Raw genomic sequence first — 576,716 nt, forward strand, 5'->3', positions numbered from 1 at the left:
TGCTCAAATTACCCCAGCCATCTGAGGAGAGCATAATCAGAAGGTTCTGTTCATTTTTCCTGCTGGATCGTTCTGCAACCAACTCAAGCCATTAAGAACAAGTGACAGGCTAAACTTTGGGAAAATCTATTTATGCCCCCAAAGAGCTAGGATTCTATACCATCATTCTTCAGGAGGGCCCACCTAACCTTCTGAGCAAGAGGTGGGGGAAATGAGGATGCGGAGATGGGGGCAGGAGAACAGGAAGGGGGCCAAGCACCTGCCAGGGAAAGAGGATAGAATACAGAAGCCGTTGACTTTGTGATCTTTGGAAACGAAAGGTTCATGGCTGGTGATAATGACACTGACCCTCAGAATACCAATGTAGTGGGATCGGGTGGGGAGTGGAGCTGCAAACAGTAAAAGACTCTCAAAGACAAATAGAAGACCAAAACCTCCAACATGATTTCTGGCATCATCTCCTCCAGGAAGGCAGCCCTAACACAATACAACATCTTGTACAGACCAGGAGTCACCTCCTCAGAGTGCCCATACTTCCCTGGGCGTATCTGTAACGTTTTCCGTGGGTCTATGTGTGTGCATATGCATTGCTATCCCCTCAAAGCTGTGAGTCCATCGAGGGTAGGAATCAGGCCAGCTCACATCTAAATCCCAGCTGCAAATAAATCCCAGTACCTAACAGACTCTCAAGGAAGCCTACTGACTGAGTGAATGAGTAATTTTTATGAATGAATGAATTTATGAATGAGTGAGTGAATGAATAAAAATGTAGCACCCAACCAAACACAGAATACCAGGGTGCTAATATCCCCAAGGATAACAACCTGAAGGAAAGGGGCATCCTTTATCCCTTTCTCAGAAATTGGCAAAGAATTGGCTAGGCACAAAAAAACTTTTACTTCCAGGGATGGGTCCGTATCTTGGCTCCACTAGCAATATGAGTGTAGGTGAACTATTTAGCCTCACTGTCCCTCAGTGTTACCATCTAAGAAATGCAAACAATATAAGGCCTGGCTTACAGAGCTGTACTGAGAATGAGAGATTGTGTCCACTCTGTGCCTGGCACATGGTTGGCACTCAAGAAGTTGTAGTTACTGTGGACATTAACCAAGTCCGGCAAGAGAATGACATGGGCAAAGCTGGGGTATCTGTTACCAAGCCAGGAAAGGTTAACCTCACGAAGAATGCCAAGGTCATTCTCAAATACCAGATGGCGGAGCTGAGTGCCAAAAATATTAAGAACACAACTTCTTTCTTCCCAGTCTTGAAAATGATAACAGATTCTAGCCATCCAATAGGCCATCAAAGAAAACCTCCTCAAGGAATGGGAATGCATCAACCAGGAAAGGCAAAGGCACTGCACCTGTGGAAGTGAATTGATGGCAAATATTAAGTTGCCAAAAATGCAAACACTATGCATCAGTCAGGATATGCTGGGTTGTGCTGTAGTAACAAGCAATACCAAAATCTCAGTGGGTTCAATATCATGTCACATGTCCTTTGCATACTTGCAAAGACTGGCTTGGAGATCCAGGCATAGTGAACAATTACCGTCTCAAACGGTGCTGATCACCAGTGCGGGGGCAAGGGTTTGGCGGGGGGTGGAGGGGAGCTCTAGAGGGTCACATATTGGCAATCAAATGCCCCGTCTGTGGGTGACACAGTCCATGCACAATCATTGGCCTGGACCGATCCCCAGGCACTACCCAACCACAGAGGGGCCAGGATGGGCAACCCGACATGTTCCTAGAGTGTAAGGAAAGACACATGTTTGGTGAACAGTCTAATGAGCACCACATACCACAAGAGAAGGAACGCCTAGTAAGTTCCATCCAAACTGGCCCTGGACAGTGGTGCCATGAGGATGACTGGAAGGCAAAGGCATCAAACCGCTCCCAAGATCCAGCGGCTCAGAGAAAGGGGTCACTGCAGAAGACGGCTTTACTTTGCCTTCAGCAAAGGGTGGGGGACCTCGAATTCCCTCGCTGATCTCTTTAAAAGTCCGCTGTGTTCATCCTACCCGAGCACGCACATCATACCACAATGCTGCCTGTGTTGGGCAAGAACAAGACAGAATGCCTCAGAGGATTCAGGTTCTTGCACGGGGGTGAGAAAGTGCTTCTTTCCCCAATTTAGAAGCGAGTTTTAAAACGTGCAAAAAAGCAGAAATTCCTCTGGGGATGTTACTCTGCCAGGTATGGCTGTGAGTTATTAGCAACAGCAGCACCCCCGGCCCTGCCAAGACTTACAGGGGACTCAGGAAAGGACCTCATTTTCCAGGTCAAGATCATTAGGGAGTTTAATTAGCACCTTGGCTTCAGAATCTACATGTAACCCCGTCCTCTGAGGCCTGTATAAAATCAACCGGGGCTCCCCATTCCTTGCCAGATGGAAAGTTCAGTGCTCCCCAAGATTATCTTTGGACTCTTGGGCCTTACATTCACAGGGCTCCTATGGTGCTGCTTCCTTTCTCCCCTGTCCTTCATCCCACCTGCCAAAGGAAAACATGAGCAAGACGCGATGGTGGGGAACTGACTCGTGTGACTATACCAGCAAGGGCTCTGGTACTGTGAGAACAAGATGGGGACATGAGAGCAGGCTGACAGACAGGGCACAGAGGGTCTTGGGTATCACAGGCAGAAGCCGGACTTGAGCCAGCCCTCGGCGAAAAGGCAGGGAAGGATTTTAGGCAAGGAGTGAACACAGTCAGTCATGACCTTTAGATGAATCACGGGGCAACTGCAACTCTAGATATCGGTGAGGAAGCCAATGGAAATGGAGAGGATCCAGAGGGGAGACTCCTGTAGGAGAGCTGGTGAGAAGCCAGGCCTCTGACCTGAAGGTGGGAAGGGGGGAGAATGAGGTGGGGACCAGTTTTTGAAATGAATTGAGAAAGTAAATCGGCAGGGCTTGGTGACTAGAAACAGGGATAAAGGAGAAACAGGGGTTCGGAGGGAGTTGGGAATCAGTGGAGGCAGAGGATGGGAAGACACGACATGTCCAGAAAAGAGAAAGTCATCCAGCCCAGCTGTCAGATGGAATGTTCTTAGGGATAAGCGATGGTCGGGGGCCTTGAAGGCTGGCGCCAGGGTCGGCGGGTGGGAGGGGACAACTTTGCGCTGAATCCTATCGGAAAGAAGTCGGTCCTGGGGAGGTTACTAAACAAAGATCTAGCAGGTCTGGGTAACTTTGCTGACAGCTTGTCTGTCTCAGCTGGGATAAACCAACATGGGAGAGCCTTAGAGACTAACTTCCTTGGAAAAACAGAAAGCAACATTTATATAAGGGATATAATGACTTTAAAATACGTCCTCAAATTTTTCAAAACGGCACCCTTCCACAGGCAGAACCTAATCCCCCTCGCCTAAACTAAAGCTCGGGCTGGCTTCTGACAAATAGCATGTGGGGGGAGAAACGATATCTGACTCCAACACCAGGCGTTAAAAGACTTCGCGTCTTCCCCATTGCTCTCTTCCGTGGACCCATCTGCTCTGGGGGAAGCCAGGTGCCATATCCTGAGGACACCCGAGCAGCAGTATGGAGAGGCCCGCGTGGTGAGAAATTGAGGCCTCCCACCAACAGCCATAGTAGTGTGCCATCTTGGAAGTGGGTCCTCTGGCCCCAGTCAGGCCTTCAGACGACTGTGACTTCAGCATCTTGGCTACTACCTCACAAGAGACCCTGCACCAGAACTGCCTGGCTAAGATGCTCTCAAACTCCTACTCTCTAAAGTGTGTGAGATAATAAACGTTTGTCGGTTTTAACAAATATATTTTATTGGTTATTGGTTATATATTTTATATATTGGTTAATATATATATATATTAACCAATATATTTTAACCAATATACCCCCCTCCCCCAAATATATTGGGGGGGTATACTACACAGCAATAGATAGCTGTAGTGGGATGCTCGGGAAATTGCTGGAAACTGAGTGATAAAGGGGGAAAGGGGGCCAGTTAGACAGCCCTTGTCAAAGTTTCAGAAAGACATGTGAGGGGCTGATGGTGGGTGATGGGAACAGAAAGGATCGGACCACCCATAACTGATGAAAGATGGAAACGCTACGGATCTCAGTAACTGGCTGACCACGAGAGTACAGGACAGAAAGATCACAAAGATTCCGGCAAGGTTTAGAGCCTGAGAGATTGAGAGGGACCTTCCAGCCTTTTAGAAATGGAAATTGCATGGATCTGTCCTTGTCATCACAAAGATCACCCTCACCATTGTTAGCTTTGGTGTTTAGAACAGTCTTCCTTTTAAAGAATATGTCCCCAAAAATGGCTTCTTAGGAACCTACTTCACTTAGAGGGGTTTCCAAACATGCCATTGCAGTTATTAAAGTGGCCAGAGCATGTCTTGTTGCACAAAAAAATCTCCACTTTGATGTCTCCTTTTCTGAAATGCTTGTAATTATCCTGGAGTATGCGAGCAACTTGCAGCGGGCGAGGCCTCTTTCAACGGTCAAATGAACAAGATAAAATCCTTTCCAGCAGCATCTTGTAGCACTTTAAACGCGTGTGTGTTGACCAAGGAGCGAGCTCACATGCATGCATGCACACAGGCCCACGGCCGCCCCATCAGGGTTCCCAGTGGAGAGAAAATTGCAGGCACCACATTGATTGACCCATCAACACTTCGGAGCCGAGCAGAGAGAAGGGAACTCAGCTGGACATGGGGAGGGACAAGCAGGGGGTGTTGACAGCGTCTTCTGGAAAGGATTCTTGAATCGGACAGCACTCTCCTGTCAGACGTCACGGGCGGCAGATGTGCATACGCCCTTGCCAAGCGCCAGATAACAGCCACACATTTGGCAAAAGCTGAGCCTGCCCCACCCCCACCCCCGGATCCGGCGCGGAGAAATCCATTTGCACACTCTTCGCCGCCGCCGCCGCTCCTTCAGGGGGCCACAGAAACACCGAGGGGAGTCAAGGTTGAACGGGAACGCGGAAGTGCACACTGCGGGCCCCAGAAGCACGCATGCTCCTGCGCTCAAGTTATTTCAGGGTCAAGGAAAGGTCGAAAGACAATAACAGGGAGGATCACAGATACCTCCACCTACTTTATTTTGGTGCCGTAATGATCCTCCCACCATATGAAGACGGGTCTTCCCTTGACTGGAGTTTTAGGGGGCCTGGTGTCAATTACCTGCTCAACAGGCAGGTGAGAACTGACTTCACGCTCCGCTGCCCAGCTTCTAGAACAGCCCTGAATAGAGCCCCACTGAGGCCCTTCCCATGCCATGTAAGCTTTGCTGCAGAGATGGACACATCGGATCACTGGTTCCCAACCAATGTGGTCTGTGTCACCCAGGCGGCGTTGAGTAATATCTGGGGACATTTTTTGATTGTCAAAGCTGCAGAGAGAAGGGCGACACTACGGGCATCCAGCATGTTGGAGGGATGTGCTAAGCTCCTGATGGCGCACAGCTCACTCCCCCTCCCCCACAGTGAAGAGTCATCCAGCCCGAAGGTTAATGCTGCTGAGAGTGAGAAACCCCGGTCTGGGTTACAAACTCCATCCAGGCAGGCAGTAGGTCTTTTCTTGTTCACTGCGTGGCCCCCAGTGACTGACTCACAGTAGGTATGGAAGGGAGGGTGGGGTGGAAGGAACGTTCTCTGGAGAAACTTAAAGGCTGGATGAAGGAGCATTACTAATTTTGGCTTGACCAACGTGCTACTGTCTCTCTGGCAGAGTTTCAACTACCCAAGCGCAGCTGTTGATGTCCAGCCAGACACTCCCCCTGGCACATCGGTCAGTCGCCCTTTTGTTTTTTATTTATTTATTTTGAGAGAGAGAGACAGTGTGAGCAAGATAGAGAGTGTGAGTGGAGGAGGGACAGAGAGAGAGAGAGAGAGAGAGAGACAGGAATCTGAAGCAGGCTCCAGGCTCTGAGCTGTTAGCACAGAGCCTGATGACGGGCTCGAACCCACAAACCATGAGATCGTGACCTGAGCCAAAGTCCAACTGAGTCCATTCAGCCAACTGAGCCACCCAGGTGCCCCCAGACAGTATCACTCTTAATGACACTCTCCTGTCTCCACCCCAAACGTGCACACTTCGGGGCCCACCCGTGGCCTTGGACGTTGACTTCACCCTCACCCCTAGAACACACAGAGCTCTGACCATGTGCACACACACACACATGCATACACATGTATGTACACACAGGAAATAACATGCAAGGCCACTTGAGTACTGCCCAGGGCTGGAGCTGGTGACCTAGGATGTTCTCACGCCCAGTTACAAACAAAACCCTGAGCTCTAAACTCTTACATTCCGGAGTTGTCTGTACAATGTTTCCCTTCCCTTTCCAAGCTGCCATCTGAAAAAATATAAAGGAGACACAACACAGATGCAGAGTCTCCTCCAGAAGGGTCACTCTTCTCCTGGGCATCTCCAGCCCACCTCAGGCCAGAATCCCTGGTGATCGCCCTGGCAGACTGAGCGAGAAACAGACTAAAGAGAGGCTGTTGACAAGGTGTCCACACTCGCCCTGCCCCGCTGAGTTTTATGTAATGCGGGAAGTTCCTCCATTTGAATGAAAAGTCCAGCCTTTCTGCAGTCACCCAGGAAGTCTTTATCTGTGGCAGTGAGCCATGCAGTCTAGAATACCATAAACGCAAGCCGTAGCCTTGTACAGCCTTGATGGGTGGGATCCCCAAAGTTCGACCTTCCTCCTTACTGGGGATGGAAACTGCCTGTACTGATCACGTCTTTTACTATCTGTATTGCAATGCCTTGACATCTGGGGCCTGGCTGACCTTGCAGGGACTGCCCCTTCAAGGGTTAGCCAGTTCCTGAACAATTCCATGACATCAAGGACAGTCTTCATATACAAACCGGCCAATCCAGTGCCCACACCCCCAAATTCCTCCTCTATCAGGCTAGCACACTCAGAGCAGCTATGCCCCTGCCCTGATCAACCAGGACCACAGGTCCCAGATAACTAGGGACAGACCCTATGCCCCAGAGCCCAGAAACTATTCAAACCAGCCAATCCTAAGCCTGCCTAACCTGCCTCATGCATTCCTCCCATGGAAACCACAATGAATGCTCTTACCCACTTTCCCTTGTCTCTCTGCCTCCTGATCGACCGTGGTGCTGCCCTATGTGGCCCTGGGTGGAGTCCTGTGTCCCTGGCCCTAGAGAACCGTGAATATGATAAACTTCTTCAGGACAATCATATTTCTGCTTCTGCGTGTCTTACTACGCCTGCCCAAAACAAATCCTGGGGGCCCTCAGAACAATGCCAAACCAGCAGTAGTCAAAAATGCCAACGTCACCAGCATTTACAGATGCCTATGCCCACTCAGGCCTGGGTCACGGCCACACGTCCAGCACCTCCTCCCGTCTCCATGCTGGGGGCGTAAAGGGAAAAGGCAGCCAGGAGGTGGGAGGGGGGAAAGGTCTCCCCATGTGGAAGCACCAACTGTGTGCAAATATTCATTCCTCTCTCGTGGCTACAAACTTTGAACCCGGGAGAGACCGAGAGGCAGTCAAGGCCCCACACTAATCAGGTCTAGAACCAAGATTTGAACGTGAGACTCAGACTCGGGCACTCCTTCCAACTCCCCGGGCTGCCTTCCCAAAGGGCGCTTTAAGGCAAAAAAGATGTGTCTTCTTTCTTTGCTGGGACTGGCAAGAACCGTGTAGAAAGGGGCCACCTAGAGGGCATCACTGCTGTAGTCCCAGGGCCCCACGCCTCCACAGTCCCCTCTCCGGTGACACTCCATTGTTGGGTCACCTCCGGTAGCCCATGGCCAGTAACAGCTCCCAGTGTGCCCTCTTCTTGGGACATTAGCATTTTAAAACTCCAAGTGTGAGGAAGGAAGCCTTCCAAGCGTTTTCTCTAAACCCCTGCCGTTCACGGCACAACACACGTTGGACTGTTTTAAAAACTATGCAACAACACTGCCAAGGAGGTAAAAGGTAGATTGTTCCCAGCCCGGATCTGCCCCTTGGGGAGGGCTTTACAGTGTAGCCCTGTCAGTAAGCACAGAAGAGGTGATGTCTGGGAGGCGTGGGAACCTCCAGCATCACTCATGCCTGAAGTCAGAACTTCCTGCCAGAAGCCAGGAGGCTCATTCAGGTCTTGCAACCACAGCTGAGAAGAAAGACTTTTTTTTTTTTCTTTTTGCAGAGCCCACATTGAAAATGAGCCACCTCTTGGCAATAACAGCGTTTGCACAGATCCCGTGGCAGCAAAGAGAAGTAGAACCAGCTCAAGCTAGGAGAAGGTGCTTGAGGAAGGTCCTGACTTAAGTCTCTCCCTTCAGATGGTACACCCTAGAAGGAAGAACAGCACCTCTGCCGTGCCCCGGCACGAGCACACGGCAACACTGGACAAGCACAGAACAAAGCACATCCTACTTAAAAAAAAAAAAAGCAGAGGAACCATATATTTTAAAAATGCCAACGTCATGGGGGCCCCTGGGTGGCTCACTGGGTGAAGCGTCTGACTCTTGGTTTCGGCTCAGGTCACGATCTCACGGTTTCGTGAGTTCAAGCCCCACGTTGGGCTCTGTCCTGGCAGGCACAAAACCTGCTTGGGATTCTCTCTCTCCTTCTCTGCCTCTCTGCCCCTCCCCCACTCACACTGTCTCTCTCTCAAAATAAATAAAGAAATTTTAAAAAATGTTTAATGCCAATGTCATGAAAGAAAGAAATGTTGTGGAAACATTCCAGATTAAGGGGTCTAATAAATGCAGTATCTGTTCCTCAACTGCATCTGGTATTACTGGGGGGGTGGGAGGGGGATCATGTTACAGAGGACATTATTAGCTCAAGTGACAGATTAGAATACAGATAGATTAGACGAAAGCACTGTACCAATAAAATCGATATTGATAACTGTGCTGTGATCACACGAGCAATCACTTCCATTCTTAGGAGATATACACATGAAATCTTCCGGTTTAAAAGGCCATGATATATGTAAAGACTTTGAATGGGTCAGCAAAAAACATTACGCACAGAGCAAATCTGGGTAAGCGATACAAGGATGCCCCTCTGTGCTATCTGTAGTTTTGCCAACTCCTTTCCATTTAAAATTAATTCCAAATAAAAACTTGGTTTTTCGGGGAGCCTGGGTGGCTCAGTCGGTTGAGCGTCCAACTTCAGCTCAGGTCATGATCTCACGGTTTGTGGGTTCGAGCCCCACGTCAGGCTCTGTGCTAACAGCTCAGAGCCTGGAGCTACTTTGGATTCTGTGTCTCCCTCTCTCTGTCCCTCCCCTGTTCGTGCTCTCGCTCTCTCTCAAAAATAAACATTTAGAAAAAAAAAATTTTTTTTTAAATCTTGGCTTTCAAATCTGATCTCAAGCGACTACAGGCAGGGGTAGAGAATGTCCCAGCAACATGGGATCAGGCAGGGGCAGCACCACATGGGCCCAGGAGAGGAGCCCTTCTGATCTTCTCCAGCACCCACTGCATTCCAGAAGCTTCCCTAGGCCCCAGCATAGTGGGGATCGAAACTGACTATCTCACGGAGTTTAGAGACTGGAGGAGGAGGCAGCAGATGATGCACTGGAAATCACACAAGGAAATTCATCACCACAAGCTGCTGGAAGCTCCAAGGGAGAAGCTCAAAAGATGTAAGAAGACGTAAAGTGGGAGACTGAAAATAGAATGTGTTTCAGGGAAACGGAAGCATTGCTGCGGGAGCGTGAGGAGTGAGGCATTTTGGGGGCGGTCCTGACAGGTGTGGATGTTACGGAGGAGTTAGCCCTGAGCAGGAAGCAGAGGAGGGGCCAGGGCCCCAGCAGTTGGGTGAAGGGGGTGCCACTCACGCAGATGAGACCATTCACACCACTGTTCTTGCACTTGGACTTCTTGCTCCCTCCGGTTCCTCTCCCTGGGGTTCCCTGGGGTTCCCCGGGACACACCTGGCTCTGGCTGGCTTCTCGCCCTCACCTGGTCTTGCCCCCTGCACCTGTGGCCAGGTTTCTCTTCTTGAAAGGAAGCCAGAATCTCAACACTGCAGTCTCACCCAGGCCTACGGGCGGTCTTAGCTGCCTGAGCGCTTTCTTTTAAACCTCCCTGACGGAATCAAAGCTGTGCCCTTCGGGGACTGATCTGGTCTCCTCAGGCAGCCTCAGGACTTGTGCAGCTGACTGGGGCGGGGGGGGGGGGGGGGGTGGGAGCGGGGAGGTGGGCATTCCAGCGGAGCAATATGACCCCAGAGCACTGGGGCCCTCTGGCTCGTCTAAAGCCGAAGAGAAGGGACGAACGTCAAGACGTCTCAAGCCGCCCCTTGTCTGGACACAGCGTCCAGGGACCGCTCCAAGAGGCCTTGGGGCCACCAGCTTTGTGGCCAGGATTTGTAGAAACAGAAAGCCCGGGGTGGACCCTCTCTCTGCCCTTGGTCGGGTGTGGCCTGACTCACACTGTCTGTACCTGTATTCCCTCACCTGTAAACTGGTCCACAACAGTCCCTCCCTTGTGGGCTGTGCTGGGGCATCACACGAGTTACTTCTTTTAGAGCAATGCCCGGCACACAAACAGCATCTTACTGTCAGGGCTGGTGCTGTGCTTATTACTAGTACAGCCTCACCTTCCAAGAAGACTGCCAAGTCCCAGGCAGGGGTCACTAGATGTGGCCCTCCGCCACCCAGAACTCCACGGAGCCTCCCATGCGATACCCACTGCCAGGCACTGACACTGACCTTTGCCTCCAACCTGCAGCTGGTCCTGAACCTTGCGACCGCCTGGGGCTTGCCTTCTCTCCTACTCACCCCCCAACGCCCGCCGGCCCACTCATTCACGAGCCCTGGCCCGGTGCCCTCAAACCCAGCACACGGTTCTTCCCCTGTGGAGACCTTCCCAGGTCCTTGTCCACTCCGTGGTGTGTTTCCTTTTACTCCCTGTCGCCGCTCAATTGACACACAGATCCACGAAAGAACAAGAAAGAGGCTTTCCCAGAGAAGAAACCAGCCTGTTGCCACTTGTATGGGCCCGCCTCCACCGATGGATATTAGGGCCTGTGGCCTGAACTATGCCACCCCAAGGGGCTAGGGCTGGGAATGTGGGGGGAGGGGGGCACGCGGCATGCAGTGCGTGGGGAGGGAGACTTGTAAAGTCCTAAAGAGCTTTCCAGCTACAATCCCACAGTCGGAGTTCCCTCTGGCCTAAGCCTGCTGGCTGCATATCATTTCCTGAACATCTTAGTGAAAGAGGCCCCGGCTCACAATGGCACGTTGTTATTTCTCTTCGGGGACTCTGCTGGAACCAGGGGAAGAGGAGAGGCGGTGCCCGCGCGCCACGCGGGGCCCGCAGGAAAGTGCAACAGCGCCATCTAGTGGCCGTGTCAGGCAATTGCGGAGATCCCCATGCCGCGCCAGATCTTTTGCGCGGGGACGTGGTCCCTCCCCATCCGTGGTCACAGCGCCTATGACACGGCCTCCCGAGCTTCTTAGGTAACAAGAATGGCTACCGCTGCCACATCACTAACAGAAGTAAAAGCCAAAACGTGTACAGGGGGTTGACCTATTTGGCTTGGATGTTGGTGAGGGACCCACCAGGGACACTGGACAGGATTCCTGGGACACCCCCCTCCCCCATCCCCCGGCTGTCTGGAACTCACTGCGGGGGGTCTCTCAGGTCTCAGGTCCTCCTGCCAGGGCTAGCGCCAGCCTGCCTGGACTGTGCCTGTCTGCTCGGCTGTTACTAAAGGCCTCTTCCAGAGAGGGAAAGACTGTGTTCTTTTGATTAGAGACCTCAAAAAGGCACAGGTTCACAGACCTGAGCATGCAGCAAGGTCACCTGGAGGCTTTGCTAAAACCAAGATTCCTGGGCCACAGCGGGAGGCTCTGATCTGTTCGTCTGGGGTGGGGCCTGAGAATCTGCATTTCTACCACAGTCTTGGTGATGCTGATGTTGCTCGTCTAGGGCCCCACTCAGACCCACTGCTTAAACCTCACAGTTATTTTAAAACAAAAACAAAAGCCAATTATTTAGGCTGGACTGCTTCTTCCTAAACATTTGGAAAGCCCCCGTAGTCTGCACTTATCTGACTGCAGTTACACTAGCAGAGGTCCAGGACCTCGGGCTGGCCACTCTCTTAGGAAAAGCGGTAGAGGGACTTGGAGGACAAGGGAGAAATCTAAGAGCTGAACGCTGGGGCTTTCCCACCACCACGCTGTCACTGGTTGGAATCCAGCAGGAGACAAAGTCATACCCAGCCCCAGGCCTGCTGACGCCGCAAAGACCCTTAGTTCCAACCACAGCATCGAGCGAGGCATTCAGGGCAGGATACCTACTGCCCACGTTCACGGAGGGCCAGCTGGAAATCATCTCTGCAAAATTAATGTTCATGTGTGTTCTACAACCTTCGCAGAAAGACTCGTGCTGAGGGCATTTCATGCTGGAGATTTAGGAACACAAACGGGAAGCTTCTGCACTGCTACGACCAGCATGACTTCAAGACAGGCCTGTTGTCTCAGCCTGCAGTTTTGAGCATGCAGCCTCTGTCCCGACACCTAGGCCAATAAGCCAGCACATGTGTTCAGCCAATCAGAAGTGAGCAGTGGTCTTAGTAATAGCCTATCACATTCAGTCCAATCAGACAACAGGGGTATTCAGCCAATCAGAAGTGAGCAGTGCTCTTAGTACTAGCCTATCACATTCAGTCCAATCAGACAACAGGGGTATTCAGCCAATCAGAAGTGAGCAGTGCTCTTAGTACTAGCCTATCACATTCAGTCCAGACAACAGGGGTATTCAGCCAATCAGAAGTGAGCACTGCTCTGTGCTTCTCCACATCACAGCCAATCAAACCATAAATAAGTTCTCCCATTCAGAAGTGATTAATCGTTGAACCCCACCCACCAAAAATCTACAAAATTGTTTATACCTGCCCTGTTAAGAACTGGGTCCCAGTTGATATGGCTCTTAACTGCATTATACATCAATTGAAAAAGGCGATTTCCTTGTAACTAGGAACTAAGTATTCATTACAAATGTTTTCCCATGATAAAAATGTATACAAGCAGGAGAAAAGCTAGCACTCTCAGAGTTGACTTATCTATTAACACAACAGGCACTCTGCCCAAGGAAATGTTTTATTTTAAAATAAGAAAACAGGGGTCCCTGGGTGGCTCAGTCAGTTAAGTGTCCGACTTTGGCTCAGGTCATGATCTTGTGGTTCATGGGTTCGAGCCCCAAGTTGGGTTCTGTGCTGACAGCTGGAGCCTGCAGCCTACTTCAGATTCTCTCTCTCCCTCTCTCTCTCTCTCTCTCTCTCTCCCTCTCTCTGCCCCTTCCCGACTTGTGTTTTCTCTCTCTCTCTCAAAAATAAAACATTAAAAATAAAATAAGGAACAAAAAAAAAGATACACTCTGTTCTGGGTTATGTTCATCTTTATGATAACAAAGTAGCAAAATGTAATTTTTTTTTAATGGAGAAAGGGGTCCACTGAGGCAAAAGTGCCAAGGCCCATGGAGGTCCCAGGTCAAGAAAAAGAACAGAATTATATTGCCCTGAAGGCCAGTACAGCTCTAACCGTAAATAGTTGTGTGTAACCTCTTTTCCTTACATTTTTACAAAAGAGTAAACTGGAGACAAAAAGAACCTCAGTCCGGACTCTTGGTTTCAAGTAACAACAACAACAACAAAAAAAAAACACCTCAAACTGGCTTAGGCAAAAGAGAAATGTTTATCTCTTGGAAAACTCCTAGCTTCAGGTGCAGCTGGATTCAGGGGCTCATTCAAAGCCATTAGGCTCTGCTGTCTGTCCATCTCTCAACTCCAGTTCCATTTTCCAGGCCCTCCCCTGTAGCCACAAGATGACAGCAGCCTTGCCACCCTCACCTCCCACCAGCCTCTCTTCAGGCAGCTGAGCCTCCCTCTGTCTTGACCAACTCATGCTCTGACTGGCCTAGGTCCGGGTCACCTGCCCATCCCAAGCAGAACAGCCAACCTGACCATCCGGCGGCACGTGCCTTACAGGTGAGTGGTCTTTGCACACGTCAGCACGTGGGATCACCCAACCAACCCTGGGGGCCAGGATCTCATGATCCCCATCTCACAGATGAGGAGACTGAGGCCCTGCCAGGTTAAACTGCTTGTCCAGGATCCCCTGCCCGGAAAGCAGCAGAGCCGGAACACCGAACCTCATCTCCAGACTCCACGTGTGCGTTTGCCCACCTTCCTACTGTCCTTGCAGTGTAAGAATCTCGGAGAGAAAATTATCACAGGCCCAAGAGAGGTGTAGGGGGGGAGGAGACCGGAAGATGCAGAAATCCCCACCGCAGGCCCTTGCTCGTCCGTTCGCTGGCTGCAGACACCCTTCCGAGTAAGTCTTTTGGATGCCAACCTCTGTCTCACCCACATCGCTCTTGAAGTTTGGACACTTGCACTATCACCTACATACTTTTCTTAAGTTAACTTGCCTATGATGCTTCCAAAAACGGTTGGGGGGTTTTTGTTTGTTTGTTTGTTTTTTAGAGAGGGAAAGGGAGAGAGAGGATCTTAAGCAGGCTCCATGCCCAGCATGGAGCCCTACACGGAGCTCAATCCTACGACCCTGGGGTCGTAACCTGAGCTGAGATCAAGAGTTGGATGCTTAACCGGCTGAGCCACTCAGGCGCCTCCCCAAAATGAGTTTTAAACATCATCTTCATATCACACCTTTAAATCGAAACAGTCTCACCCTTCCTCAAACGAAGACTCATGTCCAAATCAACTCAGAACTATTCGAAGTGGCCACTGCACCCACCCAACATCCCCTCACACCCCAGGCGGGGCCCACCGGCTCTCTCTGGGGAATCAGCGCCGATGGCTGCACCAGGACGCAATCACCGTGCTGTCCCGCGACGGTCCTCTCCAGCACGCCCACCATCCCCCACGCACTCCGGGCTCCGGGCGAGGGAAGTCAGAGCCCTCTGGAGCAGGAGGCATGGAGAGCAGGCCCCACATGTGGCCAAGGCACTGCCGGCTTACAGCTTGGTCCCCTTCCCTCCATCACAAGGCTGCTGGTTCTGCCGCAGCATCGGGGTAGTTCATTTTGTGTGTCACCTTGGGGTGAGGGTGTTTCCGGACGCGACTGGCACTCGAATCGGGAGACCGAGTGATGAAAGTGGCCCTCCCCACCTGTTGGGCACCGTCCAATCCACTGAGGGCCTGAAGAGAACGAAAAGGTAGAGAAAGAGGGAATTCTCATTCATTCATTCTCTCTCTCTATACCTGACTCCATACCACTATACCTGGCTGCATGACCTAATACTTCAGTCTCCTGAGACATCAGTCTCCCCCGCTTAGATGAGAACTGACACACGCCTCACTCCCGATTCTCAGCCCTTCAGACCCACACTGGATTTACACCAACTTTCCCTGGCCTCCGGCTTGAAAATGGCAGAACCTAGAACTTCTCGGCCTCCAGAATTAGATGAGCCAATTCCTTATAGTCAATCTCTTTTTTTTTTTTAATTTTTTTTAATGTTTATTTATTTTTGAGACAGGGAGAGACAGAGCATGAACGGGGGAGGGTCAGAGAGAGAGGGAGACACAGAATCTGAAACAGGCTCCAGGCTCCCAGCTGTCAGCACAGAGCCTGACGCGGGGCTCGAACTCACGGACCGCGAGATCATGACCTGAGCCGAAGTCGGCCGCTTAACCGACTGAGCCACCCAGGCGCCCCATAGTCGATCTCTTTTTAGAGCTAGAAAGGTAGGTAGGTAGTAGGCAGGTAGGTGAGTAGGTGGAGAGGGAGGTAAATACTTCATTAATTCTCCTTCTCTGGAGAGCCCTAGCACAGCTCCCTCAGCTGCTACCCTCACTGAGGTAAGATGCTATTCAGAAGCCACAAGACCCTCAGTGGTTTCCAGCATGCTCTTGCCTGGCCGTTTATTCATCCCAGGTCCCTAACTTCCTTCTTGCGTGATTATTTCCATGATGCTCCGGGTGGAGGAGACCAAGGCAGCCCCGGGGGAGCCACGGCCACACACGCATCATTACCCACAGTCACTCTGACCAGCTAAACAGATGTATAGTAGTGTGAGCCTCCGTGGAGAGATGGGAAGAGACTTCACGACACCCAAAGGGAGCGCCTCCCTGTACAGAGATGGAAGCCAGCCCGAGAAGGATCCATGGCTTCCCACCTCACCCACCTGGTGGGGCAGAGATGGGCTAGGTCACAGTCCCCTGACTCCTGATACAACGTCTCTCTTACTTGACCAAGAATATTCCCACCTCAAAGTAAACTGGGTCAATTCAGGTTCCTAGCTCTAAGGACAGAGGGTACAAACCCCTCAAAGGAACAATCTAGAAAATGGGGCCAAAGTGATGAAAGATGAGAAGGGGAGAAGGGAGTCCAAATCACAGCTGGATGGTGACCTGTCCCTAGGTACCTGGTCCCCAGGGTTTCTTGAACCCGTCTCCCAGGGGAGGCTGCTGAAGGGTTAGGAGAGCTGAGAGGGAGCGTGGGGGCAGGGGCCCCGGCAGAGGAGCACACCGGGGTCAGGACCTGCATTCCTCCCCTGCGAGTTCACCCACAAGTCAGTCAATGCACTCTTCCCCAGGGAAGCTGGGTTTGGGCCTCCTGGGAGCCCCCCACACACACATAGTGGAAACAGAAGGAAGGGAATGTGCTGAGTAAGAAAAATTAAATGCCATCAAATGTCAAAAATGAGTCTGGCTGGGGGCGCTGGGTGGCTCAGTCAGCTAAGCGTCCGACTTTGGCTCAGGTCATGATCTCACGGTTCATGGGTTAGAGCCCCGTGTTGGGCTCTGGGCAGTTCGAAGCCTGAAGCCTGCTTCAGATTCTGTGACTCCCTCTCTCTCTCTGCCCCTCCCCTGCTCACACACTCTCTCTCTCTCAAAAATAAATAAACATTGGGGCGCCTGGGTGGCTCAGTCGGTTAAGCGTCCGGCTTCAGCCAGGTCACGATCTCGCGGTCCGTGAGTTCGAGCCCCGCGTCAGGCTCTGGGCTGATGGCTCAGAGCCTGGAGCCTGTTTCGGATTCTGTGTCTCCCTCTCTCTCTGCCCCTCCCCCGTTCATGCTCTGTCTCTCTCTGTCCTAAAAAATAAACGTTGAAAAAAAAATTTTTTTTAATAAAATAATAAAATAAATAAATAAATAAATAAACATTAAAAAAAATTTTTTTAATGAGTCTGGCTGGAAGAGTGCTGCTCTGGGAGGCACCTTTATAGAGAAAGAATTGAAATCGGGATCTGGAAGAGGTATCTGCACCCCCTTGTTCATTGCGGCCAAGACATGGAAACCAAGTGCCCATCAATAAATGAACAGATAAAGGAAGTGTGGTGCAAACATGCAATGGAATGTTATTCAGCCTTAAAGAAGCAAATCCTGACCTCTGTGGCAACATGCATGACAGTGGAGAACATTCTGCTGAATGAAATAAGGCGGACACCGAAGGATAAATACTGCAGGATTCCGTGTATATGAGGCATGAATTCTGGTTACCAGGGGCTGGGGGGGGGGGGGGGGGGAAGGGAGATACTGTTCAATGGGTATAAAATTCCAGTCATGTAACAAGAATGAGTTCTACAGAGCTAACATACTGCAGAGCACCTCCAGTCAGCAATACTGTATTAGACACTTCAAACTGGTGAAGGGGTTAGATCTCGTGTGAAGTGTTTTTACACCAATCAAAAGGGACAAAGGAAACTTCTGGAGGTGACAGATAAGTCCATTACCCTGATGCTGTGGTGATGGCTTCACGGGTGTGGGCATGTGCACAAACTCATCAAATTGTACACGTTAAATATGTGCAGTCTGCTGTGTGTCAATTATGCCTCAATAGAGCGGGTTTTTTAAGAGAGAGCGAGAACCAAAGGGAATGATCTTCCCAGTTCCCTGCATCCCAATGCTGATGGGCCACACAAATGGGTACAAGGGAACCAAGATGGCGCCATTCCCTCCGCCAGTAGGACACTCACTGCAGGTGGGTGTGTGTTTTCCTCACAGTTTTCCATTTGTTCCCTTTCAAGACAGCATCGCGAAAGCACTCGGCCTGTGAAGGGTCTGGGGAGCAGGCGAGGCCTCCCAGTTTCCCCAGCAGCGAAAGGAGGCAGGCTGCATTTGAGAGCATTGGGGGCTCCTTGTCTTTATTTCTGTGTGGGCAAGCCTGTGGGGTTAATGAAGAAATGGGGAAACTTGGAACATGTCTGCACCCCTGGACTCACAATGAAAGCTAAGCATTTTCTCCTTTAAAATGAGAGATTTGCGGGGCGCCTGGGTGGCGCAGTCGGTTAAGCGTCTGACTTCAGCCAGGTCACAATCTCGCGGTCTGTGAGTTCGAGCCCTGCGTCGGGCTGTGTGCTGACAGCTCAGAGCCTGGAGCCTGTTTCAGATTCTGTGTCTCTCTCTCTCTGCCCCTCCCCCGTTCATGCTCTGTCTCTCTCTGTCCCAAAAATAAATAAACGTTAAAAAAAAAAATTTTTTAAATGAGAGATTTGAGCCCTTCTTAAGAATAAGTAAGTCCCAGCTGGGGTGCCTGGGTGGCTCAGTCGGTTAAGCATCTGACTTTTGATTTCAGCTAAGGTCATGATACCAGGGCTGTGGGATCAAGCCCCGCATCAGGCTCCCTGCTGAGTGTGGCACCTACTTAAGATTCTCTCTCTCTCCCTCTGTCCCTCCCCACTCCCACTTTCTCTCTCTCACTCTAAAAAAAAAAAAAAAAAAAAAGAAAAGAAAAGGAAAAGGGGGCACCTGGATGGCTCAGTTGGTTGAGTGTCCGACCGGCTCAGGTCATGATCTCACAGTCTGTGAGTTCGAACCCTGCACCGGGTTCTGTGATGATAGCTCAGAGCCTGGAGTCCGCTTCGGATTCTGATTCTCTTCAGATTCAGATTCTCAGAGCCTGTCTCCCTCTCTCTCTCCTGACACCTGCTCGCACTCTGTCTCTCTGTCTCTCCTGACACCTGCTCGCACTCTGTCTCTCTGTCTCTCAAAAATAAACACTAAAAAAACAATAAATAAAAAAAGAGGAAGGAAAAAGAAGTCTGTCTTGCCACATCACTGAAATTCAGGGGCTGGGGTGGCAAATTAGTACCATAACAAAACCAGTTAACAGAGGCAGGTATGTGCAGCCCGCGCCACTATTTCTTTATAAAGCTTGGTGTTTCCAACCACAACTAAAGAGGCCCACCCTGGCCAGGCTGGGCATCTTCCGTTTCTGCAGGAAGGCAGGTGAGTGTCCACGGCCCCAGGACCCCCACTTGGGGCTGCGGTCCTGGGCGGAGCAGGCTTTGGTTTGTGCTCAAGGCTGCCATCATGTGGCCGCCGTGGGTATGCTCCGGAAACTGCCCGGCGTGAGAGAGGTTCCTGCTCTCTGCAAGTCTGTATCAAGGTCCCGTGTCTCCCGCTCATCTGCCACCAGCCAGAATGGGGGCTTCAAGATACAGATCAAGAGGAAAATCAAGTTCTAATGTTGCCATGCAGGTCTGAATCTTCCGGGGCGCTTTCCCAGCCTTACCGTGGACTTCAACTATACCCACGCTGTGATTTCTCTTCTAAACGGGGAAGAACTTGCTCACCAGTCAGCACAGTAGGAAGGCCCGAGATGTGAAGCATCCCCAAGCACTGGCCTGGTCTCTGCCGGGTCAGCTTGCAAGCCCCGTCCTCATCTCGGAGTTTCCAACAGTCCCGGGGGTTCCTTAAATCCTCTCTGTGCAGAAACTAAGCCAGCACAAGTGCTCCATAAGTAGCAGTTTAAAGTGGTCCATCCGTGTCTCAAGACCCGAGCTCTCAGCTTGCTCTGAAGCCATGATGGAGCAAGTCTGCAGACACCCGGGACTTGAGAGCTAAAGGCATCTATCTGTTAGTGTGGGGCAGGGTTTCTCGGCCTTGGTGCGACATTTCAGGCCGGGGAATTCTTGAGGTTGCAAGGGCCACCCCGGCCTTTTAGGATGCCGGGTGGCCTCCCTGGCTTCTACCCACCAGTTCACTCCTCATCCAACTGTGACAACCAAAAATGGCGCCAGACATGGCCAAATGCCCCCCGGGGGGCCAATCGACACCCATAGAGAACCACTGTCTAGGGGTATACTCGTTCCTATTGCCTCTGTTAATAAACAACCACGCATTTAATGGCCTAAAACTGCACGGTTTATTATCATACGGTTCTGGAAAGTGGTCTCCCGGAGCTAAAACGAAGGTGTCCACAGCACTGTGTTCCTCCTTCAGGCTCCAAGGGGAGAATCTGCTTCCTGGCTTCTTCCGGGTTCTAGAAGCTGCCTGTATCCCCTGGCACATGGCCCTTTCTTCCACACTGGAAACCTCTGATGGTGGGTGGAGTCTCTCTCACAGCACATCCCCCTAATGATGTCTTTTGTAGCCAACCTCCCGCTGCCCCCCCTCATTTAAGGGCCCATGTGATTACATGGGGCCCATCCGGGTAATCCAGGATAATGTTCCCATTCTGAGATCTCTGGGAAGTCCCCTTTACCACCTGAGGGAATATAGTTACAGCTTCCGGGAAGTCTGACACGGACATCGGTGGGGGGGTCATCATTTAGCCAGTCACAAGGGAGTACAAACGTGACTGGCTCCAGCTGGCGAGTGGCACAGCCAGCGAATGGTGAGAAGGACAGCTGTGTCTGCGTCCTAAACCCCTGCGTCGCCAGACAAATCTCACCTGTATACTGGTGTGGGCCCTCCAGCTGCCAGTTCATAGACCTAGACTCACTTTGACTCACGCCTTCATTTCACTGATGAGGACCCCAGGTTCCCCAGAAAGGAAGCTGCCATCCCAGACCCCAGTGAGGGGCCAGGCTGGAACCGGGCCCCATGCTCTTTTCAGTCTCGGGACACAAACCCCTGGGTTACCAGGCACCCCCAAAGGCAAACATTTCTGACGGTGGGATTTCAAGCTGTGCATCGTCAGCAGCCCACATCCCCCTGGAGACTCGAAGACTGTGCGAATCGGCCAAGGAGCCTGCCCTGAGGGATGGGATGTGCAACAGCGTGGGGACCGGGACTCTGCCAGGCACTGACAACGCATGCTCAGAGTCTGGCTCTGTGCTACATGTGAGGACACAGGGCATCCCTGAAAGACGCGGAAAAGAAATGACCGGTTCGTTGGCTTTGAGGTCTCATTGGGGCAGGGGTGGGATGGGAGGGGGTGGCAGGAACTCTCAGGCAGATTTGGGGGCTCCAGAGTGGAAAGGAGGTATGCCCCATCCAGGCCTGGAGTTCCCAGGGAAGGCCCCAAAGAGCAGCCTGAGCCCCAGACTATGGGGGTTACACAGGGGGTGCCAGGGCCCGCCCCACAGCAAAGCCACAAGGGTCCCAGGGGAAAGCAAGGGGTTTCCCACGTGGCCAGAAACAGCAAGGCACAGATCACAAGGAAATCTGCAGGCTGCAGCATCTCGTCCCGGGCAGGGGGGACCCGAGGCAGCACCCACAGATGCCTGCGGGGCCGCAGGGCAGGAGTCGGGTGTGGAAGGCTGCCAGTGCGGCCCGTGGTGCCCACGCAGCTGGGCGTCTGAGACCAGGCACTCTGACAGGACAACTGTACACGTGAGCTGCTGCCAGTGTGGGCAGGACAGACCCAAGCCAAGAGGTGACGTCCCGTCCTCACCAAGGCCCTGCCCTGGGAAGCCCCAGAAACGAATGCCCATGGAGGGAGCACGGAAAAGGCCCGCGTTCTACCTACAGCGGTACCTTTAAGTATGTTCCTTATGGGGTGCCTGGGTGTTTGAGTCAGTTAGGCATGTGACTCTTGATTTCGACTCAGGTCATGATCCCGGGGTCCTGGGATGCAGCTCCACATCGGGCTCTGCACGGAGCATGGAGCCTGCTTGATATTCTCCCTCTCTCTCTCTCTGCCCCTCTCCCCTGCTCGTGCTCTCTCTCTGAAAAATGAAAAGCATATTCCTTATAGTTCCTTATGTAGCTTATGTAGATTTAATTTATACAAATGTTCTAAATTACTTTACAAACATAATACACACGTTTGGAGATATATATATGTATATCTCCTATATATATATATATATAAATATATATGTATATTTTGAACATATATATTTTTTGAAACATATATATGAAATATATATATGAAATATATATGAAATATATGAAATATATATGAAATATATGAAATATATATATGAAATATATGAAATATATGAAATATATATGAAATATATATATGAAATATATGAAATATATATGAAATATATGAAATATATATATGAAATATATATGAAATATATATGAAATATATGAAATATATGAAATATATATGAAATATGAAATATATGAAATATATGTATATGAAATATATATGAAATATATATATGAAATATATATATGAAATATATATGAAATATATGAAATATATATGAAATATATATGAAATATATATGAAATATATGAAATATATGAAATATATATGAAATATGAAATATATGAAATATATGTATATGAAATATATATGAAATATATATATGAAATATATATATATGAAACGATGTGGTTTTTACCTGCTTCTGTTGGTAAGCTAAGAATCCAGCAAACATCTGCCAAATCAGGCAAGTGTAGAGCCAAGTAGGAACAACAACCAAGCCTATTCCTGCAATTCACACGGAGCCAGGAAGACTGAACCACCATCCACCCAAGGGCACGTCCTCCAATTCCATGGAATTCAAACAGAGGTCGAGCACCCAGAGACCAAAGGAGCCATCTGCTCAGTATCCACCTTGTACAACAGCCATGAGCTGCCCACTGGGGCGTGGGTGCCTTGAGTCGGGGGCAATGAAGGCTATGAAAGGTCACAAGCTCTGCAGCTCATCTGCCCACTGTCCAGCATCACTGTTGGGAGAGGTTACCTTCTAGAAAGCCTGCAGAATACATTCAGGGAAGCATTTCTGTTGCTGCACCGTTTGTAGGATCTTTCTTACAGGAAATTACTCTTTCTGATAAGGTCTCAGTAGATACTGAAAATGACAGAATCCCAGACCCCTGAATGTCCGGTTGGGTGCTGGGCTCGCAGACCCGTGACTGTGTCACTGTGGTTTCCAGCTCATCTTTCTTTTGCCTGGCCACTGGGACATTCTGCACCCTGTGTAAAATGGCGGGAGGTGGAAGATAAAAGTGGCCAAGGAATTTCACAGCTTCTCAACATGGAAACCCACACACCTAACTTCCAAACCTCCAGTTGCTGACCATCTCTCCCTAGAAAGAGAACTCAATCAAAATCAAAACTTTTATAATGCTTCTCACAGAAAATGGGGGTTTTAGAAACTGTCTCGTGATCTGTGGGGCCCCTAGGGTTTCTGCAAGTAGCCACCCAGTTGGATTTATGTTTCTTCCTCGCCCCAAAGGGCATGTTCCCGAAGCCTTCCTGGAACAAAGTATCTGATGCTAATACAGCCTGAAACCCCACTTCCCGAAAGAAAACTTGTTCAAGGAGCCAGTACACAGCAGTGAACGTCCGCCACCAGGACTAGACCCTGCATTCGTAAGGCAAGCTTCTATAGGACCACGGATTCCCGACATTCTCTGCCCACCCTGCATCTGTTTTGTTGTTGTTGCTGCTGTTCTGCTTAGCATAATGTGTTTTTTAAGTTTATTACTTATTTTTTAGAGAGAGAGAGAGAGACAGAGAGAGAGATAGAACAAGCTGGGGAGGGAAAGAGAAAAGGGGAGACAGAGAATCCCAAGCAGGCTCTGCACTGTCAGCAACACAGCCTGATGCGAGGCTCAAACCCATGAACTATGAACCAAAACCAAGAGTTGGACGCTCAACTGATTGAGCCACCCAGGCGCCCCAGCATAAGGTGTTTAAGGTTTATCCAGTGTAGCATGCATCAGTACTTTACTCCTTTTTATAGCTAAATATTCCATTGTATGGATTTACCACATTTTGTTGATCTGTCTACCAATCTATGGGCTTTGGGAATGATTTCAGTTTGGGGCTATCATCGATAAGGTGCTTTGAACATGTGTGTACAAGCTTTTATGTGGCCCTATCTCTTCAGTTCTCCTGGTTACATACCCAGAAGCGGAATTTCTGGATCATATGGTCAGCTTGGGTTGGAGCAACCTGCAGGGCAATGCCCCTCTCACAGGGCATGAGCCTGGGATCCAGGGATGGCTTTCTTCTAATGATTGCTTTGTGGATTTTGCTGTATTCATTGTAGAATCAAATAACTTTCTCCCCAATAACTCCCTTTAGATGGAGTGCACTTTAAGACCCAATCATTACTACTCCACCAAATACACAAGGAACCAAAGAAAAGTGGACAAACTGCGCATCATCAAAAACCCAAAATGCTGTGCCTCCAGTGACACTATCAAGGAAGCGGACAACCCACAGAATAGGAGAAAATATCTGCAAATGATATATGTGAAAAGAGACTTGTATCCAGAATATATAAAGAACGGTTACAACTTAATAAAACAAAGACAGCCCAGTAAAGAAATGGGTAAGGGATCTGAGTAGACATTTCTCCACAGAAGACACACAAAGAGCCAACAAGCCCGTGGAAAGGCGTTCCACATCGTTAGTCATCAGGGAAATGCACACGAAAACCACAATGAGACACCTGCTAGTTCTCAAGCACTAGGAAGGATGCTGCAGTCAACAAGATGAGTAGCAACCAGTGCTGGCTGGTATGGGGATAGACTGGAACCTTCATACACTGCTGGAGGGCATGCCAAAAGGGGTCATCCCTTCGAAAAAACAATTTGGCAATGGCTCAAAAATAGGTTACCTTCTGGGGCGCCTGGGTGGCGCAGTCAGTTAAGTGTCCGACTTCAGCCAGGTCACAATCTCGCGGTCCGTGAGTTCGAGCCCCGCGTCAGGCTCTGGGCTGATGGCTCGGAGCCTGGAGCCTGTTTCCGATTCTGTGTCTCCCTCTCTCTCTGCCCCTCCCCCATTCATGCTCTGTCTCTCTCTGTCCCAAAAATAAATAAAAACGTTGAAAAAAATTAAAAAAAAATAAAATAAACACGCTAATTCATCCGAATGAAAAACAAAGCAGATGAAACCCATTTATTAAAAAAAAAAAAAAAAATAGGTTACCTTCTGACCCAGAAACTCCACTCTGGGGTATATACCCAAGGGAACTGAATAACATGTCCACATAAAAATTGTGCCATGAATGAGGTCATAGCAGCATTACTGACAATAGCCAAGAAATCGATCTAAAAATGCATTCATTGTTATATGAATAAATAAAATGTGGTGTATCCATACAACGGAATGTTATTCAGCTATAAAAAGGAATAAAGTAGTGATGCGTGCTACACTGTGGATGAATTTTAAAAATGTTACATCAAGTGAAAGAAGCCAGATGGAAATGACCACACATAATTCCACCTGTAGGACATGTCCCGAACAGGCAAATCTAAAGAGAGAGAAAGTAGATTTGTGGTTGCCTAAGGCTGGGGGGGGATGGGGTGGAAAGGGAGAGACTGCTAATAGGTGCGGGGTTTCTTTTTGGGGTACTGACTGAGCGCTGATTGCACAACTCTGCAAATATACTTAAAAAAAAGGAATTATATACTTCGAATGAAATTAATTTTATGGTTTGTAACAAAAACAACACAGCACACACACACACACACACACACACTTTACGGACATTCCTCATACAAGCTATGTGGAAGGAAACCCTGCACACAGCCCGACCTAACCCAACTGTGTCACTGGCCAGAGAGGGGGTTGCTCAGAGCCCCAGTGTGTTTCCTTCTAACTCTGCAGGGTTGCTTTTTTGTGTTTTTTTTTTAACATCTTTAAATGAACTACACCAACACATCAGTTCTTCTCCCTTGGGAGGATGTTTTTATTGAACAGTAACTTCAACAAACCCCTGAGACATTTTCATCAGTTCATTTCCAGGTAAACACAAAGCACCAGCCATTCATGCCAAACGGTGTCAAGTTCACAGCACCCATTGTGTCACATGTTAAAAAGGCCATGCCTGCCACCACACACAGAGCACCCCCTTGGCCGCAGATTCCACTGCAAGTCCACTTTTATGGTCCGTGCCTCCTTCACACAGAGTCCACATGCACTGGGGACTTCATGCAGTCTCCATATGGAGCTCTACACTCTATTTCTTTCCACTGGACTCTTCCCTCTTTCTAATGGGTGTAAGACAAACAACTCCAGGGAACACTCTAGAAGACACCCTTCCAGAGAGACCAGTTTCCTTGAGTCCAGTAATCACATTTCACTTATCTATATACCTACCCCCATTGCCCAGCACAGAGCTTGGCCCTGAGCAAACATGTTAAATATCCAGGGTTTTTAAAATTTATTTATTTTCAGATAGAGTACGCACACATGCATGCACACGCATGGGGGAGGGGGAGGGAGGGAGAGAGAGAGAGAGAGAGAGAAAGAGAGAGAGAGAGAAAGAGAGAGAATCCCAAGCAGGCTCTGCACTGTCAGCAACACAGCCTGATGCGGGGCTCAATCTCACAAATGGAAAGTTCTTGACCTGAGCTGAAATCAAGAGTTGAACGCTTAACTGACTCAACTACACACATACCCCCTGGATATCGGTTGTACAACAGGATGGATGGATGAGTAGAGGGATACACAAATGGACAGATGTGGGCAGACAGGTGCGTGGATAGACAGTTGGATGGACGGACAAACAGGATGGACAGATGGATGGATGGGTATCAGGACAGATGAACAGACAGGTGGGTGGATGGATAAATGAATGGAAGGACAAACATGGCCAGACGAGTGGGTGGACAAATGTGGACAGATGGACAGCTGAGTGGATGGACAGATGGATGGACAAATGTGGACTGATGGATGGAGACAAGTGGGTAGGTAAATAGACAGATGGGCCAACAGGTAGAGGAAAAGACGGACAGATGGGTAGATGAACACACAGATGGATGAATAAATAATTAACAGAGGTCCCATCATATGTGCCCTCTGTCCACTTAGGGAAACAGCAGTGAGTATCTGGTGCTGGTCTCCTCCCTAAACCCAGTCTCCAGGATAGGAATTTACTACACCCCTAAAAAGCTAAACCTGTTCTTCCATCCATCTCCAGAGTCTAGCAACAGATGAACAGAAGGAAGCTGTCACCCCTCACCCTTGAGGTGATCTATTACCGTTCATTCCCCATGCAGTTGAGGACTGCCTCTACACTGGCGCTGGGGACACAAGCAGCAACTGAGCAGACCCAGGGCTGACCCTGGTGGCGACTCATGGGGCTCACAGCTGAGTGCCCGGTGTTGTGAGAACATGTAGGAAGGGAAGAAGGAGGTGGTCAGGAAGGGACATCTGAGACTAGATGTACGAGTAGGAATCAGACTGATTGACAAGCTGTGTGTGTGTGTGTGTGTGTGTGTGTGTGCACGCACGCATAAGAGGGGTAGGGAAGGGAGAGTGACAGAGAGGGAGGAGGGGAGGAGGGAGAGTGAAAGAGAAAAAGGAGGGCAGAGAGAAAGACAGAAGGACAGAGGGAGGGAGGAAAAGGCACACGCCCATGGCAGAACAAGTGCATGAGCGCTGACCTTGAAGCAAGGGCACAGGTGCGTCTGATGGGAAAGCCCAGGCAGCTGGGATACAGAACGCAAGGTAGGCGTGCCCAGAGATGGGAGCAGAGTCATCAGGACCCTCTGTGACAGGCCTGGATGCTCCAAAGATAGTGACAGAGCCCCAGAGGGGTGTCCCCAGGGATAAGATCAGGTCTGCATTCACACGGAAGCAGGAGCCAGGACCGCATTGCCTGCCCCAAGACGACTCAGCCAGCTTCCTCTGGTTAGAATCCTACTGAACATCAGTGAGGCTACGCCAGCTGCAGAGAAACCCCCGCCGCAGCTTTCAGGGAGCAGGCTCTGGGGCCTCATGAAGCAGCCTGGACCACGCCTTACCCCGTGGAAGGCCTGCTTCTCCTGTCCTCACTGGGCTCTTATGGGCAGGGGGTCCCTTGGTTCAGCTCAGAAGCCCTAACAGCGGTCGAGCACACGCCCCAAGCAGGGCTGTGTAGGTAGCCGAGGCGGCCACTGTCACACTGGGGGTTGGCTGGTACCTTTAGACTCACCTTTACCAGTGTGGGCCTTTTCCCTCCAGGCACCAATACACTGGAAGAGCCATCAGCCCAGAGCCCCCTCCAGTGGCTTCCCCTCTGAATCAGGCCATGGCTGAGATCCTGACACCCGCCTGGAGCCTGCTCTAAGTGCCTCCTGTATGCGAGGCCAGATGTGAGCGAGGGACCCATGGATGGTTTGCACCAGCCAATCCCGGCCACTGCCCTCGGGGAGCTTCTGATGTGGCTGAAGTTTCTCTGGAAAAGAAATGTGCCTCCCTAGAAACCCTTCTAGTGTCTGTGGTCTCACGGTGACATCTGGGCTGGCATGGGCAAACCTGAAACAGATCTCTGCAGTGCAGGCTGGAACGGGCATGGCTCTTCTCTGAGCTTCAAGAAAGAGGCACATGTGTGTGGTTCCAGTGAGATCTTTACAACCTCCCCCCCCCCCCCCCCGCCCGAGTAACAGAAACTACACTAGGTTAAACAAACGAGCTTCTGAAATTCGAGCTTGGGAAAATAACTACCTGTACCTCTTTAGATCTTTGTGCTTGAGGAACGCAGCACTTTCTCAGGCTTTCTATCACCTGGGCCCACAATACAAGCCTGAGGTAGTCAAGGTCTGTGCGGTCACCCTCTCCTCGAAGGAGAACACAGCAGGGACAGAAGCCAGCTCCCGGCCACAGGAGCATGGAGTGACAGGGGCAGCTCTCACACCCGTGGCCCCTGGGGCCCAGACAGGCCCCTCAACAAGAGTCAGGATGGCGTCTGGGAGTTAGGAGCTGGGCCGCACGTGCTTCTTCTGGGACTCCCAGGCCAGTCCTGCATCCAGCACGGTCCTCTTGGCTTCCTTCCTGGCCGGCTCGGCCCCACAGGCTCGCCCAAGCCGCCCTGCTTCTTCTCCCACTCCGCAGTCTTCATCACTCTTTGTCTGTTCCCGTTCTCTGCTGGTCCTCTCCTGAATCAGGAAAAAAAGAAAGAAAGAATCAACAAAGCTCTCCAATGCTGGCTGGAACAAGCCCGCAGTGTCCTGGCCGGGCCCCTGCACTCACTGCGTGCTCAGATTCAGAACGGCTGAGCCGGGTTCCAACACCCCAGCCAGCCACAGGGACACTGTATTTTGTTCTTAAGATGCTCTGGACACGTATTTACTGATGGGAACATACTTCCTGAAGGGAACTGAAGAGCCCAGCCCATGGAGATCTGAGAAAGGGCAAAGCGAGAAGCACTACTTTAAAAGGTGGCACCCTTATGCTTGAGCACGTGGACCTCCCAAGATGCCTGCCCACGGGCGGGACGTCACACTGAACACCTCCTGCTTCCTCCAAAGGCCTTCGAGGTTTAAATGCAAAGTCAGGGATCCGCAAAGAGGCAAAGCACAATACTGTCAGTTCGGTGGCCTGGTAGAATCGTCAGTGAGCCAAATTTTCCATTGCAAACCAAGGAAAATGAAAGCCCCCTCCTCCGCCCGCTTTTCTGAAACAATCCAGCACTTACTGGGATAGATCATGCCTTTGGTGTCGCGTCTTCTATCCCCGTATCATCTACTTTCCAAAATAATCAGTACTGCCCACAAGTTGCAACTGTTCAGTTTGGGAGCTTAAAATCATTAATAATTCTTCAGGAATTCAAGAGCAAACACCCTTCTGTGGCCGAGAAGGGGCGTTATCAGAACTATCTTATACCGCCCGATGTCTGTCTTGGCTTCGGGAAGATGCCTCATGGAATCACATCGCTTCAAAGCAGACCACTAAGGTGGACCACTAAGAAATACTTAGCAGCCATCCTTGTCGGTGGGTCTATTCTCTCATCACTCTGGGCTCCACAATGACCTAATGCCATATTCCATTTTGCAGCATCTGGGCTTGGAGGCGTGGAGGGGGAAAGAAAGAAATTTGTCCCCACATTTGCTCCGCTTGAAAGACACTGGTCCATGGCAGAATGTGAAATTCAGATTTTCCAATACTTCCTTCACAGAGCAGGGTGATGCTGATTGCCACGTGTTCTCTGTTTAGTTCTGGCTTCGTTAGAGCTTGTGCAGCTCAGAGAAGAGCACCGTGAAGAGTCTAATTACGAAGGCCTCGCCTCATGCCGCAGCACAGAGACTCCGAGTGTGAATCAACAGCCCGCTGCCATGGAGAAGCCCACAGCCAAGGTGGTGAGGGAGAGGCCTCGTGGGTTCAGAGCTTCGCTAAACAAGCACAACGTGATTGCTAAGAAAACAAGACACATTCCCAGAATGACACATTCACCACCGTACCTTCTTGCCTCCTTCACGACCAGACATTCTGGGTCCATCATCTGGAGAAGTCCGCCCACAACTGCTCACGTCCTCCTGGGAACTTCCTGGATGTGCTGCCCTCCCCAAGCAAGAGAGTGGCATAAGCAAATGGAGGTGGCCCCGAGGGAGCAGACAATCAAAAGATTAACAGTACAGCAGAGACCCTTCCAAAAGTACTGATCACCACGACCCAATTCTATCCTCATGACCTTCACTGTGACACCTGCTACAGTGCCTTCTGGAGAAAAGGGAAACTTGCCAGGTTTGGGGAGACATGAAGCAATGGTTCTACTCAAGCATGTCTCCCATCCAGGTACTAAGCAGGCCCTTCCCTGCTTAGCTTCCAAGATCAGAGATTGGGAGTACAGCCGTAGGCACTACTCAAGCATTTCTTTTTTTTTTTTTTTAATTTTTTTTTTTAACGTTTATTTATTTTTGGGACAGAGAGAGACAGAGCATGAACGGGGGAGGGACAGAGAGAGAGGGAGACACAGAATCGGAAGCAGGCTCCAGGCTCTGAGCCATCAGCCCAGAGCCCGACGCGGGGCTCGAACTCACGGACCGTGAGATCGTGACCTGAAGTCGGATGCTTAACCGACTGAGCCACCCAGGCGCCCAAGCATTTCTGAGCTGGAATTCTTTCTTCCAATTATCTGGACATTAAACGGAGTTAGGCTTGCAGAGCTATTCCTAGGCCCTTCTCTTTGCTCGCTGGAATTGTTACTCACAAGAGAACCCATAATCACCCTTGTTAATTCAGCCCTCCTCCCCCTTTCCAAATCAGACCAAACTTGGAAAGGATAACTTTGCTGTCCCACTGTGTACTTCCTACATCCCAAAATCCATACGTAGAGGTATGTGATGGGGAGGGGGGGGCACTCAGATGCTTTAGGAAGAAAATAGTTTTCCAGTTGAGCTGAAAATGCAAACGAAACACATTTTTTCAAATAAAAATAAATACATTATTGAAACGTTACCTATACAGGTAAATTTTAAAGTTTATTTACAGACTTTATAAATTAGCCAACTTTGGTTTGGCAAAATTGAATCCTAAGCAGTGAAAAACACCAGAGTACTTCAGGGCTCCCTTGGGAGTTTCTATATAATGCAGTAATGATTCCTCATGTACTTCTCTTTGCAAAAGTAAGCTCATAAATGAGTTCAGAGACTCAGCCTTATTCACTACTATATCCTTATCACCTCAACCAGTGGCCTGGCACTGGGAGATCCTCCATTAGAGTAATCTACTGAATGAATGAATGAGTGAATGAATGAATGAGAATGCATGAATGAATGGATCAGAGAATGAAGCAGACAACTCAGTATATTCTACACTTCCTGATGTGTGAAACTATCTTTTTATGCGTTACAGACTAAAGCGTGCTTGGTAACTATCAAATGTTTACTTGTATTTTACTCCTAACCAACAACAGTTCAATAATTTTTAAAAATGAATGCTCTAGGGGCGCCTGGGTGGCTCAGTCAGTTGAGCGCCCAGCTTCAGCTTGGGTCATGATCTCGCGGTCCGTGAGTTCGAGCCCTGCGTCGGGCTCTGTGCTGAGCGCTCAGAGCCTGGAGCCTGTTTCAGATTCTGTGTCTCCCTCTCTCTGACCCTCTCCGTTCATGCTCCGACTCTCCCTGTCTCAAAAATAAATAAATGTTAAAAAAAAAAAATGAATGCTCTAATTTGGAAGCACGAGGATAAGAATCCGAGAAGCAACCACACAGGTAGGTCACAGTAAGTTACCATCCAGGAGTTACTACCATATGGGACGCAGTAGGTGACAATGGCCGCTAGAGGGAGCCACACAACCTTTCAAAGAGCAGCATTAGGAAAAACCCATCCAGGATGATGGTACTGCTATGCACTTCCCACCAGAGCTCACGCCGCCAAATTGCTGTAACTACCACACTATGTCATGTCCAACTCACCAAAAAAAGCTGAGGCAAGCTCAAAGCTGCAAGCATCAGATTTTTAGAAAAAGGACCCTGCCCGCCCGCCCCCGGCCCCAGCTCAGAGTTCATTCACATCTTTTTATATACATACACCATAGCTTTAAAAATTAAATGTAGCGGTTCAATCCGTTGAGCATCTGACTTCAGTTCAGGTCATGATCTCACAGTCTGTGAGTTCGATCCCTGCGTCGGGCTCTGTGCCGACAGCTCAGAGCCTGGAGCCTGCTTCGGATTCTGTGTCTCCCTCTCTCTCTGCCCCTCCCCCACTCACACTGTCTCTTTCTCAAAAATAAAATAAAAACATAAAAAAAATTAAAAAATTAAATGTGAATAAAATTCTTTTCCCTGTGGATAACAATTGAATCTATTAAAAACTCACCTGGGAAGAAAGCAACACTATAACCTAAACAATGAAAACAATGATTTTTAAAGCTGTGTGCAATTATTTCCTGCCTCCAGCCACATTTTTGTAAAAGAACACTCAACTGCTGGAGGATTCAATTTCATCTCCTCCAGTAAAGAAACTTAAGGCATGTGCAAGCTAACCGAGAAGTCACACCAGACAGAATTATGATCCTATTGGTCAAGTTTCAAAGGCTTCATATGTAACTGAGTGTAGGAAGGAAAAAAAAAAAATTCCCACAAACTCCTTTCTCTCAAAAGTTCTGAAAACGCTGTAAATATTTTCAGGGCCATTATAAGCCACAGATGTTATCAACAGGCAAGATCGTGCAAACTTTAAAAGACCTCGTCCATAAATGACGCGGCTTCAAAAAATAGATTTTGAAACCCTGGAAAGGAGCACAAGTTAATTTCCCTTTGGAACATTGTAAAACGTCCATGCCTTACTTAGAATGTAAAAAACAATTGGCTCCCCCGGGCTTCTTGCTTACAGTTCTACCGCTACAGCTACAGCGCATGAAACTGCAGGAGCCCTCCAAAATAACAGCCAGAAATAAAGAAACAAAAGATAGAACTTGAAAAGCAGAACAATTCAAGAAAGCAACTCTAAGAATAGCGGGCTGGTTAAAAACTAAAATTAAATTAAATGGCTGTGTGACATTTCCAGGCAAAAGAAGATTCCAGAACCTGCACTGTGGGGTGACCTGTGGGAAAACCTAATGGGCTAACACAGATTTCCATGAAGGCAGACAGACTGTAAACTGAGAAAATGCAGAGCATCTGGGCTAATCTGTGATTGCATTTGCAGCCCCCCACTCACCAACCTGGAAAAAACCTGAAATGTCAATGCTGACAAAATTGTTACAAGATGAAGCTGGCTGGCTGAAAAACCTTCCTGACTGAATTAAAATCCTGACTGCTGGCCCTGGGGGGACACAGAAGTTGTGGGTGAAACTGGGAACTAGCCATGATTTATACAGGGAGTGAAAAGATCATAATTTAGCATTTTTTTAATTATATAGTTTTAATTATCTAATTATATCCTGATCATAACGATGACCCTTCTTCCTTCAAAGGACTCCAAGCATGCTTCTGGAACATTCCCCATGCAAGTTCCCTCATTTGCTGTTTTAAAGAGAGAGTTGGCAAATCTCACAGTGAGTTAAAGTGACAGGTCTGGCATCTGACTTCCAGCTCAGTTTCCTGTGACCAGACCACACCAACTCTCAGCTCTTGAAATAACCCCAGCGGAATTCTCCTCCGAGGGAAGCAGTCTCCCCAATTATGCGAACACGTTCTCCCACTGCTTACCCCCCTCCAGCCTGTGCAATTTCCACATTATTTCCACATTCTGATATGCAACACTTTTTTTTTTTCCTTCATTCCCAGCCAAGGAGCTGCAACATCCAAGACACAAAGGCCAAGTCCACGTGGGAGCTGCAGGCTCATTTGTGACGTTTCTTGATAAACCCACGCAGCTGGTCAGCTTAGTGCATGGGGATCGGGACAAGCTCCCCTTTCATTTCTAACTGTGGATGCCACAGGGCAAGTCACTTAACCGCCTCATTAGGATCACAGTCACAGCCCTACCATGGCCTGCTTCCCAGGTGCCTGGTCACCCCATTAATATCTGCAGAGATCCATTAAGCCTTCTAGCTGAAAGGCACCATAAAAGCAAAACCTATCATTGTTATCATCAATAAACTCCAAGACGCTCTTCCCTGTCACGACCTAACGTAAATCAGTTACCCACGTGGAAAGCCCACGGAGGCCTAATGAGCTACCTACAGCCTGGGAAATGGCATTTGATGTTGACAGGAGCTTTCTTCCCCAGGGGCGGGGAAGGAAAGCCAGTGCTTTCACTTTGGCGGGTGAAACTTAAAACTGTTAGACCCTCCTGAGCCTCCCACCCACACACAGCACCTGCAGCCTGAAAGGGTTTGCCGGGATTCAGCCCTGCCCTCCAAGGCCCTCTCCCTGAGCACTGAGCTGAGAACCAACAGCAATGTGCAATCCATCCCGGGGGGAGTGCAATCCATCCCCGACGTGGGAGAGGAGGAAGGCACACTGTCAAAAAGCAACTTGGGGAACCAGACACAAGTGAATCTGGTCTTCCCACCCCATCTCCCCTTGGGACCCTCTGCCCGTTCTCATTGCTTGAAAACACCCTCCATCAAAACCCTGCCGGCAAACACACCGTGGTGCTATAACAACCTCAAACTGAAGACAATGCCTGTCTATAACAGGGACTGCCCAAATAAACACCTCCATACAGCAGCTTACTATGCTGCCAATAAAAAGGGCGGGACAAAGTACTCATTTGCAGAACGCTGTCTCTGCAATGCTACCACTTACGTATGCCTGCCATCTCCCCCAAGGGAAGGAGGGGGTGCATGGAAGCCTTGCTCTTCAAGGTAAACCCTTGTGTGGCCTTCCAATTTTTAACCAGGTGCACACCTGGTGCAGACCTCTTCTGGGTTTCAGTGATCCCTTCGAGTTATAAACAGGGAGCCGCTCTGTCCCAGGGAGCTTCTGATTTAGTTAGATTGGGGGAGATCTTCATCAAAGTCCAGAAGATGTGGCTCGTTCGGGAAAGGAAGGTAGACCAAGGACAAGAAGCCACGACCCCGGAGGCGCCTGGGTGGCTCAGTCGGTTGAGCGTCTGACTCGGTATCAGCTCAGGTCCTGATCCCACCATTTGTGAGATCAAGTCCCACACTGGGCTCTGAGCTGATAGTGCGCAGCCTGCTTGGGATTCTCTTCCTCCCTCTCTCTCTCAAAATAAATAAACATTTTAAAAAAGAAATAAACAAGAAGGCACCACCCTGGTCTCACTCCCTCCTCTGTTGTTGCAACAATAAACATAACACCTGCCCGGGCCTGACTCCATCCGTATGCATTAACCTGTGCTTCAAAGGGCACTTTGTTCACTGTGACTCACGGTCTGGAAGTCTTGACTGTTGCAGTTGAACCTTCAGCCAGATGCTGCCTCGCTGGCCCCAGGCTCCTGGGGGCTCCACCTCCCACAGGCGACCCCGCTCCTCCGGATGGGCCAACAGGAACTTCCTGCACACTGAGGATGTGCAAGAGTGAGCCAGGAAGGCCCGCCCCCTCTGCGTCTCAGGGGCGAGCACTTCCGGTTCCAACCAAGGCCCCGCCCCACCCTGGCTCTGCTCTGTTTCTGCTCCAGGGGCATCAGTGTTTGGCCTCCTCAGCTGTCACCCCTCGTGCTCCCGCTTTCACCCAACCCATCTAAGCTGGGGCCACCATAACAAAGCACCACACACTGGGGGGCTCCAACAACAGGCTTCCACTGTCTCACGTGGTGGGGGCGGGAAGTCCCACGGCCAGGCATGGGCAGAGGCTTGCAGATGGCTGCCTTCCCACAGTGGCATCGCATGACCTTCCCTCTGCACCCATCCGTGTCCCAGGCTCCTCTTTTATAAATAAGAACCACTTCTTAAGAATCTATTGGATCAGGGCCCCACTCCTATGACCTCATTAAATTCTAATTGCCTCTTTAAAGGCCCCACCTCCACCTATAGTCACATGGAGGGTAAGCTTTCAACATAAGACTTCGGGGGACCCAATCAGCCCTTAACATCCCCCCAACACTGTCCTCTCCTCGGGCACTGTCCCTCCTTATCCTGAGCCTCCCCAGCCCTCCTCTCCCACAGAACTTCCAGCTCATCCTCTGCAGATGCCTTGATTCCAGTCACCTCAAGGCTTAAAGACTTCTATGTCTGCATTCACAGGGTGAGAATTTTCTCCGGGCAGTGCCCCAAGCCCAGCCAAATGGGCAGCTGCTCCTGGTCCCGCAGGTGCCCATGGGGACCCCGTCAGGCCCTCCCCTAATACGTCCCAGCCGGGGGCAACAGCACAGATGGAAACCTCCAGAGGGTGAAACTAAGTATTCGGAAAGTGTAAGCCAAACTAGCAGAGTGCTAGATAGAATGTTCTGCTCTCCTATCTTGACAAATATAACTTCATAACAACAGGGAAAGCCAGTTTCAAATTTAGAATTCTTGGACTCCTTGGAGTTTTGCACCAGAATGTGGCAATACTGAGGGAGCTGCCCCCCCCACCCCCCGACAGACGGCCCACCCGCTTCTCTTTCTACCCCAGCCCCACACACGTACACAGCAAGGGGCCTGTGAATGCAAATGTGAACACCACGCCCACACTCCACCCACATCCCACCAACGCCTGTCCCTAGGGTCTAAAGATATGCAAACTGGTGGCATGGTCCACCCTTATGTGCAGACCCAAGGATGGAGTCCACTGGGGCCCTCACGCCACTGGCAGGAATCCAGGGGTCCTGGTACCCTGAGTCACCTTAGAAGGAGTGGTCTGGACCCAGGAAGGACGATACTCTTGGGCCCACAGACTCCTCACACCACGGAGAGAAACGCAGCTGCAAGAGGGCTTTAAAGCATAGGGCTCTGGCCTGCCCTTTGAACGCAAGAAGGAATACTACTGGTCATGGGGCGCCTGGGTGGCTCAGTCGATTAAGTGTCTGACTTCAGCTCAGGTCATGATCTCACCGTTCGTGAGTTTGAGCCCCACGTCGGGCTCTGTGCTGACAGCTCGGAGCCTGGAGCCTGCTTCAGATTCTGTGTCTCTGTCTCTCTCTGCCCCTCCCCCACTCATTCACTGTCTCTCTGTCTCCCAAAAATAAAAACATTAAAAAAAAAAAAAGCCAGTCAGTAAAGTGTGCAGGTGGCACACACCTGAACCCAGTCCCGAACCTCCAGCTGCTTCTTTCTCCATGTTCTACCTGTCCACATACATGCCCAGGTACAGTCAGGGGTGACATAAAAGCCTGAGGCCCCAACATCCTCAGCTGGGCAGCTCAAACCCCCAAGACACGACACGTGCTTCAGATCAGCACCTTCTTATTTTCTTTCTCTATGGGGCAGAGATAGAAAAGGGAAAAGCAGGGGGGGTGCCCGGGTGACTCAGCCAGTTAGGCATCCAACTTCGGCTCAGGTCATGATCTCAGAGTTTGTGGGCTCGAGCCCCGCGTCAGGATCTGTGCTGACAACTCAGCCTGGAGCCTGCTTCGGACTCTGTGTCTCCCTCTCTCTCTCTGCCCCTCCCCCACTCGCATTCTGCATCTCTCAAAAATAAATAAACATTAAAAAAAAGAAAGAAAAAAAAAAGGAGAGCAGCGACCCACAAGACCCTGCAAGGGTACCTGCAGTGCTGGCTCTGGGGTGCCCTCCCCCCTCCGTGGAGACTGATACTTCCCCAGGGAAACCTGAGGTGGCCACATTGAGAGGCCAATGCACTCAAACAAAGGTCTCGGAGCTGATGCAAAAATTAGGAGAGAGAGAGGACAGGCATGTGGTTCTGGAACTTTGCAACACCTCAAAGTGAGCAACACAGTACAGGAATCCTGGAATGCTCTTTGCAGAAATTCAAGGCTCTTCAGAGTTTAATTATAGACCATGAGTTTGGAAATATAAAGAAATGACTAAACCTACTTGAAAATATGTTTTCACCTGCTTTTCTTAGGACTTTAGAGCAACAGAAGTTTCCTTACCTTCCCTACGTTTTCTCTCTTATCTCTTGATCTCCCCATACCATAATGGTACTGGAAACTCAGTACTAAGGGCCCCGAAACATCTGTATGACAAGAAGTGAAACAGTACCCAAGGTGGAAGGGGTGTACTTCACAGCAGGGGTGTGGGGAACCTAGAGAGATGCTCACCAGACTCTGCCCCCCTTACTGACTTGGAACGTAATGTTTAACACCAGGGCTTGTTTCATTTCCTCTGAAAAAAATATACATATAAGGATTTCTCTTCCAGAACGTGAAAAGGGAGTGTGATAGCTCATTTTAAGGGTCAACTTGACTGAGCCAGGGGGTGCCCAGATATTTGGTCAGACATTATTCGGGGTGTGTCCGTGAAGGTGTTTGGGATGAGATGAACATTTGAATCAACAGACTGAGTAAAGCAGATTGCCTTCCCTCATGTGGGTGGGCCTCATCCAATCAGTTGAAGGCCTGAATATAGAGGGAAAAGGCTGACCCTCCCACAAGTAAGAGGGAACTCCTGCCTGTCTGGTGAGCTGGGACATGGGTCTTTTGCTGCCTTTGGATTTGACCCAAAAACTTTTTGTTGGCTTTTCTTGGGTCTGGAGCCTGGCAGAATTTGCACCGTTATGACACCATCGGCTCTCCTGAGTCTCCAGCTTGCTAACTGCAGATCTTGGGAGTCTCAGTCTCCACACCATGTGAGCCAATTCCTTATAATAAATCTCTCGTGTGTGTGTGTGTGTGTGTGTGTGTGTGTGTATACCCTATTGGTTCTGTTTCTCTGGAGAACCTTGACCAGTACGGGGACTCAGTAGGGTAAGAATGGAAGAAGGGGACTGCCTTCTGCAGCAAGAGCTACGAGGTACTTGGGGGCTCAGTGCGGTCAGAGCTTGCCTTTGCACTCCAGCTGCCCTCCCAGACAAAGCTCCTGGGCTCCCTTTCAGCGTCTAGCTGAAAGGACTAAGTCATGGGCTCTAAGCATCAAGTGAAACCGCAAAGGCCCCCTGAGTGCCCAGCAGGTGCATTTCTCTGGATTCTGCTTCTCTCTGACGCCGTGTTTTTTATTGTTTCTAAATCCAGTTATTTCTAGGGCTGGGAAAGGCTCACCCCCCAGTGCCACAGCATAGTCTCATCTGTGCTGAAGCAACGGGAGATTTCTCAGGAGGAAGAGAAAACCCACACGCAGAGAGTGTCAAGGAACCTGCCTCCCCGGAACCACCTAGAACGCATGTGTTATCCATCACCGTTGCCCATACGTTTCCGCCTGACACAAAGCGGGTTTACCTTTGAACATGGCGGGAGAAATCGGCCAACTGACGCCCAGAGCCTCGTCCTCACGGAACGTCTCACAGAAGTCCTGCAGCATGGCCGTGCCCAGGCCCTGGCGGCGGTAAGTCCTCCTGACAAACACGGTGTCGAAGACAGGGAGCAGGTAGCATGCACCCGGGCCATCACCACACAGGCTGCCTGCAGGGAAAGGAAGAGACAGGCACCGTCCCAGGCTTGCACCAAGCTGCCAGGGCCCTGCGGGACTCCCACACAGCCGGGTCACTGGTACCACCTAGAAGGGCTCACATCACTAAGACAAAAGAGCAGATCATCCCAAACCACCAGTTCTCCAACCGACTGACCAGCCCACATGTTATTGATCACGAGGAGTGCAGCCCCCAGACTGCTGTACCGAAATGAAAAGCAAATGCAGGTGCATGTGCCATTCACGCACCCAAGACCCTCAGATGCCGCCCACGCTGTGCAGAGTTCACAGAGACACTGGAAGCCAATGAGGGGCATCTGGACATCAAGGTTTTCCGTGAACCCAAGGGATATGGGCTGGGAGACCCACCCAACACATCTCTAGGGCATGGACTTGTTTCAGTAACTCTAATAAGCAGTCATCGTATCCAATTAAGACAGAGTGCATTTAGGGGCACCTGGGTGGCTCAGTTGTTATGCATCCGACTTCAGCTCAGGTCATGATCTCACGGTCTGTGAGTTGGAGCCCCACGTCGGGCTCTGTGCTAACAGCTCCGAGCCTGGAGCCTGCTTCAGATTCTGTGTCTCCCTCTCTCTCTATTCCTCCCCTGCTTGCTCTCTCTCTCTTAAAAATGAAGATTAAAAAAAAAAAAAAGACAATGTGCATTTACCCCAAGCAGACTAAGTCCTGCCTCCCCTACAACATCAGTGACCTTGCTATAGCAGAGCAAGCGGGGCCACAGTTGGCACCCTTCCCACCTTTCCACCCTGAACTGAACTTCACTGCAACCAGCACCAATACCAGCACAGTTGCTGTTTCTGCAAAAGGCACTTGGCCTTGGCCTTGCAAGTTCACCTGCGTTGTCACCCTAACCAGAAAATCAATGCTACACAGAGCCTACTACATCACCTGTCTTACTTCCAAACGTACAAATGCCTGCACCCTAGATGCACGAAAACCCAGGAAAAGAAGTATGGAGCATATTCAGCTCCTATTGGAAGAAGTTTTTGTCCCTGTCAAGAATCAGATGGTGGGTAATTTCCCAAGCGAAAAAACTGACTCCGATTCTGATCAGCCAGACTGAGTTGCAGGGATACATGCTACTGTAGTGAACTGCTTGCAAAAAATGAGCACAATTATTCCCCTTCCTATATCCACATCACATTACATGTGATTCTGAAGCACCTCCCATCAAAAATGGGGCCTGGCTTCATGGGGTCCAGTGCCCCTCTACTATTCTTTCTCAGATCCCTGCTACTCACTCTAAGAACACAACTGGACTAGCCTGCCACCATAACAGAAACATGGCCTGGGCACCCTTGTAGTCCCAGCAAACATCTAGCCAGTCCCATGGAGCAGAGCCACCTACCACCCACCCCACCCAGCTGAGCCTCAGCAAAACTGTCATCCAAAAGAATGGTGAGCTGAACAGTTGATTTTGTGCCAAAAATGAATGAAGAAGTAATCTGAGGCCAGTGATCAACACCACCCAATTCACTTGGGATGGTTAAGTGTAAAGTATTTGAATTTCACCCTCAATGTTCCTGAAATGACAGTACAAACTTAGGTTGGAATTCTGCAGTTGCAAACTTTTATATTGAGGAGAACAACATTCCCCAAATGGTAGTCTTCCAAAGCTGAGAAACATTAAAATTACATAAAGATACAATTCCTTTTAAAAAAAAAAAAAAGAGTCAATATTGGGGCGCCTGGGTGGCTCAGTCAGTTGAGCCTCCGACTTCGGCTCAGGTCACGATCTCACGGTCTGTGAGTTCGAGCCCTGCATCAGGCTCTGTGCTGACAGCTCAGGGCCTGGAGCCTGCTTCGGATTCTGTGTCTCCCTCTCTCTCTTCCCCTCCCCTGCTCATGCTCTGTCTCTCTCTGTCTCAAAAATAAAAACATTAAAAAAAAAAAAAGAGTCAATATTTAGGGATATATTTAATGAAAGGAACATAAGCCTTGAATACTGAAAAACTACAAAACATGGTTAAGGGAAATTAAAGAAAAGGTAATAAGTGGGGAAATACCATGTTCATGGATTGGATGACTCAATACTGTTAAGATGGCAGTTCTTCCCAAACTGATCTGTAAGTTCGACACCAGTCCTATCAAAATCCCAGCAGGCATTTTTGTCGACATTGGCAAGCTGATACTAAAACTGACATGAAATGCAAAGTCTCTACAATAAGCAATCCAGTTTTGAAAAAGAGCAAAGTTGGAGATTTTACACTACCCAATTTCAAGGTTTCTTATAAAATTAAGGCAACCAAGTCAGTGGTATACAGGTGTAAGGACAGGCATGTGTATCAATGGAACAGAAATGAGTCAAGAAATAAATTCTTATACTTTTAATTTCAACGATGTTGCCCTTTTCCAATGAGAAGACAGTCTTTTCAACAAATTGTGGTGGTATGACTGGATGTCAATAAGCCAAGAACAAAAAAAAAAAAAAAAAACAGGAAGAAGAAGCTGGAACACAACAGCCAGTCCAGAATTAGACCCACACAAATATAGTCAACTGATCTTTGACAAAGGAGCAAAGTAAAGTCACTGAAGAAAGGACAGTCTCAATAAGTGACACCGGACAACTTGATATCCACATGGAAAAAAAAACAATCTAGACACACACCTTAAATACTTCAAAATTTTTAACTTAAAATGAATCACAGCATAAATATAAAATGCAAAACTACAAACCTCCTAGAAAATACACAAGAGAATATCCAGATGACCTTGGGTTTTGTAACATATTTTTTACATACAACACGAAAGGCATGATACAGGAGAGAAAAAATTGGCAAGCTGAATTTCATTAAAATTAAAATTTGCTGGGGCACCGGGGTGGCTCAGTTGGTTAAGCATCCGACTCTTGATTTCAGCCCAGGTCATGATCTCATGGTTTGTGAGTTCGAGCCCCGCATCAGGCTCTCTAGTGTCAGTGCTGAGTCTGCTTCAGATCCTCTGTCTCACTCTCTCTCTGCCCCTCTCCCACTCTCACTCTCCCCCTCTCAAAAATAAATAGTGCACTTATTTAAAAAAAATTAAAATTTGTTGCCCAAATTTTTGACATGTGAAAGACGATGTCAAAAGAATGAAAAGACAAGGCACAAACTGGGAAAAAATATTTGCAAAAGGCACATTTGTCTGATAAAGGACTGTTATCCAAAATATATGAAGAGCTTTTAAAACTCAACAATAAGAAAACAAACAACGTGATTTAAAAGTGAGCCAAAAATCTTAATAGATACCTCATCAACAAAGCTATTAAATATGGCAGGTAAGGATATCAAAAGATGCTCCACATCATATGTCATCAGGGAAATGCAAATTAAAACAATGATATATCACTGCACACCTACCAGAATGGCCAAAACCCAAAACACTCTCAACACCAAATGCTGCTAAGGATGTGAAGCAATGGGAACTCTCATTCATTGCTGGTGAGAATGCAAAATGGTACAGCAACCCTGGATGAGTTTGGTGGTTTTACAAAAGCAAACAGAACTTGTTCCATATGATCCTTCAATTGTGCCCCTTGATATTTATCTGAAGGAGTTGAGAACCTGCACATGAACGTTCACGGCACCTATATTCATAATGGCCAAAAACTGGAAGCAACCAAGATATCCTTCAATATGTGAATGGATAAATAAACTATGGCACATCCAGATAATGGAATATGATTCCATGCCGAAAAGAAATAAGCTATCAAGAAAAAAAAAAAAAGACATGGGGAAACCTTAAGGCATATTACTTAAGGAAAAGTCCCAATCTGAAAAAGTCTACATACTGTACAATTAAACCAGTTATATGACATTCTGGAAAAGGCAACACTATGAAGGCAGCAAAAAGATCAGTGGTTGTTAAGAGGCTGTGGGGAGGGAGCAATGAATAGAGGGAGCATGGGGGTTTTGAGGGCAATGACGCTTGTATGACGCTACAAGGATAGAGAAACATCCTTCTGCATTTGTCAAAACCCATAGAATATACAACATAAGTAATGAACACTAATGTAAACTATGGGCTTTAGTTAATAATAATGTATTCTTATGGACTGAACGGCGTCTCTTACATTGAAGCCCAACCCCGAGTACCTCAGAATGTGACTGTATCTGGAGACACAGACTTTACGAGGTAATGAAGTTGGGGCACCTGGGTGCCTCGGTCAGTTAAGCGTCCAACTTCGGCTCAGGTCATGATCTCACAGTTCATGAGTTCGAGCCCCGCATTGGGCTCTATGCTGACAGCTCAGAGCCTGGAGCCTGCTTTGAATTCTGTGTCTCCCTCTCTCTCTGCTCTTCCCCACTCATGCTCTGTCTCTCTCTCCAAAAACAAATAAGAACATTAAAAAAAATTTTTTAAAGAGGTAATGAAGTTAAAGCAAGGTCTTTTGAGTGAGCTCTCATCCAATTTGACCGGCGTCTTTATAAGAAGAGGAAATTTGGACACGCAGAGAGATGTGCACACATAGAGGAATGACCGTGTGAGGACACAGCAAGGAAATGGCCACCTACAAGCTAAGGAGGGAGACTTCAGAAGAAACCAAACCTGCCAACACCTTGATCTTGGACTTCCAGCCTCAAGAACTGTGAGAAAATTACTTTCTATTGTTTGAGCCACCCAGTCTGTGGTATTTGGTTATGGCAGTCTAGCCAACTAATACGTGCACCAACATTAGTTTATGAATTGTAACCAATGCATCACAATATGTTAATAATAGAGGAAGTGTGTGTGTGTGTGTGTGTGTGTGTGTGTGTGTGTGTGTGTGTGTGTGGAGGAGGGTGGGGGATATGGGAGAACTCTGTACTTTCTCAATTTTCCTGTAAACCTAAAACTGCTCTTAAAAAAAGCCTATTAATGTTTTTAATGTACTAGATATTTTTAAAAATTAAGTTGGACGCTTACCTCATATCACAAAAATTAATTCAAGATGGATCTAGGCATAAATATAAGTTAAAACTATACAGCTTTCAGGGGTGCCTGCGTGGCTCAGTTGGTTAAGCATCCAACTCTTGGTTTCAGCTCAGGTCATGATCTCACATTTTGTGGGATCGAGCCCCATGTCAGCACGGAGCTTGCTTGGGATTTTCGCCCTGTCTCTCTGTCCCTCCCCTGCTCACTCATTCTCTCTCTCTCTCTCTCTCTCTCTCTCTCTCTCTCAAAATAAATAAATAAACTTAAAAAAAAACTATAAAGCTTTCAGAAGAAAATAAAAAAGAAAACCATCACAGAGTTCTGAGGGAGTCAGAGAGTTCTTAAATTCAATACCAGAAGCACAATCAATTGACAAATCTGACTTCATCGAAATTCACTTTTGTACTTCAAAGGAAACTGTAAGGAAGTGTTTACGAATCACATTTCTGATAAAAAAAAAAAAAGACATATCCAGACTATATAAAGAACAGTTATAATTCAACAAAAAGAAAACAAACAACCAATTAAAAATGGACACATGAAACACTACAGTTTCAGGGATCATTTAGGTCTCTTGGAACATGCAGAGTAGCCTTGATCAGTGACAACCAAGGAAATTATTTGCTGAGAACACTTGCATTTGGTTTAGGACTTCAGATCGGTGGCCATTTGCTGGAAGAGTACAAGGAAAACATTGAATTCCTAAAGCTACTTAGAATCGGATGACTTTATGTTCAGGGATAGGTAACTCTTACCTAACCGAGTTGAATGTTTGTTTCAGCGCCATATGGAATAACAACTCTCAGTGGCTTTCCCCCTCTCCCCCATTTTTTTTTTCTGGAAACATGTGAGACACATGTCGGCTGTTCCCAGCTATCTTTCTTGGCTCCTTTTGGTCATTCTCTCAATGTGCATTAAGTTCTTCTATCAACCACCATTAAGATCTGGTACATCAACACTAAAAACTGATCACTGCAGAAAGGAAAAACCCGTTGCAAGTTTAACCTTAACATGTTTGAAAGTCTGAAAGCAGAACTTGCCTTGTAAGTTAAGTAAGTGAGTAAATAAATAAATAAATAAATAAATAAATAAGAACAGACTGATGATCTGAATAGACACTTCTTCAAAGAAGACAAATGGTTAATCATCAGGGGAAAGATACTCAACATCATTAGCCATTAGGAAAATGAAAATGAAAACCACAATGAAATGCTACTTTTGACCTACCATAAAAATGGCTATAATCAAAAAGACAAGCAATAATAAGGGGTGACAAGATGTGGAGAAATTGAAACTGTCACATAATGCGGATGGGAATGTATAATGGTAAGGCCACTTGGTCAAATAATTTGACAGTTTCTTAAAGTTAAACATACGCTTATCAAATGAACCACCAATTCTATTCCTGGGAACCTAATACATGCTACAATTTGGATGAACCTCAAAAACATTAAGTAAAAGAAGCCAGACACAAAAGACCACATATTGTATCATTCCATCTAGATGAAATGTCCAGGAAACACAAATTGATGGAGACAGAGAGCAGATAGGGGATTGCCTAAAGCTGGGATGGAAACACAGATTGACAGTAAACAGGCTACTTTCTGGGGTAATGGAAATATCCAAAATCTGGACGGTGGTGATGGTTACACAACTCTCTAAATTTTTTAGAAATCACTTACCATTGGCGAATTTTACGGGGTGTAAAATTATCCATCTATGAAACTGATGTTTAAAAGATACAATGATGGGCACCTGGGTGGTTCAGTCGGTTAAGCGTCCAACTTCAGCTCAGGTCATGATCTCATGGTTCATAGGCTCGAGCCCCACATCAGGCTCTGTGCTGACAGCTCAGAGCCTGGAGCCTGCTTCTGATTCTGTCTCCCTCTCTCTCTTCCCCTCCCCTGCTCGCGGTCTGTCTCACTCTCTCAAAAATAAATTAACATTAAAAACATTAAAAAAATAAAAATAGGGGCGCCTGGGTGGCGCAGTCGGTTAAGCGTCCGACTTCAGCCAGGTCACGATCTCGCGGTCCGGGAGTTCGAGCCCCGCGTCGGGCTCTGGGCTGATGGCTCAGAGCCTGGAGCCTGTTTCCGATTCTGTGTCTCCCTCTCTCTCTGCCCCTCCCCCGTTCATGCTCTGTCTCTCTCTGTTCCAAAAATAAATAAACGTTGAAAAAAAAATTAAAAAAAAAATAAAAATAAAAATAAAAAATAAAAGATACAATGAATTGTATTTAAAATGATATGGAGTTACATGAAAAGGATACAATCAAGTGTAGAAAGAGAAAAATAGTAACCTTACAGTGGAGAAACCCATCAGATACCCCCTTCAGTGATCAAGGTGAACATCGCCAACAGTAATGTAGGTATCATGTGCCTTCATGTTTGATGTGAGCATGTGAGGACAAGGACACTTCACTTTCCCCCAAACTCATATCCTAGGATAATCATGCGAAAATATCAGACAGACCTAAGTTAAGGAACATTCCACAAATCCCCTGACCAGTACTCCTCAAATGTGTGCAGGTCATGAAAGACAAGGAGACCCAAGAAATGGTTACAGATTAAATGAGGAAACTAAGGAGGTATGGAAAATATAGGCAAGGTGGTATCCTGGATCAGACCCCATAAGAGAAAAACGACATTGCTGAAAAATTAACCAACGTAAAAAAAAAAAAAAATTAACCAACGTTAATTTCTTAGTATTCATCCCTATACTGTGGTTACTGTGGTTACATAAGATGTTACCAGCAAGGGGAGGTAGGTAAAGGGTATTTAATAGGAACTCTCTGAACTATCTTTACAACTCTTCCATAAATCTAAAATTATTTCAAAATGAAAAGCTGGGGGAGTCTAGGGGGCAGAAGAAACAAAAGCACTCCACCAGCTCTTTCTAAAGGCCAATCACACCTTCAGGCCAGTCAAATAAAATCTTTCTTCTAACATCAATTCCCAAAGCCAAAGAATTGGCTTGGCTTGGCTTGGCTTGGTTTGGCTTGGCATGGGGCACAGGCAATGAGCTTGCTGTAGGCCAACGAACTCTCCACTCATAATCAGAATATAAAGTCCAAGGAAATCATGCTACGTAGCATGGAACGGTTGGTAAGAACCCCAGCAGTGATTTCATTCATTCTACCCATTTTACAGACATGACAGCTAACAGGGTCAAGAAAGGTGAAAACACACACACACACACACACACACACACACAAAGGGCTTGGCTCCTTTCTGTCAGTAACAATTGCCCAACTACCTCTCCTCAGCTCACAAAGAGTCTATTGATCCCACAGCAAATTCAGACCAACCCACACCACCATAGTAACTGATGGCAGAACAGAGTCAAGAACCAAGACCTCTGGTGTCCCCTTCCTTCCTTCTGGCTGCTCCATGTCCAAAATTGCCTTCAATGGCTACACAGGTTGTCTATACCTAACAACACTTAGAAGAGTAAAGCATATTCCAGATGGGCACTGTTCAAAATTGGAATAAAGATGCTATCTCTCAGGCAAGTTTAAATATCCAGAAAGGTCTTTTACCTGAGGATAACTGGTCCTGAAAAAAAAGGTCATGGGAACAGATCCATTGAGTCCACAATTCATAGTAAATGGTGGGAGTAACAAAACAAGACAAACAAAAAAACTATGGTAAAGCACAAACCAGTCAGAATGACCAGCCCAAGGACGACCAGGTGCCTTAGTGGGCTGGGCGTCAGACTCTCGATCTTGCTTCAGGTCATGATCTCATGTTTCATGGGTTCAAGCCCCATGGTGGGCTCTACACTGACAGCATGAAGCCTGCTTGGAATTCTCTCTCCCTCTCTGTCCCTACCCCATTCATGCTCTCTCTCTCTCAAAATAAATAAGTAAACTTAAAAAAAAAAAAGAATGGCCAACCCCATTGGCTAAAATGGCAGTAGGATGAGATTATTTTAACCATAAATGCTGACAGGAAAAAAAAACAAGAAAAGATGAAAATTAACAAGCCAAGCATCAGAATTTAAAAGGTGAGAAGAGAAGAGAAGAGAAGAGAAGAGAAGAGAAGAGAAGAGAAGAGAAGAGAAGAGGAGACCCAAAGAAAATAAAGGGAAGGAGACAAGGAGGATAGAAATTTATAAAATAGAACACAAAAATATAACACGAACTATTTAAAAAAAAAAAGAGTTGCTAAAGTAAGAAAAAATGAATACCCCATACATAAAGCACATTAGGAATTAAAATAAAGATATCACTATGGATGTGGCAGATATTTCGAAGGTAAGAGAATACAATAAATAACTATGCCAATAAACTTGAAAAGAGAGGAAAAGGACAAATTCCTAGGATAAAACAACCCACCAAAACTGACTAAAAATAAAAAAAAAAAAAAAAGAAACCAGATAAACTAACCCGTCCTATGAGCATTGAAAACATGGAATCAGAAGTTTCAACCTCTCCCACACTAAACACACCAGGCCAGGTGGCTTTAACTTCTATCGTAGGTTGGTAGAACTTCTTACCAACCTTCCAGAGGAAAGCCTTCCAGAGAACAAAGAGAGAATATTCTCCAGCCTCATCTATGAGTATAGTACAACTTTTTAAGGAAAAAGAAAGAATGGCCAAGGATAGGAAAAATAACAGTAATTCTTGAACATAAAATAAAAAAGCTTAACCCAGTATTAACAAACTGAATTCAACAGGGTACACAAAGTTAACTTAGATCGCTGTAAGGGGCTGGATTCTCTGCTCACCACCCTGGCTGTTCCTGAAGCTATGCATGACCGGTAAGGTATCTACGATGAAACAATGACCAAGGGGCATGAACTAACACTGCACATAATGATGACTTTACCTTCAACAGCCTGGGAGGACCTGAAGAAGATACCTCTGAGAGAAGGAGACAAAACCTAACAGACTGAATGATGTGATGCCAACAGACTGTCCACTAAAAATACACACCCAACAAAACACAGAAAAAAAGACCAGGAGGGTTACTTCACAAAGACAGGAGTGAATTCTTGGAATACCTAAGACAGAATTCACAGATGGTGCACCATGGGCAAATGATAGCAACAGGCAGCCAGAAAGTAATGGAAGAAACTGTATCTGCTTCGAACAGAGAGATTTGTCAGAAGGAAGATATAACAGGCAGGTGGCAAGACAACAGTCACAGCGTATTCCCACTGCCGGCTGTTTTTGAGAGCTGAGATCTGGGCACCAGGAAAGTAATGATGTGGGGCCGCAAGGCACAAAATAACCAAGTGCCTGGCCAAAAGCAATGCTGCTCTTGGTGCATTTCCTTTTGCAAAGTAGCATTTGTGGGGGCTATGAAGCATCTGCCCAGGTCTGTCCTGTTAAACATAAGAAAATCTGTATCTGGGGCGCCTGGGTAGCTCAGCTGGTTAAGCATCCAACTTTGGCTCAGGTCATGATCTCACAGTTCATGAGTTCGAGCCCTATGTCTGGCTTTTCACTGACAGTGCAGAGCCTGCTTGGGATTCTTGCTCCTTCTCTCTCTCTCTCTGCCCCTCCCCCATTCTCTGTCTCCCTCTCTCTCAAAATAAATAAAATAAATTTTTAAATAAAAAAATAGATAAAGAAAATCTGTATCAGTAATTCGCCTCCTTTACAGATTACAGGAGAAAGAACCACTCCAGTTCAACATTACGCTGGACCCTGCACATTATCCACTCCATATGGTATAAAATACGGAAAAATCATAAAAGCAAAAGAAACTACCGAGAAATTATAAAACTAAGAGGGAAAGTTTCGCAAGGTCAGCGGACGTAAGACCAACACATAAGAAGGAGGTGGCATTTCTATCTACGAACAACAATCAGAAAATAGGCTTTAAAATAAGATGATATTTTGTAGCCACAGGATCAGCAACCACAACAAACCTGGACAATACCAATGCTGATAAAGACGTGAAGAAACAAAAACTTTTTGCAGGTGATGGCATACATGCATATGGCCATTTTGGAAGACAGCTATGCACCCCGGGGGGGAAGCGGAGGGTATGACTCACCTACAGCTAGCAGTTCCCCTCGTAGGTATACACCCTCGAGCAGCGTTGATCGAATATTTTCTCATTATCACCAACCTAACGAGCCTTCAGAGGCATTTCCTCCTAATCGCCAACCCCCCCCCCCAAACCACCAAATTAAATACCAAGGAATAAGGCTTTGTTGGGTTGAGGTTTGGAGAGCCACAGACCATTGTATTATCTATGATTCTTTTGCTCCCCAAGAAAGAACGGTTTAGCTTGTTGGGGGCGATACCAACCCACTGAGAATGCATGCCTTGGATGAGTGGTTCTAAAACCTCAGAGGGTCGATGGGATCACTTGGAGGGCTTGTTAAGACAGATTGCTAGGCCCCACTCCACCACCAGGGTTTCTGATGCAGCAGGTCTTGGACGGAGCCTGAGGGTTCCTGGAGCCCATAACAGGTGAGCAGCACAAACTGGGTGCTGGAGCACGCCATCTGTTACGCATGATCCTCTGCGCAGTAATGAAGGGCTGCCCGGTGGTCTTGACCGGAAGTATCCAGGCCAGACTAAGCCTTCATAAACAGGATGGATTACGATGGGGTGTCTACCCAGCCCACAGTCCTTTAAAACGGCCCCTGCCCCAGCCTCAGTTAAGGAATGAAGGCTAGGTGGCCATATCTAGACCACAAAAGCCAGTCCACCCATCCACAGTCAGTTGAGCGGAGAGGTGGACCCATGGTCCACAAGAAACCAATCCACAGGCCAGCTGGACCAATCTGATTCTTTTGAGGGAACTTAAAATAAAGTAAAACTAGGACTACAATAGATCTTGGCCCTTTAAGGCAGTACAGGTAGAGGCCCAGGGGGCATCACGGCAAACTCAAGTCAAGGTTACCAGGAAGAAGGAGGGGCGCCGAGGTGACTCGGTTAAGCGTCCAACTCTTGATTTTGGTAAAGGTCATGATCTCACGGTTCATGAGTTTGAGCCCCACCACGGGCTCTGCACTGACAGTGTGGAGCTTGCTTGGGATTCTCTCTCTCTCTCTCTCTCTCTCTCTCTCTCTCTCTGCCCCTCCTCTCTCTCTCTCTAAACAAATAAATTTTAAAAAGTTAAGAAGAGGAAGCAGGAGACGTAAGTGTGTGAAGGAAGCTGTTTGCAAGGATAAACGTGCAGCAGCCGCTGACACACATCCCAGCATGGGAAGGCAGGCTGTGTCCCGTGCTCTTCCCTGCAGACTCCAACACCCCATCTTCAGGCGCATGACGGGACCCCCATTCCTCACAACAGCAGCCGTGTCTCGTCGGGCAGCAGCGTCAGTACCTGGACCAACACCACGCTCTCGCCACGCACACCACGTTGGCTACTTATGATTCCACCGAAGTCCAGAAGATGGCACGAGGGGGTCCTGTCTGACGACACAACCCCACAGGAGATGCCTGGGGCACTGGGCGTCTGGGGGAGGGGGAACAGAAGAAGCCCCACCCCCCTGCCCCCCTTCGAAGAGCAGGGCAGCTGAGGCCACTTCATGGCATCGCTGCCGTCACCCATGCCTGTCTGGATTGCAAATCACCCAATTTAATGCTTTTAAGTGCCGCTCCTGGTTTTATGATTTGCATTAGCGTCGGGCTTTCAGGAATCTGAAATATAAAGCTGTTCTTTTCAGATTTTTATACAAAAGCAAAATACTTCCCAGCTCGGCCTTAAATTGGCCAGCTCTCCACTTACAGTCTGGTATTTTCTTCCCTTGAATGCTAACAGTCTTGTGGACTAGTGGTTTGAGAACAGAAGTTAAAGTAAAACCTCATTAGTTTTGATTATCTGGGGCTGGGGGAGAATTTCAACATAAAATAGTGAAATGGCTGAAGTGTCAATATTTCTTAAGAAAGGCAATCACTGAACGGCCAAATGAAGGGAGAAATTCAAACCAGCCTGTAAAGAAAATGGTCCCAAAGAGAGGTCTACCTGAAAAGATCTCATTCGGTCTGTACAAAGGCACTTGTTTCAAACTGAATGTGCTCCTCAGCAATACAGAGGCACAAACTACTGATCTACACGTGGACTTGGATGAATCTCAAAGCCATTATGCTGAGTGAAAACAGTCTCAAAATTTTACAAACTATATGATTCCATTATGTGACATTCTAGAAAAGACAATACTATAGTGATGGAGAACAAAGCAGTGGTTGCTGGGATTTCCTGTGGTGGCAGGGAGGGGAGCGGATGACTAGGGATAACATGAAAGAGGTTTTGAGGGATGGTGGATTTTATTCTGTATTTTTTTTTCTTTTTGAGAGAGAGAGAGAGAGAGAGAGAGAGAGAGAGAGAGAGAGAGTACAAGCAGGGGAGGGGCAGAGGGAGAGGGAGGGAGAGAATCGTAAGCAGGCTTCATACTCAGCATGGAGTGTAACGCAGGGCTCAATGTCACAACTGTGAGATCACGACCTGAGCCAAAATCAAGAGTCATATGCTTAACCGACTGGGCCACCCAGCCGTCCCATTCTGTATTTGAATTATGGTTGTAGTTACATGAATCTATACATAAGTCAAAATTCATAGAACTGTAAAGCCAAAAAAAGGGTCAATTTTATTGTCTGATAAATTTTTTAAATACTTAAAAGTATGTGCCAAGAATGTGCCTAGAAACAATGCATACTTTTTTTTAATGTTCATTTATTTTGGAGAGAAACAGAGACAGAGACAGAGAGACAGAGAGTAGGGGAGGGGCAGAGAGAGAGGGAGATACAGAATCTGAAGCAGGCTCCAGGCTCTGAGCTGTCAGCACAGAGCCCAACGCGGGGCTGGAACCCACAAACCTCAAGATGGTGACCTGAGCCGAAGTCAGATGCTTAACCAAAGTCAGATGCTTAAATAGGTGAACCCTGGCCCCGTGATCCAACTGATGCAATGAATCTGCACATTTTCTCTCCTCTCAGAATGAAATTATACACTGAAGCCCAGTTTGAGCTAAGTTAACAGATATTCTGAATCCAAAGGACCTAATCTCATGAAGAGAAATTGTAGCGGTACAAAGTTGAGAAGGATGCCATGTGCTATGCCCATACCCTAAGCACCAACACGAAAACCATACATAATGCCACACGACAAGCACCAAAGACAAAGCCGAGACTGACGAAACAACCGTTCTGAACTTGTGACTACAAACTCCTCCTGTAGTCCACTACTCCACATGTATCTGCCAGTGATTTTTCATAAATCATGTGCGCAAATAATAAAGCATAATAAAATAGATCTATTCCCTTTCTAAATTATGGGGTTTTTTGGCCTACTTGGATGCTGCTGGTATCAATCATTTCTTAATTTATCAAAATAAATCCCTCTCTCAGATTATAGAAAGACATGGGAAAGATAGGAAAAAAATTCTATGATCCATACCTGAACAGAGTCCCCAGCAGATAACGGTGGTGGAATGAAATGCTCATGCAAATCCCCACATGTAGTAACTGTTTAAGAAATGTATTTAAGAAATCATTGAAAGATACCACAGGGCACCCAAAAGCACATAGGGGCCAGAGGAAAATTTAATTTCAGGATATTGTGACTGGAATAGGGAAGACCTATGAGTTTGCAGCTTACTGGCCATGAGTAACTCAACCCCCAATGCTACAGAAAACATTGGTGGGAAAAGCTGAAATGCTACCAGCTAAAGTGTCAGAGATCAGATTCGGAATTAGGAAAGCAGTTGGGAATTTATTTTATTTTTTTTTAATGTTTATTTTTTGAGAGAGACAGAGTAGGAGCGGGGGAGGAAGAGAGAGAGAAGGGGACAGAGGATCTGAAGCAGGCTGTGTGCTGACAGCAGAGAGCCTGATGCAGGGCTCAAACCCACGAACAGTGAGATCATGACCTGAGCCATAGGCAGACGCTTAACCGACTGAGCCACCCAGGTGCCCCTGAAAGCAGTTGGGAATTTAAAGGGAAAGACCTAGCAGCAGGAGAACGACAGAATGAGCTAGACTCAAATTCTGAGCAACTGCCCAAATCCTTGGCTTATAGCTGACCTACACATAAGCAAAGGAGCCCCCAGGGAACCCAACAAGAAAAAAGTCCAAGACCAGAAAGATATCCACTTTCAAAAAAATGGAACTACACAGGATTAAATCATCTGTGAGTTTGATGCTTTTCTCAACCATAAACATTCCTCAACTGAGGCAGCTCAAGTGGCAGAGAGCTGGAGCCAAATGGGCTTGAACAGTGAAAGTACAGAGCCCCAAACCAGCAGGAGCAGGAAAAAAAAAAAAAAAAAAAAAACCAACAACGAAATACCAACAACAACAACAAAAAAACAAAAAACAACAACAAAAACAAACCCTCAGGAGAGGTAAGCTAAATCCAAATCTTTGACCACCGAATCTGCAGCCATAGGGAAGATCCCTACAGGGCTAGGCTAAAGAAACAGCCACAGGAAGTCACACAAACAGATGTTAGCAGCTGCACATCACAAAAGAGACAAAGTCTATTGTTTGAATCCAGGCAAGTTGAATGACTACTAAGTCAAAAATCTAAAAATCCTGAGAAAACACACACACACAATAGCTATAGTGTTGGTATACTATAGCTGCAACATCTAATTTTCAACTAAAAATTATTCAACATGAAGAAAACAGGAAAGTGTGACCCGTATTCAGGACAAAAAAAAAAAAAAAAAAAAAAAGGCAGTCAATATAACTCACTTTAAATAGACCTAGATGTTGGATTTTGCAAAGGCCTCAAAACAGCTTTACAAATATATTCAAAGAATTAAAATAATTCAAAAAATTAAAGGGAAATATATAGAAAATCGCAACAGAGAAATAGCAACTACAAAATAATAAATAAATTCTAGAGTTAAAAGTATAACTAAAAATTTTCAATAGCTCAACAACAAATTGGAGAGAGCAGATGAACTTGAACATATACCAGTAGAAATTACCCAAAAAAGAGAGAAAAATGTTTGAAGAAAAATGAACAAAACCTCTAAGACACAACTTAAGACATTATTGGGGCGCCTGGGTGGCGCAGTCGGTTGAGCGTCCGACTTCAGCCAGGTCACGATCTCGCGATCCGTGAGTTCGAGCCCCGCGTCAGGCTCTGGGCTGATGGCTCAGAGCCTGGAGCCTGTTTCCGATTCTGTGTCTCCCTCTCTCTCTGTCCCTCCCCCGTTCATGCTCTGTCTCTCTCTGCCCCAAAAATAAATAAACATTGAAAAAAAAATTAAAAAAAAAAAAAAAAAGACATTATGAAGTACCTCACATACATACAACTAGAACCCCAGGAAAGGAAGAATGAAAGCAGCATAAAAAACAAATTGAAGAAATAATGGCCAAAAACTTTCAAAAGATGGTAGAAAAATTAAAGATTCAAGGAACTCAACAAACCCCCAAAAAGATAAACAAAAATAAAATCATTCCTAGATATACCACAGTCAAACTACAAAAAAAGCAGTCAGAGAAAAACTATGTGTTATGTATGAGGGAATAACAATAAATAACTGGATGACTTCTCACCAGAAACTATGAAAGCCAGAAGAGACTGGAAAAACATATTAAAAGCACTGAAGGAAAAAAAAAAAAGCTTTCATTAATAATTCTGTATCCAGCTAAACTATCCTTCAAATATGCCCATGAAATAAAATATATTTTCAGGGGCGCCTGGGTGGCGCAGTCGGTTAAGCGTCCGACTTCAGCCAGGTCACGATCTCGCGGTCTGTGAGTTCGAGCCCCACGTCAGGCTCTGGGCTGACAGCTCAGAGCCTGGAGCCTGTTTCCGATTCTGTGTCTCCCTCTCCCTCTGCCCCTCCCCCGTTCATGCTCTGTCTCTCTCTGTCCCAAAAATAAATAAACGTTGAAAAAATATATATTTTCAGTAAACAAAGACTGTTTTTTTGTTGCCAACAGAACTGCACTACAACAAATTCTAAAAGAAGTATTTTAGCCTGTAGGAAAAATGACACTGGATGGCAACTGGGACCTATATTAAAGACATTTTTCTAAATGGGGCACCTGGGTGGCTCCGTCAGCTGGGCGTCCGACTTCAGCTCAGGTCATGATCTTGCGGTTCGTGGGTCGAGCCCCGCATCGGGCTCTGTGCTGACAGCTCAGAGCCTGGAGCCTGCTTTAGATTCTGTATCTCCCTCCCTCTCTCTCTGTCCCTCCCCCACTCACATTCTGTCTCTGTCTCTCTCAAAAATAAATAAATGTTAAAAAATTTTTTCCAAAAAATTTTTTTCTAAAGGTAAGTATGTGAATAACTATTTTAACTATATTTTTCTTTTATTTTTTAATCTCTAAAAGATATAACTACTTTATTAAAAACTATTAATCAACATTGATAGCTTTATAAAATAAACAGATCTAATATATAACAATACTCTATGTAAATAAAATGAGGGGTAAACAAAAATACACTGTTGCAAGATTTCTATATTTTACCTGAAGTAATTCAATATTAACTCTAAGTAAATTGGGAAAAGTTTAAGACGTATATGTAATCCTGGAGCAACATCTAAAAAATTTTAAATGCAAAAATATAGAACTAGAAAGCCAACAGAGAAATTAACATGAAATACTAAAAAACATCTGATTAAAATAAAAGAAGATATAAAGGAGGGACAGAGGAACAACAAAAAAAAAAAAAAACACAAAACACAAAATAAACTGCAAAAGGAAAGGCCTCAGTACAACCAAATCAATAAATAAATGTAAACGGACTAACATCCCAATCAAAACATAGACATTATTTTTCTTAGATGAAAGAGAGAAAGCGCGTTCGCGCATTAGCAGGCAGGGGCAATGGGAGAGGGAGAGAGAACCTCAAGCAGGTTCCATGCTCAGCATAGAGCCAGATGTGGGCCTCCATCCCACGACCCAGGATCATGACCTGAGCCGAAATCAAGAGTGGGATCCTTAACTGACTGAGCTACCCAGGTGTCCCAAAAGCACTGGGGCACTTTTAAGACTAGATTTAAAACCAAAGAGTCAATTGTATGCTGTCAATAAAATATATGCTTCAAATAATAAAGACATAAACAGAATAAACATAAAAAGCTACAAAGAATGTATTCCATGCAAACAGTAACTATAATAAAAATGAAGTGGCTATATATTAATATCAAACAAAATTGCCTTTATAATAGATATTAGTGAAGACAATGGGAACTTCAAAACAATAAGATGGTCAATACATCAGATGGGTAGAACAATTATAAATATAGATTTGACTCATAACAAAGCTTCAAAACACATAAAGTAAAAACTGATAGAACTAAAATGAGGAAAAGATTAATTCATAATCATAAAGTCTTCAACAAACTCTGAAATTGATAGAACTAGACAAAAAATATCAGTAACAGTGCAGAAAATCTGAATGATATTATCAATCACCTTAACCCAACTGACATTTCCAGAACACTAAACCAATACCTGCAGAATACACACATTCCTTCAAGTCCACAGGGAACGTCTACCAATATAGACCATATACTGGGCCATTACACAACTCTCAATAGTTTTTAGAATATTAAAATGCAACGGACTACATTCTCATACTGCAACAATTCAATTAGAAACCAATAAATAAATAAATAAATAAATAAATAAATAAATAAATAAAACATCTGGAATAGCCCCCAAATATCTGGAAATTAAAAACCACTTTAAAACAACTCATAAAAATGATAACGTAAACTAGAAAATATTTGAACTGAATAATAATGAAAAGTGGTAAACTGATAAGACAGACTTCATCAAACTATAAAAACGTTTGCTCTTTGAAAAATACTGTTGTGCCAAATGAAAATGTTTTCGAATACATTATCTGATAAAGAACTTACATCTATAACATGTGGAGAAACCACGAAGCTCAATAATAAGCAAATGGCCCAGTTAAAGAAATGGACTAAAATATTTAATGACTCTCATACATTGCTGCGGGCAGTATCTATATAATTATTCTAACAGAAATGGTTTTATTCTCTCTCTAAAACTAAGCTAATCAAGCAACAGCAGTTATTAAAAAAAAAAAAAGATCTAAGGTGTACTTCATGAAGCAGACTATCAGGAACCCCTGTGGTACCATCAGACTTATATACATTCAGTGGCCAATAACCAAGGCAAACTGCAGTTTGAGAAGGGTCAGTCCTGAAACAGTTTCTTTCTGAAACAGAGAAGCTGTCCCCTGAAGACAGAACCAAATGCTTTGAGCAGAATGAGGCCATTGAGGCAGTCCATGATGCCATGGCACAGGAAGGCCAATGTCGGGGAGATTACAAAGTGAATTTTCATGGTGGATGGCCATCTCTATGAACTTGATGGACGAATGTCTTTTCCGGTAAACCAGCTGCGAAGGTCTGCAGAGAATTCACTGAGCAAGGGGAGGTCCGCTTTTCTGCTGTGGCACTCTGCAAGACAGCCTGATGCCCTAGGGGAGGGACATAGCTTTTATCACCCCTCTTCCGTTCAGCATGGAACCTGTCCCCACAATGCAGTCTAAAATGTTTCAATACTTGTGGAACACAGCTGTTCTCCTTTGGTTTTGCAGATACCCTCTTACCCTCATCCACATCCAAACACCAGCAGAGTTCAGCTGTCCATCAAGCAAAGTTTGATATAAGCTTCAGATGGCGAAGCATTCTCCCCCAGTGTAGGTATTGTACCTCAATAATTAATGTTTTAAATGGCTACTTTGGTTTGTACCTGTAAGTTAAGGCCTTGGATGTGGTTTAATTGTTTGTCCTTAAAAGAAATGAAACTTTTCTGCTGATTAATATAAAAAATTAAAAAAGAAAAAGTTTTAATTGGCAATGTATACCAGAAGTCTGTATTTTCTTTATTTGATTTTATACTGGTTTGGTACTTCCCAAATGCAATAAATTGTTGAGTAACTAAGAGTCAATTGCCACTTAAAAGATCAGCTCATGGATGAAAACAACATGACCCAGGAAGCAGCTTCAGAGAACTTTCCACCAAATTCGTGGAATTCATCAAAAATGAAGAGGAAGCAGAAATCCAAGCACCTTAGTCTGATCATCGGACTCAGCTTGACATCTTAAGGTCCTCCCCTTCACTCTGAGGTCTGGGTCTGCTTTGGGAAGAACGAGGCAGCCACAACCAACCTGTACTTCATCCTCACAAAACGACGCCCTGGTTTATCGCTGCTACAAGGTGCAACAGAAGGTGCTGGAGAGATAAGGTCACACACTCCTTTCACCCCATTGCTGTGGTTCTCACACATCAAGGTGGGATCTGTTAACCATTTTCACTATGAGTAGGATGTCTATGGCACAAATGACACTGTGACAGATTTAAGACCAGCCATATATTAGAAAATGAAAGAGGGGGCACCTGGGTGGCTCAGTTGGTTAAGCGTCCGACTTCAACTCAGGTCATGATCTCACAGTCCATGGGTTCGAGCCCCGCATCAGGCTCTGTGCTGACAGCTCAGAGCCTGGAGCCTACATCAGATTCTGTGTCCCCTCGCTTCTCTCTTTGCCCCTCTCCTGCTCATGCTCTGTCTCGCCCTGTCTCTCAAAAATAAATAAGTGTTTAAAAAAATGTTTAGAAAGTGAAAGAGGAATTAATTACAAAAAGTTTCCCTTCCATTTTAATTATTCTCTGGATCCCTTGGTCTACCAAAAATAAATGACTAAAGAATGGAGCCACTTGAAAAAGCAAAATGGTGCACTGAAATCCAAGAGTAAATGGCTATGGTGATCAAAGGAGCGGAAAGACACAGGTACTTAAGTGTGTATGACTGACCTTGACAAATAATTAACTAAAGGAGTTGTTTGCATGGGAAACTGGTCATCTCACACTGAGCTGGGGGGAAAAAAGGAAGAAATGCAGATTTACTCCATTCTGGACAGGTGGATCAAACACACAATATGAATGTAGCTCAATACCACAATCAGCCTTTCGATCCCCTGAGAAAAACACTTAACTCAAGAGAACAGCATCTCTGTGGTGGTTCCCTGGGAAACTTCACTCTTGCTAAAATTTAGAACTCAATAAGAACTAAAGGAGAGAGCTGGGACCATTTGGATTAGAGATGTTGACAGCCTTTAAATATTCAAGAAACTATTAAAGAAAGCAACTTTAAAGACGAGAGCAATCCCTGAGGCAAAATGGTCCTAGTATCACACTCACTTCTTGTCACAGCCCCTAAAAAACAAGTCCCAGTATTTTACCCTAACCTTATTATCATGGCCGACCTCCCCCTCTTCTGAGGTAATGTCTATAAATCTTGGCATCCAGTGTGTTTTTTTCGCCACATGTCAGCTGTTAGCAATGGTATTTTTCCTGACAGCTAATTGGTAACATTAAAGAAAATAAATGAAGAGCACTGTGATTGCAAAGTCATGTTACACCATTAACAGCAGTAAGCATTTTATGAGGGACATGGCAATGCCTGCGAATCAAAAGGACACGCTTTTCACCCTATTTGCCAGTAGACTGAGAATTGAGAAAATGAAATCCATACCTTGGGTTTATTTACAGGACAGCTGAATTAGCAACACTTCCTGTGCCAGAATATTCTCTCCAAGGAACCCTTGTGCTAAGGGGGGGTCCTCCGCAGCAGGCAGACATCGAGAGCCTCCCTCACCCCGAGGCCCACGTGTCCCTTACCTTTCCTTTTGGTTGTGTAAAACCCAACAGCTGCTCCATCCCGCCACAGAATTTTCGCTTGCTCCTTCACAGGGTGAGGTAAAAAAAACATGTCCCCATCATCCAAATTTCTCTCCAATCTTCCAAAAATAACGACGTTGAGAATGAAAAGCACAATCCTTTCCCCAAATGACTGAACCTTTGAGGTGGGGGGGGGGGGGGCGGGGGGAGGGAGAAAAAGAAAGAAAGAACAAGCAAGTGAGAGAGGAAAATCACACGCGATAAATTTTGCACTTGGAATCAACCCACGCTTCGGGGCCAGGTGTGTGCGCCATCATTACAGGATTCCTTCCGTGCTCAGGAGCCAAACTGTGAATCATAATTTCTCACAGAGGTTTTTCACAACCCTGACCTTTCGCACCCATCAGCCTCCAGGAGTGAGGGGCAGTGCCAGAGGGGCCTCCTGGGTCCCCAGGGCCACGGATGTGGAATGTAAATAGAAAGAGAGAACAATCCTTTGCTGGTCCACAAAACAGGAAGTTACCTCTGGAAGGGGCCAGGCAAGCCAATTCAGCAGATTGACTAGACATGTCTGGAAATCATCCCACCCTCCATTTTTAACAACCGCCCCAGAATTCTGACCCTCAGAAGGAGGATAAAGAATTGGGGAAGATCAATGGCTACACCAAAAGCGGACGATTTTCAATGGCTTGTGATGTGATAGATTTGGAGCACACACTAGAGTCCCAATCTCAGAGACTTACTGGGGGTCAAGGCTCATCTTGTGGCTCATCTTGTTCTAAGGCAGTAACATGAAACCACTTCTTGCCCATCGCAATGTCACAAGTGAGGCATTTGTACGTGGTCAAGGTCAGGCCCACACAGAGTTTTAGCATTAACAAGTCAAAATGACTTTACACTCCTCTGCCTGTTAAAATTTTCTGCATTTGTATAGCCCACAGGTGGCAAATATGTGGCATAAACAGAGGCGTCCCACTCCTACACCCACGGCAGACACAGCTAATCGATCCCAGTCTGTGCGACTGAGCCCGGATACGGTCAGAGTCCTAACTGCAGTCCTCCGGGCAACCACCAGCAAACACTTGGGATGAACCCAATCGACTATCGATGAACAGAAAGCACTGCACTCTGACAAGACCGCTATGTGACAGCCTACGTGTGTGGGTATTGGTGACCCCGTCCTATGCGTCACCACGAGATCAGCAATGCCATTAACTGGGCCGTGACTTCCACCCACAAGCTCCCATTCCATGGTCACCACACGCCAGGGAGGTCCTGATTCATAGGTAAGGAAATTGAAACTCAAAGCGGGTAAGTGACTACATGTATTGATTTCCCTGCCTCATTCCAAAGAGGACTTATGACAGCTGAATGAGGGCTCTGCCAGAGACAGGCAGGCTCAAAATAGGCCAGAGCTTCTGAGTCCCAGGCCAGTGCACCTGCTATAGCCCAGCTCATGGTTCCTTTCTGCATCTTCATGCATTGGAGCTAAGACTTGGCAGGGGCACCTAGGCAGCTCAGTTAAGCGCCCAAGTCTTGATTTCGGCTCAGGTCATGATCTCACGGTTTCATGAGTTCGAGCCCCGAGTCCAGCTCTGTGCTGACAGTTGCAGAGGGATTCCCTGTTTCCCTCTCTCTCTCTCTCTCTACCCCTCCCCCACTTGTGCGCACTCTCTCTCTCTCAAAATAAATAAACATTTAAAAAAAGAAAAAGAACTAAGACTTTGGGAAAGTTTCACATAAGTATCTATGCTTAGTTTTATATTGAATACTTTACCCCTTAAAGTTTTATCATCATCACCATCATCACCATCATCGTCGTCATCTATGATACTGACTTTACAGCCTAGATTTGTGGGGAGCTCTTTAGCAACACCCAACCTCTTTGAGCCTCCGTTTCCTCCAGTGGTCAAGGGAGAAGATTGCCTAAGTGGTCCTTAAAACACTTGTTTTGGGGGGAGGGGAGGGGAAAAAAACACTTGTTTGCAAGTGTTCTGATAATAAAAACAAGGCAGCTTGCAGCACCCTAGCAAATGGCACAAAGTGTTCAGTGCCAATAAACTTATTAATTGGTCCAGAATGCAAAATAGTTCACCCTCATCTGGAGCCAAATCTTAAATGAGAAAAAGCTTTGTGAAAACCACACCAGCTTAACTCTGAGAAGCCACCCCAACTCTGTATCTCAGACAGTAGCAGGCCAAATCAAGTTCAGACTTTAAGAATAACTAGCTGGTCACGCAAAACCTGAGTGGGGTGATGTGGGAGGTTATATTTTTCAACTTACAAAGCCAAAAAGTTCAGAGGAAAGCCAGAAGACAAAAGCAGGTTGCATCTGGCAGAAGGGAAATATCCAATCAAAAACTGGCAGGAGAAAAAGGAGAAAAAGAAAAGGCACGTAATCCGTCCAATTTCATTACAGGGGGAAAAAAAATGGGTGACATGTGATTCTGACTTAGAAACGTTTCTGAAAATACAAAACTGAGATCCAATTCTAATCCCTCAATTAGGACCACTAATTATGTTAACAGAAAGAACATTAACCTTTTTTTTTTTTTTTTGGTAATTTACAAAGAAGAGCTGGCTAAGAAACAAAATGTGATTAAAAGAAAAAAATAAATAAATGTCAAGACCTGAAGTTCTACAAATGGAAAGGGAAACTATCCACAGACCGTTGGGGACAGCTAGATCTTTACAACATGGTTCATTAAGTGCAAGTAACACCCAAGCTTCTTTCTGTTCACAACATAGGCCACATTTTCAGAAAATTTGGGGTTTTCTTCATCTAAACACAGAAGAATTGACACATGGAAGAAGTGACCACTCTTGTTCTCGAAAAAAAAAAAAAATGATTTAAAGAGCAAATCAGACTCCTCCTGGCATTCAGAACACCCAGCCACTAAACACCATTGGCCCACCTGTGGAAAGGGACCAGCATAGAAACACAAACGGGTACACCAGGCCACCCCACTGGGTCCCCACACACATTTGCTGAATCTCAAGCCATTTGCCAGTTTTGGGGGGGGGGACAGTGGGACTCTTTTCAAAACACTATCTTTTCAGTCAGTTAAAACCAGACCTGAAAAATCCTGCTGTGTACAATTTGGGTGTAACCAGAGGGCATTATGCTAAGTGATATAAGTCTGACAAAGACAAATATTGCATGATCTCACGTGCGTGTGGAATCCGAAAAAGCCGAACTCCTAGGAACAGAGAATACAATGGCGGTGACCAGGGGCTAGAGGTGGGAGAAAAGAGAAGATGTTGGTCAAAAGGTACAAACTTCCAGTTGTACGATGAATAAGTTCTGGGAATCTAGTATACAGCATGATAACATATATAGCTAATAATACTGTATTATATTAAAGTTGCTAAGAGAATAGATCGTAAATGTTCTCATCACCAAAAAATGGCAGTTATGTAATGGAATGCAGGTGTTAGCTAACGCCATGGTGAGAATCATGTTGCAATATGTAAGCGTATCAGATCAACACGTTGTACACCTCAAACTTACACAACGTTTATGTCAGATGTACCTCAATAAAGCTGGGGAGGGGGGCAGGCATGAAAAAGGCAACTCACAGGCTGGGAAACAGTATTTGCAAATCGTATCTGCAATGTATGCAATAAGGACTTGTGCCCAGAATATATGAAAAAGTGTTTACAACTCAACAGTAAAAAGCCAACCAACCAATTAAAAAGGGGGACAAGGAGGGGCACCTGGGTGGCTCAGTCGGCTGAGTGTCCGACTTCGGCTCAGGTCATGATCTCACAGCTCGTGGGTTCGAGCCCCGCGTCGGGCTCTGTGCTGACAGCTCGGAGCCCGGAGCCTGCTTCAGATTCTGTGTCTCCCTCTCTCTCTCTGCCCCTCCCCCACTCGTGCCATGTCTCTGTCTCTCAAAAACAAATAAACATTAAAAAAAAATTTTTTTTTAAATAAAAAGGGGGCCAAGGATTTCAATAGACATTTTCCCAGAGAGGATATACGAATGGCCAACAAGTACATGAAAAAATGTTTAACATCGTTAGCCAGAGACATACAGACCGAGACTACAATGAGATACCACTTCACACTGGGTAGGATAGATAACATTAAAAAAAAAAAAACAGACAGTAACAAGTATCAGGGACACATGGGAAGATGGACACCCTCAGACGTTGCCAGTGGGAACGTAAGGTGGTCCCGCTTACCAGCAGTTCCACTCCTAGGTCCATACCCAAGATGACTGAAAATATATGTCCTCGCAAAAACTTGCACCCAGATGTTCATAGTGGCATTATTCAAAATGGCCAAAAAAACTGAAACAACTCAAACGTCTACCAACAGATAAATGGATGACCAAACGTGGTCTATCCATGCAGTGGGATAATACTGAGCGACAAAAAGGAATGAGGTCTGACACATGCTACCGTGTGGAATAACCTTGAAGACTTCATGCTCCGTGAGAGCAGCCGGACACAAAAGACTGACTACCTAGTGTATGATTCCATGGATGTGCAATGTCCAGAATGGACAAATGCGTAGAGACAAAAAGCAGATTCGTTGCCAGGGGCTGGGTAAAGAGAGAAATGAGGGGTGACTGCTGATGGGTAAGGGGTTTCCTTTTGGGATGATGAAAACATTCTGGAATCAAGTAATGGTGACTGATGTCCAACTCTGTGCAAATACTGAAAATCACTCAATTATATACTTTGAAAGGGTGCAATTTAGAGTACACATTTATCCGCTCACTTTCTAAACCAAACCTGAAAGAATACTGATAATTCATTTAGTATTTACAGGACCCAATGAGGGAGATCACGTGGACTGTGGACACATCCACCACTTCAAGACTGCCAAGAAGCACCTACAGAATGAAGACAAGTGTGTCAATCAAATGAAAACAGGCAGACGTGACATAAACAGTCTAAATTCTTCACTAGTTACTACCTTTTTCCTCAGCTTCTGCCCGAGCCAAACTTCAGTGGAGAGATTGCCACAGAGACTCCGAGGAGCTGCTGGGGCACCTGCCCTTACTCCTGCCATTCTAGGTTTTGGCTTTACAGCTGCTCTAAAAAAACCACAGCCCGTCAAAGACCTCCACGCCCGATCTCAAAGAGACTAGAGTTTATGTCCGGTTAAATCACTTACTAGCTGTGTGGCTCAGCCTCAATGTGTTCATCTGCAAAACCAAAACCTTTAAGATTCTAAAAGTAGATAATCCCCACAGAGTCTGAGGTAACACACAGGTGAGTACCTAACACAATGTCTGACTCATGGTAAGCACCAATAGACAGCACTTGGATGCAATACGCAGAACTCTCCTACACACTAGAGAGATCGTTTAGATTAAAGTTTTAAAACTAAGACACGAGGGGCCACTCAGGAAGGAAAGAGAGATTTGCCAATAGCCAGATGTCTGTTGCATACGACCATTTATTACTTTTTTCCTACCGGCAGGGTATTCCAGATTGAAAAGATGTTGCAGTCCTAACTTGCAAATGTGACTTATTTGGAAATAGGGTCTCCAGATGATCAAGTTAAGACGATGAGGTCATGGGGTGGGGGGAGGGCGCCTGGGAGGAACAGTCAGTTAAGCATCCGACTTCGGCTGTCATGATCTCGTGGTTCGTGGGTTCAAGCCCCACATCGGGCTTTGTGCTGACAGCTCAGAGCCTGGAGCCTGCTTTGGATTCTGTGTCTCCTCTCTGCCCCTTCCCTGCTCACTCTCTGTCTCTCCCTCTCAAAAAAAAAATGAATAAACATTAAAAAAAAAATGTTAAGAAAAAAAAAAAGACAAGGTCATTAGGGTGGGCCCCGATCCAATATGGCTGGTGTCCATATAGAAAGGGGGGACCTGGACAGACACAGACCCACACCAAGGGAAGATGACCGTAAGTCCAGGAACACTACTTGAGGCCACCAACAGCTAGGACAGAGGCGTGGAACAGATTCTCTCCCGTGGCCCTCAGGCTTGTAGCCTCAGGGGACTGTGAGACCATACATTCCAGTTGTTTCCACCCTAGGAGACTAATCCACAAAGGGAGACTGCTTTCGATTATTAACACGATAATAAGCACAGTGACTTGAAACCTGTTTTGCAATATCCATGGAAATTTACATGCCCTCACCTTCATCAGACCTTCTCGGGCAGGATCAGAGGTTCGCAGCACATCTTCGGTGGCCCACCAGGCCTCCTGTATGTAAACAGCCACAACTAAAGAGAAAGCCAAGAGAAAATGATGATGTGCACACGGCCACGAGGCCACCGGAGAGGCGGTTTCAACATCACGCGACCTCCAGAGAGGCGCAAAGGAGGAGGATGTGTGGGTAACGCGGGCGATAGCTCTAGAACGTGTTCTCTGACAGCACTGAGCAGGACAGAGTGACCCCTCTCACCTGAAGGGGACTCCACAGAGATCTTCACAGATGGCCCGTTGCCGGCTCCAAAACGAGATATATGTGTCCCCATGCTACTGGGCAAAACACGCTACACACCACACTGCTCACAAATTCGATGGCCAAGAATTACATTTTTTTTTTTCCTTCAAGGTCTAATTATGGGCTGCAACTCAGAACTCCCCACTTAGTCAAATCCAACATTATGGCAGGGCATCAAACACACCATCTTCTCGTTGCCCTCAGCACCGGGCTTGGCCCCGGCTTTTTTTCCATGATTTTTTTTCCCCCTTCTCACAGTGAAACTGTCACTTGCGTTTTTCTGAGGACACCAGTGCTCTGAGAGGTAAAGTAACCTGAAGGCAGCAAGCGGGGGGGGGGGGGGGGGGGGGGAGGGGCGGGGGGGGGCTGAGGTGGGTCCACCCTTGGGCCACTACACTCCAAGTACAGTGCTCTCTCGCAGAGGCCAGAAATGAGTCAGCTGTTAGAATATGGGGTGGTGGGGGTGCCTGTGAATAAGGAGGCTCTGGGGCTGGATCTGCAGAAGGAAGAGACATCTCTCCTCCAACCACTCCTGCCCCACCCCACCCCAGGCTACACAGCCCCTGAAGCTTGTGGATTCTGCCCACTCCATGTTCGGACATGGGCCCTGCTACTTACTCTAAGGGTGACCTTGGAACACCTCAACCTCACTGAGCCCCAAAATCATCAGAGTTGCCCAAACTGATCACCTGAGGTGGCTGACAAGTTCTGATGAGGATCGGACGGAAACACCCAGCACAGGGCCAAGTGACAGCTAATAGACGTCTCCCTCCTCCCCCGATCCATGCTGCTGCCACCTCGTGATGGGCCCCATGCCCTCCTACCCAGCCCCAGATGCCAGCAGGGTCCAGGCCACCATGCACAGAAGACCATGACAGTACCTCGCCTGACCCCCTGCCTCAGTGTCCCCCGCTGATCCATCCCTACTGAGTGGTCACTCCAAAGGCAAATCCAGTCATGGCCTCTGCCTCTTGCCCCCCTGCTGGGCAACCCTCCTTTCCTTGCTTAAGGATTCCATTTAAACACCAAAGTTACTTTGATTGTTTTCTGGTTGTTGTTGTTTTATTTTTTATTTATTATTTTTTTAATTTTTTAAATTTATTTTGAGAGAGAGCATGCAAGAGAGACAGCACAGAGGGGGAGGGAGGGAGAGAGAGAGAGAGAGAGAGAGAGAGAGAGAGAGAGAGAGAGAGAGAATCCCAAGCAAGCTCTGTGCTTTCAGCACAGAGCCTGACTCGGGGCTCAATACCATGAACCATGAGATCATGACGTGAGCTGAGATCAAGAGTCCATCACTTAACCGACTGAGCCATCCACGTGCCCCTGTGGTTTTTTATTTTTTAATTAAGAGCATTCTTTACAGCAGTTTTATTGGGTTCATAGCAAAATTGAGAGGAAGGTGCACAGACTTCCCAGGCACCCCATGCCCGCACATCCGCACAGTGTCCCCCACCGCCACTATCTGTACCATTGCGGGAACATTTGTCACAACTGATGGAACTATACTGGCACATCATAGTCCCCCAACATCTATAGTTTACATTAGGGTTCACTCTTGTTATACAGTCTGTGTGTTGGACAAATGTGTAATGACATGCATCTCTCATTATGGTATCCTACAGAGTATTTTCACTGCCCTAAAAATTCTCTGGTCTTCATCGATTGACCCCTTCCTCCTACCCCTGCTCCACCCCTGGCACTGATTTTTTTTTTTTTTTTTTTTTTTTACTGTCTCTATACTTTTGCCTTTTCCAGAATATAATATAGTTAGAATCCTACAGTATGCAACCCTTTTCAGACTGGCTCCTTTCACATAGTAATATGCCTTTAAGGTTCCTTTCTTGTCTTCTCATGGCTAGAGATCTCAAAAATCTTTTTAGCACTACATGATATTCCACTGTCTGGATGTACCACACAATTTCCCCTCTGATATCTTTTTTATACCCCCTTTCATTAAATTGCCATTTTTTAAAACCTTTTTTTCATGTTTATTTATTTAAGAGAGAGGGAGAGGGAGAGCATGAGCAGGGAAGGGGCAGAGAGAGAGAGAGAGAGAGAGAGAGAGAGAGAGAGAAGAGAGAATCCCAAGCAGGCACCATGCCATCAGCACAGAGGCTGACATGGGGTTTGATCTCACAAACTCAAGTTCATGACCTGAGCTGAAATCAAGAGCCAGACACTTAACTTTCTGAGCCACCCAGGCACCCCAAATTGCCACTTTTATACCAGTTTCTCAACCCTGAGGGGTCCAGAAGCCACACAGTAAAACGATGCACCTTCCCAGTCAGATCTTTTTAGCTGAAGATGTGGAGGAAAATGACATGGAATAGAAAAGAAAAGTCACTCGAACATTCATATAAGGTCCATGACTTTGAAACCAATTTTGTGGGCCAATCAGGTTAAGCTGCTGCCACCTTCTTCCCGATCGCTCTCTGCTCTTTGAAGAACTTAAGCAGAAAACTCTATGAAGACCAAGTTACAGTGACGTTAGTCAGTTATTAAGCATGAACGCTGCCCAACCAGCCCCTCCTCCCCAAAGACCAAGAGCATCTAATCCACTATGTCAGGGTCATATCATTGTTGAGTTACATCATCAACAATCGTTCCAAAACTGATTGAGCCAGCTGCGAGAGAAGGGCCAATTAAATGCCTGTCACCCGCCTTCATTTATTCAATTAAAGTCATGTTCAAAATGGCACCTACTAGAACTTACAGGAGGTTTATAAAGCCATAAGGATTATTTTCCTGCTTAACAAGGTGAATCAATAAAGGATGTTCCATTTACTAATGCGATGTATTACTGTAATACAGATGTTCAATTTGCTAAGACAGTTTCAAACAGGGAATGTGTGATGATTTGGCGTTTGTGTGGTGCCTTGCAAATTTCACAGTGTGCCGCAGAGCATTAATTAGTCACACAGGTTGTCACAAAATAGATTGAACTGGTTGTTGTTCGGGGGTTTTTGTTTTGTTTTGTTTTGTTTTTTCCCAAAACTAATCTTAAGCTGCTAAGGATACATAACAATGAAGGTGAAGTCCAATCAAATTCAACAGACCTAAAATAAATTGTCCTCCAAGTCAACTCTTTTTAAAAACAGAATCGGCCTTCTGGAAACCAGCAGCTTTTGATCAGAAAAGTATATCTAGTCAAGAGGAACCACGAGGACAGAGTGGTGTCAGGGCACAGGGAGAGAGACTACAGCCAGCTCAGCAAGGACAAAGGACGGATCCTGGGGACTGACAGGCACTGCAGAGCCAGCCTCAGGGCATCACTTCTGAGACCCTGAAGCCAGCAAGTTCCAAGAGTTAGAAAGTGGAAGCCACACACCTGTGGTTTTAAAAGAAAATGTGATCAGCATCCCTCGGGCTCTCTCCCATCGAGGGCCTGAGCAGAGACTGGACATCGCAGAAGGCTGTGCAGTGGTGACAACAGTCAAGAGGACGTTACTAGTTAAAGGCCAGCCTCACTGCATGGATTTAATTTCCCTGCCCCCCTGAGCGACAGGCGATGTGCACCACAAAGAAATGTCAGTAATGGATTCTATTCTGTGAACACTCCACGGTTTCCCAAACAAGTTAAGACAGTGAGGTCCCTAAGGCTACTACCTCCCAGTGGCCCGGCTTCATGGCAACTCAGCATGGTCAAACTGCATTCGACTACCCGTGGCCGAGTTCCTGAATGCATGAACAGTGCTGTCTGTCCTAGGCCCTCAGAGGCCGATGCGTAAATCCCCATTCTTGCCCTTGGGAAGTGGCAGCCTGCGGAGGAAGGAGTGCTAAACAAGCTGCTCCAATACAGGCCGGGGCACGAAAGGTGTCAGAGTCCAGACAGGAGCCAACGCATCACCAGGACCCAGAGTAGAAAGGCAATTCTGCAGAGGGGTGTTGGGAAAGCATCCCCAGGGAATTCAGACAGCTTGGGTTCTGGATCCGTGGGTAAGGTTTCAACAGGCAGAGACAACAGGCAAGGGCACTACAGGCAGCATAACCTGTGAGCAGAGGCACAGAGCCCTACAAGTCCAAGGCCATACTCAGGGCACCTCAAGTAGTAGGGATAGCTGCAACGAGGCCTAGCCGATAGAAAGACAAGGCTGTAAACGTTGGTCACAACAAGGTTTCAGGATAGAAAGCTAATATACAAAAGCCAATTGCTTTCCTATATACCAGCAATGAACAAGTGGAATTTGAAATTAAAAACACAATGCCATTGACATCAGCACCCCCCAAAATGAAATACTTAGGTATAAAGCTAACAAAATATGCACAAGATCTATGAGGAAAATTATAAAACTCTGACAAACAGAATCAAAGAACTAATAATGAGACATTCTACGTTCATGGATAAGACAACTCAATATTGTTCGGTGCCTGGGTGGTTCAGTCGGTTAAGTGCCAACTTCGGCTCAGGTCATGATCTCGCGGTTCATGAGTTCGAGCCCTGCATGGGTCTCTCTACTATCAGCTCAGAGCCTACTTCAGATGTTAATAAACATTAAAAAGGTGGGGGGGGGGGGTGCGCCTAGGTGGCTCAGTTGGTTAAGCATCCGACTTCTGCCTAAGTCATGATCTGGCCATTCCCAAGTTTGAGCCCCGAATCGGGCTCTGTACTGGCAGCTCAGAGCCTGGAGCCTGTTTCCAAGTCTGTGTCTCCCTCTCTTTCTCTGCTCCTCCCCCACTCATGCTCTGTCTCTCTCTCTCAAAAATAAACATTAAAAAAATTTCTTCAATAAAAAAAAAAAAAGACAACGACTCAATATTGTACAGATGTCAGTTCTTCCCAATACGATCTTTTGGTTCAATGCAATCCCAATCAAAATCCCAACAAGTTATTTCGTGAATAGCGACACTGATTCCCAAGTTTAGAGGGAGAGGTAAAAGACCCAGAATAGGCAAAACGAGATTAAAGGAGAACAAATTTGGAGGAATGACACTAACTTCAAGACTTACTACAAAGCTCCTTAAAGCTTTTTAGTATCCATATATATAAATATATAAAGCTTACTATAAAGCTGTAATCAAGACAGTGTGATTTTGGTGAAAGAAGAGACAATGAAAGAAAGATGAATGAAAGGTGAAAGAAAGATCAGTGGAACACAATGGAGAACCCAGAAATAGTCCCCCATAAATATAGTCACTGATCTTTGACAAAGGAGCAAAGGCAATACAGTGGAACAAAGACAGTCTTTTCAACAAATGGTGCTGGTACAATTAGGCATCCACACACACAAAAATGAAGCTAGATACAGACTCCTCACTCTTAATAAACACCATCTCAACAAAACATAGACTATTCACTCACCAGTCTCTAACAGACTTCCGTGCCAGTGGAGAACAAGATGACATAAACATTTAGATATGGCCCTGTGCACCTGTGTAGGGAAAAAACTACAGACATCAGAACCAGATGGGGTTCAAATTCTGGTTCCTCCAATTCCTAGTTATATGACCTTCACCCAGCCTTGAGCCCCCACCTGTCAAATGGAGACCACAACATCCTCTCACCCGGTCATTCGCAGGTTAGGTGAATGAGTCCACCTCACCAAACTGCTTTTCCTCAGGTGTTTGAAGCTTGTCAGTGCTTTCCAGAAACTTCCTCCACTTGCTTCAAGTGGTTCTCTGGGATATCAAATAAGCATGAAAAGCCCTTTTGTCACTTGTTGGCTTTTGTCCATGAGACAATGGAAACTGCTTCATGACACTCCCGTGTATTCCTGGAAACTCCCATTCCAAACTTCCTGCTCTGGTTTGCAAGGAAATGTCTATCTTTCTTTCTCCAGCTTGACCTCTACTATCCTGTCTGCTCCCTCAAGTGGATACAGGTTTGTACCCACCACATTTTCTCGTGGCCGTTCCTTTCTCTGTCAGGGAGTGTTAAGCTGACCACCGTCTTCCTCACTTTCTCCTCCCAAGGCTGTTGAAGGAGCACCTCAGGCTCGATGAAGACACACATTTGAACCCACTCAGTGCCTCCTGACAAAATTTTTAAATTTTTTTAAGTGTTTATGTATTCGTGAGAGAGAGACACACACAGAGCATGAGCAGGCTAGGGTCAGAGAGAGGGAGAAGACACAGAATCTGAAGCAGGCTCCAGGCTCAGAGCTGTCAGCACAGAGCCCGACGTGGGGCTCGAACTCACTAACCGTGAGATCATGACCTGAGCCGAAGTCAGACGCTTAACTGACTGAGCCACCCAGGCATTCCCTGACAAAATTTTTAAACCTTTCATCTTGCCTCCCAAGATCTCTTAAAGGAGCTAGGTCCTTTTTTGTTTAAACATGCTTTTTATAATGAATAAATAAGCAAAGCAATCATTGCTAAGAAGTTGACAAGATTTTTCCATAGTACGGGTCAGGGAGCACTGGTTGTCACCTGTCCTTGAAAGGATGGATGGGCTGTGACAGAGGCGAGCATTCCTCACAAGGATTTTTTTTAATGTTTTTATTTATTTATTTATTTTTGAGAGAGAGAGGGGGAGAGCGCGAGCGCACACATAAGTGAGGGAGGGGCAGAGAGAGAGGGAGACACAGAATCCGAAGCAGGCTCCAGGCTCCGAGCTGTCAGCACAGAGCCCGATGCCGGGTTTGACCCCACGAACCGTGAGATCATGACCTGAGCCGAACTCAGAGGCTCAGCTGACTGAGTCCCCCAGGCGCCCCTTTCCTGAGAAGGATTTTGAGGCCACTTTCTAACTCAGCAAGGAGGAGCACTGTGAAAGGAGCACTGTGATGGATGAGCAATATCCAGGGAGGAGGCAGGAGCACCTGTGGTTGTGCTCACCGTCCCTCCTCATCTGCCCCAACACACAGGCAGGCAGCAGGATGCACCCACATCATACACAGACCCTCCGAAGGTCACGATTCTGAAGCACATGTTGCTCATGTAACCCACACGTTGAGTCACTATTATGTGCAAAGCACATAATAAATCCACTCAAGGGATTAAATTTAGACTCTGGCTGAAGACACTGACAACTCCGAGGAGGAGACAATTGCCTGGGAAGTGAAACGGAATACAGTGAAGTCAGATGGAGGCTGCGTGCTACAGGGCAGCAGAGAGGAAGAGGCAAGCATTCCCACTGAGGGGCCGGGAGAGTCTGCAGTGGAAGGCGCCCCCAGCAGGCCTGAAGGAGGCGTCAGCCCAGGTAGGAAAGGGGGCTCCAGGTACGGTAGGTGACAGGCCTCAGAGATGTGAGAGGGCACAGCATGACGGGCAAGGACAGGAACTGCAGGGTGCCAGAGCTGACAGTGTGGGGAGAAGGGAGGCGGCCGATCAGGGAGGACTCAAGGGCCTACGTACTCTGCAGACCACTGCCAGCCACCATGCTTTGGAGAAAAAAAGGGGCACGACCCAGTTACAGTTTTAAAACAAGAACAGGTACCACAACCACAGGTGCAAGCACTCACCAAGCATCTGGCACAGCGCCAAGGGCAGTATCTCAGTTAACGCCTGCATGGCTGATTCTTTTTTTTTTTTTTTTCAGGTGAGGCTCAGAGGCGTTAAGAAACCTGGTCAAGGCCAGGTGCCCATAAACAGCAGCGTTGGGACTGGGTGTGAACCGAGTCCTGTTGGTTCCAGATCCCCCAATCTCCACGTGAAGGAGACACAAAAGGACAGAGCCAAGGGCCAGGCCCCGACGAAAGCTGACAGAGTCAGAAAGAGAGGGATGATGGGGCGCCTGGGTGGCTCAGTCGGTTAAGCGTCCGACTTCAGCTCAGGTCACGATCTCGCAGTCCGTGAGTTCGAGCCCCGTGTCGGGCTCTGGGCTGATGGCTCAGAGCCTGGAGCCTGCTTCCGATTCTGTGTCTCCCTCTCTCTCTGCCCCTCCCCTGCTCATGCTGTCTCTCTCTGTCTCAAAAATAAATAAACGTTTAAAAACAAAATTTAAAAACAAAAAGAAAGACAGGGATGAAAGATGAGGAACAGACAAGAAAAAGACACTGTAACAAGAAAGGAGAGATCAGCATGGAAAGACCTTACTAGGGCGGATGCTTTAGGATTTCACTTTGCGCTTCGGGTGGGGGAAGGGGCCTGCCACTTATTCAGCAAACAAGGACAAGGGCCAGGCACTGCACTTGGCATCAGCAGGGGCAGGACAGGTGACCAGGCCGTGACCACACACACCATGACCAGCACTCTCGGGCATGAGCGGCCATCACGCACCCACCCAGGGGCTGTGCGCTCATCCATTTGGGCTGACATGACAAAACACCACGGACTTGTACAGGCTTGTAAACAACAGAAACGTGTTTCTCATAGTTCTGGGAGGCTGAGAGCGGGCTGCCAGCATGAGCAGGCTCTGGTGAGAGCCCCCTTCCACATTCCAAACTGCTAACTTCTCGCGGTGTCCTCACAGGGCAGAAGGGACAAGGCAGCCCTCTGGGGTCTCTTTAGTAGGGGCACTGATTCCCATTCATGAGGGTGGAGCACCTCCCCCAAACCCTACTTCCTAATGCCATCCCACTGGGTTTGGATTTCAACATATGAATTTACGGGGCACACGAATATTCAGACCAGCAGTCTTTCGGCAGGGGGGAAGGGTTGGGGGGCTGGGGCAGAATGCCAATGAAAGTCCTGAGCCAGACTGGGCTTCAGAGCTGGAGGCTGTGGGGACCAAGCTGAGATATTAGCTTCAGAAGTTTCTAAAATAGTCTGACCAATGAGAGACATAATCAGAGTAGTGTTTTAGAAAGAGAACAGTTGGGGTGGGGGGGAGGGGGTGTCTGGGTAGCTCAGTTGGCTGAGCATCTAACTCTTCGTTTCGGCTCAGGTCACGATCTCACGATTCGTGAAGTCGAGCCCCACACTGGGCTCTGCGCTGTCAGTGTGGAGCCTGCTTGGGATCCTCTCTCCCCCTTTCTTTCTGCCTCTCCCCCAGGTTGGAGTGATCTCTCTCTCAAAATAAATAAACTTAAAAAAATGGGTGGGGGGCGCCTGGGTGGCTCAGTCAGTTAAGCATCCAACTTCAGCTCAGGACATGATCTCACAGCTTGAGGGTTCAAGCCCTGAGTCAGGCTCTGTGTTGACAGCTCAGAGCCTGGAGCCTGCTTCATATTCTGTGTCTCCCACTCTCTATGCCCCTCCCCTGCTTGTACTCTGTTTCTCTCTCTCTCTCAAAAATAAAATAATTTTTTTTTTAATTTTTGTAATGAAAAACAAAAAAGAGAACAGTTGGATTATGCCCAGGTAGGAGGAATTAGCCATTTTGAAGTTAAAAAAAAGAAAAGTTTGGGGCGCCTGGGTGGCTCAGTCGGTTAAGCGTCTGACTTTGTTTGGCTCAGGTCATGATCTCATGGTTCATGAGTTCAAGCCCTGTGTTGGGCTCTGAGCTGACAGCTCAGAGCCTGGAGCCTGCTTTGGACTCTGTGTCTCCCTCTCTCTCTGCTCCTCCCCCGCTCATACTGTCTGTCTGTCTGTCTCTCTTTCTCTCTCAAATAAATACACATTTTTAAAAAAGTGTTGTTGTTGTTGTTGTTTAAAAAAAAAAGGTTGTTGGAGAAGGATCTCCCTGATGGAGTGTAGAGAATGGTTTTAGGTGAAGCTGGATGCAGGGAGAACAAGTGTTGATCCAGACAAGAAGTGAACAGGGGCTGACCATAGCAGTCAGGCTAGTGGGGAGGGAGATTCCCAGAGGACAGAAAACACCACCTGAGGAATCAAACTGGGCTAAGGCCGAAGAGACAGGGTGGGGCAGAGGTTGGCAGCCAGCTCTCAAGCCTGAGTGGAAGATGCAGGTGCCTTCCCCAGGAAGAAGTGAGGACAAGAGGAAACGGAAAGCCTTTAGTTTTGAAATGCTTGTTAAAGCTAACAAGGTCAATGCAGCCAGCAGGCAGCTAGATACACAGCAGAGACACAGAGAAGGTTCCTGCCCCCGTAACATCATAGGAACCAAAGAGGAAAGGGTTTACACATGCACACACACACAACACACACACGCACAACACACACACACACCCCTTACCTCCCCCACCCCCTCCACTAACTGCAATCTGTTCATGTCCTGGCCCATGGTCTATACTTCTTCGATCACAACTGAAGGGGCTTCAAGTCCCCCTACTGCCCACCCTCTGCCTTAACTTGATCGCTCCCCTGGAGTCTAAGCTGCCATTGATTGCCCCGTTACAAATCTAAGAAATATGTAATTCCACAAAAAAAGAGTACAGTTAAACCAAAGTGACAGGCCATCTTCCCAAAAGCAAAATACACATAGGAAAAAAAAAAAAAAAACGTTGAAAAGTTCTGGCAGAGGACAGCACATAAACACATTCCAAGGCATTACATGACTTTTATGCAACATTGACCAAGCCGGTCAATAATTTAAGGGGAGGGGAAAAATACGCAAGTTGACATAGCAACTGTCACATTACATTACTTGGGCTACCATTTCCATACAGATGTCTTCCTTAAAGGAAAACACTTCCCCAGATGCCCCATGAACTCGGGCGCCTCTCTGCCATAGAGAAAGAAACATCTGGTTTGCAGTATATTTGCAACAGCCTCCCTGTAGTTCTCAGGCCTCTCTTGCCTTAAGCAATTTTGTTTTCATAAGTCTAAGAGTTTAATTCAAGGAAGAGGGACAAGATGGGGTGCCTGGTTCCTGAGGTGCCGCTGGAATGCAAGGTGTTGGGGCAGAAAGAAACTCACATTGGGCTCCTGGGTGGCTCAGTAAGTTAAACGTCGAGCTGTTGATTTCAGCTCAGGTCATGATCTCACAGTTCATGAGTTTGAGTCCCACATCGGGCTCTGTACTGACAGTGTGGAGCCTGCTTGGGATTCTCTTTCTCTCTCTCTCTCTCTCTCCCCCCCTCTGTGTCTCTCTCTGTCTCTCTCTCTCTCTCTACAATAAGTAAACTTAATTATTTTTAATGCTTACTTATTTTTGAAAAAAGAGAGCATGAGCAGGGGAGGGGCAGAGAGAGAGGGAGACACAGAACCTGAAGCAGGCTCCGGGCTCTGAACTGTCAGCACAGAGCCCAACGCGGGGGCTCAAACTCAGGAATGGTGAGATCATGACCTGAGCCAAAGTCTGACACTCAACTGACTGAGCCACCCAGGCTCCTCTCAAAATAAATAAATAAGGAAGGAAGGAAGGAAGGAAGGAAGGAAGGAAGGAAGGAAGGAAGGAAGGAAGGAAAGAAAGAAAAGAGAAAAGTAAAGAAAAGCAAAGAAAAGCAAAGAAAAGAAAAGAAAAAAGCAAAGAAAAGCAAAGAAAAGAAAAAGAAACCCACACCAAAGCTAGTCCATCTAGGAAAGGAATCTTAAAATCACCAGTCTGGACCAAGGCAAACACGGTGAGTTTCTCAGGGCTCAGGGAAGCAGAGAAAGGTGCAGACAGCCCTAGATGCAGTGGTAAAACCCTCAGATGCCTCAAAGACGCACCCCCACCCCCAGACAATGGCTCCATCTTTGGCACTAGAAATATTTTCCTTGGACCTTCCCTGTTTTGCAAATACCATTAGTCCCTTGGTAAGAATGACATGTCTTTGTTTGTGGGATGTTGTTTTCCCCTACGTTTAAATCCAACTCACAGTAAGTGCCATAAATTAACACGGAATAATGAAGAAAATCCCAAACAATAGCCAACATGTGTTCCCAAAACACGATGCTGTCACTGTGAGTGGCTCTTCGGTCTGCATCGGTCACTGCCCAAGGAAAACAGAACCCTCGGCTTCCAGCATGGAGCTCCTCTAGCTTAAGGGAACTCGGGTCCTACTTAACCTGGGGGCCACCTGGTCCCGGCTTCACGTCCATGGTCACACGGGCACCTTAGCTGCCAAGGGGGAACAGGTATTTAAACTGAAGCTGCATTTCTGGCCAGCGCTCTTTTCCCCCAAACTGTCAAACCCACTTCAGTGAGACTCCACTAATGTGGAAAGTGGGGGGAGGGACCCATCTTGGGCCCTCTGCATCACCAAAAAGCCAGCACAGACTCAAACATAAGGATCCCAAGTCCGCACAGTCCTGGGAGGCTGCACCAACGGGGTGCCTGGTAACCAGGTGGTTACCAGGTGGGGTCCCTGGTTACACTTGGCTTCGAGAGTCTGTGGGGCCATCCCACTTCAGAGCCAGAAAAACTGCAATGACTTCCCCACGTGCTGAAATTCAGACTTTACCAGGCCAACAAGCCTCTCCCCCACCCACTCCCCTCCCGCCATATAAGCTTGCTTTTTACTGAATAGACAGAAACCACCGTTTCATCGAGTCACATCGGCAGGTTCATCCCACTAAACGGAGCTGTGTTTAAGCCCCATCCACCCTACCCGCCAGGAGGCCAGGCCTCTCCCTTTAAGGCCCACTCAGGATTAGAGCTCCCTTTCTGGGAGTCACAAATTCGCAGCACCCTTCCACCCTCACCTTCTGGCCTTCCCCCCTTGACCCCTCTCCAAAATCCAGACAGCACACTCAGGGGTGAGAAGCATCCCAGATAGGGTTCCCCAATTCTGAAGCTCCCTGGGCACCTCAGGGGCACACCTTCCACCCCCTACCCCCGACCCACCACCCACCTGCCCCAAACGCAGCCCCCAGAAGGCCTGGACGGGGGCCTGGCATGTCGCAATCCCGCCCGGCCCCGCGACAGCCACTGGGAAGGCGGGCTCCACACAGGTTCCAGTTTCATCTGAATGTTTGCCTTGGCTCGTTGCTGTCGCTGCAGGCCTAGAATGGGCATGCTTTTCCAGGAAAAAATCATCATTTTTTGATTCCCTGCTTGTTTTTCTCAGGGTGCACATGACATGCAATCACCAAAAACTGTAAATAAATTAGCAGCAATTTGAAGCATGAGTGTTATGCTTGGTCACAAAACGTCCTGGAAGCGAGCTAGGGGGATAGATGTTCTAATCAGAGAAGTCAACATGCGGTGAAAAGACCACAAACAATCTCTCCTCCGGCTGCCTGTGCCGGAAGTATCCCGTTGTTTGTCAGCCTTGCCGCCCCCACCCCCACCCCCACCCCACCCCTGCACAGGGAGCTGACAAGAACTGGACCAACACCCACCCGGAAGAGCCCTCCCGTCCAAGAGCCGACGGTCCGCCCACGGAGATGAGCCACCGGAAATGACTCTAGAATGAACGGCCACCAGGGATGTGCCCCACTTTGAAGGTGCACCCAGGACCCCACCCAGACCCCACCTTCCAATCTGAGCTCCCACAGACCCCTTCAGACGCGAGCGCTGCTTCCCCTCACCCACAAGGTGATTTTCCCTCCCGGTTGCCCAGCACTGTAGGCACCAGCGCCAAGCCCAGCTGAGAGCTGAGCCATTCCCAGCCCCTCCTCCCCGTACCTGCCATCCACCCCCCCCCCCCCCGCTCCGTCCCGTCCTTCCCACTGTTTCCCCAACCCGTGCCCTCCCCGCCAGGCATCCCTCCCCTGGGCTCTAACCGTCCTCCCAAGGATCTGTTGGCTTGTGCTCCCACTCATCCTCCCTTCTGGGCACGCATAAGGCACTCTGCAAAGAGCTGAAGAACCAAAGAGGACCCCTGTCTCCAGCCCCAGAGCCCACCATCCTCCAGAGCATCACGAGGCATCTAACTGCCCTCAGCATGGCCTCCCAGCAGCCAAGGGCCCGGAGCATAATGAGAAGGTTCTGTGAAAGGAAACTTTAAAATATTCAAAGAAGGGACCAGGTGAATCATGGCCAGACTGCAAGATGGGAAGCTGCTGGGGGACAGTGGCAGGGCAGCGGGATGAGCTTCTGGGTCCCCTGTGCCTCTGCAGGTGCTCCTTTGGGTCCAGAGTCCCCAGCCCTGCAGGGCAGAGGGGCAGCCCCTGTGACCACTGTGTGACCACCAGTGAGCCCAAATGCCAGGAAAGAGAACCAGCGATCCCAGAAAATAGACAGTGGAGAACTCCCGCCCCCTGTTTTGACCAGACTGCCACCTCCCTGCCAAGAACCAGGGCTGGCCCCTCCCTCCACCCAGCAATACCCAAAAGACCCCTTATTCCAGAAACTTCTATAATGCTGTAGCATTAACTCTCTTCCATTTGACTCAATTATAAATTACCATTTTTAATCAGCCTCTGGTATTCTTCACTGTCTCCTCTGATCATCTGACCACTGGGTTTTATATGAAAAATATATATATATCAAAAAGACAATTGTCAGAAAAAGTGCTGAAAAAAAAATCTGGCAGGTTTCCTAACATGGAAAACAGGTAGACATCATCTAGGAAAACTATACATGGGGCCCAGGAGCTTGCCGAGACACCTTCCAACAGAGAGGGTCAGATGTTAAAAGACCAAGTGTAGAGGGTAAGAGGCACCCCCATAACCAAGGACAGGTCCCCAGGCCCAGCACAATCCTTTAAGGTCATATGGGAAAGACTGCAGCAGTGAGTAAGTTTGGGCAGGCTAGGAAAATATTCAAGAAAATAGAGTGAGCTGTGCCTAAACTCAAGGGGAGAACCTGGAGATAGAAAGATTCCTTAGCCAGATGCTCTAATGGTCACAGAGGACCATCTTCACTTGCTCCAAATTAGGAGCAAGGTTGGCAACTGGAAACAGTGCAAAGGCAAGAGGGGTGCGTTAGCTACTTTCAGAAAAGCTCAAGTCTCTAGACACAGGGAATTTATGTCCCAGGGGCCAGAAAGTCCTGCGAATGTAATCCTGAAGTTGTAACCCTTAATCTCTGAGAGTATGGGAGGCCAGGGTTGGGCCAAAAAAAAAAAAACAAAAACAAAAAACAAATGAGCCAGAACTATCCTAATGTGTTAGGAGAAGATGTAGATCTGGGAACCAATGTCTGGTTCCCTGAACATCCCCTCCTCATGACAGTCTAGAACGAATTATAAAAGATGGTCCATAATGACCCTAGAAAAGAAAGACTGGATTTAAAATCAGCATGAATCGGGGCACCTGGGTGGCTCAGTCAGTTGAGCGTCCAACTTCTGCTTAGGTCATCTTCACTGTTCCCGAGTTCAAGTCCCACAATGGGCTCTGTGCTGACCGTGCAGAGCCTGGAGCCTGTTACGGATTCTGTGTCTCCCTCTCTGTCTCTGCCCCTCCCTTACTCGTGCTCTGTGTCTCTCTCTTAAAAATAAATAAACATTAAAAAAAATTAAAAAATAAAATAAAATCAGCATGAATTCACCAAGACCAAAAAAGACAAACTGGCCTCACTTACCTTTTCTAACAAGTGTGCCAGGCTAGTGTTCGGAAAATACCTAAACACAGTAATCCTAATTTCACAAGCCAGATTTCCTCCATTCTTAATTTCAGGCATGCATTTCAGAAAACATCTTTAAATCTCCTTATGGATGAACCAGAAATATATGCTAAATAACAGGTTGGGTGTATATTTAGTGGTATCATAACTGCATGAATTAAAAAAAACAGCATTTTTTGAATGATTTGGATTAAAAAATAAAGTACACACCTTCAGGGGCACCTGGCTGGCTCAGTCAGGAGAGCATGCAGCTCCTTACCTCAGGGTCATGAGTTTAAGCCCCACATTGGGTGGAGAGATTACTTGAAGATAAAATAAATAAACTTAAAAAAAAGAATGCACACTGTCGAAGGCTAAATGACATTAACTAAACAGCCAGAAGGAAGGGTTAATCTAACTGGATGGAAGGACCTGCTCTTCAAACAAGCAAAGAGTTCTTAGATATGACACAAAAGCACAAGCAACAAAACATAGATAAACTGACCATAACAAAAAATTTTAGGTGTGCCCGGGTGGCTCAGTTGGTTAAGCGTCCAACTCTTGATTTCAGCTCAGGTCACGATCTCACAGTTTGTGAGTTCAAGTCCCACATCAGGCTCTATGCTGACAGTGCAGGGCCTGCTTGGGATTCTCTCTCTCCCCTCTCTCTCTGACACTCTCCACTTGCTCTCTCTCTCTCTCTCTCTCTCTCTAAAAATAAATACATTTAGGGCGCCTGGGTGGCGCAGTCGGTTAAGCGTCCGACTTCAGCCAGGTCACGATCTCGCGGTCCGTGGGTTCGAGCCCCGCGTCAGGCTCTGGGCTGATGGCTCAGAGCCTGGAGCCTGTTTCCGATTCTGTGTCTCCCTCTCTCTCTGCCCCTCCCCCGTTCATGCTCTGTCTCTCTCTGTCCCAAAAAGAAATAAACGTTGAAAAAAAAAATTTTTTTTAAATAAATACATTTAAATTTTCTTTTCAATTTGAAACTTTTGTGCTTCTAAGGACACTAAAAGGAAAGTAAAAAGACAACCCATAGAAGAGGAAAAAATTTTTTGCAAATCATATACCTAATAAGGGACTTGTGTCCAGAATACATAAAGAATTCTTACAACTCAAAAATAAGAACACAAATAATCCAATGTAAAAATGGACAAAGAGTCCGAAATAGCTAATTCTTCCTAAGAAGACATAAAAATGGCCAGTAAACACTTGAAAAGATGTTCAACATCATTAGTCATGAGGGAAATGCAAATCAAAACCACAATGGTTCTAAAAAATAAAAATAAACATAAAATAAATAAGATTCTTTAAAAACCACAATGACTCCTTGACATTGGTCTTGGCAACGATTTTTGGATCTGACACCAAAAGCAAAGGCAACAAAAGCAAAATAAACAAGTGGGGCTACATCAAACTAAAAAGCCTCTGCACAGCAAAGGAAACCGTCGACAAAATGAAAAAGCAACCTACCAAATAGGAGAAAGTATTTGCAAATCATATATTTGGTAAAGGTTTAGTATACAAAATATATAAAGAACTCCTACAACTCCATAGAAAAAAAAACAAATAATCTGATTACAAAATGGGCAGAGGATCTGTGTTATACTGTGATTTATAACAAGGAAGGGGGGGGGCGGGGATGATCTTCATCCCTGTTTCTGGCAGAGCTCCTTTAGGAGCTCATTACAATTTCTTAAGTGACAAAGGTGTCTCTTGTTAGGTTAACAAGATGATTTTTGCAGCTTCTAAAGATAGAGACTGGTTTTAGGAGAGCAAGCCATGTGATTAGCCATGGAAACTTTCAATCCCATCACCTTGACCTCTGAGAACAGGAGAGAGGCTAAGGGGTGAATCAATTACCATTGGCTAATGATTTAAACTATCATGTCCATGTCATAAAGGAGGGGGTTTGAAGAGTTTCCAGGCTGGTGAGTATGTGGAGTTAACAGAAGAATGGCATCCCTGGAGTGGACACGAAACCTCCTTGCCTATTCCTCATACCTCACCCTATACAACTCTTCCATCTGGCTGTTCTGAGTTATATCCTATTATATAAACCAGTAATCTAGTAAATGAAATGTTTCTCTGAATTCTGTGAGCCACTCTGGCAAACAAATCAAACTAAAGAAGTAGAAAACTCTGATTTTATAGCAGTCTGAAAACAGGTAACAACCTAGATGTGAAACTGGCATAGAAAGTTCAAAGACAAGGTCATGGGAACCTCCAATACGTAGCCAGTTGGTCAGAAGTAAAAGCAACAGCCTGGGCTTGTAACTGGCATCTGAAGGGACTCGGGAGTCTTATAGGATTGAATTCCTTATCCTCTGGGATCGATGCTACCTCTGGACAGATGGTGTCAGACCTGAGTTGAATGGTGTAACACCCAGCTGGTATATGGAGAATTACTTGGTGTTGTATGGGAAAACACCCCCTCCACGCACTGGAAACTGAGTCTCAAAACACACTTAGGATGAGTAGACATTTTTCCAAAGAGGTCATACACATGGCCAACAGGTACATGACAAAGTGTCCAATATTACTCACCATCAGGGAAATGGAAGCCAAAATAATAATGAGACATCACCTCATACCTGTTAGAAAGGCTAGTATCAAAAAGACTTTGGTGAGGATGTGGAGAAAAAGAAACCTTTGCGCACTATTGGTGGAAAAGTACTTTGGTGCAGCCCCTATGGAAAGCAGTATGGAGGTTCCTCACAAAATTTAAAATAAAACTACCACGTGATCCAGCAACTGCACTTCTGAGTATCTATCTGAAGGAAACAAAAACGCTGACTTAAAGAGACGTATGCGTATCTATCCACACAAAACCATGTACGTGAATTTCCACAGCCGCATTATTCATAATAGCCCAATGGTGGCAATAACCCAAATGTCCAACAACTGATAAATGGATACATAAAATGTAGTATATCCATACAATGGAATAGTGTGGAACCATAAAAATAAGTGTACTAAAGCATCTACAACATGGATGATCCCTGAAAACATCATGCTAAGTGAAAGAAATTAGACTCAAAAGGCCGTGACTCCATTCATATGAAACATCCAGAACAGACAAATTCATAGAAACAGAGTAGATTGCCTAAGGCTGAGGAAGATAGGTGGGCAGAAGACAGTGACACACAAGGGGAGACAGGTTGGCTTCCTTTAGGGATAACGAAAAGCAAGCGTGGTGGTAAATGCAAAACTCTATGAATATACTAACAACCATCGAACTATAGGTTTTAAATGGGTGGTTGTATGGGGCGCCTGAGTGGTCAGTCGGTTAAGTGTCTGACTTCAGCTCAGGTCATGATCTCGAGGTTCATGAGTTGGAGCCCCGCGTGGGGCTGTCTGCTATGAGCACTGAGCCATCTTCAGATCCCATCTTCCTCTCTCTCTCTCTCTCTCTCTCTCTCTCTCTCTCTCGGTTCCTCCCCTGCTCACATGCATCCTCTCTCTCTCTCTCAAAAATAAATAAACATTTAAGAAAAGTTTTAATGGGTAATTGTATGACATGTGAATTATGTCTCAATAAATCTGTTTATACATATAATGGGAATAAAAGTAGTCTTTCCTGTGGGTTCAAAACATCAACTCCACAAATTTTGGAGGACGGGGCCACGTCTTTAATAATGAGTTTGTGCTGAAAAAGCCCAGAAGCCAGGCATGCATGGTAATGAGCTGTCAGCTGGAGGTGAGTCAACCTTTGGTTGGTTCCACTGAAATACCGAGGCACGATGAGTAATTGTAATTGCATTTCCTTTTTTTTTTTTTGTAAGTTATTTATTTATCTTGAGAGAGAGAGAGTATGCGTGAGTATGAGCAAGTGGCAGAGGAGCAGAGAGAGAGCGGGAGAGAGAGAGAATCCCAAGGAGGCTCCACACCACCAGTGCAGAGTCCGAAGCGGGGTTTGAACTCACATCGTGACATTATGACCTGAACTAAGGTCTGTTGCCTAACCGACTGAGCCACCCAGCTGCTCCACCTCCAGCCGTTTATTTCTAACAAACTTCCTGGTGCTATCTCACAGCTGGGCCACGGGCCACACCACCGAGTAAAAAGACAGGAAACTGAAGCTCAGAGATGCTAAATAGCTTAACCCAGGCCACCCCACTCACCAAGGACCAAGGATTTGAAATCAGGTCTAAGTGACTCCAAAACCCAGGTCCTTCCCTCGACAGCGTCCGTGATACGGGCCCTGGACGCCATGTTCCAGGAGAAGCCTAGATCTGACTCAGAAAAGAATCCAGGATGTCATGACCCTGGAGCCCATGTCACAGGGGGAGCAGCTGAAGAATGAGAAATGTGTGTCAGACATGGCAGCTGACCCACGCCTGGGAAGATCTATCCTGTGGAGGAGCCCTGCCTACAACTGCAAGCCTGGATGGCCCCAGTGGGGGCACCAGGCCAGGAAGGAGACATACGGGCATATCAGTTTGGATTCCTTACGAAGAAATGTTCTAATACTCAGAGCTGTCCCAGAATAGAACAGTCTATCCCAGGATGCAGAGGCCCCAGACTAGAGCCCAGTGCTCCCCAGACACCACCCTCAAGACTCTGACAGATTTACATGCCAACTTTATTAGCCCTGCCACAAAAGAGGCATTATTTGCTGTCTTAAAAAATAAACCTTAGGGGTATCTGGATGGCTCAGTCGGCTAAGTGTCTGACTTTGGCTCAGGTCATGATCTCAAGGTCCGTGGGTTCAAGCCCCGCATTGGGCTCTGTGCTGATGGCTCAGAATCTGGAGCCTGCTTCAAATTTTGTACCTCCCCCTCTCTCTGCCCCTCCCCTGCTCATACTCTGACTCTGTCTCTCTCTCAAAGATAAAAAGATTTTTTTTAATTTTTTTTAAGTTTATTTTTGACAGAGAGAGAGAGACAGAGCATGAGTGGAGGAGGGGCAGAGAGAGGGAGACACAGAATCTGAAGCAGGCTCCAGGCTCTGAGCTGTCAGCACAGAGCCTGATGCGGGGCTCAAACTCATGGACCGCGAGATCATGACCTGAGCCGAAGTCAGATGCCCAACCAACTGAGCCACCCAGGCGCCCCTAAAAAAAATTTTTTTTAAATAAACCTTAGACAAATCTTTCAATTCTAGCTATGGACTCTCAGCTGGGAGACATATTTTCCTTTCTTCTTCTTTTTTTTTTTTTTTAGATTAACAAGTGTTAGATAAGTATCAAAGGCGTATTAGTAGGAATTGCAGACTTTTTCCTTGATATATTTAGGATTGAAATAAAATTCAAAAGATCATCCATCCTTTTCTCTCCTGAAATTCAACCACACTCCCCCCCCAAATCTCCTTGGAAAATACCGGACCTAATGATCTACACAGCCCTGCAATCATGAGCTTCTGGATCCCTGCATCCCTCCTCCAAAGCTGAATAGCCCTAGTCTCTTCAAGCCTTGTTCAAATGGTTTCAAGCCCTCTCATCACCCCGGTTATTCTCCATGGACAAGTGCCAGTTTGCTTCATATGCGGTCTCAGCAGCACCAAAGAGAACAAATCTGTGATTGCACCGGGATATTACCCTTCCATTACCGCAGTCCCAGGTCACGTCTGCTGTCCAGCAGCCCCACTGCAATGCCGGGGCTCACTGTGCTTTCTCAGGATGAAAACCGCCATCTGTGTCTTTTTCCCCGGGTGGTGCAGAGACACGTCCTCCCGGGCACATCCTTGATCATTGGTTGCTTTTGGACGGACTAGATGACACTTATCCCACGAGGCGGTCTGGGATCAGTAGACGGAAAACAACTCTCTTACAATTAGGTTTGTTCAAACACAGGCTAAACTGGCATAGTGTGGTACTGCCTGCCTATCCATGAGGTTTGCAGGCAGAATTCATCCGGAGGTCACGCAGCTGCCAAAGCGTGGCCAGCACTTGGTGAGAATGCCTCCCGCTCTAAAATCCCCTGCTTCTATCACACAACACTCGAAGACGGAGGAAGAGTAAGCTCCACGTGGGCTCACGTGCAAGAGCCAAGGGCGCCGTGACGGAAAAACACAACGGGCATCACGCCTACTCTTGGCCCTGGATGGTCCAGAGCGTCATCAGCTTTTCTGCCACAAATCACTTCATGCTCACCACCACCCTGTGAAGTGAGGCATCCCAGTTTGCAAATGACAAATGAGCTCGGGTCAAATCACTTCTCTGGGTCACCCAGGAGGTTGGCAGAGCCAGGATGCCAAATTAGTCGTCTCTGACACCATCGTCCGGGTTCATCCTATGCTTCCCTGCAAATCACAGGAGGAAATGGGAAAGGCCAAGGGCCATCAGTTGGTGGGAATCTGGAATGCTAGGGTAAGCAGTTTTGATTGAATGCAGGAGAGAAGAAAAAGACCACAGCTTTTTTTGATAAGGAGTTATTTTTTCATCTCTGTAAACGCTTGACATCAGTTAAGAATTTAAAAATAGAAGGAATAATAAAACAAGGGGAAAGAAATGAAAGATAAGGCCCTTGAGAGGCAACTAAGGAATGGGGGTCCTCAGCAGCGTTGGTGACCGGCCGGCCTCTGATCAGAGAAACAGTGAAGAGTGAACCCCACAGGGACGAAGGCACGTGCTTCTCAAACCACCTTTCTGGAAAGTGCATCTCCAGCATCTTTGAGGAAGAAGCTGGAGAGCTTCATGACTTACATCCCAACACCAGCCTGTCATGCACGTTAACTGCTTGTCCCTGGGAATTCAGAACTCCAGGATGTTTGCCATTTGCTCACAGGGTTATCGAGAATTGCTGTGATGGACTCAACCAGCTTCTCAACGATTAACTCCTACATGGGGCTTATCAAACAGCTTCAGATCCCTTTAGTGTCCACCCAAACACACACATGGCCTTCACTGATGTAACTGTCCATACAGAATTACAAAGGAACCAGGGACACAACGGTCACAACCAGGCACGGGGGTGATGTGACAAGCGGGTCAGAGCTGGGAAGAGGGTCTACGACAGCATCCGCTGCTTCCGAGTTCAAACCACCTACAGGAGGTGCGTTCATGCACTCGTGTCGGCTTCAAAAAAAATACTAGATTAAAGAGCGTGAGGTACGCATAACACCTGCGCACTTTCTGGAACTCGTGCAAAATTTCAGCAAGCACCACAGAGCCCCAGCCAGTAGGAAAACATTTGAAAACTTTATTTAAAGAGCTATTATATATAAGGAAAGGTCCAGAGTGAGATTTCTCATAGCTTATGAATATTTATTATAATACATTCTTGAAAACAACCAAAAAATTAAGTACAGTATAAATAGGAAACAGATTTATGAGTCAGTCACATGTTTACATTATGCAAATTATAGTTAAAGACCTATAACCAGGATATTGTTAAATGCCGAAGAAAGGTGGGGGGAGGGGGGAGAGCGCTGCTGATATTTGGACGTTTGCTTAAAATCGGCAAGTGATATTTTGAGTTTTGTTGACAATCTGTTCACCGAAGAGTGCCTGTGGGCACATCTTGTTACTTTCGCTAACCTGGTGGTGGAGTCCCAAATCCAAGGCAATGCCGAAGGCCTGGGGTTCTCATAGCCCCTTTGTTCATGGCAACCAAGGCTTTGTTGGACAGAAATGAAAAGAGTCCTGAACCTGAACCAGAAAGCTCTCACACACAGCAGCCACTCTCAGCCTTGGACCAATGAAGAGGCTTTGCCAACATGCTAAAAACTCCCACAGAGAGCTAGCTAAGAACACTTGTGTCTCCAGATGAACAAGAAAAGAAGCGGAAACAACAGTCTCTGGGCTGAATAACTTTCTCCAGTCCAGGATACCACCTTGGGCTTTGTGACACCAATCAAGCAGAGTGTCCTCTGAGTACAAATGCTGGGTACACAGGGTGAAAAGCAAAGGTCTTTCTCCAGGGGGGCTGGAGAGCTGAAGAAAGCCCCCTCTGCAAACTGTAGTTAAAGATCTGTAACCCCAAACTTTCACCAGATAACACATCGTTTACAGAGGGCTGACTGATAAAGGGTTGGTTTGGTCTTTTTAAATTTCTTATTAGGAAAATAATACACGGTCACCGAAAAAACATCCATAAAACACAAAAAAGTATAATCAAGGAGAAAATTTCCAAAATAGAAAGGAAACTGGGGCATCTGGGTGGCTCACTCGGGTAAGCTTCTGACTTCGGCTCAGGTCAGGATCTCACGGTTTGTGGGTTAGAGCTCCACGCAGGGCTCTGCCCTGACAGTTCAGAGCCTGGAGCCTGCTTCAGATTCTGTGTCTCCCTCTCCCTCTCTGCCCCTGTCCTGCTCATGCTCTGTGTATCTCAGCAATAAAATAAACATTTAAAAAAAAGTTTTTATAGAATGGAACTTAAATTGGGGCCCCCTTGAAGTCAGAGACTTCAAAGGTGTTTTGCTTACAGCTCACCGGTGCCCTGGGCCCCAGGTGGAATGATGGGCTGGGAACCTTCTCCCCTAGCCACCTCCTGCCGCCCGCTACCAACAGCCCCAGATCCCTACCCCATATGCAACTCAGCACTCACTCCAAGGAGCTGAAATCAGTCACAAATGGTCTCTTCATAATGCAGCAGAGAATAAATGAGTTACAGATTAAATAAACTTCCTCACCAGAAACAAAACCCCACCCAATCATCACCTTGCAAAACTCCCCTGCAATGCACTAGCTGTGTGGCCCGAGGCAAATTACTTGACCATCAGAGGCCTGATTTGTACATGGGGGATAAGAATAGTCCCTGTGCTTCATAGGACTGTGGGGACACTCCAACAAAAGGGCTCCACCCTCTGCACACAACCTGTACATGTTATTAACAACAACAGCACGTACTACCCTCAAAGGCAGCTCGGAATACAGTCATCGTGGGTATGAGGGTGTCTAGTGTCTTTTTTTTTTTCACGTTTATTTATTTTTGAGAGAGAGAGAGTGACAGCCAGGGAGGGGCAGAGAGAGAGAAAGGGAGACACAGAATCCGAAACAGGCTCTAGGCTCTGAGCTGTCAACACAGAGCCCGATGCGGGGCTCGAACCCACAAACCGTGAGATTTGACCTGACCCGAAGTCAGGCGCTTAACCGACTGAGCCACCCAGGCTCTCCGAAGGTGTCTAGTGTCTTAATACAAAAGCCAATATGTGTGTCAATAAACAAAAATAATGCACTATCAGATCTCTAAAGGCTGAAAATAAATCACTTCTGCCTTGATATTCTTCTAGGTCCGGCCTAAGAGTACAACCACCATTCCATGTATCTAATTCCATTAGCTGCAAAAGCAATTCAGTCAGAATTCTTGCTTAATCCATTAATAACCACCAACCTGTCTTTGTGTCCTGGGGATTAACTAAGGCTAATATTTTATGTTGAGGTTCGTCACGGTACATGGTGCAAAAGCAAACAGACGAAGCTTCCAGTTTAATCTGAAAAAAAAAAAAATGAAATCACCATTTTGTTCTGTCATCCTGGTAAGGGCACGGGAAATGACTTAACAATTAACTAGCACAATATTCACCAAAAGAACTGTTACACGGAGGTTAATTTGACAGGATGGAGGCAATTTAGAAATGGAAACCTTTACCCACTCTGAGCTAAACACAAGTGGCAAGTGACAAAGGCCCTTCCTTTGTCTCCCACCCAGCAAAACCCTCTCCATCCATTGTTTACTTGTCCATCTATCCAAGGACTGATTAAATACCTACTCAACTGATACCCTTCCAGTCCCTCCCTTCCATATGCTTTGGGCTTCATCAGCCTCCCCCACCCAAATCCCCCTTGGGCCTCAGCCTACAAAAGCCAATGGCCACACGCTCACCTCGGGCTTGCACCTGCCAGGCTGGCCTCCACTGTATTCCTGTGGCCACTCCATAGAAACAGCCTCAACAAGCCTGTGTCCACCCACGATGCCACTCAGGCTGCCTGCCGCCCTGCCACTGGTCTCCGCAAGCCGTCTCAATAAACCCATACCCTCTCTGGGCCCTGCAAGCTCAGCTCTGGGTCTGGGGCGGCCCAGGGGCAGAGAACCTCAGTGCCGGTGCCTGTGTGCTTATGAACCAGAGGAACACCAAGCAGCATGTGTGGAGCCTGTAATGCGGGGACTGTCCGAGAGCCTTCTCGAAAGTGCTGCCATCCCAGCCCTCTTTGGGGCCATCGAGCCCACTGTTCCTGGTTCCCAAAGCAAAAGGCCAACATGTTCCACTGCAAAGCCTGTTTTGAAAACCGAGGAGAGTATAAGAAAATGAGAAAAGAATGTGACAGCTGAGCGAGGCAGGCAGGATGCCTGTAAAAGTTTACAGCAGGCCTCCGTGGTTTTGGAGAACTGTTTCTTAACAAATTCAAGTCACTGTTAGGGACAGTCTCCGAGCTGGCCCTCCCACGGTGGTTCTGTGAAGCACAGTTTACCCACTAGAGGGCTGTTACAGGCCATTAAAAACAATACATACAGGAGCCCCTGACTGTCTCAGTGGGTGAAGCATGCGATTCTCGATCTTGGGGTTGGAGGTTTGAGTCCCACTTTGGGTGTAGCGATTACTTAAAAATAAAATCTTCTTTTTTTTACATTTTTTAATGTTTATTTATTTTTGAGAGCAAAAGAGACACAGCGTGAGTGGGGAAGGGCCAGAGAGAGAGAGGGAGACACAGAATCCACAGCAGGCTCCTGGCTCTGAGCTCCGAGCTGTCAGTGCAGAGCCTGATGCAGGGCTCGAACTCATGAACCACGAGATCACGACCTGAGCCAAAGTTGGATGCTCAACCAACTGAGCCAGCCAGGCGCCCCCAAAAATAAAATCTTTTCAAAAATATACACACAGACCATTGTATTGACATAAAAAGATGTTTCTTACAGACAATATTGTATTCTGAGAGGACCTGAATGTTTAAAATGTATATGCAGGGGCGCCTGGGTGGCGCAGTCAGTTGGGCGTCCGACTTCAGCCAGGTCACGATCTCGCGGTCCGGGAGTTCGAGCCCCGCGTTGGGCTCTGGGCTGATGGCTCAGAGCCTGGAGCCTGTTTCCGATTCTGTGTCTCCCTCTCTCTCTGCCCCTCCCCCGTTCATGCTCTGTCTCTCTCTGTCCCAAAAATAAATTTAAAAAAGTTGAAAAAAAAAAATTTAAATAAATAAATAAATAAATAAATAAATAAAATGTATATGCAGAAATAAAAATCAAATGAAACATGTCAAAATGTTCACAGCAGTTAGCTTTGGTTTTTTTTTTAATTCTATCTGTCCCTGGCTACAGTTTCCCAAATATTATACAAAATATTATTAATTATGCAATTAATAATACAATTAATTATCCCAGCATATGGTGGTTTATTACCAGAAAAAAAAAATCATAAGTATTACTGTTTAAACGTGATAGGACAATTTCAAGACTGGAAACAGTTCATTAGGACTTCTTAAAGAACCAGATCGATGGGGTACGACATATCCTCAAACCGCTTTCTCATCTTCCTTTTTGTTTGGAAAAATTTCTCTGGATTCAAAAAGAAAAGTTAAATTTGCTAAAAGCGAGGAGGAGGTCCGATGCCACCCCAAGTTAGACTATTTCAACCACCAAGTGGTACAAAACGGCTACCATTGCTTAAGTAATTGCTAAAATGGTAGGAAAACAAATGGATAATGTTCTCGGGGAAACTTATTTCCCTTTAAGGGGGAGAAGCAGATAGATATAAAGTCATTTCAGCATTTCTATCACATAAAAACAACTTAATTTTAAAAACTGTCTTATTTTGTTATGTTTTTGCTAAGAACACTAAAATTACTGGCTCACTGAGCACACTTGCATATTCGGGTTTTTTAAGGAAGGAAATCTCATCAATAAGCGTGAAATGAAAGCAGGGGATTGAAACTGCATCCTAAGGTACTCCAGGGCTAACTCTTGTATTTCACCAGCTTCTCAGGTTATCCAGGCTTCCCCACACTCGGTCCCACCCGGCTCCCCAAGAGTTAGCAACCCTCCCTAACCCTAATGGACAGCTTGCGTCCTCTTCCGGCTTAACCGCCACTAGGGGGCGCTGAAAGCGTGTGCGTGCAGGGACCTCCCTCTGCAGATCAACAATGTGGAATCACCCCAGAGATTCATCCAGGAGTTGATTATTGAATTAGCATCTCCAAAATCTCAAGGAAGCCACACTATATAAGCTGCACAAGCCACTTTTCTAATTAACTCTGGAACAACCCTACTATGCCGGGTAGACAGCAATGATATCTGATACAAGTAAAATCTTACAGATGTGTAAAACAAGAAAATCTTGTCTCTTCGAACATCAGACTCAAATCTGAAAGAAACGTGACTGACTTAGGTACAGCCCAAGATTCACATATTCTTTTTACTTACTGCATGGGGAAAAAACATTCTTAAAGGTAACACGATTTTAAAATTTTACCCACAGTCCCACCGTCCTAACAAATAAATGTTTTTCATTTCTCTCTGTTCCCTTCCAGTCCTTATTCAAAAGGCAACCTTGGAGCGCCTGGGTGGTTCAGTCGGTTAAGCGTCTGATTTAGGCTCCGGTCATGATCTCATGGTTCATGGGTTCGAGCCCCACATCGGGCTCTGTACTGACAGTATGGAATCTGCTTTGGATTATCTCTACCCTTTTCTCTCTCTCCCCTTCTCTCTGCTCCTCCCCTACTCGCTCTCTATCAAAATAAATAAACTTTTTTTTAAAAAATGCAATCTTATCGGTACTAAAAATCATTTTGTATATAATTACATTCCAGCTGACAAAACTTCATTCCAAATCACAAAATTTTAAAACTGAGCCAAACCCTAGAGACCAAAGAGCAACCAATCCCCTCATTTTACACATGGGGAAACTGAGGCCCAACCAGGCATCACACAGTGTCTCCTTCAGTCCCCATAACAACAGTACAAGATAAGCTCTGTTATTGTCCCAGTTTTTTTTTTTAATTCTTTTTTTTTTCTCAACGTTTTTATTTATTTTTGGGACAGAGAGAGACAGAGCATGAACGGGGGAGGGGCAGAGAGAGAGAGGGAGACACAGAATTGGAAACAGGCTCCAGGCTCCGAGCCATCAGCCCAGAGCCTGACGCGGGGCTCGAACTCACGGACCACGAGATTGTGACCTGGCTGAAGTCGGACGCTTAACCGACTGCACCACCCAGGCGCCCCTTATTGTCCCAGTTTTAAATATAAGAACACCAAAACCAGAGAGGTTAAGACACTTGCTCAAGATCACACAGCTAGTAAGCGATAAATGTGGGATTCACAACAGGCTGTCTCACTCACTGCCTCGCATAACTGGACTTTATACTCAGGACTCCCAAAACCTATTCTAGGATTCCTTCTGCTTCTCAAAGTGGAATTATTCTAGCATTCACTCTGGAAGTTATTATTTTCTTAATCTATAATATTCATTCTAGTACTAACATTCTACTTTCTAGTGAGCTAGATTTTTCCAGAGCTTTCTACCAACAAGGAACATCACACATACCTGCTCCCCAGTGGGAAGAGAGAAAACCTCTACTGAGGACCGTATCCCTTCCCTGAGTGTCGCATAATAACCCAGAGTTGCTTCCAGATGCCTTTCAGGGTCATCTTCCAAAATATCCACTGGGTAAATGCCTGCAAGGAGGAAAGACAGCAAGAAATGACATTAGATTTACTCTTTTGTTAAAGGGAAAGTCCTTTATTTCTTTAAGTTTGGTGTATGTGTATGTGTGTGTTTGAGAGAGAAGGCATGAGGTGGGGGGGGGGGGGGGGAAGAGTGAGGCAGAGAGAGAATCTCAAGCAGGCTCCACGCTGTCAGGGCAAAGCCCAATGTGAGGATCGATCTCAGGAACCATGAAATCATGATCTGAGCTGAAATCACGAGTCAGACGTTTAACCAACTGAGCCATCCAGGCGCCCTGCTGGGTTTTGTTTTTTGTTTTTTGTTTTAAGCACACAATTAACACTTGCTGTAAAAATTATGTTCACCTATTTTTTTTCAATGAAAAAGTGCTGCAACAGATGCCAAAAGAAACCAGAAGACATTCTCAATGGCAGGGGTGGCAGCAACCCTGGAGGGATAGGACATTCCACCCACACCCTCTTGCAATGCTACAGAAACTTCCTTCCATAAACCCAAACCATCAAATGGGTTCCCAAGTATCTATCTTCCCAGAGAGTCAGCCACAGCAGCCATGTGCACAGGCAGATATCTTGAGAGCCCACGCTAGCTGGTTTGAACTTTTTTTTTTTTTCTGAGACAGAGAGAGAGAGGGCGCGCAAGCAAAGGGAAGAGACAGAGAGAGAGGGAGAGAGAGAGAAATCCGGGGCTCATCGGAAGCGGGGCTCGAGCTCACCCGATGCGGGGCTCAAACTCATGAACCGTGAGATCATGACCTGAGTGGAAGTCAGATGCTTAACGACTAAGCTACCTGGGCACCCTGGTTAGAACCTTGATAACACTGACAAAGCCAGCTTGAGTTTTGCCAGCTTCCATATTCGCTGCACAGGCTGATAAGATTTGCCAATTCTTCTCCCTGAGTTGGGCTACTGTTGTGTAAGAGAGTTGAAATGTACTAGTTAGTAGGAACTGTAAACCCACATGTCCATACACAGGGAGACTAGTGTATATATTAATTTGCAAGTTTTCCCCTGGCTCCTCCTCAGCATCTCTTTCTTATCATCACACTTGTAAAGGAAAATTACATCCTTGAATAATCATACAAATTGATAGCATCCAATTCAGCTTGGAAGCAGCAGTCGGCTTTCCCCTGAGATGCTGGCTGGCCTCTGGCTGGCGTGTGCCCAAGTGGGAGGGGACTCTGTCGCCCCCTTCTCTTCTGTGGATCCTGCCTGATTCAGCTCTGGGCCTCCTACGGGGGGGTGAGGCTGCCAAAATGGCTGCCTGATCACCCCCTTCCTCCTCCTCCCCTCCTCTACCTCCTCGAGAAAGATAAGCCTTCACATAAACACTCACAGAGATAGCGGCTTCCCACCTTTCTCTCAGAACCTCCATTCCTCCTGCCAGCTACTTTTCAGGAAACGGGCTGCTGTTAGCAGCAAAGGGTTTCAAGTCCCCAGTCTTTGCCTGTGAGGAATGTTACTGCCATGGATTCGTTACTGGGGGAAACGCTCACAGAAAAGGAGGGATGTCAGGAACGCCTGTGGACCAGGGCCCCGCCTCTGCATATGCCCTAACCCTGCCCCGGGCTTTACATGCTGACAGTGTCATGGGCACACACAGACTGACAGAGAGATGAGCAAATACATTCTCCCGCTATTCAATGTTCTAAAAAAGGATGTGAGGGGCGCCTGGGTGGCTCAGTCAGTTAAGCGTCTGACTCTTGATTTCGGCTCAGGTCGTGATCTCACGGTTCGTGGGATCGAGCCCCGCATCGGGGGGCTGACAGCTCTCCTTTTCTCTCTCCCTCTCTCCCTGCCACTCCCCCACATTCTCTCTCTCTCTCTCTCTCTCTCTCTCTCTCTCTCTCTCTCTCAAAATAAATACGCTTTAAAAAAATATTTGAGTATAAAATGTGTACCCAAAAATTACAACTAAAAATGCACTGATACAAATGTTTCAAATAAAGACAGAAGAATTAACAGTCCTCTTGGTGACTATGAAAAAGTCCATGGTGAACTCTGGGATCTCTCCCTCTTAAAAAGGGCTGTATCTCTGTATAGCCAACATATTCTGTTGCAAAAGACACACACTTGTGAGGGGCGCCTGGGTGGCGCAGTCGGTTAAGCGTCCGACTTCAGCCAGGTCATGATCTCAAGGTCCGTGAGTTCAAGCCCCGCGTCAGGCTCTGGGCTGATGGCTCAGAGCCTCGAGCCTGTTTCCAATTCTGTGTCTCCCTCTCTCTCTGCCCCTCCCCCGTTCATGCTCTGTCTCTCTCTGTCCCAAAAATAAATAAACGTTAAAAAAAATTAAAAAAAAAAAAAAAGAAAAAAAAAGACACACACTTGTGGACGGACACACACACACACACACACACACACACACACACACAGAGTCAAGGAGGTCCAGACTCCTCCCTTTGAGCCCAGAAGCCCCAGAAACCAACCAGACATTGCAGGCTGAACCTGTAGACCTCCCCTACACCCTACTGGGACTTCCAAGCCCAGAGGGATCCAAGCTGGAACCCTGGCTCCTACCTCAGGGTCCACTTCAAACCTGTCACCAAGACCTGCCTGCGTCACCTGTCTCCATGCTCATCCTTAGTCCTGAACCTCAGCATCTCAGCCACCTGCCACCCGCCATCGACCAAAATAACCCAGCTAGGTTGCCTGGGGCCCAGGTACAGCAGGATGCTGAGTGCTCTCTAGCCCTTATTTCACTCAGTTGGCTTAACCCCTGTTTCCAGAGGAAACTGAGGCCAAGAGGAGAATGCGTGGCTAGTCAGTGGCACCAGCAGGTCATGAAGCTCCGGCTGATTCCAAAATCGGTGTAATACTCAGATTATGTCAGCGATCCCATCAAAAACGATCTCCTCCACCCAGCTCCAAAGGCCTTTCATAATTCCATGCCCCCTTCGCCCAACACACTTCTACACCTGCACCCCCCACTCCTTCTATCGTGACCTCCCCAAGGCCCATCTCAAAAACCGGCACTCCCTGAAGCCTTCACGGAGCCCCCAAAGGCAAGGGCCCTGGGGGCCTCTGAGTCCTGTGTCCGAATCCCAACTCGGCTTAGGATGGGACTGAATCTGTCTCTGCGGCCTCCCCTGCCCATCAGGGCCTCACATGCATGAACTCACTGGGCCAGAGAGGCAGCCTCACCCCACTGGCTCCCAAGCCAGGAACACGGAGTGCTCCTCAGAGCACCTGGTGCACATGCTTCTCTCCTCTCCCACCCTGCCGCCGAGACCCCTCCCTAGGCCTTTCCCACCCCGAGCACTTAGGAAATCTGGGCGGGTGTGTAGCCGGGCTCTCTGTTCAAACCGCTCTTCACTTCCTCTAGACAGTCGAGTGGCTTCCCGCAGCTATGAAAAAAGACCGTGCCGTTCAAATGAATTAAGAAAAACAAACTGGAGAGAGGGTGGCTTCAACCCTGAAGCACCCAACTCAAGCTGCGTGTTCGCCCCATGAAAACAGCTTCAAGAACACGCTCTCCTAACTGCCCCCAGGAGCTCTGTCTCAGGAGCGAGTAAAGACCCCCCCCCCCGCTTATACTCTCTGTTGCTGGGATCTTCTCAGGAGCGATGCCTGTCAGACCCAGGCATCTAGTGCGCTCCAGTGAGGTCGACGGCTGCCAGGAGAGGGTCACCAACCAGCTCCACCGAGAAGCTGAACTTGGCCCCTTGGGGGTCAGGGAGGACACTGTGGTCTTCAGGGCTTTGAGAGAAAGGACACCCCACCAGGGCCACAGGGCCCAGAAAGCCTGGGAGCTCCTGGGGGGCCCAGAGAGGTTCCTGCTTGGCTCCCCTACAGGCTGCCAAGGGTTACCTGGCATCAGTTCTGGTCGCCTGTGGTCAGGAGAAATGCAATGAATGTGTTTTGCTCCTCACACACCATGAAATCATTTCCCCTGCTGCTTCCGCTGCTGAGGCTGGGAGACCCCCTCAGAGAACTTGGGGGGAGGGGCAGTAACCTCAGGACACCCTTGGCCTTCCTGCCTCCACTGTCAGCTGGGCCCAGGGGCAGAGCCCTGGGGTGGGGGTGGGGTGGGGGTCTTCTCCGCAGGAAGGCCACCAGAAAAATCGGGCCTGCCTCTGGGGGTCAGGACCCGGGAGGGCACAGACTAACCCTCTGGGAAGCGGAGAGCACCTTTGAGCATCTCGGGCCCCACACAAATCGCAGTACCCGTGCCGCACCCAGGCGCGCTTCCCCTTTAAAGCCTCCAAGCCAGGCGTAGACCCCACACTCCCCAGAAGTGTCCTGGGACAGGCAAACCAGTCTGGGGGAGGCGGCTCAATTCTTCAGCCCTTTGGGTTTTAATTAGTTCTCCTCCGCCTGGGCGGTAAGGGGGGGGGGGCAGGAGCTCCCCCATAAGAAAAGCTCCAGCAGCTTCACTCTTACAAAATGTGTGGGTTCAGTTTCTAGAAATCTGCGTGGGAATGAAAAAAGGAAATGCTTCAGGCAGGGGGGGGGACATCCAGCACCCGCTGGGAAAGGGGACCCCTGCTCTCCCAGGGGAATAAAGACCCCTCCCCAACTTGGCAGGAAGAGAGACCCCCCCCCCAGCCCAGGATGAGCATACACACACACACACACACACACACACACACACACACACACACACAGGAGACCCCGAGAGAGGAAGGAAGCCTCCCACCCACTCACCCCCCAGACTGCAAGGGCACACTTGGGCAGTGCCCAGGGGCCTCCAGGAAGTAAACAAGTCTGGGACGTCTGACGCAGGCGCTCTGGAGGCTGAGCTGGGACCGCTGCACTGGCTTCGCTGGTGATGGAAGGCAGACTCCGGGCAGGGGCTTCCAGATGTGAAATGCTAACAGGCTTTAATGGCTTCAACTGAACAGGAAATGTTTTTCCAAAGCCAAAAGAATGTAATCTTTTCAGTACAACGTAAAATGCTTTTATGAAAAAGACACCCAGTTGAAATAATTCACTGCAGCCTGTAAAAAAAAAATGAGATTCCCAAACGAGCCCCCAATTTAAGAATTCACATTAAGCGTATGTTTGCTATAGTCACCGGAACAACAACAACGTGGTACCTCTTAAAGCATACTTCTAGGGAAAATACTTAAATCATTCAGGATCTTTGTACTGAAGTCCCAGTTCCCAGGGCTGCACGGATGGTACCCAACACTCCCCCGAGCCACTGCCTGTTACCCACTGCTGATCAGCCACGGCCACTCCAGGGCCACCCACTGCTGCTCAGTCTGGCAAAGCCTAATGCTCTAGAACCTTCTCAGCACTCTTTGGTCCTCCCAATATAAAGAGCAATGCTGGGGCACCCGGGTGGCTCAGTCGGTTGAGCATCCAAATTCAGCTCAGTCCATGAGCTCACACTGCATGAGTTCCAGCCCCGCATCGGGCTCACTGTTGTTAGCTCAGAGCCTGCTTCGGATCCTCTGTCCCCCACCCCCCCACCTCTCTCTCTCTCTCTCTCTCTGCCCTTCCTCCACTTGTGCTCTCTCTCTCAAAAAAAAAAAAAAAAAAAAAACAATGCCAATTAATGAAGACATCGAAAGATGTCTCGAAAGATCTGCACTTACCCATTTATTCAGTATCGCTTGCAAAATATTCTCTCTGAATACCACCTCAAACAAATATGAAGAAAGTTCTTTCATTTTGGGAAAGTGGGATTTTTCTCATATGGGACTATGATCATGAGAAACATGAATAAAGATATTTGAAATTTTCCTAGCCCTGCTCTTGAGAATGTTGACCCCAATGAAAGCCTCTATCTACCCATCAGTAACTACATGGCCTTATATCATCAGAAAAGCTGACTGTAATCACTTGATTTTTTTGTAGTAATGTACGTTGTCATTCTTGAAGTATAGTTAATGAATCTTGCTCGTGATATGTGAAAAAATTTCTAAGAATACAAAATTAGAAGGTAGTATTCCACTTTTATTTTTCAACAATGGTTAAGAGTTGGTATTCCTAACATACTTTTTTTTGTGGTTTTTTTTTTTTTGCTTTCCTTTATTTTTCATACAAGTGGTCTGCTGTTTCTTCAAAAATCAATTTTCTTCTCAAAGGAACTTATAAGAGGGGCTCCTGGGTGGCTCAGTCAGTTAAGCGTCTGACTTCGGCTCAGGTCACGATCTCGCGGTTTGCGAGTTCAAGCCCTGTGTCGGGCTCTGTGCTGACAGCTCAGAGCCTCGAGCCTGCTTCGGATTCTGTGTCTCCCCCGTCTCCCCCCACTCACGCTCTATCTCTCTCTCTCTCTCAAAAAATGAATAAACACTAAAAAAAAAATTAAAGAAACTTGTAAGAAAGAATCCATATTACAGAAGAAACTGCCAGCGAGGATTAAGTGACTAATTCTGGACTTAGCAGGAAACACGGAGACTGGTTTGTAACCAGAGAGAGAAGGGCACCAGGAGAGACCAGAAGCACGGAGCAAGAGGTGTCCGTGCAGATCTGAACCCAGGCGTTCCGCACACCCACGGCAGGGAGGGCAGCACCTAATGGGAGAAGATTCCCAAATGCCACCTCCATTGCTCAGGATTCAGGACCAGGAACTCATCAGGCTCCCCAATTTCTAGCGAGGCATGTGTTTTGCTGCACGACGCGCTCCCAGAGCTGCATGTCTTCAAGCTGTATGCTTTAAAACTCCGTATTCGCCATGCAAACTGCATCTTAAGCCTCCGAAGCATCCACCACAGGATGCCTTAAAACGGAGAACTACTCATCACCTAAGGGATGAGTATGTTTAACTAAAAAACAAAAGAGGGTTATTGCGTATACAGGTATCCCCTGCTCTTCCCAAGTTTACATTATGCCCCTTTGCTTTCATGAAAGAGCTACGTTAGTACCCGTTTTTGCTCACTGAAAAAATCCAAACAGGTCTTTCCCTTTTATGATGAAAGGTGAGAAGCAAAAACAGTGTTCGGCATCGGTTGTGCAGTGAGCCCTTACAGACAAGGCACAAGGCACACACAGTGAGCACACAGTGGTCGGGAGAAATTCCTTTCCCGGAAAGGATCTCAGCATCTCAGCATCAAGCTGCCAGAACTTCTAACGGTGTCTGTGAGCACCTGCGCTTTATCTCGATTTATTTTATGTATCCCTTAGCAAGTTGTGTCCTAAGGTATCAGAAAAGCCTGCGACAGGTTATTTTCGGGACTAGGCATGCTCAAACACCATGTAAGTCCATGGTAACTGATTCTTCTCTTTATGCCATTTCAGCCTCATAGGAAGGCTCTCCTTGCAGAGAGTGGGGGAAACCTGTAGTGAGAAATACCCACAGTTGAACAAAACATTGCCTGGCATTTACTTACTATCCTAAAACCCAAGTCTGCACAGCCATCACGAGGACTCTCCTCCTGCCACTCCAGCATTTTCCCAAGCACATCCCGTGAACACTTAGCTCCATAAGATATGCTGTGAACGGGGCTTCCAAGGCAGGCACGTTTCAAAATGGGGGCCTGCTGTCCTCAGAGCTCAGTGCCGGGAGCTCCGCGTGCCTATCAGCAAGCAGAAGGTGGAGAAATCCTGAAGCAGTGGAATTTGCTTAATCCAGCATGTATTTCCCATACTTATTTAACCAGGGACCCCTGTGTCCAAAACACCAACTGACAGATGAAAAAAAGCACAACTTAGAGAAGAGTGGGGGGTTGGAGGAGGGAGGGTATTTTAATTTTTTTTTATTTTAGAGAGAAAGGGGAGCAAGCAGGGGAGAGGAGCAGAGAGAGAGAGAGAGAGAGAGAGAGAGAGAGACTCTCAAGCAGGCTCCATACTCCACAGGGAGCCCAACTCAGGGCTCAATCCCACGACCCTGGGATCATAACCTGAGCCGAAATCAAGAGTCGGACACTCAACCCAACTGACTGAGCCACCCAGGTGCCCCGGGAAGAGTGTTTTGAAGTAATATCAGGGCAGAAGGCAGCATCGCTCTCAGACAGAGAGCAAATATGCAAATGCTCGGAGCCCAAAGGCCCACCAGCCAAGGGAGCCACGGTGACACAAGAGCGATCATCCACAGAAAAGAGTAGAAAACAGAAGGTGAAGCAAACATCCACTCAGATATTTTTGTTGCTTTTGAAGAACATCTGATTGCCAAAATATTCTTTGCTAAGAAGTGAGAAAAAAAAAACAGAAAGTTGGAAGACAGACTGTAGAATATGTTAGAATTTTTTGAGCAGATGAGCAAAACTGTCAACGCACGGAAGCACGCTGGGAAAGGTCTGCAGGTGGTGGCAGGAAAGTTTCCTTCCCTGGTAATTGACAGGGAGCCTGTCGCTCTGTTATCACATATTTAGTATTGGCCCACTTGCAACTTGTCACTGCCTTGGCTGAGAATAAATCCCTCGTCCCGAGTCTAAGACGGTAAAATATGCCGATGACTTTATGTGCCCACCCACACAAAGGTTTATGGAACCCTAATTGCTTTTAATATGAAGGTCTTGTATAATCTGACCACTGGTGCATCTTACTTGCAGGCAAGTGATACAGAGACAAAACTATTTCTTCCCCTGAATCATTCAAAAGGACATGAGGTGGGAATGAAACACGCTGTTGTTTTTGCATCCAAAGAGGTGTCACATCAGAGGACAAATGTGAAGCCCTGCTTGGGGCAGCCGGGACGACACGGCATCTCCAATGTAGACTTCCTTCTGAATGGTAACCTGTAATTGTCTGACCCTGACAATTGTAGGAAGCTCGGGCTTTCCTCACCCCTGAACCTGAGCCGCTCCGTGCCATGTGATCATCACCACGGTGCCATATTTGTCTAACCTTTACTGAGAAGGAAGAAGGCTCGGGAGAATGCAGAAAGCTTGACTCTTTGTATCATGAATGTAATTGACCAAGAACTTGTGAAAATACCGAGCCCCGGTGTCAGTAACACCACCACAACACGCGATGGCCCTGAAGCTGATGGGAAAATGCTGTGGGGAGCAACTGTCCAGAGCGGAACCAGAGCCCTAAACCACACAGGACGCAACGAGAGGAAGAAAAATAACTCCTCATCAACGTAATGCTTTTACCCATTACTCACAGAGTAACATTTCTCAGAACTCACCCCAAAACTGTGGCTCTTAATGGACTTCATAAACTTTCATCCAGAAAACCATCTCTATGTATGCTCATCTATTACACTGCAAACAATAATACCTCTGAAGAGGAGGGAAAGATCGGCTTCTATCTGGCATGCCCAGCCCTGTGCAAAGCATCAGAGGGAGTTGAAAATAGACCAGTCCTCAGTGTCCACATCCCAGTTCTAGATTAAGTTGTGCACGCTGCAAAGTACTTAGACTCATCACCCAGACTACCACCCATGGAGAATGAATGGAAAAGAATAGGTTTAGGGGTGCCTGGGTGGCTCAGTGGGTTAAGCGTCTGATTTTGACTCAGGTCATGATCTCACAGTTCGTGACTTCGAGCCCCCCCCCCCCCCCCGTTTGGGCTCTGTGCTATCAGCTGGAGCCTGGAACCGCCTTCAGATTTCAGGTCTCCCTCTCTCTCTGCCCCCCTCCCCCACTTGTGCTCTGCCTCTCTCTCTCTCTCCCTCCCTCTCTCTCTCTCTCAAAAATAAACATTAAAAAAAAAAAACGAATGGATTTACCTGAATCCTAAAAAATTATTTACTTAGAAGACAATTGTTCCCCAATACCTGGAAACGTGTCAAGGTAGCTACATTTTTATAAGGGCACTGGATCTTTTGTATAAAACTAAAACATAGGTGAAGAAGCACACACGAAATACAAATAGTTGCATCAAAGTTAGTAGCCACTAAATTGCACCTAGCTGGCTCAGTGGGAAGTGCACAGGACTCTTAATCTCAGGGTCCTGAGTTTCCGCCTCACCTTGGGCATAGAGATTACTTTAAAAAAACAAATAAAATAAATTTTTAGAAAAGTACTAGCTGGGAGAAAACAGAATACTAATGAGAAGTTCTCACATAAAATGTACCCTTTGGGGTGCCTAGGTGGCTCAGTTGGTTAAGCATCTAAATCTTGATTTCTGCTAAGGTCATGATCTCAAGGTTTGTGAGACTGAGCCCGGAGTCAGGCTCTGCGCTGACAGCGTGGAGGCTGCTTGAGATATCTCCTTCTCCTTTTCCCTCTCTCTCTCTCTCTTTCTCTCTCCCTCTCCCTCTGCCCCTCGCCTGCTCACTTATGCATGTTCTCTCTCTCTCTCTCTCTCTCTCTCTCTCTCTCTCTCTCTCTCTCTCAAGATAACTAAATATTTTTTAAAAATAAATAAAATGTACATCTTCCATTCACATAGGTTTTTTTTCCAGTTTTACAAAAAGCTTTCACACAAGTACTTGCTTGTTTGAAATGTACGTCAACCCTTTGAAGTCAAGAAAGCACACAGAGCCTCACCCCATTTCTCAGATGTGGAAACGGAAGTTCAAAAACAGAAAGTCAGTAGTAGGGCTGGACTCAAACTCAGATCTTAAGATTTCCAGGGGAGCCTTTGCCAGCGCCCCCCCCCCCCCCGGTTACTAATGTATATCATGTCAAGAGCCATGTGCTATAAGCCAGCACCAAATCGGAGCTAGCACTCAGCACAGCACTGCTTAAAATAATCCTTTTTAAGGCTGAATAATATTACGTTATGTAACGTGTGTGTGTGTGTGTGTGTGTGTGTGTGTAAAACTGCCATTTTGTTTATCCATTCACCTGTTATTGAATACTTGGACCACTTTCGTCTTTTGGCTATTGTAAATAATGGTACAATGAACACGGATTTAGAAATATTTCTTTCAGCCCGTTTTCCCTTCTTTTGGGTGTATACACCCAGAACTTTCTATGTTTAATTTTTTTTTAACTTTTTAAAAAAAGTTTATTTATTTGGGGCTCCTGGGTGGCTCAGTCGGTTAAGCATCTGTCTTTGGCTCTGGTCATGATCTCGTGGTCTGTGAGTTCAAGCCCCGCATCAGGCTTTGTGCTGACAGCTCAGAGCCTGGAGCCTGCTTTGCATTCTGTGTCTCCTTCTCTCTCTCTCTCTCTCTGAGATCCCTCCCCCACTCGCTCGCACTCTCTCTCTCTCTCTCTCTCAAAAATAAATAAACATTAAAAGATTTTTTTAATAAAGTTTATTTCTGAAAGAGAGAGAGAGAGAAAGGGAGCGCGAGTGCACATGCACGTGTCGGGGAGGGGCAGAGAGAGAGAGGGAGAGAAAATCCCAAGCAGGTTGCCAACTGTCAGCACACAGCCTGACGCAGGGCTCAATCTGACAAATCGTGCGATCATGACCTGAGCCAAAGTCAAGAGCCGGACGCTCAACAGACTGAGCCACGCAGGTGCCCCATCTATGTTTAATTTTTTTAAGGAACCACCATACTGCTGTCCACAGTGGCTGCACAATTTTACGTCCCCATCAACAGCGCACAGGGGTTCCAATTTCCCCACATTCTTGTTATTTTCAACACTTGTTATTTTCTGGTTTTGCGGGGGAGGGGTTGATAACAGCCATTCTAAAGGGTGTGTACAGTGATATCATTATGCTTTTAATTTGCGTTCCCCAAATGATTAGTGATGTTGAGCGTCTTTTCATGTGCTTGCTGGCCATCTGTATATCTTCTCTGGAGAAAGGTCTATTCAAGTATTTTGCCCAAACAGTCATAATTTGTAACCTGTATTTTGGGGGCGCCTGAGTGGCTCGGTCAGTTAAGCGGCCAACCTCATGATCTCGCCATTCACGAGTTCAAGCCCTGCGTCAGGCTCTGTGCTGTCAGCCTGGAGCCTGCTTCGGGTTCTATGTCTCCCTCTCTCTCTGCCCCTCCCCCTCTCACACCCTATCTTTCTCTCTCAAAAACAAAATAAACATTAAAAAAAAATTTAAGGGGCGCCTGGATGGCTCAGTCGGTTGGGTGTCTGACATCAGCTCAGGTCATGATCTCAGGGTCCGTGAGTTCGAGCCCCGCGTCAGGCTCTGTGTTGACAGCTTGGAGCCTGCTTCGGATTCTGTGTCTCCCTCTCTCTCTGCCCCTCCCTTCTCATGCTCTGTCTCTCTCTGCCTCTCTCTGTCTCTCTCAAAAATAAAGATTAAAAAAAAAAGTTTTTTTAATTAAAGAAAGAGCGTTCTGTACTTTGAAAGCCTTGTAAGAAGTAAAAAGACATGCATTCACAAAGGGTTAAATGGGAAGGCTGGAGTGGCCTAAGTGGACCACTACCTGCAGAGGATTCATTCACACTACCCTCATCACAGGGCAATGATGCCCACCTCTGCCCACCGTCCAGCTGTGCAAGGCTCCAAACAAAGACAGCAGTGGCTGGGAGACGCCTGAAGTCAAGAGGACAGACTGAGTGTGCACTGTCATTTGGTAAGCTACTTTAAAGCTTGGAGGGGAAAAAAAAGAAAACTTCTCCCAGCTTTTTTAAAATAATAACACAGTAAAAAAATTAAAAAATGAATAATAAATAAAATAATAATACAGTAACACCCTGAGGCCTCTGTGATACCTGTCCCCAGGGTACCTGCCCAAGGGTGACATCAGCTTAGACCAAGGTCTCCCTGATACCCCAGGGTCCTAGCAACAGATCTAATCAGACCCAGGTCACATCCAATATCAAGCCCACAGCAAAGGTTTGCAAAATTTTCTGCCATAAAGCTATGTGAAAATGTGTAACCTAAGACATCAAGGCCATCATGTAGGGGTGCCGGGCAATACCCTGGAGAAAAACAAAAACAGTCTCTGTCTGCACTTCTAGAACTTACAGCCTGGTCAGGGAGACACAAAATCTTTAAAAAAAAAAAATGTTGAATACCCCCATGGTATGGCAGGAGAAGGGAAGGGGAGACAGGAGACAAGAGGACTAGGGAAGTTCGATCTAAGAAAGTAATCTTTAGGCAGAGGACTGAAGAATAAAATGTCAGCCCCGTGCAGAGCAGGGCAAGGGCCCAGAACACTGAAGGAACAGCCCATGTAGGAGGAAGAAAGGAGCCAAAGGATTCCAAGAGCTGAAGGCCGGCCAGTGAGCCTGCATTAGTTTCAGGACCCTGGCCTTGCTCCCAGCTTCAGGTTTCAAGGAAAATGCAAAAGGAGGCCTCTGAAAGGTCCCCAACACGCCATGATAGCTGGAGCGTGTCTTTACTCCTTCTTCCAGAACTCGGCAGTCAGCACCAAACCAGAGGCAATGCAGGTTGAAGTGGCCAATGACAGTAGCTTGGACCAAAGACGGCAGTGGAGATAACGAGAAAGAGATGGCAGGCTTCAGCCAGATGGGCAGTGAACATAGCAGAACTGGATGGTGGTTGGATGCATGGGGTGAGGGGCCAAGGTGGCCTACTTTACCCCCTCCCCTCTATATAAGTCAATGAAATTCTACTAGGAGCTTTCAGCCTGTGACAGATTTATAAACTAGCACTGGAAGCAATCTAAGTCTGCTAAGATCCTAGCTCTTTCCAAAGGGGGAAATTGATGAACCTGCCAACAGAAAGAATAAGATGTACGTTATTTTAAAACACTAAGTATTTTCCTTAAGGTATTACGAATGGAGCCCATCAGAAAAGACAGATGAAGCTATGCACAAAAGGATACCACCATGCCAAATCTCCCCAGTATGGAGCCACACGGGTTGTGAAGTTTGGGCATGAGGGAAGGGCACCAGCTTTGGGGTCATTCACACCTGATTTCAAAAATCTCTAAACATATGATGAAAGAAATGGCCACAAAGGGTCAGCACAAACTGAATCAGACCCACAAGGACTGTAGATATTGAAACCGTCCAGTAGAGAAGATAAGGATCTTAAATATGTCTAAAGAAATTTAAATACGAAATTTAAAAAGCCAACATTTTTTTGTTTGGCCAATAAGACCCTAGGGGGAAAGGAAGCAGAACCTCTAGAAATGAATGTCTTAAAGAGCTGATGAACTAGAAAATATATCTGCAGAAATTACCCAGAATGCAGCATAGAAAGACACAGGCAGAAAATACGGTAGGCAGGTTAAGAAAGAGGAAAGGAGAACTTCAAGGTCCAGTAACAATCTTAACTGAAGTTCTAGAAGGAGAGAATAGGATGGAGAAGAGTTGAGATTTAAAGAAATCATGATTGAAATTTTTCCAGAATTGATGAAAGATACCTATCCTCACATATTAGAATCCCAACCAATCCCCAAGGTAGGAAAAAAAGAAAAAGAAAAATCCCCACCCAGACACACTGTGACCAAACTGCAAAACAACAAACACAAAATGAAGCAGCCAGAAGACACAAGACATCTTCCAAGGGAATGCTGAGTAGACTGACAGCGGCCTTCTCCACAGCAACTATGGCATCCAGAAGACAATGGAAGAACATTTTTAAAGGGCAGAAGGAAAAGAACTTTGATCCTCCACCCGGCAAAAGTAACTTCAAGAACATGGGCAAATAAAGAACTGTTTAGAAAAACCAAACCTGAGGGAGTCTGCTACCAGAAAATCCTCACTGAAGTTATTTCTAAAGGATACCTACCAGGAGATAAGGGAAGAACCTCAAGGTAAGTTAGTTAAGAAGGAATAGAAGCAAAGAAAATAATAACCACGTGGCTAAAACTCAAGCCAGTGCTGACCAGATGAAACAAAAACATCTAACTGGAGGAAATTAAAACTCAGAACATCAGAAGTTAGAAATCAGGAAATTAAAAATTACAACAAAGGTGCTGCATAACAACAACACGTAAACTGGAAAGGGGATAATTGAAATGGGAACACTATAAGGTCTTGACGTGATTCCAAGAAAGTTTAAAATTGATTAGTTTCAGAATGAAAGTTAACGTGCATTTTAAATTTTCTAAGTGAGGGGCGCCTGGGTGGCTCAGTCGGTTAAGCGTCCCACTCTTGACTTGGGCTCAGGTCATGATCGCACGGTTCTTGAGTTTGAGCCCCACATCGGGCTCTGTGCTGACAGCACGGAGCCTGCTTGAGATTCTGTCTCCCTCTCTCTCTGCTCCTCCCTCACTTGCTCTCTATCTCTCTCTCAAAATAAATTTTAAAAACTTTAAAAAATAAATAAATAGAATTTCTAAGTTAGCCCCCAAAAGAATAGAAATATAGGTATCACATTTCAAAATAGGAAAGAGAAAAAACAGAATTAGGACAAGGGTTGGGGAAGGGTATCTCAATATAAAAAAAAAAAAAAAGAAAACATGATGATTTGTTGATACTCATATTTAATTGTTACAGTTAAAAAACAATATTTATTGGAGTGCCTGGGTGGCTCAGTCGATTAAGCATCCAACTTCGGCTCAGGTCATGATCTTGCAGTTCATGGGTTCGATTCCCACATCGGGGCTGACGGCTCGGAGCCTGGAGCCTGCTTTAGATTCTGTGTCTCCCTCTCTCTCTGCCCCTCCCTGCTCATGCTCTCTCTCTCTCTCTCTCTCTCTCTCTCTCTCTCTCTCAAAAATGAATAAACATTAAAATTTGTTTTAAAAAAACAATATTCATCAACAAATAACTAGATTATGCTTTAGCAGGGCAGATTTTGTTCATTAGTGTCTTTACCCAAATATTTCTTAATATTTTAATAATATTTTTATTCAGTGTTCATGTAGTATGAAAAAAACATAAAGCAATACCTTTCTGTCTACATAGCTTATTTTTTTCCCCCAAGATGTTCTAAGAGCCCAAATGTAAGCAATACATATGCATTACAGAAATCACTTGTTGGTAGGTATAAAGGCCAAAACCAACAACCAACTATAATTCGCTTTGGGCATTATACCCCTCTACCCACATACATACACTCGGCAAAAATAGTCCACAAAGTAGCAGAAGAATATTGGGCAAGGACAGTGTTGCCAGAGGAAGGTCTACACAATGGGGAAGTCTGCACAACATCTTCTCCAGCTCCTACCATTGAATGAAATATTCAGGGCTCTGATTAGGGTTTATTTCAGCAAAATGCAATGAAGAAATGAACACAGCTTGTTCCCTATCTTAATGCAATTCAAGAGCAGTGGTTAGAAACTCGGTTTCCAAGAAACACACATTTATCCACTTCTGCAAGTCCAGAAAAACGAGCAGTCTCGAAAGTCTGGTTGGGCCTTGGGAGCCCCCAGCACATACGTGGGCAGGAGCTCCCTTACAGCCCTCCATTGGGGTCCCCAGACCTCTACCTTGCCTGAGTCCCAGTGGCCCTGTGGCTGCCCTCCTTTGGAAGAGCAAAGAAGCACAGTGGAAGGTTTCTACACCTGGACAGACAACAGGTATTGGTTTAAGCGGGAAATGAGGCCACTGCCTGGGCATCGACAAGGCAAAGAGCTCGATGTGAGAGGGCTCCCCGGGGGCCAGCGTGGGGTGAGGATGATCTGCCAGGATGTCAACAGACAGTGGCCTTTGGATTCAGACACCCTGTGTATCCTACCCCCAACCCCAGCTTGCTGATCAAGGGCCTTGGAAAAGAAAACCCACAACAGAGGACGGACGCACTAAAAAGCATGGAATCTCTCAAGCACAGCTGTTACATCCTAATGAGTGTTTTTCAAAGGTCCCAACCTTCAGTTGCTACTGACAGTCAGTCTTAACTGCCACGGCCCCCACAACCTGGCAACCCAGACTTGGAAAGTCACATGACACCAGGGGTATCTGACCCCAAAATGTGCTTGAATTTTGCCCCGCGTTTTCTGTCTGTACCACTCGGACACAGCAGAAAACAGAGCCATTTTCTACAATCCTCTGTTTGGGATTTCCCAAGGCTAAGCTACAAATAAGAATGTCATCAGAGGAGGCGGGAGCCAACTGCTGTCAGGAACTGAGCTAAGGCCAGTCAGCTGGTCAGCAGACTAGGGTTTCAAAGGTCAGAAAGACAATACCTCAATGCCCACTGCCCTCCCACCATCCAGCCGGAGTCCTGGCCGCTCGATCATTCACACCATTCTGCCAACACATGGCAGGAGGAGGTCAGAACACGAGTCATTTCTGGCCTGGCTTCATGCATTGGAGATCCCCATTTAACACAGATATTTCACAGCCCTCATTTAGAAATGGAGTAAGGACCATCTATAGCACAGACAGCAGTATACGGCAAGGAATCACAACCAACGGTGGGGCTTGGGGGGGTAACACGAAATGCCCAAGCCATTAGGAGGACCTGCTCAGGACCCAGGCTTCCCAGAACAAGCAGGACCCGGGAAAGATACCCCAAGGAATGGACTGACCAGAGCCCTGTCCAGGGACACCCTGCACCAGCAAGGGCAGGTCAGCCTGGGTCATCCCATATCCTGATACGCCTAATATGCGGTAATCCTACGACCAACACAACCAACAAAAGCTTTCACCAGCTCCTAAAAGGAAATGATTTCTCCATTCAAAGGTCATGGAGCTCCTGCTGTGGGCCAGGTCAGAGCAGGGCGCTACAGAACAAAGATTAATTAAGGTCCTGCCCTCAGAGAGATCACAGTCTGGCTGGGTAGGAAGTAACTGACCGACTTCAGGGCCAAGTGGATTTTCAGAGACCATCCCATCTTCTCCCTTCCTTCCTGATGAAGGGATGGAGACCTGAAAGCACTTAGCAACAGTGACATGAGTCCAAGTGGCCAGCCCAGCCCCCTACCCCCTGCCCCCAATGAGGCCCCGCTGCCAGAGACTCAACTCATGTGCCCAGACTCACCAGGTCCACATGCCTCTATGGGGATCCTTCTGGACCTTGTACTAGATAAGATCCACATTTGATAAATATTTGATTTTTTTTTTTTTTTTAAGTTTTATGTTCGCATGAGGTCGTCCCTAAGGAAGGAGGCCCTTTAAGGACTGGCTCGTGGATTACTTCCTTCTCAGGAAGGAAGTGGGAGGGGCTCCACATCAAACATCACCCTTATGACAAGTTCCTTTCTCTGGAGAGTCAGAACACTCCCATGTGAATCCCAACCTGCCACTTACTAGCAGGTAACTTTAGGCAAGTTACTTCGCCCTTGCCCTGACACCCTTCTGGGCAGACCCGGGTCCTGCCTGCCTCAGCCTCTCTCAGCACCAGGCCCTGCCCCGGGCTTTTCTTTCTGGTCTCTCCTCCTTTGGGTCCATGCCTCATAAACTCAGCACTTCCCCCTCTCTGAGGCTTCAGGCTGTGCCTTCAGCTCCTCTCCTCTTCCCATTTCCCAGGAGACACCCTCGCCAGACCTCCAGGGGTCCCCAACAGAGCTCAGGGCAGGCACTGGCCTTTCTAGATTCTCCCACACTCCAGAGTCAGTGTTTCTGACTAACTCTTCAGTATCTTCAGTATCACCCATGGGTGGCATGTTCTGGAACATTCGGAAATCCCTGTGTCTAGATTGCTTCAGGTTTTCCCCCTCTGAAAGTCAGTTCCTTTACTGAACTCATCACTGTCCCTGTTCCCCCAACCCAAGCTTCAGAGTCAACCCAACCTTTGGAGTCTTCCTTGTGTGCTAGCTTTCCCATCTGTAAAGCTTTGCTTTGTTACCAGTGCAAATTGTCCAACACCTAACTTCTCTGACCTGGAACACTAAACTGACTTTTTTTTAATAGCTTATTTTTTTTAATGTATTTATTTTTCAGAGAGAGAGAAAAAAAGAGAGTGAGCAGGGGAGGGGAAGAGAGAGAGGGAGACAGAATCCCAAGCAGGCTCCATGTTGTCAGTGCAGAGCCCGACGCGGGACTTGAACCCACCACCTGTGAGATCATGACCTGAGCTGAAACCAAGGGTCAGATGCTTAACCAACTGAGCCACCTAGGCACCCCTAAACTGACTTTCTAAGTGGAGATCATAAGATAGGAAACTCTCACAAACCTTTCAATTTGAGGTATAAACAGAAGGGATGAAGGGCAAAACAATGGCCTTCTCAGAGGGGACCCTACATTTTACCATGGACCCAGCAGTCGGCAGTGATGAGCTCAGGGTCGCATGGAACCCTTACGAGGTAGGTCACATCCTTATTTTATGGATGAGGGAGATTCAAGGTGAAGGATGAGAGGATACAGAACTGGACCGTGTCGGACTTGCCTTTTCTTTTCCAGGATGCTCCAAGCTAAAATGACAGCAGCAGATGGTCTGCTAGGACCTAAGAACTTTTTCAGCATCAGAGAAATTAAAAACCCTCAGAGAGAGACAGAGAGAGGGAGAGAGAGAGAGGGAGAGTATGTGAGTGTGAGTGTGTGTGTGTGTGTGTGTGTGGCCCTGGGGCATGTCTTGAATTACTTCGGGGTAGCTCCAGAGCCCCACTGTATCATATCCCCCAACCAGACACCCTAATACTGAGGAGGCTCTTCTAGATCCAGAACACAACGCCATGGGAGTGTCACAGACCCTTTCCCTACACTTTAGGGCTAGAACAAGCGAGGACCAGGTCACAACCTTATCTGAAAGCATAATTCTTAGTTTAATGCTTCCTTGCTAAAGAAAAAAGGATTCCTATGTAGGCACGATTCGTTCAAGCCCTTTTTGGAAATGGGCTATCAAAGCTTGGGCATCGGTTCAGCTATGTAAGACTCCAATCCATTAGGCTCTAGCACATGTGGAAATGATTAATGTGTAACTGCCGTGTGTCCTCTGGTCCATCAGCAACCACGAAAGCCACAGCAAACGCTGAAAGAAATACAGGAAAATCCTTAAACTGTTCAGGCCAACTACACTTTTCCAGAAGTGAAATTACCCCTACTTTTCCCATTAAACGTAGAAAGGCTGGGTAGAATTGCACAGCGCTAAGGCAGTGGTTGGGAAGAACTCTCTGATTCACGGTACACTCCGAGGAGGAGGGGAAGGAAGAAGCTAGGGATTGCACAACTCTGTGCCCATTCCTTAAGTGTTGAAAATACAGGAGGTATTCCTGTACAGTAATTCCCTAGGGAGCAAAACCTTCTCCCTCTTGCAGATGTGGAAGAGAGATCAGAAGAGCAAGTCACTTTTGTTTCTTGACCCAGTTCTCAAACTGGCCCAGCGCTCACTATCCACAACCGTGGCGACCAACGTTCCAGAAAGGACCGCAGGGGCGGGGGGGGGGGGGGGAATCAAAACCCCAACAGAATCACCCCCCACCCCCACCTCTAAAAACAGCGACCAAACCATTTCTCAATCTCCAGACCAATGAAAACGTTCACCAGGAATGTAAAACTCACACAGCTGGCTAGTGGCCACCTTCTCTCCTTAACTCGCTCTAAAAATCGGGGAAAACAACTCAGAGTCACAGTTTTTAAGTGCAGGTCGTAAAAAACGAGTCATTTGCCGCTGTTGACTTCCAATAAAAGGCAAAGGAGCCTCTGTAATATTGGGGTTTTTTTTCCTTACAGAAATGGGGGGGAAAGAAAGCGGCCAGTCTGGGGTTTGACTGCACGCGGGGGCAGGGCTGGCCACCTGTGGCCTCGCGCCTCGTGGCCGGACTGGACGGAGGGGACGAGAGGTCCCCGGCCACTGGGCCCTTCCAGCCGCCGGTCCCCGCCAGAGGAAGCGGATGCAGGAGGGAAGAGGCATTTTCTCAGCATCCAACGCCCCTACGCCACCTCCCACCCAAACACTCCTTTGTGGGACTGGCTGAAAGCCCTTTGGGGATTTGTCCCACGTGCTTTCAGACTCAGAATGGCAACGCTGGCCTGGTTCTCCGGAGAGGGAGCCGGGCAGGGCCCCTCCTGGGCCTCTCAGGAGGAGGCAGACTTAGTTTCGGAAGGCAGGGGGGTGGAGGCGCCCCCAAATCCCGACTCCCCAGCTGGCCTGCTGGATTGGGGGCCGCACGCCCGCCGCCGCGCAAGGTGCCGGGGATAAAACAGGCCGTCCTGGAAGCTGGGAAGGGGGCGGCGGGGGAGCAGAGGCGCCCGCTGTAACCCGAGCTGCTCTACTGATTTCTCTCCGGCCTTGCGGTTCCCATTTCACAGACAAGGCCACCACGGCTGGGAAGTCAGTGAGCTCGCCAAGCCCGGGTCAGCGGTGCGGACGCCCGGTGGCCCCGGAGACGGGCGGGGGAGCGTGACCGTGACCGTGACCCCTCCAGGGCTACCCCTCCCAGGAGTGAGAGCTTCAGCCTGTCGGCCCCGCACCCGACGTCCCGGGCCGTCGGCCCATCTAGTTCCCTGGAGGCGACAGGTGCGCGGCTAGTGGCGCCCTGGCGCCGACTCCGGGAGAAAGTTTCCTGGCCGCTGCGCGCTGTTTACGGTCTCGTTTTGCAGCTCTGGGGCCCCGAGCTCTCAGGCCAGCCCAGCCATTGAAACCCGACACGCGGGGAGGGGCCATCGCGCCGGCCAGCGAGGGAGGCGAGCTGGCTCCGGGCCCCGCCGGCCGCGGCTCCGCTTACCTGCGGCTCCGCGAGCTGCCTCTGCCTCCATGCTGGGCTCCCACGGCGCTGCGTCCGGTCCCCTCCGCGCTCCCTCCTCTCCCCGCCCGGGGCCGCCCCCGCCCCCGCCCCCGCCCCCACTCCGAGGCTGACCCGCCCCTCCCCCCGGACTGCGCCGGATCGCAGCTCGCTCCCCAGAGCTGGCCCTGCCCCGCCTCCAGCCGCGTGCCCTGGGGGGCCCCCGCTGCGCCGCCCAGCGACCCCGACTCCCCAGTTTGCAAAGCTACACCCTGAGGAGCTTTTATTATTTCCTTTCATTCTTTAGAAGAGAAAACTATTTGCACCCCATCCCATGGCCAGTGTCTCTGGGCCTAAACCCAGTACCCCCTCTCTGAGCCCCTTCTCACTTCCTTCTTCTGTTTCTGAGGACAAGAATCATTTGCATTATTCCTTTTCGAAAATTTACACGGTTTAAAACTAACTCAAAGACCATGAATGTCACACATAAGACAGGGCGCCTAATAACCTTTTCTGCCCATTTCAGATTTCTTCTGATGCCTGTCATGTGCCCAGTTTTGCCGATAACGAATATTTTCATTTATTAGATGTTCAGGCTTGTCCTCACTTGAAATAGTGTGATTTAATGACAGCCACTGGTTTCTCCAGCAGTTCTTGCCGTGTTTCCAGGTGTTTGTGTTTTTTTTTTTTTACAGGGGAGGTATGGAGCCGGGGTGGTTTTAAAATGCGAACGGCCTTGGAACCCAAGATCTGTGGTCAGTCAGCTCGTGCCTGCTCTCTGGTTGGCAGCTCTGAAATTCGCCCTTGTGGATGATGGCCCAAGCTGTATCCTCGGTCCTTCTGGGGCTCTGCCGCAGGACAGAAGGTCTAGAACTCATCTGCCGGCCTGTCCCTCCACCCCCAGCAACAGCTGCTCAGGGGAGCCTCCCAACTGCCGGTCAGAGTGTATCCCCACCTACGGAGCAAGACTTGTCACGGACACGGACATCCTCAATCATGGGATGAAAAACGACCCCCCACCCCCGCCCCTGCTGGTGCTTCCATTATTTTTCGTAGCAGTGTGCAAGTTCATGGCGACCAGAGCTGGTGGCCCACCTTAGATCCACCCTTGAGTCATTTTCTTGAAAGTTTGAGGTTTCATTTTCTACAGCAATGAAAACGCAGAGCTCCCTGGGCAATAGCATTCAGAACACTTAACTTCTCCAAACACCTGTCCTGTTCAATAAACACAGATTTATTAGGCCACTACCATGTGCCCTATCCTGTTCTCGATTGTAGCGATTCAGCAGTGAACAAAATTAATAAAACCTTGCCTTTGGAGGCTACTTTCTAGTGGGTGAAAGTGAGCAGGAGATAGGACACAATAGTATGGTAAATATGGGCTAGAGGAGAAAAATGTTTAAAACAGAGAAAGGGAAGTAAAAGCATGAAGAAAATGAGGGAGGTAAACATGTGAAAAAGGGAAATGGCAGAAGTTACAGCAAGTGCAAAGGCCCTGAGGTGGGAACAAGTCTCTTTTTGGGAGCCTTGCATCTTTGTTGCACTCCTAATAATCGTGGGTGTTACTCAAGGCATTGGCACACAGAGCTAAAGGCTTATTAATCTCTGTTCTAAAGCACACTGCTTCAAGGGCACCTGGGTGGCTCAGTTGGTTAAGCCTTGGACTTCGTCTCAGGTAATGATCTCACGGTTCCTGAGTTCAAGCCCTGCATCTGGCTCTGTGCTGATAGCTCAAAGCCTGGAGCCCGCTTCGGATTCTGTGTCTCAGTCCCCCTATGCCCCTCCCCCACTTGCGTGTGCGCGCGTGCTCTCTCTCAAAAATTAACATTTAATTTTTTTTTTAAATAAAGCATACTTCTTCAAGTCTTTATTAATTTTTTTTAAGTTTTGTATTTTTTTTAGTTACTCACATAATACCTGAATATGTGTTCCTTCAGGGGAAAAAAAAAAAAAATTTTAGACTAAAAAGGTCCCTGTGTCCCATTAAACTCCCGTTTCCAAAGTTGGTATTTAGTCAAACACTCCCTCTTTTCCTTAATAATTTCTGGGTTTTTCTGTCTCTCTTTAGGCTGAAACTACCCCAAAATTAGAAAATAAGTTCTTCTACATTTGCTTCCAATATTTTAATTGTTTTGGCCTGTAGATTGGAATTTTAAAACCAATCAAAACTCATCTATGTCTATGGCATAAGGAATAGATCTAACTAGAACCAATTTTTCCCACACCATCATATGGTCCATTCTTTTCCCCATTACTATGAATTGCTTCCTAAATCATATATGAAATTCTCGTGTACATTACAGCTCTTCTTTTATTGACAATTTTTGCTATTTCTTCTACAATACCACACTATTTTAATTACCATAGCTTCATCACATGTTTGGACATCCAGGAAGACAAGCATTTTCTAATCAAATATTCAAACCAGGGAGTTAAGGATATTGGGAGTTGACACAGATTACATCTAACCTTGAACATTAATTTGCATAGCATTAACATCTTTATTTTTTTAAGTGTATTTATTTATTTTGGCTGGGCGGGCCAGGGGTGGGGGTGCAGCACAGAGAGAGAGAAGGAGAGAGACAATCCCAAGCAAGCTCAGTGCTGTCAGCAAGGAGCCTGCCGCAGGGCTTGATCTCATGAATCATGAAACCAAGAGCCGGAGGCTTAAGCAACTGAACCACCCAGATGCCCCTGAGCATAACATCTTTAAAGTTTTGAGTCTTCCAATAAAAAAACCTAAGCACACTTAGGTTTATTCAGGTCTTTTTTTTTTCTTTTTGGCTAAAGTTCTAGTTTTTACAGATGGATCTAATACATTTCTTTATTTTTTAATTTTTTTTCTTTATTTTAGAGAGAGAGAGAGCAAGCAGGGGAGAGGAGCAGAGGGAGAGAGAGATTTTTTTTTTTTCTAAACTTTGCTTACTTATTTATTCTGAGAGAGAGAGTGCAAATAGGGAAGGGGCAGAGAGAGAGGGAGAGAGAGAATCCCAAGCAGGCTCTGCACCACCAGCGGGGAGAGCCTGATGCAGGGTTCCCATTCACAAACTTTGAGATCATGACTTGAGCCCAAGTCAGACTCTTAACCAACTGGTGCCCTGAGAAAGAGAGAAAGAGAGAGAGAGAGAGAGAGGGGGAGAGAGAGAGAGAGAGAGAGAGAGAGAGAGAGAGAGAGAGAGAGATTCTTAAGCAGGCTCCACTCTCAGTAGAGAGCCCTACACGGGGCTCAATCTCATGACCCTGGGATCATGACCTGAGTAGAAACCAAGAGTGGGTCACTCAACTGACTGAGCCACCCAGGCAACCCTTTTAAATTATTTTTTATTTTATTTTTTATTATTTATTTTTTGGATCTAAAACATTTCTTACGCTAGGTTTAGTCCTACATATTTCTGATATTTGTTGGCCATTATGAATGGGATTTTTCTTGTCTCCAGTTACTCTTGCTAATTAGCTATTATGGTACATAAGAAAACTATTGGCTTGGGTATACACCAATTTCCTATCCAGCCACTCTTCTGAGGTCTAATAGTTTTTAAAGTCAATTATCATAGATTTTCTAAGTAGAGCATCAGATTGTCTATAAATAAGTTGTTAGCTGTCTAAATCTACCTCAAACCTCAGCAACTCCACACTCACTTCTAACACTAAAATTGCTTTTAACCTAACCAAGAAGAAAAGAAAAATATTATTTAAATATGTATACTGGAAAATAGAGCTCCCACAAAGGCCTAGAGCATGTTTTCAATATGGTTCTGTCTTACATCCAAGAGGTAGTTTAGTCCTCGTCCAGCCTCATTTACCTACATGGACATTTCCTCAGTGCTCAGAACACAACTGTTCTAGCCATTCCCCAGGTATTTGTGAAATTTGAAGGGAAAATCCAGTATTTAAACTAAAGGGCTAGTAAGCTACTGGATTTTAATAAGTAAACAAATTCCTTTTGTAGCAGTTGTTACTTTTGGGTCAAGGAGCTGTAGTCCTGATAAAAGAGAGAGAGAGAGAGAGAGAGAGAAACAGATCAAGGCTTAGCAAAAACTGAAGGACAGAATATAACACAGAAGAAAAATATAGACAAAACTTTCTTCTATAAAATGTAGGGAAAACATTACCTTATAATGTATCAGAGCAGACTGCTAGAAATTTTAAAACACAAATTTTCAAGCTATTAGTTCATAATTCTTCAATGACATAAAAAATAGCAGCTTTCTGGAACCAGCATGGCTCAGTCACGTCTGACTCTTGATTACGGCTCAGGTCACTGATGTGGGAAACAAAGGCAGAAGAAAATGGAAGATAAAATTAAATTCCCTTATAACCTGCAGCCCATTGACAAATACTTGAGGCAGGCGGAGTAAAACATTTCTCCAGGAACTCCCAACTGTCTTAATGTTAATCCTTTGCTAGAGGGAAAAACAGCCTTAGCTTGACAATAGCTAGGCCTCCAGGAATCTGTGTCTTCTTTAGCATATGGAAATCCCTTTGGAAACTTCCCCTGAACTTTACCTCCCCCAGCTCTCAAGTATATAATCACTCTCTCCCCAAGGTCCCAGGGCAGCTCTTTCTGCCCACCGGTCCTGTCCCCGTGCTTTAATAAAGAAAAACTTTTAGCACCAAAGACATCACAAGAATTTTTTTCTTGACGGTGCACTCTGAACCCCCATCACTTCAAAACCCCATCAGTCATGATCCCAAGATTGTGGGATCGAGCCCTGTGTCAGGCCCCAAGCTGAGTGTGGAGCCTGCTTAAGTTTCTCCCTCTCCTTCTGTCCCTCTCCCCGACTCATGCTGTCTCTCAAATTAAAGATAAATAAATAAATAAATAAATAAATAAATAAATAAATACTAGCATCTTTCTATACCAGTTTCCTGTGGAAATATTGAACATAATCCCGATGTTATAATATAATGTGGTTTCTAACATACCAATTCTGTTCTAAAACAGTTTTAAATGGTTGTTTCAGAGTATTACAAAAGTCTCAAATTTTTAATTTTTAAATAAATAGGTGCTGTGAGCATTTGAGAGCTATTCTTTAGTAGGAAGGTTAAAAACATGAATATGTTGTGTCAAAAACCTCCCAAAAGGTGAAGTATAGCTTTAGGGTCCTTCCTTACATGAGTGTTGGAGTCAAATCTCGCCTAGAAAAGCAACTGCACATCGATGGGTGAGATTTAAAAAAATATCAATTGCTAACTGCTTCAGGGAGCTAATTCCATAGTAGTGAGAATCACAAATACTATAATTTTGAACACAAAACTGTTTGCCACATTCATTCAGAACGCTCTTCTCATTTAACACAAGGCGAGCCTAACCGAAAAGGGAAAGCAATGAATTCTTTGATGGAATATTCTGAGTCACTTAATCCTCATTTTGATTTTAACCAAATCTAGTTAGTCATTTAACTACAAATTTGTTCCTGTATCCCATAAGGTCACTTTATCATCAACCACATCCTGTTCTTTAGGGAAGAAAAACTGTACTCTAGCGAGGGGCCTACACGCTACAAATTACAGCCCACAGCCCCAACCCAGCCCTCCGCCTGTTTTGTGTACAGCCCGTGAACTAAAAATAGTTTCTACATGTGTAAATAGTTCAAACACAGCACAAGAGGAATAATACTTTGTGACACATGGGCATTACATGGATTCAAAAGTCAAAGTTATGGGAGCACAGCCACGCCCTCTCATTTGCATATTGTCCAGGCTGCTTTGAAAACTACAAGGGCAGGGCAAATAATGTTTACTCTGTCGCTCTTTTGCAGGGACTGTGTTTGGGCCCCCTTTGAACTACTAAGCTGGAAAAGTAAAGGAATAAGGGTGAGCGAGTCCCCAAAGGCTACCTTGGAAGACCGACCTTTTTCGAGAATCTGTTAGTGCTTTGACGAGGCAGTTTGGGTACGAGTTTTATATTTTATGATAGACATAAGTAGCTGAGCTGGAGGCAGAGATGTTGGACACAGAGGAGAGCTTATTATTATTGTTATTATTTAAATTGCGAATGCTTCTTGACGATTGATTTATTCTCCCCACCTCCCAAGAGGAGTTTGACCAGGTTGATTAAATTTCATTTATGTCAAGTGTACAAAACGTGTTGTAAGAGCTGTTCATGTAAGAGACAAATAAACACTTTTAAGCCTTTTTCTTGCTTAAGCAGGAAGTCACAACTTGCCAATGAGAAATTTTAAACAAATCCCACAAAGTTTTATGTTTGGTTCAAAACTTGAAATATTTAGGTCTTGGGATATTATGATCTTGGCAGCCCACATTTGTCGTCCCTGGTGAGAACATGTGTGTACTGTTACTTGCTTTTCAGTTCGCTGAGACAGGGTTGCACCTTGCCCTCTTAATCCCAGAGTCAAACATGATTACAAATATCTTCCTCTCGGGAATCTAACTCATAAGGAAGATCACGGTGCTTTTTGTTAAATAAAACATCTCTCTTTAGTTGCCTTACTCGTTCTCAGGCTTACTGCATTTCACCCGCCTAAAGATTGTGTTTGACATCAGCAATTGTTAGAGACCATTTGTTTTTACAATGGAAAAAGAAATAAAAGTGCAGATGTCAGACCTCAAAATCCATACTTCTCTGGATTGTTTTCATTTTAGAGAATGAGAATGTGTGGGGTTTTTTCTCGGGTGGGGTTGGATGCAGAGACATGTCACTGTTGCTAAGTAAAAATATTCTCTTTTTTATTAATTGCAAAATTAAGGGAAAGTTTAGGATATAAGGAAATAAGTGAGTTATGGGAAAGTGAAAATTCCAGGACCCATTTCAGTTTGAGTTAAAATAAGGATGGCTCGTGTCAAATCCTGAAAAAAAAAAAAAAAAATTGCAGGTTCGTTGGCAGAAAAGTAGCACAATCTTAAAAACAGTTGAGTCTGTTTTGAGGCATGATAAGTGAACGTTAGTAAACATAAGTTGGCTACCCAGATCTCATTAGTTAATATTGTTATCAGCGTGTGACCTTAGCAGCAACCAACTTTACAAATGTGGGCATTTCCTGTGGCCTAATTTGTTTATGACTGTGATGGCCACGCAAAACCCTCCTGACAGATGAACTAGGTGAGTGAACTGGAACCAGGGGAGCCATTCACCAAAGTGGGGGTTGACATAACATCAACAGTGCCTGAGGGAGTATGTGAAACTCAGTAATTGCTTTCCAACCTGGATTTTTGTATTGTCTACTTTAATCTCAAAATAAGGTATAATGCAATGCCCTCTGCCTCCCTTGCAAAACAAGGTGGCCCTGGCTTCCCAGAGCAGGCAGGGGAAGGCCACTGGGGGCAAATGCCACTTCCCACCTGTTCTCTGCTGTAAATAAGCCTGCAGCCCACACCAGGGGCCAATTAGAAGGAATAGCCTTTGGTTCAGCATCCCAGGGAGGCATCAGGTAGAGTCTAGTCCTTGGCAGTGATCCCAATTAAAGGGGGTGGTATAGTTTTTTTCTATCAGGGGGCCAATTTAGAAGATGGAACCACATGATCACACCCTCTAATACAGAGCACTCTGAACTTAGGGAAGCAGTGTGGCCCTGGAGGAGCTCGGCCAGCAGCCAGGGGCCCTGAATTGGAGCTTCTCATGGCCACACCCAGAGAGAGAAAGAGAATAGTTTTTTGTACTTCCTATCAGACAGCTTTCTAAAAAACGTATTTTTAGAGGTGCCTGGGTGGCTCAGTCCGTTAAGCGTCCGATGTCAGTTCAGGTCACGATCTCAGGGTTCATGAGTTCGAGCCCCTCATCGGGCTCTGTGCTGACAGGGCAGAGCCTGGAGCCTGCTTTGAATTTGTGTCTCCCTTTTCTCTCTGCCCCTCCCCCACTCACGTTCTGCCTCTCTCTAAGAAAAAATTTAAAAATATATACTTTAGCTAATATATATAATATACATATCTATTCTGAGAGGTCAAGATGTTGCATTACATGGCTTCTTCAATAGGCAGACTAACCCCAAATGTTAGCTTTAGTTACTCTGACACAATTAAGGACAATTAAGGAGGAGGAACGTCTTCATAGCCAGGTGGAATGCTACCACGGGGCAGTGGCTAACATTGAGTGGGCATGTGGTTAGTCAAGCACCGTATTAAGTGCTGTGGCAGGCAGCACGTGGGGAGGGGGCAGCCTGAGAAGCCAGCACAGGCTTTGCTGGGGGTGTGAGCCTCTGCCCCCCAGGGCTGTGGGGGCCGGGGACAGTGCCAAGGCTCAGGAAGGCTCCATCTAGGAAGGGGGTGCTGTGTGATCCTCCCCAGTTCACAGAAAGGGGAGAGGGGTCACAGGTGAACTCGTCTGAGGACCCACAGCTTCTAGGTGACAGGTGCTTTCAACCAACACTGTTACCATAAGCTTCATCTGTGGTTTTGGTTTTCTTTTCTTTTTCCTTTTTTTCTTTAACATAATTTGCATAATCACTTTCAAGAGCAACCAAATTTCACTTAGTCATAATGGCCTCACACAATGAGGGACTCCAGCAGAGGGGAAAGGAAGATTACTAAAAAGGAGAAAACAAAGTCTAAACCAACAGTTTGTAGGGTCGCCCACCCACCTGATATGCCTGGGAGTTGCACTGGTTTCAGCCCATTTTGGTCCCCCATCCCAGTCCCAGAAACCCCTCAGTCCTGGGCAAACAGGGACAGTTGACCACCAAACTCATGGCTCACCTTAGACCCATACCCAGCGACAAACTGATCCAGACCTAAGAGTCCAGAAAGTCCCTGATTATGCTCCGACTTATCTGTTGCCCAAAGCCTCAGTCCTCAGCTGGTTATTTCTGCCTTCAAGCAGACTATCCTATCCTAGTCTTGCTGCCCTACCCCCACCCTAGAGTCTTCAGCCATTCTTTCCCTTTGGTGGGGGGGAGGAGGGGCTCCCAGCCACACAAGGATGGGTGCCCTGATAGGAGCCTGAGACTACCAGCAGCCAGGCAGAAGGGGTGCCCAGTGTTCTGAGCGCCCAGTGCCCTGCGCGGAGCCACGGCCATCTGACCCTCAGAGGCACAGAAACATACACTCCCCACGTGGGTTTCATGGATTCCCAGTCCAGCTGCGTGATGGCGACCCATGCGACTATTTTTCTGCTTTCCCATTTGCTGCTGCTTTTAGCCCAACCATGGAATGTGCACTTGCCTGATCCGGTCATAAACAGTTCTCTCTCTCTCTCTCTGAAAAAGAGTGGCAACGGGTGGTGCCAATAATTACAGATGGAAGCTAACCTTTCGCTATGCCGTATTAAAAAACAGGATGCTTCTGCTTTGGTCCTATCCTTCCCTTCAAATAACCCTCGAGTGACATACACACAGGTGCCCGCATGTGGCTTAGGCTCAGACCTTGTCCTCTGCCCACCGGGGAGGAATCCCAGGGAGGCACGGGCTGCCTGAATTGGGGCCCAGTAGGCCCATGTGGCACCCACTGCGGTGCATTTTCCTTAGCAAGGACGTGGGAGCTGGGGATCCAGAAAGGACATGAGGCTGGGACAGTGGTCCATCTACAATAACCACCCCAGAGGAGCTCACAGCCCCCACACCTGGACTGAAGAACCTTCAGCTACTCAGAAAACCCTGAAGTCCTCCCCCAGCCCCCGCCCCACCTGAAAGGGCGGGCCTACGCCAGCAGACTCCATCTTGTTCTGTGTTCTTCACCTTGACCACGCCTCCTCCCCTTGAGTAACCTCCCGCTCACCTGCCTAACAGGACTCCGACCCTTCCCCAGCCAATCGGCTGAGGCCACAGCCATTACCTCACCAACTGCCCCTAGGCCCCAATAAAACCTTTGTCCTTTTGAAACTCGATCTCTCTCCCCAGCATCTCACCACTACCTCGGTGCAGGTAGGGGATTGAGCTCCAGCTAGCTCGAATAAAGGCCCTTTGCTTTTGCATCGGACTCGGCTCCGTGGCGGTCTTTGGGGATCACGAATTCTGGGCATAACAAGACCCACCAACTGGAGGTGCTGAACCCGAAAAGATCAACTTGGAAGCAATCGTAGTCACTCCTGTTTTTCGCCAGCACATGCAAAATCAACCCCAGCCACCTCTGGTCCTTGTCACAGGCCGGTCCCCGAAGGGCTTGATTTCTTCACAGAGCTCCTTCCTTTTAGACCTATTTGGCATATTTTAAGGTTTTTTTAAATTGTATTAGATGAAGGAAAAAGAGACCAGTATTCCTGTGTACACAGAAAATTGGAAAATTACCTATCTTAATATTTTCAGACTATCATCAAACTCCTGTTAACCTTCTGAGGGAAAAGAAAATTCTTTTGCAAACCCTTTATCTCCCTTGTTCTCATTTGTGTTATTTTGGGTACAGAGATTGAGCGGTTCAAAATATTCTTGAATTGCTAAGGAAACTGTATCCGCCCCCCCCCCATAAATGCAACACTTGTCACAAATGAAATATGAATATTGAAGCCCAGCCACCAAGTCTCCAACTCACACTGACCTCTGCCTCTGGCCTGTCAGCTTGTGGTTTGTTGGCAAACTCTAGATTGTTTGATGAAGTACCTGATAATCAGCCACCATTTGGGAATGCCCACTGGGCTTCCACAGTGTGGCTTTCCTTTATTAAAAATGCTCTGAGCTGCCAGGGTACTCTTTTCATCTAATTGGATTTGTGTGTAAATCTCGCCAAGCCTATTGGCACATAGGCCAATGGGGATGGGGGTGGGGGAAGGACACGGGCTCTGAAGAACTGCCTCAGGTTCAAGAACTTCTGACCCGCACCAACAGAACCATGGGAGACCCAGAAAACCTGCATCCCTCCAACGCGCCTCCCTGGATTGCAAAAGATTCCTCCAGCCTTGTGCAAATTTCACCCCGAGGGCCTGCCAAGTTTAAAGTGCAAGGTTTGACCCTGCAAAACAAAACCTTCAAACCTGTACTTGCTGAGTTGTGTTTCCTAATTAAAAACAGATAAGAGATGGTCTGAATATGTTGATCTGAATACGGTTCTAAGGCAGAGAATCAGAAGGTGATTTTTTGTGTGTCCCTCGCTGTAGTTTTATTACGTCTACAATCATCCCAGGAGGTACCTGGTTTGTCAGTGATTTTTTTCTGAATCTCAGTATTTTTGAAAACTTTTTTTTTCCTGGCTGCTCTCCGTGGCAGCTATGGTCTTTTTTATTCCATAGGATTGAGTCAGCGTCAAGAGGACACCATTTGCTTCCTGGTGTCCAGATCCTGTCCAAAATTCCTCCACTCCCTGAGAAAGATTTACCCCTTGTGAGCCACGCTCAGTGGTTCTAGATCCAGAGTTTCGGGAACTTCAAAGGCACAGTCCTCTCCAGAACCCCTCCTACTCTAAAAGCCGGAGGTCCCAGCAGCCACTGGCCTCCCTTACAAGGGCAGGGATGGGTGGGTGCCAGTGGCCCAAGAGCCCTGAGCAAGGGCCACTCTGAAGGAGAAATGAAGTAAGCGACCCCACAGGTGTGGTCACTCCTACACCATCTTTTAGGACAAATGGAATGGCTTCTTCCTTCCACTGGGAACACTTACACAGTGTACTATTTCATAATTCAACGGCAGTGAATATTTCTTTTTTTTTTTTAATCTTTTACGTTTATTTATTTATTATGAGACAGACCACGCGTGCGCACGCGCTTGGAGGAGGGGCAGAGATAGAGGGAGAGCGCGAATCCCAATCGGGCTCCGCACTGTCAGTGCAAAGCCTGATGGGGGACTTGATTCCACAAACCGTGAGATCATTGAACGGGCGGGCCTACGCCAGCCGACTCCATCTTGTTCTGTGTCCTTCACCTTGACCACACCTCCTCCCCTTGAGTAACCCCCCCCTCACCTGCCTAACAGGACTCGGACCCTTCCCCAGGACCCTTCCCCAGCCAATCAGCTGAGGCCATAGTCATTACCTCACCAACTGCCCCTAGGCCCCAATAAAACCTTTGTCCTTTTGAAACTTGCTCTCTTTCCCTGGTATCTCACCGCTGCGTCGGTGCAGGTGGGGGATTGAGCTCGAGCTAGCTCGAATAAAGGCTCTTTGCTTTTGCATCGGACTCGGCTCCCTAGTGGTCTTTGGGGATCACGAATTCGGGGCATAACAATCATGACCTGAGCTAAAATCAAGAGTCAGATGCTTAACTGACTGAGCCACCCAGGTGCCCCTGCAGTGAAGATTTCTAATAAAAGGCAATTAGGTAGAATTTTGTTTTGTTCCTAGCTTAGGAAAGGTTACCTGCCGGCCTTGGGAGAAGCCATGTCTTGGAACTCCATGGCCCTCTCTGCGTTCTGCCTGCTTGTTTTTGCTGTGCCCACATCTTGAAGTGGCCCCTCTAAAACTCAGGCCATGGTGGGAATGGAAGCCTGGAGAAGTCAGAGACCTGAGTTGGGCTTTGTCTTCACTTTTTGCATCTCAGCCCCACCACTGACCGGCTGGGAGACCTAGAACAAGTTTCTTAGCTTTAATGCCTTAGTTTACTCATCTGTAAAATGGGACCAATTATAGTAATCTAGTAGGATTGTTTCAAGGAATAAAAGGGTGAATAAAATGGAGCATTTGCAATAATGCCTGGAACATAGAAAGCAGAATGTTCACCTTTACTGCTGTTAGAGTTATGTACCTCCTGGGATGGTCTGTTGTATGGATTAAACAATGCCACATATGGAAAGTACCAGGCAGTTTCCAGAACCTGGGAGGGACTCCACGGATGCTGAATCCTTTTCCAGTCTCCCCATGTGGCCCTGATTCTCTCTGATCACCTGATGCCCCCACCCCACCCTCGGGGTACTGAACCCATCAGCCAGGGGTACCCTATCTCCACCCTTCAGAAACAAGATTTCACCTTTTCTTTAGCCCCTCTATTCCTCTCTCCAGAAAAGGAGAGGTCTGTATCAGTCAGGGTTCTACAGAGCAACAGAATACATAGTTATCTTTTCTAAATATGTATACATCTCTAGAAAGAGACTTTTTACAAAGTATTGTGTCATGTGATCATGGAGGTTAAGAAGTCCCACCACCTGCTGCCTGGGAGCTGGAGGCCCAAGAAAGCCAGGGAGTCAATTCTACTTTAAGTCTGAAGGCCTGGGAACCAGGAACACAAATGATGTAAGTCCCATCTGAGGGCAGGAGACCATACCCCAGGTCAGCAGTCAGCCAGAAAGAGAAAATTCAACCTTGTCCAAACTTTCTATTCTCTTCTGGCCTTCAATGGATTAGAAGATTGTGGGGTTTTATTTTTGTTTTTAAGGCAGCCCTTGGGACTTAACTGCTGTCTGAATGAGCCATGAATTGTGAAGATGAACTTAACTTGGGCAGAAAGGTCTCTGCTGATGTTGACATTGATACAGACCATTTACTTTACTGGGCCCACCAATTTAAATGCTCATATCTTCCCAAAACACCCACCAGCTCTCTCTCCCCTTTTAAGTATTCTGATCCTAGGTGTTCAAAGTCTCACTACTCACCATGTGGTCCAAGGGCCAACGGCATCAGCACCACCTGGGAGCTTCTTAGGAATACGGAGTCTCCAGCCTCCCCCCAAACCCACACAATACAATTCTATATTTTAGTAAGACAAATGTGCATATCAGCATCTGAGAAATGCTGAACCGAAATACACGTTTTTAAATTTATTTTTAATTTTGAAATATTTATAGATTCATGAGAAATCACAAAGAAATGTATCGAATGGTCCCCTTCAGCCGCCACCGAGCCTCCTCCAATGTTAACATCTTCAATATCAAAGCCAGGATATTGCCATTGGTCTGATTCAGGGTGTGTGTGTGTGTGTGTGTGTGTGTGTGTACAGCTCTATGCATCTTTATCACAGATGCAGCTCTGTGTAACGACCACCAACATCAAGATACATAATTGTACTGACATCACGAGGCTCTCTAGAACTACCCCTTTATAGCCACACCTACGTGCTTCCCCCTTCTCTAACTCTTGACCACTGTCTGTTCTTCATGTCTGTAGTTGTGTTAGTTTACAAATATGGTAAAAGCTCGGATTGCAAGTAACTTGTTCTGCGAGTGTTCCACAAAAAGAGCCAACATTTCTAATAAATTTTAATTTGATAAACAAATGATTCTCGCAATACGGGTAGTACCTGAAGGTGACCATCACAGGATCACAACTGAGCCAATGGTTCTTGAAATTCGCTTTGATATGCAAGTGCTTTTTTTAATGCATATTTCTGGAATGAATTATGCTCCTGAAACAAGGTTTTACTGTATTGTGTAAATGGAATTATGTGGAATGTATCCTTTTGAGATTGACGATTGACTTTGTTTTCACTCAGCAGAATGCCTCTGAGATTCATCCAAGTTGTTATTCGTATCAGTGGTTCCTTCTTTTTTTTTTTAATTTTAACAGCTCTGTTGAGATAAAATTCACATGCTATACAATTCATTCATTAAAACGTACAGTTCAATGGCATTTAGTATATTCACAGAGTTATGCATTCATCACCACAGTCAAGTTTAGAACATTTTCGTTACCCTGAAAAGAAACCCCACTCCCCTTAACTATCAATTCCTAATCCCCCAGCCCAGCCCCCACACACTCCAGCTTTACTACACATTAACCCACTTTCTGTCTCTCTAGATTGCCAATTCTGGACATTTCCTATAAATGGAACCGTAAGTATGTGGTCTTTGTGGCTAAGTTCTTTCACTTAGCATAATATTTTCAAGGCTCATCCATATTGTATCTTGTATTAGTACTCCCTTTCTTTTCGTTGACAAATAATGTTCCATTGTATGGATTATACCACCTTTTGATTATCCATTCATCAGTTGATGGGCATTTATATTGTTTCCAATTTTTTCTGTTCAGTGCTGAGTAGTTTTCTATGATATGGAATTCTTGCTTTCCCGTTCACCTACTGAAGGACACTTGGGTAGTTTCCAGCTTTGGGTTTGGGTTATTCCAAATAAAGTTGCTGTAAACAAGGGTGTAGAAGTTTCTATGCAAAAACAAGTCTTCAGTTCTCTGCGGTAAATAACCAGGAGTCTGTGTGGTGTGCAGTCCACTTTTGTTTTTCAAAGAAACTGGCCAACTATGTCCCAGAGTGGTGGTGCCATTTTGCATTCCCACCGGCAATGTGTACAAAAGCCAGTATCTCCTCATCCTTGTCAGCTTTTGGTGCTATCAGTATTTCTATTGTAGCCATTCTTCTGGAAGTGTGATGACATCTCATTGTGGTCTTCATTGAGTTTTCCTGGCAAGCAATGTTGGACATCCCCTACTGTGTTTATTCACTGTCTGTATGTAGATCTTCATCAGTGAACTGTCCCTTTGTGTATTTTGCCAACTTTCTAACTCGTTGGTTTTTTGTTTTGTTTTGTTTTTTAATGTTTACTTATTTTTTGAGAGAGACAGAGACAGAGCACAAGCAGGGAAGAAGTAGAAAGAGAGGGAGACACAGAATCTGAAGCAGGCTCCAGGCTCCGAGCTGTCAGCACAGAGCCCAATGTGGGGCTTGAACTCATGAACTGTGGTCATGACGTGAGCCAAAGTCAGATGCTCAACCAACTGAGCCACCCAGGCGCCCTTGTTTGTTTTTTTTTTTTTTTAATGTTGTGTGACTTGCAACTATAAATAATCCTGTTGATCATTCCATTTCCTGTGTGAATGTCCAAAGTGAGAATCTATTTGCCCACAAGTGAGAAGTTGTGTGATTTGCAACTATGCTCTCCCTGTCGGTGCCTGGTCTTTCCATTCATTCATAAGGGGTTTTTGTAGAGCGAAGTTCTCATTGTGATGCGGTCTGGTTTACTAACATTTGCTTTCATAGATCATTGTATGCTCTTGGTGTCAAGAACTCCTTGCCTGGTGGGTAGATCCCAAGATTTCCTCCCTTTCTCCACCACTAAAAGTTTTATAGTTTTACTTTTTCCATCAAAGCCGATGACCCATTTTGAGTTAATTTTTGTACAAGTTTGAGAGACTGAGGTTGAGGGTTTATGTTTTTGCCTCTGAGTGTCCTGTTCCATCCCCATTTGTTGAAAAGGCCATCCCTCTCCCATGGAATTGATTCCACACCTCTCCTGGCAAAGGACTGGGCATATTCACTGGGTGTACTTCTGGGCTCTTTACAAAGCATGCATTTTAGCCGGACATCTGTGCACTTTCTCAAGCATTGCTGGCTTGGGGGAGAGGGTTGGCTGCACATTCCTTTCTGGCTCCCCCATAATGCCTCCCACAGAGAACTCTGAAATGCTCCCAGATCGGTGAAGCTGCAGGTCTCCACAAGTAAGGGTGTGTATGGAGTCCCCTGGGGGCCACTACTGCCCTGAGAACAGCAGAAAGCTCCCATGGGGGTGCAGGGACCAGCCCAGATGTAGAGACATTCCCTCCCCCCCCCCCCCCCCCCCCCCCCCCCCCCACCTGCTAGGCCTGGCCTGAGCTAACCAGAGTCTCTTTGGTTTCAGGTTTTGGGCCCTTCCGGCAGCACCTGGTGAATTCCAGCTGGGAAGCAGTGAAGGTAAACGCCCACCAGACCCTGAAGCTCAGACCCAGCAGCTCAGGGCCCCACGAATTCCTTCCGTGGCTCTGAGAGACCCAGTGTGCAAGGCCCCTCAGTAGCCAGATCCACACCAGAGGGCAGAGAACAAATCCTCAGGACCTCTGGAGAAGGACTAGCCTTTGGTCCTTGGGTTGTGACTCGCCTGCCCTCAGGTGGCCCTTCTGGCTTCACGGTAAAGAAAAGAGACCACAGGGACACTCCTGAGAAGGACAGGGATTGCCCAAAGGCAGGCTCTCCTGCCCCAAGTGCTGGGTTCCCATGACCCCCACCCCTTCTGGCTGTAGGGCCCCAGGAAAGTTACTTCCCCCAGCCTCAGTTTCCTCGTGCATGAAATGGGTGGATAATGGTGCTGATGTTACAGGGTTGTTCTGAGGAGTAAAAGAAACAAGCAAAAAAGCGAGTGAGTATGTAAGTCTGTAAAAATAGCTTTTCATAGTGCCGGGCGTTAAAGTAAGTGCTTTACGATGATGATTATTATAAATGACACTCCCTTATTTTTAAGGGAGTAGCCGACCAGAGGACGTCCTGGGACAGGATGAGGAGGGATCAGGCAGGGTCTCATCCCCAGAGCAGACCACCTGTCCCCCTTGAAGCAAAGTCCTCCTACCAGTCCCCACATGGATGTCACTTAGCGGCTCAGAGCACAGCCGGCTATTTATTCGGCTGTTTATTCACACCTGAGTGTCAATTTCATGCCTCTGTTGGATCAAGTCAAAGGTGGGGTCTTGAGTCTACTCTCAGGGATTCCCAGGCAAGCTGAAAATGCAACAAAGGCACTCGAATCCTGCGTTCGGTAGCATTGCTTTAGTGCTAGCCTGTCCGCACAGATGCTCTCAGGGAAACTTGTGACTCTTGAGTTCGAACTTGCGTGTTCTTTTTTTCAGCCGCAAAAAAAGCTCAGAGAACCCCAGACTCACTGCCACGCCTGCTAAGTACATCGTACCAGAAAGGCCAGGTCAGGGTTTTTATGAGCTCCCGGGTGTCGGTAGCCTTTTCCTCCAAAAGCGGGATTTTCTGCTGAATGCTGGATGACCCTGAGCCCCTGTTTCTTTTTGCAGTCACGAAAAGAGAAAAGAGCCAGGCCGCCTGGGTTTGCCTCCCAGCTCCAGGAGCTACAACCTGGGGGATCCCAAACAAGCCACGCTGCTTCTCCATGCCTCAGTTTCCTCATCTGCGAAGTAGGATGGTTGTCATGCTATGGGAGTTAATACACGTAAAACCCTTGGAACAGGGCAGGGCGCACTGCTTGTGCTCACAAATATGATCCTTGTCACCAGGAAGCTCTTCTATCCGTCAGTCTTCTCAGTTGTGGGCAAATAGGTTCTGACTTTGGAGATTTACACAGGAGATGGAATAATCAAGAGGATTATTTGGGAGCCCCAAGCTTGACCCATAAAGCCAGAGGAGCAGGTGGCACAAAAACAGACACATAGACCAATGGAATAGAATAGAATCCCCAGAACTAGACCCACAAACGTATGGCCAACTCATCTTTGACAAAGCAGGAAAGAACATCCAATGGAAAAAAGACAGCCTCTTTAACAAATGGTGCTGGGAGAACTGGACAGCAACATGCAGAAGGTTGAAACTAGACCACTTTCTCACACCATTCACAAAAATAAACTAAAAATGGATAAAGGACCTGAATGTGAGACAGGAAACCATCAAAACCCTAGAGGAGAAAGCAGGAAAAGACCTCTCTGACCTCAGCCGTAGCAATCTCTTACTCGACACATCCCCAAAGGCACGGGAATTAAAAGCAAAAGTGAATTACTGGGACCTTATGCAGATAAAAAGCTTCTGCACAGCAAAGGAAACAACCAACAAAACTAAAAGGCAACCAACGGAATGGGAAAAGATATTTGCAAATGACCTATCGGACAAAGGGCTAGTATCCAAAATCTATGAAGAGCTCACCAAACTCCACACCCGAAAAACAAATAACCCAGTGAAGAAATGGGCAGAAAACATGAATAGACACTTCTCTAAAGAAGACATCCGGATGGCCAACAGGCACATGAAAAGATGTTCAGCGTCGCTCCTTATCAGGGAAATACAAATCAAAACCACACTCAGGTATCACCTCACGCCAGTCAGAGTGGCCAAAATGAACAAATCAGGAGACTATAGATGCTGGAGAGGATGTGGAGAAACGGGAACCCTCTTGCACTGTTGGTGGGAATGCAAATTGGTGCAGCCGCTCTGGAAAGCAGTGTGGAGGTTCCTCAGAAAATTAAAAATAGACCTACCCTATGACCCAGCAATAGCACTGCTAGGAATTTATCCAAGGGATACAGGAGTACTGATGCATAGGGTCACTTGTACCCCAATGTTCATAGCAGCACTCTCAACAATAGCCAAATTATGGAAAGAGCCTAAATGTCCATCAACTGATGAATGGATAAAGAAATTGTGGTTTATATACACAATGGAATACTACGTGGCAATGAGAAAAAATGAAATCTGGCCTTTTGTAGCAACGTGGATGGAACTGGAGAGTGTGATGCTAAGTGAAATAAGCCATACAGAGAAAGACAGATACCATATGGTTTCACTCTTATGTGGATCCTGAGAAACTTAACAGGAACCCATGGGGGAGGGGAAGGAAAAAAAAAAAAAGAGGTTAGAGTGGGAGAGAGCCAAAGCATAAGAGACTGTTAAAAACTGAGAACAAACTGAGGGTTGATGGGGGGTGGGAGGGAGGAGAGGGTGGGTGATGGGTATTGAGGAGGGCACCTTTTGGAATGAGCACTGGGTGTTGTATGGAAACCAATTTGTCAATAAATTTCATATAAAAAAAAAAAAGCCAGAGGAGCAGGGCAGAATCAGAAGCAGGTTAGGGGCTTCCAGGAAGTGGAAACAGGTGGCAAATTAGGTTCTCAGAGGGGCCCTTCCCCTGTAGATAAACGAGGAAGGACAGAATTTCCACGTGTTGCTGGGCATGCCATAGGAAAGGATAGCTCACGAACGTCACATGTATATATCACGTGTACATGTATACATCACACATACCAAGGGCTGCAGCCTGAAGGAGTGACAGGTTAGCCTCCACACAAAAAGTGGGCGGGGGAAAATCGCCACTATCAGCAGTCAGATGCAAGGTGGGGGGAGGTGGAGATGAAACCAAGACTCATCCTGGCAGCTAGACCCTTGCAAGGGGCTCCTGACCCCAGCTCCCTGCAGAAGCAGAAGCAATTTCTCTTGAAGATTTAACAACCTCAGATGTTCTACAAAGGTAAACTAAAACAGTTTCCATTCAAATGTCACCCACGACATAAAGAAATAAACTGCCCTGAATGAAAATCAGCAGAAGCAGACCTAGAACCTCAAGAGCTGAGATTCTAAATTGTTCTGCTAGATAGCATCATAAAATAGCATGACTGTATGTGAAATATTTAAAGAAGTAAAAATAGGATCAAAAAACAAGACTATCAGAAAAAAAAAGACTATCAAAAGAGAGTCTACCAAGACTAGAGTCTATCAAGACTATCAGGTAAATTGAAAAAGGGAATAGTAGAGGGGTGTCTGGGTGGCTCAATCGGTTAAGGTCATGATCAAATGCAATTCATGAGTTGAGCCCCACATCAAGCTCTGGGCTGACAGGATGGAGCTTGGATCCTGCTTCGGATTCTGTGTCTTCCTCTCTCTCTCTCTCTCTGCCCTTCCCCTACTCATACTCTCTCTCTCTGTCTCTCTCTCTCTCTGTCTCTCTCTCTCTCAAAAACAAATAAATATTTTAAAAAAGGAAGTAATAAAGCATATAGAAATTTAAAACGAAGTGAAGAATTCAACAGATGACCTCTAAGGAAGTTTAGAATTATGCTAAGTGAAAGATGCCAGTCACAAAAGACCACGTTGTAGGATTCCCTTTAGATGAAGGTCCAGAAGAAGCAAATCTATTGAGACATAAAGTAGATGAGTGGTTGCTGAAGGCAAGTGAGGGGGAATTAGAGAAAATAGCGAGTGACTGTTAATGGGTATGGGATTTCTTCCGGAGTGATGAAAAGATCCCAAAACTGATTGTGGTGATGGTTGCACAACCCTGTGAACATACTAAAAATCATTGAATTATATACTTCATTTTTTTCAAATTATAGACTTTAAATGGGTAAATTGTGAAATATGAAACACACACACATGAATATACATATATATGGCAGGTTAGAGACAGATGAAGAGAAAATTAGTGAACTGGAAGATAGTTCTGAAGATACTAGTCAAAGGACAGCATAAAGACATGGACAAAGAAGTGATGAAAGAAATTAAGAATGAATAAGGTACAAATAATAAAATGAGATATTCTAGGGGTGCCTGGGTGGCTCAGTCAGTTAAGTGTCCAACTTCAGCTCAGGTCATGATCTCATGGTTCACAGGTTTGAGCCCCCCACTGGGCTCTGTGCTGACAGCTCTGAGCCTGGAGCCTGCTTCAGATTCTGTGTCTCCCTCTCTCTCTGCTCCTCCCCTGCTCAAGCTCTGTCTCTCTCTCAAAAATAAATTAACATTAAAATGTTTTTTTAATTAAAAAATAAAATGGGATATTCTAACATATGGTTAATTGGAGTTCCACGAGTTGAGTTCCACGAGAGAAAATGGAAAAGAAACAATATTCAGAGACAATGATTGAGATGATAACAGAATTGATGAAAGACATGAATTCACAGAGATAAAAGGTGCAAAATACACCAAGCAAAGACTAACAAAGTCCACACCCCACACACAGTACAGCCACAGAAAAGCAAGGACAAAGAGATCTGAAAAGTGGCCAGAGAGAAAAGATGGGCCACCCACAGAAAGTGGCAATACAATGAGACCAAGAAGAGTGAGTTTTTCTAAAACGATAATAAAAACCAGAGAACAGTGGAATAGTCTCTTCAAAGTGCTGGTGAAAAAGAAATGTCAGCATGGAATTGTGTGCCCAGCAACTTATTTTTCTAGAACAAGAAGGAAATAAAGACATTTTCATAAAAATAAGCACCAAGAGTTTGCTCCTAGCAGGCACAGCACTAAAGGAATATGTAAAAGTTGTCTTTTGAAAGGAATGAAAATGGTTTCAGAAAGATGGCATGAGATGGAAGGAGGAAGTGGAGGTAAAATCTAAGCCAGAATTATTTTTCTAGGCCTTATTTATTTTAAATAATCTCTACACCCAATGTGGGGCTCGCACCTGAGATCAAGATTCTCATGCTTTTCTGACTGAGCCAACCAGACGCTCCTAAAGCAGCATTGTTTGTCAATAAATAATAATAATAGTAGCTGGCTAATTTGCAGGTTTACAAATAAAATATTAAACTAAAATAAAGGACAATGACAGCATAGAAGTCAAGGGACAATTGGAATATAAATCTTCTAAAACCCTTGTATTCTATAAGACAGGCATCTGATATCAAATTTAGACTTTGTTAAATTATATATGCATGGCAAAATTTCAAGAGTAACTATAAAAGAGTGGAACTTCCAAGATGGCAGAGAAACAAAATAGAATAAGGAAACTTGAACAAAACCCTAATCAAAGGGGACACAGATCACCCCGTGGGAAACAAGCTGGATCTGAGGACACTGCGACTATCTTGCTGACACTAGTTATTGTAGCTTGCCCCTGTGACACTGGCTACTGCGCACCCCCACTGCCATCTGCTGCCCTGGGAAGCTGGAAAGATGTTGCTTCTATCAGAGAGATTTGCTCCTGGCTCAAAGTCAAAGGGGAGTGTATTCAATTCACCGTGCCTAGGTGATCCTGCCTTGGCCACAGAGAGACTGACCTTTGCAGCCCTTGTGGGGAGATCCAGGCTCTTTTACCAAGGCTCCCTTATCAGGGTTGCCCCAAAGCACAGGAAGGTTCAACCCTTGTCAGCTCAGCCCACATTTACCTAGTTCCTGACGTGGAGCACAGAGTCTACTGAGTAATTTCTTCCTGTTCCGATTCTACCCCAGTAGATTCTACCCCAGTGCTGCAATTCAATTATTATAACTACCTGACCTCACAGGTCAAGGGCATAGTTCTCTCCAAGATTGCGGTCACTTCAGACTCCAGCTGCGTGTCAGGGGTCCCCAGGCTGACTATAAATTCAGGAGTTCTTATGACCCCCTCAGGTTTGATCATTTGACTCACAGAGCTCAGCAAAACACTATATTTGCAATTGTAGTTGTTTGTCTTTTTAAAGATACATATATATCTTTTTTAATGTTTATTTTTTTTTAATTTTTTTTTTCTTCAATGTTTTTATTTATTTTTGGGACAGAGAGAGACAGAGCATGAATGGGGGAGGGGCAGAGAGAGAGGGAGACACAGAATCGGAAACAGGCTCCAGGCTCTGAGCCATCAGCCCAGAGCCCGACGCGGGGCTCGAACTCACGGACCGGGAGATCGTGACCTGGCTGAAGTCGGACACTTAACCGACTGCACCACCCAGGCGCCCCTTTTTTAATGTTTATTTTTGACAGAGAGAGAAAGAGAGAGCGCAGGGGAGGGGCAGAGAGAGGGGGAGACACAGAATCGGAAGCAGGCTCCAGGCTCTGAGCTGTTAGCACAGAGCCCAACAAGGGACTCGAACTCACCAACCATGAGATCATGATCTGAGCCAAAGATGGACCCTTAACTGACTGAGCCACCCTGGCGCCCCTGTTTGTTTGTCTCTAAAGGATACAAGGAGTGAGGCCTGGAAGGGTCCCATACGTTCTCTCCCTGTGGAGTCAGGGCGCATTTCTCTTCTGGTACGTCAGTGCATTTGTCAACCAGGAAACTCTACTGAACCGCTTTGTCCAGAGCTTTCATTGGAGTTCCATTACGTGCTCAGGATTGATTAAGTCACTGGCCCCGTGATTAAACTCAGTCTGGTGCCCCTCCCCTCCCGGAAGGTTAAGCAGCTGAAAATTCCAACCCTCTAACCTTGTGGTTGGTTTTTCTGGTGACCAGATCCCAACCTGAAGCATCCAAGGCCCCTACCCTCAAGAGTCACCTCATTAGCATAACGAAGAAACTCCTGCCACTCAGGAAATTCCAGAAGTTTCGAAGCTCTGGTGCCCAGAAATAGGGACAAAAACCAGATAGGCTCTCTCTGATTCCACAGTTCCCTACAGGGGTTTCCTGTCTAGGGAGATGAGGTGGCCCCTAAGTAAAATTGTTATTACTCAAAGCAGATTCTGAGAAGCACTATGCTCTTCGACTCCCTGAAGAGGAAGAGATTCATTTTGCTCTGGAGAACAGATGGAAGAAAAAAAACCTAAAGCAAAATGAGAGGAAACTGGCCCCGTGGGAGGTCCCTGGGATGGCCATCTTGGTGCAAGCAGAATGAAGGACAGGCTCATTTTTGACAAGTGGGAATAAATTCTCAAAACCACCGTGTGCTGGGGCACCCGGGTGGCTCAGTCGGTTAAGCGTCCAACTTCAGCTCAGGTCATTATCTCACAGTTTGTGAGTTCGAGCTCTGTGCTCAGAGCTCGGAGCCTGGAACCTGCTTCGGATTCTGTGTCTTCCTCTTTCTCTGCCCCTCCCCCGCTCGCTCTCTGTCTCTCTCTCAAAATAAATAAACATTAAAAAAAAGTGTGCTGGGTACCACACCGGACACTTTATGCAGAGTAGCTCATGTAGTTCTTCCTGCAGTCCAGAGACATTGGTATTTATCCCCATTGTGCTGGTGAGGAAACAGGTGCTCAGGGCGGTTGACTCTCTGGCCTGAAGACCCATGCCATCTGGAATCCAGTCTCCTGGTGAGTGAAGTCCAGGTTTAGCTCACATGCCTTCCTCTTCCCCTGGGGGGAAAACAACATTTGGTTCAGAGGAAGAGGACCACTTCCAGCTCCGTAATGGCTTATAAACTTCCTAGAACTCAAGAAACATCCAGAAGCACTGCCCAGTGACCCCTGGGTAAGCAAAGTGAGGAGAGTCACCCAAAGGCCTCAGCCCCACAGCCGTGTCATCAAGGCTGATCCCCCACCCCCTTCCCCACAAGGTGGCAGCTTGCTCACTCTCCTAGCTCACGATGGACCGCAATGGTGATGACCAGAGCAGAAGCCGCACTAACATCTGATGAGGAAGCAAGCCGAGGCCCGGCTCCCAGCACCCACCGTCACCCCAGTTTGCCTCCTCCACTGGTCCCTGCTCTCTGTCTCTGGCTTCTGCTCTGCCCTTCTTTCCGGCTTCTTTCTCCAGGGCGGAGTCACTTGTGATGTCTTCAGAAGGCTCTTTTCACTCTCAATTGCAGGACCATTTTCATTTCCTGGGCCTCCCTCCGTCATTCTGTGTCCTTCACTAACACATCTGCAGACTCTTCTCAGGGTTAGACTTTCCGATTCTCGTTTGGGACCACAGTGGTAGCACCCACGAAAGTGCCAGCGGACTGCCAACACAACGCCCATTACAGAGCTAATCATCTAAGTGACCATCTTGAGGCAAAGGTCCAACCTAGTTCATGTACACGTTTGGCCCGTTATACAGATATGGATAATTAGATGGGCTAAATTATGCACTAAACAGCACACAGCTCCTAAGTCAGTATAAGTGCCACACAGTCTGTGGGCACCTCTATCAACATATCCCCATTCGCACAGAGGGCTGGATACATGAATGAATTCCCTTTTTTTTTTAATGTTTATTTATTTTTGAGAGAGAGAGAGAGCACAAGTGTGGGAGAGGCACAGACAGATGGGGACAGAGGATTTGAAGCAGGCTCCATGCTGACAGCAGAGAGTCCTATGTGGGGCTCAAACTCACAAACCATGAGATCATGACCTGAGCCAAAGTCGGATGCTTAAATGTCTGAGCCACGCAGGCGCCCCGAATGAATGCCATTCTTTCCTATCCTCATGCTTTCTCCTAGCAAGGTCGACCTTGTCAATATCACGGGCGATGTCTACTGAGTACTTGTTACATGCCAGGCATCGTAAATGGACATTATGGAATTACAGGGAGGAAAGAATGTTGAATTCTGCACTCGCAGCATCTCACATCTAAGAGAGGTGAGCTATTAACACATAATAACTTGACCAGGTTTTCGTCATCGTTGCTCTTAGAAGTTTTTATTTACATAATCTCTACACCCAACTCGGGGCTTGAATTCATGACCCCGAGATCAAGAGTCGCATGCTCTTCCAACTGAGCCAGCCAGGCACCCCTTGTTACAGTTGCTCTTGAGTGGGAGAAGAGTGTTTTTTAAAAGTAGGAAAATACAGAAAAGTAATATAAATGCTGAAAGTCCACAATGAAAAGTCTGCAAGCTCCCAGAAGAATGACTTCATGCTGTTTACCAACAGCATGTGCCAAAGTATTTAACATTGTGCCGACCTGTGGTGGGCACCCCTCCCACCCTGTTCGTAAATTTTATCTACTGACTTATGAGTGCAGTTGCTGTGTCATTATCTCCTGGTTTGGGGATACTTTGATTTTGGAACCGGTACTGTGTCATTCTTTCAAAAGGAATTATGTCCTTAGCTCTTCTAGAAGTGTCTGAGCCTGGAAAGGCAGCAAATAAAACAAAAGTTTTGTAAATCACACCATGGGTCGGTTGGGCCAAGATATTATGTAACTACACATAAAATAAACCCAGCCTGGGTGGCCAAGAGGTCAGAGCTCCTGCCAGATTTGATCAACTTAATATACAGAATAATTTCTCTTTACTCCAAAGATGAAGTGGCGATATGCCTTTATTACACGTTGCTTAAAAAAAAATCATAATAATAGGGGTACGTGGGTGGCTCAGTTGGTTGCACGTCCGACTCAGGTCACGGTCTCACAGCTGGTGAGTTCGAGCCCGGCATCAGGCTCTGTGCTGACAGCTCAGAGCCTGGAGCCTGCTTCAGATTCTGTCTCCCTCTCTCTCTGCCCCTCCCCAGCTCATAGTCTGTCTGTCTCTCTCTCAAAAATAAACATTAAAAATTTTTAAAATCATAATAATAAAGAATAATGGGCAGTGAATCAGATGGCAGAAAGAAGCACCAAGCTGAATATCATTTGCAAAGAAGGATGGGTCTTGAAGAGCACACTTAGGGCAAGCAGGCGATTGTTTAGCTTTCCAAGTAAAACTCAATTGTTTCTTGCATTCATCTTTATTTTCTTTTGTAGGAAGGTCTCTTTTCATCCTCCCAAATCCTAAGAGTAAAAACTTTTTCCAACCTAGGCGACCAAAGACGATATATATATATATATATATATATATATATATATATATATAAAATGACATTTTTCAGTCTAGTCCGCAGTGGGTTGATTTGGGTGTTTTTTTTTTTAAGGTTTATCTATTTTTGAGAGAGAGACAGCACAGGTGGGGTGGGGCAGAGAGAGAGAGGGACAGCAGATCCTAAGTGGGCTCCATGCTGACAGCCGAGAGCCTGATGCAGGGCTCGAAGTCAAGACCCCTGAGATCATGACCTGGGCTGAAGTCAGACACTCATCCGACTGAGCCATCTAGGTACCCCCATGGTTTTCTTTTTTCTCGATTTATACAAGAAGGCCTGAGATAAAAATAACCAGCATGGGATAAAAGGAGACCCCAGGATCTCCCTGTCATCTGCAGGGACATCACCTGTGCTAGCAACCAGCTCAGTGCCAACTGCTTCAATAGGCTGGTTGGACATTGACCTCCAACTCACTTGAACCATTTCTCATGATTTCTTATACCTCCTCTCTTCAATCTGATGACTGTGTAGTGTGAACCCATTTTATCAGTGGGAAGAGAAAGTAGCCGTGTTACCGCACATAGTTCAGGCTGGTCCCAGTGCATCAGGACACAGGAGTGTCCCCAACTTCTCATTTCACATTGGCACAAGAATTCACAAGAAGAGGGGGACTATGTGAAGCCATGGCAAAGAGCCCGGGTCCTGGACAGAAGGCTTACTCCACACACGGAGCTGGATTGCACAGAACCCCCTGGATAAAGGCAAGTCAAGAGGAAACCCACATATTAGTGAAGGAGAACCCCCCCCCCCGTCCATATTCACGAAAAGCATCTGCTGTGGTTTCACAGCCCTCCCCGTAAACACCAGGCTTTTATTAAACATCCAGGGAAATGCATTTAGTCTGCTTCTTTTAGGGGAAAGAAACTTGCATTTGCACACAAGTGAGTCAAAGGTTCAGTTCTTGCTAAACCCTAAATCCCCCGTCGACAGGATGACAAAACAGAAAAACCAGAGGAAGATCTCTCAGGACACCAGCACCTCCCAGGGCCTTACTGTGGGTCCCCCGCCCGCGAGCAAATGCAGAGTCCTCAAAGTGCCAAAGCACAGCAGACTCTCTGACTTCTTTCCTGTCTAAGTATAAATTTTATTTACAAACACATGGATATGTACAGAAAAGTTGTGAAAATAGTTCAGTTTCCATATATCCCATACCTGGTTTCCCCTATTATTAACATCTCACCTGAGGTCCTTTTTCTGTCCCAAGATTCCATCCCGAATAGGACATCACGCTCAGTCCTCAGGTCTCCTAAGGCTTTTCTTGGCTGTTACAGTTTCCTAGCCTTCCCTTGTTTTGATGGCTTTGAGGGTTTTGAGGAGTACTGCTTAGCCTGGTATTTTATACTCTGCCTTCAGTTAGGGTCTGTGTAATGTCTTTCTCGTGATTCGCCTAGGATTATGGGTTTGGGAGAGGAAGAGCACAGAAGTCAAGTGCTGTTCTCTTCCTATCCATTCAAGGGCAAGTATTGTCAATATGCCTGATTACCATTGATGTTGACCTTGATGACCTGGCTTGTCAGCTTTCTCACTGCAAAGTTGCTCTCTGCCCCATGCCTTTTCATATCATACTCTTTGGAAGGACAGCACTAAGCCCAGCCCACCCTGGGAGAGTGGGGAGTTAGGCCCCCGTGAAGGCAGAGTATCTGCATAAATTATTTGGAATGCACCTGCAGTCAAGATTTGGCCCTTTTCCCCCTTGTTTACTTATTTATTTATTTACAGTGGTATGGACTCATGGATTTTTATTTTATATTTTGGATTATGGCTTGTTTCCTTTTGAGAGTCTATCTTCTTGGGCGCCTGGGTGGTTCAGTCGGTGAGCGTCCGACTTCTCTCAGGGCATGATCTCCTGGTTCGTGAGTTTGAGCCCCACATCGGGCTCCCTGCTGTCAGCACAGAACCAACCTCTGATCCTCTGTCCCCCTCTCTTTCTGCCCCTCCCCTGCGCATGCTCTCTCTCTCAAAAAAAAAAAGTGTAACTTCTCTTGAAACCTTTCTCACCTCCTTTGCTATTTTCTGATCCCTAATGCCCCTCTCCTCCAAAAGAAACACATGATTCCACACTTCTTTTTCTGCCGTGTGCTTTGGTTGTACTGGGTTTAACTAAGGCGGGCACTTTTTTTTTTATTTTTTTTTTCAACGTTTATTTATTTTTGGGACAGAGAGAGACAGAGCATGAACGGGGGAGGGGCAGAGAGAGAGGGAGACACAGAATCGGAAGCAGGCTCCAGGCTCTGAGCCATCAGCCCAGAGCCCGACGCGGGGCTCGAACTCACAGACCGCGAGATCGTGACCTGGCTGAAGTCAGACGCTTAACCGACTGCGCCACCCAGGCGCCCCAAAGTGGGCACTTTTTAAATAACTGTACTACTTTTATGTATAAGTCTGAGCACATTCTCCTGTCCTCCCACACATTCGACCATCCTGTTTCACTGATGCAAAAACCAACTTAAAAAAATATGAAAGCATTTTGGCGTCCTAAAATTGGACGACTCTTACAGTCAATTGCATTTGCCATCGTTGAGCAGAGATTTTGCTTTCTTGGTGGTTCATACGAGAATGCTTGGCGTTCAGTCTCAGAGGCTTAGATTTGATGAGATTCACCATGTCCTTTCTGGGTTACACAGTCTATCGGCATGGGAAGCACTCTGGCCTGTTTATCTTGCTTTGTGGAGTCCAGACCAGAATGTTGAGGGGATTAAGGCTGTATTTGTGCTGCCATAAATATGATGAAAATATATCCTGCAACACACGCAGTCGAACACGAGGGAACAGTACAGAGACAAGTGTGACCCTGGAAATCACGCAGGTTACTCAGGGCAGCCTGATGTGGGCTCTGAAGCTCCTTTTCATTCTGGGAAGGGACAGAATTTGGGGAAAAATGAACCAAAAGTTCTTGGGCCTACTTTTTCTCATCTCCACCCTTACATCCACTCACATTAGAAGCCCGTTACAAATCTTGAAAAATGTCAGCATTATGTTAGGGATGTGCCCCCAGGATTCCAAACCCACGGAGGCCTCCGTGGGCCTGCAGGCTGCGAGTCAGTTTGAGACCCCCTTAGTCAGGTCCCCAGCCTCTGCATTGACGCCTACAATCATAGAGGATTATGCCGCACTCCTGACCCACCTCAGTAAGGGTTGAAACTCTCTGGGGTGCTCCTGACTCTCCCATCCCAGCCCCGGAGCTCACGCACACACTGCACCTGGTCTCAGGCAGGAAAGTGTGCCGGGGCAGTGTTTCTTCTCTTGCAGGCATTTACCAAAATATCCGGACAGAAACTAATACCCCCAAATGACCAATGGTGGTCAAATTTTAGGCACTGGGCCCCCCAGGGATGGGGAAATGTTTGGGGAGCCACAAGATGCATTTCTGGTGTCAGTCCTCAGGCTGCTGGGTCACCCTCTTTTTTGTCACCTGTAAAATTATTCCTCCCCATTACCTGTCTCGGTAACTGTGTTCTAAGAGCTCACAAATTGGAGTCAGAGAGCCTTTTAGCAATTATGTATTAAGCAGCCAGTTAATCAAGGTCGATTAATAAAGAAAACATAACAACCTTAAACATCGATGCCCCAAATGACAGCACTTCCAAAATATGACAAGCAAAGACTAATAGAAGTATAAAGAAAAATCCACAACTGTAGTCAGAGATTTTAATACCCTTCTCTCAATAAGTGAGAGAACACAGACAGAAACTCAGCACACGTACATAACTCTTGAATAAACTGTCAGCCAACTTGACCTAATTGGCATTTATAGAACATTCCATCAAGATCAGCAGAATACACGCTCTTTTTTTAATGTTTATTTTTTTATTTTTGAGAGAGAGAGAGAGTGCAAGCAGGGGAGGGACAAAGAGGGAGACAGAAAATCCAAACCAGGCTCCATGCTGTCAGCATACAGCCCAATGTGGGGCTCGAACTCATGTACCGTGAGATCATGACCTGAGCCAAAGTCAGACACTTAACCGACGGAGCCACCCAGGTGCCCCAGAACACACATTCATTTAAGTGCCTATAGAACATTGACCGAAATAGGCCATATCCTCAACCATAAAACAAGTCGGAAGAAATTCAGAAGGATCCAAGTCATGAAAAGTACGTTCCCTGGCCGCAGTGGATTTAAATGAGAAATCAACAACAGAACACTACCTGGAAAATCCCCAAATATTTGGAAACTACATGCATTTGTAAATAAGCCATGACTCAAAGAAGAAATCAAAAGGGAAATGAATGAACATTAACACAGAACATAAAATTTGTGGCATGCTGCTAATACAGAACTTAGGGGGAAATTTGTGGCACTGAACAACAATGCTAGTAAAGAAGAAAGGTCTCAAATCGGTGACCTTCATGTCTACTGTAAGAAACTGGAAAAAGGAAGAGCAAGTGAAATCTGAACTAAGGAGAAGAAAGGAAATAATCAGATCGAAGCAGAAATCAGTGGAACAGAGAACAGAGTCCTAATAACGAAAAGTAAAGAAACCAAAAATTGGTTCTTTGAGAAAATCAACAAAATTGATAAACTTCTAGCCAGAATGATCAAGGAAAAAAGAGAGTGAGAGAGAGACAGAGAGAGAGAGAGACAGAGAGACAGAGAGAGACAGAGAGAATGATTCTTATTAATTTTAAAGTTTATTTACCACTATCTGGCTTCCAGCCTTTGTTCCACACTCAAAGTCCTGCCATCAGTCACGAATTTCTCTCTCTCTCTCTCTTTTTTTTTTTTTTTTTTTTTTTTTGTCATTTTGCTTGACCTCTCTGGGGTCCTAATAATCTTTGTGGTGGATACCTTATGGTTATTGTTCCCATTGTACAGGTGGGAAGACTGAGGCCCAGGGCCACTGGGTCCCCCTGTCTTGGCTTGAAAGGCAGCTGTGAGAATTCAACCAAATTCGGTAATAACCTGTAATGTCTTGGTTCAGCCCATATAGACCAAATAAAACATCATCTATAACCATGAGCTTCCCTTAGCAAGACCCTCTTCCAAATGGTTCACCTTCCTCTCACCCCCGCCTCCGGAAAAGCCTGCAGTCGCCCCTGTCCCTGCCTCTTCCCCTGTTTCCGGGGAAACCGCCACATTTCGATGGGCCTGGGTTTGCAATACGGCCTTTATCTGGGAATAACTGCCACCCGTAACTGCTCCCCTTTAGGACCCCTCAAATTCCAAGACACCTCCAGCAAACCAGCAGCTCAGACACTGTTCCCTCTTAGACTCTTGCTGTCCTCTGAGAAGATGCCTTCTAGACTTTGCCATAGAACGCAGGAGGCTTTCAGATATGAAAAAGAGGCGGCTTTGTTGAAACCCCCCTGTAATTATGAGCCCTGTCTAAAAGACGGCGTCAGGCCGAGCTAAGTCACGGGGATGAAGCTAAGTCTTCTGATGGCACTTCTTGCCAGGTTAGACCACGTGCGTGGCCCAGCCTGATGGTGAGGTCCATCCATTTTTTAAAACTGTGGCAAACTATACACAATAATAGATTCGCCAATCATTCGAAATGTACAGGTTGATGGCATTCGGTACATTCACACCGTTGTGCAGCCATCACCATCGTCCATCTCTAGAACTTTCCATCTTCCCAAACAGAAACTCTGTACCCATTAAACCATAACTCCACATTCCCTGCTCCCCCAAGCTCCTGGTAACCACCATTCTACCTTCTCTATGCATTTGGCTAGGCTAGCTTACCGCATGTAAATGGAACCATCCAGTATCTGCCCGTTTGTGTCTGGCCTACTTCACCATATTTCTGCTCACATCTGCTACTGAACTTGGCCACTTCCCCTCCCCCGTGACACTGTTCTCAGTACCTGCCCTTCCTCTCCCTTGTCTGTCCTGGTCTGCAGTTTGTCATGAGTACTTAGCACAGGCCTAGAACACTGTAGGAGCAAAGTTAACATAGTTGGAGGAATATCATTGTTCTTAAAGAAATGCTGTATTCCCAAGGAAGCAAAAAACCTATACCTTACTTATCTTACCTTGAACAGGTGTTGTTCTTTTTTCCAATTCCGAATGAGCAATTACACAAGACTTCCAAAGACCACAAAGGAAAAGAGATTGTAATCTGCCACCTAAAAACAGAGTATAGTGTGTGCCCTCCCCAGCTTCATTGTCATGCTCTGCGTCGGGCATGTATTGCCTCTGCAAATCAAACCAGCCCAGGATTTCGTGGTGTCAAACAGCCGCCATTTTATTATCTGTCCGGGGGCTGGGGGACAACCCAGCTGTGCCGGGCAGTTCTCCTGCTGATCTCGCTTGGGTCTCTCATGTGGTTGTTTGAAGATGGAGGCTGGGGCAGGGTCCTGGAGGCTCCACTGTGCTAGGGTAGCAAGGCCCTTGTCCTCTCCCTGGGAGGTCTCCCCAGCAGGGTGAGTAGATGCCAAAGGCGTAGGCCCCTGACCTGGCTGAGTTCCGTTGGTTAAAATGAGTCACAAGCCAGTTCAGACTCAGTGTGGGAGGAGAATACACGAGGGTGTGAATATTAGAAAGTACGCCTCACTGGGATCTGTCTTAATCAGCTGGGGCTACTGTACCAGAATCCCATAGACCGGTGGCTTCAACAAACATTCATTCCTCACAGTTCTGGAGGCTGGGAAGTCCAAGGTCAGGGTGATGGCAACATTGGGTTCTTGATGAGGGCCCACTTCGGGGTGATGACCTCAAGCAGATTTTCTTTTTAATATTACTGTTATTATTATTTTAATGTTTATTTATTTCTGAGACAGAGAGAGACAGAGCATGAGTGGGGGAGGGGCAGAGAGAGAGGGGGACACAGAATCTGAAGCAGGCTCCAGGCTCAGAGCTGTCAGCACAGAGCCCGACGCGGGGCTCGAACTCACAGACCGCGAGATCACGACCTGAGCCGAAGCCGGACGCTTAACCAACTGAGCCACCCAGGCGCCCCCAGATTTTCTTTTTAAAATGTTTAAGTTTATTTGTTTATTTTGAGAGAGACAAAGAGCAAGTGGGGGAGGAGCAGAGAGAGAGGGGGAGAGAGAGAATCCCAAGCAGGCTCCGCACTGTCACCACAGAGCCCGACGTGGGGCTCAAATTCATGAAACTCGGGCTCAAACTCACACAACCGTGAGATCATGACCTGAGCCAAGACCGAGAGTCGGACGCTTAACCAACTGAGCCACCCCAGCCCCCTTCACGAAGACTTTCTTTCAGGCATGCAGACAGAGAGGTCTGGCCCTTTTATAAGGGCCACTAATCCCATCATGGGGGTTCTACCCTCATGACCTCATCAAAACCTAATTTTCTCCCAAAGGCCCCACCTCCAAATACCATCACCTTGGGGGTTAGGGCTTCAACATATGCATTTTGAGGGACACAAACGTCCAGTCCACAGCGGGGACCGTCCTGGGGCTATTCTAGCACAGGAAATAATATTACCCCTCAGAAGGGATATACCAAATCCCCCTTCCAGCAGCAGGAAATGAGAGTACACAGCACTTCACACACACCCCGACACTGGGCTGTTAGGATTTTGGTAGTCTGGTTAGTGTCACATGGTTAATATACATCCTATTAAACCAGTAAACTTAAAGCAAAGCAAAGGTGTTGAGTGGAGGAGAAGTGTCATTAACTCAATTCCTTTGAGTTTCTCGACTGGTCCCATTTTAGAAACTGAAAAGAATCCCGATAATCATAGACTGCATCTGTATGCTTGGAAATTGTTCCAAGCTTTTTACAGTTGTCAATCTCAAGTGTTACGGCTTGACTATCATCATGGCCAACAGATTACCCGGGCCAAAATATGCCCCACCTTCAACTTTGAAAAAAACTGAAAATGCAAGTAATGTTTATTTATTTTTTGGGAGAGAGATAGAGAGAGCAAGCCGGGGAAGGGCAGAGAGAGAGAGAGGGAGAGAGAACCCCGAGCAGGCTCCCAGCTGTCAGTGCAGAGCCTGACGCGGGGCTCGAACTCACAAAGCATGAGATCATGACCTGAGCTGAAACCAAGAGTCAGACGCTTAATCAACTGAGCCACGCAGGCGCCCCTTACTGAAAATAAAAGTCAATGTAAGCATCCCCCCACCCCCCGCCCTTGCTCGTTTGGATGACAAAGACTCCTGGTTTGTTCTTCAGCGTGTGCCCACAAGACACTGGTTTTTCATTCAAACCTTCAGATTTGGGTGATTGGAAACGTTGGTTGATAAAATTCTGGAAGTCTATGTAGGCAGATTTATTATTGCGTCTTGTTGGGAATAATCCTGGAATCCCAGTGAAGAACCCCAGCTTTGGGGATCTGTGGAGACACACAGTTCAGAGACAGGCTGGTCACTCCCTGCGTGTTTCCTCAACATCTGGCACACATCTGGCGTGAGGTCCTGTTTCCGGAGCCTCAGTCTCAGTCCCTATGGTGCTGGCCTCCTGCGGTGGGGAAACAGACCGGAGAGAAGTGAAAACTAAGCAAGACAATGTCAGTGAGGGCTAAGGGCCACCAAGAATTAGCCCAGGGTGACACAGTGGGTGGGGCCCGGGGAAGTCCTCTAGCAGAAGTGGACCAGGAAGGCCTCTCGGAGTAGGTGACATTTCAGCCAGGGCCTGAATGAGAAGCAGAAGCCGCTCTGAGAAGCGTTCCAGGCGGAGGGGCACCTGGCGCTCATCTGTGGGACCACAGTACCCAGAGCCCCGGGAAGAGAGGCGGAGGGGAAATTGGAGGCGGCCTGTTTGCACCTCAACTTTCCAGACCCAAGTTCCTTTGCCTACGAGCCTGCAGCTGCTTAGAAACCAGACCTGCCGGAGGAACGTTCTTCTGGGATGAGATTACGATTACTTTGGGTTAATTGTTCCCCTCTGTCTTTCGTTGGAAAAAAGTCACGTGTGCGGAGTGGAATGACAGTGCATTTCCATTCTGTTGCAGAGACCAAGTTTCAAGTGAGCGACTCAGAAAGTCTGGGAGGAAATTGATACTCAGAGCAGATTATTTTATAAAAACGGCTTCCTTGCCAGGCCTCTGTGGCTACAGAAGTATCCCCCTTCCGACTCTGGCCCTCACAGTAGCCCCACCGGCATCAGGAGCAGGAACTGTTGCCCTTTGAGCCTGAGCAGGCCTCCCAAACACCCTTGACTTCGCCGTTATGAATCACGTAGATGGTCCGGTTACGCCTCGGCTCCTGGCTGCGGAGAAGACCTGGGGCCTCCACGGACCTGGGGGTGACACCCAAAAGCTTAAATCTGCCCAGGCTGCCGGATGGGGGGACGGGGGCCTCCTTGGAGCTGGAGGGCACTGTTGACAGATCATGAGGGTGCGGCGTCATTCTCGGGACAAAACCATTGGACATGCGTTCAGCCAAGTCTGGCGGCCGTCTCTACTGGCCAGCTCGGGGCATGTGGTGGATCCCCTACTACCCTTCTTTGCCTAGACAGCAGGGATAACCGCCTCCCGTCCTTTCTCTGCCCCACTCAGTCCTCTCCGGTCATCAGGGGCCAAATGCAGCAGAGAAACTTCGAAGTGAAAATGCAATAGCCCTAATATATAAAGAGCTTCTGTGAATAGAAAAAAAAAATGGTGAATAAGGCTATAGACATGAAAAGACTCTGCAGAGAAAGAAACACAAATGGCTCTTATCCATCTGATGCTATGTTCCAACTTGTTCATAAGAGAAAAGCAAATTAAAACTACACCAAGATCGGCAAAAATCCAAAAGTCTGACAACTGGTCTGTGAGGCTGTGAGGCTGATGGGCATTGTCATACTTTGCTAGTGGGAAAGCAGCATGGTACAATCCCACGGGAGGGGAATTTGGCAACATACAACAAAGTGACATATGCTTATATCCTATATTCCAGCAAATTCCTAGGAAGCTCTCCCGAAGAGGCACTGGCAAATTATAAGAAAAGACATACGCACAAAGATGGACGGGAGGCTGAATATATGTTCCATATTTGTTTATGATGATTAAAAAAAATTGAAGGATAAATCCTAAAATTGAAACATGGATTCCACTGGAGGGAAAGGGAAGGGACTAGGTTTCTTTGAGACAGACTTGTTTTGTGGATTTAACTTCGGAACCAGTTAAAACATAGAGTATTTTACATACTAATAACACTAAATTTTTTTGAAAGAAGCAATTCATGGAAATTAAAAGCAAATTGAGTTAATATGCCTAAAAGTATATGCAGTTAGTGACGTGATCGCACGGAAAGAGTGGTTTTGAAACCCAGTAATTTAAGGACAAAAGCAAAAATCAAAAGGAAAATATCTTAAACTTTTCAGTAATTATACCATTGGAAGTGGAGTTAGTATTATTACTCCGAGACCACTGTATATAGAGTGTTGGGTCAAGTAAAATGTGCATCGAGGAATGTTTTGCATCTTGACCTCCGGGACATTGCCAGTAGCTTTCCCCAAAACACTAAAAACACCCTGCATGTGTCAAACACCCCTCCAGGAGACACTGTGAAAAGCCAATGCCAGGGTACCGGTAATGTCCCAATTTTACAGATAAGGCATCTGAGGCTCCTTAAGGGCCTCAGGTCAAGTGCCTGAGCTGGTGCCTGAGGGGCCGGATCTGGAACTGAACCTACATCCACAGGTTCCAAACCTTCCTTCTCAACCCCCACGAGGTACAAGGCCCTCCACCTTGGCCCTGGTCATACCGTCTCTCTTGCCCACCCTCTACCTGTTCTGAGTTCATTTCCTCTCCGTGGGCATTTCCCACTCACAGTACAAACAAGGCAGCACCATGGTTGGTGGAAGGAAGGGCTCAAAGAGTACTGACAAACTGCATAAACAGATGAATGAAAACAGAGAGAAAAATCTGTCCTGCTCAGACCAAAAAAGCTAGGAGGAAACAAGAAAGGAGAAACGACTCCCAAGGAAGAGCCAGAACCTAAGAGATACTGAGAAGCTCTGTGTCAGGTGGTCCCCAAGACCATCCTCAGGCTCCGTAATAACCCCTGGATCAGGACTCAGAAGAGCTGTTCGACTCAGTTACAGTTCACTACAGCGAGACGATCGAGATGAAAATCAGTGCAAGGAAAGCGGCAATGCGCAAAGACGAGCAGAGACGGGGTGCAAGCTTCTAAGGATCCTGCCCCAGGGGAGTTCCGGGGATACGTGTTACTCTTCCAGCAGTGACATCTGACATTGAGTGTAGAGTGCCGTCAATCCGCGAAGCTCATGTGAGCGTTGGTTTTTATTGGCGGTCGATCACATAGGCATGCCCACCTGGCTGACCTCAGCTACTCAGACTCCAGAGCGGAAACAAATCACCCTGTTAGCAGAAACTCCAGTCAAGCTACTAGGACGTGACCCGATGCCTCAGGCATACAAAACCACCCTTATCAGGGAGAACATCCCAAGGACTCAAAGCGCTGCTCCAGCCGCCAGCCAAGGGCCGGTCTTGAAGACAGGAGTTTCTTGGGAATATGTAGTGTTTCAGCAGCCCGGGCCTACTGAGGCAACGTTCCCTGTCCAGCCCCTTACCCAGAGGCGCAGCAACCCCACACGGTACAGGTGCAGGTAGAGAGGGTCAGGTCATGCCAAGACTTCCTACATCAGCACCAACTTGAGGCTCCAAAATCATTTCCCTGGAGGGGTTTACAAGGCGATCCACTGGGGCATAGGGGATTAAACACATTAGAGTTTCCATTTCTGTGTTAATTGTTTTAATTATGATTAAAAAAACACATAAAATTTACCATCTCAACCACGGCTAAGTATACAGTTGAATGGCGTTAAGTATATTCATATTGTGATACAATAGGGCCCAAGAATGTTTCATCTTGCAAAGCTGAAACCCAACACCCTTTGAAAACAACTTCCCATTTCCCCCTGCCCCCTAGCCCCGGTAACCGCCATTTGATATTCTGTTTCCACAAGTCCGACTACTTTAGGTCCCGCATATAAGTGGAATTATACGAGGTTTGTCTTTTTTGTGACCGGCTTGTTTCACTTAGCCTCATGTCTTCATGGTTCATCCAGGTTGTAGCATGCGTCCGAATTTCCCTCCTTCTTTTGTTTTTTTAAATTTATCTTTATTTTTCAATGTTTATTTATTTGAGAGAGAGAGAGAGAGAGAGAGCGCGCGCGCACATGAGCTGGGGAGGGGCTCAGCAACTGAGCCAACCAGGTGCCCCAGAATTCCCTTCCTTCTTAAGGCCAAATAATATTTCACTGTGAGTAGATGCCACCTTGTGTTCATTCGTCCACGGATGGGCATTAGAGTTGCCTCCACCTTCTGACTACGGCGCATAATGTTGCAATGAACATGGGTGTGCAAATACCTCTTTGGGATTCCTGCTTTCAATTATTTTGGATATATACCCAGAAATAGGGTTGCCGGATCATACGGCAATTCTATTTTTAATATATTGAGGAACCTCCAGACTGTTTTCCACGGCAGCTGTACCATTTTACATTCCCACCAACAGCACATGAGGGTTGTAGTTTTTCTACATCCTCACCCACACCTGTTATTTCCTGGGTTTGTTTTCCCCCCATAGTGGCCATCCTGAGCAGGTGTGCATTTCTGTGTTTTCGGTCTATGAAAATAATAAAGAAATTAACCTTGACCGATGCTTCATAGCTAGACTGATGCTGGCCTTGCTTCGTAGGTACGCAGGGAAATGAATCGTAACTCTGCACAACGCCGCGCACAATGTGAAAAATACAACTTTTTTTTTTTCAAAGGCCAAAAGAGAAACGTGTCAGTTTTGGGGCAAGGGAGGCCATGGGTGATAGAGGGACCCTCCCTCTCTGGCTCACTTCAATTTATTACAAGTATTTCAGCCAACTTAATGGGTTTCAGGATTATATCATCCAGTTTTCATGGAACTAGTCTTTAAATTATGATCAAGGAATCCTCACAGATAAGATCCGCAAAATCCCACAGATAAAAGATAACATGAATAATGCGAACCTGAGCAAACACGCAAAAATATCTGAGCGACACTCCTCATAGCCCTCAAATAAGCTCTTTGCCAGGCAGGGTTTATATACAAAAGTGATGACAATCTGAGGCGCCCGAGTGGCTCAGCTGGTTAAGCATCTGACTCTTGGTTTTGACTCAGGTCTTGCGGTTCAGTGGGATCGAGCCCTGCATTGGGCTCTGCACTGCCAATGCGGAGCCTGCTTGGGATTCTCTCTCTCTCCCTCTCTCTCTCTCTCTCCCTGCCCCTCCTCCACCTGCACAGGTGCTCTTTCATTCTCTCTCTCTCAAAATGTACTTTAAAAATTATCTAAAAACAATGACAATCTGGTAAGAAATTGCTCCCCCAAAAGAGGAGGAATTAAGAAAACCGTTGAAAATATAGACTTCTATCCACTTAACAATGAAGCCTGTTTGAAAGGTGCATTGTGCCCTCAGACATCAAGACATCAGCTAATGATAGTGTGTGTATGTGTGTGTGTGTGTGCGCGCGCGCGCGTGCCCCAAGGAAAAGAGAGGGACTTTTAAACAGAATCCCAGTTGGGGCGCCTGGGTGGCTCAGTCGGTTAAGCGTCCAACTTTGGCTCAGGTCATGATCTGGCGGTCCGTGAGTTCGAGCCCCATGTCGGGCTCTGTGCTGACAGCTCAGAGCCTGGACCCTGTTTCGGATTCTGTGTCTCCCTCTCTCTCTGACCCTCCCCCGTTCATGCTCTGTCTCAAAAATAAATGAACCTTAAAAAATTTTTTTTTAAATAGAACCCAATTTCCCAAATTACTCACGATTTCCCATTACCTAAATAGTTCGACCCCACCATTTTTTAAAAAAGTCTTTACGTGTCTATTTTTTTGAGAGAGAGAGAGAGACAAAGCACACGTGGGGAGGGGCAAAGAGAGAGGGAGACACAGAATCTGAGCTGTCAGCACAGAGCCCCACGTGGGGCTCAAACCCACAAACCGTGGGATCATGACCCGAGTGGAAGTCGTACGCTCAACTGACTGAGCCACCCAGACCCCCTTCGACCCTACTGTTGGTAACATTTCCTTTGTGGCCATTTCCTGGAATTCCTTCCCTCTTTTATTTATTTTGAGAGAGAGAGAGAGAGAGAGAGAGAGAGAGAGAGCAACCAGGGGAGAGGCAGAGAGAAGAAGCGACAGAATCTCAATCAGGTTCCGTGCCATCAGCACAGAGCCCTATGGGGGGCTCAAACTCACTGAACTGTGAGATCATGACCTGAGTTGAGATCAAGAGTCAGACACTTAACCCACTGAGCCACCCAGGTGCCCCTCCTCCCCTCTTTTAAACGTATCCTTTCTGAGCCTCAGTTTCCTTGTCTGTAAAATGGGGACATTGTCAGCCCTTCCTTAGGAGGGTTGTTGTGAGGTGTCAGGCATAGCGCCCTCCACAGCCACCATTCTCCAGGAGCAGTGAATCTGATTAGCAAAGGTTGTTTTTTCTCTTTTTTTTAGTGTTTATTTTTGAGAGAGAGAGACAGAGAGACAGAGACAGAGACAGAGACAGAGACAGAGTGTAAGCGGGGGAGGGACACAGAGAGAGGGAGACCCAGAATCCGAAGCAGGCTCCAGGCTCGGAGCTGCCTGCACAGAGCCCCACACGGGGCTCGAACCCACAAACTCTGGGATCATGACCTGAGCCGAAGTCGGACACTTAACCGGAACCAGACACTTAACTGACTGAGCCACGCAGGCGCCCCAGAAAAGTACTTTTTTAAGCTTATAGAACCAGAAAAATAGTATTGTCCATTGTAAAAATTTTAGAGTGTAGAAAGAGATAAGACTTGCCCCGATATATGTCAACTAAACCACAGTAACAATAAAATAAAAAGAATCACCCTATTTCTTCCCTCCAGGGATACCCATTTCCGTGTGTTCCCGTTTCCATAAATGGCTACAGGAAATAGTCCGAGATTCTGATTTTTTTTTTAAACTTCTTCCTTCTTAGGGGTTTTCCTATGTCAATAAATCGTTGTAAAGGGAAAAAGGGAGGGAGGAAGGGAGGAGGGGAGACAGAAGCGTCTGCACACACATCTCCAAGCCTCCCTCTTGCTTTCCCTGGCACTGTCCTGCTCATCCTCCAAGCCCTGGTCAGAACCCCCTCCTCCGTGCAGCCCTCTCAGACTGCAACTCCCGCGTGCACAGCCTTGCTTAACCTTTACAGCAACCCATATGAATGAGGTCCTGTTTTACTGTGTTTTACAAATAGGGAAACAGAGGCTCCGCAGGTTTTAATGCCTTGCCCAAACGCACGCAGTTAGGAGTGGAGGAAGCAGGGTTTAGGCTCCTTCTCTCTTACCCCCAGGCTTCTGCAGCCTGGGGTGGGGGGTGGGGTCCCAACCCAGCCCTTCCCGCCAGGATCCTGTCATCCCTTCCCATTTCTAGTCCCCGTCTCCTCTAAGAACGGGACCCTCCAGGACGTGCCAAGCCCCGAGCAGAGGACAGCACTGTGGGCTCTCGGGAGTTTTGCATGAATGACTGAAGAAACGCATTCTTGCTGGCTGGTACCAGCCCTGAACTCTCATCTGAGAGGGGAGCATCGGATTTTGGAAAAACAGCAACTGTTTTACAACACCAGTTGGTGCCACAGTCTCGGTGGATTTGAAAAAAATTCGGACAGCAACTGGTGTCTTTTTTCCTTCCATCAGTTCCCTTTGTTCAAATGCCTTGTGTTCCTGGTGACCAGATTTCAGGCGACAGGGAGACAGGAAGAAGTGGGAGAAGGAGGCAGAAGGCGGGCTCCCGGCTACCCCAGGACCTTTGCAGCTTGTGGCGGTCAGGCTTTTTTGAGGCATTATGGGCCCCGCATGGGCACCCAGCGCCCGGCCGAGCCTTGTCATTCCTCTGGCTGGCTCAACACCCTGGATGCCACTTTGGCAAGGGTGGTTAGACTGGGCTCCGTCCCTCCCCTCGTTGAGCACAAAACATTCTGCACTTCTAGCTGAGAAAGCGTGCCAGTCCGGGAAACACAAACCCCTGGCTCTCTCCAGGTTTGCCCAGAACCTACATTCTCTTTGCTAAAACAACCATCCCTTCTCGGCAGAAAGCCGGCCTGCCTTCTGCTTTATGCAGAATGTTCGACTCGCTGCTTCTGACAGGCCCCGGGCTCATCAGATTCTACTAAATGTCACTTTCAATAAATCTTGGCCTGACTTTCTCAATTTAATATGCATTAATTATGAGCAATGATCGAGCATATAAAGCCCTGACCGTGTGCCAGGCACAGTGCTGGGCACCTTTTGTGAATCATCTCATTTAATATTTGTGAAAACTCCTCTGACTGAGAATTCTCCCCATTTCATAGATGAGAAAACTGAGGTGCGCCGAGGCTAAATAACATGGCCGAGTTTAGCCAGTGGAAGGTGGCAGAGCCGGGCGTCAAACTAGCATCTTCCTGACCCCAAAGCCCATGCCTTTCCCTGCAACACCGTAATTGGGGGTCCGTTCGTGTATGGGCCCCATTCCGCCCTGGACCCTCCTCATTCCAGGCTGAGGCTGGCAGTGAAGACTGGCTTGGCTTATTTTTTTGTAAAATGCCTATGTCTGCCATGGGCACTGTGTAGGTGGCCCAGGACACCAAGTGCGTGTGTGTACGTGTGTGTGTGTGTGAGAGAGAGAGAGAGAGAGAGAGAGAGAGAGAGGGAGAGAATGAGAGAGTGAGCTGACTGTCCACATGAGGCAATGCCCAGAGACTCTCTCCATGATTGCCAGTTAGAAAAATTTCCTCAGTACCCCAGATCAGATCCTGCCTGCAGTCCTAGGCTGTGTGGGACACTTTACCTCACGATGAGCTGGGTCGACGAGTTGGCATGAATCTGAGACCCACCCAGGCCTTATCGCGTTGCTGACCAGAAGCCCCGTGTCAGTCTGCTCCAGCTGTCATGACAGTCTCAAAGCCCGGGGCGTCTAAACGACGTCTATTTCTCCTGGTTCCGGGTACTGGGAAGTCTGAGATCAAGGTGCTGGCAGATTCGCATTCTGGTGACAACCCTCCACCTGGCCTGCAGATGGCCACTTTCTGTCTGTGTCCTCACACGGCAGAGAAAGAAGGGCGCTGGCCTCTCTCTCTCTTCTTACGAGGGCACTAATCCCATCCTGGGGCCCCCACCCTGCTGACCTCGTCTAAACCTAAGCACCCCCAGACACCTCATCTGCAAATACCATCGCATCGGGGCTTAGGGCTTCAGCAGATGAGTTTTGCTGGGGACACATTTCAGTCCATAGCACCCTCCTACACTACTACAGCCCTCCCCCGATCCCCGCCCTGTCCTGGTGACCTCAGGATGGCTGTGGTCCTTCCAGCGCTGTCCAAGCAGCCGGGCCAGGGGCCAGGCGAGGTCTGCAGGCTCTGGAGGAAGAGTCCCTCCCCTCTCTGTCCTCTGTCCTCTGCAGGGGGTGTCTGTTGGCTTTAGTTGTCTCCCCCAGCCCCGGCTCGAAGGGCCCCAAAAGCCTCAAGACTTCCGGCCCCGGCGTGGATGGCAGTGGTCACCTCCTGGCCGGGGAGGCCGGCTGCACCTTAGAAGAGTCGCTGGTGACAGGGCAGACCTCCCGAGCGGCAGGCTCTTCTCTTGTCAGGACAACAGTGGAGAGAAAGAGGAAAAGGGTGACATTCTAGTTAGAAGGAGAAAATACAGGGGCGCCTGGGTGGCTCAGTCGGTGGAGTTCCGACTTCGGCTTAGGTCACGATCTCGCGGTTTGTGAGTTCGAGCCCCAAGTCGGGCTCTGTGCTGACAGCTCAGAGTTTGGAGCCTGCTTCGGATTCTGTGTCTCCCTCTCTCTCTCTCAAAAATAAACAAACATTTAAAAAATTATAAAAAAAGAAAGAGAAAATACCCCAGGGAGACCTGGAGAGTAATTCCAAGGCGATACGTGACCAAGTGCCAGTTTATAATGGTCCAGAATCCCTCATGTGCAATTCTGGTATCTCCACATATTCGAAGTTTCTCTTAATTTGCTTGCTGGCAAAAGTGACCTGAGCTGACGTGAGGCAGCTTGTGACACCTGTGGTTTTTCCACCTGAAGTACATGTCCGCGCTTCCTGTGCTGTGGTTTTCACAGGGCTGGTTCTGGAGTCCGGCCCTGGCCCAGGAGTTCTGCTGGAATCCAGGGATGTGTGCCAGTGCCGGCCCGTCGTCAAGTGCGTTTGGGCATCCGGCTGGGAGCTGGAAAGGAAACACCGGATGAGCAGAAGCAGGGCGCTTTAATCCCCCGGGAATCGTTTTTCAGATAAATAAAGAACATAAAGATGTCAAGTGCAACGTCGAATGCTCTCCATCCCGCACCAGCTCTGTGAATTCCAAGGAGAGCTCCAGGTTGGCCTCCCGGCGCTTTCTACTTTGGCGAGAGCCATGCCATCAGCCTTCTGGAAAGCCCGGTCTCAGACAGTGTTATGGGTTCAGCGTCCTTATAAAATGGGGGATCTGGACTCGCAGACAGACGTGCACGGAGGGAAGATGACGTGGAGACCGGAGACATAGCGCATAAGCCGAGGGCTGCCCCGGGGGCTTCTGGAAGCTGGAAGAAACAGGTGGGATCCTTCCCCTAGAGGCTCAGAGGGAGCATGGCCCTGTCGACACCTTGACTTTGGACTTCTTTCCTGTAGGCTCGGGTGATCGAGTTTGGTTCCAAGCCACCCAGGTTGTGGCGCTTAGTTAGGACAGCCACGGGAAGGTCACGTGAGGAAGCTCCCCGAAGCCGGTCCCGGGGCCCAGGCCTCAGCAGAAGACCTAGAGGCTTTCCTCTCTCCTCTCCTCTCAGCTGGCTTGGGGTGGGTGGAGAGGAAACGCTGAGGTTGGGGGGGGGGGATGAGGGGGCTCCTGCTGTGGCCCGCTTTGGTCTGGGCTTGTGTGGGCCAGCCCGGAAGCAGAGTAGCCTTCCTCTGTGAGGCCAGTGGGTGCTGGGCTTGACGGGGCCTGCATGGCTCAGGGTGGACGCCCCCATCCCTCGGGGAACCGCGTCTTCTTAGTACGCATAATTAATCGACGTTTCTGCGGACAACTGAACTACAGCAGCCTTTGCGGGGGACAGCCCTGAAGGCAGAGTCCCAGGCAACCTCATTTGGTTTGGGGGCTCCTCCGTAGCCTTTGCTCAGAGCCAGACCCCACGGGAGCCCCACCGAGTAGAAGAAACCGGTTCTTCGCAGATGACTGGGTTCTGAGAAGCAGCCCGGGAGCCAAACCACGGCCTCCTCGCCCTCGCGACAAAGGCAAAGGTGACCCCAGAGTGATGCCGTCCAGCCCCCGCTTCCTGCTCTGGGAGCATCCGGAGGGGCCAGGGCCCTGTGCGACCTCAGTGCTCACGTCTCACTCGTTCCCTACAGGACGGGGGCCCAGACGGTGACACGAGAGCTGGAACCCCTCGGTCTGTCTGGCCCCTGGAATGCCGGCCTGCTTCTTCCATGGCCCTCCGGGCACTGCCCCGCATGACCCGGCCCTCCTTCCCCGCCTCCCACCACCAGAATCAGGCAAATGAATGAATTCTCCCTTCGGGCCCCAAATGGGGATGTGATCTTGGCACTTTTGGAAGAGAGCAAGCTTGAGCCGGTCGAGGGACCTGGGCTTCTGGGTGGGTGTCCGGTGGGCAGGACAGAACCCCTTAGGAAGGATGAGCTGGTCGGGGACGGACCTGAGACACCAAAAGTTGGCCAGGAGTGCCGTCCTCAGCGAGCGCAGCGGAGGCAGCCCTCCGGCGGGGCACATCACTCCTGCCCGTCTCCTCCGCAGCCCAGGGCAGACCTTTGGGCAGGCCTGGCCGCCGGACGGCCATCTCCATCCCAGGATGCATGCTCCTGGATGTCGGGAAATGCCAGGGGAGGGAGTCAGGAGAAACACAGGCGCTAATCCGAAACCATCTTGGTGATTAGCACAGGTCCCGGAGCAGGAAAAGGACTTGGCCTTTAGGCTCCTGATTTAACGTCTACTAACAGTGAACTGCACGTGCCTGAGATTTCACTCTCCTGGTTCTCTCTTCCTTCCAGACTCCTGCCTGTGAGGACAGTGCCCCCTGACCCTGGGTCTTCCCCACGGCCCTTCTTTCCTCTCCCTGCCCCCCACCCCTCACTCTGTCTGGATCTAGCCTAAACCCATGCCTTTGCAGCCCTGACAGGCCACTGTCTTCCCAGAATCCTCTCTGTGAGCTCCAGACACACGGAACCAAGGGACCGGGTTCTCCCCCTTCGAAGTCAGCAGGTCCCAAGTCAACGTCATGATGCCCTCCGGCCCACTTCTCCCTCCGTCCTCTTAGGGGGAAGCTCTGACCCATTAGCGCTTTGTGCACGATCCTTTGATGGCTTCCTTTTGCTTCAAGTCCAGCCTCTGGCTGAGCGCTCAGTCTGGCTTCCACAGACTTTTCTAGCTTCTGTTCCCACCCTTCCCCACGGGCAGTGCTCCCTGATACACCATTGATGGTGGTGGCTTACTTGTCAAAATGCCTGGGGGGGCTGCAGGCAGTCAGCGCTCCGATCGGAGTCCAGGGGCGCTAAGTATCCTGGTGCAGGACACACGGGAGAAGGCTGTCGCTGCCCCTCGTCCACTGCCCCGCGCCAAGTCGCCCCGTGCTTCCCCAAGGCTCAGGCTCTCGTGCTCCTCTGTGCCCCCGAAGCTCCCTCTGCCCGGCACACCCTTCCCTAGCTCCTTCATCCGGCTTGTCTTCATCTGTCCCCCTACACCTTCCCTGCATCCCTTTCGTGAACGGGCTCCTAACCCACAGGCTGGGTCAGATACGCCTCTGGGGTACTCACATGTGACTGGCGAGGCCTCCTGGGGCCTTAAGGGGCAGGAACTGTGATTCCCCTGCGGGCCCCTGCCACCAGGTGAGCTCCTTGAGGGCAGGGTCCAGGCCCACAGAAGGCCCCTTGGAGGGGCGCCTGGGGGGCGCAGTCAGCTAAACGTCTGACTCTTGATTTGGGCTCAGGTCACGATCTCAGGGTTCATGAGTTCCAGCTCCACATAGGGCTCTGAGGTGACAGTGCAGAGCCTGCTTAGGACTCTCTCTCTCCCTCTCTCTGCCCCTCCCTGCTCTCTCCCTCTCTCTCAAAAGATAAACTTAAAAAAAATAAAAAGGCCCCAGGGAATAGAATCAATGACCCAAGTGTTAGCTTTTCAGGGACTCTCCCCGGCCCTGCATCAAGGAAGGGGAGTCTACCTGCTTCTTTCTGCCCGAGCTGTCCAAGCTGGGCCCGAACAGTCGCAGGGAGGTGGGGCTGCGGGTTCTTCAGCTGCCTGTAGATTACAGGGAAGTGATGCAGAGGGTCACCAGAATCTGGGAAGACCTTCAACCGCAAGGAAATGGTGGCTGGGGAGTCGGTGGGGCTGGGATGATGAGGAGATGGGGCCCCGGAGCTGTGAACCCCGGGACCCTGGTTCTAGAGTGGCTGGTGGAGGTGCACTCCGCCCCCACGCTCCCCCAGTGAGGTCCTAGCTGATTTTCTAAGGTTCTGGGTGTGTCTGCAAGAGTTTAAGCTGAAACACAGAGTAAGTCTTGGAAGAATATTCTGGAGAGAGAGAAGGAGGAAAATAAAGGGAATCTTTATTCCTTGCTGTGACTCAAAGACAGTTTCCACCTAACAGAGGGGCCCGTGGGTTGGGTCCCGGCCATGCCCAGGCAGGGCAGGTGGGCTGTGAGGTGAAGGGGGGGGGGAGGGGGGCAGGGGCGAGGACCTTTTGGGACTGGAAGAGAGGCAGAGGGAGGTCTCATCTTCATGACGCCCAGCCTTTTTTTTTTAATCCGAATAGAGTTATATGAAAAACTGTCCCCAAAATGGACAAAACTGTACAAACATCCACAAAACAGGAAGCTCCGATGATGAGATCAACACAACGTGCAGCACCAAGCCGTTAAGACTCAGGTGTGTGGATAAAATGCTCTGCAGCTATTTTTTCAAAGAGGAAAAATAATCAGCTCAAAAAACCCTGACAATATTTTAGTGCATTGTTACTAACTTCCTTTATTAGGGTTTCATAAAAGAGCTGGAAGATTCTCCAGAAATGGGAAGCTTCTCCTGTGCGAGCCTTAGCCCCCCGCCGGGGGGCAAAGAAGGGAATACGTTTTCCTGCCAGAATATTTGGACATATAAAAGCAGTTAAATGAAATGCCACATGGGTTTCTATCCGGCTGTTTTTCATTCCAGCACATTCATGAGGGGCGTTCGGCGGGGAATCCCGGAGGTTGTGCCGGCCAGATGTGGGGTTGGAGCTGCTTTGGGCCCGGGGCTGGTTCTCCCTCGGCTTGGCCCTTCAGCTACATCCGGGAAGGCAGAGCAGGCCTCGGGTTCCCTATGCTCTCGGCCCTCCCTTGTGCTTCTGCAGCTTGTCGTGCACAACGAGCTGGACGCCTCCGCCAAGGCCATGGTTCTGGAACAGCGCGCCAAGAACCGAGGTTCCTGGGATGCCGACATCCGGGGCTTCAGGCCCGCGCTCGCGGCGAGGGCCTTCCGGATGGCCCGGAAGTGATCGCGTCCGGGGTCAGCACGAGGGCACTCAGCAAGCTGGTGACGGTGGAGGGCGCGCAGGTGGTCTACTCTCGCAATGCAGGCAGGTGCGCGCGGCGGGGTCGTTCCCCGGGCGGGTGGGGAGGACGCGCGGCCTTACGACCAGCCCCCCTCCCGGGTCGTCCCCCTTCCCCACCGGGAGGCCATCCTGTGCCGTGCAGCGGCCACTTGCTCACGCGGTGCAGACCAGCGCGTGGTCATCTCGCCCCCCCCCCCTCCACCCCCCGGGGTCTCGGTTCCAACCCCCCCCCCCCTCCATCCGGGCCTTTGGTGCCTTGCTAGAGAAGAGATGGGAAGGCGTGTTTCGAGAGCCACTCAAGTCTGTGGATGCTTTGTTTTTATTTCTTGCGGCCCGAGTTGTGAGCTATTCTGATTCAGCCCCACACACAGGTTGATTTACCTTGTTCCTGCGAACTCTGACCCGCAGTGGATAGTTCCCCCCCCCCCCCCGCCCACAAGAGAATGAATGAAGAAGTGACTCAGTGCAGACACGAAAGAGAGGGGTTCCTAGGGGAAAAGGGGTTTGGGACTAGTCGCTTTGAAAATCTGGTCCCTTCCCGGGCCTGGCCACTTGATGGTCGTGGGACGGTGAGACCAAGAGTCAGTCTCTTCCTGGCTCACTCCCAGCCACGTGCGCTTTCTGAGGCAGAAGAACAAAACAGAAGTCTTCCTGGGTGGCAGCCTACCCCCCTCAGGCTTTGGGGGTGCTGCGGAGGCCCTTTTGCTTACGTTGCCCTGGGGTAAGAGGCCCGCGCCAGGAGTATGGTGGCACTTTGTGTGGTTGCAGATACGTCTGTGATTACACCTGCTACCTGTCTTTGCATCAAGGGAATGGGCGCACGGCCCTCGTCCGCGTGCCTCCATTATCCTGTTGGCTCCCAGGACGTGCTGGACGAGATGAGAAAGCCCGAGCTCAAAGCCCAGTTTGCAGAAAACTCAACCTCGGTGATTCCAGCCCCGGGGAACCGATGGGGGGGACTGCTCCTTTAGAGAAAATTAAATGTTTCAATCCCGTGTGCAGAGTTCAACTGTGCTTTGAGAGACTTTTTAAAAATGGCTTGTAAAACAGTTTACACAGAGGGAGAAAGCTCTAAATTAGCCCAACGAAATCACAAAGGGTTATTTTATTGTCAGAAGAAAGAAGAACACTCTGAAAGGCAGACATTTCACAAGGGATTAACTAGCTTCAGTTATGGTTTTCATGACAATAAAATGAAATCCTAGTAATTTTTTTTTTCCCTCTTAAAAAGACTGTGCAGCGGGCCTGTGTGATCCTGCCCGGATTGCTAAAACCGCAGACCTGTTTGGCAGAGCTGCGTGTGACGGGGTGATCTGTGACCAGCTGGCTGTGGGGAAACACAGGTGTAGCTGCCGCTGGGTACCCTGTTCCTGGCCGCCCAGCTCATGCCTCCAGGTGCTGGGTGCAGCTTCTGAGCCACTGGGTCTGTAGTGTTTGGTTTTTCTTTTTCTAATGTCTTTTTAAAAAATTGTGTTTTCATGCACAGGATAAAATTTACCCTTTAGCCATGAAATTTTTTTTTCTTTTAATGTTTATTTATTTTTGAGAGAGAGAGAGAGAGCACGAACAGAGGAGGGGCAGAGAGAGGGAGACACAGAATCTGAAGCAGGCTCTAGGCTCTGAACTGTCAGCACAGAGCCCCATGTGGGGCGCGAACTCATGGACTGCGAGATCATGACCTGAGCTGAAGTCGGATGCTTAACCTACTGAGCCACCCAGGCACCCCTTTAGTGTCTGGTCTTAAAGGAGAATAGCTAGGTTTGGCTTCTCTGCCACAATGGGTGTTATACTTACTTTTTAGAAGCAGAATCTCCCCTTCTCAGCTATCATGTTGCCTTTGGGCAAACACTTGGCACTGGGTCTTGTGCCAAGCTGCTCAAAGCAAGGTTTTATCTTGTGTTTGCTAGGGGCAGATATCCAACGAGATACATTGTTTTTTTGGAGGAAGGGGTTGAAGGTGGCTAAGGTCTGGGAAATTTCTTGTTCCTTGTGCTCCCTATCACTTTCATTTAATTACCTTAAAAAAAAAAAAAGCATTATTCACTTAGTATCCAGATTCCTTCACCATAAGAAAAAGCATTTGCAGCTTAATAACAGAGGAACTGGGCGGGCCTTGCTTGTTTGATCATTAGCTCTCTAGCACACTTGTGCCTTTGGAACAGACTTTAGAGGACCCCTTTTGCAAATGAAACTCGGTTGACATAAACCAGTTCAGAGTCACATTGTAGCAGATCAAAGGCAGCTAAGCAGGATGGTACAGCCAGCATGCACTCGCGTGGGTCCGGCCGCACTGGTTGCTCAAGTGGAGAGCCTTCCGTATTTGTAGGCAAACACCTGCTACCCAGAGCCCCGTGCCCATCCTCCACCCCCTGTAGCTTCTGTCTCAGGCCGGGGCAAGCAGGGGGCCTCGGGACCCAGCCTCAGGGTCATTTCAGACTGCTTGGCACCAGGCGATGCATGTTTCATAAACTTTTAGATGTCAGCCAGTTGGGAGGCCCAGAGCTCCCTCTTGATGACCGTCCCCATCATCTCCCCCTGTGTGACCTCTGATGTTCCTCAGGGAGAATCCCAGAGGGCCCTCTCACATCCCCCTGTCGGTACATCCTGGGGCCTGTTTACTTGGGGCTGTTACCTGGCGGTTCTGAGTCTGAGAGCTGACCCAGCTTAAACAGGTTGAACCCTGGGTTGGCCACTTAATAGCTAGGGGGGGGGGGGCGGGTCTCCGGCACGTCTGTATGTTTGCTCATCCGAAGAAGAGTAAAGTCCTTCCTTTGCAGAGTCGTGAATATCTGGTGAGAGAACGGATGTGTGAGCGCCCCCCTCCCCTCCCCCTCCTCCTGTTCCCCCCCCCCCCCTTGCAGAATCTGGGCTTGTGACTGGACCCGCCGGGGAAGTACAGAAATAGCCCCGCGGGATCTGTGCTCTTTAAGAAGTGGCGCGGTGGGGAGAGGCTCTAACGGTTTGTAAAGACGCAGCACCTTCACCCTGAGAAGACACTGCTGCCGCTTCCAGCTGAGGACGGGCGCGGAAGGCGCCGCCACAAGCTGGGAGCGTGACCCTGATCGGCCGGGGATCGTGGGAGCGCTGCGCCTGGGTCCTGTGTCCCCACGGCAGCCCACACCCCCGCCCGTGCCTCGGAAGTGCGTCTGCCTGTACTCATCCGGCTACTGACGGTCCCGAGTGCCAGGGGTGAGCAGAAACCCTGGGGCCACACCAAGAGCTTCAGACAGCCCTCTCTTTGAGAAAGGCCTTTTGTTTTTAGGTCCAAGTATTTGTGCGACTCATCGGATCTGAAATAACCGTGGCCTTTGACCTCTGCTGCCCGCACCTTGCTACCCTGCCCTTTACACAGTGTCTGACCTTGTTCCTGGAGTGTAGTTTCTTACGATCGAAGTTTCGTGAAATGCTCAGCTTGCCTGATGTGCCTATGCATTTCTGGTCTGATTCCAGAACACTTACAGCTTGTTGCCTTTGAACATATATTCACATTTCTTACTATAGCCATCCTCCCCCCCCCCCCACTGGGGTGGGGGGGAGGAAGCCCAGATTGTAGGTCATCAGCTAGAAAGTAACATTTTGAACACCGCCAGGGGGCCACACCCCCGTGTGGGCCTGCTTGGGTCTCACATGCCTCCTGACAAGGTATGCTGGCCACGAGGTACCAACAAGGACAGGGAAATGCGAAGTTGGAGTCCTTCGTCCCAGAGTCACCCGAGGGCAAACCTGGCTCGGCCTAACTTTTGTCAGTGGAAGGTACAGGAAAAGTCTACGGATCAGTCAAAAACGAAGTACAGATTTCTCTATCTTATGTATTCAAATTTTCTGCTAGCTGATTTAATGGAGGGAGGGAGAAGAGCTTCATCTTCAGCAATTTGCATGCTGCAAAGACTCAGCTGTCAGAAATAAAGCAAAGCCTTCACGCAGAACACCTCCAAGCGACATGTGTGAACACACACATGCCACACGTAGCTCAGCTCCCCTGCCTCAGAAGCGTGGGACTCTTCCAGAAAGGGAGGGGAACGAAATCAGAGACCAAAAATGCATACAGAATTCTTTTTATTTAACTTAAACCATGTAGTACTTTAACTACTAGAAAAAAGCAGAGTAAGAGAAACTAAAGTTGCCTTAGCTTCAGCCATTCAAAATAGACAAAGTTTCTTTTTTTTTTTTTCATAATGTAAAGAATCCAGAGTATATCGCAGTAACAGGAATAAATTCTTACAACAGAATATACAAAAACATTTTGAAATTTTTTTCATCTACTGATTTTTTTTTTATATAAACAGAGGATTTTTTTTTTAGGAATAATTTATACACAGAAAGTCATTTTATGTAACAAATTGGCCATGTTATTACCTTTTTTTATACTTTTTTAAAAAACTTTTTTTAAACAAGAAAACTCAGAAAATGCATTATTTGCGATGCATCCATTCCATTGCGCCTTCTGGTTTGATTCTTTTTTCTCTTTGCCCCAGAGGTAGACACGCTGGCAAACCTCTCACCTCAACCTCACTGGCTTAGAAAGCAGACAGGTGTTTTCGCCAAGCACCTGTTCCACCTGTGGGTGTGTGTATGCAACGCCAAACATCTGAATGAACAGTTGAAAACAAAAAACCAATTGTTTCTGGACCTTTCTCCCATGTAGTGCAAAACATCCAGATGTTTCTAACGATGGAGATTTTGTGGAGTAGTGTAGACATGGCCAATAATCCACTGGGAGCGAGAGGAAATGGAGTCCGACTTAAACACATTTTTGTGTGTGTGTGTGTGTGTGTGTGTACTTTTTACGCAAAAGGACTTGTTTTGGACTGGAAAAATGTATCTTCGGTGTTCTGCCTTAAAGAAAAGAAATAGGGTCTCTTCCTTGTTAGAACAAAGCGCTAATCACGATATGAGGCATGTAAGCAAACGGCCTGTGCGCACAGAGTTATCATCATTAGCGTGATAAGTCTGCATGCTGTGATCACCGCGCCATCAGGTCCTTCCCTCTCCAGGCACTGCATGCCCACGGTGACGGCCCGACCAACCAAACCAGACGCTCAGGAGTGCCAGGGCCACCGCTGGGCTGCAGCGCCTCTGCTGGGTGCTTGGCCAATGAGGCTCCTTCAGTCTTACACTCCAAAGGGAAATGACCAGTGAAAGATGATCCCCTTCCCAACCAGAGGGTTCTGGAAGACCAAGATACTGAAGATACAGAACTACTTCTTAAATCATCATTCCTTTGTTATAAACTAGGGCACAAAGCATGGGGGAAAAGAGGGTGAACCAACGGCCTGGGTCAGGGGGAAAAAAAACAAAAACAAAAACTTTTTTTTTTTTTTTTGGCATATTGTAAAGCTAGCTAGTAAACAGGTGTCCTAAAAAATGGATCACAAACACACATTTGCACACACAGAGAAAAAAAGTGTCTTTAAATTATTTTCGGCAATTATAAACTACAAACATTTTATAAAATTATTCTATGTTCTTACAAAAATGCAATGAAACATTTAATTAGTTCTTGTAAACCAGATCTTCGTCAACTGACTACCCGTAATCTACTGGACTTAAGAGCCCTATTGAAAACACTAATGAGTGACTAATTAAAACAATGTTTACCAGAAAGATGTGGACACACACAAACGTGGACGTACAGATGAGTGATCATTATGTTCTTGCATAACAAAGTAAAACAAAACCCTAAAGTCATGCCCCAGAACTGACAACCGACCGTTGTGATGCAGTTCTCATTCTTGAACGATCTCACTTAACTGCAACGACCGTTTCCAAAGTAGGATGTCAGGTTTATTTGTTGAAACCAAATGCCCTTGGATAACTGTTGCGCCTTGATGTGGTCTGATACCGTCAGAAACCATCAAGTTCAAAACGTGGCCCACACTTCTTGCTAGCCCTGTACCCTTCTGCTCGCCACTCTGCTCCATGTCACGTCATGACCCTGGTACAGTGGTTTCCCGCTGCCTGATCATCCCACCCTCAAGGGGTGTTCATCTGCTTTTTCTCTAAATGACCAACTAGCCATCTAAGCCGGACGCCCAAAATGAAACCCTCTGGCCTGTCCAAGGTCTGTATCTTCAGCATCTCTGGCAACAGAGGTTCAATCTACACAACATCCTCTCTTGAAGTTCTCATTTGTGCCACCGACTAGTCAGAGGGGAGGAAGAAAGTTTGACTTTCATCACTGGTGCTTAGAGAGTGGATCTGGTCCGTATCGCCCAATGCTGCTTAGCCCAGGAAATTAAAAAAACAAAACAAAAACAACAACAATGACAAAAACAGCCGACAAACACAGAAGTAACAGTAACAAAAGAACCCCAAACCTTAAATGCGTTTCTGGGACTGCTGGAATGGGCCAAGGCATCAGGGTGCCTATGTTTTGGAAAGGAGTTGCCTTTGACACTGGCCACCCCGGGGAGGACCCGGCAGTGACAGCTGAGGACCTTGGGCCAAGCATCCTAGCCTTCTCACCGATCTGAACTGTAGTGTGACCTTGCCACAACAGCAGCCTGCATCATGCACAGCCACCCACCAATGGGAGGTGAGCCGCTGAGAAAGAGGCTTTGGTGGGACAGACTGGCCTAGAATTTGGCATCATACTCGGCTCGGAAATCTGTTATCCCGACCAAAACACACCACACCTCACGCCAAGCATTTTGCCGTCGGGTAGTTCCACAGTCACCACTTTTTTTTTTTTTTTTTTTTTTTTTTTTTTAATTTTACCAAGCCACTTTTCCTACCATTGAAATGTCGTCCCAAGTCCTAAGAGACAGGTTGGAAGGAGAGGCCGCTGCCGGCCACGAACACGGTCTTCCATCTTCCAAGGAGGAAGCTCATTCCAACTGTGTGTCAAACGTCACGACATCCCACAAAGGAGAGCTGGAGTGGTCTGGGCGTCACACGGCTGACGTTCGACAGCGTCTCCAGAACACGCCAGCTCCTGCTGCCTCGGGGAAGGGCTGTGTGTGCTAACGTTTTAATGCTCACATCAATTCCATGATGTGCCTCAGTGGTTCACGTCACTTCAAGCAGCGTGAGCTGCTGTCAGGAGGAGGTTGCGTGGAAAAATGCCACAACGCAGCTTGATTAAATTATGTGGAGCATACGAAAGAGAAAAATCAGGAGGTGGGAAAATCAGCATAAAATGAGGCTAGAACTGTGGACAGATGATGCCTTGGTAAAGTCAAGGTGGGTGGTTTGGTCCAGTAAAATGACTGCACCGTCACGCAAGCAAAATTTTCTTTTATTTAAGTGTTTCTGAAGCTTTCGTTAGGATGGGCACTACGCTATTACTGTTTTCTTTCTACTTAAAGAGAAACCACCTACGTAAAACAAAGACAGAAGGACACCAACAACTCGAGGACAGTTGAAACAAAACCCTTAGAACCAGCTGAATGATCTGTAGAAATCCAGTTGTGGAAACCGGTAGGTTTGTGCAAAAGAGGAGAGGCTACTATTCCCAGGGGTCACCTACAGTGCGGAAGAAGAAAACCCTGATCCGACAGTATTTCTCAGTGACCTTAAGATGCCAGGGGGCTGGGGAAAGAGAGTAGTGTGCTCGCAGGACGGAACTGCGGTGCGGGATCTGAAAGGAGCCACCGCCCTTCGGGAAAACCGCCACCGCGTCTCCCAGAGAGGATCACCGGTGCCTGCGAGAGCAGCGTCTGGAAGCGGGCAGTGCGCCGTCCGCCCGGGAGCAGCAGGTGATGGGATGGAGGTGAGGCCCCGGGCAGGAGGCAGTGCCACCCGGGGAGAAGGCCGGGCGCCGACCGCCAGCCCCTTCCAGCCCGCAGGTTTGGTCTCTGTTTTCCCCCGGGGGGAGGAGGAGAGGAGGGTGAGGTGGAGGAACAGTCTGGGGGGGCGGGGCGGGGGGGGGGAGCTTTTCTCCCGCGTGCATCCTCGAGTGCAGGAAGGCCTGCTTTCTCGGGCAGGAGGCCTGGCGGGCCAGGGGCTCAAAGCGCTGATGTGGCCGCACCACCGAACTGAACGGGCGCAGGCCTGGGCCTCGGCGGCCAGAGCAGCGGCCCGAGACCCGGACACCGCACGCGTACAGGTGCGGTTACGCCCGGAGACTGACTGCCCCCCCCCCCCCCCCCCCCGCGATGCTCCCTGTCCTCAAAACCTGCAAAACGAGCGCTCTTCCGGATGACAGAATCTGTGTGTCATTCACTCTGCGCAAAGTCCGTTTCAGTGACGGCCTGGGACAGCCGGGCGGCCTCCCCCCCGCCCGCCAGGAAGGGAATCCTAAGGAGGAGCCTCTTAGGAGACCAAGCGAGGAGGAGGAGGAGAAAGAAACGAGACCTCTGGGAGAAAGGCAAGCTGTCTGAAATGAGCGCAGAGGCGGGTTAGTGTTGCTTCGACCCCCGAATACAGCCTCCTGGCCTCTCCCTGCCTCATGTGCTCGGCCTGTGGTGTGGATGAGGTTACCGATATCAACGGCATATTGTCAGGTGCTGAGAGATGGGATATGTATTCTTCTGTATATATACACATATAAAAAAGAAGAGTGAGGTAGATAAATGTTTGAAAACCAAAACCAAAACACGAAAACAAAACCAAAAAACCAAAAGAAACCCGAAAACTGTCCTGTCTTACACACACGCACACGCACACGCACACAAAACCCTTTCCTCAGTATTTAAATTCATCACTGGGGGCTTCTCTACAGTGATTGAAACTGGTATCACAAAATAAATTAAAACTCCTACATAGAATACCTTCTTAACTTTTTTTCTTTTTCTCATTTTTTTTTTCTTACGGGAGAAAAACCATGGGGCAGAGGCTAGAGAACATCGCAGGACTTAAGGTACTGACCAGAAAAAGCACGACATGCTTGCTTTCTCGTGTTTCATCTCGTCACGACTAGCAACCATCAGACTTTAGCTTTGTTCCTCCTCGTAATTGAAACATTTCCATCCCAGAAGCAACTCGGGTGCTGTCATCACTCTGGTGAGAAGTGCTAAAAACTAAACAAAACAAGACCCCCGGGCCCCGAGGACTGGGATTCCTGGCCGAGGACAAGCGAGCCAGCGCCAGGGCTCTGGTCCCTCCCCTGCCCCCCCCCCCCACCGGGGAGCGCACCAGGCTCCAGGGCCATCGGCCACCATGGTGCCCATGCGTGCCCGACCCCTCTGGCCCTGCACCCTGGAGGGGGTAGGGGTGGGGGGCTGGCTGACGCCCTGAGGAGGCCACCCCCGTGGCTCCCTCCCCGCCAGTGCCCGGGAGGCCCCCCAGGGAGTTTCTGGTTCTGGAGACAGGTAGGTGGGTCTGGAGGGTGGTGGCGGAGGCCATGGAGGGGCCCGCCGGACCCCGCTCCGCTGCACCCTTGGACTCAGCAGCTGTTTTTCATGGGATGGAAGGATTAAATATCCATAAAAAAAAAAAAAAGAAGTAATCCAAATGCCTAGCGTCTGCAGTTCAAACTGCTGTTGTACCCAGGAATTAAAAAAATAGAGATATGTGTGTCACAACCAAAACGAAGGTGAGGGAAAGTGAAGGTGAGACTGTCCAACAACGCGACTAGAAACACTGAACGAGGACGTGCGACGTATTTAACCTTTTGTTTTCTGACCTGAGTTTGCGTCATGTCTTGCACTGTAACAGACTCCAGCGCGGTGAGAGAGCAGGCCGGGTGGGGGGTGGGGGGCGCTGCCTCCCTCGCCAGCCTCGTGCCCACACAGCCTACGGGTGAGAACGTAACTAACGGGCAGGGGGAGCGGGGAGGGGAGGGCGTATTTATAAAAAGGCATCAAACAGTTCATGGCAAATTATGTTCGAGAAGTATCGATTACTGGGAAGAGAGGAAGAAAGTCACGCACTCTAGTACAAAGCATAAGAAGTTTCTTGGAGTGAGCAGAGAGGGAAGGAGGGTAGACCTGAAGGTTTTCATAGATTAAATCCACAAAGATAAAGGACAAAAAAAATAGCAGCTTTTTTTTTTTTCTGTACAGACGTATAGATGAATATCTGAACCGTAAAAAAGTTATAAAAGTGACATTAAAGACGATGTGTATGCAAATGTTTCATGGTCTAACATAGAACTGTAAGACCCATGAAGAAGTCCTAGTAACAGAGAAAATGTCAACAAAGCTTAGAATGCTTGAATCCATTTACTGCTTTGCTTCTTACTGTTGTGGTGGTGTTTGAATTTCTTTTCCTTGCAAACCTGCATAAACAGTTGGGCTGAGTCCCTGGAAACCCCTTCCCATCTGTGTCCTGGGGGCCGGGAGCGGGGGGCCAAGGGCGGGGGGGACAGGAGACTGGCACGTGGATGACCTTGACTCAAAGCCTGTCTTCCAGGCTCACGACAGGGCCTGTTTCCTCCACAATTCCGGGGAGCTAGCAGGTGGGGGTGGGGGAGAGGGGCAGGGAAGCCGGGTTCAACTTCTCCCAGTCTCCACCGAGAGAAAATCCCATCCTGTCCACTTCCCCCCAAACAATAGCCTAGTCAGAAAGCGATCAGACCTGTGTGAACGTAAGACTTGAAAAGAACGCCAGGGGCGACCAGATGGAGTGCATCATCCACGTGGCTCTTAAATGACGTGACTAGATACCATGCTCGCCCCATGCCTCTGGAAACAAGGAGATAAGTGCGGGGGTCGTGAGGGAGGAAGTTCAGGGTTTTGGCAGAATTTGGCAGCATTAAAATGGTGACAACCTTGAATGAATGATGGCCCTTTTTAAATCTCGTTATGTCCCTAAAAAGGTTAAAGATACAGTTAAAAAAATCCCGTCTCAAGGTGTTTTGTTTTGTTTTGTTTATAAAGACCTACGGTGACAGGCAGGTGTGTACAGGGGCAATGGGGGTGGGGGCCGCAGGGAGGGACAGCCATTTCCTCAATCTGATCAAAAGGGCGTCCCAGCTGGGGTTGCGGCAAATGTTTTTCTATCATGAAGCAGAAAGAAAGAGAAAGGTGAGAGAGAGAGAGAGAGAGAGAGAGAGAGAGAGAGAGAGAGAGAGAGAGAGAGAGAAGGGGCGGGGGGAGAGGGAGAGAGACAGATAATGAGAGGAGAGACCGGGAAAGAGTGAGGAGACTCGATTCTCAAGTGTTCTGTTGCTATTAAGTGTTGTCATTAAGGTTCTTAAAGGCCCATGTCAGTTAAGGGTTCGGGTAGGGAAATAAAAAGCTGCTTGCATATTGAAAAAAGGAACATCCCAAATGTGTTTACTGCAGAGAAGCCGTCTCCCGTGGGCAGCAATGGCAGTTCTGAAGATCCACTGAGGTACAGGAGGCTGTGAATAGATTGTTAAAACTCTCTCCCCCCACCCGCCGCCGAGCGTGCACACACGTTACTGTTTGCACGGGATCCGGGATCCGAGGATCAGCAGGTCGAAGACTGGGGCAGAGGCAAGGCCCTCTCGTTCTTGCGTCCCCCGTTCATGTGCGCGTAAGGCTGTCTCTCGTCGAAGCTGGCTCGGAGAACCAGCACGCCGGGGCCCGGGCCGTTCTCGGCCTTGTGTCCTGAGTGTCTGTCGGGCAGCGGCAGGGAGGACGAGGAGGCGGAGGGGTCCAGGGGGACGCTCTCCATGTCCTCCGGCTCCAGATCCAGCTCCTCCGGCTCGGGCGGCTTGTTCTCCTCGCTGTAGTAGAAGGAGACCTCCCGGAAGCCGGGTTCCATCTCGTCCTTGATGCTGCTGATGATCTCCAGGAAGGAAGGCCTCATCTTGGGGTTGTACTGCCAGCACATGCGCATCAGTTCAAACCTGAGGCAGAGACAGACAGACGGTGGGCCCGGCCGCGAATGGTGGCTCCGGGGCCACCTGCTGTGGCCTCCCCCCACGTGCGGACACTGAGAGCAGGGAGGCAGCTGGGCCATTTCTCTCTTGACGACCCGACTGGCCCCACGCCGCTTTCGCTCCGGGGACCCAGGACCCTCCCCGGGGCCAAAACCCAACCTCTCATTTCCCGAGGACAAATCTAGGTTTACACAGAGTCTGGCATGACAGGTGTTATGGGGACAGTGCTAAGAAATAAAAATACAAAAACCTACAGAGCGTCCTATCTGAAGTGTCTCTTGGAGCCACCAGTGAAACATTACTTCCAGAATTAGAGTGCAGGAAGCCTCTGGTTTCTCACTAATAAGGCTTAAGAATGGGGGCACCTGGGTGGCTCAGTTGGTCGAGCATCTGACTCTTGACTTCCACTGCTTCCCTTCTGCTACTGTTGTCACCAGAAGATTCTATTCTGTTTTGTTTTAAAAGTTCTGGCTAAAGAGGGGTGCCTAGGTGGCTCAGTCGGTTAAATGTGCGACTTCAGCTCAGGTCATAGTCTCATAGTTTGTGAGTTCCAGCCCCGCATTGGGCTCTGTGCTGACAGTGTGGAACCTGCTTGGGATTCTCTCTCTCTCTCTCTCTCTCTCTCTCTCTCTCTCTCTCTCTCCCCCCCTGCTCTCTTTCTGCCCTTCCCTGCTTGGACTCTCTCAAAATAAATAAAAATAAACTTAAAAAAAAAAAAAAGGCTTAGGAGTGATCACAGCTATCCTGACAGTGACCCTCCCTTTCGTGCCACCTATGCGATTTCTAAGCTTCCTTCTGGGGCCTGGGGCCGGGCACGGCTGGCAGTGAGGGGGGGAAGGCCACAAGACAGAAGGAGCGTGCATCTAGGGTCTGAGGTCCCGGTCTAGCGCCGCCCAGGCTGCCTGCTGCCTGCCCCACCACCCGGGCTCTGGCCTCGGGTCCAGACTGAGCCAAATGAATCAGAGTCCTATGAAGACGTGTAGCCAGATGCCGACAAGGCGGGAAGGTGCGAGGGGCCCTGCCTAGGCAAGGGGGCGGGCAAAGAACATGGCATGAAGCCTGTGCCGGGTCTCACCAGCTGGACCATGGTGGCATTTGGGCCGCAAACCTCTGTGAAGCCTTCAGAGTCCAGTGGACCACAGGAGGTGGCCGCCCCCCGCCCCCCGCCGGAGAGCAGGAGGCTGCACAAGGAAGAAGGAGGGGCAGTGTTGTGGTACAGCCAGCAGCCTGGACCCAGGGGAGGCCTGGGCTTGGACAAGGGTTCAGGATGACCAGGGGAGGGGGGCGTACTTCTTATGAACCCAGAATGCAGAGAGACCCAGCTGAGTGGACCTTGGGAGCAAAAAGGAGGGTGACTGACATCCAGGCTGGCCACAGAGCCAGAGGAGGCTATGGTTCTGAGAAGGGGTTGGCGGGCGGCCCTTTCTCACGTGAGCTTGGCACAGAAGAGCCTTCCCTTCCATTACTGTTCTCGCCAGAAGATACTATTCTCTGTTTGTTTTAAAACTTCTGGCTAAAGAGGGGCATTAAGCGGTTAAGCTCATGATCTCACAGTCTGTGGGTTCGAGCCCCACATGTGGTGCTGTGCAGACAGCCCAAAGCCTGGAGCCTGCTTCCTATTCTGTCTCCCTCTCTCTCTCTGCCCCTCCTCTGCTCACGCTCTGTCTCTCAAAAATAAACATTAAAACAACTTTTAAAACTTCTGGCTGAGTCAGAGTGGCCAAAATGAACAAATCAGGAGACTATAGATGCTGGAGAGGATGTGGAGAAACAGGAACCCTCTTGCACTGTTGGTGGGAATGCAAATTGGTGCAGCCGCTCTGGAAAACAGTGTGGAGGTTCCTCAAAAAATTAAAAATAGACCTACCCTATGACCCAGCAGTAGCACTGCTAGGAATTTACCCAAGAGAGACAGGAGTGCTGATGCATAGGGGCATTTGTACCCCCATGTTTATAGCAGCACTTTCAACAATAGCCAAATTATGGAAGGAGCCTAAATGTCCATCAACTGATGAATGGATAAAGAAATTGCGGTTTATATACACAATGGAGTACTACGTGGCAATGAGAAAGAATGAAATATGGCCCTTTGTAGCAACATGGAGAGTGTTATGGTAAGTGAAATAAGCCATACAGAGAAAGACAGTTTTCACTCTTATGTGGATCCTGAGAAACTTAACAGAAACCCATGGGGGAGGGGAAGAAAAAAAAAAAAAGAGGTTAGAGTGGGAGAGAGCCAAAGTATAAGAGACACTTAAAAACTGAGAACAAACTGAAGGTTGATGGGGGGTGGGGGTGGGTGGGTGATGGGTATTCAGGAGGGCACCTTTTGGGATGAGCACTGGGTGTTGTATGGAAACCAATTTGACAATAAATTTCATATATTGAAAAAAAAAAAAACTTCTGGCTGAAGAAGACACTTTTCAATAAAAACGGCTAAATGGAAGGCCTGACTGACCACTTGCTCGTTTGGCCTCAGGGAAGAAGCCCAGGGGGCACGGAGACCAGTCTGCAAAGACAAAGCCCTAAGCCAACCTGGCCAAGCTACCTTGGAAGTCCTGGGGGGAAAGGTGTCCGGTCTGGCCCGGGAGGGAAGAGTACGTGACCTGCAGGGAGGGTGGGAGCCTGAGAGAGGCTTTCTGCCTGTGTCGCTGCCGGGTTTTAGAAATCAGTTTTTGCAGATTATGTTGTACTGGACGAGCCACACGCATCTGTTCATGTATGTCTGTGGCTGCTTTCAAGGGACACCTGCTAGGTGAGTAGCTGGAACAGAGACTGCCTGGCCTAGAAGCCCAAGATACCGGCCGTGTGGCCCTTTATGGAAAACGTTTACCACTCGTGCTCTAGCAGAAAAAGATGTGGACAAAATACGAAGACCAGATTTTTCGCCTTGGCCACGCCGCTAACCGTGTGGCAGGGCTAACCTTTGGTTAATGCACCCAGTAACACACAGGGTGTCGGGCAGGCGGGGTTTTGTGTGTATGAACTGCTTGAATCCTCTCAAGTCCTAGAAGTAGGTGCATTGTAACATGTCCCCATTTTGTAGATGAAGCAGCAGAAACACCAAGAGGGTAAATAATTTGTCCAAGGTCCCCAAACTGGTGAGGCGGGAGCAGGATGGCATTCTCTGCGAAAGAGTATGGTTGTGCTTTGAAAACCACCTACCTCAGGAAAAGGAATTTTCTCCACCTCAACAAGGGAAACCATGGTCCCCCTTGGAGAGCCGTTCCTGTCCTCATAGTCACCGTGTGACAGCTCCTGCCTGGGGTCACGTGGCACACAAGCCTGCCTTCCCTTACCTCCCATTGCTGCCCAAGAGAAAGGACCCCCTTCCCACCCCCCACCCCCAACAAATGGGGCCATAAATACTCGAAACCCCTCTCTGTGGCTGGGCTGTGATTTCCTCTCTGGCTGACTGACTCGTCCCTGAATAGAAGCGCAGCCAAGGCCAAGAACATGTGATGTGCCCTGGCTCAGTGCCCCTGTGGCCAGGGGGAGGGGGGGAGGTGCTGAGAGGTGCCACCAGTGACTGGAGTGACATCAGCACAAACAAACCATGTGATGCCTCTCTTAAAGCCTTCCAGGGCTGCCCATAAAAGGAAGTCTTTCTTACTCTGTAGGACTCAAGACCTTGTTTACACTATCTCCACAAGAAAACTTTCCAGTAGACTCTAGAAGGATTTATGAGCTGATAAAACTCTTCTTTAAAAAGGCACATGTTTTCCCCCTCTCTCTGCCCCTCCCCTGCTTGCTCGCTCTCTCAAAAATAAATAAACATTAAAAAAATTTTTTCAAAGGCACGTTTTAGAACTAGTCCGCTCTGGAGCAGTGCTTTACCCAAGGCCCCCTCGTGGGGGGTGAGGGGATGTGCAGACCCTCCACCTGGGGCAGGAACAGGACCAAAGGGGGCTGCTGCCCTGCTGTGAAGCCACTTCACAGAGGCAAGTGTGACCCGAGGAGGTGGTGTGAGGGAAGAGGGACAACTGTCCCGACCCCTCCCATCCTGCACACAGGGGGCCTCAGGATCGCCACCTTCCTCTAGGCCCTGCTGCATGCACGCAGGTGGTGATCACAAGCCCAGGTGTGAGAGGCAGCCCAGCCTCGGCCCCGTGACAACCCAACCGATGCAACAAAGACCAGATTCTAGAAAGGCCCTGCAGGGCTTGGCACACCCCTCCTCCACCTCCTCCTGGCAGCCTAGAACAGCCAGGATTGTCTTATGAGCCGCTGCTCAGCGGCGCCTGCCAGTGGGACGGCAGGCCTGCCCCTCGCCTTGTCCCATATCACTCTGGCTTTGGACTGAGACCAGACTCAGGGCCCAGGTACCACGGGACGGCCTGTAGTTGCGAGGCCAAGCACGCACCAATGGCCCTTCCTGACTGTTTGGATTCTACTCAAGCACCCTATTCCCACACAACCAGCATAGGATCACAGCAAGGGGGAAAAGCATATTTGAAGACTACAAGAACCACCAGAGTCCCCTGAATGTGTTTCAGTCTCCTCTGTGAGTTCGTGACTCTCTGGGGTAAAAAGTTCCAATCCTTTCCTGTGTTGTGTATACTGAGCACTGCCCTGGCAAGGATCTGGACCTGTGACACCGTGGAAGTTTTACCGAAAAAGATATGGCTTCTTGGCCCAGGGCTTACAGCTCGCTGCACCTCTGCTCGAGCCCTCTCCTGCAGCATTACAACCCGGTCCTTCTGCCACCCAGCTTCTGAAAGCTGGGGCCTCGCCTCGCAGCCCTGTCTCTGGGACGTCAGCGGTCGGCACGCAGACACAGGCGCTCAAGGACACTCGCGGTGGCGGTACAGAGACGAGAGCTTAAGAGAAGGTTAAGGACAGGCTTTGTCGTCGATTTAAAGCCTAAGTGCTCTGCGCGGTTGAGGGGAGAGGGATTCTTGGCTGCTCCAGAGGAGCCCATCCCACCTGCTTGTAGTTACCACCAAGACGCCGCTGCTGAGCCGAAGCCCCCCACCCCCCACAGCCGCTGCACGCCAGCCCCCAGGTTACCCTACTGGTGCCCGCTCACACCTCTGGAGCCACACAGTGGAAGTGGTTTCTCTCCCACCCGGGCGCCCAGCAGGGCTTTTGGGCAACGCCCAGGAGCTCAGTGACGTTCCTCTCCTCTGGCAGAAACGGGAGTCCGCTCTTTTGTGCCCCGTAACAAAAGAACCCCTCTCCCAGAACACTTCTTCTTTACCTAAGCTCATCAATAAATTCAGAAGAACAACACGGACACTCCCTGCGCCATCAGCTAACCTCCTTCCATTCTGTTGTTTTCTTTGGAGGGAGAACAATTTGCCAGGGGGGTTCTGGAGGGCAAAGCAGAAATGCCTCCGGAATTAAACACGTAATATCCAAGAGTAACCTCTCCATGTGAATTTCCTTGTCACTCTATGCTGGGAACAGGAAGTCTACCGCCTTTCCCATGGCAGGTGGGCTGCTTCCCAGGCATATTAAATTAATACCAAAACTCCAGTCACCGGGAGGTGGATCAACTTTAGGGAGTCCCACAAGTTTCTCAGAGGCCGTTTCTCCGAGTCAAAGAGACAGCTCAAAAATAAAACCTCTCCTCCCGCTACCCCAAACCACACAAACAAAACCGACACCTGCTTTCTCGGACTGTGGCTAAGCTTCCTACACCACCATCAGCCCCAGCATCAGCCTCTATTCTGGCACCAGACCCTCGGATGCAAACTCAGCAGGCATCACTCCTTATACTCCATTACTGAGATTTTTTTTTTTTCTCTGAAGGAAGATTTTTCTTATAATGAGCTGATAAGAATACAGTGACCACACTGTTCATGGAGAACAGTCACCTGTGAGGCAACCTGGGAGTCAGTGGGGTGTGGTACCCAGCCCGCAGTGATCCCCACCTCCTGGGGTTCATGCCTCCTGTAATCTCCTCCCACATCACAGAGGACCACCCCTGAGGTTTGGCCATGAAGGACACTGTGGCATCTGCTCCGCTCTGGAGTCCTTTGCTCTTGGGCAAGCTACAGGCCCATGGCCCAAAACTAGTCTACTGTCCAATTTTTCTGGTGAGGCCTCTGAGCTAAGAATGGTTTTTATATTTGTAAATGGTTGAAAAAAAAATCAAAATAAGAATATTTTGTGACATGAAAATTATGTGAAATTCAAATCTCAGTATCCCCAAGTAAAGTTTTACCGGAGCACAGCCATACTCATTCACGTGGCATCTGTGACTGCGTTTGCACAGAGATCGTGTGAGACCACAGAGCTGAGAACACTTCCTATCTGTTTTTCTAGAGGTAAGTTTGCCAAGCCCTGCTTGGAGAAGCCAGCTGCATGCCACTTGCAAGTGGGTCCCGGCCCTAGTCAAGCCTTCTGATGACTGGAGCCTCGTGAGAGACCCTGAGCCAGAGCCATCCCGCTAAGCCGCTCCCAGGTTCCAGGCCTTCAGAAACTCCATGAGATGGTAAATGCTCATTGTTGGGTTTGGGATAATGACCCACTGTGTAAAAAACTAATACAGGTGCACAGAAGAAGCGTTTCCATGCTAGGGAAGAAAATGTGAGGGGCGCCTGGGTGGCTCAGTTGGTTAAGTGTCCGACTCTTGGTTTTGGCTCAGGTCATGATCTCATGGGTTTGTGAGTTCAAGTCCCCGGTCGGGATCCATGCTTGCAAAGCCTGCTTGGGATTTTCCTCCTTCTCTTTCTTTGCCCCTCTCCCCTGTTTGTGTGCTCTCTCTCTCTCTCTCTCTCCCTCCCTCTCTCCCTGCCTCTCTCTCTCTCTTTATATATATGTGTGTATACATGTAAATTAAATGTATTGTTATGTACCTATTTAATATAAATGCAAATTAATAAACGTGTACTAAGTGACTTTTTGAGTCTAACTTTGGGTTCTGAAACCTGAAGAGGCTAACTGGGAAGGTTCTTGAGGGATCTGGGAAACCCCATCCCCCCTCCCTGCCCCATATACATGGCCCTCTGAGAAATGGGGCCTCCTGTCATTGGTGGGTCTACTCTGCACCCCATGTCCAGGCCCATGCAGGCTTCCTAGTCCAGCCCCGGGCTCAAATGATCAGGGGGCTCCCCCACCCTCAACACACACACACACACACACACACACACACACACACACACACAGATGCCAGAATGCTGCTTCCCCTATGGCAGTTTTGGGTCCTCTTTCTTAATTCCATACCAGCTATCCCTGGGCTTCAGCTGAACAAACATTGAGAAGCAGCAGTTAGGAAGCATAAGGCTCAGCTAATGCACTCCAGAGCACGGGGTGCTGCACCGAGTCCCCCAGCCCAGAGGTCCTACAGCCGCATGGTCAGAGCCATGGGAACAAGGCCTACCACATCGACGTGGATTCAGTTTTGGTAGCAACAAAGTGCTTCAGAAAAAATACACAAAACCCTGGTTTGTTGATGGACAGTGGTTTCTGCTTCCCAAGCTGTGGTAGTCTGATTCTAAGATGCTCCCCCAGATTCCTGCCCCTGGGGTCAACGCCCTGTATAACCCCTCACCTGAATGTGGGTCTAAGAAAGATGATGGGGTTTCACCTAGTTATGGAGTTTTCTCATCAGCTGACTCTGAGTTAACCAGCAGGGAGATGATCTGGGCTGGATGTGGCTTAATCAGCTGAAACGAATGGTAAAAGCAGCCGAGATTCTGTTGTTGGCCCTGAAGAAGTAAGCCACTCCGGTGGGAGAAGACCCATCCTCCGGAAGGCCAGCGGTTCTGCAGCCCTAGGCATGAGTCCTGCCGGAGGCCCAGAGCCTCAGATGCTGGCACCCCCGGGCTACGTCTGGATTTCGGGCTGATGAGACTGAGCCAAGAGGCCGGCACACCCGTGTCCAGAGTCCTGACCCAAGGAAACTGTGAGAGACTCAAAGGAGCAAAGGTTTCAGGACTGTCGAGGCCAGTTTCCCTGGTCCCCAGCGGACGTGGTATCAGACTCATAGTGGCAAACCCACCACCCTGAGGCCTGGCCTGGGGCCCCTGCTCGCTGGGGGCCTGGTGCGCGTGCAGGTGGCATATCTGTGTGTGTGTGGGGGGTCTTCCACACAGACACAGAGATGGCCTGACATCTCCTCCGGGGTTGCTCCCAATGTGAAGCCACACCTGTCCTGAAGAACACTTCTGGAAAATTCCAGAACTGGTCCTGAGGCATGAGTGGTAGCCTACTTCTACCCATTGGGATCCAGAAGACTCTCTGAGCCCTGCCTTAACGTCCACGTGGAAAACAAGTCCACGCTCTCTCCCTGCTCCTGTCCTGCACCCAATGACCCAACGACAGAACACCTTCACAGCCTCGTCTGACTCGTTCCTCCTGTGAACAGTGAGGCCCTCTTGCCCTCGACAGCTCTGACCTGCGCCAACAAGGAGCACGACTAAGGACGCTGAGCAGCGAGGCCCAGGAGGGATCACGGACACCCTCCCATCATTGGACAAACCTCAGGAACAAAAAGCGGAATGTTCTTGTTGTTGTTGTTAAAAAGAAGCGGTTTGAGGTGATGAATCTGCCAGCGCCCAAAGCTGTGCACCCCCGGGGCTGTGTCAGGGCCCCCTGACGGGCCAGCCGAACCACATTCCCGGTCCCCATGGGTCACTGGGTGAAGCCCCAGAAAGCGTGTTGCTTTCACAGCTAATGACTTTGGTCAGCACTCAGCAGAGAAGAAACCTGGCGGGGGGGGGGGGGGGGGCGCCACGGTGGAGGCGGCACGTGGTGGGAAGAGGCCTGAGGTTTGCCCTACGTGGTGCCAGAGCAGTTGTGCCAAAGGCTGCAAGAGGCTCCGGGATTTGGCTTAAGAGCAACCAGTGCCATGTTGTTGCCCCCTCCCCCACTTTTTCTTAAACTCTGCGTGGATCGCTTTGGTCAAATACTTCCCAGAGATGTCTGGCCTGAGACCCCAGGTGCAAACCAGGACTAAAAGATTAAGGGAGATGCGGTGAACTTAAGGTGGCTCCGCAAAGGCCCAGGGTCCTTCCATCAGGATAACCTCCTTCCAAACTGCACCCCGCCCCCTCATCTCCACCTGCCGGGCCGCAGAGACTGGCTCTCAGAACCACCCATCTCGGGTGACCCAGGAAGGGTCATCGAGGAGGGGAATCTGAGGGAGGGCATCAGGGGCCCAGGCGTACGTACAGCATGTCGGGGCAGTTGTCCGGCTTGTCCAGAAGGCCGCCCTCCATGACGAAGCGAAGCACTTGCTCGTTGGACAAGCCCTGGTACGGCTGCTCGGCCAGCGTGGCGATCTCCCAGAGAACGACCCCGAAGGACCTAGGGTGAGAGAGGGGACGTGAGGGCTCAGAGAGGGATGGGCAGCCCTCACTGCCCCTTCCCTTCCAGCATTTCCCCACCCCGGGTGCTGAAAACGTGCCCTCGGCGTGGTGACTGAGCGAGCGTCCTCCAGTGCGCCCAGTAGCGGCGAAGCGTGGCCCTTGTCTTCCCGCAGTGTGGGCAAAGCTGTAGCAGGGGGTGGTTTGCAGTGCCCCCTGAATGACTCAGAAGCACCTGCTTTCTCATTTGAACGCCGGGCAGGTTGAGTTCAGGGCCTGGCCCCAGCCACGGGCCCAATAGGGCAGTGTCTCCCAAATGTGCTCTATCCTCTAATTAAAGGCAGGTCCCCAGGCCCTGCCGGGACAGTGGTTTAGTGACCTCGAATACAGCCTGGGACAATCAAGCCATTCAACAAACTCCCCTATTTTGGAAACTTGTACCCAAGTAGCTCTCAATGCTGGCTGTGGAGTGAGTCTCCTGGCAAGTTTAGAAACATTTTTTTAATGTTTATTTATTTTTGAGAGCGAGAGAAAGAGACAAAGTGCAAGTGGGGGAGGCGCAGGGAGAGAGGGAGGCATAGAATCTGAAACAAGCTCCAGGCTCTGTGCTGACCCCCACGCAGGGCTCGAACTCACGAACCGTGAGATCATGACCTGAGCCGAAGTTAGATGCTTAACCGACTGAGCTACCCACGTGCTCCTAATATTTTTTTAATGTTTATTTATTTTTGAGAGAGAGAGAGTGAGCGAGTGAGCACGAGAAGGGGAGGGGCAGAGAGAGAGGGAGAGACAGAATCCAAAGCAGGCTCCAGGCTCTGAGCTGTCAGCACAGAGCCCGATGTGGGGCTCGAACCCACAGACCCTGAGATCATGACCTGAGCCAGTTAACAGACTGAGCCACCCCCGCACCCCTCCTGGTGAGTTTTCAAAACATACTGACGCCTCGGTCTCTGACCGCAGTTCTGACTTCCACAGGTCTGGAGGGTTAGAAAGCTCGGAAGGGGATCTCACAGGTCCAGTGGGGCCAGTGGGGAGGGAAGCCCTGTGGGAGTGAGCTGGGGAGCTGCCGGTCTGTGACATGTGACGGGGGCTCAGTCTCACAGCGAGAGAAGCCAGGAGCACAGCACTGGCTGACGGCGGGCTGGCAGGCAAGGAGGCATCCTTAAGAAGAGTTTAGCTGAGGGGCAAAGGGGCCAAGGCGTAAATTCAGCAGCGGGGGCAGTGAGCCATTCCGCTATGCATGCAGTTTTGCCTGCTGGTTTAGAAGATCTAACTGCTGGAAAACAAATTAAAATACGTGGACACGCACACAGAAAGTTCAGACAGATAATGTTTAAAAGGAGATTCTGTAACCTGCAAAATAAAGGTGGCCTCCCAACACTGCCACCTCGCACGAATTTTCCTCGGTCTGTGTGCCTTTACACTCAGTTCATTTCGGCAGAATAAAGCAGGCTCGTCGGCAGCAAGCAGCCTGAGGGGCTTCCGACAGGACTGCGGAAGGGCCAGGGGGTGCTAGTGGCAGAGCCACACTGAAAATTCTGGGGCCTGGCGCTTCCCACCGAGAGCTCCCGGGATCCTGGCCCGGAGCCTGAGCCAATGTTTTATTCACTGCTTCAGCTATAGCTACTTTTCTGTGAGCGAAAGGTTTCTGTACAGGGGCACCTGGGTGGCTCAGTCGGTTAGGCATCCGACTCTTGATTTCAGCTCAGATCATGCTCTCACGGTTCTTGGGTTCGAGCCCCATGTCCGGCTCTGCACTGCAGCGTGGAGCCTGCTTGGGATTCTCTCTCTGCCCCTCCCCTGCTCGCAAGCATGCTCTTTCTCTCTCTAAATATAAATAAATAAACATTAAAAAAAAAAAGGTTTCTGTGCAACTTTGTACTAAGAACAGATATCAGACATAAATAGAATCTTAGCAGAGGACCGACTCACCCAAGGCCCTTTTTAATTTCCAGTGACCAAGAAATAGCCTTTATATTGCACAAGAGACCTAGAAAAGCCAAAGACCCAGAGGCCTAAGTGTGGCTGAAGGCACACTTCAGAGGCTTGGGCTGAAGGCAGCCAGCTTCTCCACAACTCTGGTGCTGGGATGTCATACTGGAGTGGGCCTGGTCACATCGGCAGCGTGCCTCGGAGCTCCCAACCTTCATGTCTGGAATGCGGTACAGTGCAAGGAATGACAAGCGTGGCTGTTTTTACTGATTGCAGGCCTGGCCTGAGGAATCCTCTGAGAACAACACAGTTCCCCCCCCAGAGCCCCTTCTCCTCCACAGACTCTGCCGGTGGGGCCAGCCCCTCTCAAGCAGCCCATTCTCACTCAACGGCTCCCGCACGGACTCTTTCGGCTCCGGGTGCTCTGTTTCAAGCTCCCGGTCACTTGGCTATCCATAAACTTCCCGTGTCTCAGCCCAAGCTCTGCCTCTCGGTCCTGTTCTTCTGGCCTCAAGTAGCTGGTGTCCTGCCTCACTCGAGCAGTCAACCCAAGGCCGTCCTTCCCTCGGCCTCCTCAGGGTCCACCACGGCACTGACGGTCCTCCTCGGCCTATAGCACTCTTCCTTTCCGGTGCTAGCACCGTTAATGATGCGGCCTGATGCTCTAGCTAACATGAACATCTTAAAACAGTCTCCCGTGTCGCTCTTCCTTCAGAAGCTTTATGCGTCTTTGCAGAACCTGAAGAATCAGGCCCAAGCCCCTGACACAACATCTGAGGCCTTACTTGCTCTCTCTCCACCCTAACTCCCTCAAGGAAGTCCCACCGTCTTTCGCAAGCATGTCCTGCCGCCATAGCCTCTCTCGGCATTCCCGCGGTCTAGAACCTGCATCCCCACTGCCTTGTAAGTGACACTCCTACTTCAGGGTGCCCCACGGCCCCGTCTCTTCTGGCCAGGCTTTTGTGACTCCAACCTGTCAGGATCACTTCCTCTTCTCCACAAGGCTTCACCCTTCCAGGACAGGGAGTCGGTCTCTAGTCGCCCTGTTCTTGCACACACTGAGCATTTCCTGGGCCCCACCAGGTCCTCACGGTCACACGCATGAAGTCACACAGCAGGTAACAGGGCTGGCCTGGAGTGACTCCTGTGTGATGTCAGTATCCCTCGTCGGGGAGGGCCACTCAATGCTGGAGTCTGGTCACCCTTCGCGGGAAGTGACCGGCCGAGTCCAATGCGTGAAGGCTGAACCATCTCTACCCCACACCAAGATGCCCCCCTGGCATCACTAGTTACCGCAGGAGCCATGTAAACATTCAGCGAGCTACTGCAGGCCTAGTAGGGAGTGCAGACACTCCAAAGCAGACCGCACCTCACAGGCTGAGCAGCCAAAGCCCAGAGATGCCCCGTGGTTTGACCAAGGCCACACGGCCAGACAGGGACACTAAGAGGCGAAGCCTGTGTACTTTTCAAAGCAGATGATTTACAACGGCATGGGCGCTGGTTTCAATGCCTTCATATAGTACCGAGTCATGAATTTTGTGGACAGGTTTCATCTGTAAACACTAGACAAATGTCTTTGCGTGATGTCTTTTCTAAAAGGCGAAAGATTTATGCAATCTGAAGAGAAACCAGAGTATGTGTGACATCTTTTCCAATCATGAGCACTGGGGGGTTTGCCCCGAAGAAGGTACAACTTGATGTGAGTCTCACACATCAGTGCCACTGCCACCTGGGGCCAGCGTTCAGGAACCACACCTCAGCACACCACGACAGGATCATGTCTGTGTCCCACCCACCAGCAAATTGAGACCTACACAGATCTCCACATTCCCCGCTGACGTGAATTAGCCAGTAAAGAAGCAAATAATTTTAAGTGGGTGCGGGCCTAGGTATTTGTGGAAGTTTGGAAACCTTCTTAGTAAGTCAAGAAATGAAGACTGTTGGAGGGTGATCCAGACGCCCAGGGAGGGGACACACTTGTGGGCTCCAACTGCCTAGTTTTTTGCTTGGTTCCCTCCATCCCTGGAGGGCACACTTGTGTCTTCTAAGCCAAAGGAATCATCCTGCAAGGACACGGTGCTACGACAGAGCTGCAGGAGTAGGAAGCACAGAGCCCGAGGGCCTGGGAATAAAATCTCAGAGGGCACTGGGAAAATGTGGAAGCGTTCAAACTAGAGAAAAGAGACCACTTCCTTGTGACTCCAAGGCCCGTCTCGTCAAAAACAGACGAGAGCGTGCGACTGTGCTACAGAGGAGGGCCAACGGGTGTCACCAAGAGGCGGACTTAAGCATCATATGAGAAAGACCTGCAAAGAACAAGGGCGTCTTGAGAGTTAGGGTGGCTTGTCCTTGTGAGGGGGAGGACAAGTAGTCCTGGAGACATTTGAGCAGAAGCCTAACCACTAGCTGTCAAAGAGGCCATGGGTGGGATGTGGGGGCTGGACACAACCTTGGGAGTGCCTCCCAAACCAAAGACGCTGAGGTCTCTTTGACACAGTCAAATACAATTCTCTGTATCTCTATCTAGAGTTTCAACTATTTGGGAACACCCTGTTTTGTGCTATTGAATACAATCTAAGGTGACTCCCATTCCTTTGACAGGGAGGGCTTGAGATCCTAGGCAGCTGAGGAGCCTTCCATATTCACCAAGTCCTGGCCTACCCTACCCATGTTACCCTCAAAGGCTGTGTTACAAAAAAAAAAAAAAAAAAAAAAGAATTTAAAGCACTGTTAATGCCTGAACACTGAACGGAATGATTATCAAATAGACACTCTTGTTTACATACACATCTTACTCATGCATAATGTCGACGCCGTCGAGTGGGAGAAAACTGGCATCGAACCCCCTGCATGTCCCTCTGTTGCTGCTGCTGGTGGCATTCGTTGCTAACCAGGGTTTGGGCAAAATTAGCCTGTGAGATATTAATAACTCTAGTTTTATCTTCTCATCCTGACTCTGCTGTCCCTGGCTCGCACGGTTTTCTCTTTTATTGTACTACAAGCTGACCTCAGAGCTTTGGGAGGTATAGAGGCTACAATAATCAGATGCATGAACAGACCTTCTCTCCCCATCATCTCTACATCTAAAAATGGTGGTGAGCACTTTGATTTGACAGCAAAGAGCTAACTATCTTGGACAGGCCGACTGCAAAAACAGATCTCGTACGTGAACTCGAGAAGCAATCACGCTTTGCCGGGTCGTATTCAAATGCTATTTCCAATTTGCACCTGTCTTCGTAGTGAGATCCAAGGCCCTTGAACTATGAAAGGTTCACGAGGTTAAAAAAAAAAAAAAAATGATGTCGGTCACTATTTAAATAGCTCCTCTATGTGGTCGTCCAGACAGTTGAGTAAACAACTCCCATTTCCGTAACACACCAGCAACGGGACCTCCCGAGAGGACAGCCAAGAAACTAGTTGACGTTCTAGGAGGTAGATGTGCCAGGGCCTCAGCCTGCCAAGGACCTCAGTTGTATTTCAGAACCTGGCCTCCTCTCCACAGTGTTGCTGAGGTATCACAGGAAACAGCACTACTGAGAGTCCTCTGTACTCCTCAGCTAAGCTTTCTACCCCAAGATACGTTATTGTGAAGGGAGACATTGTGCTTTCTACCTCATCCCTGGGTCCACAATGGTGAAGTCCTTTGAAAAAGGGCAGACAGCAGATGGGACCAATGAGAGAACACATCCAGACTCACAAGCTTTGGGTGTGAACAAAGGAATGTCTGCAATCCGGAGTTGTAATTAGGTGAGGCAGCCGCACACACACCACGTTATCTATTTATTGGGAAAGATGGAATGAGGGCAGGTGGCCAGGGGAGAGGTGAAGTTTTCGGACACGTCCCGGCCCCTGGTGGTCTGTCTCTCAAGGGCTCCTCGCCACTTACTGAGTACTTAAGGACTGCAAGAAATGTGGGTCTCACAAATTCTTTAGAGCCCACAAATGCCCGCTGTCCTCAGCTAGCCCACTGACAACAGGAGCCCTTCAACCGTGCAGGACTATGGCCCACACAGTGCTTGGCCAAAGCTGGAAACGGGGTAACGATGAATAGAGACCAGTAGAAACATAAAGCCCTCGAGACAGAGCCAGTGGGATCTGTGGAAGCTGGAGGGCTCTGGGCTCACATTACAGAAGGAGACTCTCATACCAGACGTCAGAGTGAGTGGTGAAGACCCCATCCTTGAGGGACTCGGGTGACATCCAGCGCACAGGCAGCAGCCCCTTCCCTCCTTTCCGGTAATAGTCTGTCTCGTAGATATCTCTCGTCATACCGAAATCTGTAAGGTGGAGAGAAGGCACGAGAGTGACGCACTTTGAGCAGCTCTCAGGGCGGAAGCAAAGATGTCCCATCACAGCTGTGGGGCACCCACGGGTGAGCCACACTCTCAGGAGGCTGGGTATCAGCATTTACAATTGTATAAGGCAGAATCGATAAGGGATGACTGATCGATTAATCCTGTGACAAGTAAATACCAATGAATGTCTGCTTCAAATAGGTTTACAATTTGAGTCCTTTGAAAAAAAAAAGTTGGGGCCCCTGAGGGGGCTCAGTTGGTGACGCATCCGGTCAGCTCAGGTCATGATCTCATGGTTTGTGGGTCGAAGCCCCACGTCGGGCTCTGTGCCGACAGCTCAGAGCCTGGAGCCTGCTTCGGATTCTGTGTCTCCCTCTCTCTGCCCCTCCCCCGCTCACACTCTGTCTCTGTCTCTCTTTCCCTCTCAAAAATAAACAAACATTCAAAAAATTAATAAAAATAAAAAAATTTAATTTCATTCCAAATAAAGAAACAGATAAATAAAAAAGTTAATTCCTTTATTCATTTAAAGTGAGAAGCAGTTTATAAATTACCAAGTCTCCCACTTTATCAAGAAAATATTCACGTGTAGACCAAAGGTCATTTACATGTGGTTTTAGAACCTGGTGAAATAAATAAGAGCATTCTGACTCTTACTTACTTGGTAGCACTGCCCCACTGCCAGAGGAAATAAAATAGTTTTACTGCTTAATAAGGGGGAAAATATTGAAAGTACCAATTCACGGGGAAAGAAAAGTACACAGTAAGATGCTAGGAGATGCTATTTACTAGGCCCCTGAAGCTATTACCCAATAATGTTTTTCAACATAATGCTCCTACTCGTTTTTGAAAATTTGTTCCATTTTCCATGTCTCTAGAAGATGTCACATAATTATGTTTGATGGCAGGCCTGCTTTATAATCCTAAATTATCGCTTCTTTGTCAGATTTTGATTTTCCACTCAATCACCCAACCTTTTCTTACAGGGACTCTTCCGTTTCCTTCCCCAGGAGAAAGGGCTGCTCTCCTTTCTAAAATGTTCATTCATGTCTCTAACTGTGCCACAAAGTGGTTAGGCTACAAAGCAAACACAGGGAATAAAGTTCCTTGCACGTTAACCAACACAATTTACTTGTACTGAGCTGAGGGGTCAACAGCTGCCTCTGGTGAAATTACTTGTCATGTTTGTACTCCATGAGACACCCGGCATTGGGAAAACAGATCTTTCGAACCCAAGTGAGGAATAAAAACCAAGTGTTGGAACCCTATCTCAGAATTAATCTAGTGACATGCAGAGGAGAGGACTTGTCTTTACTTGCACAAAAAGGAGAAAAAAAAAAAAAAAAAGAAATCTCAGAAAAAGAACACAAGCTATTTCTTCCACAGCACAAAAGAAAAACTCCAAATGTTAGTGAGAAAAACTGCAAGTACAAAGGTCACTGTAAATGTGCCACTGGGTTAAATGGCAAATATGGTCCTTGCTGATTTGGACTTCAAATGGCAAGTGGCCCGACAAGAGCTCTCCCACCGTGATGTGAAACCGGAAAGCAGTTAGCATGAGCTGAGCTCCTGCGTGTGCCAGGAAGCGGGTGTGGGAAGCAGGATGCTGGTGGCCCCAGAAACTGACATCTACTGGGGACCTGCCCTGTGCCAGGTGTGTGCTTGGAGCTGTCCCGTGCCCAGTCCTGCCCACCATCTCGTGGGTCTGCTCTATCAGCATCCCCATTTCCGAGGGAAAGAAACTGAGGCTCAGAACTTAAGGCACTAGTCCCAAGTCTCATCTGCTAGCGGCAGAACCAGGATTTAAGCTCAGGGCTTCCCGGTTCTGTAGCGCTGGGGAAGGAGGGCTGCCTGGCATCTCCATGGGAATAATCTGAGTCTTCATGGAAAAGGGGAAGGAACGAAAAGGGAAGGGGAAGGGAGCAGGGAGCACAAAGAAAGCCCAGACAGCGGCGAGAGAGGCTGTTTCCTAGAAACCCTGGAGCCTGTCAGCCTCCTGGGATTCAAGGGGCACCAGACGTGTGGATGCCTCAAAGGGCCAAATCCAGGGACATACTGGTAGCTCATGAATGAGTAGTTCTGATGATATGGCTCTATGATATGGCTCCATTCATCATCTCTGTTTCCTCCAAATGAAAAATAAAGACACTAACCCCTAATTGGATAACTATTCTAGAGGGGATACTCCTCATTCACAACTAAAGGATCGAAATATTTCATTCAAAATCATAGCTAAAGAAAAAATATACTGCTAAAGAAAGATGAGCATTTCCATAACAGATAGTTCAAGAGCTAGAAAAAGGTTAAATTTATTTTACTTTATTTTTTTTCAGTACTTTGAATATATCGTTCCACTCCCTTCTGGCCTATAAAGTTTCTGCTGAAAAATCAGCTTATAGTCTTATGGGGTTTCCCTTGTATGTAATTGTTTTCTTTTCTCTTGCTGCTTTTAAAACTTTATCACTACCTTTTGCCATTTTAATTATTATGTCTCTTGGTGTGGACCTCCTTGGTTGATTTTATTGGGGGCTCTCACTGCTTCCTGAGTCTATTTCCTTCTACAGATTAGGGAAGTTTCCAGCTATTATTTCCTCAAATAAATTTTCTCTCTCTTCTCCTTCTGGGATCTCTATAATGTGAATGCTGTTATGCTTGATGGTGTTGCTGAGTTCCCTTAACCTATCCTTCTTTTATAATTCTCTTATCTTTTTCCTGTTCTGTTTGGTTGCTTTCCATTACTCCCTCTTCCAGTTCAGGGATCAGTTCTTCTGCTTCCTCTTCTATTGATTCCCTCTAGTGTATCTTTAATTTTGGTTACTAAGTTCTTCATCTCTGTCTGATTGGTTCTTTGGCATATTTCCTGTCTCTTTGTTGAAGGTCTCAGTGAGATCCTCTACTCTTTTCTCAAGTCCCGTGAGTATCTTTACGACCATTACTTTGATTTCTCTATCAGGCATATTGCCTACCTCTGGTTGGTTCAGCTCTTTTGCTGTGATTTTGTGCTAGTTTTTCAATTGGGACATAGTCCTCTGTCCCCTCATTTTGTCTAACTCTCTGTGTCTGTTTCTATGTGTTAGCAAAGTCAGCTACATCAAGGAGGTTAATTTTAAATGGATTTTGGATGTAAAGTGTCCTCTGCAGTTTCTCAGAATAAATACTTGATGTTTTTCTGAGCCATCGTCATCTCATAATGGGAAGGTAAGGGTTCTGGTAAAAGTAGGTAGCTTTCCTGAGTAGCCCTGAGGTTGTAAGTGTTTTTATCAGGATTAAGAGATCAAAGCAAAACCCAAACCTAAAGGCTAAAATGAATTTCTAACCAGCACCAGAAATGCAACCCAATCCCCCCTTTTTTGGTGTTTCAGTGGGTGGTGGCAACAAGGGGTCTAACCAGCAGGTTGATCAGCTAAGCGTTATAATACACAGGTCGAGAGCTTAGAGGTTGACCAACTTGGGTGTGAACCCCAATAAGCAGTGATCTTCCCTCACCTGAGTGATTGCACCTCCCTGTCACTGTTACTGCTCTATGCAGGGGCTTCACCGTTGGGGGCCTCACATCTTAGAAACCTCCATGGACTGCTGAGAGGGCAAAACTCCTTTCAAGCCAGAAACATTGGAGGAAATGTTGGTAGTTTATATGGCAACTTTTACTCCCAAGTCAAAATCACCTGAGGACATGGCCTCAATTATTTCTGTAACCAAGGCTTAGAACTCTTCTGCCAAAAAATGCCCCAAATGCCAGGAGAGGCTACCTCAGAGACCATGGCCTCAGCTCATCCTCGTCCACTGCCTGTTCTGCTGTGCCCACATGTGCTATAGGGATTTGAGCCAGCCCAGTCAGGTTTGTGATTGACTATCACTTGGAGACAACCAAGTTATTCCCAAGTACAAGACTCTGTACTCATGGGATGCACTGGAAAACCTCTTCACAGGTGGGTGAATGCCAGCTCAGTCTCTGAAATGTGTGTGAGTTTAGCTCCTGCTCAGACCTGGGAAGCTAAGAACACACCTCCGATTTTGACCGTGAAATCTTCAGCCACCATGCAGTTCCGGGCAGCAAGGTCCCTGTGGACAAACTTGTTGGCGTTGAGGTATGCCATGCCGTCTGCAATCTCTCCAGCCATCTGGATCATCTTGCTTAGGCTTGGAGGTGCTAGGACTGGATTATTCTGTTGGAGATAAAAAAAAAAAAAATTCACGTGAGAATTTAGGAGTGTCCCCCACCCTAATTCTTCCAGGGTGTGCAAATCCATCGTTGTTCAATCTGAGCACCACAGGTCAGTCTGCTAAGAAACAGGACTTGCTCAGAAGGAACATGTTATTATGGAGACCATAGCATCTGCTTCGCGGTAAAGTCATGCGCTTGCCCGCTGACCACATCACACAGAGTTGCAGAGAGAAACGCTAATTAGCACAACTTGGGACCAGCATTTTCTATTTTGGGTAGGGCAAAAATTATTTAAAGTGAAACTAACAATTTCAGATATTAAGATTTCTTGATTACTCAAGTTTTTATTAGTTTATATGTTCCTTTTCTGTCTATAACCAAAGTGCAGGTGAAAGGAGCGAGAGAATATTACAAAGGCTGTGTGGAAATAAGTAAATGTGTTTCCCAAATGGACACTGTATGCTTTATTTCCCATGTGAGCATCGTTATCAAGCATCTGATCTTTTTCTTTCTCTTAAATTTCATCTAAAGTACAAAAGTATCAGGACTAACGTTTTCACTTCACAACGTGGCACTCCTTGGGTTGTTGTTTTCTGTGGGCACCAAGGAAAACAGGCACTCGCCAATTAATTTAAGTCCAGATGAAGCATATTCTGGAGGGGGATCAATGTAAAACAGGGACACGTAACATGATAAGCATTTCCTCTTTGTAGAGGAGGGCTTTGGAATTAAAGAGAATAATTAACCTCAGAATAATAAAAAATCCATTTAGAAAAAAGCTTATATAAAACATGTGCCAAAATCTCTCCATCCTAAAAAAAAAAAAAAATACAGAGCAAATCAGCCCGCCACAGTTTAGATACTAACCACCTCTTGCTTGTGCTGTGCGATAGAGTTTACCTCAGTTTCCCTGACTACAGAGCATCTGTTACAACACTGCAAAGCCACATTGCTCTGACAGGTCCCAAAGCGCCACCTTCCCGGCTCAAACCCTGGGTGCCAGGGGAAGAGCATGCCTGGGTGGGGTCACTGCCGGAAGCATGAGCTGGGACCACACATGGAAAGTGCCTGCCAGTGCCTGGCCAGGGTCTGTGCTCAGTGGATGTTGGCTTTGCCCAGGGATGTGCTGGTTTCTGCTGAAAGCTGCCTTCTAGAAGCAGTATAACAACCCTCCAAAGCACTTGTGGGTTAGTTCCCTACACATGACGTATGTTTACATTCTGAAGAGACTATCAAGACAGTCTCTGGTGGTTTAAAATACTTATCACGGAGTTTCCTGGGGGAAGTGACATGATGTCCCCAAGGGTAAGCCCAAACCAGCACTTTCTTTTTACATGGGAGTCTCCTTTAGACAAGCTTTTCTGTCTCAGGACCCACCGTTGCCTTTTAAGCTTTCTAGGGCTTTAGATGTGCATGGTATGCTAGGAAATCTGCAGGTGAACTGTTAAGTTGATGCTCATAATACTTAAGCTGTGGAGTATTAAGTATATGTGTTTACTGGAAGTGGTCATTTATGGGCGCCTGGGTGGTTCAGCCAGTGAAGCGTCTGACTTCAGTTCAGGTCATGATCTCACGGTTCGTGAGTTTGAGCCCCGCATCGGGCTGTGTGCTGACAGCTCAGAGCCTGGAGCCTGCTTTGGATTCTGTGTCTCCCTCTCTCTCTCTCTGCCCCTCCCCTGCTTGCACCCTGTCTCTCTCTCTCCCTCAAAAATACACATTAAAATTTTTAAGAAAAAAGAAGTGGTCATTCATAGTTAACATGAAGGACAGAATCAATAAAAGGAATCTGATTATACATATTGGAAGAGAGGGCTGACATTTGATCAGTTCGTGGTGCCACACTGCCATTCTTTCAGGCGTTTCAGAGAGCGGAAATCTTTAATCTGCTTCGAGCTACTGAAGGCATGTATACACAAACACCCACATTTAGCAAAGTAAATGAGCAAATCTTAACTTGGGGAGAAGATGCCAAATAGAGTATAATGAATCTGCAGGACAAGCATACATATTTTTATCCTTGACCTGAGTTAGAAAGAACAAGTTTAAATCTGACACATCTAAAAGTGAATTTGAGATCTGGAAAAGGGACTTTCAGAAACCTTCTTGTCCAACCATCTTATTTTACACACGAGGACACTGAGGTGCGGAGGCCCGAAGCAGCTGCCTGAGGACGGCAGACAGCTTGCAGCAAAGCCGGGACGGAGACTACGTGTTTCCAAACGTTTATTCTGTGCCTGAAATCGGGGACGCAGGGAATGAGCGTTTCATACTTTTCGGATGTCTGCATGAATCTGATAAGAAATACACTGCCGTGTCTTGGGCCACCTATCTGATGAAGCTTTTCTCCCTCATGCTGGCTTGTGTATTACAGAAGTGGGGCAGTTTACGATCCAGGGGACCTGGGGAGCCACACTGTAGAGCAGAGGGTGGGTGTGTGTTGTAAATCATCCTGCTCAGGGCCTTGGGCCACACTTGGCCTCGTAACCCTCAGAGAACCACAAGGACAATCATCTGCTGTGAATGGAGGAAGCCACGTGCAAACAGGTGCTCAGAACTAAAATTTAAGGAACAACTACTTGGGAGATAATTAAGTTGTAGATGAAAAGAAAACCAAAGATTAGGCTCAAACAGGGAAAGGCTGTAGAGATTCAAAAGGGAAGTATTCTGGGAATACAAGCAGATGCAAAGCCTGCTTACCACAGAGCAAAGTCAGGGTGAAAGTGAGGCCTTCAGACCCACCGAGGGGGCCGAATGAAAGGCAGATGTTGCTGGTATTATTTGTAAGTATTTATCTACGAGTTTATTCTTAGAGTGACTCACTTGGAGTCATGCTTCCATATGCTAAAAAGCTGCCTTGTGGGTTCATGCCACAGACGGGGAGACACCACAGTGACTAATGAAAAATTGCAGAGGACTTCAGCAGGTTTACAAGTTGAAGCTCATAACACAAATTGGTCTTTTCTACTAGACTAAGCAGACACTGTGCAGCTGAGGCGATTATCATTCTGCCTCAGGATCAAGCCTGACATGTGGATGCAGAGTTCGAGAAAACAGGGCCTCCCGGTCTCAAAGGCTCAGACTGTTGACAGCCTGGGGGAAGGGACGTGTGTGGGGAGGGGGCTTGTGAATAAGGGGGCATCTATGTGTACAGAGCCGGGTGGGAAACCACACCAGCAACAAGAATCACATCAACCTAACATTGAACTCTGACAGGCGTTTACTCAAAGACTGCCTGCCACAAACACGGACCCTGAACTGGCAGCGCTCGGAGCCTGGGAGGAAAAGCTGAACACGATGGGGTGGAAGGGGAATCCACTTGGAGGACCATAGAAGAGAGAGTTGGTGCTAGGGGAGCAGTCATGGAGGGTTCCTGCCTTCCGGGCAGGGGAGCAGGGAAGGCTTCAGGGAGGAAGCTGTGCAGAAGCAGGGAGAAGTCAGGGAGCACCTGCGGCGGAGGAGGGAACTAGAGGGGGGCGGAATGCAGAACAGGAGCACAGAGGGGTTAAGTAGAAGGGTATCTGAGAAATGGCAAGGGGCTCCCACAAAAGCTCGAGGTCTCTCTCTAGTCGGGGACATCTTTCATACAAAGGACCTGTAACCAAGCATGCAGCAAGAAACATTCAATGTTGAAAAGTAAGCAGGTTTAAAGACACAGGGGTGCCTGGTGGCTCCGTTGGTTGGGTATCTGACTTCGGCTCAGGTCATGATCTCACGGTTTGCGAGTTTGACCCCGGGTTGGGCTCTGTGCTGACAGCTTGGAGCCGGAAGCCTGCTTCCCGTTCTGTGTCTCCCCTTCTCTCTGCCCCTCCCCCGCTCACACTCAAAAAAAAATTTTTTTAAATAAAAAAAATAAACACAATATCTTCTGGGGGGGGTGTGGTGGGAAGATGCTAAAGAAAGAACAGGTAACGTATGAAGTCCGTGAAAACCAAAACTGACCTCTATTTCTGGCCTCAGAGACCTGAGATAACTTTTGAGATCGCCCCGCGTCATCAGTTCCATGATGACCAGCGTCGGCTGGCCCTGGGACACGACGCCCAGCAACCGCACCTGGGAGGAATGACAGAGAGAAGGACTCAGAGGGTGAGGGTTGCTCGTTGACAGTCCCCATCTAGGCTGCTAGAACAGTCTGTGACCTGCAGAGCCCAGACGTGCGGGCCACAGGGCCCCCACTGGCCGGGGTCTACACCACAGCCAGAGCCGCTAGTGCACAGGTGTCTAAGGGCCAACAGTGAGGTGACGGGGAACTCTGGAAGGCGGGGTGAGACACCAAACCCCCAAGTGATGCCACTGACACTCTGGGGGGCCCCACTGAGGTGTTCTCCCTGCGTCAGTTTCTGGCTTCTCAGGGCATTCTCTTACCACATGGTGACAATTGAACTCCTTCATCACTGAAGCCTCGTTGAGAAATTCAATCCTTTCACGCATGCTCGCGGCCTCGTTCACCGTTTTGATGGCCACCCTGGTTTCGGGCTCATCTTTAACCACGCCTTTGGCAACTCCTTCGTAGACCATCCCAAACGAGCCCTGCCCCAGCTCTCGGCTCATGGTGATTTTCTCCCGAGCAACCTCCCACTCATCAGGTACATACACTGGAGAAGAAGAAACCAGAACCGAAACAGGTAAGGCAGGGAGCCCCTGGGCAGAAGATGCTTTTGGGGGAAACCAGAATACAAGATGCCACTTCCTGAAGTCCACAGAGAACATCAGGAAACAGTGACACGGCTTGTCCTGAAATTTCTGCAAGACAGCTATACAGTCACACACTGGTATTTCAAGTCTTCAAGGATTCTGAGATAATTTTAGGATCCTAACAGCACACAAGAACCACAAAGGAATCCAATTTGAGATGCGCTAAGTATAGAATTCACAACAGGCTTCAAAGACTTAGTACGAAAAAAAATCACGCAAATATTTCAATAGTTTTTAGACTGACTACCTATTTAAATTGATAATACTTTGGACATACCAGGTTAAATAACATGTATCATGAACACTTTTTCACTTCTTTTTTTTAATGTTTTTTCATGTTATAGAGAGAGAGAGCATGAGTGGGGAAGGGGCAGAGAGAGAGGGGAGGACAGAGGATCTGAAGTGGGCTCTTCACTGACAGCAGTGAGCCTGATGTGGGGCTTGAACTCACGGATTGTGAGATCGTGACCTAAGTGAAGTGGGATTTCAATTGACTGAGCCACGGCAGGTGCCCCTCACCTGTTTCTTTTATACTTTTTTAAACGTGGTTATTAGAAAAACTTATGGTTACATATGGGACTGGCCTTCTATTTCTATTGGTAGCACTATTCTAGCTTAGACAAGTGTCTCCAGCCTCACCAAAGCCCCTGGCGTGTCTATACAGGAACAGAAGCTGCTGAACTCTGGCACCAAGGACCATCAGTGGTGAGCAAGGTGGAGGGACAGCTGGTGAGCACAGGGGTCTCCCCAGGGCCCTGGCCTGAGCTCCATGAACTCAGGGACCACCCACAACTGGGTTGAGGGGCTGGGAGGTGGGACATGGTAAGACAGAGCCTGAACATGACTTCTCCAGCCAAGGCTTTCAGTCAATCTGGTTTAAGAAAACAAAGAAGTAATTCCAGGCAGGCAGGAAGGAGAAACAAAGAGGAAAAGGGAGAAGGGAGAAGGGAGGTAAGAAAGAAAAGAAAACAATACAGAGGATCCATCCCACAACTCAGATGGGCAGAATGAAAAAGAAAAAGAAAAAAACAACCGCAACCTGTTCCATGAGCTCCCTAAGAAATTTCAGTTATAAGGACATCCTTCTAATGCTGTGTGTGCTTCTGTCCTTGCCGGAGAGGGGGATTCCCAGCAGGCTCCACTGTATACCAGGAAGGGGTCCCGGCTCAGAAATGCAGGACTGGGGAGCTGCGATGGCATCTGTGTTTGCTTGTATGCTTTTGGACGTTAACCTTGCGCTTACGGCTGGATGTGGGAGAAGCAGGGGCTGGCAGCTGGATTCCAACACCACTGGGTCTCCTGTACTTTCATGTCTGGAAGGAAAGACGTCTATAAATTAGGCCCAGGAGATCCCACCAACTTACGCCACTGAGGAGTGTCCAATATGGCCTGTGTTCATCAATCTAGAATTTTCTCTCATACGCACTTTTGTATTTCCCATTGCATATGTAGTTTAGGAATTTCGTAAACGGGAGTCTACCTTCTATGTGGCTTAGATGTCATACGGCCCCTAAGAAGAGGCTGAGGCTTGCTTAGGAGAGTCAGTATGCAAGACAAGCCAGTAGATAAGACTCTTCACGATACCCCTCAGAAAGTATAGAGAAACCGCCTGTATCCGTTTATCTCTGAAAATCCGGGCTTGCTTTTAATCAGAATTAACTCCGTAGCACACCATAAAACACGGAGTTAAAACCAATCCCATTCCTTCCTTGGGAGGTCCCTGAAGTCAATACTTGCAATCTCTTTCTCTAAATTCAACCCAGCAGCTCTGACTCGAGCCAGCAGGTCCTAAGCCCCGCCAGCCGGCAACGGGTTATGTGCACAATGTTATCAGCACTTCCCTAGCGGGGATTTTCGGTATATTCTGGAGAATGGTGACGTGCAGAATAGCTTCTGGAGAAAGAAGTTTTTAAAGCATTTTCGAACTGCAATGTCATTCTGTCGCCCCTCGAGGAGACTAACTATAAGGTGCTTGTCAAATGGCCGAATAAATTAAGTTCAAATGAGGTGACCGTGTTCCTACCTGTTGTTGGCCTGGGTGACAATGCGTTGGGTTTTTATTTTATTTTTAAAGGCGAATCAAGGCATATTATGAAAGTAGTTCTGGAAAGATATAAAATTTGTATTCAAATCACCATTAGAGTCTGATATTATTGTATTAATGCTCTTTCTAAGCTTCCTGGACACTTCATAGTCAAAACGACAAAATGCCAGTCTTCTGTGCTTTATTTCAAAGCAGAGCAAATTCTCTGGAATAGCCTTATTCCACCTCTACAGAGAAGGAAAGGGGCCTTGCATTTCCTAATAAATTCCATTAAGTGTGTGATGACTCCTTACCTTATCTGACTTAAAAAAAAAAAGCTGTTAATTACATAAGCAATGCATAAAAATCTTTTTGCTTTTTTTTTTTAATAAAGAAAAAGATACTTTCCACAAGTAACTACTATTTTAAATTTGGTGTGTATCCTTCCAGAATGCTCTCTATGTCTTATATACATACATACATCAAAGGAGTATAGAAATATGTGTGTGTGTACGTGTGTATGTATATGTACACACATACCTACATGCCTATTAAAAATACAGCTTTGTGGGGCACCTGGCTGGCTTAGTTGTTTAGGCGTCCCACTCTTGATTTCGGCTCAGGTCACGATCTCACAGTTCACGGGGTCAAGCCCTGCATCAGGCTCTGTGCTGACAGTGTGGAGCCTGCTTGAGATTCTCTCTCCCTCTCTCTCTCTCTGCCCCTCCCCTGCCCGTTCTTTCTCAAAATAAAAATAAAATAAAGACATTAAAAAATACAACTTGGTGAGACTTCTATAGAATCAGGAAGAATGTCCTTATTCTGCACTTGATTCCCATTCAGGGGAGGCTGCTTTTGATCGGCTTTGCTGTAAACAGAACTGGATTAGAAATTATTAGAGAAATCATAACAAAACTTTACACATTTATATAGTGCTTTTAAAGCGTCAGTGTGTTTTCTTATGTTTTCCATTTACTCAGGGTAATCGATCAGAATAATCACGACTCCATTTCACACATCCTGCACACCAACTTTCACTTCACCTGAAGCAAGAAGGAGGCACACACGGTTTCTAAACACACCTCCCTGAGTTCATGTACTCATTCGTTCATCTGGTGGACCCAAGCCAGCTCCTCCTGTGGGTCAGCTTCCCTGCGGTCGACAAGATGCCAGAGACCATGTCATCCTGACTTCTCAACCACCTAGTATGCACATGTGTCCTCTGAACCTCATCGCCTCACCTACAGACAGGCGGGCATTAGAAAAGCCACCTTACCGGGACACAGGGATCAAAGGGAACAGCGTTCGTAAAAGCCCCCGGCAAGTGCCAGTATCACTAGACCCCAGGACGAGTGCCCGGCCTGGACTTACTTACAAAGGTTTGGATTCAAGCACAATAGGGAGAAGAGACAGTAAATAAGGAAAAAACGAAATAACCATCGAATAGAACCCAACTGCCAAGTCAGACCTCAGTCACTTAACTAAATGGACCTCATGAGTTATTACCCAAGGGTATGTGAATGGGCCGTGAGGGTATAAGTCATAGGAGCCTGGTCAGGAGGGAATGAGCAGAAAAACTCTAAGACAGAAAAATGCAGAGAAGCCATGAGTGATCAAAGACTGTCATAGCGATAGAAACTCAGGCTGAAACAGGTTTAAAGGAACTATTTGGTCAGCTGCAGCGTATCCTCTGACTAGATGTCAACAATTAAACAACTTTTGTCATCCTAGCATAAAATCTCAGGCAATTAAGTAAATTGACAACTGTGCTGACCAGTTGTCTCTGAAGACTGTTTTTCTTTGGGGGCATTCCATACAGTCCCAGAATTTTCGACATATTCAGTGAACTGCTAAAAACTTTGATTTAAAAGAGAAAGGGGGCGGGGGCACCTGGGTGACTCAGTCCAGTAAGCGTCTGACTTTGGCTCAGGTCACGATCTCACGGTTTGTGAGCTCAAGCCCCGCGATGAGCTCTGCGCTGACAGCTCAGAGCCTGCTTGGGATTCTCTCTCTCTCTCTCTCTCTCTCTCTCTCTCTCTCTCTCTCCCTTCCTCCCTCCCTCCCTCTGCCCCTCCCCTACTCGCTCTTTCTCTCTCTCTCTCAAAATAAATTAACTTAAAAAAAATAATAAAAATTTAAAGAAAGTGTTAACGACGACATAGTTGAAGCCAAAGTTACGTCAAATAACGCAAACCTCTTCTCCCTAAATTAGCCGCACTCCTGAAAGCTCCCCAGTCTGGGACCTGACTGGGTCCAGGCAGTGCCCGGAGCTTAGCTGCTTACCATCTGCGGCACTGAAGTACTCTGGGTTCACCGAAGCATACAGCACTCCATTCCCCAGCCTGCTGTTATTTCTGTAAGAAGGAAAAAATTCAGGTTAAAAAAAACCCGACGTGCACACATCTCATCTTTGCTCTATCAGCTTTATTTATCCCGTTTTAAGTGTCAGGAGGAAGGGAGCAAGGGGCACCTACTGCCTGCAGACCCTCACCCACACTCCCCCATCTGGCCTGGGGCCGAAGACATCTGCTAACAGGGCTCTGGGCTTCCTCAGTGGTCTTGGATGAAAGCCTCGTAAGAAACATTTGTTTCTTGGGGCGCCCGGGTGGCTCCGTCGATTGGGCGTCCGACTTTGGCTCAGGGTCATGATCTCATGGTTCATGAGTTCAAGCCCCACCTCTGGTTCTGCGCTGTCCCCACAGAGCCCACTTCAGATCCTCTGTCTGTCCTCCCCTCTCTGCCACTCCCCTACTTTTGCTCTTCCCCAAATTAAGAAAAAAACAAAAAACCAAAACAAACAACTGTTTCTTTACTTCATTGGAAATTGAAAGGTCTACTGGATAGAAAAGGCTGGGACACCGGGTTTGGAAAATCTCTGCATAAGCAGCGGTATCTGAGGGTGCAACCAGCAAGGGGACAAACCCTACCGGCCCGAGATATATTTTCTGTTGTCACTGACTCGTTAGGAAACGTTCCCTTTTCCTGTGAAGAGCAGTGATTGGAAAATCAGGTTTCCTGACCCATGGGGTATTTCCTCAAAATCCTCAAATCGCGTACCTGAACTCAGGTTCAAATCATCAGAGCACACAGCCACAAAAAGTGTGTGAGCTTTTCCTGGAGGCTCTCACCTTTTTCTGTGGAAGACGTACAACATGATAACCAGTCCCCCCACTATCAGCAGGACGGCAACAGGCAGAGCGATGATCAGGTGGATGAAATTTTCATATGTTACTGCCGAGACAAGGGAAATGATAAAATATCACTGGGTGAACAAGCTGGTCCTCTTTTTTTTTTTTAAGCTGGAAATATGAAAAAAAAAAAATCCCCCCAAATTCCTTGACTGCCCTATCACAAACTAGGAATTCTGAAGATAAATGGTATTGGATAGGACAAGCAAAAACCCCTGAGTTATCTGGGGGGGAGGGGGGGTGGAGATAAAATAAGTGTGTACTGAGGAGTACAGTCATTTTTAAAGTACAGTGCATTCCTGGGGCACCCGGGTGTTGAGCTCAAGTGGTTAAGCATCTGACTTTGGCTCAGGTCATGATCTCATGGTTTGTGAGTTTGAGCTCCACATTGGGCTCTCTGCTGTCAGTACAGAGCCTGCTTCAGATCTTCTGCCCCCTCTCTCTGCCCTTCCCCCACTCATGTGCTATCTTTCTACTAAAAATAAGTAAATATTTTTTTTTTTAAAAAGTACAGTGTATTCTGAAATAACAGTTCAAATGGTGGGCTCGAGTGAAATAATATTTGTATGCAATTCAATGACTGTTAATGTATACATATATATATAAATAAATTTGCTAAAATAAAATGAATAGATTTTTACATAAATAGTGCTCAAGTGGTACTGATGCTTGTTTTTATTTAAGAAGAATTTTTTTTAATGTTTATTTATTTTTGTGAGAGAGAGAGATAGAGACAGAACGCAAGCCGAGGAGGGGCACAGAGAGAAAGACACAGGATCTGAAGCAGGCTCCAGGTTCTGAGCTGTCAGTACACAGCCCGATGTGGGGCTTGAACCCACGAACTATAAGATCATGACCTGAGCCGAAGTCGAATGCTTAACCAACTGAGCCACCCAGGTGCCCCCTTTTTTTCCCCTAAGGTAATTTTTTCAAATGTTTATTTATTTTGAGAGAAAGAGACAGAGAAAGTGCGTGTGTGTGAGCAGGTGGGGGGTAGAGAGAAAGGGAGAGACAGAATCCCAGGCAGGCTCCTCACTGTTAGTGCAGAGACCAACTCGGGGCTGGCTCCCATGAACTGTGAGATCATGACCTGAGCTGAAGTCAAGAGTCAGACATTTGACTGAGCCACCTGGGTGCCTTGACCTTTATCTGTTAAGACAGTTTCACAGACAATTAAAAAGAAAACAAAAACAAAACAACCCCCCCCCCAAAAAACCACAACTAACTCGATGGCACCCCTTGCCGAAATTGCTCTGAATTCTCCCCAAATGTTTGGGTCTAATTACAAGCTTGACCGAAACACCTGCTCCTCACTGTCACCAGCCCTCATATGACAGGAGCCAGGCTGGACACTGGGGATGCTGACGCATACTCTGGAAGATTCTCCTGGATGCGGGAGATGAGTGTGTCCACAGGTAGCACAAGAACCGAAAAAAGTGGGCTGCACACACTGCAGGGATGCAGAGAGGAAGGGAGAGGCGAGAAGGGAGCCAGGGGGAAGCCTTCCAAGTGCAGAGGAGCGGCTGGAAAGGATACCGGAGACTGGTTCCCAAGGGGCCTGTTCAAGCTGAGCAGTTTGAACCTCACTCTGCAGATGAAAGGCAGCCGGTGTGAGTTCTCAGGCCCCGCAGTGAACCGATCAGATTTGTGTCTGGAGAGATGGCTGTGCGTGAGGCCAGCCTGCAGCGGGCTGGCAGCATGGAGGAGGCACTGCGGGTCCTGGAGGGGCTGGGCCAGGGGGCGGGGACGTTGGTTTGTGCTGCGTTATCTAGCCCAGACCTCACAAAGAGACCACTGGTCCTTTTCTATAGAAGAAGACTCTCAGAGGTGACCTGAACTCCCCAAGGGTCACACAGGCAGCTGGTAAGCCATGGTCCTGGGATTGGGAGGGTACAGGCTTCCTGTACCCACAGCTCAGAGCTGCCCCAAAAAGCAAGCACCTGAAGTGGTGGCAACAGGGGTTGGATTTCAGTGGCACACGAGAGGCTGAATCAATGTGACAGGGGGTGGGGGGTGGGGGGTGGGGGTTGCTGAATGAGAAGTGGGTGGCTGGGAGAAAGAAAAGGTAGGGAATGGCTGTAATGGTCCAGGCTTGGGTGGGGCATGGATTATGGTGCCACTCACTGACCTTGGGAACAGAGGCCAGAGAGATACTCTGAGGGTAGCAGCTGTGATTTTGGTTTTGTGCACGAGGAGTTCGAGTCTGAGGTACGCGAGCAGGGGAGGGGCAGACAGAGAGGGAGACACAGAACCCGAAGCAGGCTCCAGGCTCTGAGCTGTCAGTACAGAGCCTGACACAGGGCTCGAACTCACAACAGTGAGACCATGACCTGAGCCAAAGTTGGATGCTTAACTGACTGAGCCACCCAGGAGCCCCAAGCTATTGTACTTTTAAAATTAAAGACATTTTCGGGGCGTCTGGGTGGCTCAGTCGGGTGAGTGTCTGACTCTTGATTTCAGCTCATGATCCCGAGGTCATGGGATTGAGCCTGGTGTTGGGCTCTGTGCTGAGCATGGAGCCTGCTTGAGATTCTCTCTCTCTCTCTCTCTCTCTCTCTCTCTCTCTCTCTCTCTCTCTCTGCCCCCCCTCCCCCTGCTCATGCTCTCTCTAAAATAAAAAAAAAAATTAAAGACATTTTTTAATCAGATAGCTCTCAGAAATGGATTCAGTCTCCTGCATTTTCCAATTCTTGAAAATACTCTCAAGTTATCACTGCCTTTGGGAGCCAGAAGAGTTTTAGTTTTTCTTCCTGAGGACTATTTCTTATATTTGTATCACTGATACTACCGGTCAGGCTGTACCGTGTTCTTTCTGAGTCCCACATTTCAACGGGGACATGGACAAACGGGAACACAGCCAGAGAAGAACAAAATGATTAGACGGGTAGAAAATTGGTCTCTGAGACTGGGGCTACAAGAAAGGGCCAAAAGACCAGAGATTATTTAGTCTGGAGAAGAAAAGTCTGGAGAGTAATTTAATAGTTTTCAAGCACATGAAGGGCTCCTTAAAGGACAGCAGTTGCCAGAAAGCCTTGTAAAGCTTCTGTCTCCTCTGAGGATTAAACAGGAGGAAGAGACACTGCACTGGGACAGGAGAGTCTTGTCTGACATGAGGACAAACCTCCCAGCAGCAAAGCGGGCATGCAGATTTAATTTTCCTGCAGTAGATGTCAACTTCTAATGGAAAGAGTCCATCAGAGGGACTCCCGGTTTCCAGTGGGAACCTAGCACTCACGGGGTTAAAGATGGGGTAGCCATGGCACAGAGGGCCTCGCCTTCTCTGAAGGTAAGTCAGAGCTGCTATTTCAAAGGTCGCAGCCTGATGCTCGACCGACCCCTAAACCGAGGCTCTTGTTCCTAAGGGATGAGGAGAGGGGAGGGGAGAAGAGGAAGCTAGATGCTACTCTAGACGAAACTATGGTGAAGGTTCTAGCACTGGACTGGGTGGCACAGGCACACTGGTAAGAGCAGGGTAAGTGGACCCCATGGGGGGTTCAGACTACTTTAGTTGATGGAATAACCTGCCTCAGCTATCTGTTTACCCCTAAAACTTGAACTCAGGCACAGGGCCAGGCTCATAAAAATGCTACCTTGAGGTTTGCAGTTCTATTCACTCCATTCTTCTTCTGATATTTGTACTATTAGGATTTTCAAATACCTGTCTTTGGCTATTAGGCACTAACCAGGTGGACTGCTGGAATGGCTGAAGTCCAGAACTTAAACTCGGGGCGCCTGAGTGGCGTCCAACTTTGGCTCAGGTCATGATCTCATGGCTTATAAATTTAAGCCCCGCATGGGGCTCTGTGCTGACAGCTCAGAGCCCAGAACCTATTTTAGATCCTGTGTCTCCCTCTCTCTCTGCCTCTCTTCCACTCGCCCTCTGTCTCTGTCTCTCTGTCAAAAATAAATAAAACATTAAAAAATTAAAAAAAAATAAAAATAAAAACCTCAGACAGCAAATCAGGGCAGCACAGAGGTGGATATCAGGAGGGACCAGGGGGGTGGGGACCATCCGCTGGACCCAAAAGCAGCACCAGTAAGCAAGGTGGGTCTGTGCTTCCATGTGGGGCAGTAAGGAGCAGTGTTATGCCAAATTTGACCCCAGTATCTGAACATGAAATAATCTTAAAAAAAACTGGGTTCCTAATTAGAAAGATAAACTCAATATGGAAATGATAAGGAATATTTATGTCACCACAGAAAATACTGCATTTTCTTGGCAACTAACCATAGGGCCCTTGGTGTACCTACACATTTTACAAAACTCAGTTTTAAAATCTGAAATCCTTGTCTAGAACGGCCTTCTAAGAATTCTGTCTTGTCAACGGTTTGAGCATAAAATCACAACATGGCCCAGTCTGGGTGCCAGCCGACAAGCACTGGGCACATTCTACACGTGTTTGTGCTTTCAAAGTGCGTCTGTAGTTTACTGGCAGGCAGGGAAGGGGACAAGGCCTGTGATGCTACCACAAGGACTCCTCTCCTGGAACAGGCTGGACTGGAGGCCCCCAGATTTCTGTCACCCTTTAGGATTCGAAGCCCTGAATCTGAGCCCTAACTAGCAGCCCTAACTGGACAAGGGGCAGAATGGTCAACTCAGCACTTTGTAAAAATGCTTTGGACATTAAACACGTTGGAAGCAAAGGCCCCCTCAAAAGGCCTCCCTGGAAAGGGGCTCTGACCCTCTCCCTGCCCCACAAGCGAGGTAGGAACCCTTAACAGCGGCGGCAGCCCAGCTGGAGCTCCCAAACGAGATGCCGGCAGAAGCACGACCCTTCTGAGATGTGCCCAACTCGGCTCCAACATGGAATCAGAAAGTCAGAGGGCCCGACAGCCCAGGCTTCCCCGGTCCCGGCCCAGCCTGCTTTCGGGGTTCCCAGCTATTCCCTCCGCAAGCCTTACTTTTGGCGGGGACGTAGAAGAACACGGGATCCGTCCACGACCCATTCCCAGAGAGAGAGGTGGCCTGGATCCGGGCCGTATAGTTCCCCGGGTTGAGCCGGTTAAGCTTGGCGCCTCCATACTTCCGGTACTCCTGTCTGGATACACATTCCCGCTGATCCTGGGGGAAAAAAACATAAGTGCCAACTCCTCATGAGCACGTGAGAAATGGGTGCCTCTTGCTACCCAGTGTCTCACGTCCCATCCAACAGTGATCCCGATGAGCGAGCACAGGAAAGGAACCCAGTGTTGAATGGCCGTCTTCCAGTGACCATACACACACCCAAGTTCTAAACGAACTTTTCTTTCTTTTTTTGTAATCAAAAATAGCTGCAGAAAGATTAAGGGTTACTGAGACCAATCTATTCTGTGCCAGAAGATGGCTTTCTGCAAGGGGGATAGTTTCTTAAGGGCGAAAACAAGCCCACCTCCTCGCGTATTCCGAGTGCTCTGGGCAGAGTGCGGGGCAGCAGAAAGACCTAAATCCTCGCTGACTTGTCTCTGTGGGTTATGTCGTTAAGTCCTCGGCTAACCGGGAGGTGACCTGTGCCATCGACTGGAATGGAAGCATAGCCAGGTACGGACCACCGCCCCACGCTTACCTCGATTTGTGATCCATATTTTATTTCATACATTAGAATCAGTCCATTGGGATTCTCAGGTTCCGGCCACTTTAAAAAGATGGAGTTTTCAGGCCTTGACTCCCAGGTCACCGGCCCAGGAATGTCATCTGCTCCTTCTGCGCAACAAGTTAAACAAGCGAGAAAGTCAGATTCGGGTACCCCTCGGTGGGGGTGGGGTGGAGGCTGACCTAAGAATCCCCTCCCCCCAGGCTGTGCCTGCAGGGCTGAGGGCGGTGGCCACACAGGTTCCTCCGAAGCTGGGTGCTCACACATCGCTCCGGGTTTGGAACCCAAGCAATCTAATGACCTGTGGGGCTCAAGATGCCACAGTCCCTTCCCTCCCCTCAGACTCCCCGCCCCTGCAAAAAGCCTGCTATCTCTGGAGAAAGGAACCTATGCGATGCTGCGGAACAGAAGCAGCATCAAAAAGGCGCCTTGCAAGCAGAGGAGGCAGCAGCAAGCCTCCAGGCCGCGATGCGGACCCTTCCGAGTCTGCGTCTGCACACGGCAAACGCATCTTTTTTACGCGGGCATGAAGGATGGCCCGCAAGCCGGGCCTGTTGAGGAAGCCGCTGGGAAGCTCGTGCGGGGACCCAGCCCTCACAGCCACCATCAACTCCTCCTCCAGCCGCCAGGGAAGGCTGGGCGTTTGCTCTCTTGCTAAAGCAGTAAGCCGAGTGGTGAGCAAGAGTCACTGCAAGTTACAGCTGGCGAAGGCTCTGAGAAATGAGCTGGTCTGGGGCTCTCCTGGAAGGGTGGGGAAACTGAGGCCAGGGAGGCTGACAGCTGCTTCGAGACGTGCTGCATGTGAGCCCCAGGACTGAGCCCCCCTGCTAGACTCCAGTACTTCTGGGCTCCTTCTACCACCTGCTGTCCTGGCAGGAAAGAGAACTGGGCAGTTCACCTCTCCTTTTTTAAGAAACTTATTTATCTATTTTGAGAGAGAAATGCAGAAAGAGAAAATCCCAAGCAGGCTCTGTGCTGTCAGTGCAGAGCCAGACACGGGGCTCAATCCCACGAACTGTGAAATTAAGACCTGAGCCGAAATCAAGAGTCAGATGCGTAACTGACTGAGCCATCCAGGCGCTCCGTCCTTAAAGATGGATGGCAGTCTGAGTAACAGGCAGCTTCTAACTTCCAAGGGGAACGCAAAGACCAAATAGGAGGACTAAAGGCTACTGCAGCAGTTGACCTTGAGAAGCGACAGTCACTCTGAGTCAAGGCAGTTAACTGATTCCACCGGACCCCAGAACTCAGGAGGGACCACGCAAATTTCCCTGTGCACAGATGGGGAAAAGGGCCGCGGGAATGCACAAGGCACCAAGGGGGAGGAAGAGAGTTGACCCTGAAGGGAGCTTCCCTGTTCCTGAGTACTTTGTATAGACAGGCTGGGATGGAGGTGATGTCATTAGGAGCAGACTCCCTTCCCTGAGCTGCTGGTCTACCATGCTGCCTACGTGACCACCGTTCTTTAATGAGCAGGATGGAGACTAAGGGTCATTGCCCGGGGTGTTCGACTCTGTGTCCACAAAACACAGGCTTCTCCACTGGGCTGTGAGTGAGTCAGGAGCGGGGCGAGTCGGATCACACTGTACCTGCAGGCATGGTTCTTGCAAAGACAAAGTTGGAGGCGCTGCAGCCCAGCTTCTCAGCCTCGTGGTTACAGCTGTGGATGTCAATGCGGTACAAAGTGAAAGGCCGGAGGTTAGAGATCACAGTTCTCTCCTTGTTATCCACTCTGCTCTCAAAGAAAGGGTATTCTGTCTCGAGCTCTTCGGGGTCTGTGATATTATAGGTGTCTGCCACCGTGATGTTCCTGCTTCGGCTGGACATGGTGGTGTTGGTGACTTGTGTGACATCTCTCCGCTTCCTTTCAGGTCTGTCAGGAAGAGAGAAACTTGGCTCGTAAGTGCTTCTGCCTCTTTGGTCCTTTCTATGACTTGGGTTAGAGTACCGGAAAGAAAAGAAAAATCTTCACTTTGGATAAAAGGAACTATTCAGCCTCTTTGGATGAGAACCAACAAGTAATACGGGGATTTCCTCCGTTATTTATTTTGCTTTCTCTACTCTGCAAACCTCAGCATCGGCACACAAACTGCCCCCCTGGCTTCCAGAGTAGTGACTCAACTGTACCTAGAGGCAAACAAAGGTCTCAGCCACTCCTGGCTCTGCAGTATCCTGGCTGTTTCATCACAATGTCCATGCTCCCTGGTCCACAGACCTTATGGTTAAACATTAACGGTGACCGACTTGCTGGCCACACTAAGGTTTATTAGGGGGTGAGGTGGGAGGGGGCAGAGGGGGTTCAAAGGCCTGTGGTGGTGGCTTCGCCGGCCCCCTTTGACTGTGGAAATAAAGATACCAGGCAGAGAGCCCTTGCTTGGACCCCCTGACCCTTCCCTCTGGGGCTCCCGCTGAACCCCCTCTTCCTCTGAGACCCCATTGTCTCTATTTCTCACACTCCTGGAGGTCTTTCCAGCCTGGTTTTGCCTCCCACTCAGCAGTGACCTCCTATGGCCTCTCCAAGGCTCTGCTTTAACAGGGGCAGAGTCACTGCCGTGGACTTGACTAGGGCTTAGAACAACAGCTACACAAAGCAACAGGACAGCAAAAGACAAATCAAAAGAAAAGAATGTCTACACCCCAAAGGGCAGACGAACGGTCCAAGCAGCTGGCGTTGCAGGGTGGGGGGTGGAATGAAAAAAAATGGTTTTGGGCTCTCCCAAGAAACCTTAGTGTTTATTTTTGAGAAAGAGAGAGAGAGAGAGAGAGAGAGAGAGAGAGAGAGAGAGAGAGGGTCAGGCAGAGAGAGAGGGGGACACAGAATCTGAGGCAGGCTCCAGGCTCTGAGCTGTCAGCCAGAGCAAAACACGGGGCTCACGAGCCACAAGATTATGCCCTGAACTGAAGTGGGACGCTTAGCTGACTGAGCCACCCAGGCACCCCTCCCCCAAAAAGCCTTAAAAAGAAGCTCCTAGCATTTACAGGAACCAACAGCAACAGGACATGAGAGTAAACACCCAGACAAGAAACAGCCACCCTCAGGTCAGCCACCGGAAACGGTGGGGAAGGGGGTGCTGTCCGTTCCATACGGAGGCTGTCAGCAGGCATCACTTATCCTGTGCACGGGCAAAGGGCGGGGAGCAAACAGAACAAATCTCATCTGGAAGAAAACTAAGAGTCCAAGGCAAGGAGAAAGAACAGAAGACAGGAATGCTCACCAGTTCTCATGTAGGGGAGAAAGCGGAAGGCCCACAGGGAGACAGGGCACCTGGGAAGCCATGCATGCTCTTACTGCCACTCAGCAGGCTTCCTGTGGGTCCTTATTTGCCATGAAGTGAAAAACTTGGAAAGGAAAAGCAGGGCGCTTGGGGAAAGGGCCTCTGGCTCCCCAGTCCGCCCGGCCCAAACGCCATCACCACTCTTGTGCAGTGACCCACTAGGCCCCACCCAAACACGAACTGTTCAACCCAGATAGACTCCTTCCGCCAGGCAGAGAACCGCGGGGTCCGGCCGTGTATTCATGGCCCCACTGCATTTACTTTCATAATACTGGGGAAGGAAAGATTAGGAAACGAGGCAGATAATCTCCTGTCCTCACAACCTGCACACCAGACAACCTTCCTGGAACAGAAGGACACAAGAAACTACGTTAATTACTAGGGAGACCTTTTTTGAACCTACCAGAACTAACATCCTACATTCTCTTCAAAACCAATGCAACACATAAAACCAACACAACATCCAATTACATCTGTAAGAAAGAAGTTGCCTGGGCTTAATCCACTGCAAATAATCCTGTGCCCAAACCCCTCCTGCAGCCCATCCCCATTTACCTGGGATTACACCATCAAGTTCAGTCAAGCTGATTTCTAAACACCACACTTTTGGAGACTGCAGAGCTCTTACTAATGGCACCAAGTTAGGGACTGGGGGAAGGGAGGCCACATGGGACATTATCAGGAAGACAAGGTATGGCACAAGCAGAATGGCATGCCCATGATTCTTTGTAAACAGCCACATTTCCAAATGGTGTGAACGACAGCCTCACCGTCCGCTTTCCAAACCACTCCCACTCCATCACGTAACCTACTCCATCGGAAAATCTTTCACTCTTCAACACCTGCCAACATTTGCTACTGAAACCCAACTATGTGATTTAAAAAATGAAGGCAGGGGAGCCTGGGTGGCTCAGTTGGTTAAGCATCTGACTCTTGATCTCAGCTCAGGTTGTGATCTCGTGGTTCGTGGGTTCAAGCCTGGAGTCAGGCTCTGCGGTGATGGCACAGAGCCTGCTTGGGATTCTGTCTCTCCTTCTCTCTATCCTTCCCCTGGTCATGTTCCCTCTCTCTCTCAAAATAAATAAATAAAATTTAAAAAAAAATGAAGGCAGTGGTCAATAAAAGGCATTCACCACCAAATACTGACTCCAGAAAGCACTTTACAAACTCTATTGTCCATTCTACTTCAAACCTTCAAACCATATGGGACACACTGGACAATATGTAACATACTAAATCTAACTTGACTGGTTTTAGCGCTCCCCCCCCCCCAATAGATTGTTCTTAGAATGAATTAAAAGAAATAAAAATCATCTTTGGATAATTTAGTTCTAAAACAGAAAACCTTCCTTGATGATTCAGTCATTCTGCCACACAGACTATTCCTTCTACCCGAATTCTATTGCAAATTGTGTGGACATCAGATTTATGCCCTCGGTAGGAGGCATTAAAAAAAAAATAAAGTTCTTATAAATTGGGGCTGCTCACCAAAAGCAAATATGGATTTATATTCCTCCTATGAGAAGACAGACTAGCAGGTCAGACTTGTCCTAGGAGAGAGAATGTCAGGGAGCAGGCATTCATCAGGGGGAATCTGGCATGGGAGAAACTTAGTTTTGAATTCAACAACACAAGCATGATGCATTAGTCGTATCTGTGTCAACCACAACTCTGCTTTCACATTGCCCGATCTTGTGTTTCACATCTAATGAGGGGAAAAAAAAAAAAAAAAAAGTACTGCCTTGAAACTACAAACTGGAAGCTCGGGGCCCTTTAGCAAAACTTTCCCAAAGCCTGGACTCACAACCTGAGCTTCTGGCAAGTCAGTGGGACAGCAACGTAGCCGGCAGCTTTGCTGGAGAGCAAACAGAGAACTCCTGCCCAGCCTGTTTGGGACACTCTCAATTCACCCTCTTCTGTGTCCACAGGAAGGGACACTAGCTGAGCCTCTGCTGGCATGGGGGAGATGGCCCATGTTGAGAGGCAATGTCACCAAGGGCAGGAACCGTGGTGTGTGGCAAGAGGGGGCCAGCTCCCAAATAGACTGTTAATTAATTAGGCTGCTGGAGAAGTCGCTAAGCCTGAATTCGAGTTTCTCATCTTTGAGCTCCTCAAATGTTCTTATTCTTGGAACTACTCGTGACATACAGACAACGTGGATTAGCACTTGAACCGCAGCCCTATAATGTACCAGGCAAATCGGAGCATCTGCAGTGGGACGGGTCAAGAGGACCCACCGTGGGCTCTCACAACTCCCTAGAGAGCACAGGAGGGGCAGACAGCCACTAAGCGACGAAGGGCTTCATTCTGAAAAGGAAAGGATGCCTGCACTCTAAAAGGTCTTTATTTCATATTTTCATGATTTTTCAAAGTAAGATGGCTATCTTTGACGATTACACAAACATTAGGAAGGTCACTTGACAGAGAAAATCACTTTAAAAGCAACTTTATTGACACAACCTAAGTAAGCCTTTAAGGGCAAGGTAATTACAGAATAAACAGAAGCCACAGGCTTCTGGTGCCTCTCAGGGTCGGTGGCAGGAAGAACAGTGATCTGAGAACATGCTTGGCAGGGGGCTGGAGGCTGGGGCACTATGGGGACTGAGGAACCTGCAGCTCACAGGAGCAGCACTGGTCTGAATCCAGTTTCACTGTCCACATTTCAGGCAGGAGGCAAACTCCACTTTATAATCTTCTTAGAAATTTCTTTTAATGTTTATTTATTTTTGAGAAAGAGAGGAGAGAGTGAGGAGAGAGAGACAGAAAGAGACAGAGAGAGAGAGACAGAGAGGGACAGAATGAGTGGGGGAGGGGCAGAGAGTGAGGGAGAGGGTCCGAAGCAGGTTCTATGCTGTCAGCACAGAGCCCGACATGGGGCTTGAACTCACAAACCATGGGATCATGGCCTGAGCTGAAGTTGAACGCTCAACCGATTAAGCCACCCAGGTACCCCCACCCTATAAACTTTCAGGAGAAAGAGGGAGACGAGGACCACTACTCTGTTTCCGTCTCTTTCACAGACATCACAGGACTACCCTGCTGGACTCCCCTCCACTTTTTTTATACTATTTTTTAGTGTGGTAAAATAAAATTGTTAAAAAAAAACCCAAATTTTTCATTTTTTAATGTTTATTTATTTTTGAAAGAGAGAGAGAGACACAGCCAGTGGGGGGAGCAGGGAGGGGAGGCAGAGGATCCCTAGCAGGCTCCACGTTGATAGCAGAGAGCCCGATGCAGGGGCTCGAACTCATGAACGACCTGAGCTGAAGTCAGATGCTTAACCGACTAAGCCACCCAGGCGCCCTCGTGAAGTTGGACCCCTTTCAAAGCTCACTCTGGTTTTCTGCCTCTTGAGTCACTCCTCCTTAGCCAGGCTCGAGAGGCAGCAGGGAGAAGTGGGATGGGGCAGAGGGGCTCTCCCCTACGCCTTGCAGAGTGCCCTTCCCTGTCCCCACAGCCAAGGGAGCCCATCTGCCCTCTGCGGGAGGCTGTGTGGCTGAGGCAGCGGCATCATCACGCGAATGGCCCCCGACAGCATGAGCCCTCGGTCCCCTCCCCTTCCCTCCAGGCCGACCCGGCTTCCCCAGGCCCTCCACTCAACCAAATGGACACCTTGCTTTGTTGTTTACCCCTTGACGGCTCTGGGGTTCTGCAAACCACCCTGCTGGAGAGAAAGCAACAGAACCCGCCTGGGGAGCGCCAGCCTGGGGACGTTTTCAAAGGACGCCGGTACCTGGGCACAAAGATGGAGTTGTGCAGGAAGTTCTCGAAGACTTTGCGGTACTCAGCCTCCTCCTTCTCCGCCTGCTTCTCGGCCTCGGTTTTGGGGCAGGCACAGCAAGGCCCCTTCTCTCCGCCACACACTTCGGTCTTGGGGTTCTCGGTCACCTCCTCGACGTCAATGGTGCCATCGGCATACTTCCTGATGGGGATTTTGTCTGCTCAGGAGAGAGAAGGCCAACAGGAGCGGAAATGAAAGCCAAGTCACAGACGTTGGTGGCTGTCAGCGCCTTTAATGGAGAATGGAGCCGGCTTCACGGGGTCGCTCAGACGACGGGGGCTGGGCTGCGGGTCCCCCCACCCTCCGCCCTCACCTTTGGAGCAGTAGTTGTGGCGGTAAAGGTAGCTGTCCTGGGGCTGCCGCTGCCACCTCACGATGTAGTAACTCAGGTTGCCGTTGGGCAGGGACGGCGGGTTCCACTTCACGATGAGCTGAGAAGAGGAGTTTGATGCCGAAAGAACATCCAGGGGAATGGAAGGAACTGGAAAGAGGGACAAAGGCCGTCAGGTACTCGCCGCAAACCAACCAGAAGCCGTGGGGGTGGCCCAGAGAAGGAGAGGGCGCGGACGCGTGACATGAAAACGGAACCCTGTTTTGAAATCGTATGAATTTAAACGCCATCGCTTCTCTGTATGGTCTCTATCCTCAGGTCACCTCTGTGGAAACAAACAGGGCCGAGCTGCAAATGGAGACAGGGTTGTGGGGGCCACCCCAGGGTTACAGTGGGTGACTTCGAATCTAATTGGAGCGCCGGGTCTTTCTCATGGGTTACAACTGCCATTCTCCAAAGTGTTGGACTCCGGCAGTTTTGGTAAGAGGTGAAACGGGACTGACTTACGTTTCATCTGAGATTCTGGAGCTCTGATAAACATGGCAAGATGCCAAAATGAGAGAGGAAGTAGGAAAGGGCTGGAGTGTGTGTGCGACGCGTGGAGATAGAGGGCCCGCACGTCTCTCAATTCTATAACCGCATTCAGTGGAATGACTGACACAGGAGTAGGAGAAGCAGTCTGCAAACTCAAATACACACAGAGCCCGGACTGCAAACATTGGACTGTTATCAGCCAAAGAACATTGATTTATAGGCAAAGCATAATAATCTGGTAAAGCTTTATTTACTATCGTCTCCCAAACCCAAACCCAAACCCAAACCCAAACCCAAACCCAAACTCAGAGGTGTCTTGTGCATGAAGGGCAAACACATCCTAGGACCACTGAAATCTTACTTTCCTTGGGTTCACAGGAAAACACTGATTTTCATGGGTTTTCCCAAGTGCAAGAGAACTCTCCACTGTATGTCACTTAAACAACATGGTCACCCAAGCCGCTTTAAAATTTCAAAGGGGCAAAGACCTTACGGCTACTTCAAAGCCTGTAACATGATACACAAGGTTCTGAACACCTGTCTGGAATGATGCTTTGGGGAAAAGTTGTGACTAGTGCCAGCCTTTTCAGGAGAAACATAACCACTGAATGCTCAGCCATTTTCAGGTTTCCAAAATCAAGTATTTCAAGAAAAAACAGCTTACCCCAGATGTTTCAATGATAAGTGTCACAAAAAAGCAGAGGCAAAGGACCAGGTTTCCCCTCTGTCCCTACCATTTGTAAGGACAGGGGCCAAAATGTAGGGAAGTGGCTCAATTTGTATGGTGCTTAGTTTTCCATCTATGGGGAAAGGGAATAGGCTTCTTAAGTATTTGTCATAATGAGGAAAGATTCTTATTTTTCCCGAGCTGTCCACGATAAAGGACTTCCAAACCTTAAGAAGAATAACTTGTTTTGTTGCCTTTGAATCTCTGCCGTACTGCCCCACACCCAGGATCAGAAGCCTGTGCCAGATTTATTTCTCTAAACACTTCAGGGTCTGTGACATGATTGCGACCCCTTACGGGATCCTAGAGATGGAGCAGGGGAAGGGAGGAGAAAGCAGGCAATGCATGAGCCAAAGGTCTTCCCCATCAATGCTTTCCCTCACCCTGTCTGCCATTTCAGCATATTTTGTGCTACCTTATGGGTGTTTTAAAAAACAGCTCCCATCCAAGAATATGTATCATTGTCTTTAGAAATGATGTGCATTTTCCTACTTCAAAGCCGGTTTTTACATGCTTGGCTAACATGCACAAACGTTTCCTTTCATTACTTCCAGATCCTGGAGTTGAGAAATGAGGTGGTTAAGGAAATGAAGACAAAGAAAGGAGGAACATTTTCACCAGTGAATACTTGGAATCTTCACAACATACTCTGTCTGACGTTTTCCAAATTTTGTCTACCTCCTTGGAACCCTTGTCCCTACAGAATGAAGACAAAAAACCAACGAGCCATGTGAAAGTCCCGGAACACCAAATCATCATGGAGGTTCAACTATGAAAATAAACAAGAGGGGGTGCCTGGGTGGTTCAGTCAGTTGAGTGTCTGAGTCCTGACTTCAGCTCGGGTCACGATCTTGTGGTTTGTGGGATCGAGCCCTGCATTGGGCTCTGCACTCACAGCGTGGAGCCTGCTTGGGATTCTCTCTCTCTCTCTCTCTCTCTGCCTCTCTGCTCTTCCCCTGCTCTCTCTCAAAATAAACTTAAAAAAAAAAAAAGGGAAAATAAACAAGAAGGGTAAGCTATAGGGGGTTGGATCCTGGCTGGGTCTTCCAAAAAAACGACGCCAGCACCCTGGAGGACCTGGGCTCACCGGCACAGGGCAGGTGAGTGATGGAAGGCACTACTGAATCCGAAAAATGGACCAGAGGAGCCTAGGGTTTTGGGACCGGGAAAAGAAAGGATACAGCATTATCTATTGATAAGAAAGGCACATAAAAGACAGACTGGTCCAAGGTAGAGAAAAACTATAGGCACGTTCGTTGCTGGTCTGCTGACCGGTTCCTGTGATGAACAAGCACAGTGAGCTCGTGAAAAATGTGGGATGGATGGTGCATGGATACCTGAAGCATTGGTGCGAATGTACAAGATTTCACTCTTGGCCCCGCGGATGTGGTCATTCTCCACCATGGTGAGGGTCACTGCCTTGACGTAAACAGCATACTGCGTCCAAGGCTTTAGTCCGTGCAGTAAAATGCCAGGCTCGACGTCCTTGTTGGGAGGGAGGTCCACGTCTACCATGTTCCAGCTGTTGGAGCCACAGGCATCCTGGCCATCATACTCCGTGACGTTTTTAAAAGGTCTGAAAGACAACGGGTGAAGCTCAGAGAAAGGTTTCGGTCCCTGCCATCGAGGCGCTCAGAAGCCTTGCCCAGGGGCCGAGTATGTCACCCTTTCTGTAACAGGAATTCTAAATAAAATAATCAATCAATCAATCGGATTTTTATAGAAGAAGAAAATGAAGCAACTGGTCCCAGGTTTCACCTTGGTTACAAACGCCCTATAGAACCGCAGCCTCTGCCTCAGGAAGGGTAAGTTCTAATTGTTACTGGGATTGCAGACACTGCTCCTTAAGAATATATGCAAATGTTGGGGCGCCTGGGGGGCTCAGTCGGTTAAGTGTCCGACTTCGGCTCGGGCCAGGATCTCACGGTTTGTGGGTTCAAGCCCCGTGTCGGGCTCTGCTGACAGCTCAGAGCCTAGAGCCTGCTTTGGATTCTGTGTCTCCCTCTCTCTTTCTGCCCTTCCCCCACTCATGCTCTGTCTCTCAAAAATAAATAAACATTGAAAAAAAAAAAAAAAGAATACAGGGGCACCTGGGTGGTTCAGTTGGTTAAGCATCCAACTTCGGCTCAGGTCATAATCTGACGTCCATGAGTTCGAGCCCTGAATCAGGCTCTGTGCTGATAGCTCAGAGCCTGGAGCTTGTTTCAGATTCGGTGCCTCCCTCTTTCCTTACCCCTCCCCTGCTCACACCCCTCTCTCTCTCTGTCTCTCAAAAATAAAAATGTTAGGGGCACCTGGGTGGTTCAGTCGGTTAAGCGTCCGACTTCGGCTCAGGTCATGATCTCACAGTTCGTGAGTTCAAGCCCCGCGTCCGGCTCTGTGCTGACAGCTCAGAGCCTGGAGCCTGCTTCAGCTTCTGTGCCTCCCTCTCTCTCTGCCCCTCCCCTGCTCATGCTCTGTCTTTCTCTGTCTCAAAAATAAATAAACATTAAAAAAAAAATTAAAAAAAAATTAAAATGTTAAAAAATTAAAAAAAAGAATATATGCAAATGCTATTTTTCTCTCTTCCAATTGTGGCACTTTTCACCATTAAAAAAACACAAGTGTAATCATTTAATGCAAACATCAGCTACTGATGAAAAATAACTTTTGGAGAAAAAGGACTTTTGCTACAGAAAAACCGCATCTAAAATAGAGCTTCGGAAATCAAATTTGTTCACAAACAGTTGGGACGGCTTAAGTACCTTACTCACATACCCCTCCGTGTGGTCACAATGGAAGGCCATGAATGACTCCCATGTGTAAATATGCTGAATGCGTAATAATCCCGAGACCTGCTTTCTCCACTGCTATGACCCTCCCCAGGACTCTGGCTCCGGCAGGGGAAAGGGGGCCAGATACTGCCATTGGTGGCTCTGGTTCCAGCCCCGGGGAAGCCAATCACTGGGGAAAGAGACCTACGGCATCACAGTGGGAGCCAGGTAAGGAGGGTGACTAAGCAGGCTGGGGAAGCACTTGGACAAGAGGCAAAGGAAGGAAGAGGGAGACCCAACAAGAGCTTCCATCTGGAGGAGGACGTCGTGGCTGCTGCGGCAGGTGTCCCCTGAAGGCACAAAGCCCCCACAGATGCTGGGAGAAATCATGAGAGGTTCAAAACATAGAGGTCAGTCTCTCTCCCTTTTCCATCCCTAGTTCGGAGGGCTCATGACCTAGAGCAGAGGACGGTGCCTTGGGAAGGGCCCGTGGGTAGAGGGACAGGAATAAGAGGACAGATCGGTCTGGGGGTCCCCTCCAGGGAAGCTGAGCATCCTGCACGGTGCAGGTGCTCCTGGGGTATGGCTTGGCGGGCACATCCTCTACCCCAGTTAATGGATGTCTGGACTAGCCTAATCCTCTAAAAAACAAACTTTGTTCTTTGGAGTTATTTTATTCCAACCCCTCTAACTACCCACTGGAGAACGAAAGGCCCCAAGCTGATACTGTAGTGTTGTGGCTGTCACCGCGGTGATGGATGTCACGTGACAGCCAGGGAGGGTGGGGAGGGTGGAGCACGGGCTTCCCCACCCACAGCCCTGCCCACGCAGAAACTCACGCCTCCTTGTAGTAGACGGTGAAGCTGATGAGGTCCCTGTAGTCAGGGGGCCGGTACCGGTGCCAGGTTATGATGATACGGTTCTTCCACGTGGTCGTAGAGGTGAAGTGCAGGACGTCACTTTCACCTGGGGCGAAAGGTACATCTGTGAGCGACAGGGACGGACGTCCTTTCCCTCTGAGTGTCTGACAAGCCACCTGCCCCGCACTGTTTCCCTCTTCTCCAAGGCTGGCTGTGCATGCTAATAAGCCCCTTTCTGGACTTCTCAGTGGCTCTCTTATTTCTACTAAGCACCCAGACGTGTTCCCACACGGAGCTGTGACCAGCTCGGTCCTTTGTTTTAGCACACTTGGCTGCGTTGGCCCTGCCCTGTGAGTCCGAGCCCGACAGGGAAGGGCTGCTTGACACAGCCAGGCACCTGCCCTTTCTGTTGAGCCCTAAGACGCGGCTGCCAAGGGGCCGGGGAAGGTGAGCCCTGTAAGCTGGCTGAATCTTCTGCGATAGGAGGGCACCTGCTCTGTAGTGTTAGGGGTCTCCGCCTGCTCCTGCTCAATCAGCAGAGACGGGCTAACAGACCAGGTGTGCCACAGTGGGGCACTTTCAGTCTAAACGTGGTATCGGCTTGGAAGGACACGGAAGCTTCCCGGAGGCTCCAGCTGGGGCTGACATACCACCGGGAATGAAGTAAGCACTGACAAGAACAGTGTCACCTGGCAAAGCCCCCTGTGCTCCGTGGGACGCTGCTGGGGAGGTATGGCAGGGACCCAACTCTGAGCCCCTGTCTTGTTCCTCTGGCCAGATTCAAAGGACCACGAGGACCGGGGAAGAGCTGCTGACCGCCTCTCCTCAGGGAGACTTGGAGCCCTCCTACAGACTGTCCTTTTCTGCCTCTATTTGCCTGAATCCTGACGTACTCAGTAGGTGAAGCGCAGGCTGAAGGCAGTTAATACTAAAAAGTCGGGGAGCAAAATGTGCTGATGTGAGATTAGAAAAACACTGTAGTTTCCGCTTGAGGGTTATTTAAAGAGAAAACATGATTTTGTTTTCAATGGGAAAGAAACGGCTACCGTAGTCACAGTCTGATAGGGCAGACCGGCTGAGTTGGAGGAGAACAGGGAGTCCGGCAGGGGCTGTGTGGGCATGTCAAGGACAAGGCGCTGGTTGCAAACACGCCATCCAGCCTTGCATCAGGCTTCTTCCCTCCAAAAACCCTTCCTGGGCAGTTTGAGTATCTACCGGGTAAATCCAGATGCCAGCAAAACTCATCAAATGCTAATAGTTTCTCGAACCTGCGTGTGCCGTGTGTGCACGTGCGTGTGCACATCTTTGATCCTATAAATCACTCTTTTTTTTCCTAACACCCTTCCCTTATTAAAGGCCGAGGACAGAGAGACAATTTACTTTTAGAACTCTATCCACCTGAACAGAACCGCATTTTCAAAAGCCGCTTTACATACAGGGTTAGCTGAGAGATGTACTGCTACAGCTCAGATACGGGACCTTAAAGGTAAAAGTCATGTAACCATTGCAAGGTTATAATTACACTCTTCTAAATTTAAGAAAGCAGTGTCAATTCAGGGAGTCTACAGACTCTCTCCACCTTTCTCGTGTTGGGGTGTGAGTGAGGAGGAGGCCAAGTGAGAGACAGAGACCCCAGGGCCATGCGCTGGGCTTAGGGCTTAGCCCCCTCTGCCCTCAGGCTTCCCCTATGCTGTGGGCAGTGGAGCTGAGCTCGCTCCCTGGAGGGAACTAGCTCCTCTGTGACAAATAATCTGACCGTATGCCTATGCATTAAAAGACATTTAAATTGGGGCACCTGGGTGGCTTAGTCGGTTGAGCGTCCAACTCTTGATTTCGGGTCAGGTCATGATAGCAGGGTCGTGGGATGGAAAGCCCCACGTTGGGCTGTGCACTGAACGTGGAGTCTGCTTAGGATTCTCCCTCTCTCTACCTCTCTCTAATATATATAATATATATATATATATATATATTATATATAATATACACATATAATATACATACATTATATATGTATAAAATACATGGACATTTAACTCTGCATTCTGTAAGCACTTCTGGAAAAATCTGTGTAGGAACCTATTTATAAATGTGTAGTGCATTCATCTAGATGCTAAGGGAGAAGCACGAACGTGAACGTGTCATGCATCTGCCCTGCTACCGACTCTGAACATACACACGTGTGAGCAAAGTGCTAGTTAAGGAGGCCTCGTGTCCCCCCACCCCCAAGTGAAGCGAGGAGGGGACCACAAACGGAGCCGCTGTTCTAGACCGGAGGAGGAGGGGCCACTCACAGGAGGCTCGCTCTCCGTTGTTCCTCGTATTGATGTCCCCTTTGCTCTGGCGCCCCTTAGTCCCGGTCACCTCCTCCATGCGGTAAATTTCGGAGACGCACAACTTGGGGTTGAAAGCAAAGTACATCTTCCCAGCTTTGATGGTCAGGTTGCGGTGGCCCCAGTCCCAGAGCTGCTGCAAGTTCTGGTTGTCAAGGACATAGAAAGAGTAGTTCCTGGAAGCACAGAAACCACCGTGAGCTCTCCGGCCCTTGCCCAGTGTCCCACCCACTGGCCGCGCCACACGGGCCCTCCTCCACACGTGGCTCCGGAACACGCTGCCTTTGCCAGTGAGAGGTTTAGTCATTAATAGTGGGGAAGCGTGGACAGTTCCTGTTCACAACAGCAACCATCTGATTGCAGGACAGCGTACTGGAATCGGGAAGACACGAATTAATTTTAGGACCTCTATTACCAACAAAATGATGCCTCGCGTACCAGAGGGTGTTGCTGGAATCATTCCACAGAAATGCCTTTGGGTATTTCTCTCAGAGCAGAGTATGTATAATGCACTTGAAGTCAGTCCACGGGAGAACAGACACGCTCGGCTACTCAACCGGAACAGCTTACATATTTGCTGTAGAAAGTCTGCCATTATCCTTGGGGGTAAATCCCACCCGTGCCATCAGTGGTGTTTGATGGGGCAGGAGGCAGAATGGAGACAGGGAGCCAGACTCAGTGGTGGACCAGCCCTGGGCCTGCTCCCTCCTCCAGATTCATCCCATCTTGAAAAGCCTCACCACCCGCCTTGGAGAAGGTGGGGAAAGAGAAACCACCCCCGCTAAGGGCAGTCCCTCTGGACCACATCATCCAGGCAACAGTGACTCAGTATCCAACACAAGGCTAGTGTGCACAAGGCTTGTTTTCCAAGTGCTGGGCTCCACTCCCAGAGTTTCTCATTAGTAGGTCTATGTGGGCCAAGAATCTGCATTGCTAACCTGCACCCTGCACCTCAGTGGTGCTGACACCTTCGGGTGCCAGGATCGCACCGGCAGAAGCACTGGTCTAACAGGTGCTGGGCACTGACAAGGGGCTGGAGGTCCAGAGCTGACCAAGTGAGTTATGGGCGGACACAGAAGCAGTGGCTCCACCTGTCGACTGAAGGGAAGATGGGAGGACGGTGGAATCAGCAACAGTTCTGGCTACCCAGAGAGAAATCCATGCTCCGGGAGGTGGGAGAGCAGACAGCTACAGCTTAGGGGTCTGGAGAAAGATCCACGCAATAACGCCCCTTTCTCCGGGTCCCTGGGGAAACCAGGCAGGCAGGACCTTGCTGCCCATCCAAGTCCTCTGGGCTGAAAGGTCAGCTCCACATGGACCTCGAACCTGTCTTCTCCCCCTCCTGGTCTCCAGCCTCAGGCTCTATCCGGGGCTCACTCGAGCACTTTATACGAAACGGAATTGGTACAGCATTTTGAGCTATTTCTAAGATCCACTTAAGGATCCAGTACACAAACTGCTGGGAAGAAAGGATCCAGCCCCCTTTCCAGGGCCAAGAGAGCCAGACAGAAGTGTAAAGCCCTCTTCTGCCCTAGAGGCTGTGTCCATGGGCCCCTTTCTGCACCTGGTGAGGTTCTTCATGTATACTCAGACCAGGACCTCCACCCGCCTCGTCAATCCCCAGCCTGAGTCTCATTCATTAAGAAAACAAAACTTATGGTTAAAATGCTGCCAAGCAGACTTGTGATGCATTCATGGGAATTCACAAGGGAGTTCGGAGACAGGGGTTCAGGACTACAAATGCCATGGATGAGCCACGTAGCCATGGGCAGTTCACTTAGAACTTTCTGTAGCCATCAGTCTGGTTCACTCATAGGACTAGGAGGGTATGAACACACAGGACAACAAGGGGTATGAACATCTGAGCTCCCTGTTGGTTTTAGGAGTCCAAGACCCTAATGTCCGGGAGAAGTCACAACGCTGAGCTGGAATCTGCCCCACCAGCCTGAGCCCAGCCCCCCGACAAGCACTGGGCACTGTCCGTCCACACGCGTGCAGGGGTGGTGGTGGTGGGAGTCCTGCCCACACAGGGTCCAGTGGGCCAAGTAAGTCCAAAGGCAGCACCTCTCAAACCAAGCCAGGCTCCTCACTAACCCACCCTGAGGTCCCCTGACACATTCATGGCCACCAAACCAGGTGGCCAAAACTTGCGAGGCAGTAATACTTTCCTTTCGGGAAGAGCTCACTTCCTAACACGTATATCCACTGAAAAAGGAACATGAGATGTTGTCCAAATGAATCGAGACTCAGGATACGCAACGCAAGGCCATGTGTACAGGTGGGGAGCGCTGGAACGTGGCAAGGTGAGATGGGCCATCCCTTGGGCCGGTGGCCACCCTCCCCCACCCCGCACTGCCAGGCTGCAGAAAGCAGGGTGATGCATGCACACAACTGACGGAGGGGTTTGCAGGTGGAAACAGATGCCTTCTATTCTCCCATTCTTGCCCACGGTTACTTCCTGCTCTGAAGGACACTCTGCAGTGCCGACACCAAACCCCAAAGGGTCTGGCTGCTCCCAGGTTCCTGTCTTGGTCCCAGGGGACAAGATCTGGTTGGTGCAGAAACCTCTAGGCCGGGAGTGCAGGCCAATTAACCAGGTCAAGCTCCTGTCTCAACTCAGGGTGAGGCTTCCTTTTAGTAAACGGATTTCACTGGCAGGGAACAGAACCACACGGAAAATACCTTCTGAACAAAACATGCTTCTCCCCATGGAGGAAGCATGAATTATAAATCAGGAACTTGACAAATGAGTGGCAGGCACACTGAAATTCTGTGTATGTGATTAATCACTTTGAAAAGCAAGATTATCTTTTTACAGTAAACACAAACATTTTTTACAACACTGAGAAGGCCTGGGGCCAGGATACCAATATCAATAAAACCCAGGCGTCATGGAGCCTGTGTGAGCGACAGAAGAGGCAAAAATAAAACCCTCGTCAAAATAATAACCAAGCCATCAGGAGCTGCCTGTCAATAGTGTTCTTGTTTCTCCAACCCCAGGTTGGGGCCTGGCTCCGCCCCAAACTTCCCTCCCATGATTAGGTGACAATTAAGAGACGGTACAAGGCAGAGAGACTTGCCTGCACATTTACACACACAGGCACACACACACTCACAGATTTTCATTGTTTCCTAAAGGAAATGGCTATATACGTCAATTAATGTGATTTCCTAATCGTTTCTAAGCTTACTGCCTTTACATTCATTGAATATATATAAACAAAAAATTAAGTTGTTTATTTTTCTGTAGCTCACACAGATGCCCGGGTTTTATAGGTATTGATATCCTGACTCCCAGCCCTCCTTGTGTGGCAAAAGACGTTTGTTTCTGTACTTGGGTGGGCCCCATCAGACAAAATGTAGACCAATTCAGGTGGGTTGCAAGCAATCCATCATTTCCTTGAGGATACCTGTATATTATCTGTATTGATTTATATTCTTTTGTAATGTTTATTTTTGAGAGAGAGAGAGAGAGAGAGAGAGAGAGAGAGAGAGAGAACGAGCAGGGGAGGGGCAGAGAGAGAGGGAGGCACGGAATCTGAAGCAGGCTCCAGGCTCCAACCTGTCAGCACAGAGCCCAACGTGGGGCTCGAACCCACGGACTGTGAGATCATGACCTGAGCCGAAGTCGGACACTCAACTGACTGAGCCACCCAGGCGCCCCTAACTGTATTGATATATTCTAAATACCTAGTATATACTAGACACTCAGGTGTTTTATTCATGGCTCCAGTCTTGGGGCTGTCTTCCTTGAGTAACCAATAACGACCACCTCCCCACCTGCTCTGATGAAGGGCAGGAAAGATGTGGAAGCAAAGGAAAGCGAAAGGGCTGGGAATCTGCATGGTGCACAGAAGACAGCTCCAGGGCCAGTGTTTAGAGCACTGCATTGGAGAATCCAAACATCAGGGTCTGAGCATCATCTCCACCGCTCACTAAAGCAACAACTCTAGGCAGTGTCTTATTTGGCTTCTCCCAGGCTGGGAAAAAGGGAATTGAGGGCTAGGAGTTCAAACTACGGGGGTGGAAGGGATATTCCTGCCTTTCAGCCCTTACTGACAAATTGAAAAAAAAAAAATCTGCAAATACACAGCTGATCATTCCCTTTCATTTCTCGGAGAAACCATAGACTCTTTCCGGCTGTCTCTAGGGGGCATCAGAATCCAGCACACAAGGACCGTCTCCAGCATCCTAGCAATCTGCAACAGATACAGGATTTGGCCTTTTCACAGATGCGGCTTTACACCACATCCAATCTCCCCCAAATCCGATATTTGCACCAACCTTGGAGGCTCAGCAAGGGCGGGCATTTATATTCAAGTGCCACTAGGCACCAGACAGAAACTCAGAACATGTTTCCCCTTTGATTGTTTTCTGAATAGCTTTACTGAGGTAGAATTTACCTACCAAAAACTGTACCCATCATAAGTGTACAGAGCCATGAGCTTCATAAATTTATACAGCTGTCCAACCATCACCACAATGCAGTTTCGGAATATTTCCACGATGTCAAAGTTCCCTCCCTGCCAACGCTGGTCAGTCTCTGCCCCTACTCCCAGCCTTCACCAATCTGCTTGCCGTCTCCACAGTTCTGCTTTTTGTAGAAACTAATGGAATCACGTAATGTGCAGCCTTTTGTGTCTGGCTTTTTTCCCACTTAGCTCAATGTTTCTGAGGGTTACCCATGTTGTTATATTATTGTTGAATAGTATTCCATTGTGCCACAGTTAGTTTATCCACTCATCTGTTGATGGACATGTGGACTGTTTCCAGTGTTTTTTTGTTTTTGTTTTTGTTTTTTTGAGGTGGGGGGTGGGCTATCATGAATAATCCTGTTAGGAACATTCACATTCAGGTCTTGTGTGGGCACGTTTTCATTTCTCTTGGGAAGATACTGGGTAGAGCCTGGAATTGCTGAGTCACATGGTTGAGTCTTTATTTTTAAAAGTCCCCACAGCCCTGTTGCAGCCTAATCTGAGAGTTGCAGGAAGGCAGGATGAAGCGCCAAGTTTTGCAAAGTCAAGTGGTAGGATAGTGAGCACAGAGATGCCTGAAGGCCCCAAGGTTTTCAATTCTTATATCCCTTGCTACCTGCATCTGCTTTTATGCTTTTTGGAGCAACAATCCTTGGGCACCAAAGAATCTGAAATTCTAACTCCTCATTTGTCTGATGCCATAAAAAAATAAGGGTGTCCAAATGAAGGGACTGTCAAGATAGCAGAAATATTCTGTTTTCTATTCCAGGGCTTAACAATTAGTCATTTTATATAAATCTTATACGTGTGTATTACAAGACCCATTTCCTTCTTAAGTAGCAGGAAAACCTTGATTTCTTAATGTCTAAGGCTATTAGTCTAGAAACACATCACAGTACGCAGCCTGAGTCACGTCCTCGAGGAAACCTGGAGGTCTGAGTGCTTGCGGACAGACTGACGACTGCCTCACGCTGTCGGGCCCTGTTCTTCCAGCCACCAAGTACCTTGCTGCCTGTTCAGATGTGATTCTGCCCACATCTTTCGCCACCCTGGAAATCAGATTACAAAATCGGCTCGCTTGGAATACAAACTCGAGCTCCACTCCAGGTAAAATGCTTGAGCTTCATGTTCTGCGCTGGACTCAGTGGTCTGGGTTGCGCAAGGGACTTGGAGGTAGATCTCAGTTCCGGTCTGGAAAGCCAAGGTCTTCAGACAGAAGGATCCCTGCGCTATGGATTTGTCTGCTCTCCATCCAAACCAAATGCTATGAAACTTCCATTGAGCCAAATGGTGGCACTTATTAGTGTTCTTGTCAGCTACAGAAGTTCAAGAAAAATGTCCTTTAAGGCAGTAGTGTGACAAGAAAATATTTAGGAAAAGAGGCAAAGTGCTTTGAGGAGGCACACGTTGAGGAGAAGAAATGACAGGACACAGCAATGGTATCCAATTGTGGCTACACAGTGAAATCACCTCAGATTCTTAAGAAAATCATTGGCACCTGGATCCCACCCCCAAACATCCTGACCACACTGGGAGTGCCACTTGGGCTACTGGGATTTTTTTTTTTTTTTTTACCTGTCCCCACCCAAGAGGATTCTAACATGTCGCAAAGTTGGGAAAGCACTGGGATAAAAATTTTCTTGGCTTAAACCAAAGGCGCACAGAAACGAAATGTCCAGGTCGCTCTGCTAACTCTCCTCGGGCTCGAAAGAATACATTCCATCGTTTACCTAAATTATAACCTCCACGCCTGGGTGCATAACACCTTACGTAATTCTAATACCACCTACCTCTCCAGCATTATTTGCCAAACAGGTCCCAGGATGCCCCAACTCGCCGCCTTTGCGGTTGCTGCCCTATCCTGAACTGCCCTCTTCACCTTCTGCTTTCTGAGTGTTTCTGGAAACACTTCGAGGCCCATGTCAAATGCCACCCTGGGATCTTTGTAATCAGATTATCTGCCTCTTTCTCATGCCCGTGGCACATTCCTTTCCCTTCCCTGGGAGCACCTTGCAAGTTCTGCTTCTGCACTGTTGTTGGTATTTATTTTTATCATATTCCTTTCTTCTCTGCCTCTCTCTGACTCTTCCCTCCTTGCAGGGGTGGGGAGAGCTGGTGAAGGGCTGGAACGAACGCTCTTCCTAAGTTTCAGGATGCAAAACAAAGAACTGAGTTGTTGCTTGTGGGCACACCTGGTGCAAAAAGCTGTTAGGAGCGTTCATCACAAGTGACGATGACCTAAACCTTTTTTGGTCATGGGAGGGGAAGGCCCATGAGAGAACGCAACTCCCACCAAGACAGGCAAGAGTCTCAAGCACCCCAGCTAAAGAGAGAACCCGCAAGGAGCGCCCGGGTGGCTACGTCAGTTAAGCACCCAACTGTTCATTTTTGGTTCAGGGTCCCGGGGTTGTGGGATCGAGCCCTGCCTCAGGCTCTGAGCTGAGCAAGGAGTCTGCTTAAGATTCTCTCTCTCTTCCTCCCTGCTCATGGTTTCTCTCTCTCTCTCTGTCTAAAGTAGTAGTCTCTCTACTTTAGAGAGAGAGAGAGAGAAAGAGGGAAAGAGACAGATAGACAGACTCCAAGAAGCAGCACATAGGAATTAAAGGCTGGAAGCCCAGCATCCTCGGAGCTTACAAGGGCCACTGATCAGCAGTGGGATGTGAAAACTCACAGCCCCATCTGCCCTCCCTTGTCATCGAAAATGTTAATAGCAGGCGGGGGTCTGAAGCATCCTGGAGCCTGGAGGAGTCCCAAACACCTGAGCAATGACAGGCATCCTTTAAAGAGCCCCCACGGGGACTTCAGGTTCTATACAAACTTCAGGCAGTCAGAAATGTGTCATCTACATCCCTACAAATAAAAATCAGTCTTAGTTCTCATCTGCCTTTAAAGGCATCGTACCTTTCAGTGGCCACACGACTGAAAGGTAATCCCCTCGTATAACCATTCCTAATAAAAATTACACTCTCCTCCCAGCTTTCATCTCTATGTATATCACTTGTTCAGCCTGGGGGAGGGGAGGAATGTGTATCTTTAAGCAGCAGGAAAAGTTGCTGATACCGACCTGCCAAAGGAAAAGTGCTTACCAACACGAGGGATCCCAGGAACACAAACCTGGAGAGAAAAAGAGCTGTGCTAAACTTCACTCTAAGATTTCATGTAACAAAAAGTAGCCAGCACCCCAAAATGGCAGAGCCCCAGCTTGATGTACAAGTGACTTGGGACACTGTGGGGCACAGTGGCAGCCTTCTTGGATTTGTGGGGAGAAAGAAAGTTTTTTTTTTTCCTCGAGAATCAGTGTTCCCAGTGGGGAGGACAGTGTGCTTTTCCAGGATGGAATGAAGGGCTGCCCTCTCTCTTTAGCTGTATCAGATGATGGAATTTTAAGAATTTAAGACTGACCAAGAGTTAGTCTGAGAAAAGCAGGGAGGCTATAAAGAAACCCTTATGGGGTAACTCTATCCAGTCGGGGCAGATAAATCAGCAAGGACAACCTTTCCCATGACCTTCCCACCTCTTTCTTTCCTAAATGATTTCCCCAAATTCTCTTTGGAAGGAATTTGCTCTTTAATGAATGTCTCCTTTTATTGCAAAGCTTAAAGCCGGGCAAGAGTTGTATTGAAAGGGAGTATGAAGAGAAAGGTATGTATGCAGAGGTACACGCAGGCTAACTTCTAGAAAGAAACCGTAGCAAGAAACATCAATTCTTGTTTACCTGGTAGCGAAAAGCCTCCAGCTAGTTTAAAAGCCCCGATCACAAAGCATACTTCTGCAGAAGGCAAAAAATTCTACCAGTAGCGTAAATCCTGTAGGCTAATTGATAAAACAATTTTGTGACTCATGATTTCTGTGTAACAAAATGAACTATCCAGACTCCTCCAGATCGCTTACGTTCCCGTATATAGTTTATCCGTGAACAACGTGGGGGTTAGGGTGCTGCACTCTGCATAGCCACCAACGCACACGTAATTTTTGACATTCCCCACACTTATCTACTAACAGTCTACTGTTGACCAGAAGTCGTCCTATCAACAATTGATTAACACATATTTCATATATTATATGTGTTATATACTGTGCCCCTACACCAGAGTCAGCTGGGGAAGATGTTAGTTAAAAAATTATAAGGAAAATAACATTTACAGTACTGCACTGTATTTATGCAAACAAAACTGTGTATAAGGGGACCCGCGTGATTCAAACCACATTGTTCAAACCAAGGGTCAACTGTATTTTAAAAGACAGAATGGTTTTCCATAGTGTGTAGCATCCTGAGGTAGATAAGAGTCATGTAAATGATGATTAAGCACCTTAGACCTATTTCTATTGCTTTTGGCACAGAGGGTCCCCACCAGCACCCCTGTCTTGTAGACACGCAGCCCGTGATCGACGGGTCACAACACACTTTTCCAAAACAGCAACGTCCCGCGGATGGAGTCATGCGTCTGTGAGACCCCACCTGAGGACATGGGCCATCTCGCAGGTAGCGTCGGACCCGCAATACCTTCGTTTCCTCCTAACAAGAAAGGGCCCTCACCTTAGTAACGCAGAGTCTTACAAGCACACTGCTTCTTTTGTAAAAGGAGGATGTCGGCTCATGACATTCGGAGCACTTACCCCTCCAGCTGCTCCTCTCCTAAGATCTGGCGAAGGTTTTTGAGGAAGGACAAGGAGACCAAGGCGTGGGAATGGCGGATCTTCACATAGCCTGTCACCACCTCGATGAGTCCCATGAAGTTCTCCAGCTCCGAGGCAATGTTATCTGCACCAAGAGGGGGGCCGCGTTAGCGAGCGTTCGCGAAGCGTGAGGATGCCACACTCGGCTTCCCACAAACGTGTTTGGAGAACGATTCCGTGGCAGGTCGTGGTGCCACTGAGAGGCTCAGGCCGCTGGTGCAGGAACTTGCCATCCCTGTCAAAAACGTACTTCCCCGGGCTTGACTTTGAACAACCTCTCCTGGGACAGGGCCCCACAGAGTCAGGGGAAGGAGACTCTCTAGAAGGCTGGGTACCATAGCTCCCGGGCTGATTAACAGAATGTAAAATCATAAATACCAGACTGCCAATTAGCGAAGGCTGACAAATCTGGGGAATGTCTTTTAATACGCTCTGTCAACAGACAGTGCTGCCTCCACAGTACAAGGGCATGACTAAATAAACAACGTTTTCTCGGTCTCATTAGGAACTGCCTTTGCTGCATTTCTAGTTCCTAAGATACAGGGATCTATATTTAAAGGGTCCATCTTACTAAGATTGGAAGAAAACACACCAAAATGTTAATGATGGTTATCTGCTGGTGATGTTTAAAAATTCGTTTCTGTGCTTCTGTTTTTATAATGCACACATATGATTTTTCTCTAAGTGTTTTTTATAATGCACATATGATTTTTTTCTGAGCGTTTTTATAATGCACACATGACTTTTCTCTAAGTGTTTTTTATAATGCACACATATGATTTTTTTCTGAGTGTGTTTATAACGCTCACATGATTTTTTTTTCTGAGGGTTTTTTATAACACACACACGATTTTTTTTCTGAGGGTTTTTATAACGCACACGTATGATTTTCATAACGAGAGAATAGTTGGAGAAAGAGCTGCTACTACTACCTATGTGAAAACAACATAATATATCAATGGTGTATTTCCTGTAATCTTGTTATAAACACAGGAAGTTGCCTGCAGTTGATATTTCAAGGAAAAGATCCTGAATTTTATTTTATTTTATTTTATTTATTTATTTATTTTTTTAAAATTTTTTTTAATGTTTATTTTTGAGAGAGACAGAGACAGAATGCGAGTGGGTTAGGGGCAGACAGAGGGAGACACAGAATCCAAAGCAGGCTTCGAGCTGTCAGCACAGAGCCCGACGCGGGGCTCGAACCCATGAGCTGTGAGATCATGACCCGAGCCGAAGTCGGATGCTCAACCGACTGAGCCACCCAGGCGCCCCAAGATCCTGAATTTTAAATGTGGGGCGGGATGCATGCCTGATATGAACATTAAAAAAAAAAAAAAGAAGAAGAAAAAGGTTTGGTACTTAAAGGGTATGTTCTAGGGATAAGGACATCTTTTCAAAAATTAAGAAATCTAGTAAGAGCCAAAGGAATAAAGCTTTAGAAGCACCTTAAGGGTAAGAAGATTCTAGCCAGAGATGCCAAGCTATCTCTGTGGTGGTTGTGTCAAAAGTGCTATGAAAAATCAGGGGTTTCAAAAACTCCAAATGGACTGAGCATAAACATGTCTCTGCCATCTAGAAACCATAAGAGCTCTGCTCACTCACTGAACACACAGTATTAAGGACAAGTAAATTCACAGAATAAATCAATCAGTCATTTTTTTTTCTCCATCTGTAAAGATTTCTCCCCAAAAGGATTTAGGGAACCTCAAGGTGTTCTTACTACTTTTATTCTAGTGTAGGCAACGATCATCAGTACCTTGACCTAGTGGTCCCAGTGACGGAGAATTTAAGGCTAGAAGCCATTGTCAGCTGAAGATCAGAAACGAAAATATCACAGAATAAGTCCATGAGTAATGCTTCTGCACACATGCAATTACCAGGAATGCCATCTACTCCAAATGATGGCAATCTTACAGGGGTGAAGATTGAAGCTTTGATGACACACACTTGTATTTTTTTTTTTCCGGCTCTCCAAAGTAAATTAGGAGATTAACCACTCTTTGGACTCAATAAAATTTCAAAGTGGTATCATTAAACTCTTCTCTTTGCTCAGTCTCCTCAATACATTCAAGAAACCAAAACTCTTTGGACTTGGAGCCATGTGATCTCGCTCCAGCTGCAGGCTGCAGAGTCATACCTTCGGTCTACCAGCCTCTTCTGGGGCTTGTGTGTGTTGGGACCTGCATCTCCTGCAGGGGCGATGGGACTAACAGAAAGACGAGTGGCGACCCACAGCGTGAATCGACACTGAGCCCACGGCTAAAAAACAGACTGCCTTTCAATCTGTTTTTTTTTATCTTGAAGGGAAACTCAAAAAACAGGTGTTGGGCACGAGGCTTATACACCATGTTGTTTTTCTAGGCCCGTACTGCAGTTGTGAGGCACGGATGGGAAGGAAAGCCATCAACAAAAGGAAACCAAGGGATCCAGCCATCTCTTCCGGGGGGATGGAATACTTACTGCCTCGGCGGATATTAATGAGCAGATTGCCCTTGAAGATGGTGCATCCTTGGAGCATTTGAGCAGAGGTAACAGAATCAATGGTCTTTGTTTTCTTCTCCTCCTCGCAGACCTTGGGGCAAGGACCTTCACAAGGGATGCAGTACATGCTGTTGAAGATAAAGAATCAACCAAGAGAACTGAGTCAGGCTCTGTGCATTAAAAAAAAAAAAAAAAAATCACGAAGGTACGCTTTTATTCTGGTTATTTTGCGGCACATGTTACAAAATGCAACGGTTCTGAAGCACGTAAGTAAGCACGCCACATCTCATCCCTAAGCCACCCAGGATAAGCCACTCAAGTTGCAACCAAAAGGAGAAAGTGCCTACAAAGGAAAAGCGTGCCTCTTGTTTCCAGACAAAGTATGTGGTGCACCCTTGAGGCATCCTATCGGCTGGGGAGCCAGCTGGTTCTATGTGGGAGAAAATAGCCTGGAAGAAAGGACACATTCGCTGGTGGCTCCTGTGGAAAATGGGGCCGCTCTCCGATGTTGTGGCCTTCCCTGGCACAGCCTGGGAGACTGCACAGGGAGAGCACAGGGCCAGCGGTGTCTCCGCCACAAAGGGGAGACTAACTCTCAAGGCCCGCCTCCCGACCAAACCCAGTGAGGGATTCCCAAAGGCATGTGGAATAGCACAGATCCATCATTTTCTTGCTAAAGCACAAATGAAATTATGTCTGGACGGTGTTTTGCAGCAACTTATAAATGGATCTGGGTGGTTTTCTCCACTGTACACGTGATGAAAGCGAGGAACTTGCACTACTTTGTAATGAACTCCTGTTTCAAATGCTATCCCAAACATCCTGCTAACCACCAAGATTCAGGGATCAGTGAGTGAGACTGGCCCTTCTCCTGATCACCTACGGTTGTTTAAGAAACAGCGGACAAAATGCTCATCAGGTTGCTGAACCACAGACCCGGGATCAAAGTGGGCTGATTTCCAAACAAAATAAAAGGTACAACCTTATGGAACATGTGTGTAATAAACAGAATGGTGAACTAATGAGCCAGGTGTATTTCCAGTGTTGTTCTTGAATGGCCTTTTCAACTTCATGAAGGTAAGTAAAAAACATTCAAGAAAGCAGTTGTAACTCTCTTCTCATGAAAGGCTTTTTTTTTTTTTTTTTTTTTTTTTTTAAATGGAACTTTCCTGCATATCTAAGGCAATGGCGCAGGAGTTTGTTTTGTTTATAAGCTCATAGGTAAACAAAATTTCCCTGTTCTTTTCCCATTTCATGTCAGGAGAATGCCAGGCAACGTTTCCCAAGGAGCTGGGCCAACCCCAGAAAGGCAGATTTCTCTTTCCTGTAACATCACACACAACATTCTTACTTCTACCGTGGGTAGTAGCTTCCCTTCAGCACTTTTTGTTGGTCTTTTATTACTTCTAACTCACCTACACACCATATAATACACCCACCCTCCCTTTCAAAAACCTTTTTTTTTTTCCTGAAACAATTGAGGATTCACAGAAAGTTATAGAGTACAGAAAGGTCTCCTGGACCCCTCACCTAGTTTCATCATCTAAAGGTTACATCTTCTATAATAATAATGCAATAGCAAAACCAGGTAATTAACACTGCTACAGTGTACCTATAATTCTGTGTGTGTCATCTTATCTCTTGTGTGATCTTCATGCAGTCAAGTTACAGACGTTCTTCATGAAGCTCTCCCATACAGCCACCCTGTCCTCATTTCCCTAACTCCTTCCTGGTGACCACCGATCTGTTCTCCATCATGGGAATTTTGTCATTTTTGAGACTGTTATATAAATGGAGTTACATAGTATGTGACCTTTTGAGACTGGCATATGAGTCTCTGGCATAGTATGAGACCTTCTGACACACAGCATAACGTCCTTGAGATCTATCCAAGTTGTTGTGTATTTCAACACTCTGCTCCCATATATTGCTGAATTATTCCTCCACGGTATGCATGTAACACAGTGTGCTTAACCATTTACCTACTGTGGAACATCTAAGTTGTTTTCAGTCTTTGGCTATTACAAATGAAACTGCTATGAACAACTGTGTACCTGTTGTTCTGTGGACGTATGTTTTCATTTCTCCGGGATGAATGTCCAGTAGTATAACTTCTAGGGTCGCGTGTTAAGTGTATGTTTAGTTTTCCCTGACGTTTTATTCAAATAGCAATTTCTGAACCAAACACCTTTGCTAAACTGTCTAGGAATCATCTAGCACTTTAAAAATGTTTTTCTAAGGAAGTGCTCTGATTACATGTTTATAGATTAAGCTTCCTTGAATCCATTCTGGTACGGAGAGGGTATAAACAGCATTAATAAATATTTTAAACTCAGTGTCAAATAGGCCTTAAAGGCTGAGAGGGGTATTTATTCTTTCTTGACGGTGTTTTATCTTAAAATAGAAGAGGTATATCTGTAGCTCTGAACAGACTATAAGGGCTGGTAGGGAAAATAACAGCTCGATTCTTTGAAAACGCACTGCAGTGGGAGAAACAACACTGTTGAAATGCTTAGCACTCCCTTCTGGCGCACTACATTGCAGGACGGGGTACCCCGAGGACAAAGATGGTACCACCCCCAGTTCTTGCACCAGCTGCCCTATCTCCATGCCCACTCCCACGGAGGAAGCAGAGCTGCGCCTCATGTGGGTTCTAGGCACTGCCCAGGGCATTGGGAAAGCCCTCCTAAGTTCTAAGTCTGCCAATAAAAGGGGAATAAAATGTGGTAGACTTAATTCTGGGTGGAATATGTACACTTTAGAGCTCATTGTGAGTCCCTGGCACACTATCTTTTAGTTAAAGCCATTGTAACAGGTGAAAAGCTGTTCTATGTCTAATATTATGAAATCATGTCAGTTCTAGCTTTGTCTTGAAATTAAGCCTAGGGTATAAGCCACATCTCCAAATATTACACTGGAATACACAATCCCCTTTCGAAAGACTTGCTTGAGGGGTGCCTGGGTGGCTCAGTGGGTTATGTGTTCAACTCTTCGTTTAGGCTCCCATCCTGAGCTCACGGTTCATGGGTTCGAGCCCCGTGTCTGGTTCTGCAGTGACAGCACAGAGCCTTCTGGGATTCTTGCTCTCTTCTCTCTCTTGGCCCGCACCCCCAACCACCCCCGCCCCCGCCAGCTTGTGCATGGGTGCTCTCTCTCTCTCTCAAAATAAATAAATAAAACTGCTTGATGCAGTTACCAGAAATAGACTGCAGCAAAAAGCAGGTGAGTTGCACATTCAAAATTAGTGTTTACTTTTCTAATAGTATTTTTTACTTGCAGAAGATTGCTACAGAACCCAGGCACATAAGGGTCTCCTGGTGCTAAGCTAATCATGGAGGAAGCATTTGGCCCACTGCAACTGAACTATTCTTCCCTAAAAGTCCTCTGCTCTAACAGGAGGGAAGAACAACCCCATATCCCTAGTCTTCTTTTGATTCCAGGGCTATAGTTCCCTATTTTACAACAATGCTATTATTGCTTTTTGAAAAACATAAGCCAACAACAAATTTACGGAAGCCCGGTGGGCATGCACGAGGGGGATGGTCTCTGCTGTGGACAACTTCTTTGCTTCCCAAGTGAAGTCCCCACGTTCAGGAAGGAAAACGAGAGAGATGGACAAAAACGAGGGAAGGTGACGGTGGAGGAAGCCAGCGAGTGAGAGGAGCAGGTGCTGACGGAAAACACAGGTTACTTGATAAGCTGCCGGTTAGTCTGGTGCCGCTAGCGTGGGCACAGGATGGAGCTTGTGTTATCGGACTTTTGGGCCTGCAGGCTGCCCCAGGGATGCTGGTCAGGGCTTGGCTTGGCTTGGCTTGGCTTTCCGCCTGTGCTCCCAAAGACTTCACTGGGCCTGTGCCGAGTGGCAGGAAGTGGGGCAGGGCCATCCTAAGTCTACAGCCCTCCCAGGTCTCCCCCACACCCCAGCACGGCCTGGATGGTAGCCTGGCAAGGGCAGGGAGGGGAGAGAGTGACCTCCAGGCCGTACCTAGGCCAGCAAGTCAGGTATTTAATTTCAAATGGCCAGGCAGTACACTTCCACAACAAATGCAAGCCATTTATTATTATTATTATTATTATTATTATTATTATTATTATAGTTATCATTATTATTACTATTATTGTCCAACTGCTCCTAGAATCTCCTACAAAATGTCAGCTACGCTTGTCCTCTCAAGGGGATCCATCGCTCTTAACCTCCCGGGGTTCCCACCGCCCAGATGGAACAAGGGCAGCGCCAACCTCCCTGCTCCCCGGGAGGGGGGGGGGGGATGGAGGTGGGGGTGGGAAAGCGGGGACTGCGGGACTGACCTCTGACTCCCGTTCCGGATGAACCCCGAGGGGCACTCCTGCATGCACTCGCCGTCGTGGATCACGAACCCCTCGGAGTCGCTGCTCTCGGCGCTGGGGATGTTGGCGCAGAAGTCGCGGTCCACGCAGCGCCAGCCCTCAAAGCGGTAGGTGTTGGGCGGGCAGGTGGGCACGCAGACGCCGGCGTAGTAGTAATGCCTGCAGGCCACGCAGGCCGTGTCGTTGTCCGGCGCGCTGCAGCTGCCCAGGCACTCGGGGTGACAGCACTCGTTGCTGTCCGTGCACGCCCGCTTCCCGCACGCGCTCGGGCACACTGTGGGGGCGGAAGGGACAGCGTGTGAGACTGGCAGGGGCTGGACAGCCTCCTCCGGGCCTGGCCTGCATGGTGGCCGGCCCCTCCCCGCCCCCCCCCCCCCCCCCACCATCCCCACCGGATCTCTCCAGTGACCGACAACCTACCACCCACCCACCTACCTGACCGCCTGGCTCTGCAGTCCCCACTGACTTGCAATGACAGTATTACAGACCCTAATCACACTTTCATCAAGGCAGGGAGAATATACTCTGTATTTGGAGTCAGGAGACCAGGTTTAAAGTCCAGCCTCTCCTATTTGCTCCCGGTTTGCTCCTGATGAGTCATTAGCTTCTCTGACCTTGACCCTCTCTCTTTTCTCATCTATAAAATGAGGGTAGTAATAGCCACATTAGAAGTTTGCCCCAGGCCAATGTGATAATGTGGTAGCCCTATGGGAACAATACGGTGTATTATTCCTTTAAAAAGCATTATGCGCTGTTCATTCTGCATTTTGAATGTATTTCTTGAATATCTTAAAAAGCCTCAGCGTGCAGAAATAGTTATTTCAAAGATTATTTTATTATTTATGATATTAAGAGTATCTTAAAATCGTTTAAAAAATCATTTACTTTAAAAATGATTAACCTAGAATATAGTAAAGACGATACTATTCAGGTTTACAAAATGGCTTTAGAGAAGTTTGTGTCTGCTTGGATATCAAAGGTCTGATTCCAAAAAATGATGGTATTAACTTACTCCCGTATCTTAACCTATTATATAACTGAGAGGCCCCTGTGTCTGACTGTTTTCCTCAAATACAAAAACAAAACAAAACAAAGCAACAAAAAAAGGGTGGGTGGGCAGTGTCTCTGAGTCCGGAGGATTCCCAGCGTATTAGAAACATTCTCCTTTGAGCCCCTCTGCTCAACTTAAGTGAAAGCAGTGTCTAAAAACCAGAGATCCACAATTCATGTCCCAAGCAGATGAGCTAGCATTTGTCTCCATAACAATGCTGTAATGATCACACTCCATGGGGCTGTTAGCCTCACTGGCAGATAAAATATAAATCAACAAAAATATGAAATCTGGTTTGTATTAGATGTCTCCTACTTTTTCTTGAGCTGGGAAAAAACACAAAATTATTTAAATATGTATATTATTGACTCTGACATATATTACTTAGTGAAGATTCTATTGTTCTTCCTTATAATCAAAGTATGTACTCAAAATAGTATCAGAGATCACAATTAAGAAATGAAAATATATAGGAGATCTAGTCCATTTGCCTCAAATGCCCTCTTTATTAATACCTTCATGTGGAACGCCCCCACACCCCTCCCAGGTCCCTTCCTATGCATGTGCATGTACATATAAATATCTACAAAAAAAGAACAAACCATTCTGAAACCATTTTTTGGCATAATATACTGTGGATTCCATAATCACTTAACACCTGCATTACATCTCACAGTATAGTGTAGGTTATAACCTGTCTCCTACTATGAGACATTGTTTACTCCCAACATTTTATTATTACAATCTGCAATCTTCATGAGAATCCTTAATTATTTCCTTAGGATCAATTTCCAGAATTGACCTCGCCAAGTCAAACTATGCTCTGGAAAGTTTGTGCCAATTTACACCCTACCAGTTGCATCCAAGAGTTCCTATCTTACTGCAAATAGGTGAATTTAAAAATGGACATCAGAACTTGGACACTCAAATAAAAACTGTCACCTCTGAAGAAAACGGACAAATTCTCAGGATACTGTTGAGCTTCTTAAAATAATTTTGCAAGCGTCTCCTTTGAAATCATCTTTTGGCAGAGACGGTAAGTTGCCTTCCGTTACTTATTCTTTTCATCTATTTTGGTAATAGAACCTTGAGTTTTTAATTGGGCATGTTGCCCCCAAAATATATCTAGATATTACCTCTCCTAGCCTCTCTTGTAGTTAGAAGTGACATATGTCCTAGCCAGTGAGATGTAAGAAAACCTTTTGGCTAGAACTTACTGGAAGATTCCTTAAAACAGAGTGAGCATGCCCTCCCTCCTTGCTGGCTGGAATGTAGGATCAATTCATCAAGCTCAAGCAGCCATCTTTTTTTTTTTTTTCAACGTTTTTATTTATTTTTGGGACAGAGAGAGACAGAGCATGAACGGGGGAGGGGCAGAGAGAGAGGGAGACACAGAATCGGAAGCAGGCTCCAGGCTCTGAGCCATCAGCCCAGAGCCTGACGCGGGGCTCGAACTCACAGACCGCGAGATCGTGACCTGGCTGAAGTCGGATGCTTAACCGACTGCGCCACCCAGGCGCCCCTCAAGCAGCCATCTTGGACCATGAGGTAGGCCATTAAGAAGGTAGAACAAGATAAAATGATCTTGGTCCCTCATGACCATGGACTGCTTACCTCTAGACTTCTCCAGATGAGAGAGAAGTAAACTTTTATCTTATTTATGTGCCTGCTATTTGTTAGATCCAACTGAAAAAATCCCAACTGAGATGCACACCTTCAGAGCTACTTACAAGCAAAAAAGAAAACCATTCTTGTTGGTTTATGTCATTTTTGTTTACCAGGATTGCCTCAATGACTTCTGGCTATTTCTAAAAACTAAGCTACCCAACAAATAACGAGAAGTAACTATCTCTAAGCACACCAACAAAGTATGTATTATAGACAGGAGTTCCTAAAATGTTGAGATACAAATATTGTCTACCAAGGAGATCATCTTGAAGAGGGTAACACTAATTTGAATTTATAAACCTTGCATATCTGTAGTAAATGCACACAGATGTGTGTGTGCATACGCGCACACACACAGGTTCTATCATCAGCTCTCACACATGAACATATCTAATAATAAAATAGATTAAGAGACTATTTAATTTCAAATATATCCATTATGGAGGTAACCTCAAAGCTCAAGATCTAAAGAACAAACTGTGTACCTTTGGTTCAGGTTTTTTAAACTAGTAACAGGAACAGAAGGCCATTTATCCTTTAGCTATCTATCTGTTTAGCAAGTGTTCATTTAGCAACATGCTGCACCTGTGTGTCAGATGTTGCCCTCAAGGAATGGACAATATGGCAGCTGAGTACAGGGGCGAATGGAGGTGCATGGCATGCCCTGGGAACCAGGGAAGGTTTTGAAGAGGTACTGAGGCTAGAGCTGCAAGATGAAAGATGATAAGGATGAGAATAAAGAATAACACAGATGAAGGGCACCCGGGTGGCTGTCGGTTGAGCATCTGACTTCAGCTCAGGTAATGATCTCCCGGGTTGTGAGTTCGAACCTCGCGTTGGGCTCACTGCTGTCAACTTGGAGCCCACTTAGGATCCTCTGTCTCCCTCCCCACCCCCCGCTCTCAAAAATAAACATAAAAAACCCCGAGTCCCAGAAACTGGGACCAGTATCTGCTCGCGAAACCCCCTTTCCTTCGCTTATGATTTAAATAAAATGCTACATAAAATCCTAAGTAGCAGACATTCACAGTAAATAGCATTAAAAACTCAAGAGCATTTAAAACAATAGAAAAAATATCCCCGTGCACCGGCTGGTAATCAGTTATACCCAAATGCAAATGTTGCGCATTTCCAGTATGAGAAAGAAAGAAAGAAAAACCCTGACAAAGTATCTGCAGCTTTATTTTGCATTCCATTCCCCATTCCAGTGGAAATAGCATCTCTGGGCAGTGGTCCACCGAGACCCTTCAAAGGAGTGCATTACATGGAGCGGCACGGTCAGTCAGTTCTTGCCACAAGCAGCACACAGGCTGGGGAATTAGGGTTTTGTTTCAGCGACGGGAGCTACTTCAGAAGGAATTTCAGAAAAGCTTAAATTAGGTAAAATCATGTTATTTATAGGCAGAACAATTCCTCTTAAAGGAATCACAAATCAAGGGGTTCCTTTGTGTTACATGATCCAAACTGCACGCCACATATTGAATACTCTAGGGGAATAAAAACGGGGTGTGATGGGGACAGAGGAGAAAGGAGAGGTCACTTGTCTTCTGGAGGACAAACTCTAAATAAGAGGCTGCTCCAGAGACGGAAGCTGGTGTTCCCCCAGCAGCACAATCAGAGGATTCTGGGAGGCAGGAGAACACTCAGGAAGTTCAGGATTAGAGAGTCCTGGAGTCAGCCCCAGAAGCCTGCTGTAAATTTTGTCTCTTCTCAATGTATATAAATATTATTAGTGTTTAGGACTATTAAGGGATTTCTTGAAAAGCCCTGGGCAGTGCGTCTCGCCAGCAGATGGATGGCTGCTCCACACAAATGCCAAAACTTAAAATTTAGTACAGTTACCAAATTTCCAATTACGGAGCTGTAGAAGAAAAAGAAGAGAGCCTCTTCCCTGGCTTTCATGAATAGGAGCACACCTAACATGATTAAAAGGCATTTCAGCTTTTCAAAATAAGAGGAAAACGGAAGCTGCTATAAACTAACAAACACACAGGGAGAAAAGCAAATTTATTTTGCCCACGAGATCCTTCTACTCATTGGGATTCTCAGAATGACCAACAATAAAAACAAAAGCCTATCTAAACTGCTGGAAAAACTAACGACATGTCCCACACCAACCACTAAAAAGATTAATTTGGGGTCACGGCCACATAAAGATGAGGTGTTGCATTTAAAAGCTCATTCCCTTCATTTTGGGGGGCAGCAAATAAGTCACATATCAGCCTTTAACTTCTTCCCTCCCTGGTGTCCTTGTACTTATTAAGTTCCTTCTAGTTTTTAGTGTTTTGTTTTTGTTTTTTACATTTGTTTTTGTTTTTGCCAGTCAGTTCCTTAACAATCTTTACCAAAGAGAAGCCATTTTAAAACCGATTATGAAGTGTTCGGTTGGAACTGAAGGTGGAGAACTCAACCTCTTCTCACGGAACAAAAAATTGAAAGGGGGCCATTTTGGAAATTATTTGGGATAAAATTGTGACAAAGAATAGAAATAGTTCATGGATGTTCGAGTGAGGTCAAACTTCTGAGTCAAAACACAGGCTAGTTTTGAGACATCTTAATTATTTCTGGGTTACCCTCTGTGACACATGCCTTTCCTGACTGACACGCATCCTTATGCATAAAGGTGAACCACGGCTAACTCCAGGAAAATGCACTTTAATTTCCAAAGTGCATAAGGGACATGCAGGGGCAAGAGAAATTTTATGGTTTTCTCGTCCTGCTAGGGGAGGAGTTGACTCCATCAGATAGAATCGTGAGCAGGGGGAGGGGAGGGATGCCAGCTGGGTGAGCTGAATGCCCAAATCCATTCAAGGCTGTTGGCATTGTCCTCCAGGGAGCACTCAGCCACAGGTGAGGGGATGAGAAAGGCTCCTTTGGACTGTTAAATATCAGCCTTAGGAGCCAGGCCCTAGGCTAGGTCCTGTAGACACACAAGCACAGGACAGCCAGCCCTCCCGGGGCTCCCCGCCCTGAGGACAGGCAGTGGGAGTACCAAGAGAGGCAAGCAAGGGACCAGTGAGGAGGGCTTTACAGGAGAAGGGACTGCCAGGAGCTTGAAAAGCCAGCAGGAGCTAGCAGGTGCATGGGGGTGCTGGCAGAACTGATGGGGAACGCGGGCCAGGAGAACCAGACTCAGGAAGAATGTGTGACTGACCAAGGCTTTGGGGACTGCAGGGGTACAGGAGACAGAGAGGAAAGATAGTGAGACCCAAGTTAGAGAGAGGTGAGAAGGGCCTTTTAACCCACAAGTAGGAGTTTGGAGTACTCTTAAAGAGGAAAAGGATGCTATTTAAGGATTCTAAGCTGGGCGTCACATGAGCAGATGTACATTTTAGAAGGATCACTCTGGCTGCTATATGGAAAACAGAAAGGACGGGTGACCCATGGAGTCACGGTTGCCATCACCGTGCGCCGTGACAGTGGTCCAGATCAAAGAGGCAGTGATGCGGATGGGGAGAGCAGGCAGCTTGAAGATACATCTGGAGAATGTGGGAAGTGTGGCGAGCTTTTGTTTTCGGAGGGACAGAGAAAGATCAGTTCAGTTTGGGATGTGTTGCTTGGTGTATGCCAGATGCTCTCACACTGTAAAATAATCTTCAATCTGTCCTCCCTTTTATCCTCATGCATACTCCTCCCCACCCGTCACCCCAAGCAAAGACCTCCATCAATGGGAGCAGAGTGTGAGGAACATCAAGGCTTCCCTGGCTCAGGGAGAGCTGCTACATTTTATCCCAGTGTATTAGTCTGGGCTCTCTAAACAAGTCAGCTAGCGTCAAAAGCAGGCTTATGGGAAAATGCTTAGAAGCCATGAAATAAAACAAAAATACAGCTGATACAACTATGTATGAGCTACACACATACCTGTGTGTGTTTATACATACATATACATATATATATACACATATATGTATGTGTGTGTATGTATATATATATGTATGTGTGTGTGTGTATGTGTGTGTGTGTGTGTGTATATATATATATATATATATATATATATATATATATATATTGCACATACTTATAGTAAAGCACAATTTCCTCAAAAGGAAGACAAGAAGAATCTACCTATCAAGTTTCTTGACATCCTGAGAACTGGCTAATGGAAAACTCTGGAGAACCACTGCCTGGAAATCCCAAGCGGAGCTTAAAACAACTGGCAGACAAGCTTCTGCCTGGAAGACTGTCGTATAAGCCAAATCAGTTACCCGTGGCAAAAGAAAGTTCACGTGGCAACCGGTATCTTAAAACGTTCCCCATAGAAAGTCACATTTGCAACAATGTTTCTCTTAAGGCCAAAAGAAACCTCCTCCTATACTAGAGAAAACATTGATTGCATTCAGGTTAGATTCCTGAAGATACTCGGTCTTCTCTGTTGGATCCAAGAGCATTCAGCGTGCCCACTGAAGGTTCTTTCTGAACCTGTCAACACAGTGAGCCTCATTTTCTCCCAAATGTGTACCAAAGAGTTCCTCTTTGCAATCTGAAGCGGTTTTCAAGACCCAGTTTGGAGTCTGCTTCTTTCCTAACAGGAAGGCCCCTGGACAAAGCATCCTTGTGTTAACATACGAACTTTCTGAGATACGGAGGTTTGTAAGGGGGGGGGAAGAAGTTACATACTTCTTCTCCTTACTACTCCCTCCCTGTTAACTGTCTTCTTGCACCTTCCACTCCATCTAAAGGGTCCACTCTGGGGCATGCAACAGCAGGCAGCCTTGTGCAAGAAGCTTCTAGGGCCATTAGATCTGTCTCCAGTTCAGAAGCGACAAGTACTGTGGTCACGTTCACCCCTTTCATCCAAGCACAGAGCCTTAGAGCTGAAAGGAAGTTTAGAGGTCATTCATCCCATGCCTGTCTCAGACACTTCTCTGCAAATGTCTAGGGGATTCTTCACTTTAGAGAAAGTGCTACTCCAACGGCCAGACAGCACCAACCTTGATTAAGTTCTTCTTTACACCCAATGAGCGTGCATTTTCCTCCTCCTTGGCACTCTCCCCAGACCCCATTGGGTGTCTGATACTCAGGGTAAGCACAGGCTTTCTTCTTTACAGGTCAGACTTTCAAATACTCAGGCTCCAAATTCCAACACGGTGATCCTGGCCTCCCTCTGAATGCTTTACTCAGTCACAGCTCACGTAACATACATGAGTACAACTGCTTCTCAACACCTGCCCCCAAACCTACTCTTAACACGGCAGTAGTAGATGGGACAGTGTGGAATGCCAGGAGACTAGAAGACCAATGGTGGTCTTCTGTGACCAAGGCAGTATGCTTGGGGTGATCACTGCAACTCCGAAATAACTATCATTATTGTGCTGAGATAGCTCATTCTGAGCTATTTGCCTAAAACTCCTGTCTTCTTTTTCACATCAAAAATACCTGTTTGAGTCTTTCTTATATGGATGCAATTTTGGTCTAAATACAGGACTCTCTGTTAACATAAAGTTGACCTTCACTGAGCATTTTCACAGGCCTGACAATACACACCTAGTACCTTGTATACATTAATTTAATCTTCCTAATAATCACATGGGGTCAGTATCATTATCCTCATGAGTAGATGACCAAATGGAGGCACAGAGATTTAATCACCATCCAGGGCTATTCATGTACAATTTAATAATTGTTAAATTATTAACCTAATTAATTATTAACCTAATTAATAATTGTTAAATTACAACCTAATAATTGTTAGGTTGTAAAGCTGGGCTTCAAACCTAGATCTGTCAGACTGTTGGTGGTAGCCTCTTCACCCACTCTGTTCCACGGCGGGACTATGTTTCAGCCAGTCTGTGTCATCTAAAAGGAAAGGGCTAGGATATGGTTCTTGTGCCACTTCTCTTTTTAAGCATGCATCCATCATGAAAAAAAATCCCAAGTCCCAGCACCTTTTTCTCCTCCCTGAGGTACACCACGTCATCAGAAGGAAGGACAACACCCACGAAACATGACACTCTGGAAAAGGGACAAGCATCCAGGTGATATTACGGAGATAACATGTCCCCACGAAGCCTTCTTTGTTTATTGAACTATAGCAAATAGAACCCTCAAGGACATTTTTTCCAGCACAAATTTGCAAGGCTGAGCCCTGTCAGATGTACCATTAAATGTCATTGCTAAGTTGCAATACTGAAGTAACAGCTCCCATCATGGAGGGCACTGAGTTAGCACACATTCTGTGGGGCAAATGCAACTATATATAAATGACTGTGCTGTCAGGAAGCCCGACCAGTAAGACCCAGGGAGGCTCAGTGACCCGCAGAACCCATGTCACCCAAATAAGTGTAACTCATGAAATTAGATAACCAGACTTCATTTCCTTCACCAGTTAATATGTCTCAGCAAGACTGAAAACGTGGTCATGGAGGAGGAAGGGGAAAAAAAAAAAGTTCCGTGCCTTCCTCTAGGTCAGCTCATAAATACATATAATCAAGGCTTAAAGAAGTAAGAAATAGAAAATAGTTGAGCTCCAAGACTAGACCTCACTGTCCAGTACACAAGGTAAGCCAGGAGGTATGGGAGAACATTTCATACTGGCTACTGAAAGCATCTGTGAACATTTCATTTTTTTTTTTATTAAAAAAAATTTTTTTAATGTTTATTTATTTTTTGGGGAGAGAGAGACAGAGTGTGAGCAGGGGAGGGGCAGAGAGAGAGGGAGACAGAATCAGAAGCAGGCTCCAGGCTCTGAGCTGTCAGCACAGAGCCCGACGCGGGGCTCGAACTCACAAGCTGTGAGATCACGACCTGAGCCGAAGTCGGACGTTCCACCGACTGAGCCACCCAGGTGCCCCGTGAACATTTCATTAATGAGCAAAAGAAATAATCATCTCCAGACAATGCCTACTGGATTGCTTAAGTCTCCAAGGTCTGGTAAGTTGTGTTGGGAGGAGCACTGAGAAAACAGAGAAAACAGAAGCCGAAGGAAACAAGCAGCCCAGAATCCAGAAGGAGGAAAGTTCCAGGTAGCACCATTATTAAGTCAAAATTTCCAGAGCTAACTAGTAAGAAGAGTAAAGAAAGCGCATCCATTAGAGCAAAGATACAATGTAAGATTACAATGGATACACCATGAAAAGCACAAGGCGGATCAGGAATCCTGTTCTGGCTGAGCTGGCTTGGGTTACTGTGGGTTATGTGATTTTTTCCCTTCCTTCACACCTTTTTTTTTTTTTTATAACCACTTTATTGAGATATAATTCACACACAATTCACCCCTTTAAAGTGTACAAATTGATGACTTTTAGTATCTCCACTCAATTGGGCAGACATCACCCCACAGAGAAACTGCGTACCCATCATCTACCTCTCCTACCTCCCCCCCCACCCCCCACCCCCCAAATCCCCTCTCCAGCCCTGGGCAATTGCTAATCTACTTTCTGTCTCCACGAATTTGCCTATTCTGGACATTTCACACAAATGGAACCATGGAATGATCCTTTGTGGACAGCTTCTCTCACTTAGCATAACGTTCTCAAGGTTCCTCCACATTTTGGCCTGTGACAGTGTTTCATTCCCTTTATTTTCTATGAAATTTTGCTTGCGTGATCCACAGGTGGCAAAATTAGCCTTGTAAATTAGCCTTTACTCCTCACATGTAGTGATGAAATCACAGGTCCATGGAGAGGTTGGTAGAGAGGCCGATCTGAACCCCAGAACCTATTCACAGTTTAGATTTGTTCTAAAGGAAGAAAGATGATACTTGTCAACTTGACTAAATTGTGTCATTCTCTGATATTAAGAAAAAAAGAGGAATCGCTATCTAATCTGTGGGGGAGAGGTCACTGGATCTGTGATGCTCTTACCTGCTCTGCCTGACGGAGGATAAAATATACCAATGGGCTTAATCTCTATAGAAATGCCTGGCAAATGGAGACGCTGCATCACAGAAAATTTTCCTTAGGTGGGGGTGAGGGAAAAGGAAAGGAATAAAGTCAAATATTAAGGAGGGGAGGGGAGATTTGCCTTCCCACTCTCTTTACTTTTATAAAGCAGTATTCTTTAAAAAAGAAATCAAATCATCCTAACGTACTTGAAAATCACCCCCAAATTCTTTCTTCCAAACTCATATTCAAAGCCTACATGCAAACTTGGGAACCACAGACAAGACTCAGTGGGGAAAAAAGATCAAGGAAATGGGGGAACATGTCGGGGGTCCAGGCAGGACCGCGGCGAGGGTGGCCTGTGTCTGCTTCTTCATGCGGGAACACGGAGCTTCTCCCTCAGACACAACTCACGCCCCCCACCTCCTCCATCTTTTTTTTGAGTCTTTCACTGCCAAATGGGTGACTCTTTTGAAACCCGTCCCCAGTGCTGCGACCGCCAGGCACGAGCACATAGAGGCACCAATCACTTACTACTGCCTGTCACAGATGCTTAAATGGACAGGGTGGAAAAAATATCCTTTTCACACACTTAAAAATTACTCCAAGTTATTTTAAATGTGGAACTGTTTGTATATTCCTTATAAGTTTATAAAACTCACACTGTCCCTCCATGACTAACTAAAGTGGAATTGAGAGAGTATTCTATATTTATAACTTGTCTGGTTGTTCGTGCTTACAGCCCTATTTCCACACTCTTTTACTGTACACAGAGTTATGTGAGGTATTGTGGGCTCCTAAACTTTGCTGATTTCCTAACAAGGCAGGCCTGTGTCCCGCAGGGACAAATTGGGGGCTGTTTTGTCCAAGTGGAGGCCAAGCTCCGAGGGAGAGGCCTCCAGCTTTGTGGTTTTGGCTACAGCTCTTAAAACCGGTGTTAGGGCCCATTTCTGGGCAACTGCCTGCCTTACTGGTGTTGACCAAAGTATCAATGCTACTGATACATTGTTTATTACACATACCTGTTAGAAGCTCTGTGCTGTACAGCTTGGCTACACATACCACTTCCTCCGATTTATTTTGGTGGAAATTGTAAGTCCAAAAGGTGCAGTACTGGAATCAGCCAGGCCAAAGCCCCCCGTTCCACATACATAAACACGTAAACATAATTTAAATGCATTAACTGAATGTAGCCACTTGTGGGGAAACTACTATTTAGAGACCAGCCCGCACTGTTTGGGATACAACTTGGTCAACCAGAGCACCGTTTACCAGGAGACAGTGTTAAATGCATGAAGTACCTATGGGGGTAGATTTGTGTCGTATGTCTGGGATTTACATTTGTACGTGCACACCTGTCCACACATATGCATCGTGGTACGGCCTCTTCGCAGGCGGTCAACAAATAAAGCTGCCTCCTTGGAGAGGCTACCCACCTAGTCAGTGCCCTCACAGTTTTGCAAAGCCCTTTCAAGATCTTCTTTGCAAAAATGCTTCTAGACACCATAGTAGATTCTTTGACACAGCCTCAAAAGCGGTACCTACCTCTTTGTAAAAGGAAGGGGAAAATGGTCCCTAAACCCATTTTTCTTTCTTTCCTAATGTCAGAAGGGGAAAAACGTATCTCATCTCAGTGCTGTGGCTGCCAGTGAGGCTGGGGGTTTTGCCTCCTTCCCCCTGATTTCTTGGCCACTTACCGTATGTCTTAACTGTCTTTCAATGATTTGGACCATTTTCTTCTTTGGAAGATTGACTTTTTACTAATTATTTAAATTTGAGCCCTTAAAGATGTATATGCTTTTCTTATTTTATTTTATTTTTTAACGTTTATTTATTATTGAGAGACAGAGAGAGAGAGCATGAGCATGGGAGGGGCAGAGAGAGGGGGAAACACAGAATCTGAAGCAGGCTCCAGGCTCTGAGCTGTCAGCACAGAGCCCGATGCAGGGCTCGAACTCACAGACTGCAAGATCATGACCTGAGCTGAAGTTGGACACTTAACCAACTGAACCACCCAAGTGCCCCTGTATATGCTTTTTAAACACACTACTATGCCTTGAAAAAAAAAAAAATGTAGGTGGCTTGAGAGAAAAATGCTTCCCCCTTCTGTAATTACATCTACTTGAGAAGCGTGGGTCATAACAGTAGACTTTAAGTCATTTTTTTTTTTTTTTTTACCTCTCCAGAGTCTTTGCTCCTTTCTCCTTTGATTGCGTTCCTTCCTGGTGGCACACTTTCAGACTTGTAAACATATATTTTAGAGTATATGTTATGCTACAACACCACATTATTCTTTTCCATTATCTAATCTGATTGCTGACCCCACTTCCTGAAGTTAAAGTATTTTTACTACTGTGGAAAAACCACAAAAAGATTCACTGGACTTCCCAAGTACAGTAACCTGTGTTATCAGTAAAGGATGGGAACAGGGTGTTCCAGATGATCCTACATGCTGGTTCACAGAATTACCACATAAACCTTAGGAGAACCAGTTTTGGATAACTGGACCACAGAACACCTACGCCCACAAAAATTCATGGAACTTATATTTCATCTAGTTGATGATTCAAAAGTGCCTTAGAAAAACATACAAATGTAGAAATGTTGTAATGTCCTTGCAAAGATTATTACCCCCCCCAAAAAAGAAGCCCAAAATAAAAACAAAAACACCTGAACCAAAAATACTTTGTCATTCCCACAGAATTCTGTTGGTTTATATTTTATTTTGTTTGGTTTTTTATTTTTGTGGATGGTGGAGGGGCGGGGGCAGTAGTTTTGCTAAAAACTTTATCGCCCTTGCCAGAAAGCATTAGAAGTGCTAAAATCCTATCTTGGTAAACATAAACCCAGTCCCATTGGACAGTATCGTTTTGTCAATTTCATATGGGGAAAAATCTTGTCTCTATACTTTGGAAAGGCTGACTGATGGATTCCAAAGTTTAAGTCCATCCTTTGTACAACTTTAAAAATAATATTTTAGGGGCACCTGAGTGGCTCATCTGGTTAAGCATTTGACTTTGGCTCAGGTCATGGTCTCAGGGTTTAGGAGTTCCAGCCCCGGCGTGGGGTTCTGTGCTGACAGTTCAGAGCCTGGAGCCTGCTTGGGATTCTGTGTCCCCCTCTCTCTCTGCCCCTCCCCTGCTCACATTCTCTCTCTCTCTCTAAAATAAATAAACATTAACAAAAAAAGTTATAGGGGTGCCTGGGTGGCTCAGTCAGTTGAGCGTCCGACTTTGGCTCAGGTCATGATCTCACGGTTTGTGAGTTCAAGCCCCGTGTCGGGCTTTGTGCTGACAGCTCAGAGCCTGGAGGCTGCTTCGGATTCTGTGTCTCTCCCTCTCTCTCTGCCCCTCCCCCACTCACATTCTGTCTCTGTCTCTCAAAAAAATAAACATTAAAAAAAAATAAATGAAAATAATATTTTAACCTTAATAGCTGAATTTCTTGGTTTTTGTTTTTTGTAAGTGATCGGTAAAATTGGGTTCACCTGAAGTGCCAACACAGGCAACTTGTGTAAAATGCTGGTTGAAAGAGTGTGTTTGAGTTGTAAATGCCCAACGGAGATGGGCTCACAGGTGCCCTCTGCTTTTTTTTCCAGTTAATTAGGAATCTTCCAAGAGTAGGTTGTCATTTGATCTCTGAACCATTAAATATCTAGTACACTTCAGGAGCGCCTGGGTGGCTCAGTTGGTTAAGCGGCTGACTTAGGCTCAGGTCACAATCTTGAGGTTCATGAGTTCGAGCCCTGCATCGGGCTCTATACTGACAGCTCACAGCCTGGAGGCTGCTTCAGATTCTGTGTCTCCCTCTCTCTGCCCTTCCTCTACTCATGCTCTGTCTCTCTCTCAAAAATAAATGAACATTTAAAAAAAATTTTTTTAAATATCTAGTACACTTCTGATTTTGGATATTTGGCTTTTCCCCAGAGTATTATCCAAAGTGAATTGGATCGCTGCAGGCCCAACATCCCCTTAGGTCTCTAAGGAAGCTGGAAGGGGATGCAAAATATGGCAAAGCCTACCGTCAGCTCTGAAAAGCAAGGTGGAAGGTTCAGGGACTTTCCCCTTCAGACACTGCTACTCGCAGGCAAGGGATGACCGCCTGGGCCAGGATCAAAGGGGTGATGTGCTGTAAGCCCAGCGTGCACTGGCAGAGAGGTGGGTCCCTCTCCCCTTCCTGTTTGAGTAACTTTTCTCCCACCCCACCTCCTCATTTTTTCACTGCCTCCCAAACACTCTCTGTTATATACTACGGTCTGATTTTCAGGCTTCAAAGGAATTTTCTTTGAAAGATGGAAGAACTTAACACTTTAGGGCTCATTTTATTTTTAAAAGAAACAAGCAGGGTAGCCCTACCGTGCAAAACACCAATGAGGCTGCAAACTTGGAAACCGGTCCAAGAATCATTCTTTCATTCCATCCTTGGCCTGAAGACTGAAGCAAGTTGCACAAAAAGTTCATAAACACAAAGGGGTCCAATTGCATTCAAGTTCCCCCAGTGAGGATGAGCATACCCATGAAGCCACATGTTCGCCATACCACGAGAGTATATAATGTTTACTTGCTTGCGAAAATAGCAACTTTTAGAACACCTGACTGTGCTTCACAAGTCAACTTTTAACCCTTTCCTAAACACTGTAAAGCCCCAAACTGGCTAAGTGGGTTAAAAAAGGGAGGGGGGGAGGGGAGGAAAGGAAAGGAGTGATCGCAAGCATAAAGCCCTTCAAAAAAATCTATCTAAAATCCTGGACTTGAATACACCAAAGATAAGGATCTGAAGTGGTTAAGAGAGTGATCTTTTCTTTTTCCTTCAAAGGAATAAGCTCTGTAGCAACTTCCTAGGATCTGATGTCAACACAACTGTTGTCTCTGGAGCTGGGAGTTCTCGGGGCATCCTCAAGCCCCGGGCAGAGGCCAGGGTGCGCTCCTGGCGCAATGCAGACTGGCGCACAGCATCCCTCAGGACCTGTTTGCGTTTTACTCACAGAGAGAACAAGTACTGGCAAGGGACAAAAAAAAGAACATGTTTTGCAAACAATCAGAGTGACCTGAAACCCAGGGTGAAGACTGAAGTCAGCCTGAGCCAGGCTCCGTGCAACGCTGGCTAAGTGGAGTGCTTTGGAGAGGGAACAGGCTTCTAGCTTTCCCATTCACCCAGGAGGACCTCTCACCTAAGGCCACGCCCCACCCCCGTCGGGGCTGCTTTCCTTTGTTTGGCTTCGTAGGCCAGCTGGGAGCATCTCTGAAATGAGATGAATGCCCAAAGGAAAGAGCCCTCGTTTTTGTTTTTGTTTTTTTTTCTGGAGCTGAAAGCAACCCAGGAACTGGGCATCCAGTCGAACGCTTTCATCTTCATTTGGCACCCGAAGAAAACGAGACCCAGACAGCTTGAGACTACAACAATCACGAGGTACCGGACAGCTGGGCCCAGTACCGGGGTCTCCAGAACTCCTGGCCCAGGGCTCCTGTCACACCGTGATGTGATCTTCCCAGCCCCCTACTTTCCTGCAAAGAGAGGGATCTCTCAGACCTTTAAAACCACACGACCCCTTTTGGGATAATCCACGCACAAATCTCCTTTGACACGGTTGGAAAAAATTTTTTTTCTTTTTAGGTTTTTTAAGGTTTTTTTTTTTTTTAAAGTGATCTCTACGCTCAATGTGGGGGCTCAAACTCACAACCGTGAGCAAGAGTCCTGTGCTTCACCAACAGAGCCAGCCAGGCGCCCTGCTGTTGGAAGTTTTGAAATAGATTATCTTCCCCCATTTTCCATTTCTGAACCTGCCTACTCAAGGTATTTTCCTCCCAAATGCACCACCCCCATTCCACAAACTGAGGTCTCCTAAGTAAAGCCTATTAAATGTATTTCCACCTCAATTGCACCACACCTCCATCTACATAACTAAAGCCTGAACTCCCCCACCCCATCCCCCAAGTCTACTTTTTCCTGTCTGGCAGGTGGGCAGACCTTATCTTCCTAAATTGACATTCCCAGCCCACCCAGCGCTCTGCAGGAGCACAGTAGATACACTTGGAACCTGTTGCTTCCAACCTCCTCTGCCCTCTCTAAAATGCCTGCCATAATTCCTCCTCCCCAACCCCCATCCTTTGAAATTTCTAAACCCTGGTAGAGGAAGCGCCTCAGGCTCTTAATAAGCTCAGTCATGCTCAAAATATCCGCTTCACCCACGAGGTATATAGTAGCCGGCAATTCTGGCCCAAGCACCCCTTTAGGGAAAAGATGATCTTTCTTCAAGACTCCGTATTCAGAATTCCTAAAAAAGACCACTCTTGCTTATTTTCGTCCCTGTACCTGTGAACTTGCAACAGTCCAGGACACCGTCTGCAATACCCATCATTCACCTATACACCGTAACAATAGGGGATTAAGAAATCACCCTTCATGCGGCTGTGACCACAGAGAGTACATATTGCAACTTTCCTCCCCTGGAACTTGCAAAACTTACAGGAAATCTTCCACACCTACATAGTAAATCCACTGCCAGAAAAATGAAGTGTAAACACTTTATATTAAATTAGCCAGGTGTTTAAAAAAATAACATTATCCCAATCCAATATTTTCGAATCCTGGCTCACTTTCAAGTCTTACGGTGCATACAGGGGCAGAGGTGTGCCAGGCACGCGCCCTTGTCCCCCCTTTGTAAGGGGCATGTTTTGCTTTTTTGATACAAACAATCTGCAAATTAGTACACATGTAAAATAACCCCGGGAGGAAAGCAGTGATCCTATTTTCTTTATCTGGGATTTCCCTCCAAATCTTTACACTGGACAACGATGGACATCAAAGATATAAATCTATTTATCTAAAGACAAATCTTTAATTGGGTCCTAGACTAGACATATTTTTGAAAGAAGCGTCCACGAAAATGAAGAAACAGCAAACAGGAAAAAGTGGGAAACGCTAATGTGTCTCAGTTTATAGATGAATGCGTCAATACATGTTTGTGAGACGGTCTATGCAAAAAAATCAACGAGCCCTCAAATACTGTCACTTACCTCAGTCTCTCCCTATTGCCCTCTGGGTGCACATCCCCTGATGTGGCCCCATGTCCCTTGCTTGCCTTCGGGGAAGAGGGACACTATGGCAAGGGGTAACATTCCTCTGCACATACATAGTGTCAAAAATATATGAAAAAACAAACAAAACTACCAGCCTAGAAGCTATGTTGGCAAAATTTAAAGCAACAATTTAGAAACAGCCTACACCCATTTATGTGCCAGCTTGGCCGCATTTTTAAGGGCCCAAGTCATGTCTGTCTGTCTGTCTACTTAAAAAAAAATTGTTTTAGAGAGAGTCAAGTGTTTAAAATTTTGAGATGCTTAAGTTCATCTTCTGTTTTGGAGACACAGCATGAGAGAGGCGGCAATGTTCGCCTTAGAGGAAAATGTGGACTGTGGGGTTGGAAAGAAGTGAGTTTATATCCCATTTGCCATTTATTGGCTGTTGTGTGAAAAGGGACTCAGTTATGTGTGTAAGACAGATACTACCACCTTGTGCTAATCAGTGCAAGATTAAATGTGATAAACCATGGAACTGTAGTATTTTTCCTGGGATGTCATAGGTCCTCTGTGAATAGGGTTTCCATAGGTCCTAGCGTTCTCTAGTCCTGCCTCTGCCACCTATCTGCCACTTAGCTGACATGTGCATGGGAGAGTCTCACTCTGTGATCCACTGGCCTCTATCTAATCCCCTGGCCTTATGGGCCTTAATGGGCCACCACCTGCCGGGAAGGGCAAAGGAAGACACTACGAACCATGTTTCCGATTGGTTTCATGTATCAGCATACACACAAGACTTCGCTTCTGGGGGAGAGTTGTGTGGCCAAGAAAGAAAAAGAATAGAGAGATGTCAGGGTAGCTCAGTCGGTTGAGCGTCCAACTCTCGATTTCAGCTCAGGTCATGATCTCAGGGTCAAGGGATCAAGTCCTGAGTCAGGCTCTGAGCTGAGCCTGGAGCTTGCTTAAGATCCTCTCTCTCTCTCTCTCTGCCTCCCTCCCCCTCCCCTCACTTGCTATCTCTCTTAAAAACAAAAACTAAGACAGGATTCAGAAATATTTCAGATTTTATCTCTGCGTGAACAAATAAAAATATTACAAATTTCAGATTGGCTTGGCATTCTATTCTAATTCCAGTTTTTTACTGCTGTTCTTAAATCCCTTTGCTCTGAAATAATCCTCATTTAATGCAAGGTGGGCAGTAGCTTACCTAACACATCATCATCTGAAGGTTCGTTGTAGTTTTGGTTACTATTTTGAAGAGTCCTCAACCTGCAGGCTGGGGGATGGGGAGGTTTGGGGAGGGCCAGGGGCAAATTACTTTCTAGAGCCTGCCAAGAAAGCTTCCACATCATGGAAGTTAAACCTTCAACTTCCATCAGGCAGTAAGCTCTTCTTAGATGAGAAAGAGAATTTTTTCTATGTTTCAAAAAACTTCACAGAGGTCTTCAAAAAAACAAAAAACAAAGAACCAACCTCCTAATACAATTTTCTCCTAAATTACTTTATTCACCTTTTACATGGGCTGGATGAAGATTCTCTATGGCAAAGGTATATACAAGCTCCTTTCTGGAGGGCAATGAGACAATTCCCTGCAAACAGTGAGGAGGTGAAGAAGCATCCTCCTTGGTAATTACCGGGTAAGGTGGGGGTAAGTGATAATAACACAGTGTCGCCAAAGGTTGGGTAGGTATCACCAACTGTCATCAGTGCTCAAATAAACCGACAGAGCTACAACTATTCCAAAGGGCTCAACAACCAGTTTCCGCTCTCAGGTTCATAGGCTGCACAAATGTAGGGGCTCTACAGGAACCACTCAGAGGCTCGCTTGGGGGCTAAGTAAAAATAATTGCCATTATGATTTTCCAGGTCAAAGGAATTTCTTCCAGGATCCACCAGCTAGACCTCTACGTTGCAACCAAGAACATGTGCAAGCTGTTTGAAAAAAAACATTGGCTTTGTGCACAGGCACCCCGGGCTGGCCTTCTCTGCGTGGAGGGAGGGGAAGGACAGCCAGCTGGCTAGAGCAGCAGTCAGACTGTCCAGTTCTCACGCCACCTGCACCTCCCTATCTAGAACCTACTGCTCTTGCTTCACAGAAATGATCCCTGGTGCCAGTGCCACAGGGACATTCCTTCATCCTAATCCCACCGGCTCCAGGCCACTGGGATGGGAAGGAGGCTTCCAGGAGTACGCCGACCACCTGCTCTTCGGACCTCCCTGCTCTGGGCCCGTATCAAGAAAGATAATGCACTTGCTCATCCAGCCAGGAAGGGTGTTAGTGAATTCCTGGTGCAGGCACAGTCTGGAGTTCTGAGAAGCGGCTATGAGTTTGTGCTCCAGGTTACTGAAAAGCTGCAGACGGACCGTGCTGTATTTCAGGGCACGGTGAAGATTTTACTGAATCGCAGCAAGGATACACAAATAGCCATACACATAGTAAAACTAAAACCTCTTACCCGCCTGGCCCCTGAGCCAACCACCCTGGCTCCTTTTTCTTTCTTGAAGAAGGCAGACCCTGTCATGACTCTGACCCATGATGCATGCTGTTCCTTCTGCCTGGCTACGCTTCTTCCCACTCCCAACCTGCCTCTGCAGCATTTAGTGCTGGGTGATTGTCTTCACCCCCAAAGACTTCTTCTCCCCATCACCATCTCTGGGTAAGAGCCCTTCCTGCTGCCCTATCATTTTAAGACACAGCATCCGCTTCATGTCTCTCAAAGCACTGACCACATTCACAATCAAAAACTTATTTTTAATGGTTATTATTATTATTATTATTATTATTTGCTGGAGGGAAGAAGGAGGAAGAGTTATTGTTTCATGGGTACAAAGTTTCAGCTGTGCAAGACAATAGTTCTGGAGATGCCTGGTGGTGATGGTTGCACAACATTGGGAATGTACTTACTTAGTGCCGCTGAAGCATATATTTAAACATGGTTACGATGATAAATTTTGTATGCGCAGTACTACAATTAAAAAAAAAACACTTAACTATGTTTAATGCTCCTTTCTCCACTGGTGCACAGTGCACTGGGATAGGAATCCTATATTTTTTCATCACTGTGTTCCCAGGGCCATGTCCAGAGCCTGGTCCACGGTGGCGCAGTGTATATTATGCAGTGTATATTGGTTCCATGAGACATGATATACATACGTGGAGTCAGGTGGTACTTTAACCCTGGACTACTACTTAGGCAAACTTTCCGAAAGCAAAGCCCTTGAAATTTACAGAAGATGTATATGGGGACTTTGTATGTACACCTACATATGCAGATTTTACTGTATTTCCTCTTTGCCTTGAGGAAATTCTTTGTGCCTAGAATCCCAGAGGAACCAGATTCCAAGAAGACCGATAGTCCTTCTAGTATGGTGTGCTTATCTTGCTGATGTGGCTTTTCAGGTCCCGTGTCATCTGGGTTTTTTGTTTTGTTTTGTTTTTTTGGCTTTTAATTAGAATCTGCCTCAAATTCTCTTTGGCATTAGACAAAGCATAAATTGAAAGCAAATACGTAACAGAAGGGAGTTTCCTGTAGGATAAGTAAGTACGTTTTATGTTCTGATGGTGAATTGTTATCAAATAAATAACAATGATGACAAAAGTAATATGAAAAACTACTCTCCTTGACTCTCCTAAAAAGGAGGAAAAATGAGAAAAATCAGAGAAGCCACTTTTGGGAGATGAGGAATAAAATGAAAGATAGTCCTCTGGCCTCATGGCTTGGCTGGTTTTCCCCGAGAATAACCAAAGAATCATCTGATCCAACACCAAACCCCAGCCTTCTTTTAGGTCATATCTGCTTTTAGGCAAACTAAAACTTAAAAAAAATTTTTTTTAATGTTTATTTATTTTTGAGAGAGAGAGAGAGACAGAGGTGAGCAGAAGAGGGGGGGAGAGAGAGAGAGAGAGAGAGAGAGAGAGACATGGAATCCGAAGCAGGATCCAGGGTCTGAGCTATCAGCATAGAGCCCAACGCAGGGCTCGAACCCACAAACTGCAAGATCATGACCTGAGCCAAAGTTGGACACTTAATCAACTGAGACACTCAGACACCCCGGCAGACTACAACTTTTTTAATGGTAACAACTCTCTGTCTCTGTCTCTGTCTCTTGGCCCTAACAGAAGTAAAAGCTCAAAGTACTAGATGAGAAGAAAAAAAATGAGCATTTGTTATCCGTAATAGTAAGTCACCTACCATACGTGGGGGCACTCACTGCTACATGTGCTTGGCATGCGCTGACTTAATGTCCACAACTCTGAGAGGGAGGGCCTATTTTCCCGTCCTCTGAACCATAGTCTCAAGTACAGAGAGAGTGGTTTGCCCGGAGTCAAGGAGCTTCGGGAGGCAGAGGCAGAAATTCCAACTGAAGCGACAGGACTCGAGGGTCCGTGCTTCTAACCAGTAAGGTACCGTGCACGTGCACATGACACAGAGTTTTCTACTGTAGTTCTCATAACCTCCTTTCATAAGTCATAGAAAGGTATCAGCGATATTTCATTGATGAGGAGACTGAGGACCACAAGAAGCTGTAACTTAACAGGGAGACAGATGATGATAAACAGAAGTACTGAATGCCAGGAGCTCAGCTCTCAGACTTGCAGGAGGCTCATTTCTGTGCCTTATAGTTCTGTCAGGGTCATTCAGCACCATCCCAAAGGACCAAAAGGCAATGAATTTGACTACATAAAAAAGTGGAAACTTCACTCCTGTGTTTAACCTAGCACTGAAATATTTCTTAATTATTTCTACTTTAAATGGCATAATTCATACAAATTGGTAGAGCACAGAATTCGTACCACTCCAAACACGGTGTTTAACAACAATGGCTTAAAAAAAAATACAAACAGCCCCCCCCTTTTTTTTTCATAAATTCTTCTGGATTAAATATTTGTTCATTTAAAACCTGAGTGCACCTGTCTGGAAGACACCCCAGGTGTTGTACATGTAGATAAGAATTCAAGGTAAAGATTTCCTGTCCTAAAAGATACACATCAGGAAGCCAAGAATACTTCCGGCTGAGTGGACCACGGGATGGAAGGGTGTGTACGAGGCAGGAGTGCCGGAGAAGGACCTCTCAGAATAGGCAAGGGAGCCCTGGCATTTCAGGGAAGGAGGGGGTGAAGGATAGGCTTCCCGCATATTTCAACAGAAGATTATAACTTGCCATCTTTATTAGTATATAACCAAAAAATTTGAAAAAATGACCTCAGCGAATTTCGGCCTTTAAGAAAGATTTTAATCAAACAAAATTAAATTTGTTTAAAACATCACAGGATGAGGTCTAGAAAGAGGCTTCTGTCGCTGTCGAAAGTTAATGCCTATGGATCGGCTATTGCTAAAGTTGCTTAAAATGGGCTAATTATTCTCCCACCCACCCCCCCCCCCCCTTCTCTGTCCTGGCACAAGGAAATTTTAAGCCATCTACAATCCCTCCATTAAATTAAAAAATAAACAAACAAACCTCCATTGTAAGAGGCGCCATTGGTGTCTGCCTCCTTGTCTTCCCATCACAAAAGCAGAGGAGTGCTAAAGAACAGACTCGCTGGTCAGTATTTCATGAATTTAAAAAAGTGTAGCATTGCTGCCTGGCCAGACACAGCGAAAAACAAAAACCTCAGTCATTTGTTTAAACAAACTCACAAAAACAAAACCACTTCCTCAACGTACTCCGTGAATTCTAAAAAGGATCGCACGTTTAATATAATTTTTTTAAACTTTAACTTTCACAAATTAAAAGCAGGATGATAAGACCAGACAAATGGACATCGCCCCTCTACCCTGCTTATCTATTTCTGGTTTCATTCAGCTGCCAAAACCACCGACAGCACTTCCTCTCATCCCAACAGGAAAATTTCATGGCTCCTGAAGGTCTGAGTCAGAGCAGAAAGCTCATGAATATTCTGATTTTCTGGAGCTGATGCAAGGAAATCACTATAATTGATGACCAGACACATAGTTACCTACCAAATGTCTGGTCCCTAGAACTACTCCTCTGAAATAATTTATCAAAAGTTGGATTTCCATTTTCAAAGTTATTAACAATAACAAGAGTCTGTTTCTGATTTTTAACATGAGGTTTTATCATTCGAGCCCTTCTTCTTTTCAATAAAATCTCTCTATACACTGGGATCTCCATTAATAAACTCCTTTCGGTTTGCCGCATTTTAATGAAGGTGAACAGAAAGTAAACCGAAAAGAACCTTAACTTCCCACACGAAATGGGCAGAAATAAGTGTGCCGAAGATTTACACGAGGCTCCGTACGCAACGGGTGCCAGGAAATTAACAGGGCACGTGCGTCCGTGTGGTGGCGGCGGGGGACGGTGGCACCAACACCTCCCCGCGGACCGCACGAGCTCCCCAGGCGGTTCTGCTGCGGTCCGGGATCGGAGTGGAGCACGTAACTGGACGTTAGCTCGTAACAATGAGACCCTGGTTCAATTTGAGAACGCACGCCCTCCTTCCATATTAATTTTTCTCTTTTGCAAACCTACTTCCATCTTTTATTTTCCTTTTACGTTGTGCACTGCTCACAAGCACATAAGCAACGAACGTGGAGGGACCCATCCAAGTTATTTACTCCGCGAGCCTCCTCCCGCGGCAAAGCGGCAACAATGCCGCGGAAGTCGGAGGGTGGACCACCCTCTTCCCATAACTTTAGGACAGCCGGTTTTCCATCAAAATTCAATTATCGCTAAGGAGAAACCAGGGTTTGTAGTGAAACGGTTTAGAACGGTTTACTTCTTTGCCATAAAATGGATGATCGACCTTCGGGAAACCCAGACCGCCCCCGTCCCGAGGGAGGCAGCGTGGCTCTGGCACCGTGGGATCGACCCCTCGAGACGGAAACCACGTTCCCATAAAGAAACTTGAGCCACCAAAGGGATTAGATGACATGATCGGAAATACATGAGAAATACTTTCTGCATTTTCCGCTATCGGGATTAAGGAATTAGAGGGGGGGAGGGGGCGGGAAATCAGGACGCTTCTGTCTTCCCAAACCCGAATGCCACACCCGGCCGCTCCCTGTTCCATCCACTCTCGCACATGGTGTCCGGAGACCACGTGAGGCGGCGGCGGGCGTGGCCAGAGCGTGGTCACGTGGCCGGCCAGTCCTCCCGCGCGGGCACGCGCCTGCTGAGCCCCGCCTCCCGCCAGCCAGGGCAGAAGCGGGCGGCCACGAGGGGTCTGCGGCGCTGCGGTGGCGGCGGCGCTCCGGGATCCGGTCCGCCCGAGCACGTGCACTAACTTTAACGGATGCGCTGGAACTTTTTCCAGCGCTGGGCTTGCGGTCTAGAAATAACACTCAAGTAAATGTTCCCTCTCCCCCTCCGCTCAGCCGCCAACTTTAGGACATTCACCAAGGCACTGCAAACACGAAAAGAACCTCAGGACTCGGTTGCATGAATTCTGTGCGGCCACACCTTTAAAAGCCGTACGTATTTTTCATCCAACCTAATTCAGAACCGTCAATTCTACCATCAAAATTCCTGCTTGGTCCGGCAAATGTGAGTCCCCTGACCGTACCTAATGAGCAGCTACCGACGGTTTGGGGTGTGTGAGGTTCTTTTTTCTTTTCCTAATGGAACGGTTCTATTTCAAGCTCCTAAAATTTAATCCGCAAGGAGTTACAAACATCAGTGAGGGAAAAATGAGGGCCACAGGAATTTAATGTACCGAGTGTGATCTTGCCAGAGTGTGATGATAAAATTACAAACTGGGATGGACTGCAGGATATTTAAAAATGTAGCCATTCACAGTCCTTTCAATTAGATGCACAAGCTTTTGATAAAATATTGTAGTTGCATATAAATACTGTTTCATCCTTTTAAGGTAGAAGTAAAAATATTTTTAAAAATCACATTGGAAGGATCACAATCAAAGAATAGAATAGCCCAATTAAAAAAAAAAAACCTCTAAGAGTAATTTTAATCTTTTCAGGATAAAGAATTCAAAATAATGATTTCTTCACACGCATTGGATTTGGGGCTGCTGAAATTTAATTAAATGGAGGGAGGGGCTCCTCTAAATTGTTTGCCATGTGAGTAATAGTGTACATTCTAAAAGAAGGAAACCGTATCTTGAGCACTCCTTTCAATTATAGCCTAAAATGCTCAGAGATAACATTTCATAGTATTAATTAAAGTTCTTATGGTGGCGTAAGCCTTCCTAACCCATCCAAAACATTCAGGGCTGTGCTCCAGAGACAGTCTTGCAACTGTGCCCTCTCAGTCCTCAAAAGCAAGAGACACTTGCAGCCAGGACCAAGATACTAAGAGGACTTTTTTGGAGGGCGGTTGAGATCTCCTCCCCTCTACTTCACCTCCTCTGAAGGGAAATGATGGCAACGACATCTCAAATAACATTCCTATTTGAGACTTCTCAGGCTTCTGCATATCTTTCTGCTGCATGTCATTCATAATTGTCCTCCCAGAAAAAGTGGAGCTGCCACTGCTATTTAAAAAGTTTTATGTCCCTCATTTTAAAAATACATAGAGTCCTCAGAGTAGAATTCCAATTACTAAGTGTAGAAAACAGAAATAGAAAAATCCACCATTTGGCAAACACCACAGTAATGGGTGTTAAAACTGGGAAGTGAAAGAATAATGAGGAACGGTATGAAGAGGCTAGTCTCAAGGACTAGCCACCTCTGAAGGATGCTTCCTAATTACAAAGATCAAGATTAACAATGGGTGCACTGGCAGAGACCATCTTAACCAAGTGGTCAAAATTAACATCATCAGAAATGAAACCTATGGGCATGATGTGTCTCCAGACAGGATGCACTGGGAAGGGCACAGTGGCACTTCTGTGGTCATCTTGCTAACACTGTATGTTCTTGATGTCACCTGACTTTCATCACAAGCAAACACCCAGAGAAGGACATTCTGCAAAATAACTGGTCTGTGCTCTTCCAAAGTGTGGAGGTGGCAAGCTACCAAGGAAGACTGAAGAAAACAACCTGGGTTTGAGGAAACAGAACAGACACGACCACAAATGTGAGGCGGGATCCTCTACTGGATAGAGGACCAGACAGGGGAAAACTGGTGGGATCTGAATCCAGTCTGGAGCTTCGTAGTACCGCGTCATGGTGATATGATGGTTTTGATAAGCCTCAATTGGTTATGTAAGGTGCTGACGTTTGGGGAAGTTGGGTGAAGGGTGTTCAGAAACTTGTACTTTCTGTAACTATTTTTTTTTGTAAGTCTGAGATTATTTCAAATTTACATGTTCAAAAGTAAATGTTCCTAAAAAGTTCATCAAGGAAAAGAAAACAACTACAGCATAGTCAATCAACTGAATGGACAGAGAAACTCTTGAGCTTTAAGGATACATGCCAATCAACCATTGGGAACTCCAAAATCTCGCTTTGAATGAGACTTAACTTCGTGTGCTTCCCACTTGGACCAGAGTTGCTAACACCCTGCCATCCCAGACAAAGGCCCCAAAAGTGTTTTGCAAATAAGATAAACCCCTAATTTGGAGATGAGGCAAATGCCTACTTTTTATAGATGATTCCGAGAGCAGTATTGTTGCTACCAGCTAAAGAGGCCGGTAGAGAACGGGGCGTACATGTTGAGGACCGTAGCCTTTCTCACATATTGCCTAACAGTTCACTTATCTTTGGAGTATCCTCCAGTGGGGTGGGAGTAGGAAGTAAGATGGTTGAGGAATGCAAAAAGCAGCAACAAAATGGACACCAGTAAACTGCATACGACTTCTTCTAGATCCTTCTCACAACTCGGTCTTTTTGCTTTAAAGGTACTGAGAAAAATGTATTTTTTTCCGAACTGGACATATACTCTGTCATCTGCTATAGACGATATGGGCTTCTGCTTTCTTTGTGTTATGCAGAAAAGAGATCAGATTCCTTCAGCAGCAGAATCTTCACTCCATTGGCAGCAATTTCCCAGCCCTGCAAGCCCTACAGTTTCCTGATCCACCACTATGTGGTAGCGAAGGCAATAAAAAGAGTCTGTCGGGGCTGCACTAAAATCTCATCTGAAAAGCTTGATCTACTTTTTTTTTTTTTTCTCTTCCAGATACTGGTCTCCAACGAAAGGATCCTCATCGGGGAATAATAGAAAATTGAGGCCAGAAATGAATGCGCGACAGCAACCATTTTTGCTCTGGTGTTCCCAGCATCACAGGGTGTGCGATAGGAGATGAGAAATTTGCTGTCAACCCTTGCGGCTACCTGTCCACACAGAAGCAATAATCCCAAAAGGCAAGGGAGTGAGGTGCCACTGGATTAAGCCCTTGCTTTCACACCAAGAATGTGCTGACTGGATCCGTACAAACTCCTTTCTATGGACAGGAGATCTAGGCTCCAAGACCGGCCTGACTTATCCAATAGAGGGGGCCCTCGGGTGGCAGTTGGCTTCGCTCTAAGATCTCAGCTCTGTTATACCTCATTGCCTCCCAAAGGGAAATCAAGTTCGCTTACAACGCCTTCAGCAATGAGAGGTGTCCAGTGGAATGGAGGCTGGAAAGGTGGTAGCCCCTAGAAGGAGGGCCTGCTGGAGAGACCCTTAATAGGACAACGGAGAGGTGCAGGAGCATTGGAAGTGGAACGCATGGAGGAGTCTTGCCTGGCAGCGTTGGCGTGGGCCTAGGATGAAGACCAGGAGTGGGAGATGACAGCAGGGGAGGGAGAACCAATACCAGGCGGGAGTGGAAAAGCCCCTTCAGGCATAGCTAGCTGAAAGTGAAATACAAGGGGACCCTTGTAAAATACTATGTCATGAAACTAGGTGCTGAGGGCTGGTCCAGGATACAGAAGGGGGGATTGCAGGCCTTTTGAAAATGTTTTTTGACCACTACAATCACTCCCATGTGGATAAACGTGTTCCATTAATTTTAATTATTCCAGCAACTGTCATATTACTAGAGAAACAGACACGTGATGCAGAGAGAGAAGTAAAAGAAAAAAAAAAAAAAAACACGATCATGTGAAGGGAAAACACTTCTCACAGATGGATACCACACCCTTCCGGAACACAACTATCCAGCAAAAACATGTTTGTGGGGGTCCACAGCCAAGGACCAGAAAGAAGCTAGATCTTACAGCCTACTTACTGTTACACATAATTCTCTCTCTCTCTGTCTCTGTCTCTCTTTTTAGGATTTGTTTTACTTTTAGAGAGAGCGAGCAGGGAGAGGGGCAGAGGGAGAGAGAGAGAATCTTAAGCAGGCTCCATGCTCAGCATGGAGCCCGATGTGGGGCTCAATCCCAGGACCCTGGGATCATGACCTGAGCCAAAATCAAGAATCAGGTGGTCAACCGATTGAGCCACCCAGGTGCCCCACCTTACACATAATTCTAGCAAGCTTAGAAATCTGTTTTCAGAGTACCCACAGCAAAGAGGAAGCAGCAAATAATGACCTACAGAGAGGCTGACGGAGCTTCCTTGTCGTACTGCAGTAAGTCTGTTAAACAGAAATGGGGACATAAAAATGATAAAGCCAAACCATAAGAACACAATAAACACAAGAAATCTTCAGTATACGGCAAACTGCCTCCCACTACGCCTTAAGGCTATCACCATATTATGCATAATACAACAATATATGTTCACTGATGTCCCCAAGTTGGCCAGAAATGATTAAATTATATTCACTAGACTAAGAAGGAAAGAAGTACGTAATTTATGTTGGAAAGATTTCCCGCATGACAGCGTACGAAAGCTGGTGTGGTAGTCTCGGCTATCCCTATGGCTTTGATGGTACTTCTTTGTCTCTTCATGCTTTCATTGGACAGACTATTGATTGAGCACATTGGAGAAACGGCTCTGAGAGGCAAGGTTCCTGCTGTCAATGGAGTTCACAGTCTCACTTGCTCAGGACCCACAGGTCTACCTGAAGAGCCTGCACCAGTGTTTAGACTTCTGTGGTCAGTGCTAGGAACTGGGTCTGAAAGAAGTTTTAACCTGGTTTTGGATCTGAGCAAACGAAATTGGCCCGAGGCTTTGATCAAACAGTTAGGAATCAGGGAGTAGTCAACACCTGAAGAATCAGTACCCATGACCAAGGCATGCGACTTTGCCTGCACAAAAATGTAACAATACGAAAGGACCGCGGAACTACACTTCCTGAATTTGCCGACTCTTTCTTCTTGTTGAGGAAATTAATTCTGACACTCATACATTCTTATATTTAGGCTATAACATCCTATAGCTGAATCACTTTATGGTTAATCAACACATGTAAGAATGGGATGTGTATATTCATTTAAGGAAAAACCTTAGAGATCTTGATATTGTTTGAAAAATCTACCTGATTACAAAAGCCACAACTTCATCAGAAAACCCAGACACAATAAAATGACTTTTCATTTTCTTATTGTTTTAGGAACCCACAAATTTCTTTCCCGTCTTGAGGGCAAACCTTAAAAACTGGAAATTTTTGTTTTCATGAGCTCTTTCTTGGGAGAAAACATGTAACCAAAAATTTGCTGTTCTGGGTGCAAAGCCTACAGACGGAGTACAGCAAAGGAAAGCATATATTTAAACATTTTTTTAAATGTGTTTATTTATTTTTGAGACAGAGAGAGACAGAGCATGAGCAGGGGAGGGGCAGAGAAAAAGGGGGACACAGAATCCAAAGCAGGCTCCAGGCTCTGAGCTGTCAGCACAGAGCCCAACACAGGGCTCGAACCCACAGACTGTGAGATCATGACCTGAGCCGAAGTCGGACGCTCAACCGACTGAGCCACCCAGGCGCCCCAGGAAAGCATACATTTTAAAATTGGGCATATCTTGGTTCAAATACAGTCTCTTCTACCTACCAGGTGTGTGTGACAATGGACAACTGATTTTTTCCAGGCCTCTACTTGCTTAACAGTAAAACAATGTCAGGAGAATCCACCCCACTGGCTGTTGTAAAAACTAAATGAAATGTGCCTGAGCAGTTGTAGAGTAAGCTCTCAGTACATTGCTCGTTACAATGCAGGTGAATGCACTAAATTTTCACACAGCCTTCATATCCCTGCACTTTGCAGACTGGAATGATAGCACAGGGTAGCTCACACTGGAGGTGCTTCTAGGTTGGACATGAGCGGCTACTTTTTCCTTGGAAGAGAGGCTCACCTTCCCCTAAGGCTGGGCTTCCTAGTAGGCTTGAAGTTACCAAGGAACAACAACAAAATAAAAGGGCAGAGGGAAGGCAGGAGTCTGCCCTTGAGAGGGGCTTGCTTGCCATTTTTTCCTTAAGAAACGGGTGAGCCACTCCATGGCGTGTTCAAACACCTTCTAGCATAGCTGGTCCCAGATGTCAGATGGGGTTTGGAAAGAGGAAGTTTCAACATCGACTGCTCTGGCAGACACTCACAAGTTATTCAAAATAAGCTCTACGATGCTGATGGGTTAAGACGGAGTGAGAGATTTCTCCATGGCAGGCCCAGACCTAAGTGCTGCACTGGTTTGCTGCGCTGGTGTGTGGGGAACCGAGGGCCCTCTGAGGGCCTCACCCATGTTTATCAGCATCCTGAAAGGCAGTCTCTGCCTCTGAACCCCACCATGCTCTAAGCCTTTATATCTCCATTCAATGGCTGAGATTGTCCTTGCGTACTTGGGTGGATTGATGTTATTTCTAAAGCATGCAATTCATTTCAAGAGGGGAGAGGAAGGATTAAGTTGGAAATATTTTTCTATTGAGAAGAAAAATTAAATGTAAGTGGAAATGTTTTCATGAAAATGTTTTTATATTTCAACATTTCCCCGAAGCACTCTGATCTCAATATAACACAGGACTGTGCTAGATTAGAAGGAATGAAGACAAAATGAATTTAAATAAAATTGAAACTGACCAGCCAGGCTTTATTCTCCCAACCTGATGAAAACAACAAAGCAGGGGGAACAAAAACCCCACAGATGAACCAAAAGAAGAAATGAAAATAAACTCCAATAAAATTTTAAACCTGAATGAGAGTTTTAATTTGGTTTCAAAATTTCTAAAATCTACCTTATTTTCACAAAAGCTTTTGAATGTCCATGCATCAACAGCCACTTGATAGAACCCCAAAGACCTTGACTGCTTTCTCTCAGCCAAGAAACCCACTGGTATTCAGTTATAGAATATGACTTGCTTGTTTTATAGTTCCTAGGTTATTAGGAGTATTTAGGTCATTAAGGCTCACAGCCCAGAAAATGTGTGCAATTAGGCAGCTGGTCTAACTGATTGTGTTGCATTTTTAAAAATGTGCATGCCCCCTTTATTTGCTGTAAATATGACGGGAAAAATGAAATGTACAGGTCTTAGTTACCCTTAATCAAAATAAATACATACTTCAGGAGGAAAGAGTTTCATCAGTTAATCTTCTGTCTGGATCTGTAGCATCTAGTGGCCACAAGCCACAAGCGGCTATTCAAATATTTAAACTAATTAAAAATTAAATAAAATCTGAAATTCATCTCTCGGTCCCACTAGCCACATTTGGGGTGCTCTATTGCCACATGTGGCTAAGCAGCGACCTTACCGGACAGGTAAGATCTAAAACATCTGAATCATCACATAAAATTCTACAGGACAGCTCTGGTCTAGATGAAGAACAGAGGTGTGAGCTTTGGGTATTTACATTTATTTTCGAAGACATACACAACATGGTTTACCTGAATTTGGGGTGGCTTCTTTAAACCCTTGTCCACTGGCACACAACCACTTTCCCTAAGCCACTTCAACGCACAAGCCAAGGAAAACCCAACATGTAGTCTCTCCTCTGAATCATCTCCAGCTTACTTTCAATTATAAAACTGCTCTCTTCCCAAATAACAGAACCTCTCACTCAAAAAATGAACAGCCTACTGCCTATAGAGAAAGGAGGTATTTGCAGGCAAATGGACAAATCATTATTTTTAGTTGGAAAGACCTTCCCAAGATACATTTAAATATTAACGCACATAGCAGGTGTTAAATATTAAAACACACAGCAGGCTTCCCCCTATATGGCCATCATCATACTTCTATTTATTTAACGTCTACATTCCCTGTCCAAGTGTCAGCCCGAGCTGAGCAGAAAGCAAGTGTTCTGTTTGCTGTTGTACACCCATTACAAGCACAGTGCCTGGGACAAAACAGATGCTCAGATTTTTGCGGAATGATTGAATGAAACTTAAGAAGAATGGTATTTTGCTAAAGAACAGCAAACATCCTTTTAGAGCCTGGATCCAATTCTTTTATATTTGGACAGCAATCCACCCTTTATTTTCAGATGCAAACTTAAAATAACTCAGCAGACTGATTCATGCAAGCATGCGTGCTACGGTTCAATATTTTCCATACTCAGCAATGGCTCCTTCTAAAAGGCACAGCAAAGGCATAGCACGAAGCAGTTCACATATGCGTTCTCATCTGCCCCTCACTCTGATATCCTCTATGCTGCGAGGAGGAGGGAATCAAGGCTGAGGGAAATTAAGGGACCTGTCCAAGGTCACAAAGGTATAGACAACTAGTTGGAAAGCCTCCCCAGGTGACGAAAATGGATCATGCCCGTCAAAATGCCTGCTTGTACAATTCCTGCTTGGGTCGGGAAATCTACGGTGGTCCCGGGGCACTCTTTCAAGGAAGGGAATGGCTCTGTATCTTTGCACCCCAGAGTTTAGCAGAGCACCTGCCCTGTAGGCATCCGCAAATGTTTGCTGAAAAAAAGCTTAATAGTCCTAATGGTTCAAGGGTACCCATGACTGGGGTCACGGGAAGCAGGGCAGAGCTGGGCACACCCCATCTCTCACCCATGGTGACAGTGGGGAATCACAGTGACCCTGCCCCCTATACGGCAGCTTCATGGTTTGGCCTCTGTGGCCATCCTGCATCAGGGGCCAGCTTGCTTCTGCAGGCCGACCAGCTGCACGGCGTTGGAAGGAGCTGGCCGTATGTCAAATGTTATCATTTTTCTCACTGCTCTGAACTCCTACCCAATAACCCTGTTATTTTAAAAACACACTTGATTATGAATCAGTCGGGATCCATCAGGCCCCAGGTGTTGGTCACACAACTCAGGGGCTCAGATTTTCTTGTTTGGCCCCAATTCCCTCAAGATGGAGGTTCTAGAAGTCTGACCTAGAAGCATTCATTTTCATAAAAAATCACTATTGATAAAGGAGCAAGTTCTGAAATTTACACACACAAAGAGCAATTTTTTAAAAGAGGTTTTTACTGAGGGTTTGCCGGATGGGACACAAAAGAGCGTAAGTATAACAAAAGGTGCCTGTCCTGACAGAAGTAAGATAAATGAACATTAATGGGATTCGCTAACAAGTGATTGTGCATAATTCTCAGTTAATCTCTCACTGGTCCTGTAAAGTTGGTGAAATGTCTATCTATGGCTGATAAAAACAAAGAACAACAACGCTTATGAGAACTCACACTTACTAAGTGCCTACTAGGCGCGAACTCAGTGCCAAGCACAGTTAATCCTCATGGCTCCCCCACGGGAAAGGCATTATCACCCCCTTCTACAGATGAGGAAAGACAGGCTCAGAGGGTCAGTCATGTGTTGGAGGTGCCAGTGTGTCTGGCTCAACAGCCCACAGAGCACCATTATATAATAGTGCCTCTTCCCGGGACTGGGAGACACCTGGAAAGTAAAAGGTGAACACGAGATCGATGAGGACACAAGAATGCATCCATGTCCCATTAAGTGGGGGAGAACATGACTCACAAGAAAAGAAGGTGAGGAACAAGTGCAGTGGGGGTGGCTTCATGAGGGACAGTGTGAAGTTGGTTCTAGAAGATGGGGCCATTTGGAACTGGGGAGGCCAGGGAAGTAAGTCCACATGTGCTGTGGTCACAGGAGCACTGAGCACTCTGGCGGGTGGCAGACAGGCACTTGTCGGGGTTGGGGGCCTGGAGGCAAAGCCAGGCTAAAGGACAGAGGGCTCAAAGCCCAGTCATGTGGGAAAGAAAGGGGGAACCTGACACTGGGGTGGGGATTAAAGCAGGATTTCAGGAGATTCCCCAGGTGATTCAAAACGAGTCTCAAGTCACTGAGGAGCTGAACGACCAGGGCCCTTCTGCTTCCCCTGCTTATTTGAACTCGAGAAAGCCACTTGGCTCCCAGACCGGCCTGCCCTGGCATTCTCCAGCAGGGAAACATGCTTTGGTTATTCAGACGTGACTTACTGGCACGTAGAGGCTTGTTGGCATGGAAAAATGAACAGGCTGACCTGGCCAGAAAAGAGCAGGTGACGCAAAAACCCAGCAAAAGATGAGCTTGCTGGGCCACGCTGAAAAGCAGGAGGCTCACGTGAGGGGCCAGAGAGGAAAGAACCAGGAGATGATTTACCGGAGGGGGTGGGGGAGCCAGGGCCTTGGGGACCTCCGGGGCCAAGCAGAGAGGCAGGCGTACTTCTTAAGGTATTTCCTTTGGTCCTTACAGGATGGCACAGACACGCTATTCCCAGCTCGTGCAGGGGGACACTGAGGCTCACAGATGTGAAATTGCCCAGCTGAGCTAATGGGGGCTCGGAGCCAGAGCAGACATCCCTACGGCACCCGCAGCGGCTTTCTGCCTTCAATCAGTTGCTAAGTTGGTAGCTCACAAGGTGCTGTGATGATGCTGCCAGGAACGTCATGGCCCTGAGGCCGAACGCTGCCCAGCTCTGGCCCTCTCCCTCACCTGCCCTCACCCCTTGACTCACAGAAGCTCTTTCTGTCAAATCGTGAAGTGACAGTTGAACCCATTCTAACAAAAACACAAGGATATACATAAACTTGATCATCTTGGAAAAATACTCCTAGCAGGGGAAAGAGTACAAATGGATGACTGGAGGAGGAAAAGGAGAGAGGAGAGGGGGAGAGAGAGAGGGAGGGGGGAAAGGGGGGGGGAGAGGGGGAGAGGGAGAGAGAGAGAGAGAGAGAAAGAGAGAGCGAGAGACAGAAATCCAAATCAGATGTGGTGGCTAATTTGAAATAGGACATGTTTCCTGGGGCTTAAGTAGGTCTGGAAGGTGCTCTTGCAAATCCTGGCCACCACGTGCCATTCCTTACATTTATACTTGCAATGTATCTTTTCAACCCTTTTCCTTCCCTGGAAGCACCTCCAATGCCCAAGACTGAAAAAGTACACAGGCTGCAAGGCTGAGATGGGCCCCAGACTCCATTCTTCCCCCATGGCTGCAGCTCGAGAGTATGTTGCTGCAATTCCTATAATCCAAAACCCGATGCTTTCTCTCTCTGTGGCTGTGATTCAGAACACGAAGGAGGCCTAACCTCCACTCAGCAAACCAGAACCTCAAAATCGTTTTTTTGTTGAACAAGGCTTATCAGAGAATATCCCAAACCAGCCACCTTCATAGATAACTTTTCCTTCCCTTTAAAAAGAAAAGCTAAATCAGACTGGATGTTATATGGAATAGCAGCTCCTAGAATGGGCATTTTTGAACCGAATGCCACATGCTGTATTTTGCCATTTTGCCTGTGCTTCCTGCCTGGAGCCTGTGTAACAGAACAGAGGAGCCTCAGACACTGGAGCTGCTCCAGGCCACGCAAACTCCGCTCCGCATCTTCCAGGCAGCCCTGTCGCAAATAATTCATGTCCACTACGCCCCTATCACACTGAATACAACCACATTGTGCAGCTGGAAATGGGAAACCTGATTCAGATCACAGAAGAAGGTACAAAAACAGTTCAACACAATGCTGTCCCTTTTTTGAGGGGTGGGGTGTACCTATCTCAAATCTACCCGTCAGTAAAGGATTCAAGACCCATCTTGGAAGAAAACGCAGAATTAAAAGAGCATTCCATGTGTCCAAAAGCAGCAACAACAACAAAAAAAACCCACCCAGTCCTTCCAGAGCAGCGCCTGCCTGGGCTGCAGCGTTCCTAACCAAAATCCATCTAGCCCTTGCATGCAATTTAAAAAGGAAGCAGGATCTCCGCAGAAAATGGTGCATGTTGACAAAGCATGACTTGTCCCACATGGGCAAGAATAAAAGGAAAACAAGACTGATCACAACCCAGCTTCCTTTACTCTCCGGACCAGAGGGTGGAAAATAAAAAGGCCAGAATAAGGGCAGGGAGGCGATGGCAATGGAGCACAGGGGCCGGGAAGATGCTTCTGCCCTACGGGATTTTGGTAAACAGCAGCCTGTAATGGCCACTGTTAGAGAGAAGGGAAAACAGACATGGAGGGAAACGTGTTTACAACTGCAGCGGCGGCGGGCGGGAGGCAGAGGGAGGGGGGGAGGGATTCCCCGACTCTGCGCTCAGCCCGCTCCGCTCCAGCGGGGCCCCAGGGCTGGGTAGTGCTTCGAAGCCCCCACCCCCCGCTTTATTGGGGGGGCCCCACAGCTTGTTTATGGGGAAGGTTACTCCTCCTCCGCTCTGGTGATCGCGTCCCTAATACTCCTGCTGCATCCTTGCGGGATGCCCGCTTGACTGACAGCTGCTCCAGCCAGTCGCTGCCTGGGCCCCGCAGAAAGGTGGACTTTCCCAACAAGCTGATTGGACGGCGGGGAGGGCGGGCCCTCGTGATTGGCGTGCTACTCGGAGTAGAAAGTAGTAAACAACCTTGGTCCACCGCGACGGGGAGGGCGCAGGATGCCAGCTCGCTCGTCCTCGCCCCGGAGCTGGGGGCAGCACCCGAGACAAAAGGAACCCGCAGCGGGGAGGCGATGAGGAGCTGCCCAGTAAAGCAAACGCGAGTGGGCGTCCTTTAGAGCCCCTGGGCGAGATCTGCTGACTTGCAGCTTCACATCATTTTTGTTCTGTGCAAAACCGTAAAGGTTTTGTTGCCACGATTCTTACTCCTCTTCTTCTTTGGGTTTAAAAACTCTCCAAAGGGAGTGAGAGCCAATGCAGTGGACCCTCCTTCCTGCCAGCTGCACCCCTCCTCCACCTTCAGTTTCTAGTTCTGGCTTTTCTGAAGTTGATTTCAATACCTGTACTAAAAACTGTTTCCTTACACGATACGCAGTTAATGGCACAGAGGTGAATCAGATGCCCTGTTAGACCGATTCATCCCAAGTTTCTCAAGCTGTGATCTCACTCGGAGGTGCCTGTGTTCCGCAGCATATATAAAAAGAAAACTTGAGACGATGGCATTAAGCTCACTTGCCAAGAAATAAACGGTTAACTCGCATTTTCCATAGAGGGTGTAGTTCACCCAGGATACTGCAGTCGAAGGTAATTCCGCCTCTGGTTTGACTTGAATCACAATCCATTCCTCATTCTGGCCTCCCGGTTTTCAGGACCCTAGCAAGAAAATCCGCAGCTTCCAGCATGGAGGCTCTGCTCTCGAGTGAGGCGGCTCCTGGGGCTGCCCAGGGGAGGTGCATAATCACCTCAGAGGTCTACACAACCTCCAAAAGAGAGATTCCAGAGAGGCCCCTCCCTGTGCTGATGGAGGGCAGGGGAGGCCAGAGAAGGGGACCAGGAAGCTGGACCCAGGAGGGATCTCCACTTCACTTGTTTCCCCACTGAATCTACACTGATGATAAGCTAGGCTCTCACTGGTGGCCAGATGGTCCAAGTTTAAAACAAAAAAAAAAGGTACAAAAGACTCCCTGCAGGACAGAACTTAGGGTAAACTGGCCACCTTGGGGGGGGGTCCTCTTCATCACCCCCAAAGCGCACACTCTCCACCAGGCTGTGGTGCCTGCCTGCTCCAACCAAGCCTCACTCCAAGCACTCCTAGGGAAACCTCTCGGCCCCTCCAGTCACCACGCCCACCCGTAAAAAGCCTGCAGAATGTGGAGTTAGCCCCCTTTGGCCCTTCCAGCCTGGCCCCAGCGCCTAGGCATGCAGCCTCCTTCTTTTCAAGCACCCCTCCCTCCAGCCACTCTGTTCCTGTCACAGGTCCCTGAGCCAGCCACACACACCCTTCCCTCAGACTGTGCCTTCTGCTTTCTAGGCCTTACCCCTGCCTGCCCGGGAGAGGCCACTGTTCTCCATCGCTTTCCCTGGCCCTGCGGAACTGCTTGGAAATCGGTCGCCTTTCTGTCAGTGCCACTGTCAGAGCTTCCAGTCCACCTTGGCAGACCCCGCGCGTCCTGAAGGCAAGGGCAATCTGGGTCATATTTTGATCTGTGCACCTCCTGGAGATACACGCCCACCATAAGCACACTCCAGTCTTGCCCAACATTTGCAAGCCGTCCTCATTCTCCCCTTGTCCCCAGTCAGTTCCTCATGCTCTCCCACCACTGGCTCCTTGCTAATGTGTTCCCCCCCCCCCCCCCCCACCGAAGCCCGGAGATTAGGAGTCCCTGCAGCTCTGCCCCTACACATCTCTCAAAGGTCATTTCCACAGACACAGCTGCTCTCAGCTCATGCTGTTTCCTTGGCCAGTTTGATCCTTTTCTGCCTCCTCGACTCTGCAAATTCCTATTCTGCCTAAACATTACTTCCTACCTTGGGCAGGCCTTCCACAAGCACCCCACTCCCTGTAGAGCATTCCACAGACCCTCTCCTCTCTCTAGTACCTCTCTCTGGCAAGATTTGCTGGAAGAACCAGGGGCAGAAAGGCAGATTCACAAAGTGGTGCTCCTAGGTATCTACCAAACCAATACATTCTGGTCTCCAGACGGCCATGGGCAGTGTTTCTGGCAGGGTCCCTCTCCCTGCTCTTTCTTCCAGAAGGCTCCTTTATGTCTGCGAGTAGCTGGGTGCTTCTCAACATTTAGGTCACAGCTCAGATGTCGCCCCACCGTGCCCACCTGCTGACCACTATCACACAGATCTGTTTAATTTTCTTCATGAGATTTAACTATCATCCTTCTTATCTGATTATCCAATTGTTGGCTTTGTAGCCTGTCTTCTCCCGTCCCTGGCATGCAAGCTCCAATAAGGACAGGAACTTTTCATCTGCTGTACTCACTGTATCTTCAGCACACCTAGAGGAATGCCTGGCCCATACCGGAAGTTCCAAACTAACTTTGGGCACGATAAGGGACAACAGAGAACACATCACCCAGCAAGGTATCCTGGCAGACAGAAGCCAAGCTTTTTGGGAGGGCATGTTTCAGTAAATACCCTAAGGCTGACACTTGGGTAAACCGAAAAGAGATGGACAGGACTAAGCTCTGTGGCCTCACTCGGCCCAAAGAGTTTCAGTTGCTCTGAGAATCCCAGGGTTCCATAGCTGAAACTCACAGTCCCTGTTTGTACCCAGTAGAACATGTTATGTGCGTCATCCTGTATATACTCCCAAATGGATGAAGATTAATGGTGGGAAAGGGTACATCATTACTGACAAACTTAGTACTTTCGATAGTAAAAACCAGCCCTGCTTTAAGCCTCTTATCATAGGTACTTATTTCTCAATTCCAATTTTTTGGTACAGGTTATAACTACATGGCTCAGAAATGAAAACAAAAATGTATCTATGAGACCCAACACAGAATCATCCTTCTCGGGGGTCTTTGCTTTCAGCATTTGCCCAATGCCAGTATTTTTATTTCTCTCTTTTTACACAGATAATGACCTTCATACACACTGTTCTGCTTGTTATTTTATTCATTTACTATACCATGGAGATCTCTATTTTTTAGCACCTAAATAATATTCCACTGGATGGATAAACCTTAATTTAGTGGTTTCCAAACTTATCTGTACATTGGAATTACTTGGGGAATTTTAAAAAGACAAAGAAAGGAGCGCTTGGGTGGCTCAGTTGGTTAAGCATGTGACTTCGGCTCAGGTCATGATCTCGTGGTTTGTGGGTTCGAGCCCCACATCAGGCTCTGTGCTGACAGCTTGCTTAGAGCCTAGAGCCTACTCTGGATTCTGTCTCCCTTTATCTCTGCCCCTGCCCCGCTCACACTCTGTCTCTCTCTCAAAAATAAATAAACATTAAAGAAAGAAAGAAAGAAAGAAAGAAAGAAAGAAAGAAAGAAAGAAAGAAAGAAAGAAAGAAAGAAAAAGAGAAAGAAATCTGTATCCCATCTTCCAGAGCCTGATTTCACTGGTCTGGGGTGACCTGAACGTTGAGATTTAAATAAATAAATAAATAAACAAACAAACAGACAAACAAATAAATAAATCCTCAAGTGATTCTAGTAAGCACATAAGTTTGGGAGCCATTGTCCTAACTCAGGTATCTATTTCCTTATTGATGAATATTTGGGTTGTTTCTCGTCTTTTGCCACATCAAACAGTGCTATAATGAATAATTTTGCATAATTGTCCGTTTGCATGTGTGCAAGTATATCTGTTGGGTAAATGTCTTCTCCAAAGTTGCTGAGTCAAAGGGTGTGTGTGTGTATGTGTGTGTGTGTGTTTTAAGTATGAAGATTAGCTTTTTGTCAGTGATAGAAGCTGCATGTATCTTTCCCAGCTTGGCATTTGTCTTTGCTTATGGTTTCTGGCTATGCAGATTTTTTTTTTGTTTTTGCTTTTTTAAAAAAATCCATGCTTATGGATATTCTCTTTTCTGGCTTCTGGATTATGTATTGCAACTAAAAAGGCCTTCCCCACCCCAGGGTTATAAAGGAATTCCCCCGTGTTCTTTTAGGACTTTTATCGTTTTGTTGTTTATATTTTTACCTTGGATCTATTTGGAATGATGGCGTATGGTATGATGGATGGACCCAACTTGATTTCTTTTCCAAATGGTCACCCAAGCCCCAGTGCCAGTAAGTGAAGCATTCATCTTTACCCAAATGATTTCAGAGGCTACCTTTATCAAACACTAAATTTCCATATGCACTTCTGTCTATATTTGGACTGTCGATTCTGTTCCACTGGCCTGTCTCTTCATGCACCAGCACCTCCATGTTTTAATTAAGACTCTACGGACTATTTTAATATCTGATAAGGCTAGGGCTCCCCACTGTTCTTCTACAGTTTTCTTAGCTATCTTGTTTTTTTCATGACAGCTTTAGAATTAGTCTAATTAGAAAAAAAGAAAACCCTGTTGGTATTTGGATCACAGTAAATTTATAAATTAACTCATGAAGAACTGACATCTTGATAATGTTGATTATTCCCATCTAATAATATGGTATGTCTTTCCATTTACTCAAGTTGTCTTTTGTATTGTTTAATAGCATTAAGTTTTCTGTTGTTGTTTTTTTTTAAATGTTTATTTATTTTTGGGAGAAAGAGAGAGAGGAGAGACAGAGAGTGAGTGGGGGAGGGGCGGAGAGAGAGGGAGACACAGAATCTGAAGCAGGCCGGGCGCCTGGGTGGCTCACTCGATTGAGCCTCTGACTATGGCTCAGGTCATGATCTTGCTGTCTGTGAGTTCCGGGCCCATGCCCAGCTCTGTGCTGACAGCTCAGAGCCTGGAGCCTGCTTCGGATTCTGTGTCTCCCCTTCTCTGCCCCTCCCATGCTCATGCTCTGTCTGTCTCTCAATAACAAATAAACATTAAAAAAAAAGAAAGAAAAGAAAAAAAAAAAAGAATGTGAAGCAGGCTCCAGGCTCTGAGCTGTCAGCACAGAGCCCGACACAGGGCTTGAACCCATGAACTGTGAGATCATGACCTGAGCTGACGCTTAACCAACTGAGCCACCCAGGCACCCCAGTAAAGTTTTCTTGTTAATCCTTAGGTATTTTCTCTTTTTGTTTTCATTGGAAATATAGAGTCTTTTCTTCTATAATATCTTCTAACAAGTTACTTGCATATTGTAGGATTGTGTTATGGCTAAACTGTTTATGTTGTTTCTAGCAAAGGAAATTCTATTCTGTGCCTTTAGAAAAATACAATGGGATGGAAAAAAAATCAAAGGTTGAATATTCTCAACAATAAATAGAGGAGAGGTTCCTAATCAACCATCTAAATAACCCATTTTGAGTTGGCATCCACAAAATAAGCAAATCAAACGGTGTGGGGCATACTGTTGGAGTGGCTAAGGCAGGACTCTGCCAAAGAGAAGATGGTATTCCTTAAGCTTTAGACCCAATAGATTTAGAGGGGCTAGGGAAAATAAACAGAAAAAAAATTAACGACTGATCTAACAATCATGAATGGCTGATTTCATGCCTTCCTAAAGGCCTGCAGAGGATGGTAATATCTTAGCTATATTGTCATATATTAGCAGTGCATATATGGAAACCAGGTAAACTCCAAGGAGATTGGCACTTGAGTAGGAACAGGTAAACTGTGGGTAATGGACTCAACCTCTCATGAGGTGATTACTCAAGGTGGTATTTACAAGTCAAGAAATTGCTTCCTTTCCCATAACCATATGTTTTAAAGAGGCATCCCTCTAAGAATAACCAAACTCTCAGGGTGCCTGGGTGGCTCAGTCGGTTAAGTGTCAGACTTTGGCTCAGGTCATGATCTCATGGTTCGTGAGTTGGAGCCCTGCTTCCAGCTCTGTGCTGACAGCTCACAGCCTGGAGCCTGCTTGTGATTCTGTGTCTCCTTCTATCTCTGCCTCTCCCTGGCTCACGCTCTGTCTCACTATTCCTCAAAAATAAATAAATGTAATAAAAAAATTAAAAAAAGAATAACCAAACTCTCACTCAAAACATACAGTTTTCTAATCTAGAGATCCCAACTTTAAACATCAGAGCCGTATGGGCACAGAGACAGATGCATGGCTTGGCTCCCCTCTCAGACAGGACTCACCGTCCAGCTGCACAGTGTCACTAGCTGACAGCCTCCAGCTGCTGGCTCTCCTAGGGTCCACTTCAGCTTTTGGCCAAGGTCACACTCTTCTTAGGGCAGCCCCTGAGCATGGCAATGGTCCTAGGGACCTAGTTATATCCATCCAACAAGGGACTCCTCAAATGGACCCCCTTTGCTCGGAGCTCCTTAAGGGCTGGTAAAACTTTTGTCAGAACAGAATCCTGGTCAGATGCCCCCTCACCTCCAGCCCACATCCATCGTCTCCTCCTCCCCTGTCCCTTGTGCAAATGTTGCTCTTTAGTAAATCTTATACATTCGTAACTTCACCTTCAAGTCTGCAGGAAAACCCAACCTGCAATGACAGTGCTTAGGAAATGTGGGAGGGGCCTTAGGGTGGCTCACTGGGCTAAGCATCTGCCCTTTGATCTCAGCTCAGGTCTTGATCTCAGGGTTGTGAGTTCAAGTCCTGTATTGGGTTCCGTGCTAGACATGGAGCTTACTTAAAAGAAAAAGAAAAGAAAAAAAAATAAAGGAAATGTTGGGAGAAAAGGAGGAAATAAAAATCCCCCCATGATGCAGGACCAGACAATTCTGGAACCGGAAGTAGAAAGGCCTCAAATCACAAATCTATGGCTGTATGTGAGCATTTACTGAAGGCTGGGCAGTTACATAGTTTGTCTGGCTTAATTTGTCCTCCCGTCCACCTGAGGAAGCAGGTATGATCATTTCCATTTTACAGACAAGGAATGCCTGATGCAAATACGTGGGAGAACTCAGATTGAAACGCAGGCAGGTCTTTTGGGTTCCAGAGCCTTTCTTTTCCTGCTGGTGCACCGTCCAACACTCTTAGTTCATCAGCAGAGTCATGGTGCTGATGCAGTTTGGAGCTGGCATGGCACCCCGGGTGCTTCTGTACCTACACTTAGATACCTCCCTGTAAACAACGGCCTGTTGTGTCTTTGTCTTTGGAGCAGATATAATAATTGGGAGCCGAGTACCATGTCCCTGGGTCAAGGCTGTTCTTTGTTTATGCCAAGCCAATAACAGAGCATTCACAAATTTGTTTAAACATCTCCTGAGAAAATGTTTGTGCCATTTCCCCTGGTCGCACTGACTGATTAAATCGGTAAAATTAATCTTGGGTGGGGGGCACAAGGGAGGGTTCTCCGGTGGCTTTCCAGCATTGTGTTGAGGCAGCGTAAGAGAAGCAGGGCGACCCTGGCTGGGGTGTGTCCCTGAGTCCAGCAGTCACCTTCTTCTCCACGCGGGGAGAAGAGAAACCCGGGCTGTGTGAGCCAGAGACTGGACAACGCCTCCCGTATCACTTTGTGGTGGTGCTGAGGAAACCAAGCCAACAGGCCAGCCCAAAGTCAGCCACTGGTTAGTGGTGCTATGGGGCAGACATCTTCACGTCTCCTGTCCCTAAATTCCTCCCACTGTAGTTCGTTATAGGCACTAAAGGAAAGATTATGTTTAACTACATTACCCTTAAATTCTCTCCTACCTCCTTTATTATTTAGTAAAGCTGCACTGTGGTGCCTTTACACTGGCCACTGCCCAGGGAAGCGTGACCACATCGGGGATGCCTCGATCACTTTATCAGCTAGCAGAAGCACCAAGGAATTAGCAGAGGATGTTAAAGCTGCTAAACAACACAAATTACAAATGGATCGTCAGCGCACGGACACGTTCTGCTCTGTATGCACGGCTTATGGGACTGGAGTAATTTCGAATTTTTATAAGCCATTTCAAAGAGCACACTCCGATATTAATAAGAGGGTGGGGAGAAAAATATATATAATCAAAGAAAGCTTCTTTCTTTTGGTTGATATCAGAGAAGCTAATCAAAAATCAGCAACACATCTTTTAGAAAAAGCCAAGATTAAGTGAAAACAGCCACTGGTAATAGTCACATGATAACAAAAGAAAAATACAAAAAAGAAAAAAAAAAAAAAACCAGGCAAGGCAACCCAAGGACGTTGTGAAATTGTGGGCCTTAATCAAGCTCATACCTCTAAATTTTTATTTTGCAAAGTTTCCAATTCAATTTTATAGTACAAAAATTTCATCAGTTAGGGGACATTTAATATTCACTGTATCTACTAGGAGAGAGAAAAAAATAACTTAGAAGAGCTTTTAAAAAATACTACTTTGGAACACTTATGGGCAAACAAGAGTTGGAGCATTAGTCACTGTAATTTCCCCACCGAGATCACTAGGTGAGGTGTTCAAAAACTGATAGAGGTAAGTGATGATTCAGCTGCAGAAGAACAGTAAGTTGCCAATCAACTGCAAATAGAGTGCTTCGCAAGCTCATCTTAACTGGCAGGAAAGGTTGCAAATCAGAAAGACAGAGAAAGTGGGGGAGGGAGGAAGAATATACAAGGGTGGTGGGGCAGACAGACGGACTCAATTTCCAAATGGCACACATAGAAAGCTCCTCAACAGTTATCATGCCAGTCCTGATCCTGGATTAGGGTAAATGAAAAACAAATTCCTCGGCACAATTCACGGGGAAAGTCAGAATGTGTACCGTTCGTAGCCACACATGGAGACGATATTGAAGGTGTATGCACTAGGGGCGCCTGGGTGGCGCAGTCGGTTGAGCATCCGACTTCGACCAGGTCACGATCTCGTGGTCCGTGAGTTCGAGCCCCGCATCAGGCTCTGGGCTGATGGCTCAGAGCCTGGAGCCTGTTTCCGATTCTGTGTCTCCCTCTCTCTCTGCCCCTCCCCCATTCATGCTCTGTCTCTCTCTGTCCAAAAATAAATAAACGTTGGGGAAAAAAAAAAAAAAGGTGTATGTACTATGCCTCTCCCTACTCTCAGTTACTGAGCCCCTTCTGTATAGAAGATAACAAGAAGAGTTTGCAAAGTTTTGGGCACTGCCCAGATCTTTCTCTGGGCAGATCCTTAACGAGGCCAAAATATTCACTGTAACTTCATTTCAAATGAGGTGCTGGGTATGTTAATGAGCTTAATTGTGGATCATTTCCCAATGTATATGCATATCAAAACATCAAGTTATTCCCCCCTCGGTGAGGTGGTCAATTATTTTCATTTGTCAATTACACCTCACTAGAGCTGGGGGGAAAAAAACAACCCTTCCATGAAATCCTTTGATGAATCAGCATGTGGTGTGTGGAGAGGGTCTGGAGGGGGCCTGATGATGCCCTCAAGCCTTCCCTTTGACATTTCTCAGCTTATCTCAGAGGGCTGGCTGTAGAATTACTAATATTTTAAACAATGCAAATGTAATTATAGTTGGAGTACATTTTCTACAGAAGGAAGAAAAGATTGGCATTTAGAAGCTTCATTAAACTTTTGGCCTTTTTCAAGGCTAAATGAATCTTAGAGAAGAAATAAAAAGTTCCCATTGATTGATTTAAAAACAGATTTCTTGCAATTAGCAGATCTACATCTACGAAAAAGGAAGCATTAATAACTAATTTCAATAATCTCTCACTTTCTCTAAGTATTTCATGAAGGGTGTGTATCTCTTTCTCTATAGAGTGTATATGTTATGTATATATTACTCAGCAAAACTTAATTTTTCATTTTCTAATATTAAGGAAATGTTAGTTATATTTGCACAGGGGTGACTAGCTGAGGCAACTTATTTACAAACAGGCATGTCTGCTAGAAGATTGGGAAAAATGTATTCTTCTATACTGACATGCCCCTCACCCTAAACCCCAGTTACTTTTTTTTTTTTTTTTTGGTCAGCAGAAGAGTTATAAGAGCACCTTTGGAGAATATAAAAGTGTTCAGCACTTAGAATATACCTTTTCTCCTGCTTCTTATCCCAACATACAAATCGAGATGATGTGTTAAAAAGATGCGACCAAATTATCATATTCTCTTCATCTTCCAAATTTATTTAGACTTGCTATCCTGCTCTTTCTCTGCAATTTCCTCTGCTTTTCCTTTTGTCAGTAAACTAAATTACTTCTCCTCCCACATGCATAAAAGCATTAATTTATAAAACACATAGCCATATGTCATATCTCATGTAATTCTATTTTACATTTCACTGCCGCCCGGACTTATCTAACATGAACAAATAGATATTATTTACTGTAGTCAGAATGAGAATTATCTAATGCCACTTACATAGCCATAAATTGATTTTTGATTAATGTTTAAGCAAAAAGCAAACAAGCCCATCTGCTCTGGAAACAAACAAACAAAAGGAAGCGGGAACACAGTTCACAGGAATTTCTTTGGTATTAGTATGTTTCGGCTGCTGGTGAGAATTCTTTTCTCCATTGCTATTATGAAAACGTACTGCTGACAAGAATATAATTCTATATCTAGATGTAGTTTCTCCTCTAGCAACTGTTCACTTAATAGACTATTTCTTACTTATGGTAAAATAAAAACCAATCCCACTCTGAAGAAAGCTCAGAAGAAACCAGCAGTGAATTTCTTCTGGACCACACAGTGCTAGCAAAGGAACTCTCACATGGATACGTTTTTTTGTTGTTGTTGTTTGTTTTTGTTTTTTTTCCTTCTTCTGTAGGGGCTGCTTCTCTGTGGTCAAGTTAAGAATGAAGGGAAGCTAGGTATCCTGTCTACACAGGGAAAGCGAGTGTGGAGGAAGACTTAAAAATATTTGGAACTGTCACTGGATATATGAAATTTCCTTTTCAATGCAATCCAGAACTGGCAAGCCCCTAAACCAATGTGAAATAGAGAAAAAAAAAAAAGAAAAAGAAAAAAAAAGCTCCTTCCTATTTATTTCTGTAATCTCTAGGGCATGCTCAGTGTCGGGCACACAGCACAGGGCACCCTAGTCTAGGCTGATGGACAGTTTGACTCCACTTAGAGAGAGTTCACCCTACTCCTACTACGGCGGTAAGAAAACATCCTGCCACGTCAGGTGGGAGTCTTACTAATACGGATGAAATGCCAGTATTCTTACTTTCAGGCAGAAAAAAAAGATATGCAAAAAAGACTATCGCTGGTGATTACATTTTGAACACAAATAAACAACAGGTTAAAGGAAGAAAGATTGGCTAAGAGCTTTTTCAGCAACCAGAATGACACAAGAACGCACGTGCCGGTGAACAAATAGAGGACACACCTTATTGCCATGAGAAGAAATTTAACTTGCAGCTTTCCAAATTAAATGCTCCATCTGATTACAAAAAGAACACTTGAAATCCCATTCGCCAGGCTATATACTATACCGCCCTTTGTTAAAAGCATGGAGACAAAAGAGTGTGGTGGAGTTTCTACAGATTTTCTACAAATATTTACTCCCGGATTAAGAGAGATACTGTTAAAGTGAACGAGTCATGTTGTGATTATGTTTCAACTTTGGAAATCTTGGGCTCAAAGGAGAATGCTTGCACGAATCCTAGCGCACCTCCATAAAAAGGACTCTGTAACAGGGTTTTGTTCTAAGAGTTCATTTCAAAATTGTTCCTTAAAGCATTACACACACACACACACACACACACACACACACACACACACACGCACGCGTTGGCCTACGGAACAAGGATCTTTGTCTTTCTTTGCCAAAAGACAGTGAGGCCTGTTTTTGCCTTCGACGGACAGTTCTGATTTCGGCTTCAGAAAAATAAGTACATGGCTGCCATAAACTGGAAAGAGAAAAACCTCAAGCAGAGACTGTTAACATATCAATTACATCAACCTTTTTTAAAATTACAACTCTGCATTTCATTCTTCTTCAGGCGAAATGAGTACCTTAAGTTTAGAGCGTCAGGTAAACAAAAACCTTTCACTGTCCCTGGTTCCGAAGTTTGTTTTTATAAACATTCTCCTTGTCCCCCAAACCAAACTATAGCAGAACAATGGTCCTGTTGTTGAGCTCGGCCTTGACCTCTATGGGACAATAGATTGTTTTTCTCTTAGCCTACTCTGGGTGAAATTAGTTTTAATAAGGAAGTCTCTCCCTTATTAAAGGATGTAAAGGAGTAAAAACGAATTTAAAAAATGAATGCACATAGCATAGATTTCTATGCTTAGGTTGCTCAAAAATGGTGGGTGCTCGGCTTGCCAGGAAAGCACGTCACCTGCTTCTGCCTCTCTCTAGGGATAGAGATTAAGAGGTCTGTTCTGGAATTTTCCAAGGAGGCCATTTTCAGTATCATAACAGGGAACTTTCTAGTCAGGATGTTGTTACTCCTATCTACCGGGAAAAACACAACAAAAGCAAAATGAAACACACAGAAAATTGCTTCTAAAGGAGTCATAGGAAGGAGTTGATCTAGAAGGAAGATGCCTGGAGTCATCCCTTTTTAGGAAGACAGAAAGGCCAACAGTTCTTGAGCCTCAGGAAGCCAACAGTACAGAAGCTAGTAAGCGGGGAAGTCAGGGAGAAGCTCCTTTTCCAGAACATTTCGAGGAGCAGATGAACTTTAAAAAAAAATTTTTTTTTAATGTTTACTTATTTTTGAGAGAGAGACAGAACGTGAGCCGGGGGAGGGGCAGAGAGGGAGGGAGACACAGAATCCAAAGCAGGCTCCAGGCTCTGAGCTGTCAGCAGAGCCCGATGTGGGGCTCGAACTCACAAACTGTGAGATCACTACCTGAGCCGAAATCAAGAGCCAGACACTTAGCGGACTGAGCCACCCAGGCGCCCCTGGATGAACTTCTTTTCTAAATGTACAAACGCAGCAGGGGCGTGGCCCCCATGTGTCAAGGAAGGGAAGCACCCACTACTCTGGCCCTGCAGCAGATGACCAGAATGAACCCGGCAGCTTGCTCCTCACAGGCACCCCTCAAAGACTTCCACACGTTGTTTCTGTCTCTGCTTTTGAAGGCTCTCAATCTGCAAAGGAGTGGCTAAACAGGCAGACCTACCAACCCGAACTCCTTCCAGATGGTGACGAGGCTGAACATGAGACAAGACTAGAGAAATGGCTTTCTTGGTAGCCTGTAGAAATGTACTTGCGCGGGGGCGGCGGTGGGGGGCGGGCACCTGGGTGGCTCAGAGGGTTAAGTGTCTGACTTCAGCTCAGGTCATGATCTTGCAGTTTGTGAGTTCCAGCCCCGGGCTCTGCAGTGGTGGTGCAGAGCCTGCTTGGGATTCTCTTTCTCCCTCTCTCTCTGCCCCTTCCCCACTTGTGCCCCGCCCCCACTCTCTCTCTCTATCTCTCAAAATAAATAAATAAACTTGGGGAAAAAAAAAAAAGAAATGTACTTGATAACTCCACTGTGATGGTAAGACTGATTTTCAACGCGCGCACACACGCACACACACGCACACTTAAAAAAAACCTACTGGGAAAGCCAGGTCCCTTCAGTACATCTTCTCTTTTTTTTTTTCCTAAAGGTTACAAGTTACTCACTTTTTTCACTGGTTTAGATGATGCCAGAAGAAATAAGACGCTATGTAAAGCTTATTTTGCTACCGCAGACAATGGCATTTTAAGGCAGTGGGGCTTGATAAAAGCACACACTGTTTGTGCAAGTGTCCTGCACCAACAATGGCTCTCACGTCGTGTGCTTTGCACTCACTGAATACTCCCTTCTGGAATGCCCCCACTCAGGAGGCTGTGGGGGATTCCTGAGAGCCTGCCCTACCCCAACCGTGCCAGCAATAACGTCCAAGGAGGCAGAAAAGAACGGACGTGCGATTAAATCCACAAGGGGAATGATTTCTGTAGGCAAAGTTAATCGGGAGGGCTGTGTCAAAGTTTGGTGCGAACAACTGAGTTTTTAGAAGGGACCTGGAAAAAAAAAAAAGAGTTAACCGCAAGATAAACAACATGCTAAAAAGTCTGGATTATGCCTTTAAAAAATATTACAGATAAAATGACAGCAGGCAAATGATTTTCCTTCCAAAATGAAAGGACCCATTTTATTTATTTTTTTAAGTAGACTCCACGCTCAGTGTGGAACCCAATGCGGGGCTTGATCTCACGACCCTGAGATCAAGACCTGAGCTAACACCAAGAGCGGGACACTCAAAGCACTGAGCCACCCAGGCTCCCTGACGCAGGGACCATTTGAGCAAAGACATCCACTCACTTGATGACGTGACCAATACCCAAGGGGAAGTTGGGAAAATGACAAGAGAGGTGATCACCACTCCACATGGCAGAGGATGGCCTGGCAGAAGCAGGGGTTTATGGAGATATTCTTCTGGATGCCTCTCGTGGCACCCAGTTCCACAGGTCTGGCTGAGAGATGGCTGTTTAGGGCATGGATGAGGCAGGGGCCCCTCCGTCCTGTCATTCATGGGGGCAAAGTAGACACAGGGGCTGTTGTGTCTTTCCTACCACTACCTTCCCCACTATCCAGGATACTGCTCTTGTCACTAAATCTACAGAGAAGGGGAACACAATCTCGTGACAAAGAAGGGCTATTTGTCTCCCCAGACATTTTGTCTCCTTCCTCTACACGAAGCTAGTGGAATATGTGACGTTCGGTAGCGAATGACCCTAACATTTTCACGTCTGAGGCACACAGAGCGGAGATACCACTTCAGCTGTCTGAAACATTCAGCCAGATTCAGTGTTTGTGTGTCTGTGTGGCAGGGAGGGGACTTCTAATAAGAGGCAGTGGAGAACAGGGTCTAAGAGTATGCAGTCTGGAGCCAGACTGCCCGGGTTCAAATCCCAGGCCTGCTACTTACTGGCTGTGCTTCCTTGGTCAAGCTACTTACCCGCTCTGTGCCTCCATTTTCTCACCTCTGAAGTGGGGATAACAACTGCATCTCTGTGAAGACTGAGTGGGCATGTGTAAAGTGCTTAGAATAGCACCTGGCACACGGTACGTGCTGAGTAAGTGCCGGCTATTGTTGCCATCGAAGTGTAAGCTTGCCAGGAACAGGAATGAGAATCTTGGATGGTTAACAAGCTATAGCTTGGCTGGCAGTGCCATCTGTGAAACCCAGTGGCCTTTTCACCCCTTAACCGTCCTCTAGTCGCCCTGCCCTTGGTGGCCTTGGCAGGAGTTCGGGGTTGAGTAGGGACCGAGGCACCTGAGACTCACCCGGCAAAAGCAGGAGCCCCATCTCCCCAACAGACACTGTGGACCAAATTCTTGTATTTGTCCAAGATCACATGAGTGGTCACAAGAGGAAAGCTGAGGGACAGGAGAAGAGAGCCTCGGGCAATGACAAGGGAGCCTGAGTGTCTCCCCCAGGATGGCAGCCAGCTGCCATCTGGCTAGAGGCTTATTTAAGTTGTCCTAAGTCTCATTCTAAAGGGATTCTCTGGGCACTGGGGCCTACAAACACATGCAACTGAGGGAGGCAAGAGTGACACTATGATAGTATCAGCAATGGTCCGCTGCCCTTTGGCCTCAGAGTGCTGCAAAGGTCTTGATGGGCCAGTGAGAAGACCACTAAAGCACAGGCTTCAAACAGCCATTCGGGAACCTTGCTCAGCTGCACACAGGCTGCCACTGACCTTCTAAATAGCAAGTCTGGAATTCAAGAAAGCAATCTTAGGCTTCCTTACCATTCCCATCCCTTAAATATGCATATTCCAATAAGTCCTAGAATAGACTTAGTTCTTAACACTCCATTTTCAAGTGCAAAACCTGGAGTGAGAGGCAGAGAATTTCCCAGGGTCATGTGTAAGTTTGCACTGTTTTACGGGCAAGATGCAGAGAACATTCTAACTTCCATCTTTCTAAATATAGTTTGGCTACCATCCCTGTTGAGGCCTCTAATTTGATCCCGCAATTTTAGTAGCTGTGCATCAATAATAAATACATCATTATCATCACTTGGTAGAACTGATGTCAAATGTCTCTCTTATCTCCTTGCAGGACAGCCAACTTTTGATAATCTGTGGTAAGCATGGCCAAAGAGCATGGTTAATTGAAATCTACAGATAATCTTAGAAATTCCTTTTAGCCACTAATATCAATTTCTTCCCTTTTTCTAATCTTTACCTTCGACTTCTGGTACAGCTCCAAAGAGATACATTTCATTCCATTCACTGATCGCCCAACCTTTGGTTAAGATGCTAATAAGAACTGAGATGGTCAAATGAAGACAGATGAGAAAGAAAGAGATCCGCATGATATCCTAAATCAGTAATGATAGAAAATAAAAAGGCTGAAATCAGAAAGTCTAAATTCTTTCTAATAAAGGTGGACCCAAAACACGTTCTATATAGTATGTTACTAAAGGCTGTTTGTAAAGAAATAGTTTTTAAAAAAATCAGTCTCAGAAAGACTCTCAAGCCATAAAAGCTATTTTGTAAATTGTCTAAAAGGTTTGGCAATCCAATGGATCCAAATCAGAATTGTTGTCAAGGCAGTTTATAGAATGTCAGTGTCATGTGAAAAAAGCATTCTTTGGATCCATTTGATTGCTAGCCTTTTAACAGTTAAAAGACCGCTGCATTCTTTGTAAATCACCTTCAGCCACCCAGAAAGTTACCTGGAGAAAAATATGGTTAAAGAATCTGTTCGGGGGAGAAGGGCACCTCTTTCTTATAGAAAAATCCCAATGAATAAATATAGAAGGACAAAGAAAATTGCCATTAGGATGTCAGAGCAACAACTGCTACAGGTAAGCAACACCAATGGAAGCTAAAATTAGTGAGTGATGAGAAGTAGGACATTTGCACTGTCTCCAAGTATCACCCCCCCTACCCAAGACATTAGGTGCAAAGGGGAAAGTAGTAACTACAGTGGAGAAACTTGGCAGACACCCACCACCTTAACCAAGTGATCAAGCTTACCATCACTAGTGGTACACATACTGACATCACCCTGATACGATGCACTGAGGAGGACACAACATCACTCTTGTGGTATTCTTCCCCCAAACACAGACATTGAGTCTGATTAGGAGAAAACATCAGAGAAGCCCAAGTTGAAGAGCATTCTACAAAACAACTGATCAATAATCTTCAAAAGTGTTAAGGTCATGAAAAACAAGGAAAGATGGAGAAACTACCACAACTGGAAGAGACCAAGCAGATACAGTAAATAGATGCAATGAACGATCCTGAGGCTGGAAAAGGACATTCATGCCCAAACTGGTGAAATCTGAATACATTCTAGTTAGGAGTATTGTGCCAATGTTAATTTCTTGGTTTTGATCATTGGATTAGGGTTATGTCTGATGTCAATGTTAGGGATAACTGGGTGACATTTTGGATACTCTGTGTAGTTTTTCAACTGTTGTGTAAGTCTAAAATCATTACAAAATAAAAAGTTAAAAAAAAAAAAAGGAAAGAGGAACTGTTCAGTTCACCCCTGGAGAGTGGGGTCACCCTCACTACAAAGGTGCTGATTGTTGTTCCAGCTCTCCAGATTTTCCTCACTCGATGGATTTTATCATCTTTGGTAGCACTAATATTACACAGTTGAAATTCAAATTGGGTAGAATGAAGGATGAACATGAATAAAGAAGTCACACTGATGCTATAGAAAGAGGGATAACTGAGAAATTAAAAAATTCTAAGTAATTTACATCACCCACATGATTCACAATAACCCCCATCCCAGGCCCCCACCCTTTTCGTGGGCAAACCTCCCTCAACAACACTGCAGTAATTTGGCAAGACTCCAAAACAAACACTCCTTATTCAGAACTTGGCTTTGTAGGAAATGTAGTTCCGACAAACTTTTAGTAAATTACGGAAGGATGCAGAGGCCCCGTTCCACAGAAAGAACTGGGGACCGGGTGTTCTTCCCAGACCTCACCTGCATGAGGAGGCTGCCAGGATGGCTCCCATTTTCCACTCCTTCCTGACTTCCTTAATAGTCTAAGTCAGGTATCACTTGTTACCAGGAACTGCAACTTTTCCCCACTCTTTGATCTATTGTGCCTAAAATTTAACTGAAATTGAACTTAACTAAACTGAACCCTTTGTGTGAACAAAAACAATTTTAAACAATAGAAAAACCTACCCTTGCAGAGAGGAACAATTACTCCTGGAGGAAATCTCCACTGTAAAGCCATGTGTTAAAATCAGCCCATACTGCAACTATCTCCTGAAGGGTAACAATGAGAGAAGGATGACTGAAGACAAGTGCTTCTACTGTGCCAGTAAGTTAATGGCAGGTGGTCCTACCTGTATAGTTGTAGCCTCTCAGCAGAGTCTTTAAATTGTGTGTGTGTGTGTGTGTGTGTGTGTGTGTGTGCGCGCGCGCGTGCGCCTTTTTCTCTTGCCCTGGTCACGTAAAAAGCCTGAATTACTTCTGACAAAGGATCACATAACTTTTGTTTCGATATAAGCCCGTAAGACGGGGCTCAACATTTTCCCTCTTAAGAACACAGGCAGGGCACCTGGGTGGCTTAGTTGGTTAAGCATCCGACTTCGGCGCAGGTCAGGATCTCATGGTTCATGAGTTTGAGCTCCATGTCAGGCTCAGTGTGGACAGCTCAAGCCTGGTGCCTGCTTCAGATTCTATATCTCCCTCTCTTTCTGCCCCTCCCCTGCTTGCGCTCTCAAAAGAAATAAACATTGAGAAGAAAAACAAAGAACAGAACAAAACACAGGCAAACACTGATGTGAGCCCCACTGCCCCCCCCCCAATCCCCAGTCAACAGATTTGTTGATAACAGTGACAACAGTCTAACTGCAAGTAATAGTCTACACCCTAGAGGCAGAAGTTTGATTTATATCACTAGGTTTATGCCTGCTAGTTTATGAGGATGCCCTCAATATCTTTCCTAATTAAAACCCTTCCAAGTCCAAGGGTAAAGAGTGCCCTTGATCCAATGCTTGAGCCAAATGAACCATCCAGGATGGCTTTCCCTGGCTCATATAGTGAAACTCTTTCAGAACTGTTACAAAGATCTACAAAGATAAGGACACTTAGAGGTACACCTATCAGTACCTGCTGTTTTCAGGTGTGTTCCAATTCAGTTTTTTCAGCTCAATTTGTCCCAACTAGACTGGAGCCTTATGAGAATAAGATAAAATAAAGCAGAAATAAGTGTGAAGCCATGGATTTTTGCAAGAATCTGATCCTTTAGTGATATAACTCACACAATAAAAGCACAAATTATACCGCTGGAGCTGGAGTGTTCAATGACTTCCACTTTCTTAAGAGTATCTTCTCCCTAAACAGATGGCAACCACCATGGCTAGAGGAAGTGGTTCCTTCTGATGTTTCCACCATAAACATATTTTGTTTCTGTCGTAAACGTAAACCCTACTGTGTACCAGGTACCACGGTGATGCTGGGGATACCAAGCTAAGTCAAAATTAAACTTCAGAGTCTTAAAAACCCTTAAAAAAGCTACAGTCTAGCCAAAGATCAAGCTGTAAACATAGAACTACAACATCAACCGTTGCATGCTACAGAGATAAAATGGATTATCTCCCAGGGGTAGTGGAGAAGGATCGCAAGGGTAAAGAAGGGTTTTAATTAGGAGGTGGCATTTAGCAAGACTTCATAAACCCAGCAGAGCAGACATCTGGCCATAATAAATCAAACCCCTGTACTCAGGGTCCACACGATTACTCAACAAGGATAATTCATGCAATTACTAGAGTTATCATGATCCAACACATAAGTTCACTTGAGGACCCCAACTATGTAAGCAGGAATATTTTTTTGGCTGCCTCTAGCTAGCACGTTTATGAAAAACAGGTTAAGTTACTGGCTCCAAATTACTTTTTAATGAAAAAAGCAAACAAAAAAAGCTGAAGCTTTTAAGATTTTCTTTTTTAAAAACTGGAAAATAATCTCCCTGTCAAGAGCATGCATGATTAATGATTTATGTGATATAAGCTTACATATCTGTGTTCCTATTACACGCATTTCCTAACAGAGTATAATTGCCCTAAAGATCCTTCTGGAACTGATATGCCCCCTCCTCACGCCCACCTCCTTTATAAAAAAAAATCCCTCATGTAATTTCTGGAAAATTTTTGACTACAGCTGTCAATGGGCCATTCAAAAATGGAAACTATTGTCAAGCCATTCACATGAAACTCTGAAGGTATTACCACCAAGAGAATAACTCATTTCCACAAAATGGCTGATGCGAATATCATATTTCAGCTGCATACTTGGAACTGACGTTAGGAAGCCATCTACCTGTGAACTCATTCTGAGGCTAGACCAAATCAGGCTGACCAAGTCAAAAACCAGGACTGAATCAACCAGTCACGTCCACCTACCCCTCAGAACTATTGTTTTCATCATTTCCTGTGACTCTTAGAGGTACACTACAGGCAAAGGTCTAGAATGGAGAGCACTGAACAATCAGATACTCCATATATGGTGGTCCTTAAGTTTTCCAGATGGGGAGCATAGGGGTTAACTTTTCAAAACTCTTTGTTTGACAGATGAGAAAAGTGCTGTTGATGGAGACTGAGTGGGTTAAAACAGAATCTAGATTTCTTTGTTTTTCTAGGAACATCGTGTTACTCTACTGAGTTTTGGGAGAGGGTACCAGTGGACATCTCAACTCAAAGTGACTTGTCTTTGACAGTTTTAAATCGGGAAGAGGGTCTATAAGCGGTTCCTGCCATCTTCTCTCAGTCATGACTAGTATTTGACCCAACCCAAACCTACAACACTGGTTCAACATTCAGGTCCCCACAGTCAAGGCCATGAATGAATGCAGTCATTACTACAGATGCAGGCAGTGTAGGATCTGAAACAATTAAACTGATAACAGTACTGTTTGCAATAAGAAATTGGTTTCACAAATCTGTGACTAGCAGGGACCAGGTGAATGTGACCAAAATTCTATAAACCATAGCTTGTATCTTTTTTTTTTTTTTTTTTTTTTGCTAGACATAGCAAGTAAACAGTTTAGGAAGCCAGTTTCTCTTTAGCATAAGGTAATCAACTGTGTCTTAAAAAAGAGAAAGGTGTTGGGGCGCCTTGGTGGCTCAGTAGGTTGGGCGTTGACTTCGGCTCAGGTCATGGTCTTGCAGTTCGTGAGTTCAAGCCCCACGTCGGGCTCTGTGCTGACAGCTTGGAGCCTGGAGCCTGCTTCGGATTCTGTGTCTCCCTCTCTTTCTGCCCCTTCCCCACTCACACTCTGTCTCTCTCTGTCTCAAAAATAAATAAACATTAAAAAAAATTAAAAAAAAAAAAAAAGAGAGAAAGGTGCCTTAAGCTTCACGAGGCATCCCGCCTAACTTAAGTTTGCTTTTCAAAAGAAAACTGTGCACCCAAGAAAGGCAACCAAGATTTACATAGTTAATTCACATTCACAGAGACATGTCAACATATATCTGTAGAAGGATTATGCTTAATCTTTCAGGTTCTTTGAGTAGGACTAAAATGCCCACACTGTGGCTTAAGGAAATCTAACTTGTGAGGAGGTTAAACATCTCAGAGATAACCCAATAATGTAGAGTTTTACCAACTTTCCTTCCTGCATTCTTTCCCTTATTCAGGCATTCATTTAAATGTGTAATAAGTTTCTAGAAGGAGCCTGGGCCTGTGCCATGTGCTGGGGACCTGGGAGGGTATAAGATATGTATGCCTGCTACACCCACGAACGAAGCAGGGCTGCAGGAGTGTTTTAAGGCATCTGACTATACTCCAGTGTTTTAAGACATAATCCTTGCCCTCTAGGAGTTTACAATTTCTCTGGACACACAGAAACCGCACAAAATGATAAAATTAAATAGAAGTAGAGTGCTAGAAGACAAAAGAAATGTGAGTTCTGGAAATTGAGAGGAAGAAGAATTCCCTGGTAGGGGGCGCAGGGGGAATAAAGGAGCCAGAAACATGGAGAAGAGGGTGAAGACTATTTCTGGAAAATAAAAGGCAGTGAGATGTCAACATAGGAATGTGAATGGCATACGCCAGTGCAAACACGTGAAGATTTCATGCAAGATACAAAGCAGGGTGTGGGGTTCTAGAACTGGTAACAGTGAGCTACATTCATGCCTGAGCAGAGTCCGTGCAAACGAGTATGAAGCTGGCAGGTGGCAAGGCAAGATGGATTTAGGTGGGGGAGAAAGTGAATACAAAAAATTCATGTAGGATACTAGAAACCCTGGGGTAGGATGTGGGTGGAACCAATGGGAAAGAGATCTTAGAAAGAATTGGTAGAATTTGATCACTGATGGCAGAGTTCAAGGTTTTCAGCTTAGGCCAATGCATCCATAATAGAGTCCAGGATGTAGGTTGGCTTTGAAAATCCAATGCATGTGGTATTTCACGTGATGAGTCTGAAATAACGGGAGGCTTTCCCAATGCATGAGTCTGATGGACAGTGGAGACATGGGGAGAGAGAAAAAAGAGAAGGGAAAGCAGGTCCAAGAACCTATCTCTGTGGCCGTGATAAATCCATGAAGATGATAGGCTCTTGCCACATGCCACAGGGAGGAAGGCAGGCCGGCAGGCACGCTGCTCTAGAAAGTTGGAGGAGGGCCCTGGTGGACAGGAAAGAATTTCTATGGAACCAAGGCTGGAGCTGAGCTCAAAGAGTTGTTCAGCTTTGCTGAAGGGAGGGGAGAGGGCATTCCAGGCCAGGACACAGTGGGGACAAAGGAATAAGGCTTCAAATGACGAGCTACCCTATTCTTTCTGTCTCCACACTAGAAAACCACATTTAGCGTATTTATGGTGGATATTTGATAAGCGGTCAATTAGTTACAGCTATATAGAGCTGCCTCGTACATTCAATTATACTTTGCTTTTTCACCCTAAGTTATTTTCGTAAATAAGTTATTTTCCAATAAAAAACAAGGTACACAGAGAGAAGTGAGGGCATCAGATTTCACCAAAACACTGTGCTCCAAACACAGCAGTGGTCAATTCTGGTCCATCTGAGACAATCTGGTCTCTGGCATTTGTGCACTTAAAAAATGTTTCAAGTTGACAAATGCTAATATTAGAGTTGCCCATTATTCAAGGTCATAATTGCTGCATATAAAAAGATGTAGAGTCACAGACTGTCCCCAAACAGCAGGAGCCCTTGTGGCCTGCCTCTCCCAGGATCCAAGAACTACAGTGTTCTCCTGCTTCTATTTCGAGCATCATGAATGCTAAATAGAAATGTTAAAAATTATTCCACAAGACAAAGTCAAGTAGACATCACCCCCTCTGTAGACCCGCACTCTGAAGCGGTTCACCACTCAATTTCGGCTTGCAAATTTATTCTTAAAAAGTGGACTCCTTGGTTTGCCAACTGTAACCCCCAAACTGCCTAATTACATATTTGTATAACATCCACATAAAGGGGGAAAAAAATCTCAAGTTATTTTTTAACATCATAGCCACTATTGCTGTGGGAAAATCACACAGCAATTCCATCAAATCAGTACTTTGGTCACTTAGCGTCGCGCTCTTTCAGACGTGGATAATGCTAAAGACAGGGAAAAGGCCATCAGAACTGGTCACAGTAACAACTGGGAAATCTAGCACAGATATTCTCTTCCTAAGCACATCGAATGTGGTAAAATAAAAAAAAAAAAAAACAACAACAAAAAACAAACAAAAAAAACCCACCTCTCTGAGCTGGACTTATTTGTAAAATGACTTGTTTGAATGAAGTCTGAATTGGAGATTATTTTTAAATTAATGAAGTTTTTCTACTGGTAAGGACTTATAATAATAAGAAGGACTTATGCAGTATCCTAAGAAGCCCTTCGGGACTTGTTTTAATGAATAAGAATAATGTGCAATTAGGCCAACAATTGCAACTAAGTGCTTCTGAGGGCTGGAAAGTAGTTGTTCTCAAGTAGTTCAAATATCATCAAGTTCATATAAAAGATTCTATGGCATTTAACTGAATTGGTCAACTCTGTCATGCAGTGGACTATTAAGATGAGAAATGCACTAAACAGTACATATTAGGTATTCCCAGGGTTAAAAAAAAACAAACTTCAAAAAATGGAAAAAAAAAACACATGCTAAGTAAATACATTAGGATCAATATGAATTAGAAAAATATTCAGCTCAGGAGTCCTTTCAATAGTAGGTCCTATCCAGGCCTGTAAGTGCTTCTTCATTAATTACTTCGCAAAGGGGCTGGGGTCCAGAGACCACATGGCCAGAGCACAGGAAGTAAAGCTCAATGGGGTTTTAAAAAGCGTGCATCGTCTTTCAAAACCTACCAACTAACCCTTTCTCTCCCCATGGTTTCCAGAGGCCACTCCGTCACCCCGTTTGAATCCAAGTAGTCAGAAGGATAAGACATCAGATGCACCAAAGAGACATTTCACCGTGTCCCCCTGTGGCCAACGGCCAGCCTGCCCTGTGATCAGTGGCAGCGACCCTACCAAGCTGCTGTGTCTTACACAGCTGCATGAGAGGGCTCTCGTGGGCTCTGTTTGGCATTCTGGCTGGGGCAGAACTCCCCGGGAGTCAAAGAAAAGTTGACCTCTCCTGACGCTGAAGATCTGATGGTGAGAAGTTTAGCTCAAGCATGTGAGTGCTGAGGAGAACATTAGGACTCACTCCTCTCCCAAGTAAGTGGAGTCAAACTGGGCAAAAGTGACTGCTCGCAAAGGGCACATCTGTCCAGTGCCGAATGCTCCAGGTGACATTTCTCCTGACTGCCTTTTTTTTTTTCTGCGATGTCTCCGCCCCTCATCCCCCCTTCCCTGGAATTCTGGAGGCTAGTTTGTTACCAATAAGGAAAAATCAATACCTGACTCATCAACCAGCTTTCAGCAGGTAAGAGGAGGGTAGATGAAAAAATTTCTGTGCAATCCCCTCCTCTTTTGCAGAATAAAGCAATGAGAATGTATTCCCTTCTGATTGTTACTAGCAGCTTAAATGACCACATTTAATCAGAGAAGTACAAGCTGGTTTAAAAGGCCATTTACCAAAGAAGGGATAAATGGCCTTTTAAACTAACTCACACTCTTCCCAAGTGCCTCAGTTCACCAAGACAGAGGGTCTCCTCAGACTCTCCTTAAAATCATTAGAATGAACTCTAGTCCAGGCTCTTCTCCCATAACTGCTTCCTTTCGGTTAAGAATGTTGGCATCGCTTAAACACAACAAAGCGATCTGGGCTAAGGGGCTCTTAATGGAATTGTGTCTTCAGGTATGTATCCAAATCCTATGTGCACAGTAGGCACGCGGCACAACGCAGAACTCGAGATTCTAAAGGGCTACAAATGCCCACTGAGATGTACTCTGCATGGTGTCCAAGAGCCCTTCGCTCGGAAACTCCTGAACACAGGTATGAAAATGCCAACCGTAAGACCTCGAAGTCATGTTCATTTATTATTTCCTCTGATTTGAGGGGCGGTGGGTGGAGGAGGGTGGGGTAGGTCAGATAGAATATTTTCAACCAATGGTTTATCCTCAGTACTAAATGCAAATGTTGGGAACACGGTGGCTGCATTTTAAAATCAACTACCCTTTTGTTCTTTTTTCTAAGAAGGGTATTCAGTGTGATGTGAAGACCGTGTAAGCCGAGGCAGGTGGATGGCCAGACCGAGCATAAACCCCACAGACACGTCACCCAGAGAGAGCAGCTCTCCATATTTAACTGCCTATTCAGGTGCTCTAGCACTTTCGAGATATCCTTGTCAGCAACAAAATACAGCACTTCCTTCTGTCTTTATCACGCTGGTTGCCAGACAACTGCACAGAGCTAACGTGGGCAATGTTACAGTAAACACTTCCCTAAAACATTTATATATGTCATTGATAAACAATAGAAAATTTAAAAGAGATACAAATGTACTCCCGAAACCTTAAATCTTCCTACCACCGAGGCCTAAGAACTTAAAATCTTCTTACACCTGGCAGAGAAGAAGGAAAAACAAATTCTAAAGCCGTCTATGGATTTATAGCCTAAATATGTCTTCCTCTAGAATATTTAATACACTTAGGCTTTAGTCATTCTACATACTTTGAAAATGCTCTTCAACGATAACTTACAGAAGTTGTATCTTTCATTGCAGCTCACATAAATACCATTTTGCTTTCAGGAAACCAATTATAGAAGAGTAAATCATTTTTACGTTGCTTTCCAAAAATCTTTAATTTAAGCTGCAACATGGACAGTGTGTAGAAATACGAGAAAAAGAGAGCATACATATTCTATCATTCAGTCTTCTACATTTAGCAAGTCAAATCTCTGGAGGAAGGTGCTACAGTTGGGTTGGGTTGGCTTTAAAATATTCAGGTGTATGAAACATGTATGTGTTCAAGTACCAGACACAAGGACCTACTGAACTTCTATTAACACACGTGTCCAGACTTGGGGAAGGGATTTGGGGACCTCCATGGTTTCAAGGAGTCAAGTACTACCATTGTGACTCGCTGCTTTATGGGCACGTAGGACACACCAGAACACACGGGCCATGCCATTATACCCCACAACATTCCTGGGAGGAATTCATCCCATTCAAAAGATATGGAAAGCCATGCTGAGGGCCATAAAGGCCAGATGGCTGATGATACTGGAGGAGTCATCCAACTCCCAAACCCAAAAGTTGACCAATCTATGGCACTGCTACAATGCCTCCCAGGCTATGCCTAGCTTGTGAAATTAAAGAACAGAACAGGGGCAGCTGGGTGGCTCAGTCGGTCTGGCGTCCGACTTCGGCTCAGGTCATGATCTCACGGCTTGTGAGTTCGAGCCCCGCACCGGGCTCCGTGCTGCCAGCAGCCTGGAGCCTGCTTCAGATTCTGGATTCTGTGTCTCCCTCTCTCTGCCCCTCCCCTGCTCACACTCTGTCTCTCAAAAATGAATAAACGTTAAAAAATAAAATAAAATAAAATAAAAATAAAAAAAGAACAGAACAACCCAGTGCGTGGTCAAGTCTTAGTGGAGTAACTGGAGACTACGATGATAATAAAGTGCTTAGAAAAAAGCAAAACAAAACAAAAGAAAACAGACTTTAACGAGGGAGTGACGGTCAAGGAAAGAGTGAGGGAAGAAATTCCAATCCAGTGGGAGAGAGCATGAGTGAAGGCACGAAGGTGAGAGACAAGGACCCGGCACCTTACCACATGCTTCAGGAAGCCAGTTTAGTGGCCCACGCCCCTGGGGAGCAGTAAAAGACAAGCCTACGTGTGAGTGGGGGAGCAATGTCTGACAGGACATCGTAGCCAGTAGGGAGCCCTTTCGGAGAATTCTGAGCAGGTGAGTGTGTCAACAAGACGAGCAGTTCAGATCTAACAGTCTGGCAGTGCCACAGAGAGCCACAGAGAGCCACAGAGAGCCACAGGGTGCCACAGAGAGCGGGAGGGGTAAGTGAGGACTCCTAACTGGGAGGCTACGTTAGAGTAGCAGCGGCAGGACTGAAAGAGGAAGGGAGAAGTGAGGCACTTGCGTAAAAGAGTGGAGGACATGGTCTGGGAGGAAGGCTCCTTCCAAGCTCTGCCTAACGATGACGAGCCATGTGACACGCACGCACAGGGAAGTGAGAATAGAAGGAGGTGGGCGTGCACCCAGGCCTGTGCATTTGCTCTCTTCTACAGGGGAGACGCCCTGCTACCTGGGACAGCGCTAACTATCCATGCTTTCCTCTCCCCAACAGGCTGCATCAAAGAGTCAGCCCTGAGAATCCTGAACTGTGCTCTCAGGCTACCTTCACCAGTTCCGAACGCAGCACTCACATTTTTGATGAGAAAAACTCTTCCCATTTCAGTTTTGTTCGAAACACATCCTTGACAAATGACATCCTTGACAAATGTGATAACAGGTCAACACAATCATGTTGCTTGTTTCCAGGATGCCTAGTCCCTTCTCTCCCAGAATATGCCCAAGAGTAGTAGTTGACCAAGTTGTTTGCGTTTTTTGTCTGTTTGTTTGTTTTGCAGTGGTGGGTTTTGTTTTCTGGTTTTTTTGTTTTTGTTTGTTTTTGTTTTTTTAAAACCAGGGTGGTCCAGAGCGAGAAGCATTTTCTGGGAGAGTTTCAACTATTAGGTCACAAACAGAAAACGTGCGGAGGCTGTGCGAAAACGTCCATGATAATGAAACCAAGACGTTCTTGCTATTAAGCTCAGTAAACATAACGTTAGCTTAAAACCACGGGTCTGTCACCTGGAAAAGTGCCACAGGGCTCACAGACTAGCTCTGCTTGGCTCACAACCTCATCTGGAATCGAACCTGACCATACCCCAATTTCCCACTCAGTAAGAAACGTTCCTAGCCATCCCGGTAGGGCAAAAACAGAAAAATAAGATGTGAATTAGCCTTAATGCTTTGTAAAAACCTACTAACTAGTTAAGATACATCATTCTCCGTGAGCAACTCAGACTGGTGTACTAATTGCTCTGCCTCTGTTCTTTAGAAGTCTGCTGGTGACTGGGGGGTGGGATGGGGTGGTCAGGGGCGTGGGGGGTGGTGGAGGGGGCTTAAGCCATTACTCTTGTTTTGCGGGCATTTGAAGTAGTTGCCAGGCACATGATGCCTACTGTTCCAATTGGTTCCGAGCGACATCACTTGGTTATTCAGCTTTGCTTATACTTCAGCTTCCCCCCTTGTCAGGGACTTGGGGACCTCACCAAGTCAAGTCATTTAGAAGACAAAGAGAGAGGAAGAAGCATGTCTTCTGTAGTCTAGAGGTGCCAAATGTCCTTTGTTTCCATTCAGCCAGTTTACAACAGAACTGGTGAAGTAAAGATTTCAATCAACATCACCAAGGTGTAAGACCTTCTTCAAAGCACGAGGGAGGGAGACAGGCAGAGGAGTACAGGTGGATGCTAATCTTTGAGTAAGTTAAATCTGATCCACTTAAATAAAAATCCTGACAGTTTGTTTTCAAGCCGGAGAGCTATAAAATGGAAACCACATGCGATTCTATGCCAGAACCTCATTTAAATCATTCACACTTCGGGAACTCTCAGAACATTTCTAATTTAGTCAAATACTACCTCTCGTTCTCTACAGGTCCTCTTAATTTATTTCACCTAACCCTACTATTTTTACATTAACAACATGGCCACCAGAAGTTGCAACGGCTCCTTTCTGATTTGCACATTAAGGCAGTTTACTCTGATTTTTTCCCCATCTTCCATACAGTATTACCACAGAAGTCACAAAGCAGTAGAGAAAGTTCAAGTACCCTGGTGTAACATTATTAACTTTTTGTGTTCAATTCACAGGAAAAAGCTTCCTTGTAGGATAATGTGTTAAAAAACATTTAACAGGCTTTACAAATCCAATGAAAAGCCCAGTGATTCATCGGCATGAAATTATACCAGCTTCTAATATCAATGGGTCAAATGCATTTTAAGTTCTTGGGGTGCCTGGGTGGCTCAGTTGGTTAAGTGTCCGACTCTTGGTCTGGTCATGATCTCACGGTTTGTGAGATCGAGCCCCCCACTGGGCTCTGTGGTGACAGCACAGAGCCTGCTTGGGATTCTTTCTCTCCCTCTCTGCCTGCCCCTCTCCCACTCACATGCACACTTTCTCTCTCTCAAAATAAATAAACTGAAAAAAAAATTCTAAGTTAGGCTCAATTATTTGTATTGGGATTTGTAAGACAGGAACTTCTGTCATTCTAGAACTTTACTATGCCTTGGGAAATGAAGTAACATTAACCAAACATAAAGAGCCATCTCGAAGCTAAAACATGCTTCTGACCCCAATCCTGTACTTTCTTCCTCCCTGCCAGAAGCATCACCAGAGGTGAGTGAACACACTCAGGAGAACTCCACCTTGGCCTGCGGGGCAAGGGCAAGACTCAGCACCACACACGATGACTACCCTTGGTGCAAGTCTCAGAAGGGGCTCCCTCTCAGGGCTGCTTTCTCTGCTGGAACACTCACTAGATAACTATTTGAGGATGGCTCAAAAATGCTTTATAACAGTCCTTGCAGAGATGAAGGGAATTTTCCACTTTCTGAAGGCCTAACATCTTTTTTCTTGTGACTTGCCCTGCCCAGACTTGCCGGTCAATGATTATTTACCATTTACAGAGTAATTCATATTTGCAACGTACTCTGTAAATATTTTTAGTGCTTCGTAACCCTTTGTAAGTACATAACTACCTGTTGAGGGGAAGGGAACTGAGCCGGCATGAAGTTGGAATTCAGAAGCCACCATGAATATAAACATGTGTGCGTGCATGCATACATGTGTGTCTCTTCATGTGCTGGCCCAGTAACTAATTCCCTCCTATCCTATGACACTTTAAATCTTGGCCAATTGAGAATGTTAATTTGTACAGTCACTGTGGAAAACAGGATGGACGTTCCTCAAAAAATTAAAAATAGAATTACCAGTAATTCCACTGCTGGGTATCTACCCACAGAAAATGAAAACACTAATTCAAAAAGATACAGGCTAATGCAACATTATTTACAATAGCCAAGATATGGAAGGAACCCAAGTGTCCATCGATAGATGAATGGATAAAGAAGATGTGGTAGGGGCGACTGGGTGGCTCAGTCGGTTAAGTGACTGACTTCGGCTCAGGTCATGATCTCACGGTTGGTGAGTTCGAGCCCCGCGTCGGGCTCTGTGCCGACAGCTCAGAGCCTGGAGCCTGCTTAGGATCCTGTGTCTCCCCCTCTCTCTGCCCCTCCCCTGCTCATGCTCTGTGTCTCTCTGTCTCTCAATAATAAATAAACGTTAAAAAAAAAGATATGATATATGTACAATGGAACATTACTCAGCCATAAAAACAGATGAAATCTTGTCACCTGCGACAACATGGATGGACCTAGAGGGTATTCTGCTAAGTGAAATAAGTCAGGCAGAGAAAGACAAATACTGTATGAGTTCACTACATGTGGAATCTAAAAACAACAACAAATGAACAAACAAAACAAACAGACCCTTAAATACAGAGAATAAACTGGTGGCTGCCTAGGAAGAGTTGGGGATTAAGAGGTACAAGCTTCCAATTAGAAAATAAATAAGTCATGAAGATGCGGCGTACTGCATAGAGAATATAGTCAATAATATTGTTATGTTAACTATACCAGAATTAAAATTAAAAAATAATATTGTCATAACATTGTGTGGTGACAGATGGTGACTACACTTATTGTGGTGAGCCCTGCATAATGTATAGAACTGCTGAATCACTACGTTGTACATCTGAAACTAATATAACATTGTATGTTAATTATACTTCAAGTAAAAAAAAAAATCGTTTGGCCCTCTGGCCCTAGGCAACCTATTCCTTATGTTCCTTGCAGATATCAAATCAAGCAAATTTGGTTATCCCACAAAACAGCCTAGTAGTTTGGGTTCTAGTTTCATGACTAAATCAGCTGCACTCCCACCACTAACTAAGATCAAAGAACCACATCCCATTTCCTTGTCTTGGTTTTATTATCTGTGAAAAAGAAGTCATAGTAAAATTATTTGAAACATTTTAGACTATGAGGCACATTCAACATCTCCCGTACCCATAAGTTAACTACGCCTTCCTCTTCCACCCCTTCCGACATGGTTACAAGCCACCACCCCTTCCTCTTCCACTCCCTTCCGACATGGTTACAAACCTAGTATTCCAGCAAGGAAAGGGCCACAGTGACTACATATTCACGATTCTGTTTTAGTCATCTAAATTCATTCATATTTTATTGAATATTAACTTGCATATACTTGTAAAGAGTAAATATTTAAGTTCTAAGCCCAAAGTAGATCAGAGACAGCTAATTCTAGGGAGTAGTGTTAGAAATAGTGATGATAAAAGCAGTAAAAACAAAACAAAAAAACCACAAGGAATGCAAAAAAAGGCAACAACAACAAAAAAAACCCACCACAGGATCTCAAAAATTAGGCAGTCATAGGCCATTTAGCACATTGCACGGCTGCTCATACTGAAAGTTGTTCTGCACACTCATGAGGGCCTGAGAGTTCCCCTTAATAATTTTTATTTTGTTTGTTTTCAAGTATGACCTACTTTTCTATCTTCTAGTTCATCTATTTAACCTTCTTAGAATTCAGTGTTGCCAAGTGATTTTAGCATCAGCAATTATATCAGAAACACACTGGAAGCAAACTGTATTACTCTAGCTGTTGTACACCAAAAAGAAGGGAAAAGGTGCACTAAACACCTAAACTTGTGTTTTCACACCATGTGAAGACCAAGCAAGGTTGTGGTACTCCGTGTGAACTGAGGCTTTACCACACTTAAAGAGAAAAGCCAACTGAAATGTCAAACATAAGCATTCCATAACTCAAAGGTACTCCTGCCTTTGAGTGGTGATTTAGTGTCAGCAAAATATCACCCAGGTCATTAAATTAATGTTTGGGTCTTATTTTTTTAATGTGTACTTAATGTGTACATTTATTTAATTCAGAGTTATCAAAATATCTAGAACCATAAGAAGTTTATGCCTAGTATTACGGTTGTAGGTGTTTAAATATCTTTATACCAAAGTAATTTGTAATGACACTGAGGGGTAGTAGTATCTTTTACCTTTTACCTAAAAGATTACCACAGATGAGAAGAAACACTGCTCTGGGAGAATCACTATATTATCTCATCATAGAATAAAGCTACTTTCACGGTGATGACCTTGCATACTGAAAACAAGAGATATGTTCACTACGTTCTCTTTAATGCAAGCAATGTGAAAGGTCCTTTAGAAGTATTTCCTTTAAAGAAATGATTTTAATGGTGCTGCTTAAAAATGTTGACTCTTAGAGCAACCAGGCAACTTGGCTGTCATTTACAGAATTAAAGTTTTTCCTCATAATCTTAGAATGTTCTGCTGTTTTGGATATATTTCTGTGATATGAAAGCACCTATGTATGTCTTCTAGTGACCAGAGAGGAAAGTTAAAATTACACATAAATACAAGTGACTTCAGCAGTTCTTTTGTTAAAGAGGGGCCAAACTCTGAAATATCAACTTTGGGTATGGAACTCATTATCTGTGAAGAGCCTCAGGCACATTCCAAACAGCATAAAAATCAGCGAAGTGAATCTCCAGATCAATGATTCTCAAAGTGTGGGCTGTGGACCCCTGGGGGTTCTATGAGATTGGGTGGGTCTATGAGATCAAACTATTTTCATAACATTATGAAGATACTATTGCCTTTTCACTCTCAGTGTCTCATGAGTATATGGTGGAGTTTTCCAGATGCTGTGTGCTATCAGCACAGACTGAATGCAGAAGCTGATATGAGAATCCAGTTGAAGTCTATCCCCCAGACATTGAAGAGATTATGAAACAACATAAAACATCACCACTGTATTACTACATTGTCGGGGGGGGGGTTAACATGTAATGGGTTTATTATTATTTTTTTTAATTTTTTTTTCAACGTTTATTTATTTTTGGGACAGAGAGAGACAGAGCATGAACCGGGGGAGGGGCAGAGAGAGAGGGAGACACAGAATCGGAAACAGGCTCCAGGCTCTGAGCCATCAGCCCAGAGCCCGACGCGGGGCTCGAACTCACGGACCGCGAGATCGTGACCTGGCTGAAGTCGGACGCTTAACCGACTGCGCCACCCAGGCGCCCCGGGTTTATTATTTTTAAATGAACTAATGAATAACTGTTTAAAAGTCATTGAATTGTAATGCTTCATATGGCAAACATCAGTAGGTATAACCCCCATAAATAAAAGCTCTTTGGGGTTGTTTTTGACCACATGTAGGGATCCCAAAAGCATTGAATATGAAAGCCCCTGGATGGTTTCATCCTTCCTACCAGGGCGGTGACAGGCAGGGGAGTCCCAAATGCCTCTCTCCATCCCTGACCTACCCTCTGAGCCCCCACGCTCCTATATCCAACTCCCTCTTAGCTCCTCCCCTGTATGTCTTAGGAGGCATTTCAGACTCAAGAGAGGCAAGACACAGCTCCTCCCAAAACAACCTGCTCCCAACTCAGGAACTGACACCTCTAACCCCTGCTCTTCTCGAGCCCCAGTTCCCATTTCCCCAACTCTGGTCCTCATTCTGTGTATTTCACAAGTCCCTAAATATCCCTAGATCTATCCACTAGCAAATGCTATCACTCAGATCCTGTGGTTCTCCACAGGGCACCCTCTCCTCCCTTCCCAGGGCACATCTGGCAATGTCTGGATAAATTTTTGATTTTCATGACTGGGGATAGGGGTGTGGGCTGCTGGTTTCTATGAAGTAGAGATTAGGGATGCTGCTGAACATTCTATAGTGCACAGGACAACTGTTCTGTCTCTCTCTGTCTCTGTCTCTCTGTCTCTGTCTCTGTCTCTCTCACATACATACACACACACACACACACACACACACACACACACACACACACACACACCCCTAAGGCTTATCTGGGCCAAATGTTAATAGTCCTAATATTGAGGAGCCAGCTCTGGTCCAAGCCACTGATATCTCTCTCCACTGGGTTATCCAAACTGCATCCTAACTAATCTCCCTGCTTCTGCTCTTACTTCCCCTTCCCATTCCTGCTCTATTCTCCACACAGCAGCCAGAATAATTGCTGTAAAAATCTATAAATCAGAGCACACTGCTCTTCTGTTTTACACTAAATTCTCACTCTTGCTGTGGCCTAGAGGCCCTTCCTGCTCTGGTTCCTGACACTTCTTATAACTCAGTGCTGTGGACTCAATTAGGCACAGTCACCCCAAATTCTTATGTTGAAGACCTAACCCTTGTGTGAGCGTATTGGAGATAGGGCCTTTAAGAAGGTAATTAGCATTAAATGGGATCGTAAGGGTAAGGCCCTAACACAGTAGGATTAGCAATAACAGAGCCCACTCGCTCACTCCACCACATGTGAACACAGTAAAAAGGTGGCCGTTCACAAGTTAGGAAGAGAGTCCTTATCAGAACCCAAACCTTGCTGGCCCCTGATCTCACACTCCCAGCCTCCAGAACTGTGACAAACTAAATGTCTGTAGATTAAGCCACCCAGGCTATGGTATTTTGTTATGACAGCTTGAGCTGACTGATACACCCAATTTCCCAGCCTTCTGGTCATCAGCCTGTGCCCACATCATGGTGTTTTGTCCTGGCTTTCCTCCCTGAACTTCCCCTGGCTGACCATTCACCAACCATCTCTAGTTCATTTGGGCCTAGGGCCACCTGATTGTCAGAGAGGCCCAACTAGCTAGCCTAACGAGCATCCCCAACGCCACACGCCCCCACCTGGCACTCCTGCATTTCAACTGCAATACCCTGTTTTTTTTAATTTTCTTCTTGGGTAAGCATCGCTAGCCCATTACTCTCTTTGTTTATTTTCTGTCACCCCCCGCCCCCCGGGTAGGCAATGCAGAAACCTTTTCTGTCTTGTTCACCGCTGTATGGAGACAGGACACAAAGTAGGTGCTTAATATGTGTTAAACCAGTGAGTGAGTGAATGAATCTGCCTCTGCAGGTCTTACATTTAAAGAATGGGGATTTTCTAGCCATTCTCTGAGCCAGTCAGCTTCCGGGAGCCAGGAGGCCAAGCGAATCTGCCTTGCCCCACGACTCGTTCCCCTCCTCCACCTCCCCAAAGAAAGACATCCTGAGTATGTGCCAATCTCAGATTCCTCTGGGGACCAAATGGGACAGGAGAGAATAATTAACTGCAATATCCACAGTGAGCAGTAATTCATATTCTTTCACTCCAGGGAACATCGAGTCTCAGTGTTATGTTGAAACATGGGCCTGAGAAAAAAAAATCATCCAGGCACAAAGAAGCATGAGGGTAGACCCAGTGTTTGTTATCTGAGCTACAGAGCGGGTGTCCCTTCGATAAGACAACTCCTCAAGGGCCCACTTCGAACTGCCTGAAGAAACCCAAGGCAAGCCATGGTAGCAGAGGAGGAAAGAAAGGGTGGGTCCAAGGCGAGAGACCCACCAGCTGGGACGAACTGCTTTTTTGTACCATACTCGATGCAGGCAGGTGCTTCTGAATTTGGTAGGTCATTGAAAAGGGAGGTCTGGACACAAACGGCAGGGCGAGGAATGATGATTTGGTGAAGGAAAATGTATAAACTCACAAATTCCTGACGGCCTACTACAGGCTAGGCCTGAGCGGCTCTTGGACCTATTGATGGGAATTTCATGGAGAGTCTTAAGGAGGGGCCGGTTGCTCAAATCACAGACAGGTGAACAGGGTGACATCCCTGGTTAGGGCCACCAGGGAAGTCTATGGAGACGAGAACATGAAGAATGAGACGGGAGAGAGAGAGATTTTAGAGGAGGTGAAGTGGGCAGAGGCCAGGGGGCCGTAATTGGCAGAACATGAAGTCTGAAGGGGGGTGGGGGCATGAGTCCGGGCCACAGAAACAGCAGACCACGAAATGCCCGGTGTGCAAGGGGTCTGCAGGAGTGCGCCCATGCAGTCTGGAGGAACATTCCACCTTCAAAAGTGAACATCGATGGGAAGAGGGGTGGCTGCAAATATTTTCTCATTTTCCCCTAGCAATTAGTTCAGAATCAACATTAACAGGTCCAGACTCCAGCCAGAGTGGAGGCAGGGTGTGGGCAAAAGTACAAAGAAAGCATCAAGGAGTAAGAGGGGCCGGAAGGCTCACACACAGGACAAGCTGCCTCCTATTGGCCTTGGGCAAAGTAAGACCATCCCTTCTCTCCTTCCTGGAACCAGTGCTGGGGAGGGTTTGAATTTCTCTGTCCCCAAACACCCGGACACACGGAGTCACATAACATTGTCTCCCACCCTCCCCCACCCCCCCACCCCCCCGCCGAGAGATTTGGGGTGGATGGGATGAGCAGTGAGCCTCCTGCCCTCCCTGCCACATCCCCCCCCCACACCCAACCTCTTCCAAAAACATCAAATATTTTCTTCCATAAATAATTGCAATAGGATGTCGTAGCGTTTCCCAAACAAACAATAGGCTGATTGTGCCCTGTCTGCCAGGGGCCCAGCCCAGCACACACAAAGGCTTGCTTTCAGAGGCCCAGGCCAGTTCTCTGCTGCAGAAGGATGGATAGGACTCCCCCCTCCCCATTTCTTCAGGAACTTCACTGCAGCCATTCCGTTAGGGAAGGAGCACAGGAAGAGGCTGTTACCACAAAGGAAAAGGAACAAGACCCATTAAAGAGAACGGCCATTGTTCCCCAGATTTTCTGTTGCCTTTGACCTCACCCAGAAAAATTCTCCTTTCACCAGAAGAGGGCTGTTTGTTCTCAAGTCCAAATGACACAGTTTTAGGCTGGTGATTTCTTTGAAACTTTTTTACGAAATGTCAACCATGATTTTAAGTTGTAGTAAGTTGCAACTTGAAAAACGTTCCTGTTTTTGTTTTTATACATTACCAGTTTCGGAATTAAACAGGGTTTAAGGGAGTGCCTGTATTTTTTGTACTACTGAGTGCTTTTCCTGGTTTAAAAAAAAAAGTGTGAAATAAAGGATAAAACTCACTTCCTAGCCGCTGCTTGAAAAACGCATCCTTTGTATTTAAAAATACAAAGCACATGTGCCCTTCTGGAATTTAAGTTTGATTTTTGTCCCACAGGTACAAGGGACAGTCTCAGCCATAAATGCCTTTATTTGCCAGTTACAATATTTCCACTAAGGAAATTTTAAAATTTTTATATTCCCAATAATTCAGGATGACCATTCTTCCAGTCTGAGCCACGGCCATTAGACACAAAGAGGTTACTTCTCCCACTATTTTTTTTTTATGTTTATTTATTTTTGAGAGAGAGAGTCAGAGCGTGAGCGGGGGAGGAGCAGAGAGAGAGGGAGACACAGAATCTGAAGTAGGCTCCAGCCTCTGAGCTGTCGGCACAGAGCCCGACGTGAGGCTCGAACCCAGGAACTGCGAGATCATGACTTGAGCCGAAGTTGGACGTTTAATGGACTGAGCCACCCAGGTGCCCTATCTCCCCCTATTTTACAGTCTTTCTCCTGAACACGTTCATTCTTCCAATTTAAGCGAGATGGAGTTCTGAACGGCCAAGACACTAACACAGTCTCTAAAAGCATCTTGACAGCATATACATTTTTGTTTTTCAAACCATGTAAACAAACCATATAAGCCTGCAGAGATCAATGATACATCGGAGCATAAAGGGGACGAAAATGTGTTTTAAAGTTTAGTCTTGGTTTCTCGACAGGATCTAGCGAGGCAAGCAATCCACCATCACGTGCTTCATTTGTTATGAAGTTCAAGTAGGAGTCACTGGCTTATTCACGATATCACACACTCCAATGATCTCACAATTTACAAAACACCCAAGAGATGCTTTCACATCTGCTCGGGCTTCAGCACTGAAAGCAAAAAAAAAAAAAAAAAAAAAAAAAAAAAATCAATTACGGTAGACCAGGATCTATTCCGGATCTTTTTTCTCTAATGGATTGAGTTATGTTGTCAAAAGTCACTGTAACTTTCAACATATGGAGGCATAATGATAGAAGGAGGTCATGTGTGTTCAACCGAATTCATCAGAGAAGGCAATTCTTGGAATTCAGGCTCCACTATACCTTTTCCAAAGTCACAGGACTCAGACAAAAGGAATAGATGGAGTTGCTCTGTATCCAGTAAACTTACCTCACCCCCTTGCATTTTTCAACATGTGACAATCTCAACCCTATAACGTGAGGTTTATTGTTATTCAGGTATGGTGAGACCAACAGATCAGGGGAGGACAGTCACCAGGAAAACAGGGTGATAGTTCCCAAATGGAGTGTTTGTGCCGGGCCACACCATGCAGGGTCACGTGGAGAAGCACCAGGGCCAGTCAGGAGGCAGAGGAAGGAGAGGAAAATGTAAGCAAGAGATTTATTGTGGGTTCCACAGAAAGAAACAAGTGAGGCAGGGTAAGCAGGTTTAGGACTGGCCAGAGTTGAATATGGGCTCTGGGGCTGTGGGAGCTATCTGTTACTGTTTGGCCCCTGGCCCTGGAGGAATACTGCTCCTGAGTGTGAGAGCCCTACCCAAGATGGGTAGGTAGAAGCATGGGTTTATATGGAAGGTATGCTCATTTACTAACCTTAGAAATTGGCTGTTTCTGGAAGGGGTAGTCTCTCCAGAGTCATAAGGACCCAAGATGTCAAAGCATCAGAATTACGAAAGTAAAGAGGCATGATTAATACACAAAGGTAGCATAAGTCAATCAGGTCAAAACTTTCATGTTCCCAAGTAATAATCCTTACTCAAGTCAAGGGGGATGATGAGAATATCTAAATAGAACTCCCAATTTACTAGCACTATTAGAAATGCCACTTAATGGGGCGCCTGAGTGGCTCAGTCGGTTGAGCATCTGACTTCAGCTCAGGTCATGATCTCACGGTTCGTGAGTTCGAGCCCCGCGTCCAGCTCTGGGCTGACAGCTCGGAGCCTGGAGCCTGCCTCAGATTCTGTGTCTCCCTCTCTCTCTGGCCCTCCCCCCGTTCATGCTCTGTCTCTCTCTGTCTCAAAAATAAATAAATGTTAAAAAAAAAAAAAAAAAAAAGAGAAGGGGCGCCTGGGTGGCTCAGTCATTTAGGCATCAGACTTCAGCTCAGGTCGTGATCTCATAGTTCGTGAGTTCGAGCCCTGAGTCGGGCTCTGTGCTCACAGCTTGGAGCCTGCTTCGGATTCTGTGTCTCCCTCTGTCTGCCCCTCCGCTGCTTGCACTCTGTCTCTTGCATTGTCTCAAAAATAAATAAACATTAACAAAAAAAATTAAAAAAAAAAAAAAAAAAGAAATGACACTTAAACCACAGTTTTTCAGCCGAAGGTTAGAACAGCGTAAAAGAAGTCAAGTGGGTCTAGGGACTTAAGGTAATGGAATGATTACCTGGTCACCTGTCAACAATAGTAGATTGCATGATACATGTGAAAGCAACTCATTTGGGGTCAGCCCGCTGTCAGCCGGTAGAAAGGCCAAGGACAATGCCTCAAAGAGAGACCTAGATAACACACACATGAAATTCAAAGAAATTCGTTGGAGAATATCAGATATAAAAAGATCAAGTTTGGAAAGAGGGTCCAAATATTACACAACAAAGTTTTGAAACACTTTATAAAGAACGACAATGCAGCCATGATGAGGGGTGACAGGGCTAACAGCTGAAAGGGTCAGAGAGTCAAAATGCTCCATTGGCTCATGTCAACAAGTCAGCGGGGTAGGAGGTGTCCAAGCAAGATGACACAGTCTTCAGCTACATCCCAAGGGCCATGGCATCCAAAATAAGGGCAGTAAACAGTCCTGGTCTGATTTCTACTGATTTCCTCCAAAATGACTTTTTAATTCTCACGTGGGTTAGAGAGTTGTTAAACTAGAATCTATCCAATAGAGACTAAGTATTATGAAGTTAAAAAAAATATATAAAATAACTGGAAATGTTAAATCTAGAGGGTTTAATTCAGAGAGTACAGAAAGATGTCCTCACATATTCAAAAAAACAATTATCTTGAAAAGATATTTGACTTATTTTTTATGGGTCATAAGATACAAATAGAACCAACATATATCAGGTCATGAGGAAGTAAGGTTTTGTTTGTTTCTGTAAGGGAAGAATTTTCCAACACTCATAAGGTGCCTGAAAATGGAACAAGTTCCATTGTAACATGAAGGGTTTCTTGGGTATGGAGGTGTCTAGGAGAATCTTTTGCTTTTCACTTGCCAAATATGGTGTTCAGTAAACTTTTTCTGTAAAAAGATTTGTAAACCATGCTGCGTCCCAACTACTCGCCTCTGCTATTATAGTGTGCAAGCATCCACGAACAATATGTAAGCTAATGAATGTGATTGTGTTTCAATAAAACTTCACTGACAAAAACAGGTGTGGTGGACCAGATTTGACAGTGTGGGCCATAGTATGCCAATCCTTGAATTAAATTTAAGAAAATCATTTAGAATTTTTGATTTTACAAGGGTTGCTCCCTGTAAGTAGGATATAAAGGGGTGGCTGTATACAAGCATGAACATTCAGTAAATATTGTTTCCCCAATATTAATTTAACCAAAGAGACTAAAATAAACAATTTTGACTTTTCTCCTTAAAACAGCAAGGTTTTACTTTGGAGGTGGGATGGGGGAGCTCATCTAAAACATATGAGTACTAGCTTCACGAGGCACAGCCATCGTGTGAAGGACCGCGCTGTGATGCAGGATTGATATAATGCAGACATTAAGCAAACTACCAGAACGGCTGCTGCAGACAACAGTGACCACTCAGGATGCAAGGAAGAAACCTGCCTTCCCCCCACTACGCCTTGTACCATAAGGTTGGATATCCGAGGCCCATCTACCAAGGCTGGGATGTGTATCAACCTTCATTCAAACCATAAAAGTGGCTCTCACGATCTCTCTTCACTTAGTTCATCCAAAATGCCCCAAAGGATCTGTTTGGGTCAGTCTCCTGTCCCTCAGGATAGAGCAACTCTACCAAGCTCACACCAAGCCCTATGCCACTCTTGTGCACAACTGTCTTTCCCTCTACTAGGTGCCTTGGGAGGGGTGGTGGGTTTTCATTACATTAACAAAACACATGGGAAACCCAATTTTAGCAACTAGGACGGAGGGTAGGAAGTCTGCTGGAACCACTTCCCTCCCAAGCAGTGTGTCCACTGCAGGCACTCACTGATGGCTGTGGACGCTCCTGCATCTTGGGTAGCACTTTACATTGGAGAATGGAACCAAACAAACATTTCCTTTAAGTATTCCTCAAAACCCAAACTGGTCTCCTCTGGGGTTGAATCCAGAAACTCTAAGACTATTTGCACAGGATTTATAATCTGGTGTCTACTCAGTGGCGTTATAAAAACACGGAATGGGGGGGAAAATGTCAGCTAAAGAGTCTGCTAATTCATTGCCAGCTCACTGCGGTGGTTCACGTTTCTTGCCCTGCAGGCCAGGCAACGCTCCCGATGCCCAAAGCCTTGGCATCAGGCAAACCTCTCCAGCCAGCAGGGCCTGGGAAGCAGCAGAGCTCACACTGACCTCACGGCTCCTCTCCCAGACTTACCTTAGCAGAATCTAGCCCTTCCGGTTCCTAAGACCCTGAGCTAAGGGAGTTGGATCTCTGTTGCCCTGGAAAAGGCTAATCCAAGCTTACAGCTGGAGGTCCTCAGGCCTCCCTGGACCCTGATGTGCTTGCTGTTGGCCCGGCCACGAATCCCTGTGCTGCCCTGAGGCTTCTTCCATCCCCGTACGTGCCTAGCACCTTGTCGGACTGCAACATTCAGGGCAGGTGGACGTCTTGACAGCCTCTTCCTTACTTGTCTAAAAGGAATCTTTCAGGAATATATTTCTCCCATCCCCGCACAGACTAGAGGTGAAGTTCATGTCATGTTCCTCATCATGATCTCCGGCACCAGAAACTGTAATGGCCTACAGTGTGATCTCAATAGATGGATATTAAACTCATCTGCTCTCCCGGCTCCTGTGTGTTGTTGGGGACACAGGGTACATGCAGCAATCCCACAGGGCTAACCAACTATTCTCATAGTCATTGTCCTTCCAATGCAAAACCGCTGTGTTGGAAATATTAAAAATCAAAGCAAAATGATTATTTGCAATTCATCCCAAAGGTGGAAACATATTTTTGAGGGAGATAAACCTATTGAAAAGAAAAATGGATATCTTTGAACTTCAGGTTTCAGAATTAGTGAAAGGCTATTTAGTGGTAGGTATTTAATTTGATGGCTACCCAAAAGCCTGATATCTTATTATTTGAAAATTATTTTTAATATTAATAGATTTATTTATATATTTTGAGAGGGAGAGGGAGAGGGAGAGGGAGAGGGAGAGGGAGAGGGAGAGGGAGAGGGAGAGGGAGAGGGAGAGGGAGAGGGAGAGGGAGAGGGAGAGGGAGAGGGAGAGGGAGAGGGAGAGGGAGAGGGAGAGGGAGAGGGAGAGGGAGAGGGAGAGGGAGAGGGAGAGGGAGAGGGAGAGGGAGAGGGAGAGGGAGAGGGAGAGGGGAGGGGAGAGCATCCCATGCAGGGCTTGAACTCACAAACTGTGGGATCATGACCTGAGCTGAAATCACGAGTTGGATGCTCAAATGACTGAGCCACTCAGGCGCTCCTTTTTAATATTAATAGATCTTATATCAACAAAGGTGACTTTATCTTTTAAGCTCCGAACCGCACTGGAATACTCCAACATCATTCCTTCCCCATGCCAAGCTGCCAACCTTTTAGTGAACAGCAGATATTTGGTAACTTTGTGTCAGTTTCTTTACCATACAGAAGCCATACCTCAACTGTGTCACAGTTTCTTTACCATACAGAAGCCATACCTCAACTCTGCAACTATGCAAAAGTTGTGTCCATTGGAGCTGCTCTCAAAGAGTTTTCCGACTCCAAGGCAATGTCTAGAGTGAGAGCTTGTGGACCAGATATGCTGATGAAATTTACAAGTATCAGTTTGCAAGGAAAGTTACTGTTTAGCTACAGCTGCCACTGTTTCCCCTAAACAGACAACTGTATGAAACATAGAGGCTTTCTTTTGTTTGACAGAAAGTTCCACTGCTGGGATGAAAGAAAAAAGGCAAAGGGAGAGTGCACGCGTTAATTACTGACCATGTTCACAAAAGCAAAGAAGGCTTACACTTATCCAGGTGGCATTTTACTACGTCCAGGCACCACTGAAACTCCACAGGTGAATCCGTTCATTCAAACACAATCATCCCTTCCAGGTGGGCACCACTCTCGATGCCATCTTACACAGTGAGAAACAGAGGCACAGATCTGAGCCAGTAAGTGGTAGAATCTGGACAGAGCCCATCTGGCAACAGTTGATGCTTCCAGCCCCCGCCTTATCTCAGAGAAGGCATTCACATCTGAACCTACCCTGGGAATAATCTAAATGTAACTCAAACAAGCTCCATACAACCAAAATGTCTCAGATATCACAAAGGAGTAGATCTAGTGCACAATGTTGTACAAGGAAAGTCTCTAGAAAGCAGCCCAGGCCTTGTATGGTACATGCAGGCAAAGGGAAGTTCTGAGAGACAAAAAATATATCACATGATGTGGTTCATCTGTTCATACATCCTGCATCCAACGCCCTGCTTGGAAGAATCTAAGTTTTATGATCAGTATGTGTTCAGCTGCTAAAAATGTGACAGCTACCTCCAAATTATTTAGATTTATAAAAATCCCGCCAAAGCTACAGCTAACAAAGCATTTATTGAGCAACTGTGAGCCAGGCATAGGGCAGTTGAGCCGAAGAAGGCTGTGTTGGGTGGGTGGGAGGTGGGGGGGACACAAGGAAGCTCTGACATCAATGTCTAGAGAACACAGCACATTAGATGTTATAAAAATTTTCAGCCTGTGTGATATTACCCATCATGTCAGGTCTAGAGTCAGTTGTGCCCTAGTATTCTTTTTTTTTTTTTTTAAAGAATTTTTTTAATGTTTCTTTATTTTTGAGAGGGAAAAAGGCGGGCGGGGGGCGGGGGAGAAGTAGAGAGAGCGGGGAACAGAGGATATGAAGGAGGCTCTGCATTGTCAGCACAGAGCCTGATGCTGGGCTTGAGCCCATGAACCACGAGATCATGACCCAAGCTGAAGTCGGATGCTTAATTGACTAAGTCACCCAGGCGCCCCCAAAATTCTTATGTCAATATCCAACATCTTGTGGATGTCTGGCCTATACTGGTAAATATACATGCTTGGCTATCTCTTACTAATGCCAGAATGGATTTTTCTGGGCAAAGTACCATTCCTGGCTTTGCTATCCAGACAAAGAACTGAGAAAAGGGACGTCCCAGGGAGTCAGCTTTTCTAGTTCACAGTGCTGAAAACACCGCGAGAGAACTTCCATAGGAGTTCTGCTAACACCTATTAGAAGGTGTTTATTCCCACACATGCCAATCATATAGAGAGGCTCCTATCATTTATCCAGAATTTTTCATTTTTTAAAGCTCTTCTCAAGAAACAGATGAAGAGTAAGGGAGGGGAGCCATCCCAAGCCAGAAGACACCAGCAGACGTGGCACATGGTGAGCTAGGGCGTGGGCTGGGCCCCTGCCGGTGTCCCTGAGTTGGCATGGACCTCACACAGAACTTGGCCCATCCTATGTGGGTGTAGCAGAAGCACGTGGTATTGCAGCTAAATTCTTACCTGCTCACACCTCTAACAGAAGCATCGTTTTTGCTTCTAGCTCTTCTTCCTGCAACCCCTTCTCCCACTTTCCTTCCAAGCTAGCCTCAAACTTTGCAAATAGAAGAAGGCAGAGGGGAGGGAAGAGATTGTGTCTTACCCTGGAGTGCTCAGGTACTAGCTATGAAAGTCGTGTGGCAAAACAACAGGAAAAAAGTCTCCTTCGAGAGCTCCCTGAATGACGTGCCCCACACAAGGAGGGCTGGTCAGGGGAGGCAGGGTGGCATTCTTCCCTGGAGCCCGGCGATCTGGTGGCAGGGGTGTAAGGAGGGCTAATGGAGGACATGTGACTCTTTCTGCACCTTTCGCTGACACATGAGACAAATCTGGACAGGTGGCCTCACTAAATCCCTGTGCTAACCCATCCCAGCCCTCCCTACAGTGTTCCTGATTAGTTCACCAAAAACAGAAAAATTTGAGACAAAGACTCACCCAGAAACTTGAAACAGTGGCGCCTGGGTGACTCAGTCGGTTAAGCATCGGACTCTTGGTTTCAGCTCAGGTCATAATTTCACGGTTTGTGAGTTCGAGCCCCGCATCGGGCTCTGTGCTGGCAGTGTGGAGACTGCTTGGGATTCATTCTCTCCGCCCCCCCCCCCCCGGTCCCTCCCCTGCTCGCTCTCTCTCTCAAAATAAATAAAAATAAACATTAAAAAAGAAACTTGAGACAGGACCCAGGGAGTGGATGGGAACATGTGTGGGCCCATGTTCACACTAGCTTCTCACAGACACACACCCACAGCCTGCCGGGTGCCCCCATCTAACATATTCTGTCCCACATCTACTGAGAGAAGGGCTGTGGGAAGCTCACGGTGGGTGCTTTTTCTAAGGTAAAGGACCAAAAAGGCATCTGTCTTCCCTAACAAGCTGACACGACTCTTAGAAATGGTCTTGGTTACAAAGCCCACCAACCAGAAAGAAAAGGGAATGGGGACTCCTTTATGTTAATTCACACACCGAAAAACAACTTATGATGACAACTTATCAGAGCTACTTTAGTATTTTAGAGTTTCTTTTAAGGGCCAAGATTAAAGGTTTCATTGGTTTCAACAAGCCAACCCAAATACATGCTTCCTTCTGACTCTCCCAGAATTATCATAGGTTGCTAACACTTAAGAGGACGAGTAAAACATACAAAAAAGGCTGTATACATTGCCAAGGCTGCTGGGGGTGATGGTGGACAGGTCCCAGGTGCCTTGAATCACACACACGCAAAGATACCGTATAAACACAGCAGCACCTTTGGGAAAGGATGAGCACAAAAGCACATTAAAATGCAGCGTGCCATTTGTAAGCCCAATCCTACTGCTATGCCCAAATGCAGGGGTGAATGAGAACATGCTTCGGGGAAAACAATCCTGGAGAAACATTAGGTCCGTGAAAAATGAGAAACATTTCATCCAAAGTGAAAACCAGCTTTTGGAGGGGGTGGGGGAGCTAGGCCTATATGAATTTCTTCTAGCTTTTCACTTAGCTTGCCAACTCGGGCAGTGTTAAGTTAAAATGGGGGAATATCTTCAAATTAAAATTTTAACCCACATGTCTGTGAGATAGATGCCCTGCAATGCTCCACAAATGCCTCATGAGTTAAAATCATGAGTCATCGAAATTCAAACCATAAATAAAAAGCCACCCCAAGAGGAAAGATTCTTGAATATAATGATTATTTCAAACTCTGGTGAATAACTTTTCCTGTATTTTCTCACCGTGAGAATCTACTGTTTCTTGTAAAAATCCTCTCCAGTTCCCGTAACTTCACACAGAGGAGTAAGGACTTTTTTGAGGATCTGGAATGGCCTGAGTACTCTTCTCCCTCACTCACAATCGTGTCCGCACACGTGCTCTGTGTGCACCTCACACCCCACCCCTTCTTTACTTCTCCTTGACTCACCCTGGAGTGTATCCTTCATTCTCCATAGTCAACGCTAAACCAACAAGCAAGCTACTATATCCTTCCTTTAAAAAGAAAAGGCATGTGTTTACTTCTTCCCTTTCACCTGTGGCCCCTAAATGTAGTCCCAAACCAGCCCTTAGAGGACTGGTTATGTGTCGCACTATTCCAAAATGGAAGATTACCTTGCAAAATGGCGTGATAATGCCTCAACTAGACATTTCATGGCATTTTAGCACTACAGAGAAAAGGTTTTTTTTTTTTTTGTCCTCTAAATAAATAATGATGTAATAAATATATAAAACTGACTATTCATTAGCTCGGTGTTCCTTCATCGCATCCAGCTATTATACATGAGCACTGCTTGGTTAACTCATGACTATGGAATATAAATGCATTACTGGGATCTATACACTTTTAATTAACTTCAACTTACTGAATCCAGCTTTAACAGAAACAAAACAAAACAGCAGGAAGCCACTTTTTTCACTGTGTTTCAAAGTCAGCTACAATTAAAAAATCATTAGTTCAGTGTCAACCCCAAATGGAAACAATTACCAATAAAATGTTACATTTACTTTTCATTTTTTAGGTAGCACAATTTCTGTCCAGAAAAAACATAAGGAATCATGAGTACAAAAAGTAAGATAAAGAAACCAAAATTCTTAGGGGGTCTGACCACAAACATGAGGGAAAAAATACAACGATATAAACAGAAGTAGTTCAAAATTGAAAACCATTACGGAGAAATCTTTCCCATTTGGAATTCATACCCGAGTATGTGTTTATAGTAACGCTCCATGTATCTGATGGACAGAATTCTAGTATCTCAACCATGAAATACTTGGAACCTGATGCCAACATTAAAGCAATCTCAAAAGCCTTTTGAGCTTCATGGAAAATCATTTACAAAAATTCAGTTATCTATTTTACTGAGAGATAGCCTAAGATCAGAATTTACAATCCCTAAACATAGGGACACTACAGAAAAAGGAATCCAATATAAACATGCATAGATGTCTAAGGCCATTTAATTTAAGGAAAATCAGAACCCCACATGACAACAGATTGTGAGGCAACAGGTTTCCTAATACTGCCCTAGGCGCCTTCAACCAATAACAACCGAGAGAAAAATGTAAGTATCTTGCATTGTGAGAAAGTGAGCTTCAGTTACATGGGCAATCAACTCAGGCAAAAAAACTTGTTTCAATGATGCTAGACAAATAAAATGCACATGCAGATGTGTGCACGTACAGAAAGACTGCAGCCACAATAGGAGGCATTATTTAAATGTGAATTTGTGCGCGCAAGTGAGACTCATCTTTTTCAAACATTTTTTTAATGTTTACTTTTAAGGGGGGAGGGGAGGGGCAGGGAGAGAGAGGGAGACACAAAATCCGAAGCAAGCTCCAGGCTCTGAGCTGTCAGCACAGAGCCTGACTCGGGGCTCGAACTCACAAACCGTGAGATCATGACCTGAGTCGAAGTCGGATGCTGAACCCACTGAGCCACCCAGGTACCTCTAGAGACTCTTCTTTTAAGGAGCTAAGTTCAAAGCCTGCATACTTTGCTCCACACAGTTGCTGTTGGTCAAAGCATCTCTGAAACGCTTCTCGATCTTGACAGTTCTGGCTCTCTCGATCTCACTCTGGCCATCCCCCGGCCCCAGGCCAAACAAAACAAAGCCAAAACCTTCTGGCTGTCTTTCAGAAAGAGGAGCCCCCCCATTCCTGCCTCTACAGACAGCTTAACCGCTGGGCTGTCCAGCTCCTTCTACTAAAATAGTTTTGGACCCAGTCACATGGCACCACCTCAACCTCCTAACATAAAGAAATACCCCTTTCAGAGTGGTTTTGCTCCCTCTTCTTCTATGGCCATTCTCTCCTGTTTCTTCTTTTATTTCTCACCGCAAACCTTCTCCGTTCTTTCTCCTTCCTTAAGTCTTGAAGTCACAGCCTAGACTGTGGGCTTAAGTGACCTGCCATTGTTAGCAATTAGGCGAAGGCCAGAATCCTGTCTTAGAACTGCCAGCCACACCCTGCCACAGCTCAGCCTCATCTTTTTTTAATCAGGGCCCCAACTGGACTCCAGGAAAGAGGCCATCACTGCCTTTACTTCAGACCCTCGGGAGGCTGGACACAGCGACACTGGGTTGGCAATTTACCAAAGCAAGAGAAATGACAATTAGGACCCAAGACTAGCTACTTCTATCAAGTCTTCAACATATTCCCTCTCAAATCTTCCTCTGCTGTAGTTGCAATGAAATGACCAGCAACCCGTCCCACCTTCCCTTTTATGGTAAGAAAACCTGGCTCGTATTGCCCACACCTATTACCCCCCAGGTGGGGTCCACAGTTTGGGGAGAAGCCACACAGTGCTAACAGGACGCACAACACCCACACGAGAGGGAAACCAGGGGACCAGGAAGAGGATTTTGGTATGCAGTGTGAGTTTCTACACCAGTACTGGGAAATGGTGCTTTGGGGTCATTACCAGGTGTGTTTATATGACATCAAAACGTGGAGAGCAAAAGAAAGGTGCTCAGGGTCTCTGGATAATGTTTGTTTGTGACATCAGGCCAGTAGGTGTCTTAAGGTACCTGGTTGCTGCTAGCAACAGAGGAAGCAGTCCTATTTAAAACCTGGAGCAAAACAAAAAAACCAAAGCAAACCATTTATTTTTTTTTTCAATGTTTGTTTTTGAAGGAGGGAGAGAGAGAGAGAGAGAGAGAGAGAGAGAGAACTCGCGTGCGCAAGCGGGGGAGGGGCAGAGAGAGAGGGAGGCACAGAATCCGAAACAGGCTGCAGGCTCTGAGCTGTCACCACAGAGCCTGATGAGGGGCTCGAACCCATGAACCGTGAGATCATGACCTGAGCCCAAGTCGGACGCTTAACCGACCGAGCCACCCAGGCGCCCCCCGAACCAAACAGTTTAATCCTCTCCGAGTCTATTCTCAGGGTCCACCTTGGAGGAGAGTGAGCTTAACCTCACTGACAGCACAGCTTTAAAACAGAATTATACCCTCTGCATACACCTCTGAGGCCTCAGGGGTATTTCTCTTCCCCCAAAATATGCTCAAGAACATACACTTGGCATTTCCAATTTGGGGAATCATTTCAAGGGTGGCATAGACTGTCAGTTAGTTTGGAGTTTGCTTTGCGTTAAGTGCGGGGTGGTTTGCTCTCTGTGCACAGGATGGTCACCAAGTAAAGGCCTGATCCAGGCCTTAAAGCGCTCTTTGTGAGGAATGAGGCCCTCTGTCCAGGCTCACACGGGCAGCTGTAACCCATGCCACCCCCCTCTCTGGGTGTTTGTTTTGATAGAACTTCATTTATGCCCAAGACAATGCCTGCCCTCTTCATTCTGCCCCCAGCAGGAAGCAGTGGCAGTGGGGGGAGGGGGGGCAGGGTGGCCACACAGCTTCCAATTCAGGTTTTAGTACCACAACAATGGAGCTCCAAGTGCCACAAATAAAGAGCCACCCACTGGGAGCAGGATGGGAGCAGGACAGGGGGGCTGGCACACGGAGACCTGGGCAGACCCCAGGTAGAAGTCACCCCATCACTACACTCGGATGGCTCCCAGACGGGGCAGAGGGACCCCACCTGCCTACTCATAGCGGGGCACAGGGACAGACACATAACTAAGTCTCCCAGGGATGACACAGCCATTTCTTCCCTTCTCTCAGTTCACCTCTCCTACCATTTCCCCCCAACTAAATGAGCAAACACTCAAACACTGAAAGAAAAACAAAATTAACGCACACACATGCTTAGTGTTCTAATTTACCGCCAGTGGCGCAGGGGAAAACAGTCTAACGTGAATCGCCGAAAATGAACGATATCCTTTAAAATAAAGCCTGGGCTGGATGGCTGGGAGTGAATGAAATGCATTACCCAACTGCTGGTGTAACTCAAGCCCTCTCCTCCCCCCTCCTGGACCTCATTCATAAAAAGCCTGCTTTGCCCCAGCAGCTGCAGCAACCGGGACTGGATTTACGTCTGTATTTTCCAAGACAGAGGGAAAACAATGGAGACAAAGAGAATCCCTCGGATATTATCACCGAGTTGGCCTTCTCTTGGGAAGTCATGTTGCGGCTTCTCTCGGTCTCCAGATCTGCTACCCAAACAGGCAGAGGGCATTTTGCAGGGCTCTGTCAGCAGCCGTTCTAATGCTAACACACCCAGTGTGTTATTAAAGGAATTCCCATCTGCTTAGTCACACTCGGTATCTTGCACTTCCCTATCATTTAAGGAAAAAAAATGATAAAAAGTGAAAATCAAAGGTTCTTCCTTGTTGGTAAAACGGGGGCTAACAGCGTATCTATAGATTGCCACATTAACGGGGTGGCGGCAACCAAGTTCCTAAAGAAAGGGGTGGCATTTCTTGATCATCCATGTTTAATTTGGTGTTGCCATACTCAAACTCTTTACATCTACGCTAGAAACCTTAGGAGGTAAGACACAACTCTAATTCTTTTTTTTTTTTTAATGTTTATTTATTTTTGAGAGAGACACACAGCGTGAGCATGGGAGGGGTAGAGAGGGAGACACAGAAGCTGAAATAGGTTCCAGGCTCTTAGCTGTCAGCACAGAGCCCGATGCGGGGCTCGAACTCATGGACCATCAGATCATGACCTGAGCCAAAGTCAGACGCTTAACCGACTGAGCCACCCAGGCGCCCCACAACTTTAATTCAATATTACTTCCCAGATTTCTGAACAAAACAAATCGACAATCAATATGCTGCGTGTTAGCAAAAGTCCCCTCAAGTCTAATCCCTTTTGCATGGCTCCCCGCCTTGCACAGCATCTCTTACCACGTCCCAGGCTGGGGGGGGGGGGGGGGGGGGGGGGGGGAGCGGTTCTTGCAAAGGGAGCAGCCCTGCTCAAATACCCATCCCTTAGGAAACTCAGACATCACCATGAAAAATGAGAGGCGATCCCTTGTTTTAGACTCAACACCCTTCTTAAAAACAAGGTCTGAACACAAGAACAGGTTCTAATTTACTAGGAATGGTTTTAATGCAAGAATTAAAAAGGAACAGAGTGCAGGAAGGGAAGAAAGGAATAAAACCATTCTTGTTGCACTCATACCAGAGCTGTCTTCTGGTGAATTGAGATATAAATTTACTCCAGAGGCAAGATGGTTAGAGCTATGATCTGGTCCGCTCTCAACTCTCCCAAAACAAACAGGGCTTCAAAATCTCACAGGGCAAGGGGCTTGGGGAGTCCACTACCTTTCCAGAAAATGCTAGCATTAACACCACCATCTCTCCATAATCCCACCCTGCTCATCAGGGCTGGGGAGCCGGAGTTCATGTTCCTACACGCTCTCCGCCAGGCGCCCGGAAACCGTAATAGAAGCCCTCAGTACTCTCCTTAGGTAAACATTCATTTCTACCACATTCTCTCCCCTGAGGCGGCCCCTCCCCCAACCTTCGCCCAGGGACTGACAGCCAAAAAAACAAGAAAATAATTTGGAGATAGCAAATGAATCTTGTGGAATACTTGGTCAGTGATTAAATCACAATAATTCTATAACCTCTTCAAAGGCAAAAATGTCAAGATAACAGGCTCAGAGCAAAATAAACAAGTCTTACAGAAATGATGCCAAGCTTTATAAAGAGATTACCCACACCTTCTGGTGGCTGCAGCCCAGAATCCACAACGATTTTTTTTTTTTTTTTAACTTGTCTCAGACCTTCTGGCCATTGTGTGAGAGCTCCTATGCAGAGAGCTCCTATGCAGGTCTGTGGTTCTTTACAAGTTTTCAGTGTATTTTTTTCTGTGACCATGATGATGCTTTCCATGTACCCATGATCATTTCTGTGGGGCCCTGGAAAGGGGAGTGAGTCACAGAATAGATACAGATTTAGTGAGATTGTGACACCTCAGTTATCTTTGGCCCCACTCCCAAACATTTCCTATTAATCACCAAAATGCTCCTCACCCCCTTAGGTGTGGGTATGGTTGCCCAAAGATGTGGTAACTTCCCAACAGGAACAATAAAATACATACCCAGGACACACATCGTTTCATTAAGTTTAGATGAAACCAATTGCGTGATATCGGGCAAGTTATCTAATCTCTATGTCCCTCAGTTTCCTCCTTTATAAAATGGGTATATAACAATGAAACTGGCCCTTGCAGGGCTGTTATAAGGACTGGTCCACAAAAAGTGCTCAATAAACGATAGCCGCTGTTGCTAATATTGTCACTATGCCATGCCATCACCTGTCCCAACTCTCTATTGAGTTTCTAACACCTAGAACAGCATCCGAATTCCTCACTGTGGCTCCACCGGCTGTGTGATCTGGCTATGCCCGCCCTCTGCCTTGCCCCACGACCTGTCTCTTCCCCCTGCCCGGCCATCCCAATCTGCCTCTGCCACTCCTGTTGGTGCTTCCACACTGACCATCTCTTGCCACTGCCCTGGTCTAAGATGCATCTTCTCTGCCGTGGACTGTGGCCACTGCCTCCTCCTACCGGTTTCTGTACTGTGTCCCACCGTCTATTCTTAACTCAGTAGCTGGCGTATCATGGCCCATGTCCCTTCTCTGCTCAGAACCCTGTCAGCTCCTGTCAGAGTCAAAGCCAAGGTCCTTACCATGGCTCCTTGCCCCAACTAACCTGCTGCAGCACCATGGCCCTCTGAACTCCTTGCTTTCCTGTGCCCCTTCTTTTAGGTCTCTGCCCATGTGCTATCCTACTAGAGACCTCTTCTGAGCACCCCATGCAAAAGAGCACTCCAGCCCCAGCACAGCCCAACCCCCGCCTGCCATCCCCACTTTCACAAAAGTTCCATGAAGGAGAGACCTTGTTTTGCCCACCACTCTATCCCACACCGGCATTTGGCCCAAGGCAGTTGCTCAGTAAGTACACTTGTAGAGTGAATAAATGGCCCTTGATCTCGAACCCCAAGATCTTTCTCACCTGGGCACCCCTCCATCTCGTGCTCGTCTTCTACCCCTACCCATGTCTTTTCCTGGCTTTGGTCTCAGAGCAACTGTCCCCTCCTCAGAAATGCCTCCTCCAAGAGCCCGGCCCAAAGTCCCTGCTCCCCCCCAACCCCCCCTCCCTCCGCCCCAACCAGTTCTCCCATTGCTATCTGATGCCGTTACTTGTTTGCTTGTTTACAGTCTGGTTCTGTCACTAGGATGCTTCTATCCAAGTAGGGATCTGGCTTTGTCCATCTCTGTGCCCCCAGTGGCTACCACAGTGTCAACGATGCACTTGACCCATCTTTCTGAATGGATGGTGGTATATATACTGACATTCATTAAAAACTAACAGCCACGGATCCAGGGGAGGGGTGGAGAGGGTTCCTTCTGTCCTGCCCCAGTGTTTCAGTGAAACACGCTGGGCACCTGGAAACACCCCACCTACTGATCAGCTCTCTGTGGTGGCCGGTGCAAGCACTCAGGCTCTGGAGATGGCTTGTGCACAGAGGAAAACAAATCTAAGTTACTAAATAACAGCCCAACATCTGTCACCACAGATGCGCAACTCTGCACAGCCAACGATCCCTGCGTGGTGCTACCTGTCCAAATACAGGGTGACAGGTTTCCCTTCTCCCTGAGCGGGCTTTAGAGCAGTCATCACAGCTGCCTGGGAGACGGCCACTCAAAAACAGGCTACAACCACAGCCCGGGGGCCAGCGCCAAGTTCCCGAAGCCTCCGACGTGTTTCCTACCCAGCAAGGACATCAGGTGACTTCCCTGAAGAGGAAAAACTACCCTCAAGGCCACTGAGAAAGCAGGTGTGATGCTTAATGGTGCTGCTGTCGTGACTGTGGAGAAAGCCAGGAGCCACAGATCGTGACTGTGGGCACAGCGGCTCTGCCCCAACACAGGGGAGGGGGCAGGGCTGTGAAGAATGCGGGGGACCATCTCAGTCACCCCAGAGAAAAAGTGGAAGCAAACTCACCCACCCAAGACACTCCAGGATTGTGGCTTTGAGAGACAGGTCCCCTCTCGGGACTCCAACAGGATTCGTAAGTGAGAGTGTTCAAACAAATCCAGTGTGAACACACATTCCGCAAACATTTACTGAAGCTTTGGTAACTGACGCTCTGTCTAGGTGCTTAGGAGACAATCGTAAGGAAAACAAGAAAGATAAGATACCTGCCCTTGTTATGCTCATCAGTGTGTGTGTGTGTGTGTGTGTGGCCGGGGTTGGGGGTGGTAAGGGGAGACAGAGAGAGAAAATATACAAAAGACCTAATTATTAAGTAAGTAAGATCATATGTTAGAACATAAGTGGGGAAATCCAGATTGAAATCACCAGTTACCAGTGATGAGATCCCAGCAGCTAAGACCACGGAAGTGAAGACACAGTAGAGAAGTTATACTATTTGATGGACAAAAGTGTGAACATTACAATGTAAATTGCAGGATCACGCTATCTGTGTCCCTTCTGTTCCCCCAAGGATTCTCAGCTGAAGAGGGGTGCCTGGCACAGGTCAGAAATTCAGCACGCTTTTACTGAAGAAGTGAAATGTTTGCCCAGCAAGGTCCTGCTTCCGCAATATCCCTGGCAGGTGACTCTCTGGATAGGACGGGAATTTTTCCAAAGGTGAGCAGCTGGGGCTTTTACGACAAATCCCAAGCAAACCGCCCCCCCCCCCCCATACACACATTCTCCTCCAGGCACCTTTACAGTACTCCTGACCCACTGAGGGTCACAAAGGTCTACTCGAATCAGCCAGCACACTCGGTGATCCCGCCCTTGCGAGCACAGCACCTAACATGATGTCTGGTCACAGAGTTCACGTCTCCTGTTGGCCACTCTCCCCCTACAGAGACACCTCCCTCTGTGCTCGGCATGCTCATGGAGCAGGGCCGTGCCGAGCACTGATCCAGCTGCTGGGATACCCAATGGAGCACAGCCTGTCCACGGGCAGCAAACTTGAGAGGTGCAGTATCTTCAGTATTTTAGATATTCCAGAAGTACCTTATAAAACCTCAATGCCGAGCTGGTTATTTTACTTGCCAAAAGTAATTTAAGTAGGTGCTTCGTATTATTTAGGAAGAAAATGTGGACAATACAAAGAAAGGGGTTACCCCAAATATCTGGCATGTTCCATCTGGAAGAAACGGTTATAAGAAATAGCATATTTCTTAAAGTGCTTCTTTTTTTTTTTTCAACGTTTTTTTTTTTTTTATTTATTTTTGGGACAGAGAGAGACAGAGCATGAACGGGGGAGGGGCAGAGAGAGAGGGAGACACAGAATCGGAAACAGGCTCCAGGCTCTGAGCCATCAGCCCAGAGCCCGACGCGGGGCTCGAACTCCCGGACCGCGAGATCGTGACCTGGCTGAAGTCGGACGCTTAACCGACTGCGCCACCCAGGCGCCCCTTAAAGTGCTTCTTAAAGTTTCTTCATTAATTGAAGAAGCACATAATGCTAACATAATAATCTGTATATCATTAAATATTTAAGTTACTAATATATGTTCATATGTTTTTTAAGACGTAAAATACACGATTATTTAACCAAGCCTAGAGGACAAAGTAAAAATATGGCGGTACGTGAGTTAAAGGGAGTTTCAATGAGTCCTCCCCTTCCCACTGTCTTTCACCTGCTTTTCTAAACTTTGGTTAAATATGAACTTACCTTATAGCTATTCCCTAAATAATTTACAACTGCTATCATATTCAGGTTTTTTTCCCACTTACTTTATCTGTGGACTTGAGGGTTAAGTGTTATTACTTTTCACATAATTTAGTGCTTACCCGTCAGCAGATCCAGATTCTTCCTTAAGCTGACCCACAGTGAGGTTAAGGTCAAGGAAAGATTCATGACTTCTGGTCCAAACTGATAGCAACACGAACATATAAACAGTCAGGTCGTGGCTTGGAAGGGAAGGGAGAAGGTCAAAGATTACACAGTACGTCGTATACTGACGTCTATAAAACAAGGTTGAACACTCAGGGTTGACGTGGTGAGGGGTCAAGAGGAGGGGGGAGTCTTGCTTCAAAGACATACTAAAACCATCTCGTGATGAGAGTTTGTAGTCAATCAAGATCACTTGGTGTTTTAAGGGTCTCCCAGACGACTGTAAATGAGGCTCTGAAATTATTCCATTGTGAAACCCATGACTGATTTTGTCACAAATGATAGCAAATGTTAGTAGAGAAGTTTGTGGTCACTGTATGTGAAGGACAGGATTTGTGCATGTGTGTTGGAGAACATTCCTTGGGAAACGGAACTTTTCAGAGACACATCAGAATGCCTCTAATGGAGCTGGTCTGTTTACTGATTGATTTCCAAGACCGTTTTGTAAATAAAAACAGTAACCGGCCCATCCTGGAGAACCATTAGGCTGTTAACAGAGCTGTGTGGGAGGTATGGCCTTTGCCCTCTATCTCTGCTCTCTCCCTCCTCACACATAATCAATCTGAGCACCACCGCAGATAACATCTGCTCTCCGATACAGAATGTATCCTATATACCCATCCATTTTTAGGGAAAATCATCTCAGACAGCTGGCATGAAATCAATGTCCACCTGAAAAGTACCTCTGAGAGCCATCTAATAAAATCCAAAACTACGGCCATGAATCCAAAACTACAGAAGTCCAGGCTGGTTTCTCTAAATAAGCCAGAGAGAAATATTCGGTGTGTGACATTTTATAAACCCACAGCTGTTGAACGACGTCTTTCGGTTACAAAGCGGAACCCAGGGGAGACTGGCATTTTCACAAGAGCATTTCCTTTCTGGACGGGAATGCATACGATGCTTGTCATGGCCATTACCTAAGTACTGAGACTGGGTAATTAACTCACCATTGTGCACCTCGCTCAGTTCAGAAACCAAACTTTTACACCTGAAATCACTTTCCTTTCATGACCTTTCGCAGAAGTGAAGCTATTTAAAATCCTAGTGAAAAAATAAACATGCACGTTTTTCTGAACACTCCAGACTTATGGGTTCCAAAGATTCAAGGGTGTTCCCTCATTAGGATAGAGTTACATCTTTGCTGAAATAAAAGTTCTTAATGTAGCCTTTTGTGGGGCACCTGGGTGGCTCAGTCGGTTAAGCGTCCGACTTTGGCTCAGGTCGTGATCTAACCGCTCATGAGTTGGAGCCCTGCGTCAGGCTGTGTGCTGAAGGCTCAGAGCCTGGAACCTGCTTCGGATTCTGTGTCCCCCTCCCTCTCTGCCCCTCCCCTGCTCATGCTCTGTCTCTTGCTCTCTCTCTCTCTCTCTCAAAAATAAAGAAACATTAAAAAAAATTTTTTTAAATATAGCCTTTGCCTACAGATCTCTGGATGTAAATTGTAGACTGATGTTAATACAGTGGAAGAGTTTCGAGGCAGGGATATTTCCTTCATAAAATATTATGCATCAGAAGATGCATTCGAAGCTCTAAATATTTAGCGAAGGATAATCTGACATATTTACTAATATTTCCATCAAAAACAACAACATCTCAACTGTCATTTCAACAGTCTAGCTTCTTATGTTTTAGCATAGAGGAGTACTGGTTTGCAGTCTCTTTTCTTTTTTAAAAAGAAACGTGTAGTGACGGCCGCCGAAATCGGGAGTAACTTGAGCCTGTGACTTGAAAATCACAACTCAGCCCTATTCCTATAGTGATAAGAGTAACAGAAGCTTGTGATTCCTATAAGCTGGCTTCCCATAAGCCCTGAAACATTATAAGGCTTCCAGTTTCATGACAAACGTTTGAAAATGCTGTTAAAATGGGATTCATTTATTGACAACACAGGATTTTTTAAAGTACTCGTTTTTCTCTCCTAAAAGGAAGACGTTTTTGCTGTGTTAATGTTCACATCTGTCAGTGACTGACAACTGGATCTGTTGAGTAAACATTTATTCTTTTTGACAAAGAAACTTCACGTAACGTTAAACTCTTAATGGAATTTTAGGATGGAGTGCAAGGGAATTTGGAGTGACTTCACAAACAATAATATCTAATAGCACACACACACCCTGAAGGTTCTCTTCCAGTGGCCCCGGGGAACAGGCCAGCCTTTGTATCAGCATGGAACAGACAGGCTAGAGCTTTTCAGGAAGAAAAAAAAATCAATACAGCGATATACAATGGTAGACAAAGCTACACGTGTTTACAGAGTTTTAGCACATAGAAACATCCGGTTCAAAAGCCTGTTGAACTTGGATCGGTGTTGGGACTCTCACAGGAAGCAACCCCCGACAAAATATCAACTCTTATGGAACAAGAAAAAAATTCTTTTGTTTAGACACAGACTATCAGTACAAAATATTCAAAACCTTTCTTGAAAGAAAAAGTAAATTCAAGGAAATATCTAATCACTAAGAGGAATGATGACTGTTTAAAACTTGGGCCTTGGGAGTTTGGCCTTGCACCTGTCTCCACCAAAGGAGATTTAAAAAAAAAAAGACTGAGTTATAGTGTAAAATACACACACACACACACACACACACACACACACACGAAAGAGCCCATAATCTGCACCAGCCATAATGATCTTGGTATGGTAACCTGGGTAATATCTACCCACCAGAATTTAGCCTTTGATGAAAATGGTCACACATTGATAGCTTTTGCTTTAAAAGCCTCTTTCCAAACAAATAGACATCAGATCAAAATGCACATTTTAAAATTAGAAAGGTTTTGCCAACTTGTCTTCCATATTTCCAAAGACTGAATCTCACTCAGAAATCTCACTTGTGGATGCTCCTGTCTCTAAGATATGTGACAAGATCTCATAAATGCTCAGTTCATATAATTATGGGTATTTGTGTGGGTACCAGGCACCTTCTCTTCTCCCTGACACTAAGCAGCTACCATGTGAAGCCTTAGATTTTACCTTCAATACATTTATACTCATTTGGAGTCTGCCAATTAAACACTCTTTTGAATCAGTAAATAAATGCGGGAGGCCGATGCTGACAGAAGAGAGCCATCCGCCATTCACACCTTAAACCTAAATGTTAGGAAGGCAATCTGATTCAAATGTTCTACAGAAAGGGAATGGTGGGGGGGGGGGGTGGCGAAGTAACCTTAAACCCCGAGCCAACCCTTTCTACTTCACTCCCTGCTAGATGAGGATCTAAGTCTAGATTAGGTACTGGGAGTATTAGAGCAGATTTTCTACTCTGCCAACGTCCCTCTTTTCCTTCTTCTGCTTCTCCCCCTCCGAACTATCCCACTGAAACTTTCTATTTGTGTTTGTGGTTGTGTAAAATAGCTACCTTCTCTTTGTGCACCATTTCCATGCAACACAATAAATTACTGTGCATTATCATTAACCGTATCGCATGTGCCTGTGAATTTTAACTCATTCTAGCACTGTAATTCTGTTCACTAAGATACACCCAGCCTTTCCCCGTCACACAGCATTTTCTTCAACTTACAAACTAAAATGGAATCAGATATAATATGTGGTCTTCTGTGACTTGGCTTCTTTCACTTGGCATATTGTTTCCAAGATTCACCCATACGTTTTACTTTTCATCAGATGGCAAAAGGATCTTGTCCATCTGTGATACTAGGACTTTGGGTTGGAAAACTGTCCTGTTTCAGACCACAAGTGGTTACACGGTAGGTGGTCACAGACAGGGATGTTAATCTGTTTGAATAGTTCACTAATCTTCTTGGCTTCGTGCTTTTATGAGTAAAATTTAACACTAAAAAAAAGTAAACCTCCTACCAAGTTTAATAGTCAATAATAATGAATTAAAATACATTGTTAGAGGAAAAGACACAAAACAAGTTAGTTGTTGCTTCTTTAAGTCTTTTGAGATACCAGAGTAACATTTGTTGCATTTGATAAACAACATAACAGCTTATAACAAAAGCAACCACACCCAGAAGGCCTTCCTGGCACCATAAGAATATGATTTAAGGACTAAAAGAATGTGTTGTAACGTTATTAGTCAACAGTTCATTAGGCATTAAGTAATTTCTAATCAAGAACCCATCATCATTGAACCATCTGAATGTGAACTTGCTGCTACAAAACTTTCACAAAAGTTCTGGAAAAAGCTTCAGTCTAATGAAGGCTGAGGAATGGTTTTACTTTGCATGCAGTCAGAGTTATCTGACTAGGGGACATCAAAAAATATAAAAAGAAGGGGCACCTGGGTGGCTCAGTTGGTTAAGCATCCGACTTCAGCTGAAGTCATGATCTCACGGTTCTTGAGTTCCAGCCCCACGTCAGGCTCTGTGTTGACAGCTCAGAGCCTGGAGCCTGCTTCCGATTCTGTGTCTCCCTCTCTCTCTGCCCCTCCCCTGTTCACGCGCTCGCTCTCTCTCTCAAAAATAAATAAGCATTAAAAATATATAAAAAAAGAAAATAAGGGGTGTCTGACTGGCTCAGTCAGTAGAGCACATGACTCTTAATCTCATGGTCCTGAATTCAAGCCCCACCTGGGCGTGGAGACTACTTTAAAAAAAGGGAGGGAGGTGCTGTTAAAAAAAAAAAAAGAAAGAAAATGATTCTTTTTCTTCATGTTTACCAATATCCTTTTCTGCTTTTAAGCGTTACAAAGTAAGTGAGTTGAATACACATACTTAGGGAAGTAAGTGAAAACTCCATCATTTGATTAGCCTGACTACATAATTCAACAAGGAATGAAAAAAAAAATAGGTTTTATATGATGGTAGGAGTTTTATATTTGGGGTTAATGCTGCTAAATAGTTTTTTCTCCTTACCTCTGCAAGGGGAAGAAGTTAACACTTCTCCGCTTTTATATTCGCCCTCATGGCCCAAGACGGAAAGGTCCTACAGGGGGAAGAGACCAGGGAGACTAGAGGCTTTGCTGGGCCGATGAAAACAGCAAGGCCCAGAGGCTCTAGACTCCAGGACCAGCCTTCTTCGCAGGTCTCTGGACTCTGCCACACTGTTCCACCCCCTGCACCACGGCCCCTTTGCAAGGTGCAAAATGGATTTGAGACAAGCTTCCTCAGATATGCTCCCCGTGTCAGGATGCCTCCTGTGCAGGTCTGTCAAGGCCCTATGGAGAGGTGTCACCTTGAAGGACAGAGGGAGAAATGATCCTTGAGGCTCCTTCTCATGTTTTTTTTTTTTCCAACATTTATTTATTTTTGGGACAGAGAGAGACAGAGCATGAACGGGGGAGGGGCAGAGAGAGAGAGGGAGACACAGAATCGAAACAGGCTCCAGGCTCTGAGCCATCAGCCCAGAGCCTGACGCGGGGCTCGAACTCACGGACCGCGAGATCGTGACCTGGCTGAAGTCGGACGCTTAACCGACTGCGCCACCCAGGCGCCCCTCTCATGCTTCTTTTAAACCAAAGGACTGATGACCTTTCTAGGCAAGGACACAGCTCACCCACGTGCCCCCTTCACTTTATATTTTTCACCCCCTGGTACTCAGGCCCACAGCACCGCACCACACATGATGCTCCAAGATGCCAGATCTGCTGGGCCCCCTGGAACCCCAACCAGGCACGATGCCCCCTGCACTGCCAAAGCTTTCTGCTTCTGTCACCTGTCCCAGCGCCTGCCCCAACCCAGGTGGAACACAGCCACCTGTTCTGTCACAGAGCCTCCTCGGGGGGCAAAGTCTCAGAACGCAAGCCACAGAAACTCAACAGTTAATACGCATTCCCTCTGGCTAAGTCACAGATATTAAATGTTGGCAGATGGAGTATACCCAAAGCAAATCGGGGCTATTTTCAGTCTCTGAACTTTCTTTTTCCTCTGGGCCCCAGGAGCCCCTAGTCTGACCATCTCCCTCCAGAACCACCTCCCCCCCCCCCCCCCCCCCCGCAAAGCAGACAACACTCCTAGGGCATGAAAGAGCCCGGGGGTTACCCACCCTGGTCACAGGATTTAAGAACACATGCCCTGTAGAGCCTGGTTTATTTGTTCTTTATTAAACTGTAAGATCACCATCCAATTTGTAAAGCCCCTCCTCCACAGAAAAGGTTCAATGGCATCATTTTAGAGGCCCACTTCAAAAGTCACAGTTGCATGTAAATTACATTTGAGAAACATGTCACCTTCTTTGTAAGGCATGGAATTGTTAATATTCAAATGGGAGAACAAGGCCTCCTCCAAGGAGAGGACTAGAAGTCAGGAGCAGGGAGGTGGTGGGCAGAGGAAGGGGGGAAGACATGTCAATCACAGAATCTGGAATTGTGACATCTGGTTTCCTGAGAAATACACTATATATACATAATGAAAATGATCATGGTATAAATTAAGATTATGGTTTTCTGCCTTAAAAAAAAAAAAAAAGCCTGGCCAGCCGACATCGACCTTATCACCCCCATGGTTCCAAGTGGAAAAAAAGCGTCACAGACGCAATTGTACAGCTTAGAACAATGCGTTCTTGTAAACAGCGTGAGGGTTTTTTTTTCTCTCAAAGATAAATAAAGAAGGCATAACCTAGAAATAATATAACTACTTACGCACAACGAAAAAAGTTGGCAGTCGTGATCGGAGGTAGCCTTAAGGGTTTGCTTGTTTGTCTTTCCATTTTACAGAAAGGTAAATGAATAGGAAAGTGACCTGGAAAAAGTAAGCTACGAGCTCACGTGTTCACCTTGATCGCCGCCGCGGTCTTCCTTCCGAAATGTAGAAGGCAAAATGCAAGCAAGCAAGCAAGGAGCCACTGTAAGACTAATTTCTAAGTTAAGAGCTAGAAAAAAATAATATTTAACTGATTACCGAGCACAAAAATTCTTTAATTGCTTTAATCAACTCAACTGCCAGCAGTAACTGCTAAGAAACCACAGACCGTAAACACGAAGCCTACTGCCTTGCCCTGAACCTTGAAGATACCAAGCCAGGCAAGGGGACAGGGGGAGAGAGAAAATGAGTCTTCTGCAAAGATTACTGGGGCTGCTTCCGTCCAGGCCCCACCCGGAGCTGGATGGCCTACCTACCGGAGTGCAGGGAAGAGGACAGTCCCTCCCCACCCTCCCCAAGCTGTCAGGGCTCCTTGCCACGGGAGCATCCTCAGGGAGCCCCGGGTGAGGCCGCGCGGTAAACAAACGGTTTGCAGAGTTACACAAACTGCAAAGCCGACATCATTAGGTACATGCAACCAGGGAGAAGATGTCTCTGCAGAGGGAGACCTGCGTTAGATAAATACCTGAGAAATCCTTTAATGGAAGGGACGTACATTACGTGTAAGCAGACACTAGCACCTCCGAGGAAAAGCACGTACAGTGTGACAGGGCCCAGAGAACAGGAAGAGAGACCATGATGTGGAAGACAATGGAACTTCCCTCTGACCTTTCACTGGCCCCAGCTCCTGACTCAGGGACTGTCCCTCCAGGAAAAATGCCTGTGCCTCCGCATCTAACATCTTCCAGGTCCTCAACATTCCTCTGAACTCTGGGAGGAGAGCAGCCACGGAATCCACGCCGGTGGGCACGTTCCTTTCTGATTTTGGAAGTGGCATACAATCTGATGCTTTCAGATTAAGATGTGTCCATTCGGAGGGGGGATCAAACATTTGTTCCGCACAAAGCCCCTTGATGCAGCAAGGGTGTGGGCAGGCCACCCCAGCATTCTTCACTAATGTATAGCCATCACCAATCCCATTACCAAAAAGAAAACACCTAGGAAGGAAAAAAATACCCTAGCCATCAGCGGACTGTGACCTGAGGATACAGAGGCTAATCTGTCATGAAGCCCAGTGTGCAAACTGAGAACCCCACTGTCCCTCACAAAGATGCAGTCCTGAGAATCATTCCTGTTTTTCTTTGGCCTCCTTCTGGCCTCATCAAATTACATGTTCTCGCGCCACAAATGGCCTCCAGGCACATGTACAAAAAAGTACATGGAGCCTATTCAAAAAGCAGAGATATGCCCTTACCAGAGAGTACTAGCTGAGTATTCTAATTCTTTTCTCCTGAGCTGAGCATACCAGATGTACCTGGGGTAAAGGTGAGTGGTCATCTTTTTCAGGATCAACAGATAGAGTGTATTTGATATCTACCCTCTAAGGGTTCAAGGGTTCCACTAAAGGTGTGTGTGGGCGGTGGGGAGGGGGGGACTACTTAACTATATAAGCTTTGAATTTGGATTGTGAAAGGCAAACCTTTCTAGCCATTTTGCATTTGCTCATACTCCTTCACCTTCTCTTGGATTTAGTCAACCTGAAAATTTCACAATTTTGAGGTGGGTGGTTTTGGGAGCAATAGTATTTGCATTTGTTTGAGGGTGTTTTATTTGGGAGCACCGAGGGGGCACTTTCTACCCAAGCCATGTCAGGTCAGCAAGGAGTGGTGAGGACAGTGACTTAATTCTGCTCCGCAAGCCAGACAGATGAAGGAAAGGACAGAAAATGGGAGACAGACCTGTGTATCCACGTCAAGCTGGAGTCCCCTTGCTGAGGAGCTGGGACAAGGAAACCCTACGCAGGTCCCTCCACCCCCAGGTCTCATGACCACGTACTAACGGGTGCTGACGGATCCCGGGCACTCTTGTGGATATTTAAACCACACTGCAGGCTTAGGGAATGTCATCAACAACCAGAAATAGTGCCATTTCAATCCAGAACCCAGGCTCTGAGCAACCCTCAAGTGGGTGAGAAAGGTAAGGAATGCTCCAGGCAGGATCAGTTCTCCATGACTTAGGAAAAGATTAGGAGGGCAACAAAAGCAGGGAGAGGGGTCACATTTCAGAAGTGACTCTCACGGCCCATCTCTCAGACCTTCGATGGTGCAGGCACTTGCTTGATCATCTGGTGACCGGGGAAATGGCCTGGTTCCTGGCCGGAGAACAACGTCCTTCCCCAAACCATTCTAAACTGGCCCTAGGAGTGGATATATACACACAAATCTGGATTATTTTTCCCCAACACAAATAAGAGAGAGGGTTGTTTTTTGTTTTTGTTTTTGTTTTTGTTTTTTTTACCATATTAAAAAGGGGCGCCTGGGTGGCTCAGTCAGTTAAGCATCCAACTTTGGCTCAGGTTATAATCTCAGGGTCCGTGAGTTCAAGCTCCATGTCGGGCTCTCTGCTGACAGCTCAGACCCTGGAGACTGCTTCAGATTCTGTGTCTCCCTCTCTCTCTGACCCTCCCCCACTCATGTTCTGTCTCTCTCCATCTCTCAGAAATGAATAAACATTAAAAAAATTAAAAAAAAATAGTCGCCATGGAGATCACCCATGTTCTCAGGTCCCACACACTAAGACCAAGGTGCTTCCCTTCAGTGAACACCTTTCTTTCAAGATCTGTTCAGAAAGGTTGAGAGGTATAAAAAAGATGTTTAACTCTATGGCTAACAAACCACAGAGTAAGAACTATTTGCAACAATGATAATTATTCTCAGTCTTGTCAGATGAGCCAAGGAAACCATGTTGCACCTTCAAGATGCCCTCACCTGGCTCTGTTCTCCTCGCCTTAAACTGGTGTTACCTGGACAGGGCTGCAATGAACAAGACCTCGAGTTAGGTCACGTGCTAAAAAATCTAACACTCATCCATACACCTCAGCAACATGCTTCGGATGCCTGCTTTAAGGAGGCTGTACTTGCCGAGGCCTACAAGTGCTTGGGATTTCTGGGGCAACCCTGGACCATGCACAGTGACCGAAGAGTAAGAGAACTAGGGTAAATTGAAAAACCAGCCATGATTAGATTAGGCAGCCAACCCACACGTCAGTACACCCAGCCCAGCGACTGGTCACGGAGGTGCGCTTTATTTGAAGGAAACCCAATGCCCAGATTCCAGATTTACCATAAAGATCCATTACTGGCCATCTCATATGGTCAGATCTCCTGCCTCTTTCCCTTCCTGCCTGGGGCACAGATCATGCCAGCAGAAGGGGAATCAACACAGGTTGCTGAATGTTAACGTTAATAGTATAACGTAGCAGGCTAGACTGCTTTACTCACATTATCTAATTCAATCCTCAAAATACCTTGAAAGGCATTTATTTATTCCCATAGTACTGACGAGGACTCCAGTCAAGCTCTGTAAAAGCCCTTGGAGCTACAAAGTCTGTTGGATCCCAAACCCCTATAGGACTGATTAACACCATCTCCTATAATTAGTATCCAAATGTACAATTTGCCACCCTTTCCCTGTAAGGACATTATTTTGAACTCTGGATTACCTAGCACTGAAATCTGTGACTATATTCTAGTTGTGCTATTACCTGATGTTCCCAAATGCAGGGCACACACACAACTTTCATGTGCTGCCGTGGAATAGGAAACTGTAACATCTGACAGAAAGAAGGATGAAGAAACTCACAGTTCAAAAAGAATCTGCAAGTACCTGCCTGGGTACATTCAATTCTTGCTACAAAGTAGATATACAGTGTACTGTTTCCAAAAACAGCCTTTACATAAGAAAATTAGATTCAGTTCCTTGTAACAAGATGTCATGCTGATGAGTTGGAGGTTAATTACCAGAAGACAGTAACCAATCAAGGCAAATTTCAGTTGTAAAACTGGGTTTTAAGATTGTAATCATAAAATTACAAGCTACCAGGAACTAGGAACTACTTACCCTGTTTAACTGCTTGCCCCTTTCCAAACACACACACACACACACACACACACACACACACACACACACACATACACACGTGTGTGTGTGTGCGTGCGCATGTATTCTTTTCAGTTTAATCCAAGTCATCAAGAAACTAGACACATTATAAACTTTCAGTTTCAAATGGTAAATGTTTAGAATTATAAAAACTCAGGTAAGAATGTCTATACATTAGACCCCGAACTACAGCAGGGGATTAAGTATGAGTGAAACTAGTGTAAAAAGCTCAACAACATCATTAGTATTTTGGCCAATTCTGATCACCTAGGTTGGTACCTCATCCTGACACTGTTCTTTCTAGAAGTAAAAGGAAAAAAAAAAAAGATTGTCACAGATTCTATACTCCCAAATGGGGCAGGATTCCCCTAGGTGTCTTCTGTTTACTGCAATGAGAAGAATGCCAGATCTCTGCACCATGTATAAACTAGTCCCCAAGGTGGAGAAAAACTTCTTATACCTAAAAACTGAATTTAAATGCCATACTGTTTGTGACAGACCAATCATAAAGTGTATGTGCACACAGTATGTAAATAACTTCTATCTTAGGAGGAAGGCAGGAGTTTGAGAGAGAGAGAGGTTTAAATATATATAAGCTGACTTTGTTTTTAATGTTTTTATTTATTTTTGAGGCAGAGAGAGACAGAGCATGAGCAGGGGAGGGGCAGAGAGAGAGGGAGACACAGAATCTGAAGCAGGCTCCAGGCTCTGAACTGTCAGCACAGAGCCCGATGCGGGACTTGAACTCACAGACCACGAGATCATGACCTGAGCTGAAGTCGGACGCTTAACTGACTGAGCCACCCAGGCGCCCCTGTATAAGCTGACTTTGTGACAAAAGCACTTTCGGGGAAATAACAACAGTATGCTCCACAAAATTCACCAAGTGGTTCCTCATAAAAACAACAGGAGTTTACATCACCTGAACATACAGTGACTTCTTCAGACTAGATTAAAATTAAATGCCATCACAGGGTGGTAAGGCAGTTGTTGGTACTATCCAGTACAGGAAAAAGTTTTGAAACAGAACTACACTTTATCTTTAAGAAACAGAAGGTTGCATTTCAGCTTAAAGTTAAAAAAACAAACAAACATGGAAACCCTTCTTAACATCATGAACAAGGCAAGAAAGTTTCCTATCACTGCACTTATTCAGCTACTGCAATAAGGCAAGAAAAGGAAAAGAAGATTGGAAAGAAAGAAATAAAACTGTCCTTATTTGCAGATGGCATTGTTTATGTATAAAATCCTGAGAAATTCAGGGGCGCCTGGGTGGTTCAGTCGGTTGAGCATCCGACATCAGCTCAGGTCATGATCTTACGGTTTGTGGGTTCGAGCCCCGCATCGGGCTCTGTGCTGACAGCTCGGAACCTGGAACCTGCTTTGGAATCTGTGTCCCCCTCTCTCTGCCCCTCCCCCACTCAAGCTCTGTCTCTGTCAAAAATAAATAAACATTAATTTTTTTTTTAATCCTAAGAAATTATTCCAAAAAACTAGTGAGTTCACCAAGTTGTATCTTCATATACTAGCAATGAACAACAACAACAACAACAACAAACTAAATACTTAGGTATTAACTCCAACAAACATATACAGGACACATATGTTGAAAACTACAAAATGCTCATGAAAGAATTCGAAGACGAACTAAAAGAAGCGGAGAGGCACCATATTCAAAGAATAAAAGATTCAACCTCCTCAAGATAGCAACTCTCCCCGCACAACTTATATACAGATTTATTGCCATTCCTAAGCAAAATGCCAGTGTGGTATTTAAAAAAAAAAAAAATTTAATGTTTATTTGTTTTTGAGAGACAGAGACAGAGTACAAGTGGGGGAGGGGCAGAAAGAGAACGAGATATAGAATTTGAAGCATGCTCCAGGCTCTGAGCCGTCAGCATAGAGCCCAATGTGGGGCTTGAACCCACAAACCGTTGAGATCATGAGCTGAGCTGAAGTCTAGTGCTTAACCGACTGAGCCACCCAGGTGCCCTGCCAGTGTGGTATTTTAAAACGCAGACATGTTTATTCAAAAATTTACACTGAAAGACAAAGGACCATAATAGTTAAAACAATTTTGAAAAAGAAGAATGAAGTGGGAGGAATCAGTTTACCTGATTTCAAAATTTACTACTCAGTTACACTAACGAAAACTGTGTGAAACAGCAGATCAACGGAATAGACCCACACAAATTTAGGCATGACTAATTTTTGACACAGGTGCCAAAGCAATTCGATGTAGGAATGATAGCTTTAACTAAAAATGATGCCGAAGTAGACAACCTCAGGCAAACACAAAAACAAAAACACTTCAACCTAAGTCTTATGCCTAATAAAAAAATTAACTCAAAATGGCTCATGGACTTAAATAGAAAACATAACGCTATAAATCTTTTCGGAAAAAAAAAATAAAAGAAAATCTTTGGGGGCTAGTACTAGGGAGAGTTCTTAGGCTAGACATCAAAAGCATACACCATAAAAGGAAAACTGATAAAATTTCCAATTTAAATAAATAAAACTTAAACAAAATTCAATAAAACTTAAAACTTGCTTGGCACAAGACTTTATTAAAAAGATGAAAAGACTAGCTACAGACTGGGAGAACATGTTTATAAAACATATATCTGGGGCGCCTGGGTGGCTCAGTCCGTTAAGCTTCCGACTTCAGCTCAGGTCACGATCTCACGGTCCGTGAGTTTGAGCCCCGCGTCGGGCTCTGGGCTGATGGCTCAGAGCCTGGAGCCTGCTTCCGATTCTGTGTCTCCCTCTCTCTCTGCCCCTCCCCCGTTCATGCTCTGTCTCTCTCTGTCTCAAAAATAAATAAACGTTAAAAAAAATTAAAAAAAAAACAAAAAAACATATATCCAACAAAGGACTAGTCTCTGCAATGAAAGAGCACTGAAAATTCAACATTAAAAAAAACAACGCAACCAGAAAATCAGCAAAAGACACGAATAGGTGCTTCACCAATGAGGATATACAGAGAGCAAATAAACACCTGCAAAGGTGTTCAACATCATCAGCCATCAGGGAAATGCAAATTAAAACCACAATGAGATATCAGTCCATATCTATCAGAATAGGCTAAAATAAAAAACAGTGATGATACCAAATGCTGGCAAGGATGTGGAGAAGGTGGGTCATTCACACATTGCTAGTAGTTATGTAAAATGGAAAATAGTTTGGCAATTTCTTAAAAAATTAAATATGCATCTAGTATATTACCTAGCAATTGCACTCCTGGGCACTTTCCCCCGAGAAATAAAAACCGACACTGGTGCAAAAACCTATACATAAATGTTTATAGCAACTTTTTTTTTTTTCCAACGTTTATTTATTTTTGGGACAGAGAGAGACAGAGCATGAATGGGGGAGGGGCAGAGAGAGAGGGAGACACAGAATCGGAAACAGGCTCCAGGCTCTGAGCCATCAGCCCAGAGCCCGACGTGGGGCTCGAACCCACGGACCGCGAGATCGTGACCTGGCTGAAGTCGGACGCTTAACCGACTGCACCACCCAGGCGCCCCAACTTTTTTTTTTTTAACAGCCAAAATCTGGAAACATTCCAGATGCTCTTCATGGGATGAACAGTTAAATAAACAGTGGTAAATCCTTACTATGGAATACTATTCAGGAATAAAAAGGAACATATAGCAGCCTGGATGAATCTGGAAAATTAGGCTGAGGGGGAAAAAAGCCAATCCCCAAAGTTACATATTATAATTCCATTTAAAGAACATACTTAAAATGACAACATTTTAGAGATGGAGAGGAGAATACTTGTAACCCGGGTTAAGGAGGGAGCAGGGGGGGAGGGAAGTGGAGTAGCTTATAAAAGGGCAATAGGAGATACCCTTGTATGAGGAAAACGTTCTGTATTTTGGTTGTACCCATGTCAATATCCTGCTTGTGATGCTGTAACACAGTTTCACAAAATATTACTATTGGGGAAAGTGTGCACGGGAGCTCTCTGTGTTATTTCTTCTAATCACATGTGAGTCTACAATTATCTCAAAATAAAAAAAAAATTTAATGGAAAAAGTCTTTCAACAAATAAGTTAACTTGCAATCGTCCAGCAGCCTAGGCAGACAAACGGCTTCTTGCAAATCACATCATTTCCTGATTGATGTAGGCCGTCCAGATGTAAAACATATTCTGTCCATGCATTACCACTTCATCAAGAAGTCACAGCTCCAAAGAGGTTAATTTTTAAGCCTCTATTTAGAAATCCCATCTTTAAGCTAAATTGCATTTGTAGCAAAAGGACCATTTCAGTTATAATAGTTTAGGATTATATATTATGAAAACAATAAACTAAAGGGGTAGCTCAAAACAAGCAATCACAGTAATTAGCACAAAAGAATTTCTGAGCCGATTATTGAGCAACTTTCTGAAGAAACAAGACTATTTTAAACTAAAAGAATGCATACCCAAGACATGTTTATGGCAGGGTTATTTGTAATACTAAAAAATTGAAAACAATCTAACTGCCTAATTTGGAATGATTAAAGAAATTTTGCCCATCATTCTAGCATTATGCAATGGTTAAAAATAACAAGGTAGATCCATATGGACTGATAGTGAATAAATAATAATTAAGGTAAGTTATTAAGCTGAAAAAAGGTATAGAACAATGCAAAAGAATGATCCCATTAACACTATATAGTTTAAAACTACACATTAGAATATGTGCATACATGATGTAAATGAGGGAATGTTTTCAAAGTTATTTGTAATAAAGACTTGAAGGGGAAAGGGATGGTGAATTGGATGGGTGAAGGAGGAATGGCTTTATGCTAAAGACAATGAAAAAGGTATTCTTGGGTCGCCTGGGTGGCTCAGTTGGTTAAGTATCAGACTTTGGCTCAGGTCAAGATCTCATAGTTTGTGAGTTGAAGCCCTGAGTTGGGCTCTGCACTGACAGTGCGGAGCCTGCCTGGGATTTTTTCTCTCTCCCTCTGTCTCTGCCCCTCCCCTATTTGATCGATCTCTCTCTCTCTCTCTCTCTCTCTCTCTCTCTCTCTGTCTCAAAATAAATAAACTTTAAAAAAATATATTCTTATTATAAGAAAAAAAACAGACCCAATCAATCACAACACATAAAAATTTAGATGTCTATCAACTCTGATTAAAATAACATGTGTTAAGGGGCAACTGGGTGGCTCAGTTGGTTAAGTGTCCAACTTTGGCTCAAGTCATGATCTCACAGCTCATGGGTTCAAGCCCTGCATTGGACTCTCTGCTGACAGCTCAGAGCCTGGAGCCTGCTTCAGATTCTGTGTCTCCCTCTCTCTGCCCCTCCCCCACTTGTGCACTGTCTCTCTCTCTCTCTCAAATACAAACAAACATTTCAAAACATTAAAAAAAATAAGATGTATTTTCCACATAATTCAACTGAGTTTAAAAAAAAAGTTACTTCCTTTCATATCATCCCCAAAAGCACAGATTCAGGTTTTAATCCAAATCTGTCACTGAATTGTTCCTTCTTTAAAAAAATTTTTTTTGAATGTTTTATTTATTTGAGAGAGAGACACACAGAATCCGAAGCAGGTTCCAGGCTCCCAGCTGTCAGCACAGAGCCTGATGCGGGGCTCGAACTCACGAGCTGTGAGATCATGACCCAAGCCAAAGTCAGTCGCCCAACCAACTGAACCACCCAGGGACCCCTGAATTGTTCCTTTTTAAAAAGTGAGTAGATCAGGGGCTCTCAAACTCCAGTCTTTCCAGGAATCCTGTGTTTTAACAGGAAAGTTATTTGCTCCCATAGATTTGAAACATGCAGGTTAACACAGACACAGGAAGGGAATATAGTCATCAATCTTTCATTTGGCTAGCGCACGAAAAGATGCTCTGCGCATTTCAGAGTTTGAGAAATTCTGAACTTGACCCCCTTCCCTTTGCAATATCCCAAAGTTGTCCATATTATCCATCAAATTGACAAAGACAGGCAAGGGACCCAACATGGCCTGTGCCCCTGGCACAATGAGAGCACGGGGCACTCTTCCACATATAAGGCACATGTGACGTGCATATGCAAATAGGAGCTGTAAAATCTGCAAGGTATGCAAAATTCCAAGTGGTTTAAATATTTGCTCCACAATCTTGTTTATACTATTAATTTACCAACACAGATTAAAAGCGATTAACTCATCATTTCAATTCAGAAAGGATTTGATAAACAGTAAAAATACAGCCAAGTACTACCTTACAAAAGTTCAGTGAAGTAAATCTAAGCTGAAAACCGAGAAACTGGGTTCCCACATGTTATAAGCAGAGTCTGTACCAGTTACTTGGTAGTTCTCCATAAAAGGTAAAAATCTTCTAATGGATTGAAGTATAATCTGAAGCGGAACATTAGTAATTTTCAGGGGACATTTAGTTCTAGCGAAAGTGATCAGACTAGCCCCCTACATACCAACCCCAATTTATCCCTTTTTTTCCAAAAATTTTAAAATGTGTCTCACCTGATGAATCTTCAAGATAAACTTTAGAATCACTTTATCAAAGTCCAAACAAATTGTAGAAGCAGGAAAATTGTTTTTAAATTATAAATCCATTTGGGAAAGAGTGACATTGGTAATCGTCTAGCTTTCCATCCCGGAAAAATGACATTTAGTTTTATTTGAATCTTCTTTTCTGTATTTATCAGTAAGATAGTGTACATTTTCCATAAATACGTCCTGCACATGTCCTATTAGAGTTATTCCTTGTTATCTAGATTATATAATTAAAGAGAAACGCAGGGTTATTAATTCCAAATATATTAAGCAATTCAATTAAGTTATCCATCTGAACCTTAAGGGGATCCTTCAGGAGCTAACCTGCCTGAATGAATTGTGAGGAATGATTTGTAATTAGCATGTTAATTTCACCTGTAAATAGGAAATTATGAAACTCTTCAAGGTACTTAAAAGAGTTCTATCAAGTAGGCTCCATATTCACCTTACAGTCTTATTTACTGGATTAACTTACACTATCCAGAATTATTAAATCTGATAATACATTGCAGAAACACCTAGAATAGTGTCTGACACACCAAGATAGACATTCAGTAAATATGAATGTTTTGCTGCTGTGACGTAGAGAAAAATGCCCACTGGCTCCATTCTTGGCCACTAACTTTGAATAGATGGTGTTAAAGTGTAGGAGGAGTGTCCTCTGCAAAGAGCCCACGGCACCCCCTGTCTGGAGGCTGTCCTGTGGGGAGGCAAGGCTCTCCAGAGGACAGCCCCATAAAGCTGTGTGCAGGTGACTCACAACAGCAGGACATCCCCAAGCCAGAGGACTCGGTGAGCCTTTTAATGACCACAACAGCCCAAGGAACTCCAGATCCCCATGCAGACATGCCCACTGAGGCCTGGAAGGAAAATTCCACCGCTCATTAACTCATCTCTGACCTTTCTTCGCTCGGGCTCTCTCTGTCCATCTCCCCCCTCTGCTCCGTCAGGACTTCCCGACAGACAGGCAGCCTGCTCACGTGTTCCCTCTACTGGAAGGAAGGCTGTCCTTCCCAGAGTTGCGGTAGCCCCAGCCTCGGCGACCATGGAGGTCTCCCTCCTCCATAAACAAGCCCGCTGCGACGTTATTGCCGCGTCGGACTCTGGAGAAAGGGCTGGTATTTTTAAATGAGAGTTCCGCATCAGGCAAGAGTGGGAGATGTGTCGCTCAGGGGGATAAAATCTCAGAGTGGTTATCTGACACTTACAAAGTCGTCAAGGCCTCTGACTAGCTGTGTCACTACGGCAACGTACTTCAACCTCTCCCTGGCTCAGTTTCTTCATCTGTAAAATGGGCGTGGCCATAACGTACCTAATGAGGTTGAGGGTTAAAGAAATTAATATTTTTGAAGCGCTTGCGTTGGTACCTAGCACAGAGCGGTGCTCTGTAACTATTTCTTGAATGAATGAGATCAAGTAAGCAAAAGTCTACCCTAAACTTAAGAGGTGTTTTTTTTTTTAAGTCAGTCAAAATTTTAAAAAGCTAAATTTTAGATCCCACCACATTTTACAGGTCATTACTAAACATGGGGTGCTGCTATCATTCACTTGTGCTGGCTTACATAACACACAAAAAAACTTATTCTCCTGGGAATTTCCAGAACTCTGTAGCACAGCCAAGATACGCTGACCTTGAATACATTGTTCTTGAACAAAGTGGATGTGCTGAACACTGAACTGATGTTACTGCTTCGTACCTAGCACACGACGCTGAATGCTCTCACGCTCAATTATCTGACAGTGATGTTAGTATGTAAGAATAATACATAATTTTTAATCTTATTTAAAATGTATTATGCACTCCCAGAGCACTTACAAGGAACTACTCTTTTGCTCCTCAGGGTTTGCTATCTGTTCATCAGCAGAAAGACAGCTGGTTTGGGGCTCCTGGTGGGTTTTTCCATTGTTTTCAAAAGACAGAGAACTACCCACATGGTAACTTACAGCGATGCTACAGTGATCAGTCACTGAAAATCACACAGAAAAGGTTGCCGCCCGAGATCCAACTCCGGTAGCTCCCGCTGCAGGGCTGCTATGGGGCTTTTGCTAGGTCCCTGGGAAGGTGGCTCCGTGTAGGACAGATGTGCAAGGGAACACTGTTGGTCAGACGAAAACAGCCTCACTTCCTTACTCCACTAAAAGGACCCCTGAGGTCGAGGGGAGCTGGCCAGAGTCACATGGCCAATCAGAGACCAGTGTACGTCTACCCAGCCCAGGGCCACCCCCACCCTGCTTCCCTGGAAAGTGTCCTTCCTAATGTCAAGGAGCCTTTGGACTTGAGAGAGTCTAAGCGCCTCTGTGCCCAGTGGGCGTCTGCATCGTTCGGCTAAATAAATCACAGCCCCTGTCGGGGCCTCAGTCTTCTCACCTGTAAAGTGGAGGCGTGGGATCGAAAGATGGCTGCCACCAGGAGTGCAGGTCATGAATGATGCAGAATAAAATGAGACACCATAAACTAATAAGCTAAGTGCACAGCTTTGTGTCAAGGATTATGAGAAAGGAGCAGAGGCATCCAGACGCTCTCAGGTTTCCAAATAATAAAACGGAAGTCGATGAAGACAGACTGAACAAGTCTTACACCTTCTCCATTTCCCACCGGAGTGAGGACAGCAAAGATGTGGTTGCAGCATGGCGGTGCGCTTGGCAGATACCTCTCTCCAGCAGCCTTCAGGCACAGCTGATGGTGCTGCCCACGGATCCCCGCTTGTGTCCACAGGCCAGGGGTATAACTGACCATCTCTGCTCTGTTTTCCTCCCACAGACTAGCCCAGACCCTGGTCTCATTAAGCTCTGCACTGTCACTGCTGAATGCCCCACCTGGTAGTGGCAGGTGCCCAATAACTGAAAATACCCCTCCCATCCCCAGCCCACACACATTCGGAAATAGCATCTGTGGGTCTTAATACTGTGAGGTGCTACTTTCCTCTCCCCTGTTCCCCAGTCCATTCATCCAGAGCCTACTGTTAGAGTCTCTGCGTGGGACCCTAACAGTGAACACAGGCGACTTTTTGGAAAAATAATGCAGCGGCCCCAAGCTGCTTCTCTCTGCATCCAGCATGACTATCTGCAGCTCTGTCTTGCATCTGTGTTCTTCTCTTTTCCTTAAAAGGCTAGCCTCTCCATTCGTTGTCAGGATTTGCTTGCCTAGCCCCTGTGCTGGCCACAGTGTCCTCCATGACTTTGGAGAGCTCCCACAATACACACCACTCCTTAGCTGCTCTATCTATCACTGACACGCAGCCTGGAATGCCAGAACCACCTGCACCCTTGAGAATCGTCTTTGGCCACCATTCCTTCCTCAGATAGGACACTAAAGCCTCCTGACACGGGCTATGAGGCTGTGTCCTTGACCAACACTTTGCTTCATAAGGGTCTCTGCTGTGCCCCGCTCTCCCGCCACCTTCGCCAAACTCCCAAACCCTGCAATGAATTCAAGGCATGTTTTTCCCTCTTTAGAAGGTTATAACTAACAGCCCTGAAACTTTGAACTTGGAAAGCGCATGCATCTACTATACTAAGTTCCAGAGTCTCGTGAATTAAGGGATGGTCCACCGAAAACAAACCACACTGAGCAGCTCAAAGGAATGACTGCATTTGGGACAAGTGCAACATCCAAATGAAGGCCGTGATTAGGAATTGAGTATGCTTCAGAACGCCCCGCCCCTCCGACCCCCGACCCCTGCGGTGACACACGTGGGCTGACGCGGTATCTAAGCACACCCCGGGAAGCAGACCGCAGCCCTCCCTGGCGCCCGGTGATTACAGGGCAAGGCTGAACGCAGCAGCAAGAACTGAGAAACAAAGCCTTCTGTGAAACCAGAAACCGCACAAGGTCACAGAAACAGCAAGAACTTGTAAATCCCGAAAGCCCTTCGGTAAGGAATTTTCCTAAGCACCTGTGTCCAGTGCTGAATCAACGGCAGGCTTGACACATACCTGAGTGTGACAGGAACGCAAATCCAGCCACCCCACCAGAAAGACCATTCAAGGTCACGGGTGTTTAAGATGTGCGTCCCACAAAGCCTTAGCAGAATCGCATCCAGACAGCGAGCAAACCACCACTCTGAGAACTTGCCTGTGACATGACAGACCACATCCTTGCTCATTCATGTGGCCTCAGGTGAGTCAAGGGAGGTTAGGGTGGATCAGCACTGATGACAGGTGACCAGGCGGCCTGTGCACACACTTTGGCTCTGCAGAGCCCCTGCCTCAACCCAGGGGGGTGGCTGAAGAGGCTCTTACAGTAATGCTTACAAAACCCAGCACTTAGAAGGCAACTCTGCTAATAACCAATAAGCCCCCTTTTTAGAAAAAGAAATACAATCTCTCCTGCCCCACCCGCCTGCCCTTCAGGAGTTTAAGGAAAATCACCGCAAGGAGAAAACCAAAGTCGGTCAAAAGCAGCTTAAAGGATGTGCAATTACGTGTGATTTAGAAAGTCTATGTATGATTAAAGCCAGAAAGAAGGCTGTGTACTTGGCACAAGCCCAGCAACGTATTTAAGCAAATACTCTTTCAACCCTCAGGAGCGCCCTTCCTCCCACAACACACCTCCCTAATTCGCAGATTTGCTCAACCGGCCAGTGGTTCCCCAGGTGCGCTCCAGGCCCAGCAGTAGTAGCAGCAGCAGGGGCGCGGGAGAAGAACTTGTCAGAAGATGTGCTGAGGGGCACCTGGGTGGCTCAGTCGGTTGAGCGTCCGACTTCGGCTCAGGTCATGAGTTCGTGAGTTCGAGCCCTGCGTCGGGCTCTGTGCTGACAGCTTGGAGCCTGGAACCTGTTTGGGATTCTGTGTCGCCCTCTCTCTGCCCCTCTCCCACTCACACTCTCTCTCAAAAATAAACCAACATTAAAAAATACATATATATATTTTTTTATTTAAAAAAGATGTGCTGAGTCAGAAACCCTGAAGGGAAGGCCAGTCAGGTGAGTTCTCAGCAAGTCCCCCAGGGGTTCCGGTCTGTGGTCCTTCGACTGCTGACCCCTGGCCAAGCTTCAGCTGGGGCTCAGCAGGTGTCCCACTCTCCCTCACAGCCTCAGAGCAGGCAGAAGACCCCTCCCTCGGGGCTCCCCCAACAAGTGGGGCCTTGGGACAGCCCACAGGTGGCTGCAGTGGCAGCGGTGACAGGAGACCCAGGCTGAGACATGAAGAGAGGCGGTCCCTGAACTCGTCTGCAGGTGGTACTTGCCTGGGAGCTTTAAAAATACCCAAGGCCATCAGGGAAACGAAAATCAAAGCCGCAAGGAGATAATCGTCACCCCACACCTGTCTGAATGGCTGGAATCACAAGACAAAAGACAGGAAGGGTTGCCAGGCTGTGAAGGAGAGGGAACCCTCACGCACTGTTGGTGGGGATACAAACTGGCACAGACACCATGGAAAACAGCACCAAGGTTCCTCAGAAGTTAACACTGGAACCACCATGTGAATCATCAATCCCACATCTCGGTCTGCACCCAAGGAAAATGAAATCATTATCTCAAAGACATAGCTGTCCTCTCGTGTTCACCGCAGCATTAGTCACAATAGACAAGATACGGGGACAACCTAAGTATCCGCTGATGGACGAACGGATGCAGAAAATATGATATGTGCATCGTGTGTGTCTCACCCCCCTATACACAATAATGAAATACTATTCAGTCACAAAAAAGGAAATCCTGCCATGTATGACAATGTGGATGAATCTGAAGGTCATCGTGTTAAATAAATTAAGCCAGATAAAGCTTACAGAAAGCCAAAAACTGCAGGATGTCACTTACATGTAGAATCTGAAATAAAATGTCAAACTCAAGAAACAGATGGCAGAATGGTGGTTGCCACGGCCTGGGCAGAGGGGTGGGGGAGCCAGGAGTGCGGAGAGGCTGGCAAAAGGGTACAAACTTCCAGTTATAAAATGAAGAAAGGTCAGAGGTGCCCGGATGGCTCAGTCCGTCGAGCGTCCGACTTTGGCTTGGGTCATGATCTCGCGGCTTGTGAGTTCAAGTCCCATGTCGGGCTCTGTGCTGACAGCTGAGAGCCTGGAGCCTGCTTCGGATTCTGTGTCTCCCTCTCTCTCTGCCCCATCCCACTCATGCTCTGTCTCTCTCTGTCTTAAAAATAAATAAAAACATTTAAAAAATAAATAAATAAAATGAAGAAAGGTCTGAGGATCTAGTGTATACCATGGTGGCTATACTCTATTGCATGATCAAAATTTGCCGAGAAGACCTCCAGCCTTCTCACCAAAACAAAGACAAATAAATAACTATATAGGGTGATGGATGTGTTAATGGTCTTGATGGTGAGAATCCTTTCACAATGCATATGTAATCCTCACCTTGTACACTTTAAAGATATACAATTTTATCGGTCAGTTATACCTCAAAAAAGCAGGGGGGTGCAGGAATACCGATGCCCTGTGTCACCCCCAGAAGTGGTGATTCAGTTGGTCTAGGGGAGAACAGCAGCCTGGTTCTGGAATTTAAGAAGCTCCCTGGGTGATTACAATGAGCAGACAAGTTTAGTTCTTCTTGCTGATCTGTGGCTGATAAAACAGAGACCGGGCAGGACACTAGAGGTACCTGACACATGGCCATAGGGGGCACGTGACATGAAGAAGAATGTCACCCCGAAGTCTGGTGCAAGACAAGCCAGGCATCATCCTGCACTGACTGCTCCCAGGGGCCTGACACCAATATGGGCTTGACGCAAATCACCTCAGGTACTATCTAGATCTCTTTCCCTCATAAAGAATCTGGTGCTAAGACGGGTTAGTACTGTATTCAGAGTCACACAGCCCCACACTGGAGCCAGAGCTCACACCCAGGACTGCCTGGCTGGTGCGTGAGCTTGGACAGAGGGTCCCTGAGCTACAAAAAGTGACCAAGTGAGACCCCACATCCTGTTCCCTGATCTAAGAGCCAATGACCAACTAACACATTTCTTCTTTTTCAAAAAAAATTAACTGACTTTAATTGTGGTAAAATATGCATAGAATAAAATTTACCCTTTCCACCATTTTCAGCATACCGTTCAGGGGTATGAAGTACATTTTCTTGAACAACTGTCGTCAATCGTCATTCATTTCCCTTAAGTCTTGTCATCATCTGGTGACACTGAATCTCTGACCCCATTCACTGCTAATGCTCCACTGTCCCGGCCCCCGGCCCCCACCACCCTGCTTTCTGTCTATGAACGTGATCCCTCTAGGTGCCTCATGCAAATGGAATCAAACACTATTTGTCCTTCTGTGACCTGCTTACTTCACTCAGCACAATGTCCTCCAGGTTCATTTACACTGTAGCAGGTGCTGGAATTCTCTTCCTGTTTCAGGCTGAATAATAATAGTCTACATTTCTTCTTTTTAAAAAAAAATTTTAAGTTTATTTATTTTGAGAGAGAGAGAGAGAGAGAGAGAGCGCGAGCACAAGCGAGGGAGTGGCAGAGAGAAGGAGAGACAGAATCCCAAACAGGCTCCACACCATCAGCACAGAGCCCGATGTGGAACTCGAACTCACAAACCGTGACATCATGAACCGAGCTGAGATCAAGAGTCGGACACTTAACGGACTGCACCACACAGGCACCTGTGGACTACAGAAACAATTGCCAAATGTAAAAACTAAAGTCTTTAGCCCAGCTCTGCATTTCCCATGCCCGGGAACACAGACACCAGTTCTCATGCAATCATGAGACACACCCCTCGATCCTTTGTGGGGAAATGGGCAAGATGTTCTCAATTTTCAGTCTCTGCCTTATATCTTGGACCAGTGGAAGCCACTTTTACAACCTGAATCATGAGGGATCCAGGACAGTATTGTACCCAATGTGACTTAATATGCAACATTTCTGAGCACAGACGTCTTAGAGGGAAAAGATAATCTGATTTGAAGGGACTGAGGGAGATCTCAGAAAACCTGAGTGGCCCTCCACTTTTGAGATCCTCTCCTTTTTGCCATTGCATCACATCTAACCCACAGCCTAGTTCTTCACCTATTTCCAAATTATGGCAACTGACCAACAGTCAACTCCAAAGAATAAAAATAATTAAAACTGATTATGCAATAAAGGGATTTGCTTAAAATTGAAACATAAAGAAATAGGGTGGGTTTCAGGCACAGTTTGCTCAGGGCTTCTACTCTGTGTTTCAGCGATTCTCCCTGTCCTGCCTGTCTCCCCACTGGCTTTATCTTCAGGCTGGCATCCCTCATGACCACAAGATGGCTCAAGCACCAACTAGAGCAATGTGCAACCTTACTCACATTCTGTTTTTCAAAACTCCCAAGCCCAAGTTCTGAGTGGTGTCCTAATGAATCGACCTGAGTTAGACTGTGAAATTATGGCCAGGAAATGCCTTCCACTGATTATAATGGCATCCTTTGGGGAGAAGGAGGATGCTCTGATTAACTTATGCCAAGTTTGGAGTTATTCCCATACAAAATGTGTGGCTGCTGTGTGGATAGGGTGGTCCCCAAAGGAAAATCTCGGTGCTGTGAACAAAAGGAAATGGCAGCTGATCCGTGTCCCCCAAGGTACCTGATGGCTTAAGCAATTATTCCATGTTAACCCCTGTGCCAAAATTCCACATACTTAAGAACGTTCCCTCCCTTTCTCTTAGGGTACTGATTTTATCCCTTATGATCAAGCAAGAGTTCATAGGTGTGCTTTGATCTTCTCTAACTACGTGTACTTTTATTACGTTGAACTTGCAAGCCAACAGCCACCATATTTATCTTCTAAAAAATGGCAATCACTCTGGGCCCTGAGTTTTGTACAGCCCCCAACATTTTCTGGATGGGAATGCATCTGGGGGAGGGCGCAGAGACCTTCTACAACATGAGCTGCTAATCTAGCCATAACAACAACGAGAAAGTATTTGGGCACAGTAGTCAGAGAAGAAGATGCTAAAAGTTCCCTGATTGGAAACGACATTCTCTCTTATCTATAGTTGTCCACCAATGGCCTGAGGTAAGCATCACAACAGCATTTAACTCCAGAAAGGCATAGAAATGTGAAGCAAGATTCTGTAATTCTCAAGTTCTAACCTCCTAAGTCCAGGTACCTATAACTTAAAGGTTAAAGAGAGATTTGAGTCAGGGAGTAATGAACGGCCACTCTGCCCCAAGGAGAAGGGTAATCGTTCTAACCACTGGCCCGTCCACATCTCCCCAACTCAAAAGCAAACACAATCCTGTGATCAACAGGTAGCATAGGTAAGCTCTTTACTTATCTGCTCTGGAAAAAAATAACAGCAAATCCTAGTCGCTAATCCCATTCCAAATTCCTCCTCCCCTTAGCCACCAAAAGATGACCTTTTAAAGACTCCGGTCATTCTGATTCTTCACAAACCTTTCTTCTGTTCAGAACGGCCTGTTTAATATAGCCTGCCACTCCATGAGAATGGATTAAAATATATATATATATATATATATAATATAAAATATATATAAATATATATAATATAATATATATAAATATATATAATATAAATATATATATATATAAATATATAGCAAAAATATCAGTCACTTTCAAAAAGTGGCTGAGCCGGGTGGCTCAGTTACTTAAATGTTCAACTTTGGCTCAGGTTGGGGTGCCTGGGTGGCTCAGTCGGTTGAGCGACTTCTGCTCAGGTCATGATCTCACAGCTCAAGAGTTTGAGTCCCTCGTCGGGCTCTGTGCTGACAGCTCAGAGCCTGGAGCCTGCTTCAGATTCTGTGTCTCCCTCTCTCTCTGCCCCTAACCCACTCGCATTCTGTCTCTGTCTCTCTCAAAAATAAATAAACATTAAAAGAAAAAAAAAAAAAAACTTCAGCTCAGGTCCTTATCTCATGGTTCCTGGGTTTGAACCCTGAACAGGCTCCATGCTGATGGTGGGAACCTGCTTGGCATCCTCGTTTTCTCTCTGCTCCTCCCCCACATGCTCATTCTCTCCCCCCCTCCCCCCCCCCCCCCCGCCAAATAAATAAACTTTTAACAAGTCCCTTTTTCCAGAGACAAAAAAGTATCAATAAGTCAACAGTAAGAAATACTCGCAAATCTAAATTAGTAATTTTTAATAAAATTGGTGTAATATTTCTCTCACGATTTTTTTTAAGTCAGAAAAGTTATAATCAAACACCTGTTTCATGTTTTCAGAAATTTTCAAATTATTCCGCAGGTGTCATGGGGTCCTATATTAAAGAAAAAAAAATAATGCTTTTAGTTCAGCTGAAATTCTGTTTATTCACAGTTTGGGGATCTCACTGGAGAAGCCCTCCATGCGTGTGCATAAAGAACGCAAGCAATGTATTCATTTTAAGAACTCAGCTGTGCCAACGTCTTTCTTCATCTAAACTGCTACGAACACGCCACTAGAGGGGGGACATTTAAGCTATTCCCCACTTTCCCCACGCTGCTGAAAAACGAAACACCTTCCTGCCTACTTAAAAACAAATTGTAGGGGCACCTGGGTGGCTCGGTTGATAGAACATGTGACTCTTGATCTCGGGGTTGTGAGTTCGAGCCCCGTGTTGGGGGTAGAGTTTACTTAAAAAAAATAAGTAGAATAAAATAAATTGTAGGCAGGGTAGGAGAAAGAAGGAGGAAGGGAGGGAGGGAGGGAAAGTAAGCTTGAATATCAGTAACTTGATAAGCAAGCTGCTGGTGAGCAAAGAATACCCTGGGCTTTGTAACAATTGCCAATAACGAAACAATGCAAACTTAACACTGGCCTTAAGTTTTTTCTCTCCCTTAACAGTGAAAATGTTCACTCTGAAACAAAAGCTGTATCTCTTGCATGCTGCTTATTCACAGATGAACTGCAGTGGGAAACCCAAGCCCCAATCTGAGATACATTCTCTCCAACATGCCTGGGGGTCTCACCAGAGATCTTCACTCTGGAGGCATATTCTGGCCCAGATCAACTGCCTCACCTTCCACATCCCCATTTTCTGGGTATCACTGCATATGAAACTTAGCTCACCGCTCAAAGCCTTGGCCTTGGCCCTTCTCCTTGGCGAATACACATACATTGATAAGCACGTACGCCTATGTGCACAAGGGTTCGCTCCATTCAGAGGAGTCCGGAAACCCCTAGGAAACATCAGACAGTGAGGAAAAGGAGACAGAGGGAAGGATGGGCAAACAGGGGGGGAGGGGAAGAGGAGGAAAAGTAACCCACAAATCCCAATTTGCATTGCTCTCCAGAAATCTAAATGTGGGCTGTAAGAAAACCGGAAGAGTGGGGTCAGCATGCAACTCACCTTTCTGATCTCCATATTGGGCACTTGGACGTGAGGAGGGATGGATGGGTGGGTGACATACACAGACACAGCAGTGCCACAACCATTCTGAGGGTCCCACTAGTTCCAAGCTGCACTTCATCATTCAGTGATGATCCAGCTCCCATCAACAATCCCCACTCAGGGCTTCACCCATGGGTTGAAGCCAAAAGGACCCATTCTCCAGCTTTAACCCTTCAAATACCCCACCATGCAGACCAGTAAGGCAGCACTAGAACTTTCTTGTTGACTGGTGATTTCTAAAGGTTTACAGATCAAATATTTCTTTCAGAGTCCAACAACGAGGGACCCTCTTGCCCACAAAAACGCATATAAATTTTGACATATTTTGAGGGGTTCGCGGACTTACCACTCCCTGAACTTTGTCCCTCGTCTCCCCAGTTCAAAGGTCCTCAGGGTAAAAACATATGCCCAACCTATCTCTTCTCCCAGGTGGTAACTCTGATGAGGGTCACTGCTTCAGCCTGGGGTCTCTCATTATTACCTCCAAACTTGGAAGTCACAATGACATGGTGGAGATCCAGGATTCCGCGTCAGAAACGAATTCCAAGTTAGATGCCCACCAGGGCGCAGAGCCAAAGGAGGGTTGAAAGGGAAGGGACTTGAGAGGCAGCTGATGGCCACTTCCATGCAGAGATCTCCAGAGAACCAGGAAACAACCCAAAGACCACAGAAAGGCTGAGACAACATTCACGGGCATAACCCACGACGAAGGAGAATGACCATTTCGGTTCCTGCTTAACAGAAATTTTGCCCGGAAAACCCTTTGAGCACGCGCCGGGATGTGTAAGTTAAAGAACAACAACAACAACAGCAACAGCAACGGCTACCCAGCATCCACTACGGTTGCTGGCATATTTGCAAGAAGGTGGAAGAGAATTATAAATTCCCAAGCAAAATGAGACAGAGAAAATAACCATGTCAACGATGTCTAATGAAAGTGCCAATAAGCCCCCTCCGTCTCCTGATCTAATTAAACCTTTTTCACAAACGCCAGCAATCAATAAAGAATTATTTCTTATTCAATTTGGGCTTCAGTTTTAATTCCTAGTAGTGCAATGTACTGCGATCCTGAGGGCATCGGATAGGTTCTGACAGATTTCTTACGAGTGTAAGAGGAAGGGATGATACCAGAGTGTCTTCCTCCCCTCCCTGCAATCAGGTAGCACGGTTGCTAGAGGGAGGGCTTCAAAGGCTCCCGGGAGCGCGCCTAGACGCAGAAGCTCCGGGAGTTTTCCCAGAAAAAGAACAGAAGGAAGCCAGCAGAAAAGGTGAGAATAAGAGCTCACTTCCATTCATGTGCTGACACCCTGTACTTCTCAGAGCAAAAATAGGCGAATTTGGCAACACTTTAAAGGCGCTGAGTGATTTAAACAACACAACACAGAGCATATCCCTTCATGGACAAATCACAAGATGCGTGCCGGAAACACAGAGGTGGGCTGCTTCTTGATGCTGTTTGCTTACAAAGAAAACATTAAGTCTTTCTGTTTGAAAAATTTTCACAAAACTAGGCAAAATATGTACTGGCACACTTAAAACTCTTGCTGATTCTTTTGATACAGAGATCTGTGTCAAAGGAGTTAAAACAAGGGGTGAGATCAAATAAACTTTTTTTTTTTTTTTTTTGCAACAGATAGCAAATGGATTCACATTGCACACTACATTTATGAACAGGTAAGCTCTGTGGGGCCATAGCTGTGGTACTCTTACGTTTAAATCTGATACTTCTCCAACTTCAGCTCAGGTCACGATCTCACGGTCTATGAGTTCCAGCCCCACATCGGGCTCTGTGCTGACAGCTCAGAGCCCGGAGCCTGCTTCGGATTCTGTGTCTCCCTCTCTCTCTGCCCCTCCCCAGTTCCTGCTCATCTCTCCATCTCTTTCAAAAGATAAATAAACATAAAAAATATAAAACAAAAAAAAAACCAAAATATAAGGAATTCACACAACTCACTACTGAAAAAACAAACAATCCAATTAAGAAATGGGCAGAGGAGGGGCACCTGGGTGGCTCAGTTCGGTTGAGCGTCCGACTTTGGCTCAGGTCGTGATCTCACAGTTTGTGAGTTCGAGCCCCACATCGGGCTCTGCTGACAGCTCAGAGCCTGGAGCCTGCTTCGGATTCTGTGTCTCCCTCTCTCTCTGCCCCTCCACCAATCATGCTCTGTCTCAAAAAATAAACATTAAATTTTTTTTTTTTAATCTGATACTTCTGGCACAATGCCACAGTGTAGAAAGGGCATCTGATGAGTATTTTCTTTGGAGAGATGACATACCAACTGAAATCAAAGTTGCTTAAAAAAAATAATAATAATCTCGGTGCAGCTGATGGTATCAGGAGACCTCAGCCCAACTTCCTGGACACAGGAGCTCATCCAAGGTCCTGAGTGTGGCCTGCAGGGAGACAAAGAGGCCACCGCTTCCTCCCGCACTTCCGTCTTTCCAACCGAAGTCTGTCTTTCCATTAACCTGAATTTCTACCTCGTTGCTAGAAGGCATGCGCCACTTGGCTACAGTCTGTGGATTGAGGAACTCAGAGAATTTCTATTATTTAGCAACATTCTCAGGAAAACATCACCCCCACACAAACATGCAAATATTCAAGCAATGCTAAGGATCTCACTTGGGAGATAGGACGGGCATAGTGTTCGCCACTTCTTCCCAATCAAGCACCAGCCGGAGGGGGATGCCCCAGCCAGCCAGGGATGCTGGCTGCTTAGACCAAACACAATGGGTTCGCATGGAAAATTCTGCTGGTGCTCACTGTGCTTTTTAATCCAATTCTCACTGAGAACCATATATCTTAATACATTAAATCCCATCACACCTGAAATCATTATCTTGGTAAAAACCTACTTATAAGACCGTTGTGCTTGCAAAGTATTGAATATTGACAATAAAAAATATTTCCTGGGTTATTAAAAACATGCATACAACTTTTTCGATACACTTTTATTTTCAAACAGCTTTTGGAGGGGGAAAATGACCTCACTTTTGGTCTCAATTTTTCTAAATTTCGTGAAGAGGTGGAATACAGACCCATCCAACCAGGATGGGTCATATGTACAGTGATGCCCCATGTACTGAGGCACCTTTCTTAATAGCTATAGCAATCGTGACAAGAACAGCACTCCTAAAGAGAGCCACAGCACAGAATTACAGCCTACCTGGAAAAGAAAAAAGGAACAGAAAGACTCATGCTCAGCAAAGAGATTTCATCTGAACTATTAAAAATAATAATATTGAGGGGCGTCTCAGTTGGTTACGTGTCCGACTTTGGCTCAGGTCCTGATCTCACAGTTTTGAGGGCTGGAGTCCTGTGTTAGGCTCTGTGCCGACAACTCAGAGCCTGGAGCTTGCTTTGGATTCTGTCTCCTCCTCTTTGTGTCCCTCCCCTGCTCATACTCTCTCTCATTCTCTCTCTCATTCTCTCTCTCTCTCAAAAGTAAATAAACATTAAAAATAAAAAAATTAATAATATTGAAATCATTCACTCCCACTGCAGTTACCAAGGGAGTATATGAAACACCTAACATATGCATGTAAAAAAAAAAAAAACTATAACTAATGATCCAGAGAACACAAAACAAATATAGATGGGAAAATTAATGATTCCCAGTGACCAATGTGAAATGCCTATCTGGGTTCCTAATAGCTCAGAATGCACCACTGGGAATGTGGGCCACTAACTGGGGAGGGGTGGGATTGAGGGTACCCCTGAGGGAAGCCCATTCTGACATTACCCAGTCCCAGAATGATGTGGTTGGCCAGATGTGTTTTTTTCTCCAAACAGAATTATAAATTTGTTACTTGCTTAAGTACCCAGAATGATATGGTTGGCCAGATGTGTTTTTTTTCTACAAACAGAATTATAAATTTGTTACTTGCTTAAGTAATCTATTGTTATTTTCACAGTAATTCAAATTAACAAAGTAACTGACTTGATACAGAATTATAGGTACAAGATAATCCTGACACAATAATTTAAGGTAAAACACATTAATAGGTTTGCTTCCTACCACCCGCAGGAACTGCATCAACTTTGGCAAAGGCTGACACTGTGAAATTTTTTAAAAAGTGGACTAAAAAAGACCACAGGTGTATAAAGATGGGTCCTTGTAGACCCACAGAGAGTTAAATAATCAAAAGATGAGTAATTCAGTCACTAGCCATTCAAGTCTTACAGATATGTTAAGAATACATCTTAATATATATTCAGAATGACCCCTTAAAAAAAACCACCATTACCATCACCACCACCACAACAAAAAAAGAATAACCCTTAAAGTATAGAACATAGTGATTAATTTTTATTTTTATTTTTTAATTAATTAACTTATTTTTATTTTTTGAGACAGAGAGAGACAAGACCATGAGCAGGGGAGGGGCAGAGAGAGAGGGAGACACAGAATCCGAAGCAGGCTCCAGGCTCCGAGCTGTCAGCACAGAGCCCGACGTGGGGCTGGAACCCACAGACTGCAAGATCGTGACCTGAGCTGAAGTCAGACGCCACCCAGGCACCCCAATTTTTATCTTTCAATGGATAAAAGTTCCATTTTTAATACTGGAATTTTCAGAATATCCACTTCATCCTTATTTTGTTGAAGGTCACAAACCCACTAAGTAGAAAAGTGAGGAGAAGTGGGTGTGGGAATCGAAAATAAGCCAACAAGTTTCCAAAGAAGTGTGGACTTGCGATCTGCAAAGCCAGGTGACACAGGACAAAGATTTCCAGGGACCTGGAAAGCCTTGTGGGATCCAATTCATTACTTGGGTGCTGGTCAGTTTGTTAGCCCTGAATGTATTTAAGCCTTAGAAGTAATAAATTAGGGAAATTCCGGTTCAATGAAAATGCTTCTGGGGTCCCCTAATGACTAAAGAATGAAGAACCCTTGCATGGCCCTGAAAGTGCTCTTTGGACCTGTGGTCCAGCCTCACTCCCTCCACAGGCTGCTTCCAGCCCCCCTCCCCCGGCCACTCTCTTCCCCCTGAGCTAGCCCGCTCCCCCAGCTCTGCCAGCATCCCTGCACAGCCTGGAAGCCCTCTTGATGTGTGCCATCAGGATGTCCGCCGTCAGATGCTCAGCACTAGTATGACACCACTGCCCCGAATGGCGTCTCCCTGCTGGACCATGAACATCTGGAAGACGGTCTCTGGGGGCAGTCCCCGGTGCACAGCTGATCCCCAATACACACTGGCTGAGAAGCCAGCTGTGAGACTACGGGGGGGAGTTTTCTGCAACACTAGACTGTTGTAAAGAATTTAGTCAGTCTAAGTTAATGTAAGATTAGCCTGCACTATAGAAATACACGTTATGCAGTAACTGTAAAAGATCATCTTTTTAAAGTGCTCTCACTATTGTTCAGACACATTCTAACCAATGCTCTGCATAAGAAGTGTTGGCGCGATTATCTGGTTTCCCAGAGGGAGAAAGGAAGAGAGAGATAATGCACAGTGTATCTATCTCAGAACAAAGATTGAGACGTGAAGTCCTGGGTTTATGCGATAAAGAGCAAATCTTTGGGATAAACACAAATGTGGTATATCCATACAATGGAACGTTATTTGGCCATAAAAAGGCATGAAGGACTGATAGATGCTGCACCATGGATGAACCTCGAACATATGATGCTAAGTGCAAGAAGCCAGACACAAAGATCACATGTTGTATGATTCCATTCATATGAAGGGTCCAGAATAAGTTCAGCCATAGAGACAGAAAGCAGACTCATGGCAGTCAGGGGCTGGGAAGAATGGGCAGTGATGGGGGTGGGGCAACTATTTAATGGGAACAGGGTTTCCTTCTGGGGTAATGACAATGTTTTGGAACTCGATAGAGATATTGGTCTCACAACCCTGTGAATGCACTAAATGTCAATGAACTGTTCACTGTGAGTGGCTAATTTTATGTTATGTGAATTTTATCTCAATAAAAAACAAACATTTTTTAAAAAATAGCAAATCTTTCATCACATACATCAGAAAGGAAGTCTTCAAACAGACTCTCAGGGGCTCTGAAAACACGTAGGCACTTCGGTCAGGGGGGCTATGGATTTGAAAACAGTATAAGGAATTATCATTCAAACAGTGTCATTAAAAATATATACCAGAAATTGTTTAAATTTAGTATCCTCTGTTATTCTATTATCTCTGCAAACTCTTCACAATATTTATAAAGTGTCCCCTTTCTCTGTGCTGAAAGCCCTCTATTTGTAATGCGATCTAATTTCCCTTATTCGGTAAAAGTCCCCAGAATTCTCCAGTATGTAATTCCTTTGCTACAAACACCAGACCAACATTCTATGTAAGTGTTACTCATGAAGGCTGATGATTTTAGCACATGAATAATTTATTTTTACGTCCAAAATTTCCCTTCTTTCTTCCCTGGTGATAAAGGTCGTGTAAAGAAAAAAAAATTTTAATGTTTATTTTTTTTAATCTTTTGAACATTTATTTTTGAGAGACAGAGACAGTGCATGAGCAGGGGAGGGGCAGAGAGAGAGAGAGAGAGACACAGAATCTGAAGCAGGCTCCGGGCTCTGAGCTGTCAGCACAAAGCCAGACGTGGGGCTCAAACCCACGAACCGTGAAATCATGACCTGAGTTGAAGTCGGACGCTTAACTGACTGAGCCACTCAGGTGCCCTTAATGTTTGTTTATCTTTAAAAGAGAGAGACAGAAAGACACAGTGAAAGCAGGAGAGGGGCAGAGAGAGAGAGAGAGGGAGACACAGAATCCAAAGCAGGCTCCAGGCTCTGAGCTGTCAGCACAAAGCCTGACATGGGGCTGAAACTCACAGACACGAGTTCATGACCTGAGCCAAAGTTGGACGCTTAACCAACTGAGCCACCCAGGTGCCCCACGTAATAAAATTTTTCTTTAAAGGAAAAAAACTTTTTTGTGAATATTCCTCCATTATAAACTATAACATTCTTGGTGACTTTTTCTGATTAATAAGGAGGAAAGTTATATACCAGTTAAGACACAAAAGCCTCACATAATTAAAAGCTCTACTAAGCAACGAAAAGCTGATTCTGTAGTGCAGAAGTGTAGGCTGAAGGAAGAAGGGGTGTTAAATATGCAAACCGAGTATCTATTTATTGCTAATACAGCAGCCACAAGAACAAATCAGATGCAATGCCAAGTGTTCTCATCAACGATATTTTCTCCAGAATAATCAAAAAGCTGAAACACACATCCTACCTGGCACACGCATGTGGCAAGGCCCACTCGTATGCACCCAGGATGGGAATGAGTGCTCGAAGAAGGAGACGCCCTCTCAAGGGAAACCACTCACATCAGCGGGGTCCTACTGGCTGGGATGAGAGCCCTGTTAGAAATGCGTGGCAACCCCACGTGTGTCCGTTACTGACATATATGCCAAGTTCACTGAAGCATTAATCACAATAGCCGAGACACGGAGACAACCTAAAGCCTGCTGATGGGTGCGTGGATAAAGAAGGTGTCTCTCACACACACACACACACACACACACACACACACACCCTTCATATGAATGGAATCATACAACATGTGATCTTTGTGTCTGGCTTCACAGTCAGAAAAAAAGAAGGAAATGCTTCCATTTGTGACAATCTGGATGAACCCAGAGGACATCATGCTAAGTGAAATAAGTCAGACAGACTTATTCTGCATGACCTCACTTACATGTTTGACTTAAAAAGTCAAACCTATAGAATCAGAGAATAGAATGGTGGTTGCCAGGGGTCAAGAAATGGGGAAATTCTGGTCAAAAGGTACAAACTTTCAATTATAAGATGAATACATTATTAGGGTCTAACGCACAGCATAGTGACTATAGTTAATACTGTATCATACACTTGAAATTTGCTTAAAAAGTGGACCTTAGGTGCTCTCAATTACACACACACACACACACACACACACGATAACAATGTGAGGTGTTGGATGTGGTAATCATTTCACTGTGTATACATATATTAATCATCACATTGCCCCCCCTAAAAATAATTCATTGTGCTGATAACTGCATAATTCTGAATATACTAAAAGTCACTGAGTTGTACACTTTCAAGGGGTGAACTGAATGGTATCTGAATAGAATCTCAATAAAGCTGCTACCATAAAAATAATAAAAAGTAGTGTGTGACACCAGCAGGTACATATGGGGGACCAACCAACCAGCTGTGGAAGTTACACGGTACTTACCTAGTCAGGTGGCCTCTAAGGGGCACTCCGGCCCAAATATTCAAAACAAAGCCACAAAAGAAGTTAAAACAACTTACCCCAATTTTAACAAGAGAATCTGTGCCAGGATTTAAGGTTACAACTTGGATGAGGCGAAGATCCAGAGGTTTCTAAAGGGAACCTGTTCCGATCCCAGAGTCAGGACCATTAACAAGGTTTAGAATGCCTCACAAATAAGGGAAGGGTGGGTGTGGGCCGGGGGCAGGCCACCTGTTCCATGCCAGGATGACAATGGACACGATGCTTTGTTCTTAAATCAAAACAAAACAAAAACAAAAAGACAGGAGTCCCAACCATGCCAGTTGTACAATATCAACTGTCCTACAAACAAACAAGGAAACTATGACGCTGGGCATGGGCTGCTTGCTTTCAAAGATTGTTTGTGACCCCTGATTCACATGCTGGAGCATAACAGGGCAAATTAAGAAAACAGAAGGGGGAAGAATCTAAACACGGGGAGAAAAACAAAGTTCGAGTTAAAAAAGGGAGATGTTTTAGAATATGCCCACATAAGTAAGAGCTTATCAAAACTGCATTTGTGCACGTTACATTGGTTTTCGTTTCCTCGCAAATGTTAACTTTTTCGTTTAAATTCAGCTTACATATTTGAATGAATGGGATCTCCCTAACAGAAAAATTAACCTCTGGATGTGTATACGTTTTTTTATTGTTTTAATTTTTTTTTAATGTTTATTCATTTTTGAGAGAGAGACACACGGAGTGTGAGTGGGTGAGGGGCAGAGAGAGAGACACAGAATCTGAAGCAGGCTCCAGGCTCCAAGCTGTCAGCACAGAGCCCGACGCAGGACTAGAACTCAAAAACTGTGAGATCATGACCTGAGCGAAGTCAGATGCTTAACCAACTGAGCCACCCAGGTGCCCCTAGATGTGTATGCATTTTCGAAAGATGAATTTTGTTAAATTTAAAACTTACTTTTTTTTTTAATGTTTACTCATTTTTTTAAGAGAGACAGAATGTGGGCAGGGGAGAGGCAGAGAGAGAGAGAGAGAGACAGAGAGAGACAGAGAGAGAGAGAGAGAGAGAGAGAGAGAGACAGAGAATGAGAGAGAATCTGTAGCAGGCTCCAGGCTCTGCTGTTAGCACAGGGCCTGACACGGGGCTCGAACACTCAAACTGTGAGATCGTGACCCAAGCTGAAGTCAGATACTCAACCAACTGAGCCACCCAGGCGCCCCAAAACTTATTTTGGAATAGGGAACCACACACTTAAAAAACCAAAATGGTATCAAAAGGTACATATTTAAGGAAGTAATAGTTTTTACTAGTTTCTTGTATATGCTTCCATTTCTTTACACAAATACAACACTGTACACGTGCAAGAATTACTGTTGTTGTCGGACCAAGTCAGTTGCATCATTTCTAGAGGTGAAGAAATGCACACTGCAGTCTCTACATGGAAAGCCGCTCACATCACTCATGCTCTTAAACTGGGAATAAATGTTAGGAAGGCAAGACTGACTGATAAAACACATAAAGAGTAAAAAGGTGTGCAGTTAAGATGTCAGTTTTGTCTGTTTCTCCACTAGACTGTGAGTCCCTGAAAGCGGGGACAAGGATGAGGTCATCGCTGTACCCCGCCCCCATGCCTAGCACGGGGACTGGCACACGATCGGTGGCCAATAAATGTTACATGGGTGCATCTACCAATATTCCATCATGAAGGGAGTTAGGGACTGAATGAGACCTCAAAGAAAGGAAGGATTTGGAGATACCCACACAAGGCTTTTCTGGCAAGAGCAATGGCTCACACTTGGGGCGGGGCGGTGGGGGACTACTGGGTAGAAATGCCATTTGAGGGTCTGCCTCAAACCCCAGCAGAAAGGGCAAGTCCCCACAGAGCCATATACTGTCATGTGGGCTCTCCTAGCCCAGGACAGGGGTGTGTCTGGAATCTGTACCCATGGCTCTGGCCAACTCAACCAGGTAGCCAGTCTCAGACAAGCTATGGAGTCAAATCTTGAGGGCTTAACCCCTGGCTGAGTCCCCCTCTATGAACTCTTGGATGAAATCATTTCTCTACCTGCTCTAGAATGTGCTCTTCCTCCCTCCCTGCCTCTGTCCCTGAAACTCAGCTGAGATCTAGAACTGGAAAGCTAGTAGTGACAGACAACCCTGACCCCTGTGGGTCACAGTGATGTGTCTCCATGAGACCGCCAGCCATCTGAGCCAAGGACAGTCCACAACAGATGTGCAAATGCCCAAGTGTTCTGCCATGGCCTTGCAGACTTTCCCATAGGAGAACACTCTGGAACTTAGAGCCAGAGAGCTGCCTTCGACACAGAGCTGCCACATCCCCACAATAGAGTTGGTCGTCCATCCACTGGCCAGATGGCACCTAGGCCTAGACTCGATCAAGAGGATAACATTCCACATGGCTCTGTGCTAAACTCCTCTCTAGTTAATTTTACATTTGGCTTGAAGAGGCTGTTCACAGAAGTCATTTTAAACTGTTTTAATAAATTAGACATCAAAAAGCAAATGATCCAGCCAAGAGAAGAGTTGAGCAACAGTCTCCTCTCCCCTTTTCATCACTGTAGTGCTTTGTTCAGTCTGTATCAAATGGAGGGTCATGGGGAAACAGGAGAAATAGAACTTCTTACATAACACCCTCTACACTGGGCAGAGGCTTGGGAGTTCCCAAAACAGAATCTCTGTCTTGCCCAAAAAAGAAGAGATCCTAAAACCTGGAGCTAGAGAAGATACACTCTGGTCATCACAAGACTGTGAGAGGCTAGCCTCCTTCCCTGTCAGAGGGTGACCCGACAGACGCCCACCGAGGAAGCCGGTAGCCACACGTCTCCACTGATATGCGCTCAGCTCAGCTGGAGGCGCATAAGGACCCACGTAGATGGTCAAAGTGTTCAGGTCTTGCAGTAAATAATGGCACTTGTACTACAGCTATCGTTATAAAAATCTGTAACACTTCAAGAGACCATTATGGGGCTATTAAAAAGATATTGCATTCAGTTTTCGAGATGACTTAGGCAGAATGCCATTGCTGCAGTAATTACTTATTTATCACTATGTAAACGGACCTTACTGCTTCATTAAAAAAGAGAAAAATGATGGTGTGCTCTTGCAATAACCAAGCAAAAGTGGCAGCAAAGGCAGCAGCCCCATCTGCAAACACTGGTCAACATAGATAAGACGCGAGTCTCAAAGTACGGTGGGTCTGAGGGCTGAAAGGCTTTAGCAGCATTAAGTGACCCTACAAGTCACACTGTGGTTGAACCTCAGGTGTTTTCATTAGCAGGTTACAGGCACTTTAACTTTTAGGCCTGAAACACAGGAATATTCCAAACAGTATACCCAAGGAACGAAAGAAAAATAAAACGTTGAAAATACCCAATCTGGCTGACATATTGCCCCAAACCCCTACAAGACTTGGAAATAAAAAAGTTTTTTTGTGTTTTTTTTTAAATTCAGTATGGAAGTGGTTAAGTAACCTGTAACAACATCCATAGCAACAATTTCCAGGTTCTTACTTGTGTTGGCAATTTTGCGAGGACATGAGACTATTTCTCTGGCACCTCTCCGCAATAATATGTGGTCATCGAACAGACCACAGAGGAGGCCCTTCTTCGGTGATGCAAGGGAAGGTGTTTCCCATGTTGGGACCAAACCGTGGAGGTACTTTAGCACTTAAGTCCCATGATCCTGAGAAATGGGAAAACATACTTAATTCCAAAGACAAGACTGTCATCAAGATGAAGCAACAGCACACGTGGTCTTAACCTCATGCTGCCGTCCTTTCTGGGGCGCCCTAGCACCGCTTTATATAAATAGGCTGTGAATGTAAGCCATAAACACCTGCACTGAGATGCCCATACGAACACTCTCAAATTGGGGCCAAAGCTGGTTAGGCATTTTGCCTCAAGGTTTTCAGCCGTGAAGAGAGGAAATGCTACCTTTCCCTGCGTGTGTGTGTGTGTGTGTGTGTGTGCGCGCACGCGCACGCGTGTGTATACACTTCAGCTACATAATTAATGCTACTAACAAAGACTACTCCATTGATAAGATGTATTATTCTCTGTGTTGAGACACTGATGTAGGGGAGAAGGTGCTGGGTGGGGGGAAAGGTAAGAAGTAGAATCCTTTCTATAAGAGAAACATGCTGTGCATTGTGTTTCCTTTATGTAATTATCCTAATTTCCAGAGTTACATTAAGGCAATCCTGCCTCACAGATGCATCATCGCTCCTAGAGGTGCTTCCAAATACAGATATACACATCTTTTTTCTACTGCCATCCCACAGTACAGCAAGTAAAAAATCTACTCCAGCACATTCTTCACAGGGAAGATATGTGAACATATATATATATATATATATACACACACACACACACACACACACACACACACATATATAAATACATATATACATAAATAAATATATGTATTTATATGTTTATATTTATACTTAGTCCACGCAAGGAGAGAGGGACAGAGAGAGAGAGACAGAGACAGAGACAGAGACAGAGAGAAAGAATCCCAAACAGGCTCCACACTCAGCACAGAGCCCGATGCAGTGCTCGAAATCACAAACCGTGAGATCATGACTTGAGCAGAAACCAAGATCGGATGCTTAACTGATTGAGCTACCCAGGCACCCCATTATAACAACTTTTGAATTAAAAAAAAACTTAAAACTAACAGAAAAGCATAAAGTCTCAGTTAAGCAAGGTGCTGTATGACTCTGTACCTACAGTCAACGAGACTGTATTATACACTTAAAAATTCAGTCAGAGGGTAGATCTCACGCAAAGGGTTCTTCACACGACAAAATAAAATTTTAAAAATGAAAAATAAAATAAAATGAACAGAAAACATCTGTCGCTCTGGAATACGAAATTAGTATTCTGGAGGCTTAAGGAGAAGACACGCGGGGGCGCCTGGCTGGCTTAGTCTGAGAGGCATGCGACTCTGGATCTTGGGGTCGTGAGTTCGAGCCCCATGTCGGATGTAGAGATTACTTGCACATAAAATCTTAAAAAAATAAAAGAAGAAATGCAAGTATTCAAGAGTAAGGAAAAAGAACGTGGAATTCACGAGCCAAAGGTAAGAAACTTGGAGGCTGTGAAGGAGCTACAGAGAACTGCGTGCATGACAGAATGTGCAAATGCATATCTTGGGGGAATCAGTGGTTGGATACTGGTGTGTTAGGAGAGAAAGTTTTCCGTCCTGTTAGCCACGGGTGGAACTGAAAATAACACAGCTTTCAAGTTAACAAGGGGACTGTTGAGTTAATTGAGAAATTGGATTGGGAAACACAGAACAAAGTAAAATCAGGGACAAGCCCTGAATAAGATGAAAGCAGTAATGCAACATGTCTCCGTGATTCCAGTCAAGATGGACAAGGCAGAATGTCCCCGTTGGACAGAACTGTCACACTGCATTTGAAAGATCTGGCTCTGCCTAACAGCAACAGAAAAAGGAACCTACCCCAAACGAAGCGACAAGGTTGACAAACAAGGACTGAACAAAGGTATAACAAGCAAATACAAACAAAAAGCGAGCAAGGGTGGCAATGCTGAAGTCAAAGTAGAATTCAAGGCCATCAGCAGAAGCATGAACCTGAAGAGAGAGCTATTACATAATGACAAATGTGCAACTGGAGGCAAATATAAGAATTATACATCTTTATGCATCAAACAAAACGGCAGGTGAACACATCAAGCCAAAGCTCTAAGAAGCAGTAAAGTTAAAAAAATTACAAAAGATACTTGAACATACCTTTCAATTTCACAGTTAAAACCAAACAAGGATTTGGAGACTCTAGTTAAACATGATGCAATCAATAAGTTTGATTCACTAAATATATAAAATGAAAGCTCTGTGTTTTACCAAGGACATGTTTTTTTAATGCCCATGGAACAATTAAAAATTGATCATGTAAGCAATGGACAAGCAAGCAAACTTTAATCAATCCCTTTACATAGAGCTTTCAGAACTATATATCACATAGATCACAACAAAATATATCAAAAAGATGCACAAAATTTAGGAATATGTTTCTAGATAATCTCAGAACCAAAAGGCAAGTAAATCTTTTAATTGCAAACCATCTAGAAAATAACAAAATGATTAATTCCCTAAAACCAAAGGCACATAGCTAAAGCTATTCCTAAGGAAAATTTATAGTCTTAAATGCTATTACTTTAAGACTGAAAGCAAAATGAGATAGGCATTCAACTTAATAAAAGAAGTCAACGGGCGCCTTGGTGGCTCAGCAGGTTAAGCACCTGACTTTAGCTTAGGTTGAGATCCCATGATTTGTGAGTTCGAGCCCTGCGTTGGGCTGTTGCTGACAGCTCAGAGCCTGGAGCCTGCTTCGGATTCTGTCTGTCTCTCCCTCTCTCTCTGCCCCTCCCCTGCTCACGCTCTCTCTCTCTAAAATAATTAAACACTAAAAAAATTTTTTTTGAAGTCAAAAAGAAGTAAATTAATCAAGATTAAATACTGAAATTAAACTTAGAAGATGAATATAAACTTAATATACCCAGTTCTTTCAAGAGAATAAAATATACAAACCCCTCACAAGTTTGATTAAGGGGAAAAAAGAAGCAAAAATATGCATTAGTAATGGAGAAGAGGTTTTTACAATGAATACCCCCCAAAAAATTATATATTATGTACAACTCTATGCAAGAAACTTTAATTTTAGATTAATAATTCCCCAGCATAGAGAAAACAACAAAATCCAGAGAAAAGGTAAAATTGGTGAATAGAACAACTGTAATTTATTTGGAAAACTACAGAATGTGCTTTAGAAGATTTCAGGGTAGGGGTGCCTGAGTGGCTCAGCTGGTTGAACATCTGGCTCTTGATTTCCGCTCAGGTCATGATCTCACGGTTAGTGAGTTCAAGCCCCATGTCAGGCTCTGCACCAGCAGCGTGGAGCCTGCTTGGAATTTTCTCTCTCCTCTCTGTCTTCCCCTTTCCTGCTCACTCTCACTCTTTCTCTCAAAATAAAAGAAACATTAAAAAAAAAAAGTTTAAAAGATTTCAGGGTAAAGTGGGGAACAGAGGAGATACCAAAGCCAGGTGATATTCCAGCTGATTTTTAAATATTTAAGAACTAGAGGTTTCCTTTATTGTGTAAATGCTTCCAGACTCTAGAAAAGGATGAAATGTCTCTTAATTTTTTAAAAAACATAATCATGACAGGGGCGCCTGGGTGGCTCAGTCGGTTAAGCGTCCGACTTCGGCTCAGGTCACCATCTCGAGGTCCGTGAGTTCGAGCCCCGCGTCGGGCTCTGGGCTGATGGCTCAGAGCCTGGAGCCTGCTTCCGATTCCGTGTCTCCCTCTCTCTCTGCCCCTCCCCCGTTCATGCTCTGTCTCTCTGTCTCAAAAATAAATAAAAACGTTAAAAAAAATTTTTTTTAAATAAATAAAAACATAATCATGATATCAATATGGGATAAAGTACAAATAAGGGGAAATCTCCAGACCTTTCTCAAGACTGCACTCATAAAAATTAAAGTATTAGCAAATCAAATTTAGCAATATATCAAAAGAATTCCACACTGTAATGAATTCGGGTTTCTTCCAGGAATACAAAGATGATTCAGTATTGGGAAATCTAATCAATGTAATATCTTACACCACAAAATAAAGGCAAAATATTTCAATTACATCATGTCCAAAAGGCATTTGATAATATTCATCAGCCTCTTTCAATAAAAATTAAAACATGAATGGATATTCACAACTCAAAAATGATAAATTTTACTTCCCAAAACTTCACAATAAACACATTCAATGCTTACAACGCTGAAATTGTTTTACTAAAATCAAGAGAAGGATAGCAATGTTCCTTTCCACAGAAACGAAAGTACCAGCAAATAAGGATGGCTACATGTACATACACAAGTGAATTTACTGTAATCGTGTTTTAGCAGCAAAACAAAACACACAAAAACAAACAAACCCAAGGCAACAAGACTGTCCATCCACACAAGACAAGTGGCTCAATCATGATACACCCATATTGTAAATTGCTAAAATGTTAACTCTTCTTTCAATTATATGCAATTGACCCAAAGTGGTGTCCATACTTGTACAAAAATGCTACAAAATACTATATACAGAATACTCTAGGTTACTATCATGATCCCATTTTTATGAACACCCCAAATTATATGTATGTACATAGCTTTATGCTGCAAGAGAAAGAACACAGTGGAGATTAAGTTTTCTATATGTATCTTTTATTTTTTACTTGCATCACTGCTTGTGTTTATGTTGTGAAAGAAAATTTTAAAGGGGCCCCAAAATATGTTTTGATGGTACAAAGCCAGCTGCCAGGCACACAAAATTAAGAAAAGAGATCCTGTGCATATTGCTATTTTTTGGGCAAGTCAGAAGAGCATACGTTGATTGTAGCAGCTGGCCTCAGATCAAGTTTGAATCCCAACTTCACTTTGTAACTAGTTTCTAAGACTCTCTGAGTCTCTGTTTCATCATCTGTAAAATGGGTGTAGCTTCTCCCACTCCTCATCGGCTTGTCAAGAGGATTAAAATGCTTGTACCTGGCTTTGCAAAGCTCGTCATTAATTCCATCCTCTCAAAACTGCAGACAGAAAGAAGGAACGAAAGCTTGCCTCCCCGTGGGTTTCCCAGGGCTGCCTGGCAGTACCTAAATCCACGGCTTTTGCTACTTCCAACTACAGCCAAGGTTTCGAGCAGATTCCTTTTCAGTGTCACCACTGCTGCCAGTATAAGTGAGTCAACGGTGACTGAAAATGTCAGCAGTCCCCAGTTGTCACGTTGGGAGTCAGTCACAACCACAACACCAGCCTTGAACTTCTCAACTGGTATTTAAAAGCAGTAACTTCTCTCAAACATTCACAGGCAGACGGCTGGCAGAGGACAGGGATTTCCTGGAGGAGATCACGTAAGACTCTTTCGGGCAAGAAAAGGACAAAGGAGGCATTGGTAGAGCCCTCTCTTTGCAAATCCCAGGGGGAAACGTAGAAGGAAAACATCAGGAAGAGTCAAAGCTACTGCTTCCAAGTTGCCTGGATTAATTAAGGGCCATTAAAAGCAGAAAAGAAAAAGAGAAAAGGGAAATTTTGAGACCTGGTCACCTCCCTGTCCTGACACTGGATCCCATTCTTTAAGACAGTGTTTGTTAGTTAAGAACAAAATACAGAGAAGGAAAAGGTAACAAGGAAAGGGGTTAAACTGTGTGTTGAAAATACATTTAAATTTTCTGAAAAGAAAAGAAAAGAAAAGAAAAACAGGGCTTTTCTGAGAAATGAGGTGGCCAGGAGGGTGGCTGGAACACTGCAAAGACAAGGAGCAGATAATGTCCCCAAGGAGAACGGCACGCAAACTCCTTGCAACAAAATCACAGCCCAGAGTGCAAAGGAGAAACATCTTGGCTTTGAAGGAAAGTATCCGTTCTCTACTACAGAAAGAACTTACATAGGAGAGAGAAACTCACATCTTTGTATCTCACATTTTCCAAGATACTTGTTCCATGATCCAAGTAATATGAAAAGGAAACAAAACCATCTGTAAGAAACATTAATCCAACATGGTTTCACTAACAGGGAATTCTCCACAATCTCCTCCCAGATGATAAGTTAAAAACTAAATAAAATGATTCAAAAGATATAACCTACTTAACTTCATAAATATGCTTAGCACAAAACCCTCCACATTTCTTCACGAATTTATATCAAAGTTTATCTGATTCTCTAGCCCCAAATATATTCCTCATCTCATCTGAGCAACTGTTTTACTACTATTTAAGGTTTTTCTCCTTGAATATTTGATATTAATACATTTAAGTTAAAAGCTAATTATGTAGTATGTATACCTCCAAGTACATTTAGTATTATATATACTAATATATTTGTGATTGTGTGTGTGTGTGTGTGTATATATATATATATATATATATATATATATATATCTCACAAATTTGAGCTATATTATTTGCATGTAAAATACAGCTGGAGGATAAAACTTAAACATAGTTTAATAAACATTCTATTCCTTAAAAATGGGCTTAAATCAAAACAACTCCACAGGCAGCAGGACCCATTAGCTAGGATGGCCATATGTCCTGAGTCTTCAGTTATATGTTTTCATTTTTATAAAAAAATGGCCTGGTCTGGGGTTCGGAAAACAGTTACAGATGTCAAAAGTCCACAAATGAGTGTTTCACTGAGAGCATCTTTTTGTCATTGACTAATATATAGGGGAGGAAAATCAGGAAGGGCAAATACTGAGGCCTGGACAGTTGTCTAAATGGGTTTGGGATCACCTCAACTCAGTACCCAAAGAACTAAGTCTGTACACAATTGTGCATGTTATACCCCCAAAAAGAGTGATGCTCTAGTTCCCATGTAAACACTGACAGGGGCTGGCAAAATAAATGTATAATATAAATAGTAAAGAGTTTCTAAAATATACATTGCTTCCCTAGAATAAGATTGGCTTGGGCTGGGGAGGGGACAGGGTAAGAGATGCCCACCCAAACCACAGCATATATTTAAACAATAGTGTTATTCTGTCTTCTCCTGGTTTTCGTATTCATGGGGAATTTCTCACTAAGTGAACACGAACATCTTGTACACGTGACTTAGGAAAGCCAGTCTGAGTATATGTGGGCGTACGTTGTCCGGGAGGCAAATTGGCCAATGTGGGTCAAGAGCCTTAAATTCATATCTTTCCTCATAAATTCTATTTCAGAGGATGGACCCTAAGAATTAATTTGAAGTAAAGGGCAAGGCTTAAGGTACAACAATGTTCCCTGCAGCCTTCCTGGCCGTTGCGAAAAATTATAGCATTGGAGCCAAAGCAAACGCCCAACACTGGAGAATGGTTCAGGAGATGATGGCATCTCCATCACATGTAACTTTACGTAGTCTTTAAAAACAAGGCGAAGAATGAGTGTTTGGCACTGAAAAGCTTCAAAATGCCAGGAAATAAACATAATACTCTAAGAGGCTGGACTATACTAACATATGTTTAAAAATCTAGTAGAAAATGCACTTAACTACTCTCAGTGATGGACTTATAGGGTTCTTGACTTTTCTGGATTTATCTTTTTTCCACATTCTTTAGCTGCAAGGCAAACTTTTATTTCTAGAGGCCTGATTAGCTTTAGGCAATTTTTTAAAACAGAGCAAAATAAAAACAATGTATGATCGAAAGAATACCAGACCAGGCTCAAAAAGACTTGGGTTGTAGTCCCGGCCCTCCCCTCGGATGAACTGTGGTAGTTGTTGTTGATTTTAAAGTTTCCTTATTTATTTTTGAGAGAGATACAGAGAGAGTGCAGGAGGGGCAGAGAGAGGAGACAGAGAATCCCAAGCAGACTCTTGCACTGTCAGGACAGAGCCTGATGCGGGGCTCAAACTCACAAACCGTGAGATCATGACCTGGGACGAAGTCAAGAGTCAGACCCTCAACTGACTGAGCTACCCAGGAACCGCCCCCCCCCCCCCCCGCCCACACACACACCTTAGACAAACTGTTAAACACCTTAGAGCATCAGTGTTTATTCCTGGAAGATGATAAACTGGATGAGATCATTCCAGGGTCCGAGTCCTCAGGCAAAGTGCAACTGGCCAGGGAGGCCAGTCCCCTGCCTGCACCCCAGGCTTGCAGCTGCTTCGTGTGCTGGAAGAATGGGTGCCTTAGGTCAGAGGCTGGGGAATGACAAAAGGGAAAGATGAGGACTTTCACTGGCTTCAAAGTAGTATGGCTGTATGCAAGCAGCTGCATACAGGTAAGAAGTTTGGGCCCCTCCTGGAAAGAAATCCAGCAAATACCTTTATTCACTAAGAAGCTGGAAGAATAAAATATCCAAACTAGAAGAGGTTTGTTGCTCTCTTTCTCTCTCTTTTAAGCAGAAAATCAAAAGCTCGAAAATACCTAGTTTAAAAATCTAAAATAATCAAACAATTTTTCCCAGGTGATACAGTGAACATTACGGTGAACCGGTCCATCCGGAAAAATGAGAAGTGTTACACCAGACTGTCGCCTGCCTGGCCCAGGCTAGCAACAGCCAAATCTAATCTCTTAGGCAAAATATGGTATGATAGGATTACATAATTAATTTTCCTGTTAGGCTTAATTGTTACTGACTTTATGTCATTACAATGTCAGCTCATCCGGTAGATAACTACTAGCACATTCTAATTACAAAAACACACAAACAATTTGTAACCATTCATTATTAAGTAACGAGAGAGGCCAGAGTTGCTGATGGGAATTTCGAAAAGTGCAAAAATAAGGGCAAACTGGATAAGAGGTGCTTAAGAAATTAATGAATTAATCCTGATGAAATTTCTCAGTTGTTTTACCAGGAATCCAGCTCTCGGATTACCTGCTAGACATATTTTCCAAGAGCCACACTGTTTAACTTGATTAAATGTCAGAGTGACCCAAATCACTTTGTGTCACCGAGAACAAACAGAAATATAAATATTTAAGATACAGTTTAAACTTTTGCCTCTGCGTTGAAAAAAGACCGGGAGACAGCAGTCCCTAGTAGCTCTATACAACAAGGCAAGTACAAAACCCAACTTTTAAAAATAGGTAAATTAAAAGGTATTCACATAATAAAAGGATTTATTCTGTGGCTCCCAGTAGGTACTAATAGAAGTTTATGAAGCATTAACAAGGAGAGTGTCACAAGCTAGTGTCAGGACCTCTCACCGGTTTGTAAAGCAACCTGAAAATCAAACTAAAGCATCTCTGAAGTCAACTTTTAGGTTGCTTGGCTCCCAATGTAGTTGTCATTCAAAAAAATGTCAGCCTGTAGTATCTGAGCCAGTCAGATAGGTGGTAACAGACCCATCTCATGGATGAAGAGTTGCAGAAAGGTGGTAAATAATCTATTATACTGCTTCGACACGAATCCTACCTAAACTCAATTTTTTAAAGCTAACAGGGAAAAAATAAGTGATGGTGTCTTCCAGGAATAAAGAATACTGGCTGAATAATGGGCCAACAGGAACCATTGAACTAATGCACATTTGGGGTCTCATTGGAGAAAAAGAGGTGCATCCAAAGGGCCTTCTCCCACCCCCACCCGGCAGCAGAGAGCCCCTTTATAGACACCCCATATGCACAATGTGAACCAACCCAGCCTAAGAGTAACTAAACAGCAAATCTCTCTGGCTGTAGTAACTCCTGGAATAACCATTATAGCTACTGAAAATCAAGTCTTAGGAATAAAGCAAGGATGCCTTCAAGAATAAAAGAAATTAACTACATGTCTGCAGTAAAGATACCAACATATATAATTGCCAACGGACTAACTCTACTTACATAGCAAAAAGTTTTAAAACACTCTGAATGCTGAAAAAGGCAAGCAAGTCCCACAAGTGGATGTTAGAGAAGTCATAAATGGGACCTGTTTCAGATCTTACAGCTTTTCAGATTTGACAAGGAAAGTCAATAGAAAAAAATGATTCACATGTATATTTTCATTTTACAATAATCCTGAGGAGTGCACCTAATAGGCAAAGAAAGGACAAATCTTACATGCAGAAGTCTAAGTGTGAAAACATACTCTGATCACATAAGAATTATTCCCTGTTAGCAGTAAGCAAAATCAGAAATAAAAAATAACCCGGGGGGGAAGCATATTTCTAGTTTTAGAACTATTCAACAGGCAAACATTTACCTTCTCCAAATAGATTTCGAAAATCTTTGACCTAACTAATCCCCTCTCTACCTGCCCTGCAACACAAGTGTGCGCGCGCGCGCACACACACACACACACACACACACACACACACACACACACACACACAAAGTATAAATGAACCATTCTGCTACTAAAGCTAATACCACAGGTCATATTTTTAAGAGTCAGTAAGAAGCCATTTTCTCAACAAACTAGTGATACTCACTACCATGTGCTACAACATAGCTGACCCAAATTTGATCATATTCTTGTCTCTCTCTTGCTTTTGAGAGACAACAGAACTTTAGAGACTTTCCCAAAAGTTCCAAACACAGAGTAACAATCCACCAGTCAATTAACTGTTCACAAGATACAGTCTTGGGTCACTTTTTTTCTTTTTAATCTTGAAACCCCTTCTGATCACTACTGACCCTGCTACAGAACCACACAACACAGTTATGCTCATCTGCCTCCGCTTCTAATATTTAGCTGTCAGAGAGAATCTAAGATGCAAAATAACCCGTTCTTGATTAATTGACCCAGCACCCCAAATTACTTACAGATTACAACCTGATAGGAAAAGGGTGTCAATAAATGGGAATCAATACAGCTATAATTTAAGAGGTAGACTGCTGGAGTCACGGGTATGGATCTGCATTATTTTGTGAACATTTGACATTAGACAGTTAAATAACTGAACGCTTGAGAAATTAATCATAGTGGTCCATGAACCTGGTGAATTACAGGTTCATGTATCAAGACTGCACAGGATCAACACCAAGAGAGGGTGTGTAAGAACACCACTACTCCAAACCAGTGTTAAAGGCTTTCTTAACTAATCTTAATTAGTGAACAATCAAAACCAGTCAAGTGTCGAGGGAGGGTCAAAGAACTAAAAAGACACACCCACGTGGCCCCTTGAATTCCTTACTACATGCACCTGGGGGTCCCCACTCTCAAAAACAAAAGAGAACAATCAAAAAGCAAGTTCTTTTTAAAGTAAGGGAGAGTATCTGAACAGCAGAACTTGTGATCTGAGTAACGACAAGGATAAGGAGACCAAAAGACAAAGACAAGCATGTCGTCCAGAGACAGCTCTTTCTAGAAACTAAGACAATACACAAGTGTCCCCTCTGTTGGTGAGTGTGCTGTTAGCAAGGCACAGACTGGGGGAGAAAACCCTCGGAACAAGGACCGCTAAGGCGATTTCTGTGAACCGGTAAGTCGCAGAAGAAGGAGATCTACCCAAGAGGCATGGATCCGGTCTTCCTGCAGAGGTAACTCCATCCTAGATCAACCTACGGAGGGATCCAAAGCCCCCTGCTCCCTGAGCAGGAGAGAGCACAGCAGTTTTGCTTTTTTGTTTTTTAAGTTATAACATGTAATATAAGCACAAGACTTAAAAAATGATGCAAAAATGTACCCTGAGTTGTGTCGCTCCCTCCCATCCTTGTCTCCACCCGATTTGTTCCCCACCTGCCCCCACGTGCCATCATGCTAACCAGGCCCTCGGTTTTCTTTCTGGTGTCAGGCGACATGGCCACAAGCGAATGCAAAGACACAGCCTTATGCTTTTCTTCTTAATTTTACAGAAAAGTAGTATACCTTGTCTTCTGCGTACACCCTGGAGACCTATTCATACAGAATATGGAGCACCCTTATGCTTCACGAAACCAGAGTATTCCACTTTGTGCATAACTCTTAATTAACTAGCCAGTCCCCCTTCCTGAAGGGCATGAGGAATGTTCCCAGTCTACTACTATCCAGCACAGTGCCGTGGCCAGTATGTGGACGGGTGTGCTCAAGCGATACATTCCCAGAAGTGGGACTTCACGTTCATGGATACCGCCACACTGCCTTCCACGAAGAGTGCTGCCATTTTGTCACCTCAGCAGCCACGTAGGAGAGTTCTCCTCCAAAGTCGTGACAATAGAGGTTGCTGGACAGGGCGGCTTTAACCCTCAAAATAGGAAAAAAAGGGAAAACAAAAGTTTCTCCAAAGAGGAACTGGAATCGCAGGAGGAGGTTCGGCCCCGACATCTTCCACAGGAGCATCTGCAATTCCTCAAAGATGCTTTTCTTTTTTCCTCTCTTATCCTCAGGATACCATAACAAAACCCAAGAGAAGCACAGCCTGCCTGCCCTACCAAGGGCCCTCATGCAGGCCAGGTTCCAAAGTCCTCTCTCATTTCAAGTGAGAGGAGAGAGGAGAGACAAGACTCTGCCACTCAGGAGTTCCTGCAGGCCCACTGCATCTCCTGGCTTCCTCCCCGCCCCCCCCCCCTTCCGTGATGCGGGTCACTGATGACATGACCCACAGGGACCCCGAGGGCAGCCAACCCCGGGGCAAAAGCTTTAGTGCAGCGAATGGCACTCCAAGAAAATAGCTAGTGCCATTTTATAATAAATGCATGGCCATCATTTCGTGATACCCAGAGTATAACAAGGTGTAAATTAACTCCTGTAATTTAGCAGAAAGCTCAGTGGAGTAAATCAATACACACATACTGTTTTACTTGAAGAGTGCTTAGCTTTTCCCTTCCTGCACTAGTTAATATTTCTAGAAAAAGAACTAATCATTAAAATAAAGGCAACCATCCCCTCAAGCATGAAGTCCATGTTAAATTTTACTGGGTAAAAAAGTCATTATTTGGCGGCACCCAGGCCTCTGGGTCAGAGTACGAGGCACCAGTTCACCCCAGCTCAGCTCAGGGAAGGGAACTCCCCTGGGGCCATCTCCCAGTGCTAGTCCTCCCCCTGGGGGGCTGTGGACTGTTTCTTAAACCCTTCCAGATTTAGTGCCCTCCTCTACAAGAGGGTAATGGCAACTTCTACTCGGAGGATTTTTTAGGATCAAATGAGGAAACATACACGAAGCCCACAGTAAAACCCCCTGCACTGACTCCGCTCCCAGGTCGGTCCTCAAGGGCCTCCCTGCAGCAGGACCCGGTGGACCTCTTCGTTTCCCTTCCTCATTGGCTCCTTAGTGTCTGTTGGAACCTCTGACCAACCACCTCCTGAGACCCGATCTCCTGGAATCTCGGACACCACACTCCCTGGCTTCCCTCTTTCCACTTGGACCACTTGGGTCCCCTTTACAGATCCCTGTTTCTCTACCGGCTCTTGAATGCTGCCATTCCATCAGGGCCTTTCCCCGGCACAACCTTCTGGCCCTGAACTCCCTGGTGCGCTGGACCACGTTTCGGCCTTCAGGTTCCACGTCCACAGAGGCAACTTCTAAAGTAAGCCGCCTGCCCAGATCTCCCTCTGAGCACCACCAGTCCCCACTCCGCAAAGGCCTATGTGACTCGGAGGTGCCCCAGACTCTCCACCTCCAAAAAATCAAACTCAGGCTCCCAATCCTCGCCTCTGGTCTCCCTCCAGCATTCGCCTGCCCAGGGGAGACAGAACCCTAGATCTTACCCCGGACATCCTGCCCATCCACTCCTCAACACAAATCTGGGCAATTTGACTCTCCAATCAACTTCTCCTCACCTCTGCTAGTCCAAATGAGCTTCAATGCTTTGCCTTGCTCACTTCAACAGCTTCCTAATGGGCCTCCTTTCTTAGCTGTTCCACACGCTGTGGCCTGGGTGGTTTTCTTTTTTTTTTTTTTAATGCCAACATGACATTCGCTCTCTCTCTCTCTGGCACACACATGCACACACCCTATCTGTTCAATATTCTACACTGATTTCCCATTGCTATTATTATTCCCATTGTTATTATTTTTTAAATTTTTTAATGTTTATTTTTGAGAGAGAGAGAGACAGAGTGCCAGCAGGGGAGGGGCAGAGAGAAAGGGAGACACAGGATCTGAAGCAGGCTGCAGGCTCTAAGTGGTAAGCACAGAGAGCGACACGGGGCTCGAACCTGTGAACCACAAGATCATGGCCTGAGCCCCAGTTGGGACGCTCAACTGACTGAGGCACCCAGGCGCCTCTATTCCCATTGTTATGAAAACACAACCCTCAACATGGCTTCTGGGGCCCTGCCATGGTGCAGCTCCCACCCCACACCTCCCCCTTATTCCCACTACAGACCCTTTACATATTACTTCCTTTCCCTCTTGGTCTCATAGCATCACGCCTGGCCTTTGTGGCACGTATCACAGATGCAACGTTCTACTTGTTTGTGGCTGGTGTGATGAACGTGTCTCCTGATAGTCAGTGCCCTAGGCGCCAGGGCATGCAAATGACTCCTTGGTGCCCAGCGAGGATTTAATATGTATGTGTATAATAAATGAAGCAATGAAACAAGAGATGAATCAGTAGGCCTGCCCCACTCCAAGTGACATGAAAATCCCAGTTACCCCAAAAGTGCCTTGTAAGAATACAGCTGTGTCATGGAAAACCCAGCCTACTGTGTTTGTTTCTAAACCTTATCAGCAACAAATAAGAAAATCAGTAATGCATTTCTACCTTACCTCCTTTAGGTTAACATCCATCTAATTAGTACGTTATTTTCAAAAGGTAGACACGGAAGGCCTAGTCACTGAAAGAAGGGGCAATAAAAAAAAAATCTAAAAATAACCGATTTACTCTGAAATCATGATTAACTTAACACACATTTCCTTAAGGGATTTGTGATGAGGGCCGTTATTATACCGGTGAGCCAATTTTTGTAACATGTGAAAATAATATTATTTAGAAACAATCCCAAGTGATCAGTACCTGTATTTTTAAAATAAGAAAAAAAAAATTTTTTTTTTTTTTGTTTTTAATCTTGCACTTCAGAAAACCTTATGCGAACACTGCAACACAGGCATTCTGGCTGGGAGTAGTTCAGATCAAGCTACGTTCGCCTGGAGTTAATTCTACAAAATTATTTTAATCCCTTCAGAAATTGTTGCAAACACCTTCACCGTGTCAGAACAGCTCACCCCACACAGATTCCCACCAGCACTTCACAGCTCAGCTAGACCAAGCTACTCACCACCCCGCCTGCCTTAATAATGACCAAGAGGTGCGCCTGGGTGGCGCAGTCGGTTAAGCGTCCGACTTCAGCCAGGTCACGATCTCGTGGTCTGTGAGTTCGAGCCCCGCGTCGGGCTCTGGGCTGATGGCTCGGAGCCTGGAGCCTGTTTCTGATTCTGTGTCTCCCTCTCTCTCTGCCCCTCCCCCGTTCATGCTCTGTCTCTCTCTGTCCCAAAAATAAATACACGTTGAAAAAAATAAAATAAAAAAATAAAATAAAAAAATAATGACCAAGAGCAGCACCCGTTCTGTTGGGTTTGTTTTCAAATTTCACCAAAGTCCTCGTGCATCCTCAAACCGCTCTGTTTTGGACCTGGATCCATGGTGTCCCAATTCTCCAGGCCTGGGCTAACCTTAAACAGGTATTTAACATGATAGGCACGTGGGAGGGCTGGATACACTCCTCAGGAAGAAACTCTGATCTTTAAAGAGACTCCCCCCCGCCCCCCGCCGCTGCCCCCCACCAGCTGAAATGTAGGGTGAACCATTTCAGGAACCAGCTGTGGAAAGAAGACAGGGCTCTAGTCTGGCTTACCAGGGACATACCAATTCTTAAAGGGCTAGTTCCCCACCTCGTGCCGGCTCACCTGTTGCCGCCTTCCCACCGGTCACTTGTTACTGCTCAGAGACTACCATAAAGTAAGCCTATCAATCTTCTCCAAGGTCTTTCATGAATACACATACATAGCACACACATGTATACATGCTATATACATAACACGAACAAATAATAAAAAAATTAGATGAATAAATGTACACAACTGTATTATCAACCACATAGAAATCCATACGTAGGAAGAAAACAACAGAGATACATCTTTAAACCTACTTAATGAAAGCTTTAAACCAAGACCTGGCTTGCTTTCTTTATGACGACCCTTCATAGCATCTCCTGGGAAAATCCAACAACTCTGAGGGAGCCCCTAGTCTAAGAAGAACAACTCCCCAGAAAGGGAAGAAGTATGGTACCATGAGATGAACTGGCACTGGCCAGCAGGTATGCAAGGACACGTCTGCTCCCCAACACATATGAATGTGACCTCTTCGCTGGCCTGGAAAGGACTTGGCAATTTGTTCTCATGGGGCGATGTTTTTGCAGTCTGCTGTTTTCGGACATGACCCTCAGGGTGCCTAGTAAAAGGTGATATAGGGCCTCCCATTGCTGAAGAAGCAAATGAGCAGATGAGGCAGCAAGACTGGAGTGCCAACCTCAACCAGAAAGGAAGGATTTTACCTAACCCTGGAAGAAAGGCACTTCTCCACGTAGCATCTAAAAGTTTCAGGAAATGATATAAACTGAAAAGCCAACACTTTTTCAGAGAGCACAGATTTCTCGTTACCCCCCAAATGCTCAGGAAAACCCCATTCGAGTCCTATCAAAAGACCTCTGGTGGGGACAACCTTAAAGGAAAGGAAAATGGGCCTATGTCGACACAGGAGTTTCTGCTAACAACTTCCCTGAGAGTTATTCTCAAATAGAAAATCTAGAAATGTGAAGTTAGGCTGAAATGTACAGAGCACAAATAAAGCTCTGTAAAAAACAAAACTCTAAGCCTTATTAAATACCATTCTTTGATATTTCTACTCAGTAGAAGGATTTTTTGGACTGCAGATATACTCAGCTGAGACTTGCTGACCAGAAAGACTATTCTCGTGGCATACGAAGTGAGGTTTCCCTAGATAATTAGATTTCACTCCATTTCTTCAAAGAGCCAATCCAGATTCATAACGGGGAGTGGCAGGAGAGGGCAGAGGAAGAGACACACGGGAGTGCCAAGGAATGGACAGAAGTATTTCCTAAATCACCCACTTTTTTTCAACTGTGTGGATTCTACAATGTTCTCCCATGTGTAGTCACACTGCCTAGTATGCAGCATGGACATTTTAACATCTCCCTTTACTCTGCCTTCAAAACACCCCCAACCAAACTTTTGCCCTACAGAGAGGACAAGCCACATATTTACTATAAGTAAAATAGCTCCAAATAAAACATTTCCCTTTGTTGTACTTTTCTCCTCAAAAAGAGAAATTCTACTTCTCTCAGACATCACGATTTCTTATGTCACAAAAGCCTTTTCAAGTTTGCAGTGACTTGGCAAACCAAGCTACAGGGAATTCTGAAACTTGGGTTTTGATGGGTGTGCTTCAAGACTGCTTTGGCTTCGTTTGGCTTTCTTGTTTCTTCTTCTTAAAAGCTTCAGATGCTTGACCTGTTAAATGCTTTTTTAGCCTTTGTTTCGTCTCGGTCCCGTTTATCATCTCATTAACCACAGCCACGATGTTCTCTGAGGGGAAAAACTGGAAAGAGGAGTTCAAAAAGCCACGGGCATCCCACGGCAAATTAATCACATGCACGAGGTGTGTAAATCGGGGCAAGACGACATCAGGCGCGCGACCAACGTAGGAATGGGAAGAAGGTGTTTTGAAACATCGAGGACTAACCAACACTTAACAGAACATTTAGCCTCAGTGCTTTCACTTTCTGAATCAAATAATGAGGCAAAAATATTTTAAGAAAAAGTGGCACTATCTGAGCCTGCTCGCAAGTTCCTTCCCTAGGCTTGAGTTTTTCAAAGAACTGTGAAACCCTGTCCCTCGTAAACGTACGTGGCAGTGGGGCTGGGACACCTGCTGCATGCAGTCACAAGGTCCCCAGCCTCTCCTGCGGAGCAAGCCACCGGTCATGAGGCTAATATTTTCTTTTAGCAAAGGTGCCATTTTTCACCGACTCTCTTCTACTTTCCTAACAGGCTCATGTCAGTTGTGTATTTTCAAAGACAAATTTTTAAGACAGGATCTGATGAAGCACCAAAAAAACAAACAAACAAAAAAAAACCCATGCCGTTTGGTACCGAAAGACATGATGCCAAGTCAGTTTAGAATTCTGTTGATGATACATATCCATGGTTATACCTCGATGCCGAAGAAGTACCAAAGTGCCACTGTGAGAAAAAGGATGAAAAAATACCATGTGTGCGTGAGATGTTGCTAGAAAGTCTGTGACAGACACAAAGGTAGAAGATTCTCTCTCATACCAGACCTCGAACAGGTCACTCAGCTAACGTGGCGTGGGAGCCTCCATTTCAGCAAACCAAGAACTGCTCGGATCAGCCGCCACCATTTCCTGGATGTTGCGCATAGCTCCTGAGTGGGCATTAATCAAGGTCAATTCTGTATGAAATGCACAGAGAGCACGGCTCCCAGATGGCTTAGTTACGGCATGAAAATAGCGAGCATGTTGTTCCCACACTCAAACTTCAAACTTTTTTTTTTCAAGCAATGTAAACTTTGAAGTTTTTAAGTAGGACATAAGGTCATCTAAACCTTGTTCTTATTTTGTTTTGTGTTTCAGGACACAGAAGTATACATCCTGGAGCGGGAAGGGCGTGAGGGTTCACGTTTAACCACTTCAGAAGCTGAGGGACCTTGGGCAAAGACACTCAATGTTCAGTCGTCCAGAATGTAAACCGGAGTTAATTATACCCACTTCAGTGGCAGTTGGGAGGTTCAAATGAGCATCCTGGGCAAACTGTACCATGCGATGGTGGGCATCATTAGGTATTCCAGTACAAATCTGAATTTCCAGTCATTCTGGTCTTTAATAACCTTAATAAAGAAATTCACATGAAAATCCAGGTGAGATTTATCCAACTAAATCTTCAAAAGGCCACGGGAGGTGCTAGAAAAGGGAGGTTGTGGCTTGGTCTCAGAAGGACACAACTGCCTCATAACATACAAGTCAGGACTAAAATTCTGTGCCATGGTTTTCTGGAACTTAAAGCAAATGACTGTACACATTCATAAACAGCTCCCCTCTTGTATTTATCAGGCCTGGGTCATGTGCAAGGCATAGAGGCTCAGGGAGCCTGGTGGTGTCCATTAGCAAAGGTGGGCACTCACCCACATCTAGCAAAGGCATCCACCACAGAAACACAGCATCGGAGACAAGGGCCTTGGGTACTTGCAACAGAAGAGCCTACTTCTGAATAGGATACCACATCCCCGTGGTTATTTTAAATCCCATTCATTTCGAAGAAAGCTCTTCATCATCTGGCTTCTCCCCTGGCCTCACAATAGGACCAAACCAAGGAATAAATCATATTTTGCTCCAGTAAAGGCTAACTGTTGCCTCTGTCATTTTTTTTTTTTTTCTGTGTAGGATTCCCTGAACAAATTTAGATATGCACTGGGGGACTGTCATAGGATTTTAATCTAGACACACCATGAGCATGACCAAGCACGTGCAGCCAGAGGAACAGCCTGCCTACAGGTGCCATCCAAATCGGAGTGACAGACCTTCGTACACAAGGCTGTATGAGCTCAGATCAGGACCAGGGAACACTCGTGCTCCTACAACAGACATCCAGGGCCTCAGCGGTTCTTTCCTTGTTGACATAGCACAAACGGCCCAAATCCTCAAGGGCTGAATGAGGGCCAGAGAGAAGATTAGAGAGATTACAGAACTTTCCACTCCTTCCCCATCCATACCTCCTCCCAAAGACCTCTCCCTCTCCTCTTCCAACTCCATCCCAACTGCTCTACAGTGGATCCTGGACCAACAGTGATCAACTTGGATCTCAACAGGCTCACACTGCTTAAAAACATATGATGACAAACAGCTTTTCTAAAACCTACTTTTCTTTGTCCTAGGATACTGGCGAGGAGAGGAGAAGAGGCAGGAAGGAAACGAGGAACTCTTCACTTTTTTCTTTTTCTTTTAGTTTATTTTGAGAGAGCGAGCACACAATTCAGGGAGGAACAGAGAGAGAAGGAGAGAGAGAATCCTAAGCAGCTTCCGTACTGTCAGCACAGAGTGGATGTGGGAGCTCAAACTCACGAAGCCCTGAGATCAAGACCTGAGCCAAAATTAAGAGCCAGACACGTAAGCAACTGAGCCACCCAGGTGCCTCAAGATGAACTCTTTAAATTCTTCTTTTCAAGGACTTATTTTTGGAAAATCCCAGTTGACACATTTACTGGAGGACAATCTGGAATCTAAAAGATCACAAACTCAGAAGTCCTTGCCTCAGCCCACCCTTTTGAATGAGTCCCTCCCAAAAGAGTATTTCTAGCTCCCTGCCTCCCAGGCGAGCAAGAGTGAGAGTGAGAGGGAGAGGGAGTGAGAGAGTGAGACAGAGAGAGACAGAGAGAGACAGAGAGAGACAGAGAGAGAGAGAGAGATGTCAAGTTCTTGGCAGGACAGATCCTCTCTGGGTTCCTAATGTTGACACTGAAAGATGCTGAGGAACCAACTGGTAACCAAATGCCACCAGCCAGAAACTCCATGCCCTGCCTCAGAGAGAATGCCACACGGTGGCTCCCGAGATGATGGATGGCACAGAGCTGCCACAAGCTGTGCCCATTCTCATTGTTTACCACAGGAAAGCAGGAAATAATTAGAGATAAGGGAACAGGGCTCCTGGGTGGTCCAGTCGGTTGGGCATCTGACCTGATTGGCTCAGGTCATGATCTCATGGCTCCTGAGTTCGAGCCCCAAGTTGGGCTGTGCTGACAGCTTGGAGCCTGGAGCCTGCATCAGATTCTGTGTCTCCCTCTCTTTCTGCCCCTCCCCTGCTTGTGTTCTCTCTCTCTCTCTCTCTCTCTCTCTCTCTCTCTCTCTCTCTCTCAGATAAATAAACCAACAAACATTAAAACAAAAAAGAAAGGGATCATTAGGGGACCATGTGTGTGGGCAAGAGGCTGGGCCATCCAACGAAGTCCCTGTAGATGAGGTCCCCTTCCCAGAACACCCCCTCTCCAAAATGCTGTCTTCAGCAGCAGGCTGGTTCCAGGGAAGTGACTGGCATTTAAAGTACACCGTGCTACAGGTCTTGGTAATTCATAGATGCTTTTACAACCGGAGGGCTGCTACTATTTGGGGTTGACATGATTCGTTTTTCTCTTTAAAAACAGCCCTGCTGATTAGGAAAACACATGCAGCCCCGTGCAGTTTTTCAAAGGTGGGGGGGGGGGGAGGGAGTACCTTTTCTAACGTGCTTGGCTATGTCACACACAGTTACCAGACTGCCCCGTCAACAGACAGCACCCAACACCGACTGCTGACCGCCCTGTCACATTGAAAGAGAAGAAAGTATTCACTGTATCTCACCAATAGCTGTTTATCCAGCGAGTTATAAAAGAAGCCACTGGGTTTTTATTATCCAAGCTTTTAGGACAGTTTGAGTTCAACACACACAATGTTTCATTCATGCTGTTAAATGGATAATATTAACCTTTCTTGCTGAGACGCATTAAAAATGCTGGCTTTTCAGAGCAAATGTAATTAGTTCACATTAGTAACTTCACCAGTGGCAGTGACAGAAGCAAAGTGAACTAACAGGATATAGATTAATGTAATCAAAATATCATCTCCTATCATCTCCACTCGTTAGGCAGCTGGCTGCACTTCCTCTGGTGGTTGGAGGTTTCCTTTTTTTTCCTTTGTAATAAAAACGATAGATCAATGAAATGGATGAATTAACTGCTTGCAATCCCCCCTCAGGGGAGGGCTGTACAGGAAACCATTTTGGTGAGTGAGCCCAAGTTTTTAATTTGATGTCCCTGTTCGACACAACTCTGACAACAGAGCAGTGGCACAAGGCTCTCCTTTAGGGCAGGGATAAGTAACTCACTAAGAGAAAGACACCAGAGTCCTGTTTGCCCTTTGAAGCGCCTCCAAATTCACACGTTCAAATACATGTCTGCAAACATCGCACTAAGCATCTACCGGCAGGTGCATATTCCTTCTAAACCCTCCTTCTTCTGATCAGAATATCCACATTTTCCTCAGGCGGACCACCCTGTCCTCTCCCTCCTTTGAGGCTGGAGGACCAGTGACCTGGGCTGGCCCATCAGAGCATCATTGCCATGGGACACACCGGTGGAGGGCAGGCCCACGGAGACATAAGGAAACGAATCTGTGCCATCAGAACAGAGCCCTGGTTCTTCTGCACTGAACCCAAAGTTGGGGGATGCAGGGCTGAAGCTGCTAACAACCCTTCTGCTGCCACATGGACCCCAAGGATGAAGCCAATATGCTGACAGGTGAGTCGTGAAGAGCCCCCAGTGGGGCTTTTGAAGCCTGCCCGTCCCCAGACTTTTCCATAAAGTGAGATGGGCTGTTATTTGTTTGTTTTGTTTTGTTTTGCATATATCAGTGGAAATGCTCCCCATCCCACATACACTCCGTACCCCACCCCCCCGCCCCGGTCCTGGAAATGAAAATGAAGAGACATCATACAATACATTCCCCATTAGGCCACAAGGCCCTCCCCGGATTTGAGGGAATGAATGGGTGCAGCTGCCCTAGAGTGGTCATCTCCCCAATGTAACATGACAGCACTTCGGCTGACAGCCCCTCCGTGCTCCCCCAGCTTGGAATCCACGGTGACCACAGCCACAATCAATCAGCAGTGCCACTGGAACATTCCAGAGTCTCACACATCACTGGGAAGCAGAGAGAAGAAAGGATTTTTTTTTTTTTTTAAAGGCCTGAAATTGGAAGTAGAATTAGATACTCCTTCCTCAGGACCAGGTTTTAGAGATTTAGGCTGTACCTAAGGTGTTTTGTTTTTGTTTTTGGGCTTTTGTTTTGTTGTTTTCTTGTTTTTGTTTTTGGGGGGTTTTTTGGTTTAACTTACAAATTCATCTCAGCATAGATGGGAAATACCAAATTCCAAACAACATCATAAAAACTAAATAATGCAAAAATTACACTTAGAAGAAAGTGATTCATAGCTTCCTGAAAGTCTTTTTAAGTAGGAAAGCACCATGTTAATTGAGTTCTTGTCCAAACTCAGGGAGGCATTCAAAGGTCGCACAATCAGCCTCCTAGCGTCATTAAAGTACAAAGAGCAGTTAATGTTCAGAATGGTGGTCACCAATTAGTCCAAAACACGCACTGATTTATCAAGCTCACACCTCTGTTTAAGTTTTAAGTTGCTCTGTTAGTGCCTAAGCCTGAACTGACACAGGTCTGGGGTCAGCTACTTTACTGCAAAGTTAATGCCACTTTTATGAAGTCTCCCTGGATGCAAATTCCGTAAGTCACTCTGGGTACAGAGAGGGAAAAGGAACATGTGACTTTTTTTCTCCATGTGTGTCCGTTTCAAGTGGAGGGAGAAAAAAGCATGATGAGAAATATTGAGATTTGATTGAGGCTGACCTACTTGGAAATAAGAAAAAGGATGAATTTATAGCTGAGTATTTTAAAAATTAAAAAAAAAAAGGCTGAATACAAAAAATGTCATGTCCTGTAACTTTATTAGGTTAATATATCCGAGCACAACGATTAGAGGAAAATACCTGTTACTACCTCCAGCCACCAAGCCTGCATGATTTTCGCATTAACACCATGATGGAAAACTCCCAAAGAAATGACAGTACAACAGAAACTTCAAATGGAAATCGTAGTAGAGTTTATATGGATTGGATGCACACTACTCCTTTATGTCTAAGGATTGCAACATGCATAGCCAGCCCTGGAGGGTCCCGGGAGGCAGGCTAATGTTACCTGCTGCTCAGGAAACTCTTCCATCCACGCTGCAAACGCATTTGTAAAGGACTTTCAGGGTATGTGATATCAGCCCCAAAGGTGGTCCTCCTGGCTGTTAGTAGATCGAGTGTACCAAATTATCTAGGCATAAGGTTTGCAAGAAAGGGAAAGGATGGGATGATGAGAGGTAAGCTAGACAAATCTCTAGGCTTTGCCTCCCAGAGACACCTTTCAGTGCGTTGTTTGAGGTCCCTATCATCGTGATTTGGGCAACAGAAGTCCTGTGCAACGAGTCCTGTGCTCCGTACAGATCTTGTGAAAATCTTACAGTCTGGAGCGGAGAGGGGTGTCCATCGCTTCTCAGATTTATCAGGTAGTTATGCAGCAGACTGTACTGAGAATAAGCTTAAAGACTTTGGAGGGTTCTTCTCTCAAATGCTGGGGGAGGCCTGGCTCCAAGGGTTGAGTGGCCTCGGGTGCATTTCCTTACTCTAGATGCTCTGGCCTCCTCTTGACCACATGGGGGTTAAACAAACCTTCCCTGAGGGAGAATCTGAGCCTTTCAAAACAGCCTCCTTCTCTAGAGACTCAGAAGTGCCCCTGGACCCGGTCCCTTACAGAGGGGAGGTTCTCTGAAGCTTTCCTCCGTGGACTATGCCAGGTGCTTGATGACGCAGAGATGCCCTTCTGTATAGCAGCTACTCCTTATAGAAAGTGTTTAAAACAAAGATTTGTGAGGAAAAAAAGAGGGGGGTCCTGGCTGCTGGCTGCTCTCTTCTTCCCACTCCCCACAACCCCTCCAAAGCACTGGGATGACTCCCAAAATAGGTATCCAGTGCTGTTCCCAGCCAGGTCAGCGTTTCCAGAAACCTAGTCCAGCTCCACTTGCTCAGGCCACAAAGCACCTCAAGTTCAAATACTGAAAGTGCAAACATTCTCTCTCCTTTCCCCACCACATTTCTGTTCTGTTTCTTCCTATCCTAGTTAATGGCATCGATGATCAATCAGTATCTCCAGTCGGTCGTCCGTGATCCTTAAGCTCTTTGCTTTTCTTCTACCTTGCCCATTACCGTCTTCCTTCACCATGCCCTGCTAGATCTATCTCCAAAAGGTCTCTGACACCCTTTTCTAAGCTCACTCTCTACCCACCGGCTCTGCCAGCTTCTCTCCCTCCCTCAAGTGACTGTCAGAGAATCTTTATGGAACACAGATCTACTTATAGCCCTCCTCTGCCTCACAGCCACTGCCTGTAAAGTCAGGTCCAACCTCCATAGGCAGGCTGACCGACCATCCCCACACAACCTCTCCCTCACTCTTTGAGGCAATCTGCTTATCCCGATTTATTCTTACCCACCTTTATCTATTCACCCCAGTCCCTAAGCTCTGGTACCTGGTGAACACCTCTGCATCCGCTGAGGCCCTGCTCACCCGTAAGCCTTTTTCCCTGATGCCCTCCATGCCAACATGCCCCCTTCCAGACTCCCATGACACTTTAAACACAGCCCTAATAAAACCCACTCCACACTACTGGGTAGTTGATTCACCTATCAATCTCCCCCAAACCCAACCCAGGGGAGGCTCCTCCAGGACAGCAGCTGTGTCTCGCTGGTCTTCAGATCCCCAGAGCTGAGCTTGGTGCCTGGCAGAGGGCAGCAACCTAGGAATGTGGGCTGAATGCACCTGACTTGGTCGGAGCGAGAGCTTGGAGGAGAAGACTGCACCTATGAAATAAACACAGCGGCTCTAACGCTACCCACTTGGCGAAAGAAGCTGCACCTCTCCCAACGCCAGGAACTCCAGTCAACAAGTGGAACCAAAGAACACAACTGTGTGTAAACATGCTGTCAACGGTCACTGCTGACCACACGTTCCAGTGGTCTCCGTCACGTCCTGGACCAACTGGGTAATAGCTAATTAGGAGTCCCCAACCTGTATTCCTCTAACTAGAGAAGGAACTAATATAGACTCTTTTAATTGTTACCCTGGGGTTCAGAGGAGAAAGGGCCAGCACAAAGCTGAACTGTCCACAGTACGTTTCAGGCAACAGGACATGATTTGTGCCAACTCCCAATCCCCCCTGCACAAGAGGCACCACCATGGGAATCAGAGGCACGCGATGCCAGCCAAAGAACCCAGGGTCACTGGATGCAGTTTAAACAAACAAATCTATGGAAACAGTTTATCAACGATGATTAATCTTTTGTCATGACCCAGCCTTTGAAAAATTCATTGGGAGGAACAAACAATAGGCAAAATAACTGAAGTCAAATGAGGGGGAAAAAAAATCGAACCTTTTTAAATGCCATTCATTTTTAAGGGTTAATGATTACGCGGATACATGACTTGTGCAGAGAACAAAAAACAAGCAGAGCAACTAGCCTCTAATAAGAATTCAGGCCTTGACTAAAATATTCCTTCAGTTGGTATAAACTATAATGTTGAGAAAAGGATTCACACATCCCATGACATCTATTTTTATAGCACACAGCCCAGAGTTAAGCCATATCACTTTTAATGACTTGAGATTCCAGAAGAATTATCACTATGGTAACATTTCAAAATGGCTGTCAAAGTTACCAGGCACCAGTCCACAACAGTTTGGATCTAGTAGGGCTTTTAGAACAGACCAAGTTATTTTAAAATTCATCTAATGATTCCGCACGCCCAACAAACCTTGGCTAGAACTTAGCTAATAGGGTTATTTACGAGTGTGACTTAATAGAAAGAATGCCTAGTACATAATAAGCACTCAAATACTATCTACTGTCACTCTCTCCAAAGCCTTTGGTATGAAATAATTCACTGGTGGTTACATGGATGTGATAAAACTCTTTAAATTTGTTTGTATGTATTAAAGTTTGAGGAAGGACAGGAAGGTATAAAATCTGTCATTATTTCTGTTACGTTAACAACTGACCTTAAGTTATTTTACAGAATAGGAATTGATATAAATTATACAAGATAAAATAAATCTCAAATATTCAAACGTGCTTGTGGGTGGAAAACAAAATATATCTCACCATTAAGAACACACACTTAAATTCTAAAAATCCTCCCATTGTGGGGGGGGGGAGCCACAAAAAAACAATCAATGCCCTTTGGCTCCTCATTTTCATAAGAAAACAGGTTGACTTCAAAGGTTCTCAACTCAGAGCCAAGGAACTCACTCCAAGTCAGAACTATGAAAAGACCTTAATAACGTGTTATTTTTAAGTTTATTCATTTATTTTGAAAGAGCATGAGAGAGAGAAAAAACATGAGTGGGAGAGGGGCAGAGAGAGACAGAGAGAGAGGGAGAGGGGGGAAGGGAAGGGAAGGGAAGGGAAGGGAGAGAGGGAGAGGGAGAGGGGGGGAGAGAGAGAGAGAGAGAGAGAGAGAGAGAGAGAGAGAGAGAGAGAGAATGAATGAATGAATGAATGAATGAATATGAATGAATCCCAAGCAGGCTCTATGCTGTCAGGGCAGAGCCCAACGCAGGGCTCCATCTTACAAACCCTGAGATGGTGACCTGAGCCGAAGTCAAGAATCAGATACTTAACTGACTGAGCCACCCAGGTGCCCCTAATGTGCTTTTACAACCACTAGTTACCCCCCATCAGTTCTCAAAAATGTTTTAATGGATCTCTTAGCATTAGAATAGAAGAACATCCAATGGTACTGCTTAAGTAGGAAGAATGAGCACTACGTCACACAAGAAGTGTTCTAGAAACATTTATTTTAGTCATATACTTATTTTGTCCTGGGGTCATGATATAAATCTATGTCTTACTGTGGGTCAAAACATTCCGAAACCACTGATGTGGTTTACCTTTGTTTCCAAGACAGGTGAGGTAAGCTCCCCCAAGTTAATGCCGAGGAAGCAGTTGTGCACTGAGACATTGAGTCCTGGCTTTTAAACATTCTTTCCCTTATGCAATCTTGCCTCTTTCATCAATAAAACACTCCACACAAGCATCCAGTAGGATGAATTTACAAATAACCACATTTGAGAAATTAAGGGAGCCACTGACACAAATTCTGCTTTTAACTGGGCTGTTCAGACCAGATGCCCTTTAAATGGGCCCTTGTGATCCCATAAACTTTTAATTACAAAATCATGGACCTGCAGAAACAGGGTGTTACAAGTGAGAACTGTTCTTTCCAAGGGTTACGCAGGGAAAACCTTATCCGAGTTTGCCAAAAGCACACACGACACTTCCAAGGCCATTTACCAAGGAGATACACACACACACACACACACACACACACACACACACACACACGCACACGCACACACGCACACACACACACTGTCCCAAGGGCATTATAGACCAAGGTCCCTGCCAGGGCCTACTGTTTGGGCCCTCACAGAGGTGGTGAATCCCAGTCTTCAATTCCTGAGAAGGTCCAATTCTCACTGAGAATGGCAAGCAGGTCCCCATCTAATGTCTCCAGAGAGCTGGGGAGTTCACTAAGACCTCACACACAGCCTGCTCTCATGGAAGGACAATCAGATGTAGAGAAGTCTGCTTATAAAAACGCATTAAAGTGGAGTTTTAGGGGTGCCTGGGTGGCTCAGTCGGCTAAGCATCCAACTTCAGCTCAGGTCATGATCTCACAGTTCGTGGCTTTGAGCCCTGTGTTGGGCTCTGTGCTGACAGCTTGGAGCCTGGAGTCTGTTTCAGATCCTGTGTCTCCCTCTCTACCTGTCCCTCCCCTGCTGGCACTCTTTCTCTGTCAAAAATAAATAAACGTTAAAAAATTCAAAAAAAATTTTAAGTGGCATTTTATTTTAATGCAAAGAAGTGTAACAAAAAACATAGGAAATGGACCATACTCTACTGTCTGAATAATACCTGTTGACCTTTAAAAAGAATAAAAGCAAGAAAAGCACATGGTTAGAAAATCCAAACAGGGCAAAAAATGTACAAGATGAGCAGTGAGGGTCACCCAGGATCTCCAGTCCCTTTCCATGGAAAATAAGTGTTTCTCACCTTCTGGAAGACTTTTTAATGAGTGTACCAGCATTTGCCAGTATATACTTACCACCAAAAAAGTCAGACCCGAAGGATCACGGTACACACAATGGCCTGTGTCTTTTCACTTAATTTGTATGAGCATATGCAGACCTAATTTTTTTCTTGGTGAGGAACTGCTCTACAAGTACATGTGCATCTGGTGTGTTCATGGATGAGGTGAGTTCAGGGTCTTCCTAATGTGCCATCTTGGTCCCAAACTCTTCCAAATAGCTACCTCTTTTAAGAACAGCTATGTAGTGAGAATTCTCCTCTTTGGAAACGTGTGAATCCGAAGCAAACTCAATATGCAATATTTTCTGTGCCTACTCTACAATCCTTTTGTTGTTTAAAAATTACACCCACGGGAACAAAAACATTACACCCATCCACACTAGTCTCTCACTGAAGAGCTGTCCTGTGTCAGGCCCTGCGTTGAGGTCTTTACTCCCCATGACAACCTTGGAAGGGACCTAGTATCCTGTCTTACAGAAGAAGAGCCTCAGAAAGATAAACGCTTGAGCAAGGTGTAACAGAGCCAGGAGGTAACAGAGCCAAGACTTTAAGCCGGATCTATCTGATTCAGTGACCTCTTACTAGAAGGGACTTTCTTGACTTAGGGCAAAGGTATTGGCCTCGCCACCAGAGAAGAGGAAGCCACCTAAAAATCTGTACAAAGAAAGGCCATCAAATACTCCCTGGGGTCTCACCCAGCACTTGGCGTTGGGACGGAGGGCCGAATGGGTTCAACCAAGTTAGCATGGGGGAAGAGTTGGGGGCCACCTCTCACCCTTGTTCTGCTGTCCCCTGAACAGGGGTCTTGAGCGGAGCAGTACAGGAGTGGCTCAGGCCTCTCCAGGAGGATGAAGACTGTCCAGTCTAAAGCCAGCTGACCTCACCATTCGTTCCCGACCGCACTAAGTCCAGCCAGCCTTTCCCTGACAGACAAAAGGACTGCTAGTAAACAGAGGCAACAATAGGCAGGATTTCTCCCTGGAAACCTCACTTTTCACTAAAACGCCTATCTTGAATAACTGTGGGTTTGCAGGTCCAGGAACATGCAAAACAAAAATATTTTTAAAAGTATTTAAAAAGTGAGTAAAAAAAAAAAAGTCAACTTCAGTGAGTACAGTGGTTACCTCCTGTTCATTTTTTTCTATGACGGGAAAAGAAGAGGGGGCTTTATTTTGCCTCAGCAGGGATGAATTTGCAGCACAGCCTCCAGGAGACCTTTTCCGGCCCAGCCGGCATTCCTTTGGGGTGACAGAGTGGCCGGCCGCGGTTTCCCCATCCTCCCGGAGCCCCGCAAGCGTGGTGACTAAGCCCACAGGAATCTGGCCCGTGCCCGACCCACCCAGAGGACAACAAGGACAGGCAGCCGGAGGAAGCCCCGTGGCTGCCCAGGGCCCCTTCCTCGGAAAGAAAACCCTAGCTCTGCCTTCAAGCTCCAGGTGCAGCACGGGAGGGCGGCTTCTGCTGCAGAAGAAAAAGAGGCCACCTGAGCGCAGGTGAGAGCCCAGTGGCCGCCAGTGGCCCTGCAGCGCGCTAAGGGATCAGAAAGCCAAGGTCCAGGGTACACCTTTTATCTCTTCGAGAAAAACTCCAGGTAAATGCTGGGTGTTTGCCTGAGGGAGGCAGAATTAAACTCCGGGCAGGCAACCACAAGTTCAGTTGGCCCAATAAATAAAACAAGAAAAAAAGAAACGTAAGGCTGCATGGCCAACTGATTTTTCAGGAGCCTAATTCATGGTAAAATCAGCAGTTGGAGATCTGATTTCGATAAATCATTTCCTGACACCTTCTATTTTATTCCCTGTTATGTTTATACACACACATACACACAGAATAAAAAGCTTCCTGTAAACCACATCCCTTTCTTTCTTTACCACAACCTGCCATTCATCAGGGCTAAAGCACCCCCCCCCCCCACCACCACCACCTCCATTTAAAGCTATTTTTACAAGATTAAAGAAGGGTTTTACAGAGGAAAAAAAAAATCTCCCCGTTAAAAATCAGTTTTAAAAAAAAGGTGCTTGATCACTGATCAGCATCAAAGTTTTGCTGCCAATGGGAACAGGATCCATCAATGTAAAAATGCCTAAAGGAGAGGGGGTCTTAGTGATGGGGACAGAAGCGAGGCATTAACATTCAGAAACAAGCAGTTTCATAATTAAGCATCTCAATTTGACTATAATTATGTCACTCCTTCACTGTCATAGTTCCTTTATCTGAAGAGTCGTAAATTTTCTGATCAGGTAAAGAAGAGGGGGCAGGCAGTCAGGGGAGAGTGATGCGGGGCCAGGCTGACTTAAGCCTCACTGGGGAGACAGAGCAGGCTGCCAAGAACTCATCAAACGTGGAAACATGGAGCCTGGCCATCTCCAGGGCAAGGCAGGCCATCCAGTGGCTGCTGGGTGTGCTGTGCACTGGACGGTTCAGGGGGCTCCCTGGGAACTGGCATGGGGCAATGGGGACAGTAAGGAAGGGATAGCTATGGACTCAAAGAAAAGCAGGTCTGGATTCAGCTTGGCTGCTTAGCTCTGCACAGCACCTTACAGGTGTTATGTCAAGTCTCTGGTGCCTCAGTTTCTCTCTTCCCCAAAATGGAACAGCAGCATCCACCCTCTAGAGGGACAGATTCCATGAGAATGGCCTGGCACATACCGATTGCTCAGCAAAGGCAGGTCATGATCGTAAACACAGTCCTTTCTAAGCGATTAATGGCCACGGGGATCCAGAGGGCAACTGGGGTCCATTCACCAATGTACGGATCACGTGCAGAACCCACCTCGTCCCTGATTCCTCTCCACCCCAGAGGCCACACCCCAGTGTCCAAAAGGGACCTGGCATGTGTGGGATAGATCCACAGGCATCTCAGAGGTCTAGCTCATTGCGGGACACGCTGAAGCACTGTGAGGGGACATTAATCTGCAAAACATTGAAAGGCAGGGGAATCTTCTACAAGGTTCTGGAGAGCTTTAACACAGATTAGCAAAAATGTACCTTTGTCAACATGGTTAGATGCCTGGGATTTCTGTTCAGAGAAAAGTGAGTCACATAAAGACACTGGACAAGAAGACCAACATTCTGACCCAGTAAGATGCTGTAGCTCCATTTCGACCATCAGATGAATAGCTCTGTCTTGGTGCTGTTCACAGTGTGCCAGTGTCACTTACTGACTCACCCGTCCCTCTCACTGGACCCAGAGCCCTTGATGGTGGAAAAAGGAAGCAGAAAAAAAGGGAGTGATGGCAGGGAAAGGAGAGAGTATGCCTAGGTGGAGACTGTCTTTGGGCAGCGTCCCAGGTTCTAATCCGGCTTGACCCTCAGAGTCGTGGGCGTGGCCTTGGCTAAATCTTCCCGTCCTTTTCCAAGTTAGTTTCCCTCTAACCCGCTCGGACTTTTCCGGAGGGTTAAGCAGAGCGTGTGAAATTATTTCCTAGAAATATTTCCTTTATGGAATGCAAATTCTAATTGAACTTTTATATATTCCAGAGCCTAAGCCTTTTCTTGTGTGCTAATGGCAGCACATCCTTGAATAACCAAATCCGGAGATAGCGTGCAGGTCTGAAGGACTCTGCTGTGAGTGACAAGGAGTAAGATCAGGTAACTCAGCCTCCTGCAGCCCTTACTTCTCCACTGCAGAAAAAATTCTCTTGTTTGCTAAACCTGAGCATGTTCCACGAGGCCAAAGTACTTCAGAGTCATCACGTCCCGTCTGCTCTCCCCCAGGCTCCCTCTGAGCCAGAAGACACCCCCCTCCCCCAGTCAAGTATACGTTTAGATACAAAGGACAACAGCAAGGCTGTGTCTATCACAAAGGTCTCGCTTAACTGGAGTACAAACATGAAGAATATTAATTGGAACATGCAGGCCCACGTGACATTCACCATGACAGTCGTAATTTTAGTAAAAATGCCAGGTTCATGAAAGCACCTGCTTGAGGTCCTGGAAGAAGTCAGGGTCCCTGAATTAAGTCAGGGAACCATCTAAATGATCTCTATGCTTCCTTTCCACCCTGAGATCCACAGATGCACAACATTTCCTCCAACTGGCTTCTTCATCCCCCATTAGTAGTAGTCCCTGGGAGCCAGGCCTGGGACACAATCGCCTCCCCCGCACCCCCCGCCCCCTCCCCCCCCGGCCCCCTCCCCCCCCCCCCCCCCCCCCCCCCCCCCCCGCCACTTACCCACCTGGAGAGACAACCTCTCTCCTCCAGGAAACTCATTTCTGGGGCCCACACCTAAAATGTCCTCAACATGGAAATCCAAAAAGTTAAGTCTCCTTAATCAAGCTTGTTCATACGCTAATGGCATAATTAGCTTGGGGGGGGGGGGCGGTGGGGAGATGATACGCAACACAAAAAGTTAATGGTTACCTGTTGTGGTTTGCCTTAGTTGATTCGTTCAAACATTAACTCATTTGCTATAACCTCAAATAACACAATAAAATCCTAGAAGAAATGGAAGTTTGTTTCTTTCCATTTTCTTGACATATTAAATCACTGATACAATTAACTGCGGACTGGCCTAAACTGCTCCAAAGCTTTTTCAACCTGCTAATTAAATTTGCCCTCACTGCCCTGATAAAAATTCTAGGAAACCTTGGGCTTCTGGCATACTACACAGTAGGTGAGAATCAAATCTACCGACCGCCAATCTCCTGATCCACTTAATAAACAAAAAATGTTAACAACATACATTTTTTTTAAAAGATCTACATGGCTTCATAGCGTAGACATTCCAAGTCTTCCCACAACGTTCAGTGAAGGCTCCTGACAAGAGATTAATGAGCTGTTAACCGCTATCTTCCAGGCCTAGCGATTTTGGCTTCTCCCTCTACTACAGAGGCAGTGCAAAAAGCAGTAAGTATCCCGCGCCATGCTAAATGGAGCTGCCATACTCAAACATCTTCACCTTTACTGTCTGTGATCCAAGCTGCTCTATTAGCAGGGAGAAGAATCTTGGCTAGCTGCAAAGCTCCCTCATCTTTCCATTACTTCAAATGGCAGCCCTTCCCCACTCTCTTCTTTGCATTAAGTAGCAGGAGCTGAAAGATGCAATCAATTTAACAGTTCATTCTGCCCATTTACATTACTTATTTGTTTTAGCAGTTCCTCTTTGCCACAAATGCCTCCTTTGCCCATTCATGTCTGCATACTTAACATAGATTTAATATTTCTCTGGGCCAAAGATCATACGCTGAGTTTTTCTTTGACTGGAAGACAGAAGAGATGAGGAGAGGGGGAGGATGTCTGGAATCCCTTCATTCTTGTAGACCACTCCAGGGAGCAATTCTCCATACATTATCAAAAGCTTAGATCAGCACCCGCACGTTTCCGACCCAAAGTGCAGGGGGAAGAACAGGAGAAGCGACTAAAACACACTGAGCCCATCTGTTTCAGGCACTGTTAGACACTTCCCCGACCTTGTATCATAAAACTTGCTTGGTGGCCCCATGGTGGAGCAGGGAGTCGAACCCAGACATGGACCCCCAAGTCCACATTTCATACAAATCATGCCATGAGTAATCAACCAAAAGTCCACCATACAGAAACCAACTCAAGTCCTTTGAGGGCAAGAATCACACACATCTTCTACTTCTTCTTACCTCCTACAGCACTTGGTGGACATGTTCCAGATTTGACTCAGAATCCTCACACCCAGACAGGCAGGAACCTGGCAGTGCTGACTCTCAGCTCCTATCCTGACTGCACACCTACAGACCCCTGCAAAGGCAACTTCTTTGTTCCCCTAAACCTGAACAAAAGCCCTTGGAGAGAGAGTCCTTCTTTTTGATATCAGATATGAAGTGAAAACGACTAGCTTCCCACCACCACCCCTGCCTCATCCATCCATCAGACACCAAAGGGATAGAGCTTCTGGATAGAGCTCACTCAAAAAGTCTTCTCCCACATGGAACCCAAGCTGTGGGCAGTAGATGCAAATGGTATCTAAGACAAACAGACTGAGGGCAGGTGGGGGGCACAGGAGGGGGAGCTGGTTCGGACCTCAACCACCATTCAGATTTCTGCTTTTATGAAATAATGTACTCCGAATTCCAAACGCCTTGCCAAGTTTTGGAGCACAACCCATTCACGAGTTGATGGCCGTATATACAATGCCAGGCAAATAGTACTGAGCAAGTGTAGACATTCTTAATGAAAGGCCTCAATTTCACTTAAGGCAAATATTCTTCCCATGCAAAGCCCCAAATATGGAACTCTCCCCCTCCTCTGCTCTTAGCACTCTTTGCCTCTCCTCTTCTTTTGGCCAAAGTTCTGGAGCGCCTCATTACACAGCATAAATGCTCTATCTCTATCTTTTGGAATGTCATGTGTTTTATCTTATCGCATAACAAAATCACAAGTTTCATTCACATTGCATGGAACTTGCCCTAAATAGATCAACAGAAACAATGGAGACGACTTTGGCCAAGTAACAAATGTGAAAACCTGCAGAGACACATCGAGACCTAACTTAGACGACACTTCTCATTCAAGCCTCTTGACCCTTCTTCCTTACCACAGGAATGATACGTATATAATATATTCTCTTTCACTTCATGAGAATGGTAAGGAGGAGCAGGAGACCCAAAATAATTCACAACTCAGCAGAGGTTAAGGACTTACCCAAACCATGTTTAAGTGTACATGCAGGTACACTCTCAAACTTTCACTCATGCAATTGCTCTTAGACTTGGTTGATAATGAGTTGGTTTACTCATTCCAGCTAGGACTGCTTTGGTCATCTAAAAATATTTTATCAATTCCTTTTTAAAGTTCCTAGACTAGAGTGAGGCAGTATTAGTGCCTAAGATTAGTGCGCTCACACCTGCCCTTCCCTGAGTGGAGACTCCCTAGTCTCTATATCCCAGACACCTCCCTTCCCGCACAACCCAGCCTCCCCATCTTCACGGGAACCAAACTACTCACATGCTACCCAGGGTCAAGCCCATGTGGGAGATGGACTTGTATGAAATATCTTTTCCATGGGCCTCCCTCTGGCAATGAAGGTAGAGAACCAAAATTTATAAACAGGGCTCAAGTCTGGACTCACAAGGGGCTTATCATCTATTTGCAGAAAGACACAAATGGTGAGTAAGCAAGGTCTTCTGAAATGACTGTCAGCAGAGGGAAATGATCACTGACCAGAGAACACAGCAATGGCTCCATGCCTACTCCATGCCAGTACACAAATGACTCACAGGTGCATGAGCCCTCCGTAAGGGAGATGTGGGGAGGTCTCACGGAAGAGCAGACTTGAGCCAAACCCTGAAGCAGACAATGGTTAGGGAGAAGCCAAGCAGACAATGGTTAGGGAGAAGCCATGAAGAGCATGGCAACGTCTGCCCCAGCTGAAACTCGCCATGATACACACCAAAGCCAGATTGCCTAGAACCAAAAATGCACACAAATGTAAAACACACCCAACTCTCAAACTACTGAGAAAGTATTTTAGTTTCACTTTGATCAAGCCAAAAGTGCTTCTGAGTCCAAAGCAACTCAGCAGTATCATGGTAGACATCAGTCACTTGCCATGATAGCAGGAAACTCTTGCTGGGCTATCAGTTTGCTCAGATTCTGGATGAGGGAAAGCCTACTTTAGTTGAAAAGAATGATTTAGATGAATTTAAATTCATTCAACATAATCGTGTTACATCGGTGTTTCTCAAAGTACTTATGAATAATTCACTTTGGTAACAGCAAAAGCCAGACCAGAATAAGTCACTTCAAAGATACAAGACTTAACATAAATCCTACTGATTTTCCTAGTCTCAACGCCTTCTCTAACCACTTTTATTTCTTTCTACCCTATCACCGAGATGCTTCGCCAGCCTCCTATCTTACTTACATCTGCTACCAGCTCATCAGAGCCTGTGAATCACAGCCACCTCCTGGGACCCCACAGCCCACCTACCACTCTTCAATCCTGTCCCTAAGGGTAGAGCCCATCCAAAGAGCAGGTCAAATGCTTTATGCCTTTGCAAGTCTAGAATGTCTGTTTCCATTTCTCTAGCAGTACTGACTGAAAACCAGGGCCGATGGGTCCATCTTAGGTTCCCAACACCCTACCTACTCTGCAATAATGAATCTCAGAGCTGGAAGGAAATTCAGGCTCACTTGGTTCAAAAAGATGAGGAGACCAAGGAGCAGGGAGACTGAGTGCCTGGCTAAGGTGTGGTGGAGGAGGTCCGATCAGCGCTTTCCACAATACATGATGTGTACAAAATTTTCATGCAAGCTCCACTGCACTGATCAGCTGCACTGCCCCCTTCTCCTTCCTGCCATTTGATGAGCCAGTCACCCACCTCTCCAGGCTGCCTTCAGACAGGAGAAGGCACCGACCAGAGGTTTGCATTTATTTTGCTACAGTGGAGGCACTGAAGACTGGAGTTACAGGAGGGTGAGGAGCTGCTGTAAGCAGAGTCCACGCTTCACGCTTTTTTTGAAAATGCATGACGTACACCAGGCTTGTTTACACACACAGAATCTGAATGAGCTCATACTAAACGATTCACAAAAACCACTCACCTTTTATTGATTAGCTGAAGTGGGGTCTGAACACCATCCCAATTACCATTTCCCTCTAATGACCACTTAAATGCCTTCTCCATCGGCTCTTCATCCACACTCTGAGGCTTTCCGTGAATGCCGTGCCCAGCAAGACAGAGGTGCAGTTACCCAAACGAACAGTATAGACCTTCCCGCAAGACCAAAGCAAGTTGAGGGTCTGAAGACCCCAACCCTGCAGTGTGACTGCATTTCCGGGGATCTTCCTGGGCATAGTAATTGGGCAGAAGGAAGCAAGGCCCTGACAGTTATCCCTATGGGCCCATCAGTAAATCTAAAATCAAATTCGTTCCGCAAAACAACTTTCTCTTGAAATGGTGGTCTGTTAGGTCGGCTTCTCCTGTTTTACCAATTATCCATCATATAAAATTTGCTTTAATTAAGCACCCCTAGATGTTCACCCTCCTAATCGCCATCTCTGGCATCCGGTGACTTTTCCACGGAAAGATTTCCCCCCCCCCAACAAACAAATATTTGTTGAGATGAAGAAGCATTCTTCTGAGAAAAATGACACGTTCTCAGAATTCCATTCGTAAACGACGACGTCAAGATCCTTCAAGCCCTGACTGCCTATGAGCCTAAAAAAGATGGCCAGGGATGAGGCGGCAGGTGGCAAAGAAGAAGCAGGAAACCCAATGATCTCAGAAGATGACACCATGCCACCTGGACCATGCTGTCTCGCTGGTGTCCCCTAGACCGTGCATGAAATTATAAAGAGCAGGTAAAGAATATGCCCTTCTGCATCCAGGCTTCCCTGTCTTTCCTCGTGGGTGGGAGACAGGACAAGGTACATTTTCCACAACCTTGCTTAAAATCTGTTCCAAAGCTTCTTTGACACAGTTATTCAAAACCCTTTAAAGGAAGTACCTATGGATTACAAAATAATCCAATCATTTCAAGTTCACTGAAGAAGACAACAAAAACTTTACCCCTACATCCTACCTGAGGAAAGACTAGGAACCTATCAATATCATCTACTTGGCAAAGCATAAAGGGACCATTCAGAGGTCAAGAAATCAGAACGGAAATGTCCTAGTAGGTTACAACTCCAGGAACAAGGCTAGTCCCTTCTGACCTAGGGATCTAGCTAGTTTCCATTTGTTTGCATATGACTACTAGTACCTTCTGTGGGGGTCGGGGGTGGGGAGGGGGACTCCTAACTCCAACACCATGGCTCCCCAGGAATGTTTCTAATAATACCAACCTTCATCTTGCCTTTTTTCTTGTATCGTAGGCTATTTGCTTCCCCATCTTTCTTTATTATTTTCCCACCTCTTTTTACTACTATGTCCAACTCCCTGGTCTCGGGCAGCTGCTAAAAACCATCCAAGCACTTTGCATCTATCCGGAAATCCAGAATGGCAGCCCTGGTTCATAGATCCGCTGCCAAGGGCAGATGTACGCATATCGCAGCTGGGCCGTCCTCCCCAGGGGCCCCTGGGCACAGTGGGCTCGGGCCCAGGGCCTGCATGGGCTACGGCAGCTACAACCTCGTAAACTCCATCCGAGTCCCTTCATCAGAACTTGCAAACACAAATTAGAGGCAGATACATGCTGGGTCAGTCCGCACAGCCTTTTGTACACAAGGCTACGAGTGAGGATCAGGCAACACCGAGTCTCCAAACACGTTGCCTCTGTTCCCATCCCACGTGGATTCCGTGAAAAATGGCATGAAGAAACGAGAGACGACCGGGCGGTTGTTTGTGACCAAGGCCAAGACACAAAAAGCGACTTCTGTCCAATAATGAGATGAAACAGAAGCCGGGCTTCCGGGAGAAGGCCTGACATTCCTGCACAGCATTTTCCCACCCACCTGATCCCCTCGAACGGAAGGAAGATCTAAAGGAGGACAGAGAGAGCCACTGTTTGTTTCCTGCACTGGGGGCGAGAGGAGGGAAAGGAAACAAAACAAAATAGCCAAAACAGGACAAGAGGCCGGGTGGGAGCACAGAGTGGTATGCATGAGCAAGTACACACACACACACACACACACACACACACACACACACACACACACACGCACATACTGCGAGCCTTACCCAAAGAACAGAAATAAACAGACATGCTTCAGCCTGAAGCAGACGGTTGGCTACCTTTACTATGTGAGACCGGCAGTTGTCACAAATAAAAATGTACATCCTTGTTATCTTCCCCCAAATCGTGCCCACTCTATAACCACTTTACTGCTCTCTGCAAAAAACGCATTAAAAAAAAAAAAAAGATAACATTTAATGTTAGTATCAAACAAGAATCTTGTTGATATTTCTTAAATTCTTCCCCACACCACGCTTGCAAGCAGAATGAATTCATAGGGTTTGATAACCAAATAAATAGAGTTTACATGTAACTACAGAGGCCCCACTGGCATCCTGATACAGTCATATGTACCTCACTGAATGTTCTTTAAAGATACGGCTTATCTGGACAGGCACAAGAATTTGAACAATTTGGATTAAATTAGCAAGATCCACTCCTACACTATGCCATGCTATTTATGATAATTGAATTTTTGCAATTTAGAAAAAGCCATAGAGAAAGACCATTTAAGATATGGCAGTAAACATACACATTCAATCCAGTTTAATGCTCACAATTCTAGATGGTCTCAGAATGCAGCTCTTAGACAGTTTAATTTTAGAAAGACTAGCAATTGGCTATCATTTCCCAAAAACCTACTATGTGCTCGGCAGTCTGTCTGGTGCTTTGTAAGTTCTGTCCCTGCCCCGTCCTGTTTCACAAATGGAAGATGGGGAAGGCAGCCTCATTCCAGGACCTGGAAACACACGGGGCTAATGAGCGGAACCCTCTCAATTCATCGACTCTTCTTAAACCTTTGCCGTATGATGCCACCTGTCCATACTGGAATGTAATATGTGTGTGTGTGTGTGTGCGTGTGTGTGTATGTATGTATCTCCCATCTTGTACAAAATTACATATTCTTGCAAATATCAACGTTAACATGCCATGATGGTCCACTGGGGAAAATCACACCTTTCAGGTGCAGAGCCACTGGACATGCTTGGAGACCAGTTGAACAGAGGATGCCAGGCGTGTGATGGCAGGTGCTGTCTCCACGGAATCCACAACGACAACTGTCAAGGGTGGATACCCCCGGAATGTCAGGAGTGAGGCCCCAGCCAGCCCCATGACACTCAAAGGACTGTAGAACAGCGTCTAAGCTGACACGCAGGAGCACAGTCTTACCTGGATGGCCACTCTTCCTGTCTATGACCCGCCCTTTTCCACTGACCCCAGGAGCCTGCAGCACTCCCTGACCTGAGATGACAATCGTCTCCACCAAGCCCCGAGAACTGCTCAGCTCTCATTCCTGCTCCTGCAGAGCAGTTCACACAGTGACAGGGAAGACTTCTCCAAAGACTGAGAAGATAGGCTGGATACAGAAGAGAACCCAGAATGCTCTAGATTTCGGATTTTGACCGGAGGTTCCTTCTTCCACACAAAAGATTACAACATGTCTTAAATCTAGATTCTCAAGTTATGCACAGTGATAAACAGACGCCCGCTCTGTTTAATATCCTGTGTGTCACAGACAGAAAGATCGCATCTCCTGCTACCAGAGTTCCGGGAACACTGTGGCTGTCTCTCGTTTGCTCCCAGTCAGGGGCGCAGTCCATCCCACAATGGTGCTCAGAGACCCCGATTCAGATAGCCTGAGTCCTGGAGTCACATCGCACGCTAGAAGGAGGTATGGTTCCAATTCATGGCTTCCAGCTTCACCACGGGCCAAACCTAACTTTTGAACCACCTTATGCATTCAAGTTGAGCGATGCAGTCTAGGACAAGGTTAGCCCCGGGCCCACGTGATCCACGTCATTCCCACTCAAATCAAGAATGTCACACTGGCATACACACAAGAAAAGCAAGATAGAAATGTTAATGTAACAAAAGAGGCATTTTAGGACTAGAAGGAAAAGAGGACAACTTTTTTTTTAACTTTTTTAAAGCTTATTTATTTATTTTGAGAGAGAGAGAGAATGTGAGCAGGGGGAGGGCAGAGAAAGGGAGAATCCCAAGTAGGCTCTGTGCTGTCAGGGCAGAGCCTGATGCAGAGCTCAGCCCCACAAACTGTGAGCAAGACCTGAGCCAAAATCAAGAGTCAGACGCTTAACCGACTGAGCCACCCAGGTGTCCCAGGAATCGGGACAGTCTTACAAGTAGGCTCAACTGGTGAGTTCTGAAGGGATTTCAGATATTTCCAAACACCTAGAATTGCAAAAATCACCCTAGGAGAGTTATTCTGAAAGCCTTTTTACTCTCTGAGATCCTTATTAAAACACAAACTCCTGAAGGGAACCCAGGAAAGTGACACCTTAATTAGGGGAAAATCAGCCAAGAACAAAGCCTTTCAAGGAGCCAGGCAGGAGAACTAAGAGATGGGGGTGGGCTCAGAGGTGTCCCAGAAAGCCATGGACACAAACTGCTTCACCGTCTTGGTAACAAGGGTCGACAGTCAGGGAGAACAGAATGTGATCTCCATGCTTGACTATAAAAGGCATAGAAATGAGGCCCAGGGGCATGTGACCCCCTTCTAAATAAAGATCACCCCCACACTGGGAGCAGCTGACCAGAGCAGGGGCCTTCCGGGGGAAGAGAGACAAGCTCCTACCATCAACACCATGCCAGACCCGCTCCACTGGCTGCCTTCTCATCCAGGATCCACAGACCTGCCCCGGCTCCAGCTGGAAAATGCAGGCCCCTCTTCTCATCCACCTTGGGCAGTCTGGAGGGCCCAGGCATGCTAGAACCTGGCGGCCGACCACACAGTGTTTCGCAGAAAGAAATACCCCTCACGGAAGCTTAAAACTTGGAGGAGGAGGAGGAGGAGGAGGAGGAGGAGGGAGAGGAGGGGAGGACGAGGAGGAGGAAGAGGAGGAAAAGGAGGAGGAGGAGGAGGAGGAAGAGGAGGAGGAGGAGGAAAAGGAGGAGGAGGAGGAGGAGGAAAAGGAGGAGGAGGAGGAGGAGGAGGAGGAGGAAAGGGAGGAGGGGGAGGAGGGGAGAATTAAGATGAAGTAGGCACATTGCAGGGCAGAGAAACCGTGTCCCTCACCTCACCCCACTCCAGCAGGTGATTTACAAACACTTAAGCAAGCCCCCCACTTTCACCCGGCAGGCCAGATGTACCAATCTCTAAGAAAATGAGGAAGGGGAACAATTTCACTCCACACACCAATACCACCCTGTGGGAAGTATCTGATAAACAGGAACATGAGAACCTGTTTTTTTTTGGGGGGGGGGGATGTAGAATTGTCTTTTTTTATACTACCCGCCTTCATTTTGAGTCCCTGATCTCATCAGCGAGATGGCTGTAAAATGCTTTCCTTTTGTCAATAAAGGGAGCCGTTTACTGCCTTCTCGCACAAAGGCTCCAATCTGCTATTTCCTGCTTTCCCATTTGGAAGGCAGTGGGGAAACGCAACAGACCCCGGGACCACTGTTTCCAGTCAGCACCCTTCTAATTGAAAGAAGGCTGTGCCACCAGCAAAGCTGGCCAGGCTCGCCACCTTCACGAATTTCCTGGCAAAGACCAGGCCTTCTCGCAGGCAATACAGGGATGTGAGTAGACCACAAGCTGTTCATCCTGATGGGTTAAAAAGGACTTGGAGACATTGAGTTTAGTAGTAAGTTTTAGATTTTTGTTTTGTTTTTTGGGCTTGTTTTTTTTTTGTTGTTGTTTTTTTTTTTTTGGTTGGAGAACCATCCATATCTGAAAACAAGTACCAGAGGGGCGCTTGGGTGGCTCGGTTGGTTAAGCGCCAGACTCTTGATATTGGCTCAGGTCGTGATCTCACAGTTCATGAGTTCAAGCCCTGCATCGGGCACCATGCTGCTGGTGCGGAGCCTGCTTGGGATTCTCTCTCTCTCTGCCCTTTCCCTGCTTGCGCGCTCTCTCTCTCTCTCTCTCTCTCTCTCTCTCTCTCTCTCTCTCTCTCAAAATAAATAAATAAACATTTAAAAAAACTGAAATCAAGTACCAGAAAGCCCCAGTGGCAAGCAAACGCCAGATGCCACTGAGGCAATTCAATTGGGCATGAAAAGAACCACAGGTGCTTCGAGAGTATCCACCCTCACCCGCCCCCTCCCTAGACACGGTTGGCTTTCAGCAAATAACTGTACAAAGTAAGGGATGGTGCCAAGTGCCACAGGCCAAGTTCAACTTTTAAGATGGTTTCTGTACTTCTCCATCACCTTTGGCCTTGAATCCTTCTGACAAGGGCAGGACAGAGAAGAGCTCCTACCATCCACGGCTGATCCTCCCTGCCAGTGACGAGCCGGACACAGGGTTGGTGATGGAGCTCCTGGGTAGCAAGGACCGTGAAAGCGACACAGGAGACATCCACATTTCATAATCCTCGAGTCTTTTGGCTTGCTGAGGACTGTTATTACACACTGCTCTCTGCAGAGGGGCGGGGGGTGGGGGAAACAGATCTTCCTGACAATAAATCTTTCACAAAGCAGGTGCGTGCTCACCCCTGGGGTGACACCCGTGCTCTCCGAGATGCTGAGGACGCGCCCAGAATTGACTCAGCAGTGCAGAAAGTGCCACTGCCAGGTTTCTCTGCTACGGGAAAGGCCCACCAGAGTGTGCAAAGTCCCAGAGTCCTACGCCAAGGGGCAAGAAGTCTGCCAGTGAGGGCGGCCACCTGGCCAGCACATGCAAGCACCATCACGGGCCAGGGACACGGCAGGCAGAAGGCAGGCAGGCAGCTTGTCGGGGGCATGCACGGCCCAATTTCATGAGATTCCACAGGCTCCCACTACAGGATTTCAGGTAGGGGAGCCTGTCGGTCAGAGCATGTGTTAGGGAGTTCACTGGACCGAGGCAGGGGTGCAGGGAGGCTGGAGTGAGGCCAGGTCGCTGAAAAGGGCAGAGGGGACAGAGGAGGGTGGTAGATCTGAGAAACCCTGGGATGGAAAGGGCTTGTCGTGCAATTGGAGGAGGAAGCATCCAAACACCCAAGTTCCCGACATGGGAGCGTGGAGCACCAGAACACTGTCCATGAAGACACAGAATACAAGAAAAAGACTCAGTAGAAGGGAGGAGACAGAGAAGACTAGAAGACACTGAAATGCCCGTGGTTGTCTAGACAGGAATGGATATGTGGGTCTAAGAGCTTACAAAGAGGTCTAAGCTGAAGATGATATTTACAGACCAGCTGTAGACAAAAGGATGGTGAAGCAGCAGGTGGGGCATTCTGGGGAACAAGGGCAGTGAAAAGAGGCCTAGGATGGAAGTCTGGAGACCGCCAGGTACTAAAGACTAAACCAAGGAAAAGGAGCCGGAAAAGGAATGGTTGTAGACATAGGAAGAGAAGCAGTATCTTCCTAGGAGGCCGGGGGTTGGGGGGGTAGGAGGTGGTTGGGGGGGGAGGGGTGGTCACCAGGGCTGAAGGTCAGGGCCACAAGTTACATTTTTACAGAAGGGAGAACACCGTACATGACTTTGTAAGGGTCAGTCACTCTTTAGCAGTAACTCAAGCCTGCATAAAACCACTTCCCCAAATCACAGGACAACAGAGAAATCCTAAAGTGGGTGGAGAACCCACGAAGTAGTCATTTCCTTGATGGGGCTGTCTACGAAGCTGCCTGCCACCCACCGCCCAGTTAGGATACCTAAGAAGGAGCCGAAGGAAAAGCACCAAGTAAAAAGTGCGTATGAGCACTCCGTGATTGAGGGCTTCTCCGCGGTGTCACAAATTTCACACGCATCCCTGATTTGACGTAGCTCTCCAGACGCTCTCCCTGCTTCTGTGGGCAGCCCTGTGGAGAATAACTGAATGGGGTTCTTCCACACTTCACTGTTTTAAATGGGCATCTTAATGCTTACGTTGACTTCAAGGTAGACATTGTGTCCAGGCTCAACACCCTTCACCAGGCTCCTTGAATGACTCATAAGCATCCTCCTGGAGAGGGATATCACAGCACTGCAGTGCTCAGCCAGAGAGACGATGGGGGACAGAGAACGTATGGCCTTAGAAGGAGTGCTCTAAAACAGCACTCTCCAACAGAAAAGGAATGAGAACCACACCTGTCACCTCAAATGCTATAGTAGCCACATGACAAAGTAAAAAGAAACAGGTGTAATTAAGTTAATAACATATTTTACGGACTCTAGTCTGTCCAAAATATTATCATTTCAACGACAAAATATTAATAAGGAGATACCTTACTTTTTCTCCTGACCCTGCTACATCTTTGAAATCCAATGTATTTTACGCTTTGAGTGAGTCTCAGTTCGGACCAGGCCACAGTTCAAGCCTGAATGAAGCCACATGTGGCTAGTGGCTACCACATCAGACAGCACAGGTCTGAAGGGAATCTATGTAAAGAGAGAGCTCTGATTCAATTAGAAAAACCTCTTAAGAAGCCTGCCCATGCATGCTGGAGTTTTCCTGAAACTCCCAGATGAAGAGAAGACAATTTCCTTGAATGCTGGTAGTAATTTTTCAATAAATACTCCCTTGTAAAATCTCAGAAAAACGTCAGCAGGACTGAGAACTGGCGGGGGAGAAGCCTGCAGGGTGCGGCCTTGGAGAAGCAGGTGTCCAGCCAACAGGCCTGTCAACATCAGCCATACCAGCACCAAGGCCCAATTTCTAACCCCCATTCTTTTTTCTGGTGCTTTTCCTTTTGTTTTTTTGTTTGTTTGTTTGTTTGTTTGTTTTTAAATAGTCCAAGTGCCCTATGAGAAAGACAGGATCTATCCCAGATGAAGAAACTGAGGGCCAGGCAATTTAAATTACTTGCTCATTCCCGGTCCCAGCTACCAGACCTGGACCCAGAAACCAAGCCTCGCCTCTGCTCCAGGCTTCTTCAACAACCAGCTGGTCAGAAACAGCCAAAAATCCACAGTGAGGCCAAAGTAAATATCGACTGAATCACTGAACAAGTGCCCACCTAATGACTTTTTAAATAACACCTCCCTTTTGTACAGAGCTTATGAGTTTTCAAAGCAGTTTCGCACACATTTGGTCACCACCGAGGAATAATATGGGACTGCCCTAAGGAACATTCTAAAGGTGCCCAACCATGGCCCAGAAGGCTCGTCCAAGGTCACCCAGGCCATTTATACCGCATCCAACATCTTCCCACTACACACGATGCCTCCCTTGCTGACGCCTTTTTCTTTTAAAATAAAATTTTAAAATGTCAAGATTACTTAAAAAGGTATTTTTGTTGTTTTCTCAAAACCAGTGGGTAACCTAATGATAGGGTACCGTTTTAATCAATCACAAATGTGACTTTAGCACAGGACCTTCTTCCAACCCTAGCCAACAGGGACTCTTCAGCGGCCTGATGGCGTTCTTGGCCATCCAAGGTCCTAGCTGAAGCCAGTGGGACCCCTTCCCTCATTAATCAAATGTTCATGTACACACTGATGGAATGATAGCAAAAAAGTGTGAGCTGGGTCAAAGAAACCATCCTTTTCCTGCTTCAACCCTGGAAGGGAAACAGAAACAACAGCTACCTGTGGGGTCTGGCCTTTATTTTGTTTATTTTATACACTTCATGGTTTAGGCGAGCCTACCAATTTGGGATTTCTTGGCTTTTCATGACTAGCTAGAATACATGAGCTCCTTGGGTCTTTAACTGGGCCAACCATTAAATAATAGCTATTTATAGCTACCACGCTGACTTCCAACCAGTGAGAGGAATCTTCCTGGCCAATATACCTAAACATTGCTAAAAGCAACACAGCAAAGGCCCAGAGTCACCTTCTAATACCAAACAACTTGGGTCTCAAGGTATTGATCACAATAATTCAAGAGTCTGGTTATACTCAGGCGTAAAACGGGCAGACTGCTGATGAACAAGAAGGTTCAGAATACCACCACCTGGACCAGAAGAGCAGTGGGCGTATTTCAAAATTCTTCCACTGAGTGATTTCATAAGACCTGTACAACTCTTCAGGGGGCGAAAAAAAAAAAAGATAGAAAGAAAGGAAATGGAAGCACCGGGGTGTACAACTGTACTCACTACACAGCCACCTTCAAGTACAGCCTGAATGTGGGATTCCTGAAACCTGGTCCAGGGCTCTCGCACCATGGCAAGGTGCTCCATCATAAACCAGCAACACGTAAGCATCATAACATCACTGGGGGCCAAGGAGGGAGTGGAGGTCACCATTTTCACAGGATGTGAATTGCATTAGCTCTTTACTTTTCCTTTATTCAACCATATTCCAAGTATATTCATGCTAAGGAAGTCCCGCCATGCCAAAAGATCTCTTTTCGTGCAAAGGATGAACGAGTTGATCCCTAAGCAGTCCCTGACTGCCAGGGCGTAGGCCCTTCCAAACACAGCGGATCACCTTTCTCATCAGAAATCCAAAGCTGAAGGTCGGTGAGCAAGCTTCTAGCCCAGAAGGGTGGTGGATTATTTCTAGTACACGATTTGAATGGTCTTGATGGCAGCCATGCCACAGTCCCACATCCCATGAGTTCCCGGATGCAAAAGGAAGCCAACCAAGACCCCCACCGGCACACGGCAGGCGGACGTGTCCTCAGTGCCACGTCACCGCACCCTCCCAGCAGAACCCCCGGCAGAACCCGTGCATTCCAAGAGGAGGAGGGCAAGGGAGAGAAGGAGGGGAAAGAGAAGCGGCACAGGGAAAGCCACATCAGTGCCATTCTTACTTTTCTGGCAGCGGTTGGTCGTCCAGCAGCGGTAGTTGTATTCATTGTTGATGGTCGTCTTCTCGCACAAGGGCTTCTCCTCCATCGTCCCCGGACACAGGTCCCCACATTCCTTTGGGGGCTTGTTTCCCACGATGTAGTTATTAGACACCGCATCCAGGATTAGGGACCAGTCCACCGTGGAGAGGTAACAGAGGTCAGCATTTTTCTCAATCCTGATGGCCCCCCGGGTAATGTTCCTCAGATTGTAAAGCCCAATATCCTTGAGATTGGTCATCTCAAAGATGACCAGGGCGTAGTTGTAGAAGAGTTTCCAGCCGCGGATGACCGTGAGGTTCGGGAAGAGGTCCCCGAGGCTCTCGAGGCCGGCCACACGGAACAGCAGCAAGTACTCGGTGATGACCGTGAGCTTGGGGAAGCGGTAGCTGCGGTAGTCCTCTGCCTTGGAGATGAGCAGGATGTGGAGGTAGCCCTCGATCACCGTGCAGTTCTCCAGGCGCTTCAGCTGCTGATAGTCGTTACGGATATCGATGCCCGGCCCGCAGACTGGAAGGGAGACAAGAGGGCAAGGTCGGGACACGTCTGAGTCAAAAGGAAATCATTTTCAGAACTACTTCCCAACCCACAATATGGTCAGTTTTCAGGAAACCTATCTTATTATTGTCATTATTAAAGAAATAAGACTCAGTTCTTCGCAGCAGACCAGCTTTAGGTATAGGGCTGCAGGCCGACTATCTGAGTCTCTAGTTGGTCAGCTGTCATTCGTGAAGCATCTACTCTGGGCCGGACGTTGTGCAACATACACGGCGACCATGGGGGATGCCGTCCCCATCCCACTTATGTGTAAACCACAGTTCTGAGCCGGGGTCATACACAAGAAGCACATGCGGGAATCAAGGCTGCAGGCTCCAGAGCTGCCAGGCCGCTCACCCCCCACCCCTTCCGCAGAGCACCAGTGCCCAAAGTCTGAACAAACAGCTCAGCAGCCACATAACAACTTCCTATCGCGTCGAGCCTCAAGGACACCAAGCAGCAGTTGATACTGGAGAACAGTCACCCTGACCTAGAAAGTAGGGACACAAAGAAGCACATTCCCACAATTCTTGCTACCAACTGATGCGGGCCAGGTGGCCTTGTGTTCTTCCCTAATACTGCGTGAATGTAGATACAAAGGCTAATTTAACAGAAAGGCAAGAATGCACGGTTTCTATGAATAAAAGGGATATGCAATCCCAACTCTAGTATTTTATGAATCAAGAAAGCAGGCTTCCCATAGGAAGGTTAGGCAACAGAATAGCCAAAAGACAGTAAAACTCATCCATGTCTCAACGTACAAAGATAATCACTGTTAACAGTTCCTATGTCAGTGATCCTCTCTCTGTAAGGAATTTGATTAAGGTAAAGGAAATCAGGCAATAATACCACGTTTTCAAATACACTTCCTTCACTTAATATGAACATTTCACCAAATCAATAAATGTCCTTCTACGTTATCACTTTAAGGAGATAGTGATTCTAGGCTGTGAATATGCACCATGAGTTCTTTTATTTTTTAAAAAACCAATCCCGTACTGTTGGATATTTAGGTTACGTCCAATTTTTCTCACCATAAGGAACATTCCAGGGAACATTCTCGGCAGATATCCAAGACTATTTTCTTGAGATAAGTCCCTAGAAGTAGAATTGCTGGACCAAGGCACCTGCAGATTTGAAATGCTTTTGATAGGACAGCCTTGATATTGGAAACTTTTATTTTTAAAATTCTAAACACATACACACACACACACACACACACACACACACACACCTTGGTTAGTACCCTTTCTTAGGCTTTAATAATCACAAACCTTCCATTAAAGCTTCTCAGATAGAGTCAAGTTTTCTGACTGGTGTAATTCATTAATTTTTGGAGCACTCAACACATATGATGCTGTAGGAAGTGCAAAGAAGTGGTACCTGCCCTCTGAAGAGGCTCACGGCGAATGCCAAGAGCTAAGACCCACAACAAACAACTGTCGTATGTAGCAGAAGCTGGTCAGTGGTGTGTAGAGTGCAAGTCCACTCTAGATGTGAACCGAACTGGGCAGGACAGACAGCCTTGGAGCTACCCACAGAGAGGAGGTCATTTCTGTGGCAGGACCGAGGAAAGCCCTGTGCATGCCCTGACTCCTAGAGGATGGGTAGGACTTAAAACTGGGTATTAACATTCCAGAGGCCAGAGAAAAGGGAAAGCATATATACTCAAGGGACAGCAACACTGATGGCCAGGGATGTAGAGAAGAAACGAGTTTGGTAGAGTCCAAGTCACAAAAGATCACACATGGGGATGGAAACTTTCGTCTCAGGAATGAGGCCCCTCTCAAGACTCTCGAGTGGGAGAGAAGCCCAAGAGAGACCTTTTTTTGGAGGATTAATCTGTGGTCAAGTGCAAGACAGAATCAAAGTGGAGCAGCTGAGGAAAAAGGGAAGACCAGTCCAGTGGGGGACAGAACCATAGACAGGAACTGGACAGAGAATGGCAGTCAGGGGGTGGGGTCCAGGGGACCCAAGAGCAGAGAAGCAGTCAAAGCTTGACAACCTACAACTTCATTTGGTCCTCATTTGGTCCAGTTCCCCTCTTTTGCTGATGAGCAAAGGAAGCCTCTACAACAAAGAAAATGGAAGAAACCAGGGCTCTGAGAACATCCTATGCTGGAAAATGGCTGTGAGGGAAGCTTTGTTTCATTGTGTCTCATCTCACGTGATGCTCTCAATAGTACTTCACACTCCGTAATATCATCACCCCTTTGCACGGGTGACATATGTAAGATGCTGGCCCCTTCACAGCAAAGCTTGACACATGGTTTCTGGATAGTCCCAGCTCCTAGTATTCTCACCAACTGGTTACCCCCAAACTCCTCCAGCTAAACTTCTGTCCCAGTCATGGTACCAAACAACTCTTTGCAAAGCCCCTGATGACATTATCAAAGCCAATAACAATTCCCTGTCCTAATCTTACTTGATCCTTCCAGTTATCTGACATTGCCTCCTTCTCGAGGCCTCTCTGATTCCACACACCCACTCACCACCCTCAGGTCCTACCTGACCTCTAAATGCTGGCCTCTGGCCTCAGCCTCCCCCCTCTCTGTCCTCTCACATGGACAGCTGGCTTCCTGTGCCACCCATACACTAGATGATTGTCAAATGCATGCCAGTGGCAGCTCCAGAGTCGCATGTCCATCTGCCTACTCAACATCTCCATTTAGGTGTCTGATAACACATTCCCTTCCTCTGACAAAATCTGCCTCCTGCACTCTCCTATCTGGGTCAGTGACACCCCATTTTCTGAATTGCTCGTGTCCAAAATCAAGGGCTCATTCCTGATTCCTCTCTCTCCCTTTATACTGTATAGATCCCATCCTCTTGGGCATTATGCTAACTGCCATGTCAGACGGAGAGACAAACGTTTTGTGTTCTCACATATACACAGAATCTAAAAAAAAGTCAAATTCACAGAAACGGAGTTGGAATGGTAGGTGTCAGGGGCCGGGAGGTGGGGGAAGTGGGGAGGTGTTGGTCAAACGGTACAAAGTCCTCCCTCGAAGATAAAGAAGACCTGGGGAGCTAAGGCACAGCTCGATGACTGGAACTGACAACACTGTATTCCTGGAAGTTGTTAGGGGAGTAGATCGTAAATGTTATCTAGACACACACACACACTGTACACACAAATTATACTTATGTAAGAGGATGTGGAGGTGTTAGCTAACTTTATCATGGTAATCATTCTGTAATACGTACACGTATCCAATCAGTACACTGTGCCCTTAAACTGATGTGTATTAATGTCAATATCTCAAAAAAAAAAAAAAGCTGAAAAAACAAAACAAACAAAAAGCAACAGTCCTCTTGGCTCCAGCTTCCAAGCCTGTGGGAAGCTGGGATGTTCTTCCCACCATTACACCCCCCCCTCTTCTGTACACTGTTTCTCCATCGCCCCATTCACTCCCCTCCCCCCACCCCCGCCCCACCCAGGGCATGTCTGCCTTCCTCTGGCCTTCTTCTCATCCCAGGGTCTCCCCCACTGATCTGTCCCACTAGTGTCAGCTCCAGGAGGACAGAAGATTATTTTCTATTTCACCCACCACGACACCCCCAGTGCCTGAAGCAGTCCTTGATGTATGGTGGGCACACCATTAATTCACACGTAGAATGAATGGATTTCACTACATCTGTCCGTCTCCACTGCTCTAGCCCTGGTCTGAGCCACTGTCATCTCCAGCCTCATCTACACCTTCCCCACCATCCCGTCTCTGTCCCTGTCTACTTCTATCTCAGCTGCCAGTATGTTCTTGCTTAGCACACTGTAGCTGCCCAGCGCCTTCCTTCCTTATCCCCTGCTGTCTGAAGTGTGTCCCCTGTCACACGGACAGCCCTCCACTCTCGTCCTGTCACCTCATCAGAGCTTTGCCCCAACACCCTAGCTTTGAGAATCCCCCCCTAACTCTCTCCCCCCACCTCATTTCCCTATTTCACTATTTTTACAGCACTTTTCATGTCTGAAAAGTGTCAGGCCCTGAAAGGATGTATTTAGCTGAGTGATCACTGTCTATTACCCTCATGGAAATGAGAGGCTCTGTACAGTTTTCTGCCTGTCTCCCATGCCTAACATCCAGCATAACATACACGTCTGACATCCAGCAGCTTCGTAAAGATGTGCTGCCTGGCTGGGGGCCAAGGTGAGCCTAAGGTGGGATGGGGAGAACAAAGCATCTATCAGATGCCACTAGATAGGTGCCACTAGAATTCTCTCAAAATCAAGAAATGTCACCCAATGATAGTTTCAGGTCAGTGACTCAATACGCAAGTCTTCTTTGCTTTTGAACTATTCATTTTTTCCTAGGCCCGCCTAAAATTTTACATTCCTTCTATGCCGTTATAAACTAAGCGTATTAGTTTACTCTGAAATGATAAACAGAAGTTTTTAGGGAGGAGTACTTGGATGCGGTCTGGTTTTGCATTCAGCATGTGTTTGATCCTATTATAAGGTGTTAGGCAGCAATTAGTTTGCTATCACTTCCTGCAGACCAGAAAGCTCGGGACCCAGTGAAAGAGCATGAAGCCTCATAACCAAAGTCTGCCAAAAGTTTATACTGCGCTCAAAGACACTGGGAAAGAACCGGCTTTGCCGTGTAGACCACTCAGTTAATGAGCCATGATACAGAGCTGATATGGACAGATTCTTCAAATGAAAGAACTGTTTCCACACTGGAAACTTTTCCCCCATTTATAGAAGAAAAGAAAAGGGGGGGGGGGGGAAACAAGGAAGAAACTAACCACTTATTCCTGAAGAGAAGACAAGCCCAAGCCACAAAGTGTGAGGCAGGACCCGGCTACTGGGTGTTTTGGATTCCAGGAGCGACACTGTTCGCCTTTGGGGTATTTTGTGATAGGAACAGAAAAAGGAAAACCCAGCTGGGCCGGGAATGATAACACAGTGTCCAGAAGGCACAAGCCACAAACAGGAAAGAGAATGCAGCATACTTCATTGGGGCCGTGAAATAATACAAGCATTAAGGGAGTCAATATTCCACACAGCACACTAAGGAGAGACAGACACACCCTTGCTACTACTCACTGATGATTAAAAGGAAATTGCAAAACACTGTTTCTCCCTTTTCAAAGCAGCAGATATCAAAAAAAACACCAAAAAAAAAAAAAAAAAACACAAAAAACCAACTCGACTTTACGAAAGGCATTGGAATGTGAGCTCTCAGGCTGGCCCCATAAAGAATAATCAAAGCTTATGGAAGTGAAAGCAAACAGGAAGCAGAGGGAAAGAACACTGTGGAAGGTAGGGGCAGCGTGAACAGACCGCCAAGGCAGGAGCAGAGGGCACGGGGAGGGATGAGGAGGGGAGAGGCAGGGGTGGTCTGGTACCCCAGGCCAGGACCCTTTGGAGGGAGGCAGGCAAGCAGACAGGCAGGCGAGGACCTGGGGGGGTAGAAATCACTTCCCCCAAACTAAAATTTTAAATTAAGTCTTTTAGTTGAAAGAATGCTGCTCCCCCAAAATTTCCTATGTATTTTTAAAACATCAAAGGGTAGAATTTCTGCTCTAGGGACCTAAGTGAACGACATAAACAAACGATACATATTCGGGAAACAAATCCCTAAGAACTGCTAATATAAGAAGGGTTAATAAAAAGCATCTGGGGGCGCCTGGGTGGCGCAGTCGGTTAAGCGTCGGACTTCAGCCAGGTCACGATCTCGCGGTCCGTGAGTTCGAGCCCCGCGTCGGGCTCTGGGCTGATGGCTCAGAGCCTGGAGCCTGTTTCCGATTCTGTGTCTCCCTCTCTCTCTGCCCCTCCCCCGTTCATGCTCTGTCTCTCTCTGTCCCAAAAATAAATAAACGTTGAAAAAAAATTTAAAAAAAAAAAGATTAAAAAAAAAAAAAAAGCATCTGCCTGAGAAACCCCCCCCCCCAAAAAAAGCTATGAATCTAAGTATGTGAAAGAGATAGAGGAGGAAATCGATGGCCACTTTGGCATGCTCTACGCGAAACACAATCTTGTGTCCTAGAAAAAGAAAAACGGGATGACTTAGGTCTGAGTCCCAAGTTCCATTTACCGGCTCCTACCCTCAAGGGGACACATACCCTTCCTCAGCCTCATTTTCTTCACCTGCAAAATGGGCTGTTCATACCTACCCGAAGGAAGATGTCGTAAAGATCAGATAGGGCTTTCATGTTCCTGTGGCTGGCAAGGGGCTTTAGGCCATGTTACTACATAAATAAACATGAATAAAAAAAAACATACACACTCCCCCATTTTGTTGCCCCAATCTAAATATGAACAACAAAGGGGAAAATGAACAAATCTGTTGATTAGCCTTCTGACACCAATTCCATTAAAGATGATCAGAGGTAGTTACCTAATTAAAATGTTTTCAACTCTGATCAACTCTTCTTTAAAAATATGGGGCAGTCTTAGCTTGCAGGATTGGAAATAAAAGACATTGGGAAGCATAATTAGCCTCATTTTACTACAGGTCCACAGGCAGATAATGAGTAAAATGATCGTCAACCAGCTGTCATGTCTGGTTCTGGTGGTAAAAGCCCAACATAACAACCCCCCCCTTTTTTTTCTTTTCAGACAGTGGCCCTCTATACAAGTTCTTTATATCCCTTAAAATGGGTTCTTTGGAATCAATAACTTAGTACTATAAAAACTCTAGAGGCACCTGGGTGGCTCAGTCGGTTAAGTATTTGACTCTTGATTTCAGCTCAGGTCACGATCTCAGGGTTTGTGGGTTCGAGCCCCACATCAGGTTCTGTGCTGACAGTGCGGAGCCTGCTTGGGATTCTTTCTCTTACCCCCTCTCTCTGCCCCTCCCTTGCTCTCTGTCTCTCTCAAAATAAATAAATAAACTTAAAAAAAAAATCTCTAGACTCTGTGAAAGTCACACTGGTGTTAAGAGGCTAGGAGGGCATTCATGTCTAACTGAATTTTGTACAAAGGGGCTGAACAACCACCTCTCCAGCCAGTGGCAAATTAAATGAACTAAAAGTTTTAATAGGTCAGTGAACAGGGCTGCAGGACCACAAAGAAGGGGGCCCATGACTCCCCACCTCTGGGGAGGTCAGGAAGCCATCTCCGAGGAGGGGATCCCTGAAGATGGTCTGAAGAATGAGCAGGGCCTTGCCAGGAAAGGCAGGGGGCCAGGGCACCAGTCAGAGGGGGGTGCACACACATGGAGGTGCCTAGGAACCCCCAGGAGTAGAGCCTGTGGACAGAGAAACAAGAGCAACTGCAGGGCAGAAGCCAGAAAGCAGTCTGAGATGAGCCGTTACGAGGTCAACTTGGTTTTGCAGGTAAGAACAGCCTTCAAAACCCTGAGCATTCATCACAACCACCTGGTGGGCTTGTTAACACACAGACGCAGGGACCCAAGAATTTGCATGTCTAATAAGTGCCCAGTGATGCTGAGCCTGCTGGTCTGGGCACCACCCTGCGAGAACCACTGCCCTACAAAGTAATCCTGTAACCCCCCTCGTGCGTCACTACCCTCCCCACCCCCTCACACATGCAATGTGGCACACGTAAAACCTGTGCACCTGCATTTCTTAATTCGATCCTCACTCTACCAGAAAATCCCCAAGCAACCCATAGAAACTGCACGAAGCACAGCAAAGCAGAAGGAACATCAGGTGGAGACAGAGTGTCCTTAGCACCTCACGGTCCACCCGCGGCTGCTGAATCTGCAGCGCCTACTCCGGCTTGTCTCAGCACACCCTCCATGTGCTCAGGAAAGGGGTGGCATGGGTCTCTTTCCACCCACTCCCTCCCAGACTTCAACGAACCAAAAAATCAGAAAGGGGGGTGGGGTGGGGGAGGAGAAACAATGTTGTGATAATAAACACTGTGGATACTGCAAAGTTTGTTATAGTAGAATTTTCTGTGTAAGTGTAAACAGACACAATTCATGTTAAGCCTTTTTATCTTCATGCCTCAAAGAGAATGTGTTTACACTGTATATGTACATTGATATCTTACACACGGCAAGCAGTCCTCACAACCTGACACATTCAATAACTACCCACAATCACAAGAATGTAAGGGATTGCATCGCGCAGGTGGCTTTCGGAACAGAAATTAAAAATTAAGTGTAATTTTCAACATGCAAATTGTCCTCCACTGCCCCACAGAAGAGCCATCTCTGTCATACATATAAACATAATCTAAAAACCCATTCACACATAAGATGTAGCCCTGAAGACTCTGAACATTAACAGAGTGTGCTGGGCAAAGAATTCACAAAGCGGGCTGAGATGTTTACATCCTGCCTCTCTGATGAAGAAATGGAAACTTCACTGGGAAGTACTTCAAAGATTGGAGGGAACATAAGCCCCAGTGTCCCCATCACATAAAGCATCTGGAGCCACACAGGCTGGTGCAGAATAAAGCTGTATTTGCTCGAACAGAGGAACAACACCTATTTTCCTGGGTCTTCATGAGAACAACTTTGCTGCCTTGATGAGGACTCCAAACTCTTTTCTAATCTGAAAATATCAAAAGTCCAATATTCCAAGTCCTTATATTTTAAAACTTTTTAAAAAAATGTTTATTTATTTGAGTGAGAGAGAGCGAGAGAGAGAGAAAAGACAAGCAGGGGAGGGGCAGAGAGAGAAGGGAAGAGAGAATCCCAAGCAGGCTCTGCACTGTTAGCACAGAACCCACTATGGGGCTCAAACTCATAAACCATGAGATTATGACCTGAGCTGAAGTCACAATTAACCAACTGAGCCACCCTGGTGCCCCCAAGTCCATATATATATATATTTTTTCAATTATTTTATGTTTATTTATTTTTGAGAGAGACAGAGACAGAGCATGAGCAAGGGAGGGCAGAGAGAGAGGGAGACACAGAATCAGAAGCAGGCTCCAGGCTCTGAGCTGTCAGAAGAGCGCCAACACAGGGCTCGAACTCACAGACCGCGAGATCATGACCTGAGCCAAAGTCAGACACTTAACTGACTGAACCACCCAGTGCCCCTATATCTATCTATCTATCTATCTATCTATCTATCTATCTCTATATCTATCTCTATAGATATTCACATATCTCTATAGATATTCACATATATTCATATATAGATATCTCTATAGGTATAGAGATATCTATATAGAGATAAATAAACATTAAAATATCTATCTCTATCTCTATATATCTATCTCTATATAGATATATCTATATCTATCTACCTCTATCTCTATATAGATATCTCTAGACCTATCTATATCTCTATAGAGATAGATATTTTATAGATATCTCTATAGATATAGATATAAAGATATCTATATAGAGATAAACATTAAAATATCTATATCTATCTCTATAGATAGATATCTATATCTATATCTTGATATCTATATCTATATAGATATCTATATCTAGATCTAGATATAGATATCTATATCTACCTCTATCTCGAGATCTCTAGATCTATATAGAGATAGATCTCTATAGATAGATCTAGAGATATCTATATAGAGATATAGATAGGTCTATCTATCTATAGACATAGATATATATAGATATAGAGACATTTTAATGTTTATTTATTTTTGAGAGAGAGAGAGAGAGAGAGATGGTGTGTATGCACAAGGTGGGGGAGAGACAGAGAGAGAGGGAGACAGAGAATCTGAAGCAGGCTCCGGGCTCTGAGCTGTCAGCACAGAGCCCCATGCGGGGCTAAACCCACGAACCATGAGATCATGACCCAAGCTGAAGTCAAACACTTAACCAACTGAGCCACCCAGACACTCCAAGTCCCTATATTTTAAAAGCACCTTTGTAAGAGCCCAAATCGTCTGTAACTATTCCCAGTCCCAATGGCTGGTTGCCTTTTTGATGAAGCGGCACCCAAGGATGAGACTCCCTTGGGTATGCCCACCCACTACCCCCCACTCAGCCGCTCACGGGCCCTCGGAGGACACGCATCAGGCTTCACTGCCCGGCCTCCCCGGGGCAGCCTCCTCAACACAGGAGCCGCAGCCTGACCTGAAAAATATGTGCTCCTTCTGCCTCCTTTTCCCTTCTCTCTTGACTTTGGATTTTCTGCTCAGAACCAGGCTAACCTTCCAAATAAAAGTCGGCCCTGTGGCCCCCATCCTATCTCACGGGCTTTTATAGAACGTGTTACATCACTCCAGTTCACATCCTCATTTCAAAAATATTTTCCAATGTTCCAGTTACCTCAAATGACCTGTACTGTTTCAATTAGGCAGTTATCTCAGCAAGCTGATTATGGGTGTACAAACCCCCCTCAATAGCTCCCTCTGTGCCGTGGTGCACTTCCTCATGGATGTGGTGCTGAAGGTCAGTCTCTTCAACTGTTGAGGCTTTTCACCTGATTTGGGGGCTTTGTCAGAGGGGAAGGGACCACCTGCCACTTGGCCTGAGGTCAGCCACTTCATCAGGTTTGGGACTAAGTTTATTTTTTCTTCCAACAAATACTAATAAGATCCCTACCGTGTGCTAATATGTAACGTTCCAGGTACCCGGAAGTCAGCAGTGAACAGAATCGGCACATTCCTGCCTTCGTGGAGCGGCCGGTCCCACTGAGCCCTAAAACCGTCCCAGTCCAAGTTCTCCAGGGCAGGCTCCCAGGCTCACCCGCGGCCACCCTAACAAAGGGCACTGTGGGGCTTGATGCGCTCAAACAGATGCCCCTGCTGGACGCCCACAGAGTCAGCTCACACCTACTACAAAGAGCCATCACACAAAACATGAGAGGATGCTGGGTCTCCAATGCCCAGACAGTCATCCTGGGACAAACGAGCCTAACTGAGGGCCACACACAGCAGGGGCTGCTGATGGCAGCACGGACCTCCTGGAGCTGGGGTGGCAGGGATTTAAGCAGGTGAGAAGAAAGGGAGGGAGAGGTCTGAAGGAAAGCAGGAAGAGGCAAGGCATGCCAGAGAAGGGCAAAGAAAGGCCTGGAACAGAAGGCACTAAAGAAGCCAAGAAGAAAACCCCAGCCGGATGTGTCACCTCAGAACTCTCAAAGCAACAGGAAGACCACGGAGGGGGTGCCTGGGTGGCTCAGTCACAGTTAAGTGTCCTACTTCAGCTCAGGTCATGATCTCACAGTCCGTGGGTTTGAGCCCTACGTAGGGCTCTGTGCTGACAGCTCATAGCCTGGAGCCTGCTTCAGATTCTGTGTCTCCCTCCCTCTCTCTGCTTCTCCCCTGCTCATGATCGCTCTCTCTCTCAAAAATAAACAAACATTAAAAAAAAAAAAAGACCACAAAGGAGACTGGGCATGGATATCATAAAAATAAGGAGTTTGGGAATGGTCAGTAACCAAACAAAAGTACAGAGAATTGCACACCCATTGTCCATAGCAGCATTATTCCCAACAGCCAAAAGGAGGAAGCAACTCAAGTGTCCACTGATGGATGGATGGATACACAAAATGTGGTCTATTCATACAATGGAAACATGATTCAGCCTTAAAAAGGAAAGCAATTCTGGGATGCCTGCGTGGCTCAGTTAAGTGTCCGAGTTTGGCTCAGGTCATAAGCTCACAGTTCGTGAGTTTGAGCCCCGTGTCAGGCTCTGTGCTGACAGCTCCGAGCCTGGAGCCTGCTTCAGACTCTGCATCTCCCTCTCTCTCTGGCCCTCCCCCACTTGCTGTCTTTCCCTCTCCCTCCCTCCCTCTCTCTCTCTCTCAAAAATAAATAAGCATTAAAAAAAAAAAAAGAGGAAGGTAATTCTGACACAGGCTGCATGGGGATGAGCCTCGAGGACATTCGGCTGAGTGAAATTAGCCAGTCACAAAGGTACAAATACTGTGCAATTCCACTACACGCAGTAGTCAAATTCACAGAGACGGAGAGCAGAATGGTGCTTGCAGGGCAGGGGGAAGGGGCCTGGGGAGGGGTAGTTTAGTGGGTGCAGGGTTTCATGCTTTCGAGATGAAGAGAGTTCCGGAGGTGAGCTGTACAATGATGTGAATGTACTTAACGTGACGGTACACTTCAGCATGGCTAAGATGGCAAACTTTATGTTAAGTGTATTTTGCCACAATTTTTTAAGTATAAACGTTCACTGCATTTTATTCTGCCCCTCATGTGGGTCACAGAGGTGTAAAAAGGACAGCTAAAGGCAGGCCATGTAGCCCATCCAGCACCAAGGACCACAAAGAGCCCAGCAGGCAGGAAAACAGGCTCAGAGATGGGCTGGGCACTGAGAATGATGCCCCAGGCCAGGCATGGCTATGGGGCTGAACTCAGCACAGCCAGAGACCTTGGGGCACAAACAGCAGGGCCTCAGGAAGAGTCAGGTGCAGACTCCCCGGGGAAATGGGCGCTGAGCATCCGCGGCAGGTGTAAGTGGTCCCATCGACAGGCGCCTGCCTGCACGCACCTCTCTAGGGCGTGGGCAGAAACAAGCCACCGCCCTCTGCCACGGAGCCCGTGACTGACCCTCCCTATCTGCTAGGACCCAACGGCAGAACACTCACTCCATTGCATCAGTTTTCTAACTTTGCCTGTGGCAGTTCACGTCTTACAGCCGGGTACATCTGTAGCTCCACGCAGCTCTGGCCTTCGGACAAAGTGGCGGAGTAAGCCTGAGAAGGGGAATCACACTCCAGCCTGTCCTGTCCTCCCCACCCCCATACACCATCTCCTGCCATCCCTTAGGCCTTCACACCCACTCCTGCAAAGGCCTTTGTACCTTCTATCACGTCTGTGTTTATTATTCTGCTCTAACACCTCCAGAGAGGTATTTTTTCCACTCTGTGCTTAGCCAAGCATCTGGAGGCCGACACATCCCTGACTCCTTCACTGAGGCATGCTGCACTTTTTACCAAGACCAGGTACCCTCTGCAGTGGGGATTTCTTCATCCACGCCACGGGGGTGTCCACCCACCAGCCTGGACAGCGGCCCATGGAAGCCACGCTCGGTGTCCTGGCAGGAGAGGGTGTCCTAAACCAGTGCCCTTCAAGACCTTGGCTCCCCAAAAAGATCAGTTGAACATCTTTCACTCAATCCCACTCTGCTGCAGATAACAGCCCGAAACCCAGGTGACCCGGTCGTAACACTCCCCGCTCCACTCCAGCAGTATTATCAACCAAAGGCAGAATGAAAGAAATGTACTGCAGCAGAGTGAAGCCATGGGTCATAAGCCTTAAACCATCACACGCCACAATGACTGGGATTTGGGGATTTTTCTTCTTCTTAGCATGAGGATTTTTTTAATTGGTAGATTGTGGGGACACTAGACTTTATCTACAGTGCCTTGTTAAAATCTCATCATATCCTTGCTGAGTTACATTTGAACAGCTGGGTGAATGTGCAGTTCACCCTCCAATGTGCTGATTAATGAATGGCCCAAGGAAGGTCTCTGGTGGAAGGCCACAGGGCTCTTTCTGAGTCCTGTATGTTTCAACATTTTTATCAATTACTTGAACGACAGCACAGATCAAATGTTTATCCAATTCAAGGATGCCAAGTTTCCAGGGGAGATGGCAAATACATTGGATAACAGAGTCAAGAGCTAAAAAGATCAACAGATTGGAATTGCAATCGAGAGGAAATAATGTTATTTGGACACTTGGGTGCAAAAAAAAGAAATGCACAAATGTAGGAGGTGTGAAAAAGACTTAGGAGATTTAATTGGATATAATTTCTGCATGTGATGATGGGGTGTTGTGGCTGCCAAAAAAAAAAAAAAGTCAGGTGGTCTTAGACCGTATTAGGGGAGAGTGAGTACAGTAAGGGGCCCGAGGAGAGCCCCCTCACACTGGGTTTCTGTTTCTACCGTTTAAAAGAGATGAGACTAAATGGGAGGACATCCATGTGACAGCCCGGGAGGGGCAAGGACCAGAAATCCCTCTCACGGGGGATGGGAACACAGAACTCGGACCAGCACATGGGGGGAAGATTCAGGCTGCATCTGAGAACACGAAGTAGGATTTACTTGAAGTCAGGCAGGGCTGCCTAAGGAGGTAATAAAGATTTCTGTGGGCACCTCACAAGCCTGATTGCATTTACTGCTGATAACTCTGTGGGTATGTTATTCACCCTGTTTACAGCTGAGGACACAATGACTAAACAACCAAATGACCCACTGGGATCACCCCGGTCCGGTGGGGGCGGGGGGTGGGTGGGCAGAGCTGGGGCTTAAATCTGAATTTCCTCCCACCAACCTGGAGCAGAAAATTTCTCTTCCGATGTACGGCCAGGCAGCAAGGATGCTACAGCCAGGTGCTTATGTGTGGGAGAGGGTCTCTCCAACACACGGTATACCCCACGTGCCATCTGACCATTGTGGGCACTTCCTTAAGGGCTCTCAGGGTAGGCAGACACTTCTGTCAAGCCCAAAGCCCTGAGCCCTCACAGAAAGAAAGAAAGGAAACCTATAAAGAGCCTTACAGGTATCTCCACCCATATGTAAAGGGACAAGACATTGAGGGGGTTAACTTCTCATTTCTGACTGCACGTTCCATCGAAAAAGCACATACCGTCACCGTAAGCTAACTCCACTGCAGAACGTCAAATTCTTTTTGTTGTTGTTGTTCACACACCATGGTGGGGGCGGGGGGGACAGACAAGAAACACAGTCTCACCCAACTACAAGAACTCTTCCTGTACAGGTGATGTTTTCCTTGGCAGATGGAGACAGAGCTCACCAATCAGGAACTCGAGATTTCGACCCCATCAGACAAGTGCCCCTCATTGCTCCCCGTGTTCCCATGAAATCACAAACCCACCTTTATCTCAACTCTCAAATAGCTCTCCTTCCACACATCGCTCTTTGTAACAATTCACTTAGAAACAGGTCAAACTTCCCTCCGCAAGTCATAGGGAAGTCGGCCCCCCTCGACCTTACCACAGACATTCTTTATTTGATGCTGGAATTCAGATCACACAAAGATGCCCTAATGTTAAGAGAGTTACCGGCCCAACGGAAAAATCTCTATGTTCTTCCACAGCAATTGAGAAGCTTTTTTTTTCTTTACCAGTTCAGATTGAGAACAATGTACTCTCAACTTGGACGAGCACGAGCAACTCTTGCCTTTAAAGCAAACCACTTAGTGAGATGTGAGGGACGGAACGTGGCTACCAGCACCTGCACCCCGTCTCACCCGGGCCTTCCATTCAAGTGGGCTCAGGGGTGCCGGGGCCGGGGCACCGCAGGTGGAAGTCCCACGGCAAGGGGGCACAGCCACGCTGCCGTCTCCCCCCACTCCAGGAAGGTGGCAGGTGCTCCCGAAGCTCCAGAGCGGTACGACCAGGGCACCGGAACCTGCCGTGGCTGATTCTCATTAGCGAAGGGGTGACACATGTGGCCTCTTGAGGGACTGTCATAGAGGATGAACGACACTGGCCTGGAATGGGTACCCGTGAACAAAAGAGGCAGTGGGAGTATCGCCCCTCTGATACTCTGATACTCCTCCAATTCGATTTCCCTGCCCCCTGACACCCCAGCACGTACTGTGATAACATGGTACCTCCGTGGAGACAAGAACAATTATACTAATAAAGCCTGGGTACGTAAAAGTGCAGCATCCAGTGCTCCTTGGTACCGGATTAACAGGCACGTTTCCAAGGTGCCCAGAGCAAAGACAGGTGCGATGGAGGCGCCCCCACCTCGGCGCTTTCCCTCTTTAGGGTAACGCAGGGTGAGGCCTTGAAGACTTCTACCCTAGACAGCAGGCAAACACAGAAGACAGATGATCCTTCTGTCAGGGAACAAACAAACCCCTGCGAGGCAGAGCCGGCCCAGCTCAGTGGCACTCTGACAAGACTGGCCTCTGTTGTCAGCGCTGGGGAAGCAGCCGGCCACGGAGACCCGAGGATCGAGTCTGCAGCACCCTCCGTGTCCCGCAGCTGGGGGCAGGGGCTCCTAAGCTGTGCTCAGGAGCTCCATGGACCAGCTTTCCCAGGGATCTGCCGAGGAAACACGCCCAAAGTACGGGATTCAAACAGAGCTGTTTGCGAAGGGGGAGAAAAAGTCTAAACAAAAAGCCTCAAGTCTCCACAATAAGGTAATAAATCCTGTCCCCCCCACATGCAGGCAACACCGCTTACACGCCGGGTTAATGCTCACCTGCCCACGGCCAACACCACCTCTCTGCCTGCCATCTGCTCTGCTCATCCTGGACCCAGCCTTAGGGGTCTCCCAGTCACAGCACTGCTGGTGGGTAGTCGATCAAGGGGTGTGAAGAACAGGGTGTTCACGCGGATGCAGCAACAGGGCCGGAGGTCGGGGAGTGGGTCTGCACATGCTCCGTGTGCCCTTCCATGCTCGCTATGGAGGCCAGCGCCTTGGCAAAGGGGACATGACCCAAAGCCCTGGCAAAATGCAATGGCCCTGGAGATGAAGGGCTGTGGGTTCTCAGGTGGCTCGCTCACGCCCGCATCCCACCAGGCCTACCTGCCCCTGCATCTGCTAGTGCTCCGGAGCAAGATGTGTTTCTCCCTTCCCCACCATCTCCCCACACCATCAAGGCAGCAGCTCTCACTGTTGAAGGAAAACAACAAACTCAGGGTAACACTGAGTGCTTTTCATATTTAAATACTGGGGCCCATGACCAAGGAGAATATCTTAGGTAGATGCCGCAGGGGGTGGGGAAGATTCTGAAGGAAGGCTCTGATTCTTTGAGAAGAGATCCCTATTATGTTTATATTTCTAGCAGAGCTTAGTGCTAAACAGATGTTTTATCCAATGTTACTGGAGAGTCGCATTCTTGCGCTCATCTTCATTAAGGTTTCCAGGGCATCATAAACACGCTTCTCATGACTGGAAAAATGTGAACTAGAACACTTTTAGTTTATCAGGTTAGCAAAAAAGTTACAAATCTAATACCACCAAGCTTGAGTAGACACGGGACAATGTGAACAGCACATTTACAGCCATATTTGGAGGGCAACATCGACCCCAATGTTCAACTGGGTCTCTGAAACCAGAGACCCAGTCACTAGCTCCTAGGGACCCAACCCTCACATAGCTGGGGAAGACAGACAAAAAGTATTCCCTAGAATCGTATGTATGAAATCAAACACTAGGAAACAACCTAAACGTCCATCTTTCAGAGAAGCTACAAGGCCTCCTTACAGTGATTAATACAGCGCGACTCAAAAGAACAGAGTATCAACATATAGCTGATTTTTTATTTTTTTTTTCAACGTTTATTTATTTTTGGGACAGAGAGAGACAGAGCATGAACGGGGGAGGGGCAGAGAGAGAGGGAGACACAGAATCGGAAACAGGCTCCAGGCTCTGAGCCATCAGCCCAGAGCCCGAGGCGGGGCTCGAACTCACGGACGGCGAGATCGTGACCTGGCTGAAGTCGGACGCTTAACCGACTGCGCCACCCAGGCGCCCCTACATATAGCTGATTTTTAAAAGCCCTTAGAGAAGAGAAGCCTGGTGAACACCACATTGGCCGGGTGAGGAGAAGTGTCACTGGCAGGGTGCTCCCTGGATGAGTTGTGACACAAGGGCATTCGACCTCTGGGTCTTCCTGCCCCAAACCCAAGATCCGGGTCCAACCACAGGAAAACCATCAGACAAACCCAAATTGAGGGACACTCTACATAAACCTGACCAGAGCGCTCCTCAAAACGGGCACAGCCACCAAAGAGTAGGAAAGTCTGAGAAACGGTCACCGACCAGAGGAGGGGACAGAGACGTGGAGACCCAACGTAACGCAGGATCCTGCGTGGGATGCTGGGAAAGGAGAACACTGGACCCAAACCAGCGACGTCCAAAGCAAGTATGGGATGTAGGTAATTAAAAGTGAGGTAGTGATGTTAGTTCCTCGGTTGTGGTAAGTGTACCATGGATGGAGGGGAAACAGAGGCATGTAGGAACTCTGAACTGTCAAGGCAGCTCTTCTGCAAATCTAAAACTATTGTAATAGGAAAGAGTTATTTGAAACAGATAGATAGGGGCGCCTGGGTGGTTCAGTCCATTAAGCATCCAACTTTGGCTCAGGTCATGATCTCGTGGTTCATGGGTTCGAGCCCCTCGTTGGGCTCTGTGCTGACAGCTCAGAGCCTGGAGCCTGCTTTGGATTCTGGGTCTCCCTCTCTCTCTCTGCCCGCCCCCCCAACTCATGTTCTGTCTCTCTGTATTTCAAAAAATAAACAAGTGTTAAAAATATTATTTTTAAGAGGCAGAGAGGGCACCTGGGTGGCTCAGTCACTTCAGCGCCCAACTCTTGATTGTAGCTCAGGTTATGATTGTGGCTCAGGGCACGGGGTCGAGCCCCACGTTGGGCCCCGTGTTGAGCATGGAGCCTGCTTGGGATTCTCCTTCTCTCTCTCTCTCTCTCTCTGTCCCCCCTCTCTCCCTGCTCATGTGTGCTCTCTCTCTAAAATAAAAAAAAATTAAAAAAATAAGAAAATTTTTAGAAAGTAATTTAAAAAACAGAAACAGATGGACAGACTCAGGACAATAGGGATCCTATTTATGTCTTTTTTTTTTTAATTATCTATACCACTCTGTGGCTGCTTCCCTCCTTACTCGCCAACCCCCTCCCCAGTTTACACATGCACACAGGAGAAAGCATCTGGAAGGACATCGCTGAGCTGTCAGCAGTGATCACCTCTGAGGGCAGGGAGAGGACAGGTTACGGCAGTCACCTTCTACTCTGTGACTGTGCGCTTTCCATTTTTACAAGGACCATACATTCATGTATTACTTGCACACTCAAAGCCGTTTTAAAAACAAAGCAGATCACTCTGCTACAGGAAGATATCCAAGATACGTTATGTCGAAAAACCACAAATCGCACATTTATGTTTTAAAAAGACCGAGGACGCGACATTTTGCCATGTGTGGTGAATGTGGGCAAAGCTTACCTGTGGGAAGTAGGATGGAAGGAGGAAGAGTCCAAAGAAAGGAGGGCAGGAGGGGCTCGGCATGTTTGCGTCTTACTGTGTACGTGTTTCACCAAGAGCACGTCTTTTTTATTACAATCATTATCAAAATGACAATGCATCCTCCCAGTTCGTTCCTGACTTGCTCCATCGCCTTGACCCCAAACCACACCCAACGGAGCCCACAAATGTTTTGCCATCCTGCTTGCAGGGCCATACCCCGGCCCCTGCCCACAGCCCCCTGGTGCCCCCCTTCCCCTCTCCCTCGCATGTTAGCTGGACTGCTGGTAACAGAATCTCTCCATCCAACAGGGTCTGTAAGGGACCAACAGTGCTCCCCACTGCAGTTTCCTGGCAGACTCACAGGAACGTGGTAACTGATCTCCATGATGGCAGGAAAGTATGGCAAGTTCCTAACGTGCCTCCTGAATCATCTTTAAACTATGCAAGGTCTCCTCCAGCAGTAAGTAGACTGTAATACTTTGGAGGAAGACTTTCTGATTTTTCAACCTATGACAAGCTCCCAGGTCCCCACCTGGGGAGGCTAACCACCTACTACAAAAGTCCAAAGCTGGGGCGCCTGGGTGGCGCAGTCAGTTAAGTGTCCAACTTCAGCCAGGTCACGATCTCGTGGTCCGTGAGTTCGAGCCCCGCGTCGGGCTCTGGGCTGATGGCTCAGAGCCTGGAGCCTGTTTCCGATTCTGTGTCTCCCTCTCTCTCTGCCCCTCCCCTGTTCATGCTCTGTCTCTCTCTGTCCCAAAAATAAATAAATGTTGAAAGAAAAAAAAAAAAAGTCCAAAGTTGGTTCTCCCTGAAAAGGACATCGACAACAAACAACTGGAAATAACAGTAAGATACCTAGAGGGAGAAAACGGCACAACGAATATGAAAAACTGCTATTCCACGTTGCTTCTGAGATCAAGTGACTTAATTTCACCAACATCGATTTTTCTCAGAGGGATTTAATTTCGCTAACACGGGCTGAGCCTCCGTTTCCTTGATTCCTTGGTTCCCTGGTTCCTCTGAGCAGGCCAAAGTCACCACCCACCACTCAGAAGGGAGAGAAGCAGGGAACCTTAGGCCCAGGGAGGGGCATCAAGGTGCATACGCTGATGAATGGAAGCGGGGTACCTCTGACATTAATCTTGGTTTCTTTTTTAGGTCCTGCGTCTTTCAGGATGTCTGATAAAAGCTGGGCCCTTTCTCCAAAGAACCACACTTACAAAAGATTTGCATGCAATTTCAAGAGGTCTTCTGAACCCCATTCTACGGTCCTCCTGAGTCACCGATCACTAATCAACTACACTTGAGCCTTAAACCTTTATAATACCATTTTACGGAGGAAGAAACAGAGGGCTAGAAAGATTCCATGGTCTTTTCCAAAGTACCCCCTTAGCTGGTGGCAGGATGGAAATGAAGCCTTCGTCTCGTGCTACCAAGAAGAGACGTTTCTAAAAGCATACAGCACACCCAGCAGAAATTAGCCTTGATCCCCCCCAAAAGGGATCATAACACTATTTCCACACCTCTCAATGCCACACAGTGGTACATATGTGACACAGTTCTGTCGTAACGCACCCAGCTATCAGTCTGCATAGTGAGCAACGGTGTTCCAACGACAGCAGGCCAGAGCTTTTTAACCATTATATAACAGCAACTTTGGGGTGCTATGGCATCTATACCAAGTCCTAGCTGCTGCTGCCGTCACCTCTTCCCTGGTTACCACAGAGCACATACCTGGCTGGGGGCTGGACCCCCAGCCCAACCCTCTATGATGTACCCTCTACCCTGCTTCCAAGACCGTCTTTCTAAAGTGCAAATCTGATGGTGCCTATTCTTTTACTTCAGGCTCTTCAAAGGCTCCCTGTGCTTTCCAGAAAAAAATCAACCTCCTTAGAATGGCCTGTAAGACCCTTTGTGATCTGACCCATGCCAACACCTCCAGTGTCCACTTCTGGTAGCCCCCCACCAAAGACAACACATGAACCCACCTTAAGATTCCCAAACTCTAAGACACTAGGCACACAGGCTTCCTGATAGCTCCTTCTATCAAAACACGCATCTTCTCTATGCCAGCCAGGCCCTCAAAATTCACCTTGGTGCCAGCTCGACCCTCCACTCTCTGCTCTGCCACAGGACCCTGGATGCACTCATCTCCCCCTTGTGTTTGGGTGCTCACTAACCAGCCTACTGGACTGGGAGCCTCTGGCCAGCAGGGCCTTTCCTGTATTTATTTTCTGTCTTTCACAAGGGCCCACCTAGCACAGGCCTGAGGAGTAGCCGGTGCCTGGTAAATAAATACCCAGCGAATGAATGACAGGTACAAAATCAGCCACTAATGGTTGTCCACACACTCTCTCCTTTCCTCCTCTGAAAGCCTTTGGGCTTTAAATTCATATGTGTCCATGGAAAGTCCCAACACGTCATTAAAATCTGCTAAAACTCTCAAGTGTCCTCAATGGAACACAAGATGCCATCTCATACCCATTCGGACGGCTACAGACCGCTGACCAACAAACAAAACAACAAATGTTGACAAAGATGTGGAGAAACTGGAATCGTTGTGCACTCTTGGTGGGAATATAAAATGGTACAGCCAACTGTGGAAAAGAGCATTATGGTTCTTCCAAAATTAAACATAGAATTATCACGCGATCCAGCAATTCCCCCTTCTGGGGACGTACCCCAAAGAACTGAGAGCAGGGACTCAAATACATGTGCACACCCGTGTTTATACCAGCATTATTCCACCAGCAAAAGGTGGAAGAAACCCATGTGTCCAATGGATAAACAGAATGCCGTTTCTACATACAATGGAATATTATTCAGCCTTAAAAAGCACATTCGGACACCTGCTACAATCCGGACGTGCCCTGAAAACATTATGTAAGTGAATGAACCAGACACAAAAGGACAAATAGGGTTTGATCCCACTTCTATCTGGTACTGAGAGTGGTCAAATTCGTAGAGACTGAAGGTAGAATGGTGGTTACCAAGGGCCGGGGGAAGGAAATGGTGCAGAAACGGGGAGTTAGTATTTGTTAAACAGGGACAGTTTCAGTTTTGCAATATTAAGAGAGTTCTGGAGATCGATGGGAGTGCTGCTTGCACAACAGCGTAGATACACTTAATGTCACTGACCTGTACCTTTACAAATGGTTAAGGTGGTCAATTTTAGGTATATTTTATGTTATCCATATATAAATTTTATGTTATGTGTACAATTAAAATTGGGGGGAGAGGGGGTTGGAGTGCCTTCACGTGCTCCTGTCTGACACTGTTGTAAGCAAAGTTCAAGGTAGTTTTAGGCCCTGATCACTGCCCTGCCATCCAAAGAGGCTATATAGCTCAAAGGCTCAGTGATGAGGTACATGGGATGCAGGAAAGGGAACCTGCCACCAGCCATAGAACCAGATCTGCAACACTGGGAGCATGCTGGTCTTTTGCACACCCTCTTCCCACCTTTAACAGTCATTTGGGGGTGCCACTTAGGAGCTCAGCTCTCAAGAGACATCTCAGAGAGCCCCTGAGCGGGCAATCAGCTCACACATGGTCTGAGCCAGTCAGGGAAAGAGGCTGTGTCTGAGCCCCTGGGAAGATGCCCAAAGGCAAAGATCTGGAAGAGGAAGAGGAAGAGGAAGAGGAAGAGGAAGAGGAAGAGGAAGAGATTCCCAGCAAGGCATGCAGGGGCGGAGCAATGCAGGAGGCTGAGGGAGGAAACCCCAGGCAAAGTCTATGCCTCATAACCCTGAAGCCTCTGCACCAACCAACTCAAGCAGAAGTTCAGGTCTGCGCTCTTGTAAGTTACAGCCCCAGTAGGGACCCCCCGTGGGCAGTTCCCAGGGGTCTGAGGAGCACCACACCATTGCTGGGCTCATGTTCCCACCATCAACCATTTCCTTTCAGTTCCCAGAAACCAGTGATGTTGACTGAATTCAAACACAGCATCGTTCTTCTTAAAAAGACAAGAGCTCCAACTGCACACCTAAACGGAATTCTGAAATGCTAGGAACCAATCTTCGGATTTTCGATCTAGTGAAATCTGATCCTCTAGTATACATCGGACGGACACAATGGCAAAGACACAGATAAATTAAAATAATCTAAACTGGTTTCCATTTAGCTGTGTAATACGATTTGGGACCATATTAACTGGCTCTCCTCATTACACTTGGCCTAAGATATTATTAAAATGAATTTGCAATTTCCAAATTATGTTAACAAATGGCACCCAATTATGTGCCGAGTGGCAGGGCACAACCGAAGCTATAAAAAAAAATCGATGCAGGGATGATCTCTGGTCTGGAGGAGAAAAAGAGGAAGAAGAAATGCATCTACAGAGCATACAGTACAGGGCCCAACTCCTCACGAGGTTTCCCAAACATCCTGAAGCTCAGGGGGACTTCATAATTCACCTTAAATCGGTCACTAAATACTAATTAATGCTGGGTGAAACACAAGCCCAGATTTACCAAGGCCAAACCCCGCGGAAGCGCTCCCAGAACAGGGGTCTCTCCCCGGACCACAATCCTCTTCCTATTCTCTAAGCTGTAGCATCCCAAAGGCCAACTTTTGCTCCTTTTAAAAAAGCTCCCTGCTCTCATCTGGATAAGCTTTAGTTATGTTTGTAAAACATTCAGAAAAGGCCATAAAAAGATCTTCACCAAGGGCTATGCTAAGTATTAAGTATTATTCAATAAACCACAGCTCGGAGGCTACCAGCTGACGTCTAGCTATAACCTGGAAAAAAACACTGGCTGAATATATCTTTTTTTTTTTTTTTCCTGTTTAAATTTCTAGGTATCATTTACATTCACCTGCAACCCTGTCTCCCCCATTCAAAAAACATAAAACAGAAAAGCAGAGCTACAGTAAGATACAGCCAGAGTAGGTGGTATATTATGATAAACAAGGATGACAATAAGGCATTTTTCCAGCTGCGATAAACATATTTAAGATCTATCATAGAGGCTGTTGGAGTTACAAGAGAAAACGATCAAAATTACAAGTTGTTTATAACACAGAATTTATGTCTTCGGAGCTTTTATGTTTTAGAGAGAAGTTGTCTCACTAGGAGATCATTTCTTTACCTTTTTTTTCAAATTTGAACTTTTTTTCTTCCCCCTGGGTTGTAACTTTTCGGAGGTTGTCAACACATCCAAAGTGAGTTAACAACTGGCTAGCGGGATGGGCAGCGCCGTCTGTGAGCACACAGAGCATGTGGTTCCCGCTCAGAGGCCAAGTTGGGAAGGACACTGCTCTGGAGTGGCCTCATCGGCCTCAGGACCGGTCCCGTCAGGTGGTCACAACACTCGTATTTCATTACTTCTCAATATTTTGAACGAGCAGTTCAACTAACAGCTGTCTCTAAGACCCAGAGATCAGAAGTAAAAAAAAGAGTAAGAGGAACGGGGAATTCTGTCCAGATTCCTTAACATCCATGCCTTTGTGCCATTTCCTGGCCTCTGAAACCATTTGGTTTCTATATAGAGGCTTCCTTTCCCTACTTAAAAAAAAAAAAAAAGAAAGAAAAAACATACACACACACACACACACACACACCCAAAAACACATTAAACAATAAACCTTGCCATCCGACTGTGACTGATGAGAAGCGCTTGTGAAATTGGCTTGTCAGATGCACTTATATAAGAGGATACCCACTTGATTGCAATTCATAACGTCCCTAACATCCAACAAACTTCAATAGACTACGATTTCCTCAACAAACGAAACTGTTGTGTATTAAACTAAGCTGAGCTGAGATTACCTCATCCCTCAAAAACCAACAGCAGTAAACAAGTCATAACCCAGCTGGGCAGTGCCCACACGAGCACACGTCCTTTGCAGCACCCAGGGGTGCTTGCCAGCAACCTCCCTGCCTGAGCAGGACCGGCCCCCGGCTCTGGGACTCTGAAAGGGACTCAATGGGAGTGGATAACATCACATTGTGAGAGATGTGGTCTGCGAAACAAACACTTTACTTTTTGACTTTCAAAATAAACAGCCCAATCGTTTGAGGAATCCCTGAGGTGTATCCTTGGAAAGGCACCTTATCTCTTGCTAAGTCAAGTACCCAAACTAGTCAGATCTCCCCTAGAACCCTTGGAATGTCAACCTAGTGTCACCTGTTTTAATGAGTACCTACTATGTGCCAGACACCAGACTCTAGGGAGACAAAGAACACGTACCCTGCTCTTAGAGAACCCCTAGTAACAATGGGGGGGGGGGCGGGGGGAGAGAAAGATAAATAGTCATCCCAGTACCATGAGGTCAGTATAGCCCCCAGTGCATACTAGGTATACTGACAGGTAAAGAGGTCGCTGACATGAGAGTGTAACCAACTTTTAGGACGGGAATGCCGCCCGAGAGGCTACTTTGAGCAAAATGCATAGGAAGAGAAGTCTAACCACTGATTCCATGTGAGACCCAAATAAGACATTAAATATAAATTTAAAAAGCAACCCAAAGAAAGGTATTAGTTTCTGTGTCCCCAAGGAAAACGTGAAAATGTAGACAAGGCCTTCAATTAAACTTCCAACATTTCTGAACCAACTATTTAAAGAAAAAGGCTCCTCTTATAATTACATTTGACACTTTTCCCCATGAACAGCACAGATAATGCTTCTTCAATGCGAAGCCTGGTCTCTTTGGGCCCTAAATGGAACACTACGTCGCCCAACAGGAAAACCCCAAGCAAACCTAAAAGAGGCATTTCTCCTGGAATACTCCCAGTGCCTTCTGGAACACAACTCAGGTCACCTTCGTAGATGAAAGAATCCTAGTATGATTTGGGAGATGAAGGGTCCTCGAAAGCCCATCAGATCAGATCACCACTGAACACTCTGTATAACCAAATGACAGTGGCAACTCCTTGCAGGTCTCCAGGGCACAGGCCTGTTCACACACCCACCCTGTCGCCCATCCTGCTCTCCGGGACGGACTCTAGGCCCGAGGACCTCCGTATCCGTGTGGGCAGAAAAGTACTTCCTCATCACTCTCTACCTTACATGGAAAATCACCTAGCTCAAAGGAGAGAATACAAGGATGCCATCAAAATCCTAAATTGACTTCACATGATGCAACAGAACTCGTGGAATTTCTTCCCCCACTCCCCCCACCCCAGCTGAATACAGACATTCTCCTTATGGTCACTATACCAAACAGTCATTCAGATGATATCAGAGAAAGGCCCTACATTCAATATTGGCTTGATATAGGCCTAAATCAAGAGACATGAACAGAATTTTCAAATTAAACTGAGCCAGACTGACCTTTACCAATACGCAAGGTGAGGCTCTCCACTGAGGCAAAGGGCACGTCACAGCACCTCAGAGAATAACCCTGAGGTTGGAGCATGAGACCCAGAGAAGACCCAAGCCCTCCCTCACATGGGACATCACAGAGGGTGATGTTGTCCCAACCTTATTCCATCTCTGCAGCTGGGAACCACCTGAGGCCATCCGAGCCACCTTCTGGGGCTCCCCTAATATCCGGCAAATTACAACACAACTTCAACTTGGAGGTTTATCCAGGGGTTACCCTTTGGGATGAACCCATATTTGCAAACATCTGCCTCTCCATCAAGCCCCTAAGGTCCATGCAACACCCACTGCACGGACTGTAATCAATGAAAACTTCCCTACAACTGTATTAACTGATAGTGGATGCAAAGACAGGCAAAGAAGCAAATAATCAGGTGCGTGTCATGTCCAGGGAGATGCAGGAAACAAGAATGGTACAGACATAGAGACACTCAGCACCTGCCCTCAAGGGGCTCCCCATCTATCAGCAAAGCAGAATTGTAAAGAGACGGAATCCGAACGTAGGGGGAGTGCCATTACTGCTTAAAGAAGGAAGTAATTAATTCTGGTTCTTTGGGGAAAGGACAGAAGCACAAAACAAAGAAAGCTCTGGCAGGTCTAATTAAGAATAAAAGGGAAAGGCAACTAAAAATAGAAATGAGGAAACAGATACTGAGGAAGTAACACCATAAAGAAAACTACAGACAACTGAGCTATAATTTTTAAACATAATGACATTGATCCGTGGGAAATGTTTAACTTACCAAAATTGATTCAAAGGACAAGAAACCCGAAAAACACCAATACCTGTGGAAGAATCTTTTAAAGTTCCCACAGAACTATCCATTTTTAAAAGCGTCAGCCTCCCAACTGTTTAACAAGTGAGTTCTTTCAAACCTCCAAAGACAGCGTATCGCCATATTATATAAATTGTTACAGAGAAGAAAATTAAAAGTTATTGATTCATTTCACAAAGCTAACATAAACCTGATAACGAAATTGGGAAAAGACAGCATAGAGAACGATAAAATTACCTCGCTTAAATTTAGAGATGAAAAAAATTCTAAATTTTAGGAAAAATTCTAAATGTTAGAAAACCACATTTAATTAGAATTATAAACAGTCTCCCGCAACAACCAAAAATGGTCATCCCAGGACTTGTGGAATTACCACCAGGTAATCTATTCCCACATCACACGACTAAGTATGACAATAACAATGTCTGAATCTAACGGATGTTAAAAGGACATCTGAGGATGTTTGACACCCATCCCTAAGAAGTCACCCATGCAAACTTGACAGATAATTCTTCAACACGATGAAACCCTCTGTTAAACCACAAAAGATCATACATACTGGGGAGTATCAGAGGTGTAATGCCTCATTAATATAAACCAAAAGACACATATATGCCCATAATCAGCATTTAGTATGATTCTGGATGTACCAGCCAATACAACAAGATCCTGCAGTCAACACTGCTTGGCTGACCCAAACCCCATGGAGACCCACTGGCCACCTCCCCGCCTCTAATCAGGGGCGGGCCATGTGACTCAGGTCTTAGCCATGACGGGGAGGGGCAGTTGGCTGAGCAGGGCTTGCTGAGAAGCCATTCTCTCTCCCTTGGATCTTCGCCTTTCACATTCCTCTTTCTTCCTGCCTGAAACGCAGACGTGATGCCTGGAGGCACAGGGCAGTCTTGAGACATGAAGACAAAAGCCACATGGATGGATGGAGAAAACAGAAGCCAGGAGTCCCGTGCCCCATCCGCTCTGGGAGCACACTGCAGTAGCCACAGATTGCTTTCCTCTAAACTTCCTGAACTGGAGAAAACTCAGCCCTGACTACTTAAATTTTTATTAGGCAGGTTTCCTGTTATTTGCAGCCATTTATATTCCTAAATGACACATACCTGAAACAGAGTTAAGAGGTGTGAGTACTGGGAAAATGGGAACAAAATTCTCCTTGTTGGTTACCAGCCATTTTCTGCACAGAAAAATCAGGAAAATTAACTGAAAAAATTACTAAAAAAGAGCAATCAATGATTTGGGTAGATACCAGATAAGTATATAAAATATCAAAGCTTTCCTCAAACACAAGCAATAATCAGTTAAAATATATAATGGTGAATAAAGATTCCCTCCACATTAGCAACAAAAGTGTTAACGACATAGGAACAACCCAAAAGGAAAAGCATAAGACCTCTATGACCTTTTATAATTTCTTAATTAGTTAAATAGAAGCTGAATAAATGGAGAGCCATGAAATGTCCCTGAATGAGAAGTACGAGTATTTGGAAATGTTATTTTTCTCCCAAAGTGGTTTATTATCAATCAGAATTGAAATCTAATGGATTTCCCTTTTTTGAGGAAGGTGGTGGTGAAGATGCTTGCAAAAGCAAAACAAAGCAAAACACACACACACACACACACACACGCACACACTTCATCTGGAAGAAAGTGTCTTCAAAAATTTTTAACTGAGTGCAGACTCTTTCTAGAAGGTGTTAATATGTGTGATGAAGCTATCATGTGTAAGACGACCACAGCCAGCACACAGATTAGTGGGAAAAGACAGCTTTAAAAAAGATCCTACAATGTAAAATATATTAGACAGTCCAATGAAGAAAAACAGAAAACATCACCATGTTGGGAAAACTGAATAATCAATAGGGAAAAGTATCCTGCTTTGTTTAAATACCAAATAAATCCTAGAAGCATTAAACAATTAAAAGAAAAAGATGAAACATAAACTAGAACTTAATAGGCATGATTAAATTTGACTGATTCTGACATAAACGTAAACTTTCTAAACAAAAGGATTAAAGGCCATAATGAAGAGACTGCTATTCTACATTAAAACGAAACACTGAGTAACTCAACAAGGAATAAAAGCCAACAAACAAAAAGACCAGGGGAAAATATCTGCAATACAGAGAGCACAGGGTAAAACATCTTTATAACAGAAAGGTCTCCACAAATCTATTAGACTGCATTGTTAATTAACCCAAGGGAAAAATGGAAAAAAAGGAAAATGAACATCTCATAATTTTTTCTAAAAAGGAAATTAAAACAGTGAGATTAAAAAATTTTTAAATGCTAAAATTGCTAGCACAGTTTAGCATCCAACACCGGTGAAGAGTATGGCGGCAGGCACTCCTGCCAGGAGCGTAAGCTGGAGTTTTCTCGAAGGCGATTTGGCAATATTTACCTAGGATCAAAAGTACACACGCTTTAAAAGTTCCTAGTATTCTATACTCTCAGCTTTTAAGAGGCTAACCCAAAGGGCACAATGATCTTATCACATTATTTTCAATGACAAAAATTATAAGATGCTTAAATTTAGCAGTTATACAATTATATTTAGTTATTTCATTTACAACCATATTCCAGATGATAAGAATATAATGTAACAGCCAAAAGACAAAAAAATCACAATGTGATGCTAAGTGGGGAAAATGAGGATAAAAAACTGTACATATTGCATAACACCCATTTTATTTTTAAAAATATATAAACAGATGTGTAAGATTAGGGCAGAAAAAGACCTTAGGACATTACAACAAAATATTAAGAATGGTTACCTCTAGACTGATTGACTAAAGATGAATTTTATTTTCCTTTTTTTCCCCATGCTAGTTTTAGATTTTCCCCTAATAACCATGTATTACTATTATAATTTGAAAAAAGCAATAAATGTAATAATTATAGTACATGGTGGCAGGCAAATCTGTCCCTAATTAAAGGTTCGTTGTTCATCAATGTGGCATGTTATCTCAGAACAGGTCAACTATGTGAAATGCTTATATTGCCATATGGACACGTGATGGTTGAATCAAATTCTCAGAACTACCTGAACCCTCTCTTGTAGGCCCCACATACAGGAGGCAATGAGCTCCCCTGGGCATGTAGTAACTGGAAGAAGGCAGGAAGCTTTGTTGGACTGCAGTCTTGACCATGATCTTAGAACCCTCTGGACCTCCGTTTCTTTTTTTTTTTTTTTTTAATTTTTTTTTTCAACGTTTATTTATTTTTGGGACAGAGAGAGACAGAGCATGAACGGGGGAGGGGCAGAGAGAGAGGGAGACACAGAATCAGAAACAGGCTCCAGGCTCTAAGCCATCAGCCCAGAGCCCGACGCGGGGCTCGAACTCACTGACCGCGAGATCGTGACCTGGCTGAAGTCGGACGCTCAACCGACTGCGCCACCCAGGCGCCCCGTGGACCTCCGTTTCTTTAACGTACCTTCACAGAAGACCCACTATATATGCCAGGTACCATGGACCCACATGAACATGGTTCTTGCTTTTATGGAACAGCTTACCTTTACAAAATTTTAAGTTCGAGCAAATCTGACCACCGTTTTGCCCTTTTGGCATGTGTAATTATAATTTGATAACAAATTGTTTCAATACAAGAATTAGATCCATTTTACAGCAGTTATTTAAAAATGTATCTAAAATCCACTCTCCCAAAAGCTGAGAGTTTACCATTACTTTTAAACATATAGATTTGCTAGAATCTATCAAAAGCATTAACATTTTGACCACTCAGAGACTACCACTGACTCATTCTGTCAATCAAACTTGTCTGAGCTCTCAAGAGAGCCTCCGCTAGACTCCACAGTTTTTGGAGAAACTGCAACCACAACAGGAAGTTCACTGCATGCGGAGAAAAGAGTGCTCACTAATTTCCGGAGACAAAAAGATGGTGGCCTCAAACACACAAAATTGAAAACGAATCAACCAAGCCCAATGCAAAGTGGGTGCTTATCAGGAATGTGCACATCACCTATTTCACAGAATGAACAGTGGCCTCAAAAAACAGTTGCCCATTTGCTAATTCAGAGCACCCAGCTCCCAAGAGCTCTGTACCATCATCAGGAATTGAAAAGATTTCTCCAACAGCTAAGGGTGAGGCATGAGGGTCTAACTGTGATTACAGAACATGAACTCTGCCTGGAAGAATCCAGTGGTCACCATCTATTTTGTAACAAATGCAGGTGTTTCCAAAGATGATGTGTAGGTCTGATGGAAGGGAGGGAGGGAGGGAGGGAGGGAGGGAGGGAGGGAGGGAGGGAAAGAAAAGAAAAACTAAAAATTACACCCAGGGATTTGAGGGGTTTTTCCCCAATTTTTATTGTTAAGAGAACCCCCAAAAACTAGCTAAGAGAGCTGTTGTTCCCCCCCCACACTGGATGGGCAATTAAGGAAGGAGAAAACAAAAAGATATGTCCCCTATTAATGACCTCTAGAAGGAGTCCCCCCCAGAATACAGGCTGTTCCACCAGTATATCAATTAACTACATTGTATGAAATCATGTGTGCTCTGAATGGACCCAACGAACCCCAGAGAAGGTAGGCAATACCACTTTAACCTACCCCTGGCTGACAACACAGCCCAGCATCTCCAAACAACAATTACTAGGCTATACAATGGAAGCTGGACATTAAGAATTCCACCCAGAGATACTTGTGTTAATCCTCATGAAGTCCCAGATCAAGTATCACTAGATATACTGCTTCAACTTTTTAGGCACCTGGATTTGCAGGGAGGCAGAGGCAGGGGGTGGGGGTGGGGTCAGTCTATTCACCACAGATGAAATGATTCTGGGACTAGAACTAGTCAACTCAGGACCACTTCAGTGGCCAAAACATCACCCTTTAAAGCCGAAAGGCTTTTATATTTCTGAAAATGTTATTACGTTTATGACAAATTAGACTAGAATTTTCAAATTTATTCAAAGGAAGAATAAAAGTCATAGCACAGATGTATTTGAACTTGAGACACTTTTGCTGATCTACACTTTTACTCAATGGAAAGGGTTTGTTGGGAAAGTGTGAAGTCTGACATTCCATCATTTTCTTGATCACTTTGGACCTTTCTCCATTGTTGCAGGAATTCTAAATGTTCCCACATCTCTTACATTCTCAAAGTGTAATTTGTACCTAAGTAGATTTTTTTTTAAATAAACATTAACATTATGAGGGAAACAATTGGCATTGTTGAAAACATCTATGTGTCCCGGCTAACTCACTGGTGCTTCCATTATATTCATATACACACCATAAAGCTAAGAAAGGATCTAAAATTTCTGTGCTGATTAAACTGAAGTCCTTTTAACTTATCGCCTTCACACAGATACAGCCTATCCAAACAAAAAGATCTCAAGAATTCTTTTGAAAGAGCCCAAACAAGAGCCTAAACTTGCAAAGCTATTTTTCAGAGCTCACTAGTACAACAACAGGAAGTAGAACTTCTGGGATGGGGATTTTGCTATTTATTTTTTCTTTCAATGGCTGCTTTTAGGCGAGAGAGAGGGAAAAAAAAAAAAAGTCTAGAGGCATTACAAATCCTGCAGGCAATGAATCAGGAAGTGGGAAATGGTTGATGCTGAAATGGCCAGCCTGAAAATCCTGGCTCTTTTATGTAGTCAAGTCTCCAAGGCCAGGAATTTCAGAAATCTTAGGCATTTTGCATTATTTTCTGAATCTTAAGGAGAGCTGAGACTTGAGAGAGAAAGGCCAGAGAAAATTAACCAGTAAGTAAGCCCCTAGCCTCTGGCTTCATGCCTCAACCACCACGCATACCTTGCCCCCATAATTAAAGGCTCAGTGGGAACTCGCTGTCTATAAATGGGGTTTTGTTTGAGATGCTGCTGGCGGAGGGGAGGGGGGCGGTGAGAGGCTCATGGTTTGCACAGACAGGGCCTGCCCCCACACTTCAGCCTCCTCATTCCTTCCTAGTGTTGAACCTGCAGCAGACTCAGGACCCGAAACGTTTCACAACTCAAAAAGCCGCCAGTTGATTAAAAACCATGGTCACTTTTGTTTTTGGGAAAGATACTACCTGGATAGATCCTGTTAGATTTGGGTAAAATTCAAAGGTCTGTGGAACAAAACTACATGAACGCTTTCAGCCCTGCATGCTGCTCTCACTTTTAGATCACCTGTTTCAAACAGAGCTCTAGGAACAGTGTGGAGCTCGCTCTCTACAAAGACTGCATTTGCATCAACCTGAGACACCCAACAAATGTCTGCACAGGAGTTTATTATGCTGATCAAGGGAAAAGCGAGTACTGTCATCCTTCTTCCAAAAGTAATAACAACTCAATCAGAAACTTATTCCTGTTCCAAAGTCCTAACAATCTGAACACCAGAAAGCTACCAGAGCTTGTAAAATATTCCCAATTATTTTCTATAGAAATCAAACATACCTTCTCTACTAGCAGATTATATTAGATGACAGGTTTTTTAAAATGTTCATCTAGGTGGAAAGCAAAAAAAAAAAAAAAAAAAAAAAAGAAGGAAATAAAGTCATTTCTACTTGCTCCTGTCAAATATGGTAATTTGGGAGATCTTTTTTTTCCCCCAGCATCCCAATAAGTAAATGTGCCATAATCAAACAGGAAAATACAAACAGAAACGTGCAGAATGAGCACCTGCATACATACACTAGGGAGGGACCACACAGGACCCCCGGACCAGCCTTCTCTCATGTCCACCACGGGACATTTACCACCATCTCCGCGAAAAGGTTCTGGGTTATTTCACAAAGACAAGTAGCCTCCACTTTATAGTATTTTAATTTAGCACAAGTAAGAGACCCAGTCTTTCATAAACTCTTTTTGTCCTCGGGAAATAACCATGTCTCTTAGCCTGGCCTCTGTGGACCCCCAAATTCCCACTTTGCCCCCAGCCTCATCCCCCACTACTACGTCAATAAACCTTCCTCTCCTCCTTCCTGCCTTTTTTCTTCAAGCCCCACACTACAGTGTGAAAGTCCTGACCTCAGCCCACCCCCACAGGTAGTTAAATCCTTCTGGTCCTCTAAGCACCTCCTCCATGAGGCCTCCAGGATCCCTCTGGGCATTAGGATCTCTTCCTCAGTTCCCACGGCTTTTCCCCAGCCTGTTCATTGTGTTCTCATTCGTAAAAGAGTCCTCCTATCCTAGCAGGCGTGCACCCCTTATCTTCTCGACTATCCCATAAGCTCTTTTTAAGGCAGGAGCTGCATTTTATACACCTGTCTACCTCCAGCAGGTCCCTCCATATCCAGATACTCCAACCTGTCTCTCTTCGACTCCTACAAAACCAAATCCTCTCTACCTAGCTCAGCTCAGCCTCCCTTGGGCCGCTGGCTTGCCCCTTTGCCTCATGTGCTCTACAGTAAAAGCCAACACCAAATCCCCCTCTCTTGCTCACGGTACCGAATCCAAGTGGTATCCTCAGCCCGTGCTCTCATGGGCGCCCTGGGCAGGCCCAGTATATCAGTGGACATGACCCACTGCCCTTGCCGGGAGCCAGAGCACCCCTCCATGCCCAGTGCAGCTTCATCACCAGGCCGCCAACCTCCAAGTCCACGTTCAGGACGCGAAGCCAGGATGCCAAGATGGCTACACGGCCCTGGGCAGGCACCCTGCAGTTTGCACACCTTCTTGGCAAGCTGCTCAGAGGACTGAGGAGAGGTGGGTGTGAGTGCCTGCCCACTGCCCTCAGGGGAGTTGGGGTGGAGTTCCCAGAACCAAGAAAAAGAGGGTCCCAGAGTTCCATCACACTCCACCCACACATCTAGCCTTCAACCTTTCTCTGTCCATCAGCTGAGAAGAACCCACAGCAGCTCCGAACATATGATGCTTAGGACAACTTCCTGACCCAGACCAGAAAAAGGTGGCAAATGAGACTTCTATTCAGAGCCCAGGGAGGTTTAAAAAAAAAAAAAAAAAAAAAAAAGGATCATGAATTCCTCCCAGTTCACTGACACACATTCACTGAATATTCAAACTGTAGCAGGGGTGAAGTTCAGGGAGGAAAGAGGAGGAGAAAAACTTCACGGGGGCATGTGTCCCTTTCATCTGATCATGCCCTCTTTTCAGGCAGAGGAGGTTCCAAAAAGCACAAGAAGTGCTCCTTGCAGGTTCCAGGTCAGCAGGTAGGAGGGGCTAACTCGGGTCCTAAGGAAGCCCCAGCCTGTAGGCAGCAACCTGCACCCAGGGATCCTCACGGGCAGAAGCCTTAAGACTGTCTTTATCCGGCTCTAAACTGCTTGCAGGATTAACAAGAAGGCTTGATCGATACTGATTTTACCGTCATGGGAGTGACTCACCATTAAATCCTACCCAGCTTAAAACTCAGCTGTGAACAGAAACAAAACAACATAATAGCAGGGTCTGATTTAAAATAGCAAGTATGACTTGTAAACAGCTAATGCTTATAAACAATTAACAATCACCTCCCTAGCCTTCTGGATTTGCTGTGAGAGAAACCCACCGCCAAGCACTCCGAGACGGGCCGCAGTCCTCCACGCACACTACCCCTGCCCCCCAACCCACCACACTGGAGTCGGGGTTTACAAAACAGACCCTGGGGAAGTTGAGGTGAGTGCCTTTGAGCTGAATTCCATACGTCCAATAGGTGTGTGCTCACCAGCGAACTGAGCTTTCAAAAACACGAGTCAAGCTGTCCTGGAGTATAATTCTCCTCGACGTAGCTACTGCAGAGTTTAAAAAGCAGCAACTCCTTTGTCCAAAAATGGGGGAAATGGGGTCATTTCCTCTGAGACTTCCCAGTAACTGTATTCTTCTCAAGCAGTATTCACTTTAAGAAAAGCAATGGCCCACGCACAAGACAAACTATACGTTTCAAGCATGTGGCCAAAGCATTGGAAGGCAAATGTACTTAGTGCCATTTTGAAAATACGCACTTTTAGGTACGGGACCCCCCACTGAAGTTTTCAAGATGAATCTGTAACCAACTCTCAAAACTGGTCAAGAATGTGTATATAAACACAATCCTGGTCTTGAGAAGCCTTCGCTATAGCTCATTCCTCCACCACTATGCTGAAACTGTAACCCCCAACGGGATGGTAGCAGGAGGTGGGCCTTGGTGAGGTGATTAGGTTTAGATGAGGTCATGAGGATGGACCCCCGTGATGGGATGAGTGTCCTCATAAGAAGAGAAAAAGACCAGAACTCTCCGTCTCCCTCTCAACAAAATGGCAACCTGCAAACCAGGAAGGGGGCGTTCATCAGACACGAGATCTGCCAGCACCTTGATCTTGGACTTCCAGCTTTGAGAACTGTGAGAAATAGATGTCTGGGTTTGTTTTGTTTTGTTTTTAAGCCATCCAGCCTGGCAATTTATTACGGCAGCCCAAGCGGACACAGACATCCCCACGGCTCTAGGCAGAGCGAATCACCAACCTGAGGAAAAGGCACCACCTCCCTCTTGTCATTTAACAAACACTTCCCGCTCAGGAAAAGAGTGGTCACTCTGGCTTCTCAGGCTTGCCTCTGAGATGCAGGGGACATGCCAGTCCAACTTCTAGACCCGGATGAGCTGTAGTAGCCAGCTTTCTCCTTCTCACGGGGCCCAGACCAAGAAGCTGTACCTTGAGTGGGGTGGAGAAAACTTGTCTTGCAGCCAGACAGGCTCAGCTGCCTCCCAGTCTTGCTGGAATTGAGCAGGTCCAGGCCTGAGCCCTGACTCCTGGTTAAACTAGAGGGTGACAACTCAGTTACAAAGAACCAGCCCAAGAGAATCTGCTGGCATGATGGACAGGCAAGCCTTGCCTTCGGTATGTGCCAGACGCCCTGTCCCCTTCAGCAACGTGCCTCTTGGAAGCCTCAGTTTCTCCTTCTGTAAAGTGAAGGCTCTGGCTCTTTCCTTCCTTTGAAATGTTCCCATTTCCGCCTACAGAGGTCAATCCCTTTCCTTCAGGGCTCCCTATGTAATGGGGGAGTCAGTGTGCAATAAAATATCGAGCTGTCAAAACAAATGAAAAACTTCCAGTGTAATCAGTGAGGGAACCAAATATCTAAACAAATCTCTCTTCTGGAAAAGTAAGAAAATGAAAACGCAATTACACATCACATGGCTGATTAGTAATAAATTTTGTGACTAGACAGCACAAAAGTCTGACTCCTGACTTACTTTCCCCGAAAGGAAAAGATTATCTGTGACACTCTTTCACTATGGAAAACAAACCCATCCCTGGTGACTCATCTGAAATCTATGTTTTTTGGTGAGGCCTCCCCTGACCTCCCACGTCCTGTGCTGTGCACCCCCCGCACCTGTAAGACCTTTGGCTTGCCTCCTCAACCGTGGCCATGCTGGGCAGGAGTTGGTCTTCTTAAAGCTGCCCCCCCACCCCCCAGTATCCCACATGGTATACGCTCACAGCTGACTCGATCAAGAAATCAGGTGTTTGGGGGCACCTGGGCAGCTTAGTCGGTTGAGCCTCTGACTTCGGCTTAGGTCATGATCTTGCAGTTCATAAGTCCGAGCCCCGCATCGGGCTCTCTGCTGTCAGCACAGAGCCTGCTTCGGATCCTCTGTCTGTCCCCCTCTCTGCTCCTCCCCATCTCATGCTCTCTCTCCTTCTCTCAAAAATAAACATTAAAAAAAAAAAGACGAAATTAGGTGTTTTTTCTATTGTAGTAAAATAAATCCAACATAAAATATTCCGTTTTGACCATTTTTAAGTGCACAATTCAGTATCGGTAGGTACATTCACATTTTTGCACAACATCACCACCATCCATCCATGGCAGTCTTCATCTTGCAAAACTAAAACGCTAAACCAGAAACTAACTTCCCCCCTTCCCCTCCCCTCTGTCCCTGGGAACTGCCATTCTACCTTCTGTCTCTGTACATCTGACAACTCTGGGCACCTCATGTGAGTAGACGGACACAGTATTTGTTTTGGGTTTTTTGGTTTTTTTTTTTTGTGACTGGCTTATTTCACCTAGCATGATGTCCTCAAGGTTCATCCATGCTGTAGCAGGTGGCAGAATCCCCTTCCTTTTCAGGGCTGCATAATACTCCACTGTGTGTATACACATTCTGTTTCACCATTCAACCACTGACGGGCACCTAGGGTGTGCCCACCTTTGGGCTGCTGCAAATCATGACCTGCTGCTATGAACATGGGTATGCAAGTCTCTGTCCAGCTCCCTGCTTTCAATTCTTTGGGCACGGGGGTCCCAATCTCTCCACATCCTTGCCAACACTCGTAATTTTCAATTTGTTGATAATCACCATCCTAACGGGTATGAAGGGGTATCTCGTTGTGGGTTTCATTTGCATTCCCCTAATGACAGGTACTACGCTGAGCATCTTTTCATGTGCTTCCAGACCTCAGGAAATAAATTTTGAACCAAAGGAATGAACTCTTCCTCCTCAGAGAGCTTTTCTCACAGAAGAAAATCACCATCACACTATGAGTTGTTTCATTAAAGATGAGGAAGTGGTTTGCATTCAAAATATGTTTCCCTGGGAAAATCATCACTGTAGGTGATGGCCCCCTAGCAAGACCACCCAAGCCCACCTAACAAGCTCTTGAAAGAGAAATGAATCCCAGTCCTGGGAAGCAGAGACCCTGTACAACCCAAGGGAGCAAAGTAAGAGGCAGTTTCTTCTCGAGATCCCAGAGAAAGGCTCTCCAGCAACACATTTACTAGCCAGGTGCCATTTCTGCAGCTGGCCTCCAAACCCCTGACTAAGGCTGTCCCTGGAGGTCTGAGGCCCCAGACTCCAGGGACTCCCGTCTCTGGAAACAGCCTTCCAACAACGAGGGGCACAGATTCTTAATTTTCCCCACTTAAAAAAAAATTTAAGTTTACTTACTTTGGAAGAGAGAGTGTGTGTGCACAAGCAGGGGAGGGGCAGAGAGAGAGAAGGGGGTTGGGGTGGGGAGAGAATTCCAAGCAGGCTCTGCACTGTCAGTGTGGAGATGGATGCGGGGCTCGAACTCCTGAACCGCGAGATCATGACCTGAGCTGAAGTCAAGAGTCCGACCCCAATTTTCCCCACTTTTGATCTAAAATACTGCAGTTAGTTTTTCTGGATACCTAGATTCATGCTTTCCAGACCCTATGTCCTAAATCTGGGCTGGGGATAGCACTCCCAGTCCCAGCTACTCATGTCCTTGACCATGCAGATCTGGTTCTCCCCCAGAAGGCCACTTGACCCCTAATTCCATAGCTATCCCTGAGACAGGAACAACGCTGGGAAGTACACCATTCACACTACCATATGAATGACTCATTTCGGTCATTTGGCCTGACACATGGGTTTTTTTGGGAGCCAAATAATCCCTCTCCTGCAGGAGAATGTTTCATGCCCTTCCACGGAGGCAGAGGGATATCAGGTAGAGAGACAAAAATCAGGGGAGGAAGGTGCATCTCTATCCCCAGAGACAGAGAGGCCGGACAGAGCTCTTCTGAAATGCCTCTATGTAAAATGAAGCTGGAGTCTTAACGTGAAGGTCAGAAAAGGCAAATGTAGGAAGAGCAAACACGGCAATCATACACACCCAGGAGGGCACCAGTTTTATTTTTAGGTAAACAATTATTATTATTATTATTATTTATTTACTTTTGAGAGAGAGACAGAAAGCAAGCAGGGGAGGGGCAGAGAGACAGAGAGGGAGACAGAGAATCCGAAGCAGGCTCCAGGCTCTGAGCTGTCAGCACAGAGACTGACGTGGGGCTCGAACTCATGGACCACGAGATCATGACCTGAGCCGAAGTCGGACGCTCCACTGAGCTACCCAGCCGCCCCTTAAGTAAACAACTTCTAACGTGTAAATTTTCCATTCTTAATGACAGACAACAACAGCCGACCCCCTAGTACTTGTGGCAGACACTCTAAGAGATTTACGTGTACTCATTCATGAAGTACATGTGCCATTACCATTTCCCATTTTACAGATGAGAAGACTGGGGCAGACACAGGAAATAAGGTGTCCCATGAACAACAGCACATCGTAGACTTGTTTTGAGAGGCTCTGGGCTCTAATTCAAATCTGAAAATGGAACCTGGACCATCACGCACGACTGGAGGCAGAAGCGTCCGGGACATGGCAGGAGGCCTGTTTTCCAAATGAAGAAAACACAGACCGGTTGAGATCCTTAGGCACTACTTGCTCAAACAGGTAGAAAATGATTTAAAATTCAGAATTCTCTATCCTGACAGCAGATGAGGAATACAAAATCCCCCAGGCCACATGATGTCACCCTTCCAGGAAGCCTCTTGCATTACTGCGTCTTTTAATGGTATTTGTCCAGTGAAAACAGTTACAGTCGTAGAGAACGGGCAGCTCGTATCTACGAGCACCAATTGCGGGCTAAACACTGGTGATTGCTTCTCGTCGAGAACTACAATGTGCCCAGTCAAGTTAAAAACATCAATCAATAGGAGTTAAAAAGCACCAGTAGCAAAGCCCAGACCTGGATGCAAAGTTGGCATCCTCGTTTAAACAAATTATTCCTCATTCCTCTCAGCCTGTGCGGTGACGGTTGGAAACAGCCCTGCAAGGTCTGCCAGCACTGCAGGGGGGTGGGGGGGGGCAGGGGCCCCTCCCCGTCCATCCCAACCACAGGAAGCCAAGGCCAGGGCCAACTCGGGTCCACCCGACCCAGCTCAGATGGAAACGAGGGTCATCTCTCGCCTGGCTTTTCTCAGAAAGTTAGAAAGCAGTGCCCTGGCAATGAACGTTGAGAGCAGCCGCCTGAAAAGGTTTCACTTTGGGAGTATGTCTGGAGGCTGTGTATTTACTCCCGCAGTTTCAGCACTCGTCCTGGACGTTACCAGGTACCCCTGATGCCCCTGACAAAGGTAAGCGCTCCCCTACAGGAGCTTTTCTGAAGTCCGGGGCGGCAGTTTCCAAAGGGCTTTGCAATGTCAAGCGCCTCACTGGAGGGTGTTCCCCCTGGGTCCTCCCCCATCTACACTTTCACTGGTTCACCCTGGGGTTTCTATCTCTGGTCCCCCAACCCTGACCCCGTCAAAGGCCAGGGCAGCCTCCCCAGCACCCTTTCAATACGTCTACCCCGAGGTTCAAAAAGCTTCAAAGCTCCCCACTCTCTCTACCCACCGCTGAGTCCCTTCACCAGCGTGCCTGGCGCTAATGCCCAGGCCAATGCCAATACTACTGCCCCTTGGAACCCTAGCCAGACTGCCTAACACCTTCTCGGGTTCCTCAGTAGCTCCATGACAGCACCCCTCCAGCTCACAAACTTCCCCACTAGTCAGCATCCCATGAGTAAGCACTGAATGCATCTGCCTGCAACCATCCACCAGCATTTGACTGTTTCCATCTGGAGAGTCAGCCCCTTGAGAAAGTAGTACACGTGCTCTCCATAGGCTCTCGGGGGAGCTGAGGCCATTGGAGGCCTTGGCGGTAGAAGCAGGGTTTTGGATCTTCCCCACCGTCCTCCTCTTTACATGGGCGATGACCTTGAATGTAAGGGTCCACGGGAACCAGCCTGAGTTAACTCAAAGACAGCTTCTCTTCTGGCTCAGAGAGGCAGCCTGTTAGTGGTTCCAGAGGGCTGAGCTGAGGTTCAGACTTCATGAGGTTAAAACTTCACTGCAGACAAGGGACAGGAGGTCTATCCCTGAGGGACAGTGATACCCGGTGCCAGGGAGACAGCGAGAGGACAGGAGCTCCAGTGAGAGGCCAGCAGGGCCACCATGGCACATGGAAAAGAGACTGATAAAACATGCCTTTGGATGCCTTCTACTTGCTGGCCCCTCAGAAACGTTACTGCTAATCTTCATATCATCCCAAATACCCCAAACCGCAGATGGGGACGATGGGGACACTGAGGCCTGTAGCTCCCTTCCCAATCCCAACATGCCTCCCTGCATCGGAGAGACAGAGACGGCAAGGTGTTTGAGGAGAAAGGGCTTCAAAGGCAGCGCTGTGCACATGCAAACCCCACTGACGAGGGCAGATGAAAGGCGGGCGCTGTACTGGCTTGTCCTGGTGAGTTCACATCCACCCTGTGCAACATTCACAGGGCAATTTTACAAGATACTTTTTTTTTTTTTTTTTTACAAGGTACGCTTGAAATTAACATGCCAGGTTCAAATGATTATGTTTACATTTTCCGTAAGAAATATCCCGCCTCACCAGTCTCCTCAGGAGCATGAAGCTTTTAAGGATAATTTCTTAGGTGTTAATTACTTTCAGGAGCCCTCTTCACGCCATCCGAGACAAGTAAACTTCCGGGGGCGGGGGGTCGGAGAGGCCAATCAAAGGCCCTGGCCAGAACCCAGGAGAGGGGGGCACTCAAGTGATGAGAGCCTTTTACGACTGGCTGCCATCCCTGTCAGCATCCGAGGCAAAAGTTCACCGGCCTCACCAAGAAAACAAGGCAAGGGACAGAAGCAAGTGCCTGTTCACAGTATTTCTGCTGGTTCCAATCAGACCTTCCAAAGCACGTCATCTCTCTCTACCTTGTGCCTTGGGATCTGGAGGCTACTCAGGTCATGAGAAATGACCTAGGCCTGCCGTGTGATCCAGAAGGGAGAGAGAGAGCAGTGGGCAGCTACAGACATGGAAGCATCCACCTGGCCCGGAGGCTGGACCTTGGGGGTCCTCTGTATCAGGCCACGCCTGGACCACAACACAGCCCAACCCAGCCTGAGTGCCTGCCTTCAGTCAGGCACCCAGTACCACCAGCGAAGCCCCATTACCAACAACTGGTGGACAGGAGTCATTAATTCCTATCTGGAGGGAACTTGCGGGAAAAGGCGTCCCTCCACAGGGATGAGACAGCCTTGACAGGGCTTTCCTGGAGTTTTAAGGCTTCTGTTCACCTCAGTCTGCAAAAACCCTGATGAAAGTTGCTTTTTTTTTTTTTTTAATGTTTATTTTAGAGAGCGATCAAGTGCACAAGCGGAGAAGGGGCAGAGAGAGAGAGGGAAAAACAGAATCTGAAGGGGGCTCCAGGCTCCCAGCTGTCAGCCCAGAGCCCGACACAGGGCTTGAACTCACAAACTGTGAGATCCTGACCTGAGCCGACGTCGGAAGCTCAAATGATGATCCACCCAGGCGCCCCATAAGTTTGATTTTAAAGGTAATTTTATTGCTTTCGAGTTCCACATAGTGGTAACTAGCACGGTAAGGTGCTTCTGCTGGCAGGGCTATAATAAAAAGATGAGAATACATTTGTTATCAAGATGCTTCACAGTGAATGGTAGGGGGAGCAGGACGGGGCTTAGCCCTCTAAGAAGTCTCCTGTTTGAGGTCTTCCCGTGTGGCAGGCACCGGGCCATGTCCTGGAAATTCACAGATGACCAAGGTGCCATCATTGTCCTTCTCGGCCACTGGGGGGAACAACACAGGGCAAGCTACTCATAGAGCTATAGAGTGTCACGTGACCACCCTACATGCTGAATCAAGGCTGCGGAGGGGGTGAAATTGTAGCTAATGCTTAAAGGAGTTTTCCAGAGGGCAAACTGGTTACGAGTTGTTTTAAGCAGAGAGGTTGCTACCAGCCAGAGCAAAGGGACTTGAAAGAAAGAGTACAGCCTGTTTGAGAAGGAGCCCAAAGAGTTGTTCAAAAAGACTGAGATGATGGCACCCTGCGGTCCTCTCTCAGATAGCCAAAGAAATGATTTCCAAATTAAAAATAATAAAAAGCAAATAAAATAGGATAAAATGAATAAAAACAATAAACAGCAATCACGGGGAAATGAGTCTACAACTTTCAAAAGGTAAAATGGATAACCACGTACATAGTAAGTGTAGTTGCAGCCAAGGAAGTGACAAAGTGGATTCTCAAAGTACCAAAAAAAAGCATGAAACAAAACACAGAAAAATACCGAACCCAGTACACCTGATGTGAGATCTAACACCGCTTAACGGAAGTGTCTGTCATTCTCCGTTAGGAATTCTGACTGGTGAGTGTCTTAACTCCCTGAAATTGTCCAAGGCAACACCTATAAGAATGATAATTTAAGTGTTACCACAGAAAGAGAGCAATGGGGATCTTGCTTTATTTTTCAAAATGAATTAGTAGGGCTTTTTTTTTAATCTCTAATCTCAAGAGATATATTTTAGAACTTTTTATTTGCTAAAGTCCTGTAAAAACACCTTAAATCTTGAATTGTGAAAGGTACACTAAACACAAGGACTCTACCAAAGTTGTTTACCTCACTTAGGAAGACCCTAATTGTAGCTCATTCTCAAAGGAGCTGGCTGACACACTACAGCAGTCTTAATCCGAAATCCCAGTGGTTTCTACCGAAGCCTGCAGTCCACACATTCTCCTGCTATCAGTTCCCAGGAACCAAGCCAGAAGACAAAACCTAAGGGACGCGCGTGGGGAGGGAGCGGGCGATCGCTATCTTCATCCTTGGGCACGAGCAGGGTTAAATCAGTCACGGAAGAGGCTGAATCTCTTTTCTGGCCACTAGGTGTCGCCTACGCATTAGTGAGGTGGGCAGAGTACGCACTGGAGACTTCTCAGGCCCCGGCAGGAATGGACAAGGGGAAGAACTAGGGGAGAAAGCGTAATGAACCGATCTCTGAAGCAGAAGGTGAACTGCCGGGGTTTACCACTGTTTGCTGAAAATAGGTAAAATCGTACTACCGGGATTTAACAAGCAAAATGTATCCTGTTAAGCACCTTAAGTTTTATTGTACAACATTTACTGAGCACCTACTATATACCAACCGCATGTAAGTTACAAGGACAGTCAAGTCTCTCTCTAGTGTGTCCTACTTTCCTGGCACTATCCAAAGAACACCTACGTTCAAGAATGTCACATCCATAAGAGCAGTAGGAAGCTGAAGTCTGTGGAGCTTAGTATATGCCAGCTTCTGCTCTAAGCACTTGACATATGTATTAATTCACTTAATTTCTATAAATAAGTGTATCAAGTGGGTTCTATTAAAATTGCAATTTCACAGACAAGGAAACTGAGGCACAGGAAGATTAAATCATTGGCCTGAGATCTTCACTACTGAGGAGCTGAGACTCAAAGCAAGCTCTTTGGCTCCACTGCTCTCTGCGGCCTCATAAAATGACGACAGCTCAGGTACAGGACAAAACAAATCACTGCTAACCAGCACAGTAGTGGTAATGAACTCAAAGGGAGTAAGGGGGGAGGTTAGGTCTACGGAAGTTTGAACAATCTGAAAGGCTGCATGAAGGAAGAGGCATCGGGAGTTAGAAACAAAAGTATATCATCTCAGATCTTTTAAAACCATAGAAAGGTATTTGGAGGAAATGAATTTCCTGATTAGCACCCCACCTTTAGACAGCTACCATCCTGTCCCTGTTCCACAGATCTGTCTGAAATCCAGAGATCTTTAAAAATAAAAAAACCACACCCTCCCCGCTCCAATTTTTCTGACATTAGTTTTCTGAATATATTAGAAGAAGTTTTTGTGATGTTGCTTAACGAGAAAAGAAGAAAACGTCCCAGTTATTTTAAGTCTCTACATTTGTGTTGAGCCTCAAAAAAGTTAAATAACTTGTTCAGGGCCAAAGACCTAACTGGCAGCAAAGGAGAAACTCGAACCAGGTGACTTTGTTGCTCTCTACAGTAGCACTTTCCACTATTCTGTACGGGGTTAGCAGAGAGGAGAAAACATTCCAGACCAGGAACACAGCAGGAACAAAACCATGGAGACAGCAATGGCACGGCGTGTTCACCGCAGAGGTGAAGCGTGGGTGCTGGGAATTAACACGGGATCCCTACAGCCGTCTCACTAAGGATGTATTTATTGCAGCCCAGTGTGAGGAGCCTTGGACTTGATTCTTGAACCACAATGCAGCACCACAAAAGGCACACGCTGAGAATTTGAGGCTGGCCCATCCATCACACCAGAGAGAAGGAACGGGAGTCAAAGTAGCCCAAGTGGCTCGGAGGCCAAGCTGAGCATCTCCTAGACAGATGATGCAGGTCTGGCAGACTGGACCAGGGTGGAGCTAAAATCAGGAGAGAATATGAATGATTTCAAGGGACTCGGTAAGGTAGAAAGGAAACATTCAATTAACCAGTCTCCCCAGAAACGAGTGAGCTGACGAACTAAAATTTAACTAGAAATTCCATCCTGACTCAACATTTGTTGTTGGAAATCTTACTGAGGGACATGTCAGAAAGAAAACCCCAAATAGGTCACCCAACCGTGCAAGGCGATGATCGCAAAAGAATTTCCTGTAACCAAACTATACCACGTTGCGACCTAACGTATGCCATGAACTCACTGTCGATAGAAATCAGACGACAGAACGGAGGGAAGCTGAACAACAGATCTTCCTGTCACTGGTCTCTTTGTTCGTTTGTTTTCATGGCAATCTGTGCTCCTCTTTCAAATCCTGAGTCTGTGAGCTTGCGTATTATCCCACTAGCAGGAGACCCAGGAAAAGAATATGGGGAGAATAAATTCAGGACAACACACATTAATCTGAGCACATCTGATGAAGATCTTACAATCTATACAAAGCTAATAACTTAGAAAACTATTTGCCAGATGGATCATGGACCGCACACCTTGGCTTTCTCTCTATGCTTCCTACTTTTTTCCAGGAAGTTATTAAAAGCCACTCGGATACTCCAAATTTGGGAAAAGCCGTAACACGTAAGCCTATCTCCCCCTAAATATCATCAGACTTCTGTTCCTTTACTATGAACTAAAGGCATTAACTAAAATTTGCCTAACCCAAATTGGTGCTGTCTCATTTACTTAGTCAAATATGTATTTCCAGTGATCAATTTTATAGAGACAAACCACCAACTATATTTTACATGAGAGGACAAGCTGGAAGTATGCATCCAAAATATCTCAGGAAAATTTAAAAGTTCTGCTCTATAAAACACTTATGCTTTAAGGCTGTCAAAATGTATTTGTTCTCCCATGTCAAGAGTAATTTAAACAGCAGCATGCAGTACACCTGAATTACCAAACTGACAAGTTATTCCAAAGCCGGTTTAAGGAAAGCCAGCACCAGGTTAAAAAGAAAGTAGCCACACAAGAGCACACAAGACGGCAACAGTAATGGATTTAGAACAGTCAGAATCTGAATGCATGGAAATACACATACACACACACACAATTGTGAACAAGTAGCATATCTATTACATAATTATTACTGAAGTCGGTGCCTGTCTTGTGCAGGGGGCTAAGACAGTGAGGAGTGAAATAAACGAATAAAGTTTCAGCTCCCTTCCCTCCCCCCTCCCCGCCAAGAACCCTTTGGACCAGGAATAGAATACTTCTATGTCTTTAAATATAAATGCTTTAAAAAAAAATCCAGACTATTATAATGTGAGCAATCTAAGGCAGACGTAGCTACCTCTGTAGTATTTGTGGTACCAGTTATGTGCGTGCACATTTTCCCCATGTGGCTAAGCCACCATAGTAGGTCAAGTAAGAAAGTATGGGCTGCAAGACCGTCAGCCATCATAAGTGGGACAGACACTCAGCTCCATGGACACATCCCCAGCAACTTAGAAAGTAAGCTATCACCAGCACTAACCAAGGAGAGGATAAATATGAGAATAAAGGCAGTCCCTGCATCCCTACCTACTTCTCCCCGTCATAAATAACAGCAACAATACCTTGTAACAGTTATTGCCATTGCAAACATGCATCTTTCATCATAAAAGAAACTACTTTCTGTTGTGTTCCAGTAAAATCTGAATAGCAACCTATACGTTTAAAAATTCTTGATAGGGCACAAAAAAGAATAAAAGCCTTGCTTACTAGTTTGTTTCTCTAGTGTTTCATTATTTTTTTAATGTTTCTTTTTTTTTGGGGGGGGGAGGGCAGAGAGAGAGGAGGAGACAGAATCTGAAGCAGGCTCCAGGCTCTGAGCTGTCAGCACAGAGCCTGATGCGGGGCTCGAACCCACAGACAGTGAGATCATGACCCGAGCCAAAGTCAGATACTCAGCCGACTGAGCCTCCTGGGCATCCCGTTTCTTTAGTGTTTTAAATAAACATAACAAGTGATTTCTATGGTTTGATTCATACCTTTAAAATCTTCTGTAAAATATTTTATGGTATCAGAATGAATTTTTAAACTTAAAGATCTAAGCCCACTAAGTGTTCGATATACATTTACTGAGAGAGGAGGGAGAAAAATTGTCAATTCCAGAAATATCAATATTTCCTTAAGATTTTGAAATGAATCAGTTTCACAGGCCATGAGTGAAACTGGCGTAATTGAAAAAAGTAGGGAAGTCTTCAAAAATGATATGTGGGACTTTACAACACGAGTAAAAACTGATGCTTTAAAAACAGAAAACAATCTAAGTCTTCAAAAGTCTCAAAATCAAAGATACTTTTACTATTCTGAGTCAAAAAAGACCATAGCAATATAACAAGAGAAACAAACTTCATCATGCCAAGGGAATACACATCTATTGCGGTAACAACCTGACTTGTTTTTAAAGATCTTTTGTTTACCAATAATCTTATACAAAACATATGCCTTTTGCTCAGAACAAATCAGTTTTACAGATACTTAGAGGTTTCTTTCCAAATACTGAAAATCAGTTACTCTCCCCAAATGTCAACAAGTCTCATTGTGCACAAACATCAGGACTGTTGCATGTATCCCCTCCTTAAATTTAAGCCAAATCACATCTTGACAAATAATGGGAAAACCTCCTCCTGATAATCTGACCCCAAACACCATTTTCAAGGTCAGAGGGGAGTGCCTGCATGGCTCAGTCAGCTAAGTACCTGACTCTTGATTTTGGCTCAGGTCATGATCTCACAGTTCATGAGCTGGAGCCCCGAGTTAGGCTCTGCTCTGACAGCACAGAGCCTTCTTGGGATCCTCTCTCTCCCTCTCTTTCTGCACCCCACCCCCCACCACTTGCTCGCTCGCTCTCAAAGAATAAACTTAAAAAAAAAGGGGGGGGGGGGTCAGAGTGCTTCATTCATTATTCACTTTGTTGTCCTTCGAGTGTTCAACGTTTTCCTTCAGAACATCTCGGACAGAGAAATGGAGAAACCCTATCTCAAGCACGTGTGCAACTACTATATATTTAGTACAACTGATGGGAATGCATACCTTGGACTCAGCACCTGTCACAGGTTGGCTAAGAAAAGCAGTTCGGTGTAAGGTGGCCTGCAGGCACAGATACCTCTTCTTAGGATTTTTAAATGAGTGTTGAAAACAAATCGAAGCAAATCACAACCCAGAAAGAAACACAGCTTCTACTTTTTATGATTAAAAAAAAAAACAAAGTCATGATTCAATTGCCTCCTGGATCTTATTCTTACCCTTCTGCACCTTTACAAACAGTGATTTCTTTTACATGGTAAAGCCTTACAATTAAGAAAGTTTCCTAATAATGTCCAGAAGGCTCAGCAATGTGTAACTCCAGAACAGTTTTGAAATAAGTTCCACCTTCCGTACAACTCAAAACATGCGGTGCAGCATTCATGAACGCCACCTGTAATTCCTGAAGTGTTGGCAAAAGGTAACTGCAACACTCCACATTTTTAATCACAATTGTCAGAACCAATGTTGTAAAAAAGCTGAGAGGCTGAGCGTAGACCGGTGAATGTGTCCCGTGCGTCCAGTACTGCAATGGGAGGCAATATGTGAGGAAGGCAAAAATGGTGCAGCAGAGGGCTTTAGAAGATTCAGCAACATTGGTTTACTTCGTATCTTAAGTCTACAGAAATGTTTTTAAAGGGCCTTTAAAATGCTGTTTGCCGCCTATTTGAAAACCCTGCATTCTGTGCTGAGTCTGAAAAAGATCTGATTTTCTAAGCAACTTTGTTTCACTCAGGAGTTTTAAAAAATGCCCCAAGGACAAAGACAAAGCCCTCTTTCCTTGTAAGCTTACTCACTGCCTGGCATAGGGTCCAGCTTTCATACAGCAGGTGCCCAATAAGTGCTGGCTGGATTCAGTTGCTTCTTACAGCTTCAGTTGCTTCTCACAAAACAAATGAAACCAGATTTAAAAGGAAGCTACTGTCCCTTGAGGGCTCCCCTTGGCAAAACTCTAAGGCAACAAGTGAAAACGATACAGTTGATTTTCATTACTGCCCTGATCTTGCAACAATAAGAAGGGCAGGAAACATTTTTATTAGTAAACTAAGTCCTAGACAAAGAACAAAAACAAATGTAAACAACCACGATTCTCCACATCTTTTTCTATTAAAAGGCCAAGGTAAATCTGGAAAAGGGCATAGCAAAAATGCCTTTGCTGTATGTTTAAATCTTTTGTTCCACGAGAAATTTTAATTAAAAAAAATTATCGTATGCCTGAAAAAAACTACTGTAGCGTACAAAGATCCTGTTTCCTGCTCAGATTCTGAAGCCATTTAAAAAAAATAAAATGAGCAACAAAGAAAAAACCCACCCCATTCATCCTCAGTCTTTACTACCAGAGTAGTTAATAAGGGATATCAAAGAGAGAAAGAAAGAAAAGAAAGAAAAAACAAAGTGGAAATTCTTTACCATCTTAAAACAGTACATTATTTCTTTGTTGGAAAACACATGTAAGAAAACTGGAAATACAAAAAGCCTTCCGGACTCAGCTCCTAAACTTTAGTCTTGGAAAGACCAACTTCGTTTCGGATTCAGTTAAGGATTTCACTGTCACAAATCTGACTTTCATTGGCATTTGTGTTTTTTAAGTCCAACCCCTAAATCCCTACTTGAGCTGTGTATAACCAAGATTTTTTTTTTCCTGCCCATTTCTCCTATGGTGTTGAAACCCCACTGTTACAACACCAGCCATCAGTTTGCCGTATTGCTAGAGTGCACGGATGTAAGAAACTCCACAAATAAAAAAGAGATATGATCACTTGCTGGACAAATTTACTTAATCTAACCTCTATGTTCAAAGTGACAATGCATTCTTGTCAACCTTCGCAGATTTCTTTAAAAAGGGGGGGAGGGGGACCCAGGTTCATTGGGATACAATTTGTATGCCATAAAAGTCACTAATTTAAAGTGGACACTCCAATGATTTTTAGTATATTCAGAGTGGTACAACCATCACCACAATCTAATTTTAGAACATTTTCATCACCCCCAAAAGAAAGCCCATACCCATGAACAGTCACTCCCTGTTCCGTCCTCCCCCGGCCCTACTCAACCACTAATCTACTTTCCGTCTCTATGGAGTTGCTTATTCTAGACTTCATGTAAACAGAATCATATAATATGTGGTCTTTTGTGACTGGCTTCTTTCACTTAGCATGATGCTTTTAAGGTTCTTCCAGGCAACCTTAGCATATTTCTTAAGGTTAGAGTTTTCTAATCCTTCTGACAAATCAAACATATAACCTTTTAAACTTCAAATCCTGACCCACACCCCATCCCTACTCAAAAGTATCATTTACTTGCTAGTTCCCTCTAAAGAGTCTAAACTATAATTTGCTATTTAGGTTTTTTCCAACCTTCTTATTCTGGATTCTTCCTCTGGTAATAAAACACCAACTTCTTTAAACATCAACCTTTCACATACCTATATTTCCCTGACAATAGGATAGGACTGTGCCTGGGGCAGAAAGAGGACTGAGCCCTTTTAATGAGATAGCCAATATGTTTAAAATACATGTGGATTTAAAAAAAAAAAGATGAAGCCATCAGATGATTTAGCTATCACTCAGAACTTCCCAGCCTCCTTTATTTAGATGCTCTGTTCACATTATGTTGATAACAAAACAAACGTGTCTGCTTGACTTCATCTGCCTCAAAAACTTCTACATCTTTTCAGTGAAAGATTTAAAAGAAAATCACCTTACTGTTGTAGGTGTCAGTGTTCAAAGAGTAAACACTAATCCTTAAATATGCCAATACAATAGGAACAAACACCAGCCCAATTTTTATCCCAAAACAATACTCATCCCTGACTGGATTCAGTAGTTTATTTCCATCAGAGTTAAGGGTTCCAGCACCTGACTAAAAACTGAACCCATGCTAAACACTGAGCATATCCTTCTCCTGAAAACGTCAGAGCTGTAGGAAGGAACAGAGACTGAGTTAGGACTTCAACAAACCAAGACAGGAGTCGGGGTGCCTTCTGGCCATCCGTCAGGTTTTCAGGAACCAACAATTTTCAAGGGATCCCTGAGAAAAGCTTTGGCCTCTCTGTATTATAAACATGCACGAAAATGCCCCTTCTCCTCCAGTTTTCTCAAGAAAGAGCCTCCTTTCACAAAGAACACTGTTCACGAAGATCGCTGGGAACAACAAGGCATCCTATTTTAAAATGCCCGACTCCTTCCTCAAGACGCAAGGCCATCACTGGTGTTGTGAACCTCCCAACTAACATTAAATAATAAAACTGGAAACATTACACACCTCAATATCATGCCTTAAAAAAAAAAATGGGTTAGCTCTCCTGTGGTCTTCTAAACTGTATTTAGCCTTGAGAGGCTAGAAATCCTCTTCGGTCCCCCCAAACACCATCCGTAACCCTGAGAAGGGAGCCCAAAGCCTTTCGTCCAATCCAGTGAGCTCGAAGTTTAGAAAACAAAGAGGAGGAGAGCTCAGCTCTGTGGAAGGTCCGGCCTCGATCTGCGACTTACTCCGCGTAGTAAACACTAATTCTTTACAAAAATCTCCTCTTACTCCATCACGGACTCATTTCTTCCAAGACACTTAAGAAGGGTTTGTTTACACAACAGCCTTTCCGAATTGCCCCCGTGATGGGGCCAGACAGCCCCGCCGCCCCCCCACCCCACCCCACCCCCCACCATTCTCCCTCACTCTTCGAGGCTCCGTCGTGATTTTTCAAAGTTAACTGGCACCACCTGCATACCCTCGGCAAACATAACTCACCAACACGCCCTCAACGTTCCCAGCCCCAGTTCCCCGACTGCATTTAAACTTTAATCGTGTTCAAATTACCCTGCCATCGCGAATACGCCAGTAAACCACGCTTCCATTTTCTGAGTATAGAACCCCCTCCTCCTCCTCCTTCCTCCACACGTCGTGGGGCCCTAAGTTCTCCCCCCTCCCTCCCCCCCCCTCCCCGCACTTCCCTACCCCTACCCGACACTACCAAAACAAAAGCTATCAGATTGCAAGCGATAGCGAGTGTGGAGCGATACTGCTTATTAACTTTGTACAAAGGAAGTGCGGGGCAGGAGAGATCCAGTGCGACGCAACTCTGGCCAGCAAACCAAGGCGAGGGCTCCGCGCTCGCAAAACAGAACACCCTCCCGCCCACCCCCCGCTGCCGCAGACCCCGGCGCGCCTTAAAGGCTGGCGCGCGACACCTCTCGCCGGGGCCAGGCGTCTAGGTGGCCCCGAGCGGCCGTGTGGCGACAGCTACAGCCCCGCGTTGAGAGCACGTGTGTGGAAATGCACGTCGGCTCGGACCACACACCCACTCCCGCACAGTCGGATGCTGCCCGAACACTCCCCACCCCCGTCTGCAGGAGGAGAGGGGTCTACGGGCCGGGGTAGCAACTGGGAGAAAAAGTCCCAGAACCCTGTGAACTAGGGGCCCAGACGCGCTCCTCGGAAAAGCTGGACTGACGCAGAGCCCCCGACCTTGCAGTTTTCGGGGGTGGGGGTGGGGGGAGTCTTCAGCGGGAACTCTCCCCCCCAACGCCTGAGCCGCACAGAGGGGTCGCGGGAAGCCGGGGGCAGGTAACCCGCACAGGATCGGGCGAAAGTGACGGGGAGGGAAAGGCCAGGAACCCAAAATGCCCGAGGGGTAAAGCGCGTTGGCGACACGAGGCCGCTCTGGGATGTTTGGAAACGTGTCCTGGGGCTGCGGGGCCTCTCCGCCGGCCGCCTCCCCCTGGAACCCCACGGCCGGTGGGCTACCCGATCCCCGCCTGTCCCGGCAGCCAGGGCCCCGCGCGACCGCGGGAGCTGTCACCACGGTCTGCGCGCCGCGCGGGGGCCAGCCCGCCGTGCGGAGCGGCCCGCGCGCCGCGAGGGGGGTGCGGTGTGGGTGGCGGGGCCCGGCCCGGCGCGAACTTCCCCGACGGAGTCCCAGCGCGGGCACGGCCGCGGGGGCACGAGCGCTTCCCAAGGCAACCGGCCCGCGGGGCAGGGCTCCCGGGACAGCGAAAGAGAAAGCCCCCGAGGCTCTTCCCGCGCGGGGGTGCGCAGAGCCGGGGCTCCGGGGGCCGCTCCGGCCGGAAGGCCGAGCCCCTCCACACCCCGCCGGGCCGCCCCCGAGTCCAGGGGCCCGACAGCTGCGACGACGGCAACTCGGGTTTCGCAAACAGGGCGCAGCCCCTCGGAGGAAAAGTTCCCGCAGTGGCCGCGGGCGGCGGGCACATACTCACTTTCTCCACTCGTCGGCCAGAGCGAGAGCGCCGCGGAGAAAAACAGGAGCCCCCACAGCGAGGTCGGGGACCCTCCTCCGGAGCCAGACTTCATTCCTTTTATTTGGGACGAAATTCCCCTCTCTCAAAAAAATAAAAAAACAAAAAGAAAAAGAAAAAGAAAACAAAGAAAACAAAAAGAAAAAAAAAAACGGGAAAGGAAGAAAAAGTCTCAAACTCAGTCTTCGCCCCCTCCGAAAACAAGGGCGAAGGAAACAATACTCCAAAGGCGGCGCCGGCCGGGGACCCTCCGGGTGCGCCGAGCGGGCGGGCGGCGGCGCGGGGCGGCCCCTCAGCGCCGGCAGCCTCGGCCCAGGGCTCGGCGGAGTCGGGAACCCGAGGCGCGCCGGGGCGGGCTGTCGGCGTCGTCGGCCTCCATTTTCAAACCCAGAGAGGCAGGAGGGAGGGGGGGGGAACTGCACAGAAAGGGGGCAAAGCCCAAATTCGTCTCGGCGGAGAAAAACAAGCCCGACCCCAGGCAGAGCGGGAAGCTGTCCGACACCCGAGCCTCCGCGGCGGGAGGGCGCGACGCAGTTCGCAAGATTGCCCCGAAGTCCGGGTCGCGGGCGAGGCCGGCCGGGGGCAGAAATGCGGAGTAAAAATGAATGAGCGGCTCCCCCTCCTCCTCCTCCTCCGGGCTCCGCTCGCCGCCGCCTCCTCCCTCAGCGCCGCCGCCGCCGCCGCCGCGAGCTCCTTCCCAAATCCAGAACACACACAAAGCGGCGGGCCGGCCGCGCCGCGCTCAGCACTCCCGCCGCGCCGCCCGGGCTCCGCGCCGGCCCCCGCCCGGCCCCCGCCCGCCGCCGCCGGCTCCGCGCGCGGGGGCTCCGGCTCGCTGAAGGTCAAAGCCGAGGCGCGCAACGCGCCGTGGAGCTCCCCTAGCGCGGGAGGGGCGTGGAGGGCCCGGGGAGTGGGGCCGAGGGTCTGCAAGCGCCGGGCACGGGCGCGCCGGGGGCAGGCTCGCTGGCGGCGTCCCTCTCGCTCGCTCGCCTCTCTCGAGTTCGCCTGGTGCGCTCGCTCCTCCTCGGGTTTTTTTTTTTTTTTTTCCTTTTTTTTTTTTTTTTTTTTTTTCCGCTCAGCGGAGTTAATGCTGGTAAACAAGAGCCTCAGCCTCGCCGCGCCGCTGCCGCCGCTGCTGCCACACACTGGGGGCTCGCGCGCGCGCGCACTCTCGGGGCCGCGCACACGCGCCCGCGCGCACACTGGAGCGGCCACAGCCGCAGCCGCGGCGCGCCGAGGGCCCGGCCCAGGCCGGCGCGCGCCAAGAGCCGGAGCCCGGGATTCCAGGGACGTGCGGAGCGGAGCCGGGGCGTGGGGTGCGAGGCTGCGAGGCACCGCCCCCGCCCCCCGCCCGCGCCGGCACACGCGCGCGCGCGCCCACACGCTCTCGCCCCCACCCGCACTGCGCCGGCCACCCTGCACGCGCCCTCCCCTCCCGCAAGACTCCAAAAACAATGCCCCCGGCGCCGGCCCGGGCTCCGCGAAGGGGCAGGCTGGAGAAGAGAAGGGAGGAAGGGAGGGGGCAGGGTGGGCCGGCAGTGCGGGGCCGGAGAGGTTCATTGAAAACAACAGCAAGGCTGGAAAGCGCGTTTCCCTGATTCTTGAAAAGCTTCATTGTTTCTTGCAGCTGTTGCAAAATAAATAAATAAGTGCGTGCATGCGGCATTTTTTTCGCAGCGTGCTGGAAAGCCCGAATGTGGCGGGAGGGGCACACCTGGGAGAAAGCAGACCCCCAACCTACTAAGGCAGGCACTTTCACGCAAGGCTGGGACGGCCGCGGCGTCGCGGCCGCAGAGTCCGGAGTTCTGGGGGCTCGCGGGGAGCTGAAGGGGGAGGGCGCGGCCCGCGTGGTTTAGCCCAGGGGCGTGAGGGGATACTGCCCGCCGCCTGCCGCCGGCCCCGAGCGGGGGAAGGGGGGGCCCAGACAGACTGCCCCGCGTGCCCAGGGCGCGTCCCCGCAGCGGCCGCCAGGGGGCGCGGCAGGCGCCGGGGAAGGCCGGCTGGCGGAGTGTCGCCTCCCTCCGGGAGAGGAAATGTGGGGGCCCGGGCCGGGGGCTGGCTAGGCTGGGTCGCGCTGGCCGGGCCTCCAGTACCCGTGGCCCGCCCTGGCCGCTCCTCGCGGCCTCACGCGGCTCGGGGATCCACCACGTGGGCGGCTGCGGGGAGCGGCCGAGGCGCGTGCACAGTGCCGGTCTGCGGGGCCCCGGAGGCGGGGGGGGGGGCGTGTCCGAAGGGCTCCTGAGAATTGGGTGGGGGGCCAGGGCCGGAGCTGAGACAAGTCTCCCCGCTGGTGTCGGGACCCAGAAACATGCCGCACACGCGCGCGATCCGTGGTCACTGCGGAAACCCACCCGCACCTGCCTCGGGTCCTCCCGAGCACGTCTCTCTAGTTTCGTTTGCTACGTAAGTGGCTAGAAACCAGCACAAACCCCAAGTCTCCTTGGTGGTTTTCTTGATTGTGACCAAGGAGAGGTTTCCCCAAAGCGAGACTGCCCTAGGACAGCCATCTAATGAATAAATGCCGCGGAGACCAGGTCCTCAAAGGAGAAAAACCCCAGCAATGGCTGGAGAAAGGAGTTTGAAATACGTGGACTTTTAAAAATAGTGATTGGACCACGTGTCGTCTGTAATGTGGTCCGGTTTCATGACTCAGGCTAATTGATGTCAATAATAAATAAAAAGAAGATGGCCAATAAAAGAGTTGTGAATCTCTAGATCGAGTGGAAGTGTTTGTCTCATAAACGATCAGACTGTCTGGTAAGTAGGGATCTGTTCTAAAGGAAAGGTAGGTTTCTTTTTTTACTGTAATTGTAAAAGATTTCCGCGTTACATTATGCATCCCATCATTCGTAAATAATTTTTTTTTTAAATTAAGAGCTGAAAACAAGTCAGAAGCTATCATAATGGAAACCTAGCCCTTTTCTCCCCTATGTTTATTTCCTAGATCATTTTCCCCCTTGGAAATTTTTAGCTCAATTCAGTGAGTCAGTTGTATAGAAGGAAAATAAATCTTTTTTTTTTTTTAACTTAAGAAAGTCATTCATATGGGATTGTTTTTGTTTAACTGAATTCAGCTTAATTTTCAAATACACTGTTCCAGTTTTAGATGTTTCTGGACATTAACAGAGAAAGAAACATACTAGAATCTTTAAAAAGAAACTTAAATTTAGCATGTATCATTTAAAAATTAGGCAGTATATGTGAATAATTAAAATTTAGTTTACTAATTTTTAAATATTTCTTCAGAGAGTTCCCTGCATGAGGTTGGTCTTGAAGCCTACAGATCCATTCTACAGCTAAATATAAAGGAATATCAATATTATATTTTCATATTTCATATTCAGAATTTTTTAATATGTACTTCTAAATTAAGACAAAAGTTTAGAGCTGATTTTTTAAGGTGAATGCTAATATAAGATCCTTACGACACAATATATTTCAAGTATTAGTAATAAAAATGCCCACTGAGTTGTCCCTGAGAACATAAGGAGGTTTATGGAATAAAGAGAAATGCGTAGTTATTTAAATTGTAGGGGTTTTTTGACCAAAATGATTTTTCATTTGTGAATTTTTTTAATGTCTGCGTTTTCCTAAAGTAGTAGGAAATATATAAGGTAAAGTTATTTTAGACCGTGAAGATGCTTACTATTATATAGCTTAATATTTAGAAGAGAGTCAAAATTTAGATCGCTTTTTAGCTCTAACTTGATCATGTAGACAAAGAAGGTGATTTTTATTTTCTTCCAGGATTAGATGCTACATATCAAAGTCAAACTTAGTTTTTTCAACCTTGGAAATTAAATCATGTAGTAAAACATGACTGGAGTCTTTTACAGTAGCATTGACAATGCATCACACATTTTGTTGTATGCAATTTTCCCCCACGTATCTTATAAATTTCCCTTTATTTGGAGCTGAAAATGGTTGCTCATTTTCACTTTTTAAAACTGTTTACTTGAAAAGTGTTATTTCGAAATATTCTGCTCAATGTATCAGGCTCCCCCAAAACGTAACATATACCAAGTAAAAAAAAGAAATGTGAGAAACAGCACAGGTGACAATCGACAAGTATTTTACGTACACAATATATCGTGATATATTCTCAGAAAGGAATGTCATTCAAAGCAAAAGTGAATAAACTACAGCCACATACAATGTGGGCAAAGCTTTGAAACACAATTTTAAATTAAAAAAAAATGCAAGTTCTGAAAAAGTACACACGACACCATTTTGATAAAGCTCAAAAGCAAAGACGACAAAAAGCATGTGGCAATTTTTAAAGCAAGATAATTAAATACACAATAAAGTATTTTTGCTTTATTTATTATAATCATTATTATTTTAGCAAAAGGATTAATAAGGAACACAAAGCATAGGATCCTGGTTACCTCTGGGAGGGGTTGGGGAGAAGCCCAGAAGCACACGCAATGTTCTCAGAACTGTGCTCATTCCTCAGGCTGGGTGGTGGGTTTACAGATTTCCACTTTATAATTATACTTTATAACTAATGCATATATTGCACATATTTTTGTATGTATAAACTATGAAAGAAGATGATAAAAATATGGGAAGGATTCACAAAAGAGATCATCCCAGTTTTCCAATATGATTTTTCCAGATTCTAAGTTGTTTGTATCAATAAGTCAGAGGAATTAAAGAACCACTACAATGATATAGTTACTCAAGGGCTTATCCTTCAGGATACATTTCAAAAGAATGTGTACTCATAACCTATCAGTGCAATTTGAGATAAAAATCATGAGATAAAAAATGTAGAAATATTCACTTCACAGGTAATCAGGTTCGCTAATTAAGAGTGTATTATGTAAACTGTCTGGCAATTTCCTGTAAGGTTGAACATACACCTGACTTATGATCCAGCAATTCTCTATCCCTAGGTATTTAACCAAAAGAAATGAAAAGTTCACAAAAGACCTGTATGGGAATGTTGGTAGCTGCTTTATTCTTAATAGCAACAAACTGCAAACAACCCAAATGCACACCAAAGAAGAACAAATTAAAAAATCGTGATATGTCCATTCGACCCAATATTGCTTAACAATAAAAAGGAACACACCATTAATATATACAAAATTAATATATACAAAATTATATATATACATTAATATATACAAAAACACAGATGAGCCTCAAAAGTATAATGCGTAAGCCAGGCACATATTGTATATTAGTCTGTTCGCATGAAGTTCACGATCAGGCAAAACCGATCTATGAGATAAAAATCAGAATCATGTTTGCCTTTGATGGGGGCAGGAGAGTTGTGGATGACTAGAAAGAAGCACAAAGAACTTTCTAGGGTTATGACAATGCTCTTTGTCTTGATTGGGGTGTTGGCCATGGTAGTGTAGACATTCATCAAAAACACATCGAACTGTACACTTAAGACAAATGCACTTCACAGAGCGCCTGGGTGGCTCAGTCGGTTAAACATCCGGCTCTTGATTTCGGCTCAGGTCATTATCTCATGGTCTTGTGAGTTTGAGCACCACATCAGGCTCTGCACTGACAGTGCGGAGCCTGCTTGGGATTCTCTCTCTCTCCCTCTCTGTCTGCCCCTTCCCTACTCATGCTGTCTCTGTGTCTCTCAAAATAAATAAACTTAATTTTTTTTTAAAAAATGGATGCACTTCACTGTAGGTAAATATATCTGAATTTAAGCTTTAAAGTGTGTATTGTGTAAATTAGAAATTTTGCAGCCGTTCTAAAAAAAGAAAGCACAAGGCTTTCCATTTTTGCTATTATGTGAGTTCCCAGAGATGCTCATCTCCAAACTTCATGCCCACAGCTGTCTCTACATATAAATACATTTTCAGAAGTCCATCTGCCTAAGGTCCACTGCAAAGGGTTTTAGCTGTGTTAGGCACCAAGGGGTCTCCACAAAGCAATCCAGGGGTAGGAAAGATACTAGTGATCTCAAGTTGATTCAAGTCCCTGCATGGTCAAGGCAATGTGAGTCCCAGTCTCCGTGAGATCTGTTTACACCCAACTTGAGAAGATTTTTTTATTTTAGATTTGCACAGATAGCCCGGCGCTCACAGGACCGTAAATGCTACATTCCTCTGTGATGCTTTAAAGGCAATATGGAGGTTTCAGAGAGAATTTGGATAGAGATGGCTGGAACATCTTTTTCTGACAACCTCCGGAACCATGTTTGGGTGAAACATCAATAAGAAAAGTTCTTGGAAAACCTGGGGCAGGAGTGACAGGCATCCTTGGAATCACCATAGGTTCAAGGCTTCTGTCCCTGCACCAACACCCTGACCATACCCTTCTACAGATTGGCACTAGCCTATCTGCATCCTGATGGTAGAGATGTTCTTTATCCTCCATGTAATTAACTTTCACACATACCAGTAGTAAGGATCTCTGCCTGGCAGAGAGCATCAAAGATGCTACTTTTTTTTTTTTTTTTTTTGAGAGAGAGAGAAAGCAACAGAGTGCAAGTGAGGGAGGAACAGAGAAAGAGGGAGACACAGATTCTGAAGCAGGCTCCAGGCTCTGAGCTGTCAGCACAGAGCCCCACGCAGGGCTTGAACTCATGAACTGAGAGTTAATGACCTGAGCTGATGACGGAGGCGCCACCCAGGTGCCCCGATGCTACTTTGGTTTTGAAATGCATCAGAAAAGTACCTGCAAAGTAGGATTACATCAAGATTTGTGTTCCCTCTGATTAATGCCACCAGCTCTGAGATGTTTTTGTTTCTTTGTTTCTTAATGTTTATTTTTGAGAGACAGAGCACAAGCAGGGGAGGGGCAGAAAGAGAGGGAGACACAATCCGAGGCAGGCTCCAGGCTCTGAGCTGTCAGCACAGAGCCCAACACGGGGCTCGAACGCACAAATGGTGAGATCATGACCTGAGCCGAAGTCAGGCGCTTAACTGATGGAGTCCCCCAGGTGCCCTGACCAAAGATGTTTTATCAGCAGCAGGGAGGCTGCCCGCCACCTCCCACCCCCACCCCTGCCCGCCTGCCCTACCCTACTCCGCAGTGCTGTATGTCACTTTGTGCATGGCTCTTTGCCTCTGTGTTTCCTCCTCTGTGAAATGATCGCATTGGAGTAGATCTTTTGGCTTCTGCAATACCATGATTTCCCTCTTTGGTTTTTAATCGAGAGTGCTACCTTGGTATCTTATACTCTAACGCACATGTCTCCTACCTTTGCCTTCTCTGTTAAGTAATTAACAGTCTATAAATCAAGGCACAGGCAAGAGAAGCCAGGCTCAGGGAACAACTGCTTCCTAATTTGTTTTATTAATGCAGATTTCCCACACATTAGGATTTCTTAGAGTAGAACCCATTTTTTAGCACTTCTAAATTCTCATATGTATTCTTCTAAGAATATGGTATGGGAGACAAACAGATCCATCACCACAGCAGATGCGAATGGTTATAGGTGATCCACAAGAGGAATCATCTTCCAATTGGCTATTGAAAATGTTCCTCTAAAATGCCCTCTTTGGGATATTAAGTTCCAGTGTAAACCTTATTCTGTAGGATACATTTGTACATTTCTTCAGGACTTTTTTTTAAAGCAACATTGGTGTGTCTGGGTCGAAACTATAGCAAACCCTGTTCTGGCCTCATGGACGCACTGCAGATAAGTGAGATCTTGAAGTTATGCAGATGTCTGCGCTCTACAGTGTGGAGACCACAATATCAAGTTGTTGACATTTGTCCTTGGAGGACCATTGATCAACAAGAGAACTGAACACTGACACAGGGGCAAGAGTATGAAAGGGCTGGATGCTACATCCCATGAGGGATGATTAAGACATATAGACATTAAGAGAAGTCTTCTATGACCTCTGGTTCTACATACCTGGAAGATTATTACTGGACTTGACCCAGGTAACTCCAATGTGCAGAGCTAGACTAATGGGAAGGAAAACAGATTTCACTTCTTTCTGAGAATGTTTCTTCTTTTCCAATAGAAATAAATAACCTCTGTTTGGAGCACTGCCTTGTACCGGAAGGAACTCTGCGTTATTAGGCTGTTCATACAGAGACTGGATCCACACCTACCGGGGAAATCGTCCAAAGAAGTACTGGATTAACTGGGAGGATGACAAGTGATATCTGAGGTCCCTGGATATTTAAATTCTACTTCTGTGCTTGGATTACTGTGGCTGATGGTCACTGAAGGAGCCTAGCTTTGCTTTAAATGAATAGGGATGAGCTTTAAAGTTGAAGATGTATTAGTTTAATAGGATGTTGAATTTATCTTATATTATAGAAACCCTGTTGAGATAGCTCCTGAAAGGGGTCCGAGGCCCGGTTCCAATATGCTAAAAAGTTAGAAGGTCAGAGATTGCTTTCAAACCTGCCACATGGTGTGGGAGATGGTTGAGTCAGGTAGGAGCTAGGAGGAGGTTAAGATAATAGTGTGCTAGTTGCAAATGTTTGACAATAGGCTGGGGGAGGGAGGTCTGATTTGTAGAGCTTGTCAATTTCCTCTGTGTAAATATTCCACCTTGGCTAATGAAAGCTGGCAATGTGAGGTCACAGAGTACAGAGTTCTGAGGAGACATACATCTGGATTTTGTGAGGCTCTAGGACATCACTGGGTTAGGACACCTGAGAACCTTGTGTTACTTTTTTTAAACAAATTAAATATGTATTCAGTAAGCAACGTATTAAGCAACGCAGTACAAAAATGGCAATAGCTATAAACGGGAAATTCACAAAAGAAACCAGAACAGCCAATAAGCATGAAAAATATATTCCCTAACCTGATTGGCAGAATTAAGAACTGGACAATACCAACTGTTCATAGGGATAAAGGGAGGAACTGAACTCTTATTCACTGCTACTGGGAAGATAAATTAGTGAACCCACTTTGGAGAGCAACGTGGCCATATCCATAATGTTAAAGATGCACCTAGCCCATAACCCAGCAATTCTGCTCATAAAGCGTATACCCTAACATCTCTTGATGTATACACCAGAAGACATATATAAGAATGTTAATTGGAACATTGTTTTCAACAGTAAAAAACTGGAAACAATCTAACTGTCCCTCAGTGGAAGGATGAATAATGGTGCATTATTCATTCAATAGGATACTATACAAAGGTTAAATTGAATGAACTAGATCAAAGTGAACCAACATAGATACACTTAATAACTAATATTGTATAAAGGAACAATTTGCAAAAGTTATAGAACTACATGTTACTGTTTATGTAACTATTAACACAAAACTATAGCATATATTCGTTAATAGAAATATACATATGTAGCACAAGTATAAAATACGCATGGAAATAATAAACAGCAACTTGAGACATTATCTCCGAGAATGATGAGAGAGGAAAGGAATAGAGTAATTTTAACTGTATTGGTAATACTTTATTTCATGAGAAGAGGAAAGAGATTTGAGGCAAATGTGGCAAAATGTTAGTATCTGTTCAACCTGGATGATGGATACACGTATGTCTGTTAAATTATTTTCTGTACTTTTCTATATGCTTGAACTATTTTATAATTTTTTGTCTTTTTTAAAATAAGTGTTTGATTTTAGGACAGTTTTAGATTTACAGGTTAATGCAAAGATAGTACAGAGCTTTCCTGTATACCCCAAACCCAGTTTCCCCTATTGTTAACATCTTTTTTTCTTTAATTTTTTTAATGTTTATTTATTTTTGAGAGAGAGAGACTGAGCACAAGCGGGGGAGTGGCAGAGAGAGGGAGACACAGAATCTGAAGCAGGCTCTAGGCTCTGAGCTGTCAGCACAGAGCCCAATGCGGCACTCGAACTCACGAACCGCGGTATCATGACCCGAGTCAAAGTCGGATGCTTAACCGACTGAGCCACCCAGGTGCCCCTATTTTCAACATCTTATGTTAATATGACACACTTATCACAATTAATGAGCCAATATTGACACATTATTATTATTAACTAAGGCCCATATTTTATTTAGCTTTCCTCAGTTTCCCCCTAAGGTCTATTTCCTGTTCTGGGATCCCTTTGAGGGTCCCACATCACATTTAGATATATCTCCTTGGACTTCTCTTGACTGTAAGAGCTTCTTAGACTTCCCTTGTTTCTGATAACCTTAACAGCTTTGAGGAGTACTGCTCAGGTATTTTGTAGAATGTCTGTCAACTGGAATTTGTCTGGTGTTTTTGTCATGATTAGACTAATGTGTTTTGGGGAGGAAAACCACGGAGGTAAGGTTGCGTTCTCATCCCATTGTGTCAAGGATACACACTGACTTATCACTGTTGATGTTGACCATGACCACCTGGCTGAGGTGGTATTTATCAGATTTTTCCACAGTAGAGTTCCTCTTTCCCCCTATTTCCATACTATTCTTTTTGAATTTTTTGGGACAGAGAGAGACAGAGCATGAACAGGGGAGGGGCAGAGAGAGAGGGAGACACAGAATCGGAAACAGGCTCCAGGCTCCGAGCCATCAGCCCAGAGCCCGACGCGGGGCTCGAACTCCCGGACCGCGAGATCGTGACCTGGCTGAAGTCGGACGCTTAGCCGACTGCGCCACCCAGGCGCCCCGCATACTATTCTTTTTGAAAGAAAGTCATTATGCTTAAGGTGTAGGGACATATGCTCCCCCCTTCACAGCGAAATAGTTCCATAAATTATTGGGAGTTATTCTGCATGGAGGATTTGTCTATCCTCTGCATTTATTTAATTGTTGTTTCTATTGGTATGGACTCATGTACACGTATTTCATATTTTGGGTGACAATCCAACACTACTTAATCTATTTTGTTTTGTTCAACTTGTTCCAGCTTTGGCTATTGGGGGAGCTCCATCAGTTGGCTCCTGTGTCCCTTTGACATATCCCCATCATTGAATTTCGTTGGTTCTTGGGGTTTTTTTAGTCCAGATCTTCCTTATTCTCTGGAGTATAAGATACTCCAGGCTTATCTTATGTATCTCCTGTGTCGGTCCTGTAATCAGTCATTTCTCCAAAAGCTCTTATTCCTTCTGATGGAGAACCCTGTGAGAAACCAAAATCTGGGCACTAGCTGTGTTTCTTGCTTCTAGATCCTCTTGGCTGGCAGAACAAGAAAGCATGCGTGTATACTAATGTGTATTTACACATGTCTGCATCTAGACTAAGGTAAATATAAACTCATACTGAAGTCTCATACCCAGTCCCCAGCTCTAAACCATCAGCACATGGGCCATTGTGACCTTCTCCCTTGCTCTCAGTACAACAGTGAGGAACCTGACTCTCCCCATCTGCCATCCATTAATTATTTCTCCATTTACAATTTTTTTAAGAAGAAAAAGGAAAGCTGTAGGGAAATGCCTCAACTTAGTGCATTATCCAGACCAAAGGTGCAGACTAGTCACAGAGTAGACATTTGCCAGGAGAGGACACTTCATGTCATGATCCATTTACAGCCCAGACCTCCCTTGGTGCCTTGCACCCTTCCAGTAAGCACTCATGGAAACACAGGCAAAATGTCCCTTCAAAATCAGTCCCTGAAGCCCATGTGGGAAAGCAGAAGCCCACTGAAGGGCACCTGGCAGGACACTTGAGGAAGATTAGCCAAAAAGGAAAGTCGTGGGATACAAGCTAAAGAGAAAATCCAGAGAGGAAACGTTCATTTTCAGCAGCAGCTCCTAATCTCTTTTGAATTGTAGATCTCCGCAAGACTCAGAAGAGGGCCATGGACCCTCAACCCAGAAAAGCCTTCACACAGATCAAGCAGCATGAAAAAATTGTCCCATGGTGGGGGAAACCTCACCTCTGAGCCTATACTTGGACTTCAGGTTAAGAAAGCCTTGTGTATATTTCACGAATGTCAAGTTTGTGGGCTTGCTTATCTGTGAACAGGGAGGGGTGAGCAGGTGGGCTCCGGGTGAAGACTGCATCGTTTGAGCCCGGCTGTTTTCGGGATGGGCAAAGCGCCTGCCTTCCAGGTGTGGGCCCAGGATCTGTCACTAGCAGCTGCCCATCAACTTTCATAATGACCTCCCATTTACAGCAAGTAGCAAGTGATGCTGGGTTTCTATGTATGGAGATAAAAAAATTTTTTTTCTTAAAGCCAATCTAATTTTTTTTTTTTTAAATTTGTTTAGAGAAAGATGTGAAGTGACATTTGGGACCGTAGGGAACTGAGGTTCTGAAACTAGGTGCAAAGAGAGATGTCTTGAGTCTAGTGAAAAGTTCACATGCTTTGGAGCCAGAGGGTCTGGATCCAAACCCTCTCTTTGCCAATCGCCAGCTGTGTGATCTTGGGTAAGTGAAACTTTTCCCATCTGTAGAATGGCAATAATACATTTGGCATGCAGGACAGTGTTTCTGGTACCACTCACATCAGAATCAGCTGAGGTGCTTGTAAAATGGAACTTCCCAGGCTGCCACCCCAATGTTTTTCTCTTATGAAATCCTAAGGGGAAAAGCCTAGAAATCCGCATTTTAACAAGGGCCCCCAATGCTTCTTATGATGTTCTGTGGGCTTTGGAGCAGATAAAATGAGCTAAAACAGGTAAAGCACTTGGCGCACAGAAGCAGGAAAGATGATTGCTTTGGATGGTGCAGCATCTGAACATCATCTCTTTTAGAGGGGATCCCAAGGGCCCAGCTCAGGATTGTCATGGATGGCTATGCAGGTTGTACACTGCACACAAATCTAGTGATTACTACCTCGGAATTGTGCGGTGCATAAACTATATGATCATACATGCCCTCCTTCTCAGAAGGAGCTCAGCTGATCTAGATCCTCTCCGTTCTTTCTCCTTTTTGCACTTGGTTCTCCCAGCCTTCCTTACAATTCTCAGCTACACAGCAGCCCTCCAGTGAATCCCTTCAGTGATCAGCTGGCCAGGAACTGGATTTTGCTGTTTGTGATCTACAAACTTGACAGGATGAGTGGCCAGTGGCTGCTTTGTTTCCTTCCATCAAGCGTTCCTCAGTGGTGTTCCTGGGATTTGGGAAGTGCTATAGTGCCCCTCCCTGGTGGAGAAGTTAAGTAGGTAAAGATATGACCCATTCCCTTATCCAAGCTCTGTTCTGCTTCAAGCTGTTTTACAGATTGGATTTTGGCTCAATAGTTCATTTGGAAAGAATAATTCTACTGCTTAAAAGAAAAAAAAGTTTGAAAACCACTGCATGATATAGGATACCCCTGAGGAGACTGTGTGGTGTGGATGCAATGAGGCAGAGAGAGAGAGCAGAGGAGGCTGAGGCTGAGTCCTGGGGTCTGTGGGTCTCCCTAAAGTGAGGGCAGCCCGGGCCCTCATTTCAGAAGTTATGCTGGTAGGTGCGAAATCCCATTACCTGAGTAAGGGAAATTTTTGAGGCCTCTTAAAAGTTTCCCTTCCCTCCTCATGGGGAAAGTGGACTGTGTCCACTTATGAGAAGAAAAAGGGGGTGCTGCTGTCCAGGATCACTGTGTCAATCAGAAGCCCCCTGACCTCGGGAGAGGGGAATAGGAGGGAACTTCTGAAGAATCTCCAAAGACCACAGCCAAGAAAAAGGGACGGAAGTCATTACTAAGGGACCAGAGGGGGAAGGGTGCATGGTACTTTCCTTTGCCATGGGGTTACTGGCCAATGGGAGTGAGGGTGAAGCAAGATAAAGGGGTTTGGACATTTCCCAAAGGAACCAGAGCTCCCCCAAAATCTGCAGCACTTGGAACATAAAAATAGAGATGTTTCTTTGCTCTACAAAATCTGACATTTGCAACAGAGGTATTAAATTTTCATTGCACATTTCCTCTTGGTTCACAACTAAGACAGTGGAAAAAATTCCTCCAACGAAAGATGATATGTTGAATATTCTTACGAATATCATCCCCTTCACCTGCTTATCATGGATCAGCTGCCCCTGGGCTGCTGCTTGCTTCTTGCTTCTGAATGGGCCACAGACAGAGAGGGCTGTGTTCGTCTTGCTTTTATTGTTGTGTACCAGACTCTTCTCTTGTTTTACTAATTTATTCCCTTTTATCCCCATACCCCAAGGTTAAGGAGGGGGATGGGGAACCCCATCATAAACGTAGGCAGGTAGTTTTAAATTTTGTATATAATGTAAAAGCGGGGTTATACAGTAAGACACACAACAATATAAGGGTACAGCAGCGTTTGGGAGAGGGTCATCTGATGAAAGTTGTGGCCCCTCTCCCTGGAAGAATCTGCCTCTATTCAAAACACAATTTTGCATCTTCTAGGGTTCAGGGACCCTGACAGCCCTCTATGGACATTCATCGAACCCCAAGTTTGTTACCCCTGTGTGATAAGAAAATTGTGAGCATTTGAAATGCAGACTCTTTAAAATGGACCTTTCATTAGTTTCAAGATTATAAAAATAAGTTGCGTTGGAATAACAAAATTGCAACAAAATAGAAATGCTACATTAATGAACAGATAATGATTATTTCTAGTTAGTGCAACATAGAGATTGCTTAGATATAAATAGATTCTTCTAGGCGAGGAGGAAAAGAACTTACCTTTGTTGAGTGCTTACTTTTGGCCAGGCATTGTATCTGATGTAGTATTTCCTTTTCCTTAAACCACAGAGCTGGTTATTGTTACCACGGGCATTTTCACAGATGGGGAAACTGAGGTACAAGCAGAGGACAAAGGTGTTCCCAATGTGGTACAACTTGTGATGTAAGGTGTTAAAACTTCTGTCTTAAACACAGACAGGGAGAACATTTTTAAAAATACACTACTTACGGGGCGCCTGGGTGGCGCAGTCGGCTAAGCGTGCGACTTCAGCCAGGTCACGATCTCGCGGTCCGGGAGTTCGAGCCCCGCGTCGGGCTCTGGGCTGATGGCTCGGAGCCTGGAGCCTGTTTCCGATTCTGTGTCTCCCTCTCTCTCTGCCCCTCCCCCGTTCATGCTCTGTCTCTCTCTGTCCCAAAAAATAAATAAACGTTGAAAAAAAAATACACTACTTACAAAAATTAATTTATTTAGCAAAATGGAGTTAATGTTCTCTGACGGGGGAACTCAAATTCTGTCTTATCAAAATAACACTTAAAATCAGTGGAATTAGGGATTCCTGTGCCACATACGATGACACCATTGGGTTCCTTTGTCTCATTTTCTTGGGTTTTCATTTGGAAAGGTTGTTTTTTTTTTTTTTTTTTAAGTCCTAGTATATCTACAACATGTCATACCTTAAAGAGAAAATGCCCCGTTGGACACTACTCACGCATTCACTCCATAAAACTTTGCCTCTCTTAGGAAGGAGCAGCCCTGCTTCCCAGACGTGGAATCAGCTTTTTCTTCACACTCTCCCACCTCACCCCACCCCCACTTTTTTTTTTTTTTTTTTTACCATCTGTACCATTGCAAATGATTTGTAGACAGTTTGTGTCCATTTTTCCCACCAATGTTACTTAGGGGCGTGTGTGCACAGAGGAAGCCTTCAGTACATGTCTGCTAAACTGAGTTAAATTCCTACCTTTTTAATGGGAAACATTTTTAATGCAGAAAAATAAGAAAAGTTTTGAAGAGACACATGATCCATGTGCCAGGATTTGCAGCAAATAATATGTTCTCATTTTTGTTTTAGATGTTCGTTTGCTTTAAAGGAATAAAATTTGCAGATGGTTTTACTCTGGTTTCATTCTCCTGCCCACTGAAGAGAAAACTATGATCATTATTTTGGCATGTATCTTCCTGATCTATAGTTTTATACTTAAAAAATTTTTTTAATGTTTATTTATTTCTGAGACAAAGAGAGACAGAGCATGAGTGTGGGAGGGGCAGAGAGGGAGGGAGACACAGAATCTGAAGCAGGCTCCAGGCTCTGAGCCGTCAGCACAGAGCCTGACGCGGGGCTCGAACTCACAGACCGCGAGATCATGACCTGAGCCGGAGTCAGACGCTCAACCACCTGAGCCGCCCAGGCGCCCCTATATTTTTATACTTTTACTACCCATTATCCTCAGTATTATTTTACATGATTTAAAAATTTTACATATTCTGTACCTTGCTGTTTAAACTTAGTATGTGTTTTCAAGATCTGTTCCTGTTGATGTTATCGATCTAGTTTATTTCTTAGTTATTACATAATATCCCATAATTTGACTATATCATGTCTTACTTATGCCTTCCGAAGTGAGAGGCATTTAGAGACTTCCTGTCCAACTCTTCACTATAACAATGCTGTAATGAACTTCTGTTTTACAACTTGGGTTACTTTTTGTATATTGGTAAATAGGGGAAGGATGTTGGTAGAACATGGAAGTCACGTTGGCTCACAGGTGGTTTTTCCCAATATGTTACGGTCTTGAAGCGATAGAAAAGAGAAAGTCTTAGCAATGAACACAGACCTGAGCTGAAAATCTACAGAAGTATCTTTCTTCAGAGCAAACAGTAACAGTTTTAATGGCTTCAAAGGCCACTATGCTTTTCACTAATAAATGATCAGGTGATGCTTGAGAGGGCAGATGAAGAAAACAGAGAAATGGGATCATTTCCTCCTGTGCTAAAACAATGAAATAACAAAGAAAACTATCCCGAGGGCCATATTCTTACTTTTATGAAAATTTTAATGAAAATCCACACCTACCCGTCCAGGAAGGAGCCCCAAAGAAGAGGCATCTGGGGTCCTAGGGGCAAATGCCAGCAGCGGATTAACTGTACTGTATTTTTGTCATGATTTTAAAAACATTTTTGTTTTTGTTACTTCTTGGGTGACTAAATTCCACAGGTTTTGAGTGATGTTCCCCAACCCTGTTTTCCCCATAAGACTTGCTATTTTTAGCAGAGGGATTTGCATTTATTTCCTTAAGTGCATGTGTAAGAGTTTCTCTAGAGTATAAACCTAGCAGTGGAATTGCTGGGTCACAGGGGACGTACATTTTCAAACTACTCTAGATTTTTCCAAATGACTCTCCAAAGTGGCTTCACCAGTTTACACTCCCATAAGGAGAATCCTTATTTCCCTGCTTCCATGCTATTACCTGATGCTGTTAGACTTTATTTTTCACCAATATCATGGGTATAAAATGCCTTTTCATGGTTGTTTTAATTTGCATTGCCCCTGGTGCTGGTGAAGTGGAGCATGTTACTATTTGTTTATCGGCCATTTTGGTTTCCTTTTCTGGGTATTACCAGTTCAACACTTTGTCAATTTTGAAGCTGAATTGTTTGTCTCTTTCTTATTGATTTACAGGAATTCTTTATGCATTCTTGACATAAATCCTTTGCCTATTAAATTTCTATTTTTATGTTCCCCTCCTGATGTCCCATTCTCCATATAAGTCTATATTTTATATGACCAATCCACTATAAAATCCACTATATTGGGTTTTTTTCTGGAATATATCCTAGGTACCCGTGGTTTTAGATTATACAGTTAGGTTGTACAACCAGAAACGTTTGAACCTCAAATATTTATAAATATAAATGTTTATAAATATTATAAATAAACGTTTTCCCATCCATACTTTATCCATTCTCCTATTTATAGAACCTTCTCTTTGTATGAAAGAGTTTTCGAAGCAGATCAAAAGAGATATCCCCTGTCCTGAAAAGTGTTGGTGAGATTTTTTTTTCTTTTGCCAGGTTAATAAGAAAAGATTTTGGTGGAAAAAATTCAGGAAGGTTAAAATTCATATTTGAATTGGATCCTTTGTAGATGCCTTAAGCCCATGAGAAAACAATATGCTTTATTAAATTCCACGATTCTTTTTTAAAAAATATTCAAGTCATAAGCAATCATTCATGCTTTCCTGACAAGTTACCTAAGAAAAATTTCCTTAAACTAAACAGAATTGAATTTCAGACTAAATTTTAAAAGTGACATTCTGATTAAAAAAAAAAAATTGATACCTAACTCCTAAAAGAAAATACATGGAGTTTGCCTGGAACTGAAAATTGTGTGTGTGGAAATGTGAGGAAAAGATCTAAGTGTTGGCAAAAGATCGCAATAAAGTAAATGATGTGGTTTTCTCAGGGGTGATTTTGCAACTTGAAACATTCCAAAAAGAGTTACTGATCACAAAGTTTCTTTTAGCTTCTAGCCTCGAAATACTTGGCATACGTGGAGCTCTTACGGATATTTGGATAAATTAAATTTATATTGACATTTTCTAAAAATTGGCACAGGTTTCTAGCTGGTGTGGGCACGTGTCAAACATGGAACATTTTGAAGCATTCAATTTTACAACAGATAGATATCAACATTAAACTGTCCCTCCTTTCTCTATATTCTTAAAAAGCTAAATCACAGTGAGATTTTAAATATGTCATTATTTTCTGATAAAAGAAAAAGCAGCAGATTCCTCAAAAATTAATCAGAGGACTACCATATGAACTAGCAACTTCATTTCTGGGTACACACCCCAAAGAATTGAAAACTGGAACCTTAAACAGATATTTGTACACCAGTGTTCATAGAAGCATTATTCTCAACAGCCAAAGGTGAAACAATCCAAGAGTCCATCAGCAGTGAATGGATAAACAAAACGTGGTATATGTATACAATGAATTAATATTTAGCCTTTAAAGGGAATTCTGATACATGCTTCAACAATGTATGACCCTTGAAAACATGACGTTACATGAAATAAATCAGATACAAAGGGAAAAACATTTCAGTGAGTCCCCTTACACAAAATATCCAGAGTAGACAAATTCATAGAGACAGAAAATAAACTAGTGGTACCCAGGGGTTGGGAGGAGAGGGGGATGGGTAGCTACTGTTTCATGGGGACAGAGTTTCTGTTTGGGGGAAATGAAAAAAATTTAAGAATAGGGGTAATAATTGCACACCATTGTGGTTGTAATTAATGTCACTGAATTTTTCACTTAAAATGGTTATACACTTAAAATGACTAAAATGGCAAAAATTTATGTCCTGTATTTTACTGTAATTAAAAAAAAGTTTATAAAAGACGTTTCTTCAAGCCCTACTACCAGTAAAACAGCAAATACTTAATAATGGAAGCTTGGAAAACCTATCAAGTAAAATAAAATTAAAGCCACCTGTTACCTTGCTGTGCAGTGATAAGATGTAACTAATGAACTGTGCCTTCTCTTTTTTCTGGCCATAGGTACATAGGGTGTGCAGGATCATCCTGTATAGTAGTGTGCTTTTCTTACCGAATGTTGTTAAACATCAGTAGAATCCAATCTCACCTGTGAGTCTCAGCCTATTTAAACCAATTAACAGTTGTTGGATATGTAAACTGTTTTCGATATTTTCGCAGTTTTTCATTAAAAAATTTTAAAATGTTCATTCATTTTTGAGAGAGAGAGAGAGAGACAGAACATGAGTGGGTGAGGGGCAGGGGGGCGGGTAGAGACAGAGTGAGACACAGAATCCGAAGCAAGCTCCAGACTCCATGCTGTCGAACTCACGAACCACAAGATCATGACCTGAGCCACAGTCGAGGCTTAATCGACCGAGCCACCCAGGCGCCCCTCAATATTTTCACAATTTTAAACAGCTCTGTCACGGGCATCCTTGTATATATACCTTTTGTGAACATTTGGTTATTTCTTTTTTTAAATATTTTTTAATGTTTATTTTTGAGAGAGAGAGAGAGAGAGAGAGAGCACAAGCATGCACGAGCAGGGGAGAGGCAAAGAGAGAGGGAGACACAGGATCCCAAGCAGGCTCTGCATTGACAGCAGAGAGCCTGATGCGGGGCTTGAACCCATGAACCAGGAGATCATAACCCGAGCCGAAGTCAGACAACCTACTGAGCCACCTAGAAAAAGAGGTAACTTTCACAGATTGAACAAGGGATGGAAAAAATCAATAGAGGTCTGGCACATTGGAATGATCAGCCATTCTCTGCCACTGTGATCCAGATGGAGACATCTTGAGGGCTCTTCTTGCTTGGGGACTTACATCTGCATGCCTGCCCACCATCCAGACCCCTCCAGCCACGCCTAGGTGCTCAGTGTCCAGCTACTGTATCTTCGCTGCTGCCATTTCCTTTCCCATGAAATACTTTTCTCACCAACTTCCTCCAGTACAGACCCATCCGTTCTTTGAGATCCATCTCTAACAAACCCCCAAGGGCCAAAGGTGGAACAGCTCCCAGAGTGAGAAATGGGGGAGGGGAAAAACCATATTGCAAATGCCACCCGCAAATACCATCTGAAACAAATTGAGGGAGAGGTGGGGGCCAGGATTCTGGGATCTGGGCGGAAGGCAAGCTGGGAGTAAAGGGGGAGAGGCCCCCGGTTGGCATGTTGTGCCTTTTCTCTTGCGAGTGGGGGTATGAGAGGCAGGGCAGGATGGGCAGACGACCCCATTGCCTGGAACATGGTAACTTTTACACCGAGTGCTCAATTCTTGAACAGCACTCAGATTTTACAATATAAGAAATATTATCTTCAGCTGTGCTAACGTAATAACTTGAATTTGTGTAGCATCTTAATCTTAACATACGTTATCTAGTTTTAAAAAAATTGGTTTTGAGGGATGCCTGGGTGGCTCCGTCAGTTAAGCATTGGATGTTGGCTCAGGTCATGATCCTGCCATTCAGGAGTTCAAGCCCTGAGTTGGGCTCTGTGCTGACAGCTTAGAGCCTGGAGCCTGCTTCAGATTCTGTGTCCCCCGCCTCTCTCTGCCCCTGCCCCATTAACACTCTGTCTCTGTCTCTCTCAAAAATGAATAAACATTAAAAAATTTTTTTTTTAAATAATTGGTTTTGAGTCTCAGAACTAGTGGGTGACATCGGTGGTGCCCTCATTGTCATTATTACCAGGTTATTTATGTGCCGATTTCCAGGTTCGGGAAAGCTGGACAAAGCAGCAACTTACAGCTAAGACTTCTGGCCTGATGTTCTGAGCATTCTCCAAGACACCTCAAGCTGCTCTTTCAAAATTATGGCCATCCTCTGTCATTCTGTCACTTTTCTGATGTAAAAATGTCATGTCAAGTTGCAAAGTTTAGAAAGACCTAACTACAAAGAGGGCTTACATTCAAATGACTCTTTTGAGACTGTTAAAAACTGAGAACAAACTGAGGGTTGATGGAGGGTGGAAGGGAGGGGAGGGTAGGTGATGGGTATTGAGGAGGGCACCTTTTGGGATGAGCACTGGGTGTTGTATGGAAACCAATTTGACAATAAATTTCATATATTAAAAAAAAACAAAAAACAAAAAACAAATGACTCTTTTGAAAGGAACATAAGATAAATACGTAGTTTAAAATTAAAGCTACTAATTTATTTTAAAAAATAAAATAAAATTTAAAAAAAATTTTAAAAATGAAAGGAATATAAGAAAGGACTTTGTTTTCCCTTTCTGCGAGTAAGGGGTTAGAAAGCACAGAGATGATGCATGGCAATGTTGTAGGTGTTCTAAGGGTGACAAGTGCAAATGCTGTCTTAATAATAAATGTCTTAGGAGATAGTTTAATAGCAGAGTTTAGGATAAATTTTCTTAAAGAGTACATATACTTCATGTATATTCATTCTTTTCTTTTATTATTTTTACTGCTATCTATCCTGTCATCCTAATTCATTCCACTGCTTTCTAATTATCTTGGTATTTTTGTTTGGTTTGATTATTTTCATCAATACTGGTTTACACAAGAGCAGCACTGGGCTGGCTGTGTCATACAGAGATGAAATTCACGAGGTCTTTGTCTCCAAAAACCCCTTTGAGCAAGCAAGAATTAAAGGCCAAAAGACCTCTACCCTCCCCCATGTGCTCCTGAAACAACACGCACACACACACACACACACACACACACACACCATCAGTAAAAGCCCAGAGGAACGGTGCTGTTTGTGATGGAAACACTTTTATTTGTTTCACTTTTTAAATAAAGTATCATAAAGATATCTAACTAAATATTGTATTAATTGATACCAGAAATAACCATAGAGATACTGGCACATTGTAAACACCAATAAGTCCAAAGAGATTTGGTTTCAGATTGCTCAAATAACCCACAATTCTTCTTTGAACATTTCTACTCGAGGAAAAAGATCTTCAGGAAATGAATAAGAGAAGTGGCAGAGATCCCAGATCTGAAATCATTTTCTTTTGCTCTGTGCCCCCTCCCCAGATGGGGTGAATGCACTTATGAGTTCAGTAGGTGGTCTCGCTAAGGTGTGATTTGAGAAATGCATACCAAAAAGCACATGATTCCTACAATAGTCAGAGTTTAAGGATACATCCTTACCTTTCCTAGTTTCCAACCTAGATTTTACTTTTCTTTATTAATGGAACACCTTAAAAACAATGTTCACATTGTTTCGGTTAAATCATTCAACTCTTTATATTACTTTAAGCCTTTCTCTGAGTTTTATCTGTACGTTAATGGATTTCACACCACCTTTATCCATCGCTTTATACATTTTCATCTACTTCTATTTTCTGCTTTTTTCACTTTTAATTGTCTTGTACACATTTTTCAATGTATCTGTAATTACCATTAATTTTTTTTTCCTGGAAAGCAGTAACTCTCAAGCATCCTTTGGTAGAATAATTCTTATATTGAAGAAGATCCTGTATTGTTTGGTGGGATCCCCCCCCCCCAGCCTTGGACTGGCGAATCCCTTGTGATAATTCATTGCAGCATTTCACAATCCCCTTTCCTATGCAATTAATTGTTTTCAGTGTTTGACAATTGAAACAATGCTATGGTAAGAATCTTGGTATATAATTTCTTTAAAAATTCACTTGATTGGGAAAAATTCTGGGAGGTACCTATTTTGGAGTGAAAACATTCTTTTGTTTGTGAGATGTGCGTCCGCAGATTACTTTCTGGAAGAAACTAACCGCTTTTGATTGCCATTGACAAACAACAGTTCTCTGTCTCCCCAAAGCACACCAAGCAATGAGTTTTGTCATTTGCTTTACTTTCATTTAATTTATTCAGTGTGAAATGATGCCACACTGATTCAATGGGAATTTCTTTAAATTTTAGGATAGGTGGCTGGTTCATCAGATGTTTTATTTTGTTTACACTATCCCTTTTCTTTTAACATCTGTCTCTTGAGCACTGGCATTTGATTCGGTTCTAATGAATTTATATAAATCCTACAGCTAGTTTAGACAATAAGCATTTGCAGATCGTTTCATTCAAATATTTTTCATCATCTTATATGATTTCTAGAAATCGAATTTTATGAATCTACTCTTTCCGTTGTTTGAATAACCAAAATTATTTCCATACATAGTTCTATCGTGTTTTCTATTCTTCCTATGATAATAGGAAATAATTATTGTTTACCATTGGATGTACCCACTATTTATTATGGTAGTAGATTTGAGGTCTGGATCTAACTTAATTTTTTCTTCATTTTGATTTCCAGTTATCACCAAAGAGTTCATTGAATAATTATTACTTCTCCATTTGCTTTGTTAAAATTTATCATTTACCAAGTTCTTACATACGATAGTCTACCCCTACATCCTCTCTTGTGTTTAAATTTACTTCTGTTTTTAAACCAAAACCATGATGATTTTTATTTTCTTATTTACACTATTCTGTGTTTTCTAAATTTTTAAATAAGCACACATTTTATTTTATTTGCATTTGGTTTTTTATAATGATGAAGCATCTTTAACAATTGTACTTACCGTTCATACATATTTATTTTTGAGCCATAACGTTGGAATATTTTTTGTCAGATTTTTATAGATATTTTTGTAGGTTTAATTGAAAGCAAATCAGATACAACAATTAATAGGTGGGAAAATGCATTCTTTTTTTAATATTCAATCTCGTGATGTAGTACAGTTTCTTCCTTTACATCTCCTTTTAAAATTTAGCATTTTCTAGTTTTCTTTGTACATCCTGAGATAGGATAATTCTGGAATACTATAGATTTTTGTTAGTGTTATGAATGGGACCACCTCAAAGTGCTAGTTACTTGCTGGTTTTTACTAGAAATGCTGTGATGTTATGTGGATTTACCCTTTATCAGTATACTTAATGAACTTTTATTTTATTTCTAATACTTTTAGTTGGAATCCTTAATTTCTTCAGGTTCAATTTAAAATAGTAATATTTAAAAAAATTTTATAATATTGATTCTTTAGTGCATTTTTAAAGCATTGTCAGGACAACAAGAATCTCCAAAGGTATGCTAAATAATTTTAACAAAAATCCTCTTTGTTTTTCCTTGTTTTCAAGTGGAATGCTTCAAAAGTTTCTCTATTACAAACTGGTAGGTTTTATCATTGTTAAAGAGGCATTTCCTATTTCTGGTTTTAAATTTTTACCAGAAAACAGCATTGAGTTTTATCAAATATTGTAATCTTTTATTAAGGCCATATAAATTTTGTTCTGAAGTTATTTAAATTGTGTATTTTATTCCTAGCTTCATTGTATTTACCTGGACACATTACTATAATAAAGCCTACCTGTTTGTGGAAAAACTACTTTAGGAACAGGGTTGTATTCTATTTACAGATATTCTCACATTTATAAGAGCTTTGTCTAGAAAGAGATTTCCTTTGTAATGTTACCAGGGGGAAGAACAGAATCATTTTTTTGTCTGCTAGAATAAACTAATAAATATTTTTAAAAATTCTATGTGTTGTAATTAGTTTTATTTGAAATTTTGGAAAATTTGTATTTAACTCATTATGTCTTTGTAGCAAGAAAAGCAGTTTCTTAGCTAACCTCAGTTTCTTCCTTAGTTATTGGTCTATTTACATTTTCAGTCTTTTATTGTAACATTTTAATTTCTGTAACTTTGGTAAAATCATCCATTTTACTTGAAATGTCCAAATGTATCACCATGGTGAATGGGCAACATATTCCCGTATAAATATCAGCCTCTTTTTAGTGTTTTTTTTTTTTTCTGATTTCTAAAAAAATTTTTTCACTGAATTTACTAGTGAATTTTTTTTCCTGCCTTTTCAAAGTAAGGGATCTCAGCTTTAGTATTTCAGAGAATACTTCTTGTCTTATTTGTTTAATCATGCATGTATTTTTTTCCTGGAGGTTTGTGCTTGGTTCTTTTTCTAGAAGTATATTTCTGGTTTTTGAAATTTTTCTTTTCTTATTAATAAAGGCATTGGAAGCAGTGAAGTTTTCTCTAAACATATCTTTCCTTTAAGTTCAAGAATCTGATGGGTACTATACTTGTTTTCCATATTTTAAAATGATATGTTACTGTATTTCAAATTTCTTCCCTGACTAGGTAATAGTTGGAATCTTTGTTTCATTGGCACTTGGTCATTTTTTAAAAATTTAAAATAAAATATACACAATTTTTGCAGTGAAATCATGTATGTATTGCATATAATTTAGGGTATCTTTCCTTTATTGAAATTTCCTGTTAATTTCTTTGTGAAAGTTTGCCACATTCGATGTTTTCCCTTTAAATTCACACCCTAAAATTGCTCATTCAACCTTATTAATTGCAGTTCTGCAAATTCTTATTTCTTTTTTCCTACTTCATTTAACTGTTTTAGTGGATTAAGAATTTCTGCTACAATTTTATTTCTTCCAATTTCATCTTATAATTCTAAATTTCTTCCACGTACTTTGTTGCAATGTGTTTCAGTTCATATACATTTAACACTTTTTTGTTTTCACTGATTATTTTGCCTTTGATTCTCACATAATAAACTCACTTCTATTGCATCACCCTTTTTGCTTTCTGCTTTTATATCATAATATGTTTGATTGATATTTTCTGACCCAATCAATTATTTTTATTTTTTCCACATTTATCTTTCCTTCCCTTTTAAATAGAATATTTTTGATTTTTTTTCTTAAATACAACCTGAAACTTTTTTTTAGATAAGGAAATTTAATCCATTGGCATATACACTTACAATTGTCATATTTAGACCATCATGACCATATTTTATTTTTATTTTTTGATATATTTTTTGTTATATTTCTTTTTTGTTTCTTCACTTGGGAGTTATATTTAAATTGCTTTTACCTCATTCATTTCTGAAAAGAAATAGAAAATAAATATTTGTATTTTTATAAATATACCATAGTAACTGTTAAGAATAATCTGACACTTAGGATTTTGTGCCCTTGACTTTATACCTTCCCTCTCCTCTTCTCCTTATCCCAGTTCCTCACAGCTTGTATATTTGAGATAAATCGTTCTTAAGTTTTTTTCTATTTTTCTGCCTCTGGTACTGATTGCTTATTGCCATAACTCTGGAAATGCTTGAAAGCGAAGTGTACGGCCAAGGAGTTTATGTAGGGTTTTCTGCTATTGAACCTGGTAGATAATCTCTGAGGTTCTCCTTTTTCTTTTCTGTTCTTTCTTTTTAGGAATGCTTTAGATAGTTTCCCACTGCCTTTGGGAAACTCCCAGCCTCAGCTGCTTCACTGGATCCTAATCTAAAGCACTTTTTAAAAGCAGAAAAGCACCAGTCTTCATGATATTTTAAAGAAGAACATGAATAGAACAGGCAACATCACGTCAGTGGCTTGTATTCACCTCACAGTGGACGCTGAGAAAACGTGGTTGAATTCTCTGTTCTTGACCGAGGAATGTTCGAGTCACTAGTTGGCTGCCTTTCTGTGTGCTCGTGAGACCCCATGGTCCCTTGCTGGGAGAAGCACGGAGTTTGGAATTCAAAATTTAGCTCTGCTACCGACCGCAGCATCTTCTAAAAATTGAGGTGCTCTCAAGGTTACAGAGAGTAGTCTAAGGGGCCAATCTCTGGATCTCTGGTGATAGCTCTGTTCTCCCAGAGCCCTGTTCATTTATTTATATATCGATTGAACTAATTCTTTCTTTATTTATAGCTTCTCTGTTATATAACTGCCCCACACAGCTGAGATTCTTTTTTGGAATGAAATGTGGAATAGTTTAAATACCTATGAAATCAAGTGTATACTCAACACTGTTACAGTTTCCAGTCTGGGCTCTTCAATCGGTTCTGGAAATTCTATTTGCTTACAGTTTAAATGAGCATCTGGGGCGCTAACTTTTTCCCTAGGAGGTAGAGTATCAGCGATGGCTAACGTTTATTGACCTTTTGCCACAAGCTGCCTCACTGTCAGTTTTGGAAACCATAGTTTCGACTCAGAGTGCCTTGTGATTTTTTTTTCTTTTCTTTTATGATTTTCCTGGAGGATTGAATCTTTTTTTTTTTTAATTCTACACTTGATTTTCCAGTTTATCCTTTATCTTAATGGTTTAAGATTCTGGAGTGTTGTCTCTCCCATACCCCGAGCCTGCTTCTAGTTTGTTCTAGATTGTCATGTTTAAAGCAATCACTACAATTCTGTTTTGTCTTTTTAAGTTTATTTCTTTATTTTGATAGACCGAGCACATGAGTGGGGGAGGGGCAGAGATAGGGAGAGAGAATCCAAAGCAGGCTCCGCACTGTCAGTGCAGAGCCCAATGCGGGTCTCGATCTCAAGAACCATTAGCTCATGACCTGACTGGAGATCGAGTCTGAAGCTTAACCAAGTGAGCCACCCAGGCACCCCTACCTTTCTGTTTTTAAAGCTGCAACAGATTATGTGGTCATTCTCTCCCATTCTTCTTCATTTGAGAAGGAAATATCATCTATGTTCTAATTGTGATTCTTGTACTTGTCCTTTTTAGGAAGAGGGACTGCAGCTTTAATGATTTTCTTGCTATTAATGTTGTGTATGGAATAAGGATTTCGCCTACTTTTAAAGTGTTTACTCTTCTTTGTTTTTACATAGTTCCTAAGAAGGCTCATTTCCTTCTCAAGAAGGCTCATTCACTAAAGAGGTTCTAGATTTCTGATATTTTAATTGGCATCTCGGTAAGTCTTAACAGACAGGAGCTACCTTACAGAAACTCTCACTCCCTCATCGATTCAGAACATTGCTCTTTCCAAACAACTTGACTTTACCAAAAGAACCCGGGGAAAATGCAAATTACCTTGTGAAACAAAAAATATTGTCCATTACTGTAATTGGCCTTGATAACAAAACATAACTATTCTTAACTATAGGAAAAGGAGACACACATGAGAACTTAACTTTATTCTTTGACTCCTGTGATCTCAGAGTTAAAAAGCTTTCTTCCCTTAAACATCTTTTGATTCCTACAGTTTGACCTTTTATCACTAATCACTTAAATACAAGTCTGCTTCTCAGCAACCCCTTCCATCTGGATATGTAATCCCCTCTCTTATGGAGTTTTTAGAATTCATTAATACAGGTATGTTTTCTGTGGGGGGAAAACCAATCTTTCTTTTTTTTTAAATTTTTTTAGTGTTTATTTATTTATTTTGAGAGAGAGAGAGAGTAGGGAAGGGGCAGAGAGGGGGAGAAAGAGAGAATCCCAAACAGACTCTGTGCTGTCAGAGTGGAGCCTGATGTGGGGCTCCAACCGATGAACTTAGAGATTATGACCTGCGCCAAAACCAAGAGTACCCTTAACCCACGGAGCCACCCAGATGCCCTCAAAACAAATCTTTCTCTCTTTTTTTTCAATTTTTTAAATGTTTATTCATTTTTGAGGGGGGGGAGAGAGAGAGAGAGAGAGAGAGAGAGAGAGAGAGAGAGAGAGAGAGAGAGAGAGAGACCATGAGAGGGGGAAGGGCAGAGAGAGAGGGAGACAGAAGCTAAAGCAGGCTCCACGCTCTGAGCTGTCAGCACAGAGGCCGACACTGAGGCTGGAACCCAAAAACGGTGAGATCATGACCTGAGCCAAAGTCGGATGCTTCACCGACTGAGCCCCCCGCCAGGCGCCCCCAAAACAAATCTTTCTTAAACACAGACTAGAATGGTTTCAGCACCACCGCCTTTTGCCCCGATCCCCCACCTGTTTGCCCCTGTGTTGCTTAAACACCTTCCCAGGAGCACATCTTTGAGTAAACTGAAGATCACACGAGCCCAGCATGCAGCAGTCTCCAGGGCTTTATGTTACTGTGGGCTCTGCAGGAGCTGCCCCCAGCATCACCCCTACCCCCAAAGTGCCCACACATCTGAATAATATCTTCGTGCATCTTTCTTTCTTTAAAAAAAAAAAGTTTTATTTATGTAAGTAATCTCTACACCCAAGGTGGGGCTCGAACTCACGATCCAGAGATCAAGAGTTAGATGCTCCTCTGACTGAGCCAGCCAGGCGCCCCTGTGCATTTTTCTTTTGGAAGCCTAAAATAAACCTGCAGGGGAAGGGAGGGAAAGTCAGGGCTTCTCTCATTCTTGTACACAGAAAGGAAGCTGGCCCTCTTCAGGAGAACTGTAATTGATAATTTGCAGCTGACGCACAAAACACCGCGTTAGCTTGCACGGGAAACGGGAAGCTGGATGCCACTGCTAAATATTGCTAACATTACTATTTGTATCCCTGCAATAAATAGTGTTATTACTGTAAAGCTGAGCAAGCATGACATTTCTGACTGCCTCTCCTTTTAAATGGAGAATCTATAAATAGTGCCTGGGTAGCATTTAAACATTTCAAAGCATCACGTTTTTGTTAATACAAATGTGTGATCAGAGCCATTCACTCCCATAAATATTTTCCCTCACAATCTGAGCATCAACAGCCACATGCTTTTCCCATCACCCACCGAATGTAAGACACTTGGTAAAACGCTGGGCATTCCGAGGTGAAAAGCAGGGCTCCTCGTTAAGAAGCCAGGAATGCCACAATGCACCACTTTAAACACCCCCCTCCATATCTTTCCAAAGATTCACATGAGAAAAAAATCGGTATTTCCCAAGGCAGACAACCTTTGTGCCAAAAGGTGTTTTTTTGAAAAAGGGCTCTTTTAGTAAATAAGTTTATTGAGCACGACCACTGCCCAGCAACATTTGGGGGCTAGGCATTAAACAGGGAACAAATCAGAGGGAGTCCCAAACCTTCAGGAAACTTGCAGTTTTGTTTTAACTGAACACATAGTATGAGTTTCCTGTGGCTGTTGTAGCAAATTGCCACAAACTTAAAACAACAGAAATGTATTCTCTCAGTTCTGGAGGCCCAAAGTCTGAAACCAGTATCTCTAGGTCACAATCAAGGTGTCCACGGGGCCACTCTCTCTCTGGAGACTCTATGGGAGAACCTGTTCCGTGCCTCTCCCGGCTTCTGGTGACTGCTGGCTGTCCTTGACCTGCAGCCTCATCCCCCAGTCTCTGCCTCTCTGGTCACATTGCTTCCTTCTCTTCCATCTGTGTCAAATCTCCCTCAGCCTGCCTCTTTTAAGGACTCTTGTGAATGCATTTAGGAACCACCCAGATAATCTCCCATTTCAGAATCCCTAATTTAGCCGCATTTGCAAAGACCTTTTTACCACACACCTTTCCGGTAATTAAGACCGGATATCTTTGGGGCCATTATTCAGCCTACCACTTGTAGAAACAGCTCTGAGCAGTCCTATAGTAGCAACAGATTTTCTGCTTTGACCTTGAAACCCTTTGAGAAACACCTGTCGCAACCCAGAGAACCCTGGTCGTCAGAACCCACTGTGGAACGAAGCTGGTTGAGAGGCTGTTTGCATAGGAGGGGAGAGCTGTCCTGGGAGGGGGGATTCGCTCTGAGTTTTCCCTCCACAGTGGGGTTCAGTAAACTCTCTCTAACTGACCTTGACTATATATCAGGTTTGTTGTAAAGAGAAAAGAGAGACGACAGAGTTTCCTGAACATGGAAAGGCTTCGTGGTCATGACTCCTCATGCACGGCTTCCACTCTCCTTTGTCCCTGGTTCATGACAGCTTCCAGAACTTTCCTCGTCTTCCCTGAGAAAAACAGGGCAGGATGGAGGTGTTTTCACACACACACACACACACACACACACACACACACAACTTTTTTAGAAATTAATAGAAAACAAAAGGGACACAGTCAACGGACACAAAAAGACCTAGTTGACAAAGCCCTGACTCCTGGTTAGTTGACTGTCATGTGGCTCTGTCCCCAGGTCCTCACTGTCCCTTGTGATTTCCAGCAGGTAGCCTCCTGGCTCTTTCTGTTCCAGGCCAAACCTCACCTTCATTTTTCCTATTTTAAGTTTCTGACACTCTCTATAATCTTCCTATCAAGCTCTAGGTTCTGGAAAGAAGAAATCTCATTTTCTATGTTTTTAGTCATCCAACTAGGACGCAACGGGCAATGACTGTGTGCCAGGCAGACAAAGTGCCTCCCCAATTTCACACCAGGTGTCCTGAACCTGGCTCCCAGACCTTCCTGCAGAAAGAAGGAAACCCTAAGTTAATTCTTTCTTCACGAGCCTGAACGAAAGGAAGGCTTCATGGAAATCCCAGCCCTCACAAGCTTTGCCAGCAGGAGGATTCATCTGACAACATAAATGAGATCGGGAACTGTAGAATTTTTTAAAATAAAGTTTTGGACATTCCATGTAGAATAGAAAGTTTCTCTGGAGTTCATCAAAGACATATTAAGAGAGAATGGGGCACCTGGGGGGCTCAGTTGGTTGAGCATCCGACGCTTGATTTTGGCTCAGGTCATGGTCTCAGAGTTGGTGGGTTCCAGCCCTGTGTCCAGCTCTGCACTGACACGTGGAACTCTGCCTCTCTCTCTCCCTCTCTCTCAAAATAAATAAATAAACTTAAAGAAGTAAAAAAAAATTCAAAAGAGAGAAGAAAAGGCTCCTGGGGGCACAACAGAGGCTTCAAGGAGGTTTCCATGAGAACAAATGTAAAGTGTGGTATTGTAGCTCAAAGCCTGAAGTCCGAATGTTCCAGTGACAGGTCTCAAAGGGCAACAACCCTTCCAGCATAGCTGATGTAAGGTTCTCTCTTGTGTCCAGAAGTTCCTCCTTAATGGGGGGTAAGGGGGCTTATAACTTATCATATTGATACATTATTAAGTCATTGATGCTATTATATCACTGCAATTATTCTAGGTAATCTATAACCAACAATAGGTCAATTATAAATATCAATGATGATATTGATATATATATATAGTGATAATTTACAATATGGGTAAGCGGGGGGCACCTGGATGGTTTGGTTGGTTAAGCGTCCGATTCTCGATTTCAGCTCAGGTCATGATCTTGCAGTTTGTGGGTTCAAACCCCACATCGGGCTCTGCACTGATAGTGTGGAGCCTGCTTGGGATCCTCTCTCTCCCTCTTTCTCTCTCTCTGCCCCTCCCCCACTCACTATTTCTCTCTCGAAAATAAATAAGAATAAACTTTATTTTTAAAAATGTGCGTAAGGGGGTCCAGGCACTGTCCAGAGTTACAGCAGTGGACGTGCAGGCAGTGAACTCTGCCTTGGTGCAGCTGACATGCTAATGTGATAGGCCAATAATAAGCACATAAATAAATGATATAGCATTACCTTCTCCTCCTCCAATCCTAATAAATTCTCACCTTGGATCTCCCTGAGTCAGGAGGAGTACCATGAACATGGTAGCCAGAGAGAACAGAAGATGTGTAAGAACAAGGAATAAGAATGTAGTTACATCAAAACCATCCCCGGCTGCACAGAGATTTCTGTACTACTAAGTACTTTCACTTTGTCCCAGCTCGTGGAACCCTCCAAGAGATGACTGCCATCCCTGTGTATTAACACCATTTCACAGATAAAGGCTCAAGGCCAAAGCTTGCTCCGTGAGACACAGAACCTGCACTTGAACTCGGGTCCTCTCTTAATTTGGTGCTGTCCCCACTGCATTCACCCAGAAGGAAAGAGACGGCAGGATCCTGGTAGGGTTCAGAGGCTGAGCCGTAGGAAAAGGAAATTGCTGCTGCACGTAATTCATTTTCTCAGAGTGCTTTTTGCTGGAGTGGGGAGTTGGAGGTCTCATCCTATAAGCTCTGCACTCTGCCCACCTGTCTGACCTGTAGAGTAGGTACTTGGCTTGGTAAAATGAGAGCTCGGACCATGGCCACCTGCTTTGACTGTGACTCTGCTGGAGGCACAAGAAACTCGCAGCCATTTTTGGGCTGGACAGTGGGGATTTTTACATTCATTTCTCAAGATGTCTTTGGTGGGCGGGAACAGGCAACCGCTATTGACACAGCTATGGATAATTCTCCTTGAAATGGGGACCTAGCCATTGCTTACAGGGCAACAGTCAAGGGGGTACTTAAAAAAGTTTTTTTGAGCCTATAGGAGATATTGACAGATAATAACAAAAGCTACCACACTTTCTCCTTCATCAATCAATCAATAACAAAAGAGTCGACGATAATAGTCAATACAATTATTTCAGGGCACTTTCTCTACGACTGAATGATCATTGCTAAGTTTTTCATGCTGTCAGATTAAATTGGTGGGTTGATGGCCTCTGCTCTTTCTCGCCCCCCTTCTCCGTCTAGCAGGGGAAATTTCGAAGAAGCATAAAGTATAAAGGGGAAAGTTAATTTTGGATTTCTGAGTCTGGCCAGGTAAATTTGGGGAAGTCCAAGCATACACCCAGTAGAAACTTCTCTCCAACAGAGAGGAGCATGTGCCCTGACTTCCCCAGCCCCTCTCTCATGCCCAGGAAAGACGCCTGGGCAGATGTCCATGTGAACATGTCTATGCTCTTGCTTAACATAGACCAAGGGGCTTGCCTCACCCAGGTTCAGCAAAGGTCCAGGCAGCCACTGTTTCGGGAAGGCTGGGAGCTGAGGTCAGGGTCCTAGGACTTGGAAGGGACACTCAAGATGAGGATCACCAGGAACTAGGCTGGACTACTTGCTGGGGAACTGGTCTGCAATAAGAAACAATCAAATAATTACCGTTTGCTCTGTAATAAACATGATACACTGGCAGAGCTATCCTGATAACGATCACATGTCTCTTCCCCTCCTCCCTCCTTCTGTGCCCTTTCTTCTCCACTGCCTTTCTTTTAGAAATGTATTATCCTTGTAAAATGATACCTGCTCGCAGTGAAATATTCAAACAATGCATTAAAGCGCAAAGGAAAAAACCCAAGGTACTGAAAATGTAACCACCCAAGAGGTTACAACTGTTAACCTTTTGGTAGTGACGTGTGTGTGTGTGTGTGTGTGTGTGTGTGTGTGTGAGAGAGAGAGAGAGAGAGAGAGAGAGATTTCTAAGATTTTCATCAACGTAACACACTTGTGGTAAAGTGCACAAATCCTCAGCATATAGCAAACTGAACAGGCCTAAGTAACTAGTATCCCATGGGCACCCCTTCCAGCTATACCCACCCTCCAAGCATGAGTGCTGCCTGATCTCCCACCTCTGAGAACACTCGGACTGATATACCTGCAGCTTTTTATTAAACCCAATCAATGATCCTGTGGCTACCATGTCCCCCTAAACTGGAATTGCAAGCCCCCCCTACACTGGAATTGGAGAAACAGCCCCCATCCCACAACACAACTGACATCTCCATCCACGCTGATTCGTTCCACAAACTCTGCCCGAGGCCCTGTGCCCCTGAGTGCTGGCCCACAGTCTGCCTGCCTTCTGGAACCACCTGGGCAGCTTTTTAATAGTTGACGCCTGGGCTCCTGGGCTCAGCGAGGTGGATTTAATTGGTCCAGGTGGGGCCTGGGCATTGGGGTGTATAGATTGTCTATCTGCCCAGGTGGTCCTAATGTGCCACCAAAGGGAAGACCTCGGCTTTAGGGCCGTTTTTCACCACACAATACAGAGCAAGTAGGTCTCTGTAAGACTGTCCCAACCCACTGACCCCATTGGCCTTTGTGAGACCAGCCAGAAAGCATCATGCTTTCATCACTGGTAAGAAGACTAGGTCTCAAAGAGGTTCTGTGCCCAGACTGCACAACAGTGGCAGGAGGTGCTATGCTGGATAGAGCCTAGGTCATGGGCACGGGCCAAGTTCTCATGGAACAGAGGCAGCCCCAGCCCTGAGGAAGTGCTCCCCCTATCCCCTTACCCCAAATCTTCTATCATGTCTAAGAGGCCCACCTTCTTAGGATTCACAGGTAGGAATCTGAGGAGGCACAGATATATGCTTGTACAGCCACAGATTCACTCAGGAGGAACAGGCAGCAGGCGGGGCGGGGGGGGGGGGGGTTGGGGCTTGTTTTCCTCAGGAGAGCAGACACAGGTAGAGAGGACCCTATGACTGTATTTCCTGATTAAAAAAAAAAAAAGGTTACCATTAGAATTTTCAAATATACAGTAAAAGGGAATGTATCACCTTTTTAAAAAATAACTAAGATGTTTAAGGGAAAGACATTTTTAAAAAGCACCAGAAGGATATTTCTAAACCATTAGCAATTGAAATTGAGGCTGATTCAAATCCAGTTTCCCCCCTGAATTGTATCTTCCACATCTAGAATCTGCTAGAATAAAAGCTCAGTGAAGGCAGGGATTTTTGTCTGTTTAGCGCTCCAGTGCCTAGAAGAGCACTTGACACGCAGTGGATGCAGCTAAATCTGTCAGCATCCGAACAAATGTATGAACTGAACATGCATGGCTTTTGGATTGGGGGAAAACTGTTATAAATGGTCATATAAAAATAGACTCATGGAGAACAGTGTCCTTCTTTTGTTCTGCCAGTGGGATGCTGGGCAAAGGATGAAATGGCAGCCAGGATTCTCTGTGGTCATGTCTAATTTTTTCCACGGTGCAAAATTAAAGAGCAGATGAATCAAAAAAGGAAACTGTAAGAACACTTGGAGGATAGGTGATAACCCGGAAAAAGCACCATGCATCCCAACCATTGAACCTGTTAATTTATAAACGATGTGTACTTGGAAATAGCATGCAGGTGGTTCGTGGGGGAGACTATAAAATCCAATGTCAAGGGGGCAGAGCCTGGGTCCTGTGAGCTTGTATGTCCTCCAAACTGGTGGGAAGAGGGAAGGGTTTAAAGAGCTCCCCTGGGGCTGTGACCTCATCACCACTTTTGTTTCCTCACCTGGTTGTCACCCATGGTGCTGACAGAGGGGGACCTTGCTGTTCCGTTTCCAGCAGAGAAGAAAATGTGGGCCAAAGGGCACCTGGGGGACTCAGTCGATTAAGCGTCCAACTCTTGGTTCCAGCTCAGGTCATGATCTCACAGTTCATGGGTTCGAGCCCCTCGTGGGGCTCTGCACTGACAGCACGGACCCTGCTTGGGATTCTCTCTCTCCCTCTTTCTCTGCTCCTACCCTGCTCACTCTCTGTCTTTCTCTCAAAATAAATAAACCTAAAATTTTTTTTTAAAAAGAAAAGAAAATGTGGGCCAAGGGGATGTGTATGGGAGACACCAATGACCTAGGCCCCAGAGAGTTGACCTAGACACTTGACCTAGCCTACACTTCTCATGGAGGCAGGAGCTGGAATGGATCTCAGATGAACCCCAAGGGCCCGACATTTCTGGAAAGAGTCATTAGTGCAGACTTCTGAGGTACTCTAACCTTGCTTGACTTTCTTGTATGCAGTGCTGATTTGTAGAATTCATTCTTGGAAAGTTTCTGCAAATATTCGAGAACCTAGGGAAATGGTACCCTGTGCTCTCTGAGGATATAAACATCCCCTAGTTACATCCTTGTAGGCAGACACTGAGGCAAGGGATACACCTCTCCTCTCCTGGGTGAGGCACAAGCTTGAACTTGGGCCAAAAGGGATGTGCTCAGGATCACACAGGGGAACCCCGATATTTCAGAATCCTTGCCTTGGGCTCTTATGCAACCAGATCAGCCAACACCTGGCCATGTCCAAGTGCACATGACACCACCCACGCTCCTAGAAAGGCTTTACAAACCAAATATCTTAGGCCTCCTCAGCTTTCCCATCTTGATAGTCTTTCAGCATTTATAAAAGTCACTGCCAAACTGTAAGATGTAGTCTCCCTTCTCAGATAGCCTTGGGTTTATTGCGAATAAGAACAAAAGTACCAAAAACTAACATTTAAAATATGCAAACATATTTCAAAAAAACCTTCAGATAAAATGAATCACATAGTCCTGTGATGAAAAAAATAATAATTTCTGTCCTTTTTTTAGATGAGTAGACTGGGACTGGAAATTTTCTTGGTTTTCCCAAATCTCTCCTGCCTCCAGAGCTGATCACCAGACAATTGTAGGGATCCATTCTTATCTAGGATCTTACCTACCCCTATACATAAGAGGATCTCACTAAGAGCACTGGACCGAAATCAGGGCATGGGTTAAATCAGGGTTACACTGGGAGAGTCCTATTTTCTCCTTCATAGGATTAGATTCGATCAGATGATCTTTGGATGCCCTACGTCCTAGCACATTTTTATTGCTCCATCTCAAAGGCTGCACCAGGAGGTCAAGCCCCTGGCCAGAGATCAGGCTCTTCTGGCTAGGTAGACCCCAGTGAGGGCACAGAAGAAAATGAGATCATATTAAAATAATAATAATAATAATAATAATAATAATAATGGGCACCTGGGTGGTTCAGTCGGTTGAGCATTCCACTTGATTTTGGCTCAGGTCATGATCCCAGGTCGTGGGATCGAGCCCTGTGTCAAGCTCTGTGCTGAGCCCAGAGCCTGCTTGGGATTCTCTCCCTCTCTCTGCCCCTCCCCGCTCACATGCATGCTTTCTCTCTCTCAAAATAAATAAATAGACTTAAAAATAAGAAGAAGAAGGTGCAAGGAGAAAATACCTTTTCAAAAAGATTTTATTTAATCTTTACACCCAACATGGGGCTCGAACTTACAACCCGAAGATCAAGTGTCACATGCTCTACTGACTGAACCAGCCAGGCACCTCGACCATCGGTTTTTCACTTGACAAATATTTACAGGAAGATTGCTCTGTGCTGGGCATGGTTCTAAAAGCTAGGGACAGGCACACAAATAAGTAAATAAAAATAAAAATAAAATAAGAGCTAGGGACACAAAGATAATGACTGGGTCAACTTCTTCCTTCTGGTCAAAGAAGAGACTGGTAACTAGAAGCCAACCTGGGAAGGGCAGTAAGAAAAGATGGGCCAGATTCCAAGGAGCTGTCATGCTCCCAGGATGGGGGACTGGTGGTGGCGGGGGAGGAGGCCAGGAAGTCTTTGGAGGAGCAGAGATCTAAGCAGGACCCTGTAGGGCACCTGGGTGGCTCAGTCTGTTGAGCATCTGCCTCTTGGTTTTAGCTCAGGTCATGATCTCACGGTTCATGAGTTTGAGCCCTACGTTAGACTCTGCACTGACAGTGCAGAGCCTGCTTGGGATTCTCTCTCTCTCTCTCTCTCTCTCTCTCTCTCCCCCATCCTCTCTCAAAACAAACAAAGAAACAAACATGAAAAAATCAATAGGGCCTTGTAATGGGGGTCAGGGTCCCAATCCTCTTCTACCCCTCCTCCTTCAACTTTCTCTCAGTGGTGGTAAGAAGACTTAGCCCACCACTCCGAAAATCCAGAGAATCCCCTCAGTTACAGGATGACGCAAGTCTTTCCTCCGGTAACAAATGAATGGGGAAGCTCCCTTCCTGAGAGCTTCTGTGTCTCAAAGGAGGTCCCTTCTCACCCCAACTAGCTTACCCACCTACTTCACAGCCAAACGGTGGCATTTCCTGGTACTAACGTTGAGAAAAGTGGAAGAGCTTCACTCCTAACTATTGTCATTTTCTTTTAAATGTTACCGTCAAAACGGATATATATTTTTACCATTAGGGATGGAAATAGCCTAACAGGTGTACCAAGGGGTGTTATAAACAAAATGATAAATTAAGGTGCTTAGCACAGAGTTGCAAAATGTTAACATGGAATTAATTTTATAGGTGAAATGTACTTCTTGAAATATAATTCACATGCTGTAAAATTAACCCATTTAAAGTGTGCAATTCCATGGTGTTAGTATATTCACAGAGCTCGGCAACCATACACCATGATCTGATTTCAGAACATGATCATCACCCCCAAAAAGGAATCCTATGCCCCTTAGGAGTCATTCCCCACTTTTCCTTCCCCAACCCTAGTTAAACTCTAATCTCCTTTCCATCTTTATAGATTTGCCTATTCCAGACATTTTATATAAATGGAATCAGGGGCACCTGGGTGGCTCAGTCAGTTAACCATCCGACTTTGGCTCAGGTCATGATCTCACAATTCATGAGTCTGAGCCCCACATCTGGCTCTGTGCTGACAGCTCAGAGCCTGGACCCTATTTCGGAATCTGTGTCTCCCTCTCTCTCTGCCCCTCCCCACTCATGTTCTGTCTCTGTCTCTGTCTCTTTCTCAAAAACAAATAAACATTAAAAAATAAAATAAAATAAATGGAATCATATGGTAAGTGTTCTTTTGTGAATGCCTTCTTTCATTTAACGTAATGTTTTCAAGGCTTATCCATGTTATAGCATAGATCAGTATTTCGTTCCTTTTTAGAGCTGAATAATATTCCATTATATGGATGTACCCCATTTTATTTATCCATTCATGAGTTCGTAAAACAGCTGAGTTTGCTTTTTTTTTTTTTTTTTTTTTTGGTTCCTAAGAATAATACCACTATCAACATTCACGTATAAACTTTTGTGTGGATGTAGATCTCATTTCTCTCAGGTCGACGCCTACGAGTGGAATTGCTGGGTCATTTGGTAACTCTGTGCGGAACATTTTCAGGAACTGCCAGACTGTTTTGCAAAGTGGCAGAGTACCATTTTACACTCCCACCATCAACGTAGGATTATTTCAATTTCTCTACATCCTCACTGTCACCTGCTATTGTCTGTCTTTTTTATTATAGCCACCTAGGAGCATATGAAGGGGCATCTCATTGTGGTTCTGATTTGCTTTTCCCTGATGGCTAATTATGTTGATCATCTTGGCATATACTTATTGACCATTGTTTTATCTTCTTTTGAGAAATATCTCCTCAAATCCTTTGCCCATTTTAAAATTGGGTTATATGCCTTTTTGTAATTGAGTTATAACAATTCTTTACGTATTCTGGATACCAGTCCCTTATCAAACACAGGATTTGCAAATATTTTCTCCCATGTTGTTAGCTGTCTTTTAACTTTCTTAATGACATGATTTTTTAAATAAAGGGAAAAACAAGACTTGAACAATTCAAATGTTCTAGACCTGCCTATAATTCCATATGGCTCACTTGCTATTTCAGAATGATTTCTGTCTGCTGCTTTCAGGGTGCTACTATGAAAGTTAGGAAGGCTAAGATTTTTGTAAGGAAACAGAAATGTATACAAAAGGGCTAATTTGTATGCTCTCCCTGAGGTTTTACAGAGCTTTTCCTTGGCCACTTTGTTATTTCCCACTGCAAAATGTAGCCACGTTCCAGTGACAATTGTTTTCAAGGAAATCTTTTTGCAGCCTGAGAAGAAATTAAATAATGCATAATATGTTTACTATGAACACAGTGTGGAATCTTCCCATCTGTAGGATTTCGGGCTGTGGGCATAAATCAGGAGAGGGCTTCAATGGAGAGAAAGCAAGAGTGAAAACGACCAACAGAAAGCAGGCTGGAGGCCAGGAGAGAGGACTGGAGGCCTCTTACAGGGAAATCCAAAAAAACACATTCTTTGGGGAGTGACCACCGCAGGAGTCAGTCAGCAGCCTTCAGGATGGAATCCTTGATGATACAGTGTGTGTGTGTGTGTGTGTGTGTGTGTGCGCGCGCACGTGCACGCGCACACACGAACAGAGAAAGAGAGAGAGAGGAGAGGGACAGAGGAAGAGGAGGAGGAAGATGGGGAGGAAGGGAAGGAGAAGAAAGAGGAAGTATTATTTCCCATTGAACTTTTTTTTTTAGTCTTTTAAAACCTTTTCAGTGAGCCCAATCTTTGTAAACATACCTGTATGCCCAATTCTTTCCAGCTCAAGGAATATAGGGGCCTGCTTGTTCTTGGAATTGTGTGTAGCATTTTTTTTTTTTACAGGAGGCCTCAGCTCTGCCCTCCTACTTAAAGCTCTCTCCTGCACACGTGTGTGCATTTTATGCACCCTAGGTCCTCAGTTACTTGCAAAAGGTCCTGATCCCTCTGGAAATTAAATTCCATTCCAGTTTTTTTGAACCTCACATATTCAGTTCATGACATAGGGGCCCTCAAAATGTTAACTCTAAAACTTGGTGTGGATTGTCATGAAAAACTTGGGACTTGGTCTGAAATCCCCATTCCTTCCTAGCGGCAAGAGGAAAACACAGTTGCAAAGCCCACAGGCTCTCCATCCTCAGCTGTAAATAGGAATGGTTTGTTTCGCAGCGCTCAGGCTTCTAGGCACCAGATATTTGCCAGCATGTATACAAAATCTGCATTTCTGCCACTCACCACCCCACACTCTTCCCTTTGTATCCCGCTAATAAATGCAATTATTTGTCTATACATATCTTTTATCCTAGTGACACGGACATAAAATCCCTACTCCCCCCCCCCCCCCAATGCAGTGTGTATGAAGAGAGAAGAAGCCTTCCTAGAAGCCACCAGCTCTGCCTGGTGCTACTATGGGCCCAAGAGTTTCCACACATCATCTTTAGGAGACAGGTGTTTTTTCCAGCCTTCCAAGAGGTAAGTCATTTGCCTGAAGTCACATGTTCAGAGCTAGGATTCAAATCCAGTGGATCCTGACTCAGAAGCCTAGTAGCTTTGGGTTTTAAATTAAAAATATACCATGGGGCGCCTGGGTGGCTCAGTCAGTTGAGCGTCCGACTTTGGGTCAGGTCATGATCTCACCGTCTGTGAGTTCGAGCCTCGCGTCGGGCTCTGTGCTGACAGCTCAGTCTGGAGCCTGCTTGGGATTCTGGGCCTCTCTCACTGTCCCTCCCCCGCTCATGCTCTGTCTCTCTCTGCCAAAAATAAATAAACATGAAAAAAATATACTATACAATGGGGGGGGGGGGGAGCAGATGATTTGTCTTTATCACTGAAACCCAGTGTATTCTTTCCCAGGAATGAGTTTGCAGTGATGTGGAAACAGAGAGCCTGGGCTTCAATTCTGGCTCTGCTTCCTGCTGGCTCCGGGAGCCTGGGCAACCATTTAACCTCACTGTCCTCATCTGTAAAATGGGCATGATGAGGAGAACTCAAAGGGTGTTGTCAGGATCCAATCAAATAAGCTATGAAGCATGGTACACCCTTAATTAATGTTAGCCACTATCACTAAGATTTGCATATTCAACCATAGCTGGGAAGTTGAGTTAAAGAAATACTACTTTTCTAGGAGTAAAATTAAATAAATCAATCTAAAAGCAATGACTCCCCCCCCCCCCCACTTTTAATACAATGGGTGGGCTTTCCCAGCATTCAGGTATAGAAGTAGTTCATTCAACAAATGCTTACAGGATCCTACAGTATTGCCAAGTTCTGAACTGGTTCTGGGGATAGTGATAGAATAGTGAACCAAACAGACAGAATCCTCTACTCTTCACACCATTGAGCTCATAATCTGGTGGAAAAGACCAATTATGCAGAACCATGCTGGGGAGGGGGAGCGACTCTGGACCACACAACAGAGGCAAACGCTTTATCTGAAACCAGTCTTATCTGAAGTCTTTTTTTTAAGTCTCAAACTTACCCTGAAGTATGTTTTCTCTTCCATTACCTGAGACATTCTTGCTTTATGGAATGATATGTTGCATATTTTTATACCTCTCTTCAGCCAACTCATGCTATTACATGTATGCTAAAAGCCTGTATGTTTACAGACATTTCTACAAAAACCTTGTCGACAAATCCTTCTTAATGTTGGTTCGAATTACAAATGGGAAATTCAATTCAAATGTTTTTCACACATCAGGTGTTTAAAGGGTTTTAAAAAGAATATCTGAAAATGACAACTGGAATCCTTTGGGAGCAAAATGTCATCTTAATGAGAATTTAGAATATAGCAGGGGGTGGAAGATGTTAAGATTTTTTAAAAATGTTTTTTTTTTTTTTGGTTTTTAGAGGCTTCTTAGGGAATGCAGAGGGCCCTAACTTTTCCTTGGGGGATGCCATTAGATTGTAGAAGGTGTCCTGGAACATTTCTCTAGATGCTTATGCTCACTCTGACTGCCATGATTTGACCTTAGAGGGCTTAGGACAGTGGGTTCTTGGTACGTGTGAGTCAGAGATTCTAGGCTCCAGGACACTCTGTGGGGGTGAGGGGTGCTAAGAAAGTGAAATTGATCAAACTGGTTGTGGCTGAGGGGCCCCTCAGCAAAGCAGGGCAGCTCAGGGCATGGGCGGACATCTCCTGAAAAGAAGCATCCCATGTATAGAAGATGGGTGATGGTCTGGTGAGGTGGAAGGTGTGGGACAGAGGACCACAAGCCAGGTGACCGCAGTCAGAGGCATCGTCCATCCCTAATGTCTTGCTAGCAACTAAGGCTTCAGGAACCTTCCAACTAACATAGAGCAAAATAGCAGAAAGAAAAAACAAACAAACCACTTACAGTTTGGCCTCTGGAGACAGAAGGCTCCTTCCTACCCAGGTCTGGCCTTTCTTAAGACCTGGAGAAGGTTTCGGAGTGGAAGTGGTGTGCAGAGCATGCCGCCCTGGGGTCCCTCTGTGATGCATTCCCAGGGGACTTCGGCGCTTGCTCTTGGTGAGTTTAACAGCCCGAGCGTCATGGCCAGGATGCTGAAGGTGTGTAATCCAGTTCTGGCCAGAGTTCAACAGAGTGAAGAGAAATAGTGCATTGTCCTTATTACCTTTAAATAGCTCCCTCTCTCCATCCAAAGTTCCCTTTTAGATATGCACACATGCATACTCGCGCACACGTGCGCGCGCACACGCACACACGCACGCAGCCCTCTGGAAGTGGCAGAAGCCAAAATGCTCCGAGTGCTCCAGCTTTTGAGCTGTGTCTCACTAGCCCTCAAATAGATGCGCAGCTCTTCACGTCCCCTTTGAAGTTAAACTGCATGGCTCCTTCTTTACCCAGATATCCTCATGACGATAAACATCTTGCAGTCCCCGCCACTCCTTCTCTACCCCAGCCTTATGTAATCCACTGGCGCACAGGCTTTCTCAATGTGTCTGTTTGGTGCCTGTTTGTATCATTTAGATTTTAGGTCCATCTGGTAATGACTGTATCTTTTCTGTACACAATGTATTCGGTTACTGTTAAACAATAATAGTTATTTAATAACAGCAATGTGTGTGCCTCCGGGAGGCAGGACTAATTTGAGGGCAGCGGGAGCTGGAAGGAGAAGGGTTGGAACGCTCCTCAAAGGGCTTTGGGTTTCTTCCAGGCACCAGTGCGGAGGATATCTATTCCTTTCCCAGTGGTATCGGTCCTGGAGTTCCAGAAGAAAACAAAATGACCTCGGGCCCCCTTTTGGAAAGGAGAGATGTGTCACTGAAGTGCCAGAAAAGGAGGAGTTTCTTCAGTCCTGGGTACTGGTTGGCGATAAAATCCCCCTAACAGCCTAGAGAAGGGACGAGGGAGGGTGTCTGGAGGTGATTTTCCTTTCCATTCCTACCTATGTCAACTTGGCATCTCCACGGCTCAAGATTATGAAAGATTAACCTTTATCTCCCTGCTCCACCTGCTGAGGGGCACACTGGCTGAGGGTGTATTTTCAAGGATTCCCTGTACAATGCCACCAAGGTCTGGCTTACAGATGAGGTAGGAGCTAGCCCTCCAGGACCTTTTATCAGCCCCTTCAAAACCAGCTCCAAATAGAGAGACCTACATTTCCCCTCAATGTGTGGTCCCTGACCACCAGCATCAGCTTCTCACAGGAGTTTCTTAGAGCTATAGAACCACGGAATATGCTTTGCCTCCAGACCAGAGTTGGCATTCTAACAAGATCCCCAGGAACGCGTGTGCACGTTACAATCGGAGAGGTGCTGCCCCGCACCGGTTTTGCCCCTCGGCTGCTTGTCAGCATCATCTGGGAACTTTTCAGAAAGTCCCAAGCCCCTGGCCCAGCTCTAACAGCTCCGCGTCGTTTACAAATTGATTGGGACCGGCACGGGCTCTTGAGCCAGATTGCCTGGGTTATACTTCCCTTAGCCTCTTAGTGGCTGTGTGAACGGGCGACAGCTCTGTGCTGCTTCATGGCCTGTGAAATTGGAATAATTATAATTGTAGCTATCTCATGAGGTTATTGTGATGTTTATAGGAGATGGTGTCTGTAGACCGAATTACAGTGTGGGTCCTCAATAAACGACACCTATTGTGATCCAAACAGGATTTAAGTCAGGCTCCCTGGAACCCTCTTCCTATCAGAGAGATGGCCTCAGCCCCTTCCGTGTTGATGCTGCTGAAGTTGCAGGTGATCCACACTGGATCTGGAGATTTCTTTGAGCATACCCGCCACTGTTTCTCAGTGGGCACATTCTGCGGGGCTTCATTGGTAAGCGCAGTGAATTCTCACTGCCTGATGATCACTGCCAGGGGCACACTACTTAAAATAAGTCCACTTAAAAAGGAGCCAAATTTTATAGCAAATAATGGGAGAAACACATTTAATTGGAACTTAGTATCAAAGACATGAACTAAAATGTGGCCAAAATTAATCACCTGGGTAATGATGACAAACGTGTGCAGATTTTCAGAATCAAGCCTGTATCATTTTTGGTGGTAAGGGTTTGGCAACACTGTTCCAAAGTGAGAAGCTAATGGGATTTTTGTTTTTGTTTTTGTTTTTGTTTTACAATTTATACTTCCACTTTGCAGCCAATTTGGTTTTGTGTACCTTGTATTGTTAGATATTTGTAGCATCGTCACCATTGTAGAGAGACTGACCTAAAACAAAACTGATGTGACAGGTATGGGTCAGTATTCCTCTTGAACCTGGAAGGATGTTCAGTTGAGAAAAAATATTGTAAGGGATCGATTCATGAGTCAGTCTTCCATGAGGATGACTTTTACTTCTCTGTGCAACCTTGTAACTGTTAGTCCTTGGGTATGAATATTCAGATAGAAGGACCCTTCGTATCTGCATCTGAGTTTTTTTAATATACAAATTTGCTGGGGTTCCTGGGTGGCTCAGTCAGTTAAGCATCGACTCTTGGTTTCAGCTCAGGTCACGATCTCACGGTTCATGAGTTCGAGCACTACACCAGGCTTCGCACTGATAAGGCCTGCTTGGGATTCTCTCTCTCCCTTTCTCTCTGCCCCTCCCCTGCTAGTACTCGCTCTGTCTCTTTCAAAATAAATCAATAGAGGTGCCTGGGTGGCTCAGTTGGTTAAGCGTCTGACTTTGGCTCAGGTCACGATTTCATGGTTCGTGAGTTCGAGCCTCGCATCGGGCTCTGTGCTGACATCTCAGAGCCTGGAGCCTGCTTCGGATTCTGTGTCTCCCTCTCTCTCTGATCTTCCCCCGTTCATGCTCTGTCTCAAAAATAAATAAATGTTAGAAAAAAATAAAAACAAAATAAATAAATAAATTTTAAAAAACATACAAATTTGCTAAATTTTTTAAGAAATTTAACTGATTAATTAATTAATTTTTATTTAAGAGAGAGACAGAGCAGGGGAGAGGGGCAGAGGGAGAAAGAGAATCCCAAGTAAGCTCCATACTCAGCATGGAACCCCAGGCGGGGCTCAATCCCATGACCCCGGGATCATAACCTGAGCCAAAATCAAGAGTCAGATGTTCAGTCGACGGAGCCACCCCAGTGCCCCTTGCTAAATCTTTTAAAATGACATCGCACTTCTCAAGAAGTTCATCTTCACTTGCTTCTTCAAAAGAATTCGTTTGTATTTTCTAAGAATGTTAGCTCTGAAAGTCACCCTGAAAATCATGTGTTTCACTTTCCTGACTTTCCAAAAGGAGAAACTGAGACCTGAAGAGGGGGACACTTTCCCAAGACCACTGGATTGACATGACCAGAAGCCAATGTTTGGTTCCACGCGGATGGATGGCTTTAATTAGGTCGCTGCAGCCCGAGATGATTGATGTTTGTGTTTTCTGTGTCACCAAAATGCCTAGCCCCAGATGCCCAACATCTTATTAGAATTAACTTCTCTTTTTTGTTTTGTTTCGTTTTCTTGTACCATTTTGTGAATTTGAAGAGCTGAAAACAGGGCTGGGCGGTAGAGTATAACTTTCAATGGTCTGGCCCCTTTCTTGTGAAACTCAAGGGGGCTGGCAGGGTAAGTGGGGTTGGGGAGGAGGGGGATAACTGAGTCATAGTGACTTTAAGGAGGAACTGACAACAAGAAGGCCGGGGTGGAATCCAAGGTTGGAGAAGACAGAGCCCGGATCTGGTGCTGGATTGGAATGTCCATGCTAGATGCAGCTGGTTCCCATGGAAAGTTCCTCGGCTGTCTAGCTCACCGGACCTGTGTCTCTCCACATCTGCCACCCACAGGAGGGGTGGGGAAGCAAGACACAGGGGAAGAGCCTCTTTAACGAAATGGGGGAGCCAGTGGCAGGCCCTGCCTCATGGTGAGGTGTGCCTGTTACCACGGCTGGCCCACATTGACCACCACATTTCTGACGGAGCCTCAGGACCCACAAATGGGCCAGGAGGGGAGAGAGCCTGGAGAACAGTAAACATTTCCAGGCATTTCCAGGCCGTGCCAAGTCCGAATCACCAACGGGGTAGAGCGTGAACCTCCCCCCACCTCATTTTTCTTAAATTTTTTTTTCAACGTTTATTTATTTTTGGGACAGAGAGAGACAGAGCATGAACAGGGGAGGGGCAGAGAGAGAGGGAGACACAGAATCGGAAACAGGCTCCAGGCTCCGAGCCATCAGCCCAGAGCCCGACGCGGGGCTCGAACTCCCGGACCGCGAGATCGTGACCTGGCTGAAGTCCGACGCTTAACCGACTGCGCCACCCAGGCGCCCCTCCCCCCACCTCATTTTTAAATGGCATCAAGAAAAGCTTGTTTCAGGGGCATCTGGGTGTCTCAGTCGGTTGAGCATCTGACTCTTGCTTTCAGCTCAGGCCATGATCCCAGGGTCGTGGGATTGAACCCCTAGTGGGCCCAGTGCTGGGTGTGGAGCCTGCTTGAGATTCTCTTTCTCTCCCTCTGCCCCTGTCTCCTGCTGGCTTTTTTTTCTCTAAAATAAATAAAACCTGGCGGGGGGGCAGGGGGAGCGCCTGGGTGGGTCAGTCGGTTAAGCATCCGACTTTGGCTCAGGTCACGATCTCACAGTTCGTGGGTTCGAGTCCCGCATCAGGCGCTGTGCTGACAGCTCAGAGCCTGGAGCCTGCTTCGGATTCTGTGTCTCCCTCTCTCTCTGTTCCTCCCCTACCTGCACTCTGTGTCTCTCTCTTTCTCAAAAGTAAATAAAGATGTAAAAAAATTTTAAAGGAAAAAAAAGTGAAAAAAAAATTTTAAAGAAGAATTTCTTTTAAATAGTTCTCCCCCCCTCCCCCGCCTAAAACTATTATTGCAAGCAAGCGAAATAAAAGAAAGCTTCAAAGTTATTTTATATACTGTCTACCAAATCCCCCCTGGAATTAATAAGTTGCTTGAGGATCCTGGGGCCTTTACTGGGGGACACTCTGCTAAGTTTCCCTATCAAGAGTAGACTGTGCCTTCTCCAAACAGATACGAGTGTTATTATTTCTTGTATCAACTCGTCCACAGGATCTTGGCAACTCTCTCCCTCAGTAGCTCATCCCCTACAACAACAAAAGACAGTCCTGTTTCCTAGGCTTCATATATGACAAAGTAGAGGAGGTGGCATCCTCCCTGGAGAGACCTGTTGCATTAGTGGCTATGGAGATGCGTGGGCTAAACAGATTTGAAGGGGAAAAGATAAAAGGAAGCCGGCATGCCTTCTGTGAGATCCAAGCAGAAAAAAAGTGGGAAAAAACATGAGCAAATGACACTGAAAACCAATCCAGAGCCAAGAGTTGGACAGGTTCTGGCATAACAAGAGATGAATTAGAAGAACAGTTCCGTGTGTTAATAGCCAAAGTATTTGACTTTAGAAACAGCAAGAGTTATTTCTTTCTAGAGCAGTTGTTAACAGCTTCCCCTGTGAGAACAGCTGGTTTGGAGAATCCCAACATAGTTGTAAAGTGTAGCAAGAAGGAACTGAGGGCTTCACAGTTAGGGCTGCTCAGAGCCCTTCCAAACGATTGTTTTCTTGGACCCATCCCGCAGCTTGGACAAAACGAAGAGGCGAGAGCTACTTAAGGTGGGGGCAGAGGTGCCCGGCCATTCGTGGACGGTAGTGGACAAGGACACAGAGCTGCACTCATGACACCCAGAGAATGGGGAGGGCAGGCCATGCGAGGGGGGAGTTTTCTTCGGGTCCCATCTAAACACAACACACCTGTTGTGGGGAGAGGAAAGTCCACAGAGGGAGAAAAATATTTTAGACAATGTGTATTTTTTGAAGCTTGATATTTTTATACATGGTAACAAGACAGCTAGGACTCTGTTCTGGAGCATCTGAAAGGGTTTCTCTGAACATCTGTTGGGACCAGAAGTGTAGCATCACCTGGGGCTTCTGAGCGTTTGGAAGCTTTTCAGAGTTCAGGTTGGTTGGGTTTGTTTTGTTCTCCAACTTAAAGGCCTATTCAACTTCATTGTCAGGATGCACGAAAGGTGCAGGATATGTGGGAATATTGTGTATTTTCTCAGCACGTATGTCTTGCTAATATTAAAAAAAATTTTTTTAACATTTTTATTTATTTTTGAGACAGAGAGAGACAGAGCATGAATGGGGGAGGGGCAGAGAGAGAAGGAGACACAGAATCGGAAGCAGGCTCCAGGCTCTGAGCCATCAGCCCAGAGCCCGACGCGGGGGTCGAACTCACGGACTGTGAGATCGTGACCTGAGCTGAAGTCGGACGTGAGATCGTGACCTGAGCTGAAGTCGGACGCTCAACCGGCTGAGCCACCCAGGTGCCCCAGCTAATATTTTTATTCCAAGAGACAGCACATTGTTTTCAATCAGGTTCGAAGGCACTGTCCTAAAACAGTAAAACTTTTAAGTTAAAGGTTTTCTTTTGAAATACCTGTAAGTTCCTATGCAGCTATAAGAAATAGTACTGAGGAATTTTCAGGTACGCTTTTTGCAGCTCCTCCCATGGTAACACCTTGCAAAATTCTAGTACAATATCACAGCCAGGATATTGGCACTGATACAATCTCAGATCTTGTTTAGATTTCCCCAGTTGCACTTGAACTCACTTGTATGCATATGTATTTGATTCTATACAATTTTATCACATGTGTAGGTTCAACTGTCCATCACCTCCATGAAGATACAGAACATTTCCATCTCTATAGGGATCCCTCAGTTGCCTTGTTATAGATCTATTCACTTCTGTCCTGTTCTTCCCCTTCTGCTTAACCCCTGGGAACTACCAATCTACTCTCCATGTCCATAATTTTGTCATTTCCTAGACTATATAAACGTCGGGATTGGCTTTCCCACTCAGCATAATTTTCTTGTGCTCCATCCAAGTGATTGTATATATCAATATGTATCAGTATTTCCTTCCTTTTTATTTCTGAGTACTATTCCATGCTTTGGGTATACCCCAGTTTGAAATTCCATTTATACAAAAGTTTAATAATTGAATGTCAAAGAGACTTTTGCTTTTAAGGTGTGTCTGTGTGTTTTCACATTTACGGTTTGGAGGAAGTTTTTCTGAATCATGGCAGGGTGGGTTCTCTTCCCGATCACAAACTAAAGCTAGTATCAAATATCATGAGAAAAAGAGACTGTCTTTGTGCCAGATGTAGTCTTTACATGAGCACTTAACATGAGCGTTCTTTTTCCTTTGAAAATATTTTATATTTTGTAAGTGCTTTTGATTTTGGATGTTTATTTGCTGTCAGCAAATAGAATATCCTAATCCTAATTTGTTCATCATCCTGTGCAATGTGTCCAGCCGGACTTCCAACAGAATTTTAAATGATTATGATCAATAACTATCCTAAAAGAATATAGCCTTTTAAATAAAGGAAACACCTCCTTTGTAAGTGATATAGGCTTTTTCAGCTTGCTTGCTGATGGAATAAATGAACTAAATAATTTCTTGTTTTCATGGGAATAATATCCCTTCTTTTCATCAAAACTAATTTTAAATCATCAAGAATCATTTAAATAGTATAATCCTACCTCGAGTTTTCCTATTTTCACTCATTTGAAATAATGTAATTATCCATTTTTGGCAAATTGCAAACATATTCTTTAGTACTAGATCTAAAAGAAAGCCATGGAAATAGCTAATAATTCTGATTTTAAATTTCCCTTAATACTTCTGGAAAGAATTTTTAAAATTCACTTCATTTTATATAGTTCTTTGGTAACTTTAATATGCTTATGTGACTAATTTAAAATTTTTTCTTTAAGCTTTCAAACTTGACTGAAAATTTTCATGACGTGAAGCGTTATATACATTCTAGCTGTCTTAATATCTTCTATAGTTAAAATCACTAAGAATTCTATCCCTTCTGTGTTATTAAGAAAAGAAAGTTGACCATTTTTTAAAGCAGAAAGCTCAGGAGTTAACTTAAAAAATTTTTTTTAATATGTGTTATTTTTGAGAGAGACAGAGACAGAATGTGAGTGGGTTAGGGGCAGAGAGAGCGGAAGACACAGAATCTGAAGCAGGCTCCAGGCTGAGCTGTCAGCACAGAGCCCGACGTGGGGACCCACGAACCATGAGATCATGACCTGAGCCGAAGTCGGACACTCAACCTACTGAGCCACCCAGACACCCCTCAGGAGTTAAGTTTTTAGGGGCAGCGTCCACTGTCTTCCAGGAGTCAATTAGAGCTTCCTACTGAGAAAAGAGGGTTAGTGGTAAAACATCCAAAGCAGCCTTTGGAAAGCACTGTTTTTCATCACACGTCTGAACTATCAGGACAGAAAATCCATCCTCCCAGACAAAAAGACCAAAATCAATACAAAACATAAATACACAACAATCAAACACAGAAACAGTCGAATGCTCCCCCTTATGTTTCTGCCAGGGTTTCATCTGAATTTGCAAACCTAAGCTGCTCAGATACCTCAAGAAGAGTTTGATTAGGTATTTGGATATGGGTAATTTCTTAATCTATATGTAAAATATTTCATTTGCCACACAGAATGTAATTCTTCTATTTTCAGAAAACCCACCTGAGTCTTAGCATGCCTCACCTACATGGAGTTGTGAGCAATCACACATATCTCAGTGTTATAGTCTGTTTTTATCATTTTTTAAAGCTTATTTTTATTTATTTTGACAGAGAGAGAAAGAACAAGTGGGGGAGGGGCAGAGAGAGAGAGAGGGAGACAAATCCCAAGCAGGTTCCATGATGTCAGTGCAGAGATCCATGCAGGCCTAGAACTCAGGAACTGTGAGATCATGACCTGAGCCAAAATCAAGAGTCAGATGCTTAACTGACTGAGCCACCCGGGTACCCCACATTTTTAAAAAAGCATAAACTTAAAAAAAAGTTTAACATTTCAAGACTACATTGAACTCTGTTAAAAACAAGTGTTTCGCTGTTTTTTTTTTTTTTTTAATTTTTAGGGGAAAAACAAGTTTGTCTAGAGATATGAGAAAATGTACTGCAAAGTAGGTCACCTCTAGGGAACAGAACTGGGTGGAGAGACACTTTGATTTTCTCATTTTCTGCTCATTTAGATCATTTTCACCTATATTAAAAAAAATTCTTATGTTCTGTTTTTACAACAAAATCTTTTTCTTCGTTTGTTTATTTTCAATTTCTGTACCAACCTACTTCTGAGAAACTCCAAGATGAAACATCAAAGCGTTAAAACCACAGGACACAGATAACCTGAAGGAAACAGAAGGTGGAGATGTTCAATGTTGATTACAGTCAAATAGGTAATGTCTGGCTGGGAGCTTCCCGGTAACTCCAGGACAACAGAAAAAGGCGTTCATGTCCATGCTGTGGGGCTACAGAGTGGTGCTTTTTTTGTTTTGTTTTGTTTTGTTTCAAGAAGAGAGTTTACAAATTAATGCACTTCCATAAAAAATTTTCCTACAACTGAATTCAAACAGGAATTGATCACTTGGGTATTTGCGAAAGGGCGAGTAGGTGGCCCAGACAACATTTTCAAGTATCACTTTCTGAGAGAAATTCTGTACCAGTAGCTTGTTCTCAGAAACTCCCTCTATAGATGTCTTTAAATGGTAATTGATTGACAGTATTTCTGCGATGCTGTGGTCATGATGGTGAGAACACAGAAAAAAGGCATTGCAAGTCCTTGTTCCATTGGACTTGATACATTTTGAAATCTAGAGAGAGATACTGGGTTTCCTTCCACTATCTTTCTAGGGTAGCCTACCCACACTCTGTGTTCCAGATGTGGATGGTCCACGGCTCCATTTTTTCATGAAAGCATGAAGCAAAGGGATGGAAATAATAAAAATTGAAAGGGGGAAAAATAATCACCACAATCACTATTTTCAAAAAGAGAATAGAAAGAATAAAAAGCCCACAATCACTGTTTTCAGGGTGTTCCCCCCCCCCGCCACTGTTTTCACATATTTATTTATTTTCTATTTTTATTTATTCATTTTCAGTCCGGGGGAGGGGTGGGGACAGAGACAAAGGGAGGGAAAGAATCCCAAGCAGGCTCCATACTGTTAGCTCAGAGCCTTATGTGGGACTTGATCTCACAAACTCTCAAGAGTCAGACACTTAACTGACTCAGCCACCCAGGTGCCCGTCACATATTTGTTTTTAAGTCATTATCATCCTAGGGTACATGCAATTTTATTTTCTTTCTCTCACTGATTTTATCCAGAATATTTTTCCATGTTGCTTTTTACATTTCACAAATGTCTTCTTGTGTTTTCCATATATGACATTGTTGCCTTAAAACTGTCAAATGATAGGGGCGCCTGGGTGGCTCAGTCGGTTAAGCTTCTGACTTCAGTTCAGGTCATGATCTTGCGGTCTGTGAGTTCTAGCCCTGTGTTGGGCTCTGTGCTGATAGCTCGGAGCCTGGAGCCTCCTTCAGATTCCGTGTCTCCCTCTCTCTCTGCCCCTCCCCTACCACGCTCTGTCTCCGTCTCTGAAAAATGAATAAGCCTTAAAAAAACCCTGTAGAATGATGGAACATTCTGATGGCTCTTCATACATATTGGCAGATTGATTTTCAAAATGGATAATTTTCAAGGTTAAGTATACTGATTTCCTATTTTTAAATCCTTGTTCTGGAAAGTGCCTCACTCCAATTTGGTTTAAACTAAATTTCTTTGATTATTAGAGGGATAAGCCACAATGCAATGTGTAAGCAAACATTTCTAGATTTTCAACTAGAAATGTATCTTTTCTTAGTCACAGAAAATATGTAAATATAAGGTAGTGTTCATTGTGCCTGGTGGGGTTTCATGCTGCTGTTAACAATTTGTGTAAGCTCAGTATATAATAGAGATATTAACTCTTGCTATACTGCTTGGCCACATGCTCCAAATGTCTCCCCTTGCTTATTTGTTTGTTTTAAAACATGGCCAAGTTTGACTCTCAAGGCGGCTTCCCCCCATCACAAAACATTCTGTACTTCCCAGCTGGGGAATGCTCCGAAAACGCAAGCCGATTTTTATGTTAGCCTAAGCAAAACATAATTAGGAAGATAAATTTGCTGCCACCTCTCACATGCGCACAAGAATCGCACGCCACTTATGAATTAATGTCAACACTGAATGCCGTTTGGAGTTCCTAGAGAGAGACGAGGTGATGAGTCTTCTTTTCTGTAAAATGGGTAAAGTTATATTGCAGTCTCAGGAGAAAATAACCAACTGGAAAACAGTTTGAAATTGTTTAAAAATGTCACATGCAATGCAGCGACAGGAGTGATACTACCAAAACAATAAATCCGACAATTAAGGTCATTAAGGTAATAACATCGGATGACTTTATCGCTGCCACATGGTCTCAGTTGGCAGTGCATGCCCGTGCAAATCGAATCCATGGCATCTAGAAGCTGAAGGGGTCACACACGCCATCTGGCCCAGTGTCATCATTCTGATTTAATTTTTTTTAAGTTTATTTATTTTGAGAGAGAGTGAGCGAGCAGGGGAGTGAGCAGGGAGAGTGAGCAGGGCAGAGACAGAGGGAGAGAGAGAATCCCAAGCAGGTATAGCACTGTCAGCACAGAGCTGGACCCCGGACTTGATCCCATGAACTGTGAGATCATGACTTTGAGCAGAAATCAAGAGTCAGATGCTCAACTGACTGAGCCACCCAGGTGCCCCTGATTTAATTTTAATTACAGCCAGGGCACCAGATACACATGAAGAAGAATTTGATTTCCTCTACAGAATGTCAATTTTTTTCAGATTAAAGATATTAGTCGTGGGAATGGGGTAAAATGTAGGTAAGAAAAATAAGAATCATCTGTAGTATTATCACTTAAATATAATATCTATTTTCTTCTTTTTCCTTCCTTCTTTAGAATTACATGTTGAAATTTATGTTGTAAAACGCATGGGGCAGTGAATCTGCGAAGTTAGGTTTTGCCGCAGCAGGACAAACTTGAGCATCTTTGTGTCTGGTGAAGGCTTTTTCTCGCTTGTGAGAGCTTCCTGCTGGTGTATAACTTTAAAAGGCATGATTGGCCTGTAAAATAGTATCGAAAAGTTGGTCTGTCCTCTGCTGGCATTTAAATACCTCTGAAAGACAAACCAAAACGAAACGAAGAGAACAGAACCCCAGAGAGTAAAGGCGAAAAGGAATCCTCCCAGAAGCAGAAGAGAGGCGACCCCACAAACCAGTTTTGTCTCTGCAAGCACGCGGTGCTGTTGCTTCTGGCTGGTGGAGCGGCCCAGGAGAGAGCAGACCTCGGGCAAGACCAAGGCTGAGCTCTTGGTGAAGAGTCCTCGAGAAGGCAGGGCCTTCCTTCCCAGGCACGCTGCAAACTTCATCCGTCGAAATATGTACGCTTCTGATTTCAAGGGCAAGCCATAATCTGTCTCGTTCCTTCACAGGTTTCTTCCGCAGACATTTATTATTCGCCATCAGGGTTTCGGGGTTTCAGGGTTTCAGGGTACAGCTGGGGCTGCAGAAGGTTCGGGTTGTCTCCCAATTTCCGGGAAGCCCCACTCGCTACAGGGAGTCAAGCAAACAAACCAGTGGCCGTTGGTGGAGTGAATGCCAGAATGTGGTAACACGATCTCCCCTTTTCCTAAGAGTCTGCTCATTTTTTTTTAAAAAAATTGTCTAATGTTTATTTATTTTTGAGAGAGAGAGAAAGAGACAGAATGCGAGTGGGGCAGGGGGAGAGAGAGGGAGACACAGAAGCCAAAGCAGGTTCCAGGCTCTGAGCTGGCAGCACAGAGCCCAACGGTGGGGCTTGAATCTACAAACTTGGAGTTCATGACCTGAGCTGAAGTCGGATGCTTAACTGACTGAGCCACCCAGGTGCCCCAAAGACCCTGCTCACTTTCTGACAACCACTGTTTCATAAAGTTCATCTGAGAAAAATATATCATGAAAATTATTATAAAGGGACATAGTAAAGAAAAAGAGTGTCATTAGTGGCACCGATTTATAACACATTGCTTATGATGCTTATATTGGATGTTTCCCTACATCACGGATGTTTAAGGATCTCATTTTAGACTCCTCTCAAAAGTTAAATACGGAATTCAATCTTTGATTTGAATTAAAAATAGCAGCTTGCATATTTCTGAGCACTTACTATGTATAGATACTCTGCATGTACTATCTCATTTAATTATTTTATCCTTAAAAATGGGTGACCTAATTTTTCTTTTTTCAAAATAATAACAGTTTTAAGAAGTTTCATACCGTATCGTGGTGTTGCAGGTGCACACAGCGTGTAAGTAGCTGAGCTCGGAATTGAACCATTTCTATGACGAGACAGCTCCTCCCCCGTGGGGACTTGGATACAAGAAATCTTCACAGAAGAAAAAAAGGAATATTTTCATTTCCTCAAAACCAAATGAAAGAAGAAAACAAATCAAATGAAAGAGTCCTTGTTTTGTCATGTGGGAAACTGCGGCATTTTTTTTCCTGTAATTACTTTGGACTTCGAGATTTCTCTTAACGGCACAATAATGACGTATCTGCGAAAAAAATCACTTTCCCCTTTTTGGGTGATGCCATTTATTTGTCACTTCGGTAGCGTTTAGTTGAAGTCCGGAGGGAAAGTTTACTGTGTCAGAGAATAATCACGGTTAGCTCTGGTAGTCTGTGCTTCTTAATGACACTCTAGATATCACGCAGTAATAAATGCTTTAAAAAAAATGGAGCCAAGTGTATGGGAACTAGCTATTAATTTGCTATGGCGTGGTTTAGCTAATGTAACTTGTTATTCCATTAATATTGTGTCATTAGCTGCCAGGGAAAAGTACAAGAATTATGATGTGCTTCCTTGTAAATTACTTTTGAAGAAGAGAGAGGGAAAGCGTGAGACGGAGAATATCCTCTTTAATCTTGCACTGCTCATTCAAGCCCTTAAGAATATATATAATATATATTATATATATATTATATGTATATATACACACAATGGACAAAATGGGAAGTTTATTTATAATTTGAAGGGAATGAGGAAATAGAACAATAAGCAATTCTGTTTTTAAAATATCGCTAAAAATGTTTCTTCCAATGAAGGTTAAGCGTTTTTTTTAATGCACCTCTCCATGACTATAGGCTATTTTAACTCTTTTAAAACACCTAAATTTAGAAAAATTCCATATAGGCTTGATTTGTCTCTGTTACACAGACTTCGTTGCTATGACAGCAACATGATACAATTATTTATTGCCATGACAATCTGCTGTAGGTTTTAAAAATACGTTATCTATTTTTATTAGTGTTGTCAATTGTGCCGGGAAGGGGTACCACCACTGCACATAATCGAGAGAGCCGGTAATGCAGGGAACAAGTGGAAATCATTTTGGTGGAGAGGCATGAGCCCAGAACAAGCCAAATTCCTTGGAATCCTCAGTGACACGCATATCCTCCACTAACAACAGCATCTTGGCCAGCTGTCTGGCTGCAGGGAGCATTCTGGCAGGGATGTGGGCTCCGTTTATGATTTCCATGTGGCTTCCGCTCTGCCACGTTGGGTCAACATCAGATAGGAGTAGAAGTGCAGAAAGCCTTGTGTGAATAAGGAATTCTTTTGTACCTTTGCAGGAGGAGAGCTGTATGTGCTTAGTGACCAGGCTTATGAGGATCTTTGTGCTCTGAGAAGGTGTCTGGGGTTGTTTGTGAGTTGCTGAGTGTGGTGTTACCCGATCCTAACCATCCCAGATGGAGTTCAGTGGTGCCCAGTTCCTAAGTCCACTTTCCTCCTTCCTCTCTTCTATCTTGCTATCCTTCCCAGCATCTGCCAATCTTATAATAAATAAATACACAAATAAATAAATAATACAAATAATACTCCTTTTGGTGCCCAGTGGGTTTAAAAAAATTTTTTTAATGTTTATTTAGTTTTGACAGAGACAGAGACAGAGTGTGAGCGGGGGAGGGGCAGAGAGAGAGGGAGACACAGAATCCAAAGCAGGCTCCAGGCTCTGAGCTGTCAGCACAGAGCCCGATGTGGGGCTCAAACCCACTAACCACAAGATCATGACCTGAGCTGAGTCCAAAGGCTTAACCGACTAAGCCACTCAGGTGCCCCCTCCAGTGAGTTTTATCCAGGAAAAGAGTATGGTATTACTTGTATTGGTCCCATAATCGGATCATCAGCAACCGACCAGCTAGTTAAGTCATCCTAGAAAGTTAAATATAAAAATAAAGGTTTTCTTTTCTTTTCTTTTCTTTTCTTTTCTTTTCTTTTCTTTTCTTTTCTTTTCTTTTCTTTTCTTTTCCTCTTTCTCTTTTCTTTTTTTCTCATTTCTTTTCTCTTTTCTTTTTTTCCTTTCCTCTCCTCTCCTCCCCTCCTCTCCTCTCCTCCCCTCTCCCCCTCCCTTCCCCTCCTCTCCCTTTCTCTTTTCTTTTCTCTTTTCTTTTTTCCTTTCCTTTCCTTTCCTTTCCTTTCCTTTCCTTTCCTTTCCTGTTCTTCTTTTCTTAGTAGTCTTTATGCCCGACGTGGAGCCCAGCACAGAGCTTGAACTAGTGACCCTGATATCAAGACCTGAGCTGAGATCAAGATCTGAACTGAGATCAATAGTCAGAGGCTTAAAGCATAAGAGACTCTTAAAAACTGAGAACAAACTGAGGATTGATGGGGGGTGGGAGGGAGGGGAGGGTGGGTGATGGGCATTGAGGAGGGCACCTTTTGGGATGAGCACTGGGTGTTGTATGGAAACCAATTTGACAATAAATTTCATATATTAAAAAAAAAAGAGTCAGAGGCTTAACCGACTGAGCCACCCAGGTGCCCCCTGAAATTTAAAGGTTTTCTTATAAATTGATAAGAAAAAGTCAATCACCTTGTGCATTTGGAATGTTGATTAAACATTTAATATGTGTTGTGTGTTACACAAAGTCCTTTAGGGTTCTTAGATCACTTGTTACTCATACTAATCCATGGGAGCAGTGGTCTTATTCCCATTTCACAAATGAGAACACTGAGGTTGGCCTGAGACGAAGTTTGTCTGGAGTCTTCTTACTAGTAAATGGTAGTAAGGTGTGCCTGATGCCTTGAGCTCTTTGGCAAATTGAGCAGGAAAGGACATTTCCACTCCTCCTGAGACCTGGTCACAGCCAGAAATGTTCCTGACAGAAGTGTGGTAACGGCTGGAGGCATACTCTGGGTCCTCACAGGGTTTGTCTAGGAGGAGATGAAGGCTGGCCTCTACTCCTTGGACCGTACTTCATATTGAAACACAGGAGTGGAGTTACAATGTCTTAGCTACAGGTTGCCATTGCAAAGATTTTGTGTGTGTGTGTGTGTGCGTGCGTGCAAACATTCAGTTAGTATTCTATCCGAACGACCAGTGTGGTATTCATACAGTAAAACAAATTATCTATCACCAACCAGCTAGTTCTGTTGTCCTGGAAATTTGTCTTTTGCTGCCATTTGTAAACAACTAAGCTGGTTTGTATAAATCAATAAAAAAAAAGACAACTTAAAATTTTTTTTAATGTTAATCTATTTTTGAGATAGAGAGAGAGAGAGAGAAAGTACGGGGTGGGGGGGGGTTGCAGAGAGCAAGGGAGACACAGAATCCAAAGCAACTCCAGGCTCGAGGCTCTGAGCTGACAGCTCAGAGCCCAGTGCGGGGCTCGAACTTACAGACCACGAGATCATGACCTGAGCCAAAGTCCACGTTTAATCAACTGAGCCACCCAGGCGCCCCCAAATAAGGACAACTTTTTGCCGTAGCAGACATGAAGAGGTGATCCCCTCTTCCCAAAATACCACACACACACACACACACACACACACACACACACACACACACATATTTTCTTTTCTTTTTTTATTTTTCAGAGAGAGAGAGAGAGAGAGAGAGTGAGCAAGGGAGAGGGGCAGAGGGAAAGAGAGAGAGAATCTTAAGGAGGCTTCATACTCAGCCACCCAGGTACCACAATGAAGATGTATTTTAAAAATTCAAACTCACTAGAAATCAAATAGGCAAATTAAAATAGTGGGGTATTTTTTTTTTTTGTCTTTAAGTGTGTTGCTTTAATAATAATACCAAATGCTGGTGAGGACTTTGTGGTTTTAAATTACTTGAAGCCTTGAGGCCCCTGGGGTGGTTTGGTCAGTTGGGTGTCTGACTCTCCAATTTCGGCACAGGTTCTGATCCCAGGGTCATGAGTTCAAGCTCTGTGCTGAGCGTGGAGCCTGCTTAAGATTCTCTCTCTCCCTCCCTCTATTCCTCTCCCCTGCTGTGCCTGCTCTGTATAAAAAAAAAAAAAAGAAAGAAAGAAAGAAAGAAAGAAAGAAAAGAAATATACTGGCTTTAAATTTAAAAAATAAATTATTTGAAGCCTTCTAGAAAGTATTTTAAAACTATTTATCAAAAGCTTTCAAAAACATGAGTATCTTCTATTCTAGAAATTCCACTTTTAGGATATATCCTGAGTGTATGAAAAGATTTGCTCAAAGCTGTAGACAAATGTAAGCAAACACTGAATGAAGTAAGTTATGGTACAATCATTAGTTGTCTACTGTGTAGATACTAATATTACGTTTAGAGTATATTTAACGGCACGAAATACAATTCACAACGGTAAGACATGAGAAAAGCAGGTTACAAATCAGATTGAAGACACCATGAAAGTGAAAATCATCATATATGCTTAGAAAACAGACTGAAAAGACCACCACTCAAACGTTCCTAGCAGGCTCTTTCTGGGAGGTGGGGTTACGGTAAGTTTTATTTTCTAATTTGTATTTTTCTGGTTTTTTTGTTCTGTCTTTTTCTAAATATTCTTCAATGATATAGTTTACCTTTGTGGATGTTGGGTTGATTGTGATAAACCTACAAACCATATTACGCAGATGACTGGTGGTAATAGGAAGACCCACAGCTCATCCTCTACTCGTCTTATTTCAGACAAAAATACAGTAACTATGAGGTACTTGTATTTCTGTAATAGCTCTCAGTAAGGGAGACGGGAAACTTACAGTTGGTTGCATGACCCCACAAAATCCTGGTCGGGTTTTATGCATAATGATGGGTAAGCAAACTCAGAGCTGCACAGAAATATTTGGGGGTCAAGTTTGTGTTATTGTATTTATTTTTAATTTGAAAAAGGAACATTTTCAAAACCCTTTCTGGTGGACATTGTGTGAAGAGGTTAATAAGGGACATCCTTGTTTTCATTCACGCATTCATGCATACATTGTGCTCCTACTATTATTTATACTGGGACAACACTGAAATTTATAGTTGTTAGCATCTGCAACAAGATGAGGCTTTTTCGTACAGAAAATAATTCTATATTCTAGCTCACAAGTTGGCAATAGACATGGAAAGGTGGAATAGAATTCGAAGAAATCAAGCCTCCCCTTCATGTAAAATTACTAATGAATAAACCGACAGCAGATTCTATGAATTGAGAAAAAGGATTATTGCTCCTGGAAGATTATTCCTCAGAACTCTTGATTTTAAATTTTTAAAAATTGAGCTATTAACAGACAGAATTACCATACCTTTGTTCTAGAGAAGAAAGTATTTCATTTAAACAAAAATATGATTTTCATTAAAATGCTATAATAGAAGTAATAAATACACAGAATTATGTTTTCCCAAGATTTTTCCTGTCCCTACCTTGAGTTGGTGTAAGTTATATATTTAATAATGTCAAAGCCTTGGCAAAACGCTGTGATGATGATGGTGGTGACGAATGCTTAGTATTTGTAACAAATGTTACAGTTTTGAAAGCACTTTCAGGAATAGCATCTCTTGCCTTTCTGCACTGATCCTCAGAACCACCCTGAGAAGTGTTATTCTCCCCATTTTAGTGGTGGTCCCATCGTTAACACATTGCTGGGACTACCCTTGGCTCCTGAGAGACCTTCAGGTTCCTAAATAAATGCCTCTGATGTAGCTAATTTTCACCCATGAAGATAGCATTTCAGGAACACTTACAGCAAAATTTATGAAAGCCTGGAGAGCTTAGTACATGGGAGAGAAAGTATATATTTTCTGATAAAGCCCCAAAGAAGCATTATTTCCTTTATTTTTTAAAATTTTAAATGTTTATTTAGGGTTTTTTTTTTTTTTTGAGAGAGAGAGACAGAGCGAGTAGTGGAGACACAGAGAGGGAGGGAATCTGAAGTAGGCTCCACATTCTGTGCTGTCAGCACAGAGCCTGACACGGGGCTTGCACTCATGAACCACGAGATCATGACCTGAGCTGAAGTCAGATGCTTAACCGACTGAGCCACCCAGGTGCCCCAAGGCATTATTTCTTTTAAAGTAACAAAGTAGAAAAAAACTTCTTGCAGTGTCACATATTAAGATATGAACTAAACTTTTTTGATAAACTGTCTTTTAAAAAATAAATACATAAAAACATCCAATACCTAGAAAACACATCAAAACAATACTTCCGCAGCTTCCCAATTTAAGCCACCTGTGGAAACTGAGAAATTGGCATAAATAGAGACTCTGACTAATAAAGCAACAGAGTACTTAATGTTGATAAGGAGAGGAGGCATATTTATACATTCATTTATTAATTCTACAGATATATACTGAACGTTTATTACGTGCCAGTTGCTGTACAGAGCACAGGAAAACAGAGAATATAATTGGGAACAATACCAGAAGTGGTCCTATCCTCACAGAACTTAAGGTCTTGGGTGGCGGGGCCTGGGGGGGGGGGGGGAGATAGGTGTTAATCAAATTTTCACCCTGATGAATGTATTACTACAAACCATAGTTAGAGCTTGTGTCAAGAGAAAGTATGAGGTTCCTTGATGACATGAGTAGGATAACCCATGTTTTGGGGTTCAGGAAAGACATCTTTGGAAGGATTCAGATTTTGTAGGGCTTGAGGTTATATAAGGAAGGGTCATCTTTATGAATAAAAAGTACAAAATGACAACCATAAAATCAGGCTTAAATCGGCTGATGAATGGAAAAAGAAGATGTGGTTTATACACCCAATGGAATACTACTTGGCAATGAGAAAGAATGAAATCATGTCATTTGTAGCAATGTGGATGGAACTGGAAGGTATTATGCTGAGTGAAATAAGTCAGTCAAAGAAAGACAGATATCATATGTTTTCACTCATATGTGGATCTTGAGAAACTTAACAGAAGACGGTGGGGGAAGGGAGGGAGAAAAATAGATACAAACAGAGAGGGAAGGAGGCAAACCATAAGAGACTCTTAAATACAGAGAACAAACTGAAGGTGGATGGGGTGTGGGGGAGGGGGGAAATTGGGTGACGGCATTGAGGAGGGCACTTGTTGGGATGAGCACTGGGTGTTGTATGGAAGCCAATTTGGCCATACATTATATTAAAAAGTAATTGAAAAATTAAAAAAAATTAAAAAATAAAATCAGGCTTAAAAGGGAGTATATATTTAGAATGAAAAATAAATGATGACAAGTCACAAAAGTTTAAAGCTGCAAATACCACAACACAAAATCTCACCTCCCCCCACCAGCCCATAATATTTTTATTAATTAACTTTCTGACATACCTGGGTAACATCTTTTGTCTGCCTACTCTTCAATCACCCTTTCATAGGGTAGCAGTTTGTGGTGTCTGTTCCACAGAGACTACAGAAAGATAACTTAGCCATTACTCCAGCATTGGTTGATGAAAATGTATTTTTTATTATTGATAGCTGTGCAAATGTTTCCTTCAGCTTTACGACTCATTTTTGTTGAAGTTGTGTGCAGCGTAAGGATTGTGGTAGTTTTGGGGAAAGCTCCATTAAGTTTTATGTATGATCTGTAATATTTGGGAGAATTTTCCACAGCCTGGCTTCCAGTGCATTTCAGAATTTCTGTGCATTTCAGACCTTACTTCTCTTGGACTCTGCCCAGACTTTGGTGCCAGGTGCTGTAGGACACCCTTACATTGTATGTGACCTGGCTTCATTCCTTCTAGTCTCTTTCTGCCAGGTAAATCAGCAGAGTGGGAAGTGAAAGTATTCCTGGAAGCCTTTCCTGGATCAGAACACCTAGCAGTAACTCCCCTATGTATAGATGTAACTAAAGACCAAATATACATGTATGTCCCACCAAACCCAAACTAAATGGCTTCCCTGCTCGGCTTCCCCACACCCATTCCAAACCTAGCCGGAGGAAAAGCGGGAGGGAGGCAGAGTCAGAATGGAGAGAGGCAGGGGTCTTAACCAATTGTGATCTAACTCTTGTTAAGTTTACAGAAATATGTGACCACGTGACCACAGTAGAGCCTTGAAAGGGGCTCCTACGGGTGATGGCTCTTGAAACTAAAACTTCAGGGTACGTCCTTTGGATTCTCTGAGGCAACAGTTTGGGAACTGAGATATGATGCGTAGGGTTTGACACTGGAATGAATCTCGTTGCCTGGTTGAGGGAGTGTTGGGAGAGGCAGGCCCTTAGGTGCTTAAGGTAGATCCTGGTGTTCTTCAAGCCCATTTAGCCATGTTCTTCCCAGAGACCCCTCAGGGTTTCCAACTATGTCTTGAGTAGCTCAAGGAGATCTGTTTGATATATCCCATCTCTGCAGAAGAATGTACTTGAAGAAAGTGTTCTTAACCTCCCTTTTCCTCCTTCCCTTTCTCCCTTCCTCCCTCCCTCCATCTTTAATATTGGCCAGTATTCAAATTTCCTGATTGTCTCTTTTTTCCCCAACGAGCTGGTGTGAATCAGGACCGAAACAATGTCCACACGCTGCGTTAGGTGCATATGTCTCCTTAGATGCTTTTAATCTACAAGTTCCTCTTCTCTCTTGTTTTTAATTGCTACTTATTTATTGGAAAAACTGGGATTTGTCTGTAGAATTTCTCATATTCTGGTTTTTGCTGATTCCATCCATGTTGTTTTAGCATGTTCTTCTGTTCCCTGTGTTTTCTGTGAATAGTTGTATCTGAAGGTTTAATTCGATTGGGGCCCAATATTTTTTAAGAACGCTTAAGAGGAGGTGCTGTGCACTTCCTGTTGTGTATCTTACGTCTTGTTACCTCTTTTTGATATTAAGATCAACCAGTGGGACCAGGTGCTGCCATCCCAATCCATCATTACAAAGCTCCCCATCAGCACTTCTCTTTGTAGTTTTAGAAGCCATTGATTCATTTCCTCCATCTACTATTTCATTAGGGGATTCAAAATGGTTATAGTTCCATCGTTCTTCCTGCATTTTAGCTGGAATATATCCGCAAAGAAATTACCATAACAAACTATTTAGTAGCTTTGAAATAAATTTTATAAAAGAAAGATAGTATAAAATGCAGAACGTGTGTTATTCCCTACCTTCATCATGTTCTAGAGTCATGAGTTGGGTTCTAGCAAAATCCAGTGGCGATCAATGATTTTTAAATATTATCATGAACTTACTGATTTTTTAAGCTTCTTTAGTGTTTTCCCATTCATTGCAGCTTTCTTCTTATGATTGCTCAAATTTTACCAACATGGGCCATTGTGAGACTCTTCAAGATGGTCCTGAGCTATTTTACCATAACCCTAATAGACTTTGATAGTTCCTTTACCCTCTGGGACAAATTCCATGTTCTTCCAATGACTCTCCTATCCTATCCTCGACCTGCCCAGTTCTCCAAAGATTTGTGTTTTCTTTTAGTGGACAGTGGTATTTAGAGACCAAACTATGAGTCCTGGGTGACACTGATTTTTCTCAAGTATTCAGGCTTCTTTCTTTTTTTTTAAATTTTTTAGAACATCTTAGATTCTAGGTTTGTCTGATTGTTTCCTCATGCTGTCACTGAACTGGAATTTGTTTCTCTACTTCCTGTGCTTTTTGTCATCTGGAAATTATGTCTAGAGGCTTGATCATAGTTAGGTTATGTATTTTGGGTTTTTATTTATTTATTTATTTATTTATTGGCAGGAAATTCTTAAGCATTTGCTTTCTTCAAATTGCATCATACGAGAAAGCAGGTGATATCACGTTGTTCCACTGTTAGTGATGTTAAGCTTGATTATTCATTTAAGATGGTCACCTTCGGAACTCTCACTATGAAGATATCTTTTTTCTTTTGAAATTAGCAAATAGCCCATACAGTGATGCTTTGACATCACATAAATATCCGGTCCCCTACAACATTTCCTCTACGGTTTTGCCAGCTGTTGAAGACCCTTGCCTGAATCAGTTTTACACTGGGGTTTGCATAATGCTGATTTTCTAATTTTACACCCCTGTATTAGTTGACACTTTTATTTAAAGAAGAACTTCCTCGGGGCATCTGGGTGACTCAGTCAGTTAAGTGTCCGACTTCGACTTGGGTCATGATCTCACAGTTCATGGGTTGGAGCCCAGCATTGGGCTCTGTGCTGACAGCTCAGAGCCTGGAGCCTGCTTCAGATTCTGTGTCTCCCTCTCTCTCTCACCTTCCCCTGCTTGTGCTCTCTGTCTCTGTCTCTCTCTCTCTCTCAAAAATAAACATTAAAAAACATTTTGAAAGAGGAGCCTCCTTTTTGTGTGTGTGACTTCTATTATTCATTAATGATTATGTATTCATTCAAGATGTTAGAAACAACCACAGTCATTATTATTTTGATGTAAAAATTGTCCTAGATTTGGCCAGCAGAAACTCATCCATATTTCTCGTGTGTCCTTTTGACATGACCGTATCAATCGTTGAGTATTGCAGTAGACCTAGAATCAGTTATTTCTCCTAGGAGCCCAGGTTCCCTCTAGTGAGAAGTGATATTTAGAGACCACTGTCTGGGCAGTAGTGGTGCTCTTGCTATTGGCTGGCCATTACTTCTAGGCTTTTCCAGCTAGCAAACACATTTTTTCCCTCTAAATAATAGGAACATTGATGATGTATTTTCTCCTTTCTTAGCTTTCTGTATTTCTTAAATTCTAAAAAGAATTATGTATTTGTTTTTTATGCTGGTAAAATATGCATAGCATAAAACTTACCATTTTAACATTTTATTTTTATACGTACAGGTCGGTGGCATTTAGCACTTTCACACTGTTGTCAACCATCACCCTGTACCGTCAATCTGATGTGCTTAAAATCTCCTGAAATAGTTTTTGTCTTTAGATGGTTATGCCACCGGCACAAATTAACTTATACAAGTCATTTCCACTTGTTTTCAATTTTGTGGGGCTGATTTTGACTATCTTGATTTAACTTTGTTTTTGAATTATGTAAAATAAGTACAAGACTCCAAAGTCATTACTCTATGCCAAGGCACATTCATAGTCGCACTTCGACCCTCTTTATTCCCTTTTTCCATAGGTTTCCTATGGTTTCCCTTTTTCCATCTATTGTTTCTTCTTGAAGTTTAATGTAATGACACACATATTTTTATCCACTCACCCTTTTATTACCCAAAAGGTAACATTCTTTTTTTTTTAATTTGAGAGAGAGAGAGAGAGCGAGACAGAGAGAGAGTGCATGAGCAGGGGAGAGAAGCAGAAGAAGAAAGAGAGAGAGAGAGAGAGGAGAGAGAGAGAGAGAGAGAGAGAGAGAGAGAGAGAATCTTAAGCAGGCTCCGCACTCAGCACAGAGCCTGGCACGGGGCTCAATCGCATGACCCTGGGATCATGACTTGAGCCAAAATCAAGAGTTGTACTCTCAACCTACTGAGCCACCCAGGCACCCAAGTAATGTTCTTTAAACACTATTTTCCACCTTGCTTTTTTCACTTAACAATATATCCTAAAGGTTCCTTGTATGTCTATACAGAGATCTCCCTCATTCCTCTTTACTACTGCATAGTGTTTGGAACCCATTGTGTACCATAGCTCATTCAACTAGTTCCCATTGATGGCCATTTGTGTTGCTTCTGAAACCATTTTAAATCCTGCTATAAATCCAAAATGGCAACCTGGGAGAGTAGCATCATGCCACTAGCCAGAGTGAGAGGGAGAAAATGGCAGTGGTGGAAAGCCAGATTGGAAGTGTTTGCCAAAGAATATGCATTAGCTACTTATTGGGATCTTCTGTGGAGGTTCCCAGTGTGGGGAATCTAGATTAAGCCCATGAAAGTGTCCATGAAAAAGTCAATATCAAGTATCTTCTAGATCCAGAGAGCCCAGGACATCCGGTCAAATACTCTTACCCCCTTACTTCTCCTCCCTCTACCTTGTTTAGCCAGTGTGGGAGGGAAGATGGGAAGAGAGGCAGTAGAAGTGAACCAGGTCCCCTTCTTCTGTCTTCCAGGCCTTCCCTAGTGTGCCTCTATGATTGATCATCCAAACTGAAGTACCTAATTGGTTTTACTTTTTATAAAAAAAAATAGTCCTCTTAAAACTATTTTAAATACAATTATTATTTTAAAATAAAATTATACATAAGTATAATGTACAAGAAAGAAAAACATATATATACAATGTACATTAAGAAAAATATAAAACTCCTCTATGCTGATTATTTGAACATTTAAAATAGAGTAAATAATTTGAGTGCATATTCACATACTTTTGTTTGTTTGTTTGTTTTTTTGTTTATTTATTTTTGAGACAGAGAGAGACAGCATGAGCAGGGAGGGGCAGAGAGAGAAGGAGACACAGAATGGGAAGCAGGCTCCAGGCTCTGAGCCGTCAGCACAGAGCCCGACGCGGGGCTCGAACTCACAGACTGTGAGATCGTGACCTGAGCTGAAGTCGGACGCTCAACCTACTGAGCCACCCAGGCACCCCTCACATACTTTTATCAGCTTTATCAGCCTTGCTCTAATAGCATATATTTTTTAATATAGTCTTTTTTTTTCCATAAAACTGACTGAAGCCGTCCTCAGAGATGCACTGTAGTATGCATTTATTATAAATAATAAGTCTGAAATTGGTGCCATATTTAAATGAGCTTTCTCTAAAGACTACAATAATTTTAATGACAAAATACTCTCTCTACAGGTAACTGGTAACCTCATAGCAACTTCTGTTAAGTGAAGTATTCTATTTTTTTCAGGATTCAAAATGTGTGAATATTTTAGCTAAAATATTTTCACAGCTATTGTCATTTTGCATTCATCCAGAGAAACTTTCTTCGGCAATTATTTGCGCGAGACAAAAATAATCAAATTGTTTTTATTTATGATTGAATTTTAATGTTTTAAGCATTGCAGATTTTAGGTCTTTTCAATTATATTCCATTCTGTTACCAAACATAACACTAAACATCTACTAGAAAATAGGAACTCCTCCCCAAATCATGCATTTATATGTTTTTTTTTAAATGTTTATTTCTTTTTGAGAGAAAAAGATAGAGAGCAAGCAGGGGAGGGGCAGAGAGAGGAGACAGAATCCCAAGTAGGCTCCATGCTGTCAGAGCACAGCCCATGTGGAGCTAGACCCCACTCACCATGAGATCATGACCTGAGCCCAAAACCAAGAGTCGGATGCTTAACCGACTGAGCTACACAGGCGCCCCACCATTTATGTTTAATGTTTAGTTCCTCACTTTTTAAAAATTGAAATAAAATTCACTATTTTAAAATGCACAATTCAGTGGTGCTTAGTCTATTTACAGTGTTGTCCAACCATCACCTCTATTGAGTTCTAGAATGTTTTCATCACCTCAAAAGGAAACCTCATTCTCATTAAGTAGTTGTTCCCCAGTCCCCCCTTCCCCCAGGCCCTGGCAGCCATTGATCTACTTCCTGTCTCTATGGATTTACCTGTCCTGGATATTTCATATGAATGGAATCATAATAATAAGCTTATATATATATATATATATATATATATATATACACACACACACAAGCTTATATATATATATTGTTTATATATATACATAGGCTTATATATATATAAACAATAAGCTTATATATATTACATATATATATATATATATATATATATATATATATATGAGCTTATTGTTTCTGGCTTCTTTCACTAAGCGTAATGTTTTCAGGGTTCATCCACCTTATAGCATTTCCAGTACTTCCTTACTTTCTTATAGCTGAATAATATTCTACTATATGGATATAGTAGAAAGGATATCTTGTGTATCCATTCATCTTTTGATGGACATTTTGGTTGTTTATACTATTTGGCCATTGTAAATAACGCTGCCATGAACATTTCTGTACAAGTATTTGTTGGAGCACCTGTGTTCAATTCTTTTATGTATTTACCCGAGGAGTGGAATTTCTGGGTCATCTGATAATTCTGTATTTAATTTTTTGAGGATCTGCTAAACTGTTTTCCCCAGCAGCTCCACCATTTTACATAGCCACCAGCCATGTACAAGGGTACCTATTTCTCCACATCCTCCCTGACACTTGTTATTTTCCATTTATTTATTTGTTACATTATAGCCATCTTAGTGAGTGTGAAGTGGCATCTCATTGTGCCTCCCTTGCTTTTGTGGAGAAAACAAAGGTAGTATCTTCCTGCCTCAAACATTGTTTTTAACCATCACAGCTGACTAAAAAGCTTTCAAAAGCTGATTTTTTTTTTCTCCATTCCTGGAGTACTTGATTGAATATTTCCAACTGATTTGTTGGACTCATTTGTATGAAACAGAGTGCAACCAAAATGCAACCAATATTCGGATGACTCATCTTTGGGAGAGTGTAATTCCATTACAGGATATTTTGGGTGATTATGAAATATTTCTTTAAAAGCTCTAACATGTTTAAAATTTTACTCATGACTAACTCCAAAAATGAAACAAACAAACCCTAAACACATACTGCCATGCTGAAGGCTTTTTGTATTCAGCATCATCTCAGTTGCAAAAATTTTGTAGTTCAATTTCTAGTAGATATTGCTAGATAGGTAGATGAAGAGACAACCAACACTTCTATTTTGAAAGTAAAATGTTTCAGCCTGTTTAGATGAGATTCTAAATTACCTGTGCACCACAATCAATTCCAAATATACTTCTACTCCATAAAGTTGTTAAGTTAGAGCTAATGTTTTAACCACAATTTTATATTCTACCAAAATTTATAAATCCATTATCACTGTAAAAACAAAGAATTTTATCTTCAATGTTGAACTTCTTATTAAGATTTTTGAAAGTATCCATATAATGTCAGATATTTCACTGTTGATGGAATGAACCTCCAAAAACCAGACTTTGATTCCATAAATTGGACAAAAATATTAAATTATTACTAGAGTTAACTGGCTTTCTGTTTGAAGCATCTGATGTCGCTGATATAAATCAGGTACACTTGACTGTTTGCAAAAATTCTTCTGCTGCTAAAGGAGCCAACGCATTAACAGCCATGGGTTCACTTTTCATGCATGCACAAGAAAATGGAGAATCAAAGATAAGAAAAATTAATTTACAAGGAAGATGCTTGATCTAAATGAAAAGTCATGCTTCACAGAATGATATATAAAACCCTGTTTGCAGTTGCATGCATTGAGGATGTTAGTGCTTTTTCATCAGATTGGTGTCTTTGAGTTTTCATGTGGCCAATAATATTGTTGCAGCTCCCCTGACGGATGACAGATGCCAAGAGATATTTTGTGCAAGTTATACATTCATCATCCAATTTCTTAAAGGATGAAAACTCAATATTTAACATTTCATTAAACATGCACTTACATTGGTTTTGAGATCACTGCTGCTGAAAAGATTTATTGCACATGAAAAGCATTACCAATTGATAATAGTTGTATACAATACAACAAGGAACAATACCACCATAGCAAAAAATTTCAGGTTATTGTCTAAATGCTCTACAACAGGATCACAGCTTCCATTTTCTGCACATATTTCTTCTCTCACACATAACCTATTATTTTCCACATTATGCTGACTCTGCCCAGGGACACCTGGAAGCTTTGTGACTTAGCACCCACCATGGTATAGCTAGCTGGCTAGTATATCAAGTGGTTGGTTGGCCCAACAGCATTGCTTCTTTTCCCATCCCTGTTTGAGAATGAAAGGCGCCACCTGCCCCCAAATGCTTATGTGCAGGCACACTGTTTTATTAGCCACCACCCTGTACGCTGTCCCTGGAGAGAGAATAAAAAAAGTCATTCATTAACCCTGAGTTTGGAAAGGGTTGGGAAAAAGAGTTTCACTCAACTTCTAGTTTTCATATTGTGTCGAAGCGAGAACTCTATTCATTGTGCATGAGTCTTGCATGACTCTAGTAGAGAGACCCTGGAAGAACTGAAAGGTACCAAATGGAGACCTACCAAAGTGATACCAGCTTTGTTAAATGGCACTATTACAGGCAATACTTGATTAAAAATGGGAAATGCAAGACAGATATTAAAGAAAACAGGATGCCAGGACAATAGGGCTAAACTGAGACTGTTCTAGACAACCCCTGGTGTGTGTCACTCTGTTTTTAGCTCCCTAAAGGGGGGGAAGTCTCAGCTTCGAATGAGCATTTAAAATGGTGGCTTGGGGCGCCTGGGTGGCGCAGTCGGTTGGGCGTCCGACTTCAGCCAGGTCACGATCTCGCGGTCCGTGAGTTCGAGCCCCGCGTCAGGCTCTGGGCTGATGGCTCAGAGCCTGGAGCCTGTTTCCGATGCTGTGTCTCCCTCTCTCTCTGCCCCTGCCCCGTTCATGCTCTGTCTCTCTCTGTCCCAAAAAATAAATAAACGTTGAAAAAAAAAATTTTAAATGGTGGCTAATGTCCTGGCCTGGATGCTTCGTCCAAGTTGTAATTTAAGGTGGCTCTAGGTTTGTCTACTGCCTAAGAGTATGCAGAACGTTATGCAGCCAGCCACTGGAAAATTCAAAGGGTTCCCGAGAGAAAACCGAGCAGGGCACCAAAACCTAGACACCTGTGATGGAATTCCAGTGAGTGACCAAGAAATCAAAAGGAACTTCCTTAAGGATGGATTTAAGAAACTGACCACCACCCATATGACACAGGGGAGAGCACGGGATCAGAATGATTGTAATTTATTTTAAATAAAATCTCTCACACGTATGCTCCCCCCCTCCACTTTTTCATTTGCTATGTAGGAGCAGTGGACTGATGTTTATTTTATTCTATCTTCATTTGTTTTACTCCTATTGTGTTCAAACTTAAAGAAATACTCATCTCCTCTTGGTGTGGGACTGTAATGATATAGGACTTCTTATTTTTTAATTCCAGTGTAGTTTGCACACGGTGTTATATCAGTTTTAGGTGTACAATAGTGTGATTCAACATTCCTTTCTATACATTACACGGTGCTCATCATGATAACTGTACTCTTAACCCCCATCAACTATTTCATCCCGCCCCCCTCTTTCTCATAACCATCAGTTTGTTGTCTACAGTTAAAGTCTGTTTTTGGTTTGTCTCTCTCTCCTTTTCCTTTGTTCACTTAAAATTTTGTTTCTTAAATTTCACATATGAGTGAAACCATGTTGTCTCTCTCTGACATATTTCATTTAGCATTATTTTCTCTAGATCTATCTACGTTGTTGCAAATAGCAAGATTTCATTCTTTATCACTGAGCAATATTCTATTTTGTGTGTACGTGTATTTTATATTTATATTTATATTTATATTTATATTTATATTTATATTTTCACATCTTCTTTACCCATTCACCTACTGATGGACACTTCGGCTGCTTCCATAATTTTGCTATTATAAATAATACTGCAATAAGCGTAGGGGTGCATATATGCTTTCGAATTAGTGTTTTCATATTCTTTGGGTAAATATCCACTAGTGGAATTACTGGATCATATAGCTATTCTATTTTCAATTTTTTGGAGGAATGTCCCTACTGTTTTCCACAGTGGCTGCACCAGTTTGCATTCCCACCAACTGTGCATGAGAGTTCCTTTTTCCATGTCAACGCTTGTTGTTTCTTGTGTTGTTGATTTTAGCCATTCTGACAGGTGTGATATGATATCTCATTGTGGTTTTGATTTGTATTTCCCTGATGATGAATAATGTTGAGCATCTTTTCATAAGTCTGTTGGCCATCTGGATGTCTTTTGAGAAATGTCTGTTCATGTCCTCTGCCCATTTTTTAACTGGATTATTTGTTTTTTTTGGAGTTGAGTTGTATAAGTTCTTTGTATATTTTGGATACTAACCCTTAATGAGATATGTGATTTGCAAATATCTTCTCCCATTCTGTGGGTTGTCTTGGGTTTTCTTGGTTGTTTCTTTCTCTGCGCAGAAGCTTTTCATTTCAATGTAGTCCCAATAGTTTATTTTTGCTTGTGTTCCCCTTGCCTCAGGAGATATACCTAGTAAATTGTTGCTATAGCCAATGTCAGAGAAATTACTGCCTGTACTCTCTTCTAGGATTTTTATGGTTTCAGGTCTCAAATTTAGGCCCTAAATCCACTTTTAGTTTATTTTTGTGTGTGGTATAAGAAAGTGGTACAATTTCATTCTTTTGCATGTAGCTGTCCAATTTTCCCAGCACCATTTGTTCAAAGACTCTTTTTCCCATTGAATATTCTTGCCTTCTTTATTGAAGATTAATTGACCATATAATCCTGAGTTTATTTCTGGGCTCTATATTCTGTTCTATATTTGATCTATGAGTCTGTTTTGTGCCAGTACCATACTGTTTTGATTACTACAACTTTGTAGTATATTGTGAAATCTAGGATTATAATATCTCCAGTTTTGTTCTTTTTCAAGATTGCTTTGACTTTTCAGGGTCTTTTGTGGTTCCATTCAAACTTTAGGAATGTTTGTTCTACCTCTGTTAAAAATGCTGTTGGTATTTTGATAGGGATTGCATTGTCTGTAGATTGCTTTGGGTAGTATGCACATTTTAACAATTTTTGTTCTTCCAATCCATGAGTATGGAATATCTTTCCATTTGTTAGTGTATCTTTTTTTATTAGTAAACAAAATGTATTCTCACAGTAGAACATTTCATAAGCAAAAAGGAGGGGGGAAATCTCATTATTTGAGAGTATATTCTTTTCAGTCTTGTTTCTATGCATTTACATACAGGTTTCCAGCAACATACAAAAGTAGATAATTCACCACAAGGGATCACACGGGACATTTATTTGGAAACTTATATTTTTAACAGTATGTTGTGAATATCTTTCCATGCCATTAAATACCCTTCTATGACAATTTGTTTCTACCGCCCATTTAGGTTGGTTTTTTGTTTTGTTTTGTTTTGCTTTACAACAAAATGGACATCATTCTTTACTAAGGAGACCTAAAATTATGCTAGCATTTGTGTGTGTGTGTGTGTGTGTGTGTGTGTGTATCTGTGTGTCTCTGTGTTTCTTTCTGTCTGCTCAACTTTTTTATTTCTTCCTGATCCAGTTTTAAAAAGTTACATGTTTCTAGGAATTAATCCATTTCTTCTAGGTTGTCCAATTTATTGACATATAATTTTTCATGATATTCTCTTATAATCTTTTGTATTTCTGTGGTGTCAGTTATTTCTTTTACGTTGCTGATTTTGTTTATTTGAGTCCTCTTTCTTTTTTGTTTGATGGGTCTGGCAAAAGTTTATCAATTTTTGTGATCTTTTCAAAGAATCAGCTCCTGGTTTCAATAATCTGTTCTATTGTTTTTTTTTTAGTTTCTATTTTGTTTATTTCTGCTCTAATCTTTATTTTTTTCCCTTCCTTCTTCTGGTTTTGGATTACTTGGCTATTGTTACTGATCTTTTTCTAGCTCCTTTAAGTGTAAGGTTAGATTGTTTATCTGAGATTCTTCTTGTTTCTTGAGGTAGGCCTATATTGCTATAAGCTTACTTCTTAGAACTGCTTTTGCTGCATCCCAAAGATTTTGGACCATTGTGTTTTCATTTTCATTTGTCTCCAATCTTTTTTGATTTCCTCTTTGATTTCTTGGTTGACCCATTCATTGTTTCGTAGCATGTTATTTAACTTCCATGTACTTATGTTCTTTTCAGATTTTTTCTTGTGGTTGACTGCTAGTTTCAAAGTGTTGTGGTTGGAAAAGATCCATGGTATGACTTCAATCTTTTTGAATTTGTGGGGACTTGTTTTGTGGCCTACTATGTTGTCTATTCTGGAGAATGTTCCATGTGCATTTGACAAGAATGTGTATTCTGCTGTTTTAGGATGGAATATTCTGAATATATCTCTTAGATCCATTTGGTCCAATGTGTCATTCAAAGGCACTCTTCCCTTGTTGATTTTCTGTTTAGATGATCTATCTGTTGATGGAAGTGGGGTGTTAAAGTCCTCTGCTATTATTGTATTACCATTCATTACTTCCTTTATGTTTGTTATTAGCTGTTTTATTTATTTGGGGGCTTTCATGTGTGGTGCATAAATATTTACAATTGCTATATCTTCTTGCTATATCTTCTTTATGATTATATATGTCCTTCTTTGTCTTTTGTTACAGTCTTTGTTTTAAAGTCTATTTTGTCCTATATAAGTATGGTTACTCTGGCTTTCTTTTCACTTTCATTTGCATGATAATTGCTTTCCCATTCCTTCACTTTCAACTTGCATGTGCCCTTAGGTCTGACATGAGTCTCTGGTAGGCAGCATATAGATGAGTCTTCCTTTTTTGTCCATTCTGTCACCCTATGTTTTTTGATTGGAGTATTCAGTCCATTTACATTCAAGGTGATTATTGATAGGTATGTACTTCTTGCCATTTTGTTGCTTGTTTTATAGTTGTTTTTGTAGTTCTCTGTTCCTTTATTCTCTTGTTCTCTTCTCTCATGGTTTGTGGGCTTTCTTTTTTTTTTTTAACGTTTATTTATTTTTGAGACAGAGAGAGACAGAGCATGAACGGGGGAGGGTCAGAGAGAGGGAGCCACAGAATCTGAAACAGGCTCCAGGCTCTGAGCTGTCAGCACAGAGCCCGATGCGGGGCTTGAACTCACGGACCGCGAGATCATGACCTGAGCTGAAGCCGGCCGCTTAACCGACTGAGCCACCCAGGTGCCCCAATGTGGGCTTTCTTTAGTGATATATTTGGATTCCTTTCTCTTTTTATTTTTGCATATCTGTTACTGGTTTTAGATTTGTGGTTACTATTAGGTTTGTATATAACATCCTCTGCATATAGCAGTCCATATTACGTTGATGGTTGCTTAAGTTTGAACCCATTTTTTACTCCTCTTCTGCCTATGTTTTTATAGGCAATTATATATAGTGTCATAATTTATATCCTTTTCTTTTGTGAAACCCTTGACTGATTTTTATAAGTATACTTATTTTATTGCTTTTGTGCTTCCTACTTTTCCAAATCTTATTTATCGTCTTTCCTTTCCACTCAGAGTCCCCTTTACTATTTCTTGTAGGGCTGGGTTAGTGATCACGAATTCCCTTAACTTTTGTTTGTCTGGGAAACTCGTTCTCTCTTTGTCTATTCTGAGCAATAACCTTGCTGGATAGAGTATTCTTGGCTGCAGTTTTTGTTGTTTTTCTTTCAGCACTTTGAATATATCACATTACTCCCTTCTGGCCTGCAAAGTTTCTGTTGAAAAATCAGCTGACAGTCTTCTGGAGTTTCCCTTATATGTAACTGTTTTCTTTTGTTGCTTTTTTTTTTTTTTTAGATTTTTATTCTTTTTTATTTTTAAGTAATCTCTACACCCAATGTGGGGCTCGAACTCACAACCCCAAGATCAAGAGTCGCATGCTCCACCAATTGAGCCAGCCAGGTGCCCCTCTCTTGCTGCTTTTGAAGTTCTCCTTATCACATATTTTTGTCATTTTAATTACTATATGTCTTGATGTGGACCTCCTTAGGTTGATTTTGTTGGGGATTCTCTGTGCTTCCTAATTCTGGATTTCTGTTTCCTTTCCCAGATTTGGGAAGTTTCCAGCAATTATTTCTTCAAATAAATTTTCTGCCTCCTTTTCACTCTGTTCTCCTTCTGGGATTCTATAATGCAAATATTATTATGTTTGATGGAGTTGCTGAGTTCCCTAAGTCTATTTTTATTTTTTCTTATTTTTTTTTTCTCTCTTGTTCAGCTTGATTGCTTTCCATTACTCTGTCCTCCAGGTTGCTGATCTATTCTTCTGCTTCCTCTAATCTACTATTTATTCCATCTAGTGTATTTTTTATTTTAGTTGAGTACTTCATCTCTGTTTCTTGAAAAAAATTTTTTTTAATGTTTATTTATTTTTGAGAGAGAGACACAGATGCGAGGGGGGAGGGGCAGAGAGAGAGACGGAGACACAGAATCCGAAGCAGACTCTAGGCTCTGAGCTGTCAGCACACAGCCTGATGCAGGGCTTAAATTCACCAGCCATGAGATCATGACCTGAGCTGAAGTTGGACACTTAACCGACTGAGCTACCCAGGTGCCCCTCTGTTGTGTTGTTGTTGTTTTTTTTTTAATGTTTTATATCTCCTTGTTAAGGGTCTCACTGAGGTCCTCCTCTTTTTTCTCAAGTTCAGGGGGTATTTTTATGACCATTATTTTATATTCTCTATCAGACATATTACTCATCTCTGTTTTGTTTAGTGATTTTGTCCTATTCTTTCATTTGGGACATAATCCTCTGTCTCTTAATTTTGTCTAAGTCTGTGCCTTTTCTATATGTTAGGAAAGTCAGCTACGTCTCTTGCCCTCAAAGTAGTGGGCTTATGGAGAAGAGGTCCTGGAGTGTCCTGCATGGCAGTGTCCCCTGTTCATGGGAATCTGGTGCTCCAGGGGTGTCTCCTATGTGTGTCGTGTGCACCCTGCTATCATGGGTGAGCTGCTTTGCTTTTGCTTTCAGTCCAGCCATCTGCAATGAGTCTCTTTGCCGATTGTGGGAAGGGTTTGGTCCCTGTGTTGCTAGTGGGCCAGTCTGGGCCACCTTGGGTTTGCACTGAGTCAGACCAGGCATTTGCCAGAGATGCAACAGCATCGAGCTGCAGGGCGCTTTCTCTGCTTTGTCTCCTGAAAAGCTTTTGTTGGTGGGCAGCGTTTTCAGTCAGACCAGATGCTGTCCCCAGCCCACGGCTGGGGTCTGTGTGTAGTTAGCTTCCCCTGTCCCCAGGGCAGGAGTCACTTTGGGGTAGTCCTGGCCCCTATTGGGGCTGCTTGCACACTTCCAGGCTTGTTGCTCTGGATGGGCTCCAGCCAAGGGCATATTGGAGGGGGCAGGTGTGCAGGGGAGCATGGAGCTGAGGTGCCCAGTGTTAGCACTATTTGTGCAGGTCTGCTCTGGGAGGAAACCTGTAGTGGAGGCCTGGCTGGAGGGGGTATGTATATTTGCAGGAGATCACAAGGTGGGGTGTGCTGTTAGCAAGTTAGGTAGAGAATGGTGGCGCCATGCTGGTTCCTGCAGGTGTCTGCGTGTCTAGGTGGGTAGAGGGCGGGGGAAAGGAAATGGCACCTGCCAGGTCTTTTGTTCTTGGAGAAGTCTCCCGAAGATCCCTGCCCCTCCAGGACACGCTCTGAGATTAGTAAACATCTCTCTCACGTATGCCCCAGATGTTTTTCAAATTGCTGCTCGTATGTTGTATCTCTGTGGGGATGTTTGCTGTGCTATCTCATGAAATTTAGCTCCTCTGGTTTTCAGAGCCAAATCTTATGGGGTCCCCGGTGTGAGGGTCTATTTCTCTCCCCTCTCCGCACCCAATACATCCCTCCCTCCTGCAGACCGTCCCGTGGGTCCATTTAGCTCCCAACTGGGTCTCCACCCTTCCTACCCTCTGCAATGTGGTCTCTTCTCTACATTTAGCTGTGGAGTGTTTGCTCTGCCAGTCTCTGGGAAATTTTCTGGGTTATTTATACTGATGTGGGTTTTATCCAGTTGTATCCGTGGAATGAGATGAGCTTAAGATCTTCCTCCTTTGTCATCTTCCCAGGAAGTCTGGGAATTATATTTTAATGAGGCTCATTTTTTAACATCATGCAAGAAGCTTGTCATTGGGCAACCATTGTTCTTGAAAGTAGGGCCTTTAAAACGTTAGAAGGCTACGCATGTATTCCAGCTATGACGATACAAATACAAATAATAATAGTTGATATGTATTAAGAACTTACTAGGTGCGAACCGGTGTGCTGGGTTATTTCAATTCTCACCAAAAAATGTGTAGGGCAGGTGTTAGTATCACATATAGATGAGGCAACTGAGGCCCAGAAAGGATATTCAAGGTCAAATTTTCAAACACATAGGATGTGTTAAATTCTCTTCGGTGGCTAAGGCACTCAGCTGGGCATCAGAGCCTAGTCTGTTTGGTTGTAAAACCTCAGTCGGTTACAGTGCCCCATTCTGCCTCCCGACCAACCCTGAGGAGAAAATACAGAGATACAAAACAGTGACAAACACAAGGCAGATTAGGAAAAAGTGCTAAATCGGACACAAAGAGGGCAAAACATTTGGCACGGATAAAGAAACATTAGAAATCAGCACACAGCTACTTGGAAACGTGTGTGGTGCCTGCCCATCCCCTTCGTGGAATATTCTGGCAAGAACCTGGGTTTGTGTTTCGTCTCAGAGGTGGCTGCCCGTCTGCGGTTACACCACGGCTCATTGACCTGGGCTCTGAGCAGTCCGTTTTGATTCCAGGCTGAAAAGAGCCATTTGAATGGAACTTTCATTCACTCCTGGGTCCGCCTGCCCATCAGGTCTGAGGGCAGGTCTGCAAAGGGTTCCTCTGTGCCAAGGTGAGCCACAGCCAGCACCGGTGCCATGCACGCAGAACACTTTCCTTCTCCTCTGATTTCTCTCTTCCTCCTTTTGCAATTCTATGTTTAGACTACGATTTCCTCCCCTCTCAACTAACATTGTTGAGAAATACCATCGCTTCTATCCATCGTCATATTTTCATCCTTGAGAAAAAAAAATGGTGAACAGGCCTGTCTAAAGATCTCAATATTTATTTATTTATTTATTAATTTAGCTTTCCACCTACTAAAAAGCCTATTGGTTTTCTTTTAAAAATACAAATTTAATCATTTTTTTTCAGGGGATCAGCTTTTCTCTGAAAAGAATAAAATACACTGTGATGAATCATCTTACAATAACGATAGCACACTTGAAACTACTCAACGCCTAAATTATCAAATACGTATCAGATCAAAACGCAGTTGGTTAAAGGTAAAATGTGATTGCTTTTAAGCCAGTTACGTAGAAATTAATTATATTGATGTATTTCTACACTGGAAGTTAACTAAACACTTCAAAACAGATACTGTTTAAAAACAGTAAAGTTTCGAGGAAATGTATTTCTTAGCCTGGAAAAGTAGAGAGTGTTATTTGATACGTGAAAGAAACTCTCTGAGCAAGGCATCAGGATATTCCATTTGAATTAAAATATGTAATTAGCAAGCAGGAAATGTCGGAACCAGCTGTCCCAGCAGTTGCCTCCTGTCCCAGAAAACGCAGAGGCCCCTGACACAGGTATCCCCGCGCAGGTGCGAGTGCCCACAAGGGTTGGGGACTGTGCCCGCGGCAGAAGGTCTGACCCCCTATTTCAGGCAGGGTTCCCCTTGCCACACCTCATGCTTCTGAGAAGCTTGCTCTTGGCAAAGACAGCTGGGGTGGCTCAATTTTAATCTGTCGGGAAAGAGCCACATTGAGAGCTGATAGCTGATGTGTCTTGAGTAGTCACCATGCACATTTTACAATCATGTCCATTTTGCCAGCACCGTTTCGTCCAGTGCTCATGCATTCGTATGAGGAAGGTGTTACCATCCTCCTGTCTCAGGCAAGAAAACTGGGCCGAGAGGCCTTAAGTCATTTGACAAAGTTACACAGATAGGAAAGGGCTGAACTGGACTGTCATCATTGTGTGAGATTCTGCACCAAGTTTCTTGCTTCTGGGCTCTGGGGTTGAATTAGTAACATGAACAACTGGGCCCCCAGCCCAGCCTTGTGGGTTAGACATTCTTATCAGCTCCACTGAACAGATAAGGCTGTTGAGGCACAAGAAACCTAAGGAACAGGGCCAACCTTGCATAGCTGGTAAATCTGGGATCGGACCACCATGTCTCTGGCCCCCCAAACCATGTTCTTCCTCAACCACTACACCATGCTGCCTCCTGGTGACAAACTTCCCTTGTTTTCCACCCATCTGGGCCAGCCTTGGGAGCATCAGGGCACACGAGGTCGGCACAGACTTCTATTCTCATACCGAGCACTTCACCGTCAAACTTTGGGTGCCCCCCACCCCCAAGCTGTTTCTCAGCTGCATATGCTGGCCCAAAGAGCTGGAGCAAGGGTCTGTGGATGCTGGTGGAACAACGACCGTCTGGTCTCTTGATGCTACAGGACATATGAGGAGGGGTTAGTAGCTCCTGAGTTAGAAACACACACCTGGCAAACAGAGACATTATGAGTGAAGAAACAGAATGAGGAAAACAATATCCTCAAGGCTCATCTGGAGACACAAAATAACTTTCTGTCTTACAAGATGTATTTGTTAAATGTGTTGGCAACTTTGGGCTGTCGGTGACAGAGACCCAACTCAAAATAGGTGAAACATCCAAAGGGAATTTCACGCAACTAAAAAGTCCAAGAGTACCGGCTCCACGCTCAGTTTCCTCCCAGGGCACAAATGATGACTCTGGATCCTCCTGCCTCCCTGTCCCCATTCTCCTTTCCTGTGCCATGGCTCCCTCGTCTCCTACCTACTCCAGATAGGCTCCCTCCTGTGGCCACATAAGATGGCCCAGATGGCCCCTTAACAGTTCCAGTAGAAAGCCCACCTCTTATTTATTTATTTATTTATTTATTTAGAGTGTGGAGAGGGGCAGAGAGAGAGAGAGAGAGAGAGAGAGAGAGAGAGAGAGAGAATATCCCAAGCAGGCTCCAGGCTCCCCTGTCAGTGAGGAGCCTGCCTTGGGGCTCCATCCCATGACCACAAGACCATGACTTGAGCCAGTATCAAGAGTTGGACATTCAACTGACTGAGCCCCCCAGGCACCCTGAAAGCCCACCTCTTTCTTTTCAAATTAATGATTCTGTGGATCATTAATGTGCAGCTATTCCCTAAAGGAACACTCTTTGCCCTTGTTTGGGCCACGTATTCATCCTAGATCAATCACTGTATCCAGAGGGTCCTGTGACTGGCCAAGACTGGGTCGTGTGTCTACTCCTGACCAATCACCATGTCTGCTCCGGTCATACACCCATCTCTTTGAAGGGGAAATGTGAGTCCCATGATTGATGGACCAGCAGGACCATACAGATGAGGGAGGGAATCTTCTCCCAAAGAAAGGGATGCTGGGCAGACACAAACAACATGACCGCAACACTTAGGGCTTCTTCCAATTTCAGGAAACTCTTTCTGATTCAGCTACCCATGCCTCAGGTGAAGTCAAGTCAATGCATAAAAGTAACAAAAACTTCAGAAAGAGTTTGTAAATACCCTCAAGGAGCACATATGAAAATCTGTCTAAGCCTTAGACTCTAAGGTAAAGACCTTTCAAGACTGTTTGGAATTTTATAATTCGTCTTTAATGTTTATTTATTTTTGAGAGCGAGAGAGAGAGAGACAGAGTCCGAAGCAGGCTCCAGGCTCGGAGCTGTCAGCCCAGACCCGGATACTGGGCTCGAACTCACAGACCGTGAGATCATGACCTGAGCTGAAGTCAGACGCCTAACTGACCGAGCCACGCAGGCGCCCCAAGAGTGTTCAGAATTTTAAAATAAATCCAAAAAGGACAAGAATAAAAGCTTGCCTTGTCTTTGCAGGTGAAACGAAGGACAAAGCAGTTGGAAAAACCCGAAGTCTGGCTCACAGGCTCCGGGGTGGCATGATTTGCGCAGGTGTATCTCTAGGCTCTGTCCACCCTGCAGGCTCCTCCCCCCGGCCTCGGCCCCACCGCAGGGCGCCGGGTCACAGCCAGGCCCACCTGCGCCTCTGGGGCTGCGTTAAGGACTTCTGCTCCCAGGGCTTTCCTCTGCCTCTCACGAGCACTAAAGTCACATCATTTTTATCCCCATTTTCCAAAAAACGCAGCAGACTCTCCTCCCCCACAAAGCAAATAGAAAACAGCACATTCTAGGAAGGCCCTCCCTAACCGATGTTTGTGCCCATGCCATTACTAAATATTCCCGCTTCCAACGGCTGCCCACCTCTCCTTAATGACTGCTCTATTTCAGCAGCCTGCCCTCCATAAATCCTTCCGGGCGTTCTATTCCAAACAGGCCTCTTCTCACGCTGAGGCCAGCCTCCTTGCCAGCCGTGTAAACACCCTTCGGCTCCCCGGGGAGGCTCTGACGTGCCCGGCCTGGCCTGGGCATTTATGAGCACTGCAGCCAGCGACAGGGGGACTGCCTCCTGCCCAGGGCTGAGAGAGGAGCAGATCAGTGCCGTCCAAATGGGAAGAGTGCCCCAGGCAGGGCTGTGATGAGGCATTTACGGTGCAGAGCCGGGCCCCAGGCAAAAGTGGGCGAAAGGTGTGGCCTGAGACATTTCTGAGGTATTAATGTATGCTTCCTTCTCTGTGTTTTCCTCCCCTCCACCCCATTTCCAAGCAAGTAGTCAGGGCCTTTGGAAGTCTCACCTCAGGGGTTTTTGCTCCATTAAAAGCATAAAGTGTGTGTGTCTGGGGAAAGGGGATCCTGTCTTGAAACACTCCCAGCTCACTGGACAGCTTTTGCTGGAGGTCCCAAAGTAGGAAGGGGAGAGGGGAGAGTGTCTGTGAAGACCGAGAAAGGTCCTTGGGGGTCCCAGGGATGCTGGGTCTTCTCCACTGAGGTTTCCAGACCTGAGAATACTACCAAATTGAAAGGCACCCTGAGGGGAACTCACCTCTTGAGCGATGCCGACATGATGTTAGCATGAGGGACAGGAGTATAGTGGTCCTCCCGCCATGCCCCTGGGGCCTGGTAGGCCTCTATGGTCTCTGTGAGGCGACAGGAGGGAGCTCCCACTCTGAGTCAGATGAAATGTCCCCTCAATTCCACCTGCTGGGGGTTCAGAGTTGTCTGTAAGTTTAAAGATGCAGTAGACAGAATTACGGTCCCTCCAAAAATGTCCCCACCCCAATCCTCAGAACCTGTAAATATGCTACCTTACCTGGAAAAAGAAAATGAAGGATACAGGTGGAATTAAGATTGCTAATCAACTGACCTTGAGTTGACCTTCCATGGTCCTGGAATCTCCCAGTGGTGGGCTCAATGAAATCATAATTGCCTTTAAAAGTGGAAGAGGCCAGGGGCACCTGGGTAGCTCAGTCGGTTAAGTGTCCGACTTCAGCTCAGGTCATGATGGGGCAACTTCAGGTAGCAATAAGGAGGGAAGGACCAACTGAAGTTCGAACATTTCTACATCCCTTGCCTGACACCATCTCAGTGTGATAAATACCTTACCCACAAGATGTGGCAAATATGTTTTACCACAAGTGCCAAATGCACTCAATTGCTATTTCCTGCCAGGTGCACGAAACAGAGAAATTCTGAGGCAAAGGCTAAACTCTGCAAAAGAAAAGGAATTAGTAAATTAGTGATTGATTAGTGATGTCTGCCACAGGCTAGGTATGGTTAATAAGGTGTGGATGCCAGGTAGTTGTCATCCCTACTTGCCTTTAAGCCTGCCTTTGGCTTTTTCTTCAAATGAGATGAGTAATTCAGGTTCTCCCAGCTGATACTTATCTCATTCTTTCCACTACACGCATAGCACTTGGTTCATACTTCTGGAACTACACTTGCCACAGCCTGCCTCGTGCCTGGATCAGTCACGTGTGTGTCTAGCTCGCCCCTAACTCACTGTTCTTGAGGGCAGTGGTCATGTCCTCGCTTCCAATCCCAGTGCACTGTCACATAACGCACAGAGAATGTTTGTGGAATTGGGATACATGGGATGGAATTTTGATGGGGCCCCTTAAAGAGACCAGAGCAAACTGGAGAGTCCTGAGGAATCATAGCAAGGGAGAGAAGTGTAAGAAATGCCCGTTCCATTTGTTGTCCTTTGTATTTGTTTTTCTATGGCTGTGGCAACAAGTCCCTACAAACTTACTGGCTTAAAACCACAGGTTCATGATCTTATAATGCTAGAAGTTATAAATGCAACCTGGATCTCACTGGGCCAAGATCAAGGTGTTGGCAGGGCTGTGTCTTTTCTGGAGACACTAGGATTGGTTTCCTATCTTTCTCTTCTCCCATCTTCTAGAGGCCACCTGCATCCCTTGGCTTGTGGACCTCTTCCTTCTTTAGGCCCATGACATCTTCAGATCTTATGATTCTCTTCTTCTGACGGTCTCTTCCACTTTTACATTTTTAAAAATATTTATTTATTTTTGCGAGAGAGAGAGAGAGAGAGTGCGAGCAGGGGAGGGACAGAGACACAGAATCTGAAGCAGGCTCCAGGCTCTGAGCTGTCAGCACAGAGCCTGACGTGGGACTTGAACTCATGAACTGTCCCACTTGGGTTTTCTGTACTCTCTTGTCATCCTTAGTCATCCAGGATTTTCTTGTACTTAGGGTTTCTACCCCTAAACTATCTCCAGCCTGTTTTGTAACCTCTCAGGGTGAGACCATAGAGAATGGTCCTCCTGGGGCAATAATGAAAGAATTCGATGAACTCTCTCTCGAGTTGAGGGCAACCAAGATTGGTGCGAGGCATCAGGAAGAAGGTTCAAGGAGTACGTTTTCAGAAGATGAGCATCCAAAAGTGAAACTGTTTTTTCTACCCATGTAGGCCCTGGGGCAATGGCAAAGTAGGCTTGGACAGCCGCCAGAGGGAAAATAACCCAGCATCCGAAAAATCCCACGGAGGAAAGGGAGGTAGGCAAGGTGGACTGTGGATGCTGGCATGGTCCTGCCTGGACTACTGATCTTTAGTATTTTATTTAAAAAAAAATTCTTTATGTTTATTTATTTGAGAGAGAGAGAGAGGAGAGACAGAGTTCGGGCAGAGAGAGAAGGAGGCACAGAATCCAAAGCAGGCTTCAGGCTCTGAGCTGTCAGCACAGAGCCCGATGTGGGGCTTGAAATCACGAGCTCCGATGTCATGACCTGAGCCGGTCGAACACCCAACCCACTGAGCCACCCAGGTACCCCTATTTGTTTATTTTTAAAGTAATTTTTTGTTAAGTTTATTTATTTTGAGAGAGAGAGAGGGAGAGAAAGCGCATATGAGCGGGGGAGGGGCAGAGAGAGAGAGAGGGAGAGAGAGAATTCCAAGCAGGCTCCGCACCATCAGCTCAGAGCCTGATGGGGGGCTCACATTCAGAACTGTGAGATCATGACCTGAGCTGAAACCAAGAGTCGGATGTTTAACTGGCTGAGCCACCCAGGCGCCTCCCCCCCAACATTTTAATTTTAAATTAATGCTTTCTCACTTTTTAAAAATCTAGGCAGCAGAAGGATATAAAATTTAAAGTAAAAGTTTCTTTTTTGTCTAGCTTTATTCCAACTCCCCAAAAGTGACCTCTAAGTCTTTTTTTCAATCCTCCTAGAAAAGTTCTATCCACAGAATGCATGTTTATGGTTAAGTGCCTTTCCCCCCTGCAAATATAAACGGAGTCAAGATCATGCTGAACACACTGTTCTGCAATGTGCTCATCTTGCCTTGCTAATCCTTCCATGATGGCACATTTGGGAGCAGGGGCCAGACTGGGCTCTGGAGCCAGGCCTCCTGGGCTGAAATCCCTGCTGGGCACTTACCCCTTGAGTGACCCCGGGTAAGCTCCTTAACTTTCTTATGTTCCTCTATAAAGGGAGAGACACCTCCAAAAATACTACTGAAAATACATCTTTCTTTACAGAATTCTTATTTGGGGCCAATACAGTATAGCATGTTATTCATATAATATATATATTTTAAAATCTATGTTATCCAGTACATGTAACTCTCTCAGTTTGGCCCAGGTTCAAAGAGTTGCCAGTCACTGTGGATCCATGGCTCCTCTTGAGGGCCACATACTTTCCGGGTCCTCCTTCCCTGGATTATGGACTCCCATGGCTACCATCTCCAGTGCCCAAGGAAAATGCCCCTTATTGGTAAACTCAGGAGCTTCTGTCATTCCTGAAGAGGCCAGCTCTCCTGAGCATCTCTAACCTCAGTTTGGTCATACCCTCAGTCAGGTACGGCTGGTCCACCAGCTCACCTCTATTATGTCGCTGATCACCCATATCATGACCTTTTCTTACATGTCTGCCTCCTCTATGATACTAAGCACACCCAGGAAGCAGGGACTCTGGCTTATCATTATCACCCCAGGGAGAATGCTTGGTCTCTGGAACAGAGGACACATTTGAAGAAGAGTTGACTGAGTGAGTGAGTGAGTGAATGAATGGAGTGGGTGAACAGATATCTCAGATGGAACATGTCCAAAAAGAACTCTTGATTCCCCACACTCTCCATACCTGCTCCTCCTGCCCTCCTCCCCACCCCAGTAAGGAGCCCCACCCACCCCCAATCCATCCAGTTGTCCAAGTCAAGGACCTTGGCATCATGTTTGCTTCCTCTTTTTCCTCACCCCACCCCACCCCACCCATCATTGCATCCCAATGCTCCAACTCCAAAACATGCCCCCAATCCTCCTCCTTGCTGCCACCTGCCCTCATCCCCATCCAGTTCAGAGCCATGGTCATCTCCCACCTGTATCAGGCAACAGCTTCCCAACCTGTCTCCCCATCTCCTCCTTCACCCTGCCCCAGTCCAGGCTTCACTCAGCAGCCAGGGTGATTTTCCTAGCAAAGGGCATCTTGCTACTTGCCAGCCTCAAGCCCTCCAGTGACCTTCTGTGGCTCTTACAATAGGCAGAAAACGTTCCCATGGGCTACTGGCCTGCATGGCAACCACCCCATCACACACCCCTTCCCCTGGATCATACTTCTGCAGACTCTTGGCCTCCTGGCAGTGCCTTGAGTGTGTCAGTCTCTGTCCTCTCTTGAGTCCTCTCTCTGGAACTGTCCTCCTTCTGACCACAACTGCCTGGTCTCTTCATTTGGGGCTCAGCAAAAATTCCACCTCCTCCAAAAAGCCCTCCCTGATGACCCTTCTAAGAAGACCCTCCCCAAGTCACTCACTAGCACATCATCCTGTTGTATTTACTCCACTTACTACTTCGAAGTTATCCTGGTGATGGTCTTTTAGTTTCCCCACCAAAATGTCAGCCCTAGAAGGCAGAGACTCTCCTGCCTTGTTCATTGCTGAGTCCCCTGTGCCCCACCTGGCAGGGCCTGGCAGACAGAAGGTGCTCAAAAATATTTGTGGGGTGAAGGAACATATGGTAACCCCTCTGGGCCACTTTTCTCAGAGAGGTATTGATTTCAATGAGCTGCTTACACCAGAGCTCTTTGCTAGAAGGAAAGTTGAATTTGAAGAATATTTGATATGATGGGTTTTTAAAGCTTGTGGTTTCTATCTATGAAAGTGACAGAAAGATTGGGGGAGGTTTGAACAGTGGAAAAGCCTTTTTGAGAGATGGAAATGTGTTAGAGCCACAGTCCCATCCAAAACCCGCTTTGAATCTCTAATGCTTTGAGACAATTAAGGGAGCAAAAAGTGCCTACATAATTTTCATTTTTAAAACAGCAGTCTTAGGATTCCTAGCTTTGATGGTGTTCGCAACTAATTAAGAAATCTTGACTCAAGATAGATATAATGGAAATGGAGTCTTGGAGACTTCAGATATCTATAATAAGCTTCAAATCAAGTACCAGGAAAAGGTGTTCCTGATCGAACAGTTGTGCTGGGGAAAACCAAATGTAGATGTTCAAACCAACGTATCCTCAAACCATTCAATAGGGTTGCGTTGCCATTAAAAAAGAATCATCGGTCCGTTTTTACATTTGGAATTACTCACAGTCAAAAAAAAAAAAAAACAACACAGTTATTGTATCATGGGAGGCTGGGACACCTCTTGGGTTTGTAAATTGCTGATCTGCACTTGAAAAAGTCTATTCAAGGAGTGGCGGGTGGGATTAGTACATCAATACTGTTGAGACACCGACTGTGGGAAAACCAGGGGATGGTATTGAAAAGTGATATGTTATATAATACAAAGTGTGCTTTCCAGCACTATCTCATCTGGTATTTGGAACATAGTAGCTCATGACGGGGGAAGGTTGGAGGTGCAAAGGGAACACAGTTCTTGAGGGGGTGTGGGACTGGTGTGCAGTCTGAAAAAGCCCCCTGGACGATTTTTGTACACTCACCTGGGGAATCATGACCCCCCCACCCCAACCTCGTCGCCCCTTGATTCGCCACCAGGAAATCGCTACACTCATTGGTTTATTGAACTTACGCTTGAAAAAGTGGATCTGACCAAAAGCAAATCAGTGATTCCTCAGAGCTAGGGGTGGGAGGGAGTGGACTATAAATGGGCACGGGGGAACTTTCTGCTACAGTGGAAGTCTTCCAAAACTAAATAATAGTTGCACAATTATCTAAATTTACTAAAACGCATCCAGCTGTACACTTAAAATGGGTGGATTTTATGATATATAAATGAAACCTCAACAAAACTGCTAGAAAACAGGATTAACCCAAACTGAACGTGCAGATACAATGCTTGGGACAGAGCATCGAAACCAAGCTCATCTTCCCCATCCAACCTCTCCAGCATGCCCTGTGATGTCAGTGAATGGTGTATCCACCCAGGTTGCTGGGTTTCTGCCACCTTTGGTCACTTCTCTCTCACCACCTACACCTGACCTGTTCTACCTCTCTAATATCTTTTAAATCTGTTCACGTCTCCAGATCCCTGATGCCACTGCCTAGTTCAGGCTGTCATAGCTCCTTCTGAAAGGCTGTCACCTCTCAATGAGGCCTCTGCCCTCACCTCCCAGTGCACTTTCCCCTCTACCTCAAGGACGAATTCCATCAACGGCTCCCTGTGGTCCTCAGGATAACACTCCAGCTTCTCAGCAGGGCACAGCTTATAAGACCTCCCACAACCTAGCATCTGTTTATTTTTCCAGCCTTATCTCTTGGCAAACTAAACTCTAAGCCAAATTGACCTACTTATCTTTATTCCCTGAAACAAGATAAGCTTTCTTTCCCTCCTTTGCTCACACTGTCTTCTCCCCGCCCACAATTACCACTCTGGCAGAGACAGCTCATTGCTTCCCAATACGTCCCCTTCTCCCTTTCTAACCACCCTGACTTCACTTGGGCATATTGCCATAGAATTAAAGACCTTATTCCCCAGCCTCTCTTGCAGCTATGTGGAACAACGTAATAAAGTTTGATCCTCTTAAAAGGAAAAGGCCTTCCTTCCTTCCTTCCTTCCTTCCTTCCTTCCTTCCTTCCTTCCTTCCTTCCCTTTCACCTTTATGCTGCTGCCTGGAATGAAGATGTCACGGCTGGAGCTCCTGCAGCCATCCTGGACCAAGAGATCATGCATAGCCACGCAACAAGATAGAAGGACCTTGGGTTGAGGACACTATAGAGCCTCCATACCACTGCTGGCTTTTGTTTACGTGTGAGAGATGAACTTCTATCTGTTCCAACTGCCAACTAACAACTAATCTTTGTTATCTGTAGACAAACAAGAAGATCTTAACCTATATACAAGATGCTTTAAAGCATCATCTTAACTGACTGATTGATGACTTTTCTGTCCATCAACCTCTTCTTTTTCCTATAACACTCAGAAAAGGTACCATCTTCTCTAGGAAGCCATCCTGGCCTCCCAAAAGCAGATCAGATGCCCCTCCTCGGGCTTCCAGAGTCCCTGGTCTAACAGTGACACTGTTAGAGATCAAATCTGTTCACCTTTTGCCACCATCGCCAAATTCCCTGAAGGAGCATTGGGACTGACACAATTAAAAAAAGACAAAATGTTTTTAATACGGAAGTGACTAACCCAAGGGGAACAACCATTCTGCAACCTTGAAAGGGAGCCAAGTGAGTGATAATTTCAGTTTCATATCAAGTCCACCTCTTTGGATGTATCTGTAAATGATGACAGGTCCGGATATATTACATATATCAATAATTGTCACAAAAACAATCAAAACTTAGCTTGCAAATATTCAGAAATAGGAACCATACTCTTGAATCTGTAAGAGGTTAGATAAATCACAATCTATCAAAGTGCCTGAGGACAGGCTAAAAGAGTTACTGACCGCGGAGGAAAATATCAAGATGAAAAGGGAAAATAAGTGATCACTCCATGACAATGACTTGAGAAAATTCAGAATAAATATTCAGACTAGCATACGGATTTAAAATAGATTCTAGTTACGGATGTCACCTACCTGAAGATACACTTTAGGCACACAAATCTCGGTATGACCAATTTTTAAAAGGTCTTGTTGGGGCGCCTGGGTGACTCAGTTGGTTGAGTATCTGCCTCTCGATTTCGTCTCAGGTCATGATCCCAGGTCGTGGGATTGAGCCCCGTGTCAAACCCCATGTCAGGCTTGTGCTGGTGCTGAGGGTGGAGCCTGCTTGGGATTCTCTCCCTCCCTCTTCCTCTGCCCCTGTCCCCTGCTTGCACACACGCGTGCATGCTCTCTCTCTCTAAAAATAAATAAATAAAAATAAAAGGACTTGTTGATTTCACAATCCAACCAACGATGGGAACCGAAGTGGAAAATCACCATCTTAAAGGCCAAGTAAATCTAAAATGAGGGTGGGGGAGAGAGAAAAGTTAAAAATAAGAGCAATGATGAAATAAAACTGAAGGCCAAGTCAGAGTCAGTGTGGAGAGGCGGAAGAAAGAAACAATGTGGCAAAGACACAAATTCTAAGAATTAAAATCACCAGCTCAAAACTTGTTCTGTGTATCACTATCACAACTTCAGAAGCCTCAGACGTCACAGCGGTGCTTACAGCAACAGTGATCTCATTTGGGAGTGCCTGTTCCTACCAATTTACAGTTGGATTACGTGGGAAAGAGGCTTTTCTTCCTTACAGAATTTCAGCATCAATATCAAGGGCATGAGTGGATGCCTCACATGTGAGCATACGCTGTGATATTTTAATGCGCCTAAACTCCTACAAAATCTAGAAGGCGTCGCAGCAGGGAACCGAACCCCAGGGAGGCTATTAGCAATTTAGCATCTCATTTCTTGAGGGGATGTGAATGCCACGTACTCTTGTACCCACGATGGCGCTCTGTGCTGCGTTGGGTTCTGTATTTCCAATTAGTCACCCTGATGATTTGACTGCTTTTCCTCCCTCCCCTAACCCTTTCTGATCTGTGACTCTCTGAGCCGCAGGGGGTCTCTCAGGGGGCTTGGTAAAAGCAGGTGCAGAGGTAGCCCTGTTTGCTAATAACACAGAGGGAGTGGTTTAGGCACTAGCATCGGCTTGTTCAGGGATTCAGACTAGGCAATACCAAGCTCCAGCCTGAAATTTCAAAGATTCTTTAGTCCTAAGGATATCTGCCCTAGGGTGGGGTGATGGTGGGAGTCATTTAGCTAATAGGTAACCCTGGTCCCCCAATAATGGAAAACATCAGTTTTAAAAAGCAGGCAAGATTGAGTGAGCCAATTCAGGGTACGTATTTCACAAAAAGCTCTAAAATAGCATCCTGAATCCTTCGGGCTCTTGGGTTGGTATTGTTATTTCAGTCAGGCTCATATACAACCAGAATATCCAACACATATCAACTATTTGTACAAATCAGGAGAAAATGCTTCAGCATCAGAGGCATCATTGAGGTTAAGTACCTCAGGCACATATTTTTAAGAAACATTCCCCACACACTAGGACGGTGAAAAAAAATCATTTTGGAAGTCAGGGGTCTTGAGTTGGAATCCTAGCTCACCTGTTAATTAGCACCGTGGCCTTGATCACTCCTAACACCACAATATGACACAGGTGCAAACCTGATCTGATTTATGCAAGTTTTAAATATTATACAGCATTTTCACGATACTGCAGCAAAAGAGACCTCGGTCTTTTTGTACAGATTAGGAAACAGAAGGAAGTGGAGACTGCATGTCTAACCAGTGGTGGAGCGGGGGTTTGAATAAACGCAGTGGGTTGTACCTGTTTACAGGAACGCTGGCTTTCCCAGTTCTCTACACCAATCTACCAGCATTGCTGTCCTTCGGTTCTCACCTGTTAGGTGAGGTTTTGGCTTGGCCAGTCTCTGAGGTCACCTCCTACTATAAAATGCTGAATTTCCAAAGTCTTGGAATGAGCCAGCTTTGGTTGCTAATTTGTGGGGCTCGCGCAAAGCTGTTTCATTACGCACGGGGATGGATGCTACGATTTAAAACGAACGTGTGATTTGTAAACGCACACTTCTAAAATGCTAGAGAGTCTTCAAGAGGTGGTTGGTCTTCCCGACATCCTGTTCACACCATTGATTTGTTAGACTAACCTTCTTCAGTGGTAGAAAAAACACAAATTGTAGCCCTGCCCTCCCCCCCCCCCCCCCCATCTATACTAGTGGGTCAACAAGCTGCGGCATCTCTTGGTAATTTGTGGACATGCAAATTTCCTCCACCCGCTCCAGACCTAGTGAGAACTCTGGGAGTAGGGCGCAGCACCCTGAGTTCTAACAAGGTCCCTCAGGGCCTTCTGATGCAAAAAAGTCTGAGGCCTGGTCGCTGGTGTTAGATCACTCATCTTCCAGTTGAGTTAGTGAGATACTCCTACATGCGGATTTGCAGGCTGGGTACACGTTAGTTTAATAATTAAGCACCGTTTTAAAATAATAGTGCCTTTTTGGGTGCCATCCCTTAGACAGGGGAGGCCTGGAAAGAAAGGGAAATTCTGGTAGTCTTGGGGAGGCAGAAGGGTGGGGCCTGAGCAGCGAGGGGACGTGGGAGGAGTGGGAAGGAGGGGCAATGGAAGCTGACCGACCTCACAATCCATCTGGTTGGAAACATCGTGCAGTGCCCTGAGCCGCAGAAGCCAAAGCCAATTACAAGTTTATATAATAGAACGAGTCTCTCCGGCCTCGCGTCCTCCGCCCCGCCCCTGCGGGCTTTGGGATGGGGAGGAATCGCTTTCTGGGCAATTCTGGAGGGATCCAGGATGGAGGATGTCTTTTCCGGGTTTACCAACTCCGAGCCGGGTCCCCGCGTGAGAAAATCTTCCTGGGGGGGGGGGGGGGCGGGGGGGGGCGCTCCTGCGTTCTGGAAACCTCCCCGCGGCCTCGCAGACCTTCCCGGGAATCCGAGGAGGGCGGGGAGTAGGGGCCCGCCCCCATCGGGGCGCCCCGCCCCCCAACCCCTGGAGCTAAAAGAGGAGGTGTGTGGGTCGCGGCCTCCCTGCCGCACTGTGCGAACTCACTGGCGTTTATGTAACTGCTGCCCTTCTCCGAGGACCGTGTGCCGCACTGAGTCACGCAGGACGCGGGCGAGGGGGGACGGCCCGCCGCGCCCCGCCCACGTGACCCGTCAGATGACTGGAGCTAAGTTTGCACGGGCTCATTTACCGTCAGACTCAAGGCTTCTCGTCGGCGTCCGCGATTAGTCCTCCCCGAGTAATATTTGATCTGTGCAGCAGGCGGCCGGGTACCAGGACCGGGCAGCGTGGCTGGTGATGGAGGGGAGTCACGGCCGCTTCAGCCGCCTCTGATTTTTGCTGGAACCCGACTTTGTACTGCGTCAAGGAAACCTACTGAGAAAAAGTGCCAGGAAAGACAAGTCCCGTTTCTAGACCAATCTTAGATTCTTCTGGGCCAGGAGCAGGGAGACCCGGGGGGGGGGGGGGGGAGTGTTTGTAGGGGGGCTGGCGGGCGACAGACCATTCAAGCCACGCTGCAGATTTGGGAATTGGTTTTAGAAATAGGGGCGCCTCGGTGGCTCAGTCGGTTAAGCGTCCGACTTCGGCTCAGGTCATGATCTCACGGTTCATGAGTTCGAGCCCCGCATCGGGCTCTGTGCTGACAGCTCAGAGCCCGGAGCCTGCTTCAAATTCTATGTCTCCCTCTCTCTCTCTCTCTGCTCCTCCCCCGCTCATGCTCTGTCTCTCCTTAAAAAATGAGTAAAAACATTTTAGAAAATTAAAAAAATATATAAATAGAGTGGACCCCTTCCAATTGAAAGTATGTAGTTATCACAATTACCCTTCACAGTTTCTCAAGTCCAGAGTGTGGCCCAGGGGCCAGCCCCGCCTCCACCCAGGCCCCCAGGATCCCAGTTGGGCACATGAATGTTGGAGAGCCCAAGTGTTCTGGCTGCGGAGCCAAGAAGCCCATGGTAAACACGGTGGGCTCCTACTATACCTTATTTGGGGGAATGCAGAGGCATGGTCTTTGACCTTTAGTGAATCCGGTAAAGACTGGCTCAAAGCCTAAATTCTAGAGTCCACCCAGTGGGAATCAACCAGAGGCCGCATCTGACACTCCAGGTTATACCTTGCACAAGCCCTTGCTTTGCAAGCGCATTCCAGCATATACACAATTTAATTGTTGAGGAAGGAAGGAAAAAAAGAAAGGAGACAAGGTGTTTCTTAATAGTTACAAAGGGAGGGGGTGGGGCAACTTGTTGCTTTCACTGGCAACAGTGAGCTCCATAAGCAATTTCCTCACTTAAGAGAAAAACAAATGAAGTCCGCTGGTAAGCTTTTGAAAGGAGGAGCAAAGACTTGGGTTTGTGGAAACCTGGCTTTATTTACCTGTAGGGCCTTGTTAAGACACATTTGCCTTGAGATAAAAGGTTTTCTTTTGGGACCATCCCAAAATGACTCTGCCTGATTCAATTAAGTAAGGCCTAATGAAAGAGAATTCCAGGTTGGAGAGATGCATCATCTCACCAGGTGAGTTGTAAATACATTCTGACCAGGTTTAA

At 45.7% G+C, this 576,716-nt stretch overlaps 3 protein-coding genes and 1 long non-coding RNA gene across 8 annotated transcripts; 2 read left to right on the forward strand and 2 right to left on the reverse strand.

Moving 5' to 3' along the window:
- Positions 1-25,730: 25,730 nt before the first annotated feature.
- LOC101100212 (protein FAM169B) lies at positions 25,731-117,463 on the reverse strand. 3 transcript variants are annotated; one of them, XM_023254964.2, is made up of 9 exons: positions 117,397-117,463; positions 96,097-96,227; positions 91,956-92,055; positions 67,238-67,323; positions 61,130-61,307; positions 39,438-39,620; positions 35,553-35,684; positions 30,233-30,327; positions 25,731-28,930 (listed from the first exon to the last, which is right to left on the reverse strand). In XM_023254964.2, exons 1-9 carry the CDS (start codon positions 117,425-117,427, stop codon positions 28,748-28,750), a joined length of 1,119 nt encoding a protein of 372 aa, XP_023110732.2. In that variant the 5' UTR covers positions 117,428-117,463; the 3' UTR covers positions 25,731-28,747. The 3 variants fall into 3 exon arrangements, 2 of the variants coding, with proteins under 2 accessions (XP_023110732.2, XP_044914807.1); XM_045058872.1 differs by lacking the exon at positions 117,397-117,463 and adding an exon at positions 92,448-92,839 and having other exon boundaries at positions 96,097-96,228; XR_002742821.2 differs by having other exon boundaries at positions 28,793-28,930; positions 30,233-30,332.
- A 48,346-nt stretch (positions 117,464-165,809) lies between these two features.
- On the forward strand, positions 165,810-169,107 carry PGPEP1L (pyroglutamyl-peptidase I like). Its single transcript, XM_023254769.2, is given in 4 exon segments — positions 165,810-166,325; positions 166,328-166,449; positions 167,190-167,282; positions 167,284-169,107. Coding segments are annotated over 4 exon segments (651 nt in total). The 5' UTR covers positions 165,810-165,998; the 3' UTR covers positions 167,393-169,107.
- Positions 169,108-170,460: 1,353 nt separating this feature from the next.
- IGF1R (insulin like growth factor 1 receptor) lies at positions 170,461-481,265 on the reverse strand. Of its 3 annotated transcripts, none has more exons than XM_023254966.2 (21): positions 480,152-481,265; positions 425,445-425,990; positions 243,807-244,119; positions 239,478-239,626; positions 236,955-237,099; positions 227,824-228,038; positions 225,512-225,638; positions 223,257-223,495; positions 220,641-220,808; positions 220,280-220,484; positions 214,861-215,144; positions 213,245-213,381; positions 212,604-212,763; positions 207,642-207,744; positions 206,797-206,867; positions 202,161-202,390; positions 201,738-201,848; positions 197,640-197,799; positions 193,486-193,615; positions 187,273-187,407; positions 170,461-178,119 (listed from the first exon to the last, which is right to left on the reverse strand). In XM_023254966.2, the coding sequence occupies exons 1-21, from the start codon at positions 480,243-480,245 to the stop codon at positions 177,738-177,740; spliced, it is 4,104 nt and encodes a 1,367-aa protein (XP_023110734.1). In that variant the 5' UTR covers positions 480,246-481,265; the 3' UTR covers positions 170,461-177,737. The 3 variants fall into 3 exon arrangements, with proteins under 3 accessions (XP_023110734.1, XP_044914808.1, XP_023110736.1); XM_045058873.1 differs by lacking the exon at positions 480,152-481,265 and adding an exon at positions 465,821-465,845; XM_023254968.2 differs by lacking the exon at positions 480,152-481,265 and adding an exon at positions 337,333-337,452 and having other exon boundaries at positions 425,445-425,575.
- Positions 268,452-272,365, forward strand: LOC109500537. The gene is made up of 2 exons (XR_002158142.3): positions 268,452-268,836; positions 271,445-272,365. It is a non-coding gene; the product is annotated as an uncharacterized LOC109500537 (long non-coding RNA).
- Positions 481,266-576,716: the final 95,451 nt, after the last annotated feature.

The sequence above is a fragment of the Felis catus genome, chromosome B3 (genome assembly GCF_018350175.1).
Source record: "Felis catus isolate Fca126 chromosome B3, F.catus_Fca126_mat1.0, whole genome shotgun sequence".
NCBI lineage: Eukaryota > Metazoa > Chordata > Mammalia > Carnivora > Felidae > Felis > Felis catus.

What these genes read in the sequence shown, in the direction of transcription:
- LOC101100212 (XM_023254964.2), bottom strand. Translation starts at nt 117,427, where the DNA reads ATGGAGGCAGAGGCAGCTCGCGGAGCCGCAG. An exon ending in TTCTCCCGCCATGTTCAAAG is followed by an intron (nt 35,685 to 39,437) that starts GTAAACCCGCTT and finishes GCACATCCTCAG; the next exon opens with TGTGCAGGAAGTTCCTGTTG. An exon ending in ACAGTCAAGACTTCCAGACC is followed by an intron (nt 30,328 to 35,552) that starts GTGAGTCACAGT and finishes TGGGGAGGGCAG; the next exon opens with CACATCCAGGAAGTTCCCAG.
- IGF1R (XM_023254966.2), bottom strand. Translation starts at nt 480,245, where the DNA reads ATGAAGTCTGGCTCCGGAGGAGGGTCCCCGACCTCGCTGTGGGGGCTC. An exon ending in CTGGCCGACGAGTGGAGAAA is followed by an intron (nt 425,991 to 480,151) that starts GTGAGTATGTGC and finishes TCTCCCTTCCAG; the next exon opens with TCTGCGGGCCGGGCATCGAT. An exon ending in ACCACTCACTCTGACGTCTG is followed by an intron (nt 187,408 to 193,485) that starts GTATGAGAGTCT and finishes CTCTCACCCTAG; the next exon opens with GTCCTTCGGGGTCGTTCTCT.